The sequence below is a fragment of the Nomascus leucogenys genome, chromosome 15 (genome assembly GCF_006542625.1).
Source record: "Nomascus leucogenys isolate Asia chromosome 15, Asia_NLE_v1, whole genome shotgun sequence".
Classification (NCBI taxonomy): Eukaryota; Metazoa; Chordata; class Mammalia; order Primates; family Hylobatidae; genus Nomascus; species Nomascus leucogenys.
The window spans coordinates 5,578,922-6,129,705 of record NC_044395.1 but is presented as its reverse complement, the minus strand read 5'-3'; the positions used below and the strand labels follow the sequence as shown (position 1 = coordinate 6,129,705).

Here is a 550,784-nt window from a genome sequence, read left to right as displayed (position 1 = left end):
AGGTATTATTGCCAAGGTCTTACTGTCCTCATTGAGAGGCAACTCCTCTTTACATTCAAAACTCTGTACAGGTCTCTGTTCCTCTCTGATCTAAGACAGAGTGAAACCACACTATTCTATTCTGCATTGTGAATATACATTGTGATTTTTTTAAAAAACTGTAAAGTCTTGAAATAGTCACAAACTTCCAGAAAAGTTAGAACAGTACGAAGAACAATTTTTAGTGAATCATTTAAGAGAAAGTTGCCAACCATGCTTTATCAACCCCAAATGCTTAAGGGTATATTTCATTTAAACAATCTTTTCCTACATAGTCCAGTATAATCAAGAGAATCTAATAACTAATGTAAACGGATGACTCCTACGTAATCCCGAGGCACCATGCACTGTTGGCTGATTGTCACCACTGCTGTCTTTTGGAGCAAAAGTTTCCCATTCTGAATCACTGATTGTGTACAGTTTGTCATCTACCATTAGTCTCCCTCGGTCTTTCAGGTCTGTGACAATTTTGAATATGACAGGTCAGGTATTCTGTAGAATGTTCCACAATTTGGGATTGCTGGTATCTCTTCGTGATTAGATTGAGCTGAGGCTTTTCTGAGAGGACCATCGCAGAAGTCATGCTGCCTTCTTCTCCTGTATTCTATTGCGTGGTACATCATTTTAATGTATCCCATTATTGATGAAGTTCACTCTTTGTTTAAGGCAGTGTCTCCCAGGCTTCTCCTTTGAAAAGTTATTCCTTTACCCTTTGTAATTAATAAGTATTTTGCAGAGGTTTATTCAAAAATATGTAAATATCCCATTCAACATCAAATTTCAATGTATTCATTCATTTATTTATATCTCTAAGACTCATGGCTCTCTATTTTATTGAGTGGATATGATCTGTTCTTTAATGATTACATTGTCCCAATGGAAGGACATTCACGCTGGCTTCTGTCTCCTTTGACAAGTTCCCATCAGTCTTTAAGTGCTTCCTTACTTTCTCGCACAACTTATTTTGGAGTTTGTGCCCTAGCCCTGGAATTAGTCATCTCCCCATGGATTCCTAGTTCTTTTTAGTGGAAAATGCTATTTAGAACCCGATACCTGGGGGATAGATGTGCCAATTGCTAATGGGGTATCCCTGCTCCCAGACTCAGTCACTGTACAGAGCCAGGCAATGGACGTAGATACATACATACACATACATTATATATGTATGTATGTGTCTATATGCACTCACGTATATACATACATATACAGTCATGCTTAATAATGGGGATACATTCTGGAAAATGTGTCCTTAGGTGATTTTATGGTTGTGAATATCATAGAGTGTACTTCACACACCTAGATGGAACAGCCTATTGTGTCCGGAATTGGTGGGTTCTTGGTCTCACTGACTTCAAGAATGAAGCCGCGGACGCTCGCGGTGAGTGTTACAGCTCTTAAGGTGGCGCGTCTGGAGTTTGTTCCTTCTGATGTTCGGATGTGTTCGGAGTTTCTTCCTTCTGGTGGGCTGGTGGTCTTGCTGGCTCACAAGTGAAGCTGCAGACCTTCACGGTGAGTGTTACAGCTCATAAAGGCAGTGTGGACCCAAAGAGTGAGCAGCAGCAGGATTTATTGCAAAGAGCAAAAGAACAAAGCTTCCACAGCGTGGAAGGGGACCCAAGCCGGTTGCCACTGCTGGCTCAGGCAGCCTGCTTTTATTCTCTTATCTGGCCCCACCCACATCCTGCTGATTGGTAGAGCCAGTGGTCTGTTTTGGCAGGGTGCTGATTGGTGCGTTTACAATCCCTGAGCTAGACACACAGGTTCTCCACGTCCCCACCAGATTAGCTAGATACAGAGTGTGGACACAAAGGTTCTCCAAATCCCCACCAGAGTAGCTAGATACAGAGTGTCCACTGGTGCATTCACAAACCCTGAGCTAGACACAGGGTGCTGATTGGTGTGTTTACAAACCTTGAGCTAGATACAGAATGCCGATTGGTGTATTTACAATCCCTGAGCTAGACATAAAGGTTCTCCAAGTCCCCACCAGAGTAGCTAGATACAGAGTGTCAATTGGTGCATTCACAAACCCTGAGCTAGATACAGAGTGCTGATTGGTGTGTTTACGAACCTTGAGCTAGATACAGAGTGCCCACTGGTGTATTTACAATCCCTTAGCTAGATAGACATAAAGGTTCTCCAAGTCCCCACCAGACTCAGGAGCCCAGCTGGCTTCACCCAGTGGATCCCACACTGGGCCACAGGTGGAGCTGCCTGCCAGTCACGTGCCCTGCGCCCGCACTCCTCAATCCTTGGGTGGTCGATGGGACTGGGCCCCATGGAGCAGGCAGGGGGTGGCTCTCGTCGGGGAGGCTTGGTCTGCACAGGAGCCCACGGAGAGGGGGGAGGCTCAGGCATGGCGGGCTGCAGGTCCCAAGCCCTGCCCCTCAGGAAGGCAGCTAAGGCCCGGCGACAAATTGAGCGCAGCAGCTGCTGACCCAGTTGCTAAGCCCCTCACTGCCCAGGGCCCACAGGGCCGGCCGCCCACTCCCAGTGCAGGGCCTGCAGAGCGCATGCCCACCCGGGACTCCCGCTGGCCCGCAAGCACCTCGTGCAGCTCCGGTTCCCGACCACACCTCTCCCTCCACACCTCCTTGCAAGCTGAGGGAGCCGGCTCCGGCCTTGGCCAGCCCAGAAAGGGGCTCCCACAGTGCAGCGGCAGGCTGAAGTGCTCCTCAAGTGCCACCAAAATGGGAGCCCAGGCAGAGGAGGCACCGAGAGCGAGCGAGGGCTGTGAGGACTACCAACAGGCTGTCACTTCTCACTATGACACACCTAGGCTACATGGTAGAGCCTGTTGCTCCGAGGCTATGAACATACACAGCATGTTACTCTACTGAATACCATAGGCGACTATAACACAATGGGAAGTATTTGTGTATCTAAACATGGAAAACGTACAGTGAAAATATGAGGATAAAAGATAAAAAATGGTACACCTGTGTAGGGCACTTACCATGAATGGAGCTTGCAGGACTGCAAATTAATCTGGGTGAGTCCGCAAGTGAGTGGTGAGTGAATACGAAGGCCTAGGACATAACTGCACACCACTGCAGACTCTGTAAACATTGTACACTCAGGCTACGCTGAATCTACAAAACCTTTTTCTTTCTTCAATAATAAATTAAACTTAGCTTACCATAATTCTTTATAAAGTTCTAAATTTTTTAACTCTTTTACTCTTTTGTAATAACATTTAACTTAAAACACAAACACATTTCACAGTATAAAAATATTTTCTTCATATCCTTATTCTATACACTTTTTATTTTAAAAAATATTTCGTTTTACTCCTTGAAATTTTTGTTAGAAACGAAGGCATGAACTCATATTTAGCCTATAACCTGCCTGAGGCTGTTTTACAGTTAACTTTTTAAACATATAAGTAGGCGTTATCTACGTATACCTAAAATCTGTCATTCTAAAATAATGACACATAAACAGTAACATAGTTTTTTACTATCATTATCAAGAATTACATACTCTACACCTGCTAGAATTTCATAGACCGGCAGGGAAGTAGGTTTGTTCACATCAGTGTCACCACAGACATGAATACTGCATTGCACTTCCACAGGGCATGAGCACCGATGTCACTGGGTGATGGGAATTCTTCACCTCCATTATAGTCTTGTGGCACCACCATTGTATATGGGGTCTTTCACGGACCTAAACATCGTTATGCAGTGCATGACTGTATATGCTTATACATTTATGTCTATCTTTATTTCTGCTATCTATGTGACTATGCATATACATTTATTTCTGTATTTATTTCTACTATCTATCTATATTGAAACCCTGAGTCCACTCAGAAGCATTCATTTCTAATCCAACACTGGATGTTGATTCCCCTTTTGTGTCTGTATTCCCTTATTTGACAGTGAAAAGAATGGTTTCCATTAGGCATCCTATAAGCCCTTCCTTGTCAATCCTTCTGCATGCACCCAGTCTTCCATCTCTGCTACAGCCCACACCTCCATGCAACCCGTTCATCTCCCTGCATTGGCCCTAAACTCCCATCCAGGCCACCCCACTGCATGGGCACCCTCCTCACCCCACCCCAGGCAGTGCCTCTGTGTAGATGTTGTTCTCACCCTGTTCAAGCTCTGATGCCCCAACCCAGGCAACCCCTCCACAGGCAAACCCTCCTCCACCGGCTGTAGCCCTGACACCCAGGACAGGCTGCACGCCCTGCGTCCCATGCTGTCTTTACTCCACTTGGGCACTAACACTTCCCATCAGGAAGCGCCACACGGATGCCCTTCTCACCCTGTTCAGGCTCTGATATCACTACCCCCTGACACCTGCCTTGCTCTGCTGCACCCATGGCTCCTGAAGTCAAGACTTCAGTGGGAGGGGGAGGAAAAGGGAAGGAAGGGGGAAGGAAGAAGGGAAGATGTGTGCTTAAACATTTACAACAGCACATATCTCATTGGGTGTGTGTATGTGTTGACCATGCATGGCAAAAAGGGACCACAAGATCCATTAAATTGTGGTTTTGCCTGCTTCCGTATTCACACACACACACACACACCCTTGTGCCTTTTGAGATGCAGAATCTGGCAAGCAGTTAGAGAAAGGAGAGAAAGAGATGAAGGAGTAGTTAACCAGAGAGGCTAACAAGGTAGGAAGGAACGAGGCACAGACAAGAGGAGAAAATGAAATGTTAAAATCTTGGCCTGGCGCGGTGGCTCACGCTTGTAATCCCAGCACTTTGGGAAGCCGAGGCGGGCGGATCATGAGGTCAGGAGATCGAGACCACGGTGAAACCCCCTCTCCACTAAAAATACAAAAAATTAGCCGGGTGTGGTGGCGGGTGCCTGTAGTCCCAGCTACTCTGAGAGGCTGAGGCAGGAGAATGGCGTGAACCCGGGAGGCGGAGCTTGCAGTGAGCCGAGATTGAGCCACTGCACTCCAGCCTGGGTGAAAAAGCGAGACTCTGTCTCAAAAAAAAAAAAAAGCAGGGGAGAAATTGGAAGGGGAAGGGGAACAGAGTGTGGCTGGTAAGGATGAAAAAGCAATGTTCTGGGTTATAACGTTAATGTTTTTGATAGAGGCTGGGGTGAAGAATGCATGGCTTTTTAATTATTTTTGGTTGTTGGGTTCTGTGAAGACAGAGTAATACAAAACCCCAGGATCCATTTGTGTCTGAAGTCTGTGTCCTCCATTAGACAATAAGGGAATGAAAGGCAGAAACTTTGTCTAACCACTTCTTTATAAGCCGGTGCCTGGCTTCTAGAAAGATCCAGCACATGTCTATTTGTCAAACTGCACCTGCTGGACAAAAAGTGTCCAAACCCAATACAGCTGCCCAGCAATTCCAAGGGAAGCGTGAGCTGTCTGTTCTGCTCAGTTACTGTTAATTCCAGAAATACACAGAGCAAATAAAAATCACAGGAGATGCAGTTAAAGTATGGCGCTAGACCACTGTTAAAACTTGCCAGCGATTTTTACCAAGCCAGCCTTTGGTGTTAATTGGTTTCCCCAGAAGATGCAGTACTTCTTTCCCCACTGGTGATTATATTGCCCAGATCCCCTGGCTTTCAGAAATGTTTAATCAAGCATTGCATATATTCAAGCAATACTTTCCAGACACCTCAGCTTTTCTTGACAGCGTTACCTTCCTTCGCTCTTTCTTTGTCTCTTTTAGGAACATCAAATCCTCTAGTGATTTTCTGCACAACTCAAAGCTTTGTCATTTAGAAAAAAATCAGAACAGAACAGATAACCATTAGGAAACCAATTTGTGTCAGACATCCATTTGAGAAGTTTAAAATGTGGGGAATGCAAACTCTACCCCTAGCTACTTAGTCTGTAGGGAAGAAATATGAACTTGCCACTAATTTCTGAATAGCAAAATTAATTCAATTATAGCTAGATCTGCATTCATAAGGATATTTCTGATGCTTCTCAGCCTGTTCCTTTTATACTGAATATTTACAAACTTCAGTGATCACCTGATCAGAATCCAAGACACAAAACTCAAGTGAATCCAATTTTTCAAGTGGCTTCAACCCAGCAACCAAATCATACGGTTGCCATTTGTGTTCAAAGCCAACACTCCAAGGTTTTGGGTAGATAAGAATGAAGAGGGAGAAGGTGAGAAAAGAAGCCATTTCCTGCCAGGCGCGGTGGCTCACGCCTGGAATCCCAGCACTTTGGTAGGCTGAGGCGGGTGGATCACCTAAGGTCAGGAGTTCAAGACCAGCCTGGCCAACATGGTGAAACCCCATCTCTACTAAAAATACAAAAATTAGCTGAGCGTGGTGGTGCACGCCTGTAATCCCAGCTATTCAGGAGATTCAGGAGGCAAAGGCAGGAGGATCGCTTGAACCCGGGAGGTGCAGGGTGCAGTGAGCCAAGATGGCACCATTGTATGCCAGCCTGGGCGACAGAGTGAGACTTGGTCTCAAAAAAAAAAAAATAAAATAAAATAAAAAATAAAGGTGTTTCCATCCCCACAAAGAGCTATGTCACCAAAGACAAAGGCATCCCCTATGATGTCGTGCTCATTTAGGAAACCCATATTCCTAGAAGATCAAAGCCCATTACCTCTGGGGAAGTTTGATTAATTCCGGGAGGGATATTATGGGCATTTGTGGAGTGTGCAGAAAACTCAAAAGAGCCATAAAATTCATATCTACATACAACATTCACCTAGGTTAAATTTCTTTACAAAAAGTGTCTAATTCTCAAGAGATCAGCTATTCAGCTTGCTGGGAGCTAATTACAAATGGTCCCTTAACCTTGCTCAGTCAACTGGCCAAAAGGCAATGGAGAGGAAATTGGAGTTAAGACAATTGCAGTCAGTCCCTGGAGGGAGCCTATTCCGCTGCCAGCATTCTGGCTAATCAGAATGGATACAGATGGACAAGTATCCTTTATGCATGAGGGCCTGCTAGTTTTCCTGGGTGAGAATATGACAGAAAGTCGAGGGGCTGATGCTGGGTTTCCAGGAAATCAGCTTACTGATATTAATGCAAAAATATCGTTTAGTAAGAGACATAGCATCTCTAGGTGAAAACCGTCTCTCACTAAATCCTCAACAATTCTGATCTCTGAGAAAATGGAAAGATTGGCCTAATCATGGAATTTCCTGGTCTTGGTGGATTTACAACTGAAGCTTCAGCAGATGACCCGAGTCATAACTGCTGGCTGCACAGCAAATTCAATTATCCCAAATTCCAACACACCACCCCTCTTCCTGCCCCTCACCCCTTTCTTATCACAATCTTTTCTGGGCCATCAACCCCCACTGGGTTGTCTGAACCCAAGTTTAATTTCTCTGCAAGCTCTGAGCTAAGAATCAATGCTGAAGGCATCTCATCGAGGAAGAAAGCCACATTCTTGATGAAGAGCAGTGACATAATTTCAGACCCAGCCTGGCCTAACGAGTACAAAGAGTAAGTAAATCAGTCCTGTCCCCTTTTTTCCAGCCATCTCCAAGGACAAAGAAAACAGCATTAGGATACACAAAGTAATTTTTCCAGCAGCATGGAGGCCCTTACTGTTAATGAAGGGAAACTTTTGAAACAGTTTTATCTGCTGAGGTTTTAATCACCATAATGCATACCACATACCTGTCATTGGTCTCCCCACTCTCAACCTGGCCACATATGGTCAGAGAGCATCCCTTCATTATTTAGAGTGGCTTCATAGCAGATGGCTCCTTTGAGTTGATAGAATTCATGCAGGCTTCCTGGAATACTGGGAATTTACTGTCAAACAGCCATGGCAATGAGGGAGATAGGAACCTCAGGAGAACAGGAACTCTTGGAGGGACAGCCTCCTGGTGCTGGAACAAAAAAGCTACCAGTGTCCAAAAGGGCAGGTGTTCCTGGGCTCCCATGACTAAGGTTCCTTCTCACAGCTTGCCACTGGTCGTTCGTCTCACTACCATCTTGCCTCAATCTCTCTGTATTTCCCAGTTAAAATGTTTGAGTGGGAAGATCTGGTTTGCCTAGATGGTTACCGTCAGTGACGTACCCTAATGGGCCAGGCTAGGCCACCCCTACGGCCAAAATCAGGACAGCACCGAGTGCAAGGCCACCCAGGACAGCATCTCCCCAGAGTGGCCCCACTGTCCAGGATTTACTGGTATCCGTACTTCACCCAGAAATCTTATGCTATGGAAAGTCAGCAAATGTCATCTTAGAGAAGGATGCTACATCGCCACTGGGCCTAGGCTGAAATGTGGCCTGAGTGCTATCCATTTTCATTTAACCCTCGTAACAGCCCAGTGAGGCGGGTGTTGCCCATCCCAGTTCATAGTTGAGGGTTCTAAGGTTCTGAAAGGACACTAGCAAGTGGACTTGGACCCTGGCCCGCCAGCTCCACCCCTGAGATGTCTGGCACTAGCAGCACCTTCTGACTCTTGGCCTTTTCTGCCTGCTCCACGGGAGACACATCACCCCGGCGGAGAGCTGCCTCCACCACAGAGCTGAAGCACAAAGCCCTTCACAGTTTCCAAGGCCTTTCTTTCCTGTAACATTCGTCAATGTCCATCGTACCCACTGGCTTAATGTCCGTCTCTCTCCACTGGAAGGAGGCTCCACGAGGGCACCGCTCTGGTTTTCTTCCCTGGTGATCCCAGCACCTAGAGGGATGCCCGCCCGCTGCCTGTGCTCAGATACGTTCTCAAATGAACAGCTCGCCTGTGACAAGGACACATTGGGTCCGCACTTTACAAGTAAGGGATACGGCCTCTCAGCAACTCCGGGACTCGAGGGCTAGGGCAGTCTGGGGTGCTTCATCCCGCAATGGAGTCCGCGTATGACAACGTAGAAGCTCTCTGGGAGGAAAAAGGAAGCGGTTTGGGAGTTTCTAGAAGTCTACCTCTGCAGAAACATTTGGCCAACCAAAGAAAGGTTTTCGATTTGTTTTATTTTAAGAAAGGTTCCTGGAAGACCCCCCCGCCGCCCACCCCACCCCGCCCAAGGCGGAGACATCCACCTGGCAGCGCCTCGGCCCAGCTCGGGCCTGACCACCCAGGTTCATCTCCCCCTGCCCGCCCCCTCCCATCCCCCGCCAGGCCCCTCCTCCAGCCGTCTGTGAATCCAGCCCATTTAAAATTCCCTTTGAAAAGATCTCTGTTTGGGTGAGTTCCGTGGCTCTGCCGAGAGAGGGCAGATTATCTGAAAATAGGTGTTATTGATTACAACCAAGTGTTCTTTGTGGAAAGGGGTTCACTTGAACCAAAATAAATATTTGCCATTACAAAGAACAAGCCGGTCCCTGTTGCGGGCGGGGGCGTCCTCGACCCTCTCTGGCCCCCTCCGCCCGGGAGCTACGCGAGCGCGGATTGTGTTTCCCCGGCGAGGACAGGGACGCGCGCGGGCGGGGAGCAGGGGCCCGGTGGCTCCGACGCCGGAGGCTTGGGGCCCAGGTCCGGCTGCAGGCTTGAAGCCTGCTCGGGGCTTGGGATTGTATTTTCTTTGGCTTTCTGGCGCGCTCCTTATTATTTATTTCTTTTCCCTCTGTTTTATTTTTATTTTCAAGTTGCCGGCCAGGCTGGATGCCGTCCATTCACCCCGCTGCCTTGGAGCGCTGCGCGCAGACAGCCGGAGCCGGCTCGGGCTCAGCCCCGGGGGTGGGGGGCAGCCGAGGGCGCGGGGGGCGGGGTACGCGGGTAGCAGCTCAAGGGTGAGAGGCAGCCGAGAGCGCACGGGGCGGGGTACTCCGGGAGCAGCTCGGGTTGGGGGCAGCCTTGGGCAAGGGGAGATGGGGGGACGCAGGGGGCAGTTCGGGTGGGGCGGCCGAGGGCGCTGGGAGCCACAGGGGGCCGAGGGCTGGGGAGAACAGGGGCACCGCGGGGTTGGAGGGAGGACGCCAGGCTGTGCGCCTGCCTGGCTGGGGCGACAGGAATCCATCTTGGCAGTGGGTCCCTTCGCGGTCCAGGGATCTCATGACCCGGCAGTAACAATTTGGTTTTCCTGAAAAGATGATGGTAACTCCGTGTAAGACCTGGGGGTAGGAGGCAGCTGAAACTTGGACCCCCACTGGAGTCCCCCTTCTTCCATTCTTTTCGCAAACGCTCTCCCTGCTTTGTGCCCACGGGGAGCACAGACCTTCCCCTCGAGGGTGCTCGTGGGCGGCATCCCACGGGAGCCGGAGCCTCTGAGAGGTCTCCACCCTGGAGATGCCACCCTCAACTCTCTGGAGCCGCTGGTGGATGGCGGAGTGGCGGGGGGGAATCTATGGAGAGAGGGGGATCCCCTTCTCTGTTAGTGTGAAGACCAGAGGCTTTGGGGAGCCACCGTGCCCCCGCCCCTAGCCAGAGTGGATTGTCCAGGGCCCAGTGTGGAGGGCTAGAGGCTGAGAAGGAGGGAGCAGGAAGGCCTAATTCCGGTGGGTCTAGAAGGCAGACAGGAAAAGCTGGGGTCAGAAAGAAGGGAGAGGGGGAAACAAAGAATGTAGAGTAAACCATTCCTGCCAAGTGCGGATCACCGGAGAGCTGAGCAGCTGGGCTGATGGAGTGGGAGAGGGATGGAGAAAAAACTACAGCTACCAGGACCTTGTGTCATACACAGGACCCGGCTTCCCCTGCTGGGCTACAAATCACAAACTCCTTCCTAACCCCAGCTTCCTCTTACATGGCTGAAGAAGGCACTTCTGGTGTTTTTGGCTTTCTGGCGCGTTCCTTATTATTTATTTCTTTTCCCACTTATTATTTATTTCTTTTCCCTCTTATTATTTATTTCTTTTCCCTCTGTTTTATTATTTCTATCTCTGCCTCTGTCTCTCTTTGGCAACTATTTCCCTCCTCCCCAAATCCTGGCAAGATCTACCATCAGCCCAGCGTGCATGGGCAGCATGCCCCAGGCCAGCCACTTAGAGCCAGGACAAATTTCCAGGAAGGGACCCCAGGGCCTGGAAGGACCCTGGCAGACTCTCCGTGGAGGCTTCAACTTCCCCCCGGGGAAGTCACTTCCGGTAGGAAAACCTGGCTGCGTTACCCGTTTCCTCCAAGCCACAGCTAATGAGGAATAGTTACTGACCTCCCATCCCAGCTTGAGGTCCGCCTAAGCCTGGGAAGTGGGAAGTGTCCTGTCAAGGTGGAAACTTGTCAGCAGCCTCAGCAGGCAGAGCAGGGCCTAGGGTTGTGAGGAAGAGATGGCTCTGCAGAACATGATTGCTCTTTTAGGCTCAGTTCTGGCAGTCCCTGCACCAATCTACGAACACATTGGGTGGCAACCAAAAGCAGATATTTTTAGAGGTAAAAATGACCTTTAGGGGCATGTAATCCACTGGTTCCACCACTTGTTGTAAAACCAGAGTCCTGCTAGATGTGCTGGTTTACACCTGGAATCCCAATGCTTTGGGAGGCTGAGGCAGGAGGATCACTTGTGGCCAGGTGTTCAAGGCTGCAATGAGTTATGATCATGCCACACTGCATGTCAGCCTGGGCTATGGAGCAAGAGGCCCACTCAAAGGAGAACCAAAACACCAGAAAACAAAACAAAATAACAGAGACCGATGTCCAGGTCTTTGGAAACCCCTAGGGCACCAGAAAATCCTGACTCCAGAGGTCTGCAGAGGGGCCCAGGGATTCTGTTTTCATAACACGCTCTCTCAGGTGACTGTATCGATACTCTCAGTAGTGAGCTGGTAAATGTTAGCAGCTGGCCCCTGAGCGGGGGGGCAAACGTGGGTGATACGGTTTGACTGTGTCCCCACCCAAATCTCATCTTGAATTGTAGTTCCCATAATCCCCACGGATCGTGGGAGGGACCTGGTAGGAGGTAATTGAATCATGGGGACAGTTACCCTCATGCTGTTCTATGATAGCGAGTGAGTTCTCACGAGATCTGATGGTTTTACAAGGAGCTTTTCCCCCTTGGCTTGGCACTTCTCCTTGCCGCCACCCTGTGAAGAAGAACATGTTTGCTTCCCCTTCTGCCATGATTGTAAGTTTCCTGAGGCCTCCCCAGCCATGCTGAACTGTGAGTCAACTAAACCTCTTTCCTTTATACATTACTCAGTCTTCAGTATGTCTTTATCAGCAGCATGAGAACAGACTAACACAGTAGGCCCTGAGTGATCACATTTGCTGATTTCCAGGACGTAAGCTTTCCACCACCACTGATGTCAGGGAGCCAGCATGACACTGAATCCAGAGCTAGGAAAAGATGCACCCATCAGCTCTTTACAGGAATGCTCCTAACCCCTAGAGGCCACAAAACTGAAGTGACAGCTCCTTGAGGACAGAGCCAGGAGAGGATTCTGGATCCAGGGGCCTGCCCCACCGCACTGCACTGCTTCCTAGTTAGTCACTGCCCTCTTGCTTAGCAGAAATCATGACCAAGAAGCTCAAGGACGGCCCTGGTCAAAGGCAGGGCCAGAATGAAATCAGGAAGCTGAACAAGAAACAAAAGCATTGTCGGTCTTTCCTTCCTCTTCACTTTGCAACAGAGGCCTCAAGAGTGTGGGTGACGGGGTAGAAGGAGAGAGCCTGACTGCCCACGCCTGTGTTCTCCAAGGGGAAAGTGGAAGAGGCAAGAGAATGATTCTGGGAAGTGGACATAGAGTATTGGCAAAATTCGGAGGCCACAGAGACAGCATTCTTGCCAGCTGGCCTGAGCCGATGCCACCCGGGGCCTTGGAGGTGCAGTGGCCATGCTGTAATGGGCGTGGAGAAGTGGGTGTGGAGAGCAGGGTCAACTTGAGAGAAACGGGACAAAGAGAAGACTGTGCTTTACTTTTTTGTGTTTCATTCAGAGCCTACCGTAAGAAAACACCAGAAATTGAGTTCACATGAAAACTAGTTAAAAAACAAAAGCTAAGATCCTGCGGAGCTTGGATGTTCAGAGGTGGCTGCTGTTTGGAAACCTCCCCTTGCACAGAGTCAGGTGGCTCATTGTTCAGGCTGCCGTCTGTTCTTCCTCACCTGCAGCTCCAGTTCATGGAGTTGTAGGATGATAGGGTTCATTTTAGAGAGGAGAGAACCAGAGACCCAGAAAGGTAACATCTTCTGCCCAGATTGCACTGCTATTTATTGGAATTCAAATTTACCAGATCTAATCCAGGCCCAGAATTTCATCTAGCTCCACTACAATGTCCTCTCAATTACCTTTTGTCAAAAATTATGATAAAAGAAACGTATTGTCATGATAGAAAATCTGTAAAATTCAGAATATTAGAAATATTAGAAGTATTCGAAACCCCGGGTCTAGTGGAAGTGACTCACAGCATGATCCGGTCAGCTTTGGGTGGGAGCATACTGGTCATACTGGTCATCTGAGTTGCGGGTTTCTCATTTGTCCTAGCGGAGGATATCTGTCGGGCCTAGCAGTGGATACAGTCACCTGAGAGCACATGTTCTGAAAACAGAATCCCCGGGCCGCTCTGCAGACCTCTGGAGTCAGGATTTTCTGGTGCCCTGGGGGTTTTCAAAGACCTGGACATCGGTCTCTGTTATTTGATGACCAGTATGCTCCCACCCAAAGCTGATCGGATCATGCTGTGAGTCACTTCCACTAGACCCGGGATTCTCAGGAGTCAGCATTCTCAGTCACCAGGAGAGCTTAGGAAAATTCCTGTGACAATCCCAATGCCCAGATGGTCCCCCTACAGCCATTAAGGCAGACTCAAAGGGTTGAGGGCTGGCAAGCAGCAGTAGTTTCTGAGGCTCTCAGATGATGCCAGTGTGTGTCCGAGATTGAAGGCCGCTGGCCTAGAATATTCTCCACCCAAGTCTGCCTGACTGGCTCCTTCTTCCTGTGGCTTGGCCCTCGGTGGCTGCTCCTCAGGGAGGCGTCCCTCACCACTTGGTTTGAGCAAACACCCTCCTGTGGGTTGTTCTCCACATCATCACACTTGTGTATTTTCTTGTATCGCTATTTGAACTTTTTTTTTTTTTGACCTAGAGTCCGCCTCTGTCACCCAGGCTGGAGTGCAGTAGTGTGATCACAGCTCACTGCAGCCTCCACCTCCTAGGCTCAGGTGATTCTCCCGCCCCAGCCTCTTGAGTAGCTGGGACTGCAAGTGTGCACCACCATGCCTGGCTAATTTTTGTACTGTTTGTAGAGACGGGTGTTCACCATGTTGCCCAGGCTGGTCTCAAACTTTTGGGCTCAAGTGATCCACCCACCTCGGTCTCTCAAGTAGCTAGGACTACAGGCGTGTGCTACCATGCCAGACTATTTTCTCCATTTTTTTGTAGAGATGGAGTCTCGCTATGTTGCAAGGCTGGTCTCAAACTCCTGGGCTCAAGTGATCCTCCCACCTGGGCCTCCCAAAGTGCTTGGATTACAGGCATGAGCCACCGCGCCCAGCCTGTTTGAAATTATTTTAAATGTATGCATGCCTTGCTTATTTTCTGTCTCCTTCCTCTAGGAAGTCAGTCCATGAAGGTGGGCCCTGGACTGTCTTCGTTGTTCTATCCCAGGGGCCTCAGCAGGCCCCAGTGCCTCAGGCTCCCAAAACACATTTGATGAATGAATGATAGAGTGAGTGAATAAGTGAAAGAATGCATTTATGTTTACTTCTGAGTCTTTTTGGGTACACGTATATACACATATATATGCAACCAAATTCTACATTTTAAAAAACATTTCACACTTAAAGCCTTTTTTAGCTAAAAAAAATGTTGATAATTTCTGGTACACACTTCTTTCATTTGATGTTTTGAGGACATTGTCTAAAACCATTCCTTATTTTTACCATGTGGTGTATGAGGGGTTGCGCTCTCACATCCTGAACCTTGGACACACTTCCTCTTGCTGGACTCCCCTCCACCCATCATCTGACTAACTCTTCCTTTTGCTGCAGATTTCACCTCCATGTCTTCTTCTCAGAGAAGCTCTCTCTCCTCGGTGCCTCACACTAGGTGAGGATGCCTTGTGCCAATTCTCCCCTCTGACATTGGTGTGCCCTGTCAGCTGCCCCAAGAATGTGAGCTCCATGGAGCTCCGTGTGTATTTTGTTTTCTAAATGTGTCTGTAGGACATTGCTCAGTGCTCAAATATTTGTTAAAAATAGCAGGCTGGGTGCGGTGGCTCACGCCTGTAATCCCAGCACTTTGGGGGACCGAGGCGGACGGGTCGCGAGGTCAGGAGTTTGAGACCAGCCTGACCAACATGGTGAAACCCCGTCTCTACTAAAAATACAAAAAATTAGCCGAGAGTGTTGGCATGTGCCTGTAATCCCAGCTACTCAGGAGGCTGAGGCAGGAGAATCGCTTGAACCCGGGAGGTGGAGGTTGCAGTGAGCTGAGATCGTGTCACTGCACTCCAGCCTGGGCGACAAGAGGGAGATTCCGTCTCAAAAAAAAAAAAAAAAAAAATAGCGCAGCATTTCACACTGCATTAACCGATTTCCCTGTCATAGTACACTCAGGCTTCTCATCGTACACATAATCCTGCAACAAACATGCCTTTATGTGAATTCATCTATTAGGTGTCTGCAGTACAAACAATCCCTTAACAAGGAATATGACTTTGTGGTTAATTCTGTGTCATGTGTGCTACTAACTGATCTTCTCAACAGCCACGTGGAGTTGGTTTCATTATCATCAGCTTACTAATGAGAAACCCACAACTCAGAGAGGGTAAATGAGTTACCAAATTCATATGAAAGCAACTGAAAAAGAATTTGGACTCAGGCCTCTGGGAGATGGGAGTTGGCCTGTTCCTGGGGAAGCCCGTGAATTTTGACCCAGCCTAACCTGTACTTTCAAAAGTGCCTGTTCTGCAGTTTTTACTGGGATTAAATGAGTAGATACTTATAAAGCACTTAAAATAATGTCTGCTCATAATAAACTCTGTATAAATGTTGAATATATAGATACGTAGCAGCTCTGCCCTGACTAGCCGTGTATGAACCATGAGCACTCATCTTAACCTCTCTGGGCCTCAGACTTCTCATCTGTAAAATGGGAGTCATGGTATTATTTCAGCTTTATTGTCAGGAAAATGTAAAGCACGTGGAATCTCATAGACTCTAACACATGGTAACAACTTCCTCTTTGAGCCAGTCTAATCTCTCTAGAATGAGAAACTTCTATATTTAAATCACAATTTAAATTTTTTTACGACTTTCACGGTCATTTTATCACCCCAGCAATGACTAGAAGGCCCAATATTTTATATATCTCTGTTAAATATTCTAAGCATTATTAAGAGCTTTCTGGCTATAGCCAAGCCCTCTTAACCATCAGAGGCAGACAACTTTTCAACCAGGTGCTCCACTTTTGCGATCTGGAAGTATATGGCGCCACCTGCTGGCCAAAGCACACCTCGCCAACAAAGTGCAGGTTAGTTCAGGATTGCCCATTCTAGTAGGATCCCCTCCTCGACCCCTACCCTCCTCTGTCTTCATTCCCACCCAGGGGGAAATCTGAAGCACAGGATGGGTCAGCAATCGACTCTTTCTGAAGCTCATTAAGACACATTATTCCTCTTGAACAGCCCCCCTGCAGAAACTTAGGGGCCCTAAGTTTCTCCACTTGTGAAATAACAGGGTAGGGTCAGGCTTTGCCTAGGTCCCTCTCACCGCTAAGCTTCTAGGATTCTGTGAGTTCACCTCGGAGGCAGGCACAGGGGGGAAGGTGAGCTACTGTGTCTCAGGTTAAAATCAAGCCTGGAAGTGGAAAGCAAGGCCGGGAATCTAGGCTGAGAAACGATGAGGCCAAGGACAGAGGGAACGAGGGCACAGCACGGGACCCCCGCTCATCAGGCCAGACCCACCCTGCCTTGGCCTTGCCCATCATCACCAGAATAATCATCATCACTCAAATACCATTTATTGGGAGCCTATATCAGACACAGTGCTAGGTTCTTTACATAGTATTTTGTTAAATATTATTTCATACTATTATCTGTACACTATCGCTTTAAGGTAGGTATTATTGTTGTTCACAACTGGAAAAAAGACTCAGAAAGGCTAAGAAGTTGTTCAAGATAAACACAGCCAATAAGTGGGAAATCTGGGATTTGACCCAGATCCATCTGTCTTCAAAGCCCCTGAACCATCCACCTTATTTCTTGCCTTCATCCCTCCTCCTTCCTTGCCTGCTTTTTTCTTTTATGCTTCATCAGGCTGTGTTTTTCAGAGGCTATCACAGGTTCAGGTTGCATCTGGCCATTGATGTGGGGAACTGAGATAACCCTAGGGATAATTGTGGTCTCTACTTGCCATTTTTAGTTCAACTAAAAACAGCTTTGCTGCTGGCCTCAACAGCCCACTCATTAGTGATTGCTTACTTTCACCTTGTTGGTGTAGATGAAGGTGCCTCCGTGTCCTCCCTTCCAGTGAGGGCTTCCCAGCTTCCTCAGATGCTAAGTGCAACTGTAGATACACATGGCCTCTGTGTTCCCAAAAGAAGCAGTGCAAGGGTGCAGTGCTTTCTCCATTCCCAGACTCACCTGCCTTTCTGGTCCTGGCTACCACCTTCCAGGTGCATTTTCTTTCAGGAACAGTGACTGCCTGGCACAAAGTTTGTGGGTGGCTCCAGGAAAGGGGAGAGGTGCAGGAAAGAATGCTGGGCTAACTAGCAGGCAGGCACTCTGGCTTCTGACCCCTGCTTCCCCACTTCACAGCTACATGACCTGGGCAAGTCATATGGTCTCTGAGACTCAGTTTCCCCTCCTGAAAAATGGAAATGATGACACTTTCTCTGCCTCCCTCAAAAGTTAGTTTCTGCCTCTAATTCTCTAATCCATCCCTCATGCCAACACAAGAGATATAGTCCCAAAATACTTGTTTAATCATCCCATGCCCCCTCAAAGACTCTGGTGGTTTGACTGATCAAGCCAGGACTCAAACTCAAGTCTGCTTGGCACCAAACCTCTGCCTCTTTGGACCATTCCTTCCACGTGGCCATGCTGTGGCCATGTAAAGCTGCATGGCACTTCCCAGAGCCCCCAGGCACATTCACGATCCTGTGGCTCTGTTCGTCTGGAACATGTGCCCACCTGGTCACACACTTCTCTACCCTTCACCTTTTCCTCTGTCAAGTTGTAGCCACACTTCGAACCTAGATCAACTGCCTTCTCCTCCTAGAAGCCTTCCCCTGCTTCCTTCAAGCATCTTTTTCATACTTAGTTTGTAGCCTTGATTCATTCATTAATTTACTTCATTTCAATTTTAATTTACTTCATTTCAATTTTAATATACTTGCGCACAAAATTTCCCACACAATGGTGAGCTCCATGACCCTAACCCCAAAGGGTCAGAGGATTCTAATCAAAAGGGGGTTATCCAGAATGCTCTGGGAATTAAATCCTCCCGCCCCGCTCCAGCCAAGCCCCCACCCCATGTACTGGAGTGGGATGTCTCTCTTGAGGATACGTCTTCGGACTTTCTACCCAGCCAAAATTCTAGGGAGGTTTGATCGCGAAAGAGCTGTTGGCCCTGGCAGACTCTCTCCCACTGGGAGCCCGGTTGAGAGCCCAGCTTATTCTCCAGCAGGGTGGGCAGAATCAGCCCTACAGGAACCCTGCAAAGAGAGGGAAACTTTCAGGAAGGCAAAACAGAAAAGGCCACCATCTCTCAGGCTCAAAACCTCACAGCAGCGGCCTCTGGAGCAAAATCCCAGCAACTACTGCAAGAGCACCCATGAAGGTGAGGGAGGGTGTCCCACAGATGTTGGTATTATCGGCACTTACCCCTGCACAGTGATCTGCCGAACATTCTGTTAGGTGAAGAAAACCCTGCAGAACAGCATCTCTAGAGTGTTACCTTTTGTGTGAGAATGGAGCAGCATGTAAATACTAACATGTCACATATGCATTGCTTACATCTTTCACAAAGAAACCGCCACAGGATACAACATAATAAAGATGCTTACCCTTTACAGAACGGGAAGAAACAGAGTGGAGGGCACAGGAATGGAAGCATGTTTTCTAAACCCTGTTCTGTGGTTTTGAAATTATATCAATTCCTTGCATAATTCATAAAAGAAATGGTGAAAACAAAAAAGGAAAACAATAAACAGACTTTAACGATTGGAAATAAACGGAAACAAATGAACCTATGTCCAGTTAGTACCTGATCACACGGAGAAAAAACGACTTCAAGTGACTTTAACACTGTGTTGATTGTGCATTGCTATATAAAGAATATCTATAGGGTGGATGATTTAAAAATGTTTAATCCCAAATACTTTTAAGACTGTAATCAATAGTCTTCTTGTTAGCAGCGGAGTCAATATTGTTTTCGTTGAAACTATTATAAGCACACGGCATAAGACAATAAAAAGGCTCTCCCTGACATCAGCAGTTTTCCAGTTTAACTCTCGTCCTCTGAACTGGTTGGAGCTCCTGGATCTTTTCTGCAGTAGGCAGGACCCTTGCTTCCTCTTTTTTGCATCCCCAGTGCCTGGCTCACAGTAAACCCAAAATGAGCATCTTTTGAATTGAAGGCAAACCCAAAGCACCCGGATTCTACCCTAATCCCCCCAACTCATAGCCTATCCCAGCTGGGACGGACCCCTGCAGGCACTGTTCTTGCCCCCTAGGCCTCCACTGGTCTCCATCAGGCCCCACCCTGGGCTCTGCTTTCTTTGCCCTTGAAGCATCAGGCGCAGGGTGTGTTCTGGGACCAGTGTCCTCCCCTTCATTCTTCACCTTCAAACCCATTGCTCCACCTCGTGTTGCCATGTCCACAGCCATTTACTTTTGACAGATGGATTTTAACATCTATTATTTCATTGAATCCCCTCCTTAACTCTATTACAAAACTCCATTTTACAAATAAAGAAACTGGGACTTAACAAAGTTAAGTCATTTCTCCAGGCCCCTTGACAAATGACTGGTCGATGACATAGGTCAGTCAAAAGTTCATTGGACAGATGTGGGTTTGAATCCACTACTAGCCATGTAGACCTTGAGTGAATCATTCATTGGCTTATTTTATTCATTATAACCATGTATGGATTGTGTGAGGAACTCTGCTGGTGCTAGGAATACAGAGGTGAGTAGAGAACACAGGGGCTGTTCTCCAGGGAGAACTGAGGCTCCACTTCCCATGTCAAAATGGAAATAATATCTGCCTCTACATCAAAGACTGAAATATAAATATATGTGTGTGTGTGTATACACACACATAGTTTTTAATTATATATATATAATTAGGATATATATTTAGTGTTTGTGTATATTTAGAGAGAGCAGTATATATATTAGTCTTAGGAAGACACTTTGCACCAACAGGCTAATCAAATCTTCAGGACACCCATGATACTTCCGTATACTGACCTGGTGGATGACCTAGAGCTCACGGGAAAAGACTGCCTTTTCCTGGAACCTGCAATTCCAGAGGTGTTCATTCAGCACTGGCCAGGGCTCTGTCTTGTGCTGAGCAATGAGTGGCTTCTCCCAAAGTATAAGACGCATCCTAAGAGCATGCGCCAGTCATCCGTGGGTTTCAGGGAAATGTGCGAGGGCCCTGGGGAATCTCTTCAGAGGGTGGTCCCTCCTAGGATGTCGACGAGGGATTTTAAACTCATGGGTTTTCAAGGCAGACTGCCCGGGGTTTGCATGCCAGCCCTGCCATTTTCCAGTTAGTGTCTCTGGACACCTTCCTTACCTTAGCTGCCTCAAGTGAAATAAAGGTATAATCATAGTCTTGACCTCATAGGATTGTTGGGAAAATTAAATGAGGGAATGTATATAAAATGCTGTAAACAGAACCTCAGACATGGTAACAACGTAGCAAATAACTCCTAGTAAATAACTCTTCTGCCACTGCACAAGCCTTGGGGTTTCCCACTTGTCTGAAGGATACCGATGTCGTCCAGAACACCCAAGCAGTGAAGAGTGCACTGAGTAGAGACGCACCCCAGCTCCTGGCCCCTGCAGCCGGTGGTGAAATCTCCCTCTCCAAGGGGCTCAGCTCCAAGGAGTCCAGCTGGGTGCATCTGGCTGGGGAGATTAAATTATTTTTGAATTCCTAACTGAATGTTCTTTTAATGGAAACTTAATGACAGGCATTGAAATAGATTTCCTCCATAACCCCTCCTCCCACCCTCCCACCCCCCACAGCTCTGCCTTGCGCAGTTCCCGATAAACTTTATTCCCTGCCCCTGGACTTTTATCTCCCCACTGACAAACAGCCCTTGCTGGACAGAAAGAGGAAATTCCAGTCATTGTTCTCAAACTTCTGGCTTCCAAAATAAAATGCTGTATCTCCCCTGTCAAGCTTTGATTGACACACACTTCCTGTAATGGCAGGCAACAACGGCCCAGGGGTGGGGCCGGGTTCATTTGCATTCTTTCCGTCAGAAGCTGTCCTAACGTTTGTTCTAGACAGGGAAAGATCCCCGTGCTATTCACAGAAGCATCCTGTTGAGGACCCATATTCCGTTTCATGAAAAATCCCCAAGGAGGACACTTCCTCAACCGTCTCTGCAATCCGCCCAGGGAGTCCTTCTGGAAGGTCCAGTTGCACATCCCCTTAGTGAGGGACACAGAAGGACAGTCACCGATCAGCCCATGTCTTAGATTTGGCAACACAGAAAGGATCTTTCCCTTCTACATTTTCTCTCTTAAGGAATAAATAATTTTTAAACATTTAGTGCTTTCCATTAAGGACAACCTCCCAAATCTTAACTCTTAAATATTGGAGCTTGAGCCAACCTAAGTCCAGGAAGATTCAACCAGGATTAAACGCTCTTAGTCAAAATCCCCATAGCAACAGAGATGAACTGGGCAATTCAAAGAGAATCAGTCTCAAGGAAAATTTTGAATATAATAATGCATCATGGGATGCAGTTTTTCATGAAGGAAATTAGAACTGTTGACTTGCTTTTAAAATCAGCAAATAGAATAACCCTGCATCTGTAGCAAATAGCAGTACTGATGTAGTCAGATCCCACTGGGAAAAATGTTACTGCATTGTAATAAAAAGGCTGCCTTTAGCAGTGGTGTTAACCTACAAGTAGTTTGGCCTTCTGAGGCTATTTTTCATTTCTCTTTACTACTTGAGCGCCCATTCCCTTGTTAACCCCTTTCTTAAAATGCACAGGAGTTTTATGCGCTTTGGGGTTCCAGCCACTTCTTAGACCTATCAAAAGTTACCTGTTCCAGGCCTCATTTCCTAGGGGCTTAATTGGATGAACCTGTGGTTGCTAGAGGGTCAATGGGAATTTCCATTAAAAAAGAGACTCCAGGTGCAGGGTGTCTTGATCCTAGCAAAAGGATATTTAGAAGCAGATGGGCTTCCACCAAATAACCCAGAAGTAAATACAAATCGGAAAGATGTATGTTGTTCACCTCCCTAAACAGTCAAGGGGAATGGATTGCTTATGACCATCTCACTTCCAGCCATCTACATGCATGCTGCCAGCCAGCAGGAGAATACACCAGGAGGAGCGCATGCTGGGGGGAACAAGTGTCAACACAGTTTCCCTCCAGTTTATGAAGGGGCTACATCATGACAGTGGGCCAGCAGAGAATTCCAGCTCCCTCAAGCTTATGATACCTGATTTCTTTTTCCTGTCAGCACATTAAGTTGTGGTGCCAAAGCACTCACAGGCACAGAGTGAGAGTTCCACATGGGCCAGCTATGGCCACTGTTATGGCCACTGACGAGGTGTGCAACCCTAAAACCATCAGACTCCCCACTGTTCTTAGTCAGGAGGACCAGAATGGTGCATGGATCTGTACAAATACAACCCAGGCATGGAAAAACATAAGCCATCCCTCCCAACAACTGTGGGCAGCTGCCGTTTTATGTGCCAAGACTCACACTGGAGAGGCGTGATGGAGCTGTACCGGAAGGGGTGTGTCTGTGGCCAGGGTCATTTCCTCCTGAGGACTCCAAACAATAAATGTGTCCTATCTGCTTCCTCTCCACTCCTCCCGCCCCTTCCAGGAGAGGGTCCTCTCTGCAAAAGGATTTTCACCTGGAACCTGACTCAGTTAATGCATAGTAATAATAATAATCAAAGTGCACGCACAGTTTCAGAAATTTACTATATTAATCGACACACTGAAAACATTTTGATTCCTAAGCAGCTTTGAGTACCAGTTTTTTTTCCAGGACACATTCAAAACGATGCAGGTGGGGATCTGAAGAAGACTTTCACAGTAAAACCTTCCCCTCAAGGTCAATCCTTCCATAAGCTGGTCCCTTTTAGGAAGATGAGCTGTCAGGGAAAGAAAGACATAGTAACATTCTGACTTTGGGGCTCCATCCCATTCCTCTCTCTTTCCCACTTCTTCTTTAGAAATAGCATTCAGTACAAACTCTAGGTGGAGGAACACATGAAACTGTTTCTTCTCAGGTGCATTAATGATACATTCCCTTCTCTACTGCCTTTGCACCTTCCAACTCCTCATGGCTGTCTTGGAAGAGCAGGAAATGCTCTTTATAAACAGATTTATAGCCCTTTAAGCCATCCAATACAGATTGAAAGAAATATCCTCATCACTTTTAACTAAAGCGTGCTGTCTTGCCGGAAGGTATCATCAAGATTCTAGTGTGTAGATTTAGCCTCTGTCTAAATGTACCACATGAGAAAGTTAGAGCCTCAAATTGTTCTTTGTGTAAGCGTTTTCTTATTGTCATTGATTGGTTGGTTCATCTCCCCAAATTAGGAGATAATTTTTCCATGAGTAAAAGTCCACATTAAAAGCAGAGTCGTTCTTATCAGTAGAATCAAAATGAGATTATTATTGTCCCCTGATCATTTCTAAAGTTCATAACTTCTTTAAGGAAACTTTAAAAAATATTTTGTTTGGCCTGTTCATGAAACTTTTGATAATTTTGTCTGCCCCCCTCAACCTTATATGAGCTCAAATAATCATATTTAATATTTCAAGTGAGCACCTATGGCTTCCATATGCCAGTTTCATGTAAATGCATTGCACGTTCTAATACAGTAGCCTTGTAGAGATGCATGTCTTGTGGGATCACAATTGCGGGGCTCAGGGGTCTTTGTGCTGGTAGATTTTGAAGGCTCTCCTACTTTCGTACCCCTAAATTGTTGACTGCTTCACAATGCTTCTAGCCACTAGGAACTTTAGAGACTTTGCTTTACTCCTGTTGAAAAGCCACTGTTACATTTTGGTGTCATCTGTTTCATTGACTTCTGACAAGATGAAGTTGGGGTTGTCATAGCCTCTCTTCATCCTGGCTCTAGCATCTTTCTCATTATAAAGGCACATGGCACAGTGAGGAGTCTCCACTTCCACTGTCTTGCTAAAGTTGTGGAAATCCACTCTGTATTTCCCTTCTTTTGTCTTGGATACTATGGGGGCAAAACGGTAGCCCCAAAGCACCTCCTCTGGGACATAGGATGTCCGGACTTGGCAGGTAGCACTGGTGGACTCCACTGTGCCATCTAAAAACACCACTAATTCGAAGTCCTGCTGGAGAAGGGTCTCCGCTGCCATGTGGAAGAAAGGGCTGTTGTGATCAATGACATGGTAAATTGTCAATGGGGAGATGAAGAATAAATTTTCATTCCCAGTGTCAACTACAAAGTTGATATTGATCTGGTCCAAAATAATGGTCTCTCCTTCAGGAGTGACTGTGGTCTTCAGAAGCTTTCCATAAATGTGACTGCCAATAAGAAGGCTCTTCCTGAGATTAGCCACTCGGATTAGGAGGCAAAGTTTCCCTCCCCGTTTGCTGATCACTGCGTTCTTGCTGAACGTAATGGTCTTGGCACGTTTTTTGGGCCTGGAGATCTTGGCTAAGATGGCCCCACACATGAAAGAATTGATTATAACTCCAAGTATAGACTGAAAGATAAGCAGAAAAATGGCAGTGGCACACTGTTCTGTCACACACCTGAATCCATATCCAATGGTCACTTGAGTCTCCAGAGAAAACAGAAAAGCTGAGGTCAAGCCATTAATATTCTCCACACAGGGAGTGTGATTGGCAGAAGGATGGAACTCTGGGAGGTCTTTGTGAATGTACGCTACTGTGTACCACAGCAGACCAAAGAAAAACCAACTCCCCAAGAAGGCTGTGATGAAAATGGTCATTTTGTATCTCCATTTGAGGTCAAGTACTGTTGTCCAGATGTCCACAAAGAATATAAACCTTGACTGTGCCTCCACATTGCCAAATTCTATGTTGCACCTTCCATCTTTGGAGACTAGCCTTGCTCTTTGCCGAGAATGCCCAAAAAAGCGAGTGACGACCCATTTCCGAAGATGTTTGAGCATACTTTCTGTCAACACCCTGATCTGAAAACACATCAAAGAAAAACAAAAAAGGATTATGTTTATAGCAATAGTGAACTAGGTGACTCACATAAAAGACCTAACTACGAAAAGATCATTCAAAATTATCTGGGTTACTAATCATTTGGCAAGCTGACAAGTTTATTCTGGATACCACAATGCTATTTCTGATAGAAACTTTCCACTGGAAGACCACGTTACTCAAACATAAAGAGGCAAAATAATTACAGAGAGCTAGAAATGAAGACAAACTAAGTGATTATGTATTCAAGTGTTTCCTGACCTCAACTGGTCTCACACAACCTTAAATATGTTTGTAATAACCAATTATGACCTGTATTTTTATTTATTGAATATTACTTAAATCACCTTCTCATAAGTTTAGCCTTATGTTAAGCAATAATTTCTGAGAAATCACAAACTTGAAGCATTATAGATGTTTTTGAGATATAGAAAAATAAATAACTGATCAATAAAACACTCATCAATATACTACCTAAATCATCTATGTACTTCTACTGATACTCATATATCAATAAAAATCCTAATTCAATTCTGTTCTCTCATTTATCAAATGAGAAAACTGAGATTCAGAAAACTTAAATAACTTGTCCAAATTCATGTACCTAGCCAGTGGCAGGATGACAACTAGAATATAGGGCTCCCTGCCTCCAGTCTAGGGGAGCTTCTACCACTCCGTGTCTCAGTTATCAAATGTTATATTCTAAAGTCACACTTTCCTAAAATATTTTCAGACAAGTATTGATCATATTACTTTTTGTTAAATGCTCAACACTATTTAGAACAGAGCTCAGATCCAACCAGATGATCTCATAGGGCTTCTCCATAAATCTACAAGCCTGTTCCTACTCTCTCCCCATGGTTTCCCAAGATTCCCAAAAGGAATAGTATGAGAGCCACCATCAACACATCTCACACTTCCTTCCCTACTCCAAAGCCGGAGGACTGGGGAGCACTGATTTAAATAATACTCCATAAAGACAGACCATACTTTATTAATTCCTATATCCCAATTGCTAGCACAGTTGATGAATGCCTACTGTTTATTCAGTAAACATAAATGAAATATTTCAGTGAATGAATTACATTTATCAAAATCCTATTTGCTCAATTGATTTTTTATAGATGACATTACTGTGACTTCCATTTTACAGCAAAATAGTGAAGGGCCTGTCCCATAAACAGCCAACTGTGGTGAAACCCAAAGTCATAAACGCTGGATTACCTCCTCCCCTACGCCCAAGAATATCAAGGTGTACCCACCCTGGTCCGCAGTGTCTTCAGGGTATTTTTCATTAAATGCAAATATGTTTTTAAAATAGATTTCAAAATCCCCCTTGAAAAATGTGTTTATTTGTAAGAACTAGGAAGCGAAACCAACTGAGTGATACATTTTAAATAATAGTGATATCCCACAGTGTTTTGTTCAAGGCCTTAACCCAGCTGAGAACACAAGAAGCCAACACCAAGTCGAAGCGGTGACAAGAAAACCACAGCTGCGGTGGTTTGAAATGTTGAGGGCAGGCTCTAAAGACATAAAAAAAGAAAATGCTGCCAAGAGCATAAACAGCAATGCACATAGTCAGAGGGTCCTCCTCTCATCCCACACTGCCCTCATTGACCTCAAGTCCCCAACGAGGATTAGGGGATGGTGCATGTGAGGTACAGAGGAGGAAATGGTCTTCTCCTTTCCTTGCACACACATCCTTTACCCTGGTCTACACCCATGTGGACTGACCTCTCTCCCAGGTGCATTCAGGGTTGCACTGTTTACCCAGCTCTCCAGAGAGTGACTCTCAGCTCAAATAGTAAATTCTAAAACCGACATTTATCAATTGAATCCACATTCTCTTTGTCATACATTATAATTCCAGAGATGGCTCCTAACACACCAACTTCTGAGTTTTTTTCCCCAGCACCCTGCTCCTCTAGCCTCCCTTAAATTCATTTTACTTTTAAAGGCAAAGAAGATTTCTGTAGAGTGAAGAAGTACCCCCGATTGATCACTTGAATAACGTTGAGTTTCCATGACTGCATTAATAATGAAACATTATCTGCCTGGCTTTCCAGAGAGGTGATTTCCCCAGCCTCCACTTACCAACGTCTCAAACACATTCCGACTGGAAGTATTCATAGCTGGAAAAAGCAAGGAAGTGGTGCTGGTTGTTGGTCTTTCTATGCAGACTGATTTCTTTTAGACTCAGCCTAATTTATTGTAGGCGACAGTCAGTGGACTGATGCTAATTTGTGTAAACTTGGAAACAATTTGATAGTGGAGTCGTGTGATTTAAACCAAGGCAATTGGTTGTTCTCAGACCAAGCCCCAAACTGAATATGTATTTTTTTCTTTCCAACATCACATGGCTTGAATACCAACATGCTAAGACATGACAAGCCATCAGCTAAGGTCTCTGGGCAGCAGGCGTGGATTGGGTTCCAGCATTGCCTTCCTCTCCTTGGCCACGCTCTATTGCTCACTTGTTTCTCCTAAAAGTTGTGCCTAATAACTACTGGCCGGAAACAGTTACTTATCATCAATCTCCCAGCCTATTCTCTGAAACCCACTGAAATACTGAGTTTTCCAAGTGTTCACAAAGATGCAGGTGAACATACAGACATAGATAAGTACATATTTACAAGATAAAAGTAAGATCACACCAGGAAGAAACAAGATACCATGTTAATCTCTCTATACAACAGTTATGTAAGAAACAGACTTAAAAGAAGTCTTTATTGTTGGAAGTCTTTATTATTCTGGAAAACCTGGCATTTACTGAAGGTGTTTTTTACGTGCACTGGGTTAGCCAATGCTATTGATTTATTTGTTCAGAGTGAGAGGGATTATTCTCAGAGAATGCAATGATACAGGATAAATTCATCCACTAACCAAAACTGTCATTCACATGGCAGACCTATTATTGCACAGATCCTACTTTTTTTAGATAATGGCATTTAATCTAACCACAGATGGAGCCAATATGTATTTTATGAACTCTTAGGTGATTAGAGATTGTCCCTGGTGTCTCGGTTATATAATATGCTCAGTTTTTAGGTTCCTTTCTGTTGAAATCAGTAAATCTTAATAGCAAGCAAAGGGCTGCGCATTAGCTAATATTTACCAAGGTATTTTAGTGGCTTGGCAAAACAAGTGGATGACATTACTGCCACTTTTTCTTTAGTGCCTCAGCGTTCTTGTTCCATAAATAATCCATTCTCAGAAAATAGACATTTTGTGCACTTCCCAAACACTGATTGTATGCTTATTCTGTAGGATTTCAAAGACAAATAGAACTCTTCCTGTTCTCAAGAAGTTCATAGTCTAATGGGGAAGTGAGCTAAGGAAATCAATCACAACCAAGCGTGGTTGGTATAATGCCAAAAAAATAACTTTTTAAAAAGATCCCCATCAGCTGGGGATCCACCCTTTCTTTGCAAACATACTTCAACTGGCAGAAAACTCATTGCATTTATGTGTACATTAATTTATTTATCAATCACTATTCAATGATGATATGTTGATACCCAATGTTGACTGTGTGCTGACCATTGTGCTGGACATCAGAGAAGCAGCGGACTCAGTCCTTGTTATCATGCAACTCCCATTTCAGCAGAGAGGGTGGTGCAAATGGGTCAATAAACTATGAAATGACCAGTGATAAATGCCAGGATATGAAAGAGTGGGAGCACTCTGGGGAGCACCTATTTTGATGAGCAGAACCGTAACCCTGAGGCCAAGCCCTGAAGATGAGTTACAGTCACATATAGTAGAAACTCTATAAATATTTGCTGAACGATGATAAATAAATTAATCAATGAGTATATAAAATCAATGAGCTCACTGTCACTTACATCACTTAGTATCTGGTGGCTCCCACTCTAATGGAGGTGTCTTGCGTGTGCACTACTAACCACACTACAGTGTAATCTTCTATGTGACCCAGGCAGGGGCAACCGAGGAAAGAAAACATGGAGGAGCTGAAAGAAGTTCCAAGTAAGCAAATAATGGAGTATAGAAAGCCTCAGTGAGACACTGGGCTGCAAAGGCACTCTGCACTTGGTGTACCATTTGACATGTTTTTTTCATAGAATTAAAGGAGAAACTGTTATAAAGAACATTCTTCTAGTTGTGCTTCAGAGAAAACTCATTAAAATTCTAAATCAGTCTGAAGTCTCCTTCATATTCTTGAAAATAAACATATTTTCTTCCTGAATTTCCTTTTCTCCATAAAAATATGTGCTTCATTTGTATGCAACATCTACTTTAATCAGTATGTGCTCATTTTAAGGGAGGGACCAACAGTTTGTGGTCCTTACCGAATCTGATGAACCCAGGTGCAGAAGCTCTTCTTCCACAGACATCCACTTGAGAACAATTCGTTAAGAATTTGGGATTTCTTACAGCACTTACCATCCCAGCCTGCTCAGCAGTCAAACAGCCACTATGTCAAAGAGGGGAAAGGGAAAATAGGCATGGCTGTTACTGCTTCTGATTTAGAATCAGAAGTCTATTATTCCTCTATAGAACTGGAGAAAAAAAAAACACTTATCGCAGTCTGCCTTTCAGCCAAACCTCTCATAGCTCATACACATCCTTAGGTAACTTTAGGACATTTCTGAGAGTCAGGATTTCAGGTTAGAGGTAGGAAATATGAGCTATGTGGCCTGAGAGGAGAAGTCAGATGATTGTCTCTAGTCCCTTTCTCAACGTAGTGGAGAAGAAATTCGTTTCTATGAAAAAATTACTGCTTTGCCAACAGTCGATTGAATCTGGAAACATTTCTTGAGGATTCTCCATTGCAATGATTGAATGGGATTATGGGGCAGAGCCTCTTCCTTCTTAATCAATATAATTAAATGAACACATTATTTATTGAGCATCTACTATATACCAGGTGCTAAGCTAGGAAACAATGCAAGGTAACAGTCCCTGCTCTCAAGTTGTTCATGAATAAGTAATTCAAGAATTGTAATGTGGCAGGTTGGCTGCCTTGAAAAGATTGAGGACAGGATGTTAAGGCAGCCCCAAAGAGGAGACCCAGACGGTTGGGTGGGTGTCGGGCTTGTACTCTTACTCAGCTTTGCTAAGGAGGGAAAACAACTGCATCTAACTGCTGCTGTAGAGGACTTCCTGTTTTCTATGAAAATCATCTCAAGCTATTGGAGGATCACCACCCTGCTGGATCTGCAAAGGTTCACCGCCCCGAGAAGCAGTAAACCATCTAGCTCCACAGACTACACTTATCACATCCAGAACCCGTAGTAGACAGAGAGTGGCATTTCCCTTCTGTTCGGTAATGCCAGAGAAGTTATCTCTGATGTCTTTACCACTATCAGGCAGCTCACACGGGAACAGCATGGGCTCTTTTTAGGTAGAACTTGGCAAGGCTGGTAGAAACCATCTTTCCTGGCCTCATGGGCATAGAAGAGGGCATCTGAGCTTCAGGACTCTTCCAGGCTAGACTTGGGAATGCACTTCAGGAATACCCTACTTTTCTGTGGGGTGAGCATACTCCTGGGTCCCCACTGCTGTGAAGCCAGAGTGTGTCTGTATCCAGGGTGCAAGTGCAGCAAGGGCCTTCCTAGGTGCCTCCCTCCTTCCAGAGAAGAGAGCTTGGGGCAAAAGGGCTGGAGCATCACAAGGTCTGATGGTGTTGGTACTCTCAGGAAGGCACACCATGCTCTGTAGGTGTCTCTGGGCCAGCCAGCCAGAGTATCACTTTCTGAATAACTTGGCCTTTTGGGCACAGGGCATCAGGAGAAGATAGGAGATCCTGGCCAGAAATGTTCCCAGAAGAGGTAACAGCTAGGGGCAGTGTGGCAGAGTAGAAGGGCCTCTAGCTCAGGTTAGCACGGACACTGATTTGAACCCTATCTCTGCCACCCAACAGTCAGGTGACCTGAGCAAACCACTGACCTTTGCTGAGCCTCAGTTTCCTCACCTGTGAAATGGCTATAATATACTCTCAAACAGTGTCATATGATTTAAATGCAACAGCATAGGTAAAATTCCTAGAAAATAGAAATTATGCAATAAATAGCTACAATTATTATAACTGGTTCACAAATTTCAAACTAGCATGGCAGTTTAACCAGGGGTCACTGGTCCAGGCCAATCGGGGTCTACCACACAGAGTGAAATGGGCCATATTGGAGACTACAGCCAATGGAGGAAAAGGATTCCATGAGAGGGATGAAGGTTCTGACAGCATACCTTGTCTATCAACTATGCTAGCTTCAGAGCCCATCCTCCCAGTGCAGAACAGAAGATCTGGAAAATACAAACATGTTTTATAAAGGTTTTCTGTATAATCAGGGCAAAAGCCTTGTCTTGGAGAGGTGGGAACAGGATAGAGGGAGAGAATTATCCTTGGCAAGGCTGAACAGAGCCGTGGTACCGAGGCTTGATGCTGTTCTTCTCTCACCCTAGACATTAACTAGGATTGGATCTCTGGAAAAGCAAGCCTCTGGAAGCTGACCTCATACTACCAGCGAGGTCTTGGTTCTCCTGGCACATGAGGCTGGGTCTTGCTCCTGTTAAGCACAAGCAATCTCACAGATCGTCAGCCTCAGACCAGGCCACTCAGATCACGATGGACTGGGATAAAACAAGGCCACTCTGTAATCACGTCTGAACACCAACAAAACACAAACATTGTCCAAGCCACAAAACGGCCGAATATCCCCCCATCCTGGCTGTGATGAGTGCCTGCTGTTTCTTTCCCCAGAACAGCTTTAGCCTCACGTCAGTCTTCTCACCTAGATAATAAGACTTATCAACATTTTCGATCATAGAATCATTACTACTCCCTAACAGCCCCTAATCCAGAGCAAAGCATTGCTTCCTTAAGCCTCCCCCGCCGCATCACCTGAAACATGCCCAGATCCTATGCAAGTCCTTTCCAAAACCCTCTCAGTGAGACGCCCCATGATTGTTTATGGTGCAGTTCTCCATAGCTGCAAAAAGTCCAGCTTGCTCAAACACAGGGTACTACTGGTGCTTTCTGACTGGAGGGCCCTGACCACGAAAGACCCTAAGAGCACAGGAAATAAGTGTAACTATAACACAACAAAACCATTTTACAAGCCCATTGGTGAGAACCAATTCCATTCCGTGGCTTCCACAAGTCTTACGTGCCTATGTGCAATTGGTATGTATGTTTGTTTCTGTATGAAGAAGTGAAGAATCAAGGATATAGCCAAGTTAAATAGAAAAAGCCATTAAAATGAGTTAAAAATTTCAAGCTCAGCTTTTAAATTCTATCTAGCTAACTTGTTTCCCAAAGCCATTGGTTATCCTTAGATAACTATACTCTCACCACAAAAACCTATACGTCTTCTTGGCACCTTGATTGGGTCCCAGTGGGAAGCACTGGAAGCTGTGATGTCCCCACCGCTGGGAGCTAGTGAAGCCTGAACCCAGGCAAGGGGTTTGTGAGGTCTTACCAGTCTTTGGTGGCAGCCCGCATTTGCTGTAGTCAGAAATCAATGCTTTGGAAGGTGGATGCTTATCCTGTATGTATTTTCTTTTTCATTTCTTTTTTTTTGTTTCTTATTTATTTATTAATTTATTTTTGAGACAGGGTCTCACTCTGTCATCCAGATTGGAGTGCAGCAGTGCAATCACAGCTCACTGCATCCTCACCCTCCTGGGCTCAAGCAATCCTCCTGCCTCAGCCTCAAAGTACCTGAGACCAGCCAGGCGTGGTGGCTCACGCCTGTCATCCCAGCACTTTGGGAGGCCGAGGCAGGTGGATCACGAGGTCAGGAGATCGAGACCATCCTGGCTAACACGGTGAAGCCCTGTCTCTACTAAAAATACAAAAAATTAGCTGGGCATGGTGGCGGGCACCTGTAGTCCCAGCTACTCAGGAGGCTGAGGCAGGAGAATGGCGTGAACCCAGGAGGCAGAGCTTGTGGTGATCCGAGATCACGCCACTGCACTCCAGCCTGGGTGACAGAGCGAGACTCTGTCTCAAAAAAAAAAAAAAAAAATTACCTGAGACCACAGGTGTGCACCCCCATACCCAGCTGATTTTGTTGTTGTTATTGTTTTTGTAGAGCTGGAGTCTTACTATGTTTCCCAGGCTGGTCTTGAACTCCTAGCCTCAAGCAGTCCTCCTCCCTCGGCCTCCCAAAGTGCTGAGATTATGGGTGTGAGCCACCACGCCTGGCGACTGTATTTCCAATATTGTTTCCTGTTGTTCTTCATAATAGTTTCTTAAGATATTTCAGAAATGCTAGCATGTCTCAGCTATACGGAGAAAGACCAAAAGAAGCACTTGGTCCCTCCTCGTTCAGAGTTTTAAAGAGAGAGCAGCACATCCTCAGGGGCTGTGAGGAACAGTGACAAGGAGCTGGAGCACCCTAGGGGACAGGAGAAACTCACTGCCACACAATGGGAGCTACTTAGCTATACTAGAGATTTTCTAAGAATTTTTCTCTTCTAAACTTCAGAGAGTACTGCACTTTAAGGGAAAGTGTTGCTTTATTGGACATAAGTGGGTTGAGCCAGGGTTGAGAAGGTAAACCAAGGTAAAAATGGAAGTGCAAAGCACAGATGAATGAAGAAAAAGGCTGGAGCTGATAACAGTCTCCAGAGGGTGTGGAATGGCCATTAAGATGGCCAGAGAGGGCTTCTGTAGTCTGCTGCCCCTTGCGGGAGACATACGCTGCGGCAATCTCAGTGAACAGCGCCCCCTGGAGCACGATGCCAGCGGTGCCCCTCTGGAGTAGTGGCATTCTGGGCCCCCAAAGGCCTGTAGTGTCATCCCAGGCACGGATGCAAAATCTCTTAAAGGTGTTGTTGGATTTAAACTCATAGTAACTCTAGGAGGCTGGGAACTGAGGCTCAGAGAAGTTAAGCAACTTATCCAAGGTCACAAAGCAGAAAGCCCAAAGAGCAAAGATTAGAAGAATCTAGATCTTCCCAAGTGACAAGTCTTTGCTTTTAAGCCCTAAAGCATATGTAACACAGTTGGTAAACAATGTAGAGGGAAAGTAAATATTTATTCAGCAGCAACTTACTCTGCGCCAGGAATGGTTTTCTATACATTTCCTTGCTTTGTGTGAGTGATCACATAAGAGGGTGAGAGCTAGCAAGAGTCCAAACCTTTTTAGATAGTGAGCATAAAAGGATCAGGAGGGGACAGTTTTCTGGGGTTTTGCAGCATCTACAAAAGCACTACAAGAGGAGGAAGGAGAGGGCTCGATGGAGAGGGCAGCATGTACCCTGGGTTGGATCTGAGGATGTGTGTTGGAGGAGAAGGCCATAGGCCCTGATGTCATGAGAGGGGCCTGGTAGAGCCAGGCAGAGTTTAGAAATGGTTACAATGTCAACAGAATTGAGAAGCAGCCATGAGAGCAGCTGAAGATACACAGTCCAGCATCATGCTTTTTTTTTCTGGAAGCTTCCGTGAATTGTCCTGGCATAAGCAAACGACCTGAGGTTGTGGGAGTGACATTTTACATTTAGGGACATCTGTAGACCCCTACAGGGTGTTGCGACTTCTTCTATAGGCAGAAGTTTGGTGTGATGACAATGGCTCCTGTGGGAAGAGGAGGCAAACCCCCAACCCCTCCTGCCCGCCCGCCAACCCACCACCTGGTGGATAAGGAAAACCTGCCAGTGACGATGACCCAGCCCCATACACTCACTGCTCTAGCAGAGGGCAAAGCTGTTGACCTTGGAGTCAGTACTGAGGTCACGTCCAGGAAGCAGGCTGCGGATACAAAGGCAAAAGGACACATCGGAGGCCCCCCCGCCTCCAACCGTAGAGGCTGGAGCAGGTCGTTTAACCTCTCTGGGCCTGCATCACCTGCTATTTCCTCAGCTGGAAACCCTTGGCGTTCTACTCTCCCCCACGCCACCCCCACCCCCTTGCCAACTTCTTGACTTCAAGTTAAATGTCATTTCTCAGAAAGACATTTAAATGTCAGTTTCTCAAAGAAGGAAGAAGATCCCCCTCCCCATTTAAATCAAGTTTCCTCTCCTTGCAATATTTGACTGTATGCTTTCCTTTCATTTGTGGTATGAACAGTAATTTTAACTGATACATTTACTTTTGTGCTGTCTCCTCCGCTGCCATGTCCCCAGTCCCTGCCTACCCCAGCACCAGGCAGAGAACAGAGGCTCAACAGGTATCTGTCAGGGAAATAAACAGATATAGGAAGGTGTAAATGACTCAAAGTGCTTGATTTTTGAAAGGGGCTGTGGAGAGGGCAATGCCAGCCTAACACCACTCTCTGATGCTGGTGGTGGGACTCAGTACTTGCAGAACCTGCAAGGGCAAATGATTAGGTCCCACAGCCTTTGCTTAAGAGGTTCTGCATAACCAAATGCTTACCTAGCTTTCTTGTAGCCTGGGGTGTCCAACAGTTGCTTATTGAAAATCAAGCCACTCACCTGTGTAAGAAGAGGTTCAGGAGATGATTTTCAAAACTTCATGTATAAGTAGATCTTGGGGTGACCAGCAAGAGCTGCTTGGTTTGGGATTCCACCTGTGGGGCTCAGAACTTGTCACACTGTCTTTGTCAGGGCCCAGGATGGGGATGAAGGCACAGTAGAGAAGAAACCTGGTTAAATACAACACACATGGCTACTGTCTGGAGACAGAGGACAGGCCCACCCAGAAGCCAGGGTGAAACTTCAGTCAGTTTGGACCAGGAACACACAGGACCCTCCACGTCAGCAAAGGTGGAAAGGTCAGCTCGGGCTCTGGTGGACTCAACTTTAACCCAAGTTCTCAAACCTCTACCACACACTCAGGCCACACCTCCCTAACTAGTCCATTCTAGTTTCTAGTGAAATTAGGATTGAAAATTAAGTTAACACAATGATTCACAGTCTTTCCTATTCTCATGGTCGTTTTATTCTTATTACTATTAAAAAGAACACCGCTGCATTGAAAATATCATTGTACACATCTAGACATATAATTCCATATTGAAATCACTGTATATTCTCAAAAGATGTATGTAGACAGGAACTGTGTATGGTGAATCATATTACCTATGCATTAGGATAGTAGAGGTTTACAGGAACCCCAGAGTGGATTGTTTTATAAAGTGAAGAATAATTTTTGCAAATCAAATAATCATTCTTCCACTTGTTTATCCTGTATGTGTGTTGAGGAGGAGATGGTTGTTCTAAAAACCGGGTACATCTGTAATGCAACTGTTCTTAAGTCTCATATTCAGCCACCCACCTCAAATGGCACCGGAGTTTAATGAAGGAATTTCAGTGTTTATTAAAAAGTTGTAGCTATTATGTGTGCAGAGATCCTGTTATTAGTCTGACCCTTCTAGTTCTCTGTGGTTTGGGTTGGTATTAAATCAACTCAGTCTTTCCAGACCAGAAAGGAATGGATTCCATGTTGACAGGAGGCCTGAACATGCTTTACTGAGTGTCTGCAACAAGAAAGTACACTTTGTTTTAAAGAAAATATATAGGATGCCCAACCTTGACAATTTATAAAATGGAAAAAATTCAACTAATGTCTTGAGTATGGACACTCGGGGACTAGTATTCATTATGTTGAATGAGGCAAAGAAGGCTGGTGTAGCCCAGCTTCCACAGACATGCAAGATCTAAGGCACAGAGCACCAGGTGCTTGGGTTTGGAGGGGGATTTGGATGCCTTCTAGGCCCGCACCTTAGCGTGTTTGAAGTTTCTCTGTCCCAGTCCCAACAAGTGGCCTATGGGGTAAGATTTAAGAAGTGGGCTTCCAGTGTTTGACTCTGAAGTCAGTCACTTACTGGCTCCAACACTGGGTATTCAGTGTGTCAGTTTCCTCATCTGAAAACTGGGGGCTTTCATATCTATCTTACAGATGGATAGAAAGAGCTTAGATCACACTTGGACATAGAACGTGATCAAGCTATTAATACTTTGAGTCATACTATGTGCAACTGTAGTTTCTCCTTCAAGCTCCTGCCATGTATTGAATGAAAGGAGGCAATCTTGCCCCTATCTGTGAGGCCTTTAATCCTGGGCTGCTCTTGCTACTGTGCAGGCTGCAATAGCATCTGGCTTCTCAGAAAGGAGGTGAGAAGAGCCAGGCTCTAGGGTAGTGGATTACTGGAAGAGCCAGCATTTCTGTTGACTCCGTTGCTATGCCCCACAGGTATCATTGACCCTCAAAGGGTCAATGATTACCAGTTTCGGCTTGGGTTCTGCCAAGCCATCAGAGTTACATTAATGGAGCGGCACGTCATCACCCACCCTCCCATGTCCAAATGCTTTCTGGGAAAGCCCTGGAGCCAGAGGGAGCAGAGCCAGCAGCTTCGGTGACCCTTTGTTCCATGCCATAAAGCTGCCCTTGAGCAAATGCTGGAGTCTTCTCACTGGGGCTCTTCTTGCTGGCATTTAGCATGCCCCCGTCCTCATTACTGGGCAGAGCACACCCAGGAGCCCTCTCAGAACAGGACGCTGTCCGGGAGACTTCCCAGCTGCGTCCTCCAGCAAATGTCTTGAACTGCTCTTGACCAATCCTCGTGTCTGCCTCTGAAACAAGGAGGACAAGCAGGAAGGGGGACATCCCCCTAGACCTTAAAGCCATGCCAAGGCAGGCAAGATCAGGGCCCTCACTGAGACCCACCTCCCAGGAGAGGCCGGTGGTGCCTACAATAGACCTGCTGACGTACTTTCTCTCATTCCTTTCCTTGTTTCTTTTCACTCAGTGGTGTGTATAATGACCTGGAAAAGGTAAAATTAAATTCCACTTTATTTCCGCTTATTTGCCATTCTATCAAAATCAAGCCAAATCAAAAGAAGCGTTTCAGTCTCAAAGACGTTCCTTAACCTCTCTGAGCTGCACTTTTCCATACTACATTGATGATTCTAGTGCCTTTGTTGTTATGGGGATTCAGTGAGAAATACACATATCCACATAAAAATGAGGATGTGAATAGCAGCATTATTCATAATAACCAAAGAGTGGAAGCTTTGGAAACAGATGATGTCCATCAGCTGATGAATCAATAAATAAAATATGACATATCTATACAGTGGAATATTATTCAGCTCTAAAAAGGAATAAAGTACTGGTAGATGCTACAACATGGATGGACCTGGAAAACATTTGGCCAGTGAAAGAGGCCGGAAATTGTATGATTCCATGTAGATGAGATGTTAAAATAGGCCAATCTACAGAGAAAGAGAGTTAGACTGGTGGCCGCCAGGGGCTGGGGAAGAGGCGGATAGGGAGTGACTGCTAATGGGCACCAGGTTCTTTTGGGGGTGATGAAAATGTTCTGATATTGATTGTAATGATGGCTGTGCAACTCTGCGAATACACTGAAAACCACCTCTTCCACACTTCAATGAGTGGGTTTTATTTTATGAGAATTACATTGCAATAAAGCTGGGATAGAAAAAACACACATGTAAAGTGCCTGTCACACAGTACAGTCTCAACCCACTTCCCCTCGACTCTCACCCCACTTCCCCATGCCTTTAGGCCCTTGTTGGAACCTCGGCTGAACTCCGCACCTACCTTCTCTAGCAAGTGGCTACTGTGATCCTGAAGGCACCACCATCAAAATGATTTTCTTTGCCACGAGAGCTTGGAGTACAGAAAGTATTATTCTGCTCACCCTCACTGCTAAACAGAACCCCTGCTGGTGTGGGAGATGTCTCTTCTCCCAGGGTCTACAGGAGAAGCTCTTCCCTGCTGCTGCCCAGGTGTGTTTGGGTGAAGCGGTCCAGGCTGGGCCGTGGGCCCTCACGCCCACCCACCCACCCACCCATCCACCTGCACCTGGGATCCGCAGGTCTGAGAGCGGTGTTCGGTTATGATCCTGGGTTAGCAGCTCCAGGGTGAAGTCCCTCACACCTCTCAGTGCCAGAGGGCAGGTCTGTGGGGTGGGAGGAAATTCACAGGGTCCCTCCTGCACCAGCCAAGCAAGAGCTCCCTCTCTCGGCTCTCCTGGGAGCTCGGTTTCTTTTCTCCCTCTTTCTCCTTCTTTCAGCACATCTTTTGTTTGAATGTTCTTGAGCATTTTGTTCCTTGCCCATACCCCTTGTTGTATTCCTGGAGTCAGCAGCGCAAATGTTTCAATTCCTATTTGAGCCAGCCCCTCCAGAGACTCAGCATGACCTCACAGACAAGCCAGAGCCCCACGGGCCCATTCAAAACCCCTCCTTGCCCCACATTTCCCCCGTGCCACTACTTCCCTCTGCCCCCCACCCACGCCACATACACCAAGGAGAGAGAAGGATGGAACGTGACTGGGATGGGGACCTTGCTGCTTTCTTGGGTAACAACAGGGCACAGAGCTGTGTGGAGTCCACATTCAAAGACTCACAGGAGAATGACAGAAACCTCCCACTGTGCATATCCAGAGGCTGGACTCTTTCTCAAAGGCAGGGCTGGATGTTCCTTGTGTACTTCCTGAATAAGGGCCGCTATCGAAAGCTACAAAGAATGTCCCCAGTCACCACCTCTCAACATCCGAATCTGGATTAGCACAAATCATAATGATCTGTTTGATGACACACCTGCAGGGCCAAACCTAGATCTTATTAAGTATCATAGAGGCATGATGGGTTTGGGGAAAGAAACTGAAGCCCCTGGTGTGTTGTGAGTACTAATTCCTATGAAAAGAAACGAGGTGGTCTAGCTGGAGCGCAGGTGCAGGCTCCCCACTGAGTCTCTGGCCTTGAAACCCATGTCTGGAGTCAGGCTTGCATTCCAGCTCTGCAGCTTACTGGTGCATGACCCAGCAGCTCACCTGGGGATTTTACAGAGCTAATTTCTCAGTGTAATCGATTAAGCCTGGAAAACAAACAAAAAATAGTTGCTAAGAAACGTAAAGAGCAATAAAACCCCTGGAGCTCATTGTGAGCTGTTTACAGTTTTTCTTTCCTTTTCTTTTCTTTTTTGTTGTTTTGGATATGCTGTCTTCCTGATTCGCTTTTCTTACCCTCCCACATTTCCAATAATTGTACCCATTTTCAGTGATGGGTTTATTCTTTTTCCCCAACATCATTTGAGTCCTGACCTTTCCCACCTTGCCAAGGCCCCCTGAGCTTCACTGGAGCAGATGGAGAAAAGAGGATAGAAGGAAGCCCTCTAGGAATCGTGATGAGATTAAAAATTGGGCTTAGTACTAACCAAAATGCTGGCTCCCTGGCACACAGAGGGTGTGAGGTCCAAGCTGTGATCAGCATTAAGATTGAAGACATTATTGCAAAGAGCCAGCAAATGAGGTTGGCAAAGCAAAGATGGGGCTCCACAGGTGCCTTGAAAGTAGTGAAGGGATAGGCTATAAGGCGGTGTAGAGCTGGGCTTAAACGCCACCTCTTCCACTTGTTATCAGAGTGAGTTATTTTGCTTCTCTAAACCTGAACATTCTCCTCCATGAACATGGAAATAAGGAAATTTGTTTCCCAATGCTGAGATAGGATTAAATGTGGGAAGGCCCAGTAGAGGATCCGGTATGGGGAAAGCCACAATAAATGCCAGCTTCCTTCCTTGTTTAGCAGGGCTGAGGGGCTCTGATGAAGAGATCAGGACTGGGACAGCCAAAGACTGAGTTGGCACTTGGGGAACTCAGTTTTAACTCCCAGATCTGGATTTGGGCAGGCAGCTCTCACCTGCCAGACCCAAGTACGGTACCACTGTGCCTGTGTGAGCTGCAGAGGAAATGCGGGAAGGATGCATAGTCCTGCTCGCGGCTCTTGCCAGGTCTTGGGAAGTCTTCTCTCTCCCTCCCCTCATCCCCTCCTGGAGCCTCTTAAAGAAGGCTCTCCCACCAGAACTTCCGGATGGGAAAAGACAGCAGGCTCTGAGCTGCTTTCAAGGGGCCTGTCAGAAGCATCTTTGTGTACACGAGGCCCTGAGGGAGAAGACTGTTTATCCAGCTGCTAGGGACAAATTAATGAAGTGGTGAAAGGCTGTGGATCAGCGAGAAAAAGGGTGCCCATGAAACGATGAGATTAGGTTAGACGAGGAGGATGCAATTGTGCCAGACCAACTGAATTTCCTCTGAGGTTAATATGACCAGCCTTCCAGACCCAGAGGCAGCCAGGGCACAGGGCTTGGTGATGGACGCCTGGCATGATCCTTTCTCTGAAAGCTCTTGGCCAGGGTTGCAGGTACCATGGCCACTAGGCTGGGGTGAGAGGTGCATGTGCACCCTCAGAGTGCAGGGCAGAGAGAGGACCGCAGAAGAGGGAGCAGGGGAGGGGCAGCTCCACGTGTGATGTACACGGGGACAGCACATCTGGGCATAGGCATCTTGGACTGAAATTCCTACTCTAAAAGATTTCCTACCACTATCTTCTTTTCCTTCTTAGCACTGAATACAACTGATTTTATATTGATTTTGTTCAATTCAGATCATCCTCGGCTCTGTCAATGGCACACCCACTCCTGAGTCAAGCGAAACCTTGATTCAGCCTTAATTCTTTTCTTCCTCTCACCCTCACATGCAATCCATCAGCAAATCTTGTCTGCTCTTTCTAAAGAATATAGTCAGGACCTGTCTATCCTCTTCTCTTCATCTCTTTTGCTGCCAGGCCACCATAATTCCTTGGTTGGGCTACAAAACTCGCCTGCTCCTTGATCTGTCCACCACCTCTCTCTCCTCCTTATAATACAGTCCACACCATCAGAGTGAGGAAGGAGTCCTGAAAATGGGATCACACTGCTGCCTTGCTGAGACCTCTCTCAGCTTCCCCTTGTTCTGATGACCTCAAGGCCCCATATAGCCGGGACTCTGCCACACTCCACAGCCCAAAGTCATACGCTCTGTCACCTATCTCACTATGTTCCCACCCCCTCTGCTCTGCAAGCGTGCGGCGCAGCTCCTGCCCTGGGCTTCGGCACCTGCTGCTTCCTCCTTCAGGGCTGCTCTGCTCTAGGTCTTCCCATGTCTGGCTGCTGCATGTCACTAGGGACCTAGCTCCATTACCACCTTCTTCGAGAGCCTTTCAGCATCCAATCTAAGGTAGCACCCGCTGCTCCAGTGGGAACTCCATGCTGTCTTGGCTTCTTCCCATCTCTTATCAAGAGTGGCTGTCAGGTTGGTTGTTTATTTCCCTGCTGGTGATGCGTTCACTTGTTGTTGATCTCCCCTCTACAGAATGCACACTCCAGGACAGCAGCCCATCTTGCCTTCCTCTGAATACCCAGCATGTGGACCCACAGTAGAGACTCTAGAAATATTTCTTGACCAAGGTCCATGCCCTCCCCTGGGCTGGGAGTGCCATAAGTGCAGGGACCTGTCAGCTGCATCCCTATGTTATACCCAACAATGCTCACCGGGCCTTGGGGCTCTCTCCAAACAGAGAAGGCCAGGGGAGGGAGACGCTATTTTTCTCTAAGTTGTAGCTGAGCTAGTTTTTCACTTGCTCACTGAACTAATGACCAAGCAAACATCCAGGGATTGTGTGGACACTGCACATGGTGGATTCATAAGTGCCAATGCTGACAGGCAGCAGGGACGAGTGCCTGTGCATTGGCTCAGGATGCAACTGGGAGCGTTGTCCCCCTCTTGTCTTTTTAAGTTAAGCTTAGATTTTCTAGTGAGTAATAGCACATAGATCTCACGTATTTTGAACTCAATATTGTGCCTGAAACCATACATAAAAATGTATTTCTGGGTATTCATTTACATTTTTTAAAACTACCTAATTTTAGCATTTATTGGCTTAGTAAAGGGTTTAAAAGTTTTAAAAAGTGCAAGAGCAGCTAAACCCTGTGCAAGAGCTCGGAGAAACTGAAGAAAATGTGGATAAAATAGAGTGGGCAAAGGGAATGTGAGAAGGTCCATGATGGCGGGAGATGGGGAGGGATGGGGAGGGATGGGGAGGGATGGGGAGGGAAGGTGAGGGATGGGAAGGGATGGGGAGGGATGGGAGGGAAGGTGAGGGATGGGAGGGATGGGGAGGGAAGGTGAGGGATGGGGAGGGATGGCGAGGGATGGGGAGGGATGGGGAGGGATGGGGAGGGATGGGGAGGGAAGGTGAGGGGTGGGGAGGGATGGGGAGGGATGGGGAGGGATGGGGAGGGATGGGGAGGGATGGGGAGGGAAGGTGAGGGATGGGGAGGGATGGGGAGGGAAGGTGAGGGATGGGGAGGGATGGGGAGGGAAGGTGAGGGATGGGGAGGGATGGGGAGGGATGGGGAGGGAAGGTGAGGGATGGGGAGAGATGGGGAGGGATGGGGAGGAAAGGTGAGGGATGGGGAGGGATGGGGAGGGAAGGTGAGGGATGGGGAGGGATGGCGAGGGATCGGGAGGGATGAGAAGGGATGCAGAGGCAAAGAACACTGGCAACGAAGAGCAGCTAAGAATGAAGAGACAAGGTAATGCATGCCACAGACCAAGCAGAAGTGCCCAGAGAAAAACATCCACTCCTTAAGGAGGTTCGCAACACAGCCGTGAGCCCTACCATTAAAAACAGGTAAGAACAGTTAAATGTCAACTCTGCACCACCATATTTGATTGACGATTAACCACTGTTCAAATGGCACATGTCTCCATGGCAACAGCTAGGGTTTGTTGAAAGAGTGAATGGATGAATGAATGAAAAATGGGAAGGGCGCATACTTTTCAGAGTGATTTGAAGGTGAAGGAAGACAAGATATTTAAAAGAGGCTGGCCAATAATAAATGTTCCATAAAGTTTTCTTGAAACTAGTTCAGTCAGGATAATTTTCCTTCTCATCCATGGACCAGAAATCACTGACATTAACAGATCTTACTGTGTCCCAGGCAGTCTCCAGGGGTAAACTCAGTAGTTTACTGAGTGTCTATGTCACTCTATGACATAGACAGCATTATTATTTCCAGTGTCTAGAGGAGGAGACCAAACACAGAGCTAGAAGGTTAGAATTTAGGCTACTATAGGACTCAGCGCGTAGCTATGTGTCTACCTTGGGTTTAATTATTGGCAGAAACTCATTACAACTCATCCTTTCCCATGTGACTTTCTTTGGCACAGACCTGAAAGGTGGTAGTGTATTTGCTACCAGACCCTCATCCCACCAGGCAGGTCACCCCTCTTATGTGATTGAAGGCACATAAAGCGTTGATTTCACTCTACAGGATTGGGGTTAGATCGTCGGTCCCTTCTAGGCATGGAATTATCACAGGGGAAAAGGAGCAGACACTTGTTGAATCTCTGTCATGTACCAGCAACTGTGGTAGGGGCTTGGCAGAAATTATTTCATTCAATCTCACAGTGACCCCATGAAGTAGGTCTAATTTTCTCTATTTGACAAGGAAGGGAACTGAGGTTTAGAGAATTTAAAGAACTCATATGAGGCAGAACTGGGGTAGGAACGCAGCTGTTTTTGAGACAGGGTCTTGCTCTGTTGCCCAGGCTGGAGTGCAGTGGTGCAATCATAGCTCACTGCAGCCTCTACCTCCGCAGCTCACGGGATCCTCCCGCCTCAGCCTCCCGAGTAGCTGGGGCAAGTGCCCCACTCCCGGCTAGTGTATTGATTGTGGAGATGAGGTCTCACTAGGTTACCCAGGCTGGCCTTGAACTCCTGGCCTCAAGCAATTATCCTGCCTCAGCCTCCCAAAGTGCTGGGATTACAGGCCCGAACCACCGCGCCCGCCAGGAACCCAGGACTTAACCTGATGTCTCCACCCCAAGTTCCCTAAAGATCTGGCCCAGAAGATGAGTGAATTCTGATGTCTAAGGCAGGAGGGAAATGGAAGGAAAGTCTGGGGGTAAGGCTGGCCCTCCCTCCTCACCTCCCTTCCCTGCGTGCCCTCTCCTGGCTCGCCCTCCCTTCTGCGTCTGTCAGGGCATCTGTAGTGGGAGCCGCCTGTGCTGGGCACTGGGGTACGACCTTCACAAGACCCAGGGAAGTGGGGGAGCTGGGCAGGAAATTAAAAGGAGCCAAATAAACAGAGTAATTATAGATTGTGATAAGGACTTAGAAAGAAACAGTAACTAAAAGTGACCTTGAAAAGTACCCGTAAGTAGGCACTGGTGCTGCAGACGGAGCGGGCAGCAACGCGCAAGGGAGAGAGGAGGCGCGGCAAGGCGCACACTCGCTTCCGCCGGGCCTCCTGCTTACCGGCAGCAGCGCCCCCTGGCGCCTGCCGAGGGCACTGCGCAGAGAGGTCGGCATTGATTTCAGAGGGGCGCCCTGAAGGACACCGGCCTGGCCCCAGACGGGGCAAGAGCCAGGCCTCGGATTTCTCATCTGTCAGATGACAATGATGCCATCTACTTCCCAGGGCCATCGTACAGATTAAATGATGCAGTGCTTGGGAGAATCCGGATGGATGAGCGACACTATAGAAACATGACTTGGATTTACGGCAAGAGGGACTTCAGTGAGACATGAAGAACTGTTGATTGACAGGCCGGCAGGACACTGTGGCAGGTTTCCAGTGAAGAATTCCATACTGACAATGTAAAAGAGAGGCAATGGCTGTCTGACATAAGTGCGTGACACTGCACAGGTTCCACTGTGTGAAATGCATACGTGAGTTCTTGTAGGAATGAATTGATTTTTTTAAGAAGTGACTTAAGGGAAGGAAGACGTGACTTAAGGAACTCAGGAAGTCTCTGTGCCGTCACTAAGCCAGAGATTCCAGAAGATGCTCTCTGAAGAACAGTCACCAACTGGATTATTGAAAATTAGCCCACTGCCACTTCACGGGTGGGCCTTGTAATCCACATCAGCTGGACCAAGGGGCCTGGAGACGCAATAGCCTGGAAACAGGGTGACCCCAAGGGGCAGGCGGGATGCAAGCACAGAGGGAACAAGAAAATGCTGAAGGAAGCTGCTCAGAAAAGTGGAGGCCAGGTGACTCTGAAACCCAACTGTGACCACAGAGGAAAATGCCCTGGAGGCCAGAGACCCAGCTCCAATTACCAGCTATGTGACAGGGGCATGCCCAGCCCCTTTCCTGATTTTCCGAATTTCCCTATCTGGGAGGTGAAGATCATGTCGCTGGGGCCTGCCTGTAATACTTCAAAAAACACAAAAACACTCTATGCACCATGTAGAGGATTATTTTTGTGAACTCCAGGGCATGGAGCGTCAACAGCTCAGAGGCAGCACTGGCATCTCCCTCAAGTGTCCTGCCTTCTCTCCATCCCCAGGCACACGCAGGGCCCACGAATGCCCAGCATCTGCTCTCCAGTCACTGGTGAAATATGGGTGGCATTCACCGTGTCTGCATTTGGAAATTAGCCCGCCTGTGGTCTGGCTGTTGGCGCCCCTGGGGCTCCCTAACCCACATGGCTAAGCAGGCAAAGACAGAAACTCTGGTGCCGCCAGCTTCCGCCCACAGCGCTTTCCTGTGGTGGGGTGCTGACTGAGCAACTGAAGCAGGGCTGCAGCATTCACTGGCAGCTGAGACCCAGGATTGGGGGCCCTAGTGGGGCTGGGATCAATGGGGATGGTACCGTGGAGGGGCATGAGCTGGGACATTTAGAACAGAAAGAGAAACATGCCGAGTGAGGAGGCAAGATGTGAGCAGCAGGGCTAGCGGGTATCCCTGGGACCTCAGAGAGAAAGGAAGCTGCAAGGGAGCTTGTACCCAGTGATCACAGGCTCATTTATGGGATAGACCCAGGCAACCTGAAGAAAGGCAGAATCAGAGCGATAGCCAGAGGTGACTGTCATCAGAAACATACCCCTGCTCCTGAGAGCCACTGGACAGCGGGATAACTGGGGCTCGTCTCCCTGGTGCAAGCCCAGGAGTGAGGGCCTTATGATAAGATTTCCAAAAACGCCAGCCCCATGCGCTGCCTGTCAGTAAGCGGCCACCGGAACCCCTCCCAGAAAGATAGATGCAGGCTCCATGTCTGTAGAAGTTTGTGTCCATTTCCCGCTGAAATGGACTCCTGCCTCTCCACACCCCTAAAACTCAAGCTACTGCCTGATCTCCAACCCACATCCTAACGGGTGAGGTTGAAGTCGAATTTCCTGTGGCCTTCAGTGAGGATAAGAAAACCAGCCCCTTCATAGATGAGAAAGCAGTTTCAGCCCCCAGCTCTCAGGCGCGCTTCTCCGGTGGCTGCTTATTCCCAGCTTCAGGTCCCAGTGGCCGTGGTCATCCGAGTGGGAAGGGATTTGCCTGCTGTGCGCTGGGTGCCTGGGTTGCGCCGCTCACCTTGCTGCAGTGCCATCCTCCCGCTGTCTCCCCACCCCTTTCCCCACTGCCACAAGAGACTTAAGGGGCAACTTTGTAGAAATCCAAATCCGTAAACACCTCAGGCTGGGAAACACCCAGCCAAAGGAGCAGGTGTATCAGTAAGAAGGGGAAGAAAATCCGAGTGTGGCACGGGGTGTTCTCCACTCCCTGGCAGCCTCTGTCCCCAGCAGACCTCATCCTGTCTCTTCAGTGGTGAGCATTGCCCAGGCTGGCTGTGAATTCTCATGCACAATGGATTCACGCAGGACTAGGAGTGAAGACACCCATGCTGGAAAGGACTCTCAGACCTGGTCCTGGGGAGCGCTCTGGGGGTCTCCTGACTCCCCTTCTCCACTCCCTCTGAGGGGATGGAGTATTGGGAGAGGAAACATCCCCCTCCATCCCCCCAGGGGCTGCCCTAGAAGCAGACTGGGTCGGGGAGCCTGGTTGGTAGGTTAGAACGTGCTCATGCTCTGCCAGTTCGCTGATGTGTCATGCAGCCACTCTTGTACCTGCCATCCCTACTCATCCTCTCACGGGGACTGGAGCTTCTGCAGCATAGGGACTGTGTCATCACACTTCACTAAGGCCAGCACAGCGGGGGCTTCCCAGAGGTCTTCTAAGGTGACCTTAGCCCATGCCTGTGGCTTCTCTCTGAACCTGATTCAAGCTCCCCATACTCTGTGCATAATTCATCAGCGGTCCAACACTTCCCTTAACAGCATCCAAATACCCTGATCCCCAGAACGGTCACGTGCACTTTCCAGCCTGAGTCTGGGATTACCCTTATCTCTTTGAACATCTCATCACGGGACTCGGACTCCAAGGGGCCACACACTTCACAGAGTCTTCTCCTGAGAAAAGACCCACAACAGTTATTCACAGTTGCTGAGTTCTGCTGAGCTCCTCAAGGACAAATGGTAGATCTGGATAAAGCCAGAAAGCTCCTGAGTATTTAATCAAGGGCAACGAACCATGAGGCTTCCCCTAGGGGTAGTCACCTGAGAGAGCTTGGGCTGTTTTAACTCTGCAAAGACATTATTAACCTGTTGCTTTCAACTGTGTTAGGTTGCATATTTAAATCTGCTCCCTGGGGATATGGTGACACATTGGTAGACCCCAATAAACACAATTCCTGAATCCCAGCCAAGAAACACTGGTGTGTGTGCAACTGGAGGAGAGGGAGGGGCAGGGACATTGGGAAATTCTAAATAAATGGAAAAATCTGGCTTGTATTTCACGGATTATTCAAAAAGAATCTTCTCTTAGAAGCACTGGTGGGTCACATGCGTCTAACCAGAATGCAAAGTTTACAAAGCATGGTAATGGCAGAACACAGCACAGGGCAGATACACACATGCAGAGAGAGACTCTGTTGCATACTGGGGAACCGATTTTGAAAAATAACAACAGGCTTCTTCTGAGAGAGGAAATTATTTATCCAAAACAGTGCTGGGAAAATTCAGATTCACATTTTTCCTAGGGCCTTTGAGTTGTGTATTCCTGCAATGAGTGAGCTGGATTTGATGAGGCTTTACAATGATTGTTCAAAATTAGTGTTTCAATGCTCTGGTTTTTAATGGAATGCTTTTGGGTTGGGTCTTATATTTGACAGCTAAGGACCTTAATAACAGTTGTTGAGAAGCAACTCCTTAGGGCAGAACATCTTTGGATCCTCAATAGTTTTGAAGCGACCTGTTCTCTGCACTATTTTTGGTTTCTTTCTGCTATTTTTCTAAAAAGAATCCGGGAGTTTCATGTGTAAGGGCATCGTTCTTTTTTCTGTTTGCTCACAGACTCTGACAAGGCAATGGCAAGAAAGGCTGACACTTTGCACATCCTTCACAATCTTCTGCAAGGATGGCTTAGAATGATCCTGCCTGGAGGAAGGAACAACCTTTGACCTTAAGGTAATTTAAGGTTTGACCATAAGGTTTATTGTTGACTTTTCTTTTTCTTTTCTTTTTTTTTTTTTTTTTTTTGAGACAAAGTCTCACTCTATCACCCAGGCTGGAGGAGTGCAGTGACACGATCTCAGCTCACTGCAACCTCTGCCTCCCGGGTTCAAGCAATTCTCATGCCTCAGCCTCCTAAGTAGCTGGGACTACAGGTGTGCACCACCATGCCTGACTAATTTTCATATTTTTAGTAGAGATGAGGTTTTTCCACGTTGGCCAGGTTGGTCTTGAACTCTTGACCTCAGATGAGCCTCAGCCGCCCAAAGTGCTGGGATTACAGGTGTAAGCCACTGCACCAGGCCTATTGTTGACTTTTCTAGGGGTCTTTTATATGTCTCTACACTAATTCTTTTCTTTAGCATTTTTTTGAAGATGTTTGTTTTTGTTCTGTTTTCTTTTTCCAATTTCCACACACCCTGCTTGTTCGTGATGATTTCTGAACCACATAATCAAGCCAACCACTTTTTGCTGTTTCACAGCAGTACTAATACTATTCCTGAACCACATATATTTCAGGAGACAGAGCAGATTGGGAAGGCCTAGGCCCTTTTCTGTATACTTTTGGCTTGAGCCTAGGTCATCACAGTCTTGAATGTGGGAGGGTGAGTGGAAGGAAAAGGGTCTGTGCCATTCAATGTGTGCTCTTTTTGTGGACTTTGGGAGTCTCTGGCTCCTGCTTCAGAGCTCCACTTCATCCTCGCCTGTTGCCATCACTCTCTGCAGCTGATCAGCCACCAGACTTTGTGCCTTCTGCCTCTTGGTAATCTCCTCCCTGATTACCCGGACTTGGTCTTACCCTACTCTAGTCCACCTTGCACTTTGCAGGCAGAGCAACCCTTCCACAATGTAAATAAAATCTTACCCCGGTTCTCACCACCTTCCGGACACTGCCCAAGTTCCTCAGCATCACATACTAGGTCCTTCATCATGGCACCCTGCAGCTTCCCTCACCCCTCGCCTGGCCACCCACCCTCAGCCACACCAGCCTGGTATTCCCTGTGTAAGCCATGCTCTCTCTCACGCTTGCATATTTTTGTAAATGCCATTTCCTTGTTCTAGAATGTTCTTCCTCCTGCCTCCAGTAGGCTCCTTCCTGCCCACCCAGGGCATTTAGGATCATGCTTCCATGAGGTCTTCTGTAGGAAAAGTATGATGTACTTTCCTGTGCAGGCAGTGATGATACCATGAGCTACGTTTTTGTGTCGCAGTCCCCACTCATCATGGCATCTCTCCCACTAGCGTGTGGCAGCCTGTTTCCATGCACATAGCCCCTAGCCCAAGTGCCAGCCCTCCAGAGCAAAGCATTTCCCAAGCCATTCAGTGGTTTCCCAGGACCTAGCATCCAAAACACACCGAATTCTCATTACAAGCTTGTTGAAAGGCAAATGAAGAGAAACAAGCTGTATGTATAATAATAATAATAGTCACCAGAAAGACAAGAATGAAGAGAAGAAAAACAATAGTCATCACTGGCATCTTAAATTGTGGAGCCAAGGTGAGGAACCTTTGGGTCACCCTCAGGATCAAACTGCCAGGCCAGAAGCAATTCCACTGAGAGGGCACCAGGAAACCTTTAATGCATGGAAACCCTGGAGCAAGTAAAAGGCAAAGCATGTGAGTCACAGCTGAATCCGTGGACAATCACTGAACTGTGACAAGGTCCAGGGTAGACTCGTAAGCTAGCACAGAAGAACACATTACTGAGGAAAGGAAAGGAACGTGCATGGGGAATTTCAAGCCTTAGCTCTTCACAGCAAAGCATGCTTGGCAATTACAAGCTTCTTATATCAAAAAAAATCAGGCAAGCCAAAAGTCACTAACAGTATTAAAGATCAAGACCCACTCACAAGGAATTCACATACTCTGCTCCTTTGCAAGGGCAGTCTTGCATCTACACTGACTTGGTGCACCTCCTTACACAGAAGAAATCCACCTTCGTGACTTGAGTATTAAAAAAATGCTTTTCTGATGGCCCATACGTTCCCAGATATCCCTACCCCATCATGCTCTTAAAAGCTGAAGCTGATTTAGTGAGAATCCATTTACACTAAACAGTGTAGAGTAAGACAACACAAGCCAACCCCATGACTGAAGGGAGCCCACAAAGACTGGGCAGCTCCTCCAATGTAACCAAAGATTCAACCAAAGATTCTAACTGCCCTCCAGCCCCAGGGCTACGGAATGGCCCAGGGAAGGCAGCGTGCAGCTCGCAGCTAAGAATCCAGGTACAACCACCAGATCAAAAGCATCTAGTGAGTGGCTCTGCCAAGTCCCTGTCCATAACAGATCCTTAGCACAATCACTATGTTTTGCTCCATTTTGTAAGCCCAGCTAAAAGGAGAAAAATTCAATCATTTTTCCTAAAGCTTGCTGGTTGCGAAAGACCAACTCCTTTAAGTGTCTATGCAGCAAATCTATAAGATACAGATATTGGGAGAAGGGGCTCCATACCTGTTCAGAGCAGAGATAAACAGTTGGCATTCACTGGTATAGAGCAATTGTCACAACAGTCATTAGGGAGCTGAACAAATGTTGAGAAATCCAAATGTGTTCATTCAGAATGGTGCAAAATTCCTATAAAGTCCTACATCAGAAAATGAAAGAAAGACATCTGGGTGAAGGTAATAAAAATGTCTTGCTAACTCTTGCCTTTTCCTGATATATGTTTTCCATAATAGACCCCACTAGCACCTTGATCCTCTACCTTAAAGATGGAAAAGGCTTGGCAGATGTTGTGTGACTAGGCAAGGTCTTGCTCCAATTGAAAGGACGCCACCAGAGATGAAAACCCTACATACATCTCTTCCACCAAAAGAAGACTTCGGAATCAGGCATGATGCAACCAAAGATTCTTACTGCCCTCCAGGCCCAGGGAAGGCAAGATGTAACTCACAGCTAACAATCCACATGTAACCAGCACATCAAAAGCATCCAGTGACTGAGTTAAAACCGTGCTTCTATCTATCCCCCAGGAGTGGACAGACAAGTCTGCCTAGATTTGAGGTGGGGAAAAAGAGGTCTAAATTTTCACAAGAATTAACTTCTTTTTCCTACAAAGAGACACTGAGGTGTTTCTCCTCTTACCTCATGGATTGCTGGAGTAAATGCAGAAACAAAAACTCATTTTCTCGGTCTCCAAGAAAGCAGCCAGATTCTCGATGTGAGCAAGCCCTTGCACCTTTGATGCAAGAGTTTGGATGTGCTGGGTGAGGGTACCAGAGGCCCTGTTGATTTTATGAGTCTGTGGGCCAGCTCAGACCGGCTGCCAACTCATCTGTATGCAACAGCTCTCAAAGAACATAGTTTACTTTATAACCGGATCCAACAGGAGTAGGCGTGGCAGTTAAGTGGGTGAGATACCAAAGGTGTTGAGCCACCAAGGCTGCCTAAGAAGGATTTGTTTATGGAACCCTGGCATGGAACCAGAAGGCCGGTATGCCCATGTCGATGGTGTCTAAGTCAAAGGCATGAGGTTGAACACGTGTGCACATGGGGCTGGATGTTACAGGGCAGGGAAGTAGGGGTCCCCAAGGAGCCCCTCACAAGTGTCTCCTGTCCTGTGAATCACTCAGTGGCCCTAGAACAGCAGTCCACAACCTTTTTGGCACCACGGACCAGTTTCATGGGAGACATTTTTTCCATGGACCAGGGAGGTGGTGGGGGAGGATGGTTTCGAGATGATTCAAGCACATGACATTTATTGTGAACTTTATTTCTACTGTGTTTATTTATAAAAATTACTTTATTTCTATTCTATTATATTCCTTATTTCATTATATATTATATTCTTATATATATCTAATATATATTATATTCTAATATATAATGAAATAATATTCTATTCTGTTATATAATATTCTATTCTATATCATAGAATGAAATAATGAATATAGAATGAAATAATGAAATATTCTACTCTATTGTAGAATGAAATAATATTCTATTCTATGAAATAATATTCTATTATATTCCTTATTTCGTTATATATTATATTCTAATATATTATATTATATATTATATTCTTATATATTATATTCTAATATATGATGAAATAATTATACAACATCACCATAATGTAGAATCAGTGGGAACCCTGAGCTTGTTTTCTTGCAACTAGACAGGCCCATCCTGGGGTGATGGGAGACAGTGACAGATAATCAGGCGTTAGATTCTCATAAGGAGCGTACAACCTAGATCCCTTGAATGCGCAGTTCACAAAAGGGTTCAAGATCCTGTGAGAATGTAATGCCGTTGCTGATCTGACAGGAAGCAGAGCTCAGGTGGTAATGTGAGTGATGGGGAGTGGTCATAAATACAAATGAAGCTTTGCTCACCTCCTGCTGTGCAGCCTGGTTCCTAACAGTCCACAGACCAGGTGTGGGGACTCCTGCCCTAGAAGGTCAGGCTGACCTGACTTTCCCTTGACCAGCCACCCTGGTCCCGGGGCAATGCAGAGCTTTACATCACAGACTTTGCACTTCACTGATGGGGTTGAGACCCTGCTCTACCAACTGCAAGTTACCTAGCTTCTCACCTCAGAAGTCTGCAGTGGGAAGCTCAAGAGATAATGTATGTAACACACTGGTCATTGAGTGAACAGGGCTGAAATCCAGCCTACTCCGAGTGTCAGCCTTCTGTCCTCCTCCTCAGCCCACCACCTAGGGCCATCTCCCACTAGGAGACTGACAGAGAGGGGGTCTTACCCCACACCCCTCCTGAGTTGCTCTCTTCCCACTGTTCCTCACACTTCACAGCTGGTAATCACTCGAAGCATTGATTGGGTTTGCATGAAGCAAGAGAGGGTAACTGTGGGCTGGCCACATGCCCCTTCACTGCCTGTCCCCTCCTCCACTCAACACCACACAAGATAGTAGGAGGGATCAACCTCAGCTCAAGAGTCAAAGAGATGAGAAGCATCAGAGCAGCAGCGTAGCTTGGAGACCACACGCCAGGTTCCTGACACCAGTCCCTGGCATGGGACAGCTGAGTCTCCATGATGCTCAGAGAGGGGATAAAATGGAAACAGATGCAAAATTTCATGGAAAAGGCACTTTTGCTTTCAAACATTTATAAGCATAACCAGCCATTACAGATAAGGAAAAAGAACATAGTAGGTTGCTATGGTCTGAATGAGTCTCGCAAAATTTATATATTGAAACATAATCCCCATGAGCTAGTTTGAAGAGGCAGGGCCTTTAGGAGGTGATTAAGTCATCAGGGTGGAGCCCTTCCAGATGGGGTTAGGGCCCTTATCAAAGGGCTCGAGGGAGCAGGTTCATTCTCTTCTGCTGTGAGGGCACAGTGTTTGCCCTCTTTCTGCCCGTCTGCCTTCCACCGTGTGATGCAGTGGCCAAGACCTCGGCAGACACCAAACCTGCCTGTGCCTTGGTCTTGGGCTTCCAGCCTACATAACTCTCTGTGGTTTATAAATTACCCAGCCTCAGATATTTTGTTACAGCAGCCCAGACAGAACAAGACACACGTGTAAGTGAAGCCACTTGCCGAAGGGTTCCCACGCGAAGTGAGATGGGAGGAGACCCACACTAGGGAGCTACAACACGGCAGGGGAAACAGCAACAGGCGGGGAGTCCACGCTCCTGCTAAATCGGGCCTTCCCCCTTCACACGTGACCTCCTGTGGGCACGCCCGTTCCTGCTGCTGCTTGCCATCCTTGCATTCACCCCCTCGGTCCACAGGCCCTCTCTTCTGCACCCCTCACTGTGTGGCCCTCTACCTACCTTTGCAGGCCTCCCAATCCCCCCAGTGGGATATTCCCAAGGCCCAGGTTCACCCAACCCTACCTCTGAGCAGGCCTGGGTGTGGATGCCAGGAGAACTCGCCCTGCAGCCCACGAAATGCAGGGAGAGGAAGTGTCCGAGCCCAAAGGGGCTGCACGCTGAAGGGACTGAGCACAGGAGGACATGAAGGGAGGCCGTCCCCGGGAAAGGTGGGCTCCTCTGAGGGTGCCTTTGGCTGGAGCACTCTTGCATGGCCATGGAATCTTCCTTAGACTCCACGGCAGTCTAGGACGCATCCTCCCAACCTGCTCTCCCTCCTCCCCTCAGGGTCTGCCCTGAGTCCCGGTCTGAAAACTCCTCAGACAGGCTCCCTCTGACTTTCCTCACCTGGGCATCTGCCTCAACAAAATCTTGGCATTTTTCATCCCCTCTTGGCATCTGCTTCTCAGAGGCCCTGGACTGGTGCATGAGTTTCTTCAGATGGGATGTGAACTGTCAGAGAGCTTGGCAGGAGGCCCTTTGGAGTCCCACAGAACAACTCAGGAAAGGGGGCTTCCCTGACCCGATGTCCAGCATGGAGGCCCTAGGGGGCAGGCATTCTGAGCCTCCCCACCGGTGTGGGCTGAAGGTGTGTCTTTGACTCTTGTGATCCAGCAGACAGCTGTGGAAATACAAACACACACAGAGAAACATGTGCCTCCCCCAGGTAAGCATTCATCCTCACAGAATAAACCCCAAACAGGGAGAAGAGTTTTTTAACTACCTCATTCATTTGCAAGGCAGGTACCTTTTGCACAATGGAGCCAGAATGTCTCATTATTATGCAGACCAGGGAGTTATCTTACCTTCATCCTCCACTCCTTGCCCCCAATCTTCAAAACTGGGACCTGCTGGGGACCTTTTGGACCTGCTGGGAATGAGAAAGAGGCCTGTTGCTAAGCAACAGGGAGGGCAGGGGATGCATTCTCCCTGTTCCACAAATCCTAGTCTTAAAGCGCAAATGATAGCGTTTGCCCTGATGGAATCCTACACCTTCCAGTACCCCAGCGGGATGCACTCTCAGTCCTTCCTCCTAACCACTGTCTTCACCGAGAAATTCCACTCCTGCTCTGGCGCCTGGCAGCTGCTTCACTACCCCTGTAGCCACGAGACAGCCTGAGTCCTCCACGGTGGAATGGTATGTGACAATGAGAAGACAGCCCAGCTCCTCTTTCTCTGATTCAGTCCGGCCCCTCTGTGCTGTGTAGCCTCGCCGGGTTCCCAACACTGATGAGGTTATGCGCCCAGCATCTATTCCTCAGACTGGACCTGGAGCCTCCCGCCTCTGGACCTGAGTGAAGACCAGAGTCAACAGGTGGTTTTCTTTCTCTTTCTCTTAAAGAAGTTTGGAACATTTGAAATCTACTATCCTATTCATGACTAATATTCCAACAGGAGTCATTCAGATAAACAAAAAGCATCTCCAGGTGTTTGTCTGATTTAGAGGAAGGCGGCACATTCCCATTCACACAACAGAGGGGCCAGGTGCCTCTGAAAGAACAGCTGATGTGTGGGGCTAAAAAGAGGACCACCGGTTGAAAGTGCCTGTAGGAAACAGACTCCCCAGCCTAGGGTTTGAGGTTGACTCTGGAGAAACCCAGGAAGGGTGTGGATTTGGGTTCTGCATTACTTAGGGTGGGGGGCGAGGCATGTCCTAGAGAGAGGGGGTTGTGGGAAAATCTGCATACAGGATGACTGACCCATGACCCCCTTCCTCTACTCAGCACCTAGGTGCCTCATCCCAGCCGCGTAGGAGGACTCTTTAGGGAAATCCAATGGGCTGAGAGGAAAGACCTCCTAGTGCGGATGCCTGGGTGTTCTTCCACCTGGCAGGACCAAACGCAGCCCTCTCCCTCACAGCTTCCGATGAGCTGACTAGTGGCACTTTCTGAAATGACGGGCAGCCAAGGGTTATCAGACATTTGAGGAAAGGCTTCACCATGAAAAAGAAAGGTCAAGGCAAACACAGAAAGGAAACCTGGAGTAAGTAGAGGCCCAGCAGGGGGCAAAATAAATGTCTAAAACCCTCACCTACCTTCAGAGCGAAAAGATGATATTACAGATGTCAAACAAGACGCTAGAAAAAAAGACTCCGAGAACAAGAAAGAGCACTTGGAAATTTAAATATTAGAGCAGATAAAATGATCTGAAAACAAAGCTAAGACAATCTCCCAATATTCTTTGTTAAGGAACAATAATAGGAGAGAAAAGATAAGGAAAGGATAGAATCCGTGCAGGAGAGTCAGCAATCACAGGATGATAGGAGGTGGCAGCCATGAGAACGTACCTGGCCAACTTGCAGCTGCAGCTTCTGAGGCCCTCCACAGCCTCTGCTCCAAGCACACACTCTGTGGGCTGCTCCTAGTCACTGAGGGAGACAGAGCACCAAGGCAGGCCAGTTCTTGGAAGAGGTAGGCTCTCTGATGGGGCTTCAGCTCCGTGATAGCTGTCCCCTACGAGGTGCACCCTCCAACCCTCCCTCCCTCTCTCCTTCGCAGGGGTCAGACTTGCTGCCCCAGCCCCCAGCCTCCCTTAGATTCCTCCCCACACTCTCTCACCACCATCTCCCTTAACAAAATCCTCTCATGTTTCATCCTGTCCTGGCATCTCCTTCCTGGAGGACCCAGACCAGTACTACAAGTTCCAGAAAGAAAGAACTGAAAAAATAGAAGGGAGAAATTATGGAAGAATGATATATATATATATTAGTTTCTCAGAATGAAAGGTCACAAGATTCCAAATTGAAAGAGCCCACTAGGAACCCCAAACAAAAAATGTAAACCACATCAAGGCAATCTCATGAAACTTCAAAACGTTGGAGATAAAGCAAGAGAAATATATTGCACATCAATGATTACGAACAATTGTTCACCAAAAGGGCACTTGAATCCCCAAAGCCACAAAGGATGCTATGAAAAACAGTGGAGCATTTTCAAATTGAAATGTTGAGGGAAAATAATTCTATACCTAGCCTAACCCTCAATTAAATGTGCAGGTGGAATAAAGACCATTTCAGATATACAAGGTTCAAATGACCTCTTCCAGACCATTTCCTAGGAGATGACTAGAAGATGCATCCACCAAAGAAAGGGAAGAACCCCAGATAGTGGGACACAGGAAATCCCAGACACAGGGGCTCCCGCACGGGCAAGAAGCAAAGGGGCTTGCCTGGGTGATGGTGAAGGGCCACCCTGCAGAACACCTGCCCAGCTGGCCCCGAGAATAGCCAGCATGGAGAGGTGGCCACCTCTCAGGAAAATGGGACAGACTGAGTTGCCCATATGTGTTACGAGGGTATTTATGGTTCTGAAGGGGATTTTCAGGATGAATCAGTGATAGACATGTAGAGAACTATGTAAATAAGAAAAGAAGAACATTGTTAACTCCACTAAATGCAAGCAGCTATAAAGGAGAGAAAAGGTACTTATAATACCCTAACTCGGTTGAGCTGTGAACAATATTAGAGTTATCGGAATGCAACATTGAGTATTGATCTAATAAAATTTCTGATCTAGCTACATGGGAGTGTGGAGAGGAATATAGAGGGGATAATGTGAACAAGAGCCTTTTTAAACGTTATATGTAGATTACTTTAACAAAAATAAATTTTAAAGGCACAGTCCCTTTTTATCTTTGAATAATTTACAATGAAATGGGGCAAGACGAAGCAAACGCCCTGATGGTGGATCTCTATGCCGTGCACTGACCATGGGTCTCTACGCCATTCAGAAGGAGCATCTGATCTGCCCTGAACCACAGTCACTCACCTGAACCACAGTCACTCACCTGAACCACAGTCACTCACCTGAACCACAGTCGCTCACCTGAACCACAGTCACTCACCTGAACCACAGTCGCTCACCTGAACCACAGTCACTCACCTGAACCACAGCTCCCGGAGCCCTGGGAGTGGTAGCAATCCCCCCCACACCCCAACACACCCCAAGTAAGAATGGTGCAGTAACTAATGCTGAGTGACTCAGGGGTATCTTCTCCCAGCATCCACTTTTGGGTGGGGGGAAAGGGATGAATCCTCAGGGTACAGCTGTCACCATCACCTGCCTTTTGGCATCTCCCCCTATTTTTTCCCATAAGCCCCTCTAAAGATTTGGCTGAGGGCAGAGACTTTTTTCAGAAATGCAACTCCGAGACCAATGCTCGTATCTGGACGGTGTGGTGGGATTCTATTCTGGTGGATACTATTTCCTCTCCTTGACTCCAGCTCCAAAGGAGAGGTGGTCTTGTTTAGTGATGTGGAAAACATGCTTGGCAGCTGCGAGAGTCAGACAGGAAGAGCCAAGCAGTGTCCACTGGCGAGTCTCCTTGATACATGACTTCAACACCACAGCCTCAAGCGTTTTGCAAAACCAGCTCACTGACATGTATTCAAACACAGTGAGACTGAGTTGCCTCTTTGCTTCATGTAGCCGCAAATCTACAAGCTGTTTCCCATCCATACATGAGGAATCCCAGGCCACCGCTCTCCACAGATTCTGACCTGTGAATGCCTTTCTTTGATCGAGGAAGGGCAGCCATACAGATGACACCACTGGCAGCAAGGCACATCACCTAACAGGCCCTCCAGCTCCTAAACGGAACAGGACAGAGGGACTCTGCTGGAAGAGGGTCTTCTACCTTTGAGGCCTGATTTTCTTGAAAGCTCCTGTCTGATGAAAGAGTGATGGTAAAATCCAAATGTGTTTGCGACAGCGGAGAACTGGATAATCCACTGAGATGGCAAGAAGGAAAGAACATTGCTATATACTCTCACAAGGGAAAGGTTTTGAGAAAGCCACATGCAAGAGATAAAAATGCTTTCCCTCTGAAACCTCGCCTGCCACTGCAGATGAAAGCATCTCACTCAGTGAGAAATTCCAGGTTGAAGGCCTTTTTTGGAAAAAAAAAAAAATTGAATTGAATGCAGGGAAAATTTGGATGATTCTATTTAATTCATCCAAAGCTTTTTGAGGGCCTTACTAAATATAAGGCAGCATGCTAGGCACTTTAGGAGTTGCAACGATAAATAAAACATGGCCCTTGCCCTTTAAGAGTTGATTCTCTTATAGAAGAGTAGACAGTCACAAACATAATAAGGCATAAATGCATAGGAAGGGTTACGAATATACAGAAGTTCCGTCCAGCTGGGAAAATTGGAGAGGCTTCACAGAGAAGGTGCTGTTGGACTGGACACTATAGAATGATGAAAATGACAGCAGGTGGTCATGGAAGGTGGGGAGTAGAGGAAGGAGAAGCAGCATGGAGGCCAGAGAGTAAAGGGGGACTAGTCAAGGGGAGAAAGCCTGGCTTAAAAGAAGACGTGCTGGCGGACAAGGCAGAAGGACAGGTGGGAACAAGGCGGCAGGACCTGCTGTGCTGGGGAGGGTGACCTTTCATCCTTCCCTAACTGTGGAGATCCCTCCACACAGGCCCTGTGGCCTCCTTCTGGGGCAGGGAGCAGCTCTTGGAATGCAGGAGCCAGGGGTCTTTCTGTAGGAGGAAGCTCACCACTTCTCTGTTTTCTTATTGTCAATCTTGAGGAGCTTTGCCATGTTTTACCCAGAATTTCATATTTACAAATATTATTTCATATTTTGACACCCCTGGTAGGTTTTTGACAGATACAAAATGTTTCCTTCTCTAGGATATTGTGCAGACACATCCCATAGCCCAAACCTCACACCCAGAGACACACAGCAGGTTACTCACGGAGCCCCGACACTCACACCAGTCAGAAAGGGCATTACACAAGGAAGAGAAGGAGCCAGGAGCCCTCAGGCTTGGCCTCATTCTGCTCTCTGCCAGGCTTTCTAGAAAAAGTTGCTGTCCCTCTGCAGTGCCCTGAGGCCTGCTTGCCTCTCAGAAATGCTCTGGAGAGTAAATAGATTCTAGTCAGTCTCCCTGAAGCAAAAGCTTCATCATTGCTAAGCAGCACGGTAATTTTCCATCTCCCCACCCTTAGAGATGAATAGGGCGCCGACTCCGCAGGCTGTTCCCTTTAGGTAGACCGCGTGGAGCGCCCGCAGGTGGACTCGGCAGGGCTGTCTGGGAACCGAACCTTCCCGGACTGTGCACTTTTAACCCTGCAGGTTCTCAGCTGTCTGCCGTCGAAGGAAAGCATTCCCACTCCAATTCCCAGGAGACTGCAGCCAGGACGCTTGGGTTTCCACCACGGATTCCTCTGCTGAGGGGCTGCTCCGCGGTAGTTTTCCTCCCGAGAAGCACAGGAATGAAAAGGCGGTGAGCCCCGTAGGTGAAGATGGTCGTCTGTTCACTCTGCAGTTCACAGAACCTTTGATGTCACTCTATCGTCTGGATCTCTTTTGCCTGTGAGGGAGGCAGAGAGATATTTAGGAATGAGGCAGCAGAGGTTTAGCAAGAGGTGCTCCTGGAGGGCCTTGAATACCCATCCTAAAGGGGTCCTGGTGTTGTCGGTAGTGAGACCAGGGGTCAAGGCTGCGCTCAGGCACTAACTCTGTGAACCTGACTGCTCAGTAGTTTCCATAGCTCAGTACCACACCAGCAATCTGAAAAGCCTTGGACCTCCACTCCCCAAGCAGCTGCTTCCTAGAATGAAAAGAAAGGTTCATGGATTCACAAAGTCTCTGCACTGGAAGGGAATTTAGAAGTCGCCTCTGGCCTGCCCATATTTCCTGTGCTTTCTGCCTCAACAACATCCGCCCAAACACTCCAGCCTGCAAGAAACTTCTTCACACCTAGCCCTCGGGGCCCAGCCCTCTGGAGGTGCGCTCCCATCCGCCCCAGTGAAATAGGACCATCACCTCCTTCATTCTAGACATCATGCTCCTATTAATGCCCCCTAGAACTCATAGGGTGATTTGTATTGAGCTAGAAGTGACTCGTTTCATTTATAAGTGCTAAAGAACCCATACACTGGGAGGCTGAGGCAGGAGAATCACTTGAACCAGGAGGCGGAGGTTGCAGTGACCGAGATCGTGCCATTGCCCTCCAGCTTGGGCAACAAGGCAACAAAAGTGAAACTCCATCTAAAAAAAAAAAGAACCCATATGTCTCCCAGCCTGCGCCTTCATGGCTTGTTGGCAGTTGACTTGCACAAAAGAACACGCATGATAGAGAACCAGGGCTCAGATCCCAGACTCCACCTCCACTGTGCTATGGAAGCATAAATACTAAGCAGATTACAAAGACAAAATACTCTGTCTCAGTCTTCGAACATTCAGGAATTGGGGCAAGGAACTTGGCAAACCTCAGGGAAGACCTAAAATGACTCCTCCCCAGTGCCTGGGCTTGATGGTGAAATCACAAGGGCAGGTTAGAGAGTACCTCCTCTTTTTTTTTTTTTTTTCCTTACACATTTCTCTCCATTTTGACACACTTGGAAAAAAAAACCTGATAAGGTCTACCAAACAAAATGTGGGCAACTTACTAGAAGTTTAAAGAGTAAATATATAAAAATAAATCTCTGGGAAAGGCTGGCGTGTGTATAGGTCATCTGAGCACTGTGGCAGAGATGGCTGTTTGGTAGGCTGGAGTGATGAATACAAATAGGGCAGGAAGACAGGCCAAGAGCCCCACGGTGGCTTCACCACATAAATTCTACTTTTCATTCTGAAGATGTGGCCTCACTGCTTTCCTGACCTCTGTCCCCAGCAAGCAGAGGGGAGACAGCGGCCTCCCAAAGCCTTCTCCATGAAGGCTTCCAACCCCCAAGTCAGCGGTCACGTCCTCCTCCCCTAACTCTTGCACTCTGGCAGGACTTTGTTGCTACTTCTCAGGTTGCTTTTATGCGTGATCATGGCTTTCTCCTTTACTGGCTTGAAGTCCTAGGAGGAGGGTAGGGACCTCCTCCAAGTCATCGTTGTGTCTCCCAAAGATGCTCACACTCCAGAGCTCCCCAGAGTGACGCCTGCCCAAAGAATGAATGAAGGATGACTAAAGTTGTGGCTTCCCCTTTCTTTGCCTCACCCAGCCTGCTAGTCCACGATGCCTGTTCCCCTGCAAAGTGTCACCACCCTGACCCAAGAAAATCTTTTCCAAGAGATGCCATCTGGGGTCTCACACGTACTCAAGATCAAGGCATGAGTTGCTCAAGGTGTCAGATCCACAGAGCCCACTGCGCCTTCCACAGGACTGCCAGGACACGCAGGAGGCCTGCACTGTGCCGTTTCTGGCAGAGTGAGTCGGGGGGCTGGGGTACTTTTATTCTGTTTGTGGAGAGACACCAAGACCCATATCTGCAGGAGGTTGGGCTGAGGACAAAGCTGAGTGGTCCCTACACTGTGTGCATAACCCACCCCCTCCGCCTCCTCTCTGAAGACCCAGGGTGTTACCAGGTCATGATGGTCTGGCTGATGATCTTCACTGGGGACTACAATTCCTCCGGCAGCCAGTAGACCCTGGGAGGACCACCCACCATCCCCTCAGTCATGCCCAGACCTGTCAGATTCCCACAGAGCAGGCAGTTCAAGCTGGGACCTCTGACCAGAGAAGCAACCGATGGCGATGGCCCTGCTTCTCACGTTCCTCTGTAGAGAGAGGAAATCTGGGCTGGGGAATTGGCAGGGCGTGAGGCCAGAGAACCATGCCAGGGCCTTTTGGCAATCTAAAGCCAGGGGCTCAAGGGAGATCCCGAGCTCTACATTGTGGTCACCACTGGCCTGTGTCTTTCTACGGTTCCATACTTCAGCATCTCACTTTGTTCCAGATCTTCAGTTGCCTCACACGTGTCCTTGTAACATCTGAAGTCAAAACAAGTAGGTTCACACATTCCCAGCTGGTCAGCCCCTGTGCTCACTGAATGCTGGGGGAAGTGGGCAGGGGTGGGCAGGTAGCAAATTCCCCTTGCACAGATAGACAGTCGGCATGCACCTTTGTCCAGGCTCTGGAAGTCGTCAGCTTCTGCAAAGACAAAGCAGTGCAGGGACCTTGAAGTCAATGCCCTTCAGCCACATTAGATGATGTGACCTGCCCCACTCCTTACCATGCTGCTCAAAGATCCACCCACAGCTGATGCCATGGAACAGTGTTTTTGGCATGCCCAGGGCCTACGGGACCAACTGCAAACCCCAGGCCTCTCCAGAATGTCCTAGAACTTCCAAAGAGCGGATCTCACTGGCCTTTTGGCCAGGGTCCCTGCACTCTTTCTGAGCCTGCGGTGCCTGGGGGGCTATGTCATGAGGATTCCATTCAGGGGAAGGAAACGTGCTTTAGAATAAGGGCCCCACACTTCAGGGTGACAGCCTCAGGGAGCTTGGGTAGTAGGAAAAACACTGAACTTGGATCGGCAAATCTGGGCTTGAGGTCCGCCTTTGCTATGTCACAGCAGCCTGACCTTGAATGGTTACATAACCTCTCTGCATATTCGCTTTCTCATTGGAAAAAGGGACAAATTCTATTTGCCATATACAAAGTTGTGTGAATGTGCCCTGTAGCTGCTAAATACTATATAAAATATCATTGCTTGCTATTATTATTATGTGTAATACTAAAGTCAAATATAGCCAGGAACGAGGAAGTTCCAGTGTCAGTTCTGAGTCCTTTACCAATGTGCAGCGGAGGCCACGCCGAGCCTTCCCCGGCTGTAACATGCGGGTAGAGACAGCTGTCTCCAGGGACCCTGGGGGCTGCAGGAGCTGTGGAAATGGAGGTGCTGGGTGGCTGGGATGCTCTTTGGAGATCAGACAGCACAGAAGGCCTGGCCCAGGCTTGGGTACTAGGACGCAGGGCTGTACCTGCCCGCAGGCAAGAGAATCCCAGCAGGGACTCTGCTCTGTAGAGGGCTCTTGGTCTTGCTTAGGGGACAGTCACCATAGCGACCTTCATTGTCTGTGTGGCCCTTACCCACAGCGCTCTGGTGAACGGTATCTTATGAGATCACGTCAGCATGAGAAGGCAGCTGAAGAGGAGGGCAGAGACTGGCCCTGGCCTCCTGGCTCTTGGTCAAGTTAATAATCTTCTCCTGTAAACCCCTTTAAAAAAAATACAAAACTGTGTTTCATCCTACAAAAAAACCTAACTTTTGTTGTGCTGCTCTCCCTGGCTTTCATGGGGGGACTGCAGCCTCCTCTGAACTACAGTCTTACACGGGGAAGGGCTCCAGCCTGGGGGAGGCGGTACTGCTGGATAAAAGAGATGAGGCCCTTCTGGTGATGTCCACAGCCACGAGGATCAGGTGGGGTCAGGGTCCTGGGGGCACCAGAAAGGGGAGGGTGGTATGGAGTGGGAGGGTGGGGGCAGGTAGGGGATTGGGGACAGCAGCTCCCCCACCAAAGCCTCTGCTCAATTGGGTGGTCATGTACCTTGGCCCCCAGAGTGGGCCACCGCTGGCCAGGCTGCCTCTTCCCTGGACGCAGCGGGAAAGTCCAGTGCCCAAGCTCTTGGCCTGCCCTGGTGCCTTGGAGCAGAAGTGACATGGGGCACTTTCATGCCCAATTCCTATTCCCCATGCCCACCTGTGCCGCCCATGCCCACCTGTGCCGCCCATGCCCACCCACACCCCAGTCCTGGCCTGTCCTTCCTGGCTCAGTAAGCAGAAGCCAAGCCCTGCAAATCCTAACAGAGGAGGACGATCCCATCCTGGCTACTCCCCACCCCCACAGCTCTGGGGCTTGGCTTCTTTTCTTCAAAAGGGCACAGGGGCTAAGGACTGCCCGGTTCTCTGGGGAAAGGGATTCTCTGGGAACAACTGTCTGATACATGTTTCCTGATGCTACTGTGAAGTGAAGCAGGGTGGTCTTTTTCTGTGACCCTCTAGAGCTCATTAGGCCCCTCATGCAATTCTTCAATTCCCCCAGCAGGTGTGTCCACCGAGAGACAGATGTGGGGTGACCCACTTGGAGCCTGCATCTAGTGAGGGACGGTGTCCCCTGACCCAGTAAGGTCTGTCTTCGCCAGAGTGTCAGGGGGACGGCTTGATCAGCTGGAGGCAGGTGGGGGGGGGGGGTCTGACCCCATCTAGAAAAAGTCCAATTCTTTTGTGTCTTTCCCCAATGTGACCTGATATACCTGAAGGAAAGAAAGGCCTCAGCAGGGCTATGAATCAGGCACTTTCCAGGAAGGGTAAGCCTCATTCAGCAGGCTCCCACAGTCCAGTCCAGTGAACATGCCCTTACTTCTTGTTCAGGAGCCATGAACAATGGCCATAAGGCATCTACAATTCACGCCCTTGTTGGATTCCAGACTTACCCAGCCATGCTTCAATCAAGATTTGGCTTCCTGTCCAGCCCCCCTGTAGGGAGAGAAGTGCTGATCATGCCATCTTGTGTATTTTGGCTCCCAGCACAGTCACACAGCTAATTAACGAATTCACATTCTCATCTAGATATCAGGAGGCTGAACTTCAGTCGGTGGAGATGGGCGTTCTGGGGAGATGGCTGTGCTGGAAATTAGGTGTCTAAACTTGCAAGAGCATCTTGGCAAATGGTCTAAGCTACATCACCTTCTGGGGTCTCTTGGAAGACAGATGACCTCCATGGAGACACCCAACCGTCATCATTAGCCATGTCCCCTTGAGATTTAAGCTTGCATAGCTATTTGTTTATCTGATACCACACAAAATACATATCCCTATGGGGGCAGGAAACACAGCCTTATTCATCAGTGCACATCAGAATCTACCAGAGAGCCTACTGCATAGGAGAAGGTCAAGAATGTTTACAGAATGGGTGATTAAAAATGAATGAATGACTTCAGCATAAAGACAGCAAGTTAAGAAATGCTTCTACTTTTGCTCCCATCCAAAATCCCAATAAAACAGCAGCTTTTTAAAAAAAGCATAAACCCTGAAGGGTGAGAAGAACTGGAGAGGAAACAATAGCAACTTCCTTGAAACCCAGAAAGCAGATGCATTCTACACTTGTGCAAGAAAAAAAACCAGCAACCAGCGCAACTGACACTTCAGACTCCCAAAAGGTTTAGATGTCTATGACCCTGTCTACCCCTGGAAGTGGGGGGTGAAGGAAGCAGCCAAAAGAAGGGGGGATGGGTTGAGAGTCCATTCAGGAAGCACCCTAGTTAGACCTCCTGTTCCCCTCCCTGACTCTGCCCAGAAAAGAGACTTCTCCCAGCCCTTCCTGGCAGAAGCCTGGAGATTTGTTCTCTAGAAAGTAGAAAACAAAGAGTGCCTTGACTGAAAAACACACAGAACCATTAAGGATGGGCTTATCATAGCCCCCCAAAGGATGACTAAGTAAACACACCCATACTAGTTGTCAAGACCCCCAGCTCTCTCCTCCAACTTGGTTTCAGACAGCTGGTGGGCAGGACTCAGCCCTCCAAGCAGGAGATCGAAAGAGCTCTTCCTGAGGAATCTGACTTACCCGCAAGCAAAATCTGATACCAAGTGTTCCTGTAATAAAATGGCCTGCCAGAGCACCCTCCAGGGAACCCGACAGATGTCAAGTTCACAGGCCCAGAGCCTCCTCTCGCCAGGTTACCAGGCATCTGAGGAAAGACAGAGCGAAAACACAAGCGTGAAAAGGCATCTTGGAGGAAACAGAGTCTGTGCAGGGAGAAGAACGCTTCAAATAAAGAGGATGCTCCAAAATCCTTCAGGGAATAGAAAAAAAGGGAGCCTTGGAAATTAAAATATGATAGAAAAATAAAAATCTCAATGGAAGGGTTGAAAGAAAAAAGTTAAGGAGATCTACCAGGACATACTGCAAAAATACAAAGAGACAAAAGTGAGAAAAAACATGAGGAAATGAGAGGTTTCTGAGATCTGACATCTAAGTGAGAGGAATTCCAGAAGAAGAGAACAGAGAAAATAGGAAGGAGGAAATCCTCAAAGAAGCATCGAAAGAAGGAAGGCAATGATTAAAAGGGCTACCCAGTGTTCCGTACAGTGTATGAAAACAGTCCCACACTAAGGCACATCATTGTGAAATTTCACACCACTACTCACTAAGAGAAGATCCGGCTAGTTTCCAGAAAGGAAAAAGGGGACCCACAAAAGGATCAGGAATGAAACTTGCTTTGGGCTTCTAACAATATAATTGAAATGTGGAAGAAGAAGAAATCCCTCTAACCTTCTGAAGAAAAATAATTTCCCATTTAGAATTCTACACCTGCCCAAGTTGTCCATTGAATAGAATAGAGATATTCTTAGATATGCAGAGTCTCAAAATTGTCCCTTGCACACTCTCTTTCCCAGGAAGCAATGGTAGGACATGTTCTTCCTGAAAAGTAAGAGAGTGAACCAAAAAAGAAACACGCATGGGACTCAGGAAACAGGGGATGCAATATGGGAGTGAGGCAAAGGGAACAGAGATGCCGGGAAGCCAGCTGTGCGCTAGGCAGAGAGGGCAACCAGGCCAGACCAAAGGGAGCAGAAGGCGCCAGGGAGATTTCTCCAGATGGAATCAGTAGGACTTCTGGTGCATCTGGACATCTTGAGATTGAAATGGTAGGTGGAAATTTTTGCATTGAAATTGGTGATGAGGCCAGGCACGGTGGCTCACGCCTGTAATCTCAGCACTTTGGGAAGCCGAGGCAGGCAAATCACTTGAGGTCAGGAGTTCGAGACCAGCCTGGCCAACATGGGGAAACTCTGTCTCTATCCAAAATACAGAAATTAACCGGGCGTGGTGGCACGTAACGCACACCTGTAATCTCACCTATTTGGGAGGCTGAGACAGGAGAATTGCTTGAACCCAGGAGGCAGAGGTTGCAGTGAGCCAAGATCGCAGCATCGCACTCCAGCCTGGGTGACAGAGCGAGACTCCATCCCCCTGAAAAAGGAAAAAGAAATTGGCGATGAGAGCAAACACAACTACATAAACCAAACCAAGACAATTAATTAGTCCCTCCAGAGAAGACAAAAAGTTGTGCAGGAAAGGCAAAGCAATCTGGTTTGCTGCATGGATCAGCTATATACAAACAGAGCTTTATAGACATAAAAATATTAAAACTGAGTATTCATCCAAACAAAATTGTGACACAGCTCCCTTGCTGGATGAGAAATGGGAAGTATGTGAGCATGTGGTGGGTTCGGGGGAGGAAAGGGAGCCACGTTTCCATCTTCAGTGGTGGAAAGTTCATAGGTCATCTCTGAAGATGGAAGCATCTAGAAGTATTACTGGAAGGGTGTCATTTAGAGACAAAAACCAAGGGGAAAAAACAGCCAAAAGAAATGAAAGTGGTGACCTCTGGAGATTGGAAGATGGTCAAAGAGGAAACCCAACTGCTTTTGTTTCAAATTATTTAGAAGAATATGATGCTTCAAATATATTACTTTAATATATTACTTTTTTTTTGAGACACAGCCTCACTCTGTCACCTGGCTGGAGTGCAGTGGCGCGATCTCGGCTCACTGCAACCTCCGCCTCCCGGGTTCAAGAGATTCTCCTGCCTCAGCCTCCCGAGTAGCTGGGACTACAGGCATGTGCCACTACGCCCAGCTAATTTGTGTATTTTTAGTAGAGACGGGGTTGGTTGGCCAGGATGGTCTCGATCTCTTGACCTCGTGATCCACCCGCCTCGACCTCCCAAAGTGCTGGGATTACAGGAGTGAGCCACCACGCCCGGTCAATATATTACCTTCATAAAACAAAAACTAAAGATCAAAATAAGTAAATACATGTATTCTACCTAGTGTGAAATCTCTTTCAAACACTAGATGGTGCTGTTGCCCCCCTTGTGGAAACCGCACCCGGGCAGGGCAGGTGCTTGCTGGTCAGCCTGTCTATGGAGTTTTCCACAAAACAGAATTAAGTGAGTTGTTATGAAAAAAGTTAGGAAGGAATTAAAGTTGTTCATTTTCTTTCCTTGCCAAATAGGAGCCCACTTCACTGAATAGGAAGAAAAACATCATTTGCCCCTAGTGGTGCAATAACTGAAAGCTCAGCGCCGGCACCAAGCTGAGTCCTGGGGCTAAGTGCTGTGCCCTCCAGAAACAGATGTTGACTCGATAAAGTCAACGGTGTGGCCAGCTGTGGCAAATGCCTCTCTCAGGCACCTGGGCCTGGACTCACGAGTGAGAGGAAATTCAGGAATGGGAAGCTTGTTTCAGGGAAGCTGAAGCTACCATTGGTGCTCCCCATGGTCAGAATTCAATGACATTCAAGGAACAGTGAATTTGGGATCATCCAGTGACAAGCGGGAAGCTTATGCACTGGGAGAAGTCGAGGCATCAACATGAATATCAGGCCACTTTCCCAGAGAGCATGTCTTTTTTGAGTTTTGAGATGAATAGGAAGCCTCTTTAACAAGTCCTGCAAAGTCACTAATGACAGCTTGATGGCCCGGTCAATGATTAGGATTTTTTTTTTTTCCCATTGGCCCTATTTTCCATGACTTTTCTGGGTCTGTGCTTACCTATTTCGGACCTCTGCTGTGTTGCACACAGGCTTCATGAGATAAATACAATGAAAGAAATATTCTATTAACGAGGGACTCTGGCACACTGGCCACTCAGTTTTCTTGCCACTCTTCCTTTCCAGATCATTCTGCCACCCCAGACTTGCTGACCCCCAGCCATCCTGATCACTCCTCTATCTCCGTCCTGTATCCTCCTCCCTCTGTCCCAGAGCTGAGCATAGTTCCCAGCTCTTGCCTCGTCTCCTTCTCTCTCCACCCTCCTCCAGATACCTAAATTATTTCTCAGAGTTTCAGTCTTCTCCCCTCTGTGGATGACATTCCAAAACCTCCACCCCATCCTCAACTCCCTCCTTCTCTCCAGACATCCATTCCTGCCTCTTCTCAGACAACTCCACTTAGACAATTCACCAACCTTCAGTTAGACACGCATGCAGCATGTCTAGAATCAAACTCAGCAGCTCTCCCGTCCCGTCACCTACTCCTGCTCATTTTCTCGTTCCTGACATCAGGCATGCACGCATTCAACAAACATTTACTTGGGTTTTAAAAAGCAAGGTTTACACCCTTAAGGAACTTGTAGATTGCAGGTAGAGGAGAGAGACAGGTCACAGAACCCCCAATACATGTGATCGGAGCTCTATCGGAGGGAAGCAGAGGGGTCAAGTTGTCCACAGAGGAGGGGATCTCAGTGCCCCTGGAGATTCAGGGGAGCTTAGCCCAGCTCAGCTGCAAGCCATCCAGTTTCATTCCTCTTCTCCTTTGGGCTCCTGTTGACCCTTTCTCAGCCACATCTTCTACATCATGCTCTTCCAAGCCCCAGTGTGCATAGGAGTCACTTGGAGATCTTGTTAAAAGGCAAATTCTCTTTGAGCAGGTGGAGGGTGGAGCCTGAGATTCTGCATTTCATACATGATCCCAGGGGGTGGCACTGTTGCCACCAGACTGTGCAACCCACTACATGTCCCAAGGCTCTTTCTTCCTTTGCCTTGTTGCAGCCTTATCACCTCAGGCCAGCACCAGGGCCCAGCCCACGAACGCTCTCCCTGCCTCTAATCCTAGACTGTGCAATACAGTAGCCATCAGCCATAGTGCCTACTTAAATGCAAATTAATTAAAATTTAAAATTCCCTTTCCTATTCACAGTAGCCACATTTCACATATGCAATAGCCACAATGCCACACTATACAGAAAAGATATCAAGCATTTTCTTCCTTGCAAAAGTTCTGTTGGGTGGCACTGCACAATCTCAGCTCCACCTAAACTAACCACAAACTGACTACCAGCCTCACCACAGTGTCAGCTCCTTGAAGGCAAGTTCCGTATTTGTCTTATCATTTTTCTCTAACTGCAGAACCTACCCCATAGCCTTTCTTTCATTTGACAAATATTTATCGATCATCTCCTATGTAGCAGATGCTATGCTTAGCACTGGGAGCAAGTGGCACCCAGAGGTGAACAAGACAAACATGGTCCCTGTCATTGCAGAGGTCACAAAACATGTGCTCCATAAGTCTTCATTGAAATGAATAAATGAATGAATCATACACAGACAACCCCCAGGGAAATCTTCACAATGATTTTCATAATTCTCCCCAACTCAGAAATTCTTAATACTTGCTTTCAATCTGCAGAAGAAAATCCAGATGCCACAGCCTGGGATATGAGGCCCTTCTGAGAGGCAGAGATGCGTGGTTAATGTCTTCGTTTGTTAGGGCTGCTGTAACAAAACACCACCGACTGGGTGGCTCAAATAGAAATTGATTTCCCACAGCCCTGGAAGTTAGGAGTCCAAGATCAACAAAGTTGATCAACAAAGTTGTCAACAAAGTTAGTTTCTCCTGAGGCCTCTCTGCTTGGCTTGGAGACGGCTGCCTTCTCCTAGTGTCCTCAAAGTTGTTTCTCTTCTTATAAGGATACCAGTCACATTGGATTAGGACTCACCCTAATGATCTTAGTTTAATTAATTCTTTTTTTTTTTTTTTGAGATGGACTCTCACTCTGTCGCACAGGCTGGAGTGTAGTGGCGTGATCTTGACTCACTGCAACCTCCGCCTCCCAGTTTCAAGCGATTCTCCTTCCTCAGACTCCCGAGTAGCTGGGTCTATAGGCGTGCTCGGCTAATTTTGTATTTTAAGTAGAGACAGAGTTTCCCCATATTGGCCATTCTGATCTCGAACTCCTAACCTCAGGTGATCCACCCACCTCGGCCTCCCAAAGTATGAGATTATGGGCATGAGCCACCGCACCTGGCCCCTTAGTTTAATTTAATCACCGCTTTAAAGGCCCTGTCTCCAAATACAGTCACATTCGGAAGCACTGGGAATCAGGCCTTCAACATCTGAATTTGGGAGAGACACCGTTCATCTCAAAACAATTAGAAATATGATCTTGGAAGCTAACAAAACTGGGTTCTGACAGCAGCTCTGAAATTCCTGCCAGTGTGAGGGGACTTGACTTATCTGAACCTGTTTTCTCACCGGAGAAAGGTGCTAAAGCTACCTCCCTCCCAAAGCTGTCAAGAAAATTACAAGCAATTACTTACATGAAGCACCGGGCAGAGCTCAGCACATAGTAGGCACTGCGTTAATTACAGCCACTGGCATCACCACTTTACCACCCAGATCCCCCAGCAGCAACCCTTCCCTTTCTTGTGGTCCCTGAGGGCCCTGAGCCTTGCCTGCCCACATCTTGATTCCCAGCCCAGTTCCTTGACTCCTCTCCCTCTCATCACATTCAAACCTTAGTCTTCCTTCCCTAAGTCCTTCAGACCTTCCTTCTCTGCGTAGCCTTGCTGTCACAAGTCAGTCCCAGCTCCTCTTAATGCTGTGTTAGCACTCCTGTCAATTCCACACCAGCTCCCAATTAACACCCAGGAATTAAAATCAGATGCTGTTAATTAGTCTGCTAACTTACCCCCACCCGCAGATATGCCACCTTCCCCATCAGATGTGAGACATTTGAGATCAAAGCCCACCATTATACCTTTTAGTCTCTCTCATAGCACCTATCAAAGTGTCTCAAACATAGTAGGCCTTTATCAACCAAGAGTTTGTGGACATAAAAATACTTACAGTCAATATTCGCTAACTGAGTAGGTGTAGGTGTAGGGGTGTGTGTGTGTTTGTGTGTGTGTGTGTCTGTTTAGCATTTTAAAAGCCATGGGAAAGAGAAACACCAAACTTAGGTGGCTGGTTCTCTGGTGAGGGAAGAGGAGGTAATCCCGTGTGGATTTGGCAGTGTTGGCAATGCCTGGTTTTGTTTTTTTAAACTAGGTGGCAGCTACAGTATTATGTTAAATATTGCAAAATAATATGTCCTTACTCGATAGATATCTGCTGTTTATGGATGTATGAAGAATTCTCCTGACATGAGAGAAAATGCTTAAAATATTTGTTTTAGAAGCTATTTAGTTAGGATTTCAGAGTATAACTCAACAAACTCCTTTAATTAATATTTTATCGAAAAGGAAATATTTATGAGACATTACCAGGCTCATAAATGCAAATATAACTTCTATAAATAGGAGAAAAAATAATTTTCTGCAAGTCTTATATTCTAAAGAGAACATCTTTGTGAACCCATCTCCCACTGGATGAAAGAAGGTAAGCGAAGCAGATAAAGGGAACAGAAGAGGTGAGGCTGTACTCTCATTAACAGTGATACTACATATACACTGTTGCTTTCAAGCACCGCCTCATCAATTTTCAGACAATGAAAGGCACACTTAGCACCTCGTACCGCTCCCTGAGTAGTTCTTTCATTGCATTTCTATCCTCAGATGTTGTCTGTGCTCTTTGAGAGGTTTGGGCATGGAAAAGCTACAGCTGCTCCAAGTTTGCAACAATCGCTCAGGACTAGAATCCCCAAATTTCTCATTTTTCAGTTCTCAGGTGAGACCTGGACACAAATTTTTCTGTCTCCTGATCCAAGGTCCCATCACTGAGAGAATCTTTGCAAAACAGTATTTCCCAGAGCACCCTATATTTTGCTTTAAAGTCCGTCCAGCTCCCCCGACCCCCACCCCATAATGGCAAAAGGAGTATCATGGTCTTTATACCTAATCCAAAAGCAACTGCTGCCCCAGGACAGAGCCCTCCTCAGGGTTCAGCACATTATAGTGTGTGTTATCTGGACCTGAGAAGTGCACAGGCAAAGCCTCTCCCAAGAACTAGGCAATTAGGGAATTAAGAACTTTCTCCTCAAAAGTATTAAGCCCTGAGGTCAAACAACATACGGTGCAGTGCGTGAGCACCTAGGCAAGCTGAGTCCCCTAAGGGGACACAGAGCTTTCCTGTTAGTCAGGGCCTGTTGCAGCCACGTTTAATAATCACCCCCTCTACAGAGAGAAGAGGGGCAACCAGGAGGCCCACTCTGGCTGGACCGCTCTGTGCTCTGTCCCAGGGGAGGGTGCCTGGGCAATGGACTCTGTGTACACTGGTCTCCGAGGACCCCCAGGCCACTATTAGAGACTAAGTTTCCCTGTCACTGTCCTTACAGGAGAGGATGGACTTGGTGGCCTCCAGTATTAGTGACAAGCATTTTTCTCATTGCAATGTAATCAACCAGTTTTCTGGTCGCAGACATCATTCACTTAGCACTTGTGCTAGGTGCTAAGGGTACCCCACGTTTGACCAAGCTGAGTCTGCCCCTGAGAGAGGGGGCTGTCGTGGGGGGTGTTGACCCCAAAAGTCTGGGTCACAGAGAGGGGCCAGAAGGAACACCACCGGGTGAGAAGGGCCACCCTGAACAGACCGGTCCTCAGAGGCACCTGCCGGCCCTCCCCAGCAGCAGCCCTCCCTTTCAGCCTGCCCTGGCAGCTGCCTTTCCTACGGCTTCCACGAATTAAAGAACACACTCTGGTCATCATCTGTCCTCAAGGCAGGTAGGAATCCAAAAGGGAGAGCCGGGAGGCGGCGCGGAGGACGCCGGCTCTGCCCACGCCTGGGCAAGGTTGAGCTCCGTTCCCTCCGGGCTGCTCCGGCCTCCTGTCCGTGCAGGGCATGTTTCCAGCCATCGCCGCCCAGCCGCCGCCGCACGCCGGGGAGAGATCGTCCGGGGTGAGCAGCGAGCCCGGGGACAGCTAGCCTGGGTCCTGTCCCTGGACCTACTCCACCTGCAGCTGGCGGATCGGGCCCGCGAATCCTCGCTCCACTGTGGGAATCAGAGCCGTCGGGCGGGGGATGCAGCGCCCAGACTGTGGCTCCCCCGCCTTCCCAGAGGAATTCCCCCATCTGCTCCATCCCTCTCGGGAAACAGCGAAATGCTGCCAACCGTCCGCTGAGCGCACCGCGGAGCGACGGAGCAGCCCCGCCGAGGCTCCGCGCCAAGATTTCTGCCCTGATAGTTTCTCCCTTCTTTCTGTCTGCTCCACCGCACCCACTGAATACGCGGCGCTCACACACGGACACGCGTGACACGCGGCGCTCACACACAGGCATGGGACGCTCACACGCGCGCGCGCAGGTCTCCGTCCCTGGCACCCCGCAGCAGGGGTGCAGCCGGGGGGGGGGGGGCAGGGGGAGCCGGGGGAGGGCGCAGGGGGCCGCGGGGACGCAAGCGGAGGGCTGGATGCCTGCCGGGCTCTCTCTCCGCCTTCCTGTTCCCTCCCAGTCCTACCGAGCTGGCGGCGTCCCCGATCACATGGAGCCCCCGCCCCACCCCAGCCCGCCCCCCGCCGCCAATGCCAGTGGCCCTTCCAGTCGCGTTACTACCCAGAGAGTCATCTGTACCAGGGACGGAGGGAGAGAGGAGAGGGAGGAGGGGACACACACACACACACACACACACACACACACACTGACAGAGAGAGAGAGAGCGAGAGCGAGAGGAGAGAGAGAGAGAGAGAGAGAGAGAGAGAGAGAGAGAGATTGTTCCAGCTGCTCTCGCTAGAGAAAGGGAGTGACCCAAGGGGCCGCGAGTGAAGGGACAGGATGGCTTAGGCACCTCTGCCCACAGGACCCCACGACAGGGGGAGGTTCCAGCTACAGCTCCTCCGTGGGGTCATGGCAGGGGCTGGGGAGTCCCCTCAAAAGCCCTGAGCGCCCCCTGCACCGCCGCTAAGGGACACCCCAGAAGTTAGCATCAGTGGGACTCGGAAGCTCTGATCTCAACAAGTAAGTTGTCTTCTTTTCCTCCTCCGTTTCTCCCCCAGCTCGCGGTTCTGGAGGGCAGGACGCCACCCGCAGGTGTCCATCGCCTGGGCAGCAGGCTCTCACAGGGGACTTGCTAGACTGGGAGCCAGGGGGGATAAGCAAAAGCTTAGGGCAGGTCCAAGTTTAGGGAATTGGAGATCTCCGCGGCTGCAGGCTGCCTTGGGCGTTGGGAGCCCAGCCATAAACACCTTCACTTCTGGCACTAGACCAGGGCTACCTGGGGGTGCCCCAGATCTCCCAGCAGTGGTTTGAGAGGCAACAGTGGCCAGGAGTGGGTGGGGTGGGGAGGACATTTTTCACCTGGTAGGACTCTTCCTTCAAATGGGAGCAGGGAGGGCCAGGATGGGGGCGGTGTCCGCCTCAGCCTTAGATCCCCAGCCTAATCTTGCTTTCTCTTTTAAGTGTGGCCAAATTGGAAACACGGCCTTGTGATTTCTGCCCCCCTCGCTGCCCAAGTCACTTCCTGCGTACCTCCCTATCTCCTTTTAAACAGCTTTCAAACGGTTCAGAAAGGCCAGGGGTCAAGGCTGAGGACAGAGGATAGGGAACAGAGAAGGCCAGCCCTGTCATTGCTCCCCTTCTCTTCAAGTCAGTGCTTCTCCCTGCGGAGCTGTTGGCCCCCTGGTTTTATCTGTGCCTCCCCTCAAACAGGGCTGTCCTACCCCGGGGGCTGTGGAGGGCCTCCGGTCCGGCCCCCAAAGTTCTAGGACCCACCCTGAACATCAGGGTGAGCAAGGCCAGCCCAAAACCTGCTCCAGGAGCCTTTTCAAAAACCAGAAGAAGATCAACAGGAACGTGCCAAGTATTTTACTGTGTTTCAATCCTTTTAATAAGCTGAGATTATCATCCTCCTTCTACAGGGGAAAAATTGCAGCCCAGAGAGGCTGTGCAACTTGCCTCAGGTGCACAGCTCATAAAGGGAGATCCTCTCCTAGGTCTGACTCCAAAACGTACCTCGTTTTCATCAAAAGCCATGCTTTTTTCTGTTCTCAAAGCACTTTTCCATGTGAGGAAAAGGCTAATATTTATGAAACCAAGGTGCCGAGCTAGATACGTTTACATGAGTTCATCTTGACACCAGTCCTGTGGGGCAGAGCTTATTTCTTCTGTTTTATAGGTAAGAGTAAGGGTAACAGAATTCCAGGCACTAAGTGGCAGCAGCATTATTATCTCCAGAACTCTTGTCCTCTGGCTTTAAATCCAGGGCCTTTCCACTAACAAAAGCTAATTCTGAAAGCTGCTGTTGTCTTCCCACATCCCTGCTTTTCCTCAAAGCCAGGTGTAAACTGCATCATCTGGCTGAATGAGGCCCTCAGGCTTTCTGGAATCTGAGGAATGAACAGGGCAGAGCAAATGATGTGGGAGTTAGAGGCCCGTGGTTAGACTCTGGCATAAAGAGCGTGGTCGGCTTGGCTGGTATTTTAAACTATCTATGGACCCCACCTGAGATGGCACCATTCTGCCTAGAGGCATAAGGCCTTCAGTGGAAGGCTCAGGGCACAGGGTATGTGCTTCTTGGAAGAGTAGCAACAGGGCCACCATTGAAAGAGGGGAAGCAACACACAGAGAACGAGCCAGCTCAGGAGGCTGAGGTGAGAGGATTACTTGAGCCCAGGAGTTCAAGACCAACTGGGGCAACATAGCAAGACCCCATCTCAAAAAAAAAAGAAAAAGAAAGAAAAAGAACGGATGGAGAATATGCCTATACATTTCCACAAAGCACAAGGACTGTCCCCAGAACAATATTCTAGACCTACTACCTAGCTCTCCAACAAAAAGGGAACCAGCCACTCAGTCATGGCTGTTTTCTGGCCTCTCCAAAAGCTACTATAAACTGCTGGCATTACTCACAGTCAGCATTTTTTAAGTAGCCTGCCTGCATTCAACAGAAAATGAATGTGCTCCATCCAGGGAGCAGTTCAGCTAAAGGAGGAGCCAAGGGTGAGCGGGGGTCAAAGAGAACCTGGGCCACATTCACTCTGCCCAGGGCTGTCCCCAAAGCTTAGCTGTCTTCTCTGGGATGAAGTCAGATCTTAGTGGGACTCCCCATCGTGGTTTCCCCGGAGTCTGCTGGCATGTCCTGAGCAGTGCAGAGCTCTTTGTCTGTGGGTCCAGCAGAGACACGTGTGTCGCCCTGTCACAGCAGTCCTCAGCCTCGCTGTCCCTGGTGCCAAGCAAGATCCCTTTGGGGCTTTCTGCGAGCACCTGACTGCGTTTCTTGTCCAGGAATTTGGGAGACTCTGAAGGCTGCTCTAGTCATCTGTGATGAAGTAAACCCCCAAGGAGGGAAGAAACAACCAGAATGCCCATTCTCTGCTTCCCATTTCCCCTTCAAATGACCTGATTCTTCCTGCCTGCTGTGGGCGAAGCCACAAACGGGTGTCCTGTGCTTTCATGTACTTGAAAACTGCATCCACTTTTGCATTTTTTTTTCTTGTTCAACAACCATTCATTTGATCACCTATCATGTGCCAGCAATCATTAATTTTTAAAAACCTTGGAATGTGATCGTTGGGGCAGAGTTATGCTTTTTGTTTAGGGGAATGTCAGCAAACACTTGCATTTTCTGAGCCAATACTGATTGACTATTTAGGCTGGAGACGGAAGGATGGTGGAGAGAAGGCAGGGGTCAGGGAATCCATAGGTAGTTCAAAGGGGCCATTTTTGGATGAAAATGTTCACTGCGTATGAGCTATAGACAGGTCATTGAGGGCTGGCAGTGTTTCCAAGAGCAGATCTGTCATCAGATAACTGTTAAGATAGTCATCAGCCATGAAGGAATCTTTCTGTGTTTTTTTTTCTAAAGAAAAAAAAAGAAGAATGGGAGTTCCAGTTCAAAAGATTGTATTGAGGTATTTGAGTAAGAATACCTGAGTGTATTTCTCAAAAAGACTTGAGGAGTGGCTTTCTCTGGAATTGTTTTAAAACAGAGTGGACGGCTTCCACTTCTGACGTTCTGCCAGCCAAGGCTGGTGTGAGCAGCTGCCTCTGAAGGCCCTGCCTGTGCAGCAGCAGCTTATCTAGTTCCTCCTACCTTGACATTCTGATAAGGGAGCTATTCTAGTCAACAGGGCCCAGGATGGCGGGAACCCTTGCCAAGAGCCGTGCTAAGTTAAATGGTAGAGCCAAAGCTTTAACATGTGACCCTGGAGATCCTGGCTAGTGCTTAAAATGTTAACTTCCATTATCGTTCCAGGCCAGAGCAAGCTGAGGGCAAAGGTTATGGATCATCTGACCAGTTGGCAGGTGGCAACGGCACTTCCTGGTCACCAGGGATCAATCGATAGGGTGGCCAGATAGTATGGGGGACAGGAAAGGGTGAGGGTGGGGGAGAAATGGAGGGGTTGGGGAGGGAAGGAGAGAGCAAACTTGGAGTCTCATCCTCATCCCCTGTGACTCAGTGGTCCGGGGCTGGGTGTGCTGCCCACCCTACCCCTTCTCCCAGATTTCAGGCACCCAACTTTACAATCAGGGAGGTCCAATGCCATCATCCTACATTATTTCCTGCTGCTCAGAAAGGAAAATGGGAGTGGGGTGCGGTGCAAGAACCCAGAGGACCTCAGATGCTTCCTGGGACCAAACCTGTGTCTCCCCCTTAGAGTGTGTCCCCCACCCCCCCAACCCCAGGGATGACTGCACTGCTGAGCACTTGGTGCCTGGAACCCTGGGCAGTGGGAGGTGCTGCTTCTGCTTCAGCAAGGGGGCTGTCCAGCAGTGCCAGCAGAAGCCCTGGGTGTCAAGCCCCAGGAACCAGCCCACTGGACATCACAGTATGAAGGCTTCCCAGACCAAGTCAGGTTGCTTTGTGAAGTGTCCTTCTCCAGAAGAACTCCCTCAAAAATGAGTAGGGAGCTCCTACCACAGGCCAGACCTTGTGTAGGCACCTGAGCTAGACAGGCGGATCTTACACACCAGGCCTGCCCGCCCTCCGAGCTCTCAGACCACTGCCTGGGGGGGCAGAGCTGCCCGGAGAGACTCCAGCATCGGTGCTGCGTGCCCTTAGGGAGAGGCACAGGGGTCGCAGGGGCGAAGGCAGGGTGCCCTTGGGGAGCAGGGAAGGCTTCTAAGGGGGCTTGAGAAACAGATTTGCTGGTGAAGGGGTAGAAGGAGCCCAGGGAGGGGTTTGGAGAGGAGGGAGCCAAGGCCAGACACCAGCCAGTAGGGAGGGAGGCCTGGGCCTGCGGCTGTCCCAGGGCTCCTGCCCCCAGCCCCTACCCCCTCTCCTGCGTCTCTTTCAATCTCCCCTGACTCCTAAACACTCATGCTTGGTCACATTTTATTTCCTTTCTCTTCCTCTCCCTCTCTCTCTTTCTCAGTCTGGTTCTTTTTTTCCCCTCCATTTTTGTCTTTTTTCACTCATCCTCTTGATCATAAATGCTGTTTAGTGCATTTATGCTTCTTTAACTATCTCTTTATCCACTGCAGTCATTCTTTATTTTTCCACTAAACGCTTTGATTTTGAGATCATTATAGATTCACATGCAGTTTCAGAAATAATGAACAGAGATCTGCCATTCCCTTCATCCAGTTTCTGTCAGTGGTAATATTTTGCAAAACTATAGTACACTATCAAAACGAATACATAACCGATAAGAAAACAACATTTCCATCATCAGGAGGACCTCTTACGTGGCCCCTTTATAGCCACACCCACTTCCATCCCACCCCACCACCCCACCCTCTCCTTAACCTCTGGTAACCACTGGTCTGTGTTTGTCATCTCAAGAATGTTATGTAAGTAGAATTATACAGTATGTAATCTTTTGGGATTGGCTTTTTTCACTCAACAAAATTCTCTGGGGATTCATTTAGGGGTGTGTATGTGTGCTTGTTGGGGGTGGGGGTGAGGGGTGTGTGTGTGTGTGTGTGTGTTTTATTGCTGAGTAGTGGGAATGTACCATAGTGGGAATCCTCCATAGTGGGAAGGTACCATTGCTCGTTTAACCATTCACTTACTGAATGACATCTGGGATGTTTTCACTTTGGGGCTATTATGAATAAAGTTGCTATAAGCATTTGTGTACTGGTTCTTTTGTGAATATAGATATATAGGTTTTCATGTCTCTGGGATAAATGCCCAAAAGTGTAATTGATGAGTCATCTGGTAGTTGTATGTTTAGTTTTTTTTTTTTTTTCAAAGAACTGTCAAGCTGTTTCCCATTGTGACTGCCATTTTACACTCCCACCACCAATGTATCAGTGATCCAGTTTCTCTGCATCTTTGCCAACATTTGTTATTGTCACTATTTCTTATTTCAGCCATTCTAGTGCTATCTTATTGGGTTTTATTTTGCATTTCCCTGATTACTAATGTCATTGACCACAATTTTTTTTTTTTTTTTTTTTTTTTTTTTGAGACAGAGGCTTGCTCTGTCGCTCAGGCTGGAATGCAGTGATGCAATCTCGGCTCACTACAACCTCCGCCTCCTGAATTCAAGCGATTCTCCGGCCTCAGCCTCCCAAGTAACTGGGACTACAGGTGCGTGCCACCATGCCTGGCTAATTTTTGTACTTTTAGTAGAGACGAGTTTTCACCATATTTGCCAGGCTGGTCTCGAACTCCTGACTTCAGGTGATCTGCCCACCTCGGCCTCCCAAAACGCTGGGATTACAAGCGTGAGCCACCACGCCTGGACTGTTGACCATCTTTTCATGTGCTTATTTGCCCTCCACATATCCTCCTTAGCAAAATGTCTTCTCATGTCTTTTGCCCATTTTCTAATTCGATTGGCTTTTGTTGTTATTTCTGTTGAGTTTTGAGAATTTTTAAGTATATATTTTAGATACCAGTCATTTGTCAGTCAGATATGTAATTCACAAATATTTTCTCCTACTTTGTAATTTTGCCTTTTCATCTTAACAGTCTTTTTCAGAGCAAGTGTTTTTAATTTGATGGAAGTTTTATTGATCAGTTTGTCTTCTTATGGATTGTGCTTTTCTTGTCAAGTCTAAGAACTCTGCCTGCCCTAGATCTTGAAGAGTGTCTCCCATGTTTTTCTCTAGAAAGTTTTATTGCTTTATATTTAAGTTCATGATCCATTTTGAATTAACTTTGGTATAAAGTCTGAGACTTAGGTCAAGATTCTTTTTTTTGCCTGAAAATGTGCAATTGCTCCAGCACCATTTGTTGTAAAGGCTGTCTTTCCTCCACTGAATTCCTTTTGCACTTTTGTCAAAAATAAGTTGGGCATATTTGCAAAGGTCTATTTTTGGGTTCTCGGTTCTGTTCCATCAATCTATGTGTCTATCCTTCTGCCAATACCACATAATCTGGATCACTGCAGTTATGTAATGAGTTGAACTTGTGTAGACTGATTCCTTCCACTTTATTCTTTTCCAGAATTATTTTATCTATTCTAGTTGCTTTCCCTTTTCACATAAGTTTTAGAATAATTTTATCTATATCTATAAAACTCTTGTGAGATTTTGATAGAAATTGCATTGAATCTGTATATGAATTCAGAGAGAATCAACGTTTTTACTATATTGAGTCTTCCAATCCATGAATACAGTATGTTTCTCCACTTACTTGCTATTCTTCAGTTTCTTTCTTTGGCATTTTGTAATTGTCAGCAGTTCTTTTTGCTCCGCCATGAACTAATTGTGTGACTTTGGACATTAGTCTTTCAGACCTTCAGTTCTCTTTCTGTAAAATGTGTCTAATAACACCTACCTTGAAATGCCATGGGAAAGTCAAATAAGTTAGCGCATGAGCAGTGCCCCATGGCAAGCGCCAAGATGCAGTTCCCTTCAGCTGGGTCTCTCATCTGTTCTTTCTTTCCTCCTCCTCAGCTTTCATTCTGATGCCCACATCCACTTACACTTCACTTTGTCTTTCCTTTTCGTTCTTTGCTTTTTTAAATCCTTCTTTCATTCTCAACTCCTTACTCTAATTTTTCTATTTCTTTCTTTCTATTTTTTTTTTTTTTTTTTGAGACAGAGTCTCACTCTGTCACCCAGGCTGGAGTACAGTAGCACAATCTCGGCTCACTGCCAACCTCTGCTGTCTGAGCTCAAGCAATTCTTATCCCTCAGCCTCCCGAACAGCTGGGACTACAGGAACTCACCACCACGTCCAGCTCATTTTTTTTTTGTATTTTTAGTAGAGCTGGAGTTTCACCGTATTCGCCAGGCTGTTCTCGAACTCCTGACCCCAGGTAATCCGCCTGCCTCGGCCTCCCACAGTTCTGGGATTACAGGCGTGAGCCGCCGCGCCTGGCCTTTCCTATTTCTTTCACTTTGTTTTTCTCTTATTCTCAATGGATTTTTCTGTTTTATTTCTTATCCCATGATATTTGTCTATCTCTTCTTTCTTGGATCATTTAAGCATTCCATTTTTGTGGAGTTGCTCAGACATCGAGTGTGAGTCAAGGGCCACTCAGCCTGGGTTCAAATCCAGATCAACCACTTACTAGATTTGGGGCCGTTGACTCCCCCTCCTGCACCTCAGTTTTCTCATCTATAAAATGAGGAGAACAGTATCTACCTGATACCTTTTCTGAAATGCTTAAATGAGTTTATACATGTAAAGCATTTGGAATAAAATCGGGTATATGGTACAGCCCCAGTAGGTGACTATAATTACTGGGATTTTACCTGTTATGTCCAGTTTCTGTGGCTCTTTCTCACATTTACCTTCCCTCACCATCTCATCCTTTTCACTTGTATATGAATATATTCAAATTCGCATTATCTTGCTTTCAGCCTGTCATCTCTGTGCACTTCTACTTCATATTCCCTAATCATCACTGATAAATTGGCACCAGCCCAGGAAATCTGTCCCTTGGGTTATAGAGAGGAAACAAGTGGTTTTTCATTTTGATTTAATTATTAATCCCTTTTATTATTTAATGTGGAATACATACACTGTGGGGTTACAATGAGGAAAATGGATTATCACTGTGCGGCTCACTTTCAAAGAGATGCCAGGCTTAAAAAGGAAAAGTACCAGACAGACAGAAACAAACATGGGGAAAAAGCAAAATTAATTAATTTGATTTCCGTGCCCTTTTCATGGCCATGATTTATCATACATCTTCTGTGAGATTCAGGAGGGTGCATGTGGATTTTGCAAGTAAGCCAAGCTAGGTATTAAAGGGAAGGGGTGTAAGGAGTGGCAAGTGGTCCACAGTGGCTCACCAGGGAGGGCAGAAAAATACTCATCCGAAGCAAATGGGAGCCTGGCAGGTTGGGAAACAGTCACAAGCTCACGGGCCTGCTCCTTAGGTGCAGTCCTCAATAACGGGCTTTGTCTGTGATGCAAAGTTACTTGAAAGGCACTCACCTATCACTAAGCCTTTCGAATCTGTATACCATACTTTGAATCGGGCCTAATATCTGCCCTTTTAAAAATTGCTGAATATATTTAGACTCACTTAGATATGTTGGACAGAGGGATATTTTAAATACCATCAAAATGGTCTTTTTGTCTCTGTATTTTCTCCAAAGAATTGAACTCCCCAAGCAAAATGCCAGATCTGCCTGCACTCCTTTCAGACTAGAATTCGGTCTCCCTTTAAAACTCCTTACATGAAACACCATTTAATCCTTCTCTCTCTGCCTTTTTGTGTTCATGGTGACCTCTCAGTATTTTGGTTTCTTTAATGACAAAGTAACCATGGAATTAGTCCACAGCATTTCTAGGGTACGTGTTTCTCTCCAGATATCAGAAAATAATGCATGAGGTTTTATCACTTCCTTAGAATTGTGGTGGGGAATCCTCCAAGGATGGAGTTAAAATGAGCAGCCGATTCTCTCTTGCTCTTCTGGGCTACCCGAGGCTCTGCAGGCCCCAAACTCACCTTCTGTTGCCCCATTTGGCACCAACAGCCCCCCTTTGTTGTGCAGCCAGAAGTCAGGGCCACCTGGCAGGCCTATTGCTAAATCTTCCAGTGTTTGTATTACATAAAACTTCACAGTCGGCGTTTCTGTGTCTACAATGCCAGAATCCTGGAAATGAGTTAACCCAAATTTGCGTGCCCTCTGGCAAGCCCAACTATCCAACTATAAAAGGGGACTAATGTGACAGGATTCTCACGAGCCAACACAGGAGCTGAAGGAGCCCAACAGAGGTGCAAACTGCCATTATGATCCCATGATAATAATTCCACATACTAGGAATACCGGGATTATTTCAGACCTTATATCTGCTCTTAACCTATACCCATCCGATCCAGGGGGGCCAAGTACATTTCACCAGTATTTGGTAGGACAGAATTTTTCTTGATCAAATGGCAGAGATGTCATGAACATTAGGATTTCCACAAATATTTCTATTTCTTATATAGGAAAGAGACCCAGGGTGGTAACCTGTAGAGTAACATGTAATGTGGAGCATAGGATGTGGCCAGGAGGGTCAGGGCTATGATTCAGAACCAAGATGGCTGGACTCAAATGGGTGTGCAGTAGGAGGGTGGGAAAGCGTGGGCTCTGAAGTCAGGCTGCTGTCAGTTCAAACCCAGGTTCTGCTGCTTGCGAGCCATGTGGTCTCTGGCAAGTTCCCTCCCTGCTCTGAATCTCAGTCTCCTGATCTGAATAATGGACACATTACACTTATTCCACAGTGTTGCTGAGCTGATCAAGTGTGTTAACGCATGTAAGGCATCTAGTCCAGAGTGCACGCGCACACACACACACACTTCACTTCCAGAGCTGTTCTGCAAAGAAAAACCAAAAGGCAGTACAAGCTGCTGCAGGCAATGAATTGATGACGTGTTTAAAACAAAAGCAAAAAGAGTGCAAAGGCCATGGAGAATGTGGCACAGACAGGAAAGATGCTCCCTGAAGAGCTTGCGCTGGTCAGGGTGTCTCCAAGCAAAACGAGGGACAACTGAGTGACTCTGGGAGCAACCTCAGTCCTGCATCCTCGTCAACACCTTGACTTTGTTCTCAGCAATAATCCCACCCATGTGCGGAGCTCTCCTTTGAGGGACAGAGGCAGCCCAGAAAGGAGGCACAGGATGTACTGAGAAAGGGAGACCTGGGAGCCAGTGACAGCTCCCCAGGGATGGTCAGTCTGAGCAAGGCCGACGCAGGGGAGCCCCTCACCCACCTGAGATGCCTCGTCCGCCTTCCCAGCAGCTCCCTTCCACAGAGCGCTTAACAGCTTGCAATCAGAGAATGCTGTGTGCACGGACAGCTCCGCGGGGATGAAGTGTCCCATCTGACACAGACTGTTCTCTGGCACAAAGATCTGCGCTGTCCCTGCCTAGCTCTGCGTTTCACTGAAAGCCCCTTGCCCTGATTCTAGCCCTCAGCCCCCACGCACAGCCACCGGCGACTCTAGCCCCCCTGGATAGTAAAGTTGCCCTTTCTGGGGTTATTCTGCTTTGAGAAGAGGTGGAAGAGCTGTGCATGCCTGGAGCCCCTGGGAGCCCATGACAGCCAGGAGCATCCTGGGCATAAATATCAGCACCTGTGGCCTCATTCCACTCATCTCGCACAGCTCTGCAGTCCTTTCCACGATGCCCTCACCGCTGGTAATCAGCATCCGTTACATCGGCGCCAGGAACCAGCTCAAGAGGCCACCTGATCCGCCCTCCTGTCCCTCCAGCCCTCCTCTGGAAGGACTCGTAGCGCTTGCAGTCAGAAATCTCTCCCCATTGAGACCATTTTTACTGTGGGTGAACTGGAGGACTATCGCATTGCCCAAGATGCTGTTCTCTGCAGCAGGTTTGCACAGGGTGCCAGTTAGGGAGGAGAAGGCAGCGAGGAACCCCGCACTTTAAGGAACAGGGATGTCATAGCAGCCATCTGCATGGGGGAGGGGGCTGGGGAGCACAGGGCTATTGGCAAGGAGACAGGGCTAGTTAGGACCACGGGAACCAGGCTGATGGGCACTGAGGGGGCAGCCCAGGCGGCCCTGTCTACTATCATGGGCCTTGCAGATCGAGTTCTCCTCTTCCTGCCGGGCCTCCTGCCTTCATTGTCTTGAGGACTGACAGGTAGTGTTTGTGGCAGACCTGTTAGTGCAAACAGGGAGGCTCTGAGAGGAATTTAGTGGCACTACCACAACCCTTAACACCACTCTCAGCCTAACTCACAACACAGCCCAACATGTCCATGGGCGGAAAAGGCCTCTCTCGGACTCCCTAGCCCAGAAATACAAACCGGCAGCTGACAGACTGAATCTGACTCACACATAGATTTTCTATGGCTTGCTCACTTTTTCAAAAATTGTCGAATTAGTGGTCAACATGGAAAAAAATTCATCTTCAAAAGTTTAATTTCTGGCTTTTCTGGAAAAAGCAAAGGGAGGATCTTGCAGTACTGGCTCCACGGCATGGCAAGGCAATAATGAACCAGAGCCGAGTAGCAGCTGCCGCTTTAGAACTGCATGTGCGTACAGCTCACCACAGTCCCCACCACCCCCTACCACGTCCCCCAAACCCAGGGCAAGTTTTGGTTGCATTTATCATGGGTTTGTATATTTGCTTTTCCTAAAATAAAGAGAATGCAATATTTTAAATGTTTCTCTACATCAAAATATGAAAATGAGGGTCTAAGACGTCCCATTTAAATAAAAATAGGAGAAAGCCTACTAATTGCACGTGACCAAGAAGGATGTAGAGTGTGTCTGTGTTGGAAGAACGCGGTCCGGCAGCGGCACTCACTGACCTCACACAGCCACAGCCATGGGTGTAGGCAGCAGAGCTCAGCACAGACCCACAGGTTCTGGTTACTGTGGCATGCACAGCCTGCCCAGCTGAGAAATTCCAGAGTGAGGGGGTGTTACCCTCACTGCTGGCAGAGGCAGACCTGCCTTACATGAAGGAGACTCCAGTGAAAGGGTGTTAAGAATGAAATCAGTGGCTGCCAGTTGGTGGTCTTATTTCTACTGTGGGGGCCGTTGTCCAAGCAGACCTTCAGAGAACAACAGGTGTTACCTGGGATGTGTGGACGTCTTATTTCCTTGGAGCAATCAGGGACCTTTGGGGGCAAGTAGTGTGGTTAAAAAAGCCGAGAAGCAGCTGTTAGACGAATAGGGAGCATGCTGGAGGGGAGCAGGAGGGAGAGGGAGAACACAGCCCTGGCTGGCGGGAAGTGACCCGAGCTGCTGGGCAGCCTGTGCACAGCAGGCCACACAGCAGGAAATCATGAATTCCTTCTCTGGTGCAGATCAGGCTGGTTTCGATCTGGCTCCATCCAGGGCCGGTTTTCTCAGGGCCTGATCCCCCCGGGGGCTCAGAACAACCCCGTCACACCCAAAGGGCTCAGGAGGAACAAGCTCCCAGGCAGCAGTGGCTGCACTTAGAGCCTTTGGAATCAGACAAAACCTAGTCCGCTGCTTAGTAACTGTGTGGCCTGAAGCAAGACTACATCACTCTGCTTTTGTGACCTGTAAAATGAGGCGACTAAAATGGACTTAATAGATCCGTTTGAGGATTAAATGATACAATGCATGAAAAACAGCACAAAGATGGCACATAACAGGGATTCCATGCCTGACTATTATTACGGTTTGCTCCCCTGTTCTCAGGCCCACAAGGCTCTGCAACCTCACCCTGCTCACTGGGCGCCTTCCTCACCAGGGCCTTCCTGACCCTTCCTCACCCGCCCTAGACAAGCCAAATTCAGAACTGCACCCTGACCTCTCTCTCACTCTCTACTGCACTGATTTTTTTTGCCTGTGTACTCCCCACCAGAGCAGGAACTCCTTGTGGACAGAGAATGCATCAAGGGTCCTCAATCTCATTGCCTGTTGGAGTCACCTGGGGCCAGATTCTGGGTCTAGGCATCAGCACGTTGTCCAGCTCCCAGCTGATGGCAGCGTGCGTCCAGGGCAGAGAGGTCGTGCTACTCAGGTGTGCTCTGAGGACCAGCCGCATCAACATCACTGCGGCTCCTTAGCAAAACCGTGGACTCTGGAAACCCCAGACCTAGAGAATCAGAACCTGCATTTTAGCCAGATCCCCAGGAAGGGAAAGCACAGGAACGAATGCCGGTGAAGTGTGAGTCGACCTCCGTCCACAGTCCACACCCAGAGCTCAACGTAATTCAAACACCCAGTGGGTGTTGAGTGGGGGTTCACTGACTGACTAATTGACTGAGTGAAGCCCTGTGTCAGCTTCCCCTGGGATTTCACACCTACTCCGTCATGTGCTATGAAACAAACAGGCTCAAAAAGTAAACCCGTAAAACATTCAGGAATTCAAAAATAGACACAGACCTAAGTTGATAGAACAAATAGCTGCAAAATGGTGAGGTTCTTAAATGAAATACCTGACGGGTTTTTAAAGATTTATTACCACCGGGCTCTGTGCCATTAAACCTCCGAGTACACTAGAAGATAATTTTGTTTTGTTTTAAGGTTGGTAATTGTGAAAAGCTGGGAAACCAGGACTGGCCCCTGGGAGGATCCTGTCCGCCTGTGTGGCTTGGGCACAGTCTCTGGGTGGCTGGGGCCGCTGGCCCACCCTTCCTCCAGGAAGAGAGACCCGCTGGCGGGGAGTCCCCGGCACTGCCAACGGCCTCCCCAAGCCCGTTCCCTGGGGACAGGCCCTCTGTCTCCCCTCCGCAGGCTCTTCCTGGCTCTCACCCTCCCACCCTCATCCCCCAGCCCCGCCTCCTCCGCAGCCGCGGAGCTGCAGCTGACTAGGGGGCCAAACCCAGGCGGCGAGCATCGCCTTATCCAGCCCCACTGGGGGCTTCGTCCCCTGCTGCGTGAGGGGTATCCCCTGTGCCACCCTCCGAAGCCACGCTAGAGGTTGTGGCGCTCAGGGCTCCCGGTTCCTGCCACGCTCAGGCTCCCCCGTCCCAGCCTCCCTCCCCATCTCTCCCAGGCTCCCCTCCCCTACTGCAGCCCCCCTCCCCCGTCCCAACCTCCTCCCCTTCTCTCGCAGGATCCGGCCAGGAGATCGCGGGGTGGCGGGAGGGGCGCTCTGGCGACCCTGGAAGCGAGAAGCAGGCCTCTGCAAGGCCGGGGATGAAGGTGCAAGGGAAAGCCCTGGGACCTGGACCTCAGGCGTGGGAGGGACGAAAGGGAAAGGTCTTAGAAAATTCTTCGGGCGTGGCTACTGGGGGGGCGGGGCTGGGGGAGGAAAGGGGGCACGGGTTCCCAATCGCACAGACGCTGCAGCGGAGCGGGGCCTCTAGGCATGCCCTCATCCAGAGCAGCTGCTGCGGAATCCGGAGAGCCCGCAGCACTAGCTGTGCGATTCCGGGCGAGGTTTTTAAACTCTCCTGTTTTCCCCTTTTGTAAACTGAAGATAATGTCTCTCTCCTGGGAGTGGGAGCACGATGCTGACACACCCTAGGAACTCGGGACTTGTTGATTCTCCTTCCTTATCCTCAAGTTGTTGGAAGCACTCCTGCCCCTCACCCCCCACCCCTCCAGCCCCTTTCCCAGCCCTGCCCCCTGGTGGAAAATCCTAAAAGCTGCCTCTCCGGAGAGCTCCTGCAAACCAGGCACTATACACACACCTTTCATTTCCTCTTCGCAGCAGCTCTTTTTGGTGAGTACTGTTATCCCCATTTTCCGAATAAAGCAACGGAAGCTTAGAGAAGTAACTTTTCCAAATGTGCCTCAGCTCCAGGCAAAATAGGAACCTAGGTCATCTGACGCCAGAGTCAGCCTTCCTAACTGTTTATGATCTGGCTTCCCTTTCTGTACTGGATTTTCTATTTCTGCCGTAACAGATTACCACAGACATAGTGGCTGGAAACAGCACCCATTTATCAGCTCACAGTTCCGTAGGTCGGAAGTCCAGGCTTGATGCGACTGTGTTGGCTGCTCTGTTCTCACAAGGCCAAAACCAGGGTGTCAGCGAGGCCAGCATTCTCATGTGGAACTCAGGGCCCCCTTCAAGCTCCTGTGGTTCTGGCAGAATTCAGGTCTTTGTGGTTGTAGGACTGAGGTCCTCACTTTTTCTCTGGCTGTCATCTGGGGGCTGCTGTCAGCTCTCAGAGGTCACCCACATTCCTTGCCGTGTGGCCCCTCCATCTTTAAAACCAGCAAAGCAGAAGCCCCCTCTGCCTAATTCCTCTAATAATTTGAATCTCTTACTTCAGGAAAAGCCCAATCCCTTCAAAGGGCTTAGGATTGGGTCAAGCTCACCCCAGATGAACTTTCTTTCTTCAAGTCAGCTCTACCATAGGACATGCCCCAGTCATGGGAGTGACGATTTCCTGGGGTTTCTCAGGGGGTGTGTACCAGGGGGCAGGAATCACGAGAGTGTCTTGGAATTCTGCCTACTTACAAGTGCCTTCTCTGTCCCCAGCATGTATTCTGGTGTTACATTCAAGTGTAACACCTTGAATGCTTCCTGCTAACCCTAAAGGGCCTTGAGGGGACTGGGGCAGCCTATTCAGCAACTAGTTTGGAGCATTTTCCTATGAGCACAGTCATATATATTCCCATAGAAGAGTATACAAATATCTCCATATGAGACATAGGCACGCCCTCCTCCATTCCTCTTCCTCCAACTTCATCCTGTGTTTCAAAGCTCAGAGAGTGGTACATTTTGATCCAGCATATCTTAGAAAGTAGGAAATTGATAAAGATGTTTGTGATCACAGATAGGAAGACTGAGTCTGAGAAAAGACTCCCAGCCCAGTGGTCTCTCCAGGAAGCCCTGCTGACCCCCAAGCAAGGCTCTTATCAAGTTGCTGTGGCCCTGACTCCTGACATTCTAGACCACGCCATGACACCAAGTTTTTCTCCCTGTGGGTGTGTGACGTTTGACATTCTTAATCCAGAGGTCCATCTAAATGGATGTCACATTCACTAATGCATCATCTGAAATACAACTTCCTTTGATTTTGCCTCTTTTAAGTCTTTCTCCACGTTTTCCTATCAAAGGGATTAAACCACTTTGCTGGACTTGAAGCTCTGTCTTTTCCAAAAGCTTTCATCATGTCTCAACACAGCTTCCCATTCACAGACACAGGAGAGGATGGAAGAAGAGAAGTAACAGGCTTGATGAGGCTTAATAGGATTTGCTCAAGTCAGTGCCTTCCCCTGGGTCCTGCAGAGAGCAGCTAGGATGCTCAGCTTGCCTAGGTCAGCCACAGCATTCCTCCCTGTCTGTCCTCTACAGACAGTTCTGCAAAAACCCTAGCTTCAAAGAGGAAATGCTAGAATATCAACTATGGGAGGGCTGGCTCTGCGTTTATCTTCTTCACTGCTTTATGTCCAGCTCCTAGCACAGGGGTTTGGCTATAGTAATTCCTCAATTAATGTGTGCTTAATGAGTGCATAATTAATAGAACGGATCTCAAAAACCTGATTAAAGAATTTCATCCCCATTGTCCCTGAAAATCCTTTTGACTTGATAGGCACACAACACTGGAAGCCAGGGTTTCAAGGATGGGGATTTTACTTACCCTTAGAAGAAATCTGAACAGTAGAGGCTCCATGCCAGTCAGCTCAATACTTGCCCTGCAAATTGCCCACTGGGCATTTAGCTATTTGTCTTAGATATTCTCCACCTCTCTTTCTTCATCTTTAAAATGGAGTTAATGGGATATTGCATTAAATTTCAATTTGAGGAGAGATTATGAATATGTATGTTTATTTTATTTATACTTAGGTTTGTATCATGCATTCTTTCCATGAATCCCTACAATTGGCTCCCAGGGCTGGAGGAGCAGAGAATATTATCTGGCATTTATAGCAGAGTTTAACTGAGGCAAAGAAAGTTAAATTTGTTTTTCTTTGGACCACAAAGCGGGTTTGTTGGACATTGAGTTAGAATCCAGATGTTACCCTGGGTTGAGCAACGAATGACTTCGCAGATGATTCCAGCGCACAGGAATGCATCCCAATATCAAATCGAAAGTAAACCACCTTTTCCTATCTGCCAGACGCAAAAAGTTTTCCTACCTGGGCTGAAGTCTGCTAGAAGATACTTTCCCATTTCTAGTACAGCACAAAGCCTTCGCCTACAAGAATGTATGCAAGTATGTTTAAAAATAAAGAAGGAAACAGTGCAGAAAATCAGCAGCAAGCTGTTTTCCCCAAAGAGCTCAGCACAGGAGGATGTGAGCTCCCATGTGCCCCGGCCGATGACTCATGCTTGTGGGCACTGTGCCTGCCCTGCCCAACCTCAGTGGCTCAGGAAGTCCGCAGCAGCACCCCCATTGGAACCCTATCTTGGTTCCAACAGCTGGGGTGTCCAGAATACACGGGGCCTCGGGACAGCAGCATTTTCCACCATCTCTCAGCATCTGTGATTGGGTTTTCAGGATGGAGTCTCCCACTTAAGGCAGAGCAAGTTCCTGCTTGGGATTCTGCAAAGATAGCCCCAAGCATTTTCCTCCTTGTCTCATTTATCTTCGTTAACTGCCACATGAAGGAGCAGGAAGCAGGTGGACCTATGCAGAATGGGAAATGGCCAATGGACGCCTGGGACAAAGCCCTTCAGATGACCTTTTGATATGATGTTTTAAAGGTCACCTTGAAATCGCTATAATCACCCAGGCAGCACAGGAAAAGGCCTGCCAGGCTCATCTGACTTCCCAGGACAGCTGCAATCCACCTTGGTTTGCCATTAGACAGTCGGCTCAGTGGTTGACAGACCTTTTTCCAGGTTGTTCTATTGGGGACACAGCTTCCTGGTGTTCTGCCTGGTGGAACCTGTAGCTGGAGTCACCCTCAGAATGGTGGCAGGGGAATTCCTGCAAGGGACTGCCCAAACCGTCCCCGAATGGGGTCAGTTGAGACTCCAAGGAAGAAAGCACCAAGATCCAAAGCACTTATTAGGGGACTTACATGTAGAGCGCTGCACTGGTCCCCATGACAGACAGCAAGAAAAGATCCAAAGCACTCATTAGGGGACTTACATGTAGAGCGCTGCACTGGTCCTCATGACAGACAGCAAGAAAAGAGATGCTCCGCTTAGGTGTGTCTGCAGCAAGGGCTCTGGGTTATGGAGTTATTTGTCCTAAGGTTGGGCTAATTCCTACATGGTTAGCAACGTTTGATCTTTCAGTATTTCAGGTAACAACCTAAACAGGGTTTCAGTGCCAGGGAATGTTTCCAGGGCTCAGGCCTGCAGGAAACGACATGCAGCTGGCCAGGTGACAGAGCAGTCTAGGCATTCTGTGCTTCTCGATCAGGACAGATAAGTAAGTGGGGGTTCCTGGGGGACCCTATACCTGGGAAGGAGGGTAACTGTGAATTCAAGGAAGGCTTACTTATAAAGAAGAAGAAGGGTTGAAGGATAGTATCCCTAAGGTGATGTTTCCCAGGGCCAGAAGCTCATAGAACTTTCTGGAGGGAGCAGGTCATCGGCCTTAGCATGAGCCACGGAGCATCAGTGTCTGCTGGCCGTTGTGTGGTGAGTGCTGTGGGTCAGCCTTTGGGCTGCAGCCAGATAAACCTAGATCCAAAACCTCACTTGGCCACACGCTACGTGAGCTTCATTCTTCTCTTCTGAAAAATGGGGGGATAACAATGGTATTTATCTAACCATGTTGTGAAGAGTAAACCAGCTAATGGATAAAAATTTTCTAGTGCAGTGCCTGGCTTCTGAGTGCTCAGAAATGTAGTCTGTTATTGTTAATTAAAGAGGTCTTTCCTAACTGCATGAGAGTCTTAAAGCACGTTAAATGGGTTTTGAGGGAACTATCAGACACCTGTATTGCAGGTGTCTGGGTATCTCTTGGAAGTGTGGCAGGTACCCCCACAAACATGTTATGCCCTTTGAAGAGCTTTGGGGCCATTAACATCCGGTCCATTTCAATTTCTTAGAGGACAGGGAATAATGGAATCTAATTTTCTAATGGCGGGCCCACACAGCAATTTGTCATTTTAATAAGTGCTCAGATGGCTGCAGACTTCACGCTCAGACGGTAGGGGTGGCCAATCGACAAATCAGACACATGCCGCCTTTTCCTTTCTGTCTGCTGCTAAAAGACCTCAAGATAAATGGAAACAGCAAGGAATGAAAGAAATAGCACAGGCTTGGGCCAGACGAGCAGGAATCCAAATATCAGCTCTGCCTGATATTTGGTGGCCTGGGTGTCACTTAACCTCTTTGGAAACCCGTTTTCTTATTTATCCATCCAATTATTCAGTAAGTACTTTTTGAATACATCTATGTGCCTGGCTGTGTTCTAAGTGCTTGGAATATCAGAGAACAAAACGAACATAAACTTATGCCCCTGCGGAGCTTACATTCTGATGGTGGGAGAGAGACTGTTTGAATTAAGCCTGATTCATAAGCAAACAATATAGTGTTTGTATAGTCGGGATTCCAGTATCTAAAGCCAGTGAGTTGCTGTGGCGATAAAAGCCACAATCCACGTGTAATGCATGGGACATAGTAGGCATTTAATAAACCATTGTGAGTATTCTTTTTAAATTGCTCCCAGGTTTCTCAAACCCATTAAACACTTAATGTGTAGTTTGCACCTAGATATTTTTCATTTATTCATTCAACAAACAGCTAGCGAGCATCTATTACATGCTAGACTCTGTACGAGGCACGAGGGATACAAAAGAACCCTATAAGAGAGTGAGGCCCCTGCCCTTGAGGATTTCACACCCTGACCCCTGGATAACAGAGGAGAAGCCTGGGAGAGCCCCGGGGTGGGGGTGGCCTTCCGTCTTGTGTTCTAGTGAATCAGAACAGCCCACTTCACTGATGGTGTCTTTTTTAACTCAAAGCATCCCAGCTATGGCTGGCGATTCTAGGAATGCCATGAACCAGGACATGGAGATTGGAGTCACTCCCTGGGACCCCAAGAAGGTTCCCAAACAGGCCCGCGATTATGTCCCCATTGCCACAGACCGTACGCGCCTGCTGGCCGAGGGCAAGAAGCCACGCCAGCGCTACATGGAGAAGAGTGGCAAGTGCAACGTGCACCACGGCAACGTCCAGGAGACCTACCGGTACCTGAGTGACCTCTTCACCACCCTGGTGGACCTCAAGTGGCGCTTCAACCTGCTCGTCTTCACCATGGTTTACACGGTCACCTGGCTGTTCTTCGGCTTCATTTGGTGGCTCATCGCTTATATCCGGGGTGACCTGGACCATGTTGGTGACCAAGAGTGGATTCCTTGTGTTGAAAACCTCAGTGGCTTCGTGTCCGCTTTCCTGTTCTCCATTGAGACCGAAACAACCATTGGGTATGGCTTCCGAGTCATCACAGAGAAGTGTCCGGAGGGGATTATACTCCTCTTGGTCCAGGCCATCCTGGGCTCCATCGTCAATGCCTTCATGGTGGGGTGCATGTTTGTCAAGATCAGCCAGCCCAAGAAGAGAGCGGAGACCCTCATGTTTTCTAACAACGCAGTCATCTCCATGCGGGACGAGAAGCTGTGCCTCATGTTCCGGGTGGGCGACCTCCGCAACTCCCACATCGTGGAGGCCTCCATCCGGGCCAAGCTCATCAAGTCCCGGCAGACAAAAGAGGGGGAGTTCATCCCCCTGAACCAGACAGACATCAACGTGGGCTTCGACACAGGCGATGACCGCCTCTTCCTGGTGTCTCCTCTGATCATCTCCCACGAGATCAACGAGAAGAGCCCTTTCTGGGAGATGTCTCAGGCTCAGCTGCATCAGGAAGAGTTTGAAGTCGTGGTCATTCTAGAAGGGATGGTGGAAGCCACAGGTAAGGCGCTTTGTCCTCCTCAGCCACAGATGGCCCTACTTACACTTCAGACTTAGGCCACTGTGACTCCAGAAGATGCAGGTCTGTGCCTGAGAGTCCTGGGGTGGCACAGGCAACACATTCAATCCCTAAATTGTGGTTTGAGGGGTACTGGTACTCAAGATTGAGTAATAGCAATAGCTAACACTGACAGGAGCTTCCCTACTTTCAGGCACCGTCCTAAAGAATAAACATCCATCATCTGGCCAAATGTCCTCCCATGCCCTATGAGATAGTGGAGTTTTGTTGTTGTTGTTGTTGTTTTGCTTGTTTGTTTGTTTTTGAGGCAGGGTCTTGCTCTGTCACCCAGGCTTGAGTGCAGTGGCCCAATCTTGGCTCACTGCAACCTCCACCTCCCGGATTCAAGCGATTCTCCTGCCTCAGCCTCCGGAGTAGCTGGGATTACAGGTGCCCGCCACTGCGCCTGGCTAATTTTTGTATTTTTAGTAGAGACGGGGTTTCATCATGTTGGCCAGGTTGGTGTTGAACTCCTCACCTTGTGATCCACCTGCCTCGGCCTCCCAAACTGCTGGGATTACACGCATGAGCCACAGTGCCCAGCCAAGATAGTTTTTATTAAGGTACAGATAAAGAAACAGGGACAGAGACAGGCTAAATTATTTGCCCAAGAACAAGCACTTTCGAGTGATAGAGCCAGGATGGAAATTGAGGCAGGGGACACCAGAGCCAGCACTTGTTTCCAACAGGACAAACTGCCCCTTCTTGGAACAAGTGTTCTACCCAGAAGAGCTCACTGGTCAGATGGCTCTGGTAATCACAGGGTGAAACAAAAGCGAACTGGTTTCTTTACAGTGGACTTCTCGCTGTCCTTACCCACTGAGTCTCATCACTGGGAAAGGAGGGGATGCAGAATTTCCTAAACTCAAAAGGTTCTCACCAACCGTTTACTTGGAGAGACCTTTGCTGCAGGGGAAGGGCTTTTGTTGCTGGGCCCCCTCTGGAGCAGCCAGCCCTCAGCATTCTTGCAGAAGTTTGGCTAAGTGAACCCAGGGCAGGCAAGGTTGCTTTCTCACAAAAAAACAGTGCATTCATGCTGAGGCATCGACATCCATGTATGCCCAAGAAAATGCCCTTTGTGCAGCCAGCATGGCACCTCCCTCCTCACTCACCGGCAGCTGGTAGCCAAGGACCCCCCAGTTCCTCAGCCACTCATCCATGGCAGACCTCTGTGAGGTGGCTCCAGGGAGTCCAAAGCCTGGGACTGCCTGAACTCTGGTAGAGGACCCTAGTCCCCACCCCACTCCCAGCGAAACCCAACATCCTGCGTATTTCATTTCTTCCTCGTGCTTTCCTTTCTCTCTCTCTCTCTTTTTTTTTCAACCAGGTACAATGAGCAGCTTGTCAGGCCCTAAGGATGGGTTCTAGAAATTCAGTCGTGCTCAAAATGATGCATGCCTATTTTTCTAATTCTTGCAAATGACAGTGTAGGGCTGGCTTAGTCTCATTTTACAGATGTCGAAGCTGAACCTAAAAAGCATTATATAGACAGTGAGTGTTCATATTCAGCTCTTCCACTTACAAATCTGGAGCTTCTCTCATCTCTCTGCCCCCCTAAAATACTAGGGGCCTGTCAGAAAGATGGCCAAGCACACCTCCCAGCCCCCAGGAAGCTGGCTGCTGGGCAGGGGACTCAGACCCAGACTCCACAAGCCTTCCCATTTTGAAGTCGGTGGAACCAGGAGAGGGCAATGACAAGCTCCAGGGACTGGTGCCAGAGGGGGCTGCTCGGCCATCTGCTGGGGGCTGGAGCCTGGCAGGCAGCATATGGTGGCAGGCGGACATCCCGGTGGCTGAGGACAGTCAGGACTCAGGAAGCTTCCCCCGCAGAGCTAGGGGCTTGCAGGTCACCCTGCCCTTGGCTCCGGGGTCAGAATCAGGACACAGGCTGCATTTCTGAAGCCACAAAAAAGGGATTGGGTGAGAGACATGGGGTCAAATCATAGCATGCCTGACCACTCTCCAAGGCCATCCTCACTCCCCAGCCACGCAGTGGGGAGAGGCTCATAGTGGAGGGAGCCAGTGCTATCAGCCCTGCTGCACCCCCAACCACGCCTCCCTCAAAGTCAGGGGCCCACCGTTCACTTGTTCTCACGGTTTGGCCTCCTTCCCCTCCCACAACCTGGGCTATGCTTGCTCTGTCTCACAAACTGTAGGGGAGATCCAGGGAGACAGGGCAGGAGACCCTGGCCCACAGCTGTCCTGGATGTGGATGGTTTGGTTGTCAGGCACATGCAGCCAGGTATGGGCTGGGAATCCATGCCTCAGCTTGAGTAGCACAACTCTGGCATATCCTGCCTGAGTGGGTTTGAGCAAGCTGCTTACCTTGTTAGCAAAGTGAGGAAAATCAGTCTCTTAGAGCTGTTGGGAGGATTCAACATGAAAAGGAGCACCCTGTGCTGATCACTATACCTGACACCTGGGGAATCCTTTCCAAATGTATTGAGCAATGACAGGGACACAGCAGGATCTCTAGCTATAGGGCAGCCGCTGCCACACCCCATGAGGAGCAGGAGGAGCCCAAAGGGGAAAGTTCCTGCCCATACCTTTCCCAAGGCCCTGGGAGCCTGCAGATGTCTGGCATGGTCTAGGCTGCTCAGGGCCCTGTTTGGCCCTCTCTGCCAAGGCTGTGGGGACACCAAGGGTGAGGACTGAAGGGAGAGACCCAGCCCAGGCAGGCATCACTGAGAGCAGAGAGCAGGCTGTGAGCCCACCTGTGTGAGTGCGCTGGGGCTGAGAAGCAGCCTTGGACCTGGGTCTGCTTTGTGTGAGCCCCTCCCAGAGAAAGCCCAAAGTGGGAGCTGGAGATGGTTGCCTTCAGCACCCAACCAGCACAGTTAATGCCTTCCTTGGCCAGAAGATTAAATATCAGAAAGCTGCTTTCCTGTGACCCTAAGCACAGAGGCCTCCTCATCCATAAACAAAGCTGCCCTCCTCTCTGGAGAGAAAGCGACACCTAAAAATAGCATAGGCATGGCACGGGCTGAGTAGACAGGGAAACGAGGCATTGGAGCAGCCTCAAATCAAGAAGCCAAGCTCTGTGTGTGCGTCTGCTCCTCTTCCTGTGTGTATGTGTGTGTGTATGTGAGTGTGAAGCCCTCTCTCCATATGTGTCTACCCAAAACAATCCCCATATGTTCCAAATGCCTGTCAGCCTCTCCGTGTTCATTCATGCTGAATTTATCTTTGCCCTTTCCTGCCTTTTTTCCCATCTTAATCTTCTAGACCTGAATGCTGTTTTCAGGAACCAAGTCCCTGCCTTCAACTATTCCAACATCTTTTCACTCCAATCTCTAGGAAATGACTTTCAGAATCTTGCATGTTGATTTCTAATTTTCTGCCACCACCACGCCTTGAACTCCTCCAGGGCAAGGACTGTGTCTTATTCAGCTTTACATCTCCACTATGCTTAGCACAAAGTAGATGTTCATGAAATGTTTGATGAGTGATTGGATGGATGGAGGAATGCATGAATGTATGGATGATTGGATGGATGGATGGATGGATGGATGAATGGATGGATGGATGATTGCATGGATGGATGACTGGGTAGATGAGTGGATGGATGGATGATAGGATAGATGGGTAGATATTGGAAGGATAGATGAATAAATAATTGGGTGGATAGATGGATGATGAATGATTGGATGGATGGATGGATGATTGGATGGATGGATGGATGGATGGATGGACGGATGATTGGATGGATGGATGGACAGATGAATGGATGGGTAGATGGCTATATCTTTGCCCTTTCCTGCCTTTTCTTCCGTATCTGGATGGATAGATAATTAGATGGATGGATGGATGGATGGATGGATGATTGGATGGATGGATGGACAGATGAATGGATGGGTAGATGGCTATATCTTTGCCCTTTTCTGCCTTTTTTCCGTATCTGGATGGATAGATAATTGGATGGATGGATGGATGGATGGATGGATGGATGGATGGATGGATGGATATATCTTTGCCCTTTCCTGCCTTTTTTTCCATATCTGGATGGATGGAGGGATGGATGGATGGATGGATGGATGGATGGATGGATGGATAGATGAATGGATGAATGGATGGATAGATGGATGGATGATTGCATCATAATGCATGTAACTTCCGTTTCCCCAGGCATGACCTGCCAAGCCCGGAGCTCCTACATGGATACAGAGGTGCTCTGGGGCCACCGATTCACACCAGTCCTCACCTTGGAAAAGGGCTTCTATGAGGTGGACTACAACACCTTCCACGACACCTATGAGACCAACACACCCAGCTGCTGTGCCAAGGAGCTGGCAGAAATGAAGCGGGAAGGCCGGCTCCTCCAGTACCTCCCCAGCCCCCCACTGCTGGAGGGCTGTGCTGAGGCAGAGCTGGATGCAGAGGCTGAGCAGAAGGAAGAGGATGAGCCCAAGGGGCTGGGTGGGTCCAGGGGGGCCAGGGGCTCGGTGTGAGGGCTGCAGCCTCCCTAAGACCTCCTGTCACTGGCTTCAGTGAACACAGACACTGCAAAGCCTGGGACCAGGGGAGGGGAATTGTTGAGTGTGCTGTCTGGGGGCTCAGGAGCCATCAAGGCTGGGGGGAGGAACCATAAACCCAGGCCTCACGGCTCCCAGCACAGGGCCTCCCTGAGCCAGTGGCATCCTGCCTGGGCCTCCCATGGCAGTGCTGCCTCTTGTGGGTGCTGGCTAAGGGCCAGGCCAGTATGAATTTCCTCGTGGTGAATGTTACGGGGTGGCATCTGTTCTCTCCCTGCCCTGGGTCTTCCTTTCTTGGGTCTTACAGACCCCTCCAGGGGCTAACACCTAGAGGGAACCATCACCTTGTCCCCTCATTCCTTCCACCCTGAGGCTTGCTGTGGATTCAGAAAGGAGTCTTACCTGATGGGAACTCAAACCTCTAGTCTGGGATGAGCTCACAGAGCCCTCATGGGTTAAGATGCATCCATGTCACATAGGCAATTCCTTTTAAATCAGATACCCATGGCCCATTACTGAGAGCTACAGAACGCACAGCCCTTGGTGTTCTCTGCTGTTCTCTGCCAAGTGTGTATGTTTTTCCTCTGCTGTGTTCTGTGTGTCCAATGTAGCCTATTGGAAAATCGGTCTCATTAGAGTGACTCTTAGAAGGTGGCCTGGGACTAGACAGCCCCTCTGAGCACATGCATAGTGGCATCAGCAGCTTCCCGGCCTACTCCCAATCACACTGTGCCCTGCACCTCCCACCAAGGGGGAACCCCAGCAGCTGGGGCTTTTCTAGTGCTTTTTGGCCCAAGAATCTCAGAGTGCATCTAATCATCACATTAGTTTTTTTGTTTCGTTTTGTTTTGTTTTTTTCACAATCTCAGTGAGCCCGTGGTATGACCTGGAGAGAAAGCTGAGTGTCAGGGGACACAATGAGCCAGCTGGCCCTGAAACAGGAATGGGGCAAAGAGAAAGGAGAGCCAGGAGCATTTAAAAATCAGCATCTGGGCCGGGCACGGTGGCTCACGCCTGTAATCCCAGCACCTTGGGAGGCCAAGGCGGGCGGATCATGAGGTCAGGAGATCGAGACCATCCTGGCTAACACGGTGAAACCCCATCTCTACTGAAAACACAAAAAATTAGCCGGGCGTGGTGGCAGGTGCCTGTAGTCTCAGCTACTCAGGAGGCTGAGGCGGGAGAATGGCGTGAACCCAGGAGGCAGAGGTTGCAGTGAGCCGAGATCATGCCACTGCACTCCAGCCTGGGTGACAGAGCGAGACTCAGTCTAAAAAAAAAAAAAAAAATCAGCATCTGCCCCAGTTGTGGCTGAGACACTCTGACCTCAGGGCTCAGCACCTTTGCCATTAAGGCAGATGATGGGATGTGAATCAAAAGTGACAGGTGACTGCAGTGGCACCTTCACTATCAAGCTCAGCCTGGACCAAGCTCCCAGCCCAGTGCTGAAAAGCCCCTGAGCCTCCCTCCACAGGCAGAGTTACAAGGGGGAGGGCTGGGCAGGCCTGGGGAAGGCAAAGGGAGTGGCTGCCCCTCCCAGGCTGGAAACAAGAGGGCAAGGGGAGTCAGCAGGAGAATTCGGGGGCAGGGTGAGTCTTAAGAGAAAAAGAGCAGAGAAGAGCCTGAAAATCAGCAACTTCCAGGGCTTTCCTGATCTGGAGGCCCAAGAGCAAGGGTGGAGGGGAGCAGATTGTCAGGTCCCGAAATGCATGTTGACACATGCAGGCTTCGGGTTAGCTGGTCTGACATGGAGAGAGAGTGCCAGTGTTCCCAGGCCACAGAATTATGGAGGCCTCACCCACAGTTTTCACAGCTCTCAACTAGCCTTTGAGAATGGAAGCCTTTTCCTGCCCTGGATATGGCGCTTCTTCCTGGGAGAGGAGCAGAGCCACAGAGAGGTAGGAAGTTGAGGCAGAGCAAAGGGAAGGCTTCAGAGCTCAGGCCCGGTTCATCTCAGATGCGTTTTCTAGGCCTGGGGCTGGAAGGAAGAGGAGTGGGGCAGCCTGGGACGGGAACTGCCTCTGTGGGCTGCCCACTCCCAGGAAAGGGCTCCGTAAGCTTTGCCCCTGGGCTGGATCTTGAGAGGTGGGCAGGGTGCCATGGCCAAATGAGGTCTTCCCACCAGTGGCAGGGCATGGAGTTGTGGTCCCAGGCCTTGGAGGGAATGGGGAATGGGCTGGAAGCAGACAGTGCCCCAGCAGGCGAGCTGCATGCCCCCAGGATTCTTGGACAGGCAGCCCATCACTAAGGTTGGGTGCCCTTCGGCGGAGCTACAGTTGGAACCCTCTGGCTGAGGCCAGCATCTCGCCCGAGGCTCCCTGGACCCCAGGGTTACTAACAGCAAAACCATTCCACACCCCCCTTGCCAGATCTAAGCCTGTCTTAGGACTAGTCAGTGTCCCCAGGTTAGAGCCCATGGGGGTCAACTAAGCGACAGAGGGAAGGTGAAGGCGAAGCCGGCCTGGCACCCAGACAGCGCCTGGCTCCTCCCCACAGCTGCTTTCATTTATGACTCTGAAACATCCCCCACCTGACCAAGGGGGCCACTCTCCAGTTCTTTCACCCCACCAGGGCCCTCCGTGAGCCAGGACCAGGTCACATCTCTCAGCCAAGTCTAAAAGCTCTGGGTAGGGGAGAGGAAGCGTGCAGAGGGTCCTTTGCCAAAGCTCCCTGCCTGGCCCGAGCCCGGGCATACTGGGATTAGTGTGCCTCCTCTGCCTTCTACCATGCCAATTTAAAAGCAAGAAGACCCCCCCCTTCACATCCTGAGGAAATCCCCTTCCTGGTGACCAGTTAATGCAATGAAAGTTTGAAAAGTTCTTCATTTTCTAGAAGTTCTTGAATAAACATGGACTTACTAAATGCAGAGTCTGATGATGGACAGGGTTTCAAGGGGTCACTTTCAAAACATTTAATTAATTTATTTATGTAGAGACAGGGTCTCGCTCTGTCACCCAGGCTGGAGTGCAGTGGTACAACCTCAGCTCACGGCAACCTCTGCCACCTCCCAGGTTCAAGCGATTCTCATGCTTCAACCTCCCGAGTAGCTGGGATTACAGGCATGAGCCACCACACCCGGCCATTTTCAAAACACTACTCCTGCATACAAACCACTCAGAGACCACAGCCCTTGGTTCTGTGATGGCTCTGAGCCCATGCCATCACATCTATTGGACCCAGAGAGCTGAGCTCTGCTTTAAGATGGGGTCATGCAGTCATGCACTGGTCATTCCTGCAGTCCTGAGTATCTCCAAAATCCCAAAGTGATGTTTCACTTTTGGACCCTGAAAGTTTGGAGAGCTGGTGTCTTGCCTTAATTTAAGCTCCCTGAGAATGTCCCCTGTAGGGAGAAGCCTCCAGGAACTCAGAAGAGAACTCGTTCCCACTCGTTTTCCTTGCTCCACCAATCTGACACTTGTCAGCTGCCACCACTGCCTGAAGGATCCTGTCCCCAGGCCAGGGCAGAATGGGCATTGCCCGTGACTCTCCCCTTCAGACTCCCTCCCACAGGCCTGCTGTGTAGTCAGAGAACCCACCGCCCATCACCTCCTGCTGTTGCTTTGCGGTTGAGGTCTTGGCTTGAGCAGTTACCTCGCTGGAGAAGAGGAGCCCCTGCCTTCTGGGGAGCAGTGTCCCCGCTCGTGATCTGTAACAGTGGGGCGCCTTTTTCACGCCCCTTATCTCATGGCTTGCTTCCAGCCCCCATCAATCCTGTGCCTCATGTGAGGTGAGCCCCAGAGAAACTTAAATTGCTTGTACTGAAGTTGCCAAAAACCAAAAGTTGCCCATTGTCATTTTTAAGACTGTGCCCTGAACACACCTCCGCCCGTGCGCCATGGAGCACGTGTTAGGTGTCTGCCGTGGGTCAGGCACTTGATTCTCAAAACACTGCCGAGAAGCTCTTACCAACGTGACAGTTGAGGGTCAGAGAGGTGCATGAGCTTGCTCAAGGCCACGGTAGTAATAAGAGGCATGGCCTTGGTACCAAGCGCCTCCCAAACAGCCGGGGCCGTGATCCTGCCTAAACTCTCGCGTCCACAGCACCACGCTGGGCCCAGGCATCAAAGATAAGGAGAGCCCTGACTCTTGGGATGGCGTCACGCCGATTCACGTGCTGTGCCGTGGAGCCCTGGCTTCCGTCCATGATGTGCCCCTGTGGCAGGATAATTGGGAAACAACCTTTTTCTGACTCCCGGAGAACGAATGAGCTGCAAAAAGAGATTAGACAGGGAAGAATTGCTTTCGGGGAGAAGCCACTTACTCGGCTCGCCTTGGTTTTTGCTAACAACGTCTCCTTAAACTGCTGTCAAATCTTTTTCTCTCTGTGTAGGATTCATCAATCTTCGTATGAAAACACCACTGCACTGTTAAAAATTCACACAATAAAACGGACTTGACCTTGCAGAACTCTTTCTCATTTTAAACGGACGGCCACTAGTTGCCCGTTTAAACTCATTGGCAGTTGTAGAAACCTTGTCGTTCTTGGTTTTGTTAGCCTAAAAATGTAGTATCAACATCTAGACTGGTTTCGAGGTGGGAGAATGGGCAGAGGTGGGGAGGAGAGAGCCGGATGGGGGCAGCTGCACCAGGTGTTTGCACGCAGAGCTGGCGGCAGATGCCGAAGCTATGGGCGCCATGGGTTATCACACTAAGTCATTCAAGCCACCCCCAAATAACTTCTGTAGGTTCTTTAATGTCAAATATTCAGAACCCACATTACCTATGTAACGAGTAACTTTAAAAATATCTACTTTAGGGGGCCCTTGGACTAGCATTCTGCTGTTAGGACATACATTTGCAAAAGGATCATTCTCGCTGAACAGTGGGAAAGAGGCAGAGGAGGCTGTGATATCTAACATTGGCAAAGGATCTCAGGATCTTTCGAGAGCAGTCCCAAAGTTTCTGTTGAAAATGTCATTAGCAGTATAGGATGTAAGATTGGCTTATCTTCTGCTCTGGTCACCCAGTGGCAATATTGAAGAGCCGAGATTTACTGAAAACCCCTCACGTACACCATCCAGAAAGGATAAAGTGGCTCACCAGGGCTCTGATTCAAAATGAGAAGCAGTATTTCCAGTTGGGAAAGGCAGCACAGCTCGGATGTGTGGGGGGGGGCATTTCCCACATCTGGCCCCATGGCCCACCCACGGTAACCGGGCATCAGCAAATCTGTGTGTGGGACTTGGGCCAAAGGCACGTGCTAAGCCTCAAAATCAGCCATGAACAAAACTACCTGGTGACTCTGAGGGTGAATTGCCTTCAGGGTGGGAAAGACCCACACAAAGGCCGGGAGCTCTGGGGATGGCCCTTGCCCGGGGATTGCACTACAGTTACTGTTCTGTGTCAGAATGGAGACATGAGGTCAGGAGAAACGATGAATCCGTGAATTTGCACATTTGTCAGTCAAGCTCAGATTGCAATTCAAGAAAGGAGAACTAGACGCATAATCTAATAAAAACAACAATCTGAATGTTACCCTTAGAAAACCCACTCGGGCCCAGCCGGGTGCGGTGGCTCATGCCTGTAATCCCAGCATTTTGGGAGGCCGAGGTGGGCGGATCACAAGGTCAGGAGATCGAGACCATCCTGGCTAACACAGTGAAACCCCGTCGCTACTAAAAATAAAAACAAAATTAGCCAGGTGTGGTGGTGGGTGCCTGTAGTCCCAGCTATTCAGGAGGCTGAGGCAGGAGAACGGCGTGAACCCGGGAGGCGGAGTTTGCAGTGAGCCGAGATCGCACCACTGCACTCCTGCCTGGATAATGGAGCGAGACTCTGTCTCAAAAAAAAAAGAAAGAAAAAATGAAAAGAAAACCCACCCAGGCCCAGAAGATGTGCTCTGCCGGTTCCAGTCAGAAGAAGACCAACGCCAACGCAGGCACAGCAGATGTCTCCTTAGGCCTTGTTAGATCCCAGCAATAAAGCGTGCTGACTTTCTTATGGTAAATAAATGTCTAGGAAGGAGTTTTGGAAACAGAAACATTGCTGACTTTTTCTCTAAGTGAGTATTTACGTTGACTCAGAAGCTGCTATTCAAATAACCTTGGCTCACTTGGTGGAGGCAAAAATCCTAAATCCCAGAGGAGAAATTACTGAGAATTGGGCACATTAGCATAAAGTTTGAGCTTCATTTTTCTACCAAGTGAGCGAAAGTGTAAGTGGAGCGATCCTTGGCTGCGCTGGGTGAGGCTGCAGCAGTGAGCGAGGACGAGGTGACGTGTAGGTTCACTGAGAACTCGTGTGTGTGTGCCCACAGGACGCCACATTCCAAATCACATTTTTTTTTTTTTTTTTTTTGAGACAGAGTCTTGCTCTTTTGCCCAGGCTGGAGTGCAGTGGCACAATCTCAGCTCACTGCAACCCCTGCCTCCTAAGTTCAAGGGATTCTCCTGCCTCAGCCTCTCGAGTAGCTGGGATTATAGGCGCCCACCACCACGCCCAGCTAACGTTTTGTATTTTTAGTAGACATGGGGTTTCCCCATGTTGGCCAGGCTGGTCTTGAGCTCCTGACCTCAGGTGATCCACCCGCCTTGGCATCCCAAAGTGCTAGGATTACAGGCGTAAGCCACCACACCCAGCCCCCAAATCACCTCTTAAATAAACATGCTCACGGAAGAGACTGCAGCCAGCCCTGTGTGATCTGAAGCATCCAGGCAGTAACCGTTTCCTCGCCTCACCATGTAGTTACCCGGGGAAGTGGGAAGGCATGACCACTCAGGAATGCACCCACCTTCTCGCGCCCTATGGAGGAGAACCTGCTTGCTCTGGTTCATGGGAACAGCTAAGAAAGGGGGAAAAGCATTTACTGAACCCAGACTGTGCCCTGATGGATGAGAATGTGGCTGTTTAATATCCTGGTGTCTTTCCCATTTAGTAAATGCACTGGGAGAGGCTTCACACTCCTCCTCTTCAGATGAAGCACCACATGGACACACCCTGTCTTCGAATATAAGATAAAATCCTGCAGGGAAGCTGCTCCTGTTTAGGTCTCCCAGAACCCCACAGCAGCAACAGTACCTGGGCATTAGTCCAGGAGGTGATCGTCCTGATCATTCCCTTTGGAATCGGTGGGGCTTTGCAGGGCATTCCAACAACCATCTCATTGTGATAAAGGATTAAAATGACATCTCAGAAGACACAGAGCCAACTCCACACAACATCCAAAGGGTCTCAGACTTTTCATTACTTCCATTTTCCCACACATCCATTATTCAGCAAATATTTAGTGAGCACCTACTACGTGCCCAGAGCAGGAAGAGGCACCGCACACTCAGTGGTGATAAGACTGTCTTAGTCCATTGGGGCTGCCTTACAAAAATACCTTAGAGTGGGTAATTTATAAAGAACAGAGACTTCCTGCTCACAGTTCTGAAGGCTGGGAAGTCCAAGATCAAGATCATGCTGCCAGCAGATCAGGTGTCTGGTGAGGGCCTGTTCCTCACAGACGGTGCCTTACATGTGTCCTCACTTGGTGGAAGGGGCCAACAGGCTCCCTGAAGCCTCTTTCATAAGGGCACTCATCCATCACGAGGATCCTTTCCCATGACCTCATCACTGCACAAAGGCCCGGCCTCCTAATATCGTTACCTAAGGGGTTAGGTTTCAACAAAGGAATTTTAAGGGGACATAAGTATTTAGACCATAGCAGAGACAATATGATCTCTTGCCCTCATGAAATTTTCTGTCTGGTAGGGAGGGGGAGAGACAGAGACAGAAAAAATACATAAATCAAAGAATTGCAGTTCACAATAGGGGCCATGAGGGAAACTAACGGGGCTGAGGTCAGGAACAGCAGGGCCGCCCCTGGGGAGGCCACAGGGACTGAGGCTCTGAGGGGGGCCTGGAAGCTGGGCCTTGAAACAGGAGCAGGAATGAGCTCCTCCAGCAAGGGCTCTGGGGGATCAGCCGCGTGTAAAGGTCCTGGGGTGGAAGGCGCAGCTGTATCCAAAGAACTGAAAAAAGCCCAGGGAAGCAGCCCTTGGGGAAGGGGAGCGGGGAGTCAGCCCATGCCTGGCTGGGAACTAGGGCTGAGTTCGGATCTCATGCCAAGTTCAGGGGAAAGCACACCAGGGGGCTTATCCGGGGTGACCCGCTGTGAGTCCAACCTGAGACGGTGTGATCCTTCCTTTCTCCTGTAGGTCACGGGTCATCAGCCACACTGGGGCATGGTCTGACAGCTCTATCTGGCTGTCCTCAACCCTGTCCTTTAAGGTCTAAAAGCCACAGGTCAGTCTAAGTTCTTTTCCTAAGTATTTCCAAGTTGTAAACCCAGGAGTATTTCTGAGCCATCCTGGACAAATCCCTCCTAAGTATTATTGTACATGCCTTCTGTGTCAGAAGCTGGTCAGACTGTTCGAGGACCCTTCCCAGTGCCAGGGTCCATGGCCCATATCACTTGCTCCATTTCTCACCTGCCTGCACCTGGGGAATGAGCTCAGCCACCTGCCTACATGGGGTGCCAGGCGGCATGTAGACTCCTTACCAACGTGGAGAAAGCTTCCAGCTCACAGCCCTGACCTTGAGAGCTGGTTCCACATCCATTTCAAATAGGCAGCATCTGAAAGAGAAAACCTCTTTTCAAGGCCCTTAAAGTGTTCATCTTAAAAGGGAAATTGCATTTCGCAAAGCACTGCTCATGCATCTGACATTTGTACATCTGGAAAACTGGGATTGCTTTATGTGGCGCCCAGTGAAATCCAGCTCCCCCTCTGCCTCCCACCCTCTCCCTTTCATGATCCTCTTCCCAGCTCCAATCCTGGACTCCCTGGGCCCTGGCCTCTGCCTGCAGCCCTCCTACCTTCTATGCATAATGGCCCATTTCCCAGCCACATTAACCATCCTCCTCTGTGTATGAAGATCAGATTGTGGCCGGGTGCAGTGTCTCATGCATGTCATCCCAGCACTTTGGGAAGCCAAGGCAGGCAGATCATGAGGTCAGGAGATCGAGACCGTCCTGACCAACATGGTGAAACCCCGTCTCTACTAAAATACAAAAAATTAGCCAGGCATGGTGGCTGGCCTGTAGTCCCAGCTACGCGCCTGTAGTCCCAGCTACTCAGGAGGCTGAGGCAGGGTAACCACTTGAACCTGGAAGGTGGAGGTTGCAGTGAGCCAAGATAGTGCCACTGCACTCCTAGATGACAGAACAAGACTCCGTCTCAAAAAAAAAAGAAAAGAAATCAGATTGTTCCTTTAAAAAAACAAAAACCGGCAAACAGACAAACAAAACCCTTTCAGGGTGGAGGGATTTGGGAGCTGATTCTTTTCATGTAGAATGAGGGTGTTCCTAGCTAGACGCCTTTCCGGGCCATCTTTGTCGGCTAGATGTACACTCAGCAAACATTTGCCAAGCCCCTTCTGTGTCCCGAGCACCCCGCCAGGACCTGGGGAAACCAAGCTGACTCCGTCCCTGCCCTTTGGGAGCCTGCAGCCAAGTTGGAAGGAGGGTTCTGCAACTGATTGCTCTGATTCATTGCATAGAATACTTTCTGTTTGTTTAAAAACATCATTCTATTTTATAAAGACAAATGTCCACATTGTTGGACAAGAAGCAAGAACCAGGTTCTTGGACAAGAGGCAAGAACTGGGTAAAAACACATGGACACACTCATTAAAAAAAAATAGTGAAAGAAGCGACTAAACACGCAGGTGTTATCAACAAAAGCAATGATTTGCCATCAAATCAGAGTTTATGATTCACACGTTTAAAATGTGCCATCAAAAGACAGTGCCAAATCCAGGCAAAACCTTCATCCTCGCCACAGCTGGGGCTTGCAGAGTGCGCTCTGTAGGGGACTTCCCCTGAATCTCGGGAACCAGCCGTGCCCAGCACCCTGCCCGGGGCCTTCCTCGCCCACTGTGCGCAGAGGCCCGTCTACGGAGAGCTATTCTGGGTTTCCTGAGGGTTTCCACTGGGCGCCTCCAGGCTGCAGCACAGGCATCCCTCTTTCTTAGGTTACAGTGAACACAGTTCCCAAGATTTCTTTCATGCTCCAAGTTTTAAAAAAAGAAACAGAAATGAAAAGGAATCGCGGCCCTTCATCCTCCAACCTGAGAGAGGCCCCTGCGAACCTGAGAGAAACCCCTGTGGATCTGAGAGGCATCTGCCATCCCGCTCCTGTGCCCTCTGCCCCACCCTGCTGGCCCCGTGCCCTCTTAGCCACATTCCTGCCAGAGGCCGGCAGGGGACAGCACTTGCCAACTGGCCACGCGGGACAGTGGCTCCAAAGGGGCAACAGAAGGCATGTGGGGGCCAGCTGGGTGAGAAGTGATGGCCATTTGGACTGAGGAGGCAGTGGAGCTACAGATATGTAGATGGATTTGACAGTTTAAGGGCAATAATTCGCAGAAAGATCGGATGGAGGCAAAGGGGAGCATAGGGAGGAGCCCAGACCTCTGGCTTGCAAAAGCAAATGGATGGAGGCTGCACAACCCCTGAGCCCAGCTGCACTGGAGTAGAATCTAATTTAGAGGAGTTGGAAAGAGAATGTCGTGAGTCTGGCTTTGAGCCAAGCCCCTGCATTTGCATGTTTGCATCTGAGGACCTTCAAAAGCCAGCATTTCATACACCTAGGCCTCTGAAGACAGAACAGTGAAAGTGCTAAGTTTGGGAGTCATCAGGCTGTAAGTGGGACCTGAAGCTGAGTTCCCAGCTAAGATTGTCCTCGAAGGAAGCAGAGCACGGACAGAGAGGCGGGCTAGGACTCACGCTTCAGGGGCTCACTCACTGAATGGACAGGGGCTGGAGAGGAGGATGCCTCTGTCCATTCAAATGTTCTGTCCATTTGCTTCTGCAAGCCAGAGGCCCGGGTTCCTCCCTCACACTCCCCTCTGCCTTGATCCGATCGTTCTGTGAATTACTGATTTTAAACTCTCAAATCCCCATGGCCCCGGCCTTCAAGCACTCTCTAGGTGTTAACCGGCAAGACCCTCCCAGAGACCGGCACAACTGCTGCTTCCACGGTCCCTGGGATTCTGGGGGATGCTGAGCGAGGAGCCCACGGAAGGGTCATCAGTGGGGAACATGCCAGGGCCAAGCCCCAGGCTGCACTGGTTTATGTGCCTCCTGAGCAGAGCACCTCTCACCTTCCCCACCGCAACCCATCTGCTCCCCGCAGGCCCAGCATCGCCGAGCACGGCCAAAGGACCTCTCCTGCAGCCCTGGGCTTCACTGACACCGCTTTCCTCCACTCTGAGTGTGGCCACGTCGCTTGCTGGCTTGCTTGTCACAGGATCTGGGCTGCTCTGACTTCCTCCTAATTAGCTCTTTTCATATTGTAGCTTTGCAATTTCCCTTGTTTTCCACTGTCCATTTAAATGCCTTATTTTCATTTTTGAAGCATTGCTTTAAACTTCCTGTCACTGCGTTGGTTTCTATTGTGGTGTCTGACAGGTAGCTGGCTTAAAAGAGTGAATTTCCATATTCTCCTTACAGATTTGCATTTTCCCATCAACTGGAGAAAAGACAGTTGAATCAATGAAATAGCTGGTGGGCAGAAAGGTGCGTGGAAGGAAACAACTGACTCCTTCTGCAATATGAGATCTCAGGGAGGAAAATCTCAGAAGCCAGCTGTGGGGGAAGAACTTCCTAGTTAATATAAACTTTGATTCCTACATCACTGCCACCAAATGCACCCCATAGCCCTTAATTTGTATTTGACTCTGCCTAGGATAGCCAATTCTGGAAGATAATTCATAAGCAGCTTTGGCTGTAGTTTCAGTGACAGGTCCCATGTGGTTCCACTTCATCTTATTTGCTACAGGACGGTCTGTGTATCTGATGAGTCAGTGCCCATCACTTCCAGGTGCCCCTCCCTCCTTACCCCGCCTTTCTCAAGAAAGCTTTCAGTTTCTTTAGCAAAACCCTTCAGCCAGGTTTCACAGACATGTCTGGCAGACTGTGACATTTTCACTCACACATCTACAACACACACACAAAGACCCACCCCCCCCCAAGATTCATAGCAATACATTCATAATTCTATAGCTCACTTCTTTCTTACTGACCTTCGAGTGGATTACAATCACCTTTGCCTTATTCACTAATTTACAATTAGAGTAATACATGGAAAACCATACACATTATATTAATATTCTACCCTTGCATAAGCATATTACCGTCATCTTCAAACACCACCCAGATGGAGAGCCACAAGCATTTTCAGCTGCACTTCAAGTGTCCACGTTATCTTGGAAGAAAAAAAGCCTATTTTTTTGAGACAGAGTCTCACTCTGTCGCCCAGGCTGGAGTGCAGTGGTGAGATCTCAGCTCACTGCAACCTCCGTCTCCCGGGTTTCAAGCAATTCTCTTGCCTCAGCCTCCCGAGTAGCTGGGATTACAGGCACCTGCCACCACGCCCAGCTAATTTTTGTATTTTTAGTAGAGATGGGGTTTCACCATGTTGACCAGGCTGGTCTCGAGCTCCTGACCTCAAGTGATCCCCCTGCCTCAGCCTCCCAAAGTGCTGGGATTACAGGTGTGAGCCACCGTGTCCAGCCAAAAAAGCCTTTTCAATCCAACAGACCCAGATTCAACCTCTGAGTCTCTTTCTCTGCAGCACAGCGGTAACTACCTCGTGGACTATTACAGAATTAAATGAGATTTCCTGGGTTCGGCCTTACTCAAAGTGGCATCCCTGTAAACATTAACACCTCTCCGCTTTAAATCGGGGCCATGTGTGGAGAGAGGCCGCATCTCTTCCACCCTCATCCTCCTTTGCGTCACTGTCTCGGTGTTTCCTCACTATCTTTGGCTTTCCAAGAACCTGTTGGGCCAGGCTGGCCAGGCATCTTCTCCAGCACACTCAGCTGTGCTCTTGTTGGTGTTGCTCTGAGAGGGACTTTCCCCCGAGGGGAGCCCCTCCACACTCTCCCAGGACACTCCCTCCTCCTCCTCCTTTACAACTCACCCAGCCTGATCCTGCACTGATTTGCTGAGTGGGTACCAAGCACCTGGCCGCCCTGTGCCCAGCACCGCCACACCAGGTCCTGGCTCAGGGGCTTCTGGTAGGCATCCAAGTCAGGGCCAGCCATGCAGCACACATGCTCCATGCAGGATGCTGGGCCAAGGGCCCATCCTGGCTAACAAGGCTCAGCTCCCCTCTGACCCTGTACGTGAGAGATCAGATGAGCGCCCTTTCTAGAAAAGCAAGCTCCCCCTGCCCCCTTGGTTGTGAGGTTTGTTGGTGGGGGAGGGATCCTGCTTTCACATGGGGGAGGGACCCGCCAGAACCGTTAGAAATGGGGTTCTCTGCCTACGTGCACGGGCACCCAGTGGAGCCACTGCTCAGGAAGCAGACAGCTGCTTTGCGGTGACGAACACACTTCAGATCTGAGGGAGATGTGGAATTAGTCACAGTGGAAGGCTACAGCACATTCATCACAGCAGAAGTGCCCCCAGAGAAATCATTTGTCAGGTCATATAGCAAAACAATGACCTCAGCCCCCAGGGTGCTGCAGCCTGCGAGCAGCTGGGCATCTGTCCCAAGAGCTGAGCAGGCTCTGGGAGAGGCAGCTGCCCTGGCACCTGAGCACTTCCTGAGGAGAGCGAGGAACTAGAGAGTGCATTTGGAGGTCAAATTTGGAATTGGCTGTCTAGATAATTCCCTCCCCCGTTCCCCACTCCCCGCTCCCATCCCTTCTTCTCCCCACCCTCCCTGGAGGTACAAGGAGAAAACTGCCACTGAGAAGGAGGCCGGGGGTTAGGGAGGCCTAGGGTTAAGGAAGCAGGGGGTTAGGGAGGCCAAGGGTTAGGGAGGCCAGGGATTAGGAAGGCCAGGGTAGGGAGGCCAGGGATTAGGAAGGCCAGGGTAGGGAGGCTGGGGGTTAGGAAGGCTGGGGTTAGGGAGGCCAGGGGGTTAGGGAGACCAAGGGTCAGGGAGGCCAGGGGTTAGGGAGCCCAGGGTTAGGGAGGCTGGGGGTTAGGGAGGCTGGGGTTAGGGAGGCAGGGATTATGGAGGCAGGGGTTAGGGAAGGCAAGGGTTCAGGAGGGCAGGGGTTGTAAACCTGGCACTCCCTACTCCCCAACCCAGCCAGGCGTTCCCGTCTCTGCCTGTCTCCTTCCTCTTCCACTCTCCCTGTCATATGGAGTGTATTTTCCCTGCCCTCCCTCAACCTCTATGTATGTGTTGGACATTGGTTTTTGCCTTTGCTCTGGACTGAATGTTTGTGTCCCCCAACCCCAAATTCCCATATTGAAACCCTAACCCCAATGTGATGGGATTTGGACGTGGGGCCTTTGGGAAGGGATTAGCCTTAGGTGAGGTCTGACGGGTGGGGCCCTGGCAGTGGGATTAGTGCCTTTGTGGAAAGAGGAAGAGGCGGGGCACGGTGGCTCATGCCTGTCATCCCAGCACTTTGGGAGGCTGAGGTGGGCAAATTACTGGAGCTCAGAAGTTCAAGACCAGCCTAGGCAACATAGCAAAACCCCATCTCTTCAAAAAATACAAAAATTAGCTTGGTGTGTTGGCACACACCTGTAGTCCCAGCTACTCGGGAGGCTGAGGCAGGAGAATCTCTTGAGTCCGGGAGGTCCTGGCACCCCAGTCTGGGTGACAGAGTGAGACTCTGTCTCAAAAAAGAAAGAACCAAGAAGAGACAGAAGACTCTCTTCTCTTTGCTTCACGTGAGGATACAAGGAGACGGTGGGCTTCTGCAAACCAGGACGTGAACCTTCACGAGATATCAGATGTGCTGGCACCTTCATCATGGACTTCTCAACCTCCAGAGCTGCGAGAAATAAATGTTTATTGTTGAAGCCATTCCATCTATGGTGTTCTATGATACAGCCCCAGCTGACTAAGGCAACTTCCAAGGACAGGCAGTAGAGCATTCCTGGGGGCTTACGGCCAACCCCTGTGTTCTCCAGACACACATGATCTTCCTCCATGTCTCCACCTGTCGAGTTATAGCCTGCGGGGTTGACAGCTGCTCCTCCTCCTACTCCTGCAGTATCCACAGAAGATCCCCCCTGTGCAAAACCACATCTCAGTAGAGGCCACCACGCTGCATCCATTTCATTGCCTTAATAGGGGTGCTAACTCCTGGGAGTAGAGTTGCCAGATTTAACAAATAAAAATAGAGGCTTTCCAGCTCCATTGAAATTTCAGATGATCAGTGACTAATGTTAGAACATAAGTGTGTCCCATGCAGTTCTGGGGACATACTTATACTGAAAAGTTTTCTGTTGTTTACCTGAAATTCAGTTGAATTAGGTGTACTGTATCTTTATTTGCTGAATCTGGGACCTGTGCCCGCTTCAGCCCATCTGATCACTAGGAGGGAGCAGTTTGACAGTTTATGCCCTTGGGCTGTCCCTACGAGGGGGAAATGATAAGATAAATTGATCAGCACATTAGAGTGTTAATAACTCAAAAGGTTCTGGCTTATAAGGCAGAGCAGCAGTCACAGAGCCTGAGCCCAGAGGGGTGACTGTCTATCACACTCACTTTCCTCACCCCTGCAATGCAGGTATTTAACCAGATGACCCCTTAACGCCCTTCACTGCGGACATCCGGAGCCTCCTTGTGGAGCTGTTGTCAGAGTTTGGAATGTGTGAGTGTGACCTAGAGAACGCTGGGTGCAGGCGTGAAGATCAGTATGTCTGATGTGGGCCCAGGAGTCTGCATTTAAACATGCATCCTGACCGGGTGTGGTGGCTCACACCTGTAATCCCAGCACTTTGGAGTTTGAGAACAGCCTGGCCAACATGGTGAAACATCGCCTCTACTAAAAAAGTACAAAAATTAGTCGGGTGTGGTGGTGCACGCCTGTAGTCCCAGCTACTCAGGAGGCTGAGGCAGGAGAATCACTTAAACCCAGGAGGCGGAGGTTGCAGTGAACTGAGATGGCACCACTGCACTCCAGCCTGGGTGACAGAGCCAGACTCCGACTCAAAAAAAAAAAAGTGCATCCTCTGCCATTCAGATGCTGATGATCTGAAAAAGACAGTTTGGGATACGCTGGTCTTGCGTTTATCCTCCTCTGCAGGGTGTGCGTGTGTGTGGGTCCACAGGGGCTGCTTCATTTTCAAAACAGGCCCCCAGGGTGAAACCCTAGTGAAAGGCTGTCAGGAATCTTTGTGAGGCCACCCATGCTCAGAGCTCCGCCAGCTCCCTTCGATTTCCTTGTTCACTCACCTGTCACCATCTGTGGACCTGGGTGGGGGCTCCCTGCCCTACTACATGGACGGGGCAGCCCAACCGGCATCTGCACAGAACGCGGCTGCAGAGGTGAAAACTCAGCTCTGTCCCCAAACAGACAGGTAGGCACAGCACGGTAGCCTGGCCCTGGGTACAGAGCCGTCTTTGAGGTAGGGAGGTGGGATGTGGGCTGCAGCCACACTGGGGGCCTGGATTCTTGGCAATGACCATGGATACTGATGTGAGCAGAGGGAAGTGAGGGAGACCAGCTTGCGCTCACAGAGCTCTGCAATCCCACATAGATGGCCGCAGGCTGCCATTGCAGATGTGTCCTGCACTTCTCACTGCCGTCTGGAGTCAAGCCGGCATCTCCAGGTTTTGGCATTGTCCCACCTGCAGCCAAGACTTCAAGTGCACTTTAACTTCTACTGTTATCAAGAACCTGGTCTTGCCCACTGCCAGCCCACTCTCCAAGGCCACATGGGGCAGAGATTAAGCACATGTGTCTTGGAGCCGGCTAACCCAGAAGCGAGCCTTGGATCTACAGCTTGCTCAGTGACCTCATGCCCTTTACTTAACCTCCTTTGCAAAATACAGATAATGATCTCCCTTCAGGACAGACCCAGCCCCAAGGAATGCAATGAGCTGACAGCCTCCAGTGACAGGGGCCTGCACACCAAGGCTGTGTGCTTCCCAGGCAGAGCCCAGCTGATGATGACTGCTATGGCAGGCTCCTCTATGGGCAGTCTTGGGCTGGAGCCCCTGTGCCACTCACCAAAAGTTTTCTGAGCAGCCTGCAGTCTGAGGATCTTCCTGCCTGACCCTCCTTCCTCCTCCCTCTCCTTTCATAGGTGTCAGACCTGCATTGGGACCTGAGGCTCCCTCTGCCTACTTCTGCTTAGTTTCCCATTTTATTCACAGGCATTACCCCTGTAAATCTCTGGTACGTCTAACGACATCTTGGCATATTCTTCCCGAGGACCCAACTGATGAATCACCCCGTCTTGGGGCCCCATCCTCCCCTATCAGAGCCCTGCTATTAGCATGAGGAGTTAGCTGGGGCTCTGCATTCAGCCTCTGGTAGCTCCACCACACATGTAATCAACTCCAGACCTCATTTTCAGTACAGCCTGTCCTCTGTCAGTAGCAGATGAGAGTCATTTTAAATACTGCTGTGGAGACCTATGGCCTCAAAGCAAGCCCTGAGTTGATAGTTGTGGGCTTACACCCATCCTTCTCTCTCCAGGGGGTTCCTACTGCAATGAGCCAAACCAGCCCACTTCACGGCCATGACCATCCCCGCTGCCTCCATGCCTTTTGGTTGCCAGGGCTGCTGCATGAGCCAGTGTGTCCTTTTATACCTGGACCTCATCTCAAGCCACCACAGGCTTCGTAAGATCTCACCACCCTGCACACCACCAGCCAAAGGGTGTCCAGCAAGCGATCCCAGCTTAGAATTTCATTTTAGGGGCTACTCCGCAGGGCTGCTTCTGGTATCAACTTTCTTAGTTTAGGTTTCCCCAAGGTCAGAGACTGAGACAAGGCCCTGGGTGCACATCATTTATTTGGAAGGTGAACCTAGAACGCACAAGGGAAGAAGTGCAGAGAGAAACACACAGGGAAGGGAGAGAAGCCAGTGCAGTTTGTGGCATCCAATGTGGGCGATTGAGGTCATGCCCACTGGGAATCCTTGGAAGTGTCATGTAGAATATGGCTCAGCCGCAGCCCACCCAGGGAAGCTGGGGGATTTACACACCAATGCTTTCCCCCATTGGTTAAGGGTTGCCCTGGAGGCTTTCAACTCCCAGAATTTCAGGATGAGGCAGCTCTGCACACTGGCCAGACAAGCTCTTACTGCACTGAAAAACACGAAACAAAACCAAGCCATCAATGCCGGGGCTTGAGGTAGGAACGTGCCAGCAGGAATGACTGTCCACTGCAGCTGGGGGACACCCAGCGGGGGCCCAGGGCTTGCTAGTTGGCATCAGCAGCATCTGCTACAGATGATCAAACCCGCACTTCTCAAACCGTCCTTGGAAATGCATACTGGGAGTGCCCCGAGGCCCACCACGGCTGTGAGACAACGCTTGGAGCATACTTTTCCTGGCGGAGTTTTGTGGGGATGCATCGTTTTTAGTTTTTAGCAAGTGGATATTACAGATTGGAATGCAAACTTCACCAGAGTTTTTTTCCAGCTTTTATTTCAGATTTGGGGATACATGTGCAGGTTTGTTACTTGGGTATATTGCATGATGCTGAGGTTTGGTATACGAGTGATCTTGTCACCCAAGCAGGGAGCATAGTACGCAATAGAGAGTGTTTCAATCCTCACCTTCCCCCTTCCCTCCCCCTCTAGTGTCCCCAGGGTCTATCGTTGCCATCTGCGTGTCCACATGTACCCAACGTTTAGTTCCCACTCATAACTGAGAACATCCAGTATTTGTTTTTCTTGTTGTTCTTGTCTGAGATGGAGCCTTGCTCTGTCGGCCAGGCTGGAGTGCAGTGACGTAATCTCCACTCCCTGCAACCTCAGCCTCCTGGGTTCAAGGGATTCTCATGTCTCAGCCTCCCTAGTAGCTGGGATTACAGGCGCCCGCCACTACACCTGGCTAATTTTTTGTATTTTTAGTGGAAACGGGGTCTCACCATGTTGGCCACGCTGGTCTTGAACTCCTGACCTCAAGTGATCCACCTGCCTTGGCCTCCCACAGTGCTGGGATTACAGGTGTGAGCCACCACGCCCGGACCCAGTATTTTGGTTTTCTGTCTCTGCATTAATTGTTAATTTGCCTAGAAGTTAACCTCCAGCTGCATTCGCCTGGCTGCAGAAGACATGATTTCATTCTTTTTTATAACTCTGTAGTATTCCATGGTATATATTTACTGCATTTTCTTTATCCAATCTACTGTCGATGGGCATCTGGGCTGATTCCATGTCTTCACTATTGTAAACAGTGCTGTAGTGAATATGTGAGTGCAGGTGTGTTATTTTTGGGGGGGTAGTTACCCAGTAATAGGATTGCTGGGTGGAATGGTAGTTCTGTTTTTAGTTATTTAAGAAATCTCCACAGTGGCTGAACGCATTTACATTCCCACCAACAGTGTGTAAGTGTGCCCTTCTCCCTGCAGCCTTGCCAGCATCTGTGATTTTTTTTTAAACTTTTTAATAATAGCCACTCTGACTGGTGACTTCACAGGACTTTAGAAATGAAATGTGAAACTTCAGAAAAACCTCATGCTTGACACTGGCTGCTTTGCCTGCCCTCCTAGCCCCTCTTCATTCCAGTGGAAGAGATTGACGAGAGGAGCCATGGATCATTTGAAGCCAACCAAGATATTCAAGCAAGAAAGAGCAACAACCAGATCTGCAGTGTAGGGGACAGGCTGGCAGCAGAGAGAGGTCAGGGCCTTCAGCAGACTCACTGGGGACCCAGAGTGTGCAACACATACTCTAGGGCACAGAAGTGACAGCAGGCAAACTGAAGGCCTCATTCTGGGGACCAGGGAAGGCATGCAAAAAGCCATCCTGCAATTAGTGTTGCATTCAGACTTTGAGATCTGCTCTGAGCAGAGTGTCATGAAGGAATATGTAGCAGGAGAGTGAGGACTAGCGCAGGACCTAGCAGGTGCTAACCAATTCCTCCAGGAAGTGACACTGGATTTGAGCTCCGAAGGGTGAGCGGAAATGACTTAGGTAAAGATAAGGAAGAAAGGCTGACTAGACATAGGGAACAGCATATGCAAAAGCCAGGAAGACAGAAGGAGCCTGGGATGTTGGAGGAAGAGACAGGCAAGGGCCCGAGTACAGGGAGTGGAGCTGGTCTGCAGCTAAGAGAGGCCACTGGCAGGTTGTAAGTGTGGGCACTATGTAATGAGACCAGCAATTTTGAAAAGATCAGTTTGGCTGTGGCGTGGAGAGTGACATGAGGAAGGTAGGAGCAGCAGTGGGGAAGTGGGTTAGGGAGCGAATGTGTTAGTCCAGGCAGGAGAGGCTCACAGCTCAGACCAGGGGAGCAGAAGTAAATCAGTAGATACAAAAGGAAGTGGGCAGCTGCTGGCCATGTTTAAGAGTAGAACCGACAGATACTGACTGGAGCAGCCAAATATCTAGGCAGAGAGGGGCAGGTCCCCGGTGAAACCCCACATCCAAGCTGAAGACAGTCCTGAGTAAAACCTCAGACCAGAGTGAGAACTTCTGTTCCTGTTTGCCCACCCTTCCCCTATTCTGAGCCCATAAAAACCCTGGACTCAGACACACAGGGACTTCCCCCACCTCCCCCACCTCCCCGGCATCCCCTCTCCGCCAAAAGCCATTTCTTCACTCAGTAAAACTCCCTGCCTTGCTTACTCTTTGATTGGCTCATTCTTCTTGGATGCTGGACAAGATCTTGGGAACTAGTGCACAAGCCAAACTCTGCCCAGGAAGGCTGAGTGGGTGGGCTGTCTCCTGTAGCAGGTAGCGTGGTTGAGTGAGGCCCAGGTGGGGTGTCACTGGCTGGAGGTCCCCAGCTTGCAAAGTGACCAAGAAAAAAATCCTGTGTCAACAGAGCCAGTGAGGGATGGGAGAAGGGGACTGAGTAGGGTGAGGGATGTCAAGATTGGCATTCTCATTTGGGGCCTGAACAAAGGATAAATGATGATCACATTTGCTAAGAAAATACTGGAGAAAGATCGTGCTTGAAAAAAAGTTGAGTTCCATTTTTTCTGTGTTGAATGTTATCTTAGTCCATTTTCTGCTGCTTATAACAGAGTACCTGAAACTAGGTAATTTAGAAAGAAAAGGAATTTATTTTTATGAAGGGCTGAGGAGTCCAAGGTTGAGGGGCTGCACCTGGTGAGGGTCTTCTTGCTGGCAGGGAGTCTGCAGAGTCCTGAGGCAGCACAAGCCATCCCATGAGAACCTATTCATCCACTAACTCATTAATCTATGAATACATTAATCCACAAATGGATTAATCCATTCATGAAGGTAGGACCCTCATGACCCAATCACCTCTTAAAGGTCTTATCTCTCAGTTCTGCCATGTTGGGGATTATGGCTCAGCATGAGTTTGGAGGGGTACAAACATCCAAAGCACAGCGGATGTGAACCCTCTGTGATGCATCCAAGGAAGCTACTGGCCTGGGACAGAAGCCTAAGGAGGAGGAGGAGAGCACAAGGGCAGGAGAAAAACCAATGGAACCAGGTGTCCAGGCTATCAAAGACCAAGGGAGGAGCACTTCCAGGATGTCAGGAGGAGTGTCGTACGCTGCCAAGAGGGGGAGTGCAAGGCGGACAGTGCCCCTTAGCAAGAGCTGTTGTCAGGGTGTGGGCACAGAGGCCAGTGTAGAGGAGTTGAGGGTGCACGAGGCAAGAGGATTGAGAGGAGGTGCATATGATTCGATTCCTGGAACATTGGCCGTGACATGGAGGTGAGAACCAGGGCAGCAGGTGTCTGCAGGGAAAGGGGGTGGGCAGAAGTGATTCTGGAGTTTCAGGTTGTGAGCTGATGTTTTAAGATGCAAGACACTGAAGCATGTCTAAGTGTGGATGGGAAATGTCTGCTGGAGAAGAGGAAGCAGAAGATGCCAATGGCAAAGAGAGTACCTGGGGCATGAGGCCAGGGTAGGTGGGAGTGGGGACACAGAGCCCGAGGCGGGATGAGGTGAACCCCTCTCCATGGGGTGCTCCACTCTTCCCTGCTTTCCCGCTACCTGTTCTGCCCCTCCTTCTCTCTGCCTTTTGGAAAATCCTCTTTGTCTTCCACTCCCCAGATGAAGTCACAGCCCCTTTGTTCTTCATACCCAACTCACACTGCTCCCTCTTCCCACTGAATGCCCGTGGTCTCCCTCAGTGGACTCACTGTTCACGCCAGGTAATCACTGGTGTCTTCTCAAAGTGCCGAAGGCCTCAGCCACCTAGTGGTCCAGCAGTCCAGCTGGCGCTTCCTCCTTCTGTGGTGTCCTCAGCACCTGGCTCTGTCCTGACGGAGAGATCTAGACAGGAGGTGGTGACAGAGGAGACTCCGTGGCTTCCCTGTGTCATTGGGACTTCAGCCTTGAATGAATGCTCAGAGTGACAGATGTCCCACTGCCAAGATCCACGTTTCTCATGAGGACGAGGGCAGAAGGACTGAGCCTCAGCCACTGGCCACTAAGGAAAGCACAAGTGCAGGGTGGTGGGCCCAGGAGCACGGTGGGCATGGACCACACCTCACCCCTGTCCTGTGTGCGGCCTCTCATCAAACGTGTCAGACTGAGAAACGCCGGCACCAATCTCAGAAGACATTAGGAGGTGCTAAGAGCAGATGGGGTGCGAACACCACAGGGCACTCATGCCCACCCTCAGCAGGCGTTCATCAGCTGCTCAGTAAAAAAAAAGAAAAAAAAATTGCAGGGAATAGAATTGGCAGGTGGGAGAGAAATAACCAGCCCAGGGCAGCTCAGAGGCATCCTGCGGGTCAGTGCCCAGGCAATGTGGACTGCAGGTGGTTCCCACCTTCAGATGGCTTGTGAATCACACCTGCCTCTGGAATTCTTGGGGAGAGTTAGCATAGTTAGAACAATGTCTGAAATAGAGCAAACATAAGTGTTAAATATAATAATAAAACAATAGCAACAGTAGCTATTATTATCCTTCCAAAGCAAGAGTTGCAGACAGATAAACCTGGGTTTGACCAGCGTATTGGCTTCCCAGAGTTATCTTTGAATAAGTCATTTAAACTCTGATTGTTTTAATCTGAAAAATGAAGACACTCTTACTTTAGGGCAGAGTTGTTGGGGAGATAACAGAAGATACTAAGGTAGAGTTGACAGAGCCCCTAGGACATCAAGGGGGAGTGGGAGCAGCCTCTCCCAGGGATGAAGGGTCTTCAGCAAACACACACCTTCGCTCCAGGAATCCTCCCATAGACACGGTGACGGCTGATTTTATGTTGACTTGCCTTGAAAATGGTGTCCAGATATTCAGTCTAACATTGTACTGGATGTTTCTGTGATTGTGTTTTTTGGATGAGATAAACATTTGATCAGCAGTTTCAGTGAAGTAGGTTGGTCTCTGTAATGCAGGGAGGCCTCATCCAAGCAGCTGAAGACAACGAAGGCCTGAAGAGAAGGAAAGACTCAGCTCCCCCAGCAGGAAGAAAGTCCCCAGCAGATGGCCTCAGAGCGAAGAGCAGCGCCGGCTTCCTCCTGGGTCTGTGGCCTCCCAGCCTGCCCTGCAGACTTTGGATTAGCCAGCCTCCACAATTCCTTAGGCTCAATCTCTCTATATACGCACACCGTATTGGTTCTGTTTCTCTGGAGGGCCTTGACTGCTATGGATATAAAGCTCCCTCTGTCAGAAGGATGCAAAATGAGGCAACCTAGCCACCCAACTGGCCCAGTGGTCAAGGGGGGAAATGAAGTGGCTGCTAGTCAGCGCCGGAGCCATTTCTCAACGGTGCTTTTTGTTTTTTTGTTTGTTTTAGTTTTGAGATGGAGTCTCTCTCTGTCGCCCAGGCTGGAGTGCAGTGGCGTGATCTCAGCTCACTGCAACCTCAACGGTGCTTTTTTCTGATCATAGCTGAGCTCACATGCTGACCCCAGTGGCCTGTCTCTAAGCACTGTGCCTCCAAGAAGGAAAGGCCTGGAGAGACCTAGACCAAGGCCTCAGTGGGGAGAGAGAGAATTTACTCTTTGCAAAATGTATGGAGTCCTTGTTATTTACCAAATATCATGTTAGAGACCAGGGATAAAAACAACAATAATGAATTTCAGTGAATCTAAAACACAATCCATCGTAAGGCACACCATTATTGTATCTCCCAAGACATGGAAAAAAATCTTTAGATTTCATAGATATCAAATGGGCAAAAAAAAAAAATGTATCTTGGAATAAACAAAATATGCTAATGGTAACAGTAAGCTATCTAGGACATACTATGTACAGGTGTTGTTCTTAGCATTTCACGTATCATTTTACCCACACAGTGAATCTGTGAGACGGAATCTATTATCGTTCTATTTTATAGACAGGTACACTGAGACTCAGGCAGGCCGGTTGTCCTGCCCATGAACACACAACTCCTAAGTGGTAGAGTCAGGATTCGAACCCAGACCCCGCAGCCTGGCTCCATGCTCTCAACAGCTTTGCAGAAACTAAAGTTGGAATGGAAGCCTGCTCCTTCCAAATCTGTCCCATTGTCCAGCATCCTATGGCCCATTCCAGAAAGTTCAGTGGGTGTCAATCAGCTTGGCTGTAGTGACCACTCTTAAGTGTACCAGTACCTTTTATTTTAATTCGAGAAATTAAATAAAATATATCCACAGCAGTTTACCACTCTGTCATGATGTCATTTTGTCAGATGGCAAATTTCGGGAGAGGCTCAAACTCAAAAAACCCTGTGTCGTTACCTGGATTTATCGAGAGGACATCAAATCACTTAATTCTATCACAGCCCACACCCGTGAATTCACTAAGTAATTATCACACACCTGTCAGGCACCAGACAGCTGCTGAGGACCAAGACCCAGACGAGACTGACGGAGCTTCTATTCCCCTCCACCCTCCGTGAACTTGGGGACCCAAAACTAAGAGACCCGAAACTTGAGAGGAAATGGAAGCAGGCGGTGAGGCCCTGCAGGGCCATCTCTTGGACGGTTTATTCTTCTCTGGCAGGTTTTCTCCTAGGTATTCATGGCATCCGGGGGCATTTCACCTCAGCAAAGTGATGATGCTGCCACTCAGGTTCCCATGGAAACCAAACTGGGACAGGAGGAACAAAAGGCTCCTCAAGGTCAGTGGTGCAAAGGACATTAGAGACAAAGACAAAGACAGCAAATCAGCCCAAAGAACAGACATAAACCGGCACTTCCTCCCTCCCATCACCACAGCTCGGGGCTTTGTCACTCCAGCACACCTGGGCCCTGCACCTCAGACGCTGTGCGTGAGCTTCTGGGGAGAGAAGCGTGGGCCTCCAGGGAGGTGCAGGCGCTCCTGGCTCCTGGCAGACTCCTGGCCCAGGCCCGGCCTGTGTCTGCTTCCGGAGCCATGCGCTGCCTGTGCTGTGATGAATGCATGGCCCCTGCGTCCTTCCCCCCTCCTCAGAGCCCACAAGCTTCCGAGTGCGTCATCTTCATTACTGGCCACGGGAAATGACTCCTTAGAGTAAGTGACTGCTGCTCTGAGGCCCATCTGGACAAAAGCAGGATCCGGGGTGGATGCAGAACAGACCCGGAGCCCTGAGCCCCAGCCTCTCCTCCCCATGCGTTCCACCCGGGTCCTCTGTTCAGCCTCTCCATTTAGCTCTCCCTTTCTGAACGCCCAGCCAGGCACCGCCTTCCTTCCAAAAGCCTTGTTTCTCAGAAAACCTTTCAACTTTCTAGAAACCCAGGACTCCAGGGAGGAGGAGGGCTGGCCTTTCTCTTGGGACTATTGATCAGGGCTGTCAGTTCCCAGCTCCGTCCAATGCCCTGAACTGGGGACAGTCCCCATGCAGCTCCGAGGACCCAGATGCTGTCACTGGGTCCTGGTGGGTCTGAAAACTTGGAATGTGGGCACCACGGTGAGAGCAGAGTCTGCCGGGGCCGTGGCAGGCAAAAGACCATCTTGGTTTTCACTGCGGGGACTTACCCAGCCCGGTGTGTGTGTCTGAGCCCTGCCATTCGGAGGCATCACCAAGAGGCTCTGGTCTCCCCTGCCCAGGCCCTGCCTCCTGGCCCCACGGCAGGAAGCTTGAGCAGATCTGAAGCTCGCCTTAGAGGAAGACCCCTCCAGGGGAGACCCTGTCTGCAGAAAGCAGAGAACTTGGCTTCTCCTCATTTGTTGTTAGGTCCAGTGCCTAAGGGACTAAAAATAAACAAAACAGGCTATAAACAGAAGCAGTGGTGGCAGCGCTGGGCCAGCATAGGATTTCTATTGTTAGGGTTTCGGCTGTACTTGGATCTGGGAGGGGGAGGCTGATGCACCCAGAGACCCTAGGGCTGGGCTGTAACCACACACCTTAGGAGACGCTTTGGGAAACTCAAGCTGAAGCCATTTGTGCTGAATTTAGGGAAAGGGGGTAGGATGATGCAGTTAGGAACACTGTCGTTAACTGGTCATTAATTAGATATTAACTAGCCATTAACTAGTCATTAACTAGACTTTCAGGAAAGCAGCAATGCCTCTGTGTCCACAGTTGTAAGGTGTGGGCTACCCTGATTAGGGGTGCTCCAGCTGTATTCATGATTCACATTCATTCATTACATGCCTGATCTCTATCTCAGGGGCCTGGCCTCCTGTTAGGAAGCTCTCAGATTCAGGAAAAGGAGTCTCAGAGAACTCCACATCTGTGTGGAGTCAGATGGATCAGAGCAGAACACAGAGCTGCCTTCTCTGTCCCGCTCTCTCTCCCACTCACCTGCTCAGAGGTTGCCAGCCGGCTCCCTGTCTCCCTCTCTGCCCTCCTGGGTATCATGGTCCCTCAACCCAGGGAAGCTGGTGCCCTCACTTGTCTCCCATAGTCCTCTGTCATCTGGGCTCCTGTGGCCCCTCTCAGCTTTCAGGACTGCCCAGTCTTCCCCGTCCCTGTTCTTTCTCCCACAAGTTCCCGGTGGCCCAGGCTCTGGGGAGGAGCTGCATTCTGAGCTACTGCCCACATTGCTTCCCCAGGGCGGCGGGAGCTCTGGTACGGCAGGCCCCGTCCTTGACGGCCTAAGGCTCAGTGTCCATGACCTCCAGGGGCAGCCCACAGCAACACCACCTGCGTCACCCACTGAATGGAGGGAGACAGCAGCTCTCCACACAAAGGCGCTGAGAAAAAAGAACGCCCCGAAAGCCACCCGGGTCTCAGGGCAGCAGGGATGGGAGCGCTCATCACAGGCCAGCAGCGTGGCAAGTAGCATCAGACACCTCAAGTTAAAAAGAACGTAGAGACTGTCGCTTCCCACCCTCCCCATTCTAGTCAATTCGGACCAGTTTGGTACATGCTGGCCATGTGCGGTGACCACGCTAAGTACTGTGCGTGTACCCTTTCTCGGAATACTTCCTGCAGCCTTATGAAGTTCTCGCCCAATTTAACAAGCAGTAACCAAACTTAGAAGGCATTTACCCAATGCTGCACATCAGGAAAATGTAAAAGAACGAACGGGGCTTCAACACCAGGATTGAGCCCAAAGGTCACGTTCTTTCCCCGTGGCTCCCTTTCCCATCTGGTTCTGGGGAAGACACTGCATGCAGCCCCCAGGAGACCACAGGCCCTGGACTCCCAAAACTCAGCGGCAAGGCAAAGCCACCCCCAGAGGAGCAGCCCAGGACAAGTGCTCTTGTGGCCCATTGCTCACTCCCCACAGAGGCAGGGGCAGCTGCGTGCTGCCCCAGATGGACATAGAAGGTCACCACGTGGCCCGCCGGGGTCTGCAGGATAGAAGGCGGGAGGTGAAGAGTTTGAGCTGGTGCCTCCACCTCCCTCTTCCAGCCACTGAAAACAGGATTCTCCAGGGTTCACACCTATGTGTCTGGTTCAATGCTGGCATTTTGTCGGGCAACAAGCCAGCAGCCGTGCAGCGGATGCACCTGTAGATGATGCACTGCCTTAGTGTCCAGACAGAACAAAAGGGATCCCCTTTCCAGCCCGAAACTGTCGGATTCTCTAAGAGGTCCCTGACAACCCATCTTAATGCAAGAGGGACTGTGGCTCTTCTGGAAACACGATGCCTCAGTGCCATGAAATGACAGCTGCTTCTTTTGAAGAACTGGGCTGTTCCAATGTAAAGTTGGCTGCAATGGGTGATGTTTCTGACTCATACTCTGGCTTTAAAATCAAAGTTTTTGTTAGAAAGCAGCTTTGTTTTCCTTCTATTTCCTGTTTGAAAAGTGAAGCATTAACACGGAGGGTCCCAGCTGAGTTCAGGCCGGGACTCAGGCTGCACATGGCCACTGGTCCCGGGATATCCAGGGAGCCATTCAGAGGGGACACTTCCAGCTGCCATGCAAATTCATCATGCACCCATCCCCCCCTTGCTCCAGCCCTGACCATAGTACCCTCAACACAGGGCCCTGAGCAGCTACCCTCAAACACCTGGACGCCAAGCATGAGAGGGAACCAACTTGCCCTCCCTGGTCTATTATCACAACGAACCTTGGAGCCTCTGCACAGGAATCCACTCTTTAGAGGGCACAAGGGGCTAAGTTTTGTTTGAGACAATGAGCTGGCATTGGAAGGGAGAGATGACAGCTATCCTCTGTCCTGCTTCCAGGGCAGGGCAGAGCAAGCTGCTTTTGGCCCCGTCTCTGAGGCAGACATTAGCACACTTGTCTCAGGCAGAAGCAGCCTTAGATGGTGCTATGGTTTGAATGTGTCCCCAGCAAAATCCAGGTGTTGCCAATGTGATAGCATTAAGAGGCAGGGCCTTTAAGAGGGGATTAGGCCATGAATGGAATCAGGGGTCCTGATGTAGGGGCTGTGTGGAGGGAGTACATTCACTTGTTGCCCTTCCACCTTCAGCCATGTGAGGACGCAGCCTTTGTTGCTTCTGGAGGACGCAGCAGCGAGGCACCATCTGAAAGCAGAGACTGGAGGCATCACCAGGCACGGAACCTGCTGGCACCTGGCTGCAGAGCTGTGGGAAGATACATTTCTGTCCTTTATGAATTGTCCAGTCTCCAGGGTTGTGTGGGAGCAGCACAAAATGGACTGGGACAGCTGGAATGTCAGTTTGCATCAGTCCCCACCCACACACTCAGGGCATGCCATGGCGGCCACGCTGGGTGCCTTTCCACAGGTGCCCAGGCATCAGGAGCACTGGCCCAGTCTCGAGGGGCATTCATGTCAGGGAGATGCCCCGGCTAGTGTCAGCTTCAGCGCCGCCAGCCTCAGGAAGTTCATCTCAACAAGCCCAGGCAAGAGAGGAGGCGGTGAGATCACCTCCTACCCATCCAGAGACTCCCAGACTTTGGAGTAGTCTGAAGGACTTGAGACTCCTGAAGTGAGAGGGGACAGAGCTAGAAGGGAGGGCAGCCAGGGGGGCAGGGGCGCAGGGGGCGGGATGAGGAGATCCAGGCTGGCATTAGCAAGAGCTTCTTCATGTCCTTTTGGCCCAAGGGGGCCGTGTTCTCTGAGGAAATGGGACTTGCTCCAGGGAAGAGGAATTGCTCAGCAGCCACCGTTCTCTCTCCCGAACAGCTCCTGGGGAAAGCCCACCACTGCCTTCTCGCCCCGCTCTGCGCCTTCACACAAGCGATTCTCTCCACCTGCGATGCGTTTCCTCTCCCTCCCCGGCCAGTGTCCATGGGTTGTCTGAGACGGAACAGGAAGTATTTTAAGGAAGACCTCCCTAACCTCCTCCCTCTGGGCGGATCCCTCCCTCTGGGCCCCCACGCATCTCAGTTTCAAAAGACCATTCACAGAGTAGTCTAAGGTAGTGGATCCCTGGCGTGTGGTGTGTGCAGTTATGATGGGTTGCCTCAGCCCCCAATGCACACTTCATTGCCTTCCTCTGCGATAATGCCCCTGGGCCCTGTACCCATTTCTCCCCTGCCAGCTGGCATGACGTTTAGCCCTGTACAGAGGCAGGGGCCTCTCCCCGGTTCTGACATTTCTCTCTCTGCTTGCCCCCGGCTGCTGGGGGGACACTCGGGACACTCGGCCCTGTTCTCTCTTCAACAAATGTAGTTGCCAGTCCCAGCCCGGGGTTCCTGGCCTGCTGCTCCCTGAGGAGGGCTTGCCAGTGCCAGCCCGTGCTTCCCAGTACCCGGCCTTGGTCCGCTGGGACCCAGTGGAAAGCCCACGGCTGCCACTCCCACCCACCTTCCCCAGCTTGCCAGCCACAGTCACCAGCTGTAGACTTGTGTGGCTGTGCTGCAGAAGCAGAGCTGGGTGGAGGAGGGCCCCACACACAGATGTGAATATGAAGGGACCCTCTAGAGGTGGTGGCAAACACAGGTGCCCCACCCCATGCCCTGTCTGCAGTCACAGCCCTTCTCACATAGAGGGCGCTATCATCAACCCTGTCTGGGGGGCTGTGGACACTCTGCATCCCCATACCTGTGGCAGTCCTGGCGCACGGTAAGCTCTCAGTAAGTGTGGTGAGTCACTGCTGAAGGAATTAACAAATAAACCTCCCACCACCAACCACAGGTAGCTGGGGCAGAACCAGGGAACTGCTACAAGGAGGCTGGTGAACCCTGCCATGACACGCCTGCTGTGCCCAGGACCCAGGCTCCCATAACTCACGTCCTTCCTCTATCCCAGATCCAGTCAAAGTGAAGTGGCTTCCATACAGGCTTCCCTAGGGGCCCTGGTCAGCGTCCATGAGGCCACCATGCCGCCGTTCACCAGGGGATGTGAGAAAGGGGCTGGCCTGTGGACCAGGGCTGACCTAGGTCTGAGCCCCAGCTCAGCGGTCTGCTAGCTATGTGAGCTTGCGCAGCAGCTCCCCAAGTGTGGCTCTGGATGTGCAGCATCGGCGTCAGCATCACCCAGGAACCTGTTAGAGATGCACATTTTTGGCCCCAACCTGCATCGACCAAGTCAGAAATTCTGCAGTCTGTGTTTTCGTAAGTCCTCCAGGTGACTCTGATGTACTGTCAGGGTTGAGAACCATTGAGAGAGAGCAGTTTAGCTGAACTCCTCCAGGCCTCACTTGCGCATGGGCACGACAGTACCTTCCGCACACAGTCGCTGAGATGCGTGTGAAACACCAGGCACAAAGCACAGTGAATCGCAGTGGCTGGAGCATACCTAAAGCACCAGGGCTCGCCCCCTCCCTCCCCCTCTCCTCACCTGCCTCCTAGGAGTCGGAGGGCCCGTGGAAATGGTCCCCTCCTGCACATCTGTGCTGCTCTGACGGGGTGCAGGTCTGAGCGGAGGCTTTCCGAGTGAGCTGAGCAGGTGAGCCCGAGCGCACGGCCTCTCAGGAAGCCAGCCCATAGGCTGGGGAGCCGTCCCTGGAGACGCCCCTGGGCTCCTTGTGGGGCGTGGCTGAGTCCCTGCCTGTCCTTGGCAGGCCCGCAGTGGTGGGGTGGTTCCAGCAGGTCCCCTTGTCACAACCAGTGCTGCTGGGGGTGAAGGCAACGGGTGGGTGAGCACGGACAGTGTGAGCCACGTGGCCGGGAGCTGGGCCAGCTCGCTCTATGTGCACGTCGTTTCCATGTGTGCAGCAGAAATTGGCGTCTCCGCACAAAGCTGATTTTAGTCTTTCTCACCTTTTCTTGCTCAGCTTAAAATGGACCTCTCTTCAGGGACAAGGTGGCAATATACCAAGCCAAAGTGCTGAGGGCGCAGGGAGACCCGCGAGGCAGGGACCCCTGAAGTCCTGGCGGTTTCTAGCCAGCCTCTCGCAATTGACTTGAAGGTGTTTACCTTGCAGATTGTTTTTTCCAACTTTCCACACTCTGCTCCCCACACTTGGTCCTTCCTCAAGGCTGGCACGCTCATCAGTTGACTTCATCTCTCCCTAATGGCAAGGCCTGACCCAGAAATGCAACTCAGATCCCAGCTCAAATGAGGCTGGGAAAGATGATGCCTGTAAGACCGATAAAGATGGTGCAAGGTGAGGTGAACGTCGCTGTGCCTGGGTGCAGGGCTCCCTTGTCGAGTTGACCCTAAGTCTGCATCAGCTCAAACGCAGTTCCCGGTTCCCCAGTGAGATTCCCACTCCCGCCTGGAGGGGAGACGTGCCTGCCTTTTGAATGAAGCGTTGCAAACTAGACATAGTATCACAGGCAGAATTGTCATTTTTAGCCTTTTTACATGTTGCCAACTTTCAGACATACTATTCCTTTTTATCCCTCCAAATTCCTCGAAAGCTGCTTCTATTTTGGAGCTCTTTCTTCCCAGTGCTGGGTGATTTCTCCCTGGCCATGTTTTTATTGTAGAGAATGGAAACCTGATGTGATGAATACTCACTGAGTAGAAATCCTGGGGGGGCTCGCAGTTAACAGGATAAGACATCTCACCCTGAGAAACTGTCCCAATTTCCTTTTAAAAATTCATTGTCTCTCTGAGATACACACATATTTCCTCGTCTCATTCCAGAATCAAAAGTTCTAATTTTGCAAAGAATCATTTTTGTCCAAATATGTTTTCTTCTTGGTGTTCCAGAGAGTCTGGGATAGCAAGAGGTGCAGAGCTTTGGTCCTTGGGTGCCTCTGATTCCATCATTCCTCCACCAACCAGGGAGCAATCATTGCTGGGCAGGGAACCCCTGCTTCCTCCCTGGGCTTCCGGCCTTCCCCTAGCAATCCTTTTTTTTTTTTTTTGAGACAGAGTCTCACTCTGTCGCCCCAGCTGGAGTGTAGTGGTGCCATCTCAGCACAACACAACCTCCACCTCCTGGGTTCAAACAATTCTCCTGCCTCAGCCTCCAGAGTAACTGGGATTATAGGTGCCCACCACCATGCCCAGCTAACGTCTGTATTTTTTAGTAGAGATAGGGTTTCACCATGTTGGCCAGGCTGGTCTCGAACTCCTGACCTCAAGTGATCTGCCCACCTCAGCATCCCAAAGAGCTGGGATTACAGGTGTGAGCTACTGCACCTGGCCCCCAACACTCCTTTTTAAGACCCATTTGAAAATAATGTCAAAAGACACAATTACTTTTGCACCAAGTTTAACCACAGTTTACCAGTGTGTGGTTACTGTGGCTCGAACACTATTATCCATGCATGTTACTTCTCTTAAAATTTGCTCCCATGCAGTCAGAACATTTCTATAGGGCCTGTCTCCCTAGATAGACTTGACCATCCCTCTCTGCTCTCACATCTACCGCCTGGGGCAAGGGAGGGTCTGGCCCCTGGGGATAGGCCAGACAGGCTCACCAATTGGACATATGGATTCAGGTCAGCTTTGTAGACTTGGCCTATTCTCACCTCTTGAAACAACGGGAAAGTCTTGCTTCCTGCCAATTATCCTCTGCTAAGCCATATTCAGCATTTCAGTTTTTATAAGAGAACCATGAATTCAAGGGTATTGGGCTTAGTCTGAGCTACTAACAATGGGTTACTTTTCTTATTTTCCCCTATTAGAGCTTGGGGGCAGAGCTCCTCCAATTAGACCCTCAAAGCAACATGAATGAACAGCAGGCCAAGATCCAGGCATTCCCAGGCCTGGCCTAATGTCACCCTAGTCCTTGACCCTGCCTGCTGGACTTTAGGACATGAAGGGGTTAGACATGGATGAGGTTAGAGAGGTGTATGCATGCCAGAAGATGGTGAGCGTCCGGGCCACATCGAGGGGCTGGAACATCCTGCAGTGCTGTTCATCTTAGAAAGTGCCCACAGCCCACCTGCCCCACAGCAGTCTGAGTGTTAAATGTGTTGGTTCTTGAACCGCCTTCCAGGTCTGCTGAATCAGAATCTTGTGGGTGGGGCCCAGGAACTTCCATTCTAGGAGGTTCTTGTGCATATGTCACTGATCAGGATGTTAATTGAAGAATCTAAGCCAAGGGATGGCATCATCAGATTGGCCACTTTGGTCATGTTTTGTGGGATGGATTTTAAAAACTGGAGGCCAGACAAGCGATTGCTGTAGTGCTGCAGGTGACAGACCTTGACGAGCTGAGCTCAATCGTCAGTGGCGGGGTAGAGCGAGACAAGGAGGCCAGGGCAAGTCTCTGGCTTGAGTGACCAAGTAAATAGAGGATAATTAGGGGATTCAGAAACAGCGACTGAGTTGAGGGGCCTGTGGGATCTCCAAATGGGAGCAGTCCAGCAGGAAGTAGGATCCACAGATCTGGAACTTAGGAGAAAGTTCCAAGCAAAAGATCCAAATAGATGGGAAAGGAAGTAGATGCAATTTCTCAGGAAGAATGTGAGAGCAAAGAAAAGGCACTGAGGCCAAAGCTTCAAGAACACCAACATTAAAGGGCTAGGCAGAAGGGAAGTTGCCCAGTGCATGCGGGCTTATGTGGGAAAGGATGTTTTCGTGTGTCTGCTTCAGGTACATTTATATTTCAATAGGAAAGAATGTTTTGGTGGGTAGTAATCAGTCCCTGGAGCCCCATTCAAGTATCGTCCCAGGGCCGGGCACGGTGGCTCACGCCTGTAATCCCAGCACTTTGGGAGGCCAAGGCAGGTGGATCACTTGAGGTCAGGAGTTCAAGATCAGCCTGGCCAACGTGGCGAAACCGTGTGTCTACTAAAAATACAAAAAAAATAGCTGGGTATGGTGGTGCTTGCCTTTATTCCCAGTTACTCAGAAGACTGAGTCAGGAGAATCACTTGAACCCAGGAGGTGGAGGTTGCAGTGAGCCGAGATTGTGCCACTGCACTCCAGCCTGGGCAACAGAGCAATAATCCGTCTAAAAAAAAAGTATTATCCCAAGCTATTTAATAAATATGCTCAATAATCACAATGAGATGTAGTCAATAACCAGAGTTAAATGTTCCTGTTAGGGGTACAGGGAGAGAGGACTGAGCTGGGTGGGAGAACAGCTCTACAATCGGTGAGAGTTGACGTGATGTGGATACAGCTGTATCCTCTTCATTGAGCCTCCAGTCCCTGCACACTGAGAAGGTGAAAATGCTTTCAGTAAAATTGCCTCCAGAAAGAAATGTCAGAAAGAAATTTCAGATGTGAGTATAAGACACATCAAAAAGATGTTCTGGAAGGACAAAGAGGAAAGTGCTTCCTATACCTCCCATTTGAGTAGGCGCAGGGAGGGTATGTCTCTCGCCTGAGAATAAAATGGATTTTCCCCTTTCCCACTTTATGTGGATGTTGTTGGTAATAATTCACAAAGTATACTCCTGTTCATACTTCAATTCCCCTTGGTAAATGTTTAACCATAATTGCACCTTAAGAACAGTGGTCCTCAACCTTTTTGGCACCAGGGACCGGTTTCATGGAAGACAATTTTTCCATGGACTGAGGAGACAGATGGTTTCAGGATGACTCAAGTGCATTACATTTATTGTGCACTTTCTTTCTATTATTGTTACATTCTAATATATAATGAAATAATTACACAACTCACTAATGTAGAATCAGTGGGAGCTTGTTTTCCTGCAACTAGACGGTTCCATCTGGGGGTGATGGGAGACAGTGACAGATCATCAGGCATTAGATTCTCATAAAAAGCACGCAGCCTAGATCCCTCGCATATGGAGTTCACGATAGAATTCATGCACGCTCTTATGAGAATCGAATGCTGCCCCTGATCTGACAGGAGGTGGTGCTCAGGCAGTAAGGTGAGCAATGGGGAGTGGCTGTAAATACAGATGAAGCTTCACTGGCTCGCCCGCCACTCACCTCCTGCAGCCCAGTTCCTGACAGCCCACAGACCCATACCGGTCCGTGGCCCAGGGGTTGGGGATGCCTGCCTAAGGATAAGAATTTATATGGAGTGCTTCGCCATGTGCCAGACCTTATACTCAATGCATTATGTATATGAACCCAGTCGTTCTGCAAAACATGTCACAGGATAGGTGTTGCTATCCTTATTTTACAGAACAGCAAACAGAGGGCTAGTGAGGTCAAATGACTTAACCAAGGTCACCACACTAGTAAGTAGCCAGCCTTGGATTCATACCTAGCCAGTCTGGATCCTGGGCCTACTCTCCTGCCTGTTATTTTATACCACGTTTATAGGTCCTAGTGCTTATTAATAAATAAAACTCTTTGGATTGTACCTGTACATTAATATTTCTCAGAGGAAGCCAAAGGTAGTCAACAACTCCAATAATGCACTGACTGTAGCGTTTATGATAAATAAGCAATCAGTGAAGCAGAATAATTCATAAGTGTTCTTTCTTGCTATTAGAAGACCTGGATGCTATAAAATATGTACATTTTGCTACACCATCTTATGCATATTTATCACCTTAGATGGTTTCACCTGTCTGCTTTTAGCTAGATTATACATTCTCTGAGGTTAAGAAGTGCACACTCCCAATATTTGGAGCCCTGGCACAGAAAGCCAGAGAAAGCCCAGTAATGCATTTTCATGACTGAGTCAGGTTACGCAGGGGAGCTCAGAAGAGCAGCTTCCAGTTCACAAAAATATTTTTAGTTATTTTCCAAGTTGCCTGAGTTGGGAAATCTAAATCTAAAATAAGTTTTGGGGCGTTTATTTCTCTTTTAGAAGATATTTAACTACATTTTTATAACTTGAAGAGAAATATATCCATATAGACACAATTCTGGTGGAAAGAACCCTATAGAATCCATAGTATTAAGAGGCTTTTAAAAATATATAAGGAAAATAACAAGATTTTTTTCCTGAATACCCCCACCCCCATCAAGGGTATTCTCAGCTGCAACACCTGCTTCCTGGACAATGACCTGGTATTAAGTGTTAAAGAATAAATGCTAGTGGTCAGAGCCCCTTTGCCAAAAGTCCCAAGAGAACTTCTGCTCCTGGTCGTGCAGAATTCAGCAATTTAGAACAACCTTCCAGCTGAGAAGAAATTAAAGAGGTAGATAAGATCTTTTAAAAATTGCTCATGAAGGCATTATTAGCTCTTGTCAGTGTGGTAACAAGATAATGATGAATTAGTAGGGAAACATCTAGGAGCGAGACCAGAGGCCCAGGGAGAAGAGCCAGCAGCCAGGACCACTTTTCCACCTGAGGCCTGTGTGGGTTCTAGAGGAGCTGGATGAAGGGCGGGTGGCTGCCTGCGGGGCTGAGTGCACCTGCCTTGGAGTCCAGAGGCCCCTGGTGTAGGGTGAGCCTGTGTGTGGCTGGTGGCCTGATGAACCCTCTTCCTTTTGGGTTGGGATCATGGAAAAGCTGCACCCTAGGAGCAAACTGAACAGAAGCAGGCTGCTTTCAAGGAGACTGCGGTTCAGCCGGAAGCTATCTTAATCTCTGAAATTGGAGGAGGGTATCTCCAAGGATAACTTGGAGTCATCCTATGCGTAACTCCCAGTGTTATGCATCCTGAGATGCATGGCAGAAGCAAGCTGAAATCCTCTCTGGAGGAAGGTGATATTACCCTAGCCCTCAAATTGCTTTAATAAACAATGTTTCACAAATAATGTTCAGCACACAATGAGGAATAACAGGCACACAACAAGAAAAGGAAATGAGCTAAGAGAAAACAGGCAATAGAAACAGGCTTATAAGGACTCAAAAAATAGGAGCTATTGGACATGGACTTTAAAACATCTATGTGGCTGGGTGCGGTGGCTCACACCTGTAATCCCAGCACTTTGGGAGGCCAAGGCGGGCGGATCACCTGAGGTCAGGAGTTCCAGACCAGTCTGGCCAACATGGAGAAACCCCATCTGTACTAAAAATACAAAAAAAGTAGCCAGGCATGGTGGCAGGCACCTGTAATCCCAGCTACTCGGGAGGCTGAGACAGGAGAATCGCTTGAACCTGAGAGGCAGAGGTTACAGAGAGCCGAGACCATGCCATTGCACTCCAGCATGGGCAACAACAACAAAACTCTGTCTCAAAAAAATAAAAATAAAAATAAACATCCACGTATACATGTTTAAGATGACAAAAGACAGTATTGAGAATTTTGGCAGAGAACTGGAAATATATGTAAAAAAAGAATATTTCAGAACTGAAAAACTGATTCTACTTTTAAAACTCAATGGATGTGGCCGGGTGCAGTGGCTCACGCTTGTAATCCCAGCACTTTGGGAAGCTGAGGTGGGTGGATCACGAGGTCAAGAGATTGAGGCCATCCTGGCCAACATGGTGAAACCCCATCTCTACTAAAGATACAAAAGTTAGCTGGGCGTGGTGGTGCAGGCCCAGCTTCTCAGGAGGCTGAGGTAGGAGAATCGCTTGAACCCGGGAGGTGGAGGTTACAGTGAGCAGAGAGATTGCGCCATTGCACTCCCACCTCGCAACAGAGCAAGACTCCGTCTACAATAAATAAATCAATAAATCTAAAAATAGTTATTGAACTTATAGACTGATGAAAAACACCCAGAATGAAACATGGAAAGACAAAATACAGGAGACAGAACGTTAAATTAAATTAAATTTGGGCTGAGGCTGACTCCTTTCTTAAGTCCCTACATAAAAAATTGCAACCTAACTTAGTATGTAAACAAACTTGCAACTAACTTAGGAGTATTTCATAACAAACAGCTGGGTGTCAGCCAATAACAGCAGCTAACCTTCAGCCAGTTACAGGCAGCCAACTGATCAGGCCACGTTCAAATAAGGCAAGTGCCAAGCCATCAGCCATCAAACTGTTACTGTAACTCACTTGGGATTTTCTGTCTATATTCCCTGCTGACATTGCACAGTGAGCTCCCTGAACCTCCTCACATTCTGAGGGCTGCCCAGTTCACAATTAAGCAAATCATTCTTTGCTCAGTTAAACTCTGTGAAATGTATCACAAGTTTTTCCTTTTAACAACAGTAAGAGATAGAGAGGATATATTAAGAGAATCCAACCTACATATACTTGGAATTCCAGGAAAGGAGAATGAAAATGAAGCAGAGACAAAATCTAAAGAGAATGGCTGAGAACTTTACAAAAATGCTGAAAAATATTAAGCCACGTATTTAAGAAGTTCTACAACTCTAAGCCAAAAACATTTAAAATATATACATATATATTTAAATTCATACATGTATGTATCACCTCCATATCTATACACAATATAGTAAAAATGCTAAATAATGAAAACCAGAGACAAAGAGAAAATCTTAAATGCAGCTTGAGGGAGTAAAAAAACAAACAAAAAACAATTACCTTCCAAAGAGTAACAATTAGACTTAAATCTGACTTCTCAACAGAAACAACAGAAGTTAAAGACAATGGAAAGAAAATAAGAGCCAGCCTGTATCGGATGAAAATGACCTTCAAGAATGAATTCAAAATAGAAACACTTTTCGCCAGGCACAGTGGTTCACACCTGTAATCCCAGCACTTTGGGACGCCAGGGGGGGCAGATCACCTGAGGTCAGGAGTTCGAGACCAGCCTGACCAACATGGTGAAACCCCGTCTCTACTAAAAATACAAAGGTTGGCCAGGCATGGTGGCGCACACCTGTAATACTAGCTAGGCAGGAGAATCGCTTGAACCCAGGTGGTGGAAGTTGCAGTGAGCCGAGATTGTGCCACTGCACTCCAGCCTGGGTGACAGAGTGAGACCCTGTCTCCAAAAAATAAAATAAAATAAAAATAGAAACATTTTCAAATAAACAGAAACTAAAAGAATTCATTAATAGCAGACCCATACTAAAGGACATTCTAAAAAGATGTTATCCATGCAAAAGGAAATGATCCAAAGTGGAAGTTCAAAGATAGACCAGCTATAAAGGAAAAATTGGATAAATCTAAATACTTTAAAGTTAAGACTTTGTTCCTTGAAAGATATCACTAAGAGAGTGAAAAGATCAGCCACAGACTGGGAGAAGATACTCACAACACATGAAATGAACAAAAGGTGCCCCTTCTTTCCTTACATATTCTTAGGCAAAGCACTCCTTGAAATTAAGAAACAAGACAAACACTGAAAAAAGGAGTAAGAGGCAACTCACCGAACTTATAGACTGATGAAAAATACCCAGAAGAAAACATGGGAAGATAAAACAATGTAAAATACAGAAGAGAGTATGTTAAATTAAATTAAATTAGCGATGGAAAGAGCAATGCAAAGGGTTTTCTGGGAGCGAGAATGTTTCTTTTGACCTGGATGATGGCCACACGGGTGTTCACTTTGGAATAAGCCTTACTTGGCACTTTCTCAACATATTATATTCTATAATACAAAAGTTTTTATAAAAAAGAGTGAAACTGGAAAACAAAAGGATAAATACTGGGTTGTGGGAAGGGTTAGAAAGACGAGCTGTTGGAAAAGCACACAAAGCACTTCAATTGTTCTAGCTAATGTGCTTGTTTTAAATTGAGTCATAACTTCGTAGTATTCAGTTACTTATGCTTTATAGTTTAACAAGTATGCAAATTGCTTCTAGTTATTTGGCTTTTTTAATTTAAAAATTAATTTTAAAAAGACAAAATGTTAGAAATACATATAGTCATTTATATCCACCCGCAAGTGATTCAAGATGAAAAATCCGGCAAACTCTGTTCCCTAATCCAAACCTTTAAGAAGCACAGGGAAATCGGATGATGTTCTGCTGAGGCCTCAATCAGGTGGATCAATCTCCACCCAAACTCATAGAAACAGACCAGGAGACAGAATGCATGTGGATTCTAAAGGTTTCTTGTTTTTTTTCTGCAGAGCCTGAGGCCTAAGCCCTGAAAAAATTACTGGAGAAAGAAGTCAAGTACGTTCAGGACTAGAATCTGAACCCCCAAATTCTTGTCCAAGGGAATGCCCTTTAGGCTGTTGAGAAGGCAGCTGAACTCCCCGGACAGACGCAGCAGACACGGTGGACCTAGCCATGAAATCTGCTGAGGTCCAGGGAGTTCTTGCTGTTCTCCCTAGCTGAGGTCTCAAGCAGCTTTTCCTGGCTGCTTTGACCCTCCCTCCCTCCTTAGCTGTAATACCTGTGGGTCCCTAACCTGCAAATGTATTGGTTTTTCATAGCTGCTATAACAAACCTAGTGGTTTTAAAAACACATGTTTATTGTTTTAGAATTCTAAACTTCCTAAGTATAACCTGAGTCTCACTGGGCTAAAATCAGGTTGTCCGCTGGCTGTGTTCCTTTTGTACTGTCTAGGGGAGAATTTATTTTCTTGCCTTTCCCACTTTCTGGAGGCTGCCCACATTCCTGGGCTCATGGCAGTCTTTCTCCATCTTCAAAGCCAGCAACAGCAAGTGGAGTCCTTCAACACTTTGACCTGGATTCCAGTTCACATCTCCTTCTCTGTCTTTTTCTGCCTCCCTCTTCCACTTTTAGGAATCTTTGTGATTACATTGGGCCCATGAATAATCTCCCTATTTTAAAATGAACTGATTTGCAGCCTTGATTCCTCTCTCTGCCACATAACCTAACATATTCATAGGTTCTGAGCATTAGAACATAGACATCTTTGGGGGGCATTATTCTCCCTACCACAGCGCTTCACTAGCTAACCAGGCTTGCCTGCTCAACACGCCTTCCAGTCAGCTGTGTGTGTGTGGGTGCTTGTGTGTGTGCACATGAGCATGTGTGCGTGCTTGTGTGTGGGGTGTGTGTGTGCATTTGTGCATGAGTGTGGTGCATGCGTGGGTGCGACTGTGTGTGTGTGGTGTGTGTGCGTGTGCAGGTGTACATGTGCATCTGTGCATGCATGTGCATGTGTGTGGTGCATGCGTGGGTGCGAGTGTATATGTGCATGTGTGTGCGTGCATGTGCGTGCGTGTGCACGTGTGTGCATGCACGCGTGTATGCACATGCGTGCGTGTGTGCATGTCTGCGTGTGCACGTGTGCCTGCACGTGTACATGCACGTGTGCATGTGTGTGCATGTGCGTGTGTGTGCATGCATGTATGCGTGTGTGTATGTGTGTGCATGCACATGGGCATACCATTCAAATTTGAATTGGTAGCCACTGATTGTCAGACATGAGGAAAGTTTCTGACATACGGAAGAGAAACAAAAACAGATGCAAAGGAAATTAAGGGGAAAAAATGCAGGGGACAAAATAATAGTAGTAATTCCCTCTCATATCTCAGAGAGAAAGGTACTGCCTGGATCCATTAAACAAAACAAGAATATAGACGAGAACATTCCAAGATCAAGAAAGAATTCTTGGAAATTAAAAATATAGAAGATGTAAACAAATTCCATATCAGGGTTGTTTCATAAATGAGTAAATATCCCAGAAAGTAAAACAAAATGTCAGACATGGACAATAGGAAAGAAAAGATAAGAGAAATTGAGGATCAATATAGGTTCAGTGGCCCATGAGGTTCCAGCATCCAATTAAGCTGATGTTCAGAAGGCTCACTGAGAAGAAAATACCAAAGAAAGAATTCTGTAAATCCCCAGAACTGGAGACCGATGGAAGGGGCCACTGAGTGCCCAGCACTATTAGTGCAAAAAGACCCACGCAAAGAAACATCATCATTAAAACCAGAAACACCAGGAAAAAAGAGATTTAAGAGTTTCCAAAGGGAAAATAGTTCACATGTGGGGATCAAGAAACAGAATGGCATCAGACTTCTCCACAGCTAGATTTGCTGCAGACAAAAAGAGTATCATCAAAATTATGCAGGAAAATGATTTTCAGACTAGGATTCTGTATTAAGCCGAACCATCAAAGAATATAAGACCAGCGGGGTAAAAAGGTGTGTTCAGACATGAAAGGTTACAAAAATTACTTCCCTTGCTCCTTTTCCCACTATAAAGAGGGAAAGGCATAAGACAGAGGAAAATGGGATCCAGGAAACCAGGGATTCCTCTCCAGAGAGGAAAAGGGAACCCCACAGTTATCCCAGCTGTGACTCAGGCCCAGAGAAGAGCTACCCTAGATTTGGCAGGAGGGTGAAGCGTCAGCACTCCAGGAGAGAGCTCTCTTACCTGCCTCTAAGAAAAAGAACACGAAGAAACAGATCCCTGATATTGGGTGGAAATGTACACTTCCACAGCAGAGGCTGAGGATGGAGGATTCGGCACAGAACAAATGCTGTTGATTAAAGGGTTCTGGACTAACTAGCATAGGGGGATGGGGAAGCCTGTGTGTGTGTTGGCAGGTGTTTTATCATAAGCCTTGTGATTCGATTTGACTTTTAAAACTAATTACTTGCATTATTTTCATTACAGAAAAGCTGTGCTACAGATGGCGGCTGTGCTGGTGTCAAAATCTTCAATTCTATGGCGCTTTAGACTAATTCCCACATCCCACTGGCCATGGCCTTACCTTCCACTGCACAGTATTTCACTCTTCTCAGAGTATTTTCTCATAGGTTACTTGATGTGTCCCTCAACAGCCCTGTGGGAGTCATGACGCAGTTTCTATCCCCATTTTACAGATAGGGTGATGGAGGCTTCGAAAAGAAGTAACTTACCAAAGTCACATGGTCAGCTTCCTCCATTCCACGTGGAATCCAGCAGGAATAAATAGAAGAGTCACATCGTTCTTAATAAAGAAGCTATGACTAAAACCAAAAATTTCTGACACCTAGTCCAGGTTATTTTTAACTACATGATGTATCCCGAAATGTTTTTTGTTTTTGTTTTGCTTTTTAGATGGAGTTTCGCTCTTGTCACATAGGCTGGAGTGCAATGGCGCTATCTTGGCTCACTGCAACCTCCGCCTCCCAGGTTCAAGCAATTCTCCTGCCTCTGCCTCCCGAGTAGCTGGGATTATAGGCAACCCCCCCCCCGCCACCATGCATGGCTAATTTTTATATTTTTAGTAGAGACAGGGTTTTCCATGTTGGTCAGGCTGGTCTCGAACTCCAGACCTCAGGTGATCCACCCACCTCGCCTCTCAACGTGCTGGGATTGTAGGTGTGAGCCACTGTGCCTGCCCCTGAAATTGTTCTGAGGAGTTGCTCTGTGAATAAAGTGTTCCTTGATCCCTGCTGTATACTTCCTCTGAGAAAGTACTATGGTGTAGTGTGGATATCTAAGAAATTACGCAGTTCAAAGCAAACCAGTTTAATCCCTTATTTTCTAAACCTATGGGATCATGCCACCTTCTGGGGGAGGGGTGGGGTTGGAGAGATTCCCATTAACAATGAAGTTCCATGAAGCGAAACTTGGATGATTCTGACTGGGGCCAGGTTCAAGCCCAGAACCAGGAGCAGAAGTGGCAGGTCCTAGAAGGGAGACTGGAGGGATCGATCTTCCCCAGGAACAGTGGCTCCTAATGTGGAAATGAAATGGAATTACCCGGGAAATTCTGTTGGCAATACAGGTTCCAGGGCCCACGAAGAGACGACGGCTTTGGTGGAGCAAGCCTGATAATCCGTATTTCTAAAAAGCTCTGTGTGTTACTCGGAAGCGTCCAGGTTTGGAAACTCTGCTGGGGCTCTGAAGCCCTGCCTGGACTTAGCATCTGAAACTGAAAAGCCAGGGTCTAGATGCTTCCTACTGTTTTCTACAAATGGCAATAAACAATACTTGAGAATTTAAAAACATGAAATCATCCTTCGAAATAATGCAGTCTCATAATGAAAGCAAACCACCACTCGAGTTCTTTCGATTTTTATCCAGCCTATTCATCTTACCCTTCTTTTTTTCAGGGCAACTTCCAAAAAAAAAGCAGTGTATCAGCTATCCCGATCAGCGTCCAGCATTTGCTTCCTGGTCACTGCCCTTAAAACTACCCTTTGTAAAAGTGGTATGAAAAGAGATGAGGAAGAATCACGCTGAGTCACCTATTCAATCCCCTATCCTAATCTTACCGGGAAGCTCAGCGAAACTTTCCAATCAACAGGAACACTGGTGAGTAAAAAGCGTGTCACTAGCACCATCTGGCGGCTTCTTAAAAATACCAGTTTCTATGCAGTAGGCATGGTGAGTCTCCACACATGAAGGGACTCCTTGTGGTTACAAAGGACATTCCTTTCCTTTCCAAAGGCTGAGCTTAGGCAAAATTAGGTTTGTTAAAGTGACTGTTTCCAGCGACCCCTTCCTTTCTTAGCTTTATGTATGTGTGTATTTAACAAGCAAACATGTGAGTGCATGCCATATGTCAAGCTCTCATGGAGCTTATGAGCTAGCGAAGGGATAGACACAATTAATAGATAAACCAATAAATAAAAATAACTTCTGAATGAGAAGTTCTGTTTGGAAAATGAAGAGGGTGATGTGATCAGGTGACTACATCAAATTGGGTCATCAAGGCAGGCCTCTGACACAAGACAGGGAGGAGGAGGAGCAGCCTTGCCTGGCTAAGAAAAGCGCTCAAGGCAGAGGGCACGGCTTGCACAGGAACCTGGAAGAGGAGACGAAATCAGAGAGGCAGATCTCACAGGCCAAACTGAACCGTTTGGATTTAAGGCTCCTGGAAGTCTTCGGAGGGGCAGGTGCCAAGAGGAGCGAGAGGGGAGAACGGTGCCCCAGAGGGGAGGAGTTGCGTGCACTGGACAGCTGGGCAGGGAGCTTCCCTCCAGGTAGCACAGGACATCTCCTTATGGCTCCACGAACATCACACAACCTCAGGGTTGGGAGGGACTTCCAGGTTTGCTCCAATTACCCATTCCATGTCTCCATCCCCCTACAACACCCTTGCTTGATGGTCACCATCTCTGATCGCTTCCACCGCTTAAGGTCCATCAGAACAAGCCTAAGTCCTTTTCTTCTGTGAGCCCTGCATATACTTGGGCTGGCTCTCATGCTTTTCCTTTCCCTCCCAAGCCTCCTCTCTTTCACTGCCACGAGTTATACGTTAGCTGCATGTGCTGCTGAGGAGCTCGTCAGGTGCCTCACTGGACAATACGGACGGCTTTGGACTAGCAGTCAGTCACATTCTCTAAGGTAGCGAACCAAAGGTGCCACTCGTTGCAAGAGGCAATCATCCCAGAAAGCCAAGGAGATGACCCAAGAGTGGGAGAGGACATTGTTCTGGAACGCACATCTGTGATTAGTGTAGCAAAGTATTTTTTGAGTCCAATGTTGGATGCTTTTTCCTAGCCTCAAGGAAGCTACTCCTGCATGTTTTAGCTTTTTAGGAGAAGGGTCGTAAAAATAAGAGAGCCAGTATAGCCTTTAGGAACCTAATAATTACAAAAACACTGGCAGGAACAGAACCATCTCCCACCATAATGAAAGTAAAATACTTGCAAAGTGGTACCGAGAGGAACACCCAGGAAGGGGGGCGTCTCTATTGCGGGACCAGGTAACTGTGAAATTTTGTCATGGCCACTCCTTTCAGAGAGTTATTGTGGCTCCTGGGATTCAGGGGCATATGGGGTATTGGGAGTCCAGTAACTTTATAGGGTCTAGGTAACATCACTGTTGTCTTCTCTAAAACTCATGTAACTTAGAGAAGCAGATCATTCAGGAACTCACGTTTTCCTAGATTTTACTATCTCTTAATACATAGGTTCTACATGCTTGTTGAAAACGATCCAAACCTTCATTCTTCCTTCTCTTCCAAAGTTGCTATGGCCTGGAAGAGAGTTCCCATTACACCCTCTCAGTTCCACACCCTAACATGCTTTGTAGGGTAGATGTGAGTACGGGAAGAAAGTCTTTCCTGGACACCTAGAACATCACCCTTCCTCTCCTGCAAGTAACCCCCTTCCCTACTTTCCAAGCACTGCTCAAAACTGATCTCCTTTTATGACTAGTTCTACCAGTGTTTAGTCACTCTGGCAGTTGAATTTTAGATCATGTAAGCCTACTTGTCTTTGCTTCTGTGACCAGCAACCAACACCAGTAGTCCAGGTGCCCATAACATATGAAAATAAACCAAACAAATGATGGGATTCATCCTTGCTACTGAAGTAAGACGTCCGGTTATATTTCAACACCCAGCACAAAGGGGTTCCAAGCCCCTGCCTTTTACAAGAACTATCATCATATAATTAGCTTAAGTTTTTTCGTGTCTTATTCTGGGCAATGGTATAGCAATGTTTTTAACAGCAGTAACGAACTATGCTTACTATAGTGCCAGTTGTTGTGAGTTTTTGCATCTGTTAACTCATTTATTTCTCATGACCCATCAGTTTGTAGATGAAACCAAGGCATACAAAGGTTAAACGCTCTGCCCAGTGGCATACAGTGAGTAATCCACGTGGAGCTGAAAGTCACACCTGCACATGGATACTAGGGACCCATCAGCTCACTCCTTCAGGAAAGGTTGGTGCATATATTATGCTATAGCGTTATTTCAGGCACTAGGATATAAATGAGCAAGACAAAGCTCTTGTCCTCTTGGAGTTCACATTCCAGAGAAACTACAGATAAAAAATAAATGACATAAAGCAAGCAATGGGATAAGAGTAGTGACATGCTACATGAGATAGGATGGTCAAGGAAAGTCTTCTCTAAGGGGGTGGTGTTTGAGCAAAGACTTGAAGTGCGGGAGCAAAGACTTGAAGTGCGGGAGCAAATCACATAGATACCTGGGGCCTATGCAACCCAGGGGGAGGAGTGTCAGTCAGCACGAAGGCTGAGGTGGAAGTGGACTTGGCATGTTTATGGGAGGACAAGGAGGCTGATGAGGCGGCAGTAACAAGGCAGAGGGAGGGTGGCTGTACTTGACTTTCAGCAGCATTCATGCAGCACCCCCCTGCCCCTTTGCATATCTTCCATATCTCTGAAGCTGGAGCAAGACACACCCTCTCTTTATTTCCAGAAGCTGCTTCTTCTCCAATATATGGTTAGAAGCTTGTGGATGCAGGACCAACCTTCTGCTACCATTATGAGGTCTCAAGAGTGACACCTCATCTGGCAACCTATGCTGCCCCTCAATTTCTTTTGCCCTATAAACTGCCAGTCCTTGAGCTTGTCTTGGGGGCTATAATTGTCACTCTCTGCTTCAGGAAGCTAAAGCACTCTTCTTCCGCATGCTGCTGCCCTTGTCAGTGACAGATGTCATGGGAGAACCTGAGTCGAGAGTGGAGTGGGAGGTAGACATCCATGCTGTGCACTGCTCCCAGCTCTGCTCTCCTTCCAGACAGGGGGTCTACTGCCTTTAACTCGCACCTTGCTTGTACTGGCATGGCCTTGAGACTCATTCTATCTGATGAGTTGTGAGCAGGAACAACGTGTGTGACTTCTGGACCACATTTTAACTACCCATGCAAGCTCCTCCAGTGTTCTCCTCCCTTGCCTCACCATCCTAGGAATTCAGTCCTAGGTGATGGGGGTAAGGGATGCCAATGGCTGCTCAGAGGACTGTTACCCAGGAAAGTTGCCTGGACCTGCAGCAGGCTTGCCTTGAGCAGGAAAAACATCTCTTTTCACGTCTAAGGCATTGAGATTTTGGTTGTGTTACTACAGCATAACCCTAGCCTAACCTGACTAGTGGGAGGAGTTGCATTCCCTGCAAATCAACAACACAGTGTCTTAGCCTCGCAGGCACAACTACGTTAGGGGTTCATGATCTTTGAGGATACACGGTGGGCATGCAGTCTAACAGTGGTAAAAACTGCAGGCTCTGGGATCATAGAGCTTGGGCCTGAATCCCACTTAACCTCGGAGATACAAACTCAGGCACATTACTTAAAACTTTCTAGGCTTTGATTTACCTGTAAAGTGGCAATAAAAGAAAAAATGTTACCTCACATAATTGTTAGGAAGAATGAGTTAATATTAACATATGCAAAATACTTAGGACAGCCTGGTACATGGTAATTGGTCAATAAATTTTTAATGATATTAGCTACTATCAGTGCAATTGCTATGCTCTTTTCTCTGGAAATGCATTTTGCTTTAACTGATCTTGAACCAGGAAAATATATATGTGTTTAAGAATAATGAGGCCAGAGCCAGTGGCTCATACCTGTAATCCCAGCACTTCGGGAGGCCGAGGCAGGCAGATCACTTGAAGTCAGGAGTTCAAGAACAGCCTGGCCAACATGGCAAAACCCCATCTCTACTAAAAATACAGAAGTTAGCCGGGCGTGTTGGCGCACATCTGTAGTCCCAGCTACTTAGGATGCTGAGGCAGGAGAATCAGTTGAACCTGGGAGGCAGAGGTTGCAATGAGACAAGATAGTGCCACTGCACTCCAGCCTGGGTGACAGAGCAAGACTTTGTCTCAAAAAAAAAAAAAACAAAACAAAACAAAACTTCATTATTTACTAAGTTTTACTATCCAGAAATGGAGAGCCAGTCAAATCCATCTCTCTTTAGCAACTGTTTTGTAAAATACCAGGCCTGCTTTCCCCCATTACTTCTTTTGCAGAAATTCACCATGTTGCTTCTACTCCTGCCATCTCGTGTATTGAATGAGCCTTTGAGTAACTAGGGCAATACAAGAAAGTGATACCTGCAGAAGGCACCACCCACTAGCAGAGAAGGTGAAGCTCACAGGGGTTCCTGAGACCACTTCCCTGAACTGGAAAGTTGACAGATGCAATAAACAACCTAGCGCTAGACACTGTTCGGAAGTGTAGACACAGTTCGGTCGTCATATCGGTGCTATCTGGAGAGTGGTTTCCACTGAATAATCATACAAGATTTTTTGGTTGTTATTCAGACTTCATGGTAAGCAAGGACCTTCTCCACTACTAAATCACGCTATAGGATTCCCTATGAAGTCCCATTTTAACTGCCAGGGCTCTCTTCCTGCAAGATCCAACCATGGGAGAACTTTCTGTTTATTTTTTCAGAAAGGTTGACCATTAATAAATTCTTAATGATACAATAGAAAGTGGTTAAATACTTAATGATACAAGCATAATATAGCCCCGTTCCCTTCTATTGCTGCATGGTCTTGCACTGTTTCCAAGTAAAAGTTCTGGGTAACTTTTATTTGGCACTTGCTCTCCTGCTGAGCCCTGTACAAACATCTGATATCTAATTGAATCCTCACAGCAACCCTTCATAGGTCCTATTATTCCCACTTTGGAGATCAGGAAGTCAGGGCTCCATCAGTTTTAGAAATAATTTTAGAGGGTTTAGTGGGTCAGTAGAGGTTTTAGGGTTAGTAGCAGTCCAGCTTCAACCAGCCAACTCTAAAGTCTGCTGTGAGTCAGTGTGTGCAGGTGTGACTTTCAGCTCCACATGGATTACTCACTGTATGCCACTGGGCAGAGCGTTGAACCTTTGGTTGAGCCTTGGTTTCATCTACAAACTGATGGGTTATGAGAAATACATGAGTTAACAGATGCAAAAGGCTCACAACTGGCACTATAGTAAGTATAGTTCATTACCGCTTTTAAAAACATTGCTATACCGCTGCCCAGAATTGACAAAATACGAAAAAACTTAAGCTAATTATGTGACGAAAGTTCTTGTAAAAGTTTTGGTGAGAAAAGAAGGAACATCACTTGGTCCTATAAGCTATTTGTTTTCCATGAGTGCAGTATTTGATTTTTTTGTTTGTTGTCATTGTTTTTGAGACAGTTTCCCTCTGTTGCCCAGGCTGGAGTGCAGTGGCACAAACTCAGCTCACTGCAGCCTCCGCCTCCCGGGTTCAAGCAACTCTCCTGCCTCAGCCTCCCAAGTAGCTGGGAGTACACGTGTGCCACCACACCCAGCTAGTTTTTGTATTTTTAGCAGAGACAGGGTTTCACCATGTTGGCCAGGGTGGTCTCGAACTCCTGACCTCAGGTGATCCGCCCACCTTGGCCTCCCAAAGTGCTGGGATTACAGGCATTAGCTACCACACCCAGCCAGAGTGCAGTATTTGAAAAAGTTAGCTGTCAAAAAGCAAATGTGAATTAGCTACACTTCCCTAACCAGACCAAATGTCTCAGGTCGTCTTAACAATATTATATAAGCATATAATAGGAAGCATTAGAGTATTCAGCCAGCAGTATTTTGTCTCCTTTTTAAAGAATGCTGCATTTTCTATAGTATGTTCAGTTCAATTAATTCTAATTTTTGCATGCCATTGTTATAAATGAGTCTGGGGCTTAATATTTATACCAAGGGGAGAAAGAAATTAATGATACATTTCTGTTACCGTATCACCAAAGTGAAGGGGAACCAAAGTGTGAATGGGAAAAGGTGGTAACCTCAATGAATGAGAGATGGCTCCCCCTGCAAGCATATTAAATGCGCTGCCTAGATCTGTATTTCTTAGCCATCTGCACCAGGATTACATGGAGTGGGTACCAAAACTAGATTCCTAAGTCCAATCTCAGACGCACTGCATCAGACCATCTGGTGGTTGCTCAAGAATCTTAACTAGCTCTCCAGGTGTTCTAAATGGATTCTGAAGTTTGAGAAATACTTGCCGAGTTTAAAACATAACTAGTGGCTGAGAAATCTAGGATGCTTTTCAAAAAATTTTTAGAGAATTAAGAACACGAATTGCAAATGACTCAGTGACAGCTGAAGCTGTTTTGTCTGCATGATATTCTGGTTTCTGAATTGTGGATGCTCAAACTGTCTTCTAGCCTAGCATTCTCCTACGGGGAGAAACACTGCAGTTATTAACAGGAGAGAGGCCATTGCGTCTAATCACATTGCTTTCTCGCAGACTGTCAAACGCAGGGTGAACCCTTACAGCTTTTGTTTCATTCTCCCTTCTGAGCATCTTATACACTAACATCTCCTTTCTGAGACTCAGCTATTCAAGCCCTTTGCTAGGAGAAAAGAACAAGAGCCTCAGAGTAACAAAAAATAGACAACACAAAGGCCACACGATTCAGGATAACCTTTCACGACTCCAGTTCAGAACCACTTTTGCTCCCCAGATTAGAATTACAAAGAGAAAAAGGAAGAGGAGGGTTTATAGGTTGTTCCTAGACAGTAACAAAAAGTGACAGCAGCAAAGACATACGAAACTGAAAAAAAAGGGGTACAAAAACATAAAAAGAACTGGCGTTAAACCACTTGGTATAAACGCAAATCTTTTATCTCAGCGTGCCCCCGAGGATATCCCTAAGTTCTGTGTGATGCAGTAATCTATTGATACAAGTGATGAAACTACACTGGCCGCAACATTTGTGGTTGGAAATATATTCTGGAAATATTTTGATTAAAGTGTCTAAAATAAAATTACACCTTCTACTTTTTCAGAGGTACACTGTCAACTGTATGGAAGACATGACCAACTAAAATGTCTTATTTCTGGTGTTTCCAGATGCCCAAGGTTTTACTGGATGGGGAGTCAGTGTTACTTTAAAATGTGCCTCTTCCTGTACAACCAGAAATGACTAAAATCTCAACCACCACGTATGTGTTACTGATTCCTCAGTGATACACATTTTAAGAGGTAGGTACCATATTTTTGTCAGTATAAAGTTTGGTGATGAAATAGTTGGCATGGAAAGCAGAGTCCTGAAAACTGAGTAGAAGACCCAGTGGAGCTGCGGCTGTATCTTTTCTTTCATCCCATCTGAGCAGTTTCCATGGGAACACTTACTCAGGTCTGAGGACGCTCACTGAAGCAGATGCTGTATCTTTGCTGAGGTCTGGAGTGTGGTATGCAGGCACAGAAAAGACGGTTGGCTTACTAGGGCCATCTGGAATAAACAGGCAACTTTTCCTATTGCTGGCAAGAAAAAAAAAATAGGGCCCTAACACCTTAAAATGAAGAATGATTTGCAATTTGACTCTCAATAGGAAAACCAATATTCAACAGCTGAATATTGAGGGTCCTCCCCGCCTCACCTTTAAGTCCTGGTTGATACTGAAGTATTTATTTTGAGAACTGTGGCAGCAGAAGAAACGCTGGAGCCCTGCTGGGCAGCTGGGTCACTTGCAGTACTTGGTTCAAGTGTCTCACTGACACTTGATCTGGGTTTGCTGCGAGCCAGCTCACCACAGGTGGCCTCATCTGGGGCATGATTCTTTTATGGTCATCTCACCCTTAAGAGAGAGAAAACAGGATGTCCAAGATGTCTCCTGGGAATCTGTAAAGATACGGTTTTATTCAGAATCCCCTTTGAAGGATCCTGAGATAAGCTGATTCAGTTTCCTGAGAAGTGCACACTCGGGAACCAGGCTGCAAGAGCGGAGCGTGGACTCCTTCAGAAGCAGGAAGCAGCAAGTCAGCCCAGACTCTCCAGGATGGATCAAGAGGCCTCCACCACTCTACAGGGAACAGTGTTTGACTTGGGGGAAACGTGGCCAGGCAGCAAAAGGTGGTAAATAGATAACAACAGGAGACACTTAACCCCTTTCCTCAAATAACGTACCACTGGGCATAATATAGGATGTGTCATAAAAACATGTGTCCTTTGGTCCTAATTCCCCAAATCAATCACCCCCACTATTTCATTATAATTCATATCAGGTCAAAAAGGAAACACATACACAAAGCAGTCTGTTTTAACCTGAAATAATTCTGTTGATATTTGAATCACTTTCAGTGGGACATTTGCTTTAAACCACAAGATATTTCCATCTCCAGGTACAAAAATCCCTTCCTCCCTCCCCTGCCACCCCCCACCCCACCCGGCAACCAAAGAAACAAACAAAACCCAAACCCACAACTCAGCTTCAAATAAGTTTGCAAGAAATGAGACTCTAAATATTTACATATGGGGCAAGAAATAAATCACAAAACTATTTACAAAAATACACAAGCTTATATGCATTAACAATTTACACCAGTTCACAAAAATATTAAGACATAAAAAAACACTATATAAATTAAAATTAAAAACTCAAAAGTATGATCTAAGACTTCCTAGGATGCTTCTCTCATGCAGGTCATGGTTGAAAAATCAGGTTTTGCTATCTCAGAATCTAAACTGTAAAACCATTTTTATTCTTTGAACATTAACAGTACTAATCAGATAAGGAAAAAAGACCCTCTGTGCACACTGACATTATCTTGCACACGTTATAATACACCATTCCTGACATTTCTGTAACACACAGTGCTGAAAATCACATGCCTCTAACCGTGTGGAAGAAGTAACTCTCTGACATACTTTTGCTTTCTTTATTACTTTCTTACACATTCTGCTCAAGCAATACTTTGCCAACATCCTAAATGGGTGACTGACAGGGCTGAAAACAGAGAAATGGACTTTGCAGGCTCCTTCTTTAACTAAAGGGGCAAATTTCAAATTTACATCGTTTGCATCTATTACTGCTCCAAATGTGGTAACCTACTCCTCTGTCCCCACTCACGTTAGTAACAGTCCCTCCTCTCTACAGAATTAGTCCTAAAATTTTTCAACCTGACCCTAAATTTTTAAAAATGCTTTGCCATTGTAAGAAATGTGCAGGCCCTAGTTGTGGGACCATCCCAGGGACTTGCATGTTTGAAAGGAAATTGAATATAGTAAGAAATAAGGCTCCGATGAAATTTATTAATAAGAAAATGGCACCTCTGGGATTGTTAGCAAAATTTTTAGCCAGACGTCCAGGGAATATTTATTTCAATCAGACCAAACTGTGGAATCAGAATTTTGCCAAAAAGATAAAATCCGGAGGCATGGCTATGAAAATGTCAATAGGATTAAATCACGGGTTTAATGTATAAGGCAGCTCCATTTCCTTGATCAGAATGCTCCGTGTCAAAATTTGAAAGTAATAACATTCAGTTACCCCATTTGTAAAGTCACACACAAGGTGGACTGTGCTGAGGTACCCGGCTCACAGTGATTTGCTGTCCGGTTTCCACCCCACAACATTAGAAAGGGAAAGATGCCGGAAAAGTGTTTCAAATAACTGAATCCAAAGTTAAGGCTGTTGCTCGCATGCATTAAATGAAGCAACTCTAGATTTGATCTAAGGTTTGTGTTTCACGCTTATAACAGTAATTGCAATCATCATTCCGTATTCGAAATATTTACCTGATATTTCTAAACCCATAGGACATTTATTAATAAGGAAATTGTTTTGAGGAATTAACCCTACTAGTTATAAAATAGGCTTTAGTTTCAGGACTAAACAATGTGTGTGACAACAAATCCACAAATATTAAAACTGGACCGGACTCCCTGGGTTACCTTCTTTAGGCTCTCAGTTACTTAAAGCCGTGCGTATCTCCTGGTCACAGCAGCCCCTCTTTCTAACCTCCATGCTGCTGGTGAGAACTTGCAGGGCTGGTGTGGTCTCCAAGGGGCAATGGGTTGCCTACTTGACAAAAATATGATTAAGGTAAAAAAAAATTAGTGCCACATATTCACCAAAGGTCAAACTCCTGTATGTAGCACCCAGGGTGTTTTTGTGCCAAAGGGAAGTATCCTATCAGGTTTCCTAGCACTTTGACTGTAAAACAGTTGGGTCTGCACTTTTAATGTAGAGGCCTCAATTTCCACAGACCTTTTCACATATGGGTGTTTCAAGGTTTCTACTACAGTTTTTACTGCATCCCTCCAATGAATTCTAAGGGAACAAAAGAAAACCTTATAGAATATTTCCATATATCAATGTGTTGTTCTTAAAACATTTTATTTCTTTTTCTAAATATAAACCCTTAAAATGCACATTATTTTTTAAAATAAAAACTGGCATGAAACCTAATCTTTATACAATTTCACAGCAATAATAGCAGCATGATTTTAGCCTCTTAAAAGATTTCCTCCTTTGCTCTAAATAAAAATTAATTTCAAGTTCTAAAAAGCCAGAGCAGCAACCGTCCAATAAATGGAATGCAATTCTCCTAGTGTCTTCTACAGACCGAGCATTTAAAATACGTGAATGTATAAAACTTGAGCATTATTAAGAGTTATGGAATGAAATGACAATCTAAACTCGTTTTGTAAACATAGGACTGCCTTGCTAGTCTGACGTATTTGGGGGTTGGAGGGAGCTGAGAAGACAGAATGGAGTTGGGCTAGAGAGTGCCTACTCTAGTAAGGAATGCAACTTTCAAAAGTCGTGGGTGTTAAACATGTTTTACATGTCTCCAGAGTTATAAAGAGCTATACCTGAAATGCTGGTGTAGATGGTAATTACATTAAGACTGTGACCACACAAGTATAGAGTAAGCAAACGACAGTTATGCCTTAGGACAGCAATAACTGCCCAGAACTCCACTGGGGATGGGGCTGTGAACTAAGCAGTTATTGCAGGAACTTGCAGTCTAATAATAGATAATGCGTAGCTACTTAAATTCCCAGGGACCCTGTACTCTGGTTTAGGAACAGAAACAAACATGGAAATTTATATTCATAATAAATTATGTGTGTCTATCCAGTCAAACCATGCTGGGCTTTTTTTTTTTTTTTTTAATGAAAGAAAGTTGATAATTTAGGAAAACCAATGGTATGACATGTTTTACTAGAATTACAATTCACCAAATCTTATTGAGGGGTGGGGTAAGAAGAAAACCTGAAGGCAGGCAATGCATTAAAAGCATCAAGAGTTTTCTGGTGCTAACAAAGTTCACTGACAATAAGAACTTTACTTTCTTCCACCTAAAGAAGTTTCCTTAAATACTAACTTTTAAAAATCCCTTCTGTCATGATATGAGCCCATTCACTGAACCGTGAGGAACAAGGATGAAAAATAAGAATAGAAAGAGTATGGTTCAGCCTGAGTCTAAGTGGTCTGGTGTTTTATGAGGACTCTACCCAATGTTTAAAGTCTTAATTTCTTATTTTTAATTATAATGTTGCTAACTGTCTGACTGACCTTGAAGGATCAGGGATTTTTCCATGACTCTAACTGAACACAAGATCCTTCTCAGACAGGGAGAATGAAGTGACAACAGCGTGTCGATCTGCGCAAGTTGTGCAGCTACTGAAGGAGAAGCAGGAACACAACAGGGAATGCAGACGCCTACCAGGAAATCGATGTGAACTGCTCTGAATTATGCAGCAAATACTAAGAAGAAAGGACAATGCTGAATTCAAATTCAGCTAAAGGCAGTCCTCAGGCTCTTTCAAGCTAGCCCTAGATGGCAAGTGTGTCCTGAGACAGGTTTCTCTACTGGGTTACAGCACGGGGCTTTACCATCCTTCAGATTTTTTCTAAAGACAAAAATGACAAAGTCTATAGATGGAAGAGGGGGTAATGAAGCAGGGAAGGGGAAAAAGATGCTGATTTGTTTACTTTTATTATCTTTTTTTAAATGTGGTCAGGGGTTTTATAGTATTTTTTGTTTTTTTAATATTTTTGGTTATTGAAAAAAATAGAACAGTCCACTGTCCAGCAGAGGCTGCTTCAACTCTATTGCTCCCAGGGCTCATTCTGCATGGATCTGTGTTTCAGGATGCTGCAAGGACAACTCTGTGGGCAGGAAGGCCCCTTGACCCAAAGCTGTAGCATAGGTCCTGCTCTGTGGATGGGGAAAGCCAGGAGGCACATACGTCCCCATGCCGCCCCCTCCAAAGACTCCTCGCTGGTGCTGAGGCAGGCAGTGGTAATCTTCCAGGTTATCATACTGGGACACAACAGTCACACTGGTCTGGCGCTTGCCGTGTGGTTGGTATTGGTACAGCACACTGGGGTCCCTCTCCACGTTCTGGGTATGATGGAGTTTGAGGCTATGGCTCCGCTCTGGTTTAGGGGGTGGGATCATTGACTGAGTGAGGTGTTCTTCCTCCTTGTAGCAGTCTCTGGAGTGTTTCTCTGGGGCAGAAGGCTGCCTAACCCAGGGTCGTTCCATCTCTTTGGAGAGCCTTACCTCTTTGTGGTTCAGTCTTAAAGTTTCTTGCCCGGATGCAGCATATTTTACTCCAGAGTTATGGTAGCTGACTGGCTCAGAAGTGTCTGGAATCCCTTTGGACCCATAATCTAACTGGCCAGCTCCCTGGGGATAAGGAGGCCCATTCTTTGACTCACAGAACTGCCTATGGCTTGCTTCCTGGTGTGCCCTGTGCTCAGGGAGACTGCAGCCCATGTCAGGAAGCTTCCTGCTCCTCAGGCTGCTCTGCTTCTGAGGCAGGGATGGCTTCTCCGGCTGCATGCTACCATGGCCTCCGTGGTGGTGGGCTCTGTCCATCTCTGCCTCGGGATGCCTCCTATAGAAGCGGTCCTCTCCCTCGGGACCGATGGCCTTGGCTGCATGGCGGCTCTCCTTTCCTTCTGCCACTGAGAGAAGTCCAGTTTTCCCAGGATCTGATTTACTACGCAGATGGATGACATAGATCCCACTCAAGTCGTCCTGCACAGCCGGGGTCATGTTATCATATTGGGACATAACAGGCCCTTTCACCTTCTGCCGAGCACGGCTCTCTCTCCGGATCGACTGCATGCGGTACTTTTCCATGTCCTCAAGATCCCATGAGGTGTAGGTGTGCTTTACATCAGCAGCTGGAGGCATGTTGACTACATTATGGTCATTGGGAGAGAAATAGCCAGTCACATTGGCCCGGGGACGTGGAGGCAAACCAGCATAACTGTACAAGTTCTTTCCTTGCAGCCTAGGATTGTAGAAAGCAAAGTCTCGATTGGGAAGGCGGTGAAGGGGTCTCAACTGGACTGTGCCATAGGCATCCACATCACACAGGGCCCCATCTGGACTGTAATAGGAACTAGAAGAACTGGAATATGGGCTATACCTGTAGTGGACCCGGCCATTCTCAAAGTAAGGCTGAAGCTGAGTGACATGATAATCTGAGCGGGCCTGGGAGGACTGATATGGCTTATATTGGTACAGGGGTCTTGGGCAGTAGGCTGGCTCATCATCTGGGGGAACTTCTGTCCGTGAAATGGGAACAGAGCGAATCATGGAAGACGGCGGAGCATGGAGAGACTGCACTCTCCGGATGGTAGGGTATGGTGGAATGTCTTCAGGGTAACAGGTATTCCTAACAGAGGAGCTCAAAGAAGACACATACTCGATCCGGCTGCATGGCTTGGAGTGGTGTCCAGATGCGTTTCTTCCTGGGGCCACGTATGTGTTATAACGAAGACCCATGGAGGCTGGTGGCTCTGACCTGGCACCATACACTTGGTGCTGCTCCAATTTATTGTGATGTGGAGGTACACTCTGGGGACGGTACTGGCAGTTTGGAGTCATATTGAAATGCAAACAGTTTTCTGGACCAAAGGGTTCAGTGGTGACATCGGGCCTAGCAAAGGAGGAATAAACTGTTTTCTGAGAAGCATGCTTGGGTTGTGGGACAGGAAGTGGTAAAGGCAATGCATCGTCCACAGAGGCGGATGAAGCAGTGACAAAGGAATGATAATTTGAACTGCTGGTGGCATCTGCGCTGCTGGAGTGTATGGCAGCAACCATCTTACTCTCCATCATCCTGGTGGGGGGCAGTGGTGCAGGAAAGCCACAGGGATGCGCAGGGACAGACTCGGTGCGCAGGTGCAGCAGCGGGGCCCGGGCACCATCCCGCACTTTCTCAGGCAGGCCTGGCTGGACAGCTGTAGCCATGGGACACTGAGCAGCAGCGGCACCACCATCACTGATGAAGGCAGACGCAGGGTCATCCATGGCTCGAGGTTCAGGTGGCCTCTCTGGAACTGGAACTACTCCTTGAACCTATTGAAAGATGATAATACTATGGGTCTATTTTTTGTTCCCTCTACGAATCAAGTACTATTAAATTTGTAACTCACAAATTGAGGCTGGTTGGGCAGCGGCCTGAACTTTCCCAAGCCATGTGGTTGCAATGAATCTGTACCCATTGCTAGGAAAAGAAGGCTTGTGCTGCTATTTTGTACAATACCCAGTATTGTCTTTGGAGAACCATTCAAAGTTTTCTAATTTATGAGAGGTTTTAAATGCGAGATGAGGTTGCCTATGGCATGATTTTAATATACAAACCAAAAGAGAGGTTTAGTCAAGTAATACTGTAGAGCTTAAAAATACATACCCAGTTTATTAGTCTAGCTCAGTCTCAACACCAAGGACATTTTGTTAAATTAAGAGTTAATTCTATCATCTGGAGAGACTTTTGAAACTCACAGTTGTACACAGTTAGCAGTTTTAGGCCTTCAAAAATAGGGAAAGGCAATATTCAAATCAGAGGCTACTGCCTCTCTCCTACCTTTGATTCCACCTTAGCCTGGCCAAAGATAATCCTCATACTGAAAACACGCTATCCTTGAAAAGCAGTAAACACAGCATCCTGCACTAAGGTCTAAAATCTTAAGTCCTATTAATAGTTCAAGGTGACCATATAAAAGAAAAACAACCTGTGGCACTTTCTTAAAATATGAGGAAATTCAGGAAGAAACCTTAGCATTCTGCATACTACATTCTCTCATTGAAACAGGTACCTGACTATGGGACAAACTGCTGGTGAATGCTAGGAAAGTAACAAAAAATCCCAAGGCACTATAATCTCTTACACTTCCAAAAAGTCTGCAAGGCAGACAGTCTTACGAGTGTTTTGAGAATGAAGCATTTTCATCGTGTAACTGTGAATAATTGGCAGAGGGTAGGTAAATGACTTGCCCAAAGTCACGATGAGTCTGTGATGGAGTCGGAAAAAAATAAAAAAAGCAACCCACAACCGTAAAGCCCACTTTGTCTCATTTGATCCTGATCTCTTTGTGTTACTGGAATAAACTACCAAGACACTTTAGGAAGGAAAGGGAGCAGGTAGAGTTAAGCTATAGTCATCTAGGAGCTACTCCTTTCCTGGGGAAAAGCCAGCATCAAGGTAATGGCAGATTCCAACCTCAAATGGGAACTATTTCATGGAAACCGGCCACAGGGCTTAAAAGTAATTGTTGCGTCTGACTCAAAGATAACAACACACCCTGCTGAAAAGTGACATACCTTTGGTAATAGTATATTTCATCTCACTGATATCTTCCCCTTCTTACCTTGTGGGAATTATTTAATCCTATATTGGTTGCTGCTTGTACCTGCCCCACAACTGGTGGCTGCTCTGCAGATCTCTGGGAAGGTGGAGGGGGAAGGGGACGATTAGTTCTGTGCGTGCGCTGAAGTGTGGCAGCAGCAAAATCAGCAGTGGTGGGTTGTTCGGCCACATCCCAGCTGGCTTCCTTGGTGCTCATTTGGGCTGTTGCTGGAGTAGTTGTCATGTAAGTCATGGTGGCTGTGCTGGTATTCTCTTCGGGGGACCCAGAAGGAGGATAGATTTTATCGCTAGGTAAATTAGGAGGTGTGGGTGATTTGTCTGCAAGGGACCCAGAAGGAAGGAAGATTTTATCCCTAGGTAAATTAGGAGGTGTGGGAGATGTGTCTGCAAATTCTAAAGGGTGATGGAGTTTATCCACACTTGCACCAAGGTAAGAAGGAGGCTGATCTCCACTGTAGAAACGGGGTGGAGACTGGTCCTGATCCGAGAAGGAGACAGTTGGCACACTGTTCTTCCCAGGCTGGTCCTGATCCGAGGAGGAGACAGTTGGCATACTGCTCTTCCCAGGCTGGTCTTCAGGGAAACTTACATGATCGTCAGACTTCTCTGAGTCTAGGGGAACTGAAGTCATTCTGGCCTTTTCTGGGTCCCCAGATAAATATGTTTGATGTGGCTGATTCCCTGTTAAGTCTGCTTGATGTTGCTCCCCAGATTCAGTTGTGTTGGAATGGGTAGGATCCCCAGTAGCTGTTGTCTCTGGTAGAGGATGGTCACAGTTTCCTGGTGCATTATTCTGGAGGTGGAACTGCTCTGCTGGTCGATCGGTTTGGAAATAGGCCTTATCTAGAGCAACTGCAGAGTAAGAACTGGACAGATTATCTTCAGTTGTAGCCACCGCTATGTCTCCATAATTTGTATACCCAGCCTGAGAGGTCCCTGGTCTCTTCAATGACTGAGTTGAGGCTTGCTGTGCGGACTCAGCTAATGCTAGCGCCAACATTCGGGCAACATTTTTCGGAGGCGGTGGTGGTGGGATAAGAGAGACTGAACTGACAGGAACGGAATCCTGAGGGGGGTCATGGGTAACTGCTCCTAGTGGGAAATTGGGAAAAAAAATGAGAGTGAAAAGGTAGCTTACGTTATCCTAAATGGAAAGCCAAACACTCCCCATGTGATCATTAAAAAATAGGTGCCTTCCATATTTCAAAATGGCAATCCATGATCTTCTATCCCACATGCAAATGCTGTAGAAAACATATCTGGTTCAGAAGGAAAGCTAAAACAAACAGTGTATAAAGACTGCAATCTCTTCTTGAATTGCTACAGAGATGGGGGGAAAAAAAGCAGGTCCCTCACCTGGCTCAGAAAAGATTGCTTAGAAAACAAGCTTCAAGTGCTTGTAGATTGTTATTATGAACAGTTTTTACATTTGATGGTGTAGCTGGCTTGTTAACTTGGAAGGCTACAATAAAGATATTTTATTAGAAGAGAAAACAGAATCAAGAGCTACGCAGTTGTGCAAAAATTATCCATGAATTCTCACTGTCCAAGGAGATAAGGGGACTTTTGTGAAGATTTGAAGCAGGACCATTGGCCCTTTTGGGTAGTTTTGTTTGACTGCTTTTAATTTAGGGCTCTGAGCCATCAGCACCACCAAGAAAAGCATTCTCTTTGATTAAAGGCTAGCTGTGGACAAATTTCTCTCTTAAAAGGCACAGATGGCACACAGGATTGAAGATCCCTCTTAACTTAAAGAAAGAATGGAGGAAAACAAACGGTACCTGTCTGAGTCTGTCCAGAAGCTACAGCCTTACTCTGACTGCTTGAGACAGACTGATCCTCTTTCCCTGGCAATTCTACTTCTTCAGCAGCCACCTGGTCCAGGGGCTGGACTTCAGACTCAAATCCTTCTTGCGCATCTGTCTCATTTGTTTTCATCTTTACTATCTGGGTGGGGGATCTATTTGTGGCATCCCTTTCTTCAACGCATTTGTCCCAGGTTGAAAATGATGCATTCTGAGCCGTGGTATTTGAGACTGTACCAATGACTTCTGACACCCGTGGTGGTAGGGTCACTGAAATTGGCTCAGATATGCTCATAGAAGGTGATTTGCTTAATTTCCGTCCTATCTTTGGAGAGAAAGCATAGACGACCTTTTCAGTAAAGGAGGATGGCTTAGATGATTTATCTTCAGTTGGGCTCAAGTCCAGGGTAAAGAATGGACTCAGTTTCTCCTGAAGAGGAGAGACAGGTTCAGAGCTTGCTGTGCTTCCTGGAGTCTGACATTGGCTACCACCTGTTTCTGCATCCTTTTTATTGGCACTTGGTTTATCCTTGGAGTATCCTGGTGAATCTAAAAAGGAAGCACCACTCTCCAGACATTCTGATTCGGCCTTAGGAGGACTACATTGAAATGACATTGGATCAAAATCCAGGCTGGCTACTCCAATGTCTGGTGGGCTCAAGTCAACATCCTCAGCTGAATGAGGAGACATAAGGGCTGGGATATGGAGCAGCCCTCCTTCCTCCTCACTCTCATTGTCATGAGGCAGATTATCATAGGAGTTACAGCGGTTCCCCAGCATTTCTCCATTGAAAGAGGCAGACAGTGCATCACTGGAAGATCTGGGTCTTCTGGGTCGGAAGAGCTTGGAATCACCTGGAAAAAACGAATAACAATGCAAATCAAAACCACAGTGAGATATCATCTCACACCAGTTAGAATGGCCATGATTAAAAAAGCAGGAAACAACAGGTGCTGGAGAGGATGTGGAGAAATAGGAACACTTTTACACTGTTGGTGGGACTGTAAACTAGTTCAACCATTGTGGAAGTCAGTGTGGCGATTCCTCAGGGATCTAGAACTAGAAATACCATTTGACCCAGCCATCCCATTACTGGGTATATACCCAAAGGACTATAAATCATGCTGCTATAAAGACACATGCACACGTATGTTTATTGCGGCACTATTCACAATAGCAAAGAGTTGGAACCAACCCAAATGTCCAACAACGATAGACTGGATTAAGAAAATGTGGCACATATACACCATGGAATACTATGCAGCCATAAAAAATGATGAGTTCGTGTCCTTTGTAGGGACATGGATGAAACTGGAAAACATCATCCTCAGTAAACTATCGCAAGGACAAAAAACCAAACACCGCATGTTCTCACTCATAGGTGGGAATTGAACAATGAGAACTCATGGACACAGGAAGGGGAACATCACATTCCGGGGACTGTTGTGGGGTGGGGGGAGGGGGGAGCGACAGCATTAGGAGATATACCTAATGCTAAATGACGAGTTAATGGGTGCAGGAAATCAACATGGCACATGGATACATATGTAACAAACCTGCACATTGTACACATGTACCCTAAAACCTAAAGTATAATAATAATAAAAAAAAAAAAAACAATGTCAAAGTAAGAACATCTTACATACAGAATGCTGTGGTAAGTCACCTACTCAGTACAGCAGTAACTTACTCTCTAGGTGAAGGAAGTGTTACTTCCCATTTTCTTTCTGAAAATTCTTTCAGTGCACATAGATCATTTAAACTTGAGATAACAGAACTCCAAAACCAAATGCTAAATAGCAAACCCGTGATAGAATCAGAGGGTGAATGCAGTATGTCATGGTCTGGAGAGGAAAGAGAACTCAGAATGCTTGGATTCTATTACTAATCCAACATTGATTCTTGGTGGGACTTCGGGCAAGTTTTTCCTTTCTTTGTGTCTTATTTTATCACTGGCCCTCATATGACTTATGAGGTGGAATTAATCACTTTTGAGTGGCATTTTGAATCTATAATAGCAAAATGGATTTTTTTTGTGTGGGGAAACATCCTTACAATATTCAAATTTCTAAATAAATTGAACTTCTCAATTAAAAAATCTTCACAATCCCATAAAGTATTTACGTATATTTAGTAAAAAATTCCTTTCAGATACTAAACAAGAACTTCATTTTTTTCTTTAAGAATAGGTTTTAAGTTTCCCAAGCAGAGTCCTGAAGAGTGGCAGAGAGTATTACATAATTTTATGACGTTGCTAAATATCCAACTGGTAAAAAAGAAACTCTCTATTCTGTTAGGATTATTTTAATTGCCATAGTTAAAAAGTAATTTCAAGAGGCAGAAACTATTTTAATAAATATAAATATATTGACAGGTCACAGCAGCTCATGCCTATAATCCCAGCACTTTGGGAAGCTGAGGTGGGCAGATCACCTGAGGTCAAGAGTTCGAGACTAGCCTGGCCTAAATGGCAAAACCCCGTATCTACTAAAAATATAAAAGTTAGCCAGGCGTGGTGGCGCATGCCTGTAGTCCCAGCTATTTGGGAGGCTGAGGCAAGATAATCACTTAAACAGGGAGTTGGAAGTTGCAGTGATCCAAGTTTGTACCACTGTACTCCAACCTGGGCAACAAAGTGAGACTCTGTCATATATATATATTCACAAATGTACTGATCACCCATAAAATTAATTCCTTACAAATATCTTCTGCTTAACACTAATATCTACCTAGCTTGCTGCATTGTTTTTGTAGGTTATCTTGACTAGTTTAACTGAAAATCTTGGAAAACTCATAGATGTCAGCCACTCTGATAAAGTGATGGGGAAGAACTTCTGGAATCAAAGCAAAGCCACTGGTCAGTGAGGATCTGGCAGTTAGAAGAGTTATCCAATGAAGATGAGAAAGCTGACCAAGATGATGATACTCCAGGATATTTCAACAGAGCAAGATTTCACTTGCTCTTGACTATCACTGGATTGACAAGCCCTTTGGAAATCAATGTAGTTCTTGGCTAGTTTTTTTAAAAGGACTTTCTTTATAATTCTGCTGCAATGGCAAAACTCAATTCAAATCAATTCAAATAAGTGAAGAATGTCCTATTATGCTATTACACGGTTTTATAAAAAACAGCTTCTTCCAAATTGACATTGAATTCTTTATTCTAAAATGTAGTGCATAGATGTAACCATAATCCAACTTTTGCTAAATAAAGGAGAAAATAAACTTATTTTCACAATTTTTTAGTTTTGTTTTTTAAGTTACATTGCAGTCAAACCTCTTTTCACTCTTAACCATGAAATTTGGGTCCTTATTTAAAAAAAATTTTTTTTTTTTTTTTGAGACAGAGTTTCACTCTTGTCACCCAGGCTGGAGTGCAGTGGTGTAATCTAGACTCACTGCAACCTCTGCCTCCTGGGTTCAGGCGATTCTCCTGCCTAAGCCTCCCAAGTAGCTGGGATTACAGGTGCCCGACACTACGCCCAGCTAACTTTTGTATTTTTAGTAGAGACGGGGTTTCACCACGTTGGCCAGGCTGGTGTGGAACTCCTGACCTCAGGTGATCCACCCATCTTGGCCTCCCAAAGTGGTGGGAGTACAGGTGTGAGCCACCACGTCTGGCCAAAGATTTATTTTAAGTTGCCTTCTCCAAGTATTAATTATCCTTGTAAATGAGGACCACATGTAATCAATCCAATCTATGAAATTTAAGACCAGGATAAGCCATTTGCAAGACAAAAGACTACTGGTCTAAATATCAAAACTGCTTAATTATACATTTTATAAAATTATGCTACCATTGTAAAATCTAAAGGAAACAGTAATAACACAAGTTTTCACTGGACAATAATACATATAAATGGTTAACTTGAAATATTTCAGCTACTTTTATGTAAACTGAATAGGCAGTCATGCCAAAAATGAAAAGATTAAAGACTGCGACCATGTGAAAGCATCAACGAATTTTAATCTGAATAATACTAAATAGATGCTAGTATTCCTAGGAAATGAGTTAATAGCCTATTTATTAAGCACAGATATATAAAAATATACTCAATTGCGGTATTCTTTTATGCAATATATTATAGAATAAAATGACTGATGCTTTTAGTCTTACCATCAACTGCATGGAGAGATGTAAGAGACTCCTCACTTTTAGCTGAACGGAGAGTTCCTTCTGCCCTGCCACCTGAAGAATAAAAAACAAATAGTGTGAAGATTTCTAATTTGTTACATATGTGGTTAATGGGATCAGTGTTTTTCTTGATACATTTAAACTTTTGAGAGTGATTAGCTGTACATTTTGACAGCAATTTAGTACTCTATTATATAATGTGTTATACTGTTCTCAAATGGTTTCCTGAGTGAAAAATCTCTTTTCTAAAGGATTATGAATTTGAGCATAGAGATTAACTAAGATGCTTCTTTCTTTTACGTTTCCTAAAGACCAATATGGTATCTTGAGATAACATCATACTGGATTTAGAGTGGGCCCTACACCCAACGACTGGTGTCCTTGTAAGAAAACACAGAGATGGCCATGTGGAGATGGAAGCAAAGATTGGAGGGATGCTGCCACACATCAAGGAATGCCAGGAGCCACCAGGAGCTGGGAAAGGCAAGCAAGGATTTTTCCCTGGAGCCTCTGGAGCGAGCACAGCCCTGCTGATACCTTGATTTCAGACTTTGAGCTTCCAGAACCACGAGGGAAAAAAAATTGTTGTTTTTTTACCACTTGACTTGTGGTAATTTGTTACGGGAACTCTGGGATACTAACACAGGTAACTTTATGTACGTATGTGAATCTTATTCGCTAAATATCTTCATCCTCTTTAACCCCTTGGCAGCACTACGAACACTTTCTTTTTACCCCCTCCTCCCCTGCTGAGGATCGCATGCATCTCTTTTTTTCTCTGCCTACCTTTATAATCATTTCTTCTTACTCTCCTCTCATGACAATTCTTCCTTTCCCACCTTTAAACATTGCTTCTCTCCAGAATTCAGCCCTCAGCTGGCTTCTTTTCACTCTGCTCCCATCTCCTGAAATACCATTCTTAGTCCCCTGTCAGTTAGGTGAATTCCTACTTCTCTTGAAAACCCCTATCAAAGGTTGTATTTTCTAACCACTAGTCCCTCCCCTACAACAGTTGACTATTCCTATCATAACTATCTCATGTAACTATTTCTTTTATTTTTTAAGAGACTATGTCTCACTTTGTCACCCAGGCTGGAGTGCAGTGGCACAACCATAGCTCACTGCAGCCTCAACCTCCTGGGCTCAAGCAATCCTTCTACCTCAGCCACCGGAGCAGCTGAGACTAGAGGTGTGTGCCACCGAGCCTCGCTTATTTGCAATTTATTATTATTATTATTATTATTATTATTATCATTATTATTATTATTATTATTTTGTAGATGCAGGGCCTCACTTTGTTGCCCAGGCTGGTCTTGAACTCCTGGCTTTAAGTGATCTTCCCGACTTGGCCTCCTAAAGTGTTGGGATTACAGGTGTAAGCCACTGTACCTAGCCTAAACCACTATCTCAATAACTATGATTCTGCACTAAAATTTACTTTCTCACATGTATGACTTCCCAATTTGACTTGGAAGGCAGAGGTACTACCTTAATTTTCTATCTGCAGAGCCTGCTATCAAAATAGCTAGCACATGCGCTACATGATTGCAAACTGAATGACGAATTAAATGAATTGAACATTACACTTCTAACATTACCTAAGAAGAAAGTACTACTATCCTTCCTAGATTCAGAAGTTAATAGAATATGGCTTTTAAACTATTTTTAAAAGAGTAGTTTTTCGACAGTAATAGATTTATTTGATCTAATAAGATATTCTATTAATGAGACAACTAATGAAAAATACCTTCTTTAGTTAAAAGAGTTATAAACTTGAAAGTTATGTTGAAACACGGTTTTGAAATTTTTTAGATCTGTAAAAATACAGATCAATAAATTTAGATACCATAGCAGTATTTATTTACAACAATATACATGGTATATGTGAATTTAATCACATTTACACTATATATAATCTATATAGTTTCTTTAAGAAAAGAAATTGTGTACTTCTACATATTTATATATAATTTATGTTACTTTTCAATTTAGGAATAAAGAATTGGTGAAAGAAGACACTCCGTATGTGTGACACAACTGTGAACACGTTATGGAGGCAGATCACAACAATATGTGAAGAATGTGCCCAGAGCAACCGAAGACCATCATGACAGCAGCAGAAGTGAGACTCTCCCAGGCACTCACCTTTCAGAGCCATGGCTTTCATCTCTGAAGGCTCACTCTCATTCCGCTGCAGCTTTCGTTTAGAAACAGATGATGATTTCCCCAAGTTGAAAAAGGAACGCCAGCTACCCACTGGAGACTTTTTCATCTTATTTTGAGGCCTCTTTCTATGAAAGAGAAAATAATCAATCAACATTAAGATAGCCAGGGGTCTGTCTTTTCTTATAGAAAAGAAATGAACACATGACAGAAAGAACCAAACAGCCTGGAGAGGCATAAGTGAAATAGAGTAAGCAAACATCCACCTTCCAGACAGCACACTCTACACAGTGCAGCCAAAGCAGAAAATAGATATTAAACATGCGAATTTTAGTATTAGTAATTATTTTCACAAAGATCATTTTTATACATATCTTCATATTTGGATCCAACCTCACAAACTGCAAAATAAGTGGGAATAAGACGTATCTGGGAATAGGAAATATTAAGTGTCCAAAAATAATACAGAGTTAAAGAAAATGATTTTAGGTGTGAGTAGAGAATAAAGGCAAAAAAAGAAGAAAGGATTAAGAATAGTAACAAACATATACTGAATGCCAGGCACTGTGCTACCTGCCTTATATGTAATGTCTCCTTTAAATCAGATACAACCACATGAGGTAGGTACTATTATTCTCATTTTGCAGCCAAGGAAGTTATGACACTAAGAAGTTCAAATAACTTCTTTAACATTATAAAACTATTAAATGATGGAGTCAGAATTGGAACCCAGGCCTATCTACATCCCAGTATCTACCCTCTTAACTACTACTCCATAAATAAATCTTTGAGTAAATTATGGAACTAGAATATAAAATCAAGATGCTGAAGACAAACTCAGGATGACAAAGTAAAAGAGTATGTTCCGACTTTTTGTTGATAGAATGTTTTTAGTCACAGGAAGTGAAAGGAAGTTAGAGGAGTATACTAAAATACGGGAAGAACAAATTCTAAAGTTGTATTAGTACTACCCAATCCAGAGAATCAAAATCCTTACATTCATGTGTAATAGCCAAAGCAGTAGCAGAGACATCAAAAATAACTTTTACATACATTAGTCTTCCTACTATAACCTAGTAAAGAAGATACAGAAACCATGTTATTATCATTTCTTTAGAGTAACAGAATTTCAGAGCTGGAAGGGACATTGAAAGAGTGAACTGCTGCAGTGGTTCGTTCTCAAGTCCTAGCAGACATCAGAATCACCTGGAAAGTTAGATGAGCGACCAATTGCTGGGTCCCACGCCCAGGGTTTCTGATTCAGCGGGTCTGGGGTGTGACTGGACGACTGCACAATGTGCATTTCTAACAATTATCACCAGGTGATGCTGATGCTGTTGGCTGGGAGACTACACTATGATCTCTTCTAACCTTAATGTGAAACCAGTGTCAAACAAGGCACTGTCCATTCCTGACTTTCTGAATAAGCTGTTCCAACATAGCTTATTTCTAAACAAATTTATAAACAACATAGTTCAGAGAGAAAAATCAACCCTATATAGTGACAGTATATCCTTATTTTTCCAAACAATTTTCCCTATACAACTGACGTTCTTCTTTTATAAAATTACATGATGTTGTAAAGCAAGAATCATTTGTATCATTCCCCATGAAGCGGTAAGTATCATCCGTATTTGAATAAACAGGTTTCTCTGGGACTAGCCTAGAATTCAATAGAGTAATACAAAAATACAAAACTAAAAGCAAACTAAAAGAAAATAATAGTACATAACTATGGAAATCATATCCTAAAATAGGATTTAACAACTTTTACCTTTCAAGTGGGAACTCAATTATGGTATGAAATTTCCCCTGAAGTGCAGCAGGTCCTTCTCCAACTTCGATGTATTTATTTTCCGTCACAATTGGCGAATTGACCTGAGCTTGTGTTCGTGCCTGGGCCTCCTCCAAGGTCAGCAGTTTGGTGGATGGAGAGGATACCAGGAGGGACTTGGGCCTTGACAGAGAAGCTTCAAAAAAAAAGGAAGGTGATGAAGAGAGTCAACTATGTGTGAGTGTATTCAATTTGTTAGTATCTATCTCTCCATCTATCTACCTATCTGTTGTTTCAAATTTTCTTCAAGTATTTTAAATAGCAAAAACCATAGTGCTTTATATTAAATGAAAAACTGAAGGGGACATACCAGTGGCACACATACATACATACATATAAAACCCTTTAATAACTGTTTTCCTTTCTTAAAAGATATGAGAAAAGCTTTATATTAAATAAAATACTGAAGGTGACATACCAGTGGCACACATACACGCATATAAAACTCTTTAATAACTGTTTTCCTTTCTTAAAAGATATGAGGAAAGGTGATCACTCAGATATTTTTAGTTTTGGAAGGAATTTTTCTTCTTCTGTTCCATTTTATACTTTAATATACATCAATAATGAATGACAAGTTTTTTAATGTGTCATGAACTTAGATCACAATAGGTCTAATAAGTAGTATTCACTACATACACACAAAATAACTGTCAAATTCTGCATTTTGGTAAGCAGCCATACATTATTAGCTGCCTTATACCAGTGACAGGTTTTTTTTTTTTGTTGCGACAAGAAATGCATGGTTTTCCACTTCTTTGGAAGCTGAGACACACACTCCTGGTAGCGAAGGAACCCATCTGAGCCGTACCTGCCCCTTCTTGCATGACCATGCTGATTTTGCCACTGAAGAGCACATCAACGTGATTCAGGATGAACTCAACAACCACAGACTGAATTCTCACTTCCATGAAAGCTGCTGTTCCACTGAAGCAGGCAGATTCTATCTGTTTTGATCTGTGAGGTAAACATTTTCATCACAGAGTTGTAAAGACAGCAGTCATAAAGGGCCTCTTTTTTTAAATGTGTAAATCTCAGACAAACAGAGGAAGAAATCATACTTTTACTGTCCCTTAGCTAAGCCCCAGTTGCCTTTTTTAGGGAGATGCAAACAAAAAGAACAGATCTGTTTTATCTTTTAAAAGTTTCCTTAAGGAACACTGATGAATCAGCCTTTTATTTAGGATTAGTTCTACTAAAATTAATAAGTGAAATGCAAATTACCTTAACAGGTTTGGAGCCCAAACAATTGCTAGATTTTTTGCATGCATATTTGTGATGGAACAATAGTCAGCTAGAAGAGACAAGTGTCTCATCAGGAACTCCAGCGTTCTGGAAATAAAATACGACGTATTAACAGAAAGAAACACGATGCAGCAGTATAGAACATAAAAGCCTGCTAATTAATTTCTAAGTCTGCAATAGCAAAATGAAGAAAGGGACCATACAAACCCAAGAAAACTTTGTTTCCTGCTTAACAGGTTGAAATATTACTATTAGAAGTGAATTTTCCACCAAAGCTAGTTTCTGGAACAAATAATATTTTGAAGTTATGCCATTCTACTTGCAGCAGACATACTAACAGGAAAGGATTTCAACACTTCTATGAAAGAAAACAGTAATGTCTCAAAAGCCTAAAAACAGTTAAAAGAAAAATTCCAACAGGCATCAAGGGGAGGATATTTGAGCAAAGGATATGCTTTTGAAATAAAGAGCCTAATTCAAATCCTCATATTCTGGTTTATCTTGACTACTTAAAATGTGCTTTACTTAAACAATTCCATATATATTGAGATTAAACAATAGGTAAGAGTATTTTTGAAAATAAAACATGATCAGCTTAAATGTAAGTTAAACCAGGTAAGTGCCAAGTATGTATATGTGTGTGTGTGTGTGTGTGTGTGTGTGCATGCACACACAGAAGTATTACCTATCACCTAGCTTGTCTCAAAGTGTCCTACCTAATAGTACCCAGAGTAAAACTATTAAAGACAGTGGGCTGGGTGTGATGGCTCATGCCTGTAATCTCAGCAGTCTGGGAGGCTGAGGCAGGCAGATCACTTGAACTCGAGAGTTCAAGACCAGCCTGGGCAACACAGTGAAACCCCATCTCTACAAAAAGTACAAAAACAATTAGCTGGGTGTGGTGGTGCATGCCTGTAGTGCCAGCTACTTGGGAGGCTGAGGCAGGAGGATTGCTTCAGCCCAGGAAGGTTGAGGCTGCAGTGAGCTGTGATCATGCCACTGCACTCCAGCCTGGGTGACAGCGTGAGACCTTGTCTAAAAAAAAAAAAAAAAGGACAATGAATGGGGGACAGAAATATAAGGCTGTGTTATATGAAACAGTAATGAAAGATAAAATGTGGTCTACATCTGAGCCACAAAGATTCAGATGGGCCTAACATGAATTTGAGAGGAAAAGGAATATAATAGTTAGACTCGGCATTAGGCATTGTTCAAGAGGCTTTTACCAGCAGTCTCATTTAATTCTCATAATAGCTCTAACAAGCACAGAATTACCATTCCCCTTGTACCGAGGACAAAGTCAAGGTTGCCAGGGTTCCACAGACTAGTAGTGGCAGTGCTGCATTTCAAATCAAGGTCAGAGTGGTTCCAAAGTGCCTGAGCATTCAAGGGCATTGTAGTTGCTTTACAGTTAAAATGGTAATTCTCTGTCTCTCCTGTATATAATTAAGGCAAGACAAACGGAAGTGAGGCTGGCCTGGGTATGACATAGAGGTGAGAAGCTTGAGAAATGTATTTAGATCGCAAGGACAAAAAACCAAACACCACATGTTCTCATTCATAGGCGGGAATTGAACAATAAGAACACTTGGACACAGGGTGGGGAACATCACACAACAGGGCCTGTTATGGGGTGGGGGTAAGGGGGAGGGATAGCATTAGGAGATATACCTAATGTTAAATGATGAGTTAATGGGTGCAGCACACCAACATGGCACATGTATACATATGTAACAAACCTGCACGTTGTGCACATGTACCCTAAAACTTAAATTAAAAAAAATAAAATAAAATAAAGCCAGGCTCCTCAGCCAAATATAAAAAAAAGAAAGAAAGAAAACCACGTAAAATTTCATTACTTGAGGAAGGTGAATGAAGGGAATGATTAAAGGACTTCAGAAATGTATTTTATAAGAATTACAAATTTAAAAAACCAAAGACATCTATTTGGTTTGCCTATCTAATTATAAAGATGTTTTTAAAAGTTAATGTAGAATTTTAGTCAGGATTCCACAAAATGAGCACTTTTATATTCAGCAGATGAGAGTGCAAATTGTATAAAACTTCACAACCTGGAATGTAATTTAGATATTGTTGTCTAATATTGAGAATAATAATTTAGATTTCCAGAATTTCACTGCCAGGTCATTATCCTGTAATAAAAAACAGAATCTAGATTCCATGTAAAAGGATGGCCCTCATAGTAATATTCAAAATTGGAAAAGGAAGGCCAGGCACAGTGGCTCACACCTGTAATCCCAGCACTTTGGGATGCTGAGGTGGGTGGATCGCCTGAGCTCAGGAGTTTGAGACCAGCGTAGGCAACATGGCAAAACCCCAACTCTACCAAAAATACAAAACATTAGCTGGGCATGGTGGTGTGTGCCAGTGGTCTCAGCTACTTGGGGGGCTGAGGTAGGAGAATCACTTGAGCCTGGGAGGCAGAGGTTGCAGGGAGCCAAGATTGTGCCACTGCACTCCAGCCTGGGTAATAGAGTGAGACCCTGCCTCAAACAAACAAACAAACAAAAAAAACAAAAAAAAAGGAAATAGAAAACATCCCAAACCACCATATATGTAGATTAAATATGCAAATTATGAAAGGTTAAATAACACGGCATATCCAAATGAGAGAACATGATGGAAAATTACGCTTTTCAAGAACATCTAAGGAATTCAGAAATGTTAATGTTAAAATTCTGGATAAAAAGTCTATATCAAAAGATATATAAAGTAGGAGATACACACACATACAAGTTATAGTGAAGAAAAGAGTTACACAAGATATTGTATACATTATAAAGCAGGAAATATACATGTACATATTAATAGCAGGCAAGGGCTATTAAAATCCAGGTAGGGCATACATGGTAAGTAATATAATATATATTAGAAGACAGGCAAAGAGGATAATATTAGGATATATATACATATAAGTATCTATAGTCAAGCTATAAAATAGCGTACAGAAGATATAAAACATATGCAGTGTATATTATTGAACATCTATCTGCAAGACTCTATTCTGGAAATACAGTGATAAACAAGACAGAATTCATGACCTCAAGTACCTTATGTTTTAGAAAGATTGTATACAGATAGTCTCCAACTTACAATAGTTCAATTTATGATTTTTTGACATTTATGATGGTGCAAAGGTGATAAACATTAAACAGAAACCATAATTAGAATTTTTTTTTTTTAAATGGAGTCTCACTTTGTTGTCCAGCTGGAGTGCAGTGTCACGAACTCAGCTCACTGCAACCTCCACCTCCCAGGTTCAAGTGATTCTCCTGCCTCAGCCCCCGAGTAGCTGGGATTATTGGCACGTACTACCATGCCCGGTTAATTTTGTATTTTTAGTAGAGACAGGGTTTTGCCATATTGGCCAGGCTGGTCTCGAACTCCTCACCTCAGGTGATCCACCCACCTCGGCCTCCCAAAGTGCTGGGATTACAGGTGTAAGCCACGGTGCCTGGCCTATAGTGCTGATTTTTGAAATATATATATAAGCAATGTCATTTTGAAAAAAAATTAAATTACTTAATTTGCACATTACTAGAACATCTGCTGAATTTAATTTCTTGTCAATAATTGGAATTTTAAAATGTATCTTTTGTTTCTTTGCATACTAGAATCTAGTTTCTACTGTTTTCTTTTTCTGACTGGCAAAGTAACTTTCCATTTTATTCTGGTTTTCTCAGACATAACCATAAATATTTCCAAGAGTCCAAACTAACACACAAATCAAATTAGGTTTTAAAATGTAGCAACAACGATAAAACCAAAGAAGAAACTAAAACAAACAAACAAAAAACGCCCAAGTTCAGTCAGCCATCCCTTTGTCCATCCATTCATTCATTCAACCTATGGAATGCTAAGCAGTGTGCCAGGCCCTGGGGATCTAAGGACAAATGAATATCTATACATAAACATATACATATATATATAGGTACACATACATAGAGTGTGTGTGTGTGTGTGTGTGTGTGTGTGTGTGTGTGTGTGTATGAAATGGAAGTTCAATTAGAACTCCAAGGAAGTTTAAATAGAAATCCAAAGGAAAAAAAAACATTTACAGGTCAACTGACTTCTACCTCTGCTTGGTATTTACCCACTGTGGCTGACCTGTAGTGTGGTGGGGGGAGCTGCTGGATGACATCGTGGATTTTTATCAGCCTTTCTTCATCTGTTGCTGCTGAAACTGCATCCTAGAACAGTCACAGTACAAAATAGTGAGCTCTGTTGGTAAAAATGAAAGTTCACTTACAATTCAGTTTTCACTCTGAGATCAACTTGCTTTGCTCTTGGATGCAAAATGGCGAGGAAACACAACATCGTATTAAGGAAGTCAACTGTTTCCACACAGTGTGAACACTGAGATCTACGAAACTAATTTTAAAAAGGCTTGATGGTAATCAGTATTAAGGGTGACAAGACTAGCAGCTCAAAGTCAGAAAGCACAAGAATGACAATGTGAAAACAGCAAAGACCACTAGACTAGCTGGCAATATTTGTTTTTTTAAGGAGTCATTTCAGTCACAGAACTATTTCTTACATGTGACCAAACCCATGTTCGTGTGTTTTGAACAAAAGCACAGCAAAGTTCCACAAAGAATTAGATTCAAAAGTAGCCTGTACTCACAGAAAATTTCTCATACAGCTGGTAGGTAAGCAGAGGGTTTGGGAGTTCCCGGAAGTACAGCTTACATAGGGAGCCCACAGAATGGATGTCCTGAACATACGGTTCTTTCGTCAGGTCGGGGACGTGCTCAGAGTCAAATTCATGGCTGACGTAGACAGAAGAGGACAAGCAAATCATTTGATTGAGGAGAGCAAATATGTGTCTTAAAAACAGAAAGCATAAGCTCCAAAAGTGTTCAGCTCTATCTCAGTGAGTTGCTATTATCTTCCATTTATTGTATTTCATTTGTGTTTGGACTTCAGCAACAACTGGATGTCTTAGTACAAGACAGATGTCTATGTGGAAATTAAGGGCACAGCTTTAATATTAAAATGGACAATAGCCTCTGAGATACATACAAATGAACGGCTCTTATAGTACAACAGTCTGAAAACAGGACTCCTAATTGCTAATGACTTGAATAGCCAATATTTTGGCAATTCCAGAGACTAGCATTGAATGGCAACTGATCTTTGAACAATTATGAACAGAAATTCCTCAGATACAAATTGTACAACACAGAAATGCTTTCCCGAAGCAGGATAAAAAAGTCAGAAACAACAAAAAGCGATTCCTAGCTAATGACAAATTTTAATAGGCAGGAAAATCTGTATCATTAGAATGAGTAAAATACAAGTTGTACACAGAATAGTAAGGCAGAATAAGCTCACTCTCCAGGAGGTTAATTAATATTAATCCACAGGCATGAGACCACTTATCATCTACCTAGAGGATTAATGTGTGTGTGCAATATGAATATGAGATTTACTTTGTCTTAAACTGAAGACTGAAACTGTCTTTAGTACAAGAACTAATTTATGTGTTTTTCAAGCGTGTATTCCCCGAAACTGAGATGGGCTCTGTGATCTGTTAAAATATTAAAATCTCTACAGAATAATGGCAGTTACCATGTACTACAGTAAAAAAGAAAGGGTAATGGCATATCAAGAACAGTCTAGAATCCAAGAGATTAAGCAAAAATAAAATATTGCTGGCACAGAGTTTGTCACTGCTTTTGTCTCAAGAGAAGATTTGGGGAGGATGTGAAATATGTAGAGATGCATACTTGAACATAAACACAGAATCAGGGTCAAAGGAGATTAGAAAATGTTCCATTCCCATCCATTTTAATTAACACCTAAAGAATAATTCTATTATAATACAAATTTTATCTCTCATGGCTGTCATCGGTTCAAACTCAATTTGCTAAAATCTTCAAACACTATAAAGAGACAAAATACAAGTACTGAAGAGATTAAGGTGCATGGTTCTGATACTACAGATGAAAAAATGCCATTTAGAAAAGTATACAGGGAGAATAACATGGATATTATTTCCTATTTTATCTAAATTATCTTTAATGAAAATAGGTTACAAAGTAAGTGAATCCGTTTTAAAATATTTTCGTTTTAATTAGTTAAGTAGGAGTGAAAAAGTGCCATATAAGATTTTACCGTAGTCTCTGGATATTGGAGGCAACACCAGAAAGGCGATATATTCCATCCACAATGCCATATCTCTCAATGAATGCTGTGCAGCTTTGAAGAACCTGGGGCACTAAAGAGAATTTTTAAAGAAATAGATGAAATTGGTAGTATTCATTGGAACCCAAGTCGCCAAAAAATAAGATTGTCTTGGTTTACAAAAGCAAAATAAAATTTGTAAATTAAAGTTAAAAGGGGCAAAAATTAATCTACTACAAAAAATGATGAGGGTATACTTACTTAATTTCCCACCTAAATTAGATAACTAATTCCTGAATAATCAAGACTGGTTCTATGTCATGATATTTAACTGAGTAAAAGAGTTCATACATTATTAGGACAGTCTCTCTTCTGCAATAGACTCATTTAGATCATGTTACAGTTACACGTTACAGTAAGTGAACTGTTTAGTCCTAACACCATGCCAGATTTTTAAGAAATACAGCTGCTCAGCTGACTTTCATATATAGCAAAGGAATATATAAATTCATTGGGATAAATGCTTATCGCAACAACATAATTGCTTGTAAGTGCTGCAAAGTTTTACTTCTTAAAAAGTATCTTCTATATTTTCATAGTTAATGCAAATTCTGACTTTATTCAATAAACAAAACACCAATATAATGCAAAGGCCAAGGCAATTTCAAATAGATGGAACCTTGTAACTTCCTGGCCATATTTACATTAACTTTATTGATATTTTAACTTTATATTATCAGTTCATAATAAAGGGCACTCTCCCTGGTTAGCTCCATGAATACACACTGGACAGCTATGCTGGGGCATGCAGTATAGGACAGAATTTTCAAAGTATATGATAAAACATTTTACAACCATTCAAACATTTATAATAGCTGAGAATTTAACATGAGTTGTTTTGCAATGCAGACTGATGAGTTTACAGACTTTAGTACGATCATTTGATAGGGTTAGTTAAAATCCTTGAACAGAAATGCTTGGAAAATTTGGTCTGCAAAGAGCTACTATACTAGAGATGAAATATTCAGAGTGGCAAATGAAACAAATAAGCATTTTAATAAGATAATTTTAGTGAATGTATTTCATTAACAGTATATTGTCATTCCTTTATTATTATAACCAACTTTTCCTTGGTTTTCCTGACTTTTGTTGTCCTTCCTGGAGTCCATCTTTAAATTCTGTCAGATCCTATAACAACATTTAAAACTTAATCTCCTTATCTTTGATTAAAAAAATCAAAAAACAAAAACCAGCAGCTGATAGTATTAAGTATTAAATATATGTCAGGCTAAGTACTTTACAATGGATACTCTCTGATTTTCAGAGAAATCCTACAAGGAAAGTACTATCATACTCCCATTTTTACAAGAAGAAATTATATCTTAAAGAGAGTAAGTTTTACCCAAGGGCAGGCAGGAAACACTGGCAGAAGTGAGAGATTCCAACTCAGGCAGTCCAAGTACAGAGCCAATGCTTTTGTTTTGTTTTTTATTTAACACACACACACATGTGCGCACACACACATTTGCGTGCACATACACACACACATACATCTTTATTATACTTCAAGTTCTGGGGTACATGTGCAGAACGTGCAGTTTTGTTACGTAAGTACACACGTGCCATGATAGTTTGCTGCACCCATCAACCCGTCATCTACATTGAGTATTTCTCCTAATGTTATCCCTCCCCTAGTCCCCCACTCCCCTAGCCCCCCATCCCCCTAGTCCCTCACCCCCCTAGCCCCCCACCCCTCTAGCCCCCCACCCCCCGACAGGCCCTGGTGTGTGATGTTCCCCTCCCTATTCCATGTGTTCTCATTGTTCAACTCCTAGTTATGAGTGAGAACATGTGGTGTTTGGTTTTTTGTTCTTGTGGTAAGTTTGCTGAGAATGATGGCTTCCAGCTTCATCCTTGTCCCTGCAAAGGACATGAACTCATCCTTTTTTATGGCTGCATAGTATTCCATGGTGTATATGTGCCACATCTTCTTTATCCAGTCAGAGCCAATGCTTTTAACTATAGTCTGCAATATACTGCCCAGCAGAGAAGGCCTTTCACAATTTATACTTTATTATTGTATTTCCATATTCCACAACTCTAGGCCAAGTGAAGTGTTACCTTTTGCCATACAAACCAACCATCCTACGACTTCTTCACAAAACAATTTCCTCTATCTGGACTCTCTCCCATAATGCTCTTCATATAGAAAAAATTCTTGGCTATTGTTCAAAATCCAGCTAAACTATCACTCTTAAACGAGCCTTCACTGAATACCCACAAGTAGGGGTGGCTGAGCACTGTGTTCTACGTGCTCACAGAACAATATGTCAAATTATCATTTATTCGTTTATACAACTATTACCCTTTTCTGACTGTGGGCTCTTCAAGAGCAAAACCATGCATCGTTCATCTTTGTATATTTAAAACCCAGGAACACCGTCCTGACACAATGTATAAAATTAGCAAGTGAATTAATTTACCAGTGCCCTGAGAGCCTGAAATAGTCATTATCTGGTCAAGTTAGCAGGGAAGGAACCTTAGTTTTCATATGGAACTGTATTCATATGAATACATTTTCAACTACATGCTTTCTGCCTCTAAAAATATTCAAGACTTTCAGTAACAAGAAAAGGTTATGGTTATGTAGTAAAGATGAACAGCAGGTAGAATTGCTGGGTACTTCTTGTGGATTTAATTGATATTAGAAGCAACCTCTGTGTCGAAATGATATGCAAAATACATAGCATCTTTATAAAAGCTTGGGTTCTATTTCTAACATTGTCCCACCAATGATAACCTTGGTGTCTTAGGTTTCAATTCTAAAAACTGGAATTGGAATAATAAAATTTAGGGCTACAAAATTTCAGTCATCTGCTTCAAAGGGAATATATTTAGAGATTACTGGGATAATTAACATCATTATTTAGGAAAATAGTTAAAATTCTTTCCTGTAAAGCACTGAGAAGATGCTTCTCATTATATATGCTCCAAATTAGCATGCTAATTCACCCAGGTACACCAAAGGTTGGTCTTCAAGAAAACCCTTCAGAGCACAGTATTTTATTTCCATATTATCAGGCTCTCCGAGCACACATAAATTTTTCATAAAAACAAGCTACCATTTATAAAAAAAAGGTATTGGTAATTTTCATTGGATGTGTATATCTGTGTGTTATTAGATTCATATCTGTTTATTCTTCCAAATAAGTAGGAAAACATTGAAAATATGGAGAATTAGAGGTCTTTTCCTGATAATATGACCAAGTCTCTACACACACAATACTTCATGGCAAGCATCTGAATCGTTTTCTTACATTCTGTGTTCCCTGAGTAGAAGCACTGAATGTCTATAAAACAATCACATAATGAGCTTAATAAATAAAATTACATAACTATTACTTATAAGTTTAAGGGAGACAAATGAGTCATTTAATACAAATAGGTGGCAAAATCAAAGAAAAGCATAAACTTGAATCTTGAAGAAAAGAGAGCAGAAACTGAAAAACAATGTCAGAAGAAAAAAGAAAAGACCTGCTTTATTTTTTCACGAAAGTGTAGGAAAGCAATATAAGAATCCAATATATTATGTTTTGTAAAAAAAAATCCTAGTTTTGAAAAAAGGCACTTTACTAGCTACCCCCAAACCATCTAATAAACCAGCCAAATGCACACCGAATAACGACCCAGTCAAAATATAACATTAGAAACCTCCAAAATGCTTCCTCCAAAAGATGGTATGACTTTCAGAATCATTCCCACATTCTCCACATAATACACTTCTGATTTACTTTGATTTTACATTCTTAGTTTTTAAAATATCATCATATGACAACAGAATAAGAAGTACATATTTAAATTAAAATCAATGATCCTTAAAATTAGAATATGGCTAAAAGAAGTAGGAAATAAGTACAACAAGAATTGATCTTTGATTTTTTTTCTTGACAGTTTCGTTTCTGCTCTTTTCATTCATTCACTCGCTCACTCACTCATCAATCATGTATTTATTAAGTCTCTTCTATTTTGCAGGCATCATGAAAGCATTACAGATACAGACGAAAAAGCTGAGTTCCAGTTTCAGGGAGGTGGTTTCCAGGCTAAAGGGACATGAGTACAGTATTACTTATTAGAATGTGCATCATCATTCTACCTAATATGACTACCTAAAGGATTAATTTCTGGCGTTATTTGGGCTTCGCTTTTTCCTACTGTGCTCTGATTTAAAATTTTGTGCATAAAATACAACACAGAAATATGTTCAGGGAACAGAGAGTCCTCTCCGAGGGTTTCAAAACATTTGTAATATTTTGTACCAAACATAATTTTACCTAGTTTTCTATAAACCTCTCACTATTTTGTTTTAGTGCTCTCAATTCACACTTTTAATGAAATTCAGTTCTAAATATGTACAGCAAAAAAAAAAAAATACTAAGTCTTATGAAAAAATCAGTGATACCAGAAAAAGAAATTAACGTCACAACAACAACAACAACGACACAACATTTTAAAGCTATCATTAAGGATGCCAAAGTAGGCTGGGGGCAGTGGCTCATGCCTGTAATCCCAGCACTTTGGGAGGCTGAGAAAGGTAGATCACTTGAGGTCAGGAGTTCAAGACCAGCCTGGTCAACATGGTGAAACCCTGTCTCTACCAAAAAATACAGGAAAAAAAAAAATTAGCCAGGCATGGTGGTGGGCACCTGTAATCCCAGCTACTCAGGAGGCTGAGGCAGGAGAATTGCTTGAACCTGGGAGGTGGAGGTTGCAGTGAGCCGAGATTGTGCCATTGCACTCCAGCCTGGGCAACAAGAGCAAAACTCCGTATCAAAACAAAACAAAACAAAAGGATGCCAAAGTAAATGACAAATTAGTATAATCTGTGCTCAAAGAAAGTACTATGTGGGCAGATTTTTATTTACTTCTTTTTTTTGTGGGCAGATTTTTAAATAATCAGTTCTACAAATAACTGTGATATAATGTTTAATACACTCAATTATAAACACTGGTTTGTGATAGCTAAAACTATGATCATCCTGATTGAACAGCAGGGACCACACATAAAAGAATAAAAAGACAACTGCCTTGTCAGGCTCCTGTGTGATTTCTTACACTTTGTGCAGAAGACACAGGTAAGTTTGTCACTTGCTCCAACAGACAGGTACTCAGAAGTTTACAAAGTATAATAGGATAATCTCTCTATAAAGCTGATTTTTCACTAGGAAATATTCAGAGAATTAACCATTTAGCAAAACATAATTTTTAAAAAATTTTTATTTTACATGGAATGCTTCACGAATTTGTTTGTCATTTTTGGGCAGGGGTCACACTTATCTCTGTATTGTTCAAATTTTAGTGTATGTGCTGTCGAAGCAAGCACATAAAACGTAATTTTGATATGAGCTTCCTTCTCAGAAAAATCTAGTGCAAGGTTAATTTTGTTTAGGGCAAAGACACTATATCAAAGTCTAAACTTTGAGAAAGAACAATTATATATGATATATATCAATATTATATATACTGTAGGTGTCTCATCTCTCCTCACAATTATATATATAATATATAATCATTTTTTCTTCATTTTATTCTAATTATTTTAGAGTTTAAAATATATAATCAATTCTAATTGTTCTAATTTAGACTTTGAAATAGTCTCTCTCTATATATGTATGTGTAAATATATACACACATATGATATAACTGTGGTTATAGGTCATGGACAATACATATGAAGTCTTTTATTATTATTATTATTATTATTTTTTAAATAGGGTCTCATTCTGTTGCCCAGGCTGGAGTGCTATGGTGTGATCATGGCTCTCTGCATCCTGGACCTCCTGGGCTCATGAGATCCTCCCACCTCAACCTCTCAAGGAGCTGGAACCACAGGCACGTGCCACCATGCCCAGCTAATTTTTTAAAATTTTTTGTAGAGACAGTGTCTCTACAAAAAAATCAATGATAAAAAATCAATGATACCAAAAAACTCTGTTCCACTCAAATAGATTTTATCATAATTAGGAAACAGATGAATACTGTAGTTTAACCTGCTATTTTTCAGTTTAACCTGCTATTTTTCAGATATAATAGCCTCTGTCCTCCCCTATCATCCTTATGAAGAATGGAAACATAACTGAAACCTCTAAATACAACTAAAATTAAATTGATATTTGAAAGCTAATGAGCATGGCAGGACAAATTGGAAAACTCATTTTTTTTTTCTTTTTTTTTTTTTTTTGAGATGGAGTCTCACTCTTGTTGCCCAGACTGGAGTGTAATGGCATGATCTTGGCTCACTGCAACCACCACCTCCCAGGTTCAAGCAATTCTCCTGCCTCAGCCTCCTGAGTAGGTAGGATTACAGGCATGCGCCACCACGCCTGGCCAATTTTTGTATTTTTAGTAGAGACAGGGTTTCACCATATTGGCCAGGCTTGTCTTGAACTCCTGACCTCAGGTGATTCACCTGTCTCGGCCTCCCAAAGTGCTGGGATTACAGGCGTAAGCCACCATGCTGGGTCTCTCTTTCATATTAATGATCACATCTAAGCAAGGTTTAACATATTACATGGTGTTAAACATGCCATGTTGCCCAGGCTGGTCTCAAACTCCTAGGCTCAGGTGCTCTTCCCATCTTGGCTTCCCAAAAAGCTAAGATTACAGGCATGAGCCACCACACCCAGCCCCCGATGAAGTCTTAAAATCTGAAAAAACTGAAATTCCTCACAGTCATTAAATCAAAGACAAACTACTAAATCACTTAGCTATTAAAAAACCATTTTATTTCCTAATTAAAATTTTAGTTGATAAACTTCAAAGGTTTCCCTTCTCCTGCTAATTTAGGCTTCATTTGAATGTTCAAATGAATATCCTTCTTATGAATATTTATTCATTTCTTACCAACCCTGATGAAACAAGAAGTCATTTTAATTGCCAAGTATAATATATCTGACCTCGGTCTTCGAGGTTTCTGGCTCCCAAAGTTTACTGAATTTCAATTACACTTTAATGTCACAAGTTAATTTTTTTTCTAGTCATTTGAGTTTAACTTGGCAAAGAGGGATTAATCTTCCAGGATTATTAAATTCATTTCTAATATTCCTCTAATTTTTTTAATTGAAAAAGCAAGACAACTAAGAAAAAAAACAACAGTATTCTCTAATACTTTATTATAATTACATTCATTTTTCATATCACCTAAGTATCCAGACTTTTAAAAGTTGTATCTACTATTTATAGATAATATTTTTCAGGTTCCTACATTGTATTCAAACTTATTTATTTACTTAGAGACAGGGTTTTGTCTTGTTGCCCAGGCTGGAGTGCAGTGGCAAGATGATAGCTTACTGTAGTCTCCAACTCCTGGGGTCCAGCAATCCCCCGACCTCAGCCTCCAAACTAGCTAAAAGTACGGGTGTGTGCCACCATGCCTAGCTCGTTTTGTACTTTTTTCTGTATAAATGGGGTTTTGCTATATGCTGCCCAGGCTGGTGTCAACTCCCGGCCTCCAGTGATCCTCCTACCTTGGCCTCCCAAAATACTAGGATTGCAGGCATAAGCCATCTCACCCAGCTCAAACTTAAAATTTTTAACAGCTTCAACATTTATAGAACATTCCCCTGTATGGGTGTGGTGGTCCACGCCTGTAATCCCAGCACTTTGGGAGGTCAAGGTGGGTGGATTGCTTGAGTCCAGGAGTTCAAGATCAGCCTGGCCAACATGGCAAAATCCCACCTCTACAAAAGATACAAAAATTAGCTGGGTGTGGTGGTGTATGCCTATAGTCCCAGCTATTCAGGAAGCTGAGGCAGGAGGACAGCTTGAGCCCAGGAGACACAGGTTGCAGTGAGCTGAGATTGTGCCACTGCACTCCAGACTGGATGACAGAGTGAAACCCCATCTCAAAAAAGAACATTCTCCCAAACTTGGGTATTTCATTTTCTTTGTTCTCATACATTATGCTATGATGAACATTTTTATTTCTACTTAATTATAACATTAAGGTAAGTCCCTAAGGATGGATTCATTAGATGAAAGGAACACTATAAAGTGTCTTGCTATGAAATGTCAAATGTTTTCCAAAAAGGTAGTGCTAAATCAGAACCTCTGAAACCTATTGGTGAAAATCACTGCTACATTTATGGCACTGGATATCATAATTTAGAAAAACAGCTTTGTTATTTTACTATTTACCAAGGTCAAAGGGTATTTCAAAATTGCCTAAAGATACATTTCCATGATTACAAATAAGGATAAACATTTTTCTGTATTTTGTTTATTATTTATAGCCCTGTGACAGTTCAATGTTTGTATCTTTTCTCCATTCTTTTACTCAGGAACTTTAATTTTCTAAAAAATCTGAAATGATATTCTCATACACTATAATAGCAGCATTTCATCATATCCAAAAAATGATTATATTTCCTTGTCTATGGTACCTCTCCCTCTACATTGTTATTTTTCATTATATGAAAAGTATATATATATTTAAGTCATTTCTTTATGTTTTTTGTTTAAATCTGAGAAAGCTATTATTTATTTTATCTCAAAACAAAATCAATTCACATTGGCAATTCTGTAAGTTTAAAATGGTTAACTTATACATTTGAAGTTTATTTTCAGTATGATGAAGTGTGAATTTTTTTCAAAACTATTTAATTATCTCAATATGTATTATAAATAGCTCTTCTGCATGACATGGTTCTAAAACCATACTTTTCTCACAACAGATTCTTATGTACAGTAACAACTATTTCTGAACACTCTAAGCTGTTTCACTCACATTTTATTCTCGGCACAAAACTCTGCCTTTAAAAAAAAAAAAAAAACATTTTTTTTTTTTGAGACAACGTCTTGCTCTGTCGCCCAGGCTGGAGTGCAGTGGTGTGAAATCAGCTTACTGCAACCCCCGCCTCCCGAGCTCAGGTGATTCTCCCACCTCGGCCTCTCAAGTAACTGGGATTACAGGTGCGTACTACTACGCCGGCTAATTTTTGTATTTTTGGTAGAGACCAGGTCTTGCCATGCTGTGTAGGCTGATCTCGAACTCCTAGGCTCAAGCTATCTGCCTGCCTCAGACTCCCAAAGTGCTGGGGGATTGCAGGCTTGAGATACTGCACCCAGTGAAAACTCTGCTTTTCTAGTTTTGAATATTGTTTTAATATATAATAAAACTAGATGTCTCCCATCCTATCACTGATTTTTTTCTTTGACAGTCTCACTGGTTGAGTTTTCCATGTGCATTTAGTTGCAGAAGTAATCCTCAGGGTTTTCTTTTGTTTTTGTTTTTTTAGGGATCTGCATTAAGTTGGTATTAATTTGGGAATAACATCTGTTTGAAATAACATTTTGTCTGCTCTCTCAAGAAACATGGTACAGTTTGCATTAAATTCCTAAGTCCATTGATATTCTTTTAACAATGAGTAAGACCTTAATTTGAACTTGATACTATCAACTCAGTATTATTATTATTACTTTACCATTGTTTTTCACTAATGGTCTTCTCAAAAGGCACAATGGGTATTTCCCATACTAATTTGGAATTTCACAATCACCTATTTCTGGTACTTAGCAACATCATAGGTAGATCCTGCCTTCATCTTCTGGCATTTCTGAAAGAGATGCTAGAGTAAAGTGCTATTTTTAAATATAAAAGGAAAACTACTTTTTTTCTTTCCCTCCTATCCATCCCCTCATCCAACAACTAAATTCTTGATTCATAATTTAATTTATAAAGAAAGGAATATAGATTCCTACAAAAAATAAAATACAGATTCCCTACAAAAAATAAAATGAAAAATAAAAATTAGCCAGGTGTGGTGGCGCATGCCTGTAGTCCCAGCTACTCTGGGAGGACTGCCTGAGCCCAGGAATTCAAGGCTGCAGTCAGCTATGATCACGCCACTGCATTCCAGCTTGGGCAACAAAGAAAGGCCCTGTCTCTTTAAAAACAAAAAATTGGAAGATTGATTTTGGCACTTCATGTCTCAAAACTATGACAGTTTTTTTTCCATAAGAAGAATTAGATAAATATTTTAGCATAAAATGTGGGTGGCAAAACTGGCTGAAGAAGCTATCTAGGGAGAAATAGAAACTAAGGCAAAATAACAGGGTGGTTGTAATATATTTTGTGTGAATGTCCTACTCTTCCTGAACAGAACATGAGCATCTCTGATGCCAAAGTGCATTCTTAGACTTTTCATTCTCAGCTCCACCCAGAACTGAGTACCTGAGAAAGCTTAATAAATGCACTGAACTGAAATGAAACAGGTATCATTTGACCAAATCTACTCCATAATTGGTTACAGAGAACCAATACGGAGAGGTCAGAAACTCAAGGTATAAGCTTGCACATTTTATTTTTACCTTCAAAACCAGAATTTAGAAGGTGCTCCCCAAGGTCACAACCAAACACCCTCTCTTTCAAGATTCCCCGCTGCTTCAGCTTCTGTTTTGTTGGACGAGACTTCATGAATGTTCGTAAGAACGTAATGAGCTTGCCGTGCTTTTTAGACACTAAAAATCAATAAAGAGAAAAGATCTTAGTTGTGGCAAGAGGTTACATTTTACTTAGCATAAAAAAACATATCTCAAGAGGCTGACAGCAAAATAACCTATTATGAATATACTTTATAATCTTTAGGAAAATATCAGCAGAAGTTTAGCTAAGAGTTGTGTTATAAATAACATTATAATTTTGTACTTTCTTTTTGTTGCGGGAAGTCAGGGAACCCGAATGGAGGGATCAGCTGAAGCCACGGCAGAAGAACATAAACTGTGAAGATTTCATGGACATTTATTAGTTCCCCAAATTAATACTTTTATAATTTCTTACACTTGTCTTTACTGCAATCTCTGAACATAAATTGTGAAGACTTCAGGGACATTTATCACTTCCCCAATCAATACTCTTGTGATTTCCTATGCCTGTCTTTAATCTCTTAATCCCATCATCTTCATAAGCTGAGGATGTATGTTACCTCAGGACCCTGTGATGACTGCGTTAACTGCACAAATTGTTTGCAAAACACGTGTGTATGAACAATATGAAATTTGGGCATCCAAAAAGAACAGGATAACTGCAATTTTCAGGGAACAAGGGAGATAACCATAAGGCCTGACTGCCTGTGGGGCTGGGCAGAACAGAGTCATATTTCTCTTCTTGCAAAAGCGAATAGGAGAAATATCGCTGAATTCTTTTTCTCAGCAAGGAATAACCCTGGGAAAGAGAATGCATTCCTGGGGGAGGTCTCTAAAATGGCCACTCTGGGAGTGTCTGTCTTATGCAGTTGTAGATAAGGGATGAAATACGCCCAGGTCTCCTGCAGTGCCCCCAGGCTTACTAGGATTAGGAAGTTCCTGCCTAGTAAATTTTAGTCAGACCAGTTCCCTGCTCTTGAACACTGTTTCCTGTTAAGATGTTTATCAATGACAATGCGTGCACAGAGGGACATGAAACTTTATCAGCAATTCTAATCTTGCCCTGGTCCTGTAATCTCGCTCTGCCTCGATTTGCCTTGTGATGTTTTATTGCCTTGTGAAGCATGTGATCTCTGTGACCCACACCCTATTCGTAAACTCCCTCCCCTTTGAAAATTGCTAATAAAAAACTTGCTGGTTTTGCGACTCAGGGAGCATCACGGAACCTGCCAGCATGTGCTGTCTCCCCCGGACACCCAGCTTTAAAATTTCTCTCTTTTGTACTCTTTCTCTTTACTTCTCAGACCGGCCGACACTTCGGGAAAATAGAAAAGAACCTACATTAAAATATTGGGGGCTGGTTCCCCCTGTATCTTCTCACCACCTTACCTTATGAGACTGTAAGCAAATTTAAATGTTGTAACCCATGACGTTTGAATCAAGCTTGGTAAACCTTCCCAATACACACTTAAGGATGTTACAGGATTACAAGAGGAACCTGAATTTTACTGTAACATATTGCTTTGGAGATCTTTATAATAAGTAAGACTTAAAATGGTGTAAAAGCGGTTTGCATTTCTAGTCAATTTTTAAATTATTTTACTTGGTTAGAAATTTTCATAGCACTTGTAATCTGTTGAATATAACTGAAAAAAGAAAACTCTTTCTCATTTTGCAAAGAGGACAATCCCATAATGACACAGAACACACTTGTCAACCTAATGGCTATATAAATACAAAACACATACCCACACAAGCATCAGATCGTCCATTAACATTCATCTATAATACACTAAGTACATCATCTTAAATCCTTTATAGATCAAGGAAAAAGGTGAATAAATTAATATTTGAAAAAATATTTCCACTGACTGATACATTAGAAAGACAACTGAAAAAAACTGAAAGTAAACAAATCCCTTAAAAATGACTTTTGCTGAGAAGTGCAGCTTATAGGGATAATTATGCTAAAAGTCAACATACAACAATATCATGAGCTCAAAGATTAGTTGTTAGAAGACTAAGCTGGATGGCCTCAATCCACCTACTAAGTTTGCAGATGATTACTGAGAGTCTTACTGAAGCCTACTATACATTTTTAAAATTTTTCATGGGTACACAGTAGGTATATATATTTATGGGTACATATTTTGATACAAGCATGCAATGTGTAATAATCACACCAGGGTAAATGGGGTATCCATCCCCTCAAGCATTTATCCTTTGTGTTGCAAACAATCCAATTAAAGTATTTTAGTTACTTTTTAATGTACATTTAAATTATTTTTGACTGTAGTCAACCTGCTGTGCTATCAAACGCTAGGTCTTACTCATTCTTTCTATTTTTTGTACCCATTAACCATCCCTATTCCCCCCCCAACACTGGCTTATTACCCTTTCTGGCCTCTGGTAACCATCCTTCTACTCTGTCTCCATGATTTCAATTGTTTGGATTTTCAGATCCCACAAATAAGTGAGAATGTACAAAGTTTATCTTTCTGTGCTCAGCTTATTTCACTTAATATAATGATGTCCAGTTCCATCCATGTTGTTGCAAATGATTGAATCTCATTTTTTTTATGGCTGAATACTACCCCATTGTGTATATGTACCACATTTTCTTTATCCATTCATCTGCTGATGAACACTTAGGCTGCTTACAAATCTTGGCTGTTGTGAGCAGGGATACAACAAACATGGGAGTGCAGATATCTCTTCTATATATGAATTTCCTTTCTTTTGGGTATATACCCAGCAGTAGGATTGCTGTATTGTATAGTAGCTCTATTTTTAATTTTTTGAGGACCCTCAAACTGTTCTCTATAGTGGCTGTACTAATTTACATTCCCACCGACAGCGTAAAAGGGTTCCCTTTTCTCCACATTTGTTACTGCCTGTCTTTTGGATAAAAGCCATTTTAACTAGGGTGAGATAACATCTCATTGTAGTTTTAATTTGTATTTCTCTGATGATCAATGATGTTCAGCATCTTTTATATACCTACTTGCCATTTGTATGCCTTCTTTTAAGAAATGGCTATTTGGATCTTTTGCCCATTTGTTAATCAAATTATTATTTTCCTTTGAGTTGTCTGAGCTCCTTACATATTCCAGTTATTAATCCTTTGTCAGATGGGTAGTTTGCAAATATTTTCTCCCATTCTGTGGGTTGTCTTTTCACTTTACTGATTGTTTCTTTTGCTGTGCAGAAACTTTTAAACTTGATGTGATCCCATTGTCCATTTTTGCCTTGGTTGCCCATGCTTGTCTGGTGTTACTCAACAAATCTTTGCCCCCTCTAATTGTCCTGGAGATTTTTCCCAATTTTTTTTAGTAGTTTTATAGTTTGAGGTCTTAGATTTAAGTCTTCCATCCATTTGGACTTAATTTTTATATAAGGTGAGAAAGAGGGGTCTAGTTTCATTCTTCTGCACATGGATATCCAGTTTTCCCAGCATCACTTATTGAAGAGACTGTTATTTCCCCAATGTATGCTCTTGGCACTTTTGATAAAAATGAGTTCACTGGAGGTGTGTGGATTTGTTTCTGGGTTCTCTATTCTGTTCCACTGGTCTGTGTGTCTGTTTTTATGTCATGCTCTTTTGGTTATTGTAACTGTAATATAATCAGAAGTCAGGTAATGTGATTCCTCCAGTTTTGTTCTTTTAGCTTAGGATTGCTATGGCTATTATTTAGTTCCATATAAATTTTAGTATATTTTTTTCTATTCCTGTGAAGTATGTCATTGGTATTTTGATAGGAATTGCACTAAATCTGTAGTTTGGTCTGGGTAATATGGACATTTTTAACAATATGGACTCTCCCAATCCATGAACGTGGAATACCTTTCCATTTATTTGTGTTCTCTTCCATTTCTTGCATCAGTGTTATATAATTTTCATCATAAAGATCTTGCATTTCTTTGGTTAATTCCTAGGTATTTTATTTTATTTGTAGCTACTACAAATGGGATTGCTTTCTTGATTTCTTTTTCAGATTGTTCACTGTTGGGATACAGAAATGATACTGATTTTTTCATGTTAATTTTGTATTTTGCCACTTTACTGAATTTGTTTTATCAGTTCAAATAGTTTTTTAGTGGAGTATTTAGGATCTCCAAATATAAGATCATATTATCTGCAAACAAGGATAATTTGGCTGCTGCTTCTTCAATTTGAGTGCCCTTTATTTCTTTCTCTTTTCTGATTGCTCTGGCCAGAACTTCCAATACTATGTTAAAGAAGAGTGGTAAAAGTGGGCATCCTTGTCATGTTCCTGATCTTAAAAGACTTTCAGTTTTTCAGTTTTTCCCCATTCAGTAGGATGCTGGCTGTGGGTCTGTAGTATATGGCTTTTATTATGGTGACACATGTTCCTTCTATATCTATTTTTTGAGGGGTTTTATCATGAAAGGATGTTGAATTTTTATCAAATGCTTTTTGAGCATTAGCTGAGATGTTCATACGGTATTGTCCTTCATTCTGTTGATAAGATGTATCGCATGTACTGATTTGTGTATGTTGAACTATCCTTGCATCCCTGGGATAAATCCCACTTGGCCATGATGAATGACCTTGTTAATGTGTTGTTGAATTTGGTTTGCTAGTATTTTGAGAATTTTTTGCATCAATATTCATCAGTGATATTGGCCTGTAGTTTTCTTTTTCTGATGTGTCATTTGTTTTGGTATCAGTGTAATACCGGCTTTGTAGAATCAGTTTGGAAGTATTCTCTCCTCTATTTTCTGAATATTTAGAGTAGAATTGGTACTTGTTCTTCTTTGATTAAATGTTTGGTAAAATTCAGCAGTTAAGCCATTGAGTCCTGGGCTTTTCTTTGCTGGGAGACTTTTTATTACAATTTTGATCTCATTATTTGTTACTGGTCTGTTCAGGTTTTGGATTTCTTCATGGTTTGATCTTGGTAGGCTGAACATGTCTAGGAGTTTATCCACTTATTCTAGATTTTCCAATTTACTGGCATATAGTTGCTCATAATAGCCACTAATGATCCCTTGAATTTCTGCAGTGTCATTTGCAATGTCTCCTTTTTTATGTCTGATTTTCTTTATTTGGGTCTTCTTTTTTTTTCCTTAGTCTGGCTAAAGGTTTGTCAATTTTGTTTAACTTTTCAAAAAACCAACTTTTTCTTTTGTTGATCTTTGGTGTTTTCTTTTCAGTTTCACTTGTATCTGCCCTGATCTTTTATTATTGCTTTTTCTTCTACTAATTTGGGTTTGGTTTATTCTTGCTTTTCTAATTCTTTAAAATACATTGCTAGGGTGTTTTTCTTGTTTCTCATGTAGGTACTTATAGCTATAAATTTCCCTCTTAGTACAGCTTTTATTGTATCCCATAGATTTTGGTATGTTGTTTCTATAATCATTTGTTTCAAGAAATTTTTTTCAATTTCCTTCTTAATCTCTTCATTGACTCACCGTCTTTCAGGAGTATATTATTTAATTTCCATGTGTTTGTATAGTTTCCAAAATTCCTTGTTACTTATTTCTAATTTTAGTCTGTTGTGGCCAGAAATGCTTGATATCATTTCAATGTTTTTTTTTTTTTTTAAATACTTTTAGATTTGTGTGACCTAACATATGGTCGATCCTTGAGAATAATCCACATGCTGAGGAGAAGAGTATGTATTCTGTAGCTGTTGGATGAAATGTCCTGTAAATATTTATTAGGTCTATTTAGTCTACAGTGCAGAGTTCCTATGTTGATTTTCTGTCTGGAAGATCTGTACAATGCTGAAAGTGGGATGCTGAAGTCTCCAGCTATTATTATATTGGGATCTATCTCTCTCTTTAGCTCTAACAATATTTGCTTGATATTTCTGGGTGCTCCAGTGTTGGGTGCATATATAGTTACAGTTGTTATATCTTTTGGCTAAATTGACCCCTTTATTATCATATAGTGACGTTCTTTGTCTCTTCTTATAGTTTTTGTCTTGCAATCTATTTTGTCTCATGTAAGTATAGCTACTCCTGCTCTTTTTTGGTTTCCATTGACACGGAATATCTTTTTCCATCCCTTTCTTTTCAGTCTCTGTGTATCTTTATAGATGAAGTGTGTTTCCTATAGGCAACAGGCCACTGGGTCTTGTTTTTTCACCCATTCAGCCACTCTGTCTTTTATTGAAGAGTTTAGTCCATTTACATTCGATGTTATTATTGATAAGTTCAGACTTCCTCCAACCATTTTGTTATTTGTTTACTGGTAGTTTTGTGGTCTTCTTTTCCTTCTTTCCTTCCTTCCTGTCTTCCTTTTAGTAAAGGTGATTTTCTCTGGTGGTATGATATAATTTCTTACATTCTACATTTTCTGTATGCATTGTATATTTTTGGATTTGAGTTTATCATGAGGCTTGCAAATACTACCTTATGACTCATTTTTAAGCTGGTAACAACACTGTTTGCACAGATAAGCAAAAAGAAAACTAATAGACTGCATGCTTTAACTTCATCGTTTAACTTTTTGTTGTTTCTATTTATATCTTATTATACTGTCTACATCTTGAAAAGCTGTTCTAGTTATTATTTTTTATTGGTTCATCATTTAGTCTTCTACTTAAGATTAGTTAACACACCACAGTTAGTGTTATAATATTCTATGTCTGTGTACTTAACTATTACCAGTGAGTTTTGTATATTCATATAATTTCTTGTTGTTCATTAATGCCGTTTTCTTTCCGACTGAAGTATTCCCTTTAGCATTTCTTGTAGGACAGGTCTACAAGCTGAAATTCCTTAGCTTTTATTTGTCTGGGAAAGTCTTTACTTCTTCTTCATGTTTGAAGGATATTTTCACCAGATATACTACTCTAGGGCAAAGTTTTTTTCCTTTAGCACTTTAAATATGTCATGCCACTCATTCTCTCTCAATCTGTAAGGTTTCCACTGAAAAGTCTGCTGCCAGATATACTGGAGCTCTATTGTATGTTCTTTTTTCTTGCTGCTATTAGTATCCTTTCTTTATCCTTGACCTTTGGGAGTTTGATTATTAAAATGTCTTGAGGTAGTCTTTCCTGGGATAAATCTGTTTAGTGTTTTGTAAACTTCTTGTGTTTGGATAGCAATATCTTTCATTTTGGGAATTCTCTGTTACTATCTCTTTGAAAAAACTTTCTATCCCTATCTCTTTACCTCCTCTTTAAGGCCAGTAACTTAGATATGCCCAATTGAGACTATTTTCTAGATCTTATAGGCATGCTTAATTCGTTTTTCTGTTGTCTCCTTTATGTATTTTCAGCCTGTCTTCAAGCTCACTAATCTTTCTTCTGCTTGATCAATTCTGCTATTAATAGATTCTGATATATTTTTCAGTATTTCACTTGCATTTCTGAACTCCAGAACTTTTGCTAGAGTCTTCTTAATTATTTCAATCTCTTAAACTTATCTGATAGAATTCTGACTTCCTTTTCTGTGTTATCTTGAATTTCTTTGAGTTTCCTCAAAACGGCTATTTTGAATTCTCTGTCTGAAAGGTCACACACTTCTAGGGTTGGTCCCTGGTGCCTTATTTACTTCATTTGGTGAGGTCATGTCTTCCTGGATGGTCTTGATGCTTGTGGATGTTTGTCAGTGTCTGAGCATTGAAGAGTCAGGTATTTATTGTAGTCTTCACAGTCTGAGCTTGTTTGTACCTGTCCTTCTTAGGAAAGTTTTCCAGGTATTCAAAAGAAGTTGGGTGTTGTGATCTGCATCACAATGCAAGCTGTATCTGCATTAGTGGACACCCCAATTCAATAATGCTATAGTTCTTGCAGATTTGTAGAGGTACTCCCTTGGTGGTCTTCGATAAGATCCAGAAGCATTCTCTGGATTACCAGGCAGAGACTTTTGTTTTCTTCTCTTACTTTCTCCCAAATAAACAAAGTCTCTCTCTGTCTCTGTGATAAGCTACCTGGAGCTGAGGTGAAACAAGCACCCCTGTGGCCACCACCACTGGGACTGCACTGGGTCAAACCCAAACTGGGTCTTGCCCAAAGCCCACTGTAACTGCCACCTGGCTACTGCCTGTGTTTGTTCAAGGACCTAGGACTGTATAATCGGCAGGTGGTAAAGCCAGCCAAGCTGTGTCATTCCTTTCAAGGCAGTGAGTTCCCCCAGGCCCTAGGTGGGTCCAGAGATGTTGTCCAGGAGCCAGGGACTGCAGTCAAAAACTTCAGAAATCTACCTGTTGTTCTACTATATTGCAGCTAAGCTGGCACTCAAACCATGAGACACAGTCTTTCCTACTCTTCCCTCCCTTTTCCACAGGCAGAGGATCCCCACCCCATGGCCACCACTACCACAGGCCCACAGGGAGTACTGCCAGGTTACCACTGATGTTCACTTAAGGCCCAAAGGCTCTTGTCAGCTTGTGGCAAATGCTGCCAGGCCTGGAACTCATCCTTCATGGCAATGGGCTCCCCTCTGGCCCAGGGCAGGTCTAGAAATGCTGACCAAGAGCCAAGGCCTAGAATCAGAGTCCCCAGAGTCTGCATGGTGCCCTATCCCACTATGGCCAAGCTGGTACCTAAGGTGCAAGATGAAGTCCCCTTTACTTTTCCCAAGCAGAAGGAGTCTTTCACCATAGCCACCACAGATAGGAATGAGCTGGGTTTCACTTGAAGCCAGCATATCTCAGAGTCTCACCCATGGCCCATGGCATGCTACGCAGGTATCACTGCTGGTTATTCAGGGTCCAAGGGCTTTTTAGTCTGCAGGTGATGGGGCCTGCTAAGACTGAGTCCTTCCCTTGAAGGCAGTGGGTTCCCTTCTGGCCCCAGGTGTATCTAGAAATGTGGTCCAGGAGCTAGGCTAGAATGGGGGCCTCACAACTCTCACCAGTGCCCTTTCCTACCATGGCTGAGCTGGTATCCAAGATGCAAGACAAAGTCCTCTTTAATTTTCCTTCTACTCTTCCCAAGCAGAAAGAAGGGATCTGTTTTGGAGTCACAAATTGTCCTGCCTAGGGTAAGGGGAGAGGTGGCACAAGCACTCCCTTAGCCACCCTGGCTGGTGTCTCAGTAGGTCATGTGCCCCTCAAGTCCATTGGCTCTGGGCCCAGTTCAGCACCAAGACTTGCCTAGGAGTTGCAGTCCTTGCAGCCTAGACTGCTTTTCAAATTTATTCAAGGCCCCAGAGCACTTTAGCTTGCAGTGGTGAGGCTTGTTGCAGCTAAGTTCTGACGGCTGGGATAGGAGATTTCCCCTCTGTCTAGGGCCGTCTAAATGCTCCCTCCATGGGTGGGCATCACCTAAGTTCAACCTGGTTTTGCTTTCCACTGTGACAGGGCAGCACTGAGTTCAAGGCAAAGTCCCAAAATCCCTAAGTTCTCCCTCAAGAGAGAGCACAGATTCTCTCTCTGTGCCACAGGGCCACTACCAGAGGACTGGGAAGGGAGTGGCAGAGGTAATTTAAGACTGTTCTTCCTCTCTAGTGTTTCTTTCAGCAATAGGAAGGTAAAATCAGGTACAATGAGTGCTCACCTGATTTTTGGTTTCTTTGAGGGTGTTTTTTTATGTGTATAGTTGTGAAATGTGGTGCTCCTGAAGGGGAAACAATCAGTGGAGCCTTTTATTTGGCCATCTTGCTTTGCCCCTCCCCTACTATACAGTCGTGAATGAATCCAAACCTTAACATTCCTGAACAGATGAGGACTCCTGAGGGAACCTTGTGTGCCTAGAGGAACTTATGGCCTAGATAGAACACTAGATGAGCTATTCTACACAAGATTAGACATCTGCCATCCATTTCTTTTCATTTTATGGAAAACATTATTTACAGACATTAGTGTCTTTTTTATAGACTACACAAGGTGACCAACCATCCTGGTTAGTCCATGACTGACAAGTTTCCTGAGACATGGAACTTTCCAGGCTAAAACCAGTAAAAGTCTTGGACAAAGTACAACAAAGCAGTTATCCTAGAATGTAACACAGATTAAATGAAAAAAAAAATTATTATTTTCTACACCACCTGTTAAAACTTACTTGCAATCTCAATATAATGCTGATGCTATCTTGACATGTATGCTCTGAAACTCTGTTGTATCTCAGATTCCTCACAGTAAAATTAAATTACATGCTCACTTTTCTACTAATGAGACATTTATAGTATAGTTGGTTAACTTCAGAAGTTTGTCACATATAATATTACTATATTAAAAGTTACAGGCTGGTGTAATTATTCTCCTCTAGTTGCTAGCAGATTGTGTATTATGAATCTTTGTTATAAAGTGGCCATCAAACCATTTATGTTCATTTTTAAACATCTTCCATATGAACTTTAAAATAATGTTGACAAGATCCCCAGAAAACTAATAAGTTTGGTTTGCAACAATTTAACATTATATAATAATTTGGAAGAATTTTAATTTCTATAATATTCAATATTCCTACATGGAAAGAGTATGTCATGATTTTTCTAAATCTGTTATTATCTCTCAAAAGATTTTTCTAATTTTCCTCATAAAGGACACATTCCACATATTTCTTATTAGGAATATTGCTAGGTAACTTAATTTTTTTTTTGCTTTAGTAGAATAATACCTTGCTTCAATTATGCCCTTAATTGGTAATTACTAGTATGCTGGAAAACAATTTTTTTCTTCAACTTTTATTTTATGTTCTGGAGTGTATGTGCAGGATGTGCAAGTCTGTTACATAAACATGTGCCATGATGGTTTGCTGCACAGATCATCCAGTTGCCTAGGTATTAAGCCCAGCATCCACTAACTATTCTTCCTGATGCTCTCCCTCCTCCTAACATCTCGACAAGCTCCACTGTGTGTTGTTCCCCCAATGCATCCATGTGTTCTCATTGTTCAGCTGCCACTTGTAAGTGAGAACATGCAGTGTTTGGTTTTCTGTTCCTGCCTTTGTTTGCTGAGGATCATGACTTCTAGCCCCAAACATGTCCCTGCAAAGGACATAACCTTGTTCCTTTTATGGCTGCATAGTACTCCATGATGTATATGTACCCCCTTTTATTTAATCTAGTCTATCACTGATGAGCATTTGGGTTGATTCCATGTCTTGGCTATTGTAAACAGTGCTGCAATGAACGTATGGGTACGTTTATATTTAAAATAGAATGACTTATATTCGTTTGGGTATACACCCAGTAATGGGATTGCTGGGTCAAATGGTATTTCTGCTTCCAGATCTTTGAGGAACTGCCACACTGTCTTCTGCAATGGTTGAACTAATTTACATTCCCACCGACAGTGTAAAAGTGTTCCCTTTTCTCTGCAACCTTGCCAGCATCTGTTGTTTCTTGACTTTTTAATAATTGCCATTCTGACTGGCGTGAGATGGTATCTCATTGTGGTTTTGATTTCTGTTTCTCTAATGATCAGTGATGTTTGTTGGCGGGATGAATGTCTTCTTTTGAGAAGTGTCTGTTCACGTCCTTTGCCCACTTTTTAATGGGGTTGTTTTTTTCTTGTAAACTTAAGTTCCCTGTAGACTCTGGATATTAGACCTTTGTCATATGGATAGACTGCAAACATTTTCTTCCATTATGTAGGCTGTCTCTTCAGTGTGATGATAGTTTCTTTTGCTGTGCTGAATCTCTTTAGTTTAATTAGATCCCATTGGTCAATTTTTGCTTTTGTTGCAATTGCTTTTGGTGTTTTCGTCATGAAATTTTTGCCCATACCTATGTCCTGAATGGTATTGCCCTGATTTTCTTCTAGGGTTTTTATAGTTTTGGGTTTCACCTTTAAGTTTTTAATCAATCTCAAATTGATTTTTGTATAAGGTGTAAGGAAGGGGTCCAGTTTTAATTTTCTGCATATGGCTAGCCAGTTCTCCCAGCACCATTTATTAAACAGGGAATCCTTTCCCTGTTGCTTGTTTTTGTCAGGTTTGTTGAAAATCAGATGGTTGTAGGTGTGCAATCTTATTCCTGAGTTCTCTATTCTGGGAAAACAATTTCTTAATGCATAGCTCACATCTGATCACTTACTAAACTCTCAATAATTTTAGAAGGATATGAGTTGATTCTTTTGAATTTCATGGATATGTAACTGCATCAAAGTAAATATGGCCATTCTAGCTTTTGTCTGATAGTAAAAGCTTCTGGTTTCTGTTTCAGATTTTGCCCAGAACTTCCAAAATACATGTTAATGGTAGATATAAATTTATAAATATAAATATAAATACATTTATATTTTGACGCTGAATTTGATGAAAATAATTGTCAAATTTGGTAACTGCATATGATGTATATAAGAAAGCATTCTTTAAGTAACATATTTCTAAGAATGTTTCAAAGGAATGGAAAGTGAATATTAACTATTAATCATTTAGCAACAACGTGTAAGTGCCTGCCATAAGTCTCTAAGTCATGAGATTACGATGGGGAACAGCAGAGACAAGGTCCTTGCTGTCACAGAGCTTACTGATGGCAGACAATGAATGATTAAATAGTAATACGGATATAGCCAGCATTTATTTTACACTTAGTATGTGCAAGTAACTACCTAAGTGTTTATTAATCATTCATTTCTCACAGCCCACTATCAGGAAAATATTAATACGATACCGATTTTTAGATGAATAAACTGAGGCAGAGAATGCTAAGTTAATGTGCCCACTGTCACATAACCACGATTCCAAATCAGGGCATTTAGCATAGAGTCCAAACTCTTATCCACTAAATGATACTGCCTAAATGAAGGCAACAAAGTAATATGAGATTATTTATAGTGGTTAATAAAAAAATAAACAGGATGACGTATTAGTGACTTGAAAGAAACTGCATTAAACAGAGAGGTAAGGAACAGTTTCTCTGAGGAAGCCATATCTGAGCTGGAAGCCATGAGAGGGGTAGGGAGCCACGGGACAGTGGTATGAAATGAGGCTCAAGGAGTATGTAAAAGCTGGGATCATAGACCAGAATAGAGAGTTCACAAATAAACAATTTTAAACATTTCAAAACATTTTAAAACACGGGGTTACTTTAAAAATAACCAAGTATGTTTATTAGAAACCCAAAAGAGCATAATAGGGAATTGGTTGAATAAATTATGATACATCCGCACAGAGGATTGTTGGTTGGCTTTTTGTTTTATTTTTAAGGAGGATCTCTACTTACTGATGGGGAGTAATCTTCAGGATACATTAAGTCAAAAAAGCAAAGCAGAGAACAGCATATTTAGCATAAGAAAGGATGAGGAATACACACATCACACACAAATTCACCCACACAAATATGCATGTATACGTGAGCTTATTTTTGCAAAAAGAAATACTAGAATGATAAACTAGAAACTAATAAAAATGGGTTAAAAACAACATGTAGGGAAAGGGGAAAGGGTAAGAACACGATGTGAAACTTCTCTGAGTATATCTTTTTTATATAGCTTGACTTCTGAATCATGTTAATGTTCTTTCTACATGTTCAAAACTAAATTTAAAGTATCTAAAAAATGACCACATGCTTAGTGAGATATATTCTAAGGACCAAAAAACTCCTGCAAAGTAATATTTAACTTCATCCAACTCCTTTACTATTGGTAATAATATTGGTAATGTAATTTGGAAACAATTTTATACATATTGTGGTACAAAACAAAGATTTTCCACGTGAGAGAAAATGAGATACAATTATAAGATCTAAAAGGTTAAGAAGAAAAACCTGTAATGTCAACTTTGACTTGGAAACACCAACATGAACTCATGATTAAAACACTCACACACTTTCCTGAAGCTCCATCCACTTTAAAAGGCTTAGAAATAATGATATATTGGTTGCAATGAAGACCTCTGGTCTCAGATCCTGGGTGCTAAATAAAATTCCTTATCAAAACAAACCCAGAATGTAAGTCAGAAGCAGGCAAAGCACAAGATGAGAATAGAAAGCTTGTAACAGAAAGCAAGGGGATGCCCACAGCTAAGGGATCCCTGAGTCAGACTCTCGTGGACACATCTGGGACAATCCACACATCATAAAGAATGGTTATAATTGACCATAAAATATCAAATAAATAAAAATCCTGAGTCAGTAGTAATAGTATCCAAAAGAAAGAAAGGGAAAAAGTGACCATTTTCAACACAAACGGAGGGAGAACATTTTTCAAACTGCAGCAGTAGACTGCCATATTGAACTAGGCTTCTCAATAGTAGAGAAAAGAACACATTCATTTCTTTCACATCGATTAGCAATTTTATAACTGGAATTATATACTAACCAATAAACAAACATCTTCACAATTCAGTGGTAAGTCAATGGAAACATATTTATAGTTATGATCCTCCAAAGTCTCCTACACAATAACACCTCACTAGTCAAAAGCAGCCTGTGTACAACTGGACTTCCCAGGACATTAGGTAACTGACTCTGCTTCTTGGTTTGGCAAGTTTAGATCAGGAACAAGGAAACGTGGCTATCTTTTCCTGTTAGGGTAAAGAGTGTTCATGTTTATTTTTCCTAAATAGTGACACAAAGCCCAATTAAATAAGAGTTACAACAGAGCATAAAATTAAGATAATGGAGGCTGTCACTGGCAACTCTGTGCCCCCATTTGGCACTCCAGGGCTCTGGGAAACTGTGCTGATATACGTGCAGCTCTGGCTTCTACTCTGAATGGCCATTTTGCATTGTCACCTTTCCACAAAACATTGCTAGGTAGATTAGAACTTTACCTCTAAACTGGGTGTGTGAGTGGGAGGGGTGGATATGGGTCTCTTCTTCCCAATCTATATCCCAATCTGAGACACTGAAATAATGGATATTCACAACAGCAACTAGACATAAAGTCTTAAGTGATTCCAAAAGCCTTCAAAGGAAGATTAAACTATGTTCTGCATAGTTTCAGCGTTGCTGGTGATGCTGTTTTAATTGGACTCCTCCTCATTGTGGTAGACAGTAAGAAGTTCTGGCATATATAATTAAATAATTATTTATCAAGAGATTAATTGCACTGCCTTGGAGATTTAAATAAAAATATTCAATTTAATTATACTCAAATTTGAGGATCTAATAACACTTCCAAATATAAATCTCTTAAATTAGTTTTCTTCATTTTAAACTTTTTTCCCATTTCTTAGACATTGAAGTAACCAAAAAGAGCTTATTTGGGACACGAGCACTGATCCCCACCTGTTGCCTTCCTGTTGAATATTACTAGTTACTACCTTTTGAGGAGGCAAGTATCTAATACTGTCAATTCTATCAGAAGACTTCTACTGACGAAGGCAGGGTGTAGGGTTAGATGATTAAGTGCTTACAAACCCATTTCTACAGAAGAACACCGGCAAGCAAGGCTGTGAGGATTAAGGTCCACCAAACATCCTGGATTAGAGACACTAAAATGATACCAATGGTATTTCCACAGATAAAATATATAAAAAATAAAATGCAAACAATACTTAGACAAAAGCAAACCATACTACTTTGTATTCAAATTTCCTACTTGAGAGCTAAAATACAACACGCGCCACAATGTTATTTAGACATGACACACTTTATATTTGCCATCTTTTTTTAAACCAAAGACAAACCCTGCCAGGCCAGTCTTTCCAGTAGTTAAAAGCCTTAGCAGTATGACACACAACCTAGTATCTCCAAGGTAAATCTTTATGATACCAATAACCAGTTTATACAGAGATACTAAAAAACATGCAGTTCATTAAGCCGTAGTGAACTTTGGCATGGATAGGCAGGGCAGTGCTGTTTAATTACACCAGCGTAATACTTCCCCAGCAATCCCAAAGAATTCTTGCTTTCTCATAATACTTTCTCTAAAGTTCTAGGAATTGGTTCCCAGAAATCTTCTAGACTGACAAGATAAATCTGGGCTTGGATTAATTTCTGAGGGTGTATAGGAAAATGGTTTGTCCCAAGATAATGGCCTCAGCATTAAGTTTATTTGATTATATACATCAAGTTTTAGGAAAGGTAATAAATTCACATCAAGGAGACAAAATTAGAATGTAGTGGTGGGAATATATTAATACCTGTGCAGATTGTTCTGATTAAACCAAAGATATAATAAAGTATGACTGTAATGTTTAACATGTCCAGTGGATTTTTACAGATTGTATACAATATCCTGTCTTTTATTCAAAGTTCCCAAACAGATTAGATAACCACTTGGTAGAAATTTAAGCAAGGAGAATACAAATACAGGCAACTGGACTACATAATGTTTAAGGTTCTCTTATAATCTCACAAATTCTATCATTCTCAGTCTCTGTTGCATACCTTAAAGTACTTTATGTTAAACAAATATTAAAAGATTTGAATATTAATTTAAAATTCCATAAATTGCTTTTATTTAAAGCACGACAATACATCTATTCACGCTAATGAATACGAAGAATTTTTCTCTAGACAACTATCAAATCCATTTAATGAACTAAAAATGTTCTGAAAATTCTGCTCTTCAAAAGAAAATATAACAAATGTTAAGAATTGAAAAAAAGTGCTGAAACAAAACTCCTATTGTATTACACCTAGTTTTAACCTAACTACTATTTAAAAGCCTACTGGCTTAATGCTGAATCAGCTTTGTATTCACGTAAGTCTCTAGAGACCAGTTTTAGGATAGACTAACTGGAAAACACAACCAGAAGACACAGGCCTGGGGTATGACTGCCCTGGAAAATCAAGAGCTAACGTACTGATACAAAGTATTAGAGCCCAATGTCAATGTACTTACTTTTAAAAATTTCTCAATACTTTGATTATACAGAGATATTTAAGAGAACAATATGATAAATATCCATGTCCTCATCATGCGGGTTTTTCAAATCTTAACATTGTGCCACATTATTTCCTCAGATTATATTCCCTTAAGTATAACAGATAGAGCTGAAGCCACTCTGTTTCCACAATCCTATTCTCCTACAGAGAGAACCTGTATCCTGAATTTAGCATTTATCATTTCCATCCATGTAATGACATACTGTAACGACATGTGTATGTAGCCATAAACAATACTAACATTTTGCATGTTTTTCAAATTCAGAAATGGAATCATCTGATATCAAACTTTCTGCAAAACTATGTATTCTGAGATTTATCCATGGCACTTGTGGCTCAGTATATCACTTAAACTACATTACAATATTCCTTTTTAAGTATATACCACAACTTATATTTCCATTCTCCTGCTGTCAGAGTTTACAAGTGTTTGTTCTTACAATCCTGGCTGCACTGTATAATCTGGTAAGTGTCTCCCTGGGCACAAGTGACAGGACTTCTCTGGCACTCACGTTTAGGAGGAAAATTGTTGGGTTGTAGAATATGCTACTTTTCAACCATATTTCAACTTTGCTAAAATACTATCTAAAATGATTTATCAATATGCACTCTAATTAGATGTATTTTTCAGTTCTCATTCTTCATATCTTTGTTCTACTTAGCTCTGTCAAATTTCTGAAATTATATTTCACTTTAATATGCATTTCTGTGACTGCTAATCGGAATAGGCATTGTTTTCATATGGCCATTCAGTTTTCTTCTTCAATGAAATAACTGTTCATATCCTTGCCCATTTTTCTATTTTGTTGTCTTTTTCTTACTGATGGATAAGAATTCTTCACATAATATAGAAATGAATCCTTTACATATTATAAAGACTAGGACTCCAAGTCTATGGTTTATCTTTTATTGTACAAATTTTAAAATGTCTTTAGGTACAGAAATCATTCTGTACTTTAAGAGATTTTCCTTATAAGTCATAAACATATTGCCCTATTTCTTCTAAAAACTTGCTTTTTCATGTTTTTTAGGGAGAGATATATACTTTTTTCCACATGTATAACCAACTATTCTGTCATCTTTAATTGAATAACCCTTTTACCATTGAATTGTAAGACCGATTCTATCTTATGTGAAAAATGCATATAGCATGTAAGACATCTGTTTCTGAGTTCTCTCTTTCTATCAATACCTCACTTTCTTAATTTGTAAGTCTTAATAACTGGAAAGATGAGTCCCTTCATTTACTATTATCTTCTAAAACTGCCTTATTTTTAGCCGTTTCCCATTTCACATAAATTTTAGAATCAGCTTGTCAAATTAGAAGGAGAAAAAAACTTTTTGGAATCTCATTGAAGCTGCATTGAATTATAGATTATTTTGGAGGAGGACAGACTTCTTTATGATATTAGCTTTCTTTTCCATGAACATAATAGATCTCTCCACTTATTTACAATTCGCTTATGTCCTTCAATAAATTTTTCTAATTTCCTTTCATAAAAGTCTTACGAACTTTTGTTATAGATAGTCTTAGGAACTTTATGACTTTCTTGATGTTATAAAATGGTGTTTTCTAAATTACATTTTCTAATCATTTATTATTGGTGTACAGAAATGCAATTAGCATGGTTGTAAAGGGTAGACTAACGAGTCAGACCTCTGGGGTTCCAATCTTGCCTCTGCAGCTCCAAACAGTATGATTATGGACAAATATTTAAATTCTCAGTACTTCATTTTCCTCATCTATGAAAAAGTTTAGGCCAGGCATGGTGGCTCATGCCTGTAATCCCAGCACTTTGGGAGGCCAAGGCAGGCGGATCACGAGGTCAGGAGTTTGAGACCAGCCTGGCCAACATGGCAAAACCCTGTCTCTACCAAAAATACAAAAATTAGCCAGGTGTGGTGGCGGGTGCCTGTAATCGCAGCTACTCGGGAGGCAGGAGAATCATTTGAACCTGGAGGCAGAGGCTGCAGTGAGCTGAGATCATGCCATTGCACTCTAGCCTAGGTGACAAGAGCAAGACCTGGTCTCAAAAAAAAATAAAAGTTTAAAATAATAACTACGGAACAGCATTGTCGTGAGAATTAAATGAGTTAAAATTATAAAGCACTTAGTGCTAGACAGAAAAACTTAATAAATGTGCTATTGTTGTTTTTGTATTATTTATCCTTTATTCAGCAACCTTGCTGAACTCTGTTATTATTTCTTAAAATTTGACTGTAGAATCATCTGGATTTATAAATCTGCAAATAATACACATTTGATTCTTCCCTTCCAATCCTTTTAATTCTTTTTGTCTAACTTCACTGGACCTCCATTAAATGCTTCTCTTGTTCCTGACTTTAAATAGATGATTTCTTATGTTTCACCATTAAGAATAAAATTCACTTGGGTTTTTTGGATAGAAACCTTAAATATACAGAAATTACCTATTCCTAATTGCTAAGATATATAAAAGGAACAAGTGTTGACCTTTATCAAATGATTTCTCTCCATCTATTAAGCTGATATTTTAGTTTGTCTTGTTTAAGTTTTGAATGAGGTACACTAAATTTGTAACTACTTTTTCTTGCTTCTGACTTTTTTATTATTTTTATTTATTTATTTATTACTATACTTTAAGTTCTGGGATACATGTGCAGAAAGTGCAGAAGGCTTGCTTTTACGCTTTTATATTTTGAAATACTTGTATATTCCTACTTCCCTTGTACCCTTTGAAGTGATATAAATGAGTGCAATAGACTTGAAAAGGCAAGTGGCAATTTAAAAAAACAGCCTTAAGCCAGGGCAAAGTTCCGTCTTAGCAACTGTAATAAATGTAAGAATACTGTAAACATATTAGATGTGAACTTCTTGTAAAGGAAGACAAACACAGAAGAACTGTGTTGGGTGAAAGCACAGACAAAGAATGGAAAAACTACAATAGGCATCAGCAAATACCTTAAATAGCAGCAAAGAAAAATGACATCGATTTATATTTAGAGTCTTAAGTAAATAGCTGAAGTGAACTGTGTACTTAGTATTTTCAAATTTATTAAAAGGAATATTGCCAAGAGTTGTAAAAATAAACTTATCTTTAGCAAGCATTGTTATATGACCCAAAAGGATCTTTAGGCAACTGAGAAAGTTTCTGAAAAAGTTTAGTTCGCATTCATGTTGAGAAATATGTGATATGAACCTTACTTAGTCTATAGCCTGGAGTATATCAGTTAAATTAGTGTAAGCTTAACCAACAAAGCTTTTATTTACAAAAAGCTGGACTCAAATTAATCTGTGATTCACTAGAGTTAAGAACTCTACAAATCTTTTAAATAAAAATTCGTAGGTAGTTGGGTAAGATTTCAATATGCAATGTAAATATTAAAGGAATTGAACAAATACTTTTTCCAATAATACAGAAATATTACAAGTATTCTATAGAAAAATATAACCTTTTGAAACTTTTCCTTTTTATAACATAAAAAGACTTTAACATAAATAAGACTTTCATATAATTATGACTAATGATACAAAAGAAGTTATTTACGCCAGTAACTAAAAATACACATGAATCTCTGACAATGTGTTTTTCCAGTTTTACAAAAAATACCATTCAAATCAGAGTAAAGGGGTTTCTTGCAAAGTAAACCCAGCCAAGTTTTGTTTGATGGAATAAGGACATGCTGAAGAAATTCTGTCACTGACTATTCCTATCTCTGTAAATCTTCTGGTCTATTTTGTGATAGATCTGCCCCTCTCTCTGGCACCACCCACTGACCTGCTCCCAGTCCTACAAAGGCAGTATGAAGGAAAAGATAAATCCTAACCCAGACAGTCAACAAAAATTGAAGGAAAATCTCGACACTACAGTAATATCATAACAATAATTATTTTATACATAATGATTATTGAGTGCTTACTATTTTACTGTGTGCCAGGGCTTTACATGTATTAACTAATTTAATCTGTTTGTATTAACATCACACTCAAAATAATTCACATTCAAAATATAAACAAGTCTCTAATCATCAGAATTACCTCCTTAAAAGTTGATATCAAAAGAACAGGTATATTAAATAAATTCTAATTATCTCCCATCACATTCTGTGTAATAAATGTAATAAGTTATCAGAATAACGAAACTTTATTCCTTTCCTCCCTTCTATATATCTAGTTCTAATTATCAAGATAGTTTATTATTCATATTTCAATGCATGTTCTTTAGTTTATTTGGTAATATCCTATAATATCTAAATACACAGTTGCGTATGTGGTAAAAACATAGCCATCCTATTTGCAGATTTAAATAATACATCCTTGAACCAATGACCTGGTCATTGAAAGCTTTTACTGTTTTCCAGTAATAAGACATATAGTCTAATGAAGGTCATCCATCCAATCATGCCATTATTGGCTAAGGCATGTGCTAGTGAAAAAGTACCAGACTAAGAATGTGGAGATACGGTTTTAATCCCGATTCTGCCAATAACTCACTACAAGATTTTAGAAAAGGAAATTAAGCAGTTTAGACCTCAGATTAATAATGTGAAAAATGAGTTTAACCAGGCAATACAATTCTAGATTTTAATGAAAATACCTGAGAAATCATAAAGCACTCTGAGAATGTATGAAGTGTCAATAGCATACAAAGCTCTAAAATCTATGAAACATACCTTTAGTTTAGGGAAATTTATCAGGAGAAAAAAAGACATCATTTAAAACGTCATTGGAGAACTTTGTCAAAAAAAAACTAGGTCCTCTAAATCATCTTGGAAAAAGGCTGGTATAAAATTTAAGATAAAAAAATCACTGTTAAAGGTTATTAAGCATATTAGGTTTAACACTTTTTAAATCAATTTTAATTATTTAGTTCCATGAATGCTTAGTTGTAATAAGGAGTCCTTACATAACTGATTTACATAACATGGTTATAACTGTTTCTTGGACTTGATGCTTGTACTACCTTTAATTGTTAAGGACATTCACAGTTGCTGGTCACGCCATATGGTATACTGTTGTTTACCTCTCTATTTGCTTGCAAGTCCTTGGTCAATGATACAATGGTCACTTATAATATTCTTTGTATTAGAAAATGCCACATACTTTATAAAAATTATTTTTTGACATAGGTTTCAAGAGTTTACTGTAGTAAAAGAAAAATAAGATAAATATCATCTGTAGGTTCTAAACTTCTGAAAACTTATAATCAGGTTGATGCTCACAAAGAAAATTCTCACTGTCTCTCTAGGAACCACTTTTTAAAATCAGGAATATAACAGTTTTTCAGCCTTGGGCGTCATTCCCCACTCCTATCCCAAGTATATGTCAAAACTTTTTTTTAGATAAATTGAGTCTTGAATTTTAATGTACTACAAAACTATTGTAGAGTAAGAAAGTACAGAATCACTTTTGATCAAGATATCACCAACAACTTTGGAGGAAAGATGAAAAAACACAGTTCTTTAACTGATGTATATAAGAGCTGCAAGGGCTGTCTCCAAAAAGCTATCTGGGACTGGATCAGGAATTAAATGACAGTTTGCTATCTGAACATTCCAATCTCAAAGGAAAAAAACCAAGTATCTCAGAAATTCATATACATGCAAGGCTACATTTAAAATAGCACCACTAGTAATGGCTCTTGACTGAAAAATGGGAAAGCTACTAACAGTTATGTAATTCAAACGGGGTTCCATCTGATTATGAAAGAACAGTAGCCATTTCAAAAGGCATTACTGACTGGAATGCAAATGAGTAACATTAAGGGATCTAGAAAATAAATCTGTAGTAGATTTTAGAAAAGAATCTTTTAGACACAGAAGAGGTAACAACAATTCACTGAGAGAAAGAGAGCAGAAAATGGGCCACAAACTGCTTCTTCAGAATATCCAGCACAACTCATGTTGAATGGCATACCAATGGTTAACTAAAATACTGGGATATGTGAATAAAACTGTATCTCTTCTCCAGGGTTAAAGATGAAACCAAAGCAACACCACTGTGCTGCTGCCCTTCCTAGAGGAGTACACAAACTGTCACAACACAGAACCTGCTCATGCTAGACCTTTAAAAATCATAGTTCCCTTTGGAAAATGGTCATATGGTTAAGATAAGACTATTATTATCTACATTATACACTGACTTTTCTAGAAGCTACAGATTTCAGTTATAAATATCAAAGAAGGCTCAAATTTAGATTATGTTATTTTAGGTTGATGTAAATAAGTTATACCTTTTTCCTGCTAAAAGTGATACTAATTTTTATTTCAAAATTTAAATTACAAATTTAAAATAATAAATACGATTGGTTCTGTTTCTTGACTTGGTACAAAATCAAAGTAAGAGGTATTTTTAACTTGCTGACTTTACCACCTCGGTTATTATATAAGAGACTATGACTAATTTCATTTCTAAAAACAGAAAAGGAAGATTTGCATTTTACCAGAAGCAGGAGGAAAAAACATGAAGTAGATATAAATTCCTGACACTTAAAAGTATTTTAACATTGGAATGGGATATTATATACAGAATATAGACTTTTAAACCTGCTAAGAAATTTTAAATTGTCTGGGCTCTTATTTTTCCAGGATGAACTAGTACTACTTGATAAGAAGCTTAAAAGCTAGTACTATTTCAGGAGGACATGCTTGTGTATTCTTACAAAAATTAAATATAACACACACATATTCTTAGGAATTCAGGTACATCAAAGGTAAAAGGACTACCAAAATATACATTAGTTCTAGAAATTGGAAAACTTAGAACCTTAATTTTAATGGTGTAAAAACTCTCTTTTGAGATAAATTTTTGTCAGATTAAATTGTAATCACATGTACTTTAATGTCACATAGTCCTCTGCACTTTATTAAGCTATGAAGTTTGGTGTGGAACTTTGATACTATCAGAGGTGGTTTTTGATTTTGTGGGTTTTGTTTTGTTTTGCAGGAAGTAGAGGGGAAAGGTTCTACATTTGGTGAGTATGGAACTGACAATGAGTTCTTGTTAAAGAAACAGGCTTTGGAATCAGACCAAAGAGTTATAATTCAGTCCCTAATCACTTTCCAATTGCAAGATCTTGAGCAAATTACCTATTTAAGTCTCAATTCTTTCACTCACAATGGAAATGACCCTAACGACAGCCCACACTAAGGTTACTATGATGCTTACATGAAATGTATCTGCCAAACATTAAATTCTGTGTCATTAAATAGGAGCTATTATTGCTACTACAATTTCTTGTTACATTTGATCTGAAAACTTTGAGAATCCCTGCGGTACAGGGCTAACCAGAAAACTGACTCAGCTTTCCAGAACATGGAATCTGGCTATCTATCCTGGATTCAGGACTGAGAATATGGCATAACTTTCTAGTCCTTCCTCCTATAATTTTCTTAAATATAAACTTAACCTAAGACATCTTAGATTTCCATCTTCCACTAAATGCCATATAGCATTCTTTTTTAAAAAAAGAAATCACAGTTCAAACCATTATTATATGAGCAGTAGATACTTTTTTAAAAAGCTGACTATGAAAATGAGCTCTAAATTCTGAAATTCCCCCATTTATGGTTTTGAAAATTAAAATATTGCTATCATTTAAGCACTAGTGCAACAATCCTGGAAAGAAAAATGTTCAACCTCTGTTAAGAAGTTGAACATACTAATCAGCCCTATTAAGGGCTGATTTGTGATTCAGAGAAAATTCTGGTCTCCATGTTATTTTAATGAAAGGCATTTATTACCGAGGTCTAAAGAAACACCATACACATATGGAATACCACCTTAGTGGTAAAATCTCTGAGATTTAATACAAAATATTTTATGGATGGAGATGGTTATCCTTACCAATGCCAATACCAATGGGGGGGGAAGCACCATACTTGAAGGGAAAAGGCCAGAAAGGTTACTTCTTTGTGCAAACTTGAGGAGCTTCTTTATACAGTTTACCAAATTATTTTAAGTGTACTAGCACTGCCCATTTCCATTAATCAATAACTGAAATATTATTAACCCACCAGTAAAAAAATTAAAAATATGATATCAGCTGGCTGCTTAAGAAATAAAGCAGGTTCTTTTAATCATAAAAACTTTTATTATATTAACCTAATGTATAGGAAACAAGAAATAAGCTGAGTGGAAATAGGATAAAAAAAGATATTTCTTGAAACCGACTGGGAAAATAACATCTGTGTTGTACAATCAGCAAAACCTACTTCAAAAAGTACAAACTTTTTGACAAACATGACAAATACCAATGTTCAACTGCTGAATTTCTAGATAATTAAATAATTAACCATTCACCTAAGAGCAACCAAGGTAACATGTGTCCAAATATAATCTAAAAATAGTTTCAGTGAAAAATTCTGAATGTTGTTTGAGTCAAATATTTAAATGACTGATTGAGATCTCCTTACCTCTTGTTGTGGTACAAGTTTTAAGATCAATACTTCAAATTATTCCAAATGACTATATTTAGCAGTAGATTCATCAGGATACAACAGCTCTGCATTCCATACAAGAGCGTAAAAAATAAATCATAATCACACTGGTTCCGACCTCACCACCACAGGTTAACTTCAAGTTAGGTCCCACATCACTGCCAGGTTCCAGCTGTTTTCAGGACCCCCTGCAGCAGCACTTTTCTTGGCTCTATTTTCAGTCCAGTCGGTGGAGCCCAGCAAGCCAGCAAGTGTGTGGGAGAGCTTTGCCTCCAGGAGCTTAATCCTCCTCTCTCAGCACATACTGCTTTGCAACACCACAGAAACGCCCCAGCCTAAACTCACACTTGCAGAACAGGCTTCACCAGAAGAGCTCCACCCATCAACCCCACACAGGTGAGCACTTCCTGCTCAGAAAACACCCGTATGAAATTGATATTAAATTATGTCTTTTCTCTTTTTAAAAGTTAATTGCTTTTCAGTTGTTTGATAAGTAGGTGGGAGACAGTGTATCCAATAAAAATGATAGCACTTTAGGCTCCTTTAAAATAAGAAAAGTAATTGATCAAGTAGGAAGTACTGCCAGTAAAGGCTGAATCACTAAAACAACAGGATAGGCTGAGAAAACAAATCTTTTTTTTTTTTTTTTTTTTTTTTTGAGACGGAGTCTCAGTCTGTCGCCCAGGCTGGAGTGCAGTGGCGCAATCTCGGCTCACTGCAAGCTCCGCCTCCCGGGTTCACGCCATTCTCCTGCCTCAGCCTCTCCAGGTAGCTGGGACTACAGGCGTCCGCCACCACGCCCGGCTAATTTTTTGTATTTTTAGTAGAGACGGGGTTTCACCGTGGTCTCGATCTCCTGACCTTGTGATCCACCCGCCTCAGCCTCCCAAAGTGCTGGGATTACAAGCGTGAGCCACCGCGCCCAGCCACAAATCTTTTAATATCTTTGCTGATACTGAGCTAAGATTGTTATTCCACTAACACATTTTTTTACGTATCAACTTACACAGTCTCTGAGTGAAAAATTCTAAGACAATCTCTTATGCAATTATTAGGGAAAAAAATAAAAAAGGTTTCTTCGGAATGGGAAATCCAGAATTAAACGAGTTTTCCCAAGTATAACCTTCTCCTTCCTACACTACAAAGACGTTAAATATGTAACTCTCCTTCACCCATGGAGTCCCAAGGCACTTCTTTTCCTCTACCACAGACATTCATTAGCAAAAGTGAAAATCTTTGGCAACTATTATCAAACTGACATTCAATCTCAATTCGTGACTTTTTAAAGCTTTAAAGATTCTTGTTATTTGCATAAATACAATATAAATACTGAGATTCAATACTTCTACTAATTAATAATACTGAACTGCGTAATACTGAACTAAGTAATATAATAATACTGAACTAAGTAATAATACTGAACGACGTTAACGCAATTATTTATTGAAGAATAAATAAATAATAATAATTGAATATAATTGAAGAATAAATAAGTAATAATACTGAACTGCGTTAACCCAATTATTTATTTACTGAAGAAACAAATGAATTTAATTTAATTTGTTGAATTTATTTAATCAAGAAACAAATGAATCGGAAAATATTTACTTTTTTTTGCTAATATTAATGTAAATTTCTTGCTAATATTAATGTAAATTCTACCCTCAGGTATTTTTTAATTTACAAAATAATGTTATAGCACTTACTATGTGCCAGACACAATTCTAGGTATTTAAAAACATTATTTATCCTAACCTAATGAAGGCAGTTGTATTATTATCTCATCTTACAGATGAGGAGACCAAGGCAGGGAGATTCAGCAAGTTGCCAAGGTCCCATAACAGTAACTGGCAAGAGAGGAGATATCCAGGGCGGATTCATCATGCACCATTCCAAAATCTTCCGCTGTTGACGGAATTTATTCTTTCTTTTCTCTTTGAACATAGCTCTGAACATAGAATTGTTGATAAATGGTAGTCCACAATAAAAAAAACAATAAATTTATGTGATTTTAAAATAAGAAAGACCACAGAGAATTCCAATATGTGGTAGGAACAAAACATGTTGATCTTTACCAATGGAACATCTGTGGATTTATGAATTTAGCTGAACAGGAAACAAGGCTCTTAAAATTTACTCCTATTGGAGAAGGCAAAGCCACTCTTCTTTTCTTTAATTTTAAATGAATAACATCCCTCCCTCCCAACCTCTTCCTTAGTACTAAAGACAGCAAGGGAGGGCAAGGGAAAGACAAAAGAGAGAGAGGAAGAAAAGAGAGAAAGAAGAGAAGGAGGGATGAGGGAAGAGAGTGAGAAAAAAGAAAGTACATATTTTTACTGTAGAAAAGCCATTTGGGAATACTTAGAACAATCTGTAAGCCCCATATATTACTTAACTTATAAACATCCACGTTTATGTTATGTAATATATATGTTAATATATATTATTCTATCATATTATATATAACATGTTATTTAAGTAATATATATTACTTAACATATAAACATTGATAGGAATAACTATATTCCACAATCATTGGCCTGTGTGTGGGAGATTAATTAATGACAATAATTCTCATCTGAAACCCAAAAAGCTGTACTCTAATGCCACATGAAAATACATGATAAGAAAATGAGTGCTGCCAAAGCTGGTGAATTTGGAGTAAGGTCTGTATCTAGTTAACTGTATTGTGACCATGTTGCTTCCTGGTTTTGATAATGTACTACTATATAGTTATGTTCCAACTGGGAGAAATTGAGTGACGAATCCAGGGGATCTCTCTGTACTATTTTTGCAACTTCCTTTGAGATCAATTATTTCAAAATAAAAAGTCAAAAAATGTAAGTGACTGAAAAGATGCTGTGCCATCTAGTGACTGTGTAGGAGAGGTCACGTGTTTTTCTCTCATATTTAACAAAATGTTTGGTGACTATCTCCCTATTTTGGACTAGGATGTATCTTTGCATGGGTGGGAGAGGCAACAAGAGAATTCACTGGAAAAGGATTGGTTTCATTCTAATCATTCTATCATAAAAATTACCTGAGTGGGGCTGGGCACAGTGGCTCACATTTGTAATCCCAGCACTTTGGGAGGCCGAGGCAGGTGGATCACGAGGTCAGGAGTTTGAGACCAGCCTGGCCAATATGGTGAAACCCTGTCTCTACTAAAAATAAAAAATTAGCAGGGCATGGTGGCACATGCCTGTAATCTCAGCTACTCGGGAGGCTCAGGCAGGAGAATTGCTTGAACCCGGGAGGCGGGGGTTGCACTGAGCCAAGTCGTGCCATTGCGCTCCAGCCTGGGCAACAGAGCGAGACTCCGTCTCAAAAAAAAACCAAAAAACAAAAAAGGAAGGGCACAGTGGCTCACGCCTGTAATCCCGGCACTTTGGGAGGCAGAGGAGGGCGGATCACGAAGTCAGGAGATCGAGACCATCCTGGCTAACACAGTGAAACCCCGTCTCTACTAAAAATACAAAAAATTAGCCAGGCATGGTGGCGGGTGCCTGTAGTCCCAGCTACTCGCGAGGCTGAGGCAAGAGAATCTCTTGAACCCGGGAGGCAGAGCTTGCAGTGAGCCGAGATCACGCCACTGCACTCCAGCCTGGGCGACAGAGCGAGACTCCATCTCAAAAAAAAAAAAAAAATTGCCTGGATGATTCAATCCCTTCACAGTATGTCTGCAAATTCTGCCAGCTCCATGGCCAAAATATATCCAGAAGCAGATCACTTCTCATCACTTACACAGCTACCATACTGGTCTAAGTCACCACCGTCTCTCACCTGGCTCATTTCAACAGCTACTGCCAGCCCCTCTTCTTCTACCTATCTCTGCCTTTCCTCTTAACACAGCAAGCAAAGTGATCCTTTTAACAAGATAAATCGAACCAAACAAAAACTGCTCAAAGTCTTCCACTGCCTACCCAACTAATTCTGAATAAAAGCCAAAACCCCTACGGTGACACCCAGGCCCCAAGGAAGATCTGATCCCTCTCCCCTCTTGACCTCATCTCATGTCTTCACCCACTGCTCTAGCCAACCTGGCCTTCCTCCTGACCCTTTACCAAGTCTGACACACATTCAACTCAGTATCATTACACCTGCTGTTCCGTCTTTGGAAAGCTCTTCCTCCAGATTACATGCAGATCTCCCCTCCTCATTTCCTTCAGGTCTTTGTTCAAAAGTAGGCTTCTAATGAGCCATTCCTGGACCACCCTACTCTCCCTTGAAAATCATAACCCCATACAAGCCACTTCTCAGCATTTCCTAGTCTTGGCATCCCTTTCTCAGCTTTATTTCTCTTCATAGCCCTTATCTATCATACTATATTGTTTATTTATTTCTTTACCTCTCTCCTTCTAGTCAAACGTGAATACAAACACCAAAATGGTGGAATTTCTGTCTGGTGTGTTCACTGTTTTAGCCATAGCACTTAGTATGCACTCAATAAATTCTTGATCAATTAATGAATGAGTATTGGAAATGGCCAAAAAGTGGAAAAGCCTCTTTACTCAGGGCAAGAAAAAGACTGATTAGGGGGCTACTCCCAGCACTGACTAAAGGGCATATGGGTTTAGGAAACACTTTTGGTAACTATAATGAAAACTGTTCATGCTTATAATTATCAATCAAGAACTGTTTTGTAGCATCCATATAAAAGATGCAAATTACTATAAAATACAACATCTGCCAACAAACAAAACCATGCAGGTGGGGAAAAAAGACACATAGAAAGTGAAGTATCAAACTTAAAATTTTTTTGAGAGAAATGAATGTGAACTCAGGTGAGCTGAATGCAAATTCAAGTTTGTCAAAGAGTGGCCTAGGGAACCTTCACACAAAAAAATGGTAAGTCAGTTACAGGCGAGGGAAGGGGGAAGCCCTGAGTACCTTGGGAAGAGAGTAAGGAAACAGGTTAGTGAAGCTGAATATAGGTAAGAAATGGGGGAAAAAATGGCTGCAAAGATAAGTTAGTTCCACTATTTGTGAAACACCTTAAATTCTACACTGAAAATTTTGTATCTAATTCTGGCATAGGGGGAGGAATTCGCCCAAATATTCTGAAGATAAGAGTTACATGATGAAAGCTGTACTCTAAAACTTTAATTTGATAGTAAATACTAGGATGGATTAATTCAACAGGCTTTCGTTGTGTAACCATTACACACACAGCCTGGGGAGGAGATGAAAATGAATGACATGTTTGTCACTTATGAAGAAGTACAATTTAGTGAATATGTGAAATAACTGCTATTAAATTTGCACTAGTGGACTAGTGGTGGAGAGGACATGGGATTAGGGAGAGGTAGGTCGGGGAAGTTTTCATGGAAGAAGTGGATTCTGGCCTGAGTCTTGAAATACAAGGAGGATTTCAACTGGCTAAAATGGGGAAGGCATTTCAGGGTGTAGGAACAGCAGGAGCAAAGTGAAAGCTATGAAGCCACATGACATGTTCAGAAAACACAAGGAGATTCCAGTCAAGTACACAGGGAGAAATACTATACTAAGAAAATGGAAAAGAACAACTGGAAATGCTACAATATAAGAGAGTTTGGGGATATGTTTTATGCATAGTAATGAAAAATTAAAAGATTTTTTTAAATTAAAGTGGCATTAGGAAGGGATGATGACTGAAAACAAAATTAGCAAATTAAGTAGGTTTAGCCCATCTTTTGCCCTAATTTCTGTTCTGTTTATATAGGCCTTATAAAAATGCAAACACATTTTATTTACTCCTATTGTAGTAAAAGCAAAAGGAATTAAATTTTTGTTTTGACAGAGAGAACAAAAATCTTTATGTCTATTCAGTGTTCTATAGTGGGCAGAATTCTGGGTTTTGTATTAACTAACTGCACACAAGTTAGTTAACCCACGTCAAGTGCATGGCACAGGGCCTGGCGCACAGTCAGGACTATGTAAGTGCTGCCTGTGATTACTATTAGGTGTCAGGAGATTTCAGTAAATCCTAGTTGTGAAGCCTCAGGCAAGTGTCTTAAGCTTCCAGTTGCTCCATTTGTTAAAAAAGGGTAGGGGCCGGGTGCGGTGGCTCATACCTGTAATCCCAGCACTGTGGGAGGCTGAGATGGGTGGATCATGAGGTCAGGAGTTCGAGACCATCCTGGCTAACATGGTGAAACCCCGTCTCTACTAAAAATACAAAAAATTAGCCGGGCGTGGTGGCGGGCACCTATAGTCCCAGCTACTCGGGAGGCTGAGGCAGAAGAATGGTGTGAACCCAGGAGGCGGAGTTTGCAGCGAGCCGAGATCGCGCCACTGCACTCCAGCCTGGGGGACAGAGTGAGACTCCGTCTCAAAAAAAAAAAAAAAAAAAAAGGGTAGGAAGGGGAGGGATGGAAATACATTCCCTATCCCTAGCAAGCTCACAGGGTTGTGACCAGACTCATGTCCAGTTTAAACAATGAAAATGTAAGTATTCATAAACCCTAAAGCACTTTATAAATACATGGTATTATAAATTTTCTGTTTTCCCCTGATACAGAGTGAGAAAATATTATCTTGATCTAACCTTTGCAATGTATTTGGGGAGAACGCTTCCCAAGGCACTTTAGCATTTTAGTACTCCTTTGACTCGTACATCAGTGCCTCTGAAGGTAGGGATTTTAACAATCTGATTCTTAACACACTTAAGCATTTGTTCAATGAGAAGCATATTCGGTGCAACACTCCAAATAGAGTAAGTAAAAACCTGGACCTCTTTTAGTTGACATATAAATGTGTGGTCACTTCTTACTAAAGTGACATGCAAAGAAACATGGCTACAAAAGAGCAAAAAGTGTTGGAAACTGAAAAAAGAAAGAATATAGAAACAATCCAGGAGCAAGCAAGTGAAGATTTAAAACAAAACAACTGGAATTAGGTAATACTGAAAGTAAAATAACATAAAAAGCAAGATACTAGAGGACTGGTTTCCTGAAACGACACTACAAATAAAAGCCCGGCTGGTCCAAAGGTACTGAGTTATCTCAATTGATTGTACCCACATCAGTTACAGATCTATTTCCCTGTTCTACTCTTTTCTGTCTTCTCACACATGCACTTAACTAGTCTTAAAGAAAAAAAAAAAAAAGTCTCAGCTTTAATGTATATCTGTTAACAAAAAAAAAGTTATCTTCAAATAAAACAGAAATTTGTGATGCAAATTCTTAGACCATTCAAAGAAGCTCCTTTCCCCACCATGGTTCTGTGAAAACTACTGTAATGAATTTGTTTCATTCATGTACTGTGATATAGTTTAGATATTTGTCCCCACTCAAATCTCATGTTCAATTGTAATCCCCAGTGCTGGAGGTGGGGACTAGTAGGAGGTGTTTTGGTCACCGGGGCAGATCCCTCATGGCTTGGAGCTGTCCTTGCATAGTGAATACTCGTGAGATCTGGTTGTATAAGTATGTGGCACTCTCTGCCACTCTCTCTAGCTCCTACTCCTGCCACGTGAGGTGCCTGCTCCCACTTCGCTTTCCACCATAAGTAAAAGCTCCCTGAGGCCTTCCTAGAAGCCAAGCAGATGCCAGTGCCATGCTTCCTGTACAGCCTGCAGAACTGTGAGCCAATTAAACCTCTTTTCTTTATAAATTACCCAATCTCAGGTATTTCTTTACAGCAACGCTAGAATAGACTAACACAACTGTGATATCTTGGTATATAGATTTATATCAGTAAATAGTATCTTAAATAAGTATCTATATAAATTAAATATAGTTTCTGATACTCATGAATTTAAATAACATAGTAAATAAATATAAATCAATAAATAACAGTTGACATTCACTAAATATCCAGGGGCCTTAAGTACCTTATCCGTCATCTTTGAAATAATAATCTTGCCTCACTTTTCAGATATGGAAACTGAAAATCAGAGAGGCCAAATGACGTATACCCAGACAGTAAAATGTGGCATAGGGATTGAACCCAAGGTTGCCTGAGCTTTTGTCCCTTTAACCCTGCTGCTTTTCACACAGGTATATAAATTTAACACCTGCATTAAATCTAGTGTCACTAGTGTCCATTTTATGGGGTAGATGCATTAAGAAGGATCTTGGAAATTACCTATTCGGGCAGGGTAGAGTTAACAGGAGATTACAATCTATTTCTTCATATGCTACAAAATAATACATGCTCATCGTGATATGGACAGGAGAAAGGGAAACACTGAGTAGAAGACGGTGGTCCCTGGCAAGGGCCACACCCTCAAGCCTGGACCTATGACCCAAAGTGAGAACATGCATTCCTGTTTCCCACCCCTAGAATTGTTGCCTTTTCCAAAACCACCTTGGCCTGACCCGCCCCCTATCCTGTGCCCATAAAAACCCCAGGCCCTGCCAGCAGAGCAGTAGAGCGGCAGAGAAGAAGAGAAGCAGCCGGACATTTGAGAGAAGCAGCCTGACTTCAGAGGGAGGGCTCGATGGCAGGACTTCAGATGAGAGTTCAGCTGGGCATGGCTGAACTCCAGGGGAGTACCACCTTTCCACTCCATCCACTTTCCAGCTCCCCATCCCTCTGAGAGCCACTTCTACCACTCAATAAAATCCTCCACATTCACCACCCTTCAATTCATTTGTGCGTCCTGATTCTTCCTGGACCCCACACAAGGACTTGGATACAGGTGCAAGAGGCTGTCACACTGACCCTCCACTGAGTTAACATTTAAGCCACCCATGGATGGCAAAGGTAAAAGAGCACACTGTAACACATGCCCTCTGGGGCACCAGGGGTTGTGGGTAACCTCTAGATGCTGCCATGGGCCTGCACAGAGTTCTGCTCCTAGCAGTTGCCCAGAGGTGCTCATCCTGGCCTCTGCACCCACTCACCTGCATGCTCCCCCTGACCTTTGAGTCCTGCGAAGGGGCCAAGGGAACTATCCCATTTCAATTATAAAAAAATTAAATAATACACAAGCAAATGGAGAAAAAATGAAATGTTTCTTACTGTCTCCATAATCCCATTCCCCTTTCCAGTTTACGTACATAGCTTTCTAGATCCTCTTTCTATGAATTTACAATGGGATTTTACTGTTCTGTGATTTGCCTTTTCATTTAACAATATATCAGAGAAAAAGTTCCCTGGTTTAGTACATAGGCTTCTACTTACTTTGTGGTGGATGCAAAGTATTTTACAGTATAAAAGTACCAAAAGTATTTTTTGAAAATATGATTTCCAACACTTGTGTATTAAAGCAATACTGCAAAGAATAGTCATCTGGATGGGAAAAATATTTTTTAAAAATGCAAAGTGACCAATTCAAAAGTAGCAAGAGACTTAAATAGGCATTAATCCAAAGAAAATATACAATGGGCAATAAGCACACAAAAAGATGCTCAATATCATGACATTTCTGTATAATTCCCACCTGGATCAACAGAATATTAGCAATACTCCAGAATCCTCTTTCCTGCCCATCCCAATCACTGACCTTCTCTTTCCTCTCCAAAGGTAGCTGCTATCCTATTTAATACCACAGAGCAGTCTTGAACTCAGGATTCTGAACTCTCTACATGTATACATGAAACTTCACAGTGTAAGTGTGTATATCAGGACTTTCAACACTATTTTTTGTGAGATTCAATCATGTTGTTGCAAGTAGTTTTAACTCATTCATTTTTACTGGTGTAGGCGAATTTACTGTATATATCTTCATTTATTCATTCCACCACGTATACACCTATAAGTTTTGCCAGTTTTTAACAAATGGAAATAAAGCTGCGATCAACATTTCTACACACGTGTCTTAGTCTGTGTACAGGAATCTCTATATACATCTAAAAGTGGAACTGCTGGGTTACAGTTGTGTATCAACTTCAATAGATAATGCCAATGATTGTCCCAAATTAATATTCCCACCATCAGCATATGAGAATTCCTATTAATCTATATTCTTGCCAACCTTAGATATTGTTACCCTTACTTTTTAATTATTCTGGTAAGTGTGTACTCAAGAGTCAATAAGGCTTCCATCTGCATTTTCCTAAAGACTCTTTACAACTCCTTTGTCAGATACACATTCTGCAAATATCTTCCCACACTGTGATTTGCCCTTTCACTATCTTAATGGCGTATTATGATAAAGTTCTTCCTTTTAATTGTTTAATTATTAAGCTTTTCAGTTATAATTAATACTATGTCTAAAGCCAAGGTCATAAAGATATTCTATAGTATTATCTTCTAGAAGTGTTATTGTTTCGTCTTTCACATACAGATTTGTAATTCTCCTGGAATGGATTTTTGTGTATGGGGTTAAATAAGGACCAAGCTTCTCTTTTTTTATATTCAGATGTCCAGTTGACTCAGTACTTACTGAAATGACTGTTCTTTTGAAACTGCCCTCCAATGCCACCTTTGTCATAAATCAAGTATCTATATAGACACAGGTTTGTTTCTGGACTCTATTCTGTTCCACTGATCTATTGGTCTATCTGTACATCTATACCAATGTCTTAATTAGTGAAGCTTTCACAATATATCTTGACATCGATTACAGTAAGTTTCCCACTTTTTTGTTCTTCTAAATCGTCTTGGGTATTCTTGGCTCTGTATTTCCATATACATTTTAGAATCAGTCATCAATTTCTACAAAGATTCCAATTCAAAGCTTGGGGCATTTTTCAGCAACTCTGTCTTGATGGGTTCTGACCTCCAATTTTTGTTCCCCTAGCACTATGATGACCTCCTCTACTCCATCAGCAGATATTCTAGGCGAATAATGTCTCCATATGCAGGGGTCACTCTTCAGATTTCCTTCTGTTTCATCTTAGCACAATAATTGCTTACAGTTTTATTAACTCTCTAATGCTTCAAAGATATGTTTTTATACTTCTGTCAAAATGTTTTAACTGTCCTCAGAGGGAAGGTTGTCTAAATCACTAGTCTTTTATTTCCAGAAGTTAATGCCTCAAAATAAGCTCTGCTTGCTTTTCTTCTCTTTCTCCATTTCTCCCACTCCTTCCCTCTTCTCTCTTCTATCCCCCACCCCTCCTCTTTCTTTCTTTGTGGTGGAAAAGGTGGATGATGCAAAAAGATGGGGAATTCCAGCATAGCAATTATTGTAAAAAGACCATTTAGCTTTATGCGAGAAAAGAAAAATACGAGAAATGAAGAATGTGTTAGGTCGGCTTAAGAGAAGACTGACTACACATAGCAGAGTGAAGAATCACTGAACTTGATGATAGGACAATAGAAAGTATCCAAACTGAAAAAAAAAAAAAAAAAGAGAGAGAGAGAGAAAACAGGAGATCATGCCACTGCACTCCAGCCTGGGAGATAGAGCGAGACTGTCTCAAAAAAAAAAAAAAAAAAAAGAAAAACAAAGAAAGAAAAAGAAAACAGAAGTAAAAAAAAAAAAACACAGTCCGAGATCTGTGAGACAATATCAAATAATGTAACTGATATGTAAAGGAGAGGAGAAAGAGAATTCGGAAAAAGAAATATCTGAAGAGAGAATAGCTATGAACATAAAGCCTTTAAGAAAAGTGTCAGTAAATAGCTCCTCAGTGACTTGCAAGCAAAACAAACCCAAAAAAAAAACATGTGCCTCCCCTTCCACCTTTCCCCACCTAGACCCTCATCTTCCATTATATCATGCCCTATGGTGACTGAACAAAATGACAATTTCTTATAGACAAGCTTCCACCTTTTTTGTTTCCTCTTCTCTCTCTCTCAAACTCTTACCTTCTTTTTCCTAAGGTACCATGGATACTTTCTATCTTGGTCAGGATATGGTGATTAATTTTATTTCTGTATACACAAATAATTGAATATATTCAGAACATTTAAGAACAGATTCAAAGAGAATATTTTTCCTATGTTACCCTTGTTGTGTAATAGTATAGGGAACTTTAAATTTTCAGTCTCAAACTATAGCTGTATCTTTCAGATTTGGCATCTAACAGTGACAGATGGCAATGTTAAAAATAAATAGAACATTCAAGTTGTTTATACCGTAGGCAAAGACAGTTTTAAAGTGTGAAACAAGCCCAAGGCTGACAGAATTCACATCACCCTTTTCAAAATGTATTAAGAATGCACATTTTGGCTGGGCACAGTGGCTCATGCCTGTAATCCCAGCACTTTGGGAAGCCAAGCCTGGCGGATCACTTGAGGTCAGGAGTTCGAGACCAGCTGGTCAACATGAAACCTCACCTCTACTAAAAATAGAAAAATTAGCAGGGCGTGGCAGCATGTGCCTGTAATCCCAGCTACTCAGGAGGCAGAGGCAGGAGAATTGCTTGAACCTGGGAGGTGGAGGTTGCAGTGAGCTGAGATCACGCCACCGCACTCCAGCCTGGGTGACAGAGCGAGACTCCATCAAAAAAAGAAAAAAAAAGCACATTTCCTTATGCCAACTCTGCAATGCTGCTCACGAAAGACAAAATATTAGCTTCTGAAGGTACGCCAGGTTTTTCTTGGTCATTCTTAATTTAGAAATAACAATGCTATGCAGGTCTACAAATACAAACCTGTTTTCCAGAACTATCAATAACGGATTAGCTTTCCCAATGCTAAATGGTTCTGGAGGTTATCCCTATTTGAAGTGTCACTTCTCCATTCAAAACATGAGAATGGGCCAGGCACGGTGGCTCACACCTGTAATCCCAGCACTTTGGGAGGCTGAGGTGGGCGGATCACCTGAGGTCGGGAGTTTGAGACCAGCCTGACCAACATGGAGAAAACTCATTTCTATGAAAAATACAAAAAATTAGCCGGGCATGGTGGCATATGCCTGTAATCCCAGCTATTCGGGAGGCTGAGGCAGGAGAATTGGTTGAACCTGGGAGGCAGAGGTTGCAGTGAGCTGAGATCGCGCCATTGTACTCCAGCCTGGGCAACAAGAGCGAAACTCCATCTCAAAAAAAAAAAAAAAAAAAAAGAGAGAGAAAGCACTTGATTGATACTAATACAGTTTATTTTAATGCCAATATTAGGCCAAGTTTTAAAAACTCAATTTATAGTACATCTGAGTCAATACTATCAAAGATGAGACATAATAACTAATATAAGTTAAGCTTACACCACAGAAAGATGGATAAAAATATGTGCAGGAAATTAAATGTTTGATGTTGAATTTTAGTAGCTTCAAAATAATGACCATAGAAACCCATGATAATCTCAATAGATGAATAAAAGCCTTTGGAAAAATTCCTACACTCTTTTAAACACTTAACACACAAGAAACAGAAGGGAACTTTCTCAACCCTGATAAAGGACATCTATGAAACCCCCACAGCTAATATCCTGCTTAATGGTAAAAGACTAGATGCATTCCCCTAAGATCAGGAACAAGACACGGATGCTTGCACTTGAGATTTATATTCAATATTGTATTAGAGGTTCTCACAAGGACCACTGGGCAAGAACAATAAAAAGACATCCAGATTGGAAGGGAGGAAGTAAAAAGCTGCTACTGTAGATACCATAATCCTGTATATAGAAAATCCCAAGGAATCGCTATGAAACTATTAGAACTAATAAACAGTTCAACAAGGCTTCAAGATGTAACATCAACATACAAAAATTATATTCCTATGGACTTGCCATGAACAATAAGAAAATGAAATGTTAAAATTCCCAGTACAATAGCATTAAAAAGAATTGAATATATAAAGAAATTCAACAAAAGATACGTAAAACTTATACTCTGAAAACTACAAAATATTGAAATAAATTAAAGAATGTCTAAACTGACTGGGCCTAGTGGCTCATGCCTATAATCCCAGCACTTTTGGAGGCTCATGCGGGAGGATCACTTAAGGCCAGGAGTTCAGGGCCAGCCTATGCAACATAGTGAGACATTGCTACAAAAAACTAAAAAATTAGACTGGTACAGTGGTACCTGCCTGTAGTACTAGCTACTCAGGAGGCTGAGGTGGAAAGATGCCTTGAGCCCAGGAGTTTCAGGACTTGTGAACTATGATCACACCATCGCACTCCAGCCTGGGCAACAAAGCAAGACACTGTCTCTAAAGAAAAAAAATTAAAAACACAAAAGAATATCTAAATAAATGGAAAAACATCCTATGTTCAGGGATTAGAAGACTTCATACTGTTAATAGCATTTCCCAAGTTGATCTACAGGTTCAATATATTCTCTATCAGAATCCCATCCTACTCTGTAGAAACTGACAAGCTGATTCTAAAGCCATAAGGAATTACAAGGGGCCCAGAAAAGCCAACTCAACCCTTAAAAAGAAGAAAAAAGTAGGAAGACTTACACTTCCCCACTGCAAAACTTACTACAAAACAACAGTAATGAAAACGGGGTAGTACTGGCATAAGAAAAGACATATAGAGGCTGGGCACGGTGGCTCATGCCTGTAATCCCAGCACTTTGGGAGGCCGAGGAGGGCAGATTACGATGTCAGGAGTTTAAGACCAGCCTGGCCAACATGATGAAACCCTGTCTCTACCAAAAATACAAAAATTAGCCAGGTGTGCTGGCACGCACCTGTAATCCCAGCTACTTGGGAGGCTGAGGCAAGAGAATTGCTTGAACTCAGGAGGCAAAGGTTGCAGTGAGCTGAGATTGCACCACTGCACTCCAACCTGGGTGACAGAGCGAGACTCCGCCTCAAAAAAACAAACAAAAAAAGGCATATAAATCAATGGAAGAAAACTGGAAATCTAGGAATAAATCTAGGGTCAACTGTGTCTAGGGTCAATTGATTTTTCCAAGGGTATCAAGATAATTCAACAGGAAAGAAATAATCCTTTCAACAAACAGTGCTAGAACAATTGGATAACCTCATGAAGTTGGACCCCTGCCTCATCAACATACACACAAATTAACTTTAAAAAATGGGTCATAGACTAATACGTAATATCTAAAACTATAAACCTCTCAGAAGAAAACACAGGAGTAAATCATGACTGTGGGTTAGCCAAAGCCTTCTTAAATAAGGAATCAAAAGCATAAATGACAAAAGAAACATCAAAAGTAAAACTTTGTATGCATCAATGGATACTACCAAAGAAAGTCAAAGACAAACCATAAAACAGGTGAAAATATTTGTAAATCATTATTATCTGGTAAAGAATTTGTATCTAGAATATATGAGCAACATTTACAACTCACTAAAAAAAAAAAACACAAATAACCCAATTAAAAACTGGGCAAAAGTGGGAGGTTGAGGGGGGAGGATCACTTGAAACCAGGAGTTTGACACCAATCTGGGCAACAAAGCAAGACCTCGTCTCTACAAAAAATTTAAAAATTAGCTGGGTGCAGTGGCGTGCACCTGTAATGTCAGTCATTCAGGAAGCTGAGTCAGAAGGATCATTTGAGGCCTGGAGTTGAGGGCTGCAGTGAGTTATGATCACAACATTGCACTGCAGCCTGTGGTGACAGTGAAAGACCCAGTCTCGAAAAAAAAAAAAAAAAAGAAAAAGAAAAAAGAAAAAAATAATAAGCAAAGGATATGAATAGATACCCTCCAAAGAAGATGAACACATAACCAATAAGCACATATAAAATGACTAAACATTATTAGCCAAAAACAAAATGCAAGTCAAATCCACAGTGAGATACTACTTCACAACTAAGAAGGCAATAATCAAAAAAATCCAAATAAAAACAAGTGTTGACAAGGATACGGAGCAACTGGAAGTCTCATACACTGCTAGTGGAACTGTAAAATGGTACAGTTACACCAATCGTGCAGTTGGCAGTTCTTCAAAGATTAAATATAGTTACCATATGACCCAACAATTTCACACCTGGACATATACCCAAGGAAAATTAAAACACATCCACATGTAATATTGTACATGAATATTCAGAGTAGCTAAAAATGGAAACAACTCCAAATGAATAAACAAATAAAATGTGGTATATGCATACAATGAAATGTTATCCAGCTATTTAAAAAGAAAGGATTAAAACAGAAGTACTGATACGTGCTACTGCACAGGTGAATCTTGAAAACACTATGCTAAGTAAAAGAAGCCCAACACGAAAGACCACATTTATACAAAATGTCCAGAATAGGGAAATCAATAAAGACAGAAAGTAGACTAGTGGTCGTTTAGGGCTGGGAGCAGTATGCGGGGAGCAGTGTCTGCTAATGGATATGGGATTTCTTCATGAAGTGATGAAGGTGTTCTAAAATCAACTGTGCTGATGGCTGTACAACTCTGCTACACAATTTAAAGGGTAAATTGCACGATACGTGAGTTTTATCTTAATAAAGCTGAGTTTTCAAAAAAGTTTAAAATAATGCCGTATTTTCAAAAAGAGTGAAATCTACAGTTACTAATGAAGATTTACCAAACAAGTACCCACTTAGGAGCTTTTTAAAAAAGTTTACCCAAGAAGGATAAAATTGCTTCGAAAAGAACTGAGAATCCTGACTCCAGTAGAACTGCAGAAAACACTGTTTTGAAGCATTTTCTCTACTGAGCAATAAAGTTAGTCTAAAATAAACAAATTCCAATGAGAGAAATGGGAACAATGACTCCCTAGTCTCCTATGAAGAAATAAGCTTTGAAAGGTATTATTAACCTTTACTTAAATACTTTTAGCAAAGATTGTTGGATGTAAGCTTTGGGAGCAGAAGTGGGAAAACACCAAAAGAGTAAAGAATAACGGTTTTTTTTTTTTTTCTTAACTCTTACATACAGGTACTAAAACTAGAAAATACTATTATAAGGAAAACAGTTCAAATAAATTCTGAGGCCCAGAAATATTTTCTTCTCCTTTTATTGGGAGGTGGGAAACGACAGAAGAAATGTAATATAGCTAGGAAAAATAAGTTGGATGACTCCCTCTTCTCTCCAAAATTTTTTAGACTTTGAATTGTTTTTTAATTGACATCATCAAAAAGTTTCAGACGACGCATTCTGTTGAATCTTCCCAAAACTAAATCACCTCAATAAATACCAAAATTCCCATTTTCTTGATTTTTATCCCCTTCAACAATGCTTTATTTGTAATATATTCTACATATTTATGTAGCATGATAAGTATACTGTATAAGTAATAAGAAATGCTGTTTAAAATAGTTTTGATGTTCATATGCCCTGTTAAAATATACTTCTTTTCATTTATTAATTTCCAGTTAATCCTACAATTTCTATGTTAGTTCTTTAAACCTATTTTTTATCATTTTATTCATTAATAAGTTACAATGCTATTATGCAACTATAAAAGTAAATAATGACAAAGCTTAATGGAGCACACAGTTCTTTAAAATTGCCTAAAAACTTGAATGCATGTAAATCTTTTCAAAATGATCAACAGAGAAATAAGAATACATTTAAAAATCAAAACCATATAAAATTAAGAATGTAATTATTATGCCAATAAATGCAAAAATAGCAAAACAAGCTAAATACTTGACTGACAGAAAATCTGTGTCTTCAAGCAGTTGATAAAATAACTACACTAGTGAAAAAAGTATACTCACCTGGTTTTGGCACTGAGTTGGTCACTGACTGGGGAACTTTTTGGTTAATTAACTCAACACAGTGTCCAGGGAAGAGTCCCACCTGATGAAAAGCAACAAAGAAAGGATTCTAAACCAGCAAACAGACCAATATGTGAACACTGCCAACTGAATTCCAGTAATGTATTCTACAGTCCCTCCCAAATGATTCTATTATTCCAAGACTCTAAATAACAGATGATGCCAACTACACAAATAATAAAACAATCTGTTGCTATGAGTACATAAAGTTATGTGTTTTATTTGTCCAAATATCTAAGTCTGCTTTTTTGCTTTTAGTTTATAATTTCCCAATCTTTTTTTACATGAATTAAAATATTTAGTCTGACAATGAACTATGCATGCGAGTAGGTAAAATTTCATAATTTAATAATGTGCTTTACTGAAATCTCAATCCAGCTATGTTGATACCTCTGTTGCCAACTTATGTTTATCATCTTCTCTATGGGTTTTTTAAATCAACACTAAGCCACAATTCAAACTTTTTGTGAACTTTCTCTCTTCACTCTCTCCCAGGTTTCATGAAAAAAAAAAAAAAAAGACATGACTAAAATAAATGTGTAAAATAATCTCTCATTTAAAATCCTGGTATTCACTGCTTTTAAAAACTAGTAGCGCTTGGATAAGAGGGAAAGCAAGAGAGAAGAAAACAGCCAATCTCAGCAGTGTCAACAGACTCTGGCTTTGAGGAACACACCACAGTGACCTAGTAGCAGAACTGCAGGCATTGCTTTTGGCATTGTAACAAGCCGTATTAGGAAAATGCTGAGTTCCAGATCATCCAGAGATACTGTATAGCCAAAAGGATAAATACCAAGATAAACAGCCTGGAAACAAAAGCAAAGAGGAAATCTTTATCAATATTTATAGATGTTTCCTTAGATAAAAATATAAATGGGCTGCCATGCAGCAGATGTTAAAGCTGAAATATGAAAACTACATCACTTTGTATATCCCTCTGTTGACAGACTCTGGGGAAGAATGGAATAGTTTTCCAAGAGCATGATTCATCATCAAGTTCTGAGCTGTATAATTTCCATCTGTGTGAAATTATTTTCACATACTCATTTGCTACATTCTTATTTCAATTTCTAGATCCATATTCTATGGTAGTTCTTAAAATTATGAAGATATAAACCAGTTATCATGAGCTGAAAAGGGGTATTAACAGATTATCAGGTTTTTTTTTGTTTTTTGTTTTTGAGACAGGGTCTCATTCTGTCACCCAGGCTGGAGTGCAGTGGCACAATCTAGGCTCACTGCAGCCTCAATCCCCGAGGCTCAAACAATTCTCGCACCTCAGCCTCCTGAGTAGCTGGGACTCTGGGCATGCACCACCTCACCTGGCTAATTTTGTTTATTTTTTGTAGAGATGAGGTATCATTATCAGATTATCAGTTTTGTTCACAAGATGTCAATTTGGGATTCCTATGCACTGCCTTCCAAAATGATGCTTTAGATATTTGTTTTATTGGTGAAATTCTTTAATATATTCTACTCAACTTCCTATTTTACTAAACGAGTAGAAATGCTTCCAAGACTGATTAGAACCAGGTAAGAGTCAACTTAAAAAAATCTTCATTTTTTATCTTACACAAGTCAGTTATGAGAGGGGATATGGGGCATGGTTAACAGAATAGCCTCAAGTAAGTGTTCCACCCTCCATAAAAGGGTTTGGAAAGCGATTATAAAAGTCTCAGGTCGTAAATTAAACAAATGTATACAAAAATGCATTTGTAAATAATCTTTGTTTTTACAAGTCTTTGCAATAAACTGTCACTTTGGTCTCCAGCAGAGAGAGCTGGAGGAGTGGAGCTTGCAGATGTAGTCTCCGGTGTGAGTCCCAGCAATGGAGACCCTGATGCTATGAGCTCTGCAGACTCTCATGAAGAGGACTTGGGGGGATGAAGAAGCGACTGGGAAACTGCTCACGCCGAGGAGATGGGAGGTGCCCTGGAAACAGCTGCTTCATGAACCTAAACCATGACCGATGTAATGTTAAAAGTCATTCCACAAAGTGGTGTGTTTCAATGCATGCAAAGGCTAGAGAACTGTAAAAAGTGGTTACCAAGGCTGGGAAGATACAACTATTTCAAGAGTCACTCTGAAAAAGATCCTGATGCCTTGAGGAACCCTTCTGAAATTCAAACAACAATGTACAAATATCTGCCTTGTTTCAGAATTTATGGAGTATAAAATTCATGTTTCTAAAAGAGCTTACCTGCAGCTGGTTTCCACATCTGAAATTATAGTGCTCTCCAAGTCACACAGCTGGAAATTAAATGTTCAAGTTCTACCTTGGTCCCAATTTAATGTTTGGTGCTCTCTGGATTGAGTTGAATTATGTTCAGGCTTTGCAATTTCACTTGTGGTAAAGGCTCTAACATTTTCCCTTTCTATGCAAATTTCTTTTCTTTTCTTTTTTTTTTTTTTTTTTTTTTTTTTTGCGCGACGGAGTTTTACTCTTGTTGCCCAGTCTGGAGTGCAGCGACATGACCTCAGCTCACTGTAACCTCCGCCTCCCAGTTTCAAATGATTCTCCTGCCTCAGCCTCCCAAGTAACTGGGATTACACGCATGCGCCACCATGCCCGGCCAATTTTTTGTATTTTTAGTAGAGATGGGGTTTCTCCATGTTGGTCAGGCTGGTCGTGAACTCCCGACCTCAGGTGATCCACTCGCCTTGGCCTCCCAAAGTGCTGGGATTACAGGCATGAGTTACCACATCAGGACTGTATGCAAATTTCTTGAAGGAGAATTGCTTGCATATTTCTTCTCTGCCTTCACAGAAGGCAGAGTTTCTTTCAAACTTAACTGAGGCATCAGTTGCTCTTTGGCTATGTTTCTTACCATGATTATTAACAATAAGTTTGTGGCTTGGGTTTGCAAACTGTACTGTTTGTTGCACTGATCTTCCCATATAGTAATTTTTAGTTTGTGAAAAAAATTAACCCTCATCTGAAATTAACATGTAAGTTTTTTTAACTAGTCTCAGATTTTAAAACTTGTAATAAAGTGGAAACTCATTGGTTTTTCTTGCCCTTTCGAACTCTTGTAATTGAGTCTTCATCATGTTTTATATTAAAGTGTTTTATATTAAACAAGTTTTCATCATGTTTTATATATAAAGCTAACACATGGCTACAAAAAAGAAGTATCTGGGTTCAATCTTAAGTCTGCCACTCACTAGATTAGGTTTGTAACTTAGCCTCCTTGTGTTTTAGTTTCTTCATCTAAACATGGTAATAATAATGCCTATCTCATAAGGGTTGTTACGAGAATTAAATGGGCTAGTATAAATAAAATGCATAGAGTAAAATGCATTGATTTGTTAACTAATGGTCTAGTAACAATATGATCTATTAACTACGGCAGCCTCTTTCATATGTTATTCTTTCTGCAGCCATGGCAATTTCTAAAGCTTTAACCCATTTATGCCAGAGGCTGCAAAATTTTTTTGTGAAAAATCAGAACTTGGTGATGACCTTGAGCAGTAGGATATAAATAACTCCCACAAGCTTAGCGTTCCAATAATGGAACACTAGGCATAAATGGGTTAACGCATAAGTAAAATGCTATTATCCCAGTATTTGGCTACCAGAACTGCTAGAGGGCTATAGCTCCTCCATCAAATGGATATTACACAAAATGCCACCTTTTGTATATATCTGCTTAAGTTTCCTGACTCTCAAATATCATTCTTGCTATAACATTCTAATTCATTTCAATATATAAAATCTGCAACTTGCCTGAGAGAAAAGTCCAGATTCTAAACTTGGCTTACCCATTTACTAGGTTCTGTGATCTACAGCAAACTGCTTAACATCTCTGTTTTAGTTTCCTAATTTGTAACGTTAGGGATAACACTACCTATACCTCAAGAGTTTATGTGAAAGTAACTGCCTAGTTTCTAAGTTCCAGTATCTTTTGGCAAAAAAAAAAAAAGTTTTCCATCACTTCCTCACAAAGACTGAACAAAGAAAGCTTAATGCACTTCTCAGGGAACTATATCACATACATTAGCTACATTTTCACCTTTTAAATTCATCACAATTAATTAGGTTTAGGTATATGGGGAAATGTTACTGCATACTATACAGAGGTAGATGTACAGTAGGCTCACCTAATATCTAACGCCAATCCCTGCCCTCTTGTTTTACTTTATCATAAGTGTAATATCACTAACTACTAGCTAAACTCTACAGTTTCCCAGACTCCCTATATTCAGGCAAAGCCACCGCACATGTAAACACAGCTCTGCCACTATCCCGTCTCCTCCTCTGTGCCATGAGCACAGGTGTCGTGACTAGATCTGTCGTGGTCATCACTTGACCATAAGTGAAAAGCTGAGAGACCCTAGAGACTCCTGCCTGGCAGCATTAAGCTGCTGACTCAGCACTAGAAATCCACCATCTTTTCCGCTCAGTTTTTGTTTCTTGAAGCCAAAATCACTCCTAAACATCAAGGAGTCTTTTAAAAGAGTCAGTTCTATGGATTTGTGAAAGGCAAACAGATTCCATTTTACCATCACAAAATTTTCATGATAAAAAACTGTGTTCTGTTGAAAATATTACACACGAGAACGGAACCTTAAAAGTATAGTTAATGAACATTTATACTTTTCTGACGAATACTTCACCTAAGATTTCACCAAACAGTAACCACTTTGATAAAATGTGAAATGGTAAAAAGTGACTGGAACTCTGAAAATATGATCTATTAACTATGTCATCTTGTTCTGTATCTTATTATTTCTGCAGCTGTGGCAATTTCTAAAGCTTTAATTTACATGGCCAGAAAGGGAGAGCAGAATTGGGTATATTGGCAGGGGTCAAAATGAGATTCAACTCTAGGAAAAGAATGGAAGATGGAGAAAAAGCCAGCATCTAGGGCCCGTGATGGTAAAGAAGTAGGTAATAAAAACATAGTAATAGAAGGAAAAGAACAATGTAGAGACAAGGCTGGAACAGGTTTGGTCTTGGAATGGTCTTGAAAAGAGGAGACCTTACTGTTGACTGTTTTCACTCAAGTCTTTGAGACAAAGTAAAAAGCCACCAGACATGCTAATGTATCTATCCCATGGTGTGCTGATAAATGTTTAACAACTAGCTCTCCATGGGGGAAAGGCCTTGATTTCCAGAATTTTCCAGTGCTCACAGTATAAACACTCCCATCATGGCTGGTTTCAAGCTACCAACTTGATATAACTGAACACAAAATTGGAAAGAGAAGCATTAGGGCACTCAGTTATACAGTATTGATAGCATACAGACAGAGTAGCTGGAAAGAACTTCAAAAGCATAAATGGTAAAATGTGGTAAAATAATTACAAAAAATGTTTGATTATTACCTTTGTTTTTAATACAATTCATTTCATTGTAAATGCATATACCTTAATTTTTAATAATGGCTGTTTTTAACAACTGTCCTACAAAATTTCACAGTTGGCTCCAGCTGACCACTGATGTATATCCATACACTTCATCCTGCGCCTATCCACCTCTAACAGCTTCTGGTAATCAGTTTCTAATAGCTTAGCAAGCATATGGCTCACCCTCTGACTCTAGGAGAACCAGGAGAGATGTAAAGGGAATAGACTGTAATCTGGTTCTTCTGATCTTCTTCTACCTTGGGGGATACTCAGACTAAAAAGAAAACCTCGTTTAGCTTCTAAAGTGAGTGTATGTGCTGAAAAATACTTTGGTGTAACTTAAAGGGAATATTAGAAAAGAAACTACTGCAATAAAATAAGCCTGGAGCTTTGGAAACAGCAGAGTTAACAACAGAACCTAATCCTAACTATAGTCTCTTTGAGGCAATCAACAAAAACCTAAAAAGGAATTCAACATAACGATCATGTGCTTATTGCTGACTTAAAAAAAAAAATTCTCGGCCGGGCGCGGTGGCTCACGCCTGTAATCCCAGCACTTTGGGAGGCCAAGGCGGGCATATCACGAGGTCAGGAGATCGAGACCATCCTGGCTAACATGGTGAAACCTCGTCTCTACTAAAAAAAATACAAAAAATTAGCCGGGCATAGTGGCAGGCACCTGTAGCCCCAGCTACTTGGGAGGCTGAGGCAGGAGAATGGTGTGAACCCAGGAGGCGGAGCTTGCAGTGAGCGGAGATCGTGCCACTGCACTCCAGCCTGGGCGACAGAGTGAGAGACTCCGTCTCAAAAAAAAAAAAAAAAAATTATCTTCTATTGGTTTTTTTATTTAATTTATGGCTAGCGAAACTTTAGCACTGTTGGCATAGCCAAACATTTTTTAAATTAAACTTAGTGGAAGTATTGCTCACTCCTAAAAATATATCACAGATCTTTCAATTGGAATTATTTGGCCTCAGAGTGTTAAAACTCCAGTTTTTCATTTTCTGACTACAACTTCCTGTCCTCTCAGGTCTCTAGTGTTGATATTCTATAACAACAAAGAAGTTCAAACAGAGACATCCCATTCCCTTCATATTTCCCCCCAAGGTACTTATCCCCACAATTCTAGGTTTTTTGTTTTGTTTTGTTTGCTACCCAATATGCACCCTGTGATTGAGCATTTGTTTTAAATCAGTACCCTTAATTTCCTTGCAATATTAACCTCCTGCCAAAACAATCCAGCAAACCCACAACTAAATCAATACACTACCATACTTGCACGTCTGTGTATTGCTGGAGAAAAAAAAATCACACCACTAAGGACATTTGAACCAATACAAATTCATAGTCTATTGTCTAGAAATGCTAATTATTTTCTCCCCACTCCCGACACATGCTTAAAGAACCTAATCTTCTTTAGAGTCTCTGCCCAGTCTGACTCCCATGGCCTGCCAACACCATCCCAGCACAGCTGATCAAACAGACGGTAAGTCAATGAGTCAATTAGTTTGTCTGCTATGATTTTGGAACTAGTCCCAAATCTTCAATTATCTCCATTGAATTGTTAGAATTAGGAAATATTTTTCCAAACAAAGAAGAGAAGAGACAAAGAAACAACAGTTGCTACACACCAACGGAAGCAAAAACCGGAAATAAGTTCCTCAGGTCCTTACTTTTTAGTTCTGGTTCCATTTACTTATAGCCTAGTAATTCTTGCACTGGGCTCTTTGAGATATTCCTACTAATCCCCCCACCTCCCACTCTCCTTGTTATGTCCCCAAAAAGCATAACATTGCTTCTGGTTTCTTTGCTTTATTTATACTGTCCCCTTGAATGTCAACTCCCTAATTTCCATTTAAATAAAAAATTACTCTTGCAGCCAGATATGCAGGTTTGAGAGTCAAGAACAAAGCTAAAGATCAGGATATAAATCTGAGAGTTGGGCATAAATATGGTTTTTAAAGTTGAGAAAGTGAGTAAGATAGCAAGGGACAAAGAGTGTAGAATAAGAAAGCGGTCCAACCCCAAACGTCAGAGGTCTAGCAGAGGAGGGTGTCCTGGCAAAGGAGACTGTGTCAAGTCAGTTAAGGGAAAAAAGTCTCTGGAAAAAGAAAATCGGATACTAATGAGAGTTTAAGTAAGGAGTAGTAAAGTATCTATTTTTTTTTTTAATTAAGCCAAACAGAGACCACTAGTGATAAAAGAGAAAATCAAAGGGTGAAGGGTTTAAGAATATATTTGTGATAGGTGAATGTAATCACGGCTCTAGAATCTACACTGGAAAAGGAGGATAGTGAAGGCAGGAAGTAACTGATGGGCAAAAACTGGGAGGAACAGTGGAATGATAATACTAAGCATAATATTGAATATTGAACATAATTGTTTATTGTACAGCAAGTAGCTGAGGGGATTAACTTTCTTTTCCAAGTTGCCATAATACAATATCAAATAAGACAAACTAGATTACAGTTGCTTTAAAGTTTTAATTAATTTGTAATATCTTTCAGCCCTGGAAGGAGTAAGAAAAGGATAGAGTAGGCATTGTAAGTGGAAAGACACAGATAAAAAGACACAAGAGTAGAAAAGAGCAACTTGTGTACTAAGGGGGGAAATAATAGTTCCATCTGGCAGAACATCCAGTTTCTAAAATAGAGCAGTGCAAAGAAAGACTGGTAAACGAGAATAAAGTCGGAGATCCTAGATGATCTTGTATATCGTGACAAGGAGTTTTAAGTTCCTTCTGTAGGAAATAAAAGTGACAAATTCTGAGCAGAAGCAGCGCAGGAATAGGCATGTCCTAAGAGGAAAAGTATTAGCACTGTATACCTTTCAAGGTGTAAGGAAGGGAGGAAGATAAGAAGCAGTACACCACTTTAGGAATTTGCAAAATAGGCTAAGAAAGAGAATAAAACCTACAGTGTATGACAACAGCATGAGGAAGGAAGGAGAGTATATGAATGTAAACGACACAGAGGTAGAAGAGACAGACATGATCAACTGGATTGGATGCATGAACAACATGAAGTCGAGAATGTTCCTGCAGTTTTTGCTTCCACCTTAACTGAGGTATAGTTAACCCAAAGTAAACTGCACATATTTAAAATGTACATTTTGATAAAACACCCATGAAACTATTACCACAATCAAGATTATAATATATTCATCAACCCCAAAAGTTTCCTTATATCTCTTTGTAATCCTTCCTTCCCCCTACCCTCCCATCCCTGCTCCTCAGGCAGTTACTCATCTACTTTTTATCACGATATATTACTTTCCATTTTCTACAATTTTACATAAATGAAGTCTCATGTAATATACTCTTTTTTGTCTGCCTTCTTTCATGCAGCATATTTTTGAGGATCACTCATGTTGCTGTATTTATCAACTGTTTATTCCTTTCATTGCTAAGTAATACTCTATTGTATGGACACCACCATTTGTCTATTAATCTGCTGTTGACAGATATTAGGGTTGTTTCCAGTTTTAAACTATTACATATAAAGATGCTACGAACATTCATGTATGAGTTTCTATATGGACACATGCTTTTTTTTCTCTAAACAGTTAGATCATGTAGTAAATGTACAGTAATTCCTCCCTTAACGTCATTGACGTTCACATTGGAAACTGTGAACTGACTTACTCTGTGCTGTGGGAACTGAATTCTTATTTATATCAATTAGCCTATGATAAAATTGGTTTCATTAGACAGAATGTCATTTTGCTTAAAGTTGCAGTTTCCAAGAACCAACTGACAACATTAAGTGATGACTTACTGAGTGTTTAACTTGAGAAACTGCTAAACTGTTTTCAAATTAGTTGTGACATCTTACATTGCCACCAGCACTGTATGAGAATTCCAATTTCTCCACATCCTTCTAATTTTAATAAGTATGAATCAATACCTCACTGTTGTTTTAACTTACATTTCTCTAATGACTATTGATGTTGGATATCTATGTATTAATTTGCCATTCATACATCCTTTTGATGATATCTGCTCCAATCTTTGCCTATTTTTTAAATTGTATTGTTTGCTTCTTTAATTTTGAGAGTTTTTGTTTTTTAAAAAATAGCACCTCAGTATGTTGCCCGGGCTGGCCTCAAATTCATGGGCTCAAGCAATCCTCCTGCCTCAGCCTCCGAAGTAGCTGGGACTACAGGCACATGCTACTGAGCTTGCCCAGTGAGAGTTCTTTGTATGTTGTGATACAAGTCCTTCATCAGATATAATCACTGCAAATATTTTCTCCCAGCCTGTGGTCTGTCTTTTTGTACTAGTAAATATGTCTTTCAAAGAGCAAACAGTTTTTTTAAAAAAATTATTTTTTTTATTATACTTTAAGTTATGGGATACACGTGCAGAACATGCATGTTTGTTACACAGGTATACATGTGCCATGGTGGTTTGCTGCACCCATCAACTTGTCATCTACATTAGGTATTTCTCCTAATGCTATCTGTTCCCTAGTCCCCCACACCCAGACAGGCCCATGTGTGATGTTCCCCTCCCTGTGTCCATGTGTTCTCATTGTTCAACTCCTACTTATGAATGAGAACACGCGGTGTTTGGTTTTCTGTTCCTGTGTTAGTTTGCTGAGAATGATGGTTTCTAGCATCATCCATGTCCCTGCAAAGGACACGAACTCATCCTTTTTTATGGCTGCATAGTATTCCACGGTATATATGTGCCACATTTTCTTTATTCAGTCTATCATTGATGGACATTTGGGTTGGTTCCAAGTCTTTGCTATTGTGAATAGTGCTGCAATAAACATACATGTGCATGTGTCTTTATAGTAGAATAATTTATAATCCTTTGGGTATATACCCAGTAATGGGATTGCTGGGTCAAATGGTATTTCTGGTTCTAGATCCTTGAGGAATTGCCACACTGTCTTCCACAATGGTTGAACTAATTTACACTCCCGCCAACAGTGTAAAAGCGTTCCTATTTCTCCACATCCTCTCCAGCATCTGTCATTTCCTGACTTTTTAATAATCGCCATTCTAACTGGTGTGGGATGGTATCTCACTGTGGTTTTGATTTGCATTTCTCTAATGACCAGTGATGATGAGCTTTTTCTCATATGTTTGTTGGCCGCATAAATGTCTTCTTTTGAGAAGTGTCTGTTCATATCCTTTGCCCACTTTTTGATGGGTTTTTTTTCTTGTAAATTTGTTTAAGAGCAGAAGTTTTAAATTTTAATGAAATTAAATTATTTTTATGAATTGTTCTTCTGATGTCACATTTAAGAAATCTTTGCCTAATCCAAAGCCACAAAAATTTTCTCCTATGTTTTCTTCTTGAAGTTTTATAGTTTATACTTTATAAACATTTAGGTATATTATCCATTTTGAGTTAATTTTTGTAGATGGTAAAAGAAATAAAGTTTACTTTGGAGACATATGGATATCCAAGTGTTCCACTGCCACTATATCTCTTCACTGAATTGACTTTTGAACTTCGTTGAAAATCAGTTGTCCATGTGTACAACTGTATGTATGTATTTCAGGACTGTCTATTCCTTCCCACTGATCTACTTATCTATCTTTCCACCAATACCACACTCTCTTGAAAACTGTAGCTTTGTAGTAAATCTTCAGTTAGTGTTAGTTCTCCAACTTTGTTCTTTTTCAAATTTGTTTCGGCTATTATATTCCAGGTCCTTTGCATTTCCATTTGAATTGTTTAATTTGCTTGTATATTTCTACACAAGAGCCTGCCTGGGATTTTGATTTAGATCAATTTGGGAAGAAATGTCATCTTAAGAAATATATAGTCTTCCAACCCATAAAAACAGTAGATCTCTCCATTTATTTGGATCTTCTTTAATGTCCCTTAGCAATGTTCTGTAGTTTTCAGTATATAGCTCTTTCACATCTTTTTTTTTTCAGATACAGTCCTAAATATTTCCTATTTTTAGAACTATTATACATGGGTTTTATGTATTTTCTGACTGAAGTGAATGCTGCGAGTCTGTGGACTACATTTAAGATAACGAGGTCTTCAAATAGTTGTCCCAAGTATTCATATTTAAAAACATACTGTGTATTTTAAATACATAAATTACTTTCCTTTTATTTCTCCTTTATATGTGAAAATTTATGCTGACTTTTTTGAAAGTGTATATTAATGGAAGTAGTTAAACAATTTGTAAATTCCACTACAGAATGACAAAAAAGGATTTTAGAAAATACTTGTCATAAAGGGGGGTATTAGGGTTTAATAAGATTAAGAACTACTGCCATAGCCATTTTGTCAATAATTTCTATAAAACTGAGTGTTTACATGTATACATATGTAACAAACCTGCACATTGTGCACATGTACCCTAGAACTGAAAGCATAATAAAAAAAGAAAAAAAAACTAAAAACAAAATAGTGTCCTTTAATGCTGATTTAAAAAATTGAGTGTTTAAGCATCAGTTGGTAAGACATATTCTGATGTTATAAATTAACAAAAAGCTATCAAGTAGGAAATTTATCTCCAACATCAATATATCTAATGGCACTAAGAAAAAGTAGCAACAAATAAAACATAAATTAAGAAAATGTATTTATTTATATGTTCCAAAAGGAAAAGAAATACAAAATTAAAAGTCATTACACTTGTATTCTGGTCCTGGCTATACCACGTACTTACCGTCTTTATGAAACAGAAAAATTTATCTAAATTTCTTTGTCTCCAGATTTCTACGATTTTAAAATGACAGTTTAGAACCAGATGGTCCACTATTATCTTCCACTATAGAAAAATCTATGATTCATACAAGTGAACAAGCAGAGCCACTATTATTCATTAAATTATTACCATGATCTGTTCTTTGCCTAAAATGCACAGGCTTCAACAGAAACTCTGCAATATACAGTGTAATGACAAAGGGCTAGTTGTTTAACCCTTTATGCTTTAGTTTCTTCATCTAAAATTAGATCATTATAGTACCTTCATGGAGTTGTGGAATAAAGGTTAGTGGTAAGCACTTCGAAAAGCACACCTGAGTACTCAAGAAATGTTAGCAATTTATTTCATTTGCATTATCACATAATTCCCCTTCTCTTGAAATTATGTCACATTATAGATGAAAATTTACAGTATAATATGATTTCCATTACTTAACTGGAGAGTAAACATTTTGCTCTATTTTATTTTGAATAATGAAAAGATGCAGCTTTGGATTCTAGGATATTACATGAATATGATAGTTTTTACATAAATAAGCAGAGAAATAAGCAAATCCATTAAGCTACTATACAAGATAAGGTTTCTGAATATCTGCCCTTTGAAATAAAGATGATTTCTCTAAAACTAAGTTATCTGGAGCCACATTATACTCCTGAGGTAAAAAAAAAAAAAAAAAAAAAAAAAAAAAAAAAAAAAAAAAAAAAAAAAAAAAAAAAAAAAAAAAAACTGTGTTGTCCAAGAATCGCTTCTCTGATACTTGTGCATGAAAACTCACAATATTTGGGGATAACTATGAAAAATGAAATAGGTGATCCTTGATCATCTCATGGAAAACCAAGAACACATGGGGTACATAAAATTCTGTCACTCTCTAAATGAGATTCTAGCCATTAGATTAACTGTGTCCCAGATGTGCTTTACGGAAGATTTTCTGAGGGGAGGGAGAAACAAAACACAATTTCTAAACTGTGTCTGATTGCTCCCTTTATCTGCACACAAGATAAACAATGGGAGCCTAGAGCAGCAGCTCTCATGTTCTGTGCATAATAATCATCTGAAAAACTTGTTAAAATTCAGACTCCTGACCCCATCCCCTGAGACTGTGATGACCAATATCCATTTTTATCACGTTTCTCGTCATTCAGATACCTGTGGCTCCTAGATAAAACTCTGAGAGACACTGCACATAACCAACAATCCTAAAATACATTAACATGTTGTATTTGTGTAATGCCTTTACCTAGAAAAAAGGGCTTTCTGAGGCATCACCTCATATTTCTAACAATCATTTACAGACAAGCACACAAATCTATTAATAATGCCAGTTAGTTTAAAAATAAAAAAAAGGAAGAGTTTTTACTTTTACTTTCTGAAGTATATTATATGATGAAATACCTCAGAAAACAAAGATGAGAGATTCAATAAACTCCTTAGGTGACAAATAAAAAACACAGATTTCAGAATTTCAAATTACTGTAGTTAATATAATTTCACACTTCCTACTCCCAGAAGTTTAAGAAAAGAAAGAGAGTCACAGTATAATTTAAACACATGGATGAACTTATCCTTCTGTTCCCACGGCTAAATTATGGTCTGGGCTAGTATAATACTTAGAATAGAACTTGGCAAAATGCAGGTGACTGGCAGAATTTACCTGCAGCACACATGGACAAAAATAGTCTTACATCCTACCCCACAACTACTGAAACAAAATTTAGGGGCTTAGGCCCTGGGATTTGATATTTAAACATAGCCTCCTTTAAACATTCAAGTTTAGGAGTCAGTGGCAAAGGGAGAATAAAAAGAATTACTGGTAACAAAATGAAGAGAGCAGAATAGCACCCTTTAATACATTTGGTAAACACTATTCCTCAAACTAACTTTATTTGTTGGACCTATTAGAATGGCTATTTTTTTTTTAACTGGCAATTATCAAATGTTGGTGAGGATGTGGAACAGCAGAAACTCTCATTCACTGCTGGTAAGAATGCAAAATGATACTGACACTTTGGCACCAAATTCAACATGCTCTTACCATATGATCCAGCAGTGATATTCCTTGGTATTTACTCAAAAGACTTGAAAACTTGTGTCCACACAATCACCTGCACATAGATGTTTATAGCAGTTTCATTCATAATTGCTAAAAACATGAAAGCAACCAAGAGGTCCTCCAATACTTGAATATATAAACAAACTGTGGCACATCCATGACACTGAATATTAGATAGTGATTAAAAAAGAAGCTATCAAGCCAGAGAAAGACACAGAGGAACCTTAAATGCATATTACTAAGTAAAAGAAGCCAGTCTGAAAAGGCCACATACCATATGATTCCAACAATATGGATATTTTGGAAAAGACATGACAGTGAAAGATCACAGGTTGTGAAAGGTTCACCAGGAAAGGATAAATAGGAGAAGCACAGGAGATTTTTAGGGCAATAAAAATAAAACTCTTCAGTATGAAACTATAATGGTGGATACATGCTATTATGCATTTGTCAAAACCCAGAGAATGCACACCAAGAGGGAACTCTAACATAAACAATGGACTTTAGTTAATAATAGTATATCAATATTGGTTCGTTAATTATAACAAAAAGTAAGCCCCAAAATTGTTTCAACAGTTGCAAGGTATGATTTGAGACTGTATTTTTATCTGTGTGATTCTGACCCTGGTGCTCCTTTGACCACTCTTCTAGAAACAGTGCTTAGTCAGTGCTGCAGGTAAACTCAGCTAATCAGCTGATGGTTGGTAAAGATCAGCATTTTGCTGATTCTATTCAATGCACTGTAAAGCAAATGTGAATAACGGGGGAAGGTACAGGTGAGAGGAGTGGGCAGGGGTATTACATGAAACTCTCGACTATCTGCTCAATTATTCTGTAAATCTCTAACTATACAAAAATCAAGTCTATTGATTATTATTTTTATTTTTGACAAGGTCTGGCTCTTGGCTCACTGCAACCTCCACCTGCCAGGCCTAGGTGGTCCTCCTGCCTCCGCCTCCCAAGCAGCTTAGACTACAGACATGCACCACTGCGCCTGGGTCAGTTTTATAATTTTAGTAGAGATGAGGTTTCACCATGTTGGCCAGGCTGGTCTCAAATTCCTGGGCCCGAGCAACCTTCCCACTTTGGCCTCCCAAAGTGCTAGGATTATAGGTATGAGGAACCACACCCAGCTCTATTTTTAAAATAATATTAAAATCACAATACCGCCACTATATAGCACCAGTTCACAGCAATATTAGGGAAGGACCTCTGCACAGAGACTTGTGCCTTCTATTGCCCTGACAGCTGGTCAGAAAGGAGATCACACACACACAGTGTGACCTTGACAAACTGGAGTCCAGATAACATGCCATGAACACATCGAGCTGAGCAAAGCTGCAAATGCAGACATATAGGGACTGGATGTCAACAACGAGCTTCTGAAAGCTTTGTAGCAGTGCTCAGGAGGGTGACACCTCAGCTCACTTGGCCTCCATCGTAGGAAGCAGTGGCCCACATCCTTGCTCCTCTTCCCTTTCTCTCCTGAGAGAGGCCTGCACTAAATCATCTCAATCCCTAGGAAAACCACTGGTGACAGCCAACACCAAGACAAGGCCCTTGTCTCCTTTACACTGCTAGGGAAGACACTGCCACTTCTGTGACACACAGCCTCCTCTGTGTTCTGCAGCCAGAGCCCAGTTTACAGGGTTCACGTGTAACCAGAGCCAGGCGAGCTGGCTGACCGAGGTGCATGCAGTTCCCTGCCTGGCCTATGCACCTGCTGACAGAAGCATCAGTGATCATCTGGACATCCTCTTGGCAGAAGGCACATGCAACACTGTGCTCCAGTGTAACCTCCTCTAGGAAGCCCTCCTGCACCTTCCAGGGAATCCTGGTGAGCCCTGAACTCCCTACTCATCAGAGAGACCCCAAGGAGAGTATTGAGGTCTGCTAGTCCTCCATGTCCTGCCTGCCTTGAGCCTGAAACCAGCCTGGCTCAGGTAGGGACCTGTTCCCCACAGAGTCTATGTAAAAGAGTCCCTCAGGTGCCTTCAGGCCAGCCCTAAAGGTGGCCCAACCGACTTCCCCATTCAGGACTGGCTGACATCTATTATGGGCTAAAAATTGTGCCCCTCTCCCCCAAAATTCATAATGTTGAATTCCTAACCCCCAGGAACTCAAGATGCGACTATAGTCATTCCTCAGCATACCTGGGGGATTGGTTCCAGAACCCCCTCATATAGCCAAATCCACACATACTCAAATCCCACGTCATATTCCAAAAGCCTGCCCTCCATATATGAGAGTTTCGCATCCCACAAACACTATATTTTCAATAATGTTTGATAAAAAAAAAAAAAATCTGTGTATAAGTGGACCCGCAAAGGTCAAATACATGTTGTTCATGGATTAACTGCCTATTTAGAGATGGGAACTTTTAAAGAGCTAATTAGGTTAAATGAGGTGGCCCCTAATCTAATCTGACTGATGTCCTTATACAAGAAGAAGAGATTAGGACACAGGCGAACACAGAGAGGAAAGGCCATGTAAGGACACGCAAGAAAGTGACCATCTGTGAGCCAAGGAGAGAAGCCTTTTGAAAAAAACTAAACCTTCTGGTACCTTAACTTCTAGCTTCCAGAACTGTAGGAAAATACATTTGCTATTAATTTTTAAGCCACCCAGTCTGTGGTATTTTATTATGGTAGCCCTAGCAAATGAACACAGTACCTAACAGACCAATTAAGGAATGAATAAATCCTAGAAATAGCTCCCACTGGCAGAAGTATCAGTGGGTCATCTGTTATGCCCAATAACAGAAAAAAAAATACACACACACACACACACACACTCTCTCTCTCTCCCTCTCTCTCTCTCTCTATATATATATATAAAATACAATCATATATATATGATTATTTGCCCCCATCCATATCAGAATATATGAATATATGATACCCCCATCCATATCAGAATATATGAAGTACTAGGAATTCAGACATAATTTACATTAGAGAAATTTAAAAACTCTAGATATTATCCTTCTAAAAGGAGTCATGAAAAATCTCCTTATAAAGAACGTTTCCCTATTAACTTTAGACTGTTGGCTGGCTTTTTAAAATTAAAATTTTAAGATAGCTTTTGATGTATCTACTACACAAAGTGAGGTCCGCTAGTAAGCTAAACTCATGGTTTTCACCCCTACTGAGGCCCCTCGGGGCTGCTGCAGAAGACCTGAAGGAGGCCAGCCAGGCAGGCTGCATGGGGATAAGGCCCAGCGTTTCCGACTTAAACCAATCAGGACAGCTCCATGGTTACCTTCTCTCGAATTGAGGTTCTGCGCACGATTCTGTTTGATTAGTAATTCCACTGGATTAAAAGAAAAAGTATAAAAACCACCAAACTAAGCTATTATTTCAGTTAAACTTGAAAATCAGGATGTGGAAAGATGTCTGATTTACAGTTACCATGATTGTCTTCCTCTCTCAACAGAGTGTCTCCCAGGAGGGGCACACGCTTACAATTTAAAAATACCTAACAAAGGTAGGGGACATCGTGAACAGTCTGAAGAGTTTTTCTCCAGCATACAACTGATTAATCATCATATAAAAACATAACACGCAGCAATGTTCCCACCAGTAAACATGTATGCTTAGGAGTCCACAGGTGGTGAATCTTTACACTATATTTCTTGCTGGTTGAGCAGGAAAGATGTTCCTTTCCATATAGTAGAAAACGGACATGAAGAACAGTAATCTGAGAGTGAATGTAAAAATCATGCTTAGTGCCCTTCAGGCAATGAGATGGAGCAGACTTAGATCTAAGTCCCTACTCCCTTCACTTACTGACTTAGCATCCTGACTACTTATTAAACCTCTCAAAAACTGTTTTCTCTCCATAAAAATGGAGGAGAGTAACTACCTAGAAGCTTTGTGAAATTAAACACTGCATGTAAAGTACTGAGCTATACTTTGCAGGTAACAGATGCTCAACATGTCTCCTCTTTCACACCTTTCCCTGCAATTAACCATGAAATGGACTAATGTGTAGAAACAGAAGGAATGCTGAACTGTGGATTCCTGCCTTAAAATACTGATTTCCGTTTTTTTTTTTTTTTTTTTTTTTTTTTGAGATGGAGTCTTGCTCTGTCACCCAAGCTGGAGTGCAGTGGTGCGATCTCGGCTCACTGTAACCTCTACCTCCCGGGTTCAAGAGATTCTCCTGCCTCAGCCTCCCAAGTAGCTGGGATTACAGATGTGCGCCACCAAGCCCAGCTAATTTTTGTATTTTTAGTAGAGATGGGGTTTCATCATGTTGGCCAGGCTTGTCTTGAACTCCTGACTTCATGATCCACCCACCTTGGCGTCCCAAAGTGCTGGGATTATAGGTGTGAGCCACTGCCCCCAGCCTGAATTTCTTTTTTAAAAAAAGTTTGACAGTAACATTTAAAGACTTGTTCCTGGTTACACGGGCACCCCCCACATCAACGCCTCTTCTCACAGGCACACTCCAACATGACCCATGGAGATACGATTGCCTTTCTAAGACCAATCAAGATGAAAAATAGCATTCCTACAGGAAAGATTTTTCATTATCGGTTACAAATCAATCTTTGAAGTTAGAAATTTCGTTTTTGTTTTCAATAATTTGTTTTGGCAATAAACTAATGTTTAACTAGTTTTAGACTAGTTAATTTGTACTCACTTTGAAAAGAATTAGTTTAGGCAATAAACTAATTGTGTGAGTCTCAACAAAACTTTGGGGTATAAAGCTATACACTTAGCATACAATCAGTACTCAATAAATATCTGTTACATAAACAAAGGGAAGACAATCATAGAATTTAAATGTTGAGAAGGAATAGAGAGATCGTAAGTGAAACCCTCTGAATTTAAGAAGAAACTCAAATCCAAAAAAAGCAAATGACTTCCCTAAGGTGTTACACATAGATAGATAGATAGATAGATAGATAGATAGATAGATAGATAGATAGATAGATAGATAGACAGACAGACAGACAGACAGACAGGTAGATAGAAGAAAGTTAGTAGTAACATCAAGACCACAACATAACTATTATTTTAAAGCCAAATTAATCTTTTGATCATCTTTGAGACCCTTAAGTCTATTTTTCATTTCCACTAACATGAAGAACTGACCACTTAATAGGAAAAAGATAATTGTAGTCTTCTATTTAGTTTTATATTTAATCAAAAGCACTTATTCATAGCTGGTAAGAAATCAGAGCACAGATGGAGGAAGATCCAATAGCACAAACAAGAAGAGTTCTGGGGTAATGTGATAGGGTTTTTCTGGTCTTAACAACCAAATTAAATTACTATAGATGCTTTCATAATAGGGAAAGGGATAGATAAAATTAAACTTGTAAAATAAAAACCAGAATTCTTTAAATTTAAAAATCAACACTTATTGATAAAAAATATAGACATCAGACTTGGTCTAACTAAGTATGTTCTATTTTTATTCTCACATATTTAATCTTCAAGATAACCATGTGAGATAAACAATAGTCCCACAATCCCCATTTTACAAACGAGGAAACTGAGACACAGAGAATTAAATAATTTGTCTGAGATAACAGGATTAAAACTCAGACAATCTGGAGCCAGAGCCCACACTCTTATCCACCATCTTATAATGTTTTAAATTGTATTATTATGTTTTAATAAAAAATATATTTTATAAAAAGCTAATAATTCATTTTTATTTAATATGTAGTTAGAACTCAAAGTATTTATACAATGCTTATCAAATTTCTAACAATATAGCATGGGCATTTTATTTATGTAGTATTTAGTAACACTTGTATAAGTAGACCACAAAAAGCCACTATATATTAAGGATACAACTTTAAGGCATTTTCAGAGACTCCTCATAAAAATTAGTTGCTAAGTCAGTCTAACAGATGTCATTATCAGGTCTCAAACTGTTTAGCCATAAAGTAGTCCCTCCTTATCTGCAGGAAATATGTTCCAAGACCACTCAGTGAATGCCTGAAATCACAGATAGTACCAAACCCTAGGATACTTTTTCCTATACGTGCATACATATGATAAAGTTTAATTTATAAATTAGGCACAGTAAGAAATTCATTACAATAACCAATAATCCAGTAAAACAATTAAGTCAAATAAGGGTTACTTGAACACAGCACCTCAATACTTCAACAGTCAACCTGATAACTGAGAGGGCTACTGAATGACTAATGGAGCAGGCAGCATCTACAGTGTGGATATGCTGGACCAAGGGATGATTCACGCCCTGGGTGGGACAGGGAGAGATTTTATCACACTACTCAGAAGAGCACGCAGTTTAAAACTTATGAATTGTTTATTTTTGGAATTATCCATTTAATGTTTTCGAACCTTGGTTAACCTCAGGTAACTGAAACCATGGAAAGGGAAACGGTAGATAAGGGACTACTGAATATAGAAAAAGAAATGAGATTGCTTTAGATTCTATTATTCTGTAATTAAAAGTAAGTTTACATAACAGTTACAATGCCTTTTTATAGAGAAATATTAATCAAACTGACTTAATTCCAGAGAGGAAATATATGTGAATCATGATTAAAAACCTGTATTAAAAGCAAGGTCACTCCACAAGCCTTGTAACCTAAAAGTGGCCATGAGGTCTGAGACGCTATTCACATTTTGGCTACGCCACCATTTAAAGATGAAAAAGGAGATAAGAAACAACCAAAATAGTAATTAGAAAAGGAAATCTAAATCTAATATCATTACTATCTGCATTTTCTATCGTTGCAGACAAAATTTCTGATGACAAAGTCCATTACCAGTACATGTAAACAAAAGCATTACTGAAACATGAAGAAAACTTTTCTTTGAATCTTCCCACACCTGATTTGTTGTTGCCTACCTGGAATCCGTGCTTGCCTCTCCACCATGTGCTTAGCACTTTCGGGGGCATGTCAATAACAGACACGATGTCTCCCACCTAGGAGAATCAGAATTTTAAGCAAAATGGTTTTAGTTAAATTTTAAATCATTTGTTATACCTAGAATTTAAATCTGAACTGTATGAAAAGGTAAAGTACTATTCATGCTCTGGCCAGTAATTTCCAAAAAAAGTACCACTTCTTTTTAAAAATCATTTAATTATCTTATGATTTGTTAAAGAGAGGTCTACAAAAAGTTAAGTAGCACAAAGACTGTGATTCAACTAACACATGTGCAGTAACTTGAGAAAGCCAGATTCATAGCATAAGATTTTAATGCTAGGCATCACACCATTATCATCACTTCTGTTAAAATACTGTTACTGCTGTCACTGAGAGTGATCGGATTCACTTGTAAAAGATAATTTTAAATATTCATGTTTAGAAACAGTAACAGATTCCCTTAATATTACATTTAGTGAGTGCTTAGCATGTGCCAGGCATTGCACTGAGCTCTTGACATATCTTATTTAATCATACAGAAAAGGGCCTGGGATGGGTTATTCTTAGGAAGTATAAAATTTGATGACAACTACACTTCTTTCAGTAGATAGTAAAATATAATTATATCCACTAAAGAGCTAACTTTCTTCACTGTAAAAGAAAAACTACTGAGTTTAAACTCATATAAAATCATAAATAGAAAAATTACAATAGTTTTTAATAATATATTCAACGGAAGTTATATTCTTCTATCAAAAAGAAATACTGATATCTATGATAAAACATAATTAAGAACCTCAGAGCAATGTTACTAACATATACAATAGAGCTTTAGGAATATTTCTTTTGTATATTCACAGCTGATCTTTCATATCATGTATAAGCCATTTCGTAAAGCCATATATGCTAACATCATCATTCCAAGACCTACATTTCTTTCTGTACAGAACCTAAAAGTTTGAAAACAGTTCAGATTCTATGCAGTAAAAAGTTATACTGTTATTTCTTAAATTTAATAACTGTCAGCATTTTTTTCTCTCATTAGCCAATATATATTTTTAGAGGAAAAAATTTAATTCCCCTCCTTTTATATCTGATAGCAAGATGTGTTCATTTCACCTTTTATCTGTTCTTTAACTCAATCTTTCAACAATATGTGAAAAAAAATGTATCACTGGGTATTGTTTTTAGGTACAAAAACACAAAAAGACAGACCTTCCTTTCAAGAAGCTCACTGAGACAAAGAGGAGAACAATCATGATTAAATATAATAAGTGATATGTCAGCAATAAGCCATGAGCACAGTTCAGAATGACATTCAATTCAGGTTTTGGGGGGTATGTATTTGCATGGAGTGAGGGGAGGGGGATCAAGAATGACTTCCCAGGCCAGGCGCGGTGGCTCACGCCTGTAATCCCAGCACTTTGGGAGGCCAAGGCGGGCGGATCATGAGATGAGGAGATCGAGACCACGGTGAAACCCCATCTCTACTAAAAATACAAAAAATTAGCTGAGTGTGGTGGTGGGCACCTGTAGTCCTAGCTACTTGAGAGGCTGAGGCAGGAGAATGGCGTGAACGCAGGAGGCGGAGCTTGCAGTGAGCTGAGATCACGCCACTGCACTCCAGCCTGGGCGACAGAGCAAGACTCTGCCTCAAAAAAAAAAAAAAAAAAAAGAATGACTTCCCAGACAAAACAGGAGACATTTAACCTCAGTTTTCAAGGATGAGTACTGTCACTTAAACAAAAATAGAAGATATTACAGGCTTAAAGATAAAGGACTATGGAAAAACCTGGTGCTTTTCTTTTTTTTTTTTTAATTAAGGAAATGGTTAAGAACAGTCAAAGATGAGGCCAGAAAGGTAGCAGGAACCAAGTAACAACCAACCTCTTTAGCTATTTACCTCTAAGGTCAGTTCGTCAGGGGCCCGGGCAGTGTACCTCTTGATAACATGGGCAGCACCGACAGCAGGAGTGTTGATGGATGACTCCTCATGAACCAAAAGGTGATTTCCCTTATTATCAATCTATCACAAAGAAAATGTACTATGAGATAAAGACACCGGACTTGCAAATGCTTCTTTGACTATCTATAAAGGAAATTCATTTTAATTTAGAGATACAATAACCCAAAGAGTCTTAAAAAAAAAAAACCTACCATTTACTGGGTAGTTACAATATGCTAGTCATTGTGCTGTGCCTGTAAATATATGGTTTAATTTAATCCTCATAACTCTACAAAAATACTTATCATCATTTAAAGGTGAGGATGCTAAAGATGAAAGAGGCTATGTAATTTACAAGAGATTCAATACTTTTTCCAAGATCTCAATGCAGGTTGACCCATAGTTCTATATTCTTCCCACTTTCCATCTTGCATTCCCAATTTCCAGTGGGAGGAGAAAACAATATAACTCTACATATGCACATTAAGAATAAATATGTAATCTATTTACTGAATAATGTTTCACTCAATACTTACTCTTAAAAAGGACCCTTTAAAAAGTTGTCCCTTGCTAATAACTAAAAAATATTTTCAATTACTAAGTCAACTAAAAAAAGTACACCTTGCTGAATATATACATTAGTATACTAAACACCAAAATAACAGGTACCACTGAAATTCATAAAATATATTAAGATTAGTTTCCAAGATTATCAAAGAAAGATTTGAGATGAAAAAAATTTCCCGTCTCACGTATCTATCCTCCCAGACGCTGAGAATATACTTCATTTCTTTGATTCCTGAAGCTCAATAGGTATCAAAATTATGTTAATATCAAATTTCTTAAGTAGATAATTTAAATATACATTTTTCATGAAAAGTGAATTAGGAAATACCTCCATCCAGGTAAGGGCGGGCCCACAGTTGATCTTGTTGCCAGCGATAGCTGAAAGGCGTGACAGGTAAGCCATAAGCATCTGAGTGACCGACTGAAAAGAGAAAGATCAGTGTAACTCTGAGGAAAGATGCTATGCTCTCCGGCAGGGAACACTGGATGGTTTCTGGAAGAAAAAAAATCTATGGATGTTTAGGCATTTTAATAGTTACAGAGGATTCTTCACCGAAACTTACCAGTAGCACTATGGGGACTTACATAGCAACTCAGCCCCTGTCTCATGCAGAGCTTCAACTTCTAGCCCCTTATCATCAGCGATCATACTATTCCATGGTTTCTAATTTTGTCACTTTCTATTTTTGTACTGAATATGCACAAAGATAACTATAGCAGATCCACATTTGGCTTTTCTGCCTAAATTTCCCCCTACTACTCGGAAACCCTTTTCCCCAAAACTCACTGTAATCTTCCATGCACATGGCTGTGGCAGGAGCAGCCATGTTCATACGTGATCCTACACCATGGTTCAGCTGATTGGTCCAGGAATATGCCCCAATATTAGTTGGACCAATCAAGAGTCAATCCAGGAATTAGGAATTGTGATGCAGATTCTAGCTCAGTCTGGCTGCTCTCTTAAAAGGGGATAAAAACCTGGGACCTCTTGGTAGTGGCCATGTTTTAGGATAATCTGAGAGAAAAAAATGAAACAGAAAAAAAATGAAATGAAGCAGAAATGGGAAATGCAGATAAAGGGACTTTCAGATTTTCTATGGTACAAAGAGATGTGTGTTTTAAGACACTCCTGAGACCCTGCTGCAGTGTCCGTTATATTTCAGCACTTAATGAACTCACTGAATCTCAGAACACTGCTTTATTTAGATCTGGTGGGGGGAGTGGCTTACACCAATTTTTAATTATTTCCTTGCATCCACTCTCTCCTCCTATAACTCCCATCAGCAGAAACCTCTCTGGACCTATTCTCCATGACTCCCAACTGTTCTCTCACAGCTTTTTAACTTTCTGTCCCTTCCAGGGGTTGTATTCTTATAAATGACTTGGCTTGATCATTCAACTCCCGGGACTTTCTCTTCAGCTGGGTACATTCTGTATGGAGTCCAGTTATTCAGGTTTGCTCTTACTAAATTAACTTAAATGATCCTATATTCATTTATGACATCTCTGATTTTAGTTTATTTAAATCCATTTCATGGATGTGACAGCTTCACTTTCTCTCAGAGGATAGTAATCATCCTTCGAAAAGCCTTGTTTGTACCTCTCAGTTATTTTATTTATTCAGTTTCTACGTGTAAACTTTCTAGTTTCCTTGTGTTTTGCAGTCTTGTTGCACTTACATGTTTAGGCTATATTTACTTTTCCCCATAAACCTTATCCCATCTACTTTTAAAGATTCCTTACAATTTTTGATTTCCGATGGTACTTTTGGTTTAATGATGCTATAAAGAATCTCTGTTTAGAAATCTTTTATGTTTTTACTAGACATTTTTTTGCAGGGGTGAAGGTAGGTGCATACACACAGCATGCTGTCATAAACTACTCAACACTGTTAATATGGATCCCTTTGATCATGAAAGGCAATGTTTTTCCATATTTTTGCTTCCATTTTTATGTGCTCTCTGGAGAATGTTTTGCTCATATATATTGCTTATTTATATATTGTTATGAGTATTTAACATTACTAACTTTTCAGTTATGAAACAGGCAAGTAGTCCCAGGAATCATCCTGAGTGTTCAGTATAAGCTTTTGTTTAGTATACTGACGAAAACTTCTGCAAACTTATATATAGTGATTACCTCTGTACTAAATGTATTAAATGCTTACCTCTGGACTGTCCTTCAGGGTGTCAGAACGGGGAAGTTCTGAGAGCTGGGAAAATCTTCGGTCATAAATACATAGATGAAGATGTTTATCAAGTACCCGAAAATCTTCATAACTTCTTTTAACAATCCAACTTTTTCCCTATTGGTAAAAAAAAGAAACTCTCATAATTCACCTCTATTGGGAAATACTTATGAATCAGGCCTTATTCTATAATGCTACTTTATTCATGAGATTTTATAGTTTCTAATGAGAAGTTTCTACTAACTTGATAGTTAATAGCTAAAACTGTGAAACACTCTAATGAGTTATATTACATTAAAAGGCCAATAATTGAAAATAAGATAGAACTCTCCACCATCCCTCTTCCTACTGCTGGTCAAAATCCACTGCCTCACTTTCAGAACAATAACTGCTAAATGGTTAAGATAACATGTGATCTTAAATCTACCAAAATGAAAAAAAACCAAAAAATCACTTTGGGTAGGAGAATATTAACTGAAATTAAAGAAAAATAAAATCAGGTTTTTGATTTGTTACTACCAACATTTTCTGTGACTGAGATCGGAAATATACTAAAAAACCAAAACTACTGAAGTCGTCCTCTATAAACATTTGATATTCATACAGCATCTAGAAACCTCAGCTCTCCCTGCCTCTCAGGCTTCTTCCTTTCTTTGCCCAATCTTACAAGCTCATTTTTTAAAATTACACTCATAAAGGGTATTTATTAGATACTATCTTCTAATCTTCTCTTGAATCTATCACTTCTTGTTCAGTCCTATAGCCCAAGCTTCAGTAAGGACCATCATCATCTCTTACCGGAAATATTGCTAATGTGCCTTGCCTTTGAACTCCTCCCCTGCACCCCCAACTACAAAATACAGAGTTTATCAGCTCACAATGCAACAACAACAAGTCCTTCAAAAGCTCCTGTGAGTAATGATGAGCACATCCCGACTGTATAGCATATAGTTTTGCAATTTAATTTAATTTTATGTAGAGCCTTTCGGCTCATAAAAATCTGAAGGGTCTGAAAGAAAAAGCCTTCAGAGTAACGAGTTCCTCCATCTGCCCCAGACAACCGGAGCAGAAACAGAGGGTATCACCTCATGAGAGGGTGCTGACTTCTAATCACAAGTGTATCAAAAACTAACATGATAAACTTGCATAATCCCACTTTGGACTGTAATCCTCCACAACAGACAAAAAGCCATTACCAGCTCCCTCTTTCAGAGGGTTCTAAGAATGAAATAATAGATGTGGTCAAGACTTCTACACTTGACCTTGGCTGAAAGGCAGAGGAGCAATGTGACTGAGACTTTTGAAGAACAGTGTCCGGGTCCCTATTCTAAGAGATGCTAATTCACTAAGTCTGGAAAGGGATCCAGTTAGTTCTGATGATCAGCCTGAATTGAGGGCCACTGGTCTACAGGATTAAACCCAAACTATCCCCACATTTCACAGCTTTTATCATCTGGGCCCTGTCTAAATTTCCAGACTGATCTCACTGGCTATTCCTCCATGCCCTTTCTTGGCTTCCAGTTATATTGAATGATTTGCATGTATTCAACTCATGAGCTGAATGTTCCTTTCCTTGCCTTCATGATTCTGTAAGTGCTGTTTGTTCTTCCTGTCATGTTAGCTCTTTCTTTGATGCTTTGCTCAAGTAAACTCCTTTATTTTCTCAGTTCTATCACTACCTTCTACCCAAAACATTCCTGGGAACTGCCAAGTTATGATGTACAAGCATCATTTTATTTCAAATTTGCCAAACTGGTCTCCAAAGTGGTAACACCAATTTATTCACCCAACAGTAGTATATGAGTTCCCACTGTCCCCAAATCCTTGCAATTCTTGGCATCATCAGAATTTACAGCACTGCTAACCAGATAGAGATGAAATGGTATCTTCTCTCAATTTACATTCCCTTGATTATGAGTGAAGCTTAGCATCTTTTCATTTGTTATTAAGATTTCTTTTTGTATGAATTGCCTATTACTACCAAAATCCTGTTCATTTTTTCTATTACAACGACTTTTTTGTATTGACTTCTAGAATATTTTTGTTTACTAATATGTTGGAAAAATAATCTTTATAATTGACATGTATTGTAAAACGCTGGATCCAAGTCTGAGACTATCCCCTCAATTTGCAGTATCTTATCAAAAAGAAGGAACATAAAACTCTATTTCTTTCTTTATGAATATAATCACAGATTAGGTAGTTTGCTGAAATTTTCACATAGGTATGTGAAGAACAAGTATGAAAATAAGTATCCAATAAAATAATTTAAATTTTCATCTGAACAAAAAGGACTCACAGCCATCACCCATAGTATTTCAAATTTATCCATTGTATCTTCTGATTTGGGTTTGGCCTACAGTGTTTTTAAAAACTGCATTTGAAAACATTTAGGTATAGCACAGCAAGCACAAGTTTGCCAATGTCATTATCACACCCAGCCATTTTCCTTAACTAACATTACCTATACAGATGCTGAATATATTTAGATTTACCAACTCCTGAAATAAATACACAGCTAATAGCTTGGCTCTAGGACCACAATGTACCAATTGTGAATCCTGGTTATTTAAGAATTAAATCAAATAAATTAATGTAAAGTGCTTAGTAGTAGGCAGATAGAAATTGCTCAATACATGCTAACTATTACTACTCTTTATTAACTTGGAGAACTTACTCTGGGCTGAACCTACCAAAAGTAGAAAACAAGGTTTCCAAACAAATTCTCAGGATATTTAGCAGAACAAGCAACCAGACACCAATGCTCAACAACTCAAAAGACAAAAGAACATTCTTAGCAATTACTTTTTAGTGCATCAGGGTTTCAGTCAGCTAAAAGTTAATATATCTTTAGAGATCAAAGGTTGCTTTCCATATTGGCTGAATCATCAGCTTCAGCTTTGGAGAATAAAATCTCAAATTCAACATTATTATTTTGGAATAATTCAGCATGCCCTGGTGATCATTCACGTATGTTTTGTTTTTCTGCTCCTTTTCACGAGAAGATGTATTAGGCTTCAACTCCAAGCATGTGTACAATTATTCCATGGTATTAAAGGTGAGGAGAGAAATGATCTGCAATTTGGTAGGCTCACATTTATTACTCCTTTTGAAGAAGTGGTCAAAATCACTGAAATGTAGTCCTACATTTTTTGGTGCCTGGTGCTTGCAGAAGAGAAATTGGCTTTGCTTCTAATCCTTTTTCAGTCAACACTCTTTAGGAAATAGAGAGTGTTCTGGTGTATTATAAGGTAATCTTTGCTAGTTGGAATATCATTTTCTCCTTGTCTTACATAATAGATTTCTAGAGCTACATAAGTGTGAAACAGAGGGAAGAGAGAAGAAAAAAAGAAAGAATGAGAACAGCAGCCAGTAATTGAGAATGCAAGATCTGAATTTATACTACCCTAGGCTACATGCTAGTCACTTGACCATAGATAACTATTCCACAGTTTCCTCATCTGTAAAATGGGGAGGCTAATAGTAACCAGGGTTGTCAGAAGAGTAAGTGAAATAATCCACATAAGGTGCTTAACAGACTCCTTGGAAACCATTCATTAAATATTAGCTATCACTATTGGTATTTTTCTCACTGTTAAAGCTGTCTGGAATAAAAATAACTTTGGCATGCTATATTGCTCATGTATCTATCATGCATGGAGTATAGCAGGGAAATATTAGTTTGGTTAAATTGTTAACACGCCCAGACACTAGAACAATGCCTCCACTAATAAAGACTGATTTTGAAAAAGGTGTTTAAACTTCCAAACTGATAGATTTGGGAGTTCTAAGATGACAGTACAATAATTGATAACAAGATTATAAATAACACATTTGTATTTAAGTTTATGTTGCAATGTCTTATACTTTCTCAGCATTAATTCCTAAAAATGTGACATTAGCAGAAACTAGGTTAAGGGTAAATAGGATATTTCTGTACTATTTTTACAGCTTTTCTGTGAGTCTAAAATCATTGTGAAATGAAAAGTTAAAATAAATACTTACAAAATTCCTGAAAACTGACAGGTTGTAGCAATTTTTACTGCTTGGGTCTATTTCAAATGCATCCTCACAAATACTAAAAATAATGACTTAAAAATTCTCCAGTAGGTGAAAAACTGTATCTTCTTTTGTTTGCCTTTTATTGACTTAATGAAGCTAAACACAATTTCATATTTCTCAGTCACTTTTATTTCTTCTTTTATAAAAAAATATATTCATATTTTTGCCAACCTTTCTACTGAGTATATTGTATATTACTATAACATATAACATCAAACTACAGTATAACTGTGTGTTTAATCAAATTATTTGATGGAACTATTAGCCTTTTGAGAGCTGTAACCTACTTAGGCCTTTGAGAGCTGTAACACTCAGTGAGTTACAATCAAGAAAATTCCTTGAATGTATACTGATGTTATTTATTAAATGGTTTATTACACAATATTGAACTTTCTGCTTAAAAGACCTCAAAAAGAAATTAGTTAGTCTTGAATGGGATTATATCAAACTAAAAAGCTTCTGCACAGCAAAGAAAATGATTATCAGAGCAAAGAAAATCTCCACAGATTGGGAAAAAATACATCTTATAAGGGGTTAATATCTGAAATATATTTTAAAAATTCAAAGAACTCTACAGAAAAAAAAAAATAACCCAATTAACAAATGGACAAAAGCACTGAACAGACATTTCTCAAAAGATAACATACAAATGGTCAACAGATATTATGAAAAAATGCTCAATATCACTAGTCTTTAGGGAAGTGCAAATTAATACCACAATGAGATATCATCTTGCATCTGTCAAAATGGCTATTATCAAAAAGACAAAAGATGGTGTCAGCAAAGCTGTAGAGAAAAGGAAACAAGGGAATCCCCGTACGCTTTTGTTGGAAATATAAATTGGTACAGCCATTTTGGAAAACTATATGGAGGCTCCTCAAAAAACTAAAAATAGAATTACCGTATGATTCAGTAATCCCACATCTAGATACACATCCTAAGAACTTGAAATCGGTATGTCAAAAAGATATCTGCTCTCCTTGGTTCACTGCAGCCTTATTTACAATAGCCAAGTTATGGAATCAACTTAAGTGTCCATCAATGGATCAGTAGATAAAAACAAATGTGGTAGACATACACAATGGAATACTATTCAGCCTTAAAGGAAATCCTGTCATTGGCAACAACACGATAAATCTGGAGGACATTATGCGCAATAAAATAAGCCTGGCAAGAAAAGACAAATACCACATGGTCTCAAATGTAGAATCTGAATCAACTGAATTCATAGAAGCAGAATTGAATGGTGGTTGCCGTGAGCTGAGGATAGGGAAAGGCAAGAAATGTTGGTCAATGGGTACAAAGTTGTAGTTAGGAGGAATAAGTAATAAGTAGCTAAGGTAGAAAAAATAAATAACTTCAGAATATGAATCACTAAAAAAAGAAATGTGTTGGTCTTATTTGCTTCAGGCATTCTTCCCACAGAGGTATTTAAAATATATTTTTAAAAGAGATATTAAAATATATTGTTACACACTTTTTATTTGTTCTGCCAGCTCAATTTCTAGTTCATTTGGTTTTGTGTTACCAAGTACCACATGGAAATGACAGGCCATACAAAAATACATTTGTGATACAGTTCCATTTCGGAAGTGATCAATGTCTGTCTAGTTACAAAGTAATCACTGGACTTCTGGTTACTGGTCTGCTATGTAAGGAGCTCAGAAGTTGCTCCTTAACAAGTAAAAAGCTGAACAAAGTGAAAATCAACAGATCTTTCTTAAATCTATTACAGAAGTGGGGTCACAGAACAAATCACTATCCCCCTCCCAAATTAGAGGCCGACAGGTAAATACAGAGAATTGCAACTTACCCAGAGCAGAAATCCACAGGCAGAAACCTCTGCAGGAACCAGTGCTAGGGTAGGGAAACTTAATCTATAATTGATAAATTGCTAGAGGCTCCGGGATGACAAGTCTGAGCATTAAAAACTCCTGGAGAACCCAGTCACGGGAGCCACACACTTTTGTGAGCTCTACTAGGTCCTCACAGCAAATATCTGAAAAAAATCTCCTTGTGCTCTTAAGAGGGAGAGGAGAAAATAAACTTCCGAAACATACCCAAACACTATGTTTTTAACAAAGTCTGCCCTCAGGAAAAACTCTTACCACAGCCTCATGTTCTGGAGTAAGAAGAAAATCCAGCTCCAGCTTCTTCGAGCTTCCCACTGGGGAGAAGAGGAATACCAAACTCCAGCCCACTCCAGTCATCCTGTCCTACCTAAAGGTGCAGGATGGAGGGCTGTGGACTGAGATTCATGTGTGAAGTTCACAGTTCAGTGGCACAGCTCACAAGACTGAGACCTAATCACAGGATTATGGAATGCTTCCCCCGCCCCCCCACACACACACCTCACCGTCACATTACTAATGGGCTATTTAAATACTTCTTTCACCCACCTTATGTCCACCTTCAACAAAAAATTACAACGTGAACTAAAAGGAAAACAACACCGTTTAAAGAGACTGAAGAAGCATCAGAAAAAGAGTCAAAGATGGCAGGAATGTTGGAATTATCAGACCAATAATTTAAAAGAACATGATCAATCTGCTAAAAGCTTTAAGGAAAAAGTAGACAATATGCAAAAACAGATGTAAGCAGAGAATTGGAAATCATAACAAAGAATAAAAAAGAAATGCTAGAGATCAAAAACAGAAATGATGAATGTCTTTGATGGATTGATTAGTTCACTGGACACAGCTGAGGAAAGAATTGGAGCTTGAGGATATCACAATAGAAACAACCAAAACTGAAATGCAAAGAGAGAAAAGACTGAAGAAAAGGAACAGAACAGAAATTGTGGGAAAACTACAAAAAGTATGATACATACATACTGAGAATACCAGAAGGAGAAGAAATGGAGAAAGGAGCAAAACCAATATTTCTAGCAATAATGACCGAGACACCAAATCACCCGTCCTGGAAGCTCAGAGAACATAAAGCAGGATAAATTGCATCACCCTCCTCAAAAAAAAAAAACAAACAAAAAAAAAACCTTCAGAAAATCCAAGATAAAAAGAAAATATCTTGAAAGAAGCTGGGAGTTTGCGGGGGAAACACCTTACCTACAGAGGGTCAAAACTGGAATTATATAACATATTCTCAGAAACCACAGAAGCAAGAAGAGAGTAGAGTAAATGTTTTAAGTATTAACAAAATAACCCCTACCCAGCAACCTAGAATTCTGTACTCTGCAAAATTATCCCTCAAAAATGAAAGAGAAATAAAGCTTGTCAAACAAAAATTGAGAAAATTTGTGGCCAGCAGATCTGCTCTGTAAGAAATGTAAAAGAAGCTCTTTAAAGAAAAAGAAAATGATATAGATCAGAAACCTGTAGCTACATAAAGAATGGAAAAGTAATGGAGAAGAATAAGTGAATGTAAAATACAACTTTGGTTCCTCATTCTTAATTGATATAACAGATAACAGTTTGTTCAAATAATAGCAACAACAATGTACTTGACTGTGTGTATTACATATATATACGTGTATGGGGGTATGTGTATACGTATATGCTTATGTATGATTTCTACATGTAAAATGAATGGCAGTAATAATACGAAGGATAGAGAGGAATTACAAATAATTTTTAATGAAAGGCACCTGCACAATCCATGATGCAGTATAATTATTTGAAAGTGAACTAGGATTAGTTATAATGTATATCACAACCTGTAGTGCAACCACCAAAAAAAAATTTTTTTCTTTTTTTGAGACGGAGTCTCACTCTGTCACCCAGGCTGGTGTGCAGTGGTCTGATCTCGGCTCACTGCAACCTCCACCTCCCAGGTTCAAGTGATTCTCCTGCCTCAGCCTCCCGTGTAGCTGGGACTACAAGCACCCGCCACCACACCTGGCTAATTTTTTGTATTTTTAGTAGAGACGGGGTTTCACCATGTTAGCCAGGATGGTCTCGATCTCCTGACCACATGATCCGCTCGCCTTGGCCTCCCAAAGTGCTGGGATTACAGGCATGAGCCACCACACCCATCCGAAAAAAATTTTTTTTGTAATGTAATTGATACACTAAGAAAGGAGAGAAAATGGAAACATAAAAAATGCTCAATTAAAAACACAAAAAGAATCGATCATAAGTGTTTTCACCACACATGCAAAAAAAGGTAACTGTGAGGTGATGGATATGTAACTTAGCTGCAGTCATCATTGCACAACGCATACACATATCAAAATATCACATTCTACCTCTTAAATATATGTAATTTTTATTTGACAATTATATATACCACAATAAAGTTGGAAAAAAACACACAAAAAGGAGACGAAGTATGGAAAACAAAAATATGGACAAAGAACAAGGGCAATAAATAGAAACAATGACAGGCAGATATTAATCCAACTATATCAATAATCACTTTAAACATCAGTGATCTAACATACCAATTAAAAGACAAACTGTCAGAGTGGATCAAAAACAGGACCCAACTGTCTAAAAGAAATCAACTTTAAATATAAGATAGATTAAAATAAAATGATAAAGATATGCCATACTAATTTTTTAATTAAGCAAAAATAGCTATATTTACTTCAGTCAGAGCGGACTTCAGAGCAAAGAAAGTTATGAGGGATAAATGGGGCACTGAGTAATGTCAAATGGATCGACACTCCAAGAAGACATAAAACAATCTTTAATATTTATGTGCTTAAAAACAGACTATGAAAGTACTGTGAGGCAAATACTGATTAAATTGCAAGGAGAAATAATTATATTTGTAGTTATTTAACGCCCTCTATAAGAAATTATTTAACACCCCCCTATTAGAAACGAATAGATCCAGTAGACAGAAAATCAGTAAGAAAATAGTTGACTTAATGGTACCATCGATCAACTGGACATAATTGATACTGATAGAATACCTTAACAACAACGGATTACACGTGCTTCTGAGGCTCCTATGGAACAGTCACTGTATCTTGGGGAACACATTCTGGGGCATAAAACATACCATAACAAGTTTTTAAAAAATAGAATTCATAATATGTCTGCTCTCAGAGTGTCAGAGAAGTTTGAACCAGAAGGACTCCATCTTGAAGAGGTGCTGAGTGAAATGAGGCTGAGACCTACTGGGCTGCATTCCGAGGAGGTCAGGCATTCTAAGTCACAGGATGAGACAGGTCGGTACAAAATACAGGTCACAAAGACTTTGCTGATAAAATAGCACGTGGTAAAGAAGCCGGCCAAAACCCGCCAAAACCAAGATGGTGATGAAAGTGACTTTTAGTCATCCTTACTGCTCATTATACACTAATTATAATGTACTAGCATTCTAAAAGCCACTCCCACCAGCACCACAACAGTTTACAAATGAGATAACAACGTCAAGAAGTTACCCTATATGATCTAAAAATGAGACAAACCCTCAGTTCTGGGAACTACCCACCCTTTTTCCCTAGAAAACTCATGGATAATCCAACCCTTACTTAGCATACAATCAAGAAATAACATAAAAATAGCCAACGAATGGCCCACACTGTTGCTCTGCCTATGGAGTAACCATTCTTTATTCCGTTATTTTCCTAATAAACTTGCTTTCACATTATCTCCCCAAATTCCTTCTTGTGCAAGATCCAAGAACCCTCTCTTGGGGTCTGGATCGGGACCACTTTTCAGTAATGAGACCACAAGGAATTAAACTATTAGTCAATAATAGAAAAAATAGTTGAAAAACACCAAAAAATTTGGAGATCAAATGACACACTTCTAAATAAAACACGAGTAAAAGAAGAAATCTCAAGAGAAATTACTAAATATTTTGAACCAAATAAAAACAAAAATACAATTTACCCAAATTTGCGGGAGGCAGTGAAAGCAGTGCTGAGAGAAAAATCTATAGCACTGACCGCATGCATTGGGAAAGAAGAGAGGAGAAAAATGGTGGCTAGGAGGCAAGACTAACTTGCAGTTCCCACTCGGACAGACGGAACAGCATGTGGAGACCCACATCATGAACTTTTGCTCCCAGAACCATCCCAGGAACATACCAGGAAAACCAAAAGAATTCACAAACCCTTGGAAAAAAGCAGTTTGCTGCTGCAAACTCCATGAGACAGCCGAAAAGCTGTGAGTGCCCAAAGCATGAAAGGGGAAAGTCTGCCTCTGAACACACATGCTCACCGGGGAACCTGAAAATCCAGATCATAGAAGAAAGATTTAGCTAGAGCAGAAATGAATTTAGAGAGCTGAGTGAAATATACAAGTAGAAGCAGCAGCTGGAAGAGCCCTGTAGACACTTTCCTGGGCACTTCCTGGTCCCTAGAGAGGCCCAGGGAAGCCATTTCTGACTCTATCTCACAGGGGTTCTTTGGGAAGGATGCCAGTGGAACTGGGGACAGACCACAGGAAAAAGGAAAGTTCCAGCTCAATTTTGTAATAACTTTGATGAAGCGCAAATTTTCCTAGGCAGAATCCAGGTTGGGTGGAGGAGGCAAACAGGAAGGACAGATAGGAGTACAGAAGACAAGGTAGATGGGGAGCGGTGAAGCCTGAAAGCCCTGCGTGTTTTCTCAGCAGGGAGGCTTGTAGCCTGGGGCAGGATTTCAGCCCTGCTCACCAGCTGCCTGGATATAAACTTGGTGCTGTTGATGGGGGACAGTGGGAGTGAGATTGGCCTTCCTGGCTGCATGGGAGCTGGATGAAACCCGTCACTGCCAGCTTTCCCCAACTTCCCTAGCAACCTGTATGATTCAGCAGAAGCAGTCATAATCCCCCTTAGATCGTAACTCCAATGGCCTGAGAATCACACCCCATCCCCCACAGTGCCTGCAGCAACCCTCACCCTAGCTCAGATACGCCTAACCCTACCCCCACCTGATGGTCTTTCTCTACCTGCCCTGGTAGCTGAAGACAAAAGACATAATCCCTTGGGAACTCCATGGCCTCACCCTTCACCTGAGAAACCAAACTACTTACCCAGGAGACCTTAGTCAAGCTTGTATCCGTTCTATACTACCACAGCTGATGCTCTTGAAAGCGCCACCGCCTGGCTGGAAGCAAACCAACTCATGCCATTACAGTAACTCATTAAAAAACTGCTCTAAGAAAGGAGAAAATGACAGCTAATTCCACGACCTGTAACATCCTGGCTAACCACAGGACCTGAGTCTGTCCACCTGACAACTTCACTGCTAGCATAACAAGCACTCAAAAAACCCAGTATGCTAAACAGAACAACCAATGATCCTCACAGAGCCCACTTCATTCCTCTGCTACCTCCACTGGGGCAGGTGCTGGCATCCATGGCTGAGAGACCTAAAGATGGATCACATCAGACACTCCCCAGCACCAGCCTGGATCCTGGTAACTCCACTGGGTGGCTAGATCCAGGAGGGCAATAACAATCACTGCAGTCCAGCTCTCAGGAAGCCCCATCCCTAGGGGAAGGGGGTGAGCCCCACATCAAGAGAGCACTCTGTGGGACAAAAGAATCTGAACAGCAGACCTTGAAGCCAAGATCTTTCCTCTGACATAGTCCACCCAAATGAGAAGGAACCAGAAAAAACAACTCTGTTGAGATGACAAAACAAGGTTAATACCCCCAAAAGATCACAGCTCACCAGCAATGGATCCAAACAAAAACAAACTCTTTGAATTGCAAGAAAAATAATTCAGAAGGTTAATTATTTATTAATTTTTTTGAGACAGAGTCTCACTCTGTCACCCAGGTTGGAGTGCAGTGGCACATTCTCAGCTCACTGCAACCTCCACCTCCCGGGTCCAAGTGATTCTCCCACCTCAGCCTCCCGAGTAGCTGGGATTACAGGCATACACTACCACACCTGGCTAACTTTTGTATTTTTAGTACAGACAGGGTTTCACCATGCTGGCCAGGCTGGTCTCAAACTCCTAACCTCAGGTGATCTGCCCACCTCAGCCTCCCAAACTGCTGGGTTTAAAGGCATGAGCCACTGTGCCCGGCCAGAAGGTTGATTACTAAGCTTCTCAAGGAGGCACCAGAGAAAGGTGAAACCAACTTAAAGAAATTTTAGAAATAATACAAGATATGGACAAAAAAATCTCCAGAGAAATAACATAAATAAAAAAAAAACACAACTTCTGGAAGTGAAAGACACACTTAGAGAAATGAAAAATAGACTGGAAAGTTTCAACAATAGATTCAAACAAGTAAAAGAAGGAACTTCAGAACCCAAAGACAAGGCTTTCAAATTAACCCAATCCAACAAAGACAAAGGAAAAAGCACTAAAAAATAAACAAAGCCTTCAAGAAGTTTGGGATAATGTCAGATGACTAAACGTAACAATAATTAGTATTCCCAAGAAATGAGAGAAATCTAAAGCTTTGGAAAACATATTTGAGGGAACAGTCGAGGAAAACTTCCCTGGCCTTGCTTGAGATCCAGACATCCAAATATAAGCTCAAAGAACACCCAGGAAATTCATCACAAAATGATCATCACCTAGGCCCATAGTCATCAGGGTTTCTAAAGAAAAGAACCATAAGAGCTATGAGGCAAGAACATTAGGTAACCTGTAAAGGAAAACCTATGAGATTAACAGCAGATTTCTCAGTAGAAACCTTAAGGGACTGGAAGCCTCTCTTTAGCCTCCTGAAACAAAACAATTATCAGCCAAGAATTTTGTATCCAGGAAAACTAAGCTTCATAAATGAAAGAAAAAAAAAGTTTTTTCAGACAAACAAATGTTGAGAGAATTCACCGCTACCAAGCTAGCACTACAAGAATGCTTAAAGGAGTTCTAAATCTTGAAACAAAACTTCAAAATACACCAAAACAGAACCTCCTTAAAGCATAAATCTCACAGGGCCTATGAAACAGTAACACAATGAAAAACTAACAAATAAGGTATTCAGGCAACAACTAGCATGAAGAATAGAATAGTACATCATATCTCAATACTAACGTTGACTGTAAATGGCCTAACTGCTCCACTTAAAAGATACAGAATATCAGAATGGGCAAGAATTCACCAACCAAGTATCTGCTGTCTTCAAGAGACTCACCTAAGTACAAGGACTCACATAAACTTAAGGTAAAGGGGTGGAAAAAGATATTCCATGCAAAGCGACACCAAAAGCAAGCAGGAGTAGCTATTCTTATATGAGACAAAACAAACTTTAATGTAAGAACAGTTAAAAAAGACAAAGAGGGACATTATATAATGATAAAAGGACTAGTCCAACAGGAAAATATCACAATCCTAAATATATATGCACCTAACACTAGAGCTCTCAAATTTGTAAAATAATAACTACTAGACCTAAGAAATGACACAGATGGCAACACAGTAATAGTGGGAGACTTCAATACTCTCCTGACAGACTAAATAGGTCAAGACAGAAAGTCAACAAAGAAATAATGGACTTAAACTATACCCTAGAACAAATGGATTTAACAGATATTTACAGAACATTCTACCCAACAACTGCAGAATATACATTCTTTTCATCAGTATATGGAACATTCTCCAAGATAGACCATATGATAGGCCACAAAACAAATCTCAACAAATTTAAGAAAATCGAAATTATAACATGTACTCTCTCAGACCACAGTGGAATAAAATTGGAAATCAACTCCAGAAGGAGCCCTCAAAACTATGCAAATACATGGAAATTAAATAATCTGTTCCTGAATGATTGTTGGGTCAACAATGAAATTAAGATGGAAATTTAAAAATTCTTTGAACTGAACAATAACAGAGACACAACCTATCAAAACCTTTTGGATACAGCACTAGTGGTGCTAAGAGGAAAGCTCATGGCATTAAATGCCTACATCAAAAAAGTCTGAAAGAGCACAAATAGATAACTGAAGTCACACTTCAAGGAACTACAGAAACGAGAACAAACCAAACCCAAACCCAGCAGAAGAAAAGAAATACCCAAGATCAGAGCAGAACTAAATGAAATTGAAACAAGAAAAATAGAAAAAGAAAAAGCTGGCTCTTTGAAAAGATAAATAAAATCACTAGACCATTGGCAGTATCAACCAAGAAAAGAAATGAGAAGATCCAACTAAGCTGAATTAGAAATAAATGGGAGCTATCACAACTAAAACCACATAAATAAAAAGATCATTCGAAGATACTATGAACTACTTTATGTGCACAAACTAGAAAACCTAGAGGAGATGGATACATTCCTGGAAATATATTATGCAACCCTCCTAGAGTAAACCAGGAATAAACAGAAACTCTGAACATACCAATAACAAGCAGCAATACTCAAATGGTAATAAAAAAAACTGCCAATAAAAAAAAGTCCAGGAGCAGATAGATTCACAGCTGAATTCTATTAGACATTCAAAGAAGAACTGGTACCAATCCTAATTCACACTATTCCAAAAGACAGAGAAAGAGGGAATCCTCCCTAAATCATTCTATGAGGCCAGTATCACTCTAATACCAAAACTAGGAAAAGATATAACAAAAAAAGAAAACTACAGACCAATATCCCTGAAGAACAGACGTAAAAATCCTCAACAAAATACTAGCTAACTGAATCCAAGAGGATATCAAAAAGATAATACACCATGATCAAGTGGGTTTCACAGCAGGAATGCAGGGGTGGTTTAACATACCCAAGTCAATAAATGTAATACACAACATAAACATAAAAACAATAGTCACACAATCATCTCAATAGACACAGCAAGAACATTTGACAAAATCCAGCATTGCTTTATGATTAAAACCCTCAGCAAAATCAGTATGGAAGGGACATACCTTATAAAACTCATCTATGCCGGGCGCGGTGGCTCACGCCTGTAATCCCAGCACTTTGGGAGGCCGAGGCAGGTGGATCACGAGGTCAGGAGATCGAGACCACGGTGAAACCCCGTCTCTACTAAAAATACAAAAAATTAGCCGGGCGCAGTGGCGGGCGCCTGTAGTCCCAGCTACTCTGGAGGCTGAGGCAGGAGAATGGTCTGAACCCGGGAGGCGGAGCTTGCAGTGAGCCGAGATTGCGCCACTGCACTCCAACTCCAGCCTGGGCGACAGAGCGAGACTCCGTCTCAAAAAAAACAAAAAAAAAAAACAAAAAACAAAAACAAAAACAAAAACAAAACTCATTTATGACAAACCCACAGCAAACACTATACTGAACAGGTAAAAGTTGAAAGTATTCCCCCAAGAACTGGAACAAGACAAGAATGCCTCATTTCACCATTTCTATTCAACATAGTACTGGAAATCCTAGCTAGAACTATCAGACAAGAGAGTGAAATAAAGGGCACTCAGACTGGTAAAGAGGAAGTCAAACTGTCGCTGTTCACCAATGATATGATTGTATACCTAGAAAACCCTAAAGACTCATCCAAAAAGCTCTTAGATGTGATAAATGAATTTAGTAAAGTTTCAGGATACAAAGTCAATGTACACAAATCAACAGCACTGCTATACACCACAGTGACCAAGCTGAGAATACAATCAAGAATTCAACCCCTTTTACAATAGCTGCAAATAAATAAATAAATAAAATACTCAGGAATATACCTAGCCAAGGAGATGAAAAATCTCTACAAGAAAAACTATAAAACACTGCCGAAATTATTGATGACATAAACAAATGGAAATACATCCCACGCTCATGGGTAGAATCAATATGGTGAAAATGACCATACTGCCAAAAGTAATCTACAGATTCAATGCAATTCCCATCAAAATATCATGATCATTTCTCACAGAACTAGAAAAAACAATCCTAAAATTCATATGGAACCAAAAAAGAGCCCACATAACCAAAGCAAGACTAAGCAAAATGAACAAATCTGGAGGTACCACATTACCCAAATTCAAACTACACTATAAGGCCACAGTCACCAAAACATCATGGTACTGGTATAAAAATAGGCACATAGACCAACGGAACAGAATAGAGAACCCAGAAATAAAGCCAATTACAGCTAACTGATCTTTGACAAAGCAAATAAAAACATAAAGCGGGGAAAGGACACCCTATTCAACAAATGGTGGTGGGATAATTGGCAAGTCACATGTAGAAGAATGAAACTAGATCCTCATCTCTCACCTTATACAAACATCAACTCAAGATGAATCAAAGACTGAAATCTAAGACCTGACACCACAAAAATTCTGGATGATAACATTGGAAAAATTCTTCTAGACACTGGCTTAGGCAAAGACTTCATGACCGAGAACCCAGAAGCAAATGAAACAAAAACAAAGATAAACAGATGAGACTTAAAACTAAAAATCTTCTGCAGAGTATACAAACAACCCACAGAGTGAGACAAAATCTTCACAAACTATGCATCAGACAAAGGACTGATATCCAGAATCTACAAGGAACCCAAATAAATCAGCAAGACAAAACAACAACAACAACAACAAATAATTTCACCATAAAGTGTGCTAAGGGTATAAACAGTTATCAAAAGAAGATATACAAATGGCCAACAAACATGAAAAAATGCTTAACATCACTAATTATCAGGGAAATGCACATCAAAACCACAGTGTGATACCTCCTTACTTCTGCAAGAATGGCCATAATTTAAAAATAAAAAAATAACATGTTGGCATTGATGTGGTAAAAAGGAAAACTGGTGAGAATGTAAACTAGTACAACCACTATGGAAAACAGTGTGGACATCCCTTAAAGAATTAAAAGTAAATCTACCTTTTGATCCAACAATCCCACTACTGGGTATCTACTCAGAAGAAAGTAAGTCATTATAGGACACTTGCCCACACATGTTTATAGCAGCACAATTTGCAACTGCAAAAAATGGAAGCAGCCCAAATGCCCATCTATCAATGAGTAGATAAAGAAAATGTGGTATACCATGCAATACTACTCAGCCATAAAATGGAACAAAATAATGGCATTCACAGCAACCTGGATTAAGTTGAAGACCATTATTCTAAGTGAAATAACTCAGGAATGGAAAATCAAACATTGTATGTTCGTGCAATGTGGGAGCTAAGCTATGAGGACACAAAGGCATAAGAATGATACAATGGACTTTGGGGACTTGGCAGGAGGATGATGGGAAGAAGCTGAGGGATAAAAGACTACACATTGTGCACAGTGTACACTGCTCAGGTGACGGGTACACCAAAATTTCAGAAATCACCACTAAAGAACTTATCCATATAATTAAACACCACCTCTTCCCCAAAAAGCTATTGAAGTAAAAAAGAAAAGAAGAAACATCTAATAACAATAATCTAAGTTTTACCTTAGGTAACTAGAAAAAGAAGAGCAAATTAAATCCAAAGTAAAGAAAAGAAAATAAATACTAAAAATTAGAGCAGAAATCAACAAAACTGAAAACAGAAAATTACCAAAACCAAAAGTGAATTGCTTGAAAATGTCAGTAAAATTGAGAAGCTTATAGCCAAACTAACTTTAAAAAAGAGAGAGAAATACACAAATTACTAACATTAGATATGAATGAGGACCGTCACTACGGATCACATGGACATTAAAAGGACAATAAAAAATATTAGGAACAACTCTATGCCTGCGAATTTGTAACACAGATGAAACCGGCCAATTTTTAAAAAGATACATCCACCAAAACTCACACAAGAAGAAAAAGATATAAGCCTTAAATAAATCTAATTAACAGTTAATAGCTTTGCAAAACAGAAACCAATAAGCCCAGATGTACTCACTGGTAAATTTTACCAAACATTTAAGAAAGAAATTATAGCAAGTCTCTATATCTCTTCCAGAAGATAGATGCAGAGAGAAGTGTCTAACTTCTTCTGGGAGGCCAACATTTTCCTAAGACCAAAACCAGACAAAGACATTCTAAGAAAAAAAAAAAAACTACAGACAAGTATCTCTCATGAACATACATGCAAAAATCATCAATGAAGTATTAGCAACCATAATCCAACAATATATAAAAACAATTACATGCCACTACCAAGTGAGATTTATCCCAGGAATGCAAGGCTGGTTCAACATTTGAAAATCGACTAATGTAATCCATCACATAAACAGGCTAAAGAAGAATAAAAATCCGGTGATTTCACCAATAAATGCAGAAAAAGCATTTAAGAAAATCCATCACCCATTCATAAAAAACTCTCAGCAAACCAGAAATAAAGGGAACTTCCGTAACTTGAGAAAGAGCATCTACAAAAAACCTACAGCTAACACCATACTTAATGGTGACAAACTTGAAACTCTCCCGCTTGGATCAAAAACAAAGCAATGATGTTCCATAATCAATTCTTTTCAAAATAGTATCAGAATTCCTAGCTAATACAATAAGAAAAGGAAACACAAGGTATACAGATTGGAAAGGAATAAAACTTTGTTTGCAGATGACAGGATTATCTATATAGAAAATCAAAAGAACTGACCAAAAACTCCTGGCACTAATAAATGATTTATAGCAAGGCTGCAGAATATAAGGTTAATATACAAAAGCTAATCAGTTTCCTACGTACCAGCAATGAGCAAGAGAAATTTTGTTTGGTTTTATTTTTTTTTTTTAGAGACAAAGTCTCACTCTGTCATCCAGGCTGGAGTGCAGTGGTACAATCATGCCTCATTACAGCCTCAATGTACTGGGCTCAAGCGATCCTCTTGCCTCAGCCTCCTGAGTAGCTGAGACTACAGGCACACACCACCACACATGGCTAATTTTTAAATTTTTTATAGAGATGAGACCTCACTATGTTGCCCTGATCTCAATCTCATAGCCTCAGTTGCCAAGCAATCCTCCTACCTCAGCCTCCCAAAGTGCTGGGATTACAGGCATGAACCAGCACACAACAAGGGGAATTTGAAATTAAAAATATATTAATGTTTATAGTAGCACCCAAAAAACAAACTACACAGACAGCTATATATCTAACAAAATACACACAACAGCTATATAAGGAAAACTATAAAACTCTGGTGAAAGATGTCAAAGACCTAAATAAATGGAGAAATGTTGCATGTTCATGAATAAGAAGGCAATATTGTCAAGATGCCAGTTCTTCCAAACCTGATTTACAGATTCAATACAATTCCATTCAAAATCCCAGCAAGTTATTTTGTTGATATTGATAAGGTGATTCTAAAGTATTATGGAGAGGCAAAAGACCCAGAAAAACCAAGACAACACTGAAAGAAAAGAAAAACAAAGTTGGAAGGCTGACACTACCAGACTTCAAGACTTATAATAAAACCATACTAGGCTGGGTGCGGTGGCTCACGCCTGTAATCCCAGCACTTTGGGAGGCTGAGACGGGCAACAGGAGCTCCACATCATCCTGGCTAACATGGTGAAACCCCGTCTCTACTAAAAATACAAAAAAATTAGCAGGGCGTGCTGGTGGACGCCTGTAGTCCCAGCTACTTGGGAGGCTGAGGCAGCAGAAAGGTGTGAACCCAGGAGGCAGAGCTTGCTTGCAGTGAGCTGAGATCACGCCACTGCACTCCAGCCTGGGCGACAGAGCAAGACTCCATCTCAAAAAAAAAAAAAAAAAGCCATACTAATCAAGACAGCATGGTGTTGCCAAAAGAATAGACAAACTGATCAATGGAACAGAACAGAGAGCCCAGAAACAGACCCATATAAAAGTCAACTGATGTTTGACTAGGGAACAAAGGCAATACAATGGACACATGATACAGACTTGTCAAAGGGTGTTGGAACAACTGGACATCCACATGCAAAAAGAAAATGATACTAGACACAGATCTTACACCTTTTACAAGAATTAACTCAAAATGGATCACAGACTGAATGAATGTAAAATACAGAACTATAAAGCTCCTAGAAGATAATAAAGGAGAAAATCTAGGTGACCTTAGTTACGGCGATGATATTTTTAAAAAACACGGAAGGCATGATCCATGAAAAAGATAAATAATAATCTGGACTTCATTAAAATTTAAAACTTCTGCTCTGCAAAAGACAATGTCAAGAGAATGAGAACATAAGCCATAAATCGACAGAAAATATTTGCAAAAAGACACACCGGCCGGCCGCGGTGGCTCACGCTTGTAATCCCAGCACTTTGGGAGGCCGAGGCGGGCGGATCACGAGGTCAGGAGATCGAGACCACGGTGAAACCCCGTCTCTACTAAAAATACAAAAAAAACTTAGCCGGGTGTGGTGGCGGGCGCCTGTAGTCCCAGCTACTCGGAGAGGCTGAGGCAGGAGAATGGTGTGAACCCGGGAGGCGGAGCTTGCAGTGAGCCGAGATTGCCCCACTGCACTCCAGCCTGGGCGACAGAGTGAGACTCTGCCTCAAAAAAAAAAAAGACACACCGATGGCCAGGCCCAGTGGCTCACACCTGTAATCCCAGCACTTTGGGAGGCCAAGGCAGGCGGATCATGAGGTCAGGAGATTGAGACCATCCCAGCTAGCATGGTGAAACGCTGTCTTTACTAAAAATACAAAAAATTAGCCAGGCGTGGTGGCGGGCGCCTGTAGTCCCAGCTACACGGGAGGCTGAGGCAGGAGAATGGCGTGAACCCGGGAGGCGGAGCTTGCAGTGAGCCAAGATTGCACCACTGCACTCCAGCCTGGGCAACAGAGTGAGACTCCATCTCAAAAAAAAAAAAAAAAGACACACTGATAAAGCACTGTAAACCAAAATACACAAAGTATTCATAAAACTCGACAGTAAGAAAATGAACAACCTAATTAAAAAACAGGCAAAAGATGTGAACAGACATCTCACCAAAGAAGACAGACATACAGATGGTAAACAGCATATAAAAATGCTCAACATCATATGTCATTAGGGAATTCCAAATTAAAACAATGAAATGCTACTACATAACATATTAAAATGGCCAAAATCCAAAAACACTGACAACAAATGCTGGCAAGGGTGTAGAGCAACAGGAACTCTCATTCATTGCTGCTGGGAATGCAAAATGGCACAGTCACTTTCAAAGGCAGTTTGGCAGTTTCTTACAAAACTAAAAACACTTTTACCATGCAATCCTGTAATCGTGCTCCTTGGTGTTTACCCAAATGAACTGAAAACTTATGTCCACACAGAAACCTGCGTGCAAATGTTTATAGCAACTTTATTCGTAATTGCCAAAACCTGGAAGCAACTGAGATGTCTTTCAGTAGATGAATGAATAAATAAAATGTGGTATATCCAGACAACGAATATTTTTCAGTGCTAAAGTGAAATGAACTCTCAAGCCATAAAAAGACATGTAGGAAATTCAAATGCATATCACTAAGTGAAAGAAGCCAATCTAAATGGCTATATACTGTATGACTCCAACTATGTGATATCTTAGAAAAGGCAAAACTACGGAGACAGTAAAAAGATCAGTGGTTGTCAGGGGTTAGGGAAAAGGGAAAGATGAATATAGGAGGGACACAGAGGATTTTTATAATACTGTCCTGTATGATACTATACTGGTGATACATGTCATTACACATTTTTCTAAACCTATAGAATATACACCTCCAAGAGCAAACCCTAATGTAAACTACAAACTTTGGGTGATAATGATGTATCAACATAGGTTCATCAATGATAACAAATGTACCACTGTGGTGTGGGATGTCAATAGTGGGGGATGTTGCATGTGTGTCAAAACATGGAGCAAATGAGAACTCTGTATTTCCTGTTCAATTTTGCTGTGAATGTAAAACTTGTCTGAAAAATAAAAAGTTATTAATATTTTGAAAAATAATCATCTTCCATCTAAGTAGTGTTACTCAAAAAAAATAAGTGTCAACTGCCAACCACACAAATGCCTTCAGAGCTTCAAAAAGTTAATGCAGGGAATTAGATTTCAAAATGTAGTTCCTCATATATTCATGAAGTGATTTCTTTCAACTTCTTAAAAATATTTTTAGGCCAGCAAAAAGTCTGATCTTTTACATACATCTCCATTTACAAAATTAAAACTCTAACACATAATTTGCAAACCATTTAAAACTATATTAAATTCGCTGAGTAAAATTATAAAACTAGTAAATACTTTGTATTTTCAGCAGATATATAAAACAAGAACTTTAAATGTAAACCACTTTCATATGTAAAAATATAGCCTTGATTGGCCGGGCGCGGTGGCTTAAACCTGTAATCCCAGCACTTTGGGAGGCCAAGGTGGGTGGATCATGAGGTCAGAAGTTCAAGACCATCTTGGCCAACATGGTGAAACCCCATCTCTACTAAAAATACAAAAATTAGCTGGGCATTGTGGCGTGTGTCTGTAATCCCAGATACTCGGGAGGCTGAGGCAGGAGAATCACTTGAACCTGTGAGTTGGAGGTTGCAGTGTGCCGAGATCGCACCACTGCACTCCAGCCTGGTGACAGAGCGAGACTCCGTCTCACTCAATCAATCAATCAATAAAATAGAGCCTTGATTAACCAATTTCCAAACAGACTAAGTAAATAATCAGAGTTTTTTGTTTTTTGTTTTTTGGTTTTTTTTGAGATGGAGTCTCGCTGTCACCCAGGCTGGAGTGCAGTGGCGCAATCTCGGCTCACTGCAAGCTCCGCCTCCCGGGTTTGTGCCATTCTCCTGCCTCAGCCTCCCGAGTAGCTGGGACTACAGGCACCCGCCACCACGCCCAGCTAATTTTTTGTATTTTTAGTAGAGATGGGGTTTCACCGTGTTAGCCAGGATGGTCTCGATCTCCTGACCTTGTGATCTACCTGCCTCGGCCTCCCAAAGTGCTGGGATTACAAGCGTGAGCCACCGTGTCCGGCCAGAGTATTTTTAAAGTTCAATAACTTTGTAAAGGAATAAATCAAAATCTCTTCCTTATATACTCCTGCCAAAATTTTAATTTGCTAATTTTTAATCTTAGTAATTATTGCTACCAGCTGGACACAATGGCTCATGCCTGTAATCCCAGCACTCTGGGAGGCAGAGGTAGGTGGATCACTTGAGCTGGTTCATGGCCAGCCTGGGCAACACAGCAAAACCCTGTCTGTACAAAAATACAAAATTAGCCAGGTGAGGCAGGAGGATCACTTGAGCCTGGTTGAGCCTGGGAGATCGAGGCTGTAGTGAACTGTGATCATGCCACTGTACTCCAGCCTGGGTGACAGAGAGAGACCCTGTCAAAAAAAAAACAAAAAAACAAAAAAAAAGAGCAAGCATTACTACCAATTACTACCAACTACTACTATCCAAGCATGACACAAATCAACAATTCTTGATAAGGCTGAGGACGCAGAATGAGAAAAGAATATCCCAATGTATGTAGGATCAGATTTCTATGACAAGAATTTGTTCTTCTTTCACTCATTTATTCACTAGCTATTTACTGACCACTCACATGGCGCTCAGCACTGTAGTGAGCACTAGAGATGTGATACAGAAATGATAAACAATAAACCTGACTTCTTAGAATTTGTTTCTAGTGAGAAAAACAAATACTTTTTAAAGTAAACAAACACATAAATAAAATGATAGTTTCATACTCTGAAGAAATAAGGAAGGATCTACTTCGCATAGGGTCAGAAACAGCCTTTCTAAGGAGGTGTTATCTAAATCAAGTCCTACAGACTGAGAAGCTGCCGGATGTGGCAAGAGCACAGTGTGAACGGAGTCATGGGATGATCAAAGTACAGGAAAGAACTTAGGCCCTTTTAAAAACTGCCCGAAAGCTGGTGTGAACACAGCATGGGAGTGAGGAGGGATGGTCCTGACATAATGTAGAAGAGGCAGGGATACCCAGATTGTGTAGGGCCCTCGTAGACCTCGATAAGTAGTTTGGGTTTAGCTCTACATGCAGTGGAAATCTATTCAAGAGTTTTAACCACGATAGTAACAAGATTTGATTTCCATTTTACACCATTCTGGCAGTTTGGAAGGTTATAATAGATTATAGGATGCAAACATCAGCCCAAACGACATCATGCTTGAGCTAGCTTGGTAACAATAAAAATGGAAAGAAATGGACAAATTTCAGAAATAACTGCTGTTCTAAGAACAGTCTTTGCTTCTGTCCTTGGAAGTCCCTTTGTCATAGGATTATCTGAAAAACAATGGATGCTATCAATTATCTTTTTAAATGGATGAAGTTCAATGAAAAGAGAGAGGGAGAGATTTAAATCTCAGCCTGGCCCTATCCTAAATACAGAAATGTATGCAAGTTACTCTACATCAATGAACAGCACTTTACTCATCTATGAAATGGGAATAAATGACACCTACCTTTCACAGAAGCATTATGAGGTTTAAATAAAAATCCTAGCAATCTGCCTACATATTTTGTTCATGCACATATGTTCTATAAATGTTAATATTTACTCCCACTCCCACTCCTGTAGTTAACTGCATTTTCGAATGCCTTGAAGGGAAAAGGAGTTATTTAATACCAAGGAATGCATTTTTGACGATGGAATTTCAAGCATGAGAACATTAGAACACAGGAAAGATTTTGAGGCAAGGAAGCATCCCCCTGAAACCAAGTGATTACCCCACCTACCATGACATGAAAGCATTCAGATTACTTATAGATTTACAAAATACTTGATCTTCAGAAAAATCAAACTATTAAATATTGAGGAATTCTGCTTAAAATACAAAGGTGTTCATACACTCTTAACTTGAACAGGAACCATTAATATCAACTACTATAAAGCTGACAGTGAAACATTAAAATCCTAAGTATTTTACTAAGCCACAATTATTCTTATACCAACAAAACTAGATTTACAGAAGGAAAAGATCAAAACAAGACTTTTATTACAGCGCATGTAGAAAAAAATGCCCACCACAGCTGGGCTTAAATTTGCCATTTTAAAATGAACATTTAAAAGCTGATGCTTATTTGCTAAAGAATAAAGCAATAAAAGATAGAATACTTTTAGGACCTGGTAACACTGATGTTAAACTCACAAAACGTTTTATTCTGTGTAGTAGGGCTCAATATAATTAGTGTCAGGGCTGATCTAATTTTGGCCTTTTAAAATTATCAAATTTTATATCTACTGGGACATATTCCTGAGATTACTAGAATTTTTATTAATTTCCATTAATTTCAAACTAAATACATTAACTTTACTGAGAAGGTTCCTCATCCACAGTAGCTGATCTGTTTGTTCTCTCAACAGACACCTTTGTTCGTTTGCTCAGAGAACAGAATAAAAAGATAAGGGAGGGGATATCTGCAGCACAACATGTAATTCTAATTAATTACTATGAAAGGGAGGGAGTTGCGGGCTCACCACAGCATCACAGACCTATTATTCAAGACATCTTAAAAAGCATTTTATCCATGGCTAATATTCAGCTAAGACACACCAATATGGGTAAATGAGATCGGTATAACTAGTATCTGTTCTATTGCTTTGGGTCCATGCTGTATCAGCTGTTTAAATATTTTTACTATCACTAAGATTACAGTCCCCAGTTGGCCTGGGTGCTCCCTTAGGGGCTCTAGATTTGAAGGTTCCAAATGTAAACTGGTAGACAGTTTACACTTCTGGACTTACAATTCAGAAAGAAAGAAAAACTTTAAAGGGCAGGCATAGAAACATTTCAAAGTTTCCAAGATAACACTGAAAGAAATCAGTATCACTTAACTTACAGAAAGAAAAAGGATTACAGCCAATCAATGTGTCACTTTTATAAGCTAACAGAACAAGAGAAGAAAGGGTTAAGATGAAGGACCAAGAATTTTGGTTAAACAAAAAGAATGTCAAGTGATATTAAAAAGTAGGAACTGACAGAGATAGAACATTTGTAAATCAGTAGCTTCCAAAACAGATTACATCAGTGTATAATGGTGGTCTTATCTGAAGATTAAGCAGTTTCTCAAATTTGTTATAGACTGAAATAGACATAGAAAAAGGTGGCAGTCAAGAAACTGAAATCCTTGTAGTCCCCACTGCTAACATTCAATATAGCTTAGGACAGCCACTTCAGTAATTTGGACCTCAGTTTCCTCACTTGCAAAATTAGAGGGTCTAATTGTATGTCTTTTTCTCTCTTAGTTATAAAAAAAAGTATGATTCTAGGCTAATATGGGTTATGGCTAACATAATATGGCAAGAATACAGGGGTAAGCCATGGGAATATATCAATGATTACATACAATGAGGCAAAGAACAGGTGCAAATGCATTATTACAATGCACTAAATTACTACTTTGATATAACAAATGGTATACCAAGTAGTATGAAATTTTTTAAGAAGCTTGACAAGCTACTTAAACCAGGAAACGAACTATCTATCTAGGTCACTAATACTATACATGAATATACAATCAAGTAACATTATAATACATTATAATATTTGATACTAAAATACCATGCTTGCCTTCTGAAGGTCATTTTAAAAAACAGCACAGATGTTTTTTAATTTTTTTTATGTTTTGTTCATAAGAATAAGAACATTTGTATTCTCGAGGCATATGGAAATTAATGGTGAGAAAAAGAGATGCTATAAAATGTCTTAGGTTGTAGAGGGATTAAGAAATTCATTCCTGACATACCAACGATGTACTCTAGATAAAAAGGATATGATTTTCATCCATTAGTAATAACTTATCATAAATGCACTCAATATTTTCACTTAAAAATTAACTCACCAAATGGAAGCATTTTATGAAATATGACATGAAACTTAGTAATTAAGAGCTTCCCTACATTCTCAAAGAAGCTGAGGTGACATGCAATAAAACATATATAAACAATATGTGAATTCGGCCATCTTACTTGTTTATATACAAGCTAAAATTTGATTTCCAATCCTATACTCTGACACCTAAAAAGAAACGCACTTAATTCTGGAAAGTTTTCCTTAAGGTGACCACAACTAAAAACTTCAGTATATCACACACAATGAAAGCATTGGACTTTTTTGGATCATTTAGCTTCAGGTACATGATTAATACTTTTTGAGAAAAAATATAAATACCCATATCTTACTCTCTCCCAAAGACAGCTGAGAACTTTGTATACAAGAAAGCTTTCGTCCTAAACACGTTCTTCACAATGACTAATTCACCAGTAGGCAAAAAGCTCAAAGAATGCAGAATAAGTGAATAAAAGAACTATACTAAGTGCTTACATGATGGGGGAAATAGTCAATGCTACAAATGATATATTTCAAGTCTCATTAAGAACAAGTCACGGTCATTACCTTCAAAAAAGTTCTAATATTAAAAGTCAAGAAATAACAAGCTACAAAAACATGCACATATCCTATTGTTACACCAAAGAGAAACTTAATGTCTCAGTTAGAAAAAGTGTGCATCTGAAGCAGAGACAACATAATCTACTCTTTTGCCATAATATGTGATCAATAGCTGAATCATTTAATGTAGTGATCAATAAATATCTTTCCTTTAGTCTTAATAAAAGTATTTTCACTTAAGGGTACAGATTAAAGAATGAAACAAAAAATCTTGATTACCACAGTCATTGTTACTTACTCATAAGTGTGAAAAGCCTTAGGAACTTTCTAAAAGTGCAAAAAGGAGACATGCAAGTTGCAATGCTCAACTCTACATTCCATGTAGTACTGTATGAATACACTTATTTCTGTTTTAAAATAATACCATTTATTTTCTTACAATAGTCATTACTGCACAATCTCATTTCAGTATTATATAAGTATTTTTCTGTGGATTATAATCCTTTAGGCAAACCACGTTATAGAATGAAATTTAATCATTACTCAACCTAATTCTTAACTTCATATGAAAAGGAAAATACATTCACAAAATCACCTGACAAGCAATCTGCACGAGGTAGACCAGCTCTTTAGATTCACAGCCATTTTTCATTACTTCATTCTGTTCTTCTGAAAGTGAAAGCTACATCACAGAAAAAAAAGAAGAGAGGGAAAGAAAGTCATGATTAGTAAACAAGAATAAACTAAGCATTCATAATACCTGGAGCATCATCTCCAGAAGCATCAGCTTAATGTGAGACATATCTTTTATGAGAACTTTATTGCTTAAGGCAGATGAATGAAGGACTCAGTGTTTCAGATAAAATATATATCTATATCTGTGTAGCTTACATACAAGGGTCTTCACTTCCTTAATCTATTTAGTACATACATGAAACTAAGCACTGAGAGACAGTATGATTTAACAGTTTAAAAGAGTTCAGACCTTACTACATAGATTAAAAACTGGCTGCAGATAACAGGTTGGGCCTATGGACATGTTTAATTTCAGAATCACCATGTAGTGGGGTGGGGAGGAGCTGGGGATGGTTAATGGGTACAAAATAAATAGAAAGAATGAAAAATACCTAGTATTTGACAGCACAAGGTGACTATCGTTAATAATAATTGTACAGCTTTAAATGACTAAAATAGTATAACTAGATTGTCTGTAACACAAAGGACAAATGCTTTAAGGATGGATACCCATTTTCCATGATGCTATTATTACACATGGCATGCTTGTATGAAAACATCTCATATACCTTATAAATATATAAACCTACTCTGTATCCACAACGATTTGAAATTTAAAATTTCAAAAAAAATTCACCATGTAGGTCTGCACACTGGATTTTAGTTTTATTTAAACCAGCTACTGGCATGTAGAAGCTAAGAGGTTTCATGTGAAAAATACAGATTTCTGGCTTCTACTGAAAAATCAGAAAATTGGGAAGACTCGACCTACATTCTCACATGGGCAACAACTAGCTACAGCTGAGAAATGACCATCACCTTTAAATGAGGTATATATTCCCCAAGAAAGTTTGTCACAGAACTGACTACCCTTTAGTTTTTTGCCAGTATCTAGGCTGAGTATTGTCATTCATGCTACTTGCTGTGTTATTTTTCTTATACCCCACTTGCTTTACTCACTTATGTTACAGACCTGCCCCATCTTTGGATGTCAATTTGCAATCGCAGTCCCAGAGATGGACAACCCTGGGTTCAAATGTGTTTATAATTGGCTATGTAATATTGACCTATCTGCTTAGGCTCTCAACTGGAAAATGAGGATGATATAATATTATGTATTCTCAAGTTTGTGGGTATTAAATGAGATGATGCATGAACAGTGTCCACCCAGGTAAACTAATACTTAATAAATGTAATGTACATTATAATCCATACAATATGAGGTATGAGGTTGATGAAGATACGTTCTCTATTGAGGAAAGTGGTATCACAAAGTATTTTTTTAAACTTCAGATATTAAGTAGAAGTTGTTCATAAGATAACAATCATTCTCCCATTAGCCCGAAAAAGCCAGGTTAACGACAAAAGCATAGTTTAAAAAAGAAATCATATAATTAAGGGTGAAAAGAAACCTACATGAACTAGTTTTCAGAAAGTGACAACACTTTTATGAGACAGAAGAGACTCAAATATGTGCTTGGATGCCTGGCAGAGATACAAGAGAAAAAAGAATCTATGTTAGACAGGGTAAGGAGAAGCCAGCCAAACCTTGAGTAACTGCATATAAACTAAAATTACACTGTAGTGTAATCACTAAAGTGATAAACTAAAATTACAACTCTCTGTAGCAGAGAGTTGACACTCACCCATCAACTGATTCCCACAGGTACTCACCAGGGGCAGCGGGTGAGTAAACCAAAGGCTGAAGGAGAGGAAGAGAACTGAGAGAATGAGCCTGTGAAGTATAGGAAGCCTCCCCAAGCACAAGGCAGCTAACCTCCCTTGACTGAGAGCAGGACAGTGAAACAGAGGAAAGGAGAACTGGAAGATACTCCTCTGCAGGCACTCAGGACACTCAACAACTGAAGGATGGAGGTGGCACAGAAAAGCTGGGAGAAACTGCAGGACTTCACAGCTACCCTCAAAGCTCTTGGGTAGGGCAAGGGGAAGAGTGCTCTCCAGAGGCACAAAACACTGGGGGAAAGAACTGGACAGACAAGAGAATAAGCATCCAGGCTGCAAGCAGAGAAAGAGAACATGTTCTCCCTCAGCTCAGAAGATTTGGGGCTTCATAGCAAAGCACAAAGATACCTTCAGCATCTCACCACTCTTCAATTTTCCTTGTGAAAGAAATCTCAGAACCTTAACTTCAAAATATTTAAAGTAGTGATAAACTCAATCAAAGTAAAGCTGGCATAAAAGACCAGATCTATATCAAATACAGATCAGCCTGATGCAGCACCTCACTTCAACAGACTGAAAGAAGAAGAGATAAGCCCTTTCCTGGAGGTAAGTTTACTGACTTCAGTCTCAGCTGTTTCTTATATATTTCACATTAAAGAATTACAAAACACACAGACAAGCAAGCAAATGTGACACATCGTCATGAGAGGCAAGGGTAAAATAAAGCAGACACAGAATTGGGCCAGATATAAAAATAATAAGAAAGAGAATGTAAATTAAATATAATAGAGATTCTAAAATACAGTTCAACAGGCAAACAATATGCAAAAGCACACGAGAAAGAGAAGACTCTGGAAAAACGGCAGACTCACCAGGAATCGATCTTTCCACCTAGACAATAACTGCACTGGCAGAATCTGTCTGGTGGGTAACTATTTTGACAACTCTGGTATCTACTGAAGGCCTGCTACTTCCAAGGGAAGGCCTGGATGGGAAACTGTAGTTCATTTTGGTCAACATGAGCACTTAAGAAAATAACAGTTCCCTATATGCCACCCCCCACCGCCACCCCTATAGCAGGCAGCTGTGCACATACTCCTAGAGCAGCATACACATACCTTACAAGAGCCAAGACAGACAAAAAGAAGACTGCCTCCAAATTTCAGAGATCTATGCTGTGACTGCGGATCACTGCTTTGGATTGCAGAGGTGCAGACAAATAGCTATGTGTCCATTACACCTAGCTCCACTGTTGGCAGGCCCATGCTCCTCTGGCTAAAGTGACTTCCAGCAGACATAAAGGGCCAATGCCCTTTTCCTTCCCTGTCCCCCTTGATTTTTCTCTTTTTCCTCCTTTGGGAAAATATAATAGACTAGGGCATTCAAAAGCAACTGACCTATTCAAAAGACATATAGAGAAAATTAGAAAGTGACTGCACATGCTCAGAGAAAGGTACAAGCTTAGGAAAGACAAAAGAAGACATTAAGTTCCAACTCAGGCTGATCTTTGGCACAGAGACAGACAACAACAATAAAAAAAAAATAAAATAAAATAAAAACAGCAGTCCCTGGGTAAGGAGGAGAATCTGGTTTTCAGAGTTACCACATCATTAGATTCAAACGTCCATTTTTCAAAAAAAAAAAAAAAAAAATCACAAGGCACATGAAGAAACAGAAAGTGTGAAACTTTCAAAGGAAAAAACGAATCAAAATGAATCATGGTGGCTCACACCTGTAATCCAGTGCTTTGGGAGGCTGAGGCAGGAGGATAGCTTGAGGCCAGGAGTTCAAGACCAGCTTGGGCAACATAGAACACCATCTCCACAATTTTTTTAAATAAAAATAGAACTAAAAAATTGTTTCTGAAAAAGATCTGATAGTAGGTTTACTAGACAAACAACTATCTTAAAGATGTTCGAAGACCTAAAGGAAGTTGTGGAAAAAGTCAAGGAAACATTATATAAATAAAATAGAAATATCAATAAAGAGATAAAAAGCCTAGAAACCAAAATCAAATTTTATAGCTGAGAAGTATAAAAACTGAAATGAAAAATTCACTAGAGGGATTCAAAGGCAGATTTGAGCAGGCAGAAGAAAGAATTAGTTAACTTAAAGATAAGACAATAGAAATGATTGAGTAGTAGGAAGAAAAAATAATTGAAGATAAGTAACAAGAGCCTAAGGGACCCATGGGACACCCTCAAGCAAACCAGCATACACATGTAGGAGTACCAGAATAAAAAAAGAGAAAGAAGGGGCAAAGAGATTATTTGAAAAGATAATGGCCCCAAACTTCCCAAATTTGATAAAAGACATGAATATAAAGATCCAAGAAGCTCAATGAACTCTAAGTAAGATAAACTCAGAGAGACCCACACTAACATACCTGATAATCAAATGTTCAAAATACAAAGACAAGGAGGCAATCTTGAAAGAATCAAGATAGGAGTGACTCAACACCTGCAAGGGATCATCAGTAAGATTGGGAGATTTCTCATTAGAAACTTTAAAGGTCAAAAAACAGCAGGTAAATATATTCAAAGTGCTAAAAGAACTGTCAACCACTAATTCTATAACCAGCAAAACTGTCCTTAAAAAGTAAGGGAGATGTTCCTAGATTTTAAAAATCCCAACTTCAGATGTTCCCAGATAAAGAAAAGCTGAGGGAGTCAGTTACTACTAGACTTGCCAAACAGAAATTCTCAAGGGATAACTGCAGGGTAAAATAAATTAAAACACATACACACAAACACTACTAACTCAAACCCTAATGAAGAAGTAAGAACTCAATAAAGATAAATATATGGGCAATTATAAAAGCTTGTATTACTGTACAATGATATGTAACTCCACTTTTTGTTATCTAAATGATTTAAGAGACTAATACTTAAAAGAAAATTATTAGTCTAAAGGCTAGCATTATTTATTTTTCTTTTTCTTTTTTCTTTTTCTTTTTTTTTTTTTTCTTGAGACGGAGTCTTGTCCTGTCACCCAGGCTGGAGTGCAGTGGCGCGGTCTCGGCTCACTACAAGCTCTGCCTCCTGGGTTCACGCCATTCTCCTGCCTCAGCCTCTTGAATAGCTGGGACTACAGGTGCCCGCCACGACGCCCAGCTAATTTTTTGTATTTTTAGTAGAGACGGGGTTTCACCGTGTTAGCCAGGATGGTCTTGATCTCCTGACCCTGTGATCCACCTGCCTTGGCCTCCCAAAGTGCGGCTAGCATTATTTTAACTTTGGTTTGTAATTCCACATTCTTTCCTACATCATTTCAAAGGCTAATACATTTAAAAAATTATTTATGTTTCAGAGCAGAAAAATGTATAAAGATGTAATTTTGTGATAATCAACAACCAAAAGAGGCGACCATGGAGCTATTACAGGAGCAGAGTTTTCCTATGTTAATAAATTTAAACTGGCATAAATTCAAATTTGAATGTTATAACTTTACAATGTTAAATGTAATCCTCATGGCAACCACAAAAAGACAGCTATAGAATGTGAACAGAAGAAAATAAGAAAGAAATTTAAACATTTCACAATAAAAAATCAACTAAACACATTTAAAATGCATTAATGCAGGAATACAGGAAAAAAGCTGTAAGATATAAAGAAAACATAGAAAAATGAGAGAAGCCCCTCCTTATCAGTAATTACTTTTAATGTGAATGAAATAAACAGTACAATCAAAGACAGGGATTGGCAGAATAACAAAGTAACATAATTCAATTACAGTGATGTGCCACCATAACAACATTTTGGTCAATGACAAACTGCATATATTACAGTGGGCCCATAAGATTATAAAACCACATTCTTACTGTACCTCTTCCATGTTTAGAGACACAAATGCTTACCATTGTGTTACAACTGCCTATAGTATTCAGTAGATTAACATTCTGAACCGGTTTGTAGCCTAGAAGCAACAGGCTACACCAGATAGCTTGGGTGTATGGTAGGCTATACCTACTCTAAGTACGTTTTAGAGATATTCACAACTACAAAATCACCTAATAATATATCCCTCAGAAAATAACCCTGTTAAGTGATGCATTACTATATATGGTGGTTACAGGAGATACACTTTAGACCCAAATATACAAATAGATTGAAAGTGGAAGGATGGAAAAAGATATTCCACGCAAATTGAAACCAAAAGAGAGTGGAGGTGACTATACTAAAAATAAATAAAACAGACATTAAACCAAAAAGTTTAGAAACAAAAAAGAATATTATATGTTAATAGAAGGTTCAATACACAAAGAAGATACAACAATTATAAGCAGTGGGGGAGAGCAAGATGGCTGACTAGACGCAGCCAGGTGAAACAGCTCCCACTGAGAGACCAAGATAACTGGCGTGCTTCTAACAGATCTTCAGAGGGAAGGCACCAAGAGTGTACACAGGGAAGACACAGAAGCTGGGCTGAAGGGGGAGAAAGCTGGGAACCCTGCATGGGGCTACTGTGCACTGCACCAGGACTCGTTCCTGGATCCCAACAGCTCCAGGGGAACAGGTGAGTTGAACTGGCAAGGAGCAACCTGCACTCGCCACAGGCCTCTGAAACCCCAGCAGAAAGAGACCCCCCTTCGACCACCATGGACACTTGAATTGGCAGGGAGAGCTTTTCAGAGAAGTGGTAGGTGCGGCAAGCCAGTTGATGTGGAGCCCAGAAGGTTTGATGCAGGAGCATCCATAGCAGAGCACATTTAGGAGTGGTCATGCCCCTAGGCTCAACTTGCAACCACAGGTGGCTTTAGTTCAAGGGGAACTGCTAGGCCTGTTCTCTGCAAGATGGCCTTGCCCATCAGATGGGGCCGGTTCAATCTGACCATCCCTTGGTGTGCTGGCCTCTCCCAAGGACCCAGCCTGGCCACACATGCTTGCTGGGCAGCCTCGCATTCCTGGGAGCTGTATCATAGCTTCTGCACTGGTGGACCATGCCTGACCTGCGGAGAGCTGCAGAGGGGTGGCACCTACGACCATGCATCAGCCCAGACTCCCTTCCCATATGTCAGCTTCCCCTGAGGCCATGGCAACTCCCCACATCACTTTGCTGGCACATGTCAGTATGGGCAGGTTTTGCTTTCCTTTCTCTGCCAGTGAACAAGAGTGCAATCCACCCTACCTCCACCTGCCGACCACCACTGTAGATGGAGCCTTGGTGGGCAGAGCCAGCCAACCCCAACCCTGCCTGCACCCTGCCCTTATACTAACACTGCACAGAGAACAGCAAATCCTCTCCCACCCTGAGTGACCACTTCTGCTTATGGGGCACAGAGAAGGCACCTAGACCTGCGCCCACCAGCTCCCAAGCCAACACCACCTGCAGCACAACTGTGCACACAGTAACCAACAGAGGGCCTCCACCCACCCCCAAGCTGCGTTGCCCCAGCTGGTGTGGTGAACGCCCATAGGGAGGCAAGCACCCTGGCACCCACTAGCACTCTGCTGCAGCTGCTGCCACAAGGATGGACCCTGCTATCACCACACTATAAAATGCTTTGACTGTCACCACCTATTGGAGTGTAGTGACCAGCAGCCCAGGAGCACTTTGGTCCCCACCAACACAGTGGATTCCTAACCTCAAGGAGACAGAAAACAAAGTCTGGGTGCAATACAGTTGGGAGCAGAGCGCTGGTCCCCCAAAAAACTTCCAGAAATGAAGCCAATCAGCTGAATCCCCTTTATAACACAATCAAACCCTAAAGGTCATCAAATAGGATAAAACCGGGAAAAAGACATCCAAAGGCCAGCAACCTAAAAGACTGTAGAGAAGCCCACAAAGATGAGAAAGAATCAGCACAAGAACCCTGAAAACTCAAAAAGCCAGAGTGCCTTCTATTCTCCAAACGAATGTATCATCTCTCCAGTAAGGGTCCTGAACTGGCCTGAAATGGAAATAGAATTCAGAATATGCATAGGAATGAAGATCACTGGGCTACAGAAGTACACTAAAACCCAATCCGAGGAAGCTAAAAAGCATGATAAAACAATGCAGGAGCTGACAGACAAAATAGCCAGTGTAGTAAATAATGTAACCAACCTGACAGAGCTGAAAAACATACTGTAAGAATTTTATAATGCAATCACAAGTATTAACAGCAGAACAGACCAAGTGGAGGAAAGAATCTCAAAGCTTGAAGACAGGCATTCTGAAATAAGACAGACAGACAAGAATAGAGAAAAAAGAATGAAAATGAACAAATAAAACCTCCAAGAAATATGGGATTGTGTAAAGAGACCAAATCTATGACCCCCTGGTGTCCCTTAAAGAGATGGAGAGAATGGAACCAAATTGGAAAACATATTTCAGGATATCATCCATGAGAACTTCTCCAACCTAACTAGAGAAGCCAACATTCAAATTCAGGAAATGTAGAGAATTCAAGTAAGATACTTCACAATAAGATCATCCCCAAGACACATAATTGTCAGATTCTCCAAGGCCGAAATGAAAGAAAAAATGTGAAAGGTAGCTAGAAAGAAAGGTCAGGTCACCAACAAAGGGAAGCCCATCAGACTAACCACAGACCTCTCAGCAGAAACCCTACAAACCAAAAGATATTGAGAGCCAATATTCAACACTCTTAAAAAAATTCCAACACAGAATTTCGTATCTGGTGAAACTAAGCTTCATAAGCAAAAGAGAAATAAGATCCTTTTCAGACAAACAAATGCTGAGGGAATTAGTTACCACTAGAACTGCCTTACAAGAGCTCCTGAAGGAAGCACTAAATATGGAAAAGAAAAACTGCTACCAGCTGCTACAAAAACACACTGAAATAAGCAGACCAATGATACCATAAAGCAACCACATAAACAAGTCTGCAAAACAACCGGCTAACATCATGATGACAGGATCAAATCCACACATATCACTACTAACCTTGAATGTAAATGGGCTAAATACCCCAATTAAAAGACACACAGTGGCAAACTGAATAAAGAACCAAGACCCATTGGTATGCTGTCTTCAAGACACCTATCTCACATGCAGTGAGAACCATAGGTTCAAAATGAGGGAACTTCTATCACCTAACAACAACAAAAACAAAAACAATTTAAAAATGGGCAAAGTACTGGAGAATAGACATTTCTCCAAAGAAGATATATAAATGACCAGTAAGCACACAAAAAGATGTTCAAAATCACTAATCATTAGCAAATGCAAATCTAAACTACAATGAGATACCACTTCACATACATAAGGACATTAATTATCCAAAAACAGAAAACATCAAGTGCTGGTTTCAAATTAGAGTGACTAAAACCCTTGTACATTGTTGGTGGTATTCGTACTGCCACTGTGGAAAAGAGAATGGTGGTCCTCAAAAAACGTAAAAGGAGAATTATTATATGACCTAGAAGAATTACTATACGACCTAGCAATTCCACTTCTGGGTATACACCCCCAAAAGGCAAAACAGAGTCTCAAAGAGACATTTGTAAACCCATGTTCATAGCAGCATTATTCATCATAACTAAAAAGCAGAAGTAACCCAATGTCCATCAACAGATGACTGGATAAACAAAATGTGGTGCACACATTTACACATGTACACCAACAGGCAAAATGAAATATTATTCAGCCTCAGCCTTTAAAAAGAAAAAAATTCTGACATACGCTACAACAGGGATGAACACTGTGCTAATGTTAAATACACCAATCACAAAAAGGCAGATACTTCATTCTACACATGTGTGGTACTTACAGTAGTCAAAAGAAAATATGGGAAATCCAGCAGAGATTGAAACTATGAAAAAAAAATTCCATAGAAAATGCGAAAAATGATTTTTTGTATCAGATTTTAAGAGCAAACTGGCAACAGTAAATGAAAGGAGCAGTGAACTTGAAAACAGGCCAATAAAAAGTATCCATATTGAATCACTAGGAGAAAAAAAGAATGCACAAAAATAACAATACAGTTCAGCTCCCTAAGAGAATGTCAAACACATAACCATAGATACAATTGGAGTACCAGAAGGAGATAAGAGAGAATGAAGCAGAATATCTCAGGAGAGACCAGATGAGAACTTTCCAAAATATGTGAAAACATCAGCTTCAAAATCAAGAAACTCAGTGCACCCCAAAATAAATGAATAAATCGGTACTAAACATATCATAATTATAATTTTGAAAAGGAAAGATGAAGAAAAAAACTTTCAATCTATAAAGAAAAAAACATACATGACTCATGGAGGAAAAGTATAAATAACAGCTGACTTCTCATCAGAAACAAGAGAGGGGAGAAGACAAAAAGAAAACATCTTTTAAGTGCTGAAAGAAATGTTGTCAATACTATTAATATAATTCATGCCAATAACCATCAGAAATTAAGCAACATAAAAACATTCACAAATAAAAATAATCTGAAAGAATCTGTCTCCAGTAGACTAGTCCAACAAAAAAACTAAAACAAGTTCTTCAGGCTAAAGAGAAATGGTACCAGATAAAAACCCAGAACTGCAGGAAGGAATAAACAGTTCCAGAAATAGGAAATATCTAAGTAACTATAAAACACCTAACATCTCAACAGTAACAGATGGAACGGTTTAAGAATATCTTTAAGTTCGGAGAAAAGAGATTTACCAAGACTTTATTCATACCTAAACTATCATGTAAAAATAAGAGCCAAAAAAAGCATTTTCTGACGAACAAAAACTGAAGAGTTCCCACCAACAAAACCTCACCAAAAAAAATTTCTAAAATATGTACTTTAGAAAAAAAGGGATTCTAAAAGAATAAACCGAGAAGTAAGGTAGAAATATTGAACAAGAAATTCAGGAAATAAGTTTACAAATCTAAACAAATTTAGCTATATAAGAATAATATTTAATTATGAAAGATAAAAAGTTAGAATTATCATCCTGAACAACACTAACATGGAGGAAAGAGTGAGCACAGTTAAAATATTCTAAATGCTGATACTTTATGACAGAATCAGTTAGAGATACTGAAAAAATTTAGCCTTTAAATTAGGTATTTGAGTTATGATTTTAATTGTAGCCATAAAAAGAATAGAAAAATGATATATATTTTCTATTTTCTGGTTTCCAAACCAAAAGGAAGAGGATAAAATTTTTAAATGTCAACAACCTTAAAAGAAGTTAAGACTAGAAATAAAATTAATCTCTCTAGGAAGAAATGGGGAGGAAGGCATAAGGAGAAAGAACATTTCAGAAAAAAAAAAAAAAGCAAGGAGATAAGAAGAAAAGAAAAAACTAAAAGAGAAAGAAGATGGCCAAATGGTGTCAATGAAATGGTAAAGTAGGTGGCTACAAGCTTCAGTCCCTCCAAAAATCACAAAAAACAAGCACAATCTCTCAGAGTCAACTTTCTCAGTACTCCAGAAAACAGTAAAGGGTTTAGAATAACCAAGAGATCACTGAATCAAAGAAAATGCAACTTCAAAATAGGAAAGCTTTGTGGCATTTTTACTTGTGCTTGCCCCAAACCTCTCTGGCTCAGCAGTAGTCTTGATGATGCCAACCCTCACTGGGCCTGAAAGGAATAGAAAGACCCTATTCACAAACTATTGTTTGTCTCTTCTAACCTGTCTAGAGGCTACCTGAAGAACTGATGCAAGGTGCTTAGCTACATTTCACCTAATATGGAACTCATTCAAGGAGGAAAACCATTAAATATTGCTTAAAAATACAGTAAGGCAAACAAAAACTCTACAACTATCTGGAGCAAAAAAACTATAGTTGAGACATAAAGTAGACAACCTAAAATCTAAGAGGGAAAGGTGAGTAGAGAGGTGTCTGGGCAATGACAGCATTCAAAAGTGCCTGGGTATATGGAAGTATTTTGAAAGCCGTGCACATGCACAGGGTAGGACACGTACTCACAAAAAGCTAAGAAGTCCCTAGGTTTTCACCTCCGGCTGACCTCTAGGATAAGTGTAACATGAAGGGAAGACTAAGGCAGAACTGTAAACAGCTTCGCTAGGTGTTGAATGAGTATTCCAGTACAGAAGCAACATGTAAAGACTGGAGAAAGTGGCTTTTTCATTGATTTTTATTTTTCACTCCTGGCATTCAAAAAAATCCCTGACAAAACACTACCTAAACACAAGCTAAAAGAAGAAAGACTTTACTGAATACATATGACAAGGAATATAGTCTTCACTAAAACAGTTTGGAAAAAAAAAATCACCAAACAAACCCAACTGCAGCCACGAACAATGAAAAAAATCAAACTCTAAGGATAGATGAGAACCCAATTTCCAGAGTTACTACATTATAATATTCAAATGTACAGTATGCCACACAAGTCACAAGGTATACAAAGAAACAGGAAAGCACAGATTCATCAGAGGAAAAAACAGAAACTGTATCTGAGAAGTCTATATATGGGACTTAACTAGACACTAAATAAACTGTATTCAACACATTCAAAAAGTTCAAAGAAACCATGGACAAAGAAATAAGGGAAATCAAGAAACTGATGTATGAACATAAGAGAATATTAGCAAGAAGCTATAAAGTATTAGAAAAACAAAGTCTGGGGCCAAAAGGTACAATAACTAAGGTTAAAATCTGACTAGACAAAAAACAACAGATGTTGGTGAGGCTGCAGAGAAAAGGAATTGCTTATATACTGTTGTTGGGAATGTAAATTAGTTCAGCCATTGTGGAAAGCAGTTTGGAGATTTCTCAAAAGAACTTTAAAAACACAACTACCATTTGACCCAGCAATCCCATTACTGGATATATATACAAGAGAAAACAAATTGTTCTACCAAAAAGACACATGCACTCACATGTTCATCACAGCACTATTCACAATAGCAAAGACATGGAATCAACCTAGGTGCCCGTCAAAAGTGAGCTAGATAAAGAAAATATGGTACACACATACCATGGAATACTACACAGCTATAAAAAAGAAAAAACCACATCCTTTGCAGCAATATAAATGCAGACAGTGGTTATTAGCCTAAGCAAATTAACACAGGAGCAGAAAACTAAATACCACACGTTCTCACTTATAAGTCCGAGCTAAACATCAGGTACTTACGGAAATAAAGATGGTAACAGTAGACACTGGGGACTACTAGATAGGGGAGGGAGGCAGTGAGGAAAAGATTTAAAAACTAACTTTTGGATGTTATTCTCAGTACATGGGTGATGGGATTATTTGTACCCTAAACCTCAACATCACACTATATACCCAGGTAATAAATACACTTGTACATGTACTCCCTGAATCTAATATAAAAGTTGAAAAAGAAAACAAATATTCACTAGATAGCTCAACAACAGATTTATTTGATCAAGAAGAAGAAAGAATCAGTCACCTTAAAGATAAGACAAGTAAAATTATAAAATGTAATGAGCAGAAAGAAGAAATAATTTTAAAAATTAATCAGTGCTTTAAAAAACCTATGAGACCCATCAAGCGGACCAACTCTTGCATTATGGAAATCTAAGAATGAAAAAGAGAGAATGGGGCAAATATTATTTTTTTAAATAATGGATGAAATCATTCCAAATTTGATGAAAGACACAAATGTGCATATCCAAAATCCAAAGAGTTCCACACCAAGACACACTATAATCAAATTTTTCAAAAGACAAGGTCAAAGAGAAGCTCTTGAAGGCAGCAAAAAAGAAGCAACTGGTCACATATATAGTGATCCTCAAAAACATTATAAGCTATTTTCTCAGCTGAAATGTTGAGGCCAAAAGGCGGAGGGACGATACATTTAAAATACTGAAAGAAAAGCCTAGTCAACTAAAAATCCTATATCCAGAAAAACTATCCTTCAAAAATAAAGGACAAATTAAGACATTCACAGATTTCCCCCAAAAAATAGAACTGAAAGAGCTGACCAGCACTAGACCTACCCCACAAGAAAGTCTAAACAAAGTTCTTAACATTGATATAAAAGGACACTGGACAGTAACTTGAAGCCATATGAAAATAAAAAGATCTCCAGTTAAGGTTAATACATGGGCAAACACACACCAGTAATACTGAAACTCTGGTTTAGAACCCCACTTTTTGCTTTCTATGTTATTTAAAAGACACATGCATAAATGTATGTTATTGGACACATGATATGTAAAGATGTAATCTGTGACATCAATAACTTAATGATGGCGATTGAGCTGTATAAAAGTAGAGATTTTGCGCCGGACATGGTGGCTCATGCCTGTAATCCCAGCACTTAGGGAGGCCGCAGCAGGCGGATCGCCTGAGGTCAGGAGTTCAAGACCAGCCTGACCAACATGGAGAAACCCCGTCTGTACTAAAAATACAAAATTAGCCAGATGTGGTGGCGCATGCCTGTAATCCCAGCTACTTGGGAGGCTGAGGCAGGAGAACTGCTTGAACCCAGGAGGTGGAGGTTGCAGTGAACTGAGATCACGACATTGCACTCCAGCCTGGGCAATAAAACCAAAACTGTGTTTCAAAAAAAAAAAAAAAAAAAGTAGAGCTTCTGTATGGAATTGAAGTTAAGTTGGCATAAATTCAAAATAAACTGTTACAATTTTAAGATGTTCTATGTAATCACTGTGGTAACCATAGAGAGAACAGCCATATAACATGTACACAGGAAAAAATGAGAAGAGAATCAAAACGTCACTAATTCAATTAAATAAGAAAGAAGGCAGTAACAGCGAAAATGGGTGCAAAAACTATAAGACATATCGAAAACAAACAGCAAAATTGCATAAGTCTTTCTTAAGAGTAATTACTACAAACGTAAACAGAGTAAACTCTACAATCATAAGGCAGAGATGGAGAACGGATTAAAAATAGACACAATCCAACTACTTGCTTTCTACAAGAGACTCACTTTAGATCCAAAGATACAAATATGTTGAAAATGAAAAGATGGAAAATTATATTCCATGTAGATGATAACCAAAAAGATGTGGGTAGCTATACTAATATCAGACAAAATAGACATTAGGACAAAAATGAACATTATATATTGATGAGATGAGAAAATTCATCAAGAACATATAACAATGGTAAACACGGAGGCACCAAGCAAAAGAGCACCAAAATATATAAAGCAAACATGACAGAAGTGAAGGGAGAAATAGGCAGTTCTACAAAAGCACTAACTGAGTTCAATATGACCTTTCAATAATGTATAGGCCAGAATATTTTCATATGTTTGTTGATCACCTCCATATCTTCTTTGGAAAAATATCTGCTCAAGCCCTTTGCTGATTTGTGAAGTGGGTTGTTGATATTTGTTGTTGAGTTGTAACAGTTCTACATTTAATTTGCTTCAGATATATGACTTGCCTTATTCCCATTCAGTGGGTTCTTTTCACTGTCTTGATAGCGTCTTTGAATGCACAATTTTTAAATTGATACATAATATTTTACATATTTGTGAGTTACATGTGATATTTTGTTATAAGCACAGAAAGCGTCACTATCAAATCAGGGTATTTGGGCTTTCCATCACGTTAAGTATTACCATTTTTATGTACTGGAAACATTTCAAGATCTCTCTTTTGGCTACTTTAAAATATACATACATGGTTGTTAACTATAGTCATCCTACTCTGGTATTGAACATTATAACTTACGCCTTCTATCTAACTGCATGTTTCTTCCCAGTAATCAAACTTCTTCATCATGTTGCCCCTTCTCAGACTGTTATTCTACTCTGTACCTCCATTAGATCAAGTTTTTTAGATCCCACATGTAAGTGAGAATATGCAATATTTGTCTTTCTGTGGCTAGATTATTTCACTTCACATGATGACCTTCAGTTCCAGCCATGTTGCTGCAAACGACACAATTTCATTCTTTTGTGGCCAAATAGTATTCGATTGCATAGATAGATAGATAGATAGATAGATAGATAGATAGATAGACAGACAGACAGACAGACAGACAGACAGATAGATATATACTTTAACCATTCGTCTGTGGAGAGACACGTGAGTTGATTCCATATCTTTGTTATTGTAAATAGTGCTGCAATAAACATGGGAATGCGGGTATCAATTCGATACACTGATTTACTTTCCTTTAGGTACATATGCAGTAGTTTTTTGAGAAATCTCCATACTGTTTTAAATAGTGCTTGTACTCACTTACATTCCTGACAACAGTGTTTAATAGGTCCCTTTTCTCTGCATACTCACTGGCATCTACTATTTTTTCTATTAAAAAATAGCCATTCTAACAGAAGTAAGATAATATAACTCATTGTGGTTTTTGATTTGTATTTCCCTGATGATTAGTGATGTTGAGTATTTTTCATGTATCTGTTGGCCATTTGTATATCTTCTTTGAGAACTCTATTCTTATCCTTTGCTCACTTTTTAATGAGATTTGTGTTTTTTATTTTTTGGTTTTTGTTTTTGCTGTTGATTTGTTTGAATTCCTTGTATAACTCCCTTGTGGGGTATCATTTACAAATATTTCCCCCCACTCCACCAGTTGTCTCTTCAGAGACTCTGTCGATTGTTTCCTTGCTGTGCAAAAGGTTCTTAGTTTAATACAGTCTCATTTGTCTATTTTTGTTTCTGTTGCCTGTGCTTAGGTCTTAGCCATAAAATCTTTGCCAAGACCAATATCCAGAAGTGTTTCCCCTGTTTTCTTCTAGTAGTTTTATAGATTCAGGTCTTACGTTTAAGTTCTGAATCCATCTTGGGTTGATTGTTTTATATGATGAGAGATAGTGGTCTAGTTTCATTCTTCAACATGTGGACATCCACTTTTCCCAGCAACATTTATTGAAGAGGGTGTGTCCTTTGTCAATGTATATTTTTGGCAACTTTATAAAAAAAAGTTGGCTGTAAACACATGGATTTCTTTCTGGGTTTTGTATTCTGTTCCATTACTCTACATGTTTGTTTTTATACCAATACCATTCTGTTCAGGTTACAATGCCCTTGTCATATTTTGAAGACAGGTAGTGTGATGTCTCCAGCATTGTTCTTTTTGCTAAGGATTTCACTGGCTATTCAGGCTCTTTTTTGGTTCCATATAAATTTTAGGACTGTTTTTTCTATTTATGTGAAAAATGACATTGGTATTTTCATAGACCTTGTATTGAATCTATAAATTGCTTTGGACAGTATGGTCATTTTAACATTAGTTCTTCTAATCCATGAGCATGGGATGTCTCCATTTGTTTGTGTCCTCTTCAATTTCATTCATCGGTGTTACATAGGTTTACTTGTAGAAATCTTTCACTTTCTTGGTTAAACTTATTCCTAGGTTTTTTGTTTAGTTATTGTAAATAAGATTGCCTTCTTCTTTTCATTTTCAGCTATTTCGTTACTGCTATATAGAAATATTACTGATTTTTGTATGTTGATTTTGTCTCTGCAAATTCACTGAATTTATTTATCAGATCAAAAAGTTTTCGTGAAGTCTTTAAGGTTTTTCTTAATGTAAGATCATATTTGCAAAGAGGCACAATTTAACTTCCTCTTTTCCAATTTGGATGCTTTTTTATTTTTCTCTTGCCTGATGGCTCTGGCTATGAATTCCAATACTACGTTGAATAGGAGTGGAAAAGAGGGCATCCTTGTCTTGTTTCCATTCTTAGAGGAAAGGCTTTCATCTTTTCCCCATCCAGTATGATGTTAGGTGTTGGTCTGTCATATATGAACTTTATTATGTTGAAGTATGTTCCTTCTATGTCTGGTTTGTTGAGAATTTTTATCACGAAGCATTGTTGAATCTGTCAATTTTTTTCTGTGTCTTTGAGAGGCAACGATGGTTTTTGTCTTTCAGTCAGCTGATGTGATGTATCGTGTTTGTTGATTTGTGTATGTCAAAACACCTTTGCATCCCTGAAATAAATCCCACATGATCATGGTGTCTTATTTTTTGATGTGCTGTTGGATTCAGTTTGCAAGTACTTTGTTAAGTATTTTTGCATCTATGTTTATCAGGGATATTGATCTGTAGTTTTCTGATTTTGGTGTTATGCTAATGCTGGCCTCATAGAATGAGTTAGGGAGAATTCTCTCCTCTTCAATTCCTTGAAATAGTTTGAGGAGAGTGATGTTAGTTCTTTGTAAGCTTGGTAGAAATCGGCAGTGAAGCCATCCATTCCTGAGACTTTCATTGTTAGAAGACTTTTTGTTATTAATTCAATCTCAATACTCCTTATTGGTATGTTCAGGTTTTGTAAGTCTTCCTGATTCAATTTTAGTAGGCTGCACGTGCCCAGAAATTTATCCATTTCTTCTTAGTCTTCCAGCTTCTTGCTGTATAGTTGTTCATGACAGTCTCATGACCTTTTGTATTTCTGTAGCATCCATTGTAATGTCTATTTTTCTTTTTTTTTCCTTTCTTTTTTTGAGACAGAGTCACACTCTGTTGCCCACGCTCGAGTGCAGTAGCGCATGATCTTGGCTCACCACAACTTCTGCTTCCTGGGTTCAAGCGATTCTCCTATCTCAGCCTACCAAGTAGCAGGGACTATGGCACACGCTGTTACGCCTGGCTAATTTTTGTATTTTTAGTAGAGATGGGGTTTCACCAGGTTGGCCAGGCTGGTCTCAAAACTCCTGGCCTAAAGTGATCTGTCTGCCTTGGCCTCCCACAGAGCTGGGATTACAGGCATGAGCCACCATGCCTGGCCAATGTCTATTTTTCATTTGTAATTTTGTTTATTTGGGTGTTCTTTTTCTTCTTGGTTAACCTAAGTAGTAGTTTGCCAATTTTGCTTATCTTTTCAAAAAAAAAAAAAAAAACTTTTAATTTTGTTGATCATTTGTATTTTTCTTAGTCTCCATTTTATTTAGTTCTGCCCTGATCTTTATTTCTTTCCTTCTATTCATTTTGGGTTCGATTTGTTCTTGCTTTTCTACTTCCTTGAGGTGCACCATTAGATTGTTTATTTGAAGTCTTTCTACTTCTTTTGATATAGGTGTTTATTGTTATAAACTTTCCTCATTGCATTGCTCTGATGTATCCCATAAGATTTGAAATGCTGTTTCCATTTTCATTTGCTTCAGAAAATCTTTTTATTTACTCTCTAATTTCTTCCTTAACCCAATGGTCATTCAGGAGCATATTGTTTAATTTCCAAGTAGTTGCACAATTTCCAAAGCTCCTCTTGTTACTGATTTATAGTTTTATTCCATTTGTGGTCTGAGAAGATACTAGATATGATTTCAATGCTTTTTGATTTGTTGAGACTTGTTTTGTGTCCTAACATATGGTGTATTCTGAAGAATGTTCCATGTGCTGACGAGGTGTATTCTACAGCAACTGGATGAAAATTTTGTAAATATCTGTTAGGTGCATTTGGTCTGATGTATAGTTTAAATCCAATGTGTTTTTGTTAATTTTCTGTGTAGATGGTCTGTCTAATGCTGATAATGTGTTCAAATCCCCCACTATTACTGTATTGGAGTCTATTTCTCCCATTAGATGCAATAACATTTGCTTCATTTATCTGGGTTCTCACATGCTGGATGCATGTATGTTTAGTATTGTTATATCCTCTTGCTGAACAAGAGGATAATGATAAATGATCCCTTTATCATTATTAAATGACCTTCTTTGTCTCTTTTTATTATTTATGACTCAAAGTATGTTTTATCTGATATAAGTATAGCTACTCCTACTCACTTTTGGTTTCTGTTTGCATGGTGTATCTTTTCCCATCCCTTTATATTCAGTCTATATGTTTTTGTTTTATGAAACAGGGTCTTACTCTGTCACCCAGGTTGCACTGCAGTGGCACGATCATACCTCACTGTAGCCTCGAACTCCTTGTCTCAAGTGATCCTACTGCCTCAACCACCCAAGCAGCTGGGACTACAGGTGCACACCACTGTGCCTGGATAGTATTTTTTTTTAAATTTCACAGAGACAGGGTTTCACTTTGTTGCTCAGGCTGGTCTCAAACTCTTGGCTTCCAGTGATGCACTGCACCTGGCCTATATACGTCTTACAGGTGAGATGAGTTTCTTGTAGGCAGCATATAGTTGGATCATGGGTTTTTTTTTGTGTGTGTTTGTTTTTTATCCATTCAGCCAGTCTATATCTTTTGGAAGATATATAGGAATTTAATCTGTTTACATTCCAGGTTGTTACTGATATGTGAGGGCTTATTCCTGTCATTTTATTAATTGATTTCTGGTTGTTTTGCATATCCTTTATTCTTTCTCTTTTTCTGTTTATCATTGTGGTTTTGTGGTTTTCCACAGTGGTTAAGATTTGAGTCCTTTCCTTTCCTTATTTGTGTGTTTGTTCTACCAGTGGGCTTTATACTTCTGTATGTTTCCATGAGAGTAGGTATCATCCTTTTGCTTCCAGGTGTAGGACTCCCTTAAATTAAGCATTTCTTGGAGATACAGTCTAGCAGGAATGAATTCCCTCAGCTTTTGCCTCTCTGGGAAAGACTGTATTTCTCCTTTATTTATGAGGAGGTTCTTCACCTCTATCTCTTGCATATCATTTATGAAGGAGAAATAAACTGAGTATAGTATACTTGGCTGGCAGTTTTCTTTCTTTCAACACTTTGAGTGTATCATCCCATTCTCTCTTAGCCTGTAAGGGTTTTGCTTAGAAACTCACCATTAGTTGGCTGGGCACAGTGGTTCACACCTGTAATCCCAGCACTTTGGGAGGCCGAGGCGGGTGGATCACCTGAGGTCAGGAGTTCAAGACCAGCCTGATCAATAAGGTGAAACCCCGTCTCTAGTAAAAATACAAAATTTAGCCAGACGTGGTGTCTTGCACCTGTAGTCCCAGCTACTCGGGAGGCTGAGACAGAATTGTTTGAACCCAGGAGGCAGAGGTTGCAGTGAGCCAAGATTGCACCACTGTACTCCAGCCTGAGTGACAGAGCAAGACTCTGTCTCAAAAAAAAAAAAAAAAAAAAAAAAAAAATTTCACCATTAGTCTGATGGAACTGAGGGAGGTTCCTTTACAAGTGACTAGATGCTTTTCTCTAGCTGTTTTCAGAATTCTTGTCTTTCACTTTTGTCAGTTTTACTATGATGTGCCTTGGCCTTTTTGAATTGTATCTATTTGGGAATTTCTGAGCTTCCTGTATCTGCATATCTAAATCTCCTACTAAAACTAGAAAGTTTCAGTTCATTTTTTTTTAATTAGTTTTCTATCCCTTTCACTTTCTCTTCACCTTCTGGGACACCAAAAATTCAAATATTTGGCTGCTTCATGGTACATTAAAAACTTTCCATGCAGATATCCTTTCTTCTCAGTGATTTTCTTAATGGTATCTCGGAACTCATTTGCTGCCTCTTGGGTGACAGAAGCAGGTTCTCCTGTTACCCTAACATTTTTAAAGCCAACCTCTTTCTAAAATTACCAAACCATCCTTTGCTGGCATTAAATTCTCCAGCTTTAGACTCTTCACCTTCCTTTTACATTGTCAAAATATAGATCAAAATACAAATCAAAAGCAAATGACTGCTTTTCTCAAATCATATTATAGTCTATAAGTATGCCCTTCTTATAGCAATCCTGCACCAACATAAAAGCTGCATTTTCAATATGAGATAAAAAGGTATTTCATAAAAAGTGCAAGATGTTCACACCTACTGGTATAGCTGCAATAACAGCTTCATTAATTTTCTTTTTAAAAAAATAATAGTCCTTACAACAGACTGAAATGGCAAGCAAATGTGGCTGTAGACCTCATTTATAGTTCATAACAAGCAATTCTACTTCTTATTACAATGTCATGACTTCTCTCTGCTTCTTGGGAGCATTTCCAGCACCACTAGTAGCATTTTGTATGAGTCTCGTGGTGTTATTCAAGGTTTATGGTATTGCACCAAATACAATGAAAAGTATGGAAGAACCATAAGACATCACTTTTTACTGCAATACACAATGCATATACAGAGATGATTAAGCATCACACAGTGCTTTAAGTGGATCCTTGTAACACCTGAATTCACGATAGCAACAGGATGTGGCTACAAAATTATTACAGTAGTACAGTATGTACTACATTAAATTGTATGGTTATAATTTAATACTGCACCTTTATGTTTGTTTACATTCCTCTTGATTAGGAATTGCACCATGTTCAGTCTGTGTTTATGTAAGTCTTGATAAATTTTAACTTTTGATGATATATTTGTGTATTTTATGGTAGTTAAGTTATAAAATAGACTACTATTTATATATATATTTTGCATTCATGACATACCTTTTTCTTAGTTTTTTTCCAAATTTCTAGGCTGCATGGTTCATCTGCAAGTGTTTTCAAATTGCTGCAAAACTCTAAAAAAATTTCCAATATATTTATTTTTTAAAATTCACATATGAGTGGACTCATATAGTTCAAACCCATGTTGTTCAAGGGTCAACTGTACCTGAGATTTAAGTAGGGATCACTATGTATTTAATGAATAAACAAACATTGTCTTCTCCCTGAAATATGGTGCTTAGTTTCAAAACTGAATTCTTCATCTTTCCTGACATATTCTCCTCTTCCTGAATTCACAAAACAAACAAACTGTACTGCTATTCACCCAGCTGACCAACCTAATCACCCTAGATTCTGCTACTTCTCTTCCTTTCCACACATGCTCTCTTTTTACATTTCCAGGCTCAAGGTCTCATCTTTCACCTTTGATTCTTTAATCTCTCACGTCTCCTAAAACTTATCTCTTACAGTCATCCCCTTTTTTCCTACTTACCACTGCCACTTCCCTGGTTCTAGGCCTCCTTACATCTGGATAATTACAATGGTATTTTAAATGGTCGCTCTCCATCTCCATCACACATTGATCATCATACTCTCTTCTCAAAATCCTGCAATACTTTCTCAGTTCTTACTAAGAAAGTAATTGACAGCCTCACTTATAAGAGGGAGTTGAACAATGAAAACACAAGTACCTTTGTCTGTACTATTTTTCCTTGGCTGAGGGTTCTTCACCTCTATCTCTGCATATCCAAATTCTATTCAATCTTCAATAAAGGTGAAGACTTTTGAATGTCACATGACATAATCTCTCTCGCCACTGAGTACCTACAAGCACTTTTACAACATTTATAACATTGTTTTTCTCTTAAACTTATTGGTATATTACTTGTTTTCTCTGAGGAAAGATTATCTACTTCATCAGTGGTACTCACATAGGTGGCTAGCACATACAAGATATTCAATAAAACTGTCCTAAGAGAACTGTGGGTTTTAATACACCCTATACACGTCTGAATATTAATGTATTTTATGCAGTACCTGAACTACATGTACAAAGACTATACACTATGAAGGACCGAACTATATTTGCCTGTAGAAATTTATGACATCAACTCAGTGATTTAAATAATTTTTCACTTCTCAGTTTAATATTTCAGTCCTTCATCTATTAGAAATGGCAAACAGGATTTCCAAATCCCATATTTCTAAATTTCTTCCAAATCTATCTTTGGAGTTATTTTTCCTGTATTGAGTTCACTTTTCCATCACCATGGAAACCAATTACAATTAGTGTTGTTAGGATCTTTAAAAATACAACTCTATTCAGCAAGTCTTCAAATGTTCAGAAAAGTTCTTTCTCCATATGGAGAATGGAAATCAGTAGCATAGAACAGGGTAAAAACATACCACCCACCCACAGAAGAAACCATTCACCAAAGCCTAATCAACAGATTGCAAATGGGACACAGAAAGAGTTCTTTTCCTTTATTCATCTTTTATAGTTCTATAATGGCTGCAATTTCACGTGTCATACCTATGGGGTTTGTAAACAAGTTTTCTTTCACCTCACAGCCTGTGTAGCAGACGTGGAGACATAAAAAAAATGATTTCTGTTGTATAATACTATGTGGTCCACCCACCCTACCTTCAACCTCCTAGTATTTGACACTGAAAATACTACTTTAAAACTACTGAGTTCAGGATGCCAAGAGGAAGAATAATTCTACAGTAGAATTACATCTTACATGGTTAATAAGTGAAATAAGTTCTAATTCCAGCACATAAGGCAAAAACCAATAAAAGGCAAAATTACCCTTCAGATTTACCAGGAAAAAGCTAGAGACCTACACGCATCTTAACAGACCTAACAGTTTTTCTTTCCAGAATGGGAATAGAGCACTGTTTTCTCAGCTGAGTATCAGATAAAGTAACGGATGTGCTCATCTTTAAACACTAGAATCACCATCAGTTCACTGTGATGCCCACCATATGAAGAATACATGGAAAATGAGACCAAATAACACAACAGCAGAATCTCAGCCCTCATCTTACTGATGCTTACTCAAGAACATGTACTTGTCAGGAAACTGCTTCATACATATTTTCACATTTCAGTATGGTCGGGGCTTTCTAAGCAAAGAACACTGGCACCTGGGCTAAGGGACTGAACTTAACCCAGTAACCCTAAAGATGGAGCCCTCCATAGATAAAAGTTCTCTCTCTCCCCCAAGCCATGTTTACATTCCAGGGTATTTGTGAAACACAGATCTTTGCTTCTTTTTCCCAGAGATTTTGTTTACATTCCAGAGCAAAGGTCTCTCTCTCTCCATCTCAAAAAAGGAGAATGGGCAAGAATACCAGCTATCCTGTATAAGCTTCAAGTTTCATAAGTGCAGAGTTCTCTTGTGGTACCAAATCCCACTTGTAAACACAGGATATCTCTGCTTGTCACCACATCACTTTATGGAGAACTAGGGCCTAGGGAACCAACATAAGTTACTTTTCAAGTAAACAAGGGCTTGATTTCTGGTCCAGAGACTTCATGTTTCTGCTGGGGAAAGGGAGGATACAGAGAGACAGAGAAAGAGAAAAAGAGTGAGAATGTGTAGTGTGTCTGTAATTGTGGCAAGCCAACTCATTAGCTTACTAGTAGGAAAACATCTCAGACTCTTCACAGTTTCAGACTCAACAATACTATAAGTAAACTGCCTGTAAATTATAGCTGACTCCACTATAGATATATTTTTTCACAGTCCAACCACTTTTACACATCTAATTCTTGGACTGAATAATCTCAAATGAGATACAGTGAAAATCCAGTACTTAGATGACAGTGGAACTGATAACTCACTATCTGAACATTTCATTTCAAATCCTCCCCTGAAAGGACAATGATTTCCTTGTATAAGAGGGAGTATACTGCAGAACATGCAGAAAAGTAAGGCTAAGATTTTTATTTCTTTTGAGGAAAACTAAACTTTGTGGCCAGGATGAGAATAAAATTAGCATGGCTTTTATTTCAAATGATTACACATGTAGTAACAGTACTTCTGTATAAGATTTTTTTAAACTGAAAATATGTACAAGTTAATTTTTCAAACTGCAAGTGTCTTAACAAAATGGGGAGAGATAACCTTTTCATTAATTTATTTTTATTAATGATGAAAGCTTAACTGATAGGAAGTGCTCAGGTAAAGTCAGTATCCACTGCCTCAATCCTGACAACACTGTCCTTGGGTCATCGGGACAAATATGACTTTCCACATCTTAAAGATGATTATTTGACTTTACCTACGTGCTTCCCTAGAACTTTTGCCTTTCTGTAAACCCCTTTAAAATGTGCTGCACAATTATTATGTCACTTAATTCCCATAATACTTTATGATATAGTTAGAATAGATACATTTATTTCTATTTTACAAATGAGGAAACTGACGACCAGAGACATTAAGAATTTACTTAAGATCACACTGGAAATTACTTAAGGTTACACTGCAATATTATGTATCATACTTTTTAACCTTCGACTACATTAAAGATGCGAGATATTCCAGAACCATCATTTATTCCTTTTTGTTAAAATATTAGTTGAGTCAGTCTATTCTTTTCTAGCAGTACAAAAGAACATGCAGAATGGCTCTAGTGTCAGACCACCCTGATTCAAATATAGTCCCCAAAACAGTTTAAGAACTTAAGTTCTTAAACTCTTTTTACCTAAACTTCTGTACCTGAAATTGTTGTGGAGCATAATTGAGACAATGTGGAAACAGTATTTGATATAATGCCTGGCTCAGACAAAACAGTCAATAAATATTGGCTTGTATTTTTCTATAATTCTGATTACTACTTTTTAAATGAAACTTCAGGCTTTTAAAATGTTTTGTATTATTACCCCTCAATATTCCTACACTCAGGTCAAACTTTACTACTTTTTTCCGCATTCCCAGCATCAAGGCAGAAATGCATGTAATCATAGAAAGCCACGACAGCATTTTCAAGCCCCTTGCAAGCAGCTTGCATACAGAAAGCTCAAGACACAGATATTAAATTCATACTTTTCCTATTCCTTATTTATACAAAAACCTGAACTCTACCACTCAAGTTAATTTAACTTAATGTTTTGTATGAAATTGGATAAAAAGAAACACATTAAGTGATAACTTCAGATAACCAAATGATAAAGAAAATATAAATCAAACATATCCTTTTACCACCCTACACACTAGATGGCGGTACAACACAGAGCACAACAGGAACAGAGCTGCCACAGACTGATTAGGCCCAATACACCGGTCATTTCTTTGCATGTTACAAGAGATTTTTTTCCCCCCCTTCTTACTGAAAAATATTTTGTGAAATGTGAATTAATCTTTGTTTTTGGACTGCAGAATAATACAACAGGGTAAATAAGTGCAGTAACAATAAATCTGCAGAATTTTAAACTACATGTGGCTTTACTTAAAACAAAAAGCCCCTTCTAGTAATTGTTTATCCTTTTTTTGAAATTTAAATTTCTCTAAACTAAACATAAGACAGTTATAAATCAAAACCTGTAGAATTTGGCCAAAGTACTATCACAGGAAAATATCCAAACTTAAACGCACTTATTAAAAATTAATATCTAAAAACAAATGAATCATTAACAATACCTGTTGCATTCTATTTCTCCAAAGGAGAGATTAAGTAGTATATGTAGTGTAATAATAATATTTGACAAAGTTGGTTTATGACAAAGCTAGTTTTTGAGAGGCAAATCCTAGTAGGCAATACACATTATTCTCAACTCTTTTCTAGAAAAAAAAAAATATAAGAAAAACTGAACTTTCAATTCAAGAAACAAAAGGAAAGTTATGCTTAGAAATTATCAGTATGAAAAATAAAGAAAAAAAAATTTGGTTGATCAGTAAAACCATAAGCTGGTTCCTTGATAAGACCAAGATTTAATAATATCTTGTGTACAACTTATAACCCATGAATTTAAAAAGCTACATTAAATGAACAATTTTTAAGAAAATATAAATGATAAAAATCGATCTAAGGAGATACAAAAGAACCTAAAGAGCAATAATCAAATCATAAGTTGAAATGGTAAGTAAAAATGGTAAAGATTAAGTACCCAATTGGGAACCAGTTTCAAAAGGTTTTAACAGGAAAATTCTACTAACCCTTCAAAGAACAGGTAATTCTCATTTACACAAACTATTCCAGTGCATTTATTTAAAAGGGGTGGAGAATGGGATAGGGGATCAGAAATTCCCTAGACTTAAGATAGTGGGACAAGTATAGCACACAGGTTAACTTCACCAATAAATATTGATGCAGAAATTATAAAATCTTAGTAGAGTGTAAAAAAGGAATTTATTTTTAAATATATATATAACTCAGCATAATGTGTCTCAGGAATATAAAGATGTTTCAACAAGCTACTTCTATGACATGGGCAATTATCTGTACTAATTTTTACAGATATTAATAGCTTATTCAAGCTCCATGGAAGTAGACTAAAATAAGAACATGGCATGGTACAACCTCTCCTCCCCTATGCTGTTATATCTCTGTTCCTCTTCAAGTTACAACAACTTCAGTCAGAACTCATAGTTCATCTACAATTTCTTACCTTGAAGGAACATTAGCTGTCACCTAGTATTCTAGGGTATCTAGGGACCGTACTTCCTTTTCAGTGTGAAGATAAGGAAAGCAAGACCAAGGCTAACTGCACCAGCTGGTCATACCCATTCTACACCACACCAGCACCTTTCTCCTCAGCATATTATCTCTCCTATACCACACATTACAAATGAAGGTACCAAACTGAGACTTAAACAGGATGGTTACATAATTTGTTTTATAATAAATAAACACTCATAAGGAATATATATTCTTATCATATAAGAACAAATTTAAAATGATTAATAAAAACAAAATAGTAAAACAGCATTTTAAAAACCAATCGTATCTCTTCTTCAAATATAAACTCATTCATCCATTCATCTCATTCATCCATTATTCACTAAACAAATATTTATTGAGTAGTTTTTATGTGTCAACCACTGTTCTAGATGTTGAGGGGAAGAAAATAAATAATAAAATATTTAGCATGCTGAATGGTGTTAAGTGGTATGGAGGAAAATAAAACAAAGAGAGGGAGATGAGGAACGCTGGTGACTACGGTTGCCATCTTATTTAAGGAAGGTGCAGTCTGGGTAGATAGCACTGGAGCAAGTACTTTTAAAAGAGGAGGCAGCAAGGTGTGTGGCTCTCCTAGAAGAGCATTTTAAATAAAGGAAACAAAAAGTACCAGGGCCCTGAGAAGGGGGTGCGCATACTGGCAGAAAACAAAGAGGCCACTGTGGCTGGATCACCCTGTCTGAGGAGAAGAGAAGAAAGACGAGGTCAGAAAGGTAAGGGTACATTCTGTAAATCCTTGTAGAAAAGTTTCAGAAATCTGGCTTTTACTCTGAATAAGATGAAAACTAACTGGAGAGTTTTTAAAAAGTGACATGATTGGACTTACATTTGAAAAGAATCATTCTTGCTGCTGTGCCAAATATAGAAGGCTATTGAGATAATCCTCCCCAAGACAATGCTTTAGTGTAAGGTGATAGCAGAGAAGCAGGTGGACATGGTTAGATCCTGGATTTATTTGAAAGATGGAGCCAAAAAATCTGCTGATGGACTGGATGTGAGGACTGACAGAAAGAGAGATGCCCAAGATGCTCCACGGTTCTTGGCTGGCCTCAGGAACTGAAAGGATAGAGTTGCTATTTACCAAGATGGGAAGTCAGCAGAAAGAGCAGGTCTGAAAGACTGTTCTGGGCACGCTGCAATGATTGAGGTATTATTAGGCATCCAAGTGAAGATGCAGAGAAGTCAGCTGGATATACAAGGCTGGAATTCAAAGGAGAGATCATAAAATTGTCCTTTGTACATTACATATCATTATATGGTAATGACAGTACTGACCCAGTAAAAGTACTGACTTATGTCTAAATTGTTTTTTAAGAAACTGTGTCTTTCAGACTAAATAAAATTCATCATTGAAATTTCTAACATATAAGATTAAAAATAACTATTTCATTCCAGAACTAAAAGCCAGAAAGTTAAAGATTATTTTGTCTGGATTTTTAAAACGTAGAAGACGTTAACATCTCTGTCATACTAGGATATGATGGCCAACTGCAATTATAAACTTTCAGGGTCTGAAGAGAAGAAAGATCTATAAATATAAAGACAATAAATCTGTAAATCTAAGAGAAATTTCTAAGATCAGAGTGAAAAAGAGAAGGTATGTCACTACAGAATGTCCCAGAATTGGTACATATTAAAAAGCAACAACCAAGTTGGCCAACTGACAGTATGAACAACCTACTGGTTTATACTAGAGCTGCCCAGCATACAATTGATGATCTATTATTGATACATTTTACTAAGTTTTCTTACTTGTTTTCTCTTCAGAACATATTCCAGCCTTATATTGAAAATAAAGGATTCATTTTCCATAAACATGTTTAGAATCAAATGTGCTAATATTTACCTATGTAAAAAGCAAGATATTTATAAAATGATAAAGAATAAGAACTGAGACATAGGAACTTTAACTGCTTGTAGCAGATAGAACGTAGGATTGTTTAGAGGTAAATATTATTGTTTTTGTTTTTCTTTAAATGACGTTCAATCAGTCTATCAAAATGTAAAACCTTATACTAGCCAAAGAGACAACAGCAACCCAAGATAAAAAACATAAGCATGTAAGTCAAGCCAGGATGCTATTATAGTTCTTTTGCTACACAACTTAGTTAATGAAAACTAATGTTTTCCTCCTGACAGTATCTGACATGGGTAGAATTCATCCAGAAGCAGAAGGCAAGCAAAACTGGTAGGTGTGGTATGTAGAGGCCAGTCTCCAAAGACACAGAACAGAGGCAGGACAAAACTTGGCAGAAGAGCTGTGCCAAATAGAGCACCATCAACACAGAAAGAAGATTCTGGTGTGGACCGGCAAGGTGCAGCTGGGCTGGTTTCCTTTGAATCACCCTTATCTTCCATACTCCAGGCCTCCTGGTCAATCAATACAATCCTGAAACATCTCACTCATACACCTCATATATGCAGGGTCACAAACTGAGTTAGTATCATATCTTTTTTCCCTCTTCTGCCTAAGTAATGGAATTTTACAGGGTTGAAGTAAGTGCAATGGGGAAAGTGAAACATGGTGTGACCCTCTAAAATGAAGATTACAGGTCTGTTCATTGGTAGAAAGTCTACCTAATGTGTTCTCCCCATAAAAATTAGACACAGTCCTCCAATTAAGAGGACTGGACTCTAATAACAGGCATTTAACAAAATCTCAGGAGAGCCTAACGCAGCTGAGTAACAACTGTCTATTCCCTACCCACATCTTCAATGCAGCTATTATAAACTCTTTGAATACAAAATAATAAAAGCTTAGAACTATGATACTATTTAGCACAACCTCATTCACCTCATAAAGGAAATAAAACCAAAGAGGCCAAGCTACTTGCCCAAGGTCATAAATTTCCTAAGAAGCAAAAAGAAAATTAGAATCTATGTTTGTGAACTAAGGCCAGTGCTTTTTCTATTTCATTATACAATGTTTACCATTAACAGTTTTGTTTTTATTTTAAATCAGATGCTTTAGAGATTTCCTTTCATATAATGTTAACATTTAAATATTCTTTGGACTGTTCTTAGATCTCTAGCCTCCTATTTCTTTTCACTTTGCTAAAACTCCTCACAATGTTTACTGCTCCCAAAAGAGCTCATTCACCCTTGTAAAGATTAAAAAAAAAAAGCAAAATAAATTAAGTAGAAAATAATTTATCTGATTGCAAGCTGAGTAAACTAAATCACTCAAACAGATATATCAAATGCTTAACAGTCACAAAATGAAAAATGTACTCATTACTGTTTTCTTAATCAGCTCTTCCTGACCTAAGAAATTTATCATGTTAACTGCAATCTCAAGGATATACACACTAATGGAACAAAATATCCTTTGTTTGATGTCACAGCATTATAAATCTCTAGTGCTATTTTAAACTGTCAATTTATTTGAAATAGAAATGTCCTTCATTTTCATAAATCCTATAGATCAAATTCATCTCACTTGTTTATGAAATAAAATTACAAAAAGTAGCACACTGACACAAATCAATCATGTCTCAGGAGTTTTCTTCTGGAGAAACGGTGGTTAGGGCAAGGACAGGAAGTGGACTACCTCTCCATGTTGTGTGTAGAAATCAAGACTTTTTTTTCTATTAGCCTATTTTGAAAGACAATGTAAAGAGTGGCTTTTGTTCCCCTGGAGAAATACAATTTTTTAAATAACCACAATCTGGCTATTTTTTAAGTTTTTAATAGTTTTTTCACATTAATACATATATAATGTACAAAGGACATCACGCTGCCAATGATATAATAAGAGCAAAGTATGTAGCTTGATGTCAAGTTAGATTCAATAATTTGTATGTGAATGCAAAGGCAGTAACAGTAAAAACATTTCTGAAAAAGAAGAATAAAGTGAGAACACTTTAATCTACCAAGTATCAAAGCTCAGAACAATTAATTAAGACAAGGTTACGTAATTTCAGAATAGAAAGTCACTACACAAAGCCATGGACATATGGAAATGATATAGGAAAACGGAGGAGGACAGGACTGATTTTCCTTAAATGATACATGTTAGTGTGATGGTTACTTTTATATGTCAACGTGACATCAAGTATTTGTCAACAGAAGAGAAGAAAGATTTTACCTCAACCAATAAGACATCAATTTAAAAAAAACTACTTCAAAGTGTCATCTATTACAGATCCATAGATAAGCATGTAGATATAAAGGTAGATGTGTAAATCTTAACTCCAGATGTAAGAAATATCTCAATATACCTGTATGCTGCCGAACTCAACATTCTCATAATGGAAATGCGCACATTCAGCCATCTTCGGAAAGTGACCTTTAGTGAAGGGTAACCTGAAACACATGAAATAAATAAGAAACAAGATAGTGAAACAGTAAAAATTACTAAGTTTAAGGGAAAATACAATGGGTTTAAGAGCTCATGCAAGCAAAAATATTTAGTAAGCACATGCGCATGAGCCACACATCCACACAAATCCTCTTAAAAATACACTGAATCAGATGAGTACTACATTTGGTGTACAGATCAAAACCAAAAATAAAAAAAGCATCACCGTTATCTCCTAATTTTGACCCAAATCAATGTCCATAGAAACACTGTTATTTTCGGCAAATGTTATGGAAACTGTGAACAGCCAGCTTCTAACCAGAAGCAGCATTCCCAACACAAAGTACAAAACTAGATTTTACCTGTGAATGTTGTCACAGCCCATCAGTCCTGGAGTGGTGGACCTGGACGCAGAATGAACATTTTTATCCTTGTCTTTCCTCTACTTACACATGAAGCATAGCTATCTAACTCTATCAAGTGAAAAGATGGTTTTCCTGTTTAAAACTGATTACCTTCAAGTACAGGATGAATAGCCCTTATTCGAAATGACACAGACACCAGAAGAGTTTTGGATTTCAGATTTTTTCAGATTTTGGATTTCAGATTTTTTCAGATTTTGGAATATTTGCATATATCTATGGGATATCTTGGGGCTGGGACCCAAGTCTAAACACAAAACTCATTTATATTGAGGTAATGTTATACAACATTTTAAATAATTTTGTGCATGAAACAAAATTTTAACTGCGAACACTCACATAAGGTCAGGTGTGAAATTTCCCATTTGTGCTGCCATGTTGGCACTCAGAAAGTTTCACATTTTGGAGCACTTTGGATTTCATAGCTTCACATTAGAGATGCTCAACCTGTATTTCACTTAACACTCAACTCTTGGCATCTACTTCATGCTCCTCAAAGGCAAACCTGAAATCTAATAATCTCATAACTCAAACAATAAAGCTGATATTTCTGAATGAATGAGAGCATGCACTAAGGGTACCAAGAATGACATGGTTAGACTGTTCCTATCAAACAACTGTAATGTAACAGAAAATGACATAAGTTGCTTCAAGAACAAAAATAAAGTATATTTTAGATGAGTGGATAATCTGTAGGCCTATTCCACTGACTGCTGAATCATAATTTAAGAATTAATAATTGCACAGTAACAGCATATTTTTGTAAAAAGTCTAAATAAAAGTTTTAAGAGAACTAAAGAACTGATTTCCATTCGTAGGAATTCATTTAGAACCCACTGTAAAGTTATACTCACTTTTTCACATGCTTAACCTTCATACTGGCTGTACTGCCACACGTCTTAAGAGTAAGATCTCCAGGAATCTCTGGAACATCTGCACCTCTTGCCTTAAAAAATAAAGACAAAATATTTATGACTGTTACTTTAGTATTACACTTTTTTAAAAAGCAGGTTATAATTTATGTTAATAGTTCTGCTGACTTTTTACCTACAAAATATATCTTGGTTTAATAATCTTAAAATTGCTACTTACTTGAGTTTTAATTACTAAGAATATAAATTATTCACCTGATTTAAATATTCAGCTTTACTGTATAAGGGAAATTTTTCTGTGAGAATAAGAATTTTCACGCTTTTGTAATCAAATTTCAGAACCAGCTATTAAATATCTCAATACGAATTAAAATTTCCCCTGGAAGTTGTTGGAATAAAACAACCTTTGTTAAATAATTAATAAACATTAAAATGCTAATATAAACACAGAAATTAAGAGATTAAAACATGTATTTCCCACACCAAAATCTGAACATGACATGTATATATTACTTCCAAATTACTCCTTAGTCTGTCATAGTTTTCATAGTGGTGAATTCTTAACTTCAGTGATATAATCAGGTACATCATTTTTTTAAAAACAAAATGAAAAATCAAAAAGTTCTTAACACTCTGGACAAAATAAAAGTCAAGTCCAAATATCTATTTTAAAAATAAATTTGTGCCATAATACCTATGATTTATAATTTTTAAAAAACTGAAGTTGAATGATGATAGCCCATGCCACATGATTCAACAGGGGAGAATAATGTGGGATAAGCAGTTAAAGTAAGTTGGGAGGAGATTCACAACCTTAACTTTTGTAATTTTTCTGGTGAGAAAACGAAAAAGCCAGACAGTTTACATACATGTTTTTTTTTGAAATAGGACTTTTCAAAGATACGAGGTAACAATGTATGAACTTATGAGAATTAAACCTTGTTACGGCATCACAGTGTGCTGGGTTCAATTTTCCTTTTTGAGGTTTTTTTTTTTTCTTAGCAAATTTAACTATTTATAAGGGTTGGTATTTCATGATCAAGACTTCTTAGATATATTTTTATTCCTCCTTAGAGGTCTCCCAAAGAAAACAGAGTATAACTATATTCTTTAGTAATGAAACAGAACTCAAATTCCATCTTGCAGCTACCATATGGATTCAACAAAACTTTTTATAAATATAAGATAACATCTTGTCTTATTTTTCCTCTATCTTGAAACAAAGTTACTTCATAATCCTAGGTATTATTTCATCAGTACTCATCATCATTCAATTATACCCTATCATACTAGAAAAAAATTTTAAGACTAAAATAAAAAGTATATTTTAAAAAAGGGAAAATGAAATAATATCCTAGAAAAAGGGTTGACAAACTTTTTCTTAAAGAGCCAGCCGGTAAATATTTTAGGTTTGTGGGCCACATTATCTTTGCCACTATTCAATTCTGCTATTGTAGTGTAAAAGTAGCTACTTATAAATGACCAAACACAGCCATGTTCCAATAAAACTTGACTTGCAAAAACAGGCACCCAACAAGGTAAAGTTTGCAAACCCCTGTCCTACAAAGTTGATGCCACAGTGAAATAAATTATCATCCAGTTTTTATATTGTGTTGCCCAAATTGCCTCATCTTCAAGAAGGTATTTAAAAAGCTTGGAGACACCATCTTTCTAGTCTGCATTTCACTTTCATTTAATATATTCACTAATTCAATAGTTTTCATTTTCTTTCACTTACAGAAAAGAGAAAAACACTGACAAAGAAAGATACCTTATAACGAATAGATACATGAAAAGGCGGGTACAGAGAGACAACAGCACTCTAGACTCTAATAAAGATGGCAAAACAATCACGTACATGATATATCAGACTAATTATAATATCCTAGATGAATACAGTATTGGGTATTAACAACTGAGTGAACAATATATTTCTAAGGACAAAAAAGGAAATACAGTATTCTCCAGTTGGTCATTCAACTGAAAGTACTTTTTCATGCAATATTGTGCGACGACCTGGATCACCTGGTTTTGCCATTAAAAAAAAGTGAAAGTGTGACAATACTCTTTCATCTTTTATGATGTTTGTGCACCAAAATTTACTTAACAGGTTTGCCAAGCTTAAATTCTTATTAAAATTTCTAATACAGTGGCTTTTCACTATTCTGCATTGTTCATAAATTGACTTAAAAATATAAAAGAAAAAAAAGAATCCACTAGACTGAGTTAATAAATGGTGATGACTTTATTTGGTAGACTGGAAATTGAAACGTTAGCTTTCTTTTGAAAACAAGCTCTTTGTGCTAGCTAGGGAGGCCACTGTTCCTAAATACATCTAAAGAGAAAACGAGAAAACCTGCCCAGCCTATAATCCGTATGAGGGAGGAACAACATGTACCACACACCTCTGCAACCACAACTGACTGGACTGTAGGTGGAAACATGACCCAGAGGTAAATCCACAGGCTATGCAAAAGGGCCTGACGGGAAAACCTCTGCCTAAAAAGACAAAATGATAATAATTAAGCCAGTGAACCAAACAATGGTCCAAAAAGCTTCAGAGGGTTCAAGAAAATACGTTTGAACCAATAGTTCAACTAGTCTGTGACCACGTATGTTCTGTCCAGCAATATTTTCCTATAGCACAGAAAAGTTCCAGGAATATCCTAGCCTCTCAGTATATTTTTGTGAATGAACAAATACAATACACTTTAACATAACAAGGTTTTGTCATTTACTCTTTTAAGATGAAGCCAGTAGAACTGAAAGGAAAATACTGTACTATTATTCAATCACCTGATGAACTAATATTTTCACCTACATATTTCAAAAATAAAATAAATCATCTTAAATTTCTATTGAGAGCACATAGCTTGAGTTATTTATTCTGTTGCTCCAAACCAAAGATTAAGAAAGTTCTTTTTTAGAAAATAGTTCATTAACTGATATTCATTCATAAAAATAACATAATTTTTCCTATTTTTTCATGTTATAATTATCACTTAATTATGCTTCCAAAATAGAGTTTATAATATCATCAACACAGTAACAGCACCACTCATCAACAGAACATTCAAAAGACCTCAAAAGGCAACTGAACATACATTCATAAAAGCACACACCATTTACATTTAAACCCTCTATGTGTCTGTCTCTAGCAATTAACTGGCTTCCTGGAAAATTAGACAAAAAGATTAAGGAAATTAATGGATTCAATAACAATTTTTATTTCCTTACTCTTCCCTACTTGTTTACACTATATAATTCAACATGTTCATTATCCCTAACTATACAACCCTGTCCTCAAAATCCAATTCAAATCTACCTGGTCTGTTTAATCCTATACCGATAATTTTGCCAAATGCTGATACTTTCCTTCATTAATCTTTCAAAGGATTTATCCTGTATACAGTATATTGGAGCATTTCATTATATTTTTTTCATCTTTTAATGCAAATTGCCCTGTAGTGTTCTCTAATAAAAGACTTTTCCATTCATCAAAAGGGTAAGTTCCTTGAGCATGAAGCCAATGGGATTATGTGTGTACATATTTTACTAGTATTTGACATCCACAATCCCCATTAAAACACTAAAATTTAGCAACCTTCAAGGAAAACAGTCAAAGAAACTGAGTATTATTAACTAGCCTAGAAAAGCACATAAAGATTTTATCTCTGATTTTTAATTCCCCTAGACGACACTATTATCTATGAAAGTCTACAGTTAACAGTCATTTTAATAGCTCTAATTTTATGATTAAAAATATTTTACCCTTACTGTTTGAAGCACACTGCTAAATGATCTTCCAGAGGGCCTGATCTAATTCACACTGCTACCAAGTATGCACAAGAGTGCCTACTTTCTGACAACCTCACAAACATTAAATATTATTGAATCTTTACTTTTTTCATTCTAATAGGTACTTCTTCACCTTTCTTTTATAATTAACAGAAGAGTTGAACATAATTTCATATTTTGGTGGGTATGTAGTTATTATTGTGTGTAATACTGTTTTCAACTTATATTCTCTATCTTCAAGATTTTTAAAAAATTAAGTTAAAGCTAGTCATATTTGTATGACATAATATGCCAACATATTTAATAGTTCCATTAAAATTATAAATCTCAAAATTGGAGGCCTTACTTAGACCTTCTAATTTCAAGACTTATTATAAAGCAATACTAAGTAAGACAAAGTGCCACTGGAGTTAAGGATAAACAAATGAATGAAATATAATGCAGTCCAAAAAAGGCCCACACATATACAATAAAAGTTTATTTATGACAAAGGAGCCAATGCAATTCAAAAGAACAGCATTGTCAATAAATCGGAACAGTAGAGTTTTTAAATGTATGCAAAAATTAAGAATAAAACTTCAATCTTCTCTTAAATAATATACAAAAATTAATTCAGGATGGAAATTCATTCAATATGAAAAATAATAAATCTTCTAAAAATAAACAGAATAATAAATCTGAGGTAAGTAACAAGAAGCAAAAAAAACTACTCATAAGTGAAAAAAATTAATACATTCAATGACATCAAAATTACAAACAAGGAACTTATACTCAACATATATAAAGAACTCCTTGTAACAAAATAACTAATAATCCAATTTTTACACTGGCAAAAAAAAACCTCAACAGGTATTTCACAGAACAGAATACTAATAGCCAATAATCAAGCTACTCAGTGTCATTATTCATCAAGAAAATGCAAAATAAAACCACAATGAAGTAACAGTGCACACCTGCCAAAAAGCCCAAATTAAAAATAAAATAGAATAGGGTACCACTGTTGGCAAAGATGCATTGCTGGTTACAGTATACAACAGCATAGCCATTTGGGAAATTGTTTGATAATTAATTGGTTATTCGTACTAAGCATACTCCATGATCCTATGACTACACTCCCAAATATGTATCCCCCTAAATTATTTCACATGTACAACAAAAACTTGTACATAAACATTAACAGAAGCTTATTCATAACCACTAAAAATAGAAATATTACAAATACACAAAGAGTAGAATCAGTGAATAAATTATGGCATATATATATGCAATGGAATTCTGTGATTGAAAAATAATTAATATATTAAACAACATGAATAAATCGAACAGTTGTTATAGTACATGAAAGAAGACAGAAGAAAAAAAATCTTGCTGTATTATTACATTTATATGAAGTTCAAGAATAGGTAAAATTATTCAGAGAAATAAGAATAGTGTTACATCTGGCTGGTGAGAAATACGAAAAAACCTTACTAAGAAATGTTTTATATCTCGGTGTGGGTGGTGGTTTCACACAAGTATACAAGACATCAAATGGACAAACATTAGTGCATTTTACTCACTTATGTGTGTGTGTGTGTGTGTTAAACTTCAATTAAAAATTAACAGTAAAAAGGTCAAGGGGAATTTTTATAGAACTTTAGCTGGTCCTACATTCGTCTGGAATAGTTATGATAACTATGGAAACAATGAGAAATGAGGGAATAATAATATTCCATGGAAGTGAAAAAGAATGATGTCTTTCAAACTCATTTTAGAATACCATTTAACCCCAGGTATCAAAACCACCCAAAGAAAACAGGAAAAGCAGCCTTGGAGAGCCAGAGAATGTGGGCAAAGTCTCTAATAACAAACCACCCAAAACCACTTCTAAGCAACCAGATCTCGTAAGAACTCGCTCGCTATGACGAAAACAGCAAGGGGGAAATCCTTCCCCATGATCCCATCACCTCCCACCAGGCCCCTCCTCCAACTTTGGGAATTATAATTTGACATGAGATTTGGATGGGCCCACAAATCCAAACCATATCACCAGGTGAGTGGTGGTATGGGTACTTAAGAGCCTGAGTGAAAACCCATTTTTGAGTAGAGAAACAATAAAGGAAGACCCTACTGTATAAAGGCTGTGGGGATAACCCTTGGTATTATTTCCTCTCTCTTCTTGCATTACTTAGACCTGACACCAGCCCAAATCAGGAAAAATAGTGCAAGGCAAGACTTTTTTGTTTTTAATTTTTATTTTTAAGTTCTGGGGTACATGTGCAGGATGTGCAGGTTTGTTACAGAGATAAACATTTGCCATGGTGGTTTCCTGCACCTATCAACCCATCACCTAGGTGTTAAGCCTAGCACGCATTAGCTATTTTTCCTAATGCTCAGTGCAAGAGTTTTAAAACTCTTAGAGAACTTCATCTTTCTCACGAAAGAAAACAAAAAAAGCAGTCTTGGAGAGCCAGAAAATGTGGGCAAAGTCCCCAATAAAAAACAGCAGGCTGGGCGCAGTAGCTCATGCCTGTAATCCCAGGACTTTGGGAGGCCAAGGCAAGAGGATCGCTTGAATCCAGGAGTTTGAGGCCAGCCTGGGCAACAGACAGAGACCCCATCTCTACAGAAGAATTTAAATGTTAGCCAGGCATGGTGGCTTGTGCCTGTAGTTGCAGCTACTCAGTGGGCTGGGGTGGGAGAATTGCTTGAGCCTAAGGTTAAGGCTGCAGAAAGCCATGATTATGCCACTGCACTCCAGCCTGAGTAACAGAGCAAGATCAGGGAAAAAAAAAAAAAAGCAGGATAAGACCACAGTGATCCCCATGAAACTGATGTTGAAACCACCATCTATAAAAATCTAGCTGAAACTTCAATCTGAACCCAGTCAGGCTGGTGTCTAATAAAGCACAAATCAACATTCTCCAGAGGATTTCAATAAGGAGTCAGAGTCTCACAGCATTATATTCAGAATGTCCACGACATAATTAAAAATTACTAGCTATATCAAAAACCAGACAAATATGAGCTATTTCCAAAGGAAAATACAACCTAGAAATGTCAAATTTGAGATGAAACAGATTGGACTAACAAAAAATAAAATAAAAAATACTGGCTTAGTTTAATAAAATACCCTGAGACAGGGTAATTTACAAAGAAAAGGGGTTTAGTTCGTTCACAATTCCACAGGCTGTGTAGGAAGCATGACTGGCGAGGCCTCAGGAAACTTACAATCATAGCGGAAGGCAAAGAGGAAGGAGGCACATCTTACGTGTTTAGAGCCGGAGGAAGAGTAAGCATGGGGAAGAGTGAGCAGGAGGAAGAGTGACAGAGAAAAGAGTCAGTGAACCTGACAACAGACAAAAAATTATGCAATCTGAAGAAAACATAGTTAATTTTTTTTAAAAGACTGACAAAATATGAGCAGACCTATAGATAGCTAAGGGACAGTATCAAAAGCTCTAACACTCATGTCTTCGAAGTCTCTGAAGATGAGAAAAAACACACTAGTACAGGAAAAAAGTGAAATTTCTGAAAACATTACAAATTTATTGAAAGATACATATTTACAGATTCAAGATCACAGAAAACAAAACAAGTAACATCAAAGAAAACTACAAACCAAAACATCATAATCAAGCTGTTGAAAACCAAATATAAAGGAAGTATTCTGAGAGCACCCAGAAACAAAAAAGATACATTATGTATTGGTATGGAATAATAAGGATTTAAGTGACTGTGGATTTCTCGTCAGAAACCAGAAGACAGTGGAGCAACGTCTATACAATTCGGAAAGAACTCTCAACCCAGAAATCTGCAACAAGTGACAATATCCTTCAGAAATGATGTAAAAATAAGAACATACTAAGATAAGAGAAAACTAAGAGAATTTGTCACCAGTAGATAGGCTCTAAAAGAAGCCCTTCAGGTAGAAGGAAAATAACTCAGGTTAACTGAAATTTGGCCCTTCTGGCATGAAGAGAGAACAACAGAAATGGTGAATAATTAGGTAAATGTAACAGATTATTAATCTCCACTTAAATGCTTTAAAATATATGTGCCAGTTGAAAGCACAAATTATAAAACTGTCTGATGAAGGTTTATGCGATCTATATAAAAACTATAACATAACGATGGTAGATAAGGGAACCTAGATGGTGGTAGGATTTCTACATTCTACTTGAAGTATAAAATAATAATTTTAAGTATAATATGAAAAGTTTAGTAAATTGGAACCGAGAGTATGTAAAAAAGAAAAACACTATGATCAAACAGATCATCCCAAGACTGTAGGGGAAAAAATAATCATATAGTCATCTCTGAGGCAATAAAAACATCTGAAAAAATTCCAAACCCTGTTCATTAAACAAAAAAAAAATCAGCAAACTAAAAAATGAAAGAGAACATCCTTAAGGTGATTTTTAAAAAAGTATCCAGAAAGAAACTAAAGGTCTATAGTACTTAATGATGAAATATTTAAAGTTTCAAATTTGATACCAAGAACAAGAGAAGGATGTATGTACCACATCTATTCCTCATTATTCTGGAGTGCCTCACCAGCGTAATCAGGAAAGTAAAAGAAATAAAAGACTGTGCACATGTGAAATTTGAAAGAATTCACAAACTCAGAATTAATCAAAGAATGTATCAAGGTCTCTAGGCATAAAGTAAATACACAAAAAATAACTAGATTTGAAATATATTAGCAATAAACATGCAGAATATAAAATTTTAAAGCCAATTTTAAAATTCCAACTATAATAGCATTGAAGAAAACAGCAAATACCTAGGAACACTTCTAATAAAAAATGTGAAAGATCTTGCTATGTTCTGAACATCTGTGTTCCATCAAAATGTGTATATTAAAACCTAACCCCCAAGGTGATGGTAGTAAGAGGTCAGGCCTTTGGGAAGTGATTACATCATGATGGCTCTGCCCTCATGAATGGAATTAGTGCCCTTATAAAAGAGGCATGAGTTGTGGGAGCCTGTTTTGTCTTCCACCATGTGAGAACACATAAAAGGTGACACTTCTAAGAAAGAAACCCTCACCAGACACTGAACCTGCTCGACTGATCTTGTACTTCCCAGCTTCTAAAACTATGAGCAATAAATTTCTATTGTTTATAAATTACCAAGTCTAAGGTATTTTGCTATAGCAGCCAGAACAGATTAAGACAGAACTCTACACTAAAAACTACAAACACTGTTCAAAAATTAAAGACAATCTAAATAGATATATTATACATGCACATGTGCCTCATTTGCATAGATAAGAAGATACAATAATGTCAAGGTGTCAATTCTTCCTCAATATTATCTGTAGACTTATCTGCAGAAATTGGGAAACTAATTCTAAAAATGTACACGGAAATGCAAAAGACACAGAAGTACCAAGATAAGAAGGGCAAAGCTGGAAGACACTACCTATCAGGTAACAAGTTTTACTGTAAAAGTATAATAACTAAGACAGTGTGGTATTTGGTCTAAGTCTAGAAAAATGGACCAAAATTTCACAATAGAGAATTCAGACAGCAGCCAACAATACAGTTATCTGACTCATGACAAAGGCACCACTGCAATTAAGTCAGAAAAAAGATGGCCATTTCAATAACTGTACTAAGTCAATCTGATTTCTATATGAATAAAAATGAATGTTGGCTGGGCACGGTGGCTCACACCTGTAATCCCAGCACTTTGGGAGGCCGAGGAGGGTGGATCACGAGGTCAGGAGATCGAGACCATCCTGGCTAACACAGTGAAACCTCGTCTCTACTAAAAATACAAAAAATTAGCCAGGTGTGGTAGCGGGCACCTGTAGTCCCAGCTACTCGGGAGGCTGAGGCAGGAGAAGGGCGTGAACCCAGGAGGCGGAGCTTGCAGTGAGCTGAGATAGCGCCACTGCACTCCAGCCTGGCAACAGAGCGAGACTCTATCTCAAAAAACAAAACAAAACAAAAAAAGAATGTTGACCCAAATCTCACATCATGCACAAAAATCAATTTTAAATAGTTCACAGACCCAAACATAAAAGATTAACATCTTCTACAAGGTACCTTCATGACACTGGGATAGGCAAAGATTTCTTAAAAGGACACACACAGAAAAAACAATTATTCCGACACCCTACAAAATTTAATAAAGTGGACTTCACTAAATCTAAGCATTTCTGATTACCAAATGATAAAATTAAGCATTCAAAAAGATAAGTCAGAGTCTAAAAGAAGAAATTGGAAGATATGTCTCAGATAAATGACTAGTGCCCATAATAGATAAAGAACTTCTAAACATTAACCTAAAAAAAGACCACCTAACAGAAAAAAAAGGCAAAACTTGAATGAGCACATTACAAAAGAGGATATCTCAAGGGTCAATAAGAATATGAAATGGTACCAAACATAAATAATCATCATAGAAATAAAGCCCACAATAAGATTCTATTACACACATAACAGAACCCTGGCACAAAAACTACATATTGCAGGATTTCATGTATAAAAACAATGGTTACCTTTGGTGGGAAAGATAATGACTGAGAGGTACTCAAGGGAGATTTCTGAATTTCAGGAAAAGTTCTATGTTTAAATCTGGGTGGTGGTCACATAAGAAGAAAACATAAGCAAAAAGTCATAAAGCCGTAAGATAAGATCTGTGACTTCTCTGTATGTAAGATATACCTAAATAACAAAGTAAATAAAATTAAATGGGAAAAACAGACAATAGCAAGAAAGTGGAAAATTATAGGCTAATCTCATTAAACACAAATGCAAAAAACATAAGCTAAATAGAATAATAAATCAAATCTATCATTGTGTTAAAAACATACATCATAAGTGAATTAAATTTGTTTCAAGAATGCAAAGATGGTTTAATAGAACATCTATTATTGTCATTAAGTCTCTAATTAAAATTAAAATGAGGAAAAAACATTAGATTATTGCAATAGATAACAGAAAAATTGTCTGATAAAACTCAACACCCATTCATGATAAGAACTACCTAGCAAGACTTCTGGTTCAGAGTAGTAGATTGAAAACATATTTACCTCTGCTCTTTCTTACATCTTACCAAACTAACATCGATTTTTTTAAACCATTTTCTTCTTATACTGACAAAAGTACAAAATGCCATATGCATCCATAGGTATATGGTTATTCTCTGCAGGACTGTTTCTAGTAACTAAAGGGTGAAAACAACCTAGATGTCTATCAATAAGAAAACAGTTTAATACACTATATTGCATCCACACAATGAAATAGTTATAGCTATAAAAGGAATGAGGAATATTTCAATTGATTGCTATGAAGTAGTCTTCAGTGTATATGAACTGAAAAAAAAAATGGTACAAAAACAGGTTACCCTTTAACTAAAAGACTGTAAATATAAAAATATATATATGTATTTTCTTACACTTAAAAAAAATGAGAAGATAAACTAAAAACTAATTTAGATGTTTACCTAGGAAGGAAGAAAGAGATAGGGATGGAAGATTTTTCTGAATGTCTCAGTTTTGTAGTTCAGATTTTGGGGTCATGTAAGTGTTTTAAGTATTTGTAAAATTAAATTAAATTAAATTAAATTAAATTAAAATGGGATGAAAGGGCAATCCCTAAGATCAAAAAACAAATAAAACAAATGAACTTAATTATAAGTTGGTGCCTTAAGCACACAGAGAACAATTACTTCAAATGACAGTGAAGAAAAGTACTAATAATATATTCCTAGTGGGATATGTCCTAGAGATGAAAGGAAACAAACTGTTCGAGAATACTGACATTATTATTCTGAAACTATTAAAAGTAGAAGATTAAAGCAAACAAATAGTTGTTAATGTCACTAAAAACTAAGGTTTTAAGCATAAGAGATACAAATATAAAATTGAAGAAACTAAGTAGAAACCCGTATTCATTTCTTTTTTGAGGTGTGTATCTGTGTGTTTAAATAAGGCAGCTAGAATGACAGTGGACAGTCACATGAAGATGACATATTAAATCTTGATTATGGCACAGCATATAGTGTTTTGTGATACACTTGTGCGTAAGATTATAAAATGAGAATTCAATATTAACAGTTAATTAAATTTGAAGCTGATTAAATACTAAAGAATGTTCAGTGCCAATTACTGTACATTAACATGCAGCAGGAAGGAGGTAGAATATCATATGGCTTTTTTATTCTTAACATTTTAATAAAAGCACATTAAAATATATGACATACATTTATCAAATTTATAGATAAAAGAAAACTGAAATGGACATTCACAAACTCTGAGTGACAGAATTCAAAGAGATTTTTAAAAGCTGTCAAGACAAACCAAATAAATGTGAAGTTTATCAATAATAAAAACTGAAGCTCTGAATTTAAATTCAAAATTCAATTATGTAAGTATGGGGATGGGGAGCAAACTGACAAGAATTCATTTAGTTTACCACAAGCTTAATATAAGCCAAAAGTATACCCTTACTGGTAAAAAAAACCAATGCCGTCTTAAAAAGTAGAGCATCTCTAACGAGGGAAATATTTGTATCCCTATAATCTGAACCCGTTAAACCACACAGAGAACAGTTCATCCATTTCAGGAAAATACGATTTGATATGGAAAACTTGCAAAACTAGGAACTGGCAATGTTTTATTCTGTCTACTTCACTGTTTCCTAATCCAAAAAAATATTCTACCATTCCTCCACTGTACAGAGCTTTAAAGAATCTTTCAAATAGCTTTTTATCTTGGTCCCATATTCAAAGTGCTAACATTGACTGGGTAACTGTAAACTGACTTAAAAGTAGTTTAACACACTGTGTTTGATACAGAACCATAAAGCTGGCTACTTCTACATTCAGCCCCACCACAAGCCCATCCTCTCCATATTATTTATGTGTCTAACCCTTTCAAAATACTATAAACTCCATCCTGACAGGTATTAACAGAACACCAATGAGTATTACCAATTTTTAACTATGAAAACAAAATAGGGTACGGAGAGATGTTCAACATAACCAGAGTTGAAAGATATCTCATTTACACATTCCACTGTAAAGAGAAAACTGAGACCAAGAAAGGAGAGATTTGCATAGTGTGTTAATCACAGAATTTGAATTAAATTGGATTTTTATCACAAAACCTACTATGTCTAAAACAGGCATATAAAAAGTTCAAAAACAATGAAGTTTTAAAAAATAAAAAATTAGAACAATGAGAAATAGCTTTCCTCTTATCAAAATTTTATATTTTAAAACTTTGTAAGACTGAAAACAATGGCACAAAAGTCACTAAACATTACTTATTAGAATATGAATTAATAAAACCCTTTTGGCAAGTAATTTGGGAATCTCTATATTAATTAGTTAAGTCATTCCCTATAAAATAATAGTAAAAAGAAAAAGCAAAACTCATCATAAAGATATTCATCTAAATGAAAAACATATAACAAAACTCAAAGTCTTATTAATTAAACAGCAATAATATGTCCTATTACTGTATAGTCATTAAATATGTTTATCAACATTTTCATTTAACATCAATAACAACAGATTATAATATATATGATATGCTTCTCCTGCCCAATCGATTTTATGGCATATTAGTGAAATTAAAATTTCTAGAATATCTGTAATTTCCATTGACAAATGTCAATTGATATGGTTTGGCTGTGTCCCCACCCAAATCTCATCTTGAATTGTAACTCCCACAATTCCCACATGTCATGGGAGGGACCGAGTGGGAGGTAATTAATTGAATCATAGGGGGTGGGTCTTTCTTGTGCTGTTCTTGTTATAATAAATCTCACAAGATCTGATGGTTTTATAAAGAGGAGTTCTCCCGCACAAGCTCTCTCTCTTTGCCTGCAGCCATCCATGTTAAGACATGACTTGCTCCTCCTCACCTTCCGCCATGATTGTGAGGCCTCCCCAGCCATGTGGAACTGTAAGTCCATTAAACCTCTTTTTCTTCCCAGTCTCGAGTATGTCTTTATCAGCAGCATGAAAATGAACTAATATATCAATGTTGTCATGTTAAGTATATTATGAAGTATAAATAATAGAGAAAACATGTAAGACTGTGGTAGGCAATCTAGGTACTGCTGAGAATAGAGGCTGCAAATGTAATTAAAATCCCAGGTCAGTCAATCTTAAAATATAAAAATTATCTGGATAGGCCTAATCTAATCACATGAGCACTTCAAAAGCAGAGTTTTCTCCAGCTGGTAGCAGAAGGGAAAGTCAAAGATTTGAAGCACCAAGTACCACCCCTGGCTTTGAAGCCCGAGGGGGTCATATGAGAGGGAATTCATGCAGCCCCTAAAAGCTATGCCACCACACCTCCCACAATGACAGCCAGCAAGGAAACAGGGACCTCGGACCTACAACCATAAGGAACAGGATTCTGCCAACAGAATCTGCAGATAAGAACCCAGCCCAGCCAATGCTTTGATTTCTGCTTTAGGAGACCCTGAGCAGAGAACCCAGTTCAGCCTGCCCAGACTTCTAACATGCAGAACTGTGAGATAATAAATGGGTATTATTTTAAGCCCTTAAGCTTGTGATAATTTCTTATACATATTCAACAAAAAACAAATACTAACATCATCTAAGACCTTAGGAATTTCTGAGTGCTGTCAGATTTTATATGCTCCTTTATCTCTCATGGAAGTAAAACTCTTTCCCAGGACTTGGGATGTGAAGCTTTTGCCTCCCAGCACTCCCAGGATCCCACTGAATGCAATGACTTCAGTACTATCCCAAACCACCTTCTTAAGGCTTCCTTAAAGGAGTAAGCTATGCACCTGAAGGCAAATCCTGGAGGAAGGAGCAAATTCTGCAGGTGAGATAGGTAACTGGAGGGAGGTACACAGATCTGACACAATTCAACAACCAGCTCTCCTATCTCCCTGGCAATCCTGCATTTTAAGTGTGAAGTCTACAATCTGTTCCATATCCCATTCTGCAGTTCTCAACACTCTTTCCCCCTAAAGGGAGGAAAATTTAATTCCTTTCCCTTTCCATGGCAACATTTTTTAATTCCCCTTTCCAAGGTGTCTACCACTATGTCCACTAGCCAGTCTTTTTCAGAGATATTTTCCTTCCAGTGAAACTGCCAATTCCTTTACCTATGACAACTCCCATAATACACAATAGGGAATATGAGGTTTCACCTGCATTGCACAGCACCTTAATAATCAGGTAGAATGCTTATGTTTAAATGGAAAAACAAGGAAATATAAAATTGTATATTGTCCATAATTATTTTAAAAATCACATTCCCAGACATGATGGGAAAGGAGAATATATCCCAAAGCAATATTCTTTGAAACTAACCATTTGAAGACATTTGTATAAGGAAAAATGTGCTTATACAGATGTTCTGTTAAAAAAAATGTCTGCATTGCCATAAAAAAGGATGAGTTCATGTCCTTTGCAGCGACATGGATGAAGCTGGAAACCATGATTCTGAGAAAACTATCGCAAGGAGAGAAAACTAAACATCGCATGTTCTCACTCATAGGTGGGAATTGAACAATGAGAACACATAGACACAAGGCAGGGAACATCAGACACCGGGGCCTGTCATGGGGTAGGGGGATGGGGAAGGGACAGCATTAGGAGAAATACCTAATGCAAATGACGAGTTAATGGGTGCAGCAAACCAACACGGCACATGTATACCTATATAACAAACCTGCACGTTGTGCACATGTACCCTAGAACTTAAAGCATAACTTAAAAAAAAAAGAAAAAAATGCTTAAGATGGTAAATGCTATGTGTATTTTATTACAATTAAAAATAAAAATAATATAAAATAAAAAAAAACTCTCTGCATTGTAAAGAGGCTATACCAAAATAATCTCACCACCATGGGAAATAGGATTATGGGAAAGCCTCTTTTTTTCCTTTTCACTTTTCTATATGTTTTATTTTCACATGGGAAAGGACAAAAGAGATAAAGAGAAAGAAAAAGGAAAGAGAGAAAGAGAAAGTAACAAGCTAGCTTCTTCCTCCTCTGCATATTACTTACAGCAACCATTTGCAAATGTAAAACAACCTGTCATAAATCAATGAGATTAGATAATCTATATAACTACAATGTGCAAAGCTAGGCATTCATATTTATGGTCAGGAAAGAACAAGAATAAAAATGCTTCTATGAAGAAATGTGCCCACGTTATACTAGTAAAAAAGATTTTTTTGTTAATCACTGAACCAAATTATGAGTTATCTGATATAAGCTATCTGAACAGTAGTGGAGACCCCTCTCAAAGCAGAAAGAGAGAGGAAGAAATACCCTGGCTCTTCCCCTTTCCACCCGCCTGTCTTCCACATGTGCTTCCCATTTGCCAAACCTAGCCAAAAGCCTGCTGGCAAAGGAGCCTGAGAAATGTTGTTTGCCAGGATCGGCCTCCTACAGCAGAGAACACAGCAGACAGAAGGTAGGATGTCCCAACTCCAGATCTATGACATTAATCACTAAACAGTACAGACATAATTACATATACAGTACAGGTTCATTTACATAAAACGCTCTCATACTTTGACAAGGCACCATAGTCAAATAACATACATATGTATATTTACATACATGAGATCAACTGAATAAACAAGGTTTCAATACTAAATTTGTACTGTCATGAAAGGCAAACTACTAATCAAAATGAGTAGTTAAAAATTAAGAACAATAAAAACGGATCTGAAATTGCCATGGAAAATCAGAAATAATATCACCAAATACACACTCATAAAGGACATCAAAATGCAATCAGTGTTAAATATATGCTGCTATCAAAGTGGACCAGGAATGCTCTTTTCTTAAAGGAAAAAAAAAAACACTAAAATATGCATGGGGAAAGTATAATAAGACTTAATCAAAGTGTTCTTTCTGTATAAGGCTAACAAAAAGCATCTGAAAATAATTCTAAGGAAAAAGTGACTTTTTGCCACTTTTCACTTTTTTTAACAGATTCAAATTTTATTTATTGTATTATCTTTATCATTTGTAGTCAGAATTTGACAGAGGCCATAGAAGCTTTAGACTAACGTTATAAATATTTCTTGAAATGGTGACAAAAATATCATTTCTGCTTAAAATATAGTGATGAAGGGGAAAAAAAGTTTGGCGTCTTAAATAGAAAAAAAAATAGCAGCTGTCTATATGCTGGTAAAACTGTATATATATATATACATGATCAACTGAATAAATGAGATTTTGATACAAAATTTGTGCTTGCAAGAAAGGCAAACAGGACTGCCAGTTTCCTGCCAGTTTAACCATAGGAAACACACATAATGAATTTCTGAAATGACATGTTTATAGAAGCTTTTACCATTGGTCTAAGTACTGTCCCCTTTCTTAAAAAGAACAGAGACAATGTAGGGGAAATCCAATAAGTAGTCCTCCTTTATCTGTGATTTCACTTTTCACAGTTTCAGTTACCCATGGTCAACCTTGGTCCAAAAATACTAAACGGAAAATTCCTGAAAAAAACAATGCATAAGTTTTAAACTGCATGCAGTTCTGAGTAGTGTGATGAAATCTCACACAGTCCCGCACTGCCCCACTCCGTCCCGCCTGGAACATGAATCATTCCTTTGTCCAATGCATCTACGCTGTGGACTACCCGCCTGTGACTCACTTGGGAGTCATCTCAGTGACCAGACCAACTGTCATGGTATTGCAGTGCTTGTATTCAAGTCACGCTTATTTGACTTAATAATAGCCCCAAAGCACAAGAGGAGTGATGCTGCCAACATGGATACGACAAAGAGGAGCTGGAAAGTGCTTCTGTAAGTGAAAAGGTGAAGTTCTCAACTTAATAAGGAAAGAAAAGAAATCATATGCTGAGGCTGCTGAGATCGACAGGAAGAATGAACCTTCTAGCCATGAAACTGTGAACAGTATATCATTATAACTGTTCTGTTTTATATTAGTTATTGTTGTTAATCTCTTACTGTGCCTGATGTATAAATTAAAGTTTGTCAAGTACACACTAGAAAAACCACAGTATATATAGTGTTCATTACCATCTGCAGTTTCAGGCATCCACTGGGGGTCTTGGAACATATCCCCCTTGGATGGAAGGAAACTATCGTACCATCAGAAAGATAGATTTATTAAAACTGTGTTATATTATGTTGAACAACAACGTTACTAAAGTGATTCTTAAAAAATAAGTATGTCACAAAGAAATTCAAGTAACTGAGTTACATGTCTGAATATTTGCAAAAGAATTTTGATATAACAAAATAGACAATGCTAAAAACAGACTACAGTTTTCTTCACTTATTCAAAATTGTTGCAGGTCCTTAGAAAAATCATTACTGTACAGTACTAAGGAAAAAAATAATTAGGCTTTTATAGGCTCATATTGTGAGTTCAGGTAAGAGTCTCCACAGAATATGGCAATAATTATTTAAAACACACAGACACTTTCTAAATCGAATCTGTGGATAATGCTTAGTGGTTTCTCTTAAAATTCTTTTCAGCATTATGCACCTCCATCAGACTTGATAACAGCCTAGCAATTTCACTAAAAAAACACTTCACATATAAGAAAACTCAAGAACTCTGAACTAAAAATAGTGCTAAATGGGGAGTATTTCCTAATGTCTTAATATCTGGACACCATAGACCAGGCTCGGGAACACATCCTCCAGTGTGTTATCTAGCACCACCAATGTGGATGTGCTAAAAACCAGAAACAGGAATCAAAGAAGGTGGCAGGTAAATTTCAGTAGCTGGTAATTCACAAACACAGAAATAGCCCTCAAATAAGCCCCAAGGGTAAATTATATCACAATTCTTATTCAATTCTCTATTTTGAGTAGGAACAACAGGATGAGAAGACTGAAGGAAAAAACATGCTTTCTGAAAGTGATTATAAAACTAGCTCTTTTGCAGCAAGGGTGTTGCCTTAAACTTCACTTCTAGAAAATATCTCCTCAGAGAGCCAATTAACCACAGGGAAAAATTATTCAGAGGCAATATTTAAAATGATTTGGAAAAAACTATTAGACAGCACCATTAGTTTAATAATCACAACTCCTCTGCTAGGCAACAGCTGGTTAATCAACCTAAAATTAACACATTTACATATTAGCAAAGCTTTTAAATGTTATACTTTTCTATAACTGAGATTCATCCTTTCCTTCATCTCACTCCCTTATCATTAAAAATACTCCTATATTCAGAAGGCTCGCTAAAAATACAGGGTTCCAACAATGTATATAATTTTACCAGACATTTTACACAAAGGTTCCTATGAAACTCTAAGAACATTACCTTTACAGGTACTTTATTATGGTAAGTTATTGTTGGTCTTCAGTGCTGCTAGAAAATGATACTTATCTCTTTCTACACTTGAATTCTGTATACATCAGATTTACTAGTAAAAATGTGCATGCAATATTTAAAGATATATTATAAATATAAATGATATAAATTCTGGGAAAAGAGTAGGAATAGAAGAAGGGTAGAAGGAAAGAAAGACCACAAACTAGATGTCTATTTGGAAAAATTTCTACTAAAGGAAGAAATAGCAAGATCCTAGAACACCACGACACTCCAGTCGAGACCCAGAAGAACCATTATCCCTCCACCTGCATGTTTCATGTAGTTTTTTCCTTGAATATCTTGTAAGTTTTAAAAATTTTTTGAAAGGCTATACAACAAATTATATCAGTAAAAGTAACATCCAGATCACATAACGACTTAAAGAGCATATTTGAAATATAGTTTTCAGTTTAATGATTAACAAAGTCACATGCTTAAGCACTGGTTCAACAATTCAAACGGTTATAGGCCTTACATTATGAAACTGCCAATTGTTAAAATTTTGACCTATAAAATTATCAATTTCATAGACTCCAACTTAATATATATCAGAGCTCTCAGTAATGTATTAAATAACTTCAATAATTAATACCACTTGATTCATGCCAGAAAAGTCACAGAATCTTTAGCCAGAGAAGACGTACCATGGGAGAGGATAGGATAGAGACAGACTTAACAGTTGTTTACTGAAGAGCTCCGAACAAACTGGCAAAAATTCAAAACCTGGGCTTTGCATATTAATCAATGGTTACATCTGTGATGGTTCACAAAGCAACATAACATAAAACATTCCGCTTTTAAAGACTGTGAGATGATAAACATCACTAGGTCCTTTGAATTAAAATTCACTCATCAAACAGTTAAACATCACACAGGAATAAAAGAGCTAAGGATATTGATTTAAAAAACATTTGCAAATACTTTTTCTTTTATTCAAACTGAAAATGTTTTTACAAGTTGATAGGTTAAAAAGAACCAGTCTAAATTTCACCTTATCTATGATTTCAGTTATACAGTTAACTGCAGTCCAAAAATGTAAAATGAAAAATTCCAGAAATAATTTCTAAGTATTAACTGCGTGCCATTTCGAATAGCGTGATGAAATCTTGCAGTATTCTGCTCTGTCTTGGCCAGTACACGAATCATTACCAGCATATCCACATTGTATATGCTACACATACATTAGTATTTACAGGGTTCAGTACTCTCCGTGGTTTCTTTCTATTCGTATTTTTAATATCTTATTTTCTCAAAGAGCCTAATATTTAATTGATAAACAATTTCACTGTAAACTGTAAATATTTTGCTTTTAGTAATTCAGAAAAACTATAGTATTTTATTAGATTTCTTGAAATACTGAATCTAGTTACAGATTTTGGATATGTTTATTAAAAAACTAATATTCTGGTGTCATAACACAAATCAATAAAAATTTAATACTTAAGCCCTTTTATCACTGAAGTAATTTAAAAAATTAACCAAATGGAATTGAGTGTAAATACTCTATAAAGGGCTCCGTAAATAAAAAAATTTCATTCTCAAAGTTATATTTCACTTAGATTATTATTGAGAAAAAAAGGTCCCAAAACTTATTGCTTAAAATCAATATGATTTTTGAGAGAAATGGCAGTAAAATTGTGGCTCTAATCTCATTTATACTGTTTTCATCATTCACTACACACTTTTGCAACCTAGCAATGCACTTATTTATTGAGTGATGCTTTATCTTTTTAAATGGAAGAAGGATTATGGCACCTGCCCTCAAGGAGCTTACACATAAAGAAATTAGTAAGAGTATAAAATAAGAATATAATGAGATGTTAAAATGTACTATATAAATAGTAATTTCCATAAGTGCTTAGACAACTCACTGTGGATTCCAGAAGTGAAATCAGTAATTTCACATGTATACAGCATATGACATTTTAATACAGATAATACAGAGTAACAGAGTAAACAGATCACCACATGAAATACTAATGTCAACTTTGTTCCATTCAATAAATTCATTGCAGATTTACTGAAGATTTAAAAATTGTAGGAAAAGTGGGGGATTTAAAAAGAGGCAAAAAAGTTACTGAATGTTCTTTCCCTAGAATGCTGGCACCTCTGAAGATTACCTGATTCCATAGGGGTATGGAATTTTGTTTGTCTTTTGATTCAGCTATTTTACAACTCTGCAGAGATGGAACTTGCCTTATAGAAAAATAAGAGTAATACAAATCATTCCTGTCCATAGAAATGCAAACTGTATCCAGTGAAACAGAACAGTTTTGCCAGATTTACATCCATTTGTATGCATTTTAGAATGGTTGCTCTATAAGAGTATGGTAATTTTTGAATTCTCCTTTGAACCACCTTTAACAACTGACTGGTTCCTTCATTAATAATGAGTTAAATATCTTTGGCTTGTGCTTGTTCTATATTTCTATGAGAGTCATGATTATATCCTCTTTTAAACTTTATCCAATAAAATGAAAACAAGATGACCCCTACCCTTCCTCAAAGAGCTCACAACCTAGTAGGGAGACAAAGACATTAGTATTCAACTAGATTAATACAATAAGGCAAGCATCATGATACAGATAGGAACAGCATACTGTAAGAAGTGAAATAAAACTATTTCCCATCTGAAACTTTTAGGAAAGCCTTACATCTTAAGTTACTTATATGAATAGACTTAGGGACAAGATGGCACATAGCAGACAGGGCTAACGTGTAGCTCCCACTTGGATAGACAGAACAGTGTGTGGAGAACACCATGATCTTTACCATGATCTTCTGCTCCAAGAACCACCAAAGAAATGTACCAGGAAAATCAAAAGAATTCAAAGATCTTTGAATGAAGCAGCATGCCACTGCAAATTGCACAGGACAGGCAAAAAAACTGAGTTCCCAAAGTAGGAGAGGGAGAAAACCTGCCTCTGAACACACAACCCCACTGGAGAATCTATAAATCCAGATTACAGGAAAGTGATTTAAACTTACTAGAGCTTAAACAAATTTAAGGACTCATGCAAAACATAAAAGTGGAAACAGCAGTGACAAGAAGTGCCTTGCATGCACTCCCAGTCTCCAGTTCAAGCCCAGGGAAGCCATCCCCGACTATATCTCACAGGGGCCTTCAGGGAAGGCAGCCAGCAGAATTAGGGAGAGGTCACAAGACAAAGAAAGCTTCCAACTGAAATAAGTAGTAATTCTGACTGGGCACTGATTTCCTTGAGCAGAATCTGGGAGGCAAACAGGAATTGCTTCAGATACAAATGCAGGAGCCACCGCTGACAGACAGGGAGGGGAGAGGTGGGAAAGCCGTGCTTCCTTTCTCAGCAGGAAGGCTCACAGCCTGGGGCAAGTTCTGAGCAAGGCACTGCAGGAGCCAGGCCAGCCTCACCAACTATGAGGGAGTTGGGTAAGGCCTCTTGCTACAGCTATCACTCATTTCCCTGAGAAACTATATGAAACGACAGAGGCAACCAAAAGCCCCTCTGGAACATAACCCCACTGGCCTGAGAACCACTCCCTCAATCCCCTACAGTGGCCACAGCAAGCCTCACCCAAGGAAAGCCTAAGCGTGGACCCACCTAAACCAGCCCCAACCTGATGGTATTTCTCTATTTGCCATGGTTGCCAAACACAAAAGAAAGAAACTCTTGTGGGCTTTATGGCCCCATCCATCACATGACAAACTAAAATCCTTACCCTGGCCAATGCAGGGCAAGCATAGATCCCCCTACTACTACTACAGCTGGTGCTCTTTTGAAAGCGCCACCTACAGGCTGGAGGCCAATCTACTTGGGCCATAACAGCAACTTATGACAGAATAATCCTGCTACCAGGAAGAAGAAGACAATAGCTAATTCCACAGCCCACAACGTCCTGGCTAACCAGTGGTCCTGAGTCTCTCCATTTGACAACTTTACTGCTAGCACAACTGGCATTCGAGAAAGCTGGCACACTAAACATATCTACAACCAAGGACTGGGTCTACCTCAGTCTCCTGCCACCTCCATCCAAGCAAGTGCTGGTATCCATGCCTGGGAGACCTGAAGACAGATCATATCACAGGACTCTTTGCAGATATTCCCTAACACCAGCGCAGAGCCTGGTTGTCCTGCTAGGTGGCTAGACCCAGAAGAGAAATAATAATCACTGCAGTCCAGCTCTCCGGAAGCCCCATCCTCAAGAAAAAGGGGAGAGTACCACATCAAGGGATCACCCCATGGGACAAGGAAATCTGAACATTAAGACTTGAGTTCCATACCTTTCCACTTAAACAGTCTACCAAAACGAGAAGGAACCAGAAAAGTAATTCTGGGAATATGACACAACAGGATTCTACACCACCACCAAAAGATCACACCAGCTCCCCAACAATGGATCTGTACCTAGAAGAAATCTCTGATTTGCCAGAGGAAAAAAAAAATATCAGAAGATTGATTGTAAAGCTAATCAAGAAGATACCAGAGAAATGTGAAAACCAATGTAAAGAAATTTTAAAAAACAATATAGGATATAGATAGGAAATTCTCCAGAGAAATAGGTATCATAAAGAAAAAACAATCACGAATTCCAGAAATGAAAGACACACTTACAGAAATACAAAATGCCCTGAGAAGTTTCAACAATAGATGAGAACAAAGAGAAGAAAGAAGTTCAGAGCTTGAAGAAAATTAACCCAAATTAACTTTTGGCTTTCAAATTAATCCAATCTGACAAAGACAAAAATAAAATAAAATAAAAAAATGAACAAAGCCTCCAAGAAATTTGGGATTATGTTAAATGGCCAAACCTAAGAAAAATAGGTGTTCCTGATGAAGAAGAGAAATCTAAAAGTTTAGAAAACTTATTTGTAGGATTAATTGAGGAAAACTTCCTTAGCTTTCCTAGAGATCTAGACATCTAAATACAACAAGCTCAAAGAACACCTGAAATATTCACCACAAAAAAATCACCTGTGCACAAAGTCATCGGGTTATCTAAATTTAAGATAAAAGAAAGAATCTTAAGAGCTGTGAGATAAAAGCATCAAATAATCTATAAAAGAAAACCTATCAGATTACCAGCAGATTTGTCAGAAGAAACCTTGTAAGTCAGAAGAGACTGGGTTCCCATCTTTAGCCCCCTTAAACAAAATATTTGTCAGCCATGAATTTTATCTCCAGCAAAACTAAGCTTCATAAAAGAAGAAGAAAGTCTTTTTCAGACAAAAAAATCCTGAAGCAACTTGCCACTACTAAGCCAGCACTACAAGAAATGCTAAATAGAGTTCTAGATCTTGAAACGAAACACTGAAAGACATCAAAATAGAACCTCCTGAAAGCATAAATTTCACAGGGCCCATAAGACAATAACATAATGAAAAACAACATATTAAGGCAACAATTAGCATGATGAATAGAACAGTACCTCATATCTCAATACTAACAGTGAATGTAAATGGCCTAAATGCTCACTTAAAAGATAGAGAATGGCAGAATGAAAAAAAAAAAAAAAAAAAAAAAAATCCACCAACCAATTATTTGCTGTCTTCAAGAGACTCACGTAAGGCTACGACTCAAAAAAATTTAAGGTAAAGGGGTAGGGAAAAGATATTCCACACAGATGGAAACCAAATGCAAGGAGGAGCAGCAATTTTTATACCAGAAAAAAACAGACTTTAAAGCAAAAACAGTAGAAAAAAGACAAAGAGGGGTATTATATAATGATAAAAGGATCAATCTAATAAGAAAATATCACAATCCTAAATATATACGCACTTAACACGAGGTCTCCCAAATTTATAAAACAATTACTACTAGACCTAAGAAATGAGATAGATGGCAACACAATAATAGTGGGGAAATTCAATATTCCACTGACAGTACTACAAAGGTCATCAAGACAGAAAGTCAGCAAAGAAACAACAGACTTAAACTAAACCATAGAACAAATGGACTTAACAGATATTTACTGAACAGTCTACCCAACAACTGCAGAATATACATTCTTTTCATCAGTATATGGAACATTCTCCAAGATAGACCAATGTTAGGTCACATGTCTCTATAAATTTAAGAAAAATCTAAATTATATCAAGTATCCTCTCAGACCACAGTAAAACAAAGCTGGAAATTAACTCAAAAAGGAACACCCAAAACTGTAAAAACACATGAAAATTAAATAATCTGCTCTTCAATGATCTTTGAGACAACAATGAAATCAACATGGAAACTTAAAAATTCTTTGAGCTGAATGATAATACTGACATGACTTGTCAAAGACTCTGGGATACAGCAAAAACGGTGCAAAGAGAAAAGTTCATAGCACTAAATGGCCACATCAAAAAGGCTAAAAGAGTAAAAACAGACTATCTAAGGTCACACCTCAAGGAAACAGAGAAACAAGAACAAACCAAACCCAAACTCAGCAGAAGAAAAGAAATAACCCATATCAGAGCTGAACTAAATGAAATGGAAACAACAACAACAAAACCACACAAAAGATAAATGAAGCCAAAAGCTGGTTCTTTGAAAGAACAAACAAAATTGATAGACCATTAGCAAGATTAACCAAGAAAAGAGGAGGCAAGATCCAAATAAGGTCTATTAGAAATGAAACAGGAGATAATACAACCAATAACACAGGAACATTAAAGATCATCCAAGGCTACTATTAACACCTTTATGTGCACAAACTAGAAAACCTAGAGGAGATGGGTAACTTCCTGGAAATATACAACCCTCCTAGATTAAACCAGGAAGAAACAGAAACTCTGAACAGACCAAGTAGTCTGTTCAGAGTTCAACAAGTAGTGATATTCAAACAGTAATTTTTAAAATGCCAACAAAAGAAGTACAGGACCAGATGTTTTCACAGCTGAATTCTATAAGACATTCAAAGAAGAATTGGTACCAATCTTAGTGAAACTATTCCAAAAGACAGAGAAAGAGGAAATCCTCCCTAAGTCATTCTATGAAGCCAATATCACCCGAATACCAAAACCAGGAAAGGACATAACAAAAAAAGAAAACTACAGACCAGTATCCCTGAGGAACATAGATGCAAAAATCCTCAACAAAATACTAGCTAACCAAATCCAACAGAATATCAAAAAGATGATACAGCATGACCAAGTGGGTTTCACAGCAGGAATGCACAGATGGTTGAACACATGTAAATCAATAAACGTGATACACCACATAAACAAAATTTAAAAGAAAAAATCATATGATCATCTCAACAGACACAGAACAAGCATTTGACAAAATCCAGTATCCCTTTATGATTAAAACCGTCAGCAAAATTGGAATAAAAGGGGAATACCTCAAGATAATAAAAGCCAACTATGATAAACCCACAACTAACATTATACTGAATACGGACAAGCTGAAAGCATTGCCCCTGAGAACTGGAACAAGACAAGGATGCCCACTTTCACCACTTCTATTCAACATAGTACTACAGGTCCTAGCCAGAACAATCAGACAAGATAATGAAATAAAGGTGTCCAAATCAGTAAAGAGGAAGTCAAACTGTCACTGTTTGCTGATGATATGATCATATACCTAGAAAATCCTAATGACTCATCTAAAAAAGCTCCTAGATCTGATAGATTCAGTAAAGTTTCAGAAAACAAAATTAATATACACATATCTGTACCACTGCTGTACAACAACAGCAACGAAGCTGAGAATCAAATCAAGAACTCAATGCCTTTTACAACAACTGCCAAAAAAAAACCTTAGGAATATACCTAACCAAGGCGATGAACTATCTCTATAAGGAAAACTGCAAAACACTGCTGAAAAAAATCACTGATGACACAAACAAATGGAAACACATCCCATGATCGTGGATGGATAGAATCAATATTGTGCAAATGACCATACTGCCAAAAGCAGTCTACAGATTCAATGCAATTCCCATCAAAATACCAGTATCATTCTTCACAAAACTACAAAAAACAATTCTAAAATTCATATGGAACCAAAAAAGAGCCCACATAGACAAAGAAAGACTAAGCCAAAAGAAGAAACATGGAGGCATCACATTACTCAACTTCAAACTATACTACAAGGTTATAGTTACAGAAACAGTATGGTACTGGTATTAAAAAAAAGCATGTAGACCAATGGAACAGAATAAAGAACCCAGAAATAAAGCCAAATACTTATGGCCAACTGATCTTGGACAAAGCAAACAAAAACATAAGGTGGGTAAGGGATACCTATTCAACAAATGGTGCTGGGATAATTGGCAAGTCAAATGTAGAAGAATGAAACTGGATCCTCATCTCTCACCATATACAAACATCAAGTCAAGATGGATCAGACTTAAATCTAAGATCTGAAACCATAAAAATTTAGAATATCAGAAAAAACTCTTCTAGACATTGGCTTAGGCAAAGAGTTCAAGACCAAGAACCCAAAAGCAAATGCAACAAAAACAAAAATTAATATGCAGGACCTAATTAAACTAAAAAGTTTCCCTACAGCAAGAGAAATAATCACCAGAGAATATAGACAACCAATAGAATGGGTGAAAATATTCACAAATTATGCATCTGACAAAGAACTAATATCCAGAATTCACAAAGAACTCCAACACATCAGCAAGAAAAAAAAACAAACAATCTCATCCCAAAGTGGGCAAAGAACATGAATAGACATTTCTCAAAAGAAGACAGACAAATGGCCAACAAACACATGAAAAAATGCTCCACATTACTAATTATCAGGGAAATACAAATTAAAATTACAATGAGATACCATCTTACTTCTGCAGCAATAGCCATAATTTAAAAATCAAAAAATAATAGATGTTGGCATGGATGTGGTGAGAAGGGAACACTTTTACACTGCTGATGGGAATGTAAACTAGTACAACCGCTATGGAAAACGGTATGGAGATTCCCTAAAGAACTGAAAGCAGAACTACCATATGATCCAGCAATTCCACCTCTGGATCTCTACCAAGAAGAAAAGAAGTCATTTTATGAAAAAGACACTTGCACGCACATGTTTATTGCAGCACAATTCACAACAGCAAAAATATGGAACCAGCCTAACTGGCCCTTGACCAATGAGTGGATAAAGAAAATGTGGTAATATATACACTACGGAATACTACTCAGCCACAAAAAGGAATGAAATAATGGCATCCGTAGCAACCTGGATGGATTTGGAGACCATTATTTTAAGTGAAGTAACTCAGGAATGGAAAACCAAATATCATTATGTTCTTACTTATAAGTGGGAGCTAAGCTATGAGGACGCAAAGGCATAAGACTGATATAATGGACTTTGGCACTCCAGGGGAAGGGTGGGAGGTGAGTGAGGAACAAAAGACTATACATTGGGTACAGTGTACACTGGTAGGGTGACAGGTGCACCAAAATCTCAGAAACAACCACTAAAGAACCTACCCATGTAATTAAAAGCCACTTGTTCCCCAAAAACTACTGAAATAATATAACATTTTTAAAAAATTGTATGATAAAGAAGGAGTTGAAAATCAAGAGTCAATCCAGTCCATCACCTATTTTGTATAGCCCTTCAGCTAAAAGTAGTTATTACATTTATAAATGTTTGGGGTGAAAAGTCAAAAAACAGAATGACTACTGACATTTGAAAACTACATGGAATTCAAACATTGGTATACATAAATAAAGTTTTATTGGAACGCTGTCACACTCATTTGTTATGTATTATTTACAGCTGTTTTCACAATAGAATGGCAGAGGTGAATAGCTGCAAAAAAGACCATATATGGCTCTCCCATCAATCCCCACTGCTGCGTGGCACACTATACAGTATCAAATTATAACCGAACAGCATCTCAATTTCCACGTGTATTATCATACCACATTTTTTAAAATTACCATTACACATACATAGGAATAAAAATTAGAAAATAAGAAAGAGGTGGACTTTGAGTGTCATACTTTTAAGGCACAGGTGAATATCTATTATTTTGTTATCAAATTAGATTGCAAAACATTGTGTTTATCATACAATGACACCACAGCTGTGCTAAAATAATGGAATATACATTGACATTACCAAACTATGCACTCATTACAATATTCTCAACTCACAGGAAAGTAATACTCTGAAAAATTAGAAAATTCTAAAACCGAGTACATCACCACACAGAATTTCTTCACAAAAAAGAACAAGATTGCAACCTAAGTACATTTCCTAGTAGTTCATTTATCAGCAAGCAAGGAAAGTCATTTACCAATGGTGAGTTTATCAAATCACATTTGATTGCAGCAGTAAAATAAATGTGTCAGAAAAAAAAAAAACAAATTGGTTTAAATCTGCTGGTGAGAATAGTTGCTTCAAGAGTTGATTGAGGACATTGGGAGGTGGCTGGCAAGATGGCCGAATAGGAACAGCTCCAGTTTGCAGCTCCCAGCGAGATCAGCGCAGAAGGCGGGTGATCTCTGCATTTACAACTGCAGGACTCGACCCATCTCATTGGGACTGGTTAGACAGTGAGTGCAGCCCACAGAAGGCGAGCCGAAGCAGAGTGGGGCGTTGCCTCACCTGGGAAGGGCAGGGGGGTCAGGGAACTCCCTCCCCTAGCCAAGGGAAGACATGAGGGACTGTGCCGTGAGAAGACTGTGCCGTGAGAAATGGTGCATTCTGATCCAAATACTACGCTTTTCACATGGTCTTCACAACCTGCAGACCAGGAGATTCCCCCAGGTGATTACATCACCAGGGCCCTGGTTTCAAGCACAAAACTGGGCAGCCATTTGGGCAGACACTGAGCTAGCTGCAGGAGTATTTTTTTCATACCCCAGTGGTGCCTGGAATGCCAACAAGACAGAACCATTCACTCCCCCGGAAAGGGGGCTAAAGCCAGGGAGCTAAGTGGTCTAGCTCAGCCAATCCCACCCCCAAGGAGCCCAGCAAGCTAAGATCCACTGCCTTGAAATTCTCGCTGCCAGCACAGCAGTCTGAAGTCGACCTGGGATGCTCGAGCTTGGTAGGGTGAGAGGCGTCCACCATTACTGAGGCTTGAATAGGAGGTTTTCCTCTCACAATGTAAACAAAGCCACTGGGAAGTTGGGACAGGACGGAGCCAACCACAGAGCCACAAATCCACTGTAGCCAGACTGCCTCTCTAGGCAGGACATGTCTGAAAGAAAGGCAGCAGCCCCAGTCAGGGGCTCATAGACAAAACTCCCATCTCCCTGGGACAGAGTACCTGGGAGAAGGTGGGGCTGTGGGCGCAGCTTCATCAGACCTAAACGTTCCTGCCTGCCAACTCTGAAGAGAGCAATGGATCTCCCAGCACAGCGCTGGAGCTCTAAGGGACAGACTGCCCCCTCAAGTGGGTCCCTGAACCCCATGCCTCCTGACTGGGAAACACCTCCCAGCAGTGGTCAACAGAAACCTCAGGCAGGAGAGCTCTAGCTGGCATCTGGTGGGTGCCCCTCTGGGATGAAGCTTCCAGAGAAAGGAACACACAGCAAATTTTGCTGTTCTGCAGTCTCTGCTGGTGATACCCAGGCAAACAGGGTCTGGAGTGGACCTACAGAAAACTCCAGCAAACCTGCAGCAGAGGGGCCTCACTATTAGAAGGAAAACTAACAAACAGAAAGGAATAGCATCAACATCAACAAAAAGGACATCCACACATAAACCCCATCCAAAGTTTACCAACATCAAACACCAAAGGTACATAATCCATGAAGATGAGGAAAAACCAGGGCAAAAAGGCTGAAAATTCCAAAACCAGAACACCTCTTCTCCTCCAAGGGATCACAACTCCTTGCCAGCAAGGGAACAAAACCAGACAAAGAATGAGTCTGACCAATCGACAGAAGTAGGCTTCAGAAGGTGGGTAATAACAAACTCCTCCAGGCTAAAGGAGCATGTTCTAACCCAATGCAAGGAAGCTAAGAACTTTGATAAAAGCTTAAAGGAATTGCTAACTAGAATAACCAGTTTAGAGGAGAACATAAATTACTTGAAGGAGCCGAAAAACACAGCACGAGAACATCGTGAAGCATACACAAGTATCAATAGCCAAATCGATCAAGCAGAAGAAAAGATACCAGAGACTGAAGATCAACATCATGAAATAAAGCGTGAAGACAAGTATAGAGAAAAAAGAATGAAAAGGAACAAACAAAGCCTCCAAGAAATATGGGACTATGTGAAAAGACCAAATCTATCTTTGACTGGTGTACCTGAAAGTGACGAGGAGAATGGAATCAAGCTGAAAAACACTCTTCAAGATATTATCCAGGAGAACTTCCCCAACCTAGCAAAACATGCCAACATTCAAATTCAGGAAATACAGAGAACACCACAAAGATACTCCTTAAGAAAAACAACCCCAAGACACATAATTGTCAGATACACCAAGGCTGAAATAAAGGAAAAAATGTTAAGGGCAGCCAGAGAGAAAGATCAGGTTACCCACAAAGGGAAACCCATCAGACTGACAGCAGAGCTCTCTGAAGAAACCCTACAAGCCAGAAGAGAGTGGGGTGCCAATATTCAACATTCTTAAAAGAATTTTCAACCCAGAATTTCATATCCAGCCAAACTAAGCTTCATAAGCGAAGGAGAAATAAAATCCTTTACAGATAAGCAAATGCTGAGAAATTCTGTCACCACCAGGCCTGTCTTACAAGATCTCCTTAAGGAAGCACTACATATGGGAAGGAAAAACCGGTAGCAGCCACTGCAAAAACATACCAAATTGTAAAGACCATCAACACTATGAATAAACTGCATCAACTAACGGGCAAAATAACCAGCTAGCATCATAATGACAGGATCAATTTCACACATAACAATATTAACCTTAAATGTAAACAGGCTAAACGCCCCAATTAAAAGACACAGACTGGCAAACTGGATAAAGAGTCAAGAACCACTGGGGTGCTGTATTCAGGAGATTCATCTCACATGCGCACATAGGCTCAAAATAAAGGGATGGGGGAAGATTTACCAAGCAAATGAAAGGCAAAAAAAAGCAGGGGTTGCAATCCTAGTCTCTGATAAAACAGACTGTAAACCACAGAGATCAAAAAAGACAAGAGCATTACATAATGGCAAAGGGATCAATGCAACAAGAAGAGCTAACTATCCTAAATATACATGCACCCAATACAGGAGCACTCAGATGCACAGAGCAAGTTTTTAGAGACCTACAAAGAGACTTAGACTCCCACACAATAATAGTGGGAGACTTTAACACCCCACTGTCAATATTAGACAGATCAAGACAGAAAATTAACAAGGATATTCAGGACTTGAACTCAGCTCTGGACGAAACGGACCTAACAGACATCTACAGAACTCTCCGCCCCCAAATCAACAGACTATACATTCTTCTCAGCACCATATCACATGTATTCTAAAACTGACCACATAATGGGAAGTAAACTACTCCTCAGCAAATGCAAAAGAATGGAAATCATAACAGTCTTTCAGACAACAAGCAATCAAAATAAAATTCAGGATTAAGAAACTCACTCAAAACCGCACAACTACATGGAAACTGAACAATCTGCACCTGAATGACTACTGGGTAAATAATGCAATTAAGGCAGAAATAAATAAGCTCTTTGAAATCAATGAGAACAAAGACACAACGTACCAGAATCTCTGGGACAAGTTAAAGCAGTGTTTAGAGGGAAATTTATTGCATTAATGACCACAGGAGAAAGTGGGAAAGATCTAAAATTGGTACCCTAACATCACAGTTAAAAGAACTAGAGAAGCAAGAGCAAACAAATTCAAGAGCTAACAGAAGACAAGAAAAAACTAAGATAGGAGCAGAACTGAAGGAGACAGAGACATGAAAAACCCTTAAAAAAAAAAATCAGTGAATCCAGGAGCTAGTTTCTTGAAAAGATTAACAAAATGGATAGACTGCTAGCCAGACTAATAAAGAAGAAAAGAGAGAAGAATAAAACAGACACAATAAAAAAATGATAAAGGGGATATTAGCACTGATCCCACAGAAATACAAACTACAATCACAGAATACTGTAAACACCTCTACACAAATAAACTAGAAAATCTAGACGAAATGGATAAATTCCTGGACACATACACCTTCCCAAGACTAAACCAGGAAGAAGTCGAATCCCTGAATAGACCAATAACAAGTTCTGAAATTGAGGCAGTAATTAATAGCCTGCCTACCAAAAAAAAAAGCCCAGGATCAGACGGATTCACAGCCAAATTCTACTAGAGGTACAAAGAGAAGCTGGTACCATTCCTTCTGAAACTGCTCCAAACAACTGAAAAAGAGGGACTCGTCCCTTACTCATTTTATGAGGCCAACATCATTCTGATACCAAAACCTAGGAGAGACACAACAAAAAAACAAAATTTCATGCCAATATCCCTGATGAACATCAATGCGAAAATCCTCAATACAATACTGGCAAACCAAATCCAGGAACACATCAAAAAGCTTATCCACCATGATCAAGTCAGCTTCAACCCTGGGATACAAGGCTGGTTCAACATACGAAAATCAATAAGCATAATCCACCATAACAGAACCAGTAACAAAACAGAACCAATGACATAAACAGAACCAATGACAAAAACCACAATTATCTCAATAGATGCAGAAAAGGCCTTCGATAAAATTCAACACCACTTCATGCTAAAAGCTCTCAATAAACTAGGTATTCATGGAATGTACCTCAAAATAATAAGAGCTATTTATGACAAACCCACAGCCAATATCACACTGAAAGGACAAAAGCTGGAAGCATTCCCGTGGAAAACCAGCACAAGACTTTAGATATACATATTTTTGACATCTATTATGGAACACTAAATGACTTTGCTAATTAGTTTTTACTGCAGACTTGATGATATTTCTTGGTGAACTTAATGTACAATTACAAGAGAAAACATAGCTTATATATAAGAAACACTGACAATAAAGTCGTCTTAATGACAACTAGTATTCTGAGAATCCCAAGTAATCACAAGCTACTGTCCATGCATCCCAAACTATCAAATATTAAAACAAGAAGAGAGATTTCCATTCCCATACAAACGTGTAGGGAATATTTTTTTCTGAGCTCAAACTACAGGTCCAGTAGGGTTTTTCAGGTCACATGTAAATGCAAAGTAAATTTCCATACTGCAAATTCTATTTAACTATGCAACTGAGAACTTCCACCTAATCTTTAATTGGAATTGATTGACAATGTAATAACATGCTAAAAGGCAAATATCGAGAAGAGAATCTAACAGAATTCTATAAATGCCTTCCTAGTGACCAATATGTTCAATTAAAATGTTTGTGAATTTATGTCAGTATTTGCTGTGCCTGAAAGACGTTTTCAAAAATGAAATAAGTAAAATATCATTATAGATCAGCACTGATAGATGAACGTTTCCATTTTATTTTGACAGAGAACACTGACTCTTAACCACAGTTAAGTAAAATGTCCTCTCCCACAAAAGAAGAATTTCTTCATTCTTCTTAATAGACCTGTTACAAAAAGTTTTAATAAACTAAATGAGTATCTCAAACGTACTATGTGAAAAACTACACTGCTGATTTTTCCACCTATCCCCCAACAAAAACTGCTTTTCCAGCATCTCAGTACTATAAATTCCATTCTTCAGGTTGACGAAGCCAAAAAACTTGAAGTCATTCTTAATATATCTTTATCTCATACTCTTATTACCCATTCATTGAAAAAACAGCTGGCTTTATGAGTAAAACTATAGCATCTAACCAATTCTCACTATAGGTGCTATCATCCTGGTTCAAGCTACCATCACTATTTACCTATTAATTATAACACACAGATTCTCTTTACTTCTTCTTTTGCCTCCTCCTACTCACAGTAACCTGAGACTTCTTTAACATTTTAAGTCAGATTGTGTCACTGCTCAGCCAAAAATCCTCCAATGGTTTCCCATCTCACTAAGCATAAAAAGCCAAAGTCTTCATCAATAAAGTACAAGAAACTGCATGATCTGCTTTCCACCCACCCAAACCACTTCTCTGACCTCGTTTCTTTCTCATCCAGTTTCAGCCACACTATCCTATTTGTGTTTCTTCCAACGTGTTCTCTAATCCTATGCCACAGCCTGTAACTTGTTCTTCCATTGCCTAAAATGATGTGTTTCCAGATAAACGCACTACTCACTCCCTCACCTCCTTCAGGTCTTTGATCAAACCTCATCTTCCCACAGAGGCCATCTGTGACTACCCTATATAATTAGCACCTATCCTTTCACACTGTATTTTTACCACTCTGTAACCCTATTACTCTGCCCACAGACTCTAAAACAGTGCCAAGTATACAGTATTCACTCAATAAATATTTCCTGAATAAATGAACAAAGCAACAAATTTTTTTGTGTAATGTGTTCTCAGTTCCTTTTCCTTATATAAGTGCTATATATACATATATATGTATATATGAACAATTGTATAAAACTGATTTACCATTGCGCTAAGAGTTTCTTCCCAATCAGGCCGCTCTCGAGGGTGTACGTTTCTATGTAGCTCTGGAACAAAATCATCTTCTTCAGAATGTACTGAGGACTTCATCTTCCTAGAGATCAAAACATGAAAGATTCTGATAAGAATTTCCAATTCTATGAAAGCCTTCCAATGCTCACAATTGAAAGAGCAGAAAAACTACATGTCAGATTTGAAGTTCAGCTAAAAGAGCTTAAGTGAATAGCAGTGATCCTTTATTTCTACTCTGGCTTTCAGAGGTCTCCTCTAATGTACCAAACACCTGCTTTTATTCCAGAAGATAAAATAAGGTTTATAGCTAGTTAACCTTTATGGTCCATGGTTATTATATAAAAACTGATTTTTATCAGTTCAACACAATCTGAACCTTGAAAAGATTTGCAACAGCAATTAGTTACTCTGAATCAATATTTACAGAACTGTGCTAAGCATTAGTATCATTACAGAATAAAGAAGAGATATGGTATTTCTGGTTCCAATCAATGGAGCAGAGTGCAACAAATAAGGATTTGCAACGAGAACAACTATGAATGCTGGGCAAAACATATAAAACAGCTTGTCTGAAGGCAACAGAAAGCAACCAATACAGATGGGACTTCCAGGGCTACAAACTTTGAGAGAAGGAAAGCCCAGTTAAGCAAATTCCACATTAAATCCTTCTTTTTGTATAAGACAATTTTTCAAATCAATCATGGGAAATAGAGCCCAACATAATAACTGTAATCTTAGTGGGATGAGAAGGCAGAGGTTGGAGGCTGGGATTACCAAAGCAGGGAGGAATTCAGGAGGTAAAATACCCCCAAAAAAGACCTAAAGAGAAACAGCCCAGAAATCTACAGCAAAAGTCACTTCAAATTATTAACTGAGTCCTAAGCTTATAAACATGTAGGAGAGGATGCCAAGAAACCCAAAACAAACCAAGTAAAGAGGCAAGTAGACATTTTGGCAGCCCATCAATGTTGAGGAGATGGGCTGGCAAGCAAGCACTGCCAAGATGGAGGAGCACTGAAAAACCCCTGAGCTATTAGGTGAGACTCTAAAAAAGCCATGCCTTAAGAGTATGGACAAAATAGCAATAGAAAAATTCTAACAAAGCCCCAGACCAAGCCTTCACAGAATCAGAAGTAGGGGAAGAAAAATTAACTGTTTTTGGAGGAAAAAGCATTCTCCAGACTCTCTGCAAATCTTTCATCCACATTATCTAGTATCCAGTAAACATTATGAGGCATGCTTAAAAAAAGAAGAACTAGTGAAAATTGAGAGAAAAAAAGTCAAACCAGAAAGACTCACATTTCATTCAGATCTTAGCATTATCAGAAAGAGACTTTAAAATGGCATTTGTGATTTTCTGCCTATGATGCAGAAAGCTGTAAAGAGCATCACTCCTAGCCCAGTAATAATAAAAAAAATAGATAATCTGAAAATCTTGACTTTTCTCGGACACAACAGAAAACTGAGGTCTCAGGGCAACCAACTAAACACTATGGAAACACAAGCCTCTCTGAGATTAGATGGATGACAAGCAGTTACTTTTCTGAACACAATATAGGGAGAAGAGGGATACATAAGAAGAATTTAGTTAAATTTTTATCAAATTGCTAAAAACATTTATGATTTATATGTACAATTGAATGAAAGTAAAAAATAAGAGAGAAATGATGAATTTCAACAGAGAATTGGAATCCATAAAATCAAATGTTCATTCTAAAACTGAAAAATACAGTATCTGAAATTAAGAACTAACTAGATACATTTAGTAGAACAATAAACATAGCTAAAGAGAGGGTTAGTGAACTGGAAGATAGTTTAGTAGAAAATATCCACATTGAAGAACACAGAGAAAAAAGGAACAGAAAATACACAAAATAGTATAAAGGATGAGAGACTTGGTTTAAAAAAAAGATCTCAAATATGTCTAAACTGATGACAGATAAGGGAGATAATTTTTTAAAAAAAGAGAATGTGACAAAAGCAATATTTGAAAACAAATGTTAAAAAGTTTTCAAAACTGATGAAATCATCAAACTAATGAGTCAAAGAAATTCTATAAACCTCAAGCAGAATTTTAAAAAATTAAAACCATAGGTAAATTACAGTCAAACTGCTAAAAACCAAACACAAAGAGAAATTCTTAAAAGTAGCCAGAGAATTTTTTAAAGTTGACTTCCAAGAAGCAATAATACCAATGTGAGAAGACATGTCAATGGAAAAGAGAAAATAATGAAATGAACCTTCAGTGTGCTAAAAGGAAAAAATATTTCCAACCTAGAATCTTCTACCTCACCAAAGTAACCATTCTGAAAGCAGGTAAAACAAATTATTTACAAATGAAAGCTGAAAAAAATTACCACCAAGAGATCTGCAATAAAAGAAATAGGAAAGAGAATTCCTAATTAAAGAAAACTGATTCCAAAACTACAGAAACACATGAAAAGAATAAAGGGCAAAAGTGGGGAAATATAAGTAAATACTGTATAAACATAAAAATAATGTCTTATGAAGTTTACAATATATAAACATTAAAAACACAAAGGATAAGAAATGTACATTCGGTCAGTTTAGGATGTCTCTATTGGTTAAGAAGTGAGAAAAGTTCTATTTTATGGCATACTGTAAATAAGTCAAAGATATATGTTGCAGTCTCTATAGTGAACACTAAAAGAACAAGAAATAAATGTATAACTGAAAAGCTGATAGAGGAAAGGAATTTTGAAAAATAAAACATACGTATTAATCTAAGAGAAGGCAGGAAATAAAGAATAAGAGAAGAAATAATAAAACAAGGCAAATAAAAACAAATATTAAAATGGTAAACTTAAATCCAAGCATATTAATAATTTGGAAAGCAAACAGACTAGCTGGAAAAGATATGGAGAAATCAGACCCCTCATTCATTACTGGAAGGAATGTAAAATGGCACAGCCACTGTGGAAAAGACTGGCAGTTTCTCAAAATGTTAAACAGAGAATTGCCAAATGACCAAGCAATTCTACTCCTGGTATTTAATCAAGAGAAATAAAAACATGTCTACCAAGAACTTGTACATGAATATTCATAGCAATATTATTCATAATAGCCAAAAAGTAGGGACAATCAAAATGCCCAGCAACTAAAGGATAAACAAAATGCACTAGGTACACATAATAAAATATTATTCAGTCATTAAAAAAGAATGAAGTGCTGATTCATGCTACCACAGGGATAAACATTGAAAACATTATGCTAAATAAAATAAGTCAGATGCAAAAGACCACAAATCATATAATTCTCTATATATGAAATTTTCAGAATAGTCAAGCCCATAGAGACAAAAAGTGTATTAGTTGTTTCCAGAGGCTGGGGAGATGGAGACATGGAGAGTTCTACTAACAGGTAAGGGATTTCTTTCTCAAATGCTCTCTAATTAGATAATGGTGGTTTTCATATAACTTTGTGAATATATTAAAAACCACTGAATTGTATACTTTAAAAGTGAATCACATGGCATGTCAATTCTATTAATTAAAAAAAGTAAATGGACTTAAAGATCCCTATTAAAACACAAAGACTATAAGAAGGGATTTAAAAATCAACAATTGCTGGGCACAGTGGCTCACACCTATAATCCTAGCACTTCAGGTGGCGAAAGTGGGCATATTACTTGTGCCCAGGAGTTCAAGACCAGACTGGGCATGACAGTGGGACCCCATCTGTAAAAAAAAAAAAAAAAAAAAAAAAAAAAAAACACAAAAATTAGCCAGGTGAAATGGTATACACCTGTGGTCCCAGCTTCTCCACAGGCTGAGGTGAGAGGATCACCTGAGCCCAGGACGTCGAGGCTGCAGTGAGCCATGTTCACACCACTGTACTCCAGCCTGGGTGACAGAAAAGGAACTTGTCTCAAAATAAAAAGCAACAACTATATCCTAAGAGACATACTTTAAATATAACAACACCAAAAGGTAGAAAATGGAAAGATTACAAAAATTGATACCATGTAAACACTAGCCAAAGAAGGCTAGTGTAGCTATATTACATTAGGCAAAGTAGATCTTAGGCACAAGGTATTACTAGAGATAAAGGGGGACGTTTCATAAAAGCATCAAATTAACAGGTTAACATAATTTATATGCAATAAATTGTAAACAAAATTTGTATGCAAAAAATAACAGCTTCAAAATACATAAAGTTGAAAGAACTAAAAAATAGATAAATCCACTATCACAGTTGTAGATTTTAGCAAATCTCTCTCAATGGCTGATAGAATAAGCAGACAAAACCATAAGTATGACTTGAACAATTCAATTTTCCAATGTGAACTAACACAGAACACTAAACCCAACAACCACAAAACTCTTTTTTTCTTTCACATTCTTTTCAAGCATATATGAAACATTTACAAATGGACTAAATGCTAGAAGATGAAGTCTCAACAAATTAAAAAAATTTAAGTCATGAATCACGTTTTGTAACCACCGCAGAACTGCACTAAAAATCAATGACTGAAAGATAACCAGAAATTCCTCTAAATGTTTGGAAATTAAGAAACACAATACTGAATAACTCATAAACCAAACATAAAAATCACAATGGAAATTAGAAAGTCTTTTTATGTGAAGGATAATGAAAATATAATAGATGAAAATGTGTGGAATACAACTAAAGAGGTATTTAGCAAAATTTATAGCTCTAAATGCATGTTCCTGGAAATGAGACAAGTTGAAAAATTAATACTTCTAAGCTTCTATCACAAGAAGCTAGAAAAAGAATAGTAAATTAATTCAAGGAAAGTATTTAAAAATGTTTAAGTAACAAACCAATAAAATAGAAAGTAAGTGTATAAAAGAGAAAACAAAGCCAAAGGTTGATTGTTAAAAAGATTAATAAAATGAACAATCCCTAGAACAAGTCTGATCAATAAAAAAATGGAGAATCTACGATATAGATAATAAAAAGGGAGCCATAAACAGAAAGCCTGTGAACATTAAAAAGATTCTAAGGCTGGGCCGGGCGTGGTGGCTCACAGCTGTAATCCCAGCACTTTGGAAGGCCGAGGCGGGTGGATCACGAGGTCAGGAGATCAAGACCATCCTGGCTAACACGGTGAAATCCCGTCTCTACTAAAACTACAAAATATTAGCCAGGCATGGTGGCAGGCGCCTGTAGTCCCAGCTACTCAGGAGGCTGAGGCAGGACAAAGGCATGAACCCAGGAGGCGGAGCTTTGCAGTGAGCCGAAACCACACCACTGCACTCCAGCCTGGGCCACAGAGTGAGACTCCGTCTCAAAAAAAAAAAAAAGATTCTGAGGCCATTATGAACATTTTTACTGCAATGCAGTTGAGAATTTAGTTGAAATGAACAAATCCTCTGAAGAACCCAATTCACCAAAACTGAAACAATAAACAAAAATATTTGCACAGTCCTACAGCTATTAAACAAAATTAATCTGTAAGGAAACTCCAAGCCCAAATGAATTCATTGAACTCTTTTAAACACACAAGCCAAAAATAATAAAAATTGTATCAACATTCTTCCAAAGTATAAAAATAAAAGGAACACTTCCCAATCTATCCAATAAGGCCAAGCCAGAGTTTATAGCAAAAGCTAGACATTACTAGAAGAGAAAATTATAGGTTGATATAATGAACATAGTTAAAAACTCCTAAACAAAATATAAAATCAAACCCAGTAATATACAAAAACCCAGTAATATACAAAAAGGATAGTGACCGAGTGAGTTTCAGTTCAAAATGCAAATTGATTTAACGTTCTAAAATCAAGCCCTATAATTGACCACACTATTAACGGGAAATATATATATATATAATTTCTTTCTAATTTCTTCAAAAAAAAGAAAACAGGATCCATATGTAGAACGTGCAGGTTTGTTACATAGGTATACATGTGCCATGGTGGTTTGGGGCACCTATTGACTCGTCCTCTACTTTCTGTTCCCTCCCCTCACCCTCCACCCCCCAACTGGCCCTGATCTGTGTTGTTTCCCTCTCTGTGTCCATCTGTTCTCAATGTTCAACTCCCACTTATGAATGACAACATGCAGTGTTCGGTTTTCTGTTCCTGTGTTAGCTTGCTGAGGATGATGGCTTCCAGCTTTGTCCAAGTCCCTGAAAAGGACATGATCTCATTCCTTTTTATGGCTTCATAGTATTCCATGGTGCATATGTACCACATTTGCTTTATCCAGTCTGTCACTGATGGCCATTTGGGTTGGTTCCATGTCTCTGCTGTTGTAAATAGTGCTGCATTAAACATATGTGTGCAAGTGCCTTTATAGTAGAATGATTTATATTCCTTTGGGTAATGGAATTGCTACGTCAAATGGTATTTCTAGTTCTAGATCGTTGAGGAATTGCCATAGTGTCTTCCACAAGGGTTGAACTAATTTACATTCCCACCAACAGTGTAAAAGTGTTTCTATTTCTCCACAGCCTCGCCAGCATCTATTGTTTCCTGACTTTTTAATAATCGCCATTTTGACTGGCATGAGATGGTGTCTCATTGTGGTTTTGATTTGCATTTCTCTGATGATCAGTTATGTTGAGCTTTTTTTCATATGTTTGTTGGCCACGTAAATGTCTTCCTTTGAGAAGTGTCTGTTCATATCCTTTACCAACTTTTTGATGGAGTTATTTATCTTTATCTTGTAAATATGTTTGAAGTTCCTTGTAAATTCTGGATATTAGACCTTTGTCAGAGGGGTAGATTGCAAAAATTTTCTCCCATGCTATAGGTTGCCTCTTCACTCTGATGATGTTTCTTTGGCTGTGGAGAAGGTATTTGGTTTAATTAGATCCCATTTGTCAATTTTGGCTTTTATTGCAATTGCTTTTGGCGTTTTTGTTATGAAGTTTTTGCCCATGCCTATGTCCTGAATGGTATTGCCTAGGTTTTCTTCCAGGGTTTTTATGGTTTGAGGTTTTACATTTAAGTCTTTAATCCATCTTGAGTTAATTTTTGTATAAGGTGAAAGGAAGGGGTCCAGGTTCAGTTTTCTGTATATGGCTAGCCAGTTTTCCCAGCACCATTCACTGAATAGGAGATCTCTTCCCCATTGTTTGTTTTTGTCAGGTTTGTCGAAGATCAGAGGGTTATAGATGTGTGGTGTTATTTCTGAGGTCTCTGTTCTGCTCCATTGGCCTATATGTCTGTTTTGGTACCAGTACCCTGCTGTTTTGGTTACTGTAGCCTTGTAGTATAGTTTGAAGTCAGGTAGCGTGATGCCTCCAGCTTTGTTCTTTTTGCTTAGGATTGTCTTGGCTATATGGGGTCGTCTTTGATTTCATATGAAATTTAAAATAGTTTTTTCTAATTCTGTGAAGAATGCCAATGGTAGCTTGATGGGAATAGCATTGAATCTATAAATTATTCCAGGCAGTATGGCCATTTTCACAATATTGATTCCTCCCAACCATGAGAATGGAATGTTTTTCTATTTGTTTGTGTCATCTCTTATTTCCTTGAGCAGTGGTTTGTAGTTCTCCTTCAAGAGGCCCTTCACATCCCTTGTTAACTGTATTCCTAGGTATTTTATTCTTTTTGTAGCAATTGTGAATGGGAGTTCATTCATGATTTGGCTCTCTGCTTGCCTATTGTTGATATAAAGGAATGCTTGGGATTTTTACACACTGATTTTGTATCCTGAGACTGCTGAAGCTGCTTATCATTTCAAGGAGTTTTTGGGCTTAGATGACTGGGTTTTCTAAATATAAAATCATGTCATCTGCAAACAGAGACAACTTGGCTTCCTCTCTTCCTATCTGAATAACCTTTATTTCTTTCTCTTGCCTGACTTCCCTGGCCAGAACTTCCACTACTATGTTGAATAGGAGTGGTGAGAGAGGGCACCCTTGTCTTGTACTGGTTTTCAAAGAGAATGTTTCCATCTTTTGTCCATTCAATATGATATTGGCTGTGGGTTTGTTATAAATAGCTCTTATTGTTTTGAAATATGTTCCATCAATATCTAGTTTATTGAGAGTTTTTAACATGAAGGGATGTTGAATTTTATCAAAGGCCTTTTCTGCATCTATTGAGATAATCATGTGGTTTTGTCTTTGGTTCTGAAGTCTACAGAACTCTCTACCCCAAATCAACAGAATATACATTCTTCTCAGTGCCACATGGCACTTACTCTAAAAACGAACACATAATTGGAAGTAAAACACTCCTCAGCAAATGCAAAAGAACTAACATCACAACAAACAATCTCTCAGACCACAGTGCAATCACATTAGAACTCAAGATTAAGAAACTCACTCAAAACCACACAATTTCACAGAAATTGAACAACCTGCTCCTGAATGACTCCTGGGTAAATAAAGAAATTAAGGCAGAAATCAGGAAGTTCTTTGAAACAAATGAGAACAAATAGAGACAACATACCAGAATCTCTGGGACACAGCTAAAGCAGTGTTAAGAGGGAAACGTATAGCACTAAACACCCACATCAGAAAGCTAGAAAGATCTCAAATGGACACTCGAACATCACAATTAAAAGAGCTAGAGAGGCAAGAGCAAACTAATCCAAAAGCTAGCAAAACACAAGAAATAACTAAGATCAGAGAAGAAATGAAGGAGATAGAGACATGAAAAACCCTCCAAAAAAAAAAAATCAACAAATCCAGGGGCTGTTTTTTTGAAAACAAACAAACAAACAAACAAAAAAAAAACCACTAGATAGACTAATAAAGAAGAGAGACAAGAATCAAACAGACACAACAAAAAATGTTTAGGGACACCACTGACCCCACAGAAATACAAACTACAATCAGAGAATACTATAAACACCTCTACACAAATAAACTAGAAAATCTAGAAGAAATGGATAAATTCCTGGATGCATACACCATACCAAGACTAAATTGGGAAGAAGTTGAATCCCTCAATAGACCAATAACAAGTTCTGAAATTGAGGCAGTAATTAATAGCCTACCAACCAAAAAAAAATGCTCAGGACCAGACAGATTCACAGCCAGATTTTACCAGAGGTACAAAGAGGAGCTGGTACCATTCCTTCTGAAACTACTCCAAACAATTAAAAAGGAGGGACTCCTCCCTAACTCATTTTATGAAGCCAGCATCATCCTGATACCAAAACCAGAAAGAAACACAACAAAAAAAAGAAAACTTCAGGCCAATATCTCTGATGAACATTGATGCAAAAATCCTCAATAAAATACTGGAAAATCGAATCCAGCAGCACATCAAAAAGCTTATCCACCACGATCAAGTCGGCTTCATTCCTGGGATGCAAGGCTGGTTCAACATACGCAAATCAGTAAATGTAATCCATCACGTATAATTTCAATAGGTAAAATGTAATATCTATTCATAAATTCTTTAAAATATTTTAATGAAAATTAGTGAAAAACACAAATACAGCTAAGCATCACACTTAACACTGAAATACTAAATGATTTCCCACTGAGATCATGAACAAGACAAGAACGTTGTTTTCTATTCAACACTGTACTTGAGGTCTTATTCACTTGGGGAAAAAAGCAAGAAAAAATGTAAAAATTGGAAAAGAAAACATTTTTCTTTATTTGAAGACATGACATGTAAATAAACAATCTAAAAGACACTATAAGCAATTTAGAATAAATAAGTTAGCAAGATCACTGGTTTACATGGTCAATATGTAAAAAAATCAAGTGTATTTACATATACTATATACAATTATTAAGACAAAAAATACATTAACAATACTAGTTTTAATATTTTTCGTACAATAGACTACTACTCATAAAAAGGAATTTGCAAAAAGTAGATGAACTTCATAAATGTTGTGCAACAGAAGTCAGACATTAGAGTACATGCTATATAATTCTATTGGCATTAAGTTCAAGAACAGGCTAAATTAATCTATTGTGACAAAGTCAGAGTAATAGTTACCTTTGGGAGAAGTACTGACTAGAAGGAACAAGGGTTTTGTGTGTGCTAGAAATAATCTATACCTTGATTGGGTTGTGATTATCTGGGTATATATTTTGTATAAATTTATCAAGGTGTACATTTATGATTTGTAGACTTTATTACATGTGTTATACCTCAAAGTGTAAAAGTTTATTGGCAAATGTTACACAGTTTAAGAGGTATAAAAATTATATTTATATATATATTATGGGCCATGTAATGATGAACCAACTCCATAAGAAATTTAGTATCCATTTATTTGACTCTCTTGTTCTATGCTTTTAAAATTATGGACAAATTTTATCCTTCAGGTGTTTGATTGTAGTTTCATATCTAACAAAAAAGCTGTAGTTAAGGACTGCCAACCATAGAAACCTAAGTAACCTACTGCTGTATTTTTTTACCAGAGTTTTCTGTAAAACATCTTCAGACTTAAACCTGAATGCATTCGATGAAAATGAAAAATAGGAGAGAAAACTACTTCCCCCAAATTGAAAGATTATGGGAACCAGCCTTATCATCTTGCTGTTTCCCTCATTAAGAAATTATGTAAATATCTGTCATATATTCACTTTATTTGCATGAGATTCTTGCTCATAACTTATGAAAAATTACACTTGACAATGTTGAAGTTCCACAGAGAAGTCCAAGCGGATTTCCTTCTCAAGACAAATACAGCATATTGCCCAGGAACAGCACCTCAGGGACTGTTCACTGCCAGGAATATCTTTCTTCGTCCCTGGAATCAGTTCCAAGCAGGATCTCTTTCTCTTTTTATTCTTCTGATTGGTTTTTGTTTATTTCTTATTCTTTGCCAAATTTGGTTCTGGTTCTGCAACAGTTGTCGCCAGTTACTATCCACTGGTGGCAACAATGGCTGGAAGTCCATTTTACGGCCAGATCATTTGATATCTACTCTCTGTCTGCAACAGAGAATTTGGTTTGTTAGTCAATTTTTGTCTGTCTGTGTACAAATATGCCTCAATTCCACTGGAGAGAACAGCTCTTTGAGATATGTCCTAAGTGCTCAGTTTGGTGTTCTCTATTCATTTTACCCATGGCTGACGATATAAATCTGAGACTACCAGCGTTCTGTGTGCCTGGAACTGATAAAAGCTATTATCTGCTTATCATAGGGTGCAATAAATTTTCCTACTTTCAAAGGATATTAATAAATTAGACTGTAAAGCCTCTTAAAATACAGGAACTCTGTTCTGATTAGCCTATACGGACTAATAATCACTTACATAAATCTAATATTCCCAGAATTCCTAGAAAATAAAGAAACTAACCCTCTAACACTGATGGGATAGTTATATTGGTGGTGACTATGCAACAGAGGTTTGCTGAAGCCAGTTGGAATGCAGTTTTGGTCACTTCCCCCTCAAAATGTCTTATATACTATAATTCTTCATATGTATTACAACTGAATCATACACAAATCAAAAATATATAAAGAAAAATTATTCCCATCCCTGTCTCCAATCTGCCCAATTCCAACCCATTAAATTCTCTACCTGCCAAGGTAATCAATTTCCTATATAGTCTTCCAAACTTTATTACTATAGCTGCATATATTCATACATATTCATATGTATGAAAAAATACATCCACACAGAGTATAAAAGCAATGTGTAAATATGCTGCTCCTTAGTAGGTTTACATATTGTTGTATACCTTGTTTTCCTCTAACTTTTCCTGGAGCCTTTCCATATCAATACATAGAACTTCTTTGCTGTTTTTACAACTATATAATGTTCCCCTGTGTAGCTATTCCATAATTTATTTAACTAATGCCCTACTGATGAGTACTTGAATAAATTCTTTCCAATCTACTGCTATTACAAACAATGCTACAGTAAGTTTGTACATTTCTATGTCATTCTATATATGTACAAGTATATCTGAAAAACAAATTTTCAACAGTAAAAAAATTATTTTTATATATTAGCCCATTTTTCTATTGGGTTGTTGGACTTTTTCTTAACCATTTTTAGTTCTTTGTATATTAAGGAGATTAATCCTTCATCTGTAATATGAGTTCCAGGTATTTTTCCCAGGTCGTAATTTGCCCTTGCTTATTTTGTTTTTTGTAATGTAGATGTTTTATATATGTAATGTGGATGTTTTATGTAATGTAGGTTTTTTTGTAACGTAGATGTTTTACATAGCCTCATTTCTCAACCCTTTCCTTCATGGCTTTTTCTTTTACTGCTTTAAATCATAGTTCAAAATGCCTATTATAGAAAACAAATTATGTTAATTCTCTATGTTTGCTATTAAATTTTTTTTTTTTTTTTTTTGGAGACAGGGTCTCGCTGTATCACCAGGGCTGGAGTGCAGTGGTGTAATCACAGCTTACTACAGCCTCAAACTCCTGGGCTCAAGAGATCCGCCCACTTTAGTCTCCTGAATACCTGGGACTACACCACCATGCCAGGCTGTTTTTTATTTTTCTTTTGTAGTGACAGGGTCTTGCTATCTTGACCAGGCTGGTTTCAAACTCCTGGCCTCAAGGGATCCTGTCACTTTAGCCTCCCAAAATGCTGGGATTACAGGCATGAGTCACTGCACCCGGCCTTAAAATATTTTTTATGTTTTCATTTAGTACATTTAAATCTTTGATCATTTGTAATTCATCCATGAGGTAGGATTCCTATTTTCTTTACTTCCACAGTTGAATATTCAGTTTCTCCAAAACTGTTTACTGAATAGTACATATTGTCTCCATTGGCTTTTGAGAAGCCATCTTTACCATATCTAAATGTTCCTATGAATGTGGGTATATTTCTAGGATTCCCATTCTACCCCATAATACATTCTCTTCATGTCCCACAACCAATGGGTTTTAATTACTGAGACTAAGACTTCACAATACAACATCTAGTTGCAAAAGTCCTCTATATCCACTACCCTTGTTCTTTTTGTTTTTCCTACAAAGTTTCTTGGTTAAATTATTTAGCCAAGATCAATTTATTTAGTTTTTTAAAAAGGATTCTTATCATCACATTAAATTTATAAATTAACTTAAACTAACATCTTTATGGTGCTATTTCCAGTTATGAAGAAGGCATATTCTTCAATTGTTCCAAACTTCTTTTATGTTCTTCAATGATGGTTTACATTTTTATCATGCAGGTTTTAGAGTTTGTTGTTAAGTTTATTTCTGGTATCCCATCTTTGTTGCTCTTGAAAGTGGCACTTTTTCTTCCATTTTATCTTCTAACTAGTTATTGTTTGATACACTATTTTAAGCCCTGTTTTGCAGAAAGGAAAAGTGGAATGCTTGACCATATCTTCATCATTCCTGATGTGGTAAACTATTTTTTCCTGGAAGACCCCACCTGCCAGCTGAAGAGGACACTGAAGCAGCCATTCACACTCCTAAGACCCACCAAATTGCGTGAAAGGCACCATGATTCTGCCTCAGTGAATGTTCCCTGCAGAGAAGTTTCCTCTCAAAACCTATGAAAAAAACTTCCCAGTGGACTTCCAATCCTAGACTGCATATATGTGAGGAAGCAAATCTCTCCTTCTCCAAGTGTCTCAAAAATCATTAAGTTAAACAGGAAAAAATAAATCCTTAACAGAATGATATGGATGGCACCAGAAGGCCAGAGATCAGACTTTGATACACTTCTGAAAGTCTAAAAGACTGAAAAACTTAAAAGCAAGTGGAATCATACTGACCTAAAGAGAAAAACAGAAGTTCAAGGGCTATACTCCACCCCTCTCCACAACGAGAGAGATGCTTGCCCCCAGGGTACTAACAAAAACTGGAAAATTATCCCATAAAGTAATTTAACAACTGACCAGAAGGACTAGGGCTCCTAATGTGGGTGTGTGCACCTAAGAGAAGCAAGGCAGAGCCATATACATCATGGGGCTACTGAAGAAAACACAGCAGGGGAAAGGGCAAAGAAGCGCAGATATTTTGCTTAGCAGTTAAAAGCTAGGTTCTGAACAGTCAGAATAAAACAGAACATGTACACTGAATGAATAAAGCTCCAAAGCGCAAGAAGAAAGAAAATGACCTAAATTTACTATAAAAATACCTTGTGCGTATATATCTATATGTGAAGAACCCTTAAAAATAATTTACCTACTCAAATTGAATTTGAACAATTAAAAAAAGAAGATGAAATTAGTGAGCTAAGAGAACAAGTACAAAAAAACTTCACAAAGTAAAATGTAAAAAGAAATATATCATAAAAGAAAAGATTCAGGGGACTTAATAGAGGCAAAGGCAATAATAGGAAACAACAAAATTTCTTCCCTAACACAAAGGTTCGACTCTGCAGACTGAAAGTCACTAAGCTCCAAACTCAAGAACTGGTAACAAAATATATATAACTAACAATAAAAAAGAAACTCTTAATAAGTATCCAGGCAAAAAGAACATGCTACCTACAAAGGAAAAGAAAAAAACAGATGGGCATTTGAGCTTATACAAGAAATCAGAGCATATCACCCAGAGAACTTAACTGAACAAAAATACTTAAGAAGATATCAAGCAAATACAAATGATCCAAAACTGACACATTAAGATAGAAAGTGATACAGAGAAGCAACATAAACACTAAACAACGACACAAATAATTAAATCTGAATGAAAAACAAAAAACATTAAACTGACGGAGGCAGAATGGGTGAATAAAAGAGTTTCAAAAGTCTCATCTAGAAGTATGAGACTGAGAGAAGGAGGAAGTTAAAGTTTCCTAAAGATCTTATTTTATGAGGAAGAGAAGTACAGCAGAAGAGAGAACCATGATTTAAAACACAAACATACGTACACAGAAAGAGAGAGAGAGAGAGAACCAGAGACAGAGAGAGAAAACCTGGGTAAAAGAAATTATTTTATTTTCAGATAGAGAAAATACATGTATGATTATGAGAACATGGAAACAGAAACTAATCATTAATGTAAAGAAAATGTAAAGAAAAGTATAGCAAAACTTCCAAAATTAAGTATCTGGGAAGGTTTTGCTTGCTCTGATTATCATCTTGCTAAGCTAGTCACTTGACATATTTAATTTAAAAAAAAAGAAAATTGACTAATTTATAAATAGAGCTTTAAATGTTTCAGGGATTTCAATTTATTTTTGAAAGTCCCATTGACTAAGAGAGTTTAGTGCTGAAGTGAAATGCAAGAGTTAGAAAAATTAGGTTTGGGTTTAAATTTTTTAACTTCAATTAAACAACCTAATAACCAGGAACTTTTACACAGGTCTATATAGTTTCTATACTCTAGGGTCTTTCTTGAACATCAAAATACTCATACAGATAGATACAAGAAAGGCCCACCTTGGACTCCATCCCAAAGGGCTTAATTACTAAAATACCAAGAAAGTCTTGTACTGGCATGCCTCATGGTTAAGACAGATTCATTTCGCAGATTATGAAGACAGCCTAATGGCTAGACTCCATTACTGCCTAAAATGTTCTAAGATTAAGGGATGTTCATATCGGACTTTGCTGATTACTATTAAATTCACTGATGAGAGCATGTTGGGTGAATGTTATACTTACTGTTAAAAGAATATTTTAGAAGCTTCTACACAGCAAAGAAAACAATCAACAAAGTGAAGAGACAACCCACAGCAAGGGAGAAAATATTTGCAAACTACCCAAGGGAGAACGGATTAATAACTAGAATATATAAGGAGTCCAAACAACACTATAGGAAAAAATGTAATAATCAGATTTAAAAATGGGCAAAAGATTTGAACAGGCATTTCTCAAAAGACGGCAACAAATGGCAAACAAGCGTAGGAAAAAGTGCTCAACATCATTGATCATCAGAGAAATGCGAATCAAAACTACAATGAGAGATCATCTCACCCCAGTTAAAATGGCTTATATCCAAAAGAAAGGCAGTAACAAATGCCGGCAACAATGTGGAGAAATGGGAACCCTCACACATTGTTGGCAGGAATGTAAATTAGGCAACTACTATGAAGAAAAGTTTGGAGGTTCCTCAAAAAAACTAAAAATAGAGCTACCATATGATCTAGCCATCCCACTGCTGGACATATACCCAAAGGAAAGGAAATCAGTCTACTGAAGAGGTATCTGTACTCCCATATTTGTTGCAGCACTGTTCACAATAGCCAAGATCTGAAAGCAACCTAAGTGTCCATCAACAAATGAATGGATAAAGAAAATGTGGTACTTATACCCAATGGAGTACTATTCAGTCATAAAAAATAAAGAGATTTAGTCATTTGCAACAACAGGGTTGGAGCTAGAGGTCATTATGTTAAGTGAAATAAGCCAGGCACAGAAAGACAAACATCACATGTTCTCACTTATTTGTGTGATCTAAAAATCCAAACAATCGAACTCATGGACGCAGAGAGTAGAAGGATGGTTACCAGAGGCTGGGAAGGGTGGTGGGGGCATAGTGGGGGGGTGGTGGGGATAGTTAATGGGTCCAAAAAGTAGTTAGAATAAATAAATAAGGGCTAGTATTTGATAGCACAATAGGGTGACTATAGTCAATAGTAATTTAATTGTACACTGAAAAATAATTAAAAGAGTATAATTGGATTGTTTATAAAACAAAGGGTAAATGCTTGAGGGGATGGTTACCCCATATTCCATGATATGATTATTACACATTGTGTGCCTATATCAAAACATCTCATGTACCCCATAAAAATATACACCCACTATGAACTCCCTACAATTAAAAATAATTTTTTAAAATAATATTTTAGGGGCTAAACTAAATCCCAGATGTTTCTTCAAAGTTACAAAGCAATATAAGTTGTATCTTTTTGGGCAAAATATACATCTTTTTTGACATCATAAGTAATAGGTTATTAAAGATGTGGTGCCTTTGAAAAGCCACACAGTATAAAATGGGCCTGAGTGTGATACTGGTATTTATGGACATACCGTTAATTGGTTTTTTTTGTTTTGGTTTTTTTGTGTAGTTTTTTTGTTTGTTGAGGTTTGTTTGTTTGTTTGTTTTTGAGATGGAGTCTCATTCTGTCACCCAGGCTGGAATGCAGTGGCATGATCTCGGCTCACTGCAACATCTACCTCCCAGGTTCAAGCAATTCTCCTGCCTCAGCCTCCCAAATAGCTGGGATTACAGGTACCCACCACCACGCCTGGCTAATTTTTGTATTTTTAGTAGAGACAAGGTTTCGCCACGTTGGCCAGGCTGGTCTCAAACTCCTGATCTCAGGTGATCTGCCTGTCTCAGCCTCCCAAAGTGCTGGAATCACAGGTGTGAGCCACCATGCCCAGCCTCAGTTAATTGTTAATACTACCTCTCTATACTTCCAGGATCATTAAAACTGGCTGGGAAGCCTGAAATCAAGAATTTCTGCAGAACATAAAAGAACAGGCATAGTAATAAAAACAGAAAATCTTGAAATTGTTTTATGAGCTTCCAGGGGAAATGAGCCATTAAAAGAAATCATCTACATCTGATCTGATTGCCTGGGCCTGGGAGTTCAAAGCTGTTTTGAGCCTAGAAGATGTATAATACCACAGTCAAGACCCTTATTACCTACTTAGACTGCCACAATAGCTTCTAATTTGTGGCATCCTCCCAAATAAGGTAACTGGTCCACGAACCAGGGGTTGGGAACCCCTGAGGTAGAGGATGAATAATACAACCAACCAATCAGTCAAGCGCATGAAGTATCATTAGTTCTATAATGCTGTAAATGAATAAAGGCATTGTCCCCCCAAATTAAAATATGTTCACCAAATCATCCAGTTTAACTAGAGTCAGAACTTTCTCATCACTTAAAATGAATTGCCTTAATAATGGAGATATACGTGAAGATCAGCGATCTGGGCATCTACAGATCCTGATCAAAAATATGGTTCAATTATGCACTATATCATCTCTGTAGTTGCTTCAAATTATATGTCATATTTGCCAGGCTATCAGCCCATAACATGATATTAGGGAAGTCTAAACAAAATCATATGATAAACATTTCTACCTTCAAATGCCAAAGAACTAGAACCTTTCATGATTCCTAGGTGTCCTAGAGGTCACATTTTTTAAAAGTCACATTATTGTGTTCACTACTTCATTTTTATGATGGTCACATAAGATTATGTGACAGCCTGGGTGACAGAATGAGACTCCATCTCAAAAACAAACAAATCTCAACAAACATCATTGGTGCTCATAACCTCCTCAAAAAAAGGAATTTCAAAACTTGAGATATCAGCTGTAGCCTCTTATAAGTTATCAATTAGCAGAAAATAGCATTTAGCAGCAGATGGCCCCAAAAATCTTTCATTAAAGTCTTCACTTTCAAAGTCAGTTACATCTGGGTTCAAATTTTTGCTCTACCACTTGCAAAATTTTGCTCTATCATGACAAATGTGGGCTGTGTGACTCTCTGAGCCATAAATTCCTCACTGAGGAAATAGGAAAAATGATACCTGCTTTATAGGAGTGATAAGCAGTTAACTGATACACTGTATAAAGCATACATATGGCCTAGTACATTACATATAACAATTTCTAAGTAAAGTTTTTCTTTCTTGATAGAATTAAAACTTTTATGTTTTACCTTTTCTGTCTTATATTCCTCCTTCTTATCCAGGGATGGATTTTTCTAATGATCTCTAGGAACTATTTTATTCTAAGGACTAAATACTCTAGTCTAATAACTATTTTACCACAATGACAAGGTAGGTAATAATACCGATTACTAGCTTCACACTACAAATAAGAAATCAGAAAATGAGATCTGTGAGTCAATGGCAGACAAGTTTAAACTACCACCATGAAGGAGACTGGCAACTTCCCATGGTGCAAGAATGTTAATAAAAAGGATCCTTTCCTCCAACCGAGTCCAAAAATAAATGCTATTTCAAAAGCTACTGGACAAACATTAACTTGTCTCTGAGAGTACTTCCTCCCAAAGCAGATGGCACCTGGAATCACCAGAAGCCTACATTCTAGGTGCGGTATGACTTTACTCTCTTAGCCATGGTGCCTCAGGTTACAGAGGAGCAGGCTTTTAAGAGTGCATTTAAAATGTAGTTGAGAAGCTATTCAGGGAAAAAGAAAAGTGCACAATCTTTTGCCCTCATCTCATTAGCTGTGTGTGTGTATGTGAATGGAAATGTAATCAATATGACAGCTTGACGTCACATGTATTAGCAGAGATTTTTACAAAAACACATGAAGACATTTTTAAAATTATTACATTGATTTTACAAAAACTGTCATACCATACTATTTGGTCCTCCCAAGGTTACAGCTGCAACTCCTATCCGACCCTTCCCCTTCCACATCCACGCATCCATTTTCCTGCAAGGCATGTCGGCAGGAACACCACCACAAGGTTGTGAAACCACTCTGCTGCCACATTTCCTCATGCCTCACTGCTGAATGTGTGAGAGACACTACATGCAATTGGGCCTTGCCCAGACCTCTTTGTTACATTTGTAAATAAAATCAGATCAAATAGCAAAGATATAATTGATTTAGGAGAGCCATGGTGCTATTCAGATAGGAAATATAACTATAAAGAGAAGACGAATGCCCTATGGTATCATAGTTTCCTTAAACAACACATCACTAGCTCTGTTTCTCAGAATGAAAATGCTGTCACATACTCCCAAGGAAAAGAAGAGCTCAACCTTACACAAATTTGCTTTTAACTGTCAAAAGAAAATCCCAGAGAGACGCCCACTGCCTAACAAGTAAATCTAGGATTACAGTACCAAATCTGTTATAAAAACAACCATGAAATAAGTTCCAAGTTGTTTCTTCCTTTCACAAATACCCAAATAACTTCCATAATTTGAATAACAGGTTAAAAAGTTTTATTACAAACAAAACAAATACTTTATTCCTACTCATTGTTAGCAAGGCACAAACCATATTAAAAAGCAGAAGATGTGACTAACAATTAGCATACCTTGGAAGGGAAGGGACTTACTCAAATTTGAAAGGCTAAAGAAAATTATGGGAAAATGAGACAAAAGTTCAGCTCATATGCTAATAATTCATTTTTAAACTCTGAAAATTCTTTTAAAATTTTAAATATACTTCTCATTTATTTGAATCCCTGAGTAAAAACTTTAGTGACGGTTACCAAGAGTTCCCAATATTCAATCCTTTCCATCACTTAGCCTAGACTTAAAAAAATAAAATTTGTGGATAAAGAAATCCTTTGACTGGAGAAAAGCAGAAACTCTTTTTCAGCATTAAACACAAAGACAGTATCTGATGAAAACAGTATATTCACCTGTCCGCATTCTCATAGGTAAACTTATAAAAGATGTTTAATTGCACGTGAGTGGCAGTGATAATATGCAGCACAAACTTCAAACTTCATCAAGAGATGTTTGGGATGCTCTAAAAGTATTAAATTGCTAACTCTGAATGAAAAAGAAAAGCCAGAATAAAGCCCCCTAAAATTTGCAACAGTACAGCAGAATGAATCAAACATTGGCTCTGTTTTCACACGCTGGTTAAGACATCTTTCTTCACCACAGACACTAAACTGAGAGCTGCTTCATCAGGAGGCATCCTCTAAAAACTTCAATTATGAGGTTATTAATACTACCAGAGATTCAAAAACCAAGAGAGATTTGGGGGAAGGGGGTGTGAGATACAAGATCAGAGACAAGGATAAGGATCAAAGCCACAAAATAACCAATCTGTACTTAATCTGAATTTTTCACACCCATGCATAAGGCCAACAAAGCAGGCAGGCAGGCACACACGCATGCACACACACACACACACACACACACACCACATTCCAAGAAAAAGAGGAAGAAAAATCTATTAGATACAAATTCAGATCAAATCCATTTGATACAAATCAGATACAGGAAGGGGTAGTAGTTCATTATGAGTCTCTACTTGAAATTCCTGAAAGGCTACTACAAAACCTGTCTAACACCTTCTCCTCCTGGTGTTCCGACAAGTCCTTTAAAATGCATTTTACAAGTTCAGGGCAAGTTGTGGAATGAGGAGTGCTATATACAACTCAAAACCTGCTCCCTTCAGCTCCAAACCTTCCCCCAGAAAACAGAACGTCTTATTGGAAAAGAGACTGAAATGCAGAGAATAAAAAGGGGTACAGGTGGGGGTAGGGAGTGGACAGGACAAAGGAACTGTGAATTCCATAATCACCTGAACTTCTCTTCCCCTTCTTCCTCTTCACAGTCAGTCACCTGGATTATAACTTCAGACTCCAACCAGAAGACACTGTCATCCCCTAAAGTGCTACTCTCACTTTCAGTCTCCATCTTGTATTTAAAAAACAAAAAAAAACTAAACCTCCAGGCATGGAATAAAAAGCACCAATATTCAGGTTGTTCAGCTCTACTTATGTATACTCAGATGTGTGGCTGGTGACCCAGTGACAGGTACTGGTGCTGGTTTAATTACAGTCAGGGTACAGACAGGAAATCACAGGCAGCACAGTCACAGCGTCTGACTGCCATACTGGTGACACCTAGACCCTCCCACTGCCTTAGGCTGCATGACCTACATAACCAAAAGCAGAATCCAAATGAAGGTGATTTTTTTACTAATTATTCTGTAATAATGAGTCTTCTCAACGTTTCCACTTTATAAGTTAAAAGTAAGTATTTTCAAAATGCCGACTTTATTTGTATCCTTTTTTGATCTCAGACTCCAGAAAGGTAAACAGAAAACTAGAAAGAGTAACACCACCCACTGGCCAAGCACGTGAGAAGCACAGTTATAGATCTCACAGTAAAGGAGGCTCACAATAAGTGGAGAAGATAAGTATGCTCTAGGGACCTGCCTAGGTTCATGCCTTCCAATATTACACCCATCTTTCCTTCCTCTCAGTAAGGACTGCCATATGCATCTCTGCTCAAGTATCCAGAGGGAAACATAAAAGCTGGGCTTGTCCACAGTCCTTGAAAGAAAAAGTTTAAGTGTCACAAGTTCAAAGATGCTGACAATCACATCAAATAAAAGCATGCAAAGTTTTTTACACATTTAAACTGCAAACAGTCATGGTGGCAATAAAATGACTTGCTGGGAAATGAGTGAAAGGTATAGCATCTACGACTGTCAACAACACAACTGTTACTTAGAAAAGAGCCATGTTGACAGAAACTACTGACCTGCTGGATATTCATGGCTATTTGTCTTTTACCAAGCAGCAACAAACTGCAAAGCTCTGACCTTCCATTGTATCTGATTTAATCAAAAATTTAGAAGACATCTACTGATGTCTTCTTGAATTTTCATATTTGAAAATAAAGAGCCAAGCACAGTGGCTCACGCCTGTAATCCCAACACTTTGAGAGGATGAGGTGGATGCATCGCTTGAGCTCAAGAGTTCAAGACCAGCCTGGGCAACGTAGCGAGACCTCATCTTTATGCGGGGGGGTGGGAAACAGCCAAGTGTGGTGCTGCACCCTGTAGTCCCTGCTACTCAAGAGGCTGAGGTGGGAGGATCGCCTGAGACTGAGAGTTCAAGGCTGTTGTGAGCCATAATCATGCCACTGCACTCCAGCCTGGGCAACACCACAAGACCCTGTCTCAAAATATATATATATATATAATATATAAATTTTAAAAACTTTTCAAAAAATTTTTTTAAACCAAAAACAACAGAACAACATTATAAGCAAAGTCAAAATGCAAACAAGTTGAGAAAAAAATATTTGAAACATATCACAAAGGGTTAATATATTTAACATATAAAAAGTTCTTAAAAATTTATAAGACCCAAGAACTCAAAAGATAAATAGGCAAAGAGCAAAAATATAATATTCAGAGATAAATATAAAAGAAACTTAAAAGATGTTAAAAGTATTTAACTTCATTTATAACAGAAATGTAAAACAATACATAATAAGATGGCTTTTAAAAAATCTATCACATACGCAAAGCTTTTAAAAGGTTTTAACAAACTGAAAGAGGACATGGGAAAAGAAACATGCCCGTCGGTGGGAGTTTAAACTGGTATAACCTGTGTTCAGGGCAATTTAGCAAAATCTACCAAAATTCAAAATGCACATCTTTTTGGCCCAGCAACTTCTCTTTCAGGAAATTATCTTACTTTCACAAGTAGAAGTAAGAGGCAAACAGGAACATTCATTCTGGTAGACATTATAGTAGCAAAATAGGATAGCAAAAACAACCTAACTTCCTGAGGAACAGAAAACTAGACAAATTACAGAATACCCATAGAATGGAATGCTACACAGTGAGTATATGAGAAAACAAGGCAGCCCTACCGGTCACAATATGGAACAAAGCCTAAGGAATACTGTTAAGGCAAAGAAGAAAGGGGTAAAAGTATAGGGCAGTATGTGCAGTATGCTATGCTGCCATGTGTGTTTTCAATGAGGAGTTAGGAGAAACAAACGCAGATTATCTATGGAAGAAGAGGACCAGTACTAGTACCAGTAGTTGTCTCCAAGGAGGAAAACAGATAGCTGGAGAAGAAGAATAAAAGAAATAAAAGAAAGACACGCTTGAACCTGGGAGGTGGAGACTGTTGCAGTGAGCCGAGATCACACCATTGCACTCCAGCCTGGGCAACGAGAGTGAAATTCCGTCTCAAATAAAAAAAGAAGAAAGAAAGAAAGAAAGTTTTTCACTACGTCATGCACATATAATCCTTACCAAAATATTAACTACTTTTAAATAGAATCTTTCATGACCTTCAGTAAAGAATTGGATTTTTAAATATTATTTCATTAAGAATCTAGTTCTTTTTCTTCTAAACAATTCTAACTCCTTCAAAGTGTTGTTTTTTTCTTTTGGGGGGGGTTGTTTTGTTTTGTTTGTTGAAACAGGGTCTTGTTCTGTCACCTAGGCTGGAGTGCAGTGGCACGATCTCGGCTCCCTGCAACCTCCACCTCCCAGTTCAGGCAATCCTCCCGCCTCAGCCTCCCAAGTAGCTGGGATTGCAAGGGTGTGCCATGACACCCGCTAATTTTTGTTGTTGTTGTTGTATTTTTAGTAGAGATGGGGTTTCACCATGTTGGCCAGGCTGGTCTCGAACTCCCGACCTCAAGTGATCTGCCTGCCTCCGCCTCCCAAAGTGCTGGGATTACAGGTATGAGCTACTGTGCCTGGCCTCAAAGTGTTTTCATGAGTCCTACTCACCTTTTCTTTTAATCATTCTTTTGTTCTTTCATTATCATGGTTGATTTCCCTCACTTCAAGCCTTTCAAAAGTGAAAATGTGAACTGTGAGTGGTATTTTTACAAAGAACACTGAAAGACAGTTTAATGTGCACATCTTCCAAGGCTTTTTCTGTTTTGACTCTGTCATCAGAAGTTTTTTAAAAATGTTTTTCCTGCCTCAGCTTCCCAAGCAGCTGGGATTACAGGCACCCGCCACCACACTCACCTAATTTTTTATTTTTAGTAGAGAAGAGGTTTCACCATGTTGGCCAGGGTGGTCACAAACTCCTGACCTCAAGTGATCCGCCCGCCTCGGCTGGAGGTTGCTGTGAGCTGAGATCATGCCATTGCACTCCAGCCTGGATGACAAGAGCAAACCTCCGTCTCAAAAAAAAGTATTTAAATTCAAAATCAACATGTGTTTCTGTTTTCTGTTCCCTTCTCCAGTAGTAAATGAAAATCCAGCGGAATCAACAGGCGATGGTTAACAGCGGGGGCAAGGATGGAACACAGCCGAGTCCATCACTCTGGCTACCCGTGTGTGAGAGTGACTAGATACTGCTGAAGACCACAAGGTGGTTTTAACTCCTTTTCTTCCTGGTTTGTTTAAACCCTGATCAGCCTTCACTTTCCCAACAAGCTTTTATAGAGCTGAAGTCTTTGACTTAAACCACAGGAGTCACCAGCAGTAGTTTCAAACTAGCTGGTTCTCATCTTCTACCTCCAAGAGGTAGGGAACCCAAGGGGAAGGGAAATACCTAATCCCACAGCAGCAAAGACAGAAGCATTCTTACAGCAACAATTTAAACACTGCAAGTCAGAATGAATTCTTTCGAAGAGAAACACTGTTAAAAGTGCTGACTTTCCCAGTAGCAGTGGTAAGTAGTAATAATCACGGCAACAGAGTTGTTCCACAGGTTCCCTATGCATGGGTTCAGCATCCATGAATTCAACCTCTTGGTTCAATCAAAAATATTCAGGCAAAAAAGAGGGATGGTTGTATCTGTATTGAACATGTACGGGCTTTTTCTTGTCATTATTCCCTAAACAATACCGTATGGCAACTATTTATATAACATTTACATTGTTAGTTATTATAAGTGATCTAGAGATGATTTAAAGTATGAGAAGATGTGCATAGGTAATATGTAAATACTACAACATTTTATATAAGTGACTTGAGTATCTACAGATGTTGGTATCCACAGGGTGTCCTGGAAACGATTTCCCCATGGACACCAAGTGATGACTGCATATACCGAGCACTGATTCTACGTGCCAAGCATTGGATTAAGGCCCAAACATAACGAATTACATAATTCTCCCAACCACCTCATGAGGCAGGAGCCATCATATTACAGGTGAAGAAACTGAGACTTAGCATAATAATTTCTCCAGGATTATCCAGTTCATAAGCTTGCATTAAAAATACTTTTCAAGCCAGGATCAGTAGCTGATGCCTGTAATCCCAGCACTTGAGAGGCCAAGGCAGGGAGATCACCTGAGGTCTGGAGTTCGAGACCAGCCTGCCCAACACAGTGAAAACCCATCTCTACTAAAAATATAAACATTAACCTGGCTTGGTGGTGCATGCATGTAATCCCAGCTACTTGGGAGGCTGAGGCAGGAGAATAGCTTCAGCCTGGGAGGCAGAGGTTGCAATGAGCCAAGATGGCGCCACTGCACTTGAGCCTGGGTAACAGAGCGAGACTCCATCTCAAAAAAAATAAAAATACTTTTCAAAAATCCAAACCTGACCACTTCTGTGGGAAGACTATATGGTTTGCATTTTGGTCCACATTCCACTCATTAGCCTAGACGTCTCTGATCTCATAGTTTTTTATTTTCTCTTTTTTGGGGGATGGGCCATGATACTGCTGAAATGCTGACCTACATCTAATTCTATATCCAATACCCGTATCTACATGGCTGAATGCAGTATACATTTGGGTTCACTATCAGGGGAGGGGTATGGAGAGGATATCACACAGCAAAACAACAGCAAAGCAGTAGAACCAAGATCTTGATGCTCTCATTTCGTTGTTCCTGTTCTCCCATCATAAAATTATAATTTTTTTTTCAAAACTGTTCAATACAGTGCATGGCACATAGCCAAGGGGTCAATAAATGTCTCCTTAATTGGGCACCAAGCTTTGTCCACAGACTGCTTCGTGAATATGAATATAAATATAAATATAAAATTTCTCAGAAAATTTTGTATTCTAAATGTGAATAATGTGTACTCTGTGTAATATATATGTATGTATCATATAATTGTATCAGAAAGAAAAATTAAGCAAGAATCCTTCTAAAATATTTCCAGTGACTGAAGATTTTCCTCCAAATGTATGAAGCACAAAATATATAATGTAAAAATGTCATTCATCATTATTCATTTTTATACTATCTATGCATTCATTCAAAATTTAGAGTCTTTTATAACAATCATTTTTGTAGGTGTTTCCTCTACTGAAATAACTAACTTTGAAAAAACAACTCTTTCCTTCTTTATTATGGAACACTGATGTATTCTGGATCATTATACATTGACATTTGCTTTAATTCACAATGGTATCTAAAGGGGAAACAATTCTTATGCATACTATGGCAACTTTAATTTCATTAAAATGTCAAAAATAAAGAATCCAATTAATTTAATATGATTCTCTACAGGTAACTTTAAACATAACAGAAAAGGCCTACTTGAATAGAAAATTGACAATTTCATGTTAGAGCAGATTTTGCTTCATTGAACACATGTATTCAAAGGGAGATCTAACTTTCAACTGTTCATAAAAGCTAAATGATATTTCTATAAAAAAAGTTAAAATGGGTATCTTAAAAATACATCATCGCCATTGTGAATAGTGCCGCAATAAACATATGTGTGCATGTGTCTTTATAGCAGCATGATTTATAGTCCTTTGGGTATATACCCAAAATGTCCAACAACAATAGACTGGATTAAGAAAATGTGGCACATATACACCACGGAATACTATGCAGCCATAAAAAACAATGAGTTCATGTCCTTTGTAGGGACATGGATGAAACTGGAAAACATCATTCTCAGTAAACTATCACAAGGACAAAAAACCAAACACCGCATGTTTTCACTCATAGGTGGGAATTGAACAATGAGAACTCATGGACACAGGAAGGGGAACATCACACTCTGGGGACTGTTGTGGGGTTGGGGGAGGAGGGAGGGTCAGCATTAGGAGATACACCTAATGCTAAATGACGAGTTAATGGGTGCAGCAAAACAACATGGCACATGGATACATATGTAACAAACCTGCACATTGTGCACATGTACCCTAAAACCTAAAGTATAATAATAAAAAAATAAAAAAATAAAAAATAAAATAAAAAATTTTAAAAAAATACATCATCGCCATTGCAAGGATATACGAATAAAAATCACTTTCAAAAAGCTGTTCTTATAAAACCAGAAAAAATAGAAATGGAGGTACTGTATTTTGAAGTCAAACAAGCTTAGACTAAAATATCAACTATGTCATTTACAAATAGTGTGGTCTTAGACAAGTGATAAGGTTTGGCTGTGTCCCCACCCAAATTTCATCTTGAATTGAAGCTCCCATAATTCCCATGTGTGGTGGGAAGGACCTGGTAGGAGACAACCGAATCATGGGGGTGGTTTCTCTTAAACTGTTCTCATGCTGGTGAATAAGTCTCATGAGATCTGATGGTTTTATAAGGGGCACCCCTGTCGCTTGGCTCTTATTCTCTCTTTGCTGGCTGCCATGTAAGATGTCCCTCTGGTCTTCCTTCATCTTCTGCCATGATTGTGAGGCCTCCCCATGCACGTGGAACTGTGAGTCAATTAAAACTCCTTCCTTTATAGATTACCCAGTTTCATGTATGTCTTTATCAGCAGTGTGAAAACAGACTAATACAGTAAATTTGTACCAGTAGTGTGGGGCACTGTTGCAAAGATACCTGAAAATGTGGAAGCAACTTTGGAACTGGTTAACAGGCAGAGGCTGAAACAGTTTGGAGGACTCAGAAGAAGAAAGAAAAATGTGGAAAGTTTGGAACTTCCTAGAGACTTGTTGAATGGCTTTGACCAAAATGCTGATAATGACACGGACAATGAAATCCAGGCTGAGGTGGTCTCAGATGGAGATGAGGAACTTGTTGGGAACTAGAGTAAAGGTGACCCTTGCTATGTTTTAGCAAAGAGACTGGTGGCATTTTGCCCCTGCCCTAGAGATTTGTGGAACTTTGAACTTGAGGGAGATGATTTAGGGTATCTGGCAGAAGACATTTCTAAGTAGCAAAGCGTTCAAGATGTGACTGGGTTGCTGTTAAAAGCATTCAGTTGTATAAGGGAAACAGAGAATAAAAGTTCAGAAAATTTGCAGCCTGACTATGCAATAGAAAAGAAAAACCCATTTTCCGAGGAGACAGTCAAGCCAGCTGCAGAAATTTGCATAAGTAATGAGGAGCCTAATGTTAATCACCAAGACAATGGGGAAAATGTCTCCAGGACATGTCAGAGATCTTTGTGGCAGTCCTTCCTATCACAGGCCCAGAGGCCTAGGAAGAAAAATAGTTTCCTGGGCCAGGCCCAGGGCCCCCTGCTGTGTGCAGCCTAGGGACTTGGTGCCCTGTGCCCCCAGCTGCTCCAGCTGTGGCTAAAAGGAGCCAAGATACAGCTTGGGCCATGGCTTCAGAGGGTGCAAGCCCCAATCCTTGCCAGTTTCCACAAGGTGTTGAGCCTGCAGGTGCACAAAAGTTAAGAACTGAGGTTTGGGAACCTCTACCTAGATTTCAGAGGATGTATGAAAACACCTAGACGTCCAGGCAGAAATTTGCTGCACGGGCGGGGCCCTCCTGAAGAACCTCTGCCACGGCAGTGCAGAAGGGAAATGTAGGGTTGAAGCCCCCACACAGAGCCCCCAATGGGCACTGCCTAGTGGAACTGTGAGAAGAGGACCACCGTCCTCCAGACCCCAGAATGGCAGATCCACCAACTGCTTGCACTGTGAGCCTGGAAAAGCTGCAGACACCCAATGCCAGCCTGTGAAAGCAGCCAGGAGAGGGGCTGTATCCTGCAAAGCTACAGGGGCAGAGCTGCCCAAGACCATGAGAACCGACCTCTTGCATCAGTGTGACCTGGGTGTGAGACACGGTGTCAAAGGAGGTCATTTTGGAGTTTTAAAATGGATTTTGGACTTACATGGGCCCTGTAGCCCCTTTGGTTTGGCCAATTTCTCCCATTTGGAACAGCTGTATTTACCCAATGCCTGTACCTCCATTGTATCTAGGAGGTAACTAACTTTCTTTTGATTTTACAGGTTCATAGGCAGAAGGGACTTGCCTCATCTCAAATGAGACTTTGGACTGTGGACTTTTGAGTTAATGATGAAATGAGTTAAGACATTGGGGGACGTTGGGAAGGCATGACCGGTTTGAAATGTAAGGACACGAGATGTGGGAGGGGCCGGGGCAGAATGATATGGTTTGGCTGTGTCCTCACCCAAATCTCATCTTCTATTGTAACTCCCATAGTTCCCACGTATTGTGGGAGGGACCCGGTGGGTGATAACTGAATCATGGAGTTGGTTTCCCCCATACTTTTCTCATGGTACTAAATAAGTCTCAAAAGATCTGATGGTTTTACAAGGGGAAACCACCTTCACTTGGTTCTCATTCTTTCTCTTGTCTGCTGCCATGTAAGACATGCCTTTCATCTTCCACCAAGATTGTGAGGCCTCCCCAGCCACATGGAACTGTGAGTCCATTAAACCTCTTTTTCTTTATAAATTACCCAGTCTCGGGTATGTCTTTATCAGCAGCATGAAAATGGACTAACACAACAAGCAACTTATATTGAGTCACAGTTTGTTAATCTCTAAAATAGAAAAAATAATACCCTTATGATGTTAATGTATAAAATAGAAACAATGCATATAATGAAACTATAGTAGTATACAGTACAAAGTCCTCAATAAATTACAGCCATTGTCATCATTATCATCCCTGAACCATAAAATGTTTTCATTACTGTGATTATAGAAAAATTGAAAAAAAATCTTAATCTGTAAATCTCTGGCTTTTAAAAAATATAATCACTCTGTAATTTTTATTATTATTTAAAAGAGAGTAGTAATCTAAAAAATAAGAAACAAGTCCCTATTAAGCCAATAAGTTATTTTCTAATTATCTGAATTCCTTCCATGAATGTGAAGTATGGCAAATTAACAATTACAACAGACACCCATATTCTTCCTTCATCACATTAATACAAGGATTACAAAGATCATATAAAATCAGATCATAAGACAATTCAACATGTCATTTCCAGTGTTCTTAACAAGTGATATTAAGTGGAAATTTCATAACTGTATGAATAAGAACTCTCAAAATTCAACTGACATGGTCTTCTGTTTTTGAGTCCTGTATCTTTCACTGTAATAAGCAAAGATTATAAGTATACTTTCTGGTATTCAAGTTTGAAAAGTATGTAATGTTTATTGATGTAGAAAACTGCTTTCAACAAATATATAATCTCAGCCTATGCTTTCACTGGATCACCAACCTTTCGTTATTATACATTCTATAATCATCATCTCATGTAAATATTGTAGAAAAATACTATAACGGTATACCTAACTAGACCCCCTCCAGACAATTTTTAACTACTGTTCTAGAGCCTGATATCAGTAGCCAAAAAAATAATCAGAAAACCCTACAGAGTGTGATTCTACTATTTATATCTACAGATAAATCAAAACTACTGTATATAATTGTTAAATAAAATCTGAGGCCAGTGATGATTTTTCTAATAAAAGTAAACAGCCACTAAAATACAACATTTACATGTAGTGGTTACATGAAAACAAAAAAACAAAAACACAGCCAGGTGCAGTGGCTCACACCTGTAATTCCAGTACTTTGGGAGGCCAAGGCAGGAAGATCCCTTGAGGCCAGGAGTTGAAAACCAACCAGGGCAACACAGCAAGACTCCATCTCTATAAAAATAATTTAAAAATCAGCCAAGCATTGTGATGCACATCTGTAGACCCAGCTACTCAGGAAGCTGAAGTGGGAGGATCGCTTGAGCACAGGAGTTCAAGGCTACAGTGAGCTACGATCACACCACTGCACTCCAGCCTGGGCAACAGAGCAAGAGCCTGTCTCTGTCTGTGTGTGTGTGTGTGTCTCTCTCTCTCTCTCTGTTTATATATGTGTGTGTGTGTGTGTGTGTACACACACATACATATACATATACATATACACACACATATATATATATACTGGTAATAAAAATAGTATTTTTAATACACACATGCAAAGAAGAAAGTTTGGAAAACTAAATAACAAAGATAATGCAGATGATTTTTACTTCCTTATTTAAACTTATTTACATATTTTTAACTTTCTAACATAAAAATGTATTCACTGTTTAACTTTTTAGTTTTAAAGAAGTTAACAGCATGAGTTAAAAGATCCACTCTACAGTTTCTTCTCTTGAGGTTTTATAACCTGTATATAACAGAAGTCAATGAAAATGTTTATTGGATAAATACATAGGATTGAACGACTGAAAAATCTAGGTCCCAGGAATAGGAAATGTAAGTTCAAAAATAAATGAAGGCAATGTGCATAAAGAAGGCAATATTCTTATACTGACCAAGATAAATCAAAAATAGAATATGAAAAAAGCAAAGACAAGAAGTAAAATTGTGTATGTGATATAAATAAGAAAACATAAAACAGATTCTTTTCATATCAAGATCTCAGAATCATGAAATAAATTTATGTATCAGGAATTAAGTCCATTTCCCTTCTAAATGTTTCCCATCCTAACCTATGATGAACCAAAATCAATGGTATTGAAACCACATTAATAAAGAGATACAATAACCACAATATCTACAAGTACAAGGATTGCACCAACCCAGGATTTACTGTTGAATTCATAAGCCACACCACTTTGTCTCATTGCTTCCTTTCTCAAAAAGGTCACAAAAGCCAACTCAGAAATACTTTGTTCTAACACTAAAGAGCTCAAGGTGCTCTTGTGCAAGGGGGGCGGAAAATAAAAAAAATTAAAAAAGAAAAACACACTACCGGCATAGCAGATTCTACTGAATGAAGTAAAAGCAGTGCTTGCTTCGGAAGCACATATACTAAAATCGGAACGATACAGAGATTAGCATGGCCCCTGCGCAATGATGAAATTCAAGTAGTCAGAGGCTAGAGAGAACAATTCATACATCTACCTCACTATGGGCTCACGGAACAAGCAAGTTGTAGCAACTTCAGAATTCCACTGGCAGACTCAACAAATAACAAAAACACTTGCTTTACCAGATACATTCAAATCTAGTGATCTTAGGAAATCCCTCTCACTGGCTAAGCAACCATCTTATCAGTCTAAGTGATGACCCGTTTTTACCTTCAATCTACAGATAAAGTAAATCAAAACTATTATATATATTGGTTAAATAAAATCTGAGGCAAGTGATAATTTTTCTAGCAACTTACACAACATGTACAAGTAGTAAACAAAAACAAAAAAAAGTAAAGTAATACATGAATAAAACTTATCAGAATCACTCATCTTTTTAAATGAACATTGGATATTTAAAAAGTATCTCTATCTGAAAAGGAATCTATAGGACTGAAAGAAGAAAATGGGCTACAGTTAATTCAGGTAAAAGTATAGTGCTGAAAATGAGGGACTGATTTAGTAAAAGATCTTGTAAAAATAATGAAGGTTGAGAATTCTTAGACATAGTGCTGAGCCAGGTGTGGCGGTTTACCCTGCAATCCCAGCACTTGGAGAGGCTGAGGCAGGAGGATCCCTTAAGGCCAGGAGTTTAAGATCAGGTTGAACAAAGCCCTGTCTCTAAAAAAGAAGAAAAAAGAAAAATTAGCTGGGCATGGTGGTGCATGCCTGTAATCTCAGCTACTCAGGAGGCTGAGGTAAGAGGCTTGTTGGAGCCCAGGACTTCTAGGCTGTGGTGAGCTGCGATTGTGCCACTACACACCAGCCCGGTCGACAGAGTGAGACCCCCATCTAAAAAAATTGCATATATATAAAATTGCATACATAATTATATATAATTTTATACATATATAAATTACACATATAAAAGTACATATATACATATGTATATATGTATAATATATATTTATAATATATATCATTACATATAATTTATAAAAATAAAATATATATAATGTTGAATTAAAGGAAATAATATTTCCTGAGTTAAAATTTTGATTGAATATGCTATAGCCCATGAGATACAGAAGGCATCAGCTGTATTACATATTTTAGGACCTTAGAAAATTGTGGTCTTATCATACATATAAACTGTATACATATAAAAACTATATATAACCATACTCCTGGTCACCACTGTAACTGCACTTCCTCCTAATGTTAATGATACTGCAAATAAAAACTCTAAATATAAATTCAATGAATAATCAGGGGAGAAAGCAAATGGTCTAAGTAGACTCCCCCTCAGTGAAAAGTCTGGAGAGAGGTCAGGAAGAGACTAGGATAAAATCAATAGGGGTAAGGCTATGCAAAAAGAAAAGGAAAAAAAGGTTGTACTATGCTTTCATGCTTGAAAAGCTCAAGGTATTGCACAAATTCAGTAGAGTTTCTCCCATGAGACTAGTTGAAGAAATATAAATAAATCCAATGTTTTCAATCTACCGTTTACTTACTGGTATCCTTACCTGTATAGTTCACTCTACTTTGAAGCTGGTTTGAGACTGAAGTAATTTTAGCAACTTGCTACTTATCTTATTCTGACTGCTCCTCTGCTATTTCTCAGAGAGGGTTGTAAGAGTAAAAATGAGAATCAACAATGACTAGTTACTTAAAGTACTAGAGACCATTCAACTACTTACAAAATTACAGGCATTTTTCTCAAATCACAAACATCCTATCCTCAAGTAACAGAAGCTAAATGCTGTACTTTTAAACTTTAATTTGAGGTATCTTATTTTGATTTAAAGTAAGTGTACTACTATTCTGGTATCAGTAATTCTTCAATTTTATTTTCCTAGGAAGGAGAATTTAAGTTCCTGCCTGCTCATTTATTTCTGGAAACAGAGGCATTTTTCCCATTATCCTTTCTTATTGAAATTTGTTCTGTTATGTCTTATCCACTGTAAAAATCAAGTGAATCATTTGAAGAATAAAATATAATAGGGAAGTAAAAAGAAGTTTAATATATGTAGCTCTTTAAAAGATATACAGATTTATGTTTAAATTTGAATGATGCATAAATTAGGAATTTAGTATCTGTCTACTTCTGATTTTGCTAGAACCAAACATCAATATTATCATCTCTGGGGTTTTCTATGTTATATTTTCAAAATCAGCAATGAATACAAAGTACATTTTCTGATGTCTCAAACATTACTTGAAAAATAATAAGGCTGTTTTTAAGTGTCAACTGATAATTTTCAAGTTACATCACTGTTCTAACTTTGCTTACTGATATGCAATTCATTAAGTTACTGTTTCACTATTACAGGTACTAGTCAAGTTACAAGATACACAGCAATTGGAAACAACAGTATTATCCTTGAGTATCCATGGTTTCCATTTAGAAATAATGCTAAATGGAATTTAAATTTTTAAATTTAAGAAATTTGGGCTCAGACAATTCAAATTCCTTCTGTGCCACTTATTACCTATGTGAAATTGCACAATTTACCGAAAATCTCTGAAGATCAATTTCCTCTTCTGAATAGAATAATCATACCCAGTCATATTGTTGAAGTAATTAGATGAAACAGGATAAAGTCCTATATAGATGTTCAAAAAATGGAAGGTATAATATAACAATAAAAGAAAAGTACTTGGTGAATCTAGATTTGGATCTACTAAAATGTTTAACTCTTCTGGAAAAGGAAACAAAATTCTCATTTATTTAACTTACTCTTTAGTTTTTCAATATATATGCTAGATACTATGATGCTATCCTTCAAAGCAATTACCACACTCCTGAACACTTACTATGTACTCAAATATCATTTAATTTAAATATTTTAACTTTTTTATTATGGAAAATTTCAACCATATACAAAAGTATAGATAATAGAATAATGAACCAACAGGTACCTATTACTCAGCTTTAACAATTAACAATGGCAAATCACATCTCTACTCCCCACCCCACCCCCATCTGACTGGATTATATGTAAGCAAATCCTAGATATCACATCATTTCATCTGTAAATAATTCAGCATGTATCTCTAAAATATCGTTATTTTTAAATAAAAATATTATCTTACCTTAGGAATCCACTATCACTCAATTACCACAAATATCCACTCAAGGTAAACTTTTCTAACTGCCTTGAACCTTCTTTTTAATTAATTTATTTACTGAAACATGGTCTCACTCTGTCACCCAGGCTGGAGTGCAGCAACATGGTCGTAACTCACTGCAGCATCAACCTCGTGGGCTTAAGGGATCCTTCTGCCTCAGCCTACCGAGTAGCTAGGGCTACAGGAATGTGCCACCATGCCTGGCTAATTTTTAAATATTTTGTAGACATAAAGTCTTGCTATGTTGACCAGGCTAGTCTCAAACTCCTGGTCTCAAGGGATCCTCCTTGCCTGGGTCTCCTAATCTGCTAGGATTACAGACGAGGGCTGCCATACCCAGCCAATGTTTTTTTCTTTTTTAAAATAGCTCATTCATTTGAATCAGAAAGTCCACACGTGATATTTTGGCAAATAAGTCTCTTAAGTCTCTTCAAAGTTTCCCCTTCCTCCATTTTTTATTATCATATATGGTTGAAGAAACCAGGTTCGGTATATTCTGACAGTCTTTATCTTGCTGATTATGTCCCCATAGTGTTGTTCTATGGGTTCCTCTAGCTCTTACATTTCCTGTAAGTCATTCATTTTTTTTTATGAATATACTTTAAGTTCTGGGGTACATGTGCAGAACGTGTAGGTTTGTTACATAGGTACACACGTGCCATGGTGGTTTGCTGCACCCATCAACCCATCAGCTACATTAGGTATTTCTCCTAATGCTATCCCTCCCATAGCCCCTCACCCCCTGACAGGCCCCAGTGTGTGATGTCCCCCTCCCTATGTCCATGTGTTCTCACTGCACAACTCCCACTTATGAGTGAGAACATGTGGTGTTTGGTTTTCTGTTCCTGTGCTAGTTTGCTGAGAATGATGGTTTCCAGCTTCATCCATGTCCCTGCAAAGGACATGAACTCATCCTTTTTTATGGCTGCATAATATTCCATGGTGTGTATGTGCCACATTTTCTTTATCCAGTCTATCATTGATGGGCATTTGGGATGGTTCCAAGTCTTTGCTATTGTGAACAGTGCTGCAATAAACATAGGTGTGCGTGTGATTTCTAATCCTTTGGGTATATACCCAATAATGGGATCGCTGAGTCAAATGGTAGTTCTGGTTCTAGATCCTTGAGGAATCATCACACTGTCTTCCACAATGGCTGAACTAAATTACACTCCCACCAACCGTGTAAAAATGTTCCTATTTCTCCACATCCTCTCCAGCATCTGTTGTTTCCTGACTTTTTAATGATCATCATTCTAACTAGCATGAGATGGCATCTCACTGTGGTTTTGATTTGCATTTCTCTAATGACCAGTGATGATGAGATTTTTTTCATGTTTCTTGGCTGCATAAATGTCTTCTTTTGAGAACTGTCTGTTCATATCCTTTGGCCACTTTTTTATGATTTTTTTTTTGTAAATTTGTTCAATTTCTTTGTAGATTCTGGATGTTAGCCCTTTGTCAGATGGATAGATTGCAAAAATTTTCTCCCATTCTGTAGGTTGCCTCTTCACTCTAGCTTTACTGAATGGCTTACCCTGATGTTTTCTGCCATTTCTACAAGCCTTCTAAAATAAATATTAATCAAAAGAACAACACAAATGATAAAATAATAGAAAGTACAAAGAAAAAAACAACCAATGGGCCAGAAATAATCTGTTCTTGCAACAAGAATGTATACATGGGGCAGCCATCCAAGGCATGGCGCATTTAGAGGTTTTGAATGTTTCTCTTGTAACCAAAATGGGTTCTTTTGTCCTCTCCCACCATCTACACATTTCTATGTCCTCCCTCACAACCCACTAAGAAGAAGGGCATTACCTGCACACAACTGAACAATCTATGACTATTACTAAGATTCCACCTAGTATGTTTGCCACTCTGATTCATTCCTACCGTTTTAAAAGAATAATATAAAAGCTATGTGAACTTCAAAATATCCTTAAAGTAGAGGACAGAAACATTACAAGCAGTCCTATTTTGTCAGGAAAGAGGAAACAACTTATCTTAGAATGAATTCATCAGTTTCATAAAATGCAGGAACACCCTATTCTAGTCTATTAAACTTCATTCTCCAACTCTAGAGATCAAAAAAAGATTTAACTGTAACAGGCTGCACATCTGAGAAAACACAGATTCATGAGATGATACTAATGCAGAGAAACAGACATTAATAAACCTTGCTGAGCCTGGGCGTCCAGCATGTTAGTTCCAAGTAATGTAGTTTTGTCAAGGAGAACTAGATCTCTTTCCACCGACTACCCAACAAGAAAACATACTATTTGGCCACTGTACCAGAACCTTCAGATCAAAGAACAGTTAAGACAGTAACAGATTCTGAAAGGATCAAATATATCCAGAAATTAAGGAGGAGTTCTTAAGTAAACAAATGGAAAAGACAATTCATCATGCACTGCTTGTTTGGCCACCTTCAAACAACCGGACAGTGATGACCATCCACTCTGTCATTTTCTTTTCTTTTCTTTTTTGAGACGGAGTCTTGTTCTTGTTGCCCAGGCTGGAATGCAGTGGAACATAGAATACAAAATACATACCAGCATAATAAAAATACCACCTTAAACTAATATCGCAGTTTACTATTTTCAAAGCAATTTGACATACTGCAAAGAAAACAACAAGTGACAAAAAAGAGTGGAAATTTTCCATCTAAAATAGAAACTTTAGAGTTCTAAACTTTCCAAGGAACAGAAAGTATTCAGAATTGAATTCACTATAATCCTTTAATAACTATATAGTCTAACATTAAAGAGCTTAATAATAAAAATAGATGTAACACATTCCAAGAAATGAGGATGCCACAAGAAAGTATGGTAATTTAAACAGCATTGTTTTCCAAGGAAAAAACTCTAAGACTGTTTCCTCAAAAGAATGGCTTTAGAAGAGAGATTCTCAACATTTTTTCTCTGCCCCAAAACAGTTCGAGGATACACACAATCTCATTAGTAACAATGACTCATAACCTATTTAGAGATTTATTTTGATAAACAATTTTAAAAGCAAATTATCTTTGAGAGTGTCAAGCTGGTTGAGCATTCAAACCTTGAGGTGAAAATTATTTTAATTAGAACTTAATTTAGTTGAAATCTGCAGCACAAAAGAAGTTAAAGAGAGGCGAGGGAGGAAAGGGGCTGGATGGCATGGAGTTTCTGGTCAGCTAAGAGCAAGAGGAGAGGAAGACGGACAAAGAAGAAAAAAATGAAGTAGGATTCTAAATACAAATAGACAGCACTAAGGATACGTCCAGGCACCTGGAAGGGTACCTTTACTGCACATGCCTTGACAGGAGCTGAATTCTTATGTCAGAAATGGCTTGGAAGACTGCAAACGGAAAATACCCACTGGGCAAAGCCAACATTTTTCTCAAAACTGAAACACTGGTTCTATTTCTGGTTTATAAATTTTGCAAAAAAAAATTGTAAAAAGTTCTGAAAAATGTAATAAATGATGGCAAAGTAAAAAAGATTTTTCTTCTCTAACTCTTAAAAGCATAAAACTGAAGATCATAACATCAATTCAGTGTATGAATAAGTTTTATCCGATAAAATAAACTTAGGAAACGAAGGATACCACTTAAAAGCTGAAAAGTTTTTTATGTAACTCTAAAAATTCACAGATGAAATAGACATAAATCATAACCGGAATGTCGGGGAATATCAGTAAGGGTCCCAATATTCTTCCTCAAAATATTCTTGAAATAACACCAAGGTGACAGAATGCTCACGTGCATGAACTCTGGTTGTGAATCAATTTGGGGGTAATTCTTATGCTGTTATTCACAATTTTGTTAGGCTACCATCTCTGAAATTAGGAACATTTGCCTAAGAGCTGATGCAGATGTCTGTGACAATAAAGAAGAATTAGGTCAATGGCTACGACTGCTGAAAAGAATGAGGAGCCAGAGAAGCATTCATGTCAGAAGACAAACACTTTAAACTACTATTAGCACTTACTGGGATTTCAGACATTTGAATATATTTTCAAAGTGAGAAGAAACCTTGAAAACAGTCTGTTCTGAAGTCAGCTAGGAAACTAAACTCTAGAAATTCCTATTTGTTTCTTCTACCTTACAACTGTATGGGAAATTTTCACGCTGTACTTCACTTTAATTCTGATAACCACAAGAACCTAGAGATGTGATAAAAGAAATAACACTGTCCCTGTATCACCGCTGAGAAAACTGAAGCATGCCCAAGGTCACACAATTTACAAGTGGTATTTGCCTTTTAGTTTATCTTTGAACAAACAGTTTCCATGTCTCCTCCTCTGAGCAATTTTCAAATTATTACCCAGTCCAAAGCATTCTTCTGCTTTCCCACAATACTTTCAAAACTACCGCTCTCAAATACTTCCAAAAATACAAGAGAAACAGGCAATGAGACATTAAGCGATCTGCACAAGGACGTACTGGTGGAGCTTTGGGTCTGACTCCAGAGATTATGCACTTAACCACTAAACTATTCCCCGAAATGATCACTAACCAAGTATGATCTTTTCTGCCATAACTCCTTCGCATAGAGTGAATTAGTTCATATAAGCTTAGTAAATAGGGGTATGATGTCAATATAACTCAGATTATATATAACTATTTTTCGCACACTTTTTGGCCGTGTATGTCTAGCTTAACACAAAGTTCACTGACACAAGCCACTGCAGTGAACTGCACGGGACTGCTGCACTGTTTATGATGCTCATTCATGCCACTTTGTTGCTACTTCCATTTGGTCACTTACTATGTCCTGGTAGGGCTTTCTGCATAGCACTTCCTCATTTTTTGTGTACTTTGTCCTAATCTTCGTAGTCTATCAGCCTCAAACCTTCAATGCATCCCTTTCCATCAGCAACCACCACCTTTAAAGATAAAATCCTATGTTTACTGTAATATTTCTTTACTTATTAGGACTCTGACATGTCTTTTTAACTAACTGTTTTTAACTAACTGTTTTACTAGACTGCTATTGCTTTTATTAGTGATCTGGATATAATGCTGTATAGATTTTGAGTGATTTGTGCAACTCCATTTTTCCCAGACCTTTAATTTTTAGTATATGATGGTTACAACCACAAGATTTCTCAGAAATGTATCTCAGTTATAGCAAAAACAATTGTATAAAAATGTTTTTGAACCAATATCAATATTTACTACATATTCCTTTATAGCCAGTCAGATCTTTCAAGTTTTTCTGTAGAACAAAATTGCTTCCATCAAAAATGCTGGGCATCTAACACAATAGAACAGTTATTAATTGCCTACTCTTTTCAGTGCCTTCTATGCAAGCCAAAAGTCAGGAGTTCTTTATAAGGTTAGAAGAGAAATGCATAAACATGCTATGACTGGCTCTTAAACTTGACGAGGCAACACCCACCCACTTGTGTAACTTAAAAAAAATACAGGTTCCCCCGCCCTCACACAGACCTCCCGGATTTCCAGAGACTGATTCCAGAATCTGAAAACTTCCACAGTTGATTGTGTTTAATGATCAGGCATTTACATAAGAAAGAAAAAAGCATAAAAATTAAGCCCCAAAAATATGCTTTTACTTTCTGCAATGACAAATAATTCAAGTGAAAGAAATATCATTCCTAAATGTAAAGTACTAAAATTGGCCAGGTGTGGTGGCTCACACCTGTAATCCCAGCACTTTGGGAGGACGAGGTGGCAAGATCACTTGAGTCCAGGACTTCAAGACCAGCCTAGGCAACATAGTGAGACTCTGTCTCCACAAAAAATATAAAAATTAGGCAGGCATGCATGGTGCATGCCTGCAGTCCCAGCTACTTGGGGGACTGAGGTGGAAGGATTGCTTGAGCCTGGAAGGTCAAAGCTGCAGTGAGCTATGATCACACCACTGCACTCCAGCCTGGGTGACAGAGCAAGACCCTATCTCAAAACATGAAAAAAGAAAATAAAAGTACTGAAATCGTATAAATGCCCATTTTTAATCATGTATCTCAGAATGATCAATTCAAATATGGAAGGTCTGTTCATTAGCCATATATGATTAATAAGAGGCTTGAATGAGTGGAAATAAAAATGTTAACTATCAACTGTATTTTCCAACTAGTTCCCTAATACGAAAATAAGGCTCTCATTGTGGGAAACAAGCAAAAATATTGGTGTTTGTGACATATGCACATACAGAAAGTTTTATTTCAGCTCTGTCAATCTGAAAGATGGCAAGTCACAATCATCTTTTGACTTTTTTATTCTGCAATTCTTCAGTCTGCTGGAGCAAATTATTCTCATTTAAGCTGTACCAATATCACTATACTAACTATACTGCTTAATTTACCTCAACATAATTTATGTTTTTCCCAGTAATATTTCCTAAATACTTATATGAATCTACCACAGTTGGCAGAATGTTACTGCTCCAATAGTACATAGTCTAGTACAATTGTAATGTTTTAGATGGCAATTACAGCAAGTTACACTATATAAATGAAATGGTCTGCAAAACTTCATAGCATAACTTATTGTGTACTTAAATATTTGTGATCCAATTTGATCATTAAACATTGTATGCATGCATCAAAATATCACATGTACCCCATAAACATGTACAACTATTATGTATCCAAAATAAGTTTTTTTAAAAAATTGTGATCCAGAATTCTTACAACAAAATTTTAAGTGCAAAAAAAAAAAAAAGCTCTATTTTCATATAAATAAACAAACCCTATTTGGCCTACCAAACATGATTAATTTGAGTCTCAAATTATATGTATATCTGGCCTTTGCCTTGTTGTCCCAAGAATATATATATTTTATTATTCTCCAAACCACAAAAACTTATCTTTCATAATATTATATTCCAAATAAAATATAGTATAAGACCTATGCATTTCCATTTGTCTAGCCTCATACATTGTATTCACTTTGTAGTTCCGCTATCTGAAATTTAAATGATATAAACTAAGTTACAGGGTAATCAAGAGCTGTCCCCAAGTCACTAACAGGCTGCAATGTTCAATATAACTCACCTTTCACCGAAAATGGACAAAATCACTGCTTCCTGAGTTAAACCAGAAAAATACTCAGGAGGTATTTTAACTGACACAAAGAACGTAGCTTGCCACCTATAGTAGTTACATTTTAATCTTGCATTTGTCAGAACTACTTGCCAAAGGCAACTGAGAGCCAGTAATAACATAATGAGATTCCCTGCAACTGGCAGCATGTGCATAACAGTAATGGAGAAAAGTCACTGATACATGAGTCCAAGATGTCATCACAGTACCCTTATAAGGTACTGCAGGACATGTTAAATAGTGCGGCCAATCTCAATTACAGTAAATGAATGCTATATTTTAATATTATATGATAATATTAAATGATGTTAGTAACATTTAATGTAATATAAATAGACAAAACTCCTGAAAATGTCAGCTTCCCTTATCTTGAATTTTGATGTAGATAACATTTTTAATAGTGCAACATTTTCATAATGCTACATAAGCCATTTTAAAACACTTCAAATACAGTGCTCTGTGACAGCCAAAATGACAAATCATACGAAGACACTACAGGGATAATAAATTGAGGCATTAAATGAGGTCAGGAAGAGACAGGAAAGGAGAATAAATAGTTTTGTAGTACGAAAAGTCAGTGTTTTAAATAATTTTTAATAAAAATTATAAAAAATCCTGCAGGTAAGAATGTTTGTTTTGTTTTCTTATACCTCAAGTAGTAATTTTTAAAAGAGAATTGCAGACCCCTCTGGAAAACCCGTAACTCCAGTCTCACAATGAGGAAAAAAAAAATCAGACAAACCAAGACTGGGGGACATTCTACACAATAACTGACCAGTACTAGTCAAAATCGTAAAGTTCATCAAAATCAAGGAAAGTCTGAGAAACTGTCACAACAAAAAGAAGCGTATGGAGAAATGATTCAAGGTAATGGCATCCCAGATGAAATCCTGGAATAGAAGGAAAAAGGAGGAAGACACTAAAGAAATTCAAATGAAGTACAGACTTCAGTTAACAATAATATATCCATATTGGTTCATTACGTGTGATGAACATACCACACTAATGTAAGATGTCAACAGTAGGGGAAATCGGATATTAGGTCAATGAGAAGTCTCTGTTCTATATCTGCAACTTTTCCATAAATCTAAAATTATTCTAAAATAAAAAGTTTTTTAATTGCTATTTTAAGTGACAGAAAACATAACTAGAACTGGCTTGAATGAAAATGAATCTATCAATTCATGTAACTGAAACTATCTAAGGGGTGGTCTCACTTTAAGCACAGAGAGATTGAGGGGGTTCAAAGGGCTTCCAGGAAGGTGTCTCTCCTTTGTTGCCTTCACTCTGCTCTCCAGAGGTGGACTACAGTTTTAGGTTCCACGTAGAGACAATTTTGCCACAACATTTGCTTTGAAGATGCAAATTTGTTTCAAATCGATTGATATATGAGGGAACAATGTGAACACGGCATGAATTCAGCATTTGCCTATGCGTGACTTCATCTGACAAGAGCACTAGGTATGCTCAGCAAACTTTTTCTGTAAAGGGCCAGATAATAAATAGTTTAGGCTTTGTGGACCACATGGTCTCTGTCACAGCTGCTCAACTCCATCTTCGTAGAAGGAGAGCAGCCACAGACAATAGCAAATGAATGGGCATGGCTGTTTTTCAATAAAACTTTATTGACCAAAACAAGCAGGACAGTTTGTCCATCCCTAAACCAAGTGAATTAAGAAAACTGCATGCAGCTGACCCCAGCCGCTTAGGAACACTCGAAATGCATATACCTCACAGGACAATGAGCCACATCCTCTACTCAGGTGTTAACAACTTTCTCTCCTCTTTCTGAGCAGCCTCCTTCCATCACTTCACAATAACTCACATGCTGCTATTCTTACAACCACAGGGTGACCACAACCCCCAGCCCTCATCTCTCTTTAATTTTACCCTTTCTTAAACCTAGGGTTAAGGTTTCCTTATCATTTGGTTAGGATTAGGGTTTTGGTGCCTCAGTTTAGCAGTAACAGTTCCTTTCCTCATAAGGTAATTGTGAGAACCAAATGAGTTCATGTATGTGCTAGAACACATCCTAGCACTCAGGGCATTCTATATGTATTAATTTCTGCTTTGATCATGGTATTAGTTTCCAATTGCTGTTGTAACAAGTCACGCCAAATTCAATGGCTTAAAACAACAGAAATGTATTATCTTACAATTCTGAAGGTCAGAAGTCCAAAATCAGTCTCAGTAGGCTAACATCAAGGTTTCAGCAGGGCTGGTTCCTTCTGGAGAGGGGAGAATCTATTTCCTTGCCTTTCTCAGTTTCTAAAGGCCATTTACATTCCTTGGCTCATGACCCCTTCCTCACATCACTCCAACTTCTTGCTTCTGTAATTACATCTACTACTCAGCCTGACTCTCATGTCTCTCTGAGAATCCCTGTGATTACCTTCGGCTCACCCAGATAATCCAGGATAATCTCCCTATCTCAAAATCATTAGCTTAATCACATCTGCAAAGTCCCTTTTGCCATGCATGGCAAACTGATATGGCTCCCAAAAATACCTCCACGTCCTAATCCCTAAAAGTTATAAATGCTACCTTATTTGAAAAGAGAGTCTTTGCCGACTTGAATAAATGAAGAATTTTGAGATGAGAAGATAATCCTGGATTATGCAGGCAGTCTCTAAATGCTTGTTAGAGAGAGGCAGAGGGGGTCTGGACACAGAGGAGAAAAGAGCGATGTGAAAACAGAGGCAGAAATTGGAATGACAGGAACGTCAGCAGCTACCAGCAACAAGAAAAGGCAAGGAAAGAACTCTCACCTAGAGCCTCTGGAGCGAGGACAATCCTGCCCACACCTTAGTTCAGACTTCTGGTCTCCAAAACCAGGAGAGTAAGTTTCTACTCTTATAGCCACCAAGTCTGTGGTAATTTGCTGCAGCAGCAACAAACACACCATGCAGAGTAACACAGAGGTTCCAGGGATTCGGATGTGGACATATTTGACAGGCCACCATTCAGACTACCAGTCTTTATTCAAATCCTCCTCTGTTCTCTTTGAATAATATATTTTGGTATTCTTTTCCTCTCTCCTTGAGTTACATGGATAATCCATTTATTCTAATTCTTTATTAATATGTATATTTAAGGCCGGGGGCCTTAAACACACAGCACTTGGGAGGTCCAGGCAGGTCCAGTGCAGGTCCTTAATCCCAGCACTTTGGGAGGTCCAGGCAGGTGTATTACTTGAGGTTAGGAGTTCAAGACCAGCCTGGTGAAATCCTGACCTTACTAAAAATACAAAAATTAGCCCAGCATGGTGGCTGGTGCCTGTAATCCCAGCTACTCGGGAGTGAGGCAGGAAAACTGCTTGAACCCAGGAGGCAGAGGCTGCAGTGAGCCAAGATTGCGCCACTGCACTCCAGCCTGGGCAACAGAGCGAGACTGTCTAAAAAAAAAAAAAAAAAAAAAAAAAAAAAAAAAAAAAAAAAAAAAAAAAAGACAAGACAATCTTTCAGGTTTTAGCTGAGTCCCCAAAGGTTCTAATATATTTTATCATCATTTTCTACAATTTTTAAATTCTTCTTTAACTCGAAAATTTATTTAAAGAGTTTTAATTGCCCAGTGATAGTGATTTGTTTTTATAAGTTTTTTTCTAAAATTATTAATTTCTACTTTTATTCCACCTCAACTATTTCTATTTTGGGAAATTTACTGAAGTTTTTTTTTTTAAATGGCCCAATATATAATCAGTTTTTGTAATGTTCCAAGAGAACTTGAAAATAAGGTGTGCTCTGTTTATTGAGCATAAAACTAAATATATTTTAACTAACATTATACCTCACACATTAATCAGGTTTTTCTAAATCTTTACTTAATTCTTGGCTACTGCTTTGTCCAATATTCTATTTTTCCTTATTTTCTATAGTTTTGACTTTATGTTTGTTAATGCTATGTTATTTGGAGCATAAATAATCAGGGTGCACTCTTTATTACTGTAAACCTCCTTCTTTACCTCTTTAAATCTTTTCTGCTCTAAATTCAACCCTGTCTGATATCAAAACCTGTATTTCCCCCCTTTCTTGTTAGCTATTGTTATAAGCAATCCAGAAACCTGTCGTCTATGCTCTGAAAAAAGCTGCCACCGGAGTAACACAAACCATATATAAGGTTAATGAAGAAACTGATACACAACAGTAGTACAAGATAGGTCACCCTGGGGCCATGACATGCCAAGGGGTATGCCTTGCCAAAATCTAACACTGCCTAAGTGGTAGGAAGATGTTAAATCCCAGGCAGTATTTATTTTTTACAAGTTCAGTATAAAAGATATCTCTCTTCTATGAGCATTTTCTAGAGCTAACTTTTATAACCATGTATACATATACTCTGTAATTTATATATCATGAATCACATAACTGCCTGAGATATCTTTATACATCCCCTAGAAAAATATACTCAAAGTATAAAGCTCAGTACTGTCTATTCTCCATTTCTGATTTCTGAAGATTTTTAATTAAGAAATGACTAAGAAAACAAGTTTTGAAATACTCCTCAAGGATTATTCTAATTTTTGAAATAAATACACCAGTCAAAGAAATAGACATATACACGTCACTGAAGTCAGCTTTGCAAAATGGTTAGAAGCACTAGCTTGGTAGTGAGTTCAAACCTAAGTTCAAATCCCAAATGTGGTGATTACTGTGGGACCCTGGGCAGGCTACTTAACATAGGCCTCAATTTTCTTACCTGCAAAATTGGACTAATAGGAACTAACTGAGAAGGACACTGGGAGAATTAAGCGTGACAATGTACACAATGGACTTAACACAGTACCAACTACACAGTAAACTGCTTGTAAGCTGCTCTTGTTACTGTGCAGACTCTCAGGTAAAACATCAAAACCAACTGTGATATCTACTTTTAAAATCTGTTGACACTTAAGTCATTAGCTTTATGCAAATTCAAAACCTTTTAAATATCATTTCATGGCTTTAAATATACTGTGAAATATTAAATACGTTAAATAATATCTATTTATTATAAAGCTTATCCTGAGAACATAAGACAAACTTATCGACAGTAGCCCACTGCTAAAGAAGTGCAAACTTCCTCATATGATAAACATGCCCTGGTCCTTCTATACTTAACATTGTTTCTTCTGTCAGTCATAGGAACTGTTTATAACTCTCCACCTTTATCAAGCTGTTTCAAGTTCTTTAGAGAGATGGTTCCCTACACCTTTAATGCATTCCATCTCCCACAGCAGCTAATCACACACACACACACAAAGCCCCCTACACAAAATCCTACTTGTACTAAATTAGCTCAAGTGTCATTTCCTTTAAGAACCCTTCCCTGATCTCCTCAGATATAAATTTATATTAATATAAATGGCAATGTCAGAACTATAAAAGGTGGCAGGAGAGATGAGACAGAAAAGCGACGGAATAATACATACCAAAGGAAGACAGAATGGGGGAAAGGAGCCTGAGTAAAATATTTTCCAAGTGAAAGCATCTGACGCACTGGAGAACTCCCACCTAGTGCTGAATTTAAAAAAAAAACAACAACAACAACAAAACTATTCAGGATTACAATTCCTAGCCAATGAAAAAGTAAAACCTTATAGTAACACAAGGTGGATACTGCAGGTTAGATTCTCCAGCAAGCAGACTCTGACACATTTGTCAAGTAGAATGTTAATTAGGGAGTGCGGGTGAGAAGAACATCTGTTGTAAGGAGGAGAAGAAATAGGAATTGAGCAAAGGAAGAAGCTGAACAGATGAACTTCATTGCAGACCCAATGAGAGCCATGGCCAACCCTTCAGGGAGCACTGAAGTTAGCATGGCCCTTCGGAATTGAGAAAGGGCAAGACAGACAGCCCTTTATACCCTACGTCAACCAGCCATTGGGCCACATTGGGATGAGGTGCTGCATTCAATTAGATTTCAACCTCAGATTATGCTCTTGAGAACCTGATCGCTGACTTTTTAGAATTATTCTCCCATTTAGGGCATTATTTCAAATAGAAATACCTTTATTTTGAAAGGTGTACTTTTTTCCTATCGGGAAATAAATACAAATTTCAGTTGCAAGTACCTAGGACTATATATACAAAAATCATTTTCTCATTCTTTATCCATGCTATTAAGATAGTCATAATCATCAATGATAAAAATGGTTATGAATTTACAAAGCATATCTTTTCCTTCTGTTTTACTGAGTTCAAGCTGAGACACCTTTTTGGTAACTTTTCTAGTATTCCTATCCTCACAAATGATAAACAAGAAAGTTTAAACCTATGTTTCGGCTGTTTCTGAGATCTGTCATGCAATTTATGCTTCACATAAGCAGCACACAAGAGTAGAGAATTAAAGTCTTGCAAACCAGCAAAAATCACACTGTCTGGCCATCTCTCAGACTAGCTGGTCATGGTCTCTATTTTTCTGGCCCAGAAATATCTCTCCAGTAATTTTTCAAACTTTTCTCATTTGTTATAATTTCAATAACATTAGCATATTATGCATAAAGATAAGCACTTAGACTTCTTGCCTGAAGCTTCTACAAGTCAAGAGCACTTTTTCTGCCACACAATAATTGTCTCCCAGAGTGAAAAAGTAGAGACATGCTCCTACTTACAAACAAAAATGACATCTGGAGGTTATTAATATTCACATTAACTACACACATACATACACACACACAGACACACACACACACACACACACAATGTTCATTCTCAATCCCACATAATTAGTCTGCCAGGCTTCAAGCAGAATAATCCATAACCATTTTGACTTGAAAAAATAAAACCTGGCCATACAGTTTTCAAACACATTTCTCTACCCTAAAGCTCACGGACAAAAAGTGAAAATAAATTCTATTTTGGGCAAATGAGGTTCCTGAAACTATAGCACTTGCATAAATTACTTTAGAAAACTAGATCAGACAGACCAGATCACTTAACAATGAATATGTTTTCCCTATATCTGAAACATTCTCCAGAATGGATCAACTTTTTTTAAACCAGAATATCATTAACTGAGATAATGTAGCTTAAATCCCTTCAGTATGTTTATTCACCATTTGGAGTGTCCAGGAGCACAGAGAATGTGGGAGGAAAAAAGATAAATCACTACAGTTAAATTTTAAGGCAAAAGGAAGGGTCTGTATATGGCACAGAACTAAGAATTTTTCTAAGTGTGACTGATACTAACAATGAAAATACATGAATAAACTTTGGAAGCAAGGGGGAAAGGAAAAATATATATATTTTAGCTTTAATGCATCAGTACAACAGAAAACAAAAGGTTACTCAAAAACTGTCCAAAAACTAAGTAGAGTATATATTCCCCAAGTACAGGAGAATACATAAATTTTTACTTGCCATGGTCAAGTTTTCTCAACATGAGAAGATACAGATTCCTCAATAAACACATATCCTCTGATTAGAATCCAGTTTGGTTGGATGCAGTGGACTGTGAACCATCTGCATCACAATGACCTGCAAAGCAATTAAAAATGCAGGTTTCTAGGCTCCACTCTAGAACTAGTAAACTAGTTAAGACTCAGAAAGCCGCACTGTTTAAGAACTTGTAGGTGATTCTGTTACATTAAAGCCTAGTAACTGTTCTTGTGTAGACTCTGTAATGGTAACATATTTGCTCCAAGTTATATTTTATTCATTTTTACAGCTATTTCACAGGTTAAACTCAATTCAATGGCACAACAGTTCTGAAGTCTAACTACACATTAAAATTCCCTAAGGAGCCTTTAAAACATACCAAAACCTGAATCTCACCAACTAAATCAGATTCTCTAGGGATAAAGAGAGGGCATCATTATTTATTAAAAGCTCCCTTGGTGATTCTAATGTGAAGCGATGTTTCAAATACAGCTCAGAAGATGGTATATATTCTAACTAGGAAAAAAAAAGTCTACAGAAAAAAAAAATGAAAGAAATAATGTCTGGAAGCTGAGGACACCGATATTTTCAGACACATAATTTTCCCAGTATGATACAAAGAAAACTGAAAAATGATACTGCCCACAAACATAAAGTCTATGCGAAGCCATGAAGTCTTATTTTAAGGAGGCAAAGTTTCTAGCAAAGACAATAATAAGATAATCACCATATCCATTTTAATTGAATAGAATTTTTAATGTCAATTAAACATCACAAACTTCTATTTATTAATGAATAAGAACAAATTTAAAAGAAATCAGACAATGAACTAGCCTTCTAAAGGAAGGGGGTAGGCTGAAAATATGCATTTTAATTTTGCTCCCTCCTAAAACCCTATTACAATCAAAACAAGCTTTGTAATTGTCACTACTCTGTGTGTGTGTGTGTGTGTGTGTGTGTGTGTGTGTGTGTGTGTGTGTTCATGGTAAAAATTCATAGGCAGCAGAGATGAGTGGAACCAATCCCAGTCCTGAGCTGCGCCCCAGAAACTCCAGGGCTCTCTGCACTCATCCTGCAATGGTGAATACTGAAGAAATGAGGAAGAGTACAAGCAGTAGAGGACCAACAGGCCTCCCAGAGGAGAGCCTCAACCTAGAGCTGAGGCCAATAGTGGGCAAGGGCAGGAGGTCCAGGCTGCTGTAAGCTATGATCACACCCTTGCACCCTAGTCTGGATGACAGAACAAGATCTTGTCTCTAAAAAAAATTTTAAAAATAGTGGGCAATGGGACTCTATGCTCCAACCCTCTTCTTTCTTTCTGCTCCTTCTGGACGTACCCACAGTATGTTACTTGTGGACACTCGAATCTTCTCTTTCCTTCCATGACCTCACTGAGTCACTGGCCCTCTTTACTCAAGGACATTGTGAATATGCAGAACCCAAAGAATCCTGCAGATAGACACTGTGGGACCAATTACTTCTGAAATATTGACAACTACAGCTACTACTGGAGTTTACTGAGCAACAGGAGGAAGAAACAGCAGCATTTGAAGCATTCATTTACCTTCAGCATTGATTAAATATTTTAAGTAGTACTGGTCTCTTTCGCTACTCTAAAGCATATTCCCTCATCAAGAAGAAATGTGACAAGTGAACCTAAGAGTTACAGAACCCTCAAAGAGACCAAGTGATAATTTACTTGGTCCAGTTTTACCAGCAAGTATATGAAAGCTGCTATCTTAGTGTTTTTTCTTCAGTATGCAAGTTCAGACAGGTTAAGCAATAGGTTCAGACAGGTTAAGCAACTTTCCCAAGGACACAACGCTACTAAGTAAAAAAGCCGGAGAACTTCAACCTTGATGCTTTAATTGCCAAAACCTATACCCTGCTACACTACAAGACACAGGATGTTTTCTCAAATTTTAAGTAGAATTACACCCTAATTAAGTGTAAAAATAATTCAAAGAAAATAAAATTCTGCATGGTCCAGAAAGGTTATATCCAGGGAATAAACTGATATATAGCAAAAGGGAGAAGGGAAAGATAGTTACTCTCGTTTCCAAGAGTTTAAACAGGAATACACCTGGGAAAACATGTTGTCACTGTTCTCATTCACAACCTACTTTTTAGTACTCTTTAAGTGCAACCTCTCTGGCAACTGATTCTATGCAAAATTTTACCTGCAAATCTGTTCATCCTGCAGCAATCTAAGAGTCTAATACTTCTTGTTTGCAAACTTTAATGTAAAAAAGAAATCACATGGGGATCTTATTAAAATGCAGATTCTGACTCAGTATGCTTGGAGTTGGGAGATGTTGTATTCTGGGGGGGAAAAAGGACATTGCAGTATCCCCTTGACTAGCAAGGGTCTAGTGCAGTGCTGTGTCAAACTATAGAAATAATGCAAGTGGTATATATTGTTTTAAATTTCTTAGTAGCTACTTTAATAAAACTTTTTTAAAAGGTAAACTTAATTTTTGTAATATATTTTGTCTAACTCAATACATCCAAATCATTATCAGTTCAATGTGTCATCAATATTCTAACACTAATGAGATTTCCCATTCTTTTTTCATACTAAGTCTTTGAATACAGCTTGAATTTTCCACTTACAGTACACATTTTAATTCAGAATAGCAACATCCCAAGGTCTCAATAACCACATATGGCTAGTGGCTTCCTTACTGAACAAATATAAGTGGACTGAATTTTATCTACTCTGTACCTCTAGCTTGCTTGGAATGTTTAACAAGTTCGAAATTTATCATTACCCAACTACATAAAGCTTAGCTGTCGTATCAGTGGAACTGAAGAATGATTTGTTTGTTTCATACATTTTCCTTTTGTCCTGACAATTCATGACTGAGTGCTGCAGCACAGGACGGATATAATAAGCAGTGAAATAGACTCTAGGGAGGGGTGGCAGAAGGCTGGGTGATGGCAGGAATGGTAGTGGGAAAACATAAAGTGTATTTTCAAGATATAATCTTGGCATAATTTAGGGGGAAAATGTGGAAAATATGTTTGCTTACTTTTATGAATACAGATGTTTTCATTAACCTTTTAAAAATCTAAAATGAAGATCTGGTTTAGATACCAATTTAAATATCAAATATTCATTTTTAAAAAACAGCTAAAGAAGTAAAGGACAGCTGATCCACAACAAAGCAAAAAGTAAATTCAATACTCCTGTCAGAGAGAGCCAAAGAGATTTCTACACGCCAGGATTTCCCAAAGAACATTAAGCAATTAGGACGAATAATGTCTATGATACTCACCAGAAACAAAGTTTCAGCCAAAGAAAGAATCCACTAGACATCTGTCCAGATAAGATACTTAAATCACATTTTGGGACTACTTGAAGTAAATATGAAGAAGCAGTACCAGAAATTTCAGGGTAGAAATAAAAAGATACCAACTCAATTCAGTTGTTGGCTTTCTTCTTGAAGAGCTGATAGGCTCCACAGTGATGATGAAATAATGAAATAAAAACCAAGAAACAGCTCATCTAAGTGCACTGTTGTCCATTAACTGAGGTTTTGCATTCAGACAGGAAAGCAGTAAAGACAACAGATGTCAGCACCAATGTCTGATGCACTACACCATCCACACTCTATCATGGTTGCAGAATTCTCAGAATTGGACTGGAATATATGGCAAGAGATTCAAATTTCAGAACCTAAATCCAGATTGTAAAATATCTAAAACAGAATGGTCACGTATTAAAATCTTAGTAGTTCAAACCAATGACAGTGAAGGAAAGGAACCTACATTTATTGAGGTTTGAGTAACAGCCATAAGAATTACATCAGAGAAAACAGTAGAGTGAGTACCTCTGAAAATTCTCTCAACTTTTTCAAAATTCTGGAAATAAATTAAAAGCTTGCAGCAATCCATGGAACATTTTTTCAAGAAAAACAGCTGAATCTCTGTAAGAACAGCAAATTTAGTGGTATTTCAACTTACCCTATTCCTTCCCTCTGATCTGCAGCTCCACAGTCACCATGAAAACCAACAACTCATAATACCACTGAAAGCCAGGAGCCTGGCAGCCACCAACGGATTTTAAGTGCCTTCAAAGCCTCATTCCCAGAGAACTGTTATTATATTAACCTATCTGGTGACATCCTCAAACACGCTACTTGGACTGTCTTTATTTGACCTGACTCAGAGATTGGCTAGAGCAAAAAAAAAAAAAAAAATCTCTTCCCCACAAGCACTTGTCAAAAATATTTAGAGGGCCAGGCAGGGTGGCCCATGCCTGTTATCCCAACACTCTAGGAGGCTGAACCAGGAGAATTATTTGGGGTCAAGGGTTTGAGACCAGCCTGGACAACATAGCAAGACTCTATCTCTATAAAAATTAAATATTAGCCAGGTATGATGGTGCATACCTGTAGTCCCAGCTACTTGAGAGGCTGACGCAGGAGGATACCCTGAAAGAGTTTAAGGCTGCAGTGAGCTATGATCATGCCACTGCACTCCAGCCTGAGTGACAGGGTGAGAGCCTGTTTTGCAAAGAAAAAAAGTATTTTGAGGCAATTATTTAATGTTGTGGCTACCTGAAATGGTAGAAAGCAGCAGGACAAAGATAAATACACTAATGAAAAAGCTTAAAAGAAAAAAACTGAAAAGTAAGATGCCCATGGAGACTTTGAAAAGTTGAGACATATTCCTGAAAATCTAAGTTTATTCACATGTACAGGGCTGTGTGTACGCTCAGAACTGTGTACGTGCTCAAAGAAGTCCTGAGAAGACTGACTCGGAGGCTCTGTGCAAGAAGGAAGTGATGGCTAAGCAAAGTTATCAAATGTCTGGATGACTGTTAAGGGAGTGTACCAACACACACAAAGAGCCTCTCAGCAAAAACTGGGAAAATGGTCCCTGGAGTTTAAGGAAATCTGCACAATCACTAGCTGACCACAAAGCCATGTGAACAGACTTCTGTGGCCATGCACAGAGAATACAAACTTTACAGAATTCTTACAGAAAAGTCACTTAACAAAGAACAACAAACAGCAACAATAAGGAACCCGGGGCCAAATATTATTTTCAAAGTTGCCACCCCACTGTATTATATAAAATGTCCAGTCTTCAACAACAACAACAAAATTACAAGACACACCAAGAAACAAAAAAGTATGGCCTATACATAGAGGGAAAAACAATCAACAGAAACTGACCTTAAGGAAACCCAGATGTTGGCTGTATTAGACAAAGATTTTAAATCAATTATCTTAAATATGTTCAAAGAACTAAAGGAAACTGTGTAAAGAAAGTATGAGAATGATGCCCCACCAAATACAGAATATTAAAAAAAAGCTATAAGAACCAAACAGAAATTCAGGATTGAAAAGTACAATTACTGAAATGAAAAATTCACTAGAAGGGCTCGACAGCAAATCTGAGAAAAAAGAAGAAAAATTATTCAAATATGAAGATAGGTCAATTGAGATTATCTAATCCAAAAACAGAAAGAAAGAAAACAAAATGAAGATAAAGGAACAATGCCTAGAGAACTGTAGGACACCATCAAGCATATTTGCATACACATAGTGAGAGGGGAGGAGAGAAAGGAACAGAAGGATTATCTAAAGAAATCATGGCCAAAACCTTCACAACTTTGATGAAAAGCATTAAAATCTGTATATCCAAAACCAACTCCAAGTAGGATAAACTCAAAAAGATCCACACCTACATACCATAATCAAACTATCCAAAGACAAAGCAGCAAGAAAAAAGTGACACATCACATACAAGGGATCCTCTGTAACATTAACAGCTGGTTTCTGATCAGAAATCATGGAGGCCAGAAGGCAGTAGAATTACATATTCAAAGTGCTGAAAGAAAAATGACTGTCAATCAAGACTTGTGAAACAATGTCATTTTCCCCCTTTTTTCCCTCCATTATGGCATTCTTTTCTGTTAAATATTTTCCAGTACAAAAAAGGGAAAAAAGAAATTGTTAACAAGACCCATAAAAAACAAACAGCAAAATGGCAGAAGTAAATCCCATCTTATCAGTTATTATGTTAAATGTACATGGATAAATATTCCAATTAAACATTCTACTGACAGAATGGTGAAAAAAGAAAAAAACATGATCCAAGTATGCTTTCTACAAGGGACACACGACACACTATATCCACCAAATATGATGAAATTAAGACATTCTCAGATAAACAGAGACTAAGAAAGTTTGTAGTTAGAAAATCTGCCCCAAAAGAAATGATAAAGGGAGTCCTTCAGACTGAAATAAAAGAACACTAGATTAACTCAAATGCAGATGAAGAAATAAAAAGCACAGGTAAAGCTAACTACATAGCTAAGTATGAATGACAGTATAAATATATTTTTGCTTATATTTTTCTTTTCTTCTTCTACCTAATTTAAAAGACAGTTGCACAGAGCAAATCATAAATCTGGTTAATGGGCACACAATGTATAAAGAATAATTTGTATGAAGTAATAGTACAAAGGAAGGGGAAGGGAAGGCACTATATGGGAACAAAGTTTTTATATACTATTAAAATTAAGAGGGTATTAATTCAAACTAGATTGTTATAAATTAAATTTTCAATTGTTAATTATAATCCCCAGGGCAACCACTAACAAAATAACTCAAAAAATATACTAAAATACAAGATAAGGAAATTAAAATTATGCACTAGAAAATATTTAACAAAAAAGAATGCTGTAAAAGAGGAAAAATGGGAAAAAATACATAAGACACATAGAAAACAAATGGCAAAATGGCAGAAATAAATCCTATCTTATCAGTAATTACATGAAATGTACGAAGACTAAATATTCCAATTAAATATTACACTGACAGAGTTTTTAAAAAAAAAAACTAAAAAAACTAAACTAAACATGATCCAACTATATGCTTTCTACAAGAAACACACTTTAAATATAAATACATGAATAGGTTGAAAGTGAAAGGACGCAAAAGATATTTCATGAAAACAATACCAAAAGGAGAGCTGAAAATGGCTATACTAATATCTAACAAAATAAGACTTTAAGAAAAAAACTGTTACTAGAGACAAGGGATATTTTAGAATGATAAAGAGGTAAATTTGTAGCAGACATCCAACAACAGACACCCAAAACACATGAAACAAAACTGACAGATTTCAGAGGACAAATAGACAATGCAACAATAATAGAGACTTCAATACCCCGCTTTCAATATTGGATAAAATAATTAAATGGTCAACAAGGAATAGAGACCTGAACAACACTGTAAATCAACCTGACCTAATAGACACCTATAGGGTATTTTACCCAACAACAATAACATGTACATTCTTCTCAAGTGTACATGGAACATTTCAGGATAGAACATATGGTAGGTCATAAAACCAATCTTGATACATTTAAAAGGGCTGAAATCACACAAACTACGCTCTCTAAAAACAACGGAACAAAATCAGAAATTAATAACAAGGAGATCTGAGAGATATACAAGTAAGTGGAAATTAAACTCACTCCTAAATAACAGGTCAAAAAGAATTCAGATGGGAAATAGGAAAATACTTTGAGACAAATGAAAACAAAAACACAACCACCAAAACTAATGAGATGTAATGAAAGCCATACTTCGAGGAAATTTATAGCTGTAAATGCCTGTATTTTAAAAAGTAGAAAGATTTCACATCAATAACCTAAATTTTAAAAACTGGTGAAAGAACAAACTAAATTCAAAGCCAGCAGATAAAAATAGTAAAGGTATCAGAGCAGAAAGAAATGGAGAACAGAAAAAAATAAGAGTAAAATCAACAAAACCAAAAGTTAGTCCTTTTAAAAGATAACAAAATTCATTCTTCCTTTTAAAAGACAACAAAATTGACTATTTTTACCCATTTAAAAGATAACAAAATTGGAATACTATGTAGCCATAAAAAGGAAAGAGATCATGTCCTTTGCAGGAACATGGATGGAGCTGGAGGCCATTATCCTCAGCAAACCAACACAGGAACAAAAAATCAAACACCACATGTTCTCACTAGTAAGTGGGAGCTGAATGATGACAACACATGGACACACGGAGAGAAACATCACACACTGGGGCTTGTTGGGGAAGTGGGGGAAGGGAGAGCATCAAGGTAAGTAGCTAATGCATGCGGGGCTTAATACCTAGGTGATGGGTTGACAGGTGCAGGATACCACCATGGCATACATTTACCTACATAACAAACCTGCATGTCCTGCACATATATCCCAGAACTTAAAAGTAAAATTAAATGTAAAAAAAAGATAACAAAATTGGCAATAAACTCCATTAAGTAATACATGTAATTTTACTAAACAGTCACAATCACCTATGAAGGTACATTTGGCTATGCCCAATTCACATAAGGTTGTGAGTTATACATCATTTACCCTAGGATGAAGAACAAGGGGAAGAAAAGTCAAAATTTAAGCCTTATGTTTTTTACAGAATGCTGTACCACCTGGACAAGTTTCTGGATTTACAAAAATCTAAACTCTGTATTTTAAAGAATACAATTATCTTAACTGAACTTGCTTTTGTCAAATATAGGCTTTTAATTAAACTATTCTTTTGGCTTAACTTGGGCATTATTGCAAAACATTAGTCTTCATTAACTTACTAACCTCACATACTTGTAAAGTGTGTACTGACAGAAAACCAAAGGGAATTTGTATAAACAGATGCAATTTATTTATAATTAAGGCAGGGGTCACATGTAGATATTTGAAATATTTGAAAAAATATATAGAAACTATATTATTTAAATAATTTTCTGCAAGTTATGTTTATATTAATTAGTGAACCGTTGAAAAAACTTTTTCCCCTAAACTTTTTACTACTCACTTAATTATCAAATGCTCCCAATTATCAAAGAGCTAATTCATATTGTTTTTACATTATGTTATGATAAGTATCTATACCACTACTATCACCGCTACTATGCAATCCCAATGCTGCCTTAACTGCAAATTTAAGGCTGAAAAGTCTATAGAGCTACAAGAACACAAAAGGTAATGTAGTGGAGAGGCTATCGACTAGGCTAGGGGCCACAGGAAAACCACCATGTATCTGAATCCCTTAAAATGAATCAATGTTTTTAAAAATTCAATTACTTAATGATTTTGACTTTCATCACTTTTGGCAGGACAGTCTGAATATTAAAGTATATATATGTATAACGTTAATATGGCCCAATTCCAAGCAACAATTTTTTTGGGGGTGGGGGGCAGGGTCTCACTCACCCAAGCTGCAGTGCAGTGGTGGATCCCCTCACTGCAGCCTCAACCTTCTCCGACTCAAGTGATCTGCCCACATCAGTCTCCCTAGTAGCTGGGACCACAGGCATGCCACCACACCTGGCTAATTTTTGTAATTTTTATAGAGACAAGGTTTTGCCATGTTGCCCAGGCCGGTCTCAAACTCCTGGGCACAAGCGATCTGCCTGTCTCGGCCTCCCAAAGTGCTGATTACAAGCATGAATCACTGTGCCCAGCCTTAATATATTTTTAAGCTGCTAAATGAAAAACTAAGCTATATGCTACTAAAGAATTGGGACATTGGGTGGCATTCTTGTAAAAGAAATAATTACTATAACATACAGGTTGAGAAAACAACCCTAAAGTTTAACATTATACTGCTTGGCCAATCCAAATTATTTAATAAAACTTACTTTAAAAGAAATTATTTGTTTCCCAAATCCACCATCCATGTCTTTGAGGAAATGTTTCAGATGTTATTGAAAAACGTAGTTGTTTTTGGACGTGGATAAAAGTCAGGAAGCATTTGTCTTTCCTATCCCTAATCTCTCTCATTTGAGTTTACAGTGAGAATACAAGCAGAAACATACAATGATGCAATTACATTCCATAACATATTTACTGTTTTATTCTATTTACTTTTTAAAAATTTGGTTATAAAATATCTCACAATATTTTTGTTAAATATGGAAAAAGCAAACAAGTTTAGTATAGGCATTTCTGTCTTCTCCAAGCTATATTAGTGACATCAAATTAAACTAGAATATATTTTTAAAATATTATTTCTCATGTGTAATATTTCACAATAAATATGTGCCTGAGAGTAAAACTTTTTAAAATAAAATATCTTTGAGCTAAATTATTTCAACAGGAACCATATCAAACATCATACATCAAATCAATGACTGGCTAACTTGTGAAATATAAAAATCCATAAAAAAGAGTCCAAAATTTAATATATTATCCAATACCATAAAGTAATCATTTTGGCCAGGCATGGTGGCTCACACCTGTCATCCCAGCACTTTGGAAGGCCAAGGTGGGCAGATCACTCAAGGTCAGGAGTTCGAGACCAGCCTGGCCAACATGGTGAAACCCCATTTCTACTAAAAATACAAAAATTAGCCGGCCATGGTGGTGGGTGCCTGTAATCCCAGCTATTCGGGAGGCTGAGCAGGAGAATCACTTGAACCTGGATAGCAGAGGCTGCAGTAAGCCCGGACCACACCAGTGCACTCCAGCCTGGGTGACAGAGTGAGACGCTGCCTCAAAAAGTAGAAAATTTAAATTTAAAAAGTAATTTTTCATTTTTACATAGCACATACTTTGTTTCTTGTGCAAATATTTACTGTTTGTTATTGTTACAGTTTTCTATTGAGACATCCTGCCCTATTTTTGACAGCTATTAAACATGTGGCTAATAATTTTGTTTTCTGATTATAGATGAAATCTCAGTACAGACACGAGAAAGTTAGTGTATCGCCAAAGAAAATGCAAAATGCTTGGAATATCTTCAACATTCTCAAATGTAACTATGATGTGTGACCAGCAAACAAATTATATACAACTTTAAATTTTTTAAAAACCTAGGGAAGTCCTGGTTCCAGTAACAGTGGAGTAGCTTGTATTTCTCCAACAAATTCTAGTTCTTCAATGGATTCTAGATCTCCGACATCTTACAAAAACTATCAACTGTGGACAAAACATTACACAACCACTTAAAAAAATCAGAGGCCAATTATAAAAGTAGTACACCTAATGATGGGATACTGTATAAAGGTTTGGTTCAGTCATCCCAACTAAAAACAACTTTGAAGGGCCATCCCAATTCAGAATTCCCTAGAGTCAGCTAAGGCCTTTCTTAAGACTGCATCTCATGCCAGTAATCCTAGCACTTTGGGAGGCAGAGGCAGGCAAATCACTTGAGCCCAGGAGTTCAAGACCAGCCTGGGCAACATTGAGAAGCCCCGTCTCCACAAAAAATAGAAAAATTAGCCAGGCCTGATGGCACACGCCTGTAGTCCCAACTTCTAGGAAGGTTGAGGTGGGAGGATCACCTCAGCCCAGGAGGTTAAGGCTGCAGTGAAGTCATGATCACACCACTGCATTCCAGCCCGGGTGACAAAGTGAGACGGACTCAAAAAAAAAAAAAAAAAAAAAAAAAGACTGGCATCACACTCAACTTCTCCCTCTACTCACTTCTCTGTTCCCGTTTCTTCCTTCCCACAGGTGTTGATACCAGTATTATCCTAATAAACATCCTTTGTATTAATCTTGGTCCCACAGAGTTTGAGAACCACACTCATGGGTGACATTAGTGTAGCTACAGATTATCTACATATCAGTTAGACAGAGATATTCTGGGTGATGAAACAGGAAACAGGCACGAAGCACTTTACACTTTATACAACAGAGGGTTGTCTCCAAGAAAAGCACCTGAGTGACTGAACTAGAAGATGAGTTCATCTAGCCCCACTTTTCATGGCATATTATTTCTACTTGAAAGAATGGTAGAAAAATTAGGGTTACTCAAATGATATTTCCTTAAAAAATGAAGTGAGCCAGTCATTTCAAGGAAAACAATTGGCGTTATTTGTTGAAAATGATAAAATTTGAACTTTCAAGTAAAAGTTAGATTTTGGAGAATTTGTATTTGATACTAGGAACTTGATAGCTTGATGAGATCAGTAATGATGTTAACGATATTAACTAGTGATCTTACAAGGCCATAAAAAAAAAAAGGCGTCAGCCAAGATTGACTCTCATCTGAAGGCTGGGGAGAAAAATTTGCTTCCAAGTTCATGCGGGTTGTTGGCCAAATTCACTTCCTTGCAGTTGTAGCATGGAGGTCCCTTGCTGGCTGTCAGACCAGGGCCACTCTCTGCTTGGACACTGGCATCACATGTCCCCTTCCTATCTTGGAGACGGCAATGCATGACCAATCCTTCTCATGCCTCCAATCTCTCTGACTTCTCTTTGTGCTACCAGCCTGAGAAAACTTCTCTTTTACTTCCCTCTCTCTTACACAAGGGTCAGGCCTGCATAGATCTCTTCCAGTTGGAGATGAAATTGTTCTATATCTTGATTGGGGTATGGATTACTTAAACATATATATTTGTCAAAACTTTTCACACTGTACACTTAAGACATGAATTTTATTATATTCCAATAAAGTATTTATTTTTACTGGAGTATAATGCTATTTTTATTGGAGTATTATACTCCAATAAAAACAAGTAATGCTAAAGAAATGTAACCATTACTTTAAAAAAAGAATCCTGATCTTTTGGAGATGTGCACTGAAATAGCAACAGATGAAATGATATCATGTCAGGGATTTGCTTTGAAATAATCATGGGTGGTGGGAGTGGCTTTGGATAAAACAAAATTGGTCACATATTAAAGACTTTTGAACCTAAGTGAGGGGTACATAGGAGTTTATTATATTCTACATTTACTTTTGTATTATGTTTGAGAATTTCCATAATAAAAAGATTTTTGACCTAACCAACTCACAGCAGGAGATACAAAATGAAAAAAATTCTAATACACAATTGGTGTGAATACAAAATAATAAAACCTCTTTAAGAAAGGGCTCTAACTCTACCAATGCTGAAATGGCACACACCTTTCAACCCAGCAACTCACTTTTCGGATGCCTTAGAGAAGTCATGCACACATGCACAACTGAACATGTACAAAACTGATCAATGTGGCATGGTCTATAATAGTAAAAAAAAAAAAAGACTGCAACAATCTAAATGTTTTGGGGATACCGGAAAAAGTAACTGCAGTATATTCATACAATGAAAATATATGTAATAGTTAAAATGAACTGTATCCATGTATTACATGGAATAAAAAAAAATGAGAAAAAAAGCCTGCAGTGATATACTTTTTACATAAGGTTTTAATATACTATATATAGTTTTAATACTACATGATAATATACAATATACAGTCTAATACTATGCAATATACAGTTTTAATATTTATCATATAATGCTATATATTTTTTATGGATAGACATATACTTAATAGAGAAGGTCTCAACAAATTCAGGATAATTGTTACTTCTAAGTAAAAAAAGGAAAATAATATCAGGGATTCAGTTGTATAATATTTCATTTAAAAAAAACCTGAAGCAAGATGGTAAAGCAGAAGGAATTAATGGAGCAAGTATGTTGGTTCATGTTCCTTGCCGTACTTTCCTGTTTGTTTTTAGGTATCCCAAAATTTTTTTAAAACAAAAAAAGAAAGGCTATTGCAATAATTCAAGGAAGAGACTACTGACAAACTATCTAACATTGTTTTTAAATAAGATTTCCTTTTAGGAATTACATGCTATTTCAGAACTGTAAACTATTACATTTCAAAATACCCACAGTTAAATATTGATCTGAAAGAAGTCCTGCTGACAACACCAATGATGCGTATACCATAAAAAATGACTAAATCGCAAAAATGTAGTCTAAGCATTGTGCCAAATATTTTGAAACTATAAAATATATATGTAAAATAAAGTCTACTATATTTTTCTTTAAAATATATATCCTAAGGAAATATGAAAAACGTGAAATTTTATTAAGTTTAGGTGACGAGCACGTGAGTGCTATGACCTATCATCTTGTACTTTTCTATGTTGAAAACATTGACAAAGTTAAAATATATCAATATAATTGTATATCTGCAGGAAGAATGGCAAAAATACATATACTGTTTTCTAGGTTATTTTTCCCAAAGATCTCCGTACTACTTACTCAAAAAGAAAATCATTTACTTATTTTTAATCTGCCACCTGAATGAATCTGGCAATTTTTAGTGAAACAAAACCACTCCTCCAGAGTAGGGTGGGGATACTCAGCACAGGAACTATTTATTTAAAGCGGAATCTCTGTCAGGATAACTAGGTTCTAACAACAACAACAACAAAAACATAGGTAGTTGTTCTTCTATTTCAATCCCTATTTCACCATTCCCTTAGTCTACCAGGCTTTTAAGTAGGACTTCACAGGTTTTGAACAGTGGCCCCCAAAAAATATATATCCACATCCTAATACCTGGACCCTGTAAAGATTGCACTATTTAGAAAACGACAACTTTGCAAATTTAAGTTAAGGATCTTGAGATGAACTCATCTTGCATTTCAGGTGGGCTCTAAATCCAACGATAATTATCTTTATAAGAGACAGAAGAGGCTCAAATACAAAAGAGAAGGCCACGTGAAGGGAGTGTGGCCCTGCTGACATCTTGATTTCAGACTTTAGCCCTTTGGAACTTAAATAAACTTCTGTAAGCTACCAAGTTTGTGGTCACCTGTTATCTTACCTTCTGAAACATTTCCCTACCAATTCAACTAGCTACCTAACATAGCACCTGCCACGAGCTCTACCTGGTCTAGAATTCACCCCATGTTGACTTTACCTGCTCTAGAATTTCATCTCACATTTACTGTGCTCCTCCCTACACTCCCGCCTGAGCTCCTACCCTTAGGTACTATATGTGTAAATATGTGTAACCTAGTCTAAAATTGTCATCATCTGTAGCAAAAGTAAGTTTGCACCATTTCTGGTATTATCTGCTCAAACACAAGAACTGGTAAAATGACAGGGCAGCATGGACACAATTATAGGTCCATAAGAACACAGCATTACTGAGCTTGGTCTTCATATAAGAGAAAACAGGTGGCGCTTGGTTACATGAATAAGTTCTTCAGTGGTGATTTCTGAGACTCTGGTGCACCCACCACCCAAGCAATGTACACTGCATCCAATGCGTAGTCTTTTATCTTTCCCCCTTCCCCACTACTCCCCGAGTCCTGAAAGTCCCTCAAAGTCCATTATATCATTCTTATGCCTTTACGTCCTCATAGCTTAGCTCCCACTCATAAGTGAGAATATAGGCTATTTAGTTTTACATTCCTGAGTTACTCCACAAAGAATAATAGTCTCCAATTCCATCCAGGTTGCTGCAAATGCCATTATGTCATTCATACACACACACACACACCACATTTTCTTTATCCACTCACTGGCTGATGGGCATTTGGGCCGGTTCCATATTTTTGCAATGCAAATTGTGCTGCTATAAACATGCATGTGCAAGTATCTTTTTCGAATAATGACTTCTTTTCCTCCGGGTAGATACCTAGTAGTGGGATTGCTGGATCAAACAGTAGATCTACTTTTAGTTCTTTAAGGAATCTCCACACTGTTTTCCATACTGGTTGTACTAGTTTCCATTCCCACTAACAGTGTAAAATTGTTCCCTTTTCACTGCATCCACTTCAACATCTATTATTTTTTGATTTTTGATTATGGCCATTCTTGTAGGAGTGAGGTGGTATTGCACTGTGGTTTTGATTTGCATTTCTCTGATAATTAGTGATGTTGAGCATTTTTCCATATTCTTGTTAGACATTTGTATATCTTCTTTTGAGAACTGTCTGTTCATGTCCTTAGCCCACTTTTTTGTGGGATTGTTTGGTTTGTTCTTGCTGATTTGTTTGGCTTCTTTGTAGATTCTGAGTATTAGTCCTTTGTCTGATATACAGATTGTGAAGACAGTCTCCCATTCTGTAGGCTGTCTGTTTACTCTGCTATTTCTTTTGCTGTGCAAAACCTTTTTTGTTTTTGTTGCATTTGCTTTTGGGTTCTCAGTCATGATGTCTTTGTATCCTGAAACTTTGCTGAATTTGTTTACCAATTTTAGGAGATTTTTGGATAAGTCTTTAGGGTTTTCTAGGTATACAATCATATATCATCAGCAAACAGGGACAGTTTGACTTCCTCTTTACCGATTTGGATGCCCTTTATTTCTTTCTCTGATTGCTCTGGCTAGGACTTCCAGTACTATACTGAATAGAAGTGGTAAAAGTAGGCATCCCTGTCTTGTTTCAGTTCTCAGAGGGAATGCTTTCAACATTTCCCCATTCAGTATAATGTTGACTGTGGATTTGTCGTAGATAGCTTTTATTACCTTAAGGTATGTCCCTTCTATGCCAATTTTGCTGAGGGTTTTCATCATAAAGGGATGCTGGATTTTGTCAAATCCTTTTCTTGCATCTATTGAGATGATCATGTGATTTCCATTTTTCATTCTGTTTATGTGATGTACCACATTTATTGGCTTAAGTATGTTAAACCATCCCTGCATTCCCTGGTATGAAACTCACTTGATCATGGTAGATTGTCTTTTTGATATGCTGTTGGATTCAGTTCACTAGTATTTTGTTGAGGATTTTGGCATCAATGTTCATTGGGGATACTGGTCTGTAGTTTTCTTTTTTTGTTCTTAATATTTCTTATTTTCATTTTGCCTACATAGATCAAAATAAATGTTGATGTGAACAGTAAATCTCACATTTAAAGGAATCCAAATCTCCCTTTGTTTATAACTCATTCATCAATTAAACAAATATTTACTGGTTATTTGCTACATCCTAGCTGGTGAGAAAACTTCAGAAAACAAAATCTTTGCTCCCAACAAGTTTACATTCTAGTGGGGATTACAAATTTTTTAAAGGATTATTTATTGGGTAGTGATAAATGCTTTAGCGTGTTAAAAGAATGAAGAATGCTCAGGACTGCTGCTTTAGACAGGGCTTTCAGAGAACTCCTTCCTCTGTGAGGTGGGGACATGAACAGAGGCCTAAATGAACTGAGTGCATTACGTGGATCTAGGCAGATGGATGCACAGGTGCAAAGGCCTCGGGGCAAGAGCACACTTGTGTCCAGTGTGGTACAACAGTACAGTGAGGGCAACAAAGTGATACGAGAAAAGGCTCCAGAAATAGGGCCAAACCAGGCAGGGCTTTCCAAGCTATGCAAAGAACCCCTGAAATGAGGAGCTACTCAGAGCCTTTTTGCAAAAGAGGAACATGACTTTCCTTACATTGAGAAGGATTAATCTGGCTGCTCTATAAAGACTAGACCAAAGCAGGGCAAAAATCACACCAAGAGACCAGTTTAAGGCTACTGCATTGATCCAAAGAAGTGAGGGTGATCTCGACTAGGGTGGTAGCAATAGAAGTAGTGAGAAGTGGCCCAACTGAAGACACATTTTGATGGTAGGGACAAGGGAGTTTGGTGAGGTAGTAGATATGGGCCAGAGAAAAAGTAAAGTCACCACAGTTCCCGCGGTTTTTGATGACTCAAGGAAAAATTCAATCTTCTCAATTACAGTTCTGACTGACTCTAATTTCTCTTCTAAGCTTGAGTGAATTAATTAATCCTGAATCTGCCATCCAAGAGATCAAATATCATGAAATTTATTTATAGTCCTTGCAAACTTTGAGAACACAGAGCACCTTCATATTAAAACATTTTTCCTTCTAACTCGTATACCCTCCCAGGAATAATTTCTAACCATTAACCCACATAAATAGTGCTTATGCCTTTCTGTGCCCTTTCTTCTCCCCTCTCTTCACACTTCTCATGACCCAGTAAGAGAAAAATGTTGCACAGTGAGGACGTATAAGTCAAAAATCTACCAATGGCCATTTACCAATCAGGGATTTCAGGCACTACTGGATTTACTAGTCATTTCAGCCTCCACTACCACCACACATCTATAAATGTCAGTAACAAGTGCTCTCATACACTTAAGATTATTCTTACATGTATGAGTAATACATACACTGATGGAATTTAAAATAATCAATTGCAAATTGGGTGTGGTGGCATGCACCTGTAGTCCCAGCTACGTACAAGGCTCAGGTGGGAGGATTGCTTGATCTCAGGAGTTCCAGGGCAGCCTGGTTAAGATGCTAAGACCCAGTCTCAAAAAAAAAACCAACCAATTGCATTATCATAGAACTTACTTTAAACACACACACACACACACACACACACACACACCTCTAACCAAACATAATTAAGACTTCTGATGATGCAATAAAGTGTTATTTTCACAATAATAATTTTCTTTGAAACAGGGTCTCACTCTGTTGCCCAGGCTGGAGTGCAGTGGTGCAATCTCAGCTCACTGCAGCCTCGACCTCCCAGGCTCAAGTGATCCTCCCACCTCAGCCCCCCCAATAGCTGGGACTACAGGCACATACCACCATGCCCGCCTAATTTTATTATTTATAGAGTATTATTTATACAGACGACATTTCACTATGTTGCCCAGACTGGTCTCAAACCCCTGGGCTCAAGCAATCCTCCCACCTCGACCTACCAAAGTGCTGGGATTACAAGTGTGAACCACTATGCCAGGCCATGATAATAATTTTTCTAAGCCCTCGCATATTATACAGCTTATTAAATAGTACAGACTTTCCTATTTCCTATATAGTCTTTCTAGTCTTTGCCCTTTTCCAGAACATTGTTTTATACCTAACATTTTTTGTGTGAGCACTTACTCTGTTAGAATATGCAGTAAGCATTCTGCAGCATAATCTCATTTATGCATCACAGCAGCTCTGTAAGGAGGGTACTAGCATTACCCACATTTTGCAGATGAGTAATTTTAGGATTGGTCAGATGACCAAAATTACCCAGAATGACAGAGCCAGGAGCTGTCCCAGAAGTGAGGACTCTAGAAGCTCATTCTCCAAACAGCATTACACTAACCACCTTTTAGTTAGTTCACCTAGAATAACCCTCCTAAAATATAAATTGGATGATACCAATTCTGCTAAAATACAATACCTAGAAGCACTTTCGACACCCATAAAAGAGAATCCAAATTCCTTAGCATATTAGGCTTAGCATCATCTCTAATTAATCCCCCTCACTTCCCACATTACTGCTAACACAGATTACTGGCCATTTTCCAAATATGCTCTACACTATTCCACCTGTGCCTACTCTCACGTTAATCCAAAGCCTTCCCCCTCCATCCTCAATCTGTGGAAACAGCCAACTCTCTAAAATCCAACTCAAATGCCACTCTCAGCTAAATTTTTTCCCAAAACTTACAACACATACACACACACAATTACTTAAAAAACAGACTTTTTGCACTAGGAGATCCCAAATTTCTTCTCCTATCTCTCAGACTACAAATTCTAATGCAGGAACTGTTGTTTGTAATCTTCATTTCCTACATAGCAACTGCACAGTTACTATGCACAGTGACAAATTAAATAATTTCCCCTACACTTTTTTTTTTTCCCCCTGAGATGGAGTCTCACTCTGCCGCCCGGGCTAGAGCACAGTGGCGCGATCTCGGCTTACTGCAAACTCCGCCTCCTGGGTTCAAGTGATTCTCCTGCCAATCTCATCATACAATATACCCCCATAGCCGAGGGTGACTAGACATATAAATTTCTTGGTAAAGTTACAGCAGTTTTAGCAAGATAGCTATTACTGCAGACTTTGGAGTCAGACTGCCTCAGATTCCGATGCCATTTCTAGCACTTACTAGCTATATGACCTCGGGGGAAAAAAAATCTGGTCAAACTAAACTACTTGCTGTTCCACAAACACACTCCCAGTAGTTTCCTGCCTCTGTAAATTCTTACTGAATGACCCTTCCCTAATTGTGCTATCCAGCCTTCAGTAGGTCCATCTCAAGTCATTTCCTTTTCTACAAGCTTTCCCTAGGTCTTCAATAAATTCACAAAGTACCTAGTTTACCCTTCTCACAGGATATTTATATTGCCTTATGGTATACTTACTTTTAGTTTAATTATTCTTGCGGGCCAAAGCTGTCTTATTTGTCTCTGAATTCCTTTAGATACACAACACAAGACCTTAAACAAGTATTAAGTATTTGTGAACTAAGCAAAAAGTAAGTAATCTGATTATAGCAATTTTTCCTCGTCCTTCTCACAAGCCCTAATTGCTTGAGAGTGAGATTAATATTTTCTTTTATATTTTTTGTCATTATAAGAAACCACTGCATAAAGCTTTTCTATCTTTAATATGGTTTGAAAAAAATTGAGTCTGCAAAAGCTAATTTTATGTAAATTTTAAAGACTAAGTTTAAAATTAACATTTCAACAGAGGAAATAGAAAGAAAGGTTCCTGGAGAAATCTGGGAATCCAAAAGAGAGGACAATGTATAGTTTAACTCCGTGGTTAAAAATATGGACTTAGGAATGAGACATTCCTGAATTTGAATTCTTGCTCCACTATTTACCATGACTGCAGCTTTGAGCAAGTTATTTAATTTCTCTAACACTTCATTTTTTCACTCATAAAATGGGGATATTGGTACCTATGAGATGTGAGGAATAAATGAGCTCACATATACAAAATGTATATGTCAGTACCTGATACACAGCTTACATTCAATAAACGAAGTTAAAATTTTAAAACAACAAATATTTTAATTAAAGGACATAGATACATGGTAACTTACACTTCATTAAAACTTCATTAAATTTCCTTTTATTTAGAAAGGTAACGAAAAATAAAATTTGCATCAAGTGTTATAACAGCCGATTTCGATACTATAAAAACAAACAAGTATTCCAGGTGCAAGAGCTCATGCCTATAATCCCAGCACTTTGGGAGGCCAACGTGGGACAATCACTCGAGCCCAAGAGCTCAAGACCAGCCTGGGCAACATAGCAAGCCCACATCTCTACAAATAATTTTGTAAAAATTAGCCAGGTGTGGTGGCGCACATCTGTAGTCTCAGCTACTCAGAGACTGAGGTGGGAGGGTCACTTGAGCCCAGAAGGTCAAGGCTGCAGTGAGACGTGATGACACCATTGCACTCCAGCCTGGGCAAGACCCCATGCAGAAAAACAAGGGCAAGACCCCATGCAGAAAAACAAGAAACCAAAAACAGATAAGTAGATACTCTACTGGATTTAGTAAAAATAAAGTCTATGTAACAAGTTCTTACACAGAAGCCCTTCGAAGTCACAAAACAATAATTTTGACTGGATCACTCAGTAATAAAAATCCCAATGACATACTAAATCCAACGTGCTGCCTCTCTAGAAAAAGACAAAAATTTTAAAAAGTATTCATTAATGTTCAAATAAATTTAGACAATGTGTAAATATAATAAATCAAGAATGACCAATAAACACATAGTATTTACAAATAGGGTGGTAAATCCTGGTGGGGAGGAAGCTGAAAGAGCTGAAAATCATTGTTTCTATAGAGTAGAAATGGGAGGCAAGCTGGGATAGGGTCAGGAGACTGTTGCTTTTCTTTGAAAGTCTCATGGGAGTATTGTTTTTTAATAGTATGTTTGCAAGTTAGTTGACGATAATACAAACTTATTCTAAAGGAATGTTTATTATTATAATTGTTTTACAGGCAGGACCTTGGTTAGGGTGAGACAAGCAAACCACCTGTGGTGCAAAATTTTAGGAGTCACCACTCTCAAGGCCAAGTACTTGAACATACTTCCTCAACCCTGCAAGTGATACCTCCTCCTAGCCCTGTTCAGAGGGCTAGTGTTTTAGGAACTCAACACAAATGTCATAACCTCAAACAACTGAGGGATTTGAGCTGTTATACTCACTTATGGTATGCAATAATATGTACTGTTCAATACATAACACATTTCTAAAATTACTACCTACAAATATACATAAAAAAAATCTAGGCCAGGCACAGTGGCTCACTCCTGTAATCCCAGCACTTTGGGAGGCCAAGGCAGGCAGATCAAGAGGTCAGGAGATCGAGACCATCCTGGCTAACACAGTGAAACCCTGTCTCTACAAAAAATAAAAAAATTAGTGGGGCATGGTGGCGAGCGCCGGTAGTTCCAGCTACTTGGGAGGCTGAGGCAGGAGAATGGCATGAGCCCGGGACGTGGAGCTTGCAGTGAACCGAGATCACACCACTGCACTCCAGCCTGGGTGACAGAGCGAGACTCCATCTCAAAAAAGAAAAAAGAAATCCAGAATGATCTTTCTGGTTATTAATGACAGTTATTTCTAGGTAGTAAGATTTTTTTTTGTATACACCTCTGTACCAAAAGATTTTTTAAATAATGAGCATATGTAATTGTAATAAAGTGATTCTTTTAAAATAAACAACGTTCAGCTCCCAAACCACCTCTACTAACAGCACACACACACCTACCTGCACATTCTCCCATGACAACTTCATCCACTGCAATGGCTTCATCTACCACCTCTATGCATGCAACTTAAGTACAAATCCATATTCTTCAACTCTCTAGCCACCCAACTCCCTCAACTTTCACTTCCACATTGCCAATTACCCCCTACATAGCATCAAATGAATGTTTCATTGGCAATTCAAAGTCAGTCAAAAATAAACCATCATCTGTCCACATATACTAGTTCATCCTCGTTATTTTCCAATGTGCATTAAGAGTAATGCAATAAATCCCCAAGTCCCTCAGGTTTAAAACCCAAGAGCTAGTTTTAACTTCCACCTCTTCCTTACTCCATATATAAAGTTTAGAAACCTGTCATCCAACTTTTTTTTTTTTTTTTTTTTTTGAGACAGAGTCTCGCTCTGTCACCCAGGCTGGAGTGCAGTGGCGCAATCTCGGCTCACTGCAAGCTCCGCCTCCCGGGTTCACACCATTCTCCTGCCTCAGCCTCCCAAGTAGCTGGGACTACAGGTGCCCGCCACCACGCCCGGCTAATTTCTTGTATTTTTAGTAGAGACGGGGTTTCACCATGGTCTCGATCTCCTGACCACATGATCCGCCCACCTCGGCCTCCCAAAGTGCTGGGACCACAAGCGTGAGCCACCGCGCCCGGCCCCAACTTCTGTAATTTGACATTTAGTCTACCTCTCATTCCCAGAAACACATTAGTTTCCTTTTCATAATCTATGTCCTGAAATATTACTAACAATAATAAATAAGTAAATATGATACTGTACTATCCTCAATACAAAGCATAAAACATGGCAAAGAACAGGTAAGCAACAAATGTTTCTGAATAAATGGAAAAAAATAGTCTTCCCAGCTCCCATCTCTCCTACCTCCACCAAACCATTTTGAGTTTTTCCATCTTCCTAAAACACAGTTCTCATCAAGCCACAAGAACCTTCACTTACCAATGTCACATGAACAAAATAAAAATTCCTCAGCTTGGCATTCAACCATTCCAATATGAGGACTCTTTCTCTCTCCTCCGTTACATCCTACAATTCTAATCCACTAGATATCTGTTTTGTTTTCCCATCTCTGTCTTTGCTCACTTGCCCCATAAAATACCATTCTCAGAATTTTACCTCTCAGGATTCTACCATTCAAAGCTCAGTGAAAATGTCATCTTCTCCACCCCCACAAGCCCACAGTAACCCGCAGTTTCCTGTATTAGAGCTCTCGCAGCATTCTGTCACTTTCTTGTGTCACCATATTCTGATCCAGAATTAAAATTATTTCTCAATATGTTGCATTTACTACCAAATGTATTTTAAGTTCCTTGTGAACAAGCACAGAATTTTTACTTATTTATCTCCTATTACACATAATATAATGCCTGGCACAACAGGAAATGAGACCTGTGCATCAATAATAAAATACAACAGCAGTTGCAGTGGCAAAATTGAGTTCTTTATAAATACCAGATACTATTCTAAGCACTATAACATTATTTCATTTATTCTTCATAACAACTCCATGAGGATGGTACTATTATTTCCATTTTGCAGATAAGAAAACTGAGTCAGAGCGAGAACCCTGTCTTGGAAAAAAAGAAAGAAAACTGAGTCAGAGAGATAATTAACTTTGTCAACGTTTAACACTATTCCTCAATTGTATAAATAATTCTGCAAATAATGAATCTGCATATATGGTTAGTTCCATATTTTGCACTATTTCTTTAGGCTCTAAAAACTATAACATTCAGTCAAATAGTATGGATGCTGTGATGGTCTTTCATATTTATTTTTTAAATGTTTTCTAAAAGGATTAACCATTTTATAAAGCTATCAATAATGTATGAAGGTAACAATTTTATTGCCTCCTATCAGCTTAGTATATCACCATTATTTTCCCATTCTCCTGGTTCAAGTAGCCAAAGAATGACATGCATAATTCATTATGTTAAATAATAGTGCCTTTAAGGTTATGACCAGTGTTTAGGGGTGGTTGTTGCTAGTGTTATAAACAATATCTTAAGAGCTATTACACCTAAATAATTTATTGGAAGTTATTTCACAGTATTTTCTCAGATAAAAGGAAATCAAGCACTTAACCTACACAGATATTTACTAAACCTTTGATAATATTTGATTCATTTATTCAATGGATATTATTCAATAGATTAGCTATTCATTAAACACTTATTTATAGCTCATTGGAATCAGAAAACTATACTAGTCCCTGGGAATAAATCAATAAAATACAATCCCTGCCTTCAAGGGGAATGAGAATTTTTTAAGCATCAAAGTCATCTTGAGCTTGGGGAAATTGGTTCAAAGATCAGAAACTCATTTAAAGAGGGGTCCCCCTCATGTCAGCTGTAACAAAGATTCCAAGAAAAAGTATTTCTATTTCATACAGAGAAATGTACCCAAGTGTGGCAGAACTAATGAAAGGTCAAAAACTTCAACCAAAGTATCATCAAATAAGGGACTCAGTTAGAAAAGGTAATAGCTGGGATAACACAATCTATAAAGGCATGAATAGTCCACAGACTTTGGGTCATCAAATTCAAAAATATAAATTAGCAAAATGTTTTGATAACGAATAAGATAAATAAGAAAAGGATAAATTTTATTTCCCAAAGCATGAAATAAAATTATGAAAGCCAATACCTCAAAATCCAATAAAATGAACCAAAAAGGTTTTGGAAAAAATTGACACAATGCTCTAAATCACTACTCAAAGAACCAGGGCAATATTTAACCTCTAAGGGACTATCAGAGATGAAAATCATGCTGTCCCGTAGCAATAGACTATTTTTGAATATAGGTCACTAGTGGCAATTGAATGCTGAGATTAAACCTTTGGTCTGATCCATTTTAGCAATTTCTATTCAACCCTCTAGCTCTGTAGGCATTTCAAACTAATTTTGCAGGGTGATCAATTATAACATTGGAGTGGGATTTTAAAAGGGCCTATCCTCTGCCTGTTTTCCTCCTCTCAAACGTGTCTCTACCATGAACCATGCTGTTAAAATAGGTCTTTCAAGAGAAGATGTGTATCATAATATCAGTGTTTCAGTTTGGAACCTGATGGTAGCTGATTTCACTTTCACATTCATTTCAGCTTAAAGGCAGCATTTCCCACAGAGTACCCTCTTTTTTCCTCACTAGGTCTATCTTCCACGCTCTATAGTAAATACACTGACATAGTAGCAAGTCTCATTCATCATCTGGCCACAGGCCCAGCCATCCTTTGCATCTAGTAAATTGTTAATCATGTACATTACATGATTAACAACAATAAAATGCTTATTCCACAGTAGAAAATTATTACGCCCCCATATAAACAACTCTTGGTTAAAGATCAAGTCTGTTTACATGCTAAAAGTATAAATGACGTGCAGACCCAGTTTTGTTCATCATTCAAAGCTGGATATGAGGCAAGTTGCCAGCAGTGATAAGATCTTAAACTGATTAAGTTCATTCATATGTATGTCTTCTCATGTATTCATACTTCCCATTTCATGACTTCAAAGTAACCAGTGACTATTTTTTTAAGGATTTTAAAGACACCTCACAAACAACATATATCAAAGGAGGAGAAATATACAACTATTCTGACAATACTTCCTCCAAAATAAAAATGTACCAAATTATATTAATCTGCCTTCAAAGAAATTTATCTTAAAAATGTTTATGTCATCTCCCAGTTTACATTAAAGGAAAAAAAGACTTCCTTTTACATCATATGAAAGGCATGATACAGCAATTTTCCATCCATCTTTTGAAGGGCATTTTTAAAACATTAAAACCCTGCAGAATTTATAAGCACAAACTTTGCATTCTAGTAGAAATGCTTTCAGGATGAAAAAAACTCTTGTAATAGCAAAACAGGAATAAAATATATGTTTTCAAAGCATTAACTACAAATAACTTAGAATTCTCCAAGTATTACAGGGAGAGGCATGCAATGGGCTGATCCCTCTATGGGTCCTAAAATGAAATTCAGTCAATGGAAATTTTTCATTTACTCATTTATTCTACCTTCAAATTAAATAAACTCTACATTTATCCAATAAAAAGAAAATTAAAAAACCCAAACATCTTCCCCCTGAATTATTTATATCCAATCTGACCAAATCATAGCATCTGATTAAAAGGAAAGTGAAAGTTTATCTGATCCAGCCTATCTAACCATCTAGGGAAGACTTGTCTTCTTCTAGAAGTTCTATAAGCTTAACATTCCCTAATATACAACTCAAAGCATTCTACACCAAGAATGACTTCCTTGTGATGTGATGCAGTGTTTTTATTTATGTCTTGGCTCTCGTTATTTCGACTTAAAATTTAAAAATTAAATTTTAAAAATTTACTCTTAATCAAAATCTAAGAGAAAATCATCCTATGTTTCACCAACGCCTCAACAACTACTGCACAAAACATCTTTATAAGTAGTGCTCTGCGCCTAAATCACCCCAGCCTCCTTTTACTTAAGCTAACTAGGACATTTTCCAACCTTTTGATTATTCTTTTGTTCTGGTATTGCTTTTTGTGCTGTCTACAGACAAATAATACATATAAAGCTCATAACACAATGCCTGGAATATGAGTCTTTAAAAATGTTATCACTATTATTAGTTTCTCATATACTTCCAAAAATCTGATTGAATCCTCCTCTCCTCCTTTTCCTGTGCACGTGCTTCCCCGTCAGTACTGCTGATGACTCAAGCTAGAGTTAACTATGACCATGTGTTTTTTTCTGCTGTATTTGCATTTAGCCATAACCTTGTGTACTCAGCTTTATACTCGGCTTTACTGTGTGCCTACTGTGTCCCGGGTACTGTGCAAAACACAGTATATAGTGAATAAAGCAGGCATGGTCTCTGTCCTCATGGAGCTTGGAGTCCACTTCCTCTAAACGTGGTCACTTAGCAAACCAAAAGAAAAAGACAGCACAATGCCACTCGAATTAGCTCTTATAACAAATGGTGCAAATGGTAATGAATTAGATAAAAAGATTAACAGGTTTCCACAAGACAGAGGATACATTTAAAAGAGACTCTTTCTAGAATTCATTAAAAACAGCACAAAATTTCCTAGATAACCAATGAGTAAAGCAACTACATGGCAAGTTAAAAATAAAAAGACACTACTGAGACACACCAAAAAAAACTTTGCAGTCTATAAGGTGAAGAGGATTGGGTTTCACTAAAAAAACAGTAATACTCCTTATATATATACAGTATATATAAAAAAACAGTAATACTCATATATATATATATACACACACACACACACATATATACATACACCAGAGTGGAAATGAACTCGGAAGTATCAATTCGAAAGGATTTTGCATATCTATGAAAAGCACTCTGCACTGGTATTAATACTGAGTTTTTTTATTACTAGTAGATACTTAAAAAGACAGATGCTAATGCCAGGTCTCAACTGCAGACTACAATCTAAGACACTGCTGCTGACTCACTGTTACACAATTAAAGCGGTTTCCCAAAGTAGACTCATTTTCTACCACATGAAAATCTATCCCAAACTGTTTTCCAATATGTGGCATTCTTGAAGGGCTGCAATTCAAGAGTTAGACTATAAGAAGAAGAAAGCCATAAACTAGATCAAATTTATTCACTCAAGAAATGACTAAATAAGGAAACAACTGGAATAACAGAAACATTTGATATCCACCACACCTTAACTTAGTCCTTTAAAAAAGTTTTGGGTTTTTTTTTTTATGAAAACATCTAGAGGCAGCAATATAGAAACAGCAATGCTGGTACTCTGAAATCCAGTAAATCCAGAATTAGACTCCAACTTTGCCACTTAACTGGTTGTTTGATGTCAATTAATGTTCCCCTTTAAGACTGTGAGGCAGGGCATGGTAGCTCATACCTGTAATCTCAGCACTTCAGGAGGCTGAGGCGGGAGGATCTCTTGAGCCCAAGAGTTCTAGGACCAACCTGGGCAACATAGGGAGATCTCATCTCTACAAAAAAAAAAAAAAAATTAGCTGGGTGTAGTAGTATATGCCTGTGGTCCCAGCTACTCAGGAGGGTGAAGTGGGAGGACTGCTTGAGCACAAGAGGTTGAGGCTGCAATGAGCTATGATCATACCACTGCACTCCAGCCTGGGCAACACAGCAAGCCTCCGTCAGTGACACCCCCCTGAAAAACAGGGAAAACGCAAATTTCTGTATTTTCTGTTATACTTCTAATAAACATGTGTTAAGAAGAATGTAATCACTAACTGTTGTGAAGATTTTGTTGGTGTCTATTTTCCCTAATTATCTTATGCCACTGAAATATAACCTGTGAAATGATATCTCATTTTACATACTGAATTACTACCGCAAAACTTATTATCCTGGAACCCTGAATACTATTATTTCTTAATATTGATAGCCATGATGAATACAGACAGCAATTCATCTACAACACAACTCTTAAAAAATTAATCAGGTTGAATTTGTGGGAAATTTTTAATAAACTACGCTTTGAAAACCATGCTACTGCTGACTAACAACTGGTTCCTACAGAACACTGAGGCTTCATTCCAGCCTCCTCCTACCATCAAAAGTGAAATCTTATACCTCTTTGGCTCTAATGAAAATTCTCACTTTCTATCCTGTAGCAGAATTATTTCTGAAACTATCATAAGCTTTTCAACAGTCTCATTTTTTAACACATTTGTATTTCTGTTAATAGCTCCATGGTATTTTTCATCCATTTGAAAGAGTTTTAACTATTATGACATTAAAAAGAAAAGCAAGAAGGAAGAAAATTAACTAGCTTACATATGTCATACCTCACTTAATCTTCGTAGAAATCACACCATTCAGCACACCCATAAGCAGTGTATGAATTCTATTATTTTTGCCTTTTAAATAGTTATTTATCCAAGTAACAAATACTAAAAAGTTACACTGAATGCTAAAATCCAACCTCAAATTTGGCTTAAATCCAGAAAATATCTAAGAATTTAAATCAGCAAGTTGCAATTTCTCAGATACTGGTTAAGAGAATTCTAAAACAACAGGCAAGAAAGTAAACGGATCCTATCTTGATGAGGCACCACTAAGTAACTCCAAAGGTACTGATGATGAGATAATGAAGTTGGCAAAAATGCCATTACTTTTATCTAGTTTACACTCTCCTTTTTCTCAAGCATCTCTCTCTTTCAATGAAATATCATGTGCTCCAAAAACCTAGACTGTGAAATACAATTCTAATTAAATGAGTCATTTTTCATCACCCTACATAACCTTAGAATAGCTTCACTAAGTAGAAATTGTGCCTCTGACTATAAAAAACATACGGTAGAAAACAGTAAACTTCTAAAAATAAGCAGTCTATATAAATATATGAAAATGTATTTAGGAAAACAGAAAATGACATCTAATTTGCTTAAGCTCAATGTTTAAGTGCAACTAAATTTTAATATGACATATTTGACAGAAATCTGTCTAATGATCATACTGAAACACATCAACAATATATGAATTACGTATACTTATAACCACATTTATCGAAGAAATAAAGCAGAAAATACTGAAGGTTAAAAACAACAAAGTACCAGCCCGGCGCGGTGGCTCACGTCTATAATCCCAGCACTTTGGGAGGCCGAGGTGGGTGGATCGCCAGATCAGGAGATTGAGACCATCCAGGCCAATACGGTGAAACCCTATCTCTACTAAAAATACAAAAAAACAAAAAAAAAAAAAAAATCAGCTGGGCGTGGCAGCGTGTGCCTGTAATCCCAGCTACTCGGGGAGGCTGACGCAGAACTGTTTGAACCCAGGAGGTGGAGGTTGCAGTGAGCTGAGATTGCGCCACTGCACTCCAGCCTGGTGACAGAGCTAGACTTCATCTCAAAAAAAAAAAAAAAGTACCATTACCACAAATAAGCCAGTATGATTATGTGCTTCAACCTTGTATTGTCACCACTACAGAAAAAGTAAATAATAGTATCAACTATTATAACTACAATAATTCAAATATAATTTAAGTATCAATTATTAAAAATAGTAATATCAATTTATAGTTTTAGACCAATTCTAAATTAACTTTAACTTTACATCTACAGTATACTTGTATCATCTTTAACACCTTTACCATCACTTACACTAATTGGTTTATTTCCAATTTTACAGCTTTACTCTCAACTGTAGTCATGTCTAATTCTGATTAGCAATAGACGAACACAGCAAACTCTTACTCTCAAAAACTGGTTAAGAGGCAAGAACAGTTAGCTAATTAATAGATGGTACTTGTGCTAACTGTACTGTTTTCAGGACAATGGGTATGCTAATAACACACTGTTTTCACTTAACAGTTTTATCTGGCAACTTCGATCCTTGAGAGTGGATTCCAACTCATTAAAGATATTTACTGAACTGGGCAAAATATTGATCACCATTAAGAATTGGCTCTTCTGCTTAACTAAACGCACACAAGACAGTGAGTAAAATAGTCCAGTAAAGCATCAATAGAAGCAAACGATTAGATATAAAGGGCAGCAAAAGAGGTCTTCCAAATTCAACTGAGTAAGAGGAGCAAGGTTCAAGTGTATCTGGATTTGCATACAATTTTGTTACGTGAATTTGCATTAAAGCAAGAATATACTGCCATAAAGTACTATGACCGATGCCAGCATGCAAAGAGGTAAATGACTATTAACCGTAAAAGAACCACAGTCTCGGGGAGGCTACCTCCTTGTTCCAGTGATGCTTGCTGCTGTGGTTTACAATATGAAAGCCTTTGTAAACGCTACTCCCTCTACTCAGCACGGGCTAACTCCTTTCTGGACTAAACATTAAACTCACTAGGGAATCCCCACCTAGGGAAGCTCCCTGAATCTTGCATACGCATCTTAGTAAAGTTATTCTGGCTTGAAAATAGAGGAAGAATGAACTGGAATCGGTTAGGTTTTGGCCAAACAGAACAACAAGGAGGCTGCAGCAACAACTGGAGAGAGAATATCTTTCACAGCTAGGGTAGCAGCACTGGAGATGGAGAGAGGCAGACAAATTTGAATGGTTTAAAAGGTATGAAAGTATAACTATACAGATAAAATAAGCTGAGATGTGTTTTGGGGGAAGGAACTGCCAGATAAAGATCCATTAAGAGTCTCTTCCCTACTCTATTCACTATCTTGCTTTGCTTCTTAAACAGGCACTTAGTGATATTTAAGCAGACAAATTATGTCTGTGAATAAGGACATGTTTTATGTTACCAAATATGGTCATAATGTATGGATAGGTAGGTACACACTCTCAATATTTTTCAATCCTAGCAAAGAGTGATAGATGGGAAACATAATACATAAAGAACATGTAGCACATGTTTATTTTAGATGCTCTTGTTTCCACAAGCACTCATAAACAGAGCCATAATATTTTCAGAAAGAATATGCTTTGCATGGAGTGCAAAAGGCTAAATCTAACTAGTTTATACACTATTAACTAAATTATATGTTGAGGAAAAGTAGCCCACAGTATGTGAAAATCTGATACTAATACATTGTACTAAGAACCTTATACTTAATTGGAATAGAAAGCCTGAATCCTCGCAGGGCAATCAAAAATTACTTATTGTTATTAGTATGCAAATTCAAGTAATACAAGTACAACATGTTTATAAACCTGAGGTATCCAACTCTGGTTGGAAAGTTCTGTGGTAACAGGAATCATATCTATTTTAATTATCTTTATATTCTAGTTCTTACAAAGTGTTTGAAAATTAATATGCACTCCATAAAGGTCTGTTCAACAAATGCTGTCACTGAGATCACTGGGTCACAATATGTACCTGATCCACTAACAGAGGAGAATTTCTGCCCATAATACAGTTATATAAATAGACTGTGACCAGTATCATAGAAAAGTTGGGTTGGTTAGTTATTCTAACTGAAATAGGATATAATTATGTGGTGTTAACTGTTCAAGTTTAATTCCATTAAAATTACTTTATAAATGAAATGGTGCATTCTTTATTTGTAATTAGAAGTAAATAAGTGTGATTATAGCTTTAGATGCCTAACTCACATTCAGTTCAAATATTTGACAAGCATGACCCCTACACCCTTGTAACTCACCATTTATTAATTGAAAGGGGGGAAAATATTCATACAGCCCATGTGCACATAGATCTCTGATCGTTGGTAACATATTTTTAAAAGCAGAAAAAAGGTTCCCCAAAGTTAGTATAGTGATCATATATTTTCAATTTCCTAAGATAGTCCCAATTTTAAAAAATGTATCATATTTGATGACATCATATGGGAATCTGGAATATAGTCACTGCATCCCAAAGGCTCACTGCTTCCCTTCCTCCTTCCCATTCTCCATCCCCACAAAGAAAATAAGTAAACATGATTTTAAAATGGTCACTTTTGAAGATAAATAGTAACTATTTTACATTAAAACCTTAGCATTTCCTCCAACAGAAGCAATGCGAAATGGAAGGGGGAAAGACGGCAGGGCACTGAGAAGAAACTTCTTTAAACTGTCAATATCAAGTTGGTACTAACAAAGATCACTGCCTTTAAACGTCACACAGAGATAATTAATTCTTCCAAATAGATTCAGTCTTATTTTTATTTCACTATTCCTGTTTCACCTTTTTGAAGCAAACTAATTTCCAAACATGTCATCTACGGAGCTGGTCATAATGATAAAGGAAACAACTGGTTACTTACAAATGAGAAAATTAAGTATCAGTGCACTGAAATGCACACATTTGAACTAGATATTTTACTACTGAATACGGCAGTGATTTATGCTAAAAATGAGCAATGATTTTAAATGTGATGTATTTTGTGTGCACCAATAAATTATTTTCTGTTCACTCAATAAATCTGAAAATCCATTAAGAGGCTAGAAGTCTAGCTAGGTTCTCTTGATGGCTAACTGGATTAATGCCAGTATTTCAGTCAGCTGGTTGAGGGACGGTGTATGGTCAAAGTTAGAAGGCATACAAAATAAATATTAACTCCACCTAACCAGCTGACAATCCTCAGTGTTAGCTAAGGCCATCTTAAGGAAGAATAAAGCTGGATACATTAAAACTCACAGGTAACAAAACGTGTCATAAAGTTATAATAATTGGAACAGCACAGTATTTGCTGAAGGGTAGGAAAAATAACAGAAGAGAATAAACAAAGTTGAGTAACGACCCACATATATGTGGTTTACCTGATTTACAACAAAGCTGACACTGCAATGCAATTGAAAAGGATCATCTTTTTAATAAATGGTGCTGACTCTACTAAATCTCATGTGGAAAATAAAGTACTGTGACCCCCAATTCACATCCTACACAAAAAGCAATTACAGAAAAAATGCAGATCTAAATACAAAAGATAAAACCATAAAGCTTTTACAGAAGAAAATAAAATAGATCATCTCTGAGACATTAAAGTAGGCAAAAATCTTTTTTAACTGTATCCAAAAAGCACTAACCATAAAGAAAAACATGATACACTGGACTATATTAAGACCTAGGCCTCAAAAGACACTTAAAGAAGCAAAGATGTAACCCAGACAGCAGGAAAAGATACTCACAATACAAATATCTGACAAAAAACTAGTAGCCAGAATACAAAAAAGACTCTCCCAAACAAGACAAATGACCCAACAGAAAAATGGGCAAAAGGCATAAACAGGCACTTCACAAAAGATACACCCACCAGAAGGACTACGTTAAAAACAATGACATCAAGTGCTGATGAGAATGCAGACGAGCTTCAACTCTCATTTGTTACTGATACCCTATGATCCAGTGATTCTACTCCAAAGTATACATTCAACAGAATGCTTACATATGTTTACCAAAAGATATGTTGTAGGATGTTCTCAGGAGTAATATTCATAAGTCAAAACTGAAAACAATCCAAATGCCCACCAACAGTAGATAAGTTGAGATGTATTCACATAATGGAATGCTATACAGCAATAAGAATGAATATAATTATATATAATAATATGGATAAATTTTATAGACAATGCTGAGCAAAAGACACCAGACACAAAAGAATATGTTCTGCGCAATTCTAGCATATAAAATAAGACAGGCAAAAACAAATCCATGCTTTTAGAAGTCTGCATGCTGACAACCCACAAGGACAATCAAGCCTCACATCTTCATCAGATGCTAGTTACAGATATGTTCAGGCTGTGAGAAGTAATAGAGTGGAATATGTATGTTCTATGCACTTACCCAACATGTGTATGATACACGAAAAAGTTTAAAATTTTTAAAAAGGAAAAAAAATTCCGCAATTAATTTTGGTATGGAGGGAGATAAGGTCAGCAGTCAAATTCCTGTCCTTGACCAATCCAAATGACCCTAATTGTACTATAACTACATGGACATTCTCTCCAATCAGAGGGAGCTCTATGGTTTCAGTATAGATTATGTAGCAAGATGAAGCCAGGGACTTAAAATGAGAGAGGATGAAATGACAGTGAGAAATGCTACAGGCTATTTTTGAAAGGCAAGAAACCCTCCAGAAGTAACCAACATCCATCCAATTGGATATCCAGCTGGTCCAATCAAGTCTAAAAGAAATACTTCCAAAAATCTCGGAGACTTCTGGACTTGAAGTCGGATAAAATCCCTTGTTAAACTATAAGAAGAATCCAAATCTCCTGAAAGAATGTCATAATGGGCATGTAAATTATCATATCAGTTAGGGATAATGTTTAGATGCATGTAAAAAGAAGTCCAAATTATAGTGGCTTAAACAAGATAGGGCTTTATTTTCCTCATGAAATGTAAGTTCAGAGAGAGGCGCTTGCTGACATTGGTTTGGCAGTTCAAGAATATAAGGGCTAAGACCTCCGCGACTCTCTTAGCCTTTCCCTAAAAGTCTCTAGAATACTGCTGCAGCTTGTCATCATGTCTAATGTCTAGGCAGGAGGAAAGAAAAATGGCTAAAAGGGCTTTCCCAAAAGCTTCGTCTAGAAATTTCTGTGTACATCTCACTGACCAGGACTGTATCACATGGTTACCTCAGGAGGAATGGAAGCTAAGACATCGATAGTTTTTAAGCTAGGCACAAAAAGCTTTGTGTTTTGCTTCTAACAAAATTTAAGTTCTATTAGAAAGGAAAAGGGAGGAAATGAACCTCAGACAAGTAGGAAAATCTGCTATACCCATGGTGCGCACTTGATAATGTTTACTAATATGGAAATATTTTTTTAAGTCTAGCAACTTACAAGTTTGTGACTTATCGCACTAGAAGCAATTCTCTGTGGTCCAAGTCTGGGAACTATTTTTCTAAAGCATCTTTCATATTATTTACCACAGGAGAAAATGTAGAAAAGTTCAGGTACTATAAAAGGCAGGGCACCGTCACCATTTCTTCAGTTAGTAGCTATAGAGCAATGTCAAGACTGTTTTCATTTCAGATCTCAATTCTAATATTTAAAAAAACAATTACAGCCAAGCATGGTGATGCATGCCTACAACCCCAGCTACTCAAAAGGCTAAAGCAGAAGGATCACTTGAGCTCAGGAGTTCAAGTCCAGACTGGGCAATATAACAAAACTTTGTTGCTTAAAAATAAATAATTCATTAATTTTTAAAATTACAGAAACATTGAATAAGTTTTCTAAATACTCAGTTCTTAGAAGCAGTAAGTTAATAATTAACCAAAAAAAAAACAGAACTTCTTAAATCCTAAACAGAGTACTTACTTCCTGACAAATATTTTTTCAGAATGAACAATGAAATCTCAGTCTACCCTTTCTGACCCAAAGCATTATTTGCTATTCTTTGCTATTCATCCAAATTAACTTAACATTGGCCATTTCATAAAATCAAGTAATGTGGCATTTATCTGATGATATACAGTCATCAGAATGTAAACTTTTACTCTCAGAATAATAGGTGTGAAAAATGCTATTATTTACCTAATATTTTCCATATTCTTCAGTCTTCTTAAAACATATGTCAATAAAATGAACGGTTCAAAAAAGTCTTATTTTTGTGTAAAACAGTAATGTAACACATTTCATGTTAAGATTTTTTTAAAGAGAATATTCAATTCACTAATGTTATATGGCAATTTTACAGCACTTTGTCAAATATATGTTCTATGCTGTGCTATGGTTTGCTTTTTCTCTCTTAAACAACTATCATATTAAAATCCAAACCAAATTCAACCATCACAGGAGAGAATTTAATCAAAATAAACCAAAACTAAAACTGAGTAAAAGATACATTGATCAACCCCAGGTGGTTGAGTTTAACTTTCTGAATCTGTGAGCCATTTAAAGATTGTCTCCTCCATCCGGTAAGGTGATCGGACGGCTGCAGACCCTGGTGTTCTGATTCCTTCTCTTGTTTCCTTTAGACTGGGATCTGAAAGGCAGCCTGCTATCTGCAGCAGTATGTGCCTGCCACGTCCCCCGTTTTAACTTCTTCCAGCTCCAAGCTCCCACTCTATCCACCATTTTCCCTACGGCCAAACTTTCTCCTTCACAGCCACAGTCCCCTTCACCCCAAATCTCTGCCTCCACTGAGGAACTAGCCTCCCAGATAACCCACTCCTGGAGGCCCTAGTTGTCTTAGGCATTTAAGACAGATGCATAAAAAGAGCTTAAAGAACTTCTGGCAGTAAATTATTGTATTTCTTAAGAGTAGCTGATAAATCGAGACTCAAAGCTAAACTTCCTAAATAATTTTTCACAGGACTATGATGAACAAATTCTCCAACAATCAACCAGTTAAGATTTTATTTTAAACTTCTTATTTATTTATTTATTTATTTATTTATTTATTTTGAGACAGAGTTTCACTCTGTAGCCCAGGCTGGAGTGCAGTGGCGTGATCTCGGCTCACTGCAAGCTCCACCTCCCGGGTTCCCGCCATTCTCCTGCCTCAGCCTCCCGAGTAGCTGGGACTACAGGCGCCCGCCACCACGCCCGGCTAATGTTTTGTATTTTTAGTAGAGACAGGGTTTCACCGTGGTCTCGATCTCCTGACCTCGTGATCCGCCCTCCTCAGCCTCCCAATATTTTAAACTTTTGATAAATCAGTATTTTAACATATACATCAACATATTCAGGAAAGTTAATAAAAAGTCAACCACTTTTCTTATTATAACTACTATACTAATTTTTCCCATCTTATCCCATCAGGTACCAAGACAATACAACTAATGAAATCATAAACTCAATCCCAACGACTCCAGTTAAGCAATATGATGACAGATTTCTGCACTCTATCATAACCTATGAGCTAAATTATGGTGCTAGCCACTAGTCATAAAGAGAACTACCTAAAAGTATATGAAATAATACGCACAAATGCATTACTGATGGGAAAAAGGAACCACTTCAAAGCATACCCACTATGTAATGGCAAATTGGTACATTAACTTCAAATATAAACATCTTCATAATTTATTAATCATATGTAAGACAGGATGTGCAACAATATAAACTAGAACCAGCTTTTTCTCCAAAATGGAAAGATTGGTATTCATTACTCAGCTCTTTCTAAAGACAACAAAATTGAAATAAAGTCATGTTTGGGCCCAGTTTGAACACTGGCTAGTGCAAATAAGAGAACTATATACAATGGCTGCAAAAGAGATACTGTATTTATGGTATTTTCATACTGAGAGATGTTACTAGTTTTTTATTAAGCACTTTGGGAGGAAAAAAAAAGAGTACTGCAAATGCCATTATTCCTCTCTCACACACACACACAAAAATACTTTTCCTGTACATTTATTACTTCACTCATTCGACAAATACTTACAGGTTTCACTCTCGGAATAATGCCCAATATTTAAGCAATGTAAAAAAAAAAAAGCTAAGGCATTAGTGTGACCCAGATACAGAAGGATTTTCCAACCATAGAACTGGAAGATAGCTTTTAATAAGAACATAATAAGAACTGCAGAGGAAGAAACCACAAGCACCTACCAGCCTTGTCAGTGCATAAAATGGCAGTAATTAACGTTGCCATTTTTGTAAGTGGAGACAGTATTTTTAATGACTATCACTTTGGGATATGAATATCTAATTAGATTTTGCTATGCAGACATGAGATTCTTCTGAGACCAGCAAGAATTTCTTCCAATTAAGCTTTTTGTTTTGTTTTTTGTTTTTTTGTTTTTCTGGAGTAGGGTCATTCAACAATTCTGTAGAAAACAAGGAGAAAGCATATCCCAAGTCTACTGGCAGCTTTTCCCATTCTCAAACAATCCCTTGTTCAGATGCACAGCCACAGAAGTTCAAAGGTCACTGGCATCTTTGTGCTCAGTGCCATGGTAGTTACAAACAAACTTTTGTCTCCATTCCTTCAATGAAATGGGCTGCAACAACTCACTGATTGAACTTTTACATCTGAGACCAGCATGAGCATTACACAACTGAAGAGCCATAGTATTTCATTTACATTTCAACCATAAATTATTATATCTCTTTGTGAAATAAAATAATTTGTTTACCTGGGCATAAAAAACTGATAATTCTAGTCAAACACAAATAACATCACTGGCGGCAATGGTCTTATGATTTCTTATCATAATTATCATACCTCTTATAACATTGTTTTGAAAGCTTTTGTTGACTGTTCTTCAGGGTTTTTCTCACCCTTGTCTCTATCTTAAATCATGAAAGATAAAAAGTGAATAAATTTATTATGGGCTTTCATACAGAGTTATAAACTAAAACTTCTTTCTTAAAATGTGATAATAAATATATTTAAATAAGAAATCTCAGTTGTGACATTTATTTTCAAATAGAAAAAAGTCTTAAAAAATAAGCTCCTCATTCTGTAACTACTAAACGCCTTAGTATGATCACGCAAAATACAATACTGCCTTTATTTATATATTTTAATAACTCTTTAAATGTAAAAATCAAACATTTAACTGTTTAAGCTGTCTACCTTAAAGCATCCATTTTAAAAATAAATTCCTACTACTTTCATGCGCTAAAAGCAACCTCCAAAATCTCTCTTAGCACAATAAAATATACTATAGCTGAGTAATCAAAAAATAATTACTTTCAAAAATATTAGCCAATAATTAATCTAAAAAGGGTTACATAAGCATCTCTGAAATAACTTTTTTAGCAGCTAGGCTGCAAACTCCTACATGAACACAAACCAACTGAATCATGATGCTGAAAGGATGAAAGAACTTTGCCAGAACAAAGATAAGAAACAGTTTCCTCCAAACAGAAAACTTTCCATAACTATTTCTAAATAAGGCAAACACTTCTAGAAAGCTGAAAATACTACTTAAAATATCCTGAGCCACCACAGGGTGCTAAACACCACACTCCTCAGAAAAAAAAAAAATGGGTCCAATCTCCTATTTTTTTTTTAACTTTAATGAGCTTAGAGTGGAGAGAAACACAGCTGAAAGCAGCAAAAAGGAAACAAGAGATCATGGGAATTCAGAAATATTGTTGAAATAGAGTATAAAGTGGCTCAGATTAGGTTAAATAAAAGAAAAAGGGTCTAAAGGAAAAAAGGAAAAGTTATTCCAGATTTTTTCGCATAAAATCCAGTAACTCAGAAATGTTTCCAAACCACTGGTGCCATTATCGATTCATTTAAACAAGAATTTATTTTTTTCTGCTTTTACTAAAATCCATAATCCTGAAACACTAAGAGTATCATAATATTTTACATACCACTAATCTGGGTAAGCCTAATCCAAAGGATTTCTAAAACTTTTCTCCTGTTTCAGACTTCCCTTCCTATCTTTCAAGAGGTCAGCCTGGATGGAATAGGTCCGGTTACATTAATTCAGTTGTCTACGTGTGCAAGCCTGGCCCCCATTTCAACTAGACAGAAATGCTAAAAGAAAGCCAGTAAAAACCAAGCATTTTTTGTTTCCACCTCTCTCCTATGTTAAACAACTTGGTGCTGAGGAATTCACCAGAGAGTTTTCAGGAAATACTCTTAAGTAAATAAATGGATGAAAACTGCTTCTTATTGGGAGCAAAGAGCTGAAAAGGCAATTTGTTCTGTTAATCAAAGGTAATTCTGACTTAAACATCTCAATAAATGATCCCCATATTAATGGTGCAACTGTGAAAAAAGGAAACCAAAACATATTAGAATCTTATTTGGCAATAAAATGCAATAGTATATAGAAATCCCTTTGTTGCTGTAACGAGAAAAAAATCTTCAAGTTCTGACGATTTTTACAGCTAAACTTAGAGATGTTTATGTTTAGCGATTACCATAACACCAAATGACACACGAAGATGGAGTTTTATATACACAGGGAAATAATGTCTGCCTTTTAAAACACACAAATTAAGAGAAAATACGGAAACCTGACGAAATGTTCACAAACAATATTTACTTATGAAAGAATAAATCTGGCATGCCAGACTAATAAAATAGAATTAAAATAGAACTTGCAAACTTTTAATTCTCCTTCATGCTCCAAAAAAAAAGTTTGTATTATCTTAAATCATTCTGTCTCTCATGTTTTTTTAATTCCTAACAATATAAATGGCATAAAGGAAGCCCCTAATTTTTATTCCCTACAAAACCACTTCTAATAGATAGTAAATATCTACTGAATTAATGTTGATATATTCATTTAACCCACCTTACAAATAAACAGCTGTAAAATATGGCAAAAGCTACTTTTTTTTTTTTGAGATGGAGTCCTTGTCTGTTGCTCAGACTATATAGTACAGTGGTGCAATCTTGGCTCACTGCAGCCTCCACCTTCTGGGTTCAAGCGATTCTTGTGTCTCAGCCTCCCTAGTAGCTGGGATTACAGGTGTATGCCACCACACCCGGCTAATTTTTGTATTTTTCTTAGTAGACAGGGTTTCACCAGGGGGTTTCACATGTCGGCCAAGCTGGTCTCAAACTCCTGACCTCCAGTGATCTACCTGCCTTGGCCTCCCAAAGTGCTGGGATTACAGACGTGAGACACCAGGTCCAGCCCAAAACTACTATTTTAAAACCACTTCAAAGTCGTTTTATAAGGTCTGGCAAAACTACAAAAATCCTGGGAGAAGACTGCAATATACCAAAAAAAAACCTCACAACCCTAAAAACCTTCATTTTATTTTACTGTACCAAATATAAATTACTTCAGGGTTAACGAATTCTTTTTAAAAATATGTTAATATTGTCTATCAGCCACACCTCAACATCAATCACCTCCTTTATAAAGTTAGTATGAGTACTAGTATATATAGTCAAATGAGTTTCTACAGGAGTGTCAAGACCATTTAACTGGGAAAGGACAGTCTTCAACAAATGGTTCTGAGAAACCTGGATATTCACACACAAAAAATGAAATTAGAGTCTTACCTTATATCATATACAAAAATTAACTCAAAATGGATCAATGATCTAAACATAAGAGCTATGGAAGTCTTAGAAGAAAACATAGGAGGGAAATGTCATAACACTGGATTTGGCAATAATTTTTTGGACATGACACCAAAAGCACAGGCAATAAGAAGAAAAATAAACTAGACAACATTAATATTAAAATGTTTGTATATCAAAGGACACTATCAACAGAACAAAAAGGCAATCCACAGAATGGGAGAAAATATTTGAAATTTTATACCTGTTAAAGGATTGATATCTAAAATATGTAAAGAACTCCTACAATTAAACAACAAAAAAACTATTTTAAAATGAGCAAAGGCCTTGAACACACATTTCTTCAATGATGACATACAAATGGCCAACAAGCATACGAAAAAATGCTCACCATCACTATCATTAGAGAAAGGCAAACCAAATCATGATAAGATATTACCTCACCCACTAAAATGGCTACTGGCAAAAAAAAAGGAGGAGGAGGAGGAGGAGAAGGAGGTGGAAAACGGGGAGGTGGTAGAGGGGGAGAAGAAAGAAGGAAGGAGGAAGAAAAGAAAGAAAGAGAGAGAAAGAGGAAAGAGGAAAGGAAAGGAAAGGCGAAAAAAGAAAAGAAAACAAGTGTGGCCAAGGATGTGAAGAAACTGGAACCTTTGAGCACTCTTGATGAGAATGTAAAATGGTACAGCTGCAATGGAAAAAGGGTATGGCTGTTTCTCAAAAAGTTTAAAAATATAATTACCATGTGATCCAGCAATTGCACTTCTGGATGTATACTCCAAAAAACTGAAAACAGGAACTCAAAGAGGTATTTGCATACTCATGGTCATAGCAGCACTATTCAAAATAGTCAAGAGGTGGAAGCAACTCAAGCATCCACTGACAATTAATGGATAAGCAATATGTGGTATGGACACACAATGAAATAGTATTCACCCTTAAAAAGGAAGGAAATCCTTCCACATGCTACAACATAGATGAACTTTGAGGACATTATGCTAAGTGAAATAAGCCAGTCACATAAAGACAAATATTATACAGTATAATCCCATGTATATGGGGTATCTAAAGTAGCCAAAATCATGGAAACAGAAAGTAGAATGGTGGTTATTGGGCCTGGGAGGAGGGGAAAATGGCAAGTTGTTTCACAGTCATAGAGTTTTAGTTTTGCAAAATGAAAACATTCTGGAGATCTATTGCACAATAATGTGAATATATTCACACTACTAAACTGTACACCTAAAAAATGGCTAAGATAGCAAATTTTATTTTATGTATATTTTACTGCAATAAAAATATTACTATAACTACCTCATGGGGGCACTTGTGGTGATTAAATCAGATAATACATGTAAGGGACTTAGAAGAGTTCATAACATGTCCATAATAATTAAACAGTTAGCAATAACAGTAGCTGTTGGTAATATTAATAGGACAGATGTTTATCATTTGGTGAAACAGAATCCTGAGTTAAGAAGGATTCTAAAAAGGCTCTCCTTGAAGCTCAAGCAAGAGAGTTGAATAAAACAGTAGGAGACAGAGAACTTTTGATGGTTCTTGATAGTTTAGAATGACTCACTGAAACAAGTTTAAGGAGGTGGGCATGGTAATCTAGATCAAAGGGACATAAAATCAGGTCTGGGAAGGTATTGAAAAGAAATTGGGAAAACTGCTATAATGAGGTTCTGATCATGCCTTGGAACTCAAAAACAGGCAAAAACACAAAGAACCTGTATGAGAATACTGAGCATCCATTCCTTCAAATCTGTGCTCTAACCAATCAACACAACTCCTCATAAGAGTAGGTGGGTTAGCAAGCCAGTACATGAAAGCCAGCTTAACTGCCCATGTCTCACAACCTTTTCCTATTGAAAGTTATCATAAAAATCAGCATGAAAACCTAAAAAGCCTAACCTTCACCATTCAGAAAGCCTCTCACATCAAATCCCTGATTCTCTAGAAACAACACAGAATAGAAATGGATAAATATCTTGCTCTACCCTCACTGTCAACCTGTTCCCAAACTGGGAGGGAAGTGGACAAATTAAGAATATAAACTATGGAGGCACAGGTAGTTCACGTCTCTCATGCATTCTAGTACCTATCATCACGGTAAAGAGCTAAAACTGCAAACACAAATGCACTCAAAGTAAAACCTTGACTACTCAGAACTCTTACAGCAGGGTTTCTCAACCTTGGCGCTACTGACATTCTTGACCAGATGCTAATTCTCTGTTGGGAGAGAAGAGAGACAGGTTGTCCTGTACAGGAGTAATAGCAGAGAATTTGTTACTCTAAATGTTAAGAATATAAATCTGGAAAACATCCCCTTCCCAGCCCAAGTTAAGTGTTCAAAAATCACTTCACATTATTTACAAAGTAGTACTGAGGAAAACACAGGCACTTGAAGGGCAAAAAGACCTGGATTTAAAGTATGAATCAATCCCCCACGTAGCTGAGTAAACCTGATCAAGCGACCACACTTTTCTGAGGCCCAGTTCCCTTCTATGATAGTAATACTACTAGCGTTATTGGGAGGTTTCAATAAAATAACACTCCTGAAGATCAGTACAAAGTAGGCATTAAATAAAAAAACAAGTGAATTTACATTTAAGCACCAAAACTTGAACCGTTTTACAACAGGAATATTTCTAAAATGTACTGCATACTTTCCTGCCTTATGTAAGCTAACCTTATATAAATTGAGTTTGAGGTGACCATTTCATACAAACATTACTGTAGTAACTAAATATAATACTAATCTAAAGAAGAGAGCTATAAAAAATGAGTAACACATAAAATCCAGTTTCAAGATGCTGCATCAATTGCTTGAATCTCATAAAAATAATTCTATTTAGTAGGGATTAAACATAAAATTGAATATTTAGATTAAAAAATAACAATAAAAGGAAAACAATGTAACAAAATTTGGGAGAGAAAGCTCTAAAAAATGTAATTCCCTACAAGCCCTAGATGAACAAGAGTGACAAGTTATCCCAAAAAAAGGTACACGGAACACAATTTGGGTTAGTAGAGAGAAATACCAAAATAAGTCATAAAAATGGAGTCCTAGTTTCAACTGGCCTACTTAAGTAAGAAAATGTCACTGGATAAGTGACTTAACCTGGATCTATTTCCTTACTAATAAGAAGGGCACAAAACCTACTGTGACACCCCTTACACTTTGAGGTGGACCAAGTGATAATGTTCATTAAAAAATATATATATATGCTCCTAAAGCTGTGCATAAAATACCTGATACTGGTAGCATAATAGCACTGGTACAGGCACCCTGGGGTAAATAGGCCATCCTGCTGGAAAAGTGATCAGCCTAGAAGCTCTTGCCACTCCGCCCCTGACAATCCTGAGAACTAAGGGAATCAATATTTCTGGCCCATCTGTAACACATTCAGAGAACTGCTGGCACACTGGTTAGGAAGCTCTAACTAAAATATCATATCTAATTTGAGGCACCGTAAGAGAGATTGTACCATTTTCCACAATAACCAACTCTAGCAATAGGACCAAAACCAGAGTTTTACTTGCATAGAACAGTACTGCTTAGACCTAAGCAATGGCACCCATCCTAGGCCTCAAGCTTTAGAGGGCCTTGCACTGGCCTTCCTCTAACCATACCCCTGACCATGAGGCCAGTTGTGCTAAGGGCCTAAAGGATGTGCCCATCTGCAGCCTACGTGCCCCAGCCCTCATCTTGACCGGGACCCCAAAATTTCCCACCTCTTCCAGGGTCTGCTCAGGCCTCTTCCCTGAGTCAGTTCTCCTAAGGACAGATGACCCAACCAATAGTATTTACAACCCTAGGCCAAAGAATGGTCAAAGAGCTGCTGTTTGAAGGGTGTAAAGGCTGGAGTTCCACAGACATGCACATGCAAACTTCATAGTTCAAGGAACCTGGGGAAGAGAAGAAGACCTCAGGTCAGAGGCTGGCTCTCTGCACTTCAGCTTGTTCTAAAAACAAACTCAGAGTTGGGAGGCCAAGGAGGGTGGATGACTTGAGATCAGGAGTTCAAGACCAGCCTGGCCAATATGGTGAAACCCCGTCTCTCTAATAAAAATGTAAAAATTAGCAGGGCGTGATGGCACATACCTGTGGTCCCTCAGCTACTCAGGAGGTTGAGGCAGGAAAATCACTTGAACCTGGGAGGCGGAGGTTTCAGTAAGCCAAGATCATGCCACTGGACTCCGCTCCAGCCTCGGCAACAAAGCAAGATTCTGTCTCAAAAACAAAACAAAAAAACAAACTCAGAGGAATCTGAATTCTCTCTTTGACTCTGATCTAGGTTACTATGAAGTTTTATTTGATAAAATCGGCAATGGAACATTTTCTATTTATCAGTTAACTTGATTCATAACTTGATAGATATATGAACCTCATCTTAGTCCGTTTAGTACTGCTATAAAGGAACACCTGAAATTGGGTAATTTATAAAGAAGATTTATTTGGTACACGATTCTGCTGGCTGGAAGGTCAGGCATCTGGTGAAAGCTTCAGGCTGCTTCTACTCACGGCAGAAGGCAAAGGGGAGCCATCATGTGCCGAGATCACATGGTGAGAGAGGAAGCAAGTGGAGGGAGGTACCAGGCTCTTTTCCACAACCAGCTCTCTGTGGGGAACTAACAGAGGGACAGCTCACTCACTCACCCCCCACCCATGGAAGGCATTAATGTAGACATGAAGGCTCCACTATCATGACCCAAATACCTCCTATTAGGCCCCACCTCCAATGTTGGGGATCAAATTTCAACGTGAGGTTTGGAGGGGTCAAATATCCAAACCATAGCAGATCTGTAATTTGTATCCTTGCCCCAAGTCCCAAAAATGTTAGGGATGGGCCTGAAAAATAATCTAAAAACCTTGTCCTATGAGGAATAGTTGAAGAAAATGAATACACTGAGCCTAGAAAGAGAAAAGACTGGTGGGAAGATAAAAGAACCAGCCATTTTTCACAGACAGCTAAAGAGCTATCACGTGAAAAATAAAGCAGATCTGTGTGGAGTCAGAAATGCATGCAGTAATGTTCCAATTTCATAGAATGAGATACATTTCCTAACAATAAGAACTCTTTTAAAAAGTTAGTCGGTCATGTGAATAACTGAGTTTTTAGACAGTAAAAATAAAGAAGCACAGGATAAGTAATTACCTCCCAAGGAAATGTGGAAGGAATTCTGATATTAGAGAAAGGCAGATGGCATATTCCCTGGGGGCCTATATGGCGGCAATATGAAGATACAGCTCTATATGCAGAGACTAGTGGTATGAGACACAGGCAAAACCAAAGTTACACCCTGAAGTAACCTTTCTTTCTTAAAAAGTTCCTGTCATCTCGCTCTTTTGTCATTTGCCTCCTCAAAAAAAAAAAAAAAAAAAAAAAAAAGGTGAATTCCTCCACTCTTCAAAATAAGTTACTAAATAGAAGACCAAAGCAGCCTTGTCTCAATGGATTTTTCACCCTCCAGCAAATCACAACCTTCTCTACTGCTACCAGCTGGATCCTGTGACTTGTCATTATTGCTGAAAACCCTGCTCCATTCCTAAAAGTGACTCTAGCACCTCTCTATCATCAACAAATGTTTATTAAGTAGGAATGCTAGAGATACAGCAGGAGCCTAGACAAAGCCCTCACCCCTTGAGTAGCTCAGAGAGAGGGGGGTTATAAATTAAACACATGGCCGGGCACAGTTGCTCATGCCTATAATCCCAGAGCTTTGGGAGGCCAAGGCAGTTGAATCACTTGAGTCCAGGAGTTCGAGACCAGCCTGGGCAACACAGTGAAACTCCATCTCTATTTAAAAATACAAAAATTAGCCAGGCATGGTGGTGCACACCTGTAATCCCAGCTACTTGGGGGCTGAGGTGGGAGAACTGCTTGAGCCCAGTAAGTCGAGGCTTCAGTGAGCTGAGATCGTGCCACAGCACTCCAGCCTGGGTGACAAAATGAGGCCCTGTCTCAAAAAATAAATTAATTAACTAAACAAATAAGCAAATAATAAATGAATATGAAGAAGACAAAATGGGATGATATAAAAGAAAGAGGTGGGGGTGCTACATATACAGGTAAGCATGATGGTCTCTCAGGGAGAGGAAGAAGGCAGCCATGTTGAGACTTAAAAGAAGTACAAGGCCAGGCGCCGTAACTCACGCCTATAATCCCAACACTTTGAGAGGCTGAGGCAGGTGTATCCCTTGAGCCCAGGAGTTTGACACCAGCCTGGGCAACATAGAGAGACTTCGTCTCTACAAAACTTACAAAAATTAGCCTGGCACAGCAGCACGCACCTATAGTCTTAGCTCCTTGGAAGGCTGCTGTAGGAGGATCACCTGAGCCCAGGAATTCGAGGTTACAATGAGCTATGATCACTCCATCCTGGGTGACAGAGTAAAACCCTGTCTCTAAAAAAAATTAAAAATAAGTCATTTTAAGTAAAAGGAACAGCAAGCACAAATCCCTAAGACAGAACGTGCTTTTATTCAAAGGGAAGAAATAATGTCATATACCACACACCCATAAGTATGGCCAAAATCTAAAACACTGACAACACCAAATGTGGACAAGGATGTGGGGCAATAGGAACTCTCATTCGCTACTGGTGAGGTTGTAAAATGGCACATCGCTTGGGAAGACAGTGTTGCAGTTTCTTGCAAAACTAAACTTATTCTTAACATATGATCCCGCAATCGCATGCTTAGGTATTTACACAAGATGAAAACTTACTTATTTAAAAAAAAAAAAAAACCGCACATGGATGACTGTAGCAACTTTATCCATAGCTGCCAAAACTTGGAAGCAACTAAGATGTCCTTCAGCAGGTGAATGAATAAACTGCAGTATATCCAGACAATGGAATATTACTCAGCACTAAAAAAAGAAATTAACAAGGCCGGACGCAGTGGCTCACGCTTGTAATCCCAGCACTTGGGAGGCCGAGGCGGGCGGATCACGAGGTCAGGAGATCGAGACCACGGTGAAACCCTGTCTCTACTAAAAATACAAAAAATTAGCCAGGCGTGGTGGCGGACGCCTGTAGTCCCAGCTACTTGGAGAGGCTGAGGCAGGAGAATGGCGTGAACCCGGGAGGCGGAGCTTGCAGTGAGCCGAGATTGCGCCACTGCACTCCAGCCTGGGCGACAGACCGAGACTCCGTCTCAAAAAAAAAAAAAAGAAATTAACAATCAAGCCACGAAAAGACAGGGAAGAAACTTAAATGTTTATTCTAAGTGAAAGAAGCTAGTCTGAAGAGGCTACATACTCTATGATTCTAACTATATGACATTCTGGAAAAGGCAAAAGTATGGAAACAGTAAAAAGGCTGGTGGTTGACAGGGGTTGGGGAGAGGGAGGGATGAATAGCCAAATCACAGAGGATTTTCAGCAGAGTCAAACTACTCTATAAGACACTATGATGTGGATACATGTCATTATTAATTTGTCCAAATCCATAGAAGGTACAACACCAAGAGTAAGTCTTTTTTTTTTTTTTTCCTCTCAGAACAAGTGGGAAAAATGAGTGAATCCTAATGTAACCTATGGACTTCGGGTGATAGGATCACCCTATGGACTTTGGGTGATAATGACGTTTCAATGTAGGCTCATCAACTGTAACAAATACGCGACTCTGATGTGGGATGCTGATAATAGGGAAAGCTGCATATGTGTAAAGACAAGGGGTATATAGGAAACCTCTGCACCTTTAGCTCAGTTTTGCTGTGAACCTAAAAATAAAGTCTCTTAAAAAAAAAAAAAAAGAAACTGTAGCCCGGTGAACAAAGAAGAAAAGAAGAGAGAGCAGAAGATGGATCAGAGAAGCATCCAGGAGCCATTATCACACATTACAAACATTTTGGACCACATAATTTTTGCTGCTGGGAGTTGTCCTGTGCATTATTGGATGTTGGATGTTTGGCAGCCACTTTGGTCTCTACCCACTAGATGCCAGTAGCAACCTACCCCAATCTGCGACAACCAAGAATGCCTCCAGACATCACCTGAGGAGAAAATCTTCCCTGGTTAAGACTGATATGGAGCCTCATAAGCGATCAAAATGAAGGGTTTATTTCCATGGTAAAATGTTAAGCTTTTGTTTTAGCATTAAGTGTATTGGAAAGCCAGTAAGCAGAATGATATGATCTGACTAACGTTTAACATCATTTTGGCTCCTGTGTATGGTAAGAATGAGGGGAAGGGCAGGGACAGGAGTAGAAGCAGGGAAGTCTGCTGGCAGTTTGCCAGACAATAAAGCCTACTAGCTTAGCCTAGGTTTTTCCCAGTGAAAAAAGTGAGACGTAGTCAGGTTCAGTTTACATTATAAAGGTGGAGGTGACAAGACTTAACATGAGATGAGGAGGAAAAAAGAAATCAAGGAGGAGGAAGAATCTAGGGGTTCTGGCCTGCACAAGTGGTGGATGATGACGCCACTTACTGAGATGGTGAAGACTTGGGGGAGGTAGAGGAAGAAGTTACCGACAGGAAGAGTAATTGATAGCCCTCCTTTGTTCATGCTGCCTTTGAGGTATCCATTAGACATCCAAGCAGAGGCATGGAGTTACATGAGTCTAGAGCTCAAGGGGGAAAAAAAGTCAGTACTAGAAATAAGAATTTGAGCCTCATCGGCATATAAATGATATTTGAAACCAAAAATTGGATGAAATCACCTGAGGGACATTCCAAATTTTCAAGGAGTGGGAAAGTAGAGCTAAACTGGCAAAAGCATATAGAAAATGAGAATCAACAACTAAGAAGTCAAAAGTAGTAAAGTTGGCCACTGTGAAATGCTGATGAGAGGTCAAATAAGATACAAACACTGAACTGACCACTAGCTTTGGCAAGATCCAGGTCACTGCAGTCTTGATTAAAAACAATTTCAGTGGAGTGGAAGAAAAAAAAGAAATCAAGGATAAGGATGATTCCAGGGGTTCTGGCCTGCACAAGTGGTGGCTGATGATGCCACTTACTGAAATGGTAAAGACTTGGGGGAGGTAGAGGAAGAAGTCACTGACAGGAAGAGTAATTCATATGATGAGCTCAAATGATCAGGCTAAAGAATCAGTGGTGAAGAAGAAGGGACAGCAAATATAAACAACTCTTGAAATTTCTGCTGCAAAAGGAAACAAAAAAAAAAGGGCAATAAATGTAAATGAAGGGGATCCCAAGGTAGAGGTGGTTTAAAAGGCCTGATTTATTCATTTAAGGCATCAGTAGCTCAAGAGATAAAACCTTATTCCTCTCTCACCTAACCACCCAAAGATAAATGAGAAGTACAAGGCTAGGAGGCAGTTCTGCTCCACAAGATCACCTAAAAATCCATCTTATTCATTCATCTCCCGCTAAGGTGTTGCCCTCACCTTTGCAGGTTGAATAATATGCCCCATCAGTGTGTTAACATCCTACACTCTCATCTGCAAAAGGGGATAAAGAGAAAATAGAAAATGATTAGCTTCCTTTCTAAGGCCACAACCCAGAAATCAGACATACCACTTATGTCCACGTCCATTTAGCCAGAATTTAGTCCACATCCAACTATAAAAGAGAAGCTAGGAAATGTAGTTTCTAGCTGGGCCAACGTGTGCCCAGATAAACCCTGAGGATCCTATATACTAAAAGAAAGCCTCAGAGAATGGCATTGGGTAGACAACTAGTTATCACTGCTGCAAGCAACAAAAGGCATGGATGCTAACTGAAAGAGGATTCAGTAAAGAGAGAATGGTATCTTAGGAAAGAAAACTGCTGGAATAGAAGACCTGCAGGCAAGAAGAAATGAGATCTAAATCAATTACGCAGAATATGTGTAAAAATCTGGCTTTAATTGAGCAGTTCTTACTTGGGTTGTCTACCAACAGGTTGATTCAGAGCTGCTGCTTCTCCATCAAAGACAGAATGACCAAATTTCAGAGTTGGAGGAGTCTAGAAAGCCCATTTTACATGTTCAAGGTCACAAGGCTACAAAGTATCCTCTCCAATAGTACATCGCAAGTCCTCAAACTGCCAGATCATTCCACTATCTCCTTGCTTACGTATAATATTCCTTTTCATAAAATAGTTTGTCTTCCCATGAAATGAACACCTCCTAAGGGCAAAAACTCAACGACACCTTCTTACCTATTTTCCACTGCTTGAAGCATGGCAGGAGATACACTGATGTACTCAGTGGATACTTTTCGGTTCACAGATACAAAGAGATGTGGTTTCCCTTATCCTACTGTGTCAGGATTGCTATTCCTACTTAATCTGGAGGGCCACTGAATATAAAATAAGAAGGAAGGTCTGTCAGATTCTCCTTAGGTAGGTCAATGGAAACTGGACCTTTGGAGACAGAAATTACTTGTCCAAAGTCACAAGCTGTTTACAACAGAGCCAAGACAAATATCCAGGTCCTCTTGACTCCAGGTTCAAAACTCATTTTCCTGTTAAAAGTTGCTTCACATTTTTGGTCTCTGTTTGATATCCTGGGTAATTACTGAACTTCACATGATATATTCTGCACAACTACTGAAAATCCTACTCATCTTAAGAGTCCTTCAACCACCTATATTTCTCCAATGAAAGGAGGAACAAGAGTTACTGTTTCCACGCTACACAGAGGGAATAAAAGCAGTGCAGTCAAATGGCTTGCCTCACATCACAAGGCTGAAATCCAAATAAGGATTTTACTATTTTTAGGGCAAACTGATAGAATTTTCTAGAAGATTCTCTCCTGGAGTATGATGCTTATCTTTTCAAATAGAGACAAATTGAACATAACATTTCCATAACGAATGATTCACACATGCTTTTCCTCTCAATGCTTTCCATCTCCACAGCCTCCAATATTATGTATATTATAATCCAGGATATGAAATAAAATAGTAAATAGATACATAGCCGGAAGCAAAAAAAAAAAAAAAAACTGTTTCTGAAAGCCAGAATTTTACTTCTATTCTGGACATTCAGATTCATGTTTTTCTCATGAGAAATTAAACCAAACACCCATTTCTCACTTCCTCTTACTTGTCCTAAAACAATCTCCTTTAAATACAATAGCCCTCCCTTGTCCAGTAAAACTGAAAATATCTATTTTATAAAATCCTTACACTCTACTACCTTGGGGAATATTCCTGCTCAAGCTTCATCTCTCCAGATAGGAAATGTCTGGTTTGGATTGTTTTTTAACCTTAAGAGAAAACTCTGTTGCCATCTCGTCTTCTTTAGGTCTACTTTTTTTGAGGTGCTATAATCAGAACCCTGTAGCTTTCCAGGTGCTGTTCACTGGTTTTATGGAAGAGTCCTTCTGCCTCCATCTCACTGTTTCACCGAGGACAGTGTGGGAACATTAGTGCCCTCCCCTATCTCCTCTGGATCATCTCACTTCACTGAAGCATCAGCTAAGGCCAAGAAACCATACAGTCTGCAGAACTGCAAGAGCCACAATGACCCCAATTCTGTTTTGTTTAACTCACTCAGAACAATGGCCTTTTTTATTTGCTCACTCTTAGTTTGAGATTAATGTTAATAAACCAGCATTTGAAGTTGAGAGGCACACCAAATTTCTCAATTGTAAGATAATTTAAATCAAATACTTCAAAAAGCAGCATAATATAAAAGTCTCTGGATAATAAACTAGATCCATTTAGAAAAAAAATTACCTTTTATTATTTCAACTCTGAGGAGCATGTCATAAAGATGTTAATGCAAATCATAAGGAAGACTTTAGAGTATATATACATATGGGGAAAATTATCCAACCCCGGCCTAATCAAAACCGACTTTTCTCACTCATCTTTCTAAAAAAAAAAAAAAAACGCCAGTACCAGTACCAAAATAGAAGTGGTATTTAAATCCAATTTATAAACATAAGAACATTACCAGGAAATTATCAAGAATCAGGATCTATGAAAAATAGAAGAGAAGTATCTTTCCACCCATTCTTAATTATCTTAAGTCAGCAAGTGATTAATAAAAATACACTACAGCATACAGGAAATTTCTCAAGTTATTCTGCTTATCAGCTGTTAACTAAACTAAGTTTCAGCAAAGGAGAAAATTCTATAGCAAACAGCATACCACTCAGGAAAATAACTATAATCTGGAGGTGATGGTAATATACAATATTTTAGGCATACTTTCAGGGTAGAGTTTCTAATCATCATCATCTATCACTTACTGAGTGCTTACTGTATGTCAGAGATTGTGTTACGCCTTAACATGTACCATTTCATTTAATCCTCACTACAACCTTTCAAGGTAGATACTACTGATATTCCCTGGTCACAAAAGAAATCTCTGAGGTCCCACGACATTAATTAGTCTGTCCAGGATCAATGTTTATAAATATCATAGCTGGTATGTGAACCCAAGTCTATCTGGCTCCAAAACAAAAATTAGTACCTTTCCAGGATTCTTAACCTTATAATGGCTATGATAGGAAATAACACATATGCTAATTAAAGTAAAAAAAAAAAAGTTAAGTCCTAAATCGGGGGTTGGAAAACTTTTAAAGAACCAGATAATAAATACTTGAGGCTTTGCCGGCCGAGCTATGAAAGTACTCCACTCTGCTGCTGCACTGCCAAAGCGGCCACAGACACAAGAATGAATGAGTGACTGTATTCCTATAAAACTTTACTGAAGGACACTGACATTTGCGTTTTATATCATTCTCATGACATGAAATTTTATCCTTCTTTTGATTGTTTTCAACCATTTAAAAATATAAAAATCATCCTTAGCCATGGGCCAGATACGGCCTGCAGGCTAGAGTTTGCCCATCCCTTCCCTAAATAATGCAGACAAATATAAAATATTTTTTACTAAACAGTTCTTACAAATCATTAACTTGTAACCTCCTTTGGTATTGTGAACTGATACTTTAAAGAAGTTCAAAGTCTTGTCCAGCCTTGGCACAGGCCAGTAGTCCCAGCTGTTCAGGAGGGCAACGTGGAAAGATCGCTTCAGCCCAGAATTTGGAGGCCAGCCTGTGCAACATAGCATGACCCTGACTCTATTAAATTTTAAAAAGCAGCAGCAGCAGTAGCTCACAGTCTCAATAAACTTGATCTGTCTCCAAATAATTGAAAATTCCAGGTACTGGAATTGCAAGTACTACCGGTGGATTTTCTAAATAAGACAGAGCCACAGAATTTTGGAACTAGAAGAAATCTAACACGTTCTCATTCCTTATCTGTTTTTGTTGTTGTTGTTTTGAGACAGGGTCTCACTCTGTTGACCAGGCTCGAAGGCAGTGGCACAATGATAGCTCACTGCAACCCCTAATTCCTGGGCTCAAGCGATCCTTCCATCTCAACCTCCCGAGCAGCCAGGACTACAGGTGTGTGCTACTACACTCAGCCAATGGTTTTTATTTGATTTTCTGTAAAGACTGGGCCTCTCTATGCTGCCCAGACTGGTCTCAAACTCCTGGCCTCAAGGGATCCTCCCACCTCTGCCTGCCAAAGCATTTGATTAGAGGTGTAAGCCACCCTGCCCAGCCTTTATCTGCATGTTTTTTAAATTTCTGTTGCAACATTTAAAAGAGTTTGCTAGGCCAATTTGCCAGGTAATACAGGTTTGAAACTAAGTTTATACGTAATGACAACAACACTTTACATATTTAAAAATAGTTCTGCAGAGCATTTTCATATCCTTTCTATCATCTGATCCTTCACAACTCTGTAAGAAAGACAATGCAAGCCTTCTTATCTCTATTTTATAAAATGCAAACAAGCTCAGAAATGTAAATAGCTTGTCCAAGGAAGGTACACTGTCACACAGCTACTATGGGGCAGAACTGCAACCACAGCCTAACTTCAAGTTCTTGCTGCCTCTTGACTACTTCCATGGACACTGGACTTCACAATCATGGGTTAAACTCGAAAAATTCTCAAGAATATTAGTCTTACTCTTTACAAGTTCAACTATGTTAAGTTCCTTTTTGTTTCATTGTTTTGCTACCACCGCCTTATGAAGAAAACAGATGGCTAGTCCTTAACATTTATTACATGCGTCTACGATCAACATATAGTGTGCAGATAATATACTCAGGTCAGCTTGGGAAGGAAAACACTTGAATAAGTCAAGAGAGAACAAGCAACAATAAAAACATCGTTTATATAGCACAGAGAGAGAGAGAAGTAGGGATGAATGTATTGCCATTAGAGTCGCAGGCCAACTTCAGAAAAGCTTTTGGTGACTGGAAAATGATACGGAGGTTGGGAAATGAACACAGAAGGAACATAACTACTGGAATTCAAACCAACATCAAAGGCTCTAAAGACAGTTGAGCCTGTCTTGCTGGTTCTTAGTCTCTCCCTAGAAAACAAAACAGTTACATAACTGGAGAAGGTCCTTCCAACTAACATTTCCTCTCTGTCCCACTTGTGTTTTTCTCCCCCACTACTTCACCCTGTCACCCACCTCAATGTGAACGATCATACAGTAAACTGGGCTTCCACCCTAGCTGTGTCCAGACAAGTCTCTGTCCAAAGTGCTGCTTTATACACGGACTGCTATAGGGACCACGGCACGAAGATAACTGGCTTAAACACAATCCAACCTGACACTTCCATAGAGACACTTGCTCTATGAAGCATCACCATATATCCAATTCCAAGAATGAATCCGACTCCAGACATTCCTGAAAATGTAAATCACAACATCCTAATGCCTCATCTTCACAAACAGCCCCATTAAAAAGAAAACACACCAATAAGTACTTGAAAAACTTTGAGGTCATGTTATAGTAGTAATTAAAGCTTCTCTTTCCTTCACACTCAAGTCCAAGGAATAAATATCGATTCTCAGACTTCAATGTACCCAATAAGGAAGGATATATTGAGTCACAACCATAAATATTCAAAAATACTACAACAAATCCAACTACTGATTCAAACTAGCAAACTGTGTAGACTCTTAAAGCCACCGCACTCCAGCACCATTTGCTTTTTCTTCTTCCAATAGAAATACAAACATAGACAATGTTTACAAAAGCAACCAATGTATCAGAAAAGTTATTCCCATTCAGACTGACTTAAAAGGTCTAAATCTGTGCCAAATAAAACTCTGAAAGAATAGAAAATAAAAGAGATGCTGACAACAATGCTATGGCCCAGCTGCCAGCTAGCCATGTAGCATCACGTAGCGCCCCAAGCATTTTAAAGACAGATTGTAACTGCATTCGGATCAAAATTATAATTATCTAAATTCTATTTCCTAAAAGATGACTATTAAACTGCATCCCAAGCATTCTGCTTGGGTCTCCTCCTCCTTTCCATCTTCGAGTTTCACAAACAGAAGGTGAAGCTATAAAAGGTCCAAGATAAACTAAAGCTAAGAAACCGAGTCTGATTTTCTCTCCCTACCGTTTCCTGTGTACTGCTTAAGAAAATCTTTAACATAAATATTTGATAAAGTCAACAAAACGGGAAACCAAGATACAGGGGTGGCGAGGAAGCGAGGGGGAAAAACCGTCGTCCAACATGCAGCGGCAACTTCAGTCAATTGGAAAGACGAAGGGGGAAGCTCCACGGGAGCCTAGGGGAGCAGAGACCTCTGGCCCCGCGGGGCCCACGCACACCTGGGGGCGGGACCCGCGATGTCGCCCGCGGGCAGCGGAGGGAAACGCTCCCGCGGCTCCTCCGGGAGCGCCGGTGTCCCTGGAGCCCCCACTCGGCCGCTCCCGGGAGTCGCGGCTGCCGCCCGCCTTGGGCCCGGGGCGGAGAGCGCTGCAGCAGGCCAGAACGCCGTCCGAACGCCCGGCTCGCGGAGGCCGCGGGGAGCGCGGGGAACGCGGGGCGCGGGCGCGGGAGGCGGTGGGCCCGCAGCGCCGTCCGCCCCGGGAGGCCGGGGAGATGGGGCTGGGGGCGGGGGGACAACCGAGAGGCTCCTCCGGGAGCATGCGATCCGCAACCCTCACTCTAAAAAGAATATTTTCTAAGAAGGAAAGAGAGGCGCCCGCAGCCTTCCCCGCGGGGCCTGCCCACGTCACCGGCGCCCCCGGCCCTCCCGCGCGCCCGCCTTACCGAGCCCCGCGGCCCCGCCGCGCCGCCGCGGCGTCCCTGCGCCCCGCTGGCCGCTCCGTGTCTGCCCTCCGCGGGCCGGGCCCGACGCCCTCCGCCCGCCGCCGCCGCCGAGCGCCGCCCGCGCCGCCGAGCCTAGCACCTGGCCGCCGAGGGCAGCCGCGGGGGCTCGGCCGGGCGTCCCCCGCGCCAGCGCCTCATCCCGCCTCGCGCCCCGTCAGGCTCGGGGGCGGGGGCGCCGGGCCGCGGCCTCCAAGTCCCCACCTCCGGCACGCACCGCGCTCGCCCTCCCGCGGCGGAGTCGGCCCCCGGGGACGCGGGTCCTCGGGCTCCAGAGCCCCTCACCCTGACGCCTTCGGGCCGCCCCCGCAGCGCCCCCGCCCAGCTGGCCGGCGCGTGCCCCCGCCGGAGCCCGCCGCCCGCCCAGCCTCCGCCTCCTCCGCTCCGCCTCCTCCTGCACCCGCGACGCCCGCAGCGGGGAGAAGAGGCGCGCCGCCGCGGCCGCGGGCACGAGCACGCGCGAGGAGGGCGGGCGGCGGGCGGAGCGGGCGCGCGGCCGAGGGGGCGGGGGCGCGCCGAAGCCTCGCCTGCTGTTGTCCCGGGAGCGCACGTGCGCTGCGGGGGGGCGGCGAGAGACGCTCGGCGGGTGCCCCTGGGGGGCTGGGGGACAGAGAACCCAAAGTGGGTAGAGACGCTGCCTGAGAGGTCCCGACGTAGGCTGTTGCCTCGGCCCCTGCATTGTGCTGCGGTGCAAAAATAAAAAACCGGCCGCCGCAGCAGCAGCAGCAGTAGCACCGGGAAGAGGCATCCTCCGAGACTACGGCAGTGGCTCCTCTCTACTCCCAGCTGACCCCAGAACACTGTCACCGCGCCGCGGAGGAGAGGGGGCGTTGCCTCAAGTCAGGAAGATCCTCGCCTCTCCATCCCTTGCACATTTGGGTCTAGAATGGACGCGCCCCGGTTATTATTTGGAATCCGGGGGCGTAAAAGTTCCTTCAGTTGGCTTCTTCATTCAGAGTTATGGACCAGAAAATTGAAAGTGGCATGGCAGGGGAGAGAAAGGAAAAGAAAGGGTGAAAGAGTGGCCAACCTGAAGGTGCATGGCTAGACTGAAAAGAGGTTTTGGAGACAAGGGAAGGAGCTCACTGGGAACCCCCTGCCTGTGGATGGCACTGCCCTTGGTGCTTCCCCTGTTCCTTTTGTTCAGCCCCCAAAGGCGGTGCAGCACTTCCACCTGCAACGACCATCTGTGTCACAGAATACAGGAAAGATATCTTGACATTCTGCCGCGTTCTATTTTCATTTGTTTCTTTCAAGTATGTACCTTTCACTCCTGACTCAGTTTGGTATCTAAATACATGTTGGGGGTGGTTAACCTACAAAATTCACTCTTATTCTCAAGCCTACCGATGCCAAATACTGCATCATCTAATGTCACTGCAGTAATTTGGGTCCACTCAGCATTTAGTCATTTCAGTGGGAGTCATTGAATATAAAACGTGGCCTTGACCGCGATTAGCAGAATTTCAAGGGCATACGTGAAGCAGGGTTTCACCACATCCTGGAGAGAAATTAGGGAAGTGAGCATGCACAATAATCCCACTCTTCCAGCTTCAGTGTAATCAAAGTTGCTTTAAAGAACAAGTACTAGGGAAGGGATGGAATGAGAAGATTTGCCTAGAAGCAGAAACTAGGATGGGAACATTTGAAAGAAGCCAACTTGAAAAAATGCATTGCAGCCCTCTGCTGGAAATAGTCAGGTGCACTTGAGATTCATAAGGGTCTTCACAGATACCTCCTAAGTGCTACAGAAACAGCAAGGTAAAGAACAAAAACTAGAGACCTTCAACTTCAGCATAGTAAGGCCATAGTTTAAAACTCTTCTTTCACCAAACTGCAGCAATTCCCTAGGGTTCATCTTCGGGCCACAGAGAGCCATCTCTGCCAGAGAAGGACAGGTATGGATTAGGTAGCTTTTGTTGTTCTAGGGGTTTGTTGAGCATTAAACACAAACATCCTGTGACAGCAAGAGGAAGTCGTGTGGGACAGAAAACCAAGTCACTATGAGAAGCAAGTTTTGCCCAAGGCCCCAGTCTCTTGGCTACTCAATGACAATATGCATTCTTTTCAGAAATCCTTCACATCCCACAATTTCACCACCGCACCCTGAAAGTCAGCCACAGCAGCTGAATGGATGTTAAATGGTTTATGGTTAAGTGGTGGAGGTACATAATATATAAAGGAGCTAGGACTATGCATACATTGCATGACACAGATATTTTACTTCAGAGCCTCTAAACATTTTCATAACTTTCTCTCCTTATATGTAGTATATCTAGTTTATAGAAGAGAACAAAGGGATGCCATGTGTGTTTTACAAATATTAGAGGTGTTTGAGCAAGTTTCAGGGTGCCAATGATGCTCCTTAACCTCATTCTGAGCCAGCACTCCCTCTCCTTGGGCCACACTGTCCAAATGTCCTGTGTCCTAGTTATTATTGCCAAACCTGCATATGAACTGGAAGTTGTGATTGCTGGGCAACTCTGCAGCCATCTGCCCTTGGCATTTCAGATGTTTATAATCAATTACCTCTGTCCTAATAACACCCTTAATGATTAAATACATAAATCACAAAAAATTGCAACATTCCTTATAAAAGAAAAAGTCTGTCCAATGTTAAATAACTGAATGTGTAGCTTATATATGGTTTGATTCAATATGTACAAGGTGAGGGGTAGGAGGGGAGGGAAAAAACAAATTCCCCCTCTTGCCAAAGCTATTGGAGACCTCAGCCTGGCCTCCTTGCTCAGTCTTGGCACTGCAGTCTGCCAGGAGGTAGCATCTGGGCTCACTCCCGGCATCTCAGATCTGTTGCATTGCAGTCCTCTCCAGATGCTGAAGCAGCGTCATGGTGCAGACAAGTAGGGCCAGTGAGGAGGGCAGCCACACAGAGGACTGCAATACGTACCTAACCTTGAGTTTGAAAGACGGCCTGGGAATTGAGCAAGGGAGAGAGAAGAAGCTTATTTCCATCCCCAAATTGAGAATGCTCAACAGCTGTATTGAGAAAAGTTGCTGAAAGTAGGCCAGGTTTCATAGAGAATTTTAACAGAGAATTTTCCCAAAGCGACAATTGACATTGTCTTGCTTATTTATTCTTTCCTGGCCAAAGCGCCAGCCGCATATTGTGTCCCTATTAAAAAGAGATGTCAAAAAAAGATGTGTTGTCTGTCTGTGGCATACTCCTTGCTAGTATTGACGCCCGTGAAATAGCCCCTCAAAACATGGAATCCATGCCCACTACCATGGGCAACATTTTAAGGAACACCAGTACTACTGTTCACTGAGATATTACTAATCCCGGATGCATTCATTGAAATGATAAACGTTCCATCTTCTCTCCTTTCCCTATCACATTTTCATCATGAGCCTCTGTCACAGTAATTTAGAACTCTGTGTTATTCTCCTATGAAATTTTTTTTTCAGTCTTTTTTTTTTTTTTTTTTTTTTGAGACGGAGTCTCGCTCTGTCACCCAGGCTGGAGTGCAGTGGCGCAATCTCGGCTCACTGCAAGCTCCGCCTCCTGGGTTCACGCCATTCTCCTGCCTCAGCCTCCCGAGTAGCTGGGACTACAGGCGCCCGCCACCACGCCCGGCTAATTTTTTTATATTTTTAGTAGAGACGGGGTTTCACTGTGGTCTCAATCTCCTGACCTCGTGATCCGCCCGCCTCGGCCTCAGTCTTTAAACCTTAACACCAACTCCACCTATTGACATGTCCACTTTTGAATGGGGTCCTTGGCCTCCTCTGTGATTCTATCTGCTGACTGCCACAGGGCTCTGACCGTGGGCCCCTCCTGTTCTCTTTCTACACTGCCACCCTAGGCAGCATCCTCCAGCAAGGCTTTAAGTAGCCTCTACTTTTAACCCTAGCCTCTCCCCAGCACTCCACCCTCTTATAGCCTGCTGCCTCCAGGCATCTCCATTTGGATATCTCCCACTGCATGTGTCTCAAACAGAACTTTTGATTTCCATATTGTAAACAAAACCCAAAACCTCCAAGTCTTCCTCATCACAGGACAAAAAATATCTCTTCCTTTCAATCACCACGTTCATTTTAGCAGCAAACCCTTCCAGGTCTACCTTCAAATGATACGGAACCCCATCTCATCCTTCTCTCTTAACCAAGAGCACCCATGTCTGCCCTCCCCATATCTTTCTCCTGGGTGGCTGTGACAGATGAACCATCACCCTGCTTCCACTTTTTCCCCTCCATGGTCTAGCCTCTACACAGCCACCAGAGAATTTATTGTAAAGCATTGGTAAGATAATGTCCTTGTTCTTGCCCCAAACACTGCAGGGCCCTGTGCTTCTAATCACACTGCAATAAAATCTAAAGTCCTTTCCCAGCCTTTCAAGTCCCTTCAGCCCTGACTCACCAGTTCAGTTTTTTACCTTTTGCCATTCACTCTGCCTCAGCCACACCCACCTCCCTCCTGAAGTTTCTCAGACCTGCCAGGAAGACTCCACCTTCCTGGCTTTTAAATTAACCTTCCTACTACTATATAAAATAGTTCTGCCTCCTCTCTTCCCTTACTCTGCTTCTTTTTTTTCTCATAGCAGTTATCACTACATGATTATGTTGTGTAATCAATATTTATTATTGGACTCTCTTCCTAAAATGTAAGCACCATGAGGGCCTGGACTTTGTTTATTCACAAATGAATATATTTATGCCAAATGAATACATAAATGGTACTATCAGGGTGCAAAATCTCTATACACACTTCTTACCTGCTGTTGTTTATTGCTATGGATCTATCTTTATACTTATTACAAGTGGAAACAATTGCAAAGTGTAACATTATGTAATTTAAATTTCCTGTACTTTCAACTCTGACCCCTCCCCAGCCCTCCAGCCTCATATATTCCACAATAAAATTGTATCATTTGCAGTGCACTGCAAGTCAAATCAGGACAAACTATACTGAAAATCTAAGAAAATGTCAAGATTCAGCAGAGAAAGGTACATATTACATGAGAAATTTAGTACCTGTAGGACAAAATCACAGTCTAACCTTGCAATTGGGTTTTAATATGTAGAAGTTAAAGGCACAGAAAAAGCCAAATTATATGAATTGGCTTCTCAATCCAAACTGAAATAATCACCATGGTGAGAAAGAACATAAATTTCTGGAGGACAAGTTTCCCTTTCATTTTTTATCTTATCTCACTATGTAATCTTGGACAAGGCAATTAACATCTGTTTTCCCATCTGTAAAATGGGCTTGCCTGCTGTCCTCTTTAGTTGGGTATCATAAAGATAGAATGACTTAATTATTATAAAAATGTTTTAGAAGAAAGGAATTTTGCAAGTGAACAGTGATTATTATTACTTTCCAAATTTCTTTGTGTAATATTTTGAAAATGAGGAAGAAATAATATATTTTTTCAGTGTATCCAAAGACTCAAGTAAATCAGCATTTCTAAATCATGCAGTACTTCCAAAATTATCAGAAAAAACTTTTGGAAGTCACGAAGCAACCTGTAGAGTCACCCAAGTATATCACCTACCGTGGGAGGCTCTATATACTGAAGCATTATGAGCAACAACACGTAATCCATTTTATAGTCAGAATGCACTATGATCAGGAAGTGAAAGGAATAGCACGGAAATGCAAGGACTTGTGTAAAGTGTTAATTCCACTTCTTACATATAACGTGGAGATCCTTGAAAGAATGAATGAACAAAGAGGTAACTATAACATTTCTATAAATGACGTGCTTAAGGGGCGGCAAAATGTTTGGAAGGGGAAAGAGATCTAGGGGACTTTTTGAAGCTCTGTCTCCAGCAAGCATGCTGCTTTATTTAGAGCGTATGTTTAATTGAGGTGACTTGGAGGAAGCTAAATCTCCCATTGGTGGCTGTGACAGTGGTGATATGTTGTGGTTACTCATAAGCGCGCGCGCGCACACACACACACACACACACACACACACACACTTTACTGTAAACACATTGAATGCTCCACTCCTCCCTCCAAGCTTGGCCTGAATCAGCACTCTACTCAGTGATGCTCCCAACCCCAAAGGCTTTTATTAGATTAAAGAACAGAAACCAGTGTTGAGGAAATGCTGGGAAAGTGACTTGGGAAAGCCAGAGATCAAAGAGAGGTCATTCAACTCCACGGTGGCTGCTTTCCCAGGGTGCTCCCAGCAATTCCCCTCCCACGATTTTGTCTTTTATGGCTTCCAGTTTCCAGAACTTAATGCATCTCAGAAGGTCTAAAACATCTGTGTTTTTCTGCTGTATTCGAAATACTTGTTGGTGGAGGATTTACCGATGTTTCTGACATTGCATGCAGTAGATGTGATGTTTCCTGGGCAACTTGAGAACTGTAGTAGGTAATGCTATATGGCATTTTATTATTTTTTAAAATCACTTGTACTTGGCTTGGGAAGTTATCTTGTATTTAACTTTAAGCATAGATGATCCCTGGATATACTGAGGGCTAGGGGACATAATATGTCAGACAAAATAATAAAACTACCCTATCCAAATATTATTCTCCTGTTCCCTACTTAATTTTTTTCTCTTACGTATTTCATGCTGAAAACAAACAGCATTACTCCTCAGAGTGATATAAAAGGCCAGTCTCAGGCAGAGCTGATAACAGACTCGAACTGACTAGTTGACTCCTTCTTTCCCCAGTCATGGTCTGATTTTAAAAGTACTTATCTGTAGTTCTTGATTGATTAAAAAAAAACAGCAACGACTCTCTTACTCATGGTAACAGAATGCTTTGTTAAAGAATACTACAACAGTGATAGGTTGGGTCAAACAGTTGAGAAAATTATAATTTAGGCAATTCAGAGTTTTCTGTGCACCTTTCAAAAGAAAATGTAGTGCTTTATCAAATATGAGGCACTATTAATTTTGAGAGAAATTCAGGCACAGAGAGATTCAAAACCTATCTAAAATTCAGTCTATGCTTTATGATAATAAAAGAGAGATATCTCTTTTTTGTAAATATGTGTTGATGACCGGGTCACACAAAACGAGACAATACTTTTTTAGAGATGGGGGTCTCGCTGTGTTGCCCAGTCTCATCTCAAATGCCTGGGTTCAAGCAGTCATAGCTTGGATTACAGGTAGGTACCACAGAAGCCAAGGCAAGAGGATCACTTGAGGTCAGGAGTTTGAGACCAGCCGGGGCAACATAGCAAGACCCCATCTCTAAAATATATAAATAAATACAATTTAAAATATTTTTAATGTTATCCATGCATTTCTATGCATCTCAGGAGAAAGTCCATCAGAAGAGTGCAATCCCTCTCCACTCTCTTTTGTCCCCTCTGTTACTGGAGGGGAGAAGACGAAGGGTCCTTACCTTTACATTTCCACCACTGCCTCTAGTTACCATACCTGGGGCAGCTGGCTGTAATTCTTTCCATGCCCACAAGAACACAGCATTAAAAACAAAGCCACATTCAAGTACAGTGACTCCAGCTAAGCTGTGGCATGCTGATTAGCCAAACCATTGGCATTTCACATGCCCAGTCCTTGCTGTTCTTTGATGGGCAAGTAACCCTGAAGAAGAGAGTAATTTTTCCATCGTCACCCATTTTATAACTACCAGCCCTGCTTCTGGGCTGGCTATCACATCTTACGCCTCCCCAAATCCTCTGGTGCAATTTTTTGGGAGAGTTAAAACCTCCTCAATGTCACCTTGGTACTATAATGATGTCCTTTGACCAAAGAAACAAAGTCAACCACCATGTTCTCCCTGAGAAGTTCAGGAAAGTTTGATTCTTCCTTTTCCAAAGGAGAAAAGTATCTTCAAGGAGTTGACTAAATCTTACTCAGAAGCATCCTTCTTCATTAAGTTCTCATCTGTATGGTACCATGCTGGAAGCTGGGCAAAGAAAAGCAAATAATGAGACCCTTCCATTTCTCTATGCTTTGAGTTTAAGATCGACAAAACCCACAAAAGCTAATCTCTGAGTATACAGACATCAAACAGCTGTGCAAACGTTGGACAGATGCATAAATTAAATACAAAAGTAAATAAAGTATTTACATTATGTACAAGTCATGCAGCTGCTGTTATTACACTCCACGAAGGCTCCAGAGAGAAGGAGGGACATTAGGCTGAGCAGATTGTCTTTTTCGGTCAGGGATGGTGTCAGCGGGAAGGAGCAGAAAGGTCACACAGGGCTCGAGGAACAAAGACAAACTGTTACATAAACTCTTGTCTGCTGGTGCACAACCTCTAAACCTAGTCTTCAGAATGAAGCAACTTTGTTTCTCAGAAATAACTTTTATATGTCAGACTATGCTTTTAGGAATCTGTGTCAGTAACTAATTTTAAAGTGTCAGGGATGGCCCCACGGCCAGCAACAGCAGGAACACAATGAGGTGACCTAAGAGATCACAAGAACTGTCCTACCTCAAAGACTACCTTGATATTCTACATGTGTCCAGGGTGGGAGAAATAAAGTGAATGACAGTAGCCCACTGCCATTGGAAACTCTGCCTGGTATCCTGGTGCCATGGAAATTTCCTCATTCTTCTCTATGGAGGAAGCCAGGATGTAGTGTAGCTTTGTTTAGCCTAGATTCCCATACTCTACACCTGGAACATAGGACACGTGAATGATTGATGAATTACTAAGCAGCTCATGAACCTCTCCTTACTTTAGGAGATAAAAGGGAGGATAGCCTTTTGTGTTTATGTTACATTAAAATACCATTTTTATTCAGAATACCCTGTAGAGTGTTCTACATTTGAGAAAAACAAAAAGATTTTAAAAGAGAGAAAACAACACAAGCCCTTGGTTTAAAAAAATTAGAAATGGCAGTAAAATGGAAAAATTCATAACTACAATTCAGAGGTAATCGTTATTAATATTTTGGTACATATCTTCTACATGTCTTCGTGTACATGGATATATATAAAAAATTTTAACAGAAACAAGATCATACTGAAAATAATGCATGCAATCTGCTTTTTTCCCCTTAATGCCTTTTCAACTTTTCTTGTCAATAAATATTTCTACAACATTTTTATATATAATCATATGTCTATGCCATACTCTTTAGTCCCCTGTTGTTGGACATTTCTAGTGTCATGATTTTTTTTTTTTTTTTTTGCTTTAACTTGTAATGGCTGGTGGATCAATCTTATCACTAAAGGTGTGTGTACATCACAGACTTCTGAGAGTCAGAATTCTTCCCACACCCACTGGCTGATACTTAGAATTCCATGCCTAGTGCCTCGGTCCTTTGCCTTAAGGATTTTGTTTACTTAAAATGTGAGTCCCAGGAGAGCTGTTTCTTAAAACACTATCTGACACTGATTTCCCATTTTTCCTTGGGAAGTCCCGAGGAGGGTCGCAAAGACTGGTTTTATTCTGAGGTCTTGGCCCTGGGCCTTGGCTGATGAAACCAGAAAAGTCCCCAAGTTGACGCATGTTCTGGTAGAACTGTTACAATTTTATAATTGACTAAACTCCTTGAGCAGTTGGGAACACAATTAATGCTGGCTGGTGCTAATTATTGCCTAAATTCAGTTTATTATAGGAAATAGGTTCAGTTCTTAGCATATTCCCTCAGGACCTGGTCCACATATTCATTAATATTTACTCCCAAATACTTTATATTTGTATGGTTTTCTGTAAATATGAATCTATTTACCTTGTAGCCTATCTTTATTACTGCATAGTCATTGAATTAAACTTATTCAGACCTCAATTTTTCATTTCACTTCTAAACAATATAACTGTGATCAGTCATATCCCAGAATTCAGGACTGGTACTGTAATCCCCACCGAGATGGTATAGTTCTTTTTATCTACAAATCCAGGATTTTCTTTAACCCAACACACATGTCTGTGAGGTGTGTTATCACAATATAACATACCTGGTTACCCTGTGAAAAGCAGAGCCCAGGAAAAGTGAAGGTTCCTGTTTCTATGCAACCATAGGGGTGTGTGTGTGTGTGTGTGTGTGACAAAGAGAAGAGAGAGACAGCGAGAGAGAGACACAGAGAGAGAGAGAGAGAGGGACAGAGAGAGAGAGAATTTATCTGGAGAATAGCTGTACATCTCCAGGGACCCAGGATCAGCAATGTCAGAGTCTACCAGGTGCTTATGAAGTGCTAATTGTGCTATTACTGAAGTTCAGTTTCCACCAGAGACTCACAGAGCAACCTTGGGGAAATGATTGAATGCTTCCATTCCTCCAATCTCACACCTGAATACCAGGGATGATAATATTGCCCAACTCCTTCCCTTACAATGGCATAAGAATGAATTAGCTTACAGTTGGTGTTTTGAGATTCTGTGGGAGCATTATTACTTCATGCTACCTTTTTTATATATAACTTTTGTGCACTCAACCATTAAGGAGGGACAACTATGCCAAGGATGTTTCTTTTCTACACTGCTCTCTTGGGGAGAGTATCCAACTGCTGAAACTTACGTATGAAAAACGAGAGCAAGAGAGAGACAGAGAATGAGAAATCATAACCACCCACTCACATATATTTGGCATTTCAAGCTTTGAGCAATTAATAACCAAATCCTTGAGTTGGAAGCTGTCATGCTTACAATGCTGTTTGAACTGTTCACACACACCCCACTGAGCACATCTTCCTTCCAGAAAAGGCTCTCACAGACGCACTTTTCAGCCTTGAAAGACAAAAGAGTAGACATGAGCAAACAGAAAGCTTTCGTAAAATGGAGTAAGGACGAAAGTCTCTAACTCCGGGAGACCGGTATTTCTAAGCAAATAGTGCGGTTGTTTTCTGCGATTCTGAAAGTTTCTGCCGTTCTGAACGTGTCTGCCATTCTGAATGTGTTCATCGGAATTTGAGTGTGGGTTATCTGCATCCCCTTCCTCTGACATGCAGGACCTTGTTGCACCAGTGGGAGTTCCACAAGAAAGGGAATGAAGAAGCGAGAGTCTTTAATAGAGAATTGTGAATATGTCTACAGCCATACCACCCTGGACGCACCCGATCTCATCTGATCTCGGAAGCTAAGCAGGGTCGGGCCTGGTTAGTACTTGGATGGGAGAATTGGGAGTAAAGAGCAGCAAGGGCCATAGGCCAGCAAAAGGAGCCTGAAGGGACCAAAAAGTGGAGCATAGCTGCGGATAGAAACACAGCCAGTGGGCAGAGACAAGAAAGCCAAGGTAGGAAACGGTGGGGTCAAGAGCAATAGGGAAGCCTGTCCCTATTGTGGGTCCTGGGCAACCCTGGGACACATCGACTGGCTCTTCTTTGCTTATAAGGCAGGGTGTACCGGGAGACTCATTACCAAGCGCTAAGGAACGACGGGTAAGATGTAAACCACGCTGATTTGAAGCCACTCAGGAGTCTCTCTGGCAGCTAGGCTTGGAGAATAGCATCAATGTTAACAGCTAGGGGTGAAGCAGAGTAAATATTTGATATAAGATAGCAAATATAATCAATGACATGTATCAAACATTTTCTGCTCCTGCTAAAGGTTCATGTTAATTATAAATATGACAATATTTGCAACAGTTTCAAGTAGATAGAATTATCCCTGCTTTGCAGCCCAGAGAACTGAAGACAAGGGCTAGATAATTTGCCTAACATTATGCAGTAATGAGTAACCCCGTGTTTTAAACTCAGGTCTTTGTGCCTTCAGAACCCCAGTTCTCCTCAAACTTGAGAGAATTAGGCACGCACTTTCCTCCTCTTTCCCAGATATTCTGATTTAGTAGTTCCGGTGTGGAGCCCAAGGGTCTGCACTTTAACACGCATCCCTGGTGGTGTCGACATAGGTGCCCTAAGCCAGACATTCCAAAACATCATCCTCCACCAAAGGCCAGAAACAGCCAGCTAGGAAACAAGGGCAGAAATAAAAGTGTAGGAAAAAATGTAGAAGAGCTTTCACCGTTAAAATCATTGACCTGATACTCTATGGTAGTCCTGATAGTCGACTTATTTTTTTTTCTCAAAATACGTGTTTCCAAAAGTTAACTCATTTGGTACCTAGAAAAATCAGGCTTCCATGGCAGCCTAGGTCCTGTGGATCCTACTCCTTGTTGAACGCTGGGTTAGGACTACAGACGGATGTCTCCGAAACATCTTCGGACTGTACTTTAAAAAGCACTCAGGACAGGAACATAAGGAGCGATCCTTTCTCAGATGTGACAGTCCCATTTCACTGGCTCTAACCAGAGTAGAACAAGAGGAAGGACTTGTCTTTCCAGCTATTCGCCAAAACAGCTTTTAAACAAAGGGACCAGTTCTCACAATTACCCACCAAACTAAGCGCCTTGATAAAAATCACTGCTAGGTTTCCCAACTGGGTGTCATTATCATGCATTAACCCGGCATTTCTCTTCCTTTCGTTAAACTCTTGAATTCCCGTATCAAGCTCCAGGGAGAGAAATCAGTCTTGCTCAAGATGTGTTTTCCCATCTCCCAGGGTCCCACCTTTAGGATGAATAACTTTCTTTCTACCTAGATTTTCTTAAAGATGTTGAGAGATAGGATTCCAGTAAAACTACAGGAGCTGGCCGTAATTACTTTCTTTGCAATGTTCATTTCTCCAAATGAGAGCAAAGGGGTCATTTGAATAACTCATTATCTACATTAGCTAGACATGTTCTTGTTGATGTCTTCTTAAACTTTCCTAAGTCTTCTCTCCCCTTTCTTTGCTGCACTTCCACTCCAGTTTGTCTGTAAGCGCCTTTGTGGCCTCCACTGCAGGCCTCGGGCCAAGGCAAAAACGGATTCTTTTCATCTATTCAAGTGTGATCTGGGACAGACAAGCCTGCTCCACAGGCGAGAGGCACAGAAGAGTGCTCTGTGTTCAGCTCGCAGCTCCACATAGTCTGTAGTGGGGGCCCTGCCCTTGGCAAGGCCAAAGCAGTGACCAGGGCCATTTGGCAGGAACAGGAATGCTGTTTGGCCCCTTCCCTTCACCTGAACAGGGTGCCCTGTCCTGCAGGAATTGTATATCCTATTCCAACTCACTTCCTTTAAGTTCACTTCCAAAATTAAGAATCACCTCCTTTTATCTCTCAATCAAAGGAGCATTTTCTTTTTTTAAGATGCTGGGTAAATTCAGAGCACATTACAGTTGCTACCTATGGAGATGATTAATACAATAATAACTAATGAAACTTCCTTCCTGTCTCCAATACATAGAGGACTCAAGGCTGGAGGTATTGGCAGGAGAAAGGAACTAGGTGAAAATAGAGATGGAGCTAGTAAAGATACCTTTCTCTTGTGTCTAAGTTGCTAAAAGTATGCTTTTCCTCTAATGCCTTTTAAACATTTTACCTCACAATAAGCCTGATAATGTTATGCAACAGCACCCACCATTCCATTACTCAACACCGTTCTGAAGGTGCTTCACGAGAAGATAAAGGAGATAAAAATACTGGTGAAGGAGCAGCAAAATTATCATTATTTGATTATAACATTATTATAATCAAATATGGAAATGCTTTAAAAAAATCTATTAAAAATAACCTGACAATACAGTAAGAAGGTAGGTTATACACACCAAAAAACTTTCTTATATTCCAAAAAATAACCAGTTGGAAAATAAAAACTGAAACAACTCCTATTAACAACAACCAAAAGATAAGTTACCCAAGAATGTGTATTATCTAAATGAAGGAAACTATAGAACTCTGAGGAAAGGGAAAAACAGACAAGGTGCTGAATCATTAATGTCAGTATTGTAAAGATGTCAGTTCTCCCCAGAGAAGCTATAAATGGAATGAATTCCAATCAAAATCCCAGTAAGCTATTTTTAGGAAAAACATAATCTATTAACAGATAATTTTCAGAAAGGTAACATCCTGACTACCCAGCAAATATTAAGCTCATGTCAAAGGTTTTATTCAACTCATTAATTAATGAGGAAACCAGTAAGATATTAAGACTGATTCCGGGAGTGTTTGAACAATTCATTTCTTATAAGCAATCTAACAAAGAAATGTTAGGATAAGATTGCCAGATTTGATTTAAAAAAACAAACAAACTGGTTATTGCCCAATAGACCATAAATCTTTGAGGTGATCTGTTTCAAATGACAGAAATTATTTGCATCTCTACCAGACAGAAATCTACAACTTAGCAGGTAACGTCACTACAATTTAGCAAGTACTTCACTTAGCAAGTAATTAGTCTTGGACTTTTAATCAATAGTAAACAATGAACTAAGTACATTTCCCTGCAATCCTAAGGTGGCCTTTGTTCCCATATGACATTAAAAGGATATGCTGCTTGTGCTTGTCTTATTTCTAGAATTTGAATTTTTCTAAAAAGTCTAAATTTCATTGAAAAAAATCAACTTGAGAATAACTAGGTAATTTTTGGAAAACAACAGCAAACATAAAGGAAGAACAATTAGCTTTACTTATTAAAACAAGGCTGGTAATAAAAGGAGGAGGATGACAGTCTTACCTTCTCGAAATTATTGAAAGTCTGGCATCCATTTTCAGCAGCTGTCCCTGCTTTGAGACTTGGGCAATGGATATTTGCTCGTGCATGGCACGCTCTCATTCTCTGTCTCTCTCTCTCTCTCTCTGTTACTTAGAACTGCTGCCGTCAAGAAAGCTGGCTCTCCTCTCTACCCATTCCTCTACACCCAGTCCCACCATTTCCAATCTAGCTATCACTAAAGCCCTAATAGATAACACTTTGGTTTATTACGTATAGCCTCTGTTCAAAGCACTTCTACATGCATCAATACATTAAAAACTCAACACAAATCTATGAGGTAGATTAATTGTCATCCCCATTTTACAGGTAAGGAAGTTAGGACACAGAGTTGCTATAACTTAAGCAAGGTCACACACCTGGGTTCAAACAAAAGTCATCCTTGCTGCATGTTATTATTATACTAACCACTACCCTCTGCTTCCTGCAATGGGCAAAGTCAAGCTGCCTGCAAAAGTGACAGATGTGCAAAAGAGCACCTTTACATCTTCCCTCATTTCCACAGGTAACAGAAAATAATGGCAGGTTCTTCCCTGTTCATAAAAAATAACTAGATGAAGTTGCAAGAAAATGTTTCCTGCCTTGAGGTCACTTGGAAGAGCAGTCAGATAAATTTAAGACAGGCTGGGCTTGGTGGCTCACGCCTGTAATCCCAGCAGCACTTCGGGGGACTGAAGCAGGTGGGTCGCTTGAGTCCAGGAGTTTGAGACCAGCCTTGGCAACATGGCGAAACCCCTTCTCTACAAAAAATACAAAAATTAGGAGGGCATGGTGGCTTGTGCCTGTGGTCCCAGCAGCTTGAGAGGCTGAGGTGAGAGGACCTCTTCAGCCTGGGAGATTGAGGCTGCAGTGAGCTATGATTTCACCACTGCACTCCAGCCTGGGCGACAGAGTGACACGGTGTCTCAAAAAAAAAAAAATTGAGACAAATAGGGCCTTGCATCTAACTCAAAGGATATGTACGCCCTGAATTTTACAAAGGCACAGACTGCGATTGAGTAGCACAGATTAAGAAGGGTGGGTGGACACCGTGCCCCTGGTAGATCTCTGAAAGTTTCACCCTACTAAGGATGTCCTCCAAGATGCATAGAGCTCCACATGGGCAGAACCCGTCTGTTTTTGCACTCAGGAGACTTCTGATATACCGAGTGCAATAGGGTGTCCACATATCTGTCTTTTTATTTCCCGGTTTATCCCTTACTTGGTGTTGCACTCTGAGAAAGGGTGCATGAGCATATCTCATGCGTCTGAAATGCCTTTATTCCATACTTACCCTTGAAGGTATAGAATTCTGGGTGGAAGTCATTTTCCTTAGAACTTTGAAGGCATACACCATTGTCACCTAATTCTCAAGGTTGTTGTTGAGAAATCTAATGCCATGCTCATTTCTGATCTTTTGTTTCCTTTCTCTAGAAACTTTTTAGGATTTCTTCTTTAAGCTTGGTGTTTTCATAAATCACGGTGGTGTTCTTTAATGTAGGTTCCCCCCAATCCATCTTGCTGGGCATTCGGTGTATTCTTGAATCTGGAAACTTACATTCCTCTTATGTTTGAAAGTTCTGGAGTTTGTTTTTTATTTCTTTTCTAACTGTGAAGAGAGTTCATGTTGGGAGGCAAGGGCTCAGAGAATTTGAGGAACGTTTCATGACGGAAGCCAAGAGTCTGAATTAAATATATGACTGGACAGGTGGAGAAGTGGGCATTCCAGATATGCAGAGCTGTGGGGACAGAGGCATATGGTTAAGAATCAACACAGTCCAGGAGAGACAGTGGGGACACTGTTAAAAATCACGAAACGGAGAAACAAAGAGGGGTGTAGTGAGCCTGACGGTGGCTAGCCTTATGCTTAAATGGGTGCCTTTTGAGTGTGTGGCTTCTGATGCATAATGAAGTTTCCACACCAGCTGAGGGGCTTCCACACCTTTTACACTCATACGGTTTCTCACAGTGTGAACTCCCTCGTGCTGAATCAGGGTTATTTTCTGATTGAATGCCTTCTTACAATCCACACATGCGAAGGGCTTCTCTCCAGTGTGAATCCACTGATGCTGAGTCAAGGCCGTGCTTAATAGATTCCCACACTCTTTACATTCATAGGGTTTCTTCCAAGTGTGCATTGCTGATGGACAATGAAGCTTGAGCTACAACTAGAAGTTTCCCAATGTTTGTTACAGTCATAGCGTTTCTCCCCAGTGTGGAACCTCTGGTGCTAAAGGAAGACTGAGCTGTTGCCGAAGGCCTTGCCACCCTCATTACATTCAGAGGGTGATTCTTCAGTGTGGATTCTGTGATGCTGAATCAAGGCTGCAACTGAATTTAAACCTTTCCCGCATTCTTTACATTTAAATGGTTTATTTCTAGTGTGCATTATCTGATGCCAAACAAGTAATGTGCTGCATCTGAAGTCATCCACATTCTTTGCATTCAAAACTTTTCATCGCCCTGACCTCTCTGATGTCAGTGGAAGTCTGCCATTCGACTGAAATACCTGTCGCATTTTCCACATTCATAAGCTATCTGACCGGTAGGAGTTGTCTGATTTGTAGAGTTGTGTGCTGACGCTAACATTTTTTCCTAATTTCTCATACTTTCCCCTCTTTCATCAGCACAGGCCTCCTGATGCCTGGTGGACCCATCTGTGAAATCTCCCCTCTTTGACTTTATCTTGACCATCCAGTGACCTTGGGGCTGCTCTAGGCTGCTCCCAAAATCTAGGTGCTGGGGGATATTCTCTGGCAGGCCTCCCAGTGTCAGTCTGGGGACTCTGTTTCTTTGGACCTATGCTCCTTTGGAATTAGCCCTTCCTTCTCATTTATGGTTTCACTCAGAGATTCTCAGAGATAGGGGTTCCATGGGAGTTCACCTTTCTCTAGCTAGGAGACCAGAACGGGTTAGCTGAATGAAAAAGTCAGGGAAGCCACCCCTGCATAAGGCTCCAACATCACCTCTCTGTACAGGGCCCTCTGCACAGGGTCCCGGCTCGCCCGTTCAATCTGGTGAGGTATGCAAGTGCTTCCTCAAAGGTCACTGGCTCCTGGGCACAGCGGTCTAGAGCATGGCTGGCATCCCCACCTCACACTCTCCTTTTGAGTTGGGAGAAGTAAGACTGGACCCCGAGCCCATTTCATGGCATCCACTGACCCCATGCGGCACAGGCACAAGGAAAGCCCATTGAGGCCCTAATAATGCTTATGCTTTGGCTCCCGTTTAACCCAGTTCTTCGTCTTTATCCACTGGCCAGAGCGCTGGAGGTGGGGAGGAGTGAGTGACATTTCTTACAGTCATCGTGTTTGTAGCAGTCCTTCTCATCCAAATTACACGGCTATTTTGAGGAATATTTTGGCATTTTTCGTGAAGTCTTTTCTTCAATTTACAGACCCGTCGCAAATACCTATTTTTCCCTTGCTTCTAGGAGCAAACTCATATCCATCATTGATACACGAAGTTGCAACATCTTTTTTTGTTTTTCCTCTTTACTTTCCTAATAGCTTTTGACCAAATGATATCCTGGAAGAATACTGAACGGAAAGGATCAGGAGATCTGAGATTTCACCCGGAATCTGCCAAGAATGAGGAAACCCTGATCTCATTTGTGCAAATTAGGATGATTTGCCTTTCCAGATTCCTTTCTGCCCTGGTTCCCTGAGTACTGTTCTCCAGTCACGTGTCCACCGATGCCCTGAGCACTGCTAAGGAAGGCACATGATGTTCTCAAAAGCTCTTTTTTCTCCCAACCCTCCTGCACTTGTTTAATATGGGCAGTGTCCCTGTTGGGAGCTATGTTAGGGATGCCAGTGACTCTCCCCCTCCCTAGGGTTCTTCAAATAGAATAAAAATCAAAATGCTGTCTGAATGGGGGTCAAAGCTCTCTAGTGATAGCTACACGAAGAATTTATCTCATTCTTATTTGGCCCAGGGTTGGTTTCTCATTGACCCAGAATCCAAGTCTAACTATTTCCTTACCAAATTAGTCTCTTCTAAAAGAGAATCCTCACATTGCTATTTAGCAGTCTTTCTTCGTGGGATACCACCTCATCATTCAGGAGTCTTAACATTCTTGATAACAATGTGTAGTTATAATACACAAAGGTATTGGCTAATTTTCTCTAGTAATTTCAAATCAGAGATTTCCTCTTGGTCATCTGGTATCTTCTTCAGGAAAAAAAAACAAAAACAAAAACTGTATCTCTACCTTGCCCAAATCTCTGTGAAAAGTAAAAAAAAATAATCATTCCAATGTTTTGCTATGAGGCTGACACCATTCAGATGATTGGCTGAAATTTTCACTTTGTGTGTGTGTGTGTGTGTGTGTGTGTGTGTGTGAGACAGTCTTGCTCTTCCACCCAGGCTGGAGTTCGGTGGCGTGACCTCAGTTCACTGCAACCTCCGCCTCCTGGGTTCAAGTGATTCTTGTGCCTTGGCCTCCTGATTAGCTGGGATTACAAGCATGAGCCACTACGCCCGGCCAGGTTCTCTTTTCAACCAAGTGTTTCGTGTGAGTTAGAGAGGGCTGGAGTTCTTCCATTTAGAATTGACCATCTAAGCAGCACTCCTGCTGTGGCAGGAAAGAGGCTGACGAGCAACTTGAAAGGTACATGTATCCTGAAGTTTTGAACAGAGATATTAAATATTCAGCCTCTCTGGCCTGCAGTCCCTACCTGATTTAGAAAGCAAATTAATATCACCAGATTGACTGGGAGTAAATATCTCATCTGAAGAAATATTAGAGTGTGGCCATGGTAATACAATACTTATTTGTAGCAAATAAAATATGTATCCTCTGATATCCTCTTTGAATGCTATGGATTATTCCTAAAAAGCCCGAAAATTATTTTCAAATATTTTAGTTAGGTGATAAAAGTTTAGGGCTATGTTTGACTCCACATATTTTAATTCGTGTTTCTGGATTTTTTTTTAGTAAACTATTGGTTTCTTTTAACAATTAGTTTTCCTTATAAATATTTTTCATCAAGTATAAGAATTGTTTTACTATTTTAAAAAATAACAGCATGCCACACAGTGTTCATTGTATGAAAATGTGCAATACTAAATGGGGGTTACATTAAGCTTATAAAGGAGGAGTCCCAGCATGACGTCTACACTATACTTCTTGCAGATTCAGACCTGTCTGAGTATGTTTGAATGACCAGCCAAGCAGGTGCCCAGAGGTCTAGCTGGCTAAGGCATTGAGGAGCTTACGTTAAAGAAAAAGACTTAGAAATGCTGAAGCGGGGCTGGGTGCAGTGGCTCACGCCTGTAATCCCAGCACTTTGAGAGGCTGAGGCAGGTGAATCACCTGAGGGCAGGAGTTCAAGACTAGCCTGGCCAAAATGGTGAAACCCTGTCTCTAATAAAAATACAAAAAAATTAGCTGGGTGTGGTGGCTCATGCCTGTAATCTCAGCTACTCGGGATGCTGAGGCAGGAGAATTGCTTGAACCCGGGAGGTGGAGATTCCAGTGAGCCAAGATCGCGCCACTGCACTCCCCACTGCACTCCAGCCTGGTCAACAAGAGCGAAACTCCGTCTCAAAAGAAAAAAAAAGAAAGAAAGAAATGCTGAAGCGGGTGACCAGCCCTATTCTGACACCGCTGTATCATTGGAGTTCTTTTAAGTGCCAAGAACAGAATATCCTTAGAAGTGGTGTAAACAATAGGCAGATGTTCAAAGGCAGTTGGCATCTGGGTCTGGGGATGTGACAGGGAGTTCTGCCAGGCATCCAAGTGCTTCCCATCGATGTCTTGCCATCCTGTCCATGCCACTGACCACAGATGACTCAGCATTCCTAGGCATCATTTCCAGTGAAGAAAAAAAGGACATTGGTTTCCACGTGTCCCAGTTGCCTTCCCTTCTGGTCTCTTTGGACCAGATTAAGTCACATGTCTATACCCTCACTGCAAAGGAAACTAGGACAGTAAGCATGTGGCACTTGATGTCTTTCTCATTAAAGGAAGTCTCCACTAGTAAGGAAGAAAGTCTGTTACAAACCTCTAAACCAGTGGTGATATCCCATATCAGCCACAGAAAGTTGGTAAGATGGAAGAGAAGCAGAGCTCACAGGCTTGATAAATGAGCACCACAGGTCTGACCTGGAGAACCACTGGGCTCTCCTTAAGGATGAACAGATGGTTTCCCTATCAGGCTGCCTTTGAACCACTGCAAGATTCTTTGGGAGTACAGGTTTGTCAAAAGCAAACAAATAACAACTGGGATTTGAGTTTGACTGCATGCAATAAATAACATGCAAACACAATGGTTGAACCAATTAGAGGGTTTATTCTTTTCATATTACAAAGCACCTAGACAATATCCATGGTGGTTATGGTAGCTCTATTATGTTATCTGGGACTCGGACTCCTTTTATTTTTCTGTTCAGCATTCTTAGAGTATGTGGTCTCCATCTTGTGATAGCAGCATGGCACCTGTTCCACCTCTGTCCTCAGCCATCATGGCCACATTCTAAGCAGAAAGAAAAAGAAAGGATAAGGGCATCAGTGGGTGCCAACTGAGTTGTTTCCCTTTAGAGAACATTCTTGACCAGGCTGGACAACATAGTGAGACTTCATCTCTATTAAAAAACAACAACAACAAAAATTAGCCCGGCATGGTGTACATGCCTGTATTCCAGCTACTTGGGAGGCTGAGTGGGAGGATCGTTTGAGGCCAGGAATTCCAGGCTACAGTGAGCCATGATCATGCACTCCAGCCTGGGTGACAGAGTGAGACCCTGTCTCAAAAAGAAAAAGCAAAAGAAAAATAGCATTCTAGAAAGTCTCACACCATATCTGTGGCTTTTATTTTAATGGGAACAACTGTCACATAGACTTCCATCTGCCAAACAGACTGGGAAAGGTGGTTTTATAGCTAGACCCATGCCATCCTGGATAACGTCAAAGTTCTGACTGTAAGAGAGAAGAAAGTAAATTTTGGTGAAGCAATTAGTCATTTCCTTTGCAATGTAGGGTTTTTTGTGGAAAACAGAGAATGCAAAATAGTATAGTGTAACAGTGGTGGGTAAGAGTATTTCCCCGAATTCATTTAATTTTGATGGCTCAATTATGGGAAAGAGATGAAAAAAGAAGATCAGTGTCTTCTAGGAACCTTGTTGTTCAGGTAATGAGCAGGTGGTTGTTGAAAGGTCAATGAGGACAGCACCTGCTGGGAACAGGCTACAGCTCTGCAGAGAGTGCCACAGATGCTCCTGGGATCCACCTCATACTTTTTACCTCTACAAACTCGAAGCCAGTAAAGATATATATAACCAGTGAGACAGAGATTTTGTAAGAGTGCCTGGTTATATATTTTGCAGATGTAATGCTTGTTATGTATTTCTACTATTGGTGAAATCTTTCTATAATCCTATAGAAGATTGACTCAAGGTGGTAGGTAAGACTACCTGGTGCATGTATCTGATTTTCCCACAAGAACTTGGGGAGTGTAAGTCAGATGTAGGCTGTGGTCCAAAACTAGTGACCTCCTGGAAGAATGAGGCTAACCAAACACTATACGTCTTATTTGCCCAATTTCTCTTTTTGGAAACAACATGGAACATAATAGAGTTAAACTGAATAAAAATAAGACCCCCAAATGTGATATATGTAGTCAAAATTAGGAGAGACGAGTGTAAGCTAGAGTAATTAGAGAGGGATTCATGGAGGAACTGGTTCTTAAGTTGTACCCCACACAATAGGAGGAATTTGGATACTTAGAAAGGAGATGGAGAAAATTCTATTGAAGTGCATGAAAAACTCTGATGAGGCCAGGTGCATTGGCTTACGACTGTAACCCCAGAACTTTGGGAGGCGGATCACTTGAGGTCAAGGGGTTTAAGACCCACCTGGCCAATATGGCGAAACCCCCATCTCTACTAAAAATAAAAAAAATTACCTGGGTATGGCAGTGCACGCCTGTAGTCCCAGCTACTCGGGAGGTTGAGGCAGGAAAATTGCTTGAACCCAGGAGGTGGAGGTCACAGTGAGCTGAGATGGCACCACTGCACTCCAACCTGGGTGACAGAGCGAGGCTCTGTCAAAAAAAAAAAAAAAAAAAAAAAAGAAGGAAGAAGAAGGAAGGAAGGAAGGAAGGAAGGAAGGAAGGAAGGAAGAAAGGAAGGAGGGAGGGAGGAAGGAAGGGAAGGAAGGAAAAAAGAACTCTGTTGAAAAGGAAGGAAGTGGTTCAGGGAGAAAGTTCAGAGTAATTTCCTGTAGCAGGTTCTGGAATAATTTGAAAGGAAAAAGGAACACAGGACAGGAGAGGAGAATGGGAGAGGGAAATTATTGAGGAGGGGGCCAAGAAAGTCACAGCTCACCTAACTCCTTCCTACCTTTCTTTTGTTAAGACTTCCAGTTAATCGTTCCACTATACAAATACTTAAGAAAATCAGTAAATCGACTCAAGTAAAACTTTGGTGAATAATATCAAGAATGTGACATGGATTGTTGGTGGGAGTGTAAACAGGTCCAACCACTTGGAAAGCCATCTGGCAGTACTTAATGAAGTGAATGTACATATGTGCTATGACATCAATCCCACATGTATAGATAGGAGATACAAAATATATATTACATAGAGTAATAATCATATATACATATATATGAAATTATCCTGGTGTCCACAGCAAGGGAAACATTTAAATAAAATATCAGGAATGCATACTACGGAATAATACTCTGCAATTCAAAGCATTGAACTAGACACACATTTAGTGACCTGGATGGGCATTAAAATCATAGTTTTGAGTTTCAGAAGCACGAAAGAGAATGAGATGTAAACACAATGTCATTTATGTAAATTAAAAACACATACATACTGAATTCTGTATTTATATGGATCATTTGCAAGAATTCATGAGGGAAGAGAATGAGAGTGGAGACTGGGGATGAAGGAAGAAATCAATCTGTCAATCAAGAGAGGAAAACCCTATACATTGATTATGATGCATGTGCTATAAATTCACTTCTCTCTACCTAAGTTTGCCTCCAGCCCTCCTCCCACAAAATAAACCTTTGAGGGAAAAAACATTCTTAGATCTCCAAATATTTTTAAATGTGTGAGCAGCACTAGAACATATAATTCTCTCATGCATAAAATGGGGATAATAATAAGACCCTCACAAGGCTGTCAAGAAAATTAAAGGAAATCATATATTAGATACCCAAGTGGAGACATACCCAGATGCGAGGTGGTTGACTAGGCTCCCTAGCTGGTGAAGTGACTCACTATGAGCTTTCTACCGCTCTCACAGTGTTTGTGTTCAATCCCTGCCTCAGCAAAATGATAAATCATTACATCAGGGACTTTCAAAGTCAAGCAAATAGTCAAAAACATACGCAGTAGGTTAAATCCTCAAATGCAAGAGTATACAGTCCTGCTCCCTGTTGACTTCAGCCCTACGGAGAAAATAATACCTCTGTTGATTTCAGCTTAAAGAAGCTTATTACCACCAATATTCTTCCCTACAGTCAGTGTTAGCCCAACTCAATGCCCCTTTCTGAACAGTACTCACCAGAGAAGACAGTCCAGCCAACTCAGTGATTACCAAGCAGCATGCACTGGGTGGTGAAGGCTAAAGTAGCCAACTGACACCGTAGGGAGGAGAGAACTGGCCAAAGTATAATGACCTAAACTGGCATTTGGTCAGATCATGGGGATTTTCTGGCCCTTTGCTCAAACGCCTGGCACTGTATGCTCAGGTCTTTGGGAAGCAATGTTATGCAATAGTATAATCTGAAAGAGTAATTTAGAGCAGGTTATTGGAGGTGATACATTGTTAGTAGCAAATTTACAAAGAATATTGGCCTGAGAAATATTATAGTGTCCACTCTTAGATACCTCTTGGTGGCTAAGGACACAATCTTACTAAAATTGAAATAAAATGTTTCCAAAATATTCTTTGCTACCAAACTGGTGTATTTGCAGGAGGAAAGCAGTTTACCTTTCCACCTTATGAAGAAACTTTTTGGATATCTTGTCTATCATACATTATTCATAAAATCTGTGAATCACCTACTACTTAGCTTCAAAAATGTGGGACATCTTAAAGGATTTGATAAACTGAAAGAATTCTCGCCTAGTTACGATGGAGGAACTCTGGCTAAAATCCAGAATTCCACGAGATCTCTTCCAGGCCTCAGCCAAAAGATTATTTAGGCTGTGAATAAGGAAAACAATTATAATTCCATAGTTCAGAATTTCAAGGGATTGCAGAGGTCTTCCAGTCTAACTTCTTTTTATCTTTGTAGGAATTATGGCTCAGAGAGGATAACTTGGCCAGTGTTGAGCAGCCCGCTCACTTCCATTCAACACAGATTTACTAAATAACTACGAGATCCCAGGCATCCTATGCAATACTGGAAATACAGAATAGTGTGAATAGTAAAGAAGTGAAGAACATAAGTTAGGCATGCACGCTAGGGCCAGTCTCCTTTTATTCAATTTTACATTCACTGCTTACTAGCTGCGTGTCCTTAGGCAAATTACTTAAACTGTCTATGCTTCAGTTTCATCATCTGCAAAATAGGGTGATGGTAAGTATATACTCACGGATTGTCATAAGATTTAGAAGGGTAATATACTCTAAGCACATAGAACAGAAAGGTGCTTGGCACATAGTGAGAGCTCTGTAAATATGTGCTGATTAAAATACCAGGTTTCTGCTCTCTTGGAGCTATCTATTCTTTGTTTAGTCAGGCAGCACAGCATATTGGGGCTACTAGCCCTTGCCCCAGTGTGCTGGGCTGTCTGACTAAACAAATTTAATTGAATTAGTGTTATATGCAGCCTGAGGCCACAGTCTTATCTAGTTTGTCCTTGAGTCTCCCCACTCCACCCCACAATGCCTAGTACATTGCCTGGTACATGGTAGACTCTATCAGTATTTGATGAATGAATGAATGAATGAATGAATGAATGACACACAAAACTAAAGGATCAAAGAACAGGCATCCTAAGAAATATTTGACTAGTTTCTTCAAGAATGAGAAGGAAGAGGCCGGGCGCAGTAGCTCACACCTGTAATCCCAGCACTTTGGGAGGGCGAGGCAGGTGGATCACGAGGTCAGGAGATCAAGACCATCCTGGCTAATACAGTAAAACCCCGTCTCCACTAAAAATACAAAAAATTAGCCAGGTGTGGTGGCGGGCGCCTGTAGTCCCAGCTACTCGGGAAGCTGAGGTAGGCGAATGGCATGAACTTGGGAGGCGGAGTTTGCAGTGAGCCGAGACAGCGCCACTGCACTCCAGCCTGCGCGACAGAGCGAGACTCCGTCTCAAAACAAAACAAAACAAAAAAAGAAATAACGAGAAGGAAGAGCAGCACTTCTTCACATGGAGAAGAGACAATGGATTCTAGGGAGCTGAAGCCACGAGAGCAAAAGCTTGGAAGTGTGAAGGTGACTAGCTTTCTCCCCCTATGTATATGGCTTGCTCTTCTCAATTCCTTTATTTGAGGGACTTGGGAATTAGACCTAGGTGTGCCTGGAATCTGCTGTGCTCAGCTTCTGATGTATTACACAGCACCATTCTGATGAAATCCAGTGCTAATTAAGATGCTCAAGAGGTTATCAGTTGTCCTTCTCTTTAGCACATGTTCATTCAGAAGGAGCTGGCTGATTTCAGAAATCCAGCAGGAATTAAAGTACTGAATGTGTATTTTTTTAGTCCATCTGTTCATTGTGAAAGTTTGATTACATTTTATTGTTGATGTAATAGATATTTTCCTTTTGTTGGATCCTCCTCCATCAGAGGCTGGATTGAATTATTTACTTGTGGGCGTTATAAATCACCTGGTGGTTCTTATGTCAGCGATATCTGGTTGTCACCCAATATCCATTCTTCTCTTCCTCTATTGCAATAGCATCCCCAATTTTTTTTTATTTTTATTTTTATTTTTTGAGATGGAGTCTCACTCTGTCACCCAGGCTGGAGTGCAATAATGCAATCTTGGCTCACTGCAACCTCTACCTCCTGGGTTCAAGCAATTCTCCTGCTTCAGCCTCCCAAGTAGCTGGGATTACAAGCGTGTGTCCCCATGCCCAGCTAATTTTGTATTTTTAGTAGAGAAGGGCTTTCACCCTCTTGGTCAGGCTGGTCTCAAACTCCTGATCTTAAGTGATCCACCCGCCTCGGTCTCCCAAAGTGCTGGCATTACAGGCGTGAGCCACCATGCCTGGCCCAGCATCCCCAATTTTTATCTGGGCACAGGGACACTCAGAATAAAGACAACATTTCCCAGCCTCCCTTGGACCCACATATGGCCAAGTGTCTAACCAGACTTGGTATGTTCAACCTCCAAAATAATGCGTTTTAGAAGAGACATTCTCTTTGTCTTTCTTTATATCCTCTCCTCTGGGTGGAATATAGATGTGATGGTTTAAGTTAAAGCAATCATTTCAGATCTTGCTCAGTGACCTTGGGAATGGAAAAATTCCACAGGGAATAAGTAGAAGAAACCTGAGTCTCTGATACCCCAGGGAGTGCGATATGGGGATGTCTATCTCTAGACTTTTATCTGAGAGGGAAATAAGCTTCTGTCTTTGTTTAAGCTACTATAAGTTTGAGTTCATTGTTGTTTTTGTTTCTTGCAGCCTCATGGAATGCTAATTAAAGCAGCTTCCTATTGTTACCCACCGTACCATCTCCTTCGCAACCGCCAAGTCAGTTATTACAACACAGAATAAAACCCAAAATTTGATAATCATCATTATGATTATGAGGATGAATGCACTGCAAAAACTTTGCCTCTTCCTTCCCCATCCAAATGATCACATTGTGAATTTCATGAACATTTTTATTATTTTTGGATTACCTCATTTGCATTCTATGAATGTCGATGATTAAGAGTTGGTCTGTGAGTAGGAGAGGAAGTAAGTGATAAAATATGTAGAAAAGAAGCAGAAATGTTACTGCAGCAATTTCAGTAGAAGAAGATAGTAGACTGTCTAACAGTATATAAATCATGGTGCTGTCAGAATGCAGTGTGATGCGATGATTAACAATTGTGCTGTAGGCTGGGCACGGCGGCTCACACCTGTAATCCCAGCATGTTGGGAGGCTGAGGGGGGCAGATCACGAGGTCAGGAGTGCGAGACCAGCCCGGCCAACATGGTGAAACCCTGTCTCTACTAAAAATACAAAAATTAGCCTGGGATGTGTGGCATGAGCCTGTAATCCCACCTACTCAGGAGGCTGAGGCAGAAGAATTGCTTGAACCCGGGAGGGGGAGGTTACAGTGAAATCGCACCATTGCACTCTAGCCTGGCTGACACAGTGAGACTCTCAGAAAAAAAATAGAAATAAATTGAGTTCTGGAATAGTATTTATTGCTTTGAGAAAATTAACAGAATATTTTGTCAAATAAAAAAGTAGGTTGTGGCCAGGCACAGTGGCTCACACTTGTAATCCCAGCACTCTGGGAGGCTGAGGCGGGCAGATGGCTTGAGCCCAGAGGTTGCCTCGGCAACATGGCAAGACCCCATCTCTACAAAAAATATAAAAATTAGCCGGGTATGGTGGTGCATGCCTGTAGTCTCAGCTATCTCAGCTACTCAAGAAGCTGAGGCGGGAGGATTGCTTGAGCCCAGGCAGTCGAAGCTGCAGTGAGCCATGCTCACGCTATTGCACTCCAGCCTGGGTGACAGAGAGAGACACTGTCTTCCTCTCTCTCAAAAAAGTAGGTTCTACAATAATATGTAAACACACATATAAGTTTATGTGCATATATACATAAATTTATGTTTCTATATACATAGAAAAAACATGATGTGTAGACATGAAAATGTTAAAAGTAGATAACTGTGACCAAGAGGATTATAGATGATTTTTACTTTCTTCTTTTTTGTTTATTTGTATTTCATAATTTTCCATAATAAACACACATAATTTATATACATTTTAAGTTTTTAGGAAAGCAACTCTTGGGTGCCGGCAGTTGAAGAAATAAACCCCCACACGTGTTTAAGGTTTGTATATGGCATTAGTCAGAGCAATGTTAAGCTACGCTGTAATAACAAACAAACCCGAAAAGCTCAGTGACTTAGCACAACAAAGTTACATTTATACTTCTTATTTATGTAAAATCCAGTGTGGGTCTGCAGAGACAGCCTTCCATCTGATAGCTCAAAGATCCATCTTTAGCTATCCATCTGATAGCTATCAAGGTCACTACAGCGGGAGAGAGGGAAGATACTTCCAGTCATAGTTTACATCACCCAACTGCAAGGGAGGCTGCTGGGACATTGGAGGAAGTGTACAGGATTTGATTGCACAGTCTCTGCCACATACACCTTCAGTGATTATGTTTTCTCAACCAAAAATTAAATTTATAGGAGGATAAGCAAATAGTTGGGTTTAGGGTTGATTTTTTTTTGTTTTTTCTGTTTTTTTTGGTTTTTTTTGTTTTTTTTTTGAAACGGAGTCTCGCTCTGTCGCCCAGGCTGGAGTGCAGTGGTGCAATCTCGGCTCACTGCAAGCTCCGCCTCCCCGGTTCACGCCATTCTCCTGCCTCAGCCTCTCCGAGTACCTGGGACTACAGGCGCCTGCCACCACGCCTGGCTAATTTTTTGTATTTTTAGTAGAGACGGGGTTTCATCATGGTCTCAATCTCCTGACCTCATGATCCACCCGCCTTGGCCTCCCAAAGTGCTGGGATTACAAGCGTGAGCCACTGCACCCAGCCTGGGTTGATTTTTTAAAATATGCACACAACTGAATATATGGTTGCATATTTGCTACAGGTTTTTATTTATTTATTTTAAGATGGTGTTTTGCTCTTTTTGCCCAGGCTGGAGTGCAATGTGCGATCTCGACTCACTGCAACTTCGGCCTCCTGGGTTCAAGTGATTCTCCTGTCTCAGCCTCCCAAGTAGCTGTGATTACAGGTGTATACCACTATGCAAGGCTAATTTTGTATGTTTAGTAGAGACGGGGTTTCGCCATGTTGGCCAGGCTGGTCTCAAACTCCTAACCGCAGGTGATCCACCTGCCTCAGTCTCCCAAAGTGCTGCAATTACAGGTGTGAGCCACTGATCCTGGCCGCTACAGGTTTTTAAATAGTCAAAAATGGACTTGTGTGTGAGGAAAGAGGAGGAAATTGGGCTGAGATGAAGCCAAAACTAAAGGTTGCCCTGTTCTCCCTCCTGACTCTTCAAGTTAAGCAACCTACCTGTGCATCGTACTCCTGTTAATGCATAAAAGTAGGTTTCAAACCACAGTGGGAGTTAGAAGATGGAAGACCGAGGACTGAGATGTGACAAGGGCTGACCAGAAGAAGAAATGAGGATTTCTGAGGGGCCAGGAAGCATGATACAGACCCCTTCCCTGGGACAGTGAGAATACCAGGAAGAATGGTGAACCAGCCAGAAAGTGGGGAGGAGAGCCAAGGTCCAAAGAGGATGGAAAAAGGAAGACTGCCAGATTTGGGCAGTGCCAAAGGCAGGAATTACAGTCAGAATAGATAGCCAAGAATGTAGGGTGCAGATGGAAGTGGGATTCGAGCAATTTTTTTCTCAAGAAGCAGCAGGCTGTGACGTGTAGTCCATTTGATTTAAATGATCATGGGGTAAGACAGCCAACAGAAAGCACCCCAGCAGTACCGTGGCCCACAGAAAGAGCCCACAGTATAAATTAGGGAGCAGGGCTGCATGGAAAATCCCAGGCTGAACTGGGCATAAATCCAGACATAAACTGGGGACAGGCAGTGGAGACATGCTGAAGATGGTTGACATCAGGGAGGCAGCAGGTATTCCAGGTGATAGGAATGGATGAATCAGGATCCCAGCAACGGGTTAGGGGTGGCGAGAGCAAAGTCCAGCCCCTCAAAAGAAGGATCTAGCAAGAGATATGTGATTGGGGCCCCACTAAAGGGCAGAGCTTCACAACAGATGCCGCTCCAGAAGCAGAACTGGTATGAAAACGAGGAAAATACTCAGTCATTTTAAGCAAGTAAGAAGAAGGGAAGGAGACTGTAGCCTTGGGGATATGAGGTTGCCTGGGGCCTCACCTCTGAGAAGGTGAATGCCAAGACTAGGACAGAAAGACCTACAATTTTTCTCTTGCCTAACTTGGTCTGCACTAGCTTGAGAATGTAGTGTTGAGCCTATGGATTGAAGGCATCAGTGCCTGAAGCAAAGCAGGTTTGGTGAGGCTGGATGCGAAACTGATAACAGAACTTGCACATCATTTGAGAAAGGTTTTCCTAAGACAGCCTCATAAACAGGTACATGGCTCGCCCACCTGCCCTTTTCTACTGGGAAAAGCAGTGTTCAGGTCCATAGGTAACGTTAGTTAATGACGCAGAGAAATAGGATAGGGGGAAACACCTAGATTAGCCAAGTGTGTTAGTCTGTTTCCATTGCTATAAATATCAGCGATTCCACTGAATACCTGAGAGAGAGTAATTTATAAAGAAAAGAGACTTATTTGGCTCATGGTTCTGCAGGCTGTACACAAAGCATCATGTCACCCTCTGCTTCTGGTGAGGCCTCAGGAAGCTTCCAATTATGTTGGGAGGTGAAGGGGAGCCTGTGTGTCACATGGCAAAAGGGAGAGCAAGAGAGAGAGGGAGGAAGTTCCAGACTCTTTTAAACAACCAGATCTCACGTGTACTCATAGAGCAAGAATTAACTCATTACCAGAAGGATGTCACCAAGCCATTCATGAGAATCTGCCCTCATGATCCAAACACCTCCCACCAGGCCCCACCTCCAACAGTGGGGACCACATTTCAACATGATATTCGGAGGGAACAAACATCCAAACTATATCACCAAGGTATTGGGCACCTTGGGTGAAAACTCAAAGCCCCATGTTTTGCCTCCTTGAAATGTATTTTAAAACACAGAGAACTTTTAGAGAAAAGTGTGAACTTTTTACCGTTGTAGCTAAATGCATCCTCTGTGTATGGATGCTGGGTTTCAGTGCTCCTGGGAGCATTAGTATGGAGGGAAAACTCTAGAATAGGAGTCAAAGATTCCAAATTCTAATATGGCTTCACTGCAGCTCAAATAAAGTGATTACGAATGTGCCTTAAATATCCCAAAGCAATGAAAAATGAGATTGCATGTATATCTACCCATCTAGCAACTTTGCAGAGCTGGGATTGGGGTGAGACAAACAAGGTGTCTAGGGTAGGATTTAGGGGTTGCTCACTCTCAGGATTCTGCAAAGTACCCAGCCAGCAAAATGAGAGCTGTGCACAGCAAGACCAGTGTGTCTTTCACAAAAGGTGCCCTTGTCTGATACTCACGGTGGAAGGTGGAAGATGGGGGTTGTCTGGAAAGGTCAGAGTTCGAAAAGTTTCCCTTCCAGAAGCTGCTGAGAACTGAAGACTTTGGGAGGCTGTGAATAGCCCATCACCTGTGTCCCTGTCGTTTGGCCCCCTGGCAGCAGATTAAGATATGCCGGCCAGGTGCGGTGGCTCATGCCTGTAATCCCAGTGAGAGGTGAAGCCAGCTGGACTTCTGGGTCAGGTGGGGACTTGGAGAACTTTTCTGTCTAGCTAAAGGATTATAAATGCACCAATCAGCACTCTGTGAAAACTTACCAATCAGCACTCTGTGTCTAGCTAGAGGATTGTAAATTCACCAAACAGCATTCTGTAAAAACACACCAATCAGTGCTCTGTGTCTAGCTAAAGGATTGTAAATGCACCAATCAGCACTCTGTAAAAAATGCACCAATCAGCGCTCTGTGTCTAGCTAAAGGATTGTAAGCACACCAATCAGCAATCTGTAAAATGGACCAATCAGCACTCTGTAAAATGGACCAATTAGCACTCTGTAAAATGGACCAATCAGCAAGAGGTGGGTGGGGGCCCAATAAGGGAATAAAAGCAGGCCACCAGGGAGCCAGCAGTGGCAACCTGCTGGGATCCCCTTCAACACTGTGGAGACTTTGTTCTTTTGCTCTTTAGTATAAATCTTGCTGCTGCTCACTCTTTTCGTCCGCACTACCTTTATGAGCTGTAACAGGCACTGGGAAGGTGTGTAGCTTCACTCCTTAAGTCAGCGAGACCACGAACCCACCAGGGGGAGCAAACAACTCCGGACACACCACCTTTAAGAGCTGTAACACTCGCTGCAAAGGTCTGCGGCTTCACTCCTGAGTTCGGTTGAGACCACGAACCCACCAGAAGGAAGAAACTCCAGACACATCTGAACATCAGAAGGAACAAACTCCGGACATACCATCTTTAAGAACTGTAGCACTCACCACGAGGGTCCATGGCTTCATTCTTGAAGTCAGCCAGACCAAGAACCCACTGGAAGGAATAAATTCTGGACACAGGAGCACTTTGGGAGGCCATGGCAGGTGGATCACCTGGCGTGAGGAGTTTGAGACCAGCCTGGCCAACATGGTGAAACCCTGTCTCTACTAAAAAATACCAAAAAGCCAGGCATAGTGGTAGGCACCTGTAATCCCAGCTACTCGGGAGGCTGAGATAAGAATCGCTTGAACCCAGGAAGTGGAGGTTGCAGTGAGCCGAGATCGCGCCATTGCACTCCAGCCTGGGCAACAAGAGCGAAACTCCGTCTCAAAAAAAAAAAAAAAAAAAAAAACAAGAGATGCCAGTGAGGTGAGGATGGGAAAGGTGGGGGGATTAGGAGCCAAGGTCTTGCCTACCTCTCCAGCCCAAGACACCCCTCTCTGCATTCAAGCCACACCATCACTGCCCTTAGGGGTGAACAGCACTGCCTGCCTCCCACTGCTTTCTGATTCTTTCTGATCCCAAGGAAAACGTTTCCTGTGGGCCTGCAAAGGGTTTCCATCTTTTGGAAGCTGCTTTTCAGATGTGATAGGTGGCCTGGCAAAACAAGTCAGGCTGGGCCCTTAGGGCCATTATCCACTGACACCCTGTCAGAACTGCCTTATCCGTTAACACCTCTGTAGGAATCAATTAGTTGAATGTCAGCTGAAAGTAAGAACAGACCAGAAGAGTAAAAGGAAATAGGTGAAGAAAGTTTCTTTATAGTGACAAGTAATGGCATCGCAGGGAGCCCCGTGCAATTTTGCCTGTGTCGGCCTCGAGTATCCCACTGAAAGCAGCTCCCACTTCCCCTCCCAACCTATGAGGTTATTTCATTGTCATTGTAATTTGTTGATGCCTAAAATTACCCATTTGCTAAGGATTCCTGATCCAAAAAGGTGTACTACAAATCAAGGTATGTCAATTGGCACTGATTACATGTCCCTATTCTCAGAGGGACGGGGTGCTGGGGAAATGGAAAAGTATGTACATAAGGGAAGGAGAATGTCTAAAGAGTTTATATTCCAGGGCAGATTCAACCAATCTTTATGAAGCTCCTACTATGTACCAGGTATATATTATCTTATCTTACAAAATCCCTGCAGTAGAAGTTTTACTATCCCAATTTTGATTCCCAGGGCATTGCATTTGGATTCAAGCCCAGCGCTCTTTCTTCTAGGCTGTGGTGGGGGGTGAGTGGAAGAAATATAGGTGGTACATAGAATGAAATACATAAACATATTTGTGAGTCACTGCCACAGCTTGAGTCAGCCATAATTAAGTGTCCCGTATTTGGGAAGAGAGTGGCAAAGATAAAAGCTGGGAGAAAGGAATCGACTGGAGAGACGGGAGGATTTGAAGCAAGGTGGAGCTGGCCTGAGGTTTCCCGGATGAGGAGAGGGTGTGGCGGATGATCCAGAGAGAAAGGCTGTGGTGTGGTGGAGGGGTGGTGGGGAGAGGAACAGCCTGCTGTCTGAAATAACAGAGACAGTGAATCAGGCCATGACATCCTTTGCGTATGTGGTGAAGGGTGGGTGGCCTAGGCTCCTGGACGCAGGTAACCAAGGAACACAACTGCAGGTATAGCTGCTGCCTGCACCAGCATCAGCCTCCAGCAGCAGGGACACCCAGTTACGCAGCAGCGGTGTGCTAATTCCAGCCCAGACTAGCAGACAGCAGGGGCTCTGTCTGGGGGAGGAAAAGCTCTAGAGCTGGGGACGAATACACATTCGGAAGGAGGGAAATAAGCTCTGAGCTATATTTAGTGCTGCATCGCTGTGCATAGGGGACTTATGGCAAGCGCGTGCCTGCGAATTCATCAGATGGAAACACAGGCATGTGTAGCCTGCGCTCTAACTTTTTTTCCACCCCAAAGATTATTTTTTTCTACAGCCTCACCTGTCGGGGCATCATTTCCTACCCGCCGTTGCGTACTGATGCTCTGCTGGTCAGCTTCCTAGGGCCTCTGCTGACGATAAGTACAGCTGTGAGATGGTGACAACGGCACATACCAGACATTGATTAATCAGCAGCTAGCTTTGGTTTTTTGTTTTGTTTTATTTTGTTTTTTAAATGGACACATCTTAGACAAGGAATCAGCAGCTTTCGACATCAGAGGAAAAGAAAGTTTCTTGATTCCCAATTTTTTAACAAGTGCCAAACACAAGTTCAGCTTGGTTGGAAATATAAGCACAATGGAATTCAGCCGAAACTTAAATGAAGCCACGGACAATTTTTCCTGAGCTACAGTGGAAACTCTACACCCTCACAATACCTAAGAGCTTTCCCACCAATACAATTTGTTTGCAAAGCATTACATCATCAGAAGAAACTCTGATTGGCTGAGTCTATCCTCAAGGAAAGACCTATTTCTGGCAGCAAAAACTTTTCCAAGAGCCTTTTTGGGCGCCAGACACCATATTTAATTTTCCCCTTTTAGTGCAATACTTTAGTACAATAATGAGCACGCGGGGCCTCTAGGAGGCTGCTTCTGTTGGAACTTCTGTCAACAACTGCGAGGTTGCTTTTTCCTGAATATCAGAGGACCCACCCGTGTGCTGGACGTACCCTGCCTTGGTAGGTGAGGAGACACCACAAGGCTTAATGAGGAAACTATTACTCCTTCTGTCACTGGCTTTCCAATTACACACAGCAATGGTGATTTTGAGCAGCAGCCAAGGAATGTCATAACAGAGACTACTGTGGAACCAAATTACAGGAGCCCAGGGAGCAATGAAAAGTCTTCAAGTTGGAAATGTTTATTAATTGCTTGTGTGCAATGTATTAGGCTGGGCAGGTGGGCCCTTGCCTTCAAGGAAGTCACAAACATGCATTAGGGCTCTCTTGCCTATGTGTTATTCACATTACATGAAGAAATACAAATAAAAACCTGAAACACTAGGACAGCAGAGCAGGTAATACACATTTCCTAATACATGAACAAAAGGCAATCATGGAGACTTGTACCAATTGGCCTTTGCCTGGGAAATAAGTAAAAGGAAATATACCCCACTGCTTCAGCCATGATTCTCCCTTCCACTTCCTTTTTCTTAGCCCTAGTTAGTCCCTGTTCCTCATTCATCTATAACTGTCTGACTCTCAGATGAAAGCTGCAACTTGAGAAAATGTGGACACGTTATAATTAGGGAGCACTCCATGACCACTGTCTTGCCCCTCTTTATTCTTCCCCGATTTCCTTCCTGTCCTTTCCCTCCCTTTCCCCTCCCCTCCCCGCCTTCCTTCCCTTCCCCTACCGTGTCCTTCCCCCTTCCTCTTCCCTTTCCCCCTCCCCCTCCTTTCCTTTGCTTTCTTTGTTCCAAAATGAAAATAGATGGCCTAGGTTCCATGAGAGATGATTGGAGGAGAAGTAGTAAGAGCTTCAATTTGGTGGCTGCCAGAGACTCTGCCTGCTGCTCCCTTCTTCCCTGTGGCTGCATTCTCACCTAACTCTGGCTGTGGTCAAGAAAGAGCTTTGCTAGAGATCTGTGCTAATCATTCCTGAATTAAAATACCTCACAGAGGTCCCAGGGTGGGGAGTGGAGCAGGGCCATTTTCCCAGGACACCCGTCAGTGGGTCCTAGCCTGCTCTGGATGGCATGTTTCCTCCAGGGCTGTTTTTGGGTCACCACGGTACCCTCCACAATGTGCCTTTCCTCCAGGTAACAGTTTCCTAAACCTCCGTGTCTAAAGGTAGGCGAGAGAATGAGGCTGTAAGTCCCCCCCATCCGCGAAGGACAAGGTGAATTACATCACTTTGGGTAGAATGAGGGTGAAATGTGGATTTTCATGTGGTTAAATCTTTGTTGGGTTTCTGAACAGTGAAGATAATAATAGAAGGATGCAAGTTTCCTGTAATAGAGAAGAATAGCACCGGGAGGTGGGTGAAAATCAGAGGGTCACAGGGACAGATGGAGCAGGGGTGGCTGCATGAACGTGTGCATCCCAGGGGCTGAGAAGACAGTGGGAAGACAGTGGGTGTAACTGAAGCCAGCCCCGGATGTCTGGAGAGAGGCTTTGCAATTTCTGGTCAGGTCTTGTTCTTTTAAACTGGACCATCTGAGATGACACCAGGAAGTTAGCCTTTGGTAAGAATGAATGTCACCCAGCCTTGTTCCAGCCTTCCTCCTGGGTCTTCACTCCCTTGAGACTTACTTTCCATCTCCTCGCTCATTCCTGGTCCCACAAGCTCCTGCCCTCTGTCTTCATATCCTGTGATGACCTCTGGTTCCTGCAGGACTGATCTCATCTTGCCTAGCTTAGCCCACGACTGGCCCTTCAAACACGGTCAGCTCAGCAGGCCCAGGCTGGCACAGAAAAGCCTGTGGCAGACAATAGTGTTTATTCTAGGCAATTGTCCCAGACGGGTCACTCCCTGCTTACTCCACACCTGCTGCTGCTTGCTGTTTTTCCCAGGATCTGAATTCCTTCTCCCCAAGCACTGGCTAGGGGGCTCCCTCTCGCAGCCCTGCCCAGAGTCACTCAAGGGGCTGGACCATCCTCAGTCCTTTAGCTGAGAGAGGAGAATGTCATCAGTAGGCCAGACATGATTTACAGCTGTCCTCTCATTCGCTTCTGCTGCCCCAGGTAACAGAGGCTCTGGATCAGGGCCATCGCTGGGCTCCACCCCGGCACTAACCACTAACCGGCTTGGCCAGGTTTACCTCATCCCCTTCAAAAAGGATGGTGTGAGGAATGCATGTCCTGCCCCAGGAAGACGGATCTGTTCAGGAAGAAGAGGACAAAGGGCAGGACTTCAAAGGAATTTGGGCCACAACATAGGGCTTCTGGCTCCTGTGTAGAGGGAAAGAGAGTGGGGAGAGGTCGGACCAGCATTCAACTCAGAGGCTCTTCCCAGCTTCCATTCCCTTTGCCCTGGAGCTACAGAATTTCCTGACCCTGGAGAAGGCACCTGCCAGTGGCTGTGGTCAAGAAAGAGCTTTGCTAGAGATCTGTGCTAATCATTCCTGAATTAAAATACCTCACAGAGGTCCCAGCATGGGGAGTGGAGTGGGGCCATTTTCCTAGGACACCCGTCAGTGGGTCCTAGCCTGCTCTGGATGGCCTGTTTCCTCCAGGGCTGTTTTCCAGCACAGGCTCTGGAAGCCACGCTGCTGTTTGCCGTGCACAGCCTGAGCCATGGCCCCCCCTCTGCCTGGGGTGGGCTTCCAGGAGAATGAGGCCTCTGAGCTCCACCCTGAGGCCCCCACCTCCCCACTTACTGAGCCACCCTTTACCTCCTCCCTCTCTGGTCTCATTGAGACCCCTTCCTTCCCTTTCCAGGGATGATTATTTTTCAATCGCATAGACTTGGAGATAAAGGAAGAGTAAGGGCAGAGAAAGGCTGGGGCATGAGGAGCTGAGGGCAGGGGTTAAGAAGGTGGCAGTAACAGAATAAAACCTGAGTCTGTCTTTAAACCTCCAGGCCTGAGGCCACATTTGGAGGGTGGGGGTCTCACTTCAGTTTTTCTGGAAGTTTTTCTGGAAGTCTGATTATTCCGTTCCACCGGCAGCAAGATGGGGAGCTTCAATCCCAGACGCTTGTGGCGATGGGAGTGGGGAGGAAGGATAGGACTTAGGAACTTCTTGCTGCGCATTTGCATCTGTCTATAAGGCGTGGTTATCCCATGTGTCATCTCAGCTTCCTGAAGATAGTGACTGTGACTTGGAGATCCAGAAGTTGGTGTGATGCAGTGGAGTTCCACTGCTTAGGGCCTGCATGGCTGTTAACAAGTCACCTAAGCTCAACGAGCTTCAGTTTCTTCCTCCGTAAAATACAAGCAATACTAACCTTATTTTATAGGGCTCTGAGGACTACATTGAAGAAACATTGAGGCCGGGCGCGGTGGCTCACGCCTGTAATCCCAGCACTTTGGGAGGCCGAGGTGGGCAGATCATGAGGTCAGGAGATGGAGACCATCCTGGCTAACACGGTGAAACCCTGTCTCTACTAAAAATACGAAAAAATTAGCCAGGAGTGGTGGCAGGCACCTGTAGTCCCAGCTACTTGGGAGGCTGAGGCAGGAGAATGGCGTGAACCCGGGAGGCGGAGCTTGCAGTGAGCCGAGACCACGCCACTGCACTCCAGCCTGGGTGACAGAGCGAGACTCCATCTCAATAAAAAAAAAAAAAGAAACATTGAAGCCCTGCCCACATTTTGGATACTGACTAAAAAGTAGCTATTATGATCATCCTTCAGTTTCCTCGTTGGTAAATTAGGGATAATAAAATACCCATCTCATTGAGTTGTTTTGAATATTAACCCAGTTAATATTTACAAGGTCCTTAGGTGCCTAGCACACAGTAAGCTCTGTACAAGTGTTATTAAAGAAAATGAATTGCCGGGCGCGGTGGCTCACGCTTGTAATCCCAGCATTTTGGGAGGTCGAGGCGGGCAGATCACGAGGTCAGGAGATCGAGACCACGGTGAAACCCCATCTCTACTAAAAAAAAAATACAAAAAATTAGCCGGGCATGGTGGCGGGCACCTGTAGTCCCAGCTACTCGGAGAGGCTGAGGCAGGAGAATGGCGTGAACCCGGGAGGCGAAGCTTGCAGTGAGCCGAGATTGCGCCACTGCACTCCAGCCTGGGCGACAGAGCGAGACTCCGTCTCAAAAAAAAAAAAAAAAAGAAAATGAATCATCCTGTTCTTTTCCACAATACCTAGACATTGCCCTGCCCAGGTAAGTGCTTTGTAAATATTGCTGAGATTAGTCCAATGCATACACTAGGGCCAGGAAACAGACAAGGGTGGATACTCACAAGAGGAGGCTGGTGGTTAGGCTGAGTAGCATACTTCTGTTTCTCCCTTCTCCTTGTTTATTTTCCTATTACCGATTTCTCATTTCGGACCCTGCTATGGTTTGGAAGTTTGTGTTCCCTCCAAAATTCACGTGAAAACTCAATCCCTAATGCAACAGTATTGAGAGGTGGGGCCTTTAGGAGGTGATTAGGCCACTACAGCTCTGACCTCATGGACTGGATTCATTCCTTATTAAAGGGCTGGAGGGAACTAGCCCTTTTTGCCCTTCTGCCTTCCCACTGTGTGAGGACCAGCAGAGACCAAGACACTGGGCCTGCTGGCACCTTGATCTTTCACCACCCAGCCTTCCATACTGTGAGAAATAAGTTTCTGTTGTTTGTAAACTACCCAGCCTCAGGTCTTTTGTTATAGTAGCATAAACAAACTAAGACAGATCCATCTCAATTGGCTCTCTATTCTCTCTGCTCCATCATTCCTCTTCCAAAAAAGAAACAGAAACTGATTCCCAAAGGCCCCACATTTACTAAGAAAGAGTCAGCAGACACCGTAGGTAGAGCTATGGTGTCTTTCTTTCGTCTCAGTTCATTCAGTACCCTAGTCGTTTGGAGATCACAGGTGTTGTGTATTCACTAAGTACTATGTCTTTGCTAAGCTCTTTCATGCCTCCCCACAACCCCTATTTCATCCTCAAATTACCTTGATAAGGTAGCTGTGATTATGTCCATCTTACACATGAGGAAACTGAAGGGTAGGCCATTTAAATAGCTTATCCTAGGTCACGCAACTACTGAATGCTAGACCCAGTTCTCAGATCCGACTTGAAATCCTTTGCTCATTCTGCTGTATTCACAGGTAACAGCAAGTTAAACTTGACCCTTCTCTTGGCCTTCTGAAATCGACTCTTTAATATGTAAGGTGTCTTTTCTGATATTTTTGGTTGGAAAAGAAAATGTGTGCATAACTTTCTTCAGTCAAAGAGTGTTTTGCATCGTCCTTCTTTTTCTATCTAAAAGCATCTTTTCTGCATACTCTCTCAACAATGCCAGCCCTTCCTACTCTCAGCTCAACAACCTGTCACTGACTCTAAGAGAGTTTTAACAAAAGAACTGGAACAGGAAGTGTTTTTAAACAAGCTGTCCCTTTCTTTAAATAATTAAAGAAGATGCTATCAGCGAGATCAGGTTTTTATTAGCTCTTCTCAAGTTCACTGTCACTTGCTCTCCTCCAAGGCAGGATTGAAAGTTGGGTGGAGGGGGGACATAGAAAAGTGCTCCAATTTGGACAGTGTGTTGGGAGCACTTTGTAGAGGCTGGCCATTCACTGCCTATCTGGACTCTTTGCCAGTGGAATAGTGAGCTTGAATGGCAGGTTACGGTTCTTTAGAAACAGATTTAGAGGAAATGAATGAACGAAGCAATGAATGAAATAATTGTTGGACCTTGATAATAGTGGGTGTATCGTGGGCATCGAGGCTTTGAGAACACTAGCTCCAGGCCCTCGGAGGGTGCAAAGCAACTAGATCAATGGAAAATAAGCATCAGGAAAAAAATGTCTAAACTGGGAGCTCGGGAACACAACTCTGGTTCAAACGTGTCTTCTAAATCTCGGCCCCAGCAACGTGTTCTTTGCAATTTCACTCTCTTGGTGGAATAAACAGGCCAGGAGCCCACCCCACCCAGCAGAGTGTCTCACAGCGGCCTGCAGGACAATAAGGAGGAAATTGGTTTTCCGGGAAGCAATTTCTCTATCAGCAGAGTGGTTCTGCCTTGGCATAGAGGAGAGGTTAGGCTGGCAGTTGGAAGGATTCCATCTGCTCCTTGGAGTCCTAATTTGGATAGCTGCAGTGTTAAAATGACACCATGAAGAGCACTTTTTAATATTGGGAAGGAATATTGATGTAGAGATTGGGGGCTTCAAGGCCAAAGGCACTGGCTGGAAATGGACTTGCCCTGAGCCCTTGAGCTGATTCTTTACGCTGCCTTCTTTCCTCTTACTAAATATAAAATGAGGTCAAACAGTGCATGAAGTAGGGGTCAGGAGCAAACTGAAGGCTTAATAATAAATATTTATGGTGCTGAGCTCATTACAGGGCTTATGCAGATCATTTTAAAATACCTGCCTGTTTGACATTTTGCCTTGATTTACACTAGAATTTAGAATGCCAGGGGGGTTATTAGCTTATATCTTGTCATTTTAGCATCCTGTTTCTGGGGGGAAAAAGAAAACCTTAGAAAACTACAGCTACTTTCCACAGAGTGCTGTGCTTCTGAAGAAAAAGTACTTTAGGTCTCCAAATTCCTTTTCCTTAGCTGCCCAGGCCTGCAAGAGCTGAAGACCCTGAGCTTTATCTGGTTTCATATGTGATTTCTCTGGTGTTTAGGGGACAGCCGCACCCATACGGGATTAAAGCAGGCACTGTGGGGTTAGGTCAGTCTGTGTGAGGGAAAGCGCCCTGGATCAATGGCCTCTTTTTGTCCTCTCCCACCCACGCCCTGTTGACTCAACCTTCAGAGTTGAGAAAACAGAAAACATTTCTGCCTACGACCTCCGGCAAGTCACTCAGGCTCCTTGGGCTTCAGTTGCCTCAACTATGAAATGAGGGGATTGGACTGGATGATCTCTAACAGCCACAGCCATAAATCCCCTTTTCTGGGACAGGACCAATTCAAATAATCTGTTCACTGTCCCTGTAAATGTACTTGGGTTTGTCAGGCTAAATGTCCTAGTTTTGGGTTCTGAAAATATGGTCACTGTATTTCTCAGATCACTTTCAGCCACTAGGATTCTAAGTAGGTAATAGCCTTCAGTGACTGTTCTAATTACTAGCTCTATGACCTTGGGCAAGTCGGTTAAACTCTCTGGGATTCAGGCCCTTCTGTGCAAAATTTGGAATAATAAAATCTGATCTCAAGGCAGGGAGCTGGACTAGATAGAGATTGCTCTGGCTAAAGTTTTGTGATTCAGTAACTTGGGGCCCATCTGCTCTGGGCAAAGGCAGTAGCTGGCCCCCGGATGTTTAAATGGGTGAGGAGAGGCAACGATAGTGTCCCTGAGGACAATGTCTCTTTGCAACCTGGAGAACAACCAGGAAGCACTGTCCTCGCTGCCTGCGGTGAAGAAAGAAATTCTTACAGTGAAATGTCAGTGGCCTCTTCAGCAAAGCTTCCTGTGCAATTCTTTCTGGTAACAGAGGAAAACCTCTTAGGAGGTTGTAGGACTGTCACTCCAAGGCCTTAGGGATGCCAAAGTATTGCCTCGCCTTCCCTCCCGTATTTCAATTATCAAAGAAGATTTGAAAGAATATCAGGGGGAATTCGGGGACCCTAGACTGGGGACCAGCAGCAACCTGGGTAATGCTGGACAAATCACTTAACCTCTCACAGCCCAGTTTTCTCGAAAGAAATACTAGAATGTTTGAATATGTCAGTTCCAAGATCTCCTGTTTGGAGGTTCTGTGGAGTCTCTAAAGATGGATTGCAGATAGCCACAGGGGGCTATTTGGGGGCAGAGAGGACTCCTTTCCGTTTCCAATCATAAGTAGGCAATATTGTCTCTCTCTGATCTTCCAGGCTATCAGTGGAATAGATTTTTTTGATCAATATATTTTGATGTACTTTATGTATTATGTCTAATTCCTAGCTCTGTGCCTGACATATAACATATGCCTCCTGGTAATTAGGTTTCTGTTTAAAAAATAATAATAATGAGATGCTTTGTAAATATTCCTAGTTGACTCTTCATTTGCTTTAAGCAAGTAATTTCTCCTTAAACTGCTCCCATGACAGTTTCTGCCCTTTTGGTAAGGATAAGGCTATTAGTAGTCTGCAGAATGGAATTGAGGTTGAAGTACTGGGAGCCAGGTGGCCCATCCAAAAGGCTACTGTGCCAATCCCACATAAAGCAATGGAAGCCTGGAGTAGCACCCAGTTTTCCAAACTGAACACTGGACTGATTTTGGACTGTCTTTCTTCCTTACTCCTCGCACCTTATTCAGCACCAGTCCCTGCGGGGTCTCCTTCTGGACCCTTCTCAAATCTGTCCACTTGTCTGTGTCTTCCCGGCCTCTGCCCACATTCAGGACACCATGAGGGTTCCCCTGCAACAGCCGCCTCACACCTTCGCTGCATCTAATCTGTCCCCTCCCAGACCATTTTAAAACAATTTTGGAATATTCCGAGCACAGATAAAAGTTTAGAGAATAGTGAAAAAACACTCAGGAGAAGCAGTAATGCTCACTTTGGAAGTATTAAGACAGGATCACCTTAGAAGTAAATGGCTTCAGCTCAGATTGCTTTCTAGACAGGTTAACTTTGGATGAGCTCTTAACCTGTCTGCTCCTTAGTTTCCTCATTTGGAAAATGGGGATGACAAGAGCAGTGTATAGACCTTATAGGGCTTTTTTTTTTTTTTTTTTTTTGTAGAGATGGGGTCTCACCATGTTGCCCAGGCTGGTCTCAAACTCAAACCCCTGACCTCAAGTAATCCTCACACCTGGGCCTCCCAAAGCACTGGGATTACAGGCATGAGCACCAGGCCTGGCCTCTCATAGGTTTTTGTGAGAATTCAACTTATTCATTCAGGTGGTATTTGTGTTAGCCTTCATTATTATCCTTTACCCTTCTCTGATTTTGTCAAATTTAAACCAATCTGTTCTGCACTCTTTCTAATCTAATCCTGTCACACATCTTCCTAAATCTGCTAAAGGCTCCCAGTTGTCCTCAGGGCAGAAACCAAACTCCCCAACAGGACTTGCTAAGCCTTCCAGCCTTGCCCAGGCTAACCCTGCATTTGCAGTAGAATGAGGCACCAGAGAGATGGCATTCCAGGCTGGGGATGCTTCATGAGCAAGGCCTGGAAAGTAGGAGGCAGGTGGATTGCAGGGGTTGATCTGCAGATGCACGCAGGTGGAAGCTACAAGTGAGTCTTATTTCTGCAGCCGGAACGCCCAGGTGCATACCGTGGCTCTGCCACTGATTAGCCGTGTAACCCTGGGCAAGTTACTGAACATCTATCTCTGTATCTCTGTTTTCTTATTCGTATATTTTAAAGGAATGCATTTACTGCATGAGGCTGTGGAAAACACTGTACGAGGTAATACAAGTAAAGTGCTTAAAGTAGCTAGTACTCAAGAAGTGGTCATTCTTATTTTGGGGCAAGAGCAGAGGTATATGAGTGCAGATTTTGTGGTATCTCAAAGGCAGAGAGAGGAGAGCGACTGGGTAATATGTCAGTAGCACACAGAATCGAATTCAGGCTGAAGGTCCTGAGCTGGCCAGCCAGGCAGGAGGCCGCTGCCGGGACTAGGGTAGCGAGGGCGACATTAGAAGGAAAAGACAAATGTGAGAATGCTCTTAAGGCCGAATGACAGGTTCCATAAAAGATAGATTTGCTGGAACACTAGGTCCAGAAAACAGTTCATGAGAGAAGTATCCTTTCATCTAAATTTGGGAAACGTCTAAGCCAGTTGTGGTTGTGAGGGCCTGTGGTCCCAGCCTCTGCAGGAGAATTGCTTGAGCCCAGGAGTTTGAGGCCAGCCTGGATAACATAGTGAGATCCCATATCTATTAAAAATAAGAATAATAATAAAACAAATAAATTTGGGAAATACCACACATTTCCCTTTTTGGAAAGTCACACTGTACAGGAGAAGGCTAAAAGAGCCTAGAAGCGCTACAGTAGAAAAACATTTAAATATTTGATAAATGCAGTGTTTCGGGACTAGTTTGATCACAGGACATCTCTGCCCCTCCTCCACTCTCGATAACACAGATTAACAGCTCGAAGAAGCAGCGATCGGTAGGACCCCCTCTGGAACACACTGCCCTGAAGTAACACGTGCGAATTGTATAAACAGAGCTGGAGAGAGAAGAACACACACATACACAGTGCACAATGCGACTATTTTCCTTCTCTCTGTTCTCTGGTGGGCTCGAGCAGTGGGGAGCCCATGAGGATAGTTTAAAATTAAATGCTCATTTCCCTTTCCTTGCCTGGTGTGAATGTGGCCCCTCTCCCTCTCCCTCCTACCCACTTCCTTCTCCAATAGAGTCCGCTTGCCCCAGAGAGAGCCATCTGGAGAGTCGTGTTGCAATGTTGACTATTGCAAGGGACCTCCTTCTGGTATTCAGTGTAGTTCATGGTGTTTTCTTTCATCTCCCTGGGTTAGAAAATCATCTGACTTCTCTAAGTGGCTTCTTTGGGGTAATAACATTATTACAATTTTTCCTTTTCTCCAGAATCAAGGCTGTTTTCCCCCCGCAAGGACTTCTTGGCATTTCCGTGAGGTTTGTTATTCTGTTGTGCTTGAAGTATGTGGCATCCTGTTTGTGCTGCAAACAGTAAAATAAAATCCCCCTCAGGATCACTAGCTGAGCCTCGGGGTCACTTCTGCTGAAGGAATCCCATCTGTCCTGGATCAGATCCTGGCCCTGGGGACAGGGCTGGGACTGGCAGGGAAATTCACTCGCACTGTCGACGTTGACCTTTTAGGATCATGTTCTGTGAGTAAACACCAGCAAGAACGTTGCAGACAGGACCAGAGGTAATGACATGCTGTTCACCAGGGAGTGTCATGAACTTGGAATGGATAGCACAGGCTGGACCCACACTCTGCGGCTCATGCATCAAGAAAAGCCTCTAGAGGCTTCCTCTGAAAATCAGTTCTCTTGCCCTCTGTAACTGAGCCCAGGCAACCTCAAATGGCAGCAGCCTTTCCGATGAGGTCTCTGGCCAGTTCTGCTGTCAGCGTTTGGCCCTCACTAGTCTTGCACCTTCCAATGAGGCCTGTTCTCTTCATCTCCTCCCATAACCTTCCTTAGCAGAATGGAGTCATTAGTGCATTTCTGCTCATTTAGCTGCTAACAAGTAGACAAAAGAGGCAGGGGCCGGGTGCAGTGGCTCACGCCTGTAATCACAGCACTTTGAGAGGTTGAGGTGGGCAGATCACCTGAGGTCAGGAGTTCGAGACCAGCCTGGCTAACATGGTGAAACCCCCATCTCTACTAAAAATACAAAATTAGTTGGGCATGGTGGCATGCGCCTGTAATCCCAGCTACTCAGGAGGCTGAGGCAAGAGAATCGCTTGAACCCCGGAGGCAGAGGTTGCAGTGAGCCAAGACTGTGCCACTGCACTCTAGCCTGGGCAACAGAGGGAGACTCTGTCTCAAAAAAAAAAAAAAAAAAAAAAAGGAGAGAGGGACTTGGGTTTATGGAGAGAGATCAATCACTCTACTTGACTTGAAAACAGTCTAATACATAGCTTAACACATACAAGTGCCTTTCTCACTTCCATGCTTCTCCCGCACGATGTCAACATTCTTGGCCCACTTCTCTAGGGGAAATCAAGTCCTTTAGGGTTAATATTCAGGTACCATGCCCAGTTCCAGGTCAAAACGATGCATTCAGCCACTAAGTTCTGAACGTGTTTTGCCACCCTCAGACTCTCTTGATCGACCTCACCCATGAAGTAGCCTCCCTCCAACCCTGCGCCAAATTCGAAAACAAGCTTCCCCCAGCCGTGATTATAATTCTATAGTTTGCTGTGTCATGATTGTCATTGCTTTCTGTGCTTACGCTCCTTCTTTCCCCTGTTGGCCAGATAAGAAGGCTTTACCCCAGAAGACAGATAAATAATTGCAGATCCTTTATAGGAGTCTAATTTCTAGAATTTAGGTGGGGGTTGAGGGGGCAGAGCGGGTAGGAGTTGGTGCTAAAATAATTTTAGTATATAAAAAGTAAGCTTAGTCTTATTTTGTTGTTATAGGCTGGTGAGGCCAGTGACATATAAGTTATTCGCACTGTTGTAAACTGTTAATATCTTTTTCCTGTCTAAGACTGCAACCTGTTCAGCTTTATGTCTCCAGGGCCTAGTCCCGTGTTGGACCATAGAAAATGCTTAATAATGATTGGAATGATTGGATTATTTTCCTCTTCAAAAGTAATTCCTCCAGGTAACCAGTTAACCTTTAATTGATCATCTTTAGCAAAGGGCAGGGTTTTTGTTTTTGTTTTTTTGAGATGGAGTCTGACTCTGTTGCCCAGGCTGGAGTGCAGTGGCACGATCTCGGCTCACTGCAAACTCTGCCTCCCGGGTTCACACCATTCTGCTGCCTCAGCCTCCTGAGTAGCTGGGACTACAGGCGCCCGCCACCACACCCGGCTAATTTTTTGTATTTTTAGTAGAGACGGGGTTTCACCATGTTAGCCAAGATGGTCTCGATCTCCTGACCTCATGATCTGCCCACCTCAGCCTCCCAAAGTGCTGGGATTACGGGCGTGAGCCACCGTGTCCGGCCAAGGGCAGGCTTTTGATCCACCCATTCCACTGACTAGCCTATTCCATTAATAGACACTTTTAACATTTTGGGAGACTTTTCTTATACAGCAGTGGTTCTAAACTTTTTGGCACCAGGGACCAGTTTCATGGAAGACAATTTTTCCATAGACCAGGGGGTGGTGGGGGATGGTTTCAGGATGATTCACGCTCATTACTTTTATTGTGCACTTTATTTCTACTACTATTACATACCCACCATAGTGTAGAATCAGTGGGAGCCCTGAGCTTGTTTTCCAGCAACTAGATGGTCCCATCTGGGGATGATGGGAGACAGTGACAGATCATCAGGCATTAGATTCTCATAAGGAACATGTAACCTAGATGCCTTGCACGTGTGGTTCATAATAGGATTCGCTCTCCTATGAGAATCTAATGCCACTGCTGATCTGACATGAGGTGGAACTCAGGAGACAACACAAGCGATGGAGAGTGGCTGTAAATACAGATGAAGCTTTGCTTGCTTGCCACTCACCTCCTGCTATGTGGCCCAGGTCCTAACAGGCCACAGACCAGTACCATTCTGACCCAAGGGTTGGTGACCCCTGTTATGGAGAGTTGAAATCTGCCTTTCTGTAACTTTTAAATATTCTCCCTACTTTACCCTCTAGGGTCAAAACAACAAAATCAGCTATGTCTTCCCATGTGATACTTGTTTTCCTAAGTCTCTTATTTTCCATGTTAAACATTTCCAATTCCTTGACTTTTCTCGTAGTTGATAATTTCTAATTTAAATTTAAATTGTACTTGACAAATGATCATGTTATGTATTTTGGGGCAAAATGTGATAGTTTGATATTGTGTACATTATGGAAAGTTTGTATCAAGCTAATTAACATGGCCATCACCTCACATACTTATCATTTTTCTGTAGTGAGAACATTTAAAATCTATTATTTTAGTAATTTTGAAAAATACATTTATTATTAACTTTGGCCACTTTGCTGTGCAGTAGATCTGGAAACCCTATTCCTCCTATCCAACTGGAAGTTGGTACACTTTGGTCACCTTCTTCCCATTCCCCATTCCCCAATCCCACCCCAACGTTTTCTTGATGGCTCTCTTTAAACATTTGTTCGTACTAATGAGCCCATGTCAGAGCACTCTCCTGAAATGACTCCTATTATTACTAAGCTGTATTAGTCCATTTTCACACTGCTATAAAGAACTGCCTGACACTGGATCATTTATAAAGGAAAGAGGCTTAACTGGCTCACAGTTCCGCATGTCTGGGGAAGCCTCAGGAAACTCACAACCGTGGCGGAAGGCAAAGGGGAAGCAAGGACCTTCTTCATATGGTGGCAGGAGGGAGAAGTGCAAGAAGGGGAAATGCCAGACACCTATAAAACCATCCGCTCTCATGAGAACTCACTATCACGAGAACAGCATGGGGGAAACAGCCTCCATGATCCAATCACCTCCCTCCCTCAACACCTGGGGATTACAGGCCCCTTCCTCCATCCACATGTGGGGATTACAATCTGAGATGAGATTTGGGTGGGGACACAGAGCCATACTATATCGTAAGCCTTTTAAGGTGAGCTCCAGGAGTTGCCCTGCGTGCTTCAGGATGGCCTGCCCAGGACATATCCCCTCTTCGCTGTGTGCTTTCTGCCTCTCCTGCTGTACTGTAAGTGCACTTAGGCTCCCAGGAGGCCACCACAGCTGACCACCGATTCTCAGGAACGTAGCCCTCCAGAAATGGAGGACGGGGCAGCCTACTTTTGATGAAAGTAGGATGAAGAAATCTCTGGGTACTGGATGTTTTGAGGAAAGCAAAGCTAGGTTGGGAATGGCAATAGGTGAAGAAAAGGGAAAAAGGAGCAGAACCCTCATAGATGAAGGGCAAAATGAGGCATGGATGCTTGGAGGGGGGTTTAGATGGAGGTTGCTGAGAGAAACGGCATGGCTGCCAGGAAGGTGAATGCTGGGAAGTTAACCTTTCTAACTCACAATTTCACCTCGACTGTCCACAGTCCAATGCTTAAAAATTATTTGAAATGGCAGCTTCTGAACTAAATGTAAGACTCAAGTTTCTGAATTTAGCTGTCAAAGAAAAATGATTCCATTTTAATTTTATTTTAATATGCTTCTGTTCTATGAATTTCATCTCAAAATATTTTACATTTGCACTTATGCAAAATGTATGATTAAATTCAGAATAAAAGCGATGTATCTAGAATATCTGTTAATCTTTTATTCTCTCAGGTCAGCCTATTAAGCAAATTCACTAGTTAAGCAAATTCAGTTTTCAATTTAATTGAAACAGACGAGAATTTTCACTAGCAAAAAGCTGAAATATAAATAAATATGTGTTTTCACATCTATGTTTCTTTTCCAAGTCAGTTGGTAGGAAAATTTGCTGTGAATTTGGTCCCCTTTCATCAAGAGAAAGCTGTTGGTCTGTAATTCCCTAACACTCTTTCCTTCTCCTTTCTCTTGAAAATTTCTCTTCAGAAAAACCTGCCTGGGTTGGATTAGTAGAATCAGGCTGCCGTGGCTGGAGGAGATATCTTGCAGATCATGGAGTTCAACCCTTATTTTATGCAGACGAAGGAGCCAGAGAAGCTGCTGATTTGCTTCGCTTGCAGTCACACAATTAGTTGCTAGCCAAGTGTTAATCCCTTAGAGAATGTTCTACTCCCAGTTTTTGGACTTCTGGTGTTTAAGCTCAGGTAATTTGTCTTCTGTGCTAGAAGGCAGTCCTCCATCTCTCCTCCAGAGCTCCACTGTGGCCTTCTCTAATTTTCACAGATGTACACACCTTGGCTGAATCACGGCTCTGCCTTGAGAAATGTGAAGGCCACAGGGAGTCCAGAGGTAGGGCCTATTTCTTTTTCTTTTCCTTTTTTTTTTTTTTTTGAAATGGAGTCTCACTCTGTAGCCCAGGCTAGAGTACAGTGGTGTGATCTCGGCTCATTGCAACCTCCACCTCCCAGGTTCTCCTGCCTCAGCCCCTCAAGTAGCTGGGACTACAGGGGTGAGCCACCATGCCCAGCTAATTTTTGTATTTTTGGTAGAGATGGGGTTTCACCATATTGGCCAGGCTGGTCTTGAACTCCTGACCTCAAGTCATCCACTCACCTTGGCCTCCTGAAGTGCTGGGATTACAGGTGTGAGCCACTGGTAGGGCCTATTTCCAACTGGAGGGGAGCACTGGTGAGGAGGACGCTCAAGAGAAAAAGCCAAGATGAGTATTGAGTAGCCTGGTTTGCGTCTGGGTGTGCTTTGTGTCTCTGGCTATTCTCTTGGTACGTCTATCTGCTGTACACAGCAGGAGAGGAGAGAGCAGGAAGAGGGTGGAATAAGACCTCTGTGTTTTTCATTTTGTTCCTTGGATGACTGGTAGCGAATATAGTGCTGGTCCCATTACTCATCAGTGTTCTCGGCAGAAGGCGCCTTTGGGAATATTGTCCTACCTTTAAAGTAATCTCCTTGGCATGTTCAGAAATAATACACTGCTAGCCTCTGACAAGAAAGCACGCAGCCCTGAGTGATCGCTGAAGCCTCTTTCTTACTGAGGCCAGGTCTGGGTTGGATACATCGTGTCAGCCTAAACAGTAAAGCTTGGTATGGTGGCTGCTGGAGTCCTGCTAAGTGAATAAATCAGACTTAGGAAGAATAATTGCATAGGCCTAGTTGGGTAGCATTGCCGTCTGGCTCTATTTATCATTATAGAAAAGTATACCATATGCTCTGGAGGTAGTGAAAAGAGCAGACAGCTCTTTCTGGAATGTTGGGAAGGTTTTATGGAGGTGGTGACATTTGAGTTGAGCCTTGGTATAGCTGCTTGTCCTGCAGAAATAGGGCAGGGGTGAGTGCAGAAGTGGATAATCCATGCAGAGAATAGCCACATAGACAAGGACTCAAAAAAGAGAATGGAGTAGACTCTCTGCTTGCAGTTTTCTTTCAAAGATGGAATAAAGAAAAATTACCAACTTGCTTGGAGAAAATACATTTTTATTATGCTTTGTTCTGATATTATCCTTAAGCACTAAGTGCATGAGTATGTGTGGAAGGTGGTCTTCATAAGTTGATGAAAGCTGTTTTTACAGATAAAAGAGTATATAGAAACACATATATGCATATGCATGCTGATAGCCATGCAAGGAGACAATTGTCCTTTGTGGCTGGCCTGGAAATTATCCTGCTCTTGGTCTTGCAAAATTCAGCCTTGTATTGATTATAGTGATCACAGATTTTTAGACCACAGAGATGACATAATCCAACAACCTTGTTTTTATAGCCAATAAGCCTGAGGCCCAATGAATGACTTGCCTAACATTAGTATTTCACCCACCTAGTAAGTGGGGGAACCAAGACAAGAATTTGGGTGCTCCTATGGACTGAGTTATGTCCCTCCAAAATTTAGTGTTGAAGTCCCAAGCACCAGTATCTCAGAATGTGACTGTATTTGGAAACAGGGTTTTATAAAGATAATTAAGTTAAAATAAGGTCATTATGGTGAGCCCCAATCTAACCTGACTGATGTCCGTATAGGAAGAGGAGATTGGTTACAGACAAGCACAGAAGAAAGACCACACGAAGACACAGAATGGAGGCTCTGTCTATGCCACACAGAGAGGTCTCAGAAGAAAACAATCTTGCTGGCACCTTGATCTTAGGCTTCCAGCCTCCAGAATTGTGAGAAAATAAAGCTCTGTTGTTTGTCACCCCACCTGTGGTAGGTTGTTATGGCAGCCTGAGGAAACTAATACAGGTGTCCTAAAGGAAAGGCCCATCCTCTCATAAATACTTGGCAGCCTCCAGGGTGAGTAAGATGTGGCTGGAACGCAGGCAAGCATTGCCTGCAAGTCCTCAGCTGCTGAGGGAAGGCTGGGCCTTGTGGTTAGCTGCACGGGGTGGCCTCTGACACGGAAGCACTTTTCCAGCCCTGGATGACTCTTGGAGTGAGTATTATCACGGACCATGTCCGTACAATTTCCATCCCCCAATGAATTAATTTCCATTTACAAGACTCAGAAAAAATGCACAAAGGTCGGCTGAATGAAAACTCAATATCAGTAATATTTTGTAATTGATTATGATGATGAATTAATTTGTGTACAATGACTATCAATACCTATTATCGATATCCACTACTGGTTTTTTTATTTGTTTTTTGGGTTTTTTTTTTTTTTTTGCGTGTCTTAACTCTATCTTGGTTGTAGCCTCGTTGTGGACAAGGAGTACAATAATATACTCAGTTTTGTATCCTTTGCTGTTAATTAAAAAAAAAAATCCTCATTCGATAATGAGAAGAAAAATTATCAGCAATTTTTTTTTTTTTTTTTGAGACGGAGTCTTGCTCTGTCGCCCAGGCTGGAGTGCAGTGGCGCAATCTCGGCTCACTGCAAGCTCTGCCTCCCGGGTTCACGCCATTCTCCTGCCTCAGCCTCTCCGAGTAGCTGGGACTACGGGCGCCCACCACCACGCCCGGCTAATTTTTTGTATTTTTAGTAGAGACGGGGTTTCACCGTGGTCTCGATCTCCTGACCTCGTGATCCGCCCGCCTCGGCCTCCCAAAGTGCTGGGATTACAAGCGTGAGCCACCGCGCCCGGCAATTATCCTAATAAGCAGCTCCCTTGCTCTGGCATGAGCACAAGATCATTTAATTGGGGCCCGTTGGAGACGCTCCGGCAGACTCTCCGTTGACGTACTGCCATCTGGTGGAGCTGGGCCGGCGGATCAGCTTTCACAGTCTGATGTGGCCTGTGTCTGGACATATGTTTGTTCCCAGTTCCTGCTGATTTTCCTGACAGCTGTCCAAATCCAGGGGCGAGCACCACGCAGGCCCAGGCCTTGGCAAAATACTGAAAGAGGCAAACATTTGCTTCGGTGTTCTGCTGCTTTCCCTATCGGCGATACTCACAGCCTGGTGTGCTTCCTCTTCTGGATGAAATCTTGAATTCTATTCCACAAATTAACATCTCTTTCCCTGCCCCCAATTTCTTTTATTTGCACAGACCTCACAGTTTATACATTGCTTGTGAAACTCCTCTCCCATTTGATTCTCAAACAACTTTTTGAGTGTGCTGGACTAGAATACTAACCTCCTTCAACAAAAATTTATTGAATATTGATTGTACTCAGACCGGGAACTAGGGTTACAAAGACAGAAAGACCAGGGCCAACTTAATTCATGGTTACAGAAGGCCCAGTACCTGAGGCCCACAATATTTTTAGAAGCCCCTGAAAATGTTTTAATTTCTTTTAAAATATAAGAAAACATGAAATTTTAGGTGCAAGAAAAATGAATATCTTTATGCCGATGCAAATTTTTAACACAATTTTAGTATTTTTAAATTATAACATTTAGTATTTTTATGGAGGAAGAAGTCCACCAAGGCAAAATTGTCCAGGACCCACAAAAATTGTAACGCTGTCTTGGGAAAGGCAGGAATAAAATTAGATAATCATGCGTATAAAAGCTGCTGGCCAGGCATGGTGGCTCATGCCTGTAATCCCAGCACTTTGGGAGGCTGAGGCAGGCAGATTGCTTGGGTTCAGGAGCTCAAGACCAGCCTGGGCAACTTAGCGAAACCCTGTCTCTCTCTCCATATACATATAATTTTATATATAAATATAAATACATATGTTATATATATATATCTGAATATTTAGCTGGGTGTGGTGGCGTGGGCCTGTAGTCCCAGCTACTTGGGAGGCTGAGGCAGGCAGATCGCTTGAGTCCAGAAGTTCAAGGCCAGCTTGGGCAATTTGGCAAAAACCCCATCTCTACAAATATATATAAATATGTATATATATATGGTATGGTGGCATGGGCCTGTCGTCTCAGCTACTTGGGAGGTTGAGATGGGAGGATCTCTTGCCAGGAGATCAAGGCTGCAAAGAGCCATGATCCTGCCACTGAACTCCAGCCTGGACAACAGAGCAAGACTCTATCTCAAAAAACAAACAAACAAACAGCAAACAACAAACAGTAATGTGGGACCATGGAGTGGGAGGAGTTTTAGTTTGTCTCTAAGTGGAGTTGAAATACATTTGATTGAACACATCAGGAAAGACAGAAAGTAATTGTGTTGGAGCTTAGGAAACTCCTGGAAGGGAACAGGAGCTGTGGCCAGTCCTGGGGTTCAGAGGTGCTGGGAATATCTGGTAAATGGTTGTAAGGCCTGTCAGAGATTCATTCCTTCAGGGATAGTATGAAGGGAGTTAGAAGGAGTTTCCTGGGAGAGAAATTATCCTAAGGAAGAAGAAAACAGGCCAGGTGTAGTGTCTCACACCTGTAATCCCAGCAATTTGGGAGGCCAAGGTGGGTGGATCATTGAGGCCAGGAGTTTGAGACCAGCCTGACCAATATTGTGAAACCCCATCTGTACTAAAAATACAAAAATTAGCCAGGAGTGGTGGTACACTCATGTAGTCCCAGCTACTCGGGAGGCTGAGGCACCAGAATCACTTGAACCCAGGAGGAGGAGGTTGCAGTGAGCCAAGATTGTGCCCCTGCACTCCAGCCTGGGTGACAGAGTGAGATCCCATCTCAAAAAACAAAACAAACAAACAAACAAACAAAACAAAACAAAACAAAACAAAACAAAACAAAAGGCAAGAAAAGAAAAAGAAAACAGCCACAGGCTTCACCCTATAAGAAAGCCCTATTCACCTTCCTAATGGGACAAGTGATGTACAGGATGCCTGTCACTTGAATTTATTGCCTGCCTAGTTCTATGAAGAGCCTTAAAGTACCCAGTTAAAGTGGACTTATTTGTGAGTAATTGTGAGACCCTCTTTGAACTCTTAGAGGCACTTCCCACAGTGGGGACCTTGTCAGCAGGGCTGTCATCCTAGTGGTGCAAAGTGGCATCTCACTGTGGTTTTAATTCCCAAATGACTAATGATGTTGAGCGTCTTTTCATGTGGTTACCTCTAATTTCTGTAACTTCTTTGAAGAAATATCTACTTAGAACCTTCGCCTACTTTTTAATCTAATTATCTTTTTATTATTGAGTGGTAAGAGTTCTTTATCTATTCTGGAAACAAGTTCTTTACATTATTTGCAAATATTTTCTTTCATTCTTTCGGTAAAACCTTTTAATTTTGATGAAGTTCATTTTATTTTTTTTCTTTTATTGCCCATGCTCATAGTCTCATAGCTAAGAATCTTTTGCCAAAGCCAAGGTGTTATGGTTTGAATGCGTCCCCCAAAGTTCATGTGTGGAAACTTAATCCCCAATGCCACAGTTGAGAGGTGGGCTTTTTTTTTTTTTTTTTTTGAGGTGGGGCCTAGTATAGGCATTTCAGCTTTCTTTTGCTTGTTGTTTGCATGATATATCATTTTTCTATTCTTTTACTTTTAATCTCTTCATCTCTTTGGAATTAAGGCATGGCTCCTGTAGACAGCATATAGTTGAATCATATTCATCTGTCTCCGAAATAGATGTCTGAAAATCTCTATCTTTTTATTGATTTGTATTTATTTATTTATTTTAATTTTACTTTACATTCTGGGATACATGTGCAGAACATGCAGGTTTTTACATAGGTATACATATGTCACGGTGGTTTGCTGCACCTATCAACCTGTCATCTAGGTTTGAAGCCCTGCATGCATTAGGTATTTGTCCTAATGCTCTCCCTCCCCCAACCCCACCCCTGGACAGGCCCCGGTGTGTGATGTTCCCTTCCCTGTGTCCCTGTGTTCTGATTGTTCAGCTCCCATTTATGAGTGAGAACATGCAGTGTTTGGTTCTCTGTTCCTGTAATAGTTTGCTGAGGATGATGGTTTCCAGCTTCATCCATGTGCCTGCAGAGGACATGAACTCATTCTTTTATATGGCTGCATAGGATTACATGGTGTGTAATGGGATTGCTGGATCAAATGGTATTTCTGGTTCTAGATCTTGAGGAATCACCACACTGTCTTCCGCAATGGTTGAACTAGTTTACACTCCCACCAACAGTGTAAAAGCGTTCCTATTTCTCCACATCCTCTCCAGCATCTGTTATTTCCTGGCATTTTAATGATCACCATTCTAATTGGCATGATATAGTATCTCATTTTCGTTTTGATTTTCATTTCTCTAAAGACCTATGATGATGAGCTTCTTTTCACATGTTTGTTGGTGAAAATCTCTATCTTTTGATTGGATTACTTAATCTATTGATATTTAATGTTATGATTAATATAGTTGGATTTATATTTGCCATTTACTTTTGTTTTCTATATATCTCATACCTTCTTTCCCCTTTATTCTTACTTTGTTCTTTCTCTTTTTACATTAAGTAAATATTTTCTAATGTATTCCCTAATGATTTATTTAGTAATTTTTTCACTTCATTTTAGGGTATAGTAGTTCTCCTCTATCTGCAATTTCACTTTCCATGGTTTCAGTTACCTGCAGTCAACAATGGTCTGAAAATATTAAATGGAAAATTCTGGAAATAAACAATTCATAAGTTTTAAATTGTGTGTGGTTCTGAGTAGCATGGTGAAAACTCATACCACCCTGCTCTGTCCTGCCTGGAATGTGAATCATCCCTTTTTCTAGTGTATCCACATCGTATATGCTATCAGCCCATTAGTGTATAGGAAAAAACTTACTGTATATAGGGTTCAGTAGTATTGTAGTGGCAAGTATTCATTGGGGGTCTTGGAACATATGCCCTGTGGCTGGGCGCGGTGGCTCACGCCTGTAATCCCAGCACTTTGGGAGGCCAAGGTGGGTGGATCACAGGTCAGGAGATCGAGACCAGCCTGGCCAATATGGTGAAACCCCATCTCTACTAAAAATACAAAAGTTAGCTGGGCATGGTGGCGGGCGCCTGTAGTTCCAGCTACTTGGGAGGCTGAGGCAGGAGAATTGCTTGAACCTGGGAGGCGGAGGTTGCAGTGAGCCGAGATCGCACCACTGCACTCCAGCCTGGGCAATAGAGTGAGTCTCAAAAAACAAAACAAACAAACAAACAAAACCAAAAACATATGCCCTGTGGATAAGAGGGAACTACTATAGTTTTTAGTGGTTGCTCTAAGGTTTAGCATATACATCTTAACTTATGCAGTGATATATAGAAATGTGACTCCTATATATCTGTCCATTCCCTCTTTTTTGTGTTATTATTGATATGCTTATTCTATCTATTAATGTTATACATGTCGCAATACATTGTTATAATTATTACTTTACCATCTGTGGTCATCTTCTTAGTCTCATACAGTTTTGCTTCCTCCATCACCTTTGTGCTGTAGTTGACAGATCTATTACACAGGTTAGGTTGATGCAAAAGTAATTATGGTTTTTGCTATTAAAGGCAATGGCAAAAACCACAATTACTTTTGCACCAACCAATAGATTTTATATGTTGTAGGCCCAACAATACATTTTGTATATATATATATATATATAATATATATATAAAATATATATAATTTTATAATATATAATTTATATATATTATATATTATATATATAATTTTATAACATATATATTATATATATAATTTTATAATATATATAATTTTATCCAATTAATTTTTAAATCAGTTAATAGAAGAAAGTAGAAAAAACTATGCATTTAAACTCTCTTAGAAACCCATAATTACTAAAAGGAAAAACTGTTTCCACTCAACTCTCGCACATTTCTGACATCAATTCTGTGGATTTTCTACACCAAGAAGTTCTCCAGTTCTCTATCGACACCAACTAGGTAACTTACAATTCAATCCTGGAGCCAACTCCCTGGAATTAGTACAGACTCCACAGGTTAAGTACTCAGGTCTACAAGACTGAGTACTTATAGATACTACTTCAGATACCAATCAAAGCCTGGGCCTTCTGTATAATCCTTCTCCACAGGGGATTGGTTCCAGGACCTCCTATGGATACCCAAATCCACTGGACGTTTGTCTCTTATATGAAATGATGTAGTATTTGCAGATAACCTATGCACATCCTCCCGTACACATTAAGTCATCTTTAAATTACTTGTAATACCGGCCGGGTGCGGTGGCTCATGCCTGTAATCTCAGCATTTTGGGAGGCTGAGGCAGATGGATCACTTGAGGTCAGGAGTTCGAGACCAGCCTGGCCAACATGGGGAAACCCTGTCCCCACAAAAATACAAAAATTAGCCAGGCGTGGTAGTGCGTGCCTGTAGTTCCAGCTACTCAGGAGGCTGAGTCAGGAGAATCGCTTGAAGCTGGGAGGCAGAGGTTGCAGTGAGCCAAGAACATGCCACTGCACTCCAGCCTGGGTGACAGAGCGAGACTATCCCAGATAAATAAATAAATAAATAAATAAATAAATAAATAAATTACTTATAATACCTGATACAATGAAATGCTGTGTAAATAGCTGCTATACTGTATCTTTGTGTTTTTAAAATTGTTGTATTGTTATTTTTATTGCTGTTTCTGTTTTCTTTTTTCTTTTTGCAAACTTAAGGGGTAAGACTGATTTTTTAAACCTTGGTTAATTGTTTCCAGGAATCCAAACCAGAGGATACAAAGACCTGACTGTATTTCTGATCAACTGGCTCTAAATCAGGAGTTCCCACAATCCCCTCCTCAGGGATGATAATTTGCTAGAATGGCTCATAGAACTCAGGAAAACATTTACTTACTATAACTGGCTTATTATAAAGGATATTTTAATGGATACAAATGAACAGCCGGATAAAGAGGTCCATAGAGCGAGGTCCAGAAGTGTCCTGAGCATAGGGGTTCCTGTCCCCATGGAGTTGGAGTGTGCCACCCTCTTAGCAGCACATGGATGCCTTCACTAATCCAGAAGATCCCTGAATAGTGTCATTCAGGGATTTGTTTTGTTTTGAGACGGAGTTTTGCTCTTGTTGCCCAGGCTGGGGTGCAATGGCGTGATCTCGGCTCTTGACATTGTCATGAATCTGGGGAGCAGGCAAAGGAGTCGATACTAAGAGAAGAAAACCAAGGATTATGAAATATAAAGTTTGAACAGGCAAAATTGTTAATATGCATCTATGTGCTCAATATTTGATATTTAATATGTTGTTTTAGGCACTTGAAAGAGGCATTGGCAGTTTGCTAGTCTGGCTAACTGAAGCAGAGGCAGCCTATGGTCAGTGAGGTTCAAATGCTGTAGCTTCCCTAGGTTACTGCATAGAAATGTACCTCAACTGCTAATTATGCACGAGCGAGGTGGGGTTTTTGATTCAGCAGATCTGAGCAGTACCTGAGATATGTATTTCCAACAGTTCCTATGTGAGTCCATTGTTGTGATTTTGATAACCACTCTTTACTAAGAGTGTTGTAAAGGAAAGCATATGAAAGCTTAGATAGAATGTTTGAACAACCTGCTTGTCCATGCGCTAATCATGTGTCCTTGGAAATCCAAAAGGCCACTGTCTTCACTAAAGCATTAAGAATTTCACTGGTAACCAAAGAAATACAAGGCTAGTGACAGTTGTAGCAGGAAGATAAAGGGGACCGTCCCTGGAGAATCTCTAACCAGCTGGCGTACTGGGAGAACGGGCTGGAGCCATGGGAAATTCGCAGAGGGGAGGAGCCTGGCCTCTTCAGTTCCTACGTGGTGGCCTGGTATTCAATCTGTGAGATGGGAGCCCGCTGGCAGGATCTCCTTTCACTCTGCTGAGAGCTTTTTTTTCCCTCTTTTCCTTTTTGCCCAATAAATTCCATTCCCCTCACTCTTCAATGTGTCTGCATTCCAAATCTTTCCTGGTGGTGTGACAAAAACCTGGTTTTAGCTGAACTAAGGAGCAAAATTCTGTAATACTAGGTGTGGTGGTTCATGCCTGTAAGCACTTCGGGAGGCTGAGGCAGGAGGATCACTTGAGTTCAGGAGTTTGAGACCAGCTGGGTAACATGGCAAGATCCCATTTCTACAAAAAAATTTTTAAAAATTAGCTGGGCATGGTGATGCATGCCTATAGTCCCAGGCATGAGGACTCATACTCAGAAGGCTGAGACAGGAGGATCCCTTGAGCTTGGGAGGTCGAGGCTGCAGTAAGCCCCAATTGTGTCACTGCACTCCAGCTTGGGTGACAGAGTGATACTCTGTCTCAAAAAAAAAAAAAAAAGTAAAAGAAATACAAGACATGTACTCTGAAGGCTATAAAACATTGCTGAAATATAGGAAAGAAAATATTATTAGCCAGGTATGGTGGTATGCACCTATAATTCCAACTACTCAGGAGGCTGATGCATTAGAATCGCTTCAACCCAGGAGGCAGAGGCTGCAGTGAGCCAAGATTATGCCACTGCACTCCAGTCTGGGTGACGAAGTCAGACTCTGTCTCAAAAAAAAAAAAAAAAGAAAAAGAAAGAAAATTTAAAATAATGGAAAGACATTGCATGTTCACAAATTGGAAGTCCTGATGTTAAAATGGCAACATTCCTGAAATTGATTTACAGATTCAATGCAATCCTTATCAAAATGCCTGCTGGTATCTTGGCAGCAATTGACAAGCCTATCTTAAAATTTATATGAAAATGCAAAGGAACCAAAACAGCGCCCCCCCCAAAAAAAACACAGAAAAAATAAGAACAAAGTTGAAGAATTTACACTTCCCGATTTCAAAACTTACTACAAAGCTACAGAAATCAAAACGGTAGGATATTCATAAGGGTAGACATATAGGTCAATGGAATAGAATTGAAAGTCTTGAAAACAACCCTCACATTTATGGCCAACTGACTATTTAAAAGGGCAGCAAGACAATACGATGTGGAAAGAATAGCCTTCAAGCCAGGCACAGTGGCTCCTACCTGTAATCCCAGCACTTCAGGAGGTTGAGGTAAAATGATTGCTTGAGCCCAGGACTCTGAGACTAGCCTGGGCAACACAGTGAGATCCTGTTTCTAAAATTAAAAAATAAAAAATCAGCTGGGTGTGGTGGTGCACACCTGTGGTCCCACCTACATTGGAGGCTGAGGAAGAAGGATCAGTTGAACCCAGGAGGTCATGGCTGCAGTGAGCCATAATTGCGCCATGGCACTCCAGCCTGGGTGATAAAGCAAACTCTGTCTCAAAGAAAAAAAAATAGTCTTCAACAAATGATACTAGAGCAACGGGATGTAGAGAACAGGTAAAAAGGAATGAAATTAGGCTCCTTCCTTACACCACATACAAAATGTAAGAACTGAAGCTATAAAACTCATAGCTAAATCTTTGTGAACTTGGGTTAGGCAATGCCTTCTTAGCTGCAACGCCAAAGGCACATGTAGCAAAAGAGAGAAGTGGATAAACTAGGACTTCACAAAAATTAAAATTTTTTTGTACTTCAAAGGGCATCAATAAAGTGAAAAGACAAATCAAAGAATGGGAGAAAATATTTGCAAAACATGTATCTGATAAGAAACTTGTATCCAGAATATATATATCTAAAACTCTTGGTTGGGTGTGGTGGCTCACACCTGTAATCCCAACACTTTGGGAGGCTGAGACAGGTGGATCATGAGGTCAGGAGTTCAAGACCAGGCCAGCCTGACAAAAATGGTGAAACCACATCTTTACTAAAAATACAAAAATTAGCTGGGCGTGGCGGTGTGCACCTGTAGTCCCAGCTACTTGGGAGGCTGAGGCAGAATAATCGCTTGAACCCAGGAGGTGGAGGTGGCAGTGAGCCTAAATCGCACCACTGCACTCCAGCTCGGGTGAGAGAGTGAAACTCCATCTCAAAAAAAAAAAAAAAAAAAAAAAAAAAAAAAAAAAAAAAAAAAACCCAAAACTCATAATTCAATGATGAAAAAAAACCCAACATTTTAAAATGAGCAAAGGATTTGAATAGACACACCTCCAAAGATATACAACTGGCCAATATGCATCTGAGAAGATGCCCACCTTCATTAGTCATCAGGGAAATACAAATCAAAACCACAATTAGATACCACTTCGTACTCACTAGGATGAGTATAATAAAAAAAAAGACAGATAATAGCAAGTATTGGTAAGAGAGTGGAAAAATTGGAACCCTCATATGTTGCTTATGGTATGTAAAATGGCGCAACTTCTGTGGAAAGTAGTTTGGCAGATCATCAAAATGTTAAACATAGAGGAACCATATTACTTGGCACTCCTATATGCCCAAGAGAAATGAAAATATATGTCCACAATATTTGGTCAACACTGAAACTTGTATACTAATATTCATAGAAGCATTATTAATAATTGCAAAAAAATGAAGAGAGCCTAATGTCCATCAAGTAATGAATGGATTAACAAAATGTGGTAGGTATATCCATAATGGAATATTATTTGGCCATAAAAAAGGAATGAAGTGCTGATACATTCTATAACATGGATGAATCTAGAAAACATTATGCAAAGTAAAAGAAACCAGTCACAAAAGATCATATTGTGACTGATCTTTTGAATCATATTATGAAATCTTATCAGGTGATTTCATTTACATGCAAGGTCTAGAATAGGCAAATCTATAGAAACAGAAAATATATTAATGGTTGCCTCTGCCTGGGGTTAGCAGGAAACAGGGAGTGATTGCTAATGGCTATGTGTTTTTTAGGGGTTGGTTGTGGTGATGATGAAAATGTTCTAAAATTCATTAGGATGATGGTCGCACAACTCTAATATGTTCGAAAACATTGAATTTACACTTTATTGGGTGCATTGTATGGTATGTGAACTATACTTCAATAAGGATGTTAGAAAAGAAATATAATGGTGTGGGTTACTGCCATCCTTGAGAATCTCTGTAACGACCAGTTGTCCTCTGTAGACTGTAGATGATGTGGGGAGATGCTGCAATGTAATTAGATTTCCTGAGCTCGATGTGAACAATGAGGGTCTCAAAGTGGGAGAGGCCAGTGGAAATGCTTAAAATGCTTAAACATCAGACTGCATGGACACCTTTACCCAAAAAGCTACACAATCAGAATAGTAATCAGAGCATCTTGTCTCAAAAAGATGTATAGTGATAGCTAACTAATCATGAGACATGTAAAATGAAATAGATGGACAGCCCACTAAGGTACTGCAAGCATAAATGAAAAAACCTTGGGTCTGTTGGGCACAAATCTAACTTGAGTTGCTGTAGTGGGCATTCATTGCTTCTTTCTTGGTTTCCAGACCTAAACCACTTCCCAGCCACCAGAACCCTTTGACTGGGAATTTGGCCAGGTGTTTTTGAGAAAGCACTGTGTGACCTTCCACAGTTGTAGACTATGAATTTAAGTGTTTTCCAGTAGGATCATCAGCTATTTGCCAGAGCAACTGTGAATTAGGGGAAGGGAGATCCAGGGGCTGTTAGATACTGTCTCTGAACTGATGCTAATACTGAGATTTGAAATGCTGCTACGGTCCACTGGTCTGAAGAGGAACTTATTCAGGACAGGTGAGTGACAGTGTCTTGCCCTAGTCTGTCTCACTGTGAGTCCATTGGGATTGCAGTCCCATTCTGTGGTTATTTTCCCAGTCCAAGCGCAGTCATTTCTGCATAATGATGTTGATCAACAGCAGACCATATATATGACTATAGTCCAATAAGATTATAGTGAAGCTGCCCTATACAGATGTACCATTAAAATATTTTATACCCTTTTTTTTTAACCGTACCTTTTCTACGTTTAGGTAAGTTTAGATACACAAATGCTTACCACTGTGTTACAATTTCTTACAGTGTTCAGTACAGTAACATGCAGTATAGGTTTGTAGCCTGTATGGCTCTACCACATAGCACAGATGTGTAGTAGGTTACTTCATCCAGCTGGTGTAAATACACACAATGATGATCATACAACAGTGAAATTATGTGATGACACATTTCTTAGAACATGTCCCCATAGTTAAGCCATGCATGACTGTATGTATAGCATAGGGGACAGACATACTTAGTAACTGGCAGAATCCTCACATGGGCTCCCTGACCCATAGATTCCTATAGAGTTTCTCTCAATCTAGATTTTGTTGGCTGAATACTCAGGCACAGTTCAAAATATTCCTTTGTTTTCCTAAACATTTACAGCTGAGTACAGAGCTTGCTCTCATTCAGGTTTATCCCTTTGGCAAGAGTACAGGAAGTGTTGTGGTCTTCAGGATGAAGTCCATAGGGTCTGGTAGTATCCCGTTTTATAATGTTAGCAATTGTTGATATTCAAAGGTCAGATCTATTAATTCACTGAGTGTGGCTAAATGATGATATTCTTTTTTTTAAGTTTTATCTTATTTTTTGAGATGGGGTCTCGCTCTATTGCCCAGGCCAGAGTGAAGCGGTGGGATCTCGGCTCACTGCAGGCTTCCAGCCTCGTGGGCTCAAGTGCTTCTCCCACCTTAGCCTCCCCAGTAGCTGGGACTACAGATGCGAACCACCATGCCTGGCTAATTTTTGTATTTTTTGTAGAGATGGGGTTTCACCATGTTGCCCAGGCTGGTATTGAACTCCTGAGCTCAAGCAATCCTCCCACCTCGGCCTCCCAAAGTGCTGGGATTACAGGTGTGAGGCACTGTGCCCACCCAAAGGTGATATTCTATTGTTTGTTTTTTTACTTATTAGACTTCTTTTATAAAGAGATAGTTCCCCTCGTCTACTGTCTGTTACCCAGTGACACAGTTGATATATGAAAGGCAGAGCAAATTTTTGATTCTTTTCTTTTATTCACCAGTTTTCAGGATAATGGATTTGTTCTTTAACAGGCTCCAAAGGTAACCCTTTAGTTTTCTAACATATCAATCTGAACTTATAGGTTTGAACATACTTGAGGAATTCCAGACACTTGCAATTATGTATTTTCCTTTTTGAAGCTCTGAATGTACATTCTTTGGCCGATAAAATCTTCTTCAGTTCGATTCCTGATTCTTTCTTGGCAGGATCCTAGCAGTACTTGATAGCTTCCTTGCTGTGTAGAAAGACAAGCTGTTTTAGGCTCCTCTTGTACATTTCCTTCCCTAGATCTGAAATTCAGCAATTTCTTCAAGAAGCCCTAGTTTCTCTTAGTGGGACACGGAGTTTTAAACTGAAGTCTAACGCTCATTGCTACTGGTTAGGTGACTGTTTCTAGGCTTCTTTAATAGGGCTAAGTAAGCTTCATTCCACATTATATACTTTACAGTCACGGAATAACAACACTGAAATGATCACCACATATATAATTACTGAAAACAAGCTGAAAATGTCCTCATATAGCTGTACTATATTTTCACCCATATGTGATGGTTAGTGTTAGGTGCCAACTTGACCGGATTATGGAATACCCAGATAGCTGGCGAAACATCATTTCTGGGTGTGTCTGTGAGGATGCTCTGGAAGAGATTCTCATTTGAATTAGCACACTGAGTGAAGAAGATCTGCCCTCAATAATGTGAGTGACCATCATCCAATCTGCTTGAGGTCTGGGATGGAACAAAAGGCAGAGGAAGGACACATTTGCTGTCTTTTCTGGAGCTGGGCCATTCACCATCTATCTTCCTCTGCCCTTGGACATTACAGCTCTAGATTCTCAGGCCTTTGGCCTCAGACTGAGAGTCAGACCACTGGCCCTGTTGGTTCTCCCATCTTCAAACTTAGTTTAAATTTCACCACTGGCTTTCCTTTTCTCTAGCTTGTGGAAAATGTATCATGGGAGTTTTCACCTTCCATAAGCAAGTGGGTCAACTCTCACGATAAAAACCCCTCTTATCTAGATCTAGATGTAGATTTAGGTCTATCTATTTATCTCTCTGTGTATATCTTACGGGTTCTGTTTCTCTGGAAAACTCTGATTAATATAGCATATAACCATTACATACTATCCTCTTGCATTCAATCTTCATTTAGCCTTCACTCTGCAAGTAAGCATATGTTTAATGTTCACCACCTGTGCTTCTGTCAATGTCTCTAGTCATCACGGTTGCCTGAAATTGGTTTTCTTGCAGGGTCTTTAAGCAGGGCTGATGAGAGCGATCCTCCCTGCGTTCTTGGAAGTAAGTGTTAGGAACATCACAACAGTGATGCTGTGCTCTTCTCTCTGCATTCCATCAGGTAGCACGTGGTATTGACTGGCTCCGCCTCTGGTGATGTTACTTTGATCCCTTGACTGAAGTGATATCTACCAAGTTTCTCCACTGCAAAGTTATACTTTTCCTCTCTGTACTTAATAATTATTTTGTGATGAGATACTTTGAACCTATGTAAATGTCCCTTTCCTCGTTCAATGTTAATCCACCAGTTTAGGATGTATTGGTGCTTCTTATCTGAATTAATTATTGCCATGATGATTCCCAAATAGTGATTTTCTTATTCCATCATTCCTTCTACATTTACGGCTTAGCATTTACCATAGGAAGGGCTTTCTCTTCTCCTTATTTATTTATTAATGTATACATTTATATCAGTGTTGGCTCAGGTATCTCTGTATTATGCAATGGGATGTATCATTTGTTACTATCGTTATTTATTTTGATTCTCAATTTGCCTCAAATTTGTCCAGTGGAAGCCCCTTTGTGCTGGTTTCTATGCCCTTTTGATATGTCCCGTCATTCTTTTAATTCTATTACTTCTAATCACAATAGGATGTTCCAGGCTCATCCTGCACTTTCTCTGCCACCGTCCTAGACTTAGCCCCTTCTCCTTTTAGTGGAGAATGGCATTTGGAACCCAATGTCTGGGTGTGCTATGTGCGCTCATTGCAAATTTGGGTGTTGCTGCTCTCACGCAGTCCTAGTCGACAGAGATAGGAATTATATCGATACACACACATAGACACACACACACACACACACACACACACACACACACACACACATGTGTTTGCCTATTCTCTATATATGGAAAACCAGAAGTTCACACCAATACCTCCAATTCCAGTTCAACAGCAGAGTGTTCCTTCTAGCTTTCCCTCATTGCACATCTATAACTCCTTTCTCTGATAATCAGAAGCCTGGTTCTCACTGAGGTTATTTGCTCAATTGCCCTATGTTACCAATCTTTGGACCTCACTGGTGTGACTTGACCACCTTCCTCACTCTGTTCCCAAGCCCTGCCAAATAACCTCTCTGCTCGATCTCCTTTGCCTGGGCCTGATGAATGGTTCTCAGACTCAATTATTTAAGAAGGAGGGAAGTTTGTATTGTCTTAAAAATGTCTTTTAACATCTTGTGAAATAGAAGTTTGCAAGTTTTGACCTCTTTTGTGGATAAAATGTAGGCATGTTTTACTGTCTGTGGGAGGTTTTCTTCTGCTCCTTATTCTTTTTTTCTTCGTCAGAATTTCCAAGGATTTGAACTTCATGCTTTCTCTGTTGCTAATTTTTATGTGAAATTAGTTTTCCTGAAATTTTGGAAGGAGGCATAGTTCAGAGTGGCTGTTCTAACTTCACAGTAGTGTTCGAATATATGGTGGCTTGCTTTTGAAAATTTCCTTTCTCTCTTTCTTTCCCTCCACTTTATCTGGGAATTTCTCCCTTTGCCTGTATTATCTCTGTCCTGTGGAATGTGGATTTTACTCTTAGGACTTTCTCCTCAGTGTGGGCCCGGTTCTGGGAGGGGATCTTGGAGAGCCAGTTTTGAGAGTGACAGATGCTAGGCTGCTGCAGACCTTTTGGCTTTTACCTTGGGCTTCTTGCTCACCTACCACTGGGTTAGGCAGAACCGCTCAGTTTCAGCTGCTGTGCTCAAGTTAGCTCACCACGCTTTCTGGGGAATACCAGTTGCTATTTTGGGGTTCACCTGTTCTCGGCTTGTCAAATACCATATTGCTTCCATCTGCATTCTCTCACACATGTGCCCATACCATGCGCCCTTGTGCTGTTGGGTTGCCCTCGTCAATTGCATTTTGTAGTTCGTGGGGTTACCTTGTCATTTAGTTTCCCTGCAAATGCTGCCCATGGGTTTTGGCTTTTCTATTAGTTCTCTTTCAGTGTTTGTTTGTTTTTGTTTTTTATGACAGAGTCTCGCTCTGTTGCCCAGGCTGGAGTGCAGAGGCACAATTGCAGCTCACTGCAACCTCTGCCTCCCGGGTTCAAGAGATTCTCCTGCCTCAGCCTCCTGAGTAGCTGGGATTACAGGCATTAGCCACTATGCCTGGCTAATTTTTGTATTTTTAGTAGAGACAGGGTTTCAACGTGTTAGCCAGGATGGTCTCAATCTCTTGACCTCATGATCTGCCCACCTCAGCCTCCCTAAGTGCTTGGATTACAGACATGAGCCACCACGCCTGGCCTCTTTCTGTTTTTATGTAGAGACTCAGAAAGAATAAAAAACAATGCTGTCACTACATGTAATATTTTCCAGATTTCCATATCCATTTCAAACTTTCCTGTTTAGTTCATGCAAGAGTCAGAGGAGTAGTTGAGAATGACTACAGGTTAGGGCAAACTTAATCAGGTAGTGATGTCAATCACAGTTGTGTTTCTGGATCTGGCATCTTTGCTGGAGCAAATCAACAGTCTTTGGCTCCTGACAGGCAACTACTGACTGTACACATTTCCCCTTTCCTCTCTTTTCAGAAAAGATAATTAGAAGCAATTTGCCTTCTCATGGTGGGAATACCAGCATTACTTTTACTGTCTTAGAGCCATGTCAAGTCTTCTGCTCTGTGGCATAAAATAATCTGGAAAAACTTGATCATCTTATTATCCCACAGAACATCATATGCTGGCCCTTGACATTGATGACATTTTTTGAGTTGCATCTGGAAAAAGGATGCTGAGCCAGCATGCTGAGTGCCTTAGTAAGACACATGCAAGTCAGAGAGTGAGGGCTCAAAAGTCCTTACTGCTTCAGTGAAAGTACTAAGAGTCTAATGGTCTGGGGCTTATTGGGGTATCTTTTTAGGTGAGACATAAGTTGCTGCACCTTGCACTACTCACCACAAGAAAAAGGCACACAGTCTGTGGGCCTCTTTGGATTCTGGAGTGTCGCATATGACACTGGGCTATGCTGCTCTGACTGGAGCCCTGGGTTATCCATACAGTTGCCAATCTTGAATGGGATCCAGCACAAGAAATGTCTTGGTGGAGGTCCAGGCACTGTTTCGAACTGCCCCACCAATTTCATTATAAAATGCAGCAGACCTAAAATTATGTGAAGCATCATCCGGTGAGTTCTAATAGGAGCCCATGGGGAAAGACCACGCCCTCTCCTTTGGGCAGTATTTCCTCCATTTGAAACCAGCACTTGACTTGCTACTGGGCCCTGGCAGAGACTGAATGTCTGACTATGGGACATGAAGTGATTATACAACCTGAACGACCCACCTTGAACTAACTCTTAACTGCTTGACTAAATTATAACACTGGACCTGCAGAATAGCATGCCACTGTAGGAGGGAAATAGTATCTATGAGGCCAAACCTGAACAGGCCCAGAAGGCACAAGTGTTTTCATTTTCTATTGCTGTGTGACAAACTGTCCCAGAAATTAGTGGTTTAAAATAGTAATGACTTCTTTTTCCTCAGGATTCTGTGGGTCTGGAATTCAGGCGGGCTCGGCTGGGAGGTTCATCTGCTCCTTGTTGTGTCTCTATGTCACGAGGTTACTACCTTGGTTAGGCTGGGTGGTCCGAAAGGGTTCCATTCGCATGCCTGCTGCTCCACCACATGGCCCCTCTATCACCACATCGCTGGTCTGGGGCTCCTCCCAACACAGTGGTCTCTGAAGGCAGCTGGATTTCTACATGGTGGCTGGCATCCAAGAGAGAAAAAGTGGACCTGCCAGTTACCTTAAGTGCTTGGCCCAGAGCTGTGACAGCGTCATTTCTGCAGCATTCTGCTGGTCAAAGTGAGTTAAGAGGCCAACACAGACTCGTGGGAAAAAGGAAATAAATTCCACTTCTTGGTAGAAGAAACGGCAAAGAATTTGTGGCCACCACAAATAAATTATATGAGCAGGTGGCTTGGAGTTCCACAATTCTTTTAGCATCAGCTATTTCTACACTTAGCTTCTCAAAACTTAGTAGCTTAAAACAAGAATCATTTATGCATAGAGGCTAGCTGGTTGGCTGAGAGTTGACCAATTTTGGCTGAACTTGGTGGAGTGGCTTGGTTCTTCCCTGTGAGCCCCTTCTCCTCCTTCCGGAAACAGTGGCTTAGCCATATCTTTCTCACAGCAATGTCAGAGGTGAAAGGTACAAGTAGAAATGGGACAGGTCTCTTGAGTCCAGACAGACATAGAATAGTCACGGCATGACTTCTGCTTCATTTTATTGGCCAAATTACGTTGCTGAGTGGAACAGTACTGAAAAATTACATGACAAATGTGGCATGAATACGAGGAGTGGTGAATAATGGCGGCTAATAATGCAACCTACAATAGTACCTGAAAAATACAGTGGAAGAATGTGAGGTGGGAGATGAAAGCACAAACCAGATCTTGTAGTGCCTAAGGAGTCTGGATATTATTCTATAGGAAGGATTGAAGCAGGGACGATCTGGACCCTGAAAACCTGACTATATTTATCTCCTACTTTCTGTTCCTTAGCAACACTTTTCATTCGACGCTCTATGCATATGGAACTTCTCCTTCTCTGAGTCTAGTGCCAAAGCAGGCTGAGGTAACTGACAAAACTTCACTTGTTCATCCATCTCAACACCAACTCTGCTTTCTCAGGGGAACTTTTCATGAATTCCCCAGAAGGACATAGGATTCCCTTCACTTAATGCATTTTGTTGGAACGTTGTTATCTCATTGTCTTGTAACTGTCAGTTTATGCGGTGGGAATAGCTACCACTCCTTGAGCACCTTTATTGTACTTGGTGTTTTACCTATATAATCTCTAAACCTACGACCATCTTGCCGTATTCATCTTGTTTTGATGTGTAGCAAATTGCCACAAACTAAACTGCCCCAAAAAGCATCCGTATATTAGTCTACAGTTCTGTAGGTCAGAAGTCGGTACTCTTATGGAACTATAAGCTAATATGCGGATGCTGTTTTAGGCAGTTAAGTTTGTATCAATTTTCTACACATCAAAAGAAAACTAATGCGGCAAGATGGTCATAGGTTTAAAGATTATATACGTAAAACACCAAGTACAATAAAGGTGCTCAACAGGTGGTAGGTATCACCCGCCCCCCTGCCACCGCCCCCCCCCCGCCCCCCCCCCCCCCCCCCCCCCCCCCCGGCAAGTAAATGGACAGATACAAGACAACGAGGTAACAATGTTTCTACAAAATGCATTTTGAGGGTATCACAGAGCTGCAATCAAGGTGGCAACTAAGTTATTGTCTGGAGGCTCCAGTGAAGAATTTGCTTGCAAGCTCAATTCTTGTTGCCAGAAGTCAGTTCTTTGCAGTTGTAGGACTGAGGAGGTCTCAGTTTGCTTGCTGATTGTCAGATGGGGCTACTCTCAGCCTATAGAGGCTGCCTGCACTTCTTGCCACACGGCCCTCTCTATCTTGAAGCCAGCAAAATGCATCAAATTTTTCTCATGCTTCAAATCTCTGTCTCTGACTCCAGGCCCCAGTTTCAAGTCTCATGTGATTTGGCCAGGACTACCCAGGTTGTCTCCTTATTTTAAGGTCAACTGATTGGGAATTTAATTATACCTGCAAAATCACATTTGCCATATAGTCTCAGGAGTAATAGCCCATCATAAGTGCAGTGCCAGGTATACTACACAGTGTATATACCAGGGTGCAGGAAGCTTGGGGACATCTTAGAAGTCTGTCTGCCACACCCGCCAAGGAATATTTTACTTTTTTTGTGTCATCTAGTAAGTATTCTTGAATGTATGTAATATGAGTCATCTGGTTCTTTTATTTTTCCCCATGCTGTTTTTAGACTTCTCTAAATTGAGAACCTAACACAGAGGTCATCAGCAAGGTCAGAAGCAGACAAAATTGAAGTTGGCTCTCCTTTTTAGGATATTTTGCTCATTCTGTAATTTGCTTTAAAAAGCCAATCATTGACTTGTAAGGACATTAAAAAACTTTTTTTAAAAAAACTAAATTATAAGACACACAAAGTACACAAATCTCAGGCATGTAGCTCCTTGAATTTTTATAAAAGTATAAATTCATTTAATTTCCATCCAAGTCAGGGTGTTAAACATTTCCAGCATCTCAGAAGGCTCCTTTATCCACTGCCTGGGCAATACCATCTGCCAAAGGTAAACACTCTTCTACCTTATTTTACCATAGATTAGTTTAGCCTCTTCTTTTTTTTTTTCTTTCTTTTTCTTTTCTTTGCTTTCTTTTTTTTTTTTGAGACAGAGTTTCACTCTTGTTGCCCAGGCTAGAATGCAATGGCGCAATCTTGGCTCACAGCAACTTCTGCCTCCCAGGTTTAAGCGATTCTCCTGCCTCAGTCTCCTGAGTAGCTGGGATTACAGGCATCTGCCACTACGCCCAGCTAATTTTTTGTATTTTTAGTAGAGACGGGGTTTCACCCTGTTGGCCAGGCTGGTCTCGAACTCCTGACCTTAGGTAATCCACCTGCCTTGGCCTCCCAAAATGCTGGGATTACAGGCATGAGCCACTGCACCCAGCTGCCTTTTCTTAAAAATAATAGAAATGGAATTATACTTTGTCAGTCAGTTGTGTTCAGCTTCTATCACTCAGAACTTTGTCTGTGGAATTCATACATGTTAATTATTTCTCCTTGTTGTGTAGTGCTCCATTGTATGAATGGAATGCAGTTTACATATCCATTCTCTGGTTGACAAACATTTGGGGTATTTCAAATTTTTTCCTATTAAGAATGATGCTGGCCAGGCCCAGTGGCTCACACCTGTAATCTCAGCACTTTGGGAGGCCAAGGCAGGAGGATCACGAGGTCAAGAGATTGAGACCATCCTGACCAACATGGTGAAAAATGTCTCCACTAAAAATATAAAAATTAGCTGGATGTGGTGGCGTGCGCCTAGCTACTCGGGAGGCTGAGGCAGGAAAATGGTGTGAAACTGGGAGGTGGAGGTTTCAATGAGCCGAGATTGTGCCACTGCACTCCAGCATGGGCAACAGAGTGAGACTCCATCTCAAAAAAAAAAAAAAAAAGCCGGGCACGGTGGCTCACGCTTGTAATCCCAGCACTTTGGGAGGCCGAGGCGGGAGGATCACGAGGTCAGGAGATCGAGACCATGGTGAGACCACGGTGAAACCCCATCTCTACCAAAAATACAAAAAATTAGCCAGGCGTGGTGGCGGGCGCCTGTAGTCCTAGCTACTCAGAGAGGCTGAGGCAGGAGAATGGCGTGAACCCGGGAGGTGGAGCTTGCAGTGAGCCGAGATGGCGCCACTACACTCCAGCCTGGGTGACAAGCGAGACTCTGTCTCAAAAAAAAAAAAAAAAAATAGAATGATGTTGCTATAAATAAGACTTGTATGCCCATGGATTTTTAATTTCAGAGGGCAGGTATATACATAACAGTGGAATTGCTGGATCATATGGTAACTCTGGTAACTCTTAGGTTTAACTTTTTGAGGAATTACTAGGCTGTTCTCCACAGTGGCTATGCCATGTTACACTCGCACTAGCAATCTATGGAGTTCCAATTTCTTCACATCCTCTCTGACACTTGTTATTTTCTGTTTTTTTTTTCTTTTAATATTATAGCCATCATAGTGGGTATGAAGTGATACCTCATTGCTGTTTCAACTTACATTTCCCTAATGACTAACAATGTTGAACATGTTTCTATGTGCTTGTTAGCCACTTGCATATTTTCTTGGAAAAAAGATTTACTCAAATCTGTCCATTTAGAAAATAGGGTTATTCATCTTTCTATTATTGAGTTTTACAATTAGATTTAAATATTTTGATTGACTTCTCTTAGTGGTAGAATAGGAAGACAGAAAAAGTGGTAATGATATAGAAGATTTGAAAAACACAACTAAAATCTAAGTATCCTGACCTAATTTATTATATAGAATAGGGATTGACTAAATTTTTCTCTAAAAGACCACATAGTAATTATTTTGTGCTTGACAGGGCACAGAGAGTTTCTGTCACATATTTTTCCCAATCAATACTAGAATCTTATGATTTTTAATTCAATTTTCCCCTTTCTTCCTTATGTGCTTTTATTGTCCTATATTTTTACTTCTGCATATATTTTTAACCAACGGCAACATATTATTGCTATAAGCAGTCTATATTTATTTATATTTATCCTTTCTTGTGCTGTTCCATCCTTCTTGAACTTTTGTGTTTCTTCTTTGATCATTTATCTTCCCCTGAGGAACTCACTTTAATATTTATTTTAATATAAGTGGGCTAGGTGCAGTGGCTCACGCCTGTAATCCCAGCATTTTGGGAAGGCTGAGGTGGGCAGATGACGAGGTCAGGAGATTGAGACCATCCTGGCTAATACGATGAAACCCCATCTCTACTACAGATACAAAAAATTAGCCAGGCATGGTGGCAGGCGCCTGTAGTCCCAGCTACTCAGGAGGCTGAGGCAGGAGAATGGCGTGAACCTGGGAGGTAGAGCTTGCAGTGAGCCGAGATCATGCCACTGCACTCCAGCCTGAGTGACAGAGTGAGACTCCATATCAAGAAAAAAAAAAAAAAAAAAAAAAAAAAAAAATATATATATATATATATATATGTATTGACAATGAAGCCTATTGGCTTTGTTTTATGGACAATGTCTTTCATATTGCTCTCATTTCAAATGTTCTTTTAAAAAGAACATTTTAAAATTATTATTATTATTTTTTGAGATGGAGTCTCACTCTGTCACCTAGGCTGGAGTGCAGTGGCACAATCTCGGCTCACTGCAACCTCCCCCTCCTGGGTTCAAGTGAGTCTCCTGCCTTGGCCTCCTGAGTAGCTGGGACTACAGCTGCGCACCACCACTCCTGGCTAATTTTTTGTATTTTTTAGTAGAGACGGGGTTTCACCATGTTGGCCAGGATGGTCTCGATCTCCCGAACTTGTGATCCACCCACCTCAGCCTTCCAAAGTGCTGAGATTACAGGTGTGAGCCACTGCGCCTGGCCCAAAATTAATTTTTAAGTTTTTATTGTATTTTTAATTGACAATAATAATTGTGTGTATTTATGGGGGTACAATGTGACATTTTGATGTATGTGTACATTATAGAATGACTAAACCAACTAATTCACATATCCATCACCTCACATATTTTTTGTGTGTAGCACAAACTTTTAAGATCTACTCTCTTAGCAATTTAGAAATATACGTTACATTATTATAGTCACCATGGTATGCAATAGGTCTAAAAAATTTATTCCTCCTGTCCAATGAAAATTTTTACCCTTTAACCAACATCTCTACCACCCACTTCCACCCCCCTCCCTGCCCCAGGTAACCATCATTCTACTTTCTACTTTTATGAGTTCAACTTTTTTTCAATTCCACATGTAAGTGAGATGATTTGTCTTTCTGTGCCTGGCTTATTTCCCTTAGCATAATGTCCTCCAGGGTCATCCATATTGCTGGAAATGGCCCAAAGCAGATACTGAAAAGTCTCAAGAATATTTTTGTAGGACAGATCTTAGGTTGGTATTTATCTTCTCCCAGCATTTTAAAGTTGTCATTCCATTATCTTTTGCCTTTCATGGTTTCTATTGAAAAGTTAGGCTTGTTCTTATTATTTGCAAGTTTTAGCCTTCTCTTTTAAAATGGTTCCTTTGAAAGTAATGTCTTTTTTTATTTGACTGTTTTTAAACATTTCTCTTTATCTTTAGTATTTAGGATGTTACAATGACATGCTTAGTTGTGGTTCTTTGTATTTATCTTCCTTTGAGTTCACTGAACTTCTCGAATCTGTGGTGTCATGTCTTTCATCCATTCTTGGTCAGCATTTCTTCATGTCATATGTCTCCTGATTTGAGTATTTGGTTGTAAGACCTTATTTCTAACTTTAAAATACATTACTCTTTGTTCTAGGAGTTTCAAGCATCAAGGAGCAGAAAAGGAAGAGATTTTTAGATTAAAGGACATTTTTTTCTTCTTTTTCTTTAAGTTGCAACCAGTAGTGACATGCCTGCTTTTTTCTCCCACTGATTCTCTGTCTCTCTCTGAATAAGCAAACTGATTAGGTTTGTTTGGTACACATTGCAAAGTTTTTCTGAAGGTTTATAATCCAAGCTTTCTAATTTGAAACAACTTGGACTCTAGGTATGAGGACAAAAAGAGGTAAGAAAGATTTTTCTTCTTATTTAAATCTTTTCTACAGTTAGTTTTCTTTCACTAAATATAAAGGAAATTATTATTTGTGGTGGTAAAAGATATGGAAAAAATGCCCCTTTTCCCCACAATGTGTTTTTTTCTTTAAATTGCTTTGCTTCTTATATTACCCCTCAGACTTCTTTGTGGATGTGTCTGCTTGCCCACCCCTTAAATATTAATAAAGCTTGAGATTCTCTCCTTGGTTCTTGTATCTTCTCATTTTCATACTCCCCAAATAATTCCATTTACTCTCAGGGCTTTGATTACTATATGCACACTGATGGCCTCTGAATTGTACCTCTAATTTAGATTTCTCTTCCAAATTTCAGACACACATACTCAACTGTACACTATGCATCTCCATTTGTATGTCTGATGGACATCTCAAATTTAACATACCCAAAATGACCTTACTACTTCCTCCTCAAACTGCTTATTTTCTCCCCTTATATTAGTGAATAGTAGCCCCATCAACTTATTTGCCAAGTCAGAAATCTGAATTCTATTCCATTTTGTTGTTGCTATTTGCTTGTTTTCTAATGACTTTGTTAATCATTGATAATTTAATGACTTTATTGATAATTTACATACAATACCATTATTCACCCATTGAAGGTGTACAATTCAATGTGAGATTTTTTTGGTCTATTACATTACTGATTCTTAAAATTGTGGTAAAATATATGCAGTATAAAATGTGCCATTTATGCAGTTTTAAAGAGCATAATTTAATGCTATTAACTACATTCACAATGTTGTACAACCATCACTACTAACTACTTCCAAAACTTTTGATCACCTTAAACAAAAATTCTATAACCATTAAACAATAACTTGCCACTTTTCCCTCTCTCTGGCTCCTGGTAAGCACAATTCTATTTTCTGTGTCTATGAATTTACCTATTCCAGGCATTATGTATGAGTTTAATCATGTAACACTTGTCCTTCAGTATCTGTCTTATTTCACTTAGCATAGTGTTTACCAGATTCATTAATGTTGTAGCATGTATCAGAACTTTATTCCTTTAATGGCTAAATATTATTCCATTGTATGTATATACTACCTCTTATTTATCTAATTTTCTGTTGGTAAACCCTTGGATTGTTTCTACTTTTAGCTATTGTAAGTAATGGTGCAATAAGCATTTGCCTGAAAATATGTTTGTTTCTGTTTTTGAATTATTTTGGGCATATACCTAGGAGTCGAATTGCTGGGTAATATGCTAAGTCTATGCTTATTAAGGAAGTGCCAAGTTGTTTCCCACAGCACTGTACCCTTTTACTTTTCTGCTAGCAATGTACAAGGGTTCCAGTTTCTCCACATCCATGCCAACACTTGCTATTTTCTGTCTCTCCTTTAATTACAGCTATCCTAGTAGGGGTGAAGTGATGTCTCATTGTGGCTTTGATTTGCATTCCCCTAATGACTAATAATGTTAAGCATCTCTTCATGTGCTTATGGTCATTTATATATATATTCTTTGGAGAAATTTCTATTCAAGTCATTTGCCCAGTTTTTTAATTGAGTCATTTTTTTTTATTAAGTTGTAGGAGCTTTTATGTTCTGGATATTAAATAGGGTCATTCTTGACTTTGACTTCTTTATTTTCTTACATGAAAATAATTATTGGGTTTCATGGATTCTATTTCCTTGAAATCATTTCAGTCTCTCCGTTTTCTTCATCCTATGGCTTCAGAAGTCAATTACCTCTCCCTTGGATTAACATAGAAATACAGTTAACTTTTTTTTATTATTATTATACTTTAAGTTTTAGGGTACGTGTGCACCATGTGCAGGTTTGTTACATATGTATACATGTGCCATGTTGGTGTGCTGCACCCATTAACTCATCATTTACATTAGGTATCTCTCCTAATGCTATCCCTCCCCCCTCCCCCCCCACAACAGTCCCTGGAGTGTGATGTTCCCCTTCCTGTGTCCATGAGTTCTCGTTGTTCAATTCCCAGCCATGAGTGAGAACATGTGGTGTTTGGTTTTTTGTCCTTGCGATAGTTTGCTGAGAATGATGGTTTCCGGTTTCATCCATGTCCCTACAAAGGACATGAACTCATCATTTTTTATGGCTGCATAGTATTCCATGGTGTATATGTGCCACATTTTCTTAATCCAGTCTATCGTTATTGGACATTTGGGTTGGTTCCAAGTCTTTGCTATTGTGAATAGTGCCGCAATAAACATACGTGTGCATGTGTCTTTATAGCAGCATGATTTATAACCCTTTGGGTATATACCCAGTAATGGGATGGCTGGGTCAAATGCTATTTCTAGTTCTAGATCCCTGAGGAATCGCCACACTGACTTCCACAATGGTTGAACTAGTTTACGGTCCCACCAACAGTGTAAAAGTGTTCCTATTTCTCCAAATCCTCTCCAGCACCTGTTGTTTCCTGACTTTTTAATGATCGCCATTCTAACTAGTGTGAGATGGTATCTCATTGTGGTTTTGATTTACATTTCTCTGATGGCCAGTGATGATGGGCATTTTTTCATGTGTTTTTTGGCTGCATAAATGTCTTCTTTTGAGAAGTGTCTGTTCATATCCTTTGCCCACTTTTTGATGGAGTTGTTTGTTTTTTTCTTGTAAATTTGTCTGAGTTCATTGTAGATTCTGGATATTAGCCCTTTGTCAGATGAGTAGGTTGCGAAAATTTTCTCCCATTTTGTAAGTTGCCTGTTCACTCTGATGATAGTTTCTTTTGCTGTGCAGAAGCTCTTTAGTTTAATTAGATCCCATTTGTCAATTTTGGCTTTTGTTGCCATTGCTTTTGGTGTTTTAGACATGAAGTCCTTGCCCATGCCTATGTCCTGAATGGTATTGCCTAGGTTTTCTTCTAGGGTTTTTATGGTTTTAGGTCTAACATGTAAGTCTTTAATCCATCTTGAATTAATTTTTGTATAAGGTGTAAGGAAGGGATCCAGTTTCAGCTTCCTATATGTGGCTAGCCAGTTTCCCCAGCACCATTTATTAAATAGGGAATCCTTTCCCCATTGCTTGTTTTTGTCAGCTTTGTCAAAGATCAGATGGTTGTAGATATGCGGCATTATTTCTGAGGGCTCTGTTCTGTTCCATTGATCTATATCTCTGTTTTGGTATCAGTACCATGCTGTTTTGGTTACTGTAGCCTTGTAGTATAGTTGGAAGTCAGGTAGCGTGATGCCTCCGGCTTTGTTCTTTTGGCTTAGGATTGACTTGGCAATGCGGGCTCTTTTTTGGTTCCATATGAACTTTAAAGTAGTTTTTTCCAATTCTGTGAAGAAAGTCATTGGTAGCTTCATGGGGATGGCATTGAATCTATAAATTACCTTGGGCAGTATGGCCATTTTCACGATATTGATTCTTCCTACCCATGAGCATGGAATGTTCTTCCATTTGTTTGTATCCTCTTTTATTTCATTGAGCAGTGGTTTGTAGTTCTCCTTGAAGAGTTCCTTCACATCCCTTGTAAGTTGGATTCCTAGGTATTTTATTCTCTTTGAAGCAATTGTGAATGGGCGATCACTCATGATTTGGCTCTCTGTTTGTCTGTGATTGGTGTACAAGAATGCTTGTGATTTTTGTACATTGATTTTGTATCTTGAGACTTTGCTGAAGTTGCTTATCAGCTTAAGGAGATTTTGAGCTGAGACAATGGGGTTTTCTAGATATACAATCATGTCATCTGCAAACAGGGACAATTTGACTTCCTCTTTTCCTAATTGAATACCCTTTATTTCCTTCTCCTGCCTAATTGCCCTGGCCAGAACTTCCAACACTATGTTGAATAGGAGTGGTGAGAGAGGGCATCCCTGTCTTGTGCCAGTTTTCAAAGGGAATGCATCCAGGTTTTGCCCATTCAGTATGATATTGGCTGTGGGTTTGTCATAAATAGCTCTTATTATTTTGAGATATGTCCCATCAATACCTAATTTATTGAGAGTTTTTAGCATGAAGGGTCACTGAATTTTGTCAAAGGCCTTTTCTGCATCTATTGAGATAATCTTGTGGTTTTTGTCTTGGTTCTGTTTATATGCTGGATTACATTTATTGATATGGGTATGTTGAACCAGCCTTGCATCCCAGGGATGAAGCCCACTCGATCATGGTGGATAAGCTTTTTGATGTGCTGCTGGATTCGGTTTGCCAGTATTTTATTGAGGATTTTTGCATCAATGTTCATCAAGGATATTGGTCTAAAATTCTCTTTTTTGGTTGTGTCTCTGCCAGACTTTGGTATCAGGATGATGCTGGCCTCATAAAATGAGTTAGGGAGGATTCCCTCTTTTTCTATGGATTGGAATAGTTCCAGAAGAAATGGTACCAGCTCCTCCTTGTACCTCTGGTAGAATTCGGCTGTGAATCCGTCTGGTCCTGGACTTTTTTTGGTTGGTAAACTATTGATTATTGTCACAATTTCAGAGCCTGTTATTGGTCTATTCAGAGATTCAACTTCTTCCTGGTTTAGTCTTGGGAGGGTGTATGTGTTGAGGAATTTGTCCATTTCTTCTAGATTTTCTAGTTTATTTGCATAGAGGTGTTTGTAGTATTCTCTGATGGTAGTTTGTATTTCTGTGGGATTGGTGGTGATATCCCCTTTATCATTTTTTATTGCATCTATTTGATTCTTCTCTCTTTTCTTCTTTATTAGTCTTGCTAGCAGTCTATCTATTTTGTTTATCTTTTCAAAAAACCAGCTCCTGGATTCATTAATTTTTTGAAGGGATTTTTGTGTCTCTATTTCCTTCAGTTCTGCTCGGATTTTAGTTATTTCTTGCCTTCTGCTAGCTTTTGAATGTGTTTGCTCTGGCTTTTCTAGTTCTTTTAATTGTGATGTTAGGGTGTCAATTTTGGATCTTTCCTGCTTTCTCTTGTGGGCATTTAGTGCTATAAATTTTCCTCTACACACTGCTTTGAATGTGTCCCAGAGATTCTGGTATGTTGTGTCTGTGTTCTCGTTGGTTTCAAAGAACATCTTTATTTCTGCCTTCATTTCGTTATGTACCCAGTAGTCATTCAGGAGCAGGTTGTTCAGTTTCCACGTAGTTGAGCGGTTTTGAGTGTTTCTTAATCCTGAGTTCTAGTTTGATTGCACTGTGGTCTGAGAGACAGTTTGTTATAATTTCTGTTCTTTTACCTTTGCTGAGGAGTGCTTTACTTCCAACTATGTGGCCAATTTTGGAATAGGTGTGGTGTGGTGCTGAAAAAAATGTATATTCTGTTGATTTGGGGTGGAGAGTTCTGTAGATGTCTATCAGGTCTGCTTGGTGCAGAGCTGAGTTCAATTCCTGGGTGTCCTTTTTAACTTTCTGTCTCGTTGATCTGTCTAATGTTGACAGTGGGGTGTTAAAGTCTCCCATTATTATTGTGTGGGAGTCTAAGTCTCTTTGCAGGTCACTAAGGACTTGCTTTATGAATCCTTATCCCATTTGCCAGTCTGTGTCTTTTAATTGGAGCATTTAGCCCATTTACATTTAAAGTTAATATTGTTATGTGTGAATTTGGTCCTGTCATTATGATGTTAGGTGGTTATTTTGCTCGTTAGTTGATGCAGTTTCTTCCTAGCCTTGATGGTCTTTACATTTTGGCATGTTTTTGCAGTGGCTGGTACCGGTTGTTCCTTTCCATGTTTAGTGCTTCCTTCAGGAGCTCTTTTAGGGCAGGCCTGGTGGTGACAAAATCTCCCAGCATTTGCTTGTCTGTAAAGTATTTTATTTCTCCTTCACTTATGAAGCTTAGTTTGGCTGGATATGAAATTCTGGGTTGAAAATTCTTTTCTTTAAGAGTGTTGAATATTGGTCCCCACTCTCTTACAGCTAGTAGAGTTTCTGCCGAGCGATGCGCTGTTAGTCCGATGGGCTTCCCTTTGTGGGTAACCCGACCTTTCTCTCTGGCTGCCCTTAACATTTTTTCCTTCATTTCAACTTTGGTGCATCTGAAAATTATGTGTCTTGGAGTTGCTCTTCTCAAGGAGTATCTTTGTGGTGTTCTCTGTATTTCCTGAATCTGAATGTTGGCCTGCCTTGCTAGATTGGGGAAGTTCCCATGGATAATATCCCGCAGAGTGTTTTCCAACTTGGTTCCATTCTCCCCATCACTTTCAGGTACACCAATCAGACGTAGATTTGGTCTTTTCACATAGTCCCATATTTCTTGGAGGCTTTGTTCATTTCTTTTTATTCTTTTTTCTCTAAACTTCCCTTCTCACTTCATTTCATTCATTTCGTCTTCCATCACTGGTACCCTTTCTTCTAGTTGATTGCATCAGCTCCTGAGGCTTCTGCATTCTTCATGTAGTTTTTGAGCCTTGGCTTTCAGCTCCATCAGCTCCTTTAAGGACTTCTCTCCATTGGTTATTCTAGTTATCAATTCGTCTAATTTTTTTTCACAGTTTTTAACTTCTTTGCTATTGGTTTGAATTTCCGCCTGTAGTTCGGAGTAGTTTGATCGTCTGAAGACTTCTTCTCTCAACTTGTCAAAGTCATTCTCCATCCAGCTTTGTTCTGTTGCTGGTGAGGAGCTGTCTTCCTTTGGAGGAGGAGAGGCGCTCTGCTGTTTAGAGTTTCCAGTTTTTCTGCTCTGTTTTTTCCCCATCTTTGTGGTTTTATCTACTTTTGGTCTTTGATGATGGTGACGTACAGAAGGGTTTTTGGTGTGGATGTCCTTTTTGTTTGTTAGTTTTCCTTCTAACAGACAGGACCCTCAGCTGCAGGTCTGTTGGAGTTTGCTAGAGGTCCACTCCAGACCCTATTTGCCTGGGTATCAGCAGCGGTGGCTGCAGAACAGCGGTGGCTGTAGAACAGCGGATCTTGGTGAACTGCAAATGCTGCTGCCTGATTGTTCCTCTGGAAGTTTTGTCTCAGAGGAGTACCCAGCCGTGTGAGGTGTCAGTCTGCCTCTACTGGGGGATGCCTCCCAGTTAGGCTGCTTGGGGGTCAGGGACCCACTTGAGGAGGCAGTCTGTCCATTCTCAGATCTCCAGCTGTGTGCTGGGAGAACCACTACTCTCTTCAAAGCTGTCAGACAGGGACATTTAAGTCTGCAGAGGTCACTGCTGTCTTTTTGTTTGTCTGTGCCCTGCCCCCAGAGGTGGAGCCTACAGAGGCAGGCAGGTCTCCTTGAGCTGTGGTGGGCTCCACCCAGTTCGAGCTTCCTGGCTGCTTTGTTTACCTAACCAAGCCTGGGCAATGGCGGGCGCCCCTCCCCCCAGCCTGGCTGCCGCCTTGCAGTTTGATCTCAGACTGCTGTGCTAGCAATCAGCAAGACTCCATGGGCATAGGACCCTCTGAGCCAGGTGCGGGATATAATCTCCCGGTGTGCCGTTTTTTATGCCCGTTGGAAAAACGCAGTATTAGGGCGGGAGTGACCCGATTTTCCAGGTGCCGTCTGTCACTCCTTTCTTTGACTAGGAAAGGGAACTCCCTGACCCCTTGCACTTCCCGCGTGAGGCAATGCCTCACTCTGCTTCAGCTCGCGCACGGTGCGCTGTACCCACTGTCCTGTGCCCACTGTCTGGCACTCCCTAGTGAGATAAACCCGGTACCTCAGATGGAAATGCAGAAACCACCCATCTTCTGCGTTGCTCATGCTGGGAGCTGTAGACCGGAGCTGTTCCTATTCGGCCATCTTGGCTCCACCCCCTAGAATTTTTTTTTTTTTTTTTTTTGAGATGGAGTTTTGCTCTTGTTGCCCAGGCTGGAGTGCAACTGCGTGCTCTCAGCTCACTGAAACCTCTGCCTCCCAGGTTCAAGTGAGTCTCCTGCCTCAGCCTTCCAAATAGCTGGGGTTACAGGCACCTGCCACCATGCACAGCTAATTTTTGTATTTTTAGTAGAGATCGGGTTTCACCATGTTGGCCAGTCCGGTCACGGACTCCTGACCTCAGGTGATCCACCCAACTTGGCCTCCCAAGTGCTGGGATTACAGGTGTGAGCCACCACGCCTGGCCTATAGTAACTTCTTAACTGGTTTCCCTCCTCTCTATTTTGCTCTCCTTGAATCCACATTCTATAACATTGTGGCCAGGACTTTCAGAAGCACATCTGATTATGTCACTTTCCTACCATAAATCATTTAGCGCTTCTTATTGTTTTCAGAATAAAATATAAATCAGTAACATAGCATAAAAGATGCTTTGTGATCTGGCCCTTCTTTCTCTTCTCAGGACACTTTCCTCTTCAAACCTGCACTTCAGCCACACTCAAATACTGCAGGTTTTTCATGAGACACTTTCACTTGCCTCCAGGCTTTGGATGTTTTTCTTGTCTGCCTTGAATTTCGTTACCCCTTCCTAACTCATATTCTTCCTTCAGATCTCACCTTGTATAAAAATTCTTTCTGAAATCCTCCCCTTTATTCTTTTTGGACTGGGCTAAGCACCCCTCCTTTGTGCTCTTAAATCTCCCAGTTCATAACCATGGGTGTAGGCACCTGTTGACTCATCTATCTCCACTACAGGTCTGTTACTGTGAGGAAAGGGAGTGTGTGCTGTTCACCACCACATTTCTTGGACCAACACATTTCCTGGGACAAAGTAGATGCTCAATAAATATATGTTAGATGAATTATCTCTATATTCAATTTGTATACACTTATCTCCACTACAGATTTACAACTCGCTGCTACAAGTAAAACAATGCAATGTAATACAAAGAACAAAATGTTGCCATTCAAGAAGGTGGTATTTAAATATCCAGAAATATAACAACGTCCTATACCCAAACGCAGTTGTCTGATTGGCTAAACAGTCATTAGAAAGCACCTCAGCCAACCTCTTAATCATTCTCCATAGTTTTGTGGTAGTTTTAGCCTGTCCCATGAAGTGGAGTTTTGTTTTGATTTTTTACGGGGAAGAATGGTTTCTAGTTACGTATAAACTTGTTTTCCATACCTGGCAAGACTGACTGGCTCTTTGTGTTCTATTGCAGGCAGGGGGGGAAATAAGGAAATATATTTTTATAGGAAAATAGCAAAGTCACTACCAGTGACTTTGTATTTGTAATTCATAGAGTCAGGGCAGAAAAGTCAATGGCAGGAAAACTTGAATTATTTCTATTTCTCTTCTTTTCTATCCATCCTCTTATTAAGATTTTACCTTTTACATTTTCGTTTTTTAGCCAGACCCTCCACTCCCTTTACTCAAGAAGGTTTACATCCTAAGTTAAAAGAGACCAAGTGTCATCTATAAATTCAGGGAACTGTAAGTGTACCTAATCCATAAAAGCCAGAGATATTTAAGCATGATCTAGAGCAGGCAAATGTATACTGGAGTTAATGTAAATGTAATAGATGAACGTATTGTTGATCATATTCAAGATCTACCACAATAAACTAATTAGATCCGTGGGACTCACTTAGGGAAGCGGAGCTTTTACTTACAGTTGAGGTCCACAAAGCTTGGTTATACTGGAGCTGCCTTTGCTCTTGAATGGTGATATCAGGGCACCGTCCTAGGTCTTAGAGCTACAGACTTTCTACTGGCATCATGTGCTGCTTTCAAATCCTCCTTGTTCAATTCCCTTATTAATCAGAAGCAGAGCTAAGACATGTACAATGATTTTCCCTGGAGAATTCAAGTCCTTGATGGTGACAATGATCAGGACTAACCCTAGAGTCCCTTGATCTGTTTTAGGGAAGAATAGCAACAGGTGACACTTCTGACAGTGCTGAGGTCAAGGAGCCCCCCAAGTGGCCTTCCCGAGACAACGTTCTGGGACAGTCACTGGCGCCGACGCGGCACCTCTGGAGAGCCTGTCTTTGATAATGTACCTGCTTCGAGCCGACAGAGGGAGACCGGATTCCACAGCACACACGCCATGCGTCCCTGCTGTCCGGTAGAGGGCAGTAGCGGCCACACTGCAACCCTGAGAAGTGGCGGGTACCTTAGGATCCTTTCTGATCGCAAGCGTGGTCCAGAGCCAAACCGGCTTGGCTGGGAAGGCTCCGCGAGACGCCGGGGCTTGATTGCTAGGAGGTGAAAAACTTTGGAGAACTCAGAGCAATCCAATGGACAGGCCACGGTGTACATAATTATCAACTCACTTTCCCTGCTCATGAAATTTCTGTTAATTTTTAACAAGTGATTGCGACTGTCTATATTTAGAGGATTACCAAGTGACCAAAGCTCATGACACATGAGATGGTTCAGTTTTCCTACCAGACCTAACTGTGATATTTCCTGACTAATGTTTTTATGTCAGCCCTCTTAATATTCAGTTACCTCAGTTTTATCAAATGCTTAGCATTTTTTATGAGAGGGGTGGATAAGTGAAAAATAGAAACTCATAAAACTGGAATTTCATTTCTTTTGAAAAATATAACTGAGGTCAGCGAAAAAACATTGTCCCATAGAGGGTATGGGGAACTTGGGCTCAAAAGACTCGGGTTTGAGACTTGGCTCTGCAAGTGTAGATGTGGCTGTACGGGGTAACCTCAAGTAAACCACTTTTCCTCAGTTTCCTCTTTCGTAAAATAGGAATAGTAAGACTTGTCTTTTTTCATATATAGGGCTGTATGAAGTTCACATGAAGTACTGCATTTGAAAATTTTCTGTAAATGGAAATGTTATGCAAATGTAAGATATTGAAGTTCACTTTTTATTTTTGAATGTAAAATATAATATTTTTGAACTTAAATATAATTTGTAGGGAAAAAAGATAAATGCCAATTGTAAAACTATGTAAACAATATTCAAAACTACATAGAATAAATTATCACTGGGCTGAGTGCAGTGGGTCACACCTGTAATCCCAGCACTTTGAGAGGCCAAGACAGGAGAATTGCTTGAGGCCAAGAGTTCAAGACCAGCCTGGTCAACATAGCAAGACACCTATCTCTAATAATAATAATAATACGTTTTTAAAATAAATTATCACTGTTAGTATTTGAATATGCTTTTAGACATCTCTATATGCACCTATACACGTGTATATAAACAATGTTTTGAAACTTGTATTGCACATTCTATTATTTCAATGACTTTTTCACTCAGCATTGTAGTAATAATAGTTAACATATATTGATCTTTACGTGTCAGTCATTGTCTAAACTATTTATATGTATCTTTAGTGTCACAATAGCACTATTGGGTATGTGCTTTTATCTCAAAGACAAGGAAACCGAGGCTTAGGTAAAATGACAGATTTCCTAATTTCCTTAAATTTTAAGCATTCTTACAACTAACATTTTTTTCTTCTTACAGCCTGTCCCACTTTTATCATTTTTATCTCTTTGGCAACCTGTTTGTTAAACAGCAGCTAAATCAATAGGACTGCTGGTTTTAAAATGTCAATTCTCACACCTACACATTTCTGGGGGGAGGAAATCTAGGAATGGGCAGTTTTTAAACAAGCACTCCTAGGAAATTTTGTGTACAATCATATTTGAGGAGCACAGGTTTGGTTTCAATTCCTAGGTTGGGACTGCTGGATCGATTTTGTGTTTGAGATATAATGCCAAACTGCCCTCCAGAAATATCATACCAATTTACATTCCCACAAACAGCTTGTGACTAATTCAGTCTCTTTTATGTGGGTCTTTGCACTCCAAAATATTACCTTGTAAATGACTTCTTAGTTTGTCATCAGGACAGTAAACTACTTGTTAACCTACAAGTATGTGGGGTGTGTATATTCCAAAGCTGAATGCAAGACTGGGCACTTTTTTTTCATTTGTGTTAATAATTTTGAGGTTCTTTGGAACCCCAGAATCTGCATATTTTGTGTGATGTCATACTCTCTCTTCTCTTCATGCCCTGCTCCATTTCTGTTCTCCAAAACATCATCTTCAGGGCGGTCAAACTTGCTTTTCCAAAATTATACTGGATAAATAAAAGCATAAACTCTGCATCATTAGTTCTTACAGAGGGAAAACAAATTCTATTTCCGTCCACAAGAAGTTAACGAAGATCTACCCCTGCTAACCCCTGTTTGACCACCTTGGTTTTATCCTATTCTTAGTGCAGAGTCCTTCTGCTAATTCTCCAAAAAGTCTTGATCCTACCAACTTCTAATCTATCTGTGTCAAAACTAAAATCCTCTTTTGGCTACTTGAATATTATTCTTTACTGGACCCCAGATCTTAGTCTTCAGTTCAGTTGAGCTACAGTAAAATTTCTGTTTTTTTTTTTTCATAAAGCAAGAGTCTACTCCTACTGAGATTCTAAATAAACCTTTTTCTCTTTTAGAAAAATTACCTTCCTCCTACCTAGAAAAGAGTTTTTAAAATTTCTTTGTTCTTGAGACAAAGAGCTATTTTCTCTCTTAAAGGAAACAGAAAGACTTTCTTGCCAATTCATTAACAAGCAACTCTTAACAATTAAGCTATA

At 41.0% G+C, this 550,784-nt stretch overlaps 5 protein-coding genes, 2 non-coding genes and 2 pseudogenes across 18 annotated transcripts; 3 read left to right on the top strand and 6 right to left on the bottom strand.

The window, feature by feature from the left end:
- Window positions 1–21,240: 21,240 nt before the first annotated feature.
- On the bottom strand, window positions 21,241–52,551 carry KCNJ1 (potassium inwardly rectifying channel subfamily J member 1). 5 transcript variants are annotated; one of them, XM_003253396.3, is made up of 4 exons: window positions 52,351–52,551; window positions 51,718–51,850; window positions 35,602–35,771; window positions 22,939–25,181 (listed from the first exon to the last, which is right to left on the bottom strand). In XM_003253396.3, the coding sequence occupies exon 4, from the start codon at window positions 25,158–25,160 to the stop codon at window positions 24,042–24,044; it is 1,119 nt and encodes a 372-aa protein (XP_003253444.1). In that variant the 5' UTR covers window positions 25,161–25,181; window positions 35,602–35,771; window positions 51,718–51,850; window positions 52,351–52,551; the 3' UTR covers window positions 22,939–24,041. The 5 variants fall into 5 exon arrangements, with proteins under 5 accessions (XP_003253442.1, XP_003253443.1, XP_003253441.1 ...); XM_003253395.3 differs by lacking the exon at window positions 35,602–35,771 and having other exon boundaries at window positions 22,931–25,181; XM_003253393.3 differs by lacking the exon at window positions 51,718–51,850 and having other exon boundaries at window positions 22,931–25,181.
- Window positions 52,552–76,059: 23,508 nt separating this feature from the next.
- KCNJ5 (potassium inwardly rectifying channel subfamily J member 5) lies at window positions 76,060–101,812 on the top strand. Of its 3 annotated transcripts, XM_030829687.1 has the most exons (4): window positions 76,198–76,451; window positions 94,680–94,768; window positions 96,100–97,046; window positions 101,229–101,673. In XM_030829687.1, the coding sequence occupies exons 3-4, from the start codon at window positions 96,110–96,112 to the stop codon at window positions 101,549–101,551; spliced, it is 1,260 nt and encodes a 419-aa protein (XP_030685547.1). In that variant the 5' UTR covers window positions 76,198–76,451; window positions 94,680–94,768; window positions 96,100–96,109; the 3' UTR covers window positions 101,552–101,673. The 3 variants fall into 3 exon arrangements, with proteins under 3 accessions (XP_030685545.1, XP_030685547.1, XP_030685546.1); XM_030829685.1 differs by lacking the exon at window positions 94,680–94,768 and having other exon boundaries at window positions 76,060–76,451; window positions 101,229–101,812; XM_030829686.1 differs by lacking the exons at window positions 76,198–76,451; window positions 94,680–94,768 and having other exon boundaries at window positions 96,025–97,046; window positions 101,229–101,593.
- On the bottom strand, window positions 87,295–89,323 carry C15H11orf45 (chromosome 15 C11orf45 homolog). Its single transcript, XM_030829689.1, is given in 3 exon segments — window positions 87,295–87,451; window positions 88,107–88,194; window positions 89,188–89,323. Coding segments are annotated over 3 exon segments (381 nt in total).
- Window positions 101,813–127,121: 25,309 nt separating the features above from the next.
- Window positions 127,122–127,495, bottom strand: TP53AIP1 (tumor protein p53 regulated apoptosis inducing protein 1). Its single transcript, XM_030829726.1, is given in 2 exon segments — window positions 127,122–127,261; window positions 127,264–127,495. Coding segments are annotated over 2 exon segments (372 nt in total).
- Window positions 127,496–154,360: 26,865 nt separating this feature from the next.
- Window positions 154,361–461,654, bottom strand: ARHGAP32 (Rho GTPase activating protein 32). Of its 6 annotated transcripts, none has more exons than XM_030794518.1 (23): window positions 461,620–461,654; window positions 354,211–354,319; window positions 318,653–318,744; window positions 317,739–317,780; window positions 317,297–317,381; window positions 285,429–285,515; window positions 257,699–257,836; window positions 255,860–255,952; window positions 254,923–255,045; window positions 252,998–253,075; window positions 232,007–232,088; window positions 189,423–189,572; window positions 179,049–179,151; window positions 177,556–177,700; window positions 177,039–177,121; window positions 172,890–172,997; window positions 172,477–172,622; window positions 171,606–171,801; window positions 169,814–169,959; window positions 167,651–167,722; window positions 163,509–164,387; window positions 161,729–162,819; window positions 154,361–160,436 (listed from the first exon to the last, which is right to left on the bottom strand). In XM_030794518.1, the coding sequence occupies exons 2-23, from the start codon at window positions 354,313–354,315 to the stop codon at window positions 158,184–158,186; spliced, it is 6,297 nt and encodes a 2,098-aa protein (XP_030650378.1). In that variant the 5' UTR covers window positions 354,316–354,319; window positions 461,620–461,654; the 3' UTR covers window positions 154,361–158,183. The 6 variants fall into 6 exon arrangements, with proteins under 6 accessions (XP_030650378.1, XP_030650379.1, XP_003253449.3 ...); XM_030794519.1 differs by lacking the exon at window positions 461,620–461,654 and adding an exon at window positions 378,511–378,531; XM_003253401.4 differs by lacking the exons at window positions 317,739–317,780; window positions 461,620–461,654 and adding an exon at window positions 375,298–375,413.
- LOC115830518 lies at window positions 184,334–184,437 on the bottom strand. Its single transcript, XR_004026070.1, has one exon. It is a non-coding gene; the product is annotated as a U6 spliceosomal RNA (small nuclear RNA).
- Window positions 386,423–386,527, top strand: LOC115830507. The gene has a single exon (XR_004026060.1). It is a non-coding gene; the product is annotated as a U6 spliceosomal RNA (small nuclear RNA).
- Window positions 461,655–472,604: 10,950 nt separating the features above from the next.
- LOC115830607 lies at window positions 472,605–472,727 on the top strand (annotated as a pseudogene).
- A 5,225-nt stretch (window positions 472,728–477,952) lies between these two features.
- On the bottom strand, window positions 477,953–498,592 carry LOC100591558 (annotated as a pseudogene).
- Window positions 498,593–550,784: the final 52,192 nt, after the last annotated feature.

Bases quoted from the DNA above. Each gene is read 5' to 3' on its own strand.
- ARHGAP32 (XM_003253401.4), bottom strand. From the start codon at position 375,413: ATGGAGACTGAAAGTGAGAGTAGCACTTTAGGGGATGACAGTGTCTTC. The intron at 318,745-354,210 runs GTAAATCAGTTT...TTATTTTTTAAG, and splicing joins AAGAAACTCTTAGCGCAATG to GCAAGAGGTGCAGATGTTCC. The intron at 285,516-317,296 runs GTATATTGAGAT...TCTGTGATGTAG, and splicing joins TTGAGTTCGGCAGCATACAG to CTTTCACTTTCAGAAGAACA.
- KCNJ1 (XM_003253394.3), bottom strand. From the start codon at position 27,333: ATGAATACTTCCAGTCGGAATGTGTTTGAGACGTTG. The intron at 25,182-27,297 runs GTAAGTGGAGGC...ATGTGTTTTCAG, and splicing joins GGAATGTGTTTGAGACGTTG to ATCAGGGTGTTGACAGAAAG.
- KCNJ5 (XM_030829686.1), top strand. From the start codon at position 96,077: ATGGTGTCTTTTTTAACTCAAAGCATCCCAGCTATGGCTGGCGATTCT. The intron at 97,047-101,228 runs GTAAGGCGCTTT...CCGTTTCCCCAG, and splicing joins AGGGATGGTGGAAGCCACAG to GCATGACCTGCCAAGCCCGG.